The sequence below is a fragment of the Ascaphus truei genome, chromosome 7 (genome assembly GCF_040206685.1).
Source record: "Ascaphus truei isolate aAscTru1 chromosome 7, aAscTru1.hap1, whole genome shotgun sequence".
In the NCBI taxonomy this organism is placed as follows: domain Eukaryota; kingdom Metazoa; phylum Chordata; class Amphibia; order Anura; family Ascaphidae; genus Ascaphus; species Ascaphus truei.
The window spans coordinates 77,878,493-78,366,193 of record NC_134489.1 but is presented as its reverse complement, the minus strand read 5'-3'; the positions used below and the strand labels follow the sequence as shown (position 1 = coordinate 78,366,193).

Genomic DNA, 487,701 nt, shown 5'->3' with positions numbered 1-487,701 from the left:
CCTCTCCCTCCACTCCGCTGATCTCCATCCCCGGCGGGGGAACAGGCAGCGGCCAGGCAGGCTGCAGCTGCCTCGCGTCATCTCTCCCCTCCCTCCGCTCACCTCTCCCCTCCCTCCGCTCACCTCTCCCCTCCCTCCGCTCACCTCTCCCCTCCCTCCGCTCCGCTGATCTCCATCCCCGGCGGGGGAACAGGCAGCGGCCAGGCAGGCTGCAGCTGCCTCGCGGCGTCTAAGATGGCGGCGGCAGGAAAAAAACCCCTTCCTCCCCCGCGGCGCCTAAGATGGCGGCGGACGGAAGTAGAGGTAGGTGTCGCGTGTGTGTCGCTCTAGGTGACGTGTGTGTGTGTGTGTGTGACACTGTGTGTGTGTGACACTGTGTGTGTGTGTGTGTGTCGCCCCCCCCCTGCCTTTCACACCCCCCCTGCCTTTCACGCCCCCCCTGCCTTTCATGCCCCCCCTGCCTTTCATGCCCCCCCTGCTTTTCACGCCCCCCCCCTGCCTTTCACGCCCCCCCCTGCCTTTCACGCCCCCCCCTGACTTTCACGCCCCCCCCTGCCTTTCACGCCCCCCCGCCTTTCACGCCCCCCCCTGCCTTTCACGCCCCCCCCCTGCCTTTCACGCCCCCCCCTGCCTTTCACGCCCCCCCCCTGCCTTTCACGCCCCACCCCCCTGCCTTTCACGCCCCACCCCCCCTGCCTTTCACGCCCCACCCCCCTGCCTTTCACGCCCCACCCCCTGCCTTTCACACCCCCCCCGCCTTTCACGCCCCCCCTGCCTTTCACGCCCCCCCTCCTGCCTTTGACGCCCCCCCCTCCTGCCTTTCACGCCCCCCCCTCCTGCCTTTCACGCCCCCCCCTCCTGCCTTTCACGCCCCCCCCCTCCTGCCTTTCACGCCCCCCCTGCCTTTCACGCCCCACCCCCCCTGCCTTTCACGCCCCACCCCCCTGCCTTTCACACCCCCCCTGCCTTTCACGCCCCCCCTCCTGCCTTTGACGCCCCCCCCCTCCTGCCTTTCACGCCCCCCCCTCCTGCCTTTCACGCCCCCCCCTCCTGCCTTTCACGCCCCCCCCTCCTGCCTTTCACGCCCCCCCCCTCCTGCCTTTCACGCCCCCCCTGCCTTTCACGCCCCACCCCCCCTGCCTTTCACGCCCCACCCCCCTGCCTTTCACACCCCCCCTGCCTTTCACGCCCCCCCTGCCTTTCACACCCCCCCTGCCTTTCACACCCCCCCTCCTGCCTTTGACGCACCCCCCTCCTGCCTTTCACGCCCCCCTCCTGCCTTTCACGCCCCCCCCTTCCTGCCTTTCACGCCCCCCCCCTCCTGCCTTTGACGCCCCCCCCTCCTGCCTTTGACGCCCCCCCCTCCTGCCTTTCACGCCCCCCCCCCCTCCTGCCTTTGACACCCCCCCCTCCTGCCTTTCACGCCCCCCCCTCCTGCCTTTCACGCCCCCCCTCCTGCCTTTCACGCCCCCCCTCCTGCCTTTCACGCCCCCCCCTCCTGCCTTTCACGCCCCCCCCTCCTGCCTTTCACTCCCCCCCCTCCTGCCTTTAACTCCCCCCCCCCCTCCTGCCTTTCACGCCCCCCCCCCTCCTGCCTTTCACGCCCCCCCCTCCTGCCTTTCACGCCCCCCCCCCCCTCCTGCCTTTCACGCCCCCCCCCTCCTGCCTTTCACGCCCCCCCCTCCTGCCTTTCACGCCCCCCCCTCCTGCCTTTCACGCCCCCCCCCTCCTGCCTTTCACGCCCCCCCTCCTGCCTTTCACGCCCCCCCCTCCTGCCTTTCACGCCCCCCCCTCCTGCCTTTCACGCCCCCCCTCCTGCTTTTCACGCCCCCCCCTCCTGCCTTTCATGCCCCCCCTCCTGCCTTTCACGCCCCCCCCCTCCTGCCTTTCACGCCTCCCCCTCCTGCCTTTCATGCCCCCCCCTCCTGCCTTTCACGCCCCCCCCCCTCCTGCCTTTCATGCCCCCCCCCTCCTGCCTTTCACGCCCCCCCCTCCTGCCTTTCACGCCCCCCCCTCCTGCCTTTCACGCCCCCCCCTCCTGCCTTTCACGCCCCCCCCTCCTGCCTTTCACGCCCCCCCCCTCCTGCCTTTCACGCCCCCCCTCCTGCCTTTCACGCCCCCCCTCCTGCCTTTCACGCCCCCCTCCCTCCTGCCTTTCACGCCCCCCCCCCCTCCTGCCTTTCACGCCTCCCGCCTTTAACGCCCCCCCTCCTGCCTTTCACGCCCTCCCTCCCTGCCTCTGGGCAACGCCGGGTATATCAGCTAGTAAAACATAATTTAAAAAAATATATATTTTTTTATTTGATATATTTATTCTATTGGACTAGTGTTTACAATATATATATGGAGTAAACTCTGCTGCAAACCTAGTGTGTATATATATATATATATATATATATATATATATATATATATATATAGTATATAGTATATAGTATATATATATATATATATATAAAAATCTATATATATATCTGTATAAAAATAGTCACCACAGCGGCTGATAAATAATCAGCAATCACATCGACCCTCTTCTTCTGTTAAATTATAAGGCCATACTTTACATATAATTAATGAATGTATACTATAGTACAAAGTTCTAGTAACCATAATAGGTGCAGATATGTTGTAGGTTGTGATGTATTTTATAGCATCATATATAAAAGTTCTTCATAGATTACATTGTAGTGTACAGATCGTTCAAAACCTAGAAGACCTTTTTTTCAAGTCTACCGTGTTCATCTTTATTCAATCTCAGCAAATTGACATTGTTATCTTAATCAGCACAACACCAATGTCTTTGTTTTCCACATTGTAGATAGTAGCGCAAATTTTTTTTCTTTAAAACGGAAAAAATTAAAACTAGTAAGTTTTTTTATTAACCCACGGAAATGTGCCCACATGTTTTGTACAGACTTTCTGAGGGGGCTGTCAATAATAGAATTCACAATGGAATCAAAAGAAAAAAGGAGCAACTTGTAAGTGGAAATCACTGAACTACAGCTAAATGGTTCATGCAGACAACAATTCACCTTGTCAGTTAAATCTCAACTCCCGTCTCTCAACCTGGTCATATAAATGTATTTGGATTTCTGTCTTTCATCATTAATTATAATTTATTAACTCCCATTTCTGTGTCACTGGGTACAACAATACAGCACCCTATTCCTTTAGAAAACATCACAACTGGTTTTATGGATTCTTGTCCTCTACAAACAGCAAGGAGTGTAGATTTAGTCCCGGTAAATTGACATCTATAATCAATACTTGTTCAATTATTGAATTCCTACTCCTGTGATGCAAAGTATTACTTAAAATACTTTACTCCTCAAGAAAAAAATTTATCAGTCAAACACCCAATATAATGCTTTTGGACTGGCGTGTGTTTATGGATTTCATACTGCACCTGTACTAGAAAGTAGAGAATATTTCCCCATGGTACTGTATATGTTTTCATGGGAATCAATAAAAACTTCCACAGAGAAACAGTCTATTTACCAGTTTCAAGTGAAAGGAAGAAAAATGGGATTTTTATGTAACTGACTATAGACATTTAAATTCTGTTAATAGAAATAAACGGCTATGTTTACCTCATCGACAATCGTAGGCCAAAAAGTTCAAATGTAAACTGAGAGAAAAAGTAGCAGAGGAATAAAGAAAATGATTCCTCATTCACCACTAGAAAGCTGTGGGTAATCCTCGTTTAATGTCTCCTCTAAACTTCATGACTAGTGAAAGAGCAATTATAGAAGCGAACAATAGCAACATTATAATGAATAATGAACATAATTGTCACGATTGTGCTCGCCACAAACCGGGACCGGACCGCGGGGCTGAGGCTGGGTTATGAAATCACCGACCATAGACCGCGCAGACTGGTCCGGAGTGCGCAGTTCATAGTCAAACAGGCCGGGTTCAGAACTGGAGATAACAGTATAGTTATTGGACAAGCCAGAGTCGGGGTAGGAGATATCTGGGTAGTCGTAGTTCAAGCAGGGAGTCAGCAACAGGAAATCAAGCTGGTCCTTTTGCGTCAGCGCAATCGCTGCAGGTCGGGAACGAGGTTTACGCGAGTGGCGTCCATGACCCATGGCGCCGGTCTAGGAGAGGGAAGACTGACCGCAATGGGCACACCGCCAGGCAGCACTAGTAACCCCGTGTTACAGCGCAAAAGAAGCAGGTCTCTAAGAACCAGGAACTCAGCGTAGCAGCAGCAGGCCTGGAGGAAACTGGACGAGTACACCGAACTGGAACAAAAACAGAGATACGTAACGAAAGAACAGGGCTTGTGGCAGAAACACAGGTAACATCCCATAAGGATCTATGCTCAGCCAGGAAGTGAAGGCAAAGCAGGATATTTAAAGCAACAGTGACCAATCCGGACGAGGGGCATGGCGGAGGCGTGTCGAGGAGCTGCTCGTGAGTGGCTGAGAGACCAGGAAGTAGTGGAGCACAGCTGAGAGTCTGTAACACCAGTGCCAGAATCCAAGATGGCGACGGCAGAGTTCAAGGTATGCACTAGGCGGCGGCATGGGTAGCGACGGGGGGCAGGGGCAGCAGCCGCTGCAGTACTGGTAGTGGGTAAGGAGGAGTAACGCCGCAAGGGACGTGGCCCCCGATTCCTTACAGTAATATAGTTTATGCCTCTAATTGCTCGTGTTTTTCTTTACCATATCAGCAAGAAAATGTGATCACCCTGACAAATCCCTCAAAAAATATTTGTAGCTTACCTCCTGTGTGCAAATTATGTACATATAACCAACTAACTTTGGGGAGGTGGGGTAAAAACTGTGCGCAAGGCGTTTTTACTTTTTTATTATTATTACTGGGTGCATAAAAGCAGCTTATCGGACAATGGCAGGCTGTTATTATCCTCTTTCCGGCAAATGGCTCCTAGTGCCTCCCAAAGCTATGTGACTAAACCTCCTCATCACACTCTGTCCTGCCTACAGAGCCAAACTCAGTCATGCTGATCTCTGATCAGGAGACACAGCCTGTCAGTGACTCCCTTGCAGCTCCCTCTCTTCAATATCGTAAGACCTACAGAGATGCTGGGGAGTCATTGACAGGTGATTAAAGACCAGAGCAACCGAGCTCATCTCTACAAACAGGACACAGAGTGAAGGGGGAGTATAATAGAAATAATGTAAGGCCGCGCGTATAGTGCCCGTGACGGGCGACGCGAAGGGACAGGTGATGTCACCCGTCACCACTACTGAAAGTTATATTTTGCTTTGCGGCGGCGTTGCGGGCTTACTGGCATTTGATTAGTTCAGGGGCTGTCACATGAGGCGACAGCCCTTGAAAAATCAAATATTGCCAGCTTCCAAAATTCGCAACACGACATCGCTCTGTCGCCATTGCACTTTCTCTAAGCGCAAGCGGCGGCAATGCATTTGTTTTGGGCGACATCGCCGTCGCCCGGCGCAGGCACTATACGCACGGGCTTAGGGGGAGCAGTCTGTCTCTGCCTCTGTATGTATATCTAATGTCTTGTTTAGCGCATACACAGGGTGAACACCGCTCGTATGTCTTTTTCTTTGTATGTTTGTGTTGGATGAATGGCTGACAACAGGGTCAGAGCCGAGGGGCCTAGCCGACCTAGTATGCAAGTTGGGACCATGCTGAAGTCTGATCTAACTTCCACAAAAGTACCCTCCGAAGCTTGCGTGGGCCCACTCCCCTCTGCATGTCCTACATGGCCCTGGGCTGTCTCCCACCACTGGAACTACAGCTACTCTAGGTCCCTCCCCGCTGAACAACCTTCAACACCATTGGCAAATATTTGTGTATTTGAAACGTACAGGTGTCGGTAGTTTAATTAAAGTTCTCTGTTGGATCTATGAGTAGGCTGTCAACCATACTTTTATATGTGTCTATATTTGCTTCGGTTAATGTGGCAGAACCAAAAATTGTAACTCTGCTTTAACCCCTAACTGCCATGTAAAGTAAGTGCTCATTTCTATTACAGATGTACAGTATTAACACAGTATGACAGAGTATGGATCCAAGTACAATAATATGTATTTTCTCCAGTGTTGTATTCCAAAGGTCAAAAAAGCAAGTCTCCATATTCAGAGAGAAATTACATTTAATAAAATTAATAGGATTAATTAAAAGTGTAAATACAGTGAAATTAATAATGCATGCGGGTATAAGGCATGATGGAATTAAGGCAGATGAGAACCAACTTTTTCCAGATAAAGTTGATTGTACTTACATACTGTAGTGTAGTGTTATAGGGTTGGAGCTTATATCAGGGGTGCATCAAGGGTGTGCAAACTTTTTTGTCAGCGCCCCCTTCCTGCTCTCCCCCCCATACCTTGTATCTGGCGAAGGTGACGTTGCGTTTCAATGGCAACACAACATCACGTGGCTCCGCAACGTCATTTGATGCCGCATTGTCATGGCCCTAAGACTTGATTAGTTATTAATTATGCTGTTCAAGCAGAGAAGGGAAAGGAACACATTCAATGACCTGAAGAAAAGGAATAATTGACTGGGGTGATCTCATGCCATACGAACAATGATGCCGCGTTGCCATGGACATGAGTGACGTCGGCAGAGTCAAGGTAAGTAATAGCGTTGCAGAGGCCTCACGTGAGCACCAGGAATTTCATTTTAATGCCTCGGGGAAGAGCGCGGGGCCCCTGCAACGGCCCGCGCCCCCCCAGAAACATCTCCTGCGCCCCCAACTTTTCGCACTGCTGCTCTAAGCAATAACACTGAGTGTGGATCACTAATGTTCTTACAGTTTCTATTACGCCACTATCCTGGAACCTAAATAAGAACCTTGGTGTCATCTGTGTGCAAGTACCATCCAGTTATTACTAAATACCTACTGGAAATGGGTCATCCAATCATACTAATTAACTAAGCTGCACTTCTAAGTAATTATGCTTCCTAAATTTCCCTTTCAATATCCATCCTCTCATCCCTTGTGCTCGTCTTTTGGTTCTACCAGAACATAAAATAATCATTGAAAATATAAGCCAAAGGGTTATTTTACTTTGATTCACTGCTGCTCTTCACAACCCTTAACACCTTGACACTGTTGTTGCTCACAGCCAGAAGATGAATGTGTATTATAATAAATCATAATTTGCTTTAGAACTGCATCTTTAAAAGGAACTACCACTTCATGATCTTTGCAAACACATGAAACCTCTTCCTGAGCACAACAAAGGACACATTAAAGCACAGCAGGAACAACCATGGTTGGGAAAAGAACACATTTAAATGTGAAACTGCAAAAGAAGCCAAACTTTGATGCTAGTATATTTTTTAAGAAATAGAACTGTAGCAGATTTATTAGACTCGGCATATAACAGTGGGTGACATTTTCCCTAATGGTTGTGTATGTTAAAGTCATATTGGTATGGAACAATTAGCCTTCTTATTACTCCTCTCCCTTAAAATAAATGTAAAATTGTTTGAATATGTTGCAGTAAAGTTGGGTAAATCTATGTAATTTTATCCTTGCAGTAAACATTTATTACTACAGTATAACACAAACACACAAACATTGGACGTGGTCAATGTATTTGCAAACACTGGGGTTTCTTCATTTAACTGTGATAGTGCCCCGATGGTACTATCACAGGTAAATGAATTACCATACACGGTCTTTAAAACCCAAAGGATAAATCAAAGATCGTCGTTCCCCAAGGAATAAGGATTCAGATGTAGTTGTTATGCTTTAAAGCAGCACGTGTGTTCGCAAATGTAGTGCTTTAGCAAAGTATTTTTGATCTGAAGTTAAAGCTGCAGACCAAGCAATATCATTGAAAATATAAATATTATATCAAATATATACAGTATATATATATATATATATATATATATATATATATATATAAAAAAAACCTTTTCTGCAGTCCTGCCTAGAGATGCATAATATCTATTTATAGTGTCATTTTAACATGTTAGGTGTCTGTCAAAGAAATAAGCGAAGTTATAGGTATACGTGTAAATGTCTCAAATTACACCTGATTCAAAATTACATTTGTGTTGTGTAGATAATACACATTTATAGCATTTTCTTTCTTAATCAATATTAGCCGATTGTGTTGCATTTGGTATCTTACACTTGGTATATAGTAAACCTGGTTCATCTCTAATACTTAAGAGTTCAGGCAGTACAAGACTCCACAATTTCCAGCTCATCTAAAAATATGATGTACTGTTTGCGTTTTACAAATGTATATCTTTATTTATATAACGCCGTCAGGACCGGCTTGATGGTGATGGCGTCTGTGCCATCGCACCGAGCCCCGAGCTTACAGAGGCCCCTTGCTCTTCCCCCCAGCAGTTTAACTGATTGCCGGGAGAGAGTGTGGGGCCTCTGTAAGTGTCTCTTACCTTTTTATCTGGCTTCTCCTTCGGCATCGTTTCATCTCAGCGACGTAGCGGCATCACGTTGCCATGACAATGTGACGCCGCTGTAATATGATGTTGCTGAGATGTGCAGCAGGTGTTAGGTCAGAGGTTGAAAAGTACAATTGTGTGGTGCTTTTTTATCCCACAAGATGTGATAAGGTCACCTAAAGAGAGTGTGCAGAGAGAAAAGAGAAGATGCTCCCGATAGACCCCTGAGGTACACCCACAGAGAAATTGGCAGAGGAGGAAAAGGTCTTAGAGCACAAGACACTGAAAGTACAATGTAGGAGTTAAAAATAAATCCAAGATAGAGCTCTGTTACGGATACCAACAATAAGGAGAATGTAAAAGAGAAGAGGTTGGTCCACAGACTCAAAAGCTTTAGAGAGGTCGAGTAATATAAGCAGGGTGCAATGACCTTGGTCTTTGGCAGCATGATGGTCATTCGTTTTTTGGTGAGGGCTGTTTCGGTGGAGTCAGCACTGCAGAAGCCAGATTGTAGAGTCTAGGAGAGGAGTAAAGAAAATAGAGAAAGTGAGAGAATACAAGGCACTCAAGGTGTTTAGAAGCAAAATGCAGAAGGGAGGCAGGGCAATCGTTAGAGATCAGGTAGGGTCAAGATTGCTATTTTTTTTAGCACACAGTGGGTATAATTGTTGCATGCTTGAAGGAGATGGGAAAGCTACCAGAGCTGAACTGGAGGAGTTGAAAATATGCGTGAGTGTAGGGATTAAAGTGGAAGCAAGCGGCTTGAGTAGGTGGGAGGTAATTGAGTCATGAGGGCAAGTGGTAGAGGTAGAGGATAAGTAGCGGTATGTGGCCGTTAGATAACAGTCACCTGGAGAAGGGAGAAAATCTGGAAATGTAAGCCTTTAATGAAGGAAAAGAGAGGGAGGCATAGGAAGGGACCAGTAGCGGCAGAGAAGGAGCGGGAGAAGCCCTACGCTACCAGACCTGCCATCATTGTGAGGAGTGTGGGAAAAAGAAAACCACTATAAGAGAGGGCTGCTTCCAGTGCAGAGTCAGACTGAGAGAGCCAAGTTTCAGTTATAATAGCAGTAAAGACAGTTTGGATCTTTTGTTGGCAATTTTAAGGCATATCGTAAATAAATCCTGGTGAGTAATGGAAGCAGAATATGTAAAACAATGCAGATTATCCCTAGTTATACATTGATAAATGTATGTATATATATATATATATATATATATATATATATATATATATATATATATATAATCATCATTTATCACTTTCAACAAAACTATATGCCACATACAGTATGTGCATCACCAGTTTTAAACACTTGTCACGGGAGACGCATTTAATAACACATTTATATTTCGTGGATCCTGATTGAGCAGAACAGGTTGAGCAAAATAAACTGAGATTTATTCCCTTGATAGGCAAACACACGACAACTGCAGAATAAACTTAATAATTACACTTGCGGGTAGAGAAACAGAGGATAATGTCCAGAAAGGTGCAAAGCACCAGAAGATTGTCTTTTAAAATGTTGTCCTTTTGCAAGTGCACAAATTGCCAGCCCCAATCCTTCTGTGAATGTGCAAAGACTTTTCTGGTCCGTTGGGGTTAATCAAATAACCCCCAGCAATCACAGTGTCCTAACGCAGAGTTTTGTCCTTGGTTCCAATATAATAAGACTCTTTGCGTTCCGGGAATGTGCTGCTGCTCTTCTCTCCTCACATGGTAGAATGAAAAAACGAAAGACGAAAGCCAATGGGGATAGCCTGGGGGGGATGTATATAGGATTTGGAAGCCTATTGCCAACATACCCACCCAATCCCCCTCGTGGGGGGACATACTTGAAAACGAGAGGTAACTCTCAATGTATTACTTCCTGGTAAAATATTTTATAAATAAATAAATGTTATAGTACATAGTTACGTAGTAGATGAGATTGAAAAAAGACATATGTCCATCAAGTTCAACTTTTGCTAAATTCAGATTACTTATTCTATATTTGTGTTTACAGTATTTTGATCCAGAGGACGGCAAACAAAAAAACCTCAGGGAAACATCATCCAAGGCTGTATCATTAGGGGAAAGTTAATGTCCTCCTGACTCCAAATAATGGCAATCAGATTTCTCCCTAGATCAACATCCGTCCCATGTTTACTTATTTGGTATATCCCGGTATATATTTCCATTCTAAAAAGATGCCCAACCTTTTTTGAAGATATCTATTGTATCTGCCATCACTGTCTCCATGGGTAATGAATTGCACATATAAACTGCCCATATTCTAAAGAACCCTTTCCTTTGTTGCTGGTGAAATCACCTTTCCTCCAAACTTAAGTAGGGTGACCAGACGTCCCTGTTTAGCCGGGATAGTCTCGGTTTTTAGACCTCTGTCCCAACATTTTGGGGTGCTGTCCTGGTTTTCAATGCTGCTTGCTACACATACACGATCAGCGATTGCCGCCTGTGCGATTGGCAAGCTCCGACCGTGCATACGTGGTAGGCAAGTACCGATTGCGGATTTGCATGAGCGCCAAACACCAATCACGCATGAGCGGCCAGGAAGCGCTCTTTGCGCATGTGCAGTGAGCGAGCACCGACTGTGCATATGTTAACCATAAGGGATGACCCCATGTAATTTATTCTACTCTTGGAATGAATAGTTCTTTTGAAAGATCGATGTATTGCCCCTATATAATATAATACTATATTTGTATATAGTTACCCTCTTAGACATGTCTTTTCTAATGTAAATAAATCTAAATTAACTAGCCTCTCCTCCATAAGTCAGGTTTCCCATCCTTTTATTAATTTGGTGACCCTTTTCTAAACTTTTTCTAGTTCCATAGTCCCACTTTTATAGAGTGGTGCCCAAAACTGTATTCCATATTCAAGGTGTGGCCTTACTAATATACTGTAGAGGGGCATAATTATTCTTAGTTCCCTTCAATCCATTCCCCGTTTAATGCAAAATAAGATCATATTTGCCTTGGCAGCTACTGCATGATATTGGGCACTATTGCCAAAGCCTGCTGTCTATCAGTACACCTAAATCCTTCTTCATCAAGGATTCTACTACATTTTCCCCATTTCCCCCATTCCCCCCCCCCCATTTGTAAGTCACCTGTTTATTGTTGTTTCCCAAATGCATGACTGTGACAGGGTAAATAAAAGCCACCAGCTATATGCCTGGAAAACCTATGTCTAGTCTGCAGTGCAGCAGTGACTAGGTTAACTTCAGCTGGGAACCTCAGGACAATTAGTTGGATCCCAGCTGCCTAATCAAGGTGTGTTAAAACCCCAGGCTGTAGACACATGGGGGCTGGCTGTTGAGGAGAGAGGAGTAAGCTACTGCATAGAAAAGGGTAGCTGCCTGATTTTTACATATAATAAATAAATAAAGACATACAATACAATACAATGAAAAGCTATTTTTGTTTATTGTGTGCTGTATATCTTTTAAGGCTAAATAAATAAGCCTTGTCAAGAAACCCGCGTGTGTAGTTGCATATACCCTGCAACAATGACCTTACATTTATCTGTATTAAACCTCATCTGCCGTTTACCTACCCAAGTTTCCAGTCTATGCAAGCCCTCTGGAGAGAATTTACATCCATATACTGTATATCACTAAAACACAATCTATAATACTCTTTTGTGTATGTACAATGCTAAAAAGCAGATTAAAAATCCCATGCAGATAAGAAATCAATTTAAGATAAAACCTTCATATAAAAATGATGCTGAAAAAAACCCATATATATTAACTGTTTTTAAAACATGCCATTCTTTATTTGTAAGTATATTGTGAGTTGAACTTCAGTTTTTTTTTAGGTATCCAATTTCCAGAAATGTAGCTAGTGGTGTACTGGAAAACATCACTTTTGTAGTAGACACCCTTAGGAAAACTGCATCTGTTTCCTACTGATAACTTTCAACAAACATCCCCTTTATATCTACTAACAGGAAGCTGAAATTGAGAGAAGTTTACGGTCACCAACATTCAAGAAACAGCCTGGGAGCCATTCCAGCATTTCCACAAAAGATTCTGGCACGAAAGGTGGCAAAACATTTAGCAACAAGATGTCAGAACATGGCCAGAACAGCACCTCAGAAGGTAAGCAATATACTTTGATCTTCTTTCTCTTTTGCATACCATACCTTTTGCATACCTTGTAGAGAAATATTATCGAGGACGAGAATTGAATATCCTTTGGTATTTATTGAAATGTGTGAGTGAAAAACAGAATCTGTTTCTTAGAAACAAGAGTGTTAATTTGTCGACGTGCAAAACATTATTTTGAGCTGGTTGTAGAATGTTCATAAAGACCTATTCTCGTTGAGAGTGTGTGTTTTACCTACCATACACATGCAGTAATGAAGAGTAATTATAAGAATGATCTATATAGGAGAAAGATAATTAAACAAGTTTTTGCTTTTGTTTGTCCATAAAACCCATGTAACTGCTTTATTTTTTGAAAAGGGTGTTTATAGGTATGTCAGTAGTCTGAACTACAGTACATTTTATAAACATTTCTCATACAGTACATACAGTATGTTTAATACAGCATGTATTTCTTCTTAGGAATATTTCAAGTATTTGGAAAGTTATTCAAAAATCTAATATATTACACTGTGAGTGTTATTGAAAGTAGAAGGAAATACATTTGAACGGTGAACTGTTTGTAAAGGCAAGTACAGAACGCTGAATGCCATAGACACGCTGAATTGTGTCTATGGAAGATTTTTTGATTCATGTTATGATTAATTTTCTGAGGAAAACAGCTGACAAGGTCTAGTTGTAGCACACAGATTGGTCCATTTACGGTTTGAAGTGGGTACTATACTATATGTACAGTAGGAAGAAAAGAGAAAGTCAATAACAATAATCAGTCCATTAGTGCAGCGGTGCACAAAGCGGGGGGCGTTGGATTTGTCTGGTGGGGCGCGGGCGGTTGCAGAGGCCCTGTCCTCTTCCCCGGGGCATTTAATTAAATGCCGGGGGATCGTGGGAGGCCCATGCAACTCTAAAACTTACCTGGACTCTGCTGGCATCACTCGTGTCCATGGCAACGCAGTGTCGAATGACGCGCGGGGTCATGTGACGTGACGTCGCACGCTTCAAATTATGCTGCGGGTCACATGACCCTGCGGTGTCATTTGACGAAGAGCAAGGTAAGGAGGGGGGGCTCAGAACGGAGAGGTGCAGACAGGGGGGGCACAGCAAAATGTTTGCGCGCCCCTGCTTTAGTGTGTACAGTGGCCTCAAATATCAGTTGATCTGAGTTTCAATAAGGGACTATTTGTAATAGTTACTGTGCATCACCCATTTATACCCATTGCTTACTTCCCACAGGCTATAGTGGGGTTTACTCTGATCCAAATCTGGGGTTCCTGCAGTCAGCGATTACTTGCAAATTGAATAAAAACTTCATTTTGAAAAACAAAACAAAATGAAGTGACAGGGGAAATCAATGCTTTATAGTAATTATAAACCTTCAGATATCACAGGATCATTCCTCATGTCACTAATACAGCAGACATTTCCCCAGGCACCTATGAAAAATGGCAGTGAAGCGCACATATATTGTATAGCCTCACATCCTCCACAAATCAAGTGTATTTGCCAAAAAACACAATCCTTCCACTGTTCTCAGTGATTCTCCTAGTCAAACATTTCACAAAGTTGCAATATTTCTATGAAAAGCACCATATTATTTCAAATGTGAGCTGGGACAGACTTTTACAATACTACTCGCTTAAAAAGTTATAATCCGGGGGGACATGCCCCACATTTGGTGGACATGCCCGGAGATCCAGAGGTTCTGGATCAGGATCCAGAATCTCCTAATTGAAACTTTGGATTTATAGGTCCCCCTGGACCCCCTGACGTACGTGCTGGGAAAACCAATTGAAGACCTCCCCGCCCCTATAGCCAGACTCTCCTCGGCGATCCTAACGGCCGCAAGATGCTGCATCGCGGTGGCCTGGAAGCAAGCTAAGGCCCCTTCCAGGCGGACAGTAATCAAAAGAATAGACGGGGTTATGAATATGGAGAGACTGACAGCCATGTTGAGGCAAAGAATGCCTCAATTCTATAAAACCTGGGAACCTTGGCCGGGGTCGGGGGCCCCGACACTAACGCAAGCCCTGCTCCAACACTAATACCCTTGTGGACGAGGGCCGATGCGCCCCTCCACACCACAATTCCCTCCCCCCTCCCTCCACCCCACCCTCTCCCTCTTTTTCCCCATGTCGCTCCCAACTATCCACCCGTCCCTCGTCATCCCCCCTCTTTTCACCACTGATAACGGGAAAAACAAGGTTTATTGTGTGTCTCAGAATATCTCACTGCCATGTGCCTGTATTTTACAACGAATTGTCATACTATGTTGTGAATGTTATACCATGGTCTACTTGTAAGTGCTTCAAAGGACACCAATAAAGAAAAATATTTTAAAAAAAAGTTATAATCCACATTTTATGCACAGATTAGTTGTCCCAAAATGCTTCCGTGGGATTTTAACAGTCAGAATAACTTTTATATACAGCGGATTGAAGTGAAAAGGTTGTGAAGTGTCTTGTGTCTTATGACAGAGGTGCACAAACCTCTTCCTCTGCACCAATGCCTGCTCTCCCCCCCTGCTCGCAGTTCCCCCTCCTTACATTGTCTCCGGCGTCTTGGCATCACGATGTCACGTGACCCTGTGGCGTCATTTGATGCCGCGTTGCCATGGCGACGCATCGCCAGAAACCGCCAGCAACAAGGTAAAAGAACTTACAGAGACCTTGCGCGTGATCTCTGGCATTTAATTTCAATGCTTTGAGGAAGAACGCAGGGCATCTGTAGGCGCCCCCCCCCCCATGTTTGCGCACCACTGTTATATGGAATAGAGCCACTTAGTAATGTTTCCCAACATCTTTAAATCCTATGTGTGGTACAGAGAGAAGAGGTAAAATTCCAAAAGTTACAAAGTGCTATGTTAGCCGTGGCAAGAACCAACCCTACAAACTTCTGTACTCCGGACACGCACTCTTTCTACCTTCTCGATATGATAAATCAATGAGAGAGTGATAGAAGAAAGGAGGTGATGGTAGCTGGAACAAATAATCCTTGTATCTCAGCCTCCAAATATGTCAAGCAATGGCTAATTGCAAACTATTCCGCCATCATTTCTGAATGTCAATGTGTGTGGGGAGGGTCCCCTGGTTCAGAACCACTAATTTGTTTTTACTGGGTCATCACCGTTTGAAAAGAAATCTCACAGGAGTTTCCCAACCCCGATGGGAAATCAAAGTGGTCAAAGAATGAGAGGAATGCTATATTGCTATGATGCCTAGTGTTCCACTTATCGATTGATTAGCAGATTTGCTTTTTTATTTGCTCTGGGACTTCCTGGTGAATTTCCACTGAACATGGAGTGATTGGAATGAGTGATTTTTACTACAGGAAATTCCCACCAGTTCTGATGACAAAAGATATACAACATTGAGTGGGATTATTGCTTTATTAAAAAAAAAAAAACAAGTTTAGTTTGAAATTAAATAGAGCATTCGTGATTTCAGAGTCATAGTTATATTTGTATCCCCTGACAGCATACTAGTCTGCATTGGAAGGTTGCTAAATATATATATATAATAAGAAACTGTTGAGTCATTTGCAATGATCATATCTAACACGAGCTGTGAGAGTTATTTTTGTAACCAATACTTTTCCCTTGCAATGTAATGTTTTTAGATGGTGATAATGAAGCAAGTGGTTATAATTAAATATACATGATATATGTATTAATATGGTACATTCATTTGGAGTCAGATCTATTTCCTACTAAGAGTCCCTAATGGGTATATAAAAAAAAAAAGAACGTTATTGTTGTAAAATCTGTATGGCATACAGTAGTTAAATAAAATAAAGTGTGTCCTTTCCTTTGCCTTGTAAAGTTACCCTCCGCATACTAATGACACAATCACCATACATGTGTATGATGGCCACATAAAGTCAGGGCTAGGGTCATAAAAGTTTAAAGTAGCTGTTGCCATCACTGGAAAGCCATTCCTTTTTGTCCCTGGAGGCTGCTCCTTCATTTATATGTATGAAGTCACCATTTCTACCTTCATATGCGCCAGTGATGTTTACAACCTGTACATCCCTGCAAAGTTGACTTGGAGACAAAAAAATTATTAGTTACTAAAATAGTCAGCATTGAAATGCCTTTGAATACCGTGTTTTTAATGAAGTACTGTATGGTAATGTAACATTTTGGGCTACTGATGGAAAAGGGAAACATTTTACCATTTAAAATGAAATCAAACGTGAGTCAAAGTTATGAGGGGAAATCTATAACTCTATACTTCAAAATATTTCATGCTTTAGTGAAATCCGTCAGTTGTTTTATTCTGTTCTTTTCTGAAATTTGCCTTTATTGTGAAAATGTTTTCCATACTTATGGTGAACTTTAGATCAACAAAGCATATGGCCCCTCGTTCAGAGCAAACCAGTACTTGATGATAAGGTAACACAAGCAACATTTGTATTTTGAGTGAGGTCTAGAAGGTGACCAATATAGAAGATCCATTGACTTATATACCTCCAAATAGACTAACCTATGCTCCACGTGGGGAGATACAGGACCTGTGAACACACCTGAGAAACCTGGGAAATATGCACATATACAAAATATATTCAAATAATTAATATTAGTACTGTATATCTTACAGGTATCTCAGGTGTGCTCACAGGTACCTCCCCACATGGCGCATAGGTTCATTTATTTGGTGGTATATTAGTCAAGAGTGTCTCCATTTCTCCTAACTGGCACATCATTTAGAATAACAGCTGTTATAAATAACACCATGATTTTTACAGGCGTAAATCCATGGTTAACATCATGTTATTTGCTTTAGTGAATTCTGCGTTATGATTAATGGGCGTTATCTTTTAATGTCACGTTGAATAGGCGAACAGAGCCCAAAATGTACAATATAAACTTTAAATGACAATTAAATAATTGACTGTACATATTGTAGCCACCTTGCCATGGACAAGGTCAAAATGATCACTTTGTTTACACACAGATTCTGAACTTAGAGTTGAAGTAATAGAGTTGTGGAAGAAGATCACTGCTCTGGATGCACTCAGACCTCTCTAGTAGTGATTACTGAGTAATAACTTGAGGGTATTTTAGCTAAATTATATTATACCCCAGATATTATTTAAGGGACTGTAGCGCTGCTTTCACCCCCCCCCCCCCCTCCCTGGGAGATCAGGCCTTTGCTACTGGTGATATGGTGCTTCAAACCTGTTAGGTTCCAGGACATGCTGAGGGTCCGCGTTGTTATGGGGAAACAGGACAAGCTTTCGGTTGTCATTATCCTTTGATTCTTATCTGGTGCAACGCCTCCATTCACAGCAGGCTCCAGGTGTACTGGAGATAGTCCCCACTGTGAAACATATCTCTCATACCCGTACCCTATAGACTGAGACGTAGACAGGGCAATATAAAACAAAAGGGCTTCTTTATTCCTCCACTGCAGATGTTATACAACAGAGGTAGTATGCTTTCTCAAGCCCCCAGGCTTCTGGATGGTGCCTAGGCCACCTGGCAGAATTGAGGCCTCCCAAGCCTGCTTGGTATTCTCTTCAGCCCCCCTGAGGGGGCTCAGGCACGTCTCACTCCCTTGAGGGAGAGACTTGGACTGACTATAATTTGGAATGGCTTCCCCCCTAGTGCAGAGGGGGAGGGCACAAGGTCTGCACCCGGATTGGCTGCACACAGACCAAGTTCCACCTCCTCCTCTGTCACTCAGGGAGCCTGCCTGAGGATGGGGAAAACCCAAGATGATAGTCTGCCACAGCCTGCAGCTACCAGGACTTACATGACAGGGGGCAGAAGCAAAGCCATGGCTACAGGAAATATACTTGTTTTGTGTAGGGATCCTTCTTTACCTACACAGACTAGTGCTTTAGATAGTAACCATCTATCACGTAGCAATATACTATCATATGCAGATGCACAGTACCTGTGTTGCAAACTATCCTTATCCTACTGCTATAATCTCTATACTGAACAGTCTGGAATTAGTCTGCTTATACATTAGTGCCACACTATTGTTTCTATTTATACAGCAACAAGGTGTTATTGCTGGGCTACATTGCTACCTATTGTTTAGTCAAAATTTATCAGGCAGATATGCAGTAAAAAATGTACCAACGGAGATACTTACCTATTATTCAACACCATTTAGCTTAACTGCGCTATCTGTATCAGACACGACTCGGATCCTAATGTTTCCCTTCTTTGATACATACAGTATACAGACTAACTACCGCCAGTACCAGACAGACTAACAGACTAACTACCGCCAGTACCAGAAAGACTAACTACCACCAGTACCAGACAGACTAACAAACTAACTACCGCCAGTACCAGACAGACTAACAAACTAACTACCGCCAGTACCAGACAGACTAACAAACTAACTACCGCCAGTACCAGAAAGACTAACTACCGCCAGTACCAGAAAGACTAACTACCGCCAGTACCAGACAGACTAACTGGCTAACTGCTGCCAGTACCAGACAGACTAACAGACTAACTACCGCCAGTACCAGAAAGACTAACTACCGCCAGTACCAGACAGACTAACAAACTAACTACCGCCAGTACCAGACAGACTAACAAACTAACTACCGCCAGTACCAGACAGGCTAACAAACTAACTACCGCCAGTACCAGAAAGACTAACTACCGCCAGTACCAGAAAGACTAACTACCGCCAGTACCAGACAGACTAACAAACTAACTACCGCCAGTACCAGACAAACTAACAAACTAACTACCGCCAGTACCAGACAGACTAACAAACTAACTACCGCCAGTACCAGAAAGACTAACTACCGCCAGTACCAGACAAACTAACAAACTAACTACCGCCATTACCAGACAGACTAACAAACTAACTACCGCCAGTACCAGACAGACTAACAAACTAACTACCGCCAGCACCAGAAAGACTAACTACCGCCAGTACCAGACAGACTAACTTGCTAACTACTGCCAGTACCAGACAGACTAACAGACTAACTACTGCCAGCACCAGACAAACTAACAAACTAACAACCGCCAGTACCAGAAAGACTAACTACCGCCAGTTCCAGACAGACTAACTGGCTAACTGCCGCCAGTACCAGACAGACTAACTGGCTAACTACCGGCAGAAGCAGGTTTTTAGTGTTCTGTTTTTGTATTGTTTTGATACAATTATAGTTTTAACTGGATCTATTAAAATGTTGTAATTTAGTTTAATCGAGTTATTACTCAGTAATCACTACTAGAGGGGTCTGAGTGCATCCAGAGCAGTTATCTTTTCTTCTACAACTCTATAACCAGCTATGCACCACCCTACAAACCTAGGCTGAGCAAGGGCGTGTCATTAACTTAGAGTTCAAGTAAGTTTTGAATATTTTTTGTATAGAAAAGGATCCAACATCTTTTTTTTAAAACACAAAAACAAAACCAGAATTGTATTACTCACAGTTGTACAGATATTTAGGACTGAAGTTCACTTTCTGGGCTTGGATGCTGACCATAAAAATGTAAATGTCTAACATTTGTTGGCCTCGCCCCCAGTGTGCAGTAACCAAATACAAATGTATAGTGCGGCTCTACATTGACTTGAACATTATTTTATGGGGCATGCATTCCTTTACTGGCATTGCAGTAGATACTAAAACAGTGCATATATTAGTTCAGTATTGTAAGGACAAATACGCTAAAAAAAAAAAGACACAAAAGGGCAATTACCAAATAAAAATTCTAATTAGCATTATATATACTAAAAGAGTCCTTTATGAATCAAGCATAGATTTTGTGGTATATTAAAATATGCAAGCAGGCACTTACCAGATTAAATCTGTGTACAGTTTTAAGATGAGTTTGGCAACATATTGAGGGATATGTGTTTACTTTTTAGCTAAAAAGAAGAAATAAGACTGCTCCTTTCTTACTTCAGTTTTAGAAACATGCTGATACCTTGTTTCCTCAGTTAGGTATGAGCCATAACCTGCTTATAATCACTATAGAATAGTCACTGATTGGGGATCGTTAACAGTCATTCATTCAAATGTATTCTATACAGTAACAAAAGGAATAATTTATTGTATGCGTAAGAACCCGTGTTTGGATGTTTCTACATGTACCTGTAGGTAACAACTATCCAGACTATTTTGGCTCTGAGGTTAAGCCAAGCATATTCAACAGAGTAGCAGGACCTTATGTATCTGGTATAGGAAAGTTATTTTTGCTATTATACACCTTGGTTTATTTTATGTTTAAGTCTATGAATTTGATTTTACTTTGTGTACTGCTAAGAATCTGTGTAGTTCAACATTCTGATCACCAATAGCAAACATGAATAGCCAGTGTTTTTAGTAATAGCTTCTATCCTATGTGATAGTTGTTTTTGTCATTGGCTTTTGAGCCTAAATCAGCAAAGCTACCGTATTAAGCCAAAACTTAATTATTACATATGTAATGACAGTGCAGGACACATGGGAAACAGAATCTCACAGTATCCAGTTTTTGGCCTTAATTATGTCTAGTAATGGCTTATGGTTTATAGCAGGGTTGCGCAATTTTTCCCCCCTCTTCCCCCAGCCTTCTCTCCTCCCCTGCTTGCCCCCCCCCCCTCCGCTCAGCGTCATATGATGCCGGGTTACCATGGTGACGTGACGCTGGAAGCCAAGGTGAGTTAGTTACAGAAGCCTTGTGCGGTCCCCCGGCATTTAATTTAAATGCCTTGGGGGAGAGCGCGGGACCTCTATAACTGCTGCGCCCCCCCCCAGAAAATCTTGGGGGCTTACCCCCCAGTTTTCACACCCCTGGTCTATAGCAGTGGTTCCCAACTCAGTCCTCAAGGACCTCTAACAGTCAAGGTTTCAAGAATATCCTGACATTAGCACAATCATTTTGATCAAACTACCTGAAGCAGGGATATCCCTAAACCCTGGACTTTTAGGGGTCCTTGAGAACTGGAGTTGGAAACCAGGGCCGCCAACAGGGGGGAGAGCTTGGACAATTGTCTCGGGCCCGGTGGTTGCGTGGAGCCTGGCCGGTACTGGAAGTTGGGCCTGACCAGAGACCGGATCCAACATCCACATACGGCTGCTGGGCCTCTGGTTGCTGTCGGACCCTGGCTCTCCCCGGCTGCTGGGCCTGCATTTCTCCCACACACGGCGCCTCTCCCGTCAGTGCATTCCAGAAGCTGGGCCAAACATCTGGGTGAGCCCAGCTTCCAGTGTACACTGGCGGGAGAGTTAGGCCAAGCATGGGAGAGAGGCAGGCCTGGTAGGAGGCCTGGCATGGGAGAGAGGCCTGTAGCAGCTGGGGAGAGCGAGGCACCAGAGGCCAGCGACCACCCCCAAGGTAAGTGCGTGTTGTTTGTATTTGGGGGGGGGGGGCATATTGTTATTTGTATTTGGGGGGGTAGTGTTTTTTGTATTTGGGGGGGTAGTAATGTTTGTATTTGAGGGGGTAGTGTTACTTGCATATGTGGGGGTAGTGTTGTTTGTATTTGGGGAGGGGGGTATTGTTGTTTGTATTTTGTGGGTGGTGTTGTGGGGTTGTTTTTCATTTTGGGGGGTATATTGTTGGGGGTAATTATTGTTGGGAGGGATTGTGTGGGTATTATGAGGGGTGATTACTGTGGGGGGGATTGTGTGGGCATTGTGGGGGATTTAATGGGTATTGGAAGGATTGTGTGTAGAGGGGTATTTTGTGTTTACGTGTGTGGCTAGGGGGAAGGGGAATGAGTGTGAGGAGGGGGTAATTGAGGGAGCAGGATTGAGTGAGAGGGGGCTAATCGAGTGATAGCGGAAGGGGGAGTGTGAGAGGAGAGAGGGAGTGAGGAAGAGAAAGTGGAATGAGGGTTGAAATTGAGTGATGAAGAGAGGGGAAAAGTGAGAGACAGAGAGGGGAGAGAAATACATGCGGAGAGGGGGGAATGTTGGTCGAAACTCTTGTCCTTGGTGCCAGGAAATCTGTTGGCGGCCCTGTTGGGAACCACTGCTCTATAGGATGAGGGTCTGACCAAAATAAATTGCCAAAGTATGAGGAGAGAGGCTAGGCAGTTTGAAATAAAATATACTGGCAGGTGGGTAGAAGGGGACGATTTATACAGTCAGAGGAGGTAGGAACATATTTGTTTTACCATAATCATAGCCTTTATCCTCATAGTTATGATGCATCGATTAAAATGGTGAGAAAGTATTATATAACTGATGCCGAGATCTTCAAAGCTCCATTAAGTCAGGGCTCATGAGGTGACAATATATTCATATATTGATGTATCCTCAGAGCTAATTATATGCACAAATAATGGCCATCTATATCTCATTAGCATAGGGTTGCATTATCTTCCAATAATGTCAAGTTATGTCTGCCTTAGCGTTACTTTGATCCAGACACTGAGCTACGTGTTAAACTCAAGTTGAGAAAGAAATGTTAGTTAAAACAGCAAACCGTGAAAAACCCTACATGTTTTTTTTTTTTAAATAAATCAGTACTGTAGTATTAGATAATACTGTCTGCGTTTTTTTTAAACTCCTAATGCCATTTGTAATGATTTAATGTACTTCTCATCCTTTGGTTGCTATAGCAACCATTTATAAAGTCATACCCACTTCCTCTTTTGAAACAGGCCTTGACACACACCTTTTTGAGCTCTGTGCTTTGGCAGCAAACAGATCTGTTGCTGTGTTCCAAACAGCAGACTGTCTATTACTCTGAAAGCTGTAACACTAATGTGTTACACTTAGTAATATAATTTTACATATCAGCTGCAGCATTTCACAGACTGCAGCACACAGTTAGAAGTCGGCCATTTGGTTAGGCACACAATCAGGATTTTTATAGATTTATTACAGGAGCACCAAACGATTGTCAGTTTAGGTAAGAATGTAGAATTATACATTGTCACATGCTTTACATATAAAAAGAAGTCATAAAGGTGAGGAATGTAGTATTGCTGTTGTATTGCTGCTTTAACTCATGCTTTACTGTGGCATTTGACCCATCAAAACCCTGTAAAAGCCCTATTTCAGATGTAACGACAATTTTAGGTATGACCTAACTAACGTAAAGTAAAGTCCCCGCGTTAACCTCAGTGCACTTTTGTGGATGTGGGCTTTTAATGGTAAAGCCTCGTTTGCTTGTAATGATTACTAATAGCCGTTATAGTTAACGCTATGCTCTTTAGGGGAGAAAACATGACTTGACATGATTGTGTTATTATCCTTTAGAAATACACCATTAACATTAACCTAATTTAAAGTGACGTTAAATTATGGTAATAAGGGTCACAACAGCTTTGTGGATCCGGCACTGAGTGCTTTCATTTTATTGTAACATCAGCGTATGTTGCCAAGTGGGACTGCACCTTTAACCCCATTCATTTTATTAGATTAAAGGTGAATGCAGTGCATTGTGTCTTCCTAATTAAAAATGCAGTGAACAAACTCTTATTCACTTCATGATGTAGTACAACTTGAGATAAATTACCTGTATAGTCCCCCTTCCTGTAAGGGTTCCAGTCCAGACTTTGGCTGGAACCCGCCCTTGCCTGGCTGCTGTGGACATTTTGATTACTGGCAGCCTGCTATATTGGCGGTACCTGATCAAGGGCTAAAATAGCAGCCAGTGACTTCCAGACCCTGCCTGAGCATTGTATACTGTATGTTTCCCTGTGTTTCTGGCCACCATGGGTTCTAGTTTTTGAGCCTTCCATGTTTTCCAGATCACCTTGGGTTCTAGTAGCTGAGCCTTCCTTGTACGTGAGCCTTCATGTTGCTGAGCCTTCCTTTTTCATGGGCCTTCCCTGTGGCTTCCCTGTTCCAGAGGTTAGCCTGTTGCTGTGTCTAGCCTGTTCATTTGGAATCCCTGTTGCTGACCCCGGACTGTGACCCTGACTTCACCGCCTGCCCTGACCCTTTGCCTGTTGCCTGGACTTTGCACCACTGCCAGCCCTGACCTCCTGCCTGCTTACCGACTACGGATACTCTTACAGGACTCTGTCCCTGGGCTCTGGTCGGTTAATTTGCATCCCTATCTCACCCCTGGGTGTCCGCTTCCTGATTGGAGATGAGCATCGTCACACCTCCGGGGACCACCAATTTTTAAAGGGGTTAATAGCCTTAATAGGTTGAATGTGTGAGCTTATTCAGGTTACTCCCTTCCCCATCATGTGATGTAGGATGACTACGCAGAAGGGATTGCCACTCCTTTGTATGTCTTGTGACCCGTGATGTCACCATAGGGAATATAGAGGGTATATATGTTCTAGAAACAGGTTCTTCAGAGTTCTGACTGGGATCCTCACTGTGAGTCCTGTAAATAAGTTTATGTGTATAGTATGTGTATTAAGAAGTGTCCTGTCACAGTTTGTTGTTTTCAGTTAGAAACATACCCTTTAAGGAAGCTCCAGTAGCAAGGTTCCAAGGGCCTCCAAGGGCGGGCCTCTGTAACTCTCTTACCTTCTCCGGTGTCATCTCCCGGCATCTCGTTCAGCATGGTCCCATCAACATGGCTCCATGATGTCCAATAGCGTTGCGTTGCCATGACAATGGAACATCACATGACGTTGCAAAACACTGTGGTGTTGTGTTGCCATGACAATGGAACGCACTGCGCATGACGGCGCCACAACACGTCCCATTGTCATGACAATACAGTGCCATTTGACGTTGCAGAGCCATGATGACTGGACAATGCAGGACAGATGCCACCAGAGAAGGTAAGAGCCAATGCCCCACACATGTCCCTACACCGAGCCATGCAAACATCCCATCAGGCGCTGCCTGGCAATATCTGCCTTACCGGCCTCCTTCCACGACGCGACGTCATGTGACATCATGTTGTCGGGGCGACACATTGCCATGTGGCATCACATTGTCATAGCAACGCGCCACCATGGGACTTTGGGTTGTCAAGGCAATGCAGCTTCCAGCATCAGCTGGACCCCCTGCAGCCACCATGCCTGGCACCGTCATACTGGCTCTCCCCCTGTCAACGGTTCTGGCACTTGCCTAAGGAGCCACCGACACACAGGAAATTTGCCCTGCTTCCCGGTGACCCAGTCCGCCGCTGCTATGGGTAACAAGTATAAGTATCTTCCCAGTGTAGGAGTGAGAGGTACCAAGGGGGTAATGTTCAGAGTAATATGTTTTGCCACAAGTTTTCTGTCATGTGAGATTTATGTCAATACCGATAGAGCCTTACAAGCAGATGTCAAATAAAGCACCTTTCATGTTTTACAAAAGTTCCTGGTGCCCATCCTTTTTCTATCTGCTTATTCATGCCCAGCCTACACTTACCCAGAACTCTGAAAAGGTACTGCTGCGACACACTTTATTCGAGCAAATACCCAGTATGTACCTGGCAGATACCTGGAATGCGCCGCTCCTCACCTCTGACAAGCCCCATTGCGTTTGCCTTCCCAGCCTGGGTTCATGCCTGGCTGACGGGCGGCTGATCTGTTAAATGATAATGATTAGGATTGAATAGGCTGCAATGCTTCGCGTGTCTACCAGATGGCATAAATTCATGAATTGTAATGCAGTATATATATATATATACTGTGCAGTATTGCAGCCAGCGGGAATAAAATGCTTCAATCCCTGCCTGGAAAATAACTCAATGCACTCGGGCAGAAAACAGTCACAAACCTCAATACACCCGGGTATACCCGAATTCGTGGGACTAGCCGAGCTCGAATAAAGTGTGTCGCCAGTGTATGAGAGCCTGAGTAATGCCACTGTATATAATGAATCTGATCTCCTTTAGAGCCAGGTAAGGAGGATTACACACAGAGTTGCCACCACTCCGGGTTTGATCCAGAGACTATGGGTTACGCTAACCTATCTCCAGGCTATGGGTTTAGCATTCAAATCTCCGTGCGAGGTGCATAAACTGGGGGGGGGGGGGGGGGGGTGAGGCTTTGGGAAAAGAGGACTGAGGACCGCCAGAGTGGCGAAGGGTGGCAGTCAAGAGTTGAACGGCGGGAGTAAAGCAGGGGGACAGAGGAGGATGGCTGGGGAGGAGTGCGCCACAGCGGAAGTCTTCACTGACTTCTCAGGTAGCATCTCCCTCAGCATGGTCCCGTCAAAATGGTTCCGCGAGGTCAACTGGCGTCACGTTGCCATGATGCTGTGACGTCATGGCACCATGTTTCACATTGCCATGACAACGGGATGGCTCATGGCGCCCCAACGTCCCGTTGTCATAGAAACTCGAGGCCATTGTAGGGGAGATGCCACCAGATGATACCGCCGTCGGAGAAGGTAAGAGAGTTAAATATATTAATAAAAACCTTTAAAAAAAAATAAAGTCTCCGGGTTATCATTTAGCAGAAGGTGGTTACAGTTGGTTACTCATTTTTAGTTATTGTGACATAGAATATGTTTCACAAAAGCTATATGGGGAATTATAGTCATCCGTCAGTGCATCATTTGTCTGGCATCAGTCTGTGTATGTAATCGGTGCTTGCAATAGCTCAGGCATCCAGTCAGTAAATGTAACTCATCTGTCAGAGTATAGTAATGTACAACAGAATGGGAATCCTTTTTATCGTACGTCCCAGGTTCGCAATGCATCAGCACCTATTTTCACACTTGTATCAGCTGCTGATTTGGGGTAACACTTGTAGTTAGAAGTTAAACGATACACATATAGTAATGTGAGATATCACATTGTTCATCTCTGCCTTGTCATTTTTTATTTCCTGTTCTTTAGCGTTAAAAATCATCGCCCCTTTTTAAAGTAGATTGTGCGTATTGTTATTAAAAGTCAGTGCGATTTATATGCTTAATAATATAAGTAATTCAGTAGTTCCGTTTGAACACGTCAGGTGTTACTGTTTCCTGGAGAGAAAAATACCTGCATTGAACAGGTTTACGTGCTTGTATCCCAATAATACCCCAAACATTTAATTACCAAGAGCAAGTGTTAAAAGGCATGTTTGCATTTAACAAATGGATAGGGTAACAGTGTCTTCACAAACCGGTTTTAAGAGCCAGTAATTGACTCAGACACAGCACACAGGACTCAGTCCCTAAAAATAGATTTGAAGTTCCACCTTTTTGCATGCAGGCAAAAAATAAAATCAGCTGTCTCCATTAACTCAAGTGAGAGAAGGAAGACATATTCTGAGTGGAGCTGGTCTCCACAAGCTTGCTCTACTGTAGTAACGGGGACTGGGAACGACACTCAATATAAAACCAGAAATTTATCATACAAAAAGAAGGAAACACAGAAACTGCCTATTGAGGAGCTGAGCAATTTTTTTTTCTTCTATTAACACACTTCTTATGTACCTGGAGAGTGCCTGAAACTGAGAGATCAGGTAAGTCCAATGTAGAAAGCTTTGCTGACATGTGTACGATGTCCTAATTTGGTTTCATATTTACTCTTCTGGGTTATAGCTCTGTTTTGTAATTAGCACTCTACTGTACTTCAATGAAAAATACAATAATGTCATTTAAAGTACTTTGGGAGGAATTACTGTATGCTACAGACATCACTTCATAATCAATGTGGCCACTTATAACAGAACAGCTATTAAAAATTACGATATTTTTCTTTCAAACAAATCATGTCAAAAAGCGTGATTCTGTTGAAAACGGCTCCAAGTCATATTATACATTATTAGGTGCACTGTTCATTATGTTTGTGGCTTATGATATTCATGAGTAGAGATGTGCAAACTTTTCACTGAAGGTCTCAACCTTCAGGTGGAATTAGCCTTTTTTTCTGCAAACTTCATCTAAATGATTTTGCTGAGCATTAAAAGTCTATAGTATGTGCAGGTCACATCTCACATAACCCTATATAGGTCACAGGACCGCTTATATACTGCCATTTTTGCACAATTTTGTTGAAAAGTGGCACAATTCTGGCAAAACTGGAACCATTTTAAAGCAACAAAATTTAAGAGACATTTACTATATGTGACTGCAAAAATGTATGCGTTTCTATTTTTTCTGTGTCTGTGTAATTCTAATTTCTATGCTAATTATTATTGTTCCACTTTATCTATTTTGATAATGATGGCAGCATACCTTGGCCAACAAAGGGGAAACAACATTGGATATGGCTGTATAATGTGACTGTGTATACAAGAGAACTTAGATGACCTCTTTGTATCTGTTTGAGCATGTTTGTCCTTACTTGTATGTTTTTGTAATATACATAACGCTGTACTCCATTGTATCGCCCAGCGGAATATGTTGGTGCTCCACAAATAAACGATGATAATAATAATATAATAATAATAATAATAATAATAATAATAGGTAAAGCCTGTTAACTCACTAAAGCTTTGATTTCACTGGAGACCTCTAATGACTACAGCACTGTTGGGATGAACCCTTTGCTGTTGCGAGTGCTGCGTGGTAGGGTCTGTTAGAGTTGTTTGATGAGTGGGGAATACTTGGAAAGTATGAAATTGAAACTGCCTCATGATTTTATTTAAGTGATTACTTCTCTGGAGCTGATCTGTGGTCTCCCAATGTCTGGGAACCCCGTGGCTACTGAACGATGAGACATTATGACCACAAGGCAAGAGTATAGCCCCAGGTTAGCCTGATCGCACAACTTTCAAATAGTGACTAGAGCAGGCCATGCTTGTAGTTGTTTAAAGAAAATATAAAAGCTTAAGACTCTTGTCTCCCGCTGAAACCGGGGGTCCTCAAATCAGCTACCTGGTTCAGGTAAGCTAGAAAAAAATATTGTTTGGGTGGGGATTCTTGCTTTAAATAATATATCTCAACCTTGAGAAAGGTCTGCTGTGTTGGATTGAAACGTTGGATGAATAAATACAGTATCTTTCATTTTTTAGTGCAAGTACACTTCTATATATTTTAAATTATATATATATACAGTATATATATATATATATATATATATATATATATATATATATATATATATATATATATATATATACCAGAATATATATATTTTAAATAACATGGAGCTAATCCCTATTAATAGGGAGTCTTTATGTTGAATGGTATTACTGATGTCTTTTACATGTCAGAAGGATAGTGACTTATAGATTGTGCGAGAATAGTGGCCTATGGATTGTGCACATCTCTATTCATGAGGCTTAAGTGGCTTAGCAATAGGTGGCCGCCTTGGGCCCCTCGCCTCCGGAGACCCTGTGCTCACTCTTCTCTGTCCTTTCCTTCCTGTCGGTGCTGGGGTATAACTTTCACCTGACCGGAGTGGGGAGCTAGATAAGGGAGCGCGAGGGCCCCCCTCCTCCAACTCCACCCACCGGTCGGAAGTTGAATTCCGTCTCTGACAGGAGGAGGAAGAGGAGGAAGCACGGGGCTTCCGGACCAGCAGAGGTAGGTGTGGAGTTGTCTCTGTAACTTGTGTGCATGTCCTCTTACCTTCTCTGCAGCGGGCTGCCTCCTGCAGTTCCATATCAACATGACGTCACATGACGCCATGCCATGTGTTACCATGGCAACGCAAACGTGTATTACATTTGGAGGCACTATTGAGATAGCCATAAGGACAGGCTTTTCCAGAGAGACAATGGAATATGAGCTGGGGGGAGATCAGTCACTGTACCCTAGCTAAGTATACCCAAGTAGTGTGTGCTACGCCCTGATCTACGGTCCAGAGGGGCTCTAATACCAAAAATTCTAGTTTATGCCAAATTGAAAAGTGCCTGGTAAAAGTATGTGTAGGGTCTCTGGGGTTCTGGGGTCTTAAGGGGCCAGAATCGCCTGAAGGGGTCTACAACATGATTGCACAGGAATGTGCTAAGAAAATAGTGCGGGTGTAGTGTCCAAAGGGACTCTTGCTAAACAAGGGTCCACCTTCCCGCCAGTGGAACTGCAGCCTGCGCTGTCTGCTTTATCATATAATCCACGTGTGTAGTGTCTCAAAGGGGCTTTATGGGATCTTGAGGACTGGATCCCCCGTGAAAGAGAGCTACAGAGCGTGAAATAGAGGTTCCCGACAAAACAGGAGAGCCACGTGGCTGGATTTGCAGAGTTGCAAGCTTTTTCGATACAAAACTATCTGGGTTCGGTGCAAAAACAACACCCCACCGATAGCTAGTACTTGTTTCGGCGTGAAAGCTGGAGCCGCGCCCACAGTTGGTGGACTCCTAGATCCACCAGGGGGAAGAGGCACAATACTAATGAACTAGTTTGTGTCACCATTAGGGGAATAGACGGACGTGAGTTACCACACCCTCAGTTGCATTTGATGAGGCCAAGGAGCAGGAGCTCTTCACGACTGTTCCCGCTTAACCCCACTATTATGCGGAGTGTACAATATCCTATTACACACTACCAGGAGACTTCCTGTTATACAAATAAATGGAGACGTGAGCCTGAAGTCAAAATGCAAGAGATGTGGGACTCCCCACCTTAAGCCCAAGGTGTTTCCCCCACCCATGCTGGGCCAGATGCAGGCGCGGGGCTTCTACAACACAATATGTGAGTTGCAGAGACTTTTGCAACAAGCTTACCCCAGGGAGGAGCAGAGTTGTTTGATGGCTATCTACAATTTGTGCCACCCTGAGCAGAGAGTAGAGAACGCGGCCTATCTGCAAACGTATGCGGACTGGACTGCAGAATCGGGAGCGGACGCTCCAAGGGAACTGTATTTCCCTGCACAGAACTACCTAAGAGACTTACCTGGAGAGATGACCACCCTGGAGTAGGTGGGTGCACTTCCGTCGGTAGTGCAAGAGCAGGACCGCTGCTTGCAGACTGCCATCAATGTTGCCGAGGTGTGCCGGTCATCCTCCCCATCCAGAGAATCTGAGGAGGCGTCGGAGGTGCCTGCTCCCGGCCGGGAGAACCATGAAGATGCCGAGGACAGCGGAGCGGTGAGGATGCGTTCCCTCACCAGTTTCTGGAGATGACGGCTGCTCCGCAGATTGACAAGGATGCTTCTGCTCAACTGGAACCAGCGGAGGAATCCTTTTTGGGGGTACCGGATGGTAATTCCTGCCCTTCCTCAGATATCACCACCCTTTCGGTGCATCTGGATGTCATCAGCACTGAGGTGACCGCCGGGGTAGATGAGGGAATTGAGACACCCGCTCCGGTGTGTAAGGCCCCAACTGATCTATTTTTGCAGCGGCACCGCAACCGAGTCAAAGGCTGAGGACGTAAGGCCCCTACGGACCCTGATAAGCATAAAGTGCTTGCGTTAATGGGCCGAGGTAGGCATGACATGACTGATACCTCCAGAGGCATTGCGAGCCTAAAGCCTCCATAGACATTGCATGGGACTCAAAAGGTGTAATTAAATCTTCCCAGGACTGGAAGGGATGGGCTGGCTTTGACGATGATCCTTCAGGGGGAGGGATGGCCGAGTATATTGCTTTTTCAAGAAAGGGGTCATATCGGTCAGGGATCCGGAACACCTGCTAGGGCAGTTTCCATGTCTGATGTGTTTGTGTCCAATGTGGGGAAGGTATTACAGTAGTGGGATCCTATGTTTCAAGGGTATGTTCCCCATATGAACTGAACCCAGTTCTTACTATTCACCATGGATACTGTGGATCATTGGTGGGAGGAAGGGGAGTTCTCCGCCGAAGAGATGGCACAGGCTCTCAGAGAGAGGGATAGGGACATTAGACAAGGGCTAATATCACCTGCAGGTCTAAAGATAACGTACCAGGAAAAAATCCCTCATGAGCCATTACTTTGAGTGCTACCAGGCCTATGGCCAGAAATTAACCAAGAACAGCCGGGCTGACAAAATAGTAATTTAAAGGTACCGCCTGTCCCAGGGGTTTGATTACCCTTATGTTCCTGAACCGTTAATGAGGGATGCAGAGACCCATAGAGAGGAGTGGGTGAGGGATGCTGTCCTAGATTATGTGGCATCCAGGTGCAGTGTATCCTCGTACTATAATGAAGAGAAAGTGTGTTACCTCATCCGAGCATGGAAGGTGGGGACGAATATATATATGGGCTGAGTGGAATACATCTCTGAGCGGGGTCCAAAGAGGGTTTATTCTGTCACAGTTCCTGATGAGGAGGGTAGGTTGGTTAAGAAACCTGACCCAAAACACTATTATTGAAGTGGGTATGTATTCTCCATGTTAGGGAGGGATCCAGGTGTACTCCATTGTTTTGAAATGTTATGCAATGTTATGGTATGTTTTCATGTTATCCAATTTAGGGGTGGTATGTGAATTGGGTGTCTCAGCGAGGTCCAAGAGATTCCCCCAGTGGGAGTGTGTAGCTATGCAGGCCCTGGTTACTAGATTCCCTGCCTAATACGTAAGCCCTGGTACCAGCGCAGGCAGTGTTACGGTTAAATCTGCCCTTGCTGTAGTAAGCAGCTCCATTAGTGACAGGGGGGTAGCTTATGTCCTGGGTACTGCCCATACGGGGCTGAGACCTGGAGCCCCTCCCCTGGTAACAAAAAGGAGCTGCAGTTACAAATTTAGTGTGTTGTGGAAGTGTGGAGCTAGGGCTCTGGTTCACCTTCTTTCCCCTCCCTCAAGGGAATGGGATCATCTACCCCACACTCCACCAGGGAGTGTGGGAGACAGATATAGACCTTTGGTGCCTCAAGCCCTGGGGGTCGAGTCCAGGGACCAAGAGAACACACGCTGCGAGGTGACACTCCGCTGGGTTATGTAGGGTCCAGTGGGGGATAATCTCTCTTGCTGTCAGAGAAGAGAGTATACAGATGTATGCTGTATATGTTGGTATACCGTTGCTTTACCCTAAAGAATAAAGAACCAGTTACTGTTTTGTACCCTGCCTGAGGCTGCAGTTCTTCAGGGAGAGTGGAGAGTATTTTACACAGGGGACTGTAACTATCTGCGATAGGCCCTGTGGGAATGGAGGCGCTGTACCACCGAGAGAAGAACTATTCAAGCACCGAAAGCCTGTCCTGTCTATCCCCAACAACATCAGCGGATGCTCAGGGCCTTCTGTGAGCCTAACAGGTAGCACCAACAGCAGGTAACAGCAGTGAATCTCCCTCAGGGTGGGGAACAAGTGTTACACAAGTATTTGGTTATGTAGAGATTGCAACTTAAAGTGATTTATGCCTTATACTTGGATATTTTAAGAAATAATGATACCAAGAAGGATAAACTTAGTTTTTAAATCACCCAGAGTAAAGATTAAATGGCATGCTCTGTGTTTAATAATAAAATATGTTCTCTCTGTCTGATTTAGTTTGAAACTCACTGGTGTAAGAAAAGTCTGAACACCATTATTATGGAAGTAAGAACCACACCATTAAGCTAAATTTATTTTTGGTTTGCATTGCAATTTTTTTTACAGCTACCAGATAATTCATCTAACATAGGATTTCCCAGTTTTTAATAATCAGACATAAAAAGTTCAATTTCAAGCTACATTATGGTTTTTAAAAGGTGCAATCTTTCTGAGACACGCTTTTGACACATAAAATCCCTTGTATTCATTCAGCATTTAGATTGTATCATTTACATGTTCTTTTTAATGAATAAACAGCTGAAGTCTTATTATGGGGTAAATTCTATATAGTCCAAAGCAGCGCTTCGATCTGATTCTAGCCAATTTCTCTTTCAGTTTCCGGTTTACTTGACTGAACACTGATTTTCTAAAATTGGAATGTGACTTATTGTTTTATTCACTTAGATCATTAATCAATCATTTTTTTTTTTTTAGTTCTCTGCTTCTATATCCCATAGTGATGTGCCTGCAACACAGTCCAGAAAGCTTTGTTCATGTTCGACCATATATTATTATGAATTATCCCTAGCTGAACTGTAACATTTACAAGACGGAAACAGGGGCATTGAAAACTGAGATACAGGGACAGCTGCTTATATCATGTATTTAAAGATCTGTATTTCATTCCTTGAAAATATATGCACATATAATGGAAACGTGTTACGTTTTAAATAGCGTACTATTTGGAGAGATTAAATGCTAAGTGGCATAAAACAAATGAAAAATTAAACCTCTTGCTCACTCTTTTTGCAAATTTCTTATTCATTTTTGCTATTGTGTGCTAATTGCTGAACATTAAAACTATTTTATTAGTTAAAACACTTAAGGGATAGATGTTCTCTCACTTTACAGATTATTACCTCCCATTGTTTTTGAGTGGTTTGCATTTTGTAATCCCTTTTCTTTGTAGGCCCACGAAGCACTGAAGTTGGGTATTTAAATATGGTTATCGTGCTAATTTTGTTATTGGTTGATGTAGGCATTAACCGGATTGAGCAGAGAGAGTTGCCCTCTTTGGAGTGTGCGTGTGGTAATAACGGTACGAAAAATGAAAGGTTGGAATCTATGCATAATATGCCAGAAAAAAAGGCAGTATTACAAGGAGTTAAAAACTATTCAGATCTTGACCACATACTGGATATGTATCCGTATTTATATGGGAGACTCCTAAGTATAATTTCCCCTTTACATCTTATAAAAGATTACTGTAATCAGCTAAATATGAAGTTTTCACATGTTACATGTACGGTATACTGCACACCTGCACTAAGTCCCGTGTTACTAAGTAGTCTCCTGCCATAAGACACCTGAATTGAGGCCTAATTTACACATGTTATATATACTGTAGTTACATAGTAGAAGAGGCTGAAAAAATACATATGTCCATGAAGTTCAACCTATGATAAATTTAGACGACAGATACTTATCTTATATTTGTACTTAAAGTACATTGATCGAGAGGCAGGCAAACAAAATCTAAAGGGATGACAGTATCGTTTGAACTGCCCTTGGGATGAATAGTTCTTTTCAAAGCTCCTTATATTGACCCTGTATATATTTGTATATAGTTATATATATATATATATATAGTGCAGAATAAATGAGTTCTTCAGTATTAGGTGATACCTTTTTTATTGGACTAACAATTTATGTCATAGGACAAGCTTTCGAGAGTTCTCCTCTCTTCTTCAGGTCAAGCAATACTGATATACAAAGTATTCAATGGCTAAAACGGTGTAGAGAGAGGAAAACAAACAAAAATACAACAGATATTTACTGTAGATAAGGTAGGGTGTTAAGTGTTTGAAGCCTGGGGAAGGTGTCAAAGAAAGGTGGGGAGGGGAAGGGATGCTGGGGGGGAGAGAAAGTGTGGATAAGAATTGAGGCAAGCAGGATAATTACAAATAATTTTGATAGGGTGTGAGAAAGCCCATGTCCGCATTAAGTCCTTTGGTTTTGGTGTCAAAGAGTCTTATCATTCTGAGTTCAAATGTTTTCCGTTCTTGGGTGCTTTTAAACATTCCATTGAGGATTTTGATTTTTAAATCATTTATGGAATGATCTGTTTGTGAGAAGTGATGTCCCACAGGTGAGCAGTATCTTCCTTCTTTGCGATGGAGTATAGAGTGTCTGTGCATATTCATTCTTCCTTGTAGTTTTTGGCTGGTTTCCCCAATGTAGCAACCTTGTTTGCCTCTATTCTTATCCACACTTTCTCTTCCCCCCAGCATCCCTTCCCCTCCCCACCTTTCTTTGACACTGTCCCTGGCTTCAAACACTTAACACCCTACCTTATCTACAGTAAATATCTGTTTTTGTTTTGTTTTTTACCCTCTCTCTACACTGTTTTAGCCATTGAATACTTGTATATCAGTATTGCTTGACCTGAAGAAGAGAGGAGAACTCTCGAAAGCTTGTCCTATGACATAAATTGTTAGTCCAATAAAAAAGGTATCACCTAATACTGAAGAACTCATTTATTCTGCACTATCGCAACTGGACTAACACGGCTATTTTCTGCTTTATATATATAGTTATTATATCCCTTCTTAGACACCTCTTTTCTAATGTAAACACATCTAGTTTAGCTAGCCTCTCAAAAAAAGGTCAGATTTTCCATCCTCTTTATCAATATGATGGCTCTTCTCTGCCCTTTTTCTAGTTCCATAATGCACCCAAAACCATACTCCATATTCATGATGTGATCTTACTAATGCTTTACACAGTGGTATAATTATCTTACTTCTCTTCCATCCATACCCCTTTCAATGCAAGATAAGATCTTACTTGTCTTTGCAGCTACTGCCTGACATTGGCCACTATGCTAAGACATCTGTCTACAATCACTCCTACATCCTTCTGCATCAAGGATAAACCTAATTTTGCCCCATTTCACTTGTAAGTTTCTGTTTATTCTTGTTTCCTAAATGCATAACACACACACATTCCCAGCTAGCTCAAACTCCCACACCCACCACATCATGAATATATTTTTATGCCAAAATGAGTGCTACTGAGCGTGTCAAATGTATACAACAAAAGACAGGGGTGCCCAATGCTACATCAAATTGACAAAACATATATAGCCTGGCCTTCGGCAGCTATTGCTAATTCTGGGCCTTTCCTCTGTCAGTCCTGTTAGAACAGGCAGTGGAAAGGTTAATTCCTTCAGTTGGCCTGTTTGTGAGTTTCAGCTCTGAAGTATTGTAGCAATATTCAGAGGCGGGCCTAAGCAACCTTTGAGCATGTTAATCCAAAGGGTGGATATGGGTTGGAACACCCCCTGATGTGTGTGTGAGCCAATCGGTATCCAGCTTTGAGTTGTAATGATTCAAAGTTAGAGACACTCCCTGAGGATATTCAAATTGAGACATATTCCCAAATTCAGTTAGTGATCAGGAGTCTTCAGAGAGATCTGAGAGAGATAGCAAGCCAAGAAGAGTTCTCTCCCTCCTGCCCCACCTGGGTGAGGAGGGAGGGGAAGTTAAGCTGCCATGAGCAGAAATGCAGAGAGCCAGATCAGGCCTATGATGTTCTGCTGTATGCTGTGTATGCTGCTCTGAATAAAGAACCACAGAAAGAAGCTGCTGTGTGTGTGTATCACTGTTCCTGGTGTGAGGAGAATGGAGTGTCAGTGGGGGTCTCTCCTCTGGAGACCCCAGGGGATCCCTACTGGCTGGAGGCACTGCACCACCCAGAGAGAGCAAGGTACCCTGTCCCACACCACCTCCTGTCCCTGTCCTGGTTCTCCCCACAACACCGCGGAGCCCTCAGCCCTCCTGTTTACCAGCAGGTCACAGCACCCAGACCACTCAGAGTGACCAGAAGGAGTGTACCCCCCTATCTCATGTCGGGTGGGGTACCATAGAAGGGTTACACATATATGGTAATAAGTATAAAGTTTAAATACTTCAATAATAATAGTAATTACTTGGTTATTTAGTTAAACCCTTTAGCCAAAGCGTCGTAAGCCTGCATACCAAAACGTCAAGGAATAACCAAAAATGCAGGTCCTAACACTAAAACTGTGAACACTTCCTTTTACCTCTGTATGAGAACCTCCCCTCCCCACCTTTTTAACTTGGGAGGTTCTGGCATTTTGCTGAATGGACAAGACTCACTGTAGTTGCTTCCCCTCACAGAGGTAAAAGGAAGGGTTCACAGTTTTAGTGTTAGGACCTGCATTTTTGGTTATACCTTGACGTTTTGGTATGCAGGCTTACGACCTGCATTTTTGGTTATAGCTTGACGTTTTGGTATGCAGGCTTACGACGCTTTGGCCAAAGGGTTTAACTAAATAACCAAGTAATTACTATTATTATTGAAGTATTTAAACTTTATACTTATTACCATATATGTTTTGTCAATTTGATGCAGCATTGGGCAACCCTGTCTTTTGTTGTTTCCTAAATGCATAACCTTATATTTATTTGTATTTAACATCATCTGCAATTTACCTGCAGATGTTTCCAGTCTATCCAAGTCCTTCTGGAGAGAAATTACATCCTGTTCTGATTTTACTACATTACACAATTTAGAGTCATCAGCGAAGATGGAAGCTCCCTATGCCAATGTTAAGGTCATTAATAAACAAGTTAAAAAGCAGGAGTCCAAGTACAGATCCTTGTGGTACTCCACTTACAACTGTCACCCAATCTGGAAAGATTACACTTATGATAACTCTGTGGTCTATCTTTCAACCAGTATTCAATCCAGGTGCAAATATTTTTACCCAGACCAATTGCCTTCATTTTGTACACTAACCTCTTGTGTGGCACTGTATCAAAAGTTTTAGCAAAATCTAAGTAGACCACATCAACGGCATTACCCTGTCTAAATTCCTACTTCCCTTCTCAAAGAGACTAATAAGCTTAGTTTGTCACGACCTATCCTTCATAAATCCATGCTGATAATTTCTAATAATTGTGTTATCCAGTAGGTATTCCTGAATAAAATCCTGTACTAAACCTTCAAATAGTTTCCCCACTAGTGATGTCAGCTTACAGGTTTGTAATTCCCTGGTTGTGATCTAGCTCCCTTTTTAAATATAGACACTATGTTCGATTTACGCCAATCTTGTGATACTGAGCCTGTGGCAATGGAGTTCTGTAACTGTAATGGTTTGGCTATTACTCAACTTAGCTCCTTTATAACCCGTGGGTGCATGCTATCGGGCCAGATGCTTTATTTACTTTAATTTTATCAAGCCGCTATGCACATCTTTGCAACATTTTGATGGCAAATTAATTTTTTTGGGGAGCTTAAAATTAATATTTTGTTTTCAGTATGTCCTATGTTCAAATACAGATACGTTGTTCATGTACCAGAACTTTCTAGAGCAGAGCACTAATACACAGAAACAGTGTCTGCCGTCTCTACTAAGGTATTTCTGGAAATGAAACGAGACTTTAAATTGGTCACAGGAATTTTGTGTGAAATCATGGTCTGAATTCAGTGCTGCTGACTGTCAAAGGTTGCAAGTGATACACTGTGTGTTTGGAGTTCCCAACTTAGCTGTTAGTGAAACACAATCTACTAGAATCCTTTCTGAAGTCGTTCTTTGTATATCTAGACATACATGCGTAACTAAATATCCATTACATTCCATCTATTTATTCCACACCCATGTGGCACTGGAACCACTCTGCAAACTTCTTAACACTTTCAGTGCCACAGAGACCTGCATTGTATACACTACCTAAATAGACTCTTCCACTCAGCAATATCAATTCAGGGCACAAAGAAGTCAAACATTTAACAAATGTACTTTTTAGACAATTTCTTTAAAAAATACACAATGTTCAGAACTTATTGTACTTCCCAACAAATGTCACACCCACATTTCCACCTAAAAAAAGAACCTAAAATCTGCATGAACAAAAAATAGTAAATGTGTTTTTCTAAAGATATATGTAATTGATATTTTAGACCAACTAAGGGGGACTTTCCTCTTGAACATAAATGCCCATATTTACTAAGAGGTGATACTCCACAACATACCTTCCATCGTAAAAGGCTACTTACCACCCATTTAAGTGACTTGCTGGAAGGTGTCTTCTGGAACTTTTAACGGGTCTCGTGGAATAGCACTGTTTTGTAAATATGGACCAAAATGTTGGACAGCACATCTACAAAATCCTTAATCAAACGTTTCTTCTAATGCTACTATTCAGTATGCTGTGATGCTCCTTTTTCATGTCGGAGAAGCTCTGAGCTCTCTTCATGTGAATCGACTTCAGAGTTTTCCTGACATGGAGAAGTAACTTCTTAGCCTATTGAACAGGGTTCTTCAAGGGCTTAGAACACAGCCACTTGTCTACGTTCTCATGTTTTTTTTGTGCTTCATATTATTCTGTTGCCAACACCCATTGTGACTTTAATATTGATATTCGATGGGTTTAGATGGTAATAGAAATAGTACCATGGAGTGCTGATAATTATAGAAGGCTCCTATACTGCAATAGTAAAAGATCTATGTATCAAGGCAAAAGTGGTGAGATTCTGGGGCAGAAAAGTTGCACCATAGGTATCAAAGAAAACTCCTATAGCTCTTGATGGGATTTTTTCTTTTGCTTTGTACAGTGAATATTTTTTGCCCCAGAATTGCACCACTTTTGCCTCCTGTAAAAAAAAAAACACACAACACAATCGCAGATTGGGAATACATAGTGACATTGAGTTCAGATTCATGTTGAATTTCCATTCAGGCATCCAAGAAAAAAAAAAATGCTTCTTCAGGAAATTAATTCTTTTTTTGCAACTTTGTATCATGCATGATATTTTTACGTTATTGATAAAATGACAGTCTTTGAAACACTGTTCCCTGTATTCTGTATTCTTCCACTTACAAGGAATCCAAGAGAAGAGATTGGTAAAAATGAGGGTGCCAAAAATCATAGTTTAAATCCAAAGTGGAAATAAAACATGGCATTTGAACCAGTCAGAAGATTACAGTTTTGTAACACACAGACATATGTGTCCACATTGCAAGTTACAGTATAACTTGAAGGAAACGAGGAACATTATGATATACTTCTCTTCTTATTGTAGTCATTTTGATCGGAGGGCGCAGAAACATCTGTAAAAGAATCAAATAAAAATATACAGTATGGTGTCGTCAATTTTTACATGTGTAATTCTTTCATTTTTATTTTATTTACTATATATTTTTATTTCACTCTTTTACATGTTTTTTGCGTCCTCTGATCAAGATCAAACAAAACTAGGAGACTGGTAGGAAAAGTCTTTTTAGAGGAGCAGCATCACAAACATCACTGAATTGTATTATCGCAATGGGAAGGCGGGGCAGGAGCGCAGCCATGATGTCATGAGGCTCGTTCGCCCTCATTGGCTGAACCGCCGCTATGACGTGGCCATCACTCGGCCGCCATGCCAAAAGACAAAAATCTTGTCTTTTGGCAAAGGTGGTTGCGCATCGCGCTTTCTGGAGGCGCGCAGGCAGGGACTACAGCCAGACCCATAGAGGGCCATATCTTGTTCTCGCCACGCACATCATAGCGTGCGCAACCGCGAGCAGTGGGGACGAGGCCTAAGGGAAGCTTTCGTCACTAAATATCATTGCGTTATTATTGTTCGTTAACAGTAACAGGTCAGAAGATCTCCGTAGTTAAGTAAAATGCTCAATACCATAGGATTTGCATATTAAGAACCCGAAGGTCAGTAAAATGTTATTGTTCCTTTATTTTTAAGGGAAATGGCTGAATAACATACAGTAGTGTTAAATAGCTTTGTGGATATGGATACGATAAAATGAAATAACGTACTTTAACATTAAAAAAATAGCAATCTCCTGAGGATCTACCCCATAGCTCTGTCACAGTCTACCACACACATCCCAATAGAGAAACCAAGTACATGTTCTGCAATTTGTACCATAACAGTAATTTATACATTTTTTATAGCCTTAATTGCCACTGAAATCCTTGTAAAGCTTTTATATTCTAAATCAAACTGCACTGCCCATTTACTAGAAAAATCAAAGATCACAACTGAAATAGGCGCACGGGGACATAAGTTATCCCTAATTCCTAAATGATACACAACACACCAAGTGTCCTCAGCACTGAAAACAAGAATAAATTCTCACAGGGGTACAAGTATACTCCCAAAAATAGAACAACAGTATGACAATCCACAAGAAAAATATGTAATTTAACATTTAAGATCATAAAAATAATAGTGGAAAGTACACCACATCCAGGGAACTGTAGTCAAAACAATCAAATAATGGTGTAGGACAACCAAGCGGCAAAGGATAAATAAAAGAACCTAGAGCACTAATCCACCATCTGAACAGGTAACTAGAGAACAGGGACAGATGCACATAAGAAAAAAAATGTAGTACTGTATTTGAATCCAATAGCTGGAACAGAAAAAAACACCAAATAAGGGGCTAAATGCCAGAACCGACTGGGAGGGGGAAGAAACAAACATAAAATAGGGGCAAAAACAAGAACAATAATACTCGGAAGGAGGGCAACACTTTGGGGTGGCAGACCCCTTTAAGTAGTACTTCCCTTAGAATCCCTACAAACAGGGTTTTGATAGAAAGATCCTGTAGTGAGTCCCTCAGTCAGTTTCAGCCTTCTATAGTTGCGCATGTTCTGGTGGATAAGTACCTTACATTCTTTTATTTATCATATGCAACCTGGTTGTCTTACACCATTATTTGATTGTTTTAACTACAGTTCGCAGGATGTGGTGTACTTTCCACTATTATTTTTACGATCTCTTGTGCGTTGTTAAATGACATATTTTTCTTGTTCATTGCCAATTGGTGTTCTATTTTTTGGAATACATTTGTACCCTTGCCATTTTTATTGTATTTTAAACAGATACATTGTCCAATGAAAATACTGACACAATTAGACTTTCGTTTTTAATTCTCGGACACAGCTGTCTCTTCATATTTCATTTAAGATAAGCTCTTTTGTCACATTGATTTATCATGCTTCATCTTTGGCACCTTGTGTAATATCCCCAAATTCTTCTGTAATTGTTTTTCTCATTCCATAAAAGAGCTATTATTAGCACTAAAGTGAAGTAATGCTACTTATTTGTAATGTATATGTATGTTTACCAGTTCAAGAATAATACTATAGCCAATGATGCACAGCATCTGACCAGCATTATAAAACGTAATAGGTAAAAATACAAAATATGTATTTTTGGAGGTTGATGTGCTAGTCACACAGGTCAGGTGATACTGCCATGATAGCCTCACACAGACACTCTGTCTGTGACGAGGTTTCTAAAACTGGTAGTTAAACATTTCACCAAGTTACATCACATAGCAGTAATTTGATGACTGTGATCGGTAGTTCCAGTAAACTAGTGCTTCCCTGTTAATTACAATAAAGCATCAAAAAAAGGGAAGAAATGTTAAAGTAAAAATAAATGTAATACTTGTTAGAGGATGGGTACCCCCCGTGCATCCTCATTTTTAATATTATTACAGATGTAGCAGACTTTATTACCCATGTTAACGCAGTAAATTCAGCGTGTGGTAAGGCGAGACCGCATGCATTACCATTGTTTTTAACAGTATCATGTTACCAGGAGTAATAACTGCTGCTACATCTGTACCTTAAAGTGTCAGTGCCTTGGGGAGTCCCTTTAAATATCTGAACCTAGAACTGACATGATGCTCGTTTTCTTTTGTGGACTCTCTGTATCAAGGAAGATTTGGAGCAATGTTGTTGTAAAGAGCATCAATGCCCCAGTTTTGTCCCACTGATATCTGCTTACGATTTTGGAAGGGGACAATAGGAGGAGCCAGTGAGGTGTTAAATACTGCATTGTTAACCAGGCAAGGGAATTTATGGTTCTTGTACAGCATTAATGTACATATTCAGGATCTGAATACATGTACATTTGGGTACTCTGGCTGTAGAGGTTTTCTTGAGGTAATTTATCTGCTTCTTATCTGTGAAAATAAGAAAATAATGTACATGGAAAAGCAATGTTATTTTCTTTGGCTCTTCTATTTCATTCATTACAGAAGAATGAGTTAACATTTATGCATAGAATAAACATTCAACAAAAAGAGCATCTTAAAGATAGTAATATTATTCAAGCACACATAACATATATCTTCATGTAGAATGATGGAACATTGTTACAGCAAATAATTTAACAAAAAACTATTAAGCAATACTTTTGTTAAAAGGTTAATAACTGCAAGTAAATGTATTTTTTTCAGTGTTGGACTGAGGCATCTTGCGCCCACTATAGACTCTGACTGTAAGTCCCTCCCATCCTACTCCCAACCCCCGTGGTTGTTGAGGAGGAGAGGTGGGAAGCACAGATGTTGAGCAGGGGGCCAGCGGTTGGAAGTGGAAGATAAAATACAGAAGTCTATCGATAATGTTAAAAGGAAACTTACCATAATATGCATATGAGAATGGGCAGGGGGTGAGGATAGAATCGGTGCAGTCGAGGATGAGACGCTAACATTGCAGCAGTCACTTGTGAATCTCAAAAAGAGATACAAAATGCTGGAAAACAAGACAGGTGATTTGGAAAATCGTTTTCATCGCAACAAGGTGGGGACATTTTCTGGGGGAAAATACATATACCTAATATACATTTTAAGCAGCATTGCTTTTCTAAATCATAAACTTCCCTATCAAAAGCTGCTATTAAAGAAAGCGTTCAGCTCACTAACATTTTCATGTAATATGCAGTTTTATGAGCCTTTTAGTTAAAGCTGCCATAAAAAAAAATAATAAAAAAATATATATAGATGTAGCCAGGTTCCCCCCTGTCATGGCTGACCCCCTCCTCCCTTTCGGCCGACGCTGTGTACGAGGGAGTGAGGGGGGGCCGTGTGCGCGAAGGAGCGATCCCTGGTAGCTAGGGACGCGAGCGGCGAGCAGGCCGGTTGCCGGGGACGCGATCGGGCCGTCGGTAAGGCCGCGATCGCGTTGCTACCGGCCCGGCGGCTCGGGAAGCAGGGCGCCGCCATGTTAGGGCTGTTGCGCATGCGCAGTGCCCCAACCCAGCGCGGGAGGACCAGATAGTTCGCGCATGCGCGAGATGAGCATGCCAGCCCCCAGGGTGCATAGGGGCAGAGACACCTGATGCCAGGGAGCCTATCAGAAGGCCAGATTCCCCTGCTAGCAAAGAGATACATTTCGCGGGGTTTTGCAGCCACGCATTCACTCAGGATCCGGACCAGCTAGGGGTAGGAGGTAGATGCAGGGGTGAGTGACCCTCTGCATTAGGCCAGCAGCCCCCAAGGTCCCAGTTAGGTCCTGAGCCATCTATTAGCTTGTGGAGCTTAGGGACAGGCCCTAGATAGGGACACTGCCCCATTTATTGGTTGAATAGACAGGGACACAGTGTTGAAGCCGTGCGGCCCTGTGAGGTGGGTTCTGGGCTCAGAACACCACCCAAGACCCTGCGACAAGGAGTGACATTGTTGCGCTGGACTTTCAACCCACGCGGTGTGGAGGACCCCGTCGGGTCGTGTGGATTTATATCGCGGTACCCGTGGCTGGAGCCCGGGCAGGTAACCTGCATCTCACGTGCACCAACCAGGCCTATCACCAAACATAGTGGCTGCGCAGTCACACACACACCTGTACAGTGGTATTTGACTTCGAGAACACGAGACATTTGGGTGGGGGTTACTGGACACAGGGTGGGGGCACACTGTGGGTGGTTAGCGTCCGCCGTGACACTGTGGGTGGTTAGCGTCCGCCGTGACGCCTAGAGGTGATAGCGTCCGCCGTGACGCATAGTGTGGTTAGCGTCCGCCGTGGCGCAATATGCTGTTATGCTGTTTTGATGTTATGCTGTTTTGATGTTATGCTGTTACGTGATTTGTGTGTTTCCATGCAGTAAAGCCCGTCCTGTTTTATATTCTGTAGTGTTGTGTGGTTGTTCCTGTGAGGGCCTCCTCCCACTCCGTTGGGATCCCTCCCAGGTGGAGGCGTTGCACCTAGAGATGTATGATAACGATGTACCCCAGGTTCCCCAAGCGGAGGCTTAGGCTCCTGAGAGCCACACAGGTTGCACAGCACGTAGTAGCGGCGGTAGTCATAGGGAAGACCCGTTACATTTGGAGGCGCTGCTGAGATTGAGACCTGGGGTGCCCGAACTCAGCAAAAATGTCGTTAGGTTACACGTTACCTTCCCGCCAAGAGGTGTACACGTGGGCGGTAAAAAGGCAAGTCCCGCCCTCACAAACCCTTGCTGTAGGACAAGTTCCCGCCAATGCCTCATCCTATGAACTATGTTTAATCCTAATGCAGTACCCAGGCTTAGAAGATGCCAGAATCTTGGGTCGCCGCTCCGACCCCGACGGGTCATGGTGCACCGTATTAATCACTGGGGGATGTGAATTGTCGCCACAGCAAGGCCCATCCAACTTGCCACGGGGCCCTCAGCTCAGGGTGTCCTGTTATATATCCTGAAATGCCGATAAAACCCGAACCCTGTAGCCCCAGAACAGACCTGCTAGAGACTAGTATGCGCATGTCCCTGTCCCCACCAGAAAGTGTATGCGGGGATGAGGCCAGTGTATTATCCTGTGCTAATTGTCGCTCAAGCAGACGGAGCTCCAGCCCCAGTAGAATGGGAGAAATCCAATTACTAGCCCAGGCCATCCAACAACTGGGTAGGCCCAAGCACGAATCCCCTTCCCCTCAGCCATACCGCAAGTTAAAGCTCTTTTCAGGGGTAAACCCTACTCCCACTGGTGAAGAGGCTTTTGATGTTTGGAAGGAATATGCTTCACAGGTACTGGAAGAGTGGACCTGTCCTGATGAGGTGAAAAGACAACGAATCATGGAGTGCCTGCGCCCGCCTGCGTCCACTACCATCAAGATGTATAAAGATCAGCATACGGGGGTTACCGCACATCAGATGATGGAGTCGCTTACCCGGGCATATGGTAAGGAAGATGATGTGAGTGAACTATGGACTAAGTATTACAATCTCCGCCAGAAAGAGGGGGAAGACCTATCCGAGTTCATACAACGGATCCAATTGCTCTTGTGGGAGCTACGTTCCCGCCAAGTCATCAAGGCCTCAGAAGTAAATGAGTATAGGCGCACTCAATTCCTGCGGGGAGCCATACCCACGCACCATATCGTGATAATGCTCAGACGCACGCTACAGAAGGGAGACCCCCCTACTCTAGAAGACCTACTGGATGAGGTGAAGGGTCATGAGGCCTATACTAGGTTGCATACGCCCAAGAAGGCCAAAGACCCGCGCAAGGATGAGACCAAGGAAGCAACAGTGCCCAAAGCAAAGGGGAGCAAGAGCGGTAAGGATACGGCCACCCCGGAGGTGCCTAGGTCCGCTCCCAGGTCACTTGACGGTCCGGGTCCCCGCCCAGACTTCCGTTGCTTCAACTGTGGCGAGCAGGGCCATGTTGCAAGGAACTGTTCAAACCCCACTAAGGCCCAGACCTACACTGTGACCGTGCGGAAGGCAAGCTCGTCCCTATCAACCATACCCGAAGATGTTGCCGAGGAGTCGGGGGGGCCTTCCACGAAGGAGACGTCCCCGGCCGATGCTTACTGCCGAGTAGGGCCCACCGCTGTAATAAGAGTCGTCGTGGAGGGGATATACTCTTCAGCACTTCTGGACACTGGATCACAGGTGAGCATCATCTACCGTCCATTCTACGACCAGCACCTCAGCCATCTTCCCTTGCAGTCAGCTGAAAAGATGAAGTTATGGGGACTGAGTAAAGATGATTATCCCATAGACGGAATAGTAGCGGTCAAGCTGGATATCTTGCAGTTGAACACTAACAAGTCGCATCCCATGCTGGTGGAAGCTTTGGTCTGTCCAGAGGCTCGAGAACATCCCAGTGCCCCCATCATACTAGGCACGAATGCCGATATTGTGAGGTCGGTGATTCGCTCATTCCTACAAGAAGCCGGTGAGCTACCGTTGTCATCCCTGAATATAGCCCCTGGCCTGCGGGAAGAATGCTATAGGGTGGCGTATGAGGAACAGTATGGTGAAATCTTTAATCAAGAGCGAGGGTTATTGCAGATTCCACCAGGGGGAGTGAGGCACGTGACAGCGCTGATCAAGTACCCCAGTCGGCACGAACACGACCGATACTTCTCGCTAGAGACCCTCCCCGAGTCTGAGAATCAGTGGGGATACCGAATGATACCTGAAGTACGGGATTGGCCATCTACTGTCCCTAGGAAGATTACCGTGTCTATCCAGAACATGTCTCTCCATACCGTGCCGCTGGAAGTAGGACAAAGGTTGGGTAGAATTTATCCTGTGGATCCTGTAGACGATCCAGTGACCGTTCACACTGCCCGTGTGGGAGAAGAGGCCGAGGCACTACAATTCGACTTCGGAGAGTCTCCCCTGGGAGAAGCATGGAAAGAGAAGCTATGTGCTCAGTTGAGAGAGAGACGAGATGTGTTCTCTACTAGTGAGATGGACGTGGGATGCAGCAGAAGCGCTCAGCACACGATTCGTCTGAATGATGACACGCCATTTAGGGAAAGGTCGCGCCGCTTAGCTCCCAGAGATGTGGAGGATGTGCGGGGTGTCCTGAACGAGATGGAAACGGCCGGCATAGTGACCGGATCTCGGAGTCCCTATGCCTCACCGATTGTGGTGGTACGAAAGAAGAATGGGTCTGTTCGATTGTGCGTGGACTACAGAACATTGAACAGACGTACTGTGCCTGACCAATACACGCTACCCCGAATAGAGGAGATTCTCAGCGCACTGTCCGGAAGCCAGTGGTTTAGCGTGTTGGACCTTCGATCTGGGTATTACCAGGTTCCGATGAGCCCTACGGATCAAGAAAAGACGGCGTTTGTCTGTCCCGTGGGATTTTATCAGTTCACTCGGATGCCCCAAGGTATCTGTGGCGCTCCAGCCACTTTCCAACGGCTTATGGAAAAGACGATTGGAGATATGTGTCCGCGTGAGTGTTTGGTCTATCTAGACGACATAATCGTGTTCGGAGCCACCCTTGAAGAACACGAGACTAGGCTGATGAAAGTATTGGATCGCTTAGGGAAAGAAGGCCTGAAGCTCTCATTGGATAAGTGCCGCTTCTGTCGAACATCGGTCACTTATGTGGGTCATATCGTGTCCGCAGACGGAGTGGCCACCGACCCGGCCAAGGTGGAGGCGGTGGTGAATTGGCCAAGACCCGAGAATGTGCTGGAGCTGAGGTCATTTCTCGGGTTCTGTGGATATTATAGAAGATTCGTGGATGGATACTCCAAGAAGGCAGCTGTGCTGAACGATCTGCTGAAGGTCTATCCAGAGGAACCCAAGCAGAAGAGGACCCCCCCAAGGACCCCCTTCGGGGATCGGTGGACGCCGGCTTGTGAGGAAGCATTTAAGAGGCTGAAGAATAGTTTAACAGAGGCTCCCGTTCTAGCATATGCTGACCCGGAGAAGCCTTACATTCTGCACGTGGATGCCAGCCTCAACGGATTGGGAGCTGTGCTACACCAGAAGTACCCCACTGGGCTTCGTCCCGTGGCATATGCAAGTAGAAGTTTGACTCCCAGTGAAAAGAATTATCCAGTTCACAAATTGGAGTTCCTCGCCCTCAAATGGGCCATATCTGACAAACTACATGATTACCTATATGGGGTCACCTTCGAGGTCCGAACAGACAACAATCCGCTGACCTATGTACAAACCACGGCCAAATTAGATGCGACCGGTCACAGATGGTTGGCCACCCTCGCCAATTACCAGTTTTCTATGAAATATAAGCCTGGACCTCTCAATATAGGAGCCGATGCTCTATCTAGGAGATCGGGACTGGGCGAGACCGCCGACGATGGCCCTTGGGAAGAAATTCCAGGACCAGGAATGAGAGCTATGTGTTCCACTGCTGCTATTGTAAACGACCGAGTGGCATTCTCCGAGCTACGAGTAGTGGATTCTTTAGGGTGTCGACCTCAAGCCCTTCCAGAAGCTTACTGCCACCCTGATGGCATGGGTCTAACACAAGACGTCATCTTCACGGTGAAGGAACTGGTACTAGCACAGACACATGATCCTGCGGCTAAGGCTGTCCGCGAGGCCCTACACAAAAATGACTCTGCACTGGTGAAACGGGCTCCTCGCGAGGATGTGGGTCTTCTCATGAGAGAATGGGATAAGTTTGAGATGGATAACGGCCTACTCTATAGGGTTGTTCAATTCCACAATCATCCTGACCGTCGACAACTATTTCTACCTCGGCGTATGCAAGGTCTCGTTTTAAGATCACTACATGATGATCATGGACATTTGGGGGTGGATAAGACCTTGGGTTTAGTGCGAGACCGGTTCTTCTGGCCTAGGATGCGGGAGTCAATTGAACAACACTGCAGAAAAAGTCTACGGTGCATTCATAGGAAGACCCTTCCCACCCGTGCTGCTCCAATGGGCCATCTCAAAAGTGCTGGGCCTATGGATTTAGTTTGTATGGACTTTTTGTGCATAGAGCCAGATTCAAAGGGTATAGGAAATGTGCTAGTAGTGACAGATCACTACACTCGATACGCTCAAGCCTTCCCCACGAAGGACCAGAAGGCTACCACAGTGGCTAAAGTGCTGTGGGAGAAGTATTTTGTGCATTATGGTCTGCCCAGCAGGATGCACTCTGACCAGGGACGGGATTTTGAGAGCAAGCTGATCAAAGAGTTGCTAACACTGTTGAACATTCAAAAGTCCAGGACTACTCCCTACCACCCGGAGGGAGATGCTCTCCCTGAAAGATTTAATCGGACATTGCTGGACATGCTAGGCACTCTGAAAAATTCCCAAAAAGGAGAATGGAGTAAACATGTTGAGGCCTTGGTGCATGCCTACAATTGCACTAGGCACGAGTCCACCGGATACACCCCATACTTCATGATGTTCGGGAGAGAAGCCAGACTGCCAATCGACATCCGCCTATGGGTATCTACCGACGGGATACCCAACATGGCTCATTATCGATATGTGCAGAGACTCCAGGACAGTCTGCACCGTGCCTATCAGTTAGCTGAAAGAGCCACCGCTCGATTGAATGCCAATAATAAAAGACGGTACGACCACAAAGTACGCTATAGAGCGCTCCAACCAGGAGACGCAGTTCTCCTGCGCAACTTAGGGATTCCAGGCAAGCACAAGTTAGCTGATCGCTGGAGGGAAGGGCCTTTTCAAGTAGAGTCCCAAATGCCGGGCCTCCCTGTTTATCGCATACGTGATGTGAATGGCAAAGTAAAAGTTTGGCACCGAAACCACTTGTTACCTATCTCCCAACTGGGAGAAAGTGAACCTGAAACAGAAACAGTAATGAACGACAGTGAGCCTGAAGAGGCTATTGCGAATCCCGGCCCCATAGATGAGACCATTCAGGATCCTTTGGAGGGAACATCCAACCGAGACTGGTGGGCACCTCCCGAAGGCGCAACAAGTAAGGGGCCAGCTGACAAAGTACCGCCATTGGAATTTTCACCAAGTAATCAACCACTAGATCCTACCACTCCGAGTTTTGTGCCTCAAAGAGACAATGTTCAGTTGCAAAGAGACTTTCCCCAAACTGGTTCACCCTCTGCCAGAGAGTCTAGGCCTCAAGCCTACGATGGTCTGTCTCAAGAGGAAGAAATGGAGACTGAGACTCGCAGGAGTCAGAGAGTGAGACGCCCTCCCACTAGAGTGGCTTATGATTCATTAGGGGCACCTCACTATGAGTCTCAGCAGCAAGCTAAAGCCAAGCTAGCCTCAGTTATCAATATGTTTGTTGAACTGTACAATCTCGTTTAGAGTAATCGTTAAGTTGTACTTTAACACTGCATTTTTATTATATAAAGTTTGTACACTGTTGGAAGGTTATGTGGTTCAAGCGAGGACGTTGGAGTTCTCACCAGGGGGAGGATGTAGCCAGGTTCCCCCCTGTCATGGCTGACCCCCTCCTCCCTTTCGGCCGACGCTGTGTACGAGGGAGTGAGGGGGGGCCGTGTGCGCGAAGGAGCGATCCCTGGTAGCTAGGGACGCGAGCGGCGAGCAGGCCGGTTGCCGGGGACGCGATCGGGCCGTCGGTAAGGCCGCGATCGCGTTGCTACTGGCCCGGCGGCTCGGGAAGCAGGGCGCCGCCATGTTAGGGCTGTTGCGCATGCGCAGTGCCCCAACCCAGCGCGGGAGGACCAGATAGTTCGCGCATGCGCGAGATGAGCATGCCAGCCCCCAGGGTGCATAGGGGCAGAGACACCTGATGCCAGGGAGCCTATCAGAAGGCCAGATTCCCCTGCTAGCAAAGAGATACATTTCGCGGGGTTTTGCAGCCACGCATTCACTCAGGATCCGGACCAGCTAGGGGTAGGAGGTAGATGCAGGGGTGAGTGACCCTCTGCATTAGGCCAGCAGCCCCCAAGGTCCCAGTTAGGTCCTGAGCCATCTATTAGCTTGTGGAGCTTAGGGACAGGCCCTAGATAGGGACACTGCCCCATTTATTGGTTGAATAGACAGGGACACAGTGTTGAAGCCGTGCGGCCCTGTGAGGTGGGTTCTGGGCTCAGAACACCACCCAAGACCCTGCGACAAGGAGTGACATTGTTGCGCTGGACTTTCAACCCACGCGGTGTGGAGGACCCCGTCGGGTCGTGTGGATTTATATCGCGGTACCCGTGGCTGGAGCCCGGGCAGGTAACCTGCATCTCACGTGCACCAACCAGGCCTATCACCAAACATAGTGGCTGCGCAGTCACACACACACCTGTACAGTGGTATTTGACTTCGAGAACACGAGACATTTGGGTGGGGGTTACTGGACACAGGGTGGGGGCACACTGTGGGTGGTTAGCGTCCGCCGTGACACTGTGGGTGGTTAGCGTCCGCCGTGACGCCTAGAGGTGATAGCGTCCGCCGTGACGCATAGTGTGGTTAGCGTCCGCCGTGGCGCAATATGCTGTTATGCTGTTTTGATGTTATGCTGTTTTGATGTTATGCTGTTACGTGATTTGTGTGTTTCCATGCAGTAAAGCCCGTCCTGTTTTATATTCTGTAGTGTTGTGTGGTTGTTCCTGTGAGGGCCTCCTCCCACTCCGTTGGGATCCCTCCCAGGTGGAGGCGTTGCACCTAGAGATGTATGATAACGATGTACCCCAGGTTCCCCAAGCGGAGGCTTAGGCTCCTGAGAGCCACACAGGTTGCACAGCACGTAGTAGCGGCGGTAGTCATAGGGAAGACCCGTTACATATATATAGTTTTTTTCCCATTCAATATGTGCATCAATACAATCTGCACACTGACAAGTGATTAGCTAAGCTGCAGATCGATCCGTTCTCCTGTTATCAATTGCTTGCTCAGGGTTATTTAATTCAGTTCTTGCACCGTTTTTTTGGCAATGTAGTTCCTGGAATATGATTGACTGGGCAGTTACTAGATACAATTGGTTCACTGCTAGAGAGTTTTAGAGTTTTTTTTTTTTAATGCTACAAATATTTTCTCATAGCACAAAACTGATTTATTTAAAAAAAAAAAAAAAAAACACATGTAGGATATTGCTTGAACTGCTGCTTTAATGTGAAACACAAGTTTACCTTATAAACATAGAGAAAAACCCATAGGGGTTCTCACAACTGGCAGTGACATGTACAGAAGAAAGTTGGGATACATGTTAGAATCACAGAAAATATTCATGAACTTGTTTCATTTAATGTAAGTCTTACATTGTAAGATGTCTACTGACAATCCAAATACTTATACCGTGAAATTGAGTATACTACTTTCTCAACATGAAAAAGCAATTAAATTTACATGAAACAATGTGAACCTCGGATGATTGAGGACAAAATGTTTCTTAAAGAAAAGATACATATATACATTTGTTATTTAGGATCCCCAAACCAGCAATCTCTACTCAATATGCGTAAAAAGAGAACACTAACTTTATTTCATACTGTATAGTGCTTTTGTCCCAAAGGAACTCAAAACGCTTCACAATTACAGTCTAATTTGTGGTATACTGTATATCACATAGGGAATTTTACAGACACAGTCCCTAACCAAATGAGCTTGCAATTTATATTTCTTGGTGCCTCGGGGACAGTGAGACTTCACAAGCTCACAAGGAGCTGATACTGTGATTTGAACCAGGTTCCTCTGCTCATACTTACTGTAGTATCATTGGAGTAAGTGTCTTTACTTACAGAGCCACTCACTCTCCAAGTGATACTAATGTTACTTCTGCCATTGGCTGCAATTGTATCACATTATGGGGCGTACGTAAAGTACTAAAAAAAAATTTTTTTTTAATTTTTGTTGTTGCAGCAAAAATTTCCGTGCTGCAAAGTTCCGCAAACCTTTATCAAATGTGGATCGTATGTACAGTATTAAGCTCATTATGCGCCTTTATAATACAAATGTAGCAAGACTTACTGACGCTGGAGCCGCGGCTCGGTTTAAAGCCGCAGATTGACCCCCCCGCAGCGATAATCCTCCGGCACCGGAGAAGTCACATTGTCACCGCTTGCCCTGTGCTGAAAACAGCAAGGTTTGCTGGATCTGTATGACGCAGAATACGCTCTTTGAAATGGTTTTAGAAGCATCCCGCACGTTGAATACCTAATTGATACAATTTAAATGAAGACAGAATTAAGTGTATTATTTTTATTTATAATTGATTTTAATAAATAGCCTTTATTAGAATAATATTATATGTACTAGCCATACTATTAAAAGAATACATTTTGTTAAACTAATAATGAAATATCCATGCTGCGTCAATTTTTTTTGTGAATACCTAGCAAATTAATTCTGCGGTAACACTATTAACAGTCTTTTTAGTGTTTATGCCAAGGTAAAAACTTAGCGAACATTTTGATGCAGTTTTTATTGATTTTGTGGCGCACAGAAATACTCATTTTTAGTATATACCATTTAAATCTATAATCCAAGCACAGTCTAGCATTTCCAGAGGGAAAATAAATCAGTTTTGACGCAGTTGGCGCAGATAGAGATATTTGGGGTTAGTATACTGTGGCGCAAAAGCAAACCACTTGAAAATTAGTGTGACATGCATCAATTTTGCAATCCGTTTGCAAGGCTCAGTACACAGGCACCCCAATCACAACATATAGCAACATGCAAAGGTCTCAAGCAATAGCTTAGTGTTAAGACCACTGCCCTTTGACGTAGGCGAACCTAGTTCAAATTCCATTGTCAACTGTCTATGTGATCATGTGATAAATGAAAGCTAAGGACTTTGTCCATGAAGCATATTGTTTTCTAACTTTTGCCTTCCAACCTCAAAAGCAGGGAAATAAATTTACTACGGCAAGGTATTAATTGACCGTATTGAAATGATTTTCTCAAATTAATTGTAGATTATAGACTAAATATTAGCTACAATTATATATTGTGACATATATCAAATCAATATGCATTTTAGGATTACTATGGATTTTTCAACCAGTCATAATACTTTGTAATTAGCTGTTGCGATAAAAATGTTAATTTAACCTCTTCAAGGCTGCCTGGCAAAGAGACATGATGTGGCCAAATATCTCACTAGGTTCCTGCTCAATCACTCCCTAAATAGTGAAAAGTTATAGTGGGGTGGCTGTTTTAGGAACTGAGGTACAGATCTTATTGTTTTTATCCTAACATAAGAAGCCTTGCACTACATTTCCAGAATTCCCTGGTTCCAGTGGGTTTTCCAGCAAATGTCAAACTTTCTGTAACACAATGGAGCGCAAATATTTTTTCTGCGTCAAAATTGAATTGCTAAAAAAAAATACAAAACTGAATAAAATTTGCGTGGAATTTATAAAGGTTGTTATGGGAAGTAGTTGTCTGATATTACGTTTCACACATGCCTGATTGATACAATTTAAATATAATGTTTATTTTTTATTTTGCAAGCAGAATTACTACATATCAAATATTAGCTTAATATATTTTATAATAGCCATACTGTGAAAATATAACACTTTGTTAATGTATCTAATGAAAGATCTCCCCAAAATTACTGTTGATTCATAGCAACTTAAAGCAGCAAAACATGTACAGTAGGGGCTTATGCAGAGAGGTACGTTAAGGTAAATTTCGCCAGGTTAGAGGCAAAAATGTCCGCATTTAGGCAGTTAGTGGCGAGAACTTGGCGGGCCAATTCAAATTCGCCAGACGTGTGGCGAGAAGCGTGATTTCGCCAATGCTAAAACACGCACGATTCCAGTAGCTCCGATGCGCATGTACGCGCCAATCGGAGCTACTAAATGGCGCGTTTAGGGGAAATTTTGCCCGCCAACAAAAGTTGGCTGTATTGTGGGCAAATACCGCACGCCTCTGAATGGCGAGTTTCACGCCAAGTGAAACTCGCCTAATTAGCAATTTCATGCACACCGCGCTACCGGAGTACCCTGCATAGCACAACATTAAATGCCAATCATTTAAGCCTTTCTTGAACCGTACCTCTCTGCATAAGCCCCGTAGTGCGATACGTGCTCACTCTCACATGCGTGGCCGGAAATCCTGGATGCAGTGAACTAGACAAGTCCAGGACCAATAAACAACTCTCTCTCTCGAGTGATCAACATTCACTCTCTTTCTCAAATGATTAGGGTTGCCACATTTCAGTTTAATATGGGAAGCCAAAATCCTGTAGGAAAATTAAATTAAAATCCATTTTCTATATGTTTTCACGACAAAACACACAGTGTTTATCTGCTCCCCATCTCTTTCTCGCCCCCTCCATCTCTCAGCTCCCCTCCTTCCTTCATCTCTCAGCCCCCCTCCTACACCAGCCCCCTTCCTTCTCCATCTCTCAGCCTCCTCTATCAACCTCACAGCCCCCTCATCCTCCTCATAGCTCCCATCCTCCTCCACAACGCTTCCCTCTCAAAGCTCCTCTTCTTCTCACAGACTCCCCCACTAACCTCCTCATTTTCCCCTCATCTTTTTGTTTTCAGGTGCCCAGTGTCCCGTGACAATAAGCCTAGGGACCTCCTCATCAACCTGCTCCTGGCATTGGCTAAACTGGCCATTTATAAGTCCAGGAAGCAGTGTCTGGAGAGGGAGGTCCCAACAACATGTTCTGGTTGCTGGTACACTCCCGTATCCGAGCAGAGTACACAAACCCGAGTCCACTGGGAAGGTTTCAGAGTTTGCCTCCCAGTGGGCATCAGGCGGGGTGCTCTGCTCGGTATCCCCCACTTTGGATTATTTTGTACTAAACCTTCATTATTAGTGCACTTTATGTTATATTTGTTTGGCTGGTTTTTCTTTGTTCGACTTGGTTCTAACCAAGTAGAATTGCTCTTCAACTAACAGGATCAAAATAGACCTCTTCCACCTCACAGCTTCACTTCTCCTCCTCACAGACCCCCATTCTCTTCCTCACAGATCCCCCATTCTCCTCCTCAGCCCCAGTCCTTCCCCTCAAAAACTCCCTTTCACCACGCAACACTTACCTGGTGAAAGATAGCAACGGGAGGAGAAGGATAGCAGCGGTGCGATTGCGGGGAGTTGTGGGGGGACATGTGAAGGCGGACTGCCGCCGCCATGGTCCTCCTCCGCAACCACCATTCCCCTCCTTCTGCTGCCCTCCTTGGAAAATCACAGACGTTTTTATATACAGTACTTAAAACTTCCTCCCGGATGGCAATGGATGTCCGAGAAAATGTGGACTTATGGTAACCCTACTTTAAGCAGTGTAAGAGTCAACCAGTTAACATGTTGCACAGCAATACGGCATGTACAGTAAACACTACAAATATCTATGAATAATCTGGTCCTTCTGAGGATTTTCTTGGTGATATTGTGGGCTATTTTGTGGTACTGATATTTATAAATGAGTTGGTTTTGAGATTTTGGTACTGTATATAGCAGTGGTTCCCAACCGGTCAGGTTTTAAGAATATCCCTCTTCTGCAAAGGTGGCTCAGTCATTTTGACGGAACCACCTGTGCTCAAGTAGGGATATCCTTAAAACCAGACCTGTTGGGAGTTCCGTAGGACGGGAGTTGAGAACCACTGGTCTATAGTATGCAGCACCGTGGACCCTGAAACTGTGAGCATTGTTTGATGGTGACAGCATTGTGCTTTTGTAGAGCTTGTAGCAACTGTTCTTTAAATGTCTGTTTTAACACATAACAAATGCATTAAACATTAATTGCACAACTGCACATGATATACCTGGAGACTTCATTTATTCGGATGTACCGTACTACTGTATGTGATAGCATCTAAACAAACAAATCTAAATTATCCAATGATCTGCCTTTCTACAAACTTAGTGATGTACAATCTCCTGCAGATAAATATATTAATCTTCACTATAATCCCCTGAAATCATTCTTTCAAATGCCATGGGCAATATGACACATTGTATAAATGTAGGCAGGTATCACTTATCTAAGTTATGTCAGACCTTTGTTTTCTAGGCTTGAGGCCAGATGATATTGCATAAAATTCAATCGTTTTTCAACCACAAGCACTTATCACTGTAGTTTATCCTGGCAGTTAAGTTAAATATACTAGAGGTCACATCATACACTTGGCCCTTTTATCAGGTATGATTAATAAATGTATAAATTCTATGGTTGAGATGTATTTCAGAGGGCGAATATGCCTTTTTCATTAAATATATTTATATATTTGCTTTTGAACTAGAACAAATAAACTTTAACATAAAAATAAACTTAATTTCTCTCATTGTTTTAGTATGCAAGAAAGAAATCAACAATTTTCCAGGAACAAATTGTTTTTGCAGAACAACTTTAATTCTACTACTAGGGAGAGTAATTTTGAATAGTTAAATTCCAGTGCAGAAATGAATCATGGCTGCTGTTGCTTTCATTTTGCTTATACACACTGTAGCTGGAAATATATAGTAGGCAACTTTATTAATGACTACAAAAGTGCCCATAGAAACAAAACACAAGGGGGTTGTTCATCAAACTGTGATAGTTTCTATGGGGACTTTTGCTTTCATTAAAAAAACTGCATAATCTGTTAGATAGTGCCCCGAACTGCACTATCGCAGTTTGATTAAAGTACATTTCATCTACTGCAATGATGTTGCATTTTAAATGAATAGGAATGTAGTCCTGTTTTATTCTTGGTGTAATTTCTTAACCCTTTGAGTGCCAGCGAGCTCCATGGCGCGTGAGTCACAGTGCAGTCACGTGACCGGTTTCAATAGCGATCACGTGACCGCGGGGGCAATTTTGCAGGAAACATAAGAGGAGTCCTCCTCATTGGTCAGATCGCGTCTTGCACTGTATGGGAATGCAGGACCTGATTTATGCTGTTGGGCATGACGTAGTCATACGAAAAGGAAAAGGGGTACACCCCTCGTGATGCTTGCCAGGAAAAGACTATGCCTTGATATAAATCATCATTATCTTCATTGCAATAGACAGTTTATAAAACACAGGAATCCAAATGTCCAATTGTAATAATCCGTAAACACAACCCATACATACACCACTAGCCTATAATAGGTACATCTTATGTGGTGATCTGGGTGGTAAATGGTGGACTGATCACATAAATGAAGTAACAAATTGTAAGTTACTCACTGCTGACCTTGTGGGATTTCCTGGTCCTGTCGGCGTGCTCCTACCCAGGAGTATCTGCAAACAAAGTGGTGCAAAAATTTATTGTAGGCACTAGGAACTAGGTGCAAAAATTTATTGTAGGCACATTAAAAACAGCAAAAGAACACTCTGACGTGTTTCACGTGGGAACCCACGCTTTATCAAAGATAAAGATAAAGCGTGGGTTGCCACGTGAAACGCGTCAGAGTGTTCTTTTGCTGTTTTTTTTTCCAAAAGTTTTTTATTAGGCATTGCTTAAAATACATTGTATACAGAGTAGACATCACGTTGCCTAATACAGGTTTTCTTATTTTAATGACAGTAAGAGGGAAAGACTCAACGCGCCCCCGACCTTCAAACGTGGGTCGGCAGGGTTGGCGTGAGGACATAAACAGAAAGTGGGGGGGGGAGGTAGAGAGGAAGAGGTGGGGGGGGCGGTGGGGGGGAAGGCCCTTCCCCCTCGGTCCACTACACGTTATGCAGCCACCACCATTGTCATCCGTAGTATGAGATGGCCATTGTTAATCTTTCGTACGGGACAGCCACGTATCCCATATATTATAAAAGGATTCCGTTTTCCTTCTCAGGAAGGCCGAGAGCTTTTCCATTAACATAACTTCCTGTATTCTCTTTTTAACAGTTTGCCTAGGGGGGGAGACACCTTTTTCCACGAGGCCGCCACCGCACATCTAGCCGCCGTGAGAATGAAGGAGATCAATTTACTTGTTGGGCGGTCAATGTGCTCGATTGGCCTGGCCAGCAAAAAGGTCAACGGATCAATGGGTATTTGGAGGTCCGTAACCTCCTTGATTAAAGTCTGTATGGTTTCCCAGTATTTCTGAATTTCTGGACATGACCACCATATGTGGGCCATGTCACCCTTATGTCCGCAGCCTCTCCAACATAGGTCAGAAGCCAGGGGGTAGATTTGATTTAGTCTAACTGGGGTAAGATACCAGCGAAACAGTATTTTATATATGTTTTCTTTCATTGTGGTACATATGGAAGTTCCTGAAGCTGCGTCCCAAATACTTTCCCAGTCCTCTCGGTCTATAACTGTGCCCAATTCTGCTGCCCAATGGAGCATATAGTCATGAACCGGAGCCTCTGTTGCTCGTTCTAGTTCTGAGTATATTTGCGTTATGAGACCTTTTTGGTGCACTGTCTCCTTACATAGTCTTTCGATTCTTTTGCTGTTTTTAATGAGCCTACAATAAATTTTTGCACCTAGTTCTTGGCAGTATTTGGTCAAAGTTTTTCTTCAGCAGCAGATGCAACCCCGTTCTTTCCACTTTGTTTGCAGATACTCCTGGGTAGGAGCACGCCGACAGGACCAGGAAATCCCACAAGGTCAGCATCTTTGATAAAGCGTGGGTTGCCACGTGAAACGCATCAGAGTGTTCTTTTGCTGTTTTTAATGTGCCTACAATAAATTTTTGCACCTAGTTCTTGGCAGTATTTGGTCAAAGTTTTTCTTCAGCAGCAGATGCACCGACGTTCTTTCCACTTTGTGGGCATGACATAGTGACTACATCCTGGGGCACCCAAAGGGTTAAAGGTCTACAGTTATTTTTCTAACTCGCCAATGCGTATGACACAAATACTATATGACGAAACACGTGTATTTGGGATCAAACATATTTTTTCTTTTCCATAATTCTGATTAAAGTAAGTTTGTCATATGTTAATGCTTATACAGTATACAGACGAGACCACGAGTATTCTAAAGCTTGCCTTAAACTAGCCCGATTACATTCTGGGTGTGTGCTGGGTGTAACCTGGCTAGTTTAAGGCAAGTTTAAGGCATTTCTGCATTGATTAATGACCCATAGGATTAACACAGCAGGGGTCCTTGGCAGTCCCATTCAGTTTGAATAGGACGGCCAGGGACCCCCGCTGTTAATCTGATGGGCCATCAATGCAGAAATGCTGGATCTAGTTTAAGGCAAATTTAAGGCATGTATCCAGCATGTACCTGGGTGTACCTGGGTCTTTTTGGCGAATGCCACTGGTTTGTGTTAGAATAACCGTGGGCACTACAGTATACTGTACCTATTAGTGTTTGCACATATAGTATATGTATATGTTTGTGGGGGTGTAATATTCATGCATGTGTTGCGGCACTTGGAATATTTTGGAGAAATATTTTTTTTATATAAAATGGCTCTTCTTCCTTGAGAGGTTGCAGACCCCTGCCATATACTTAAAGATAGTGAGATAATGTAAGTGTAACGAGTGCTCACCACAAACAGGACGGGACCGCGAGGCTGAGATAGGGCTGCGAGACCACGTCCGGAGTGCAGAGTAAGGTCATGTAGCTGGGTCAAGATAGGAGAGATCAGAATGGTCGTATATACTCGCCATGGTAAGGGATTGGAGAAGTCGGATAGTTGTTGTGCGGTGCCGGGGTCCAGGAGTAGAGAAGGTAGAAGTCCAGTAGCAAGCCGAGGTCAAGGGTCAGAGAGGTGGAGGTCCAGATACAAGCCGAGGTCAAAACAGGAACAGGATACGCAAGACAAGACAGCAACAAGGCAGCAGGGTGTTTGAGGCAAACACAAGTCCATAAACAGGGTTTATGCTCAGCCAGTTTGGCAGTAGGGCTGGCTGAGTATTAAAGGAAGAGGCAGCCAATGGTGGAGAAGCACACCGCTGCAGAGTAACGAATGAAACCCACCCCCTACACATATTCAGTCCACTGATAGGCAGGGGCGGGGAGAAGTGCAGGTGAAGGGTAATTGGAGATGGAGTTAACCCCTTGTGTGTTCATGGTAGTGCAGCGCTTGCGCATAGCCTGCGCGTGGTGCGCCTTACCTGTGACATCATGGGGGCGGAGCCTGAGTGAGATCCGTGCGGTGTCCCCCAGCCTGGTAGAGCGGTGCATGTCAGCCGCTTTGTCACGGGATGTGTCACGGGGCCGGGGCCTAAGCGTGGGACGTGCAGTGCTCCCAAAATCGGTAACGCGGCGCGTGTCTCCCTTCACGGGGTGCGTCACGGGTGTGGGACGACAGACAATCCTCACAGTAAGCCACTCACATAATGCACTGTATATGATTAGCGATTTTCCGATATTCGTATCTGCCGTGAATTTGCCAGTTCTTGTCAGCCATGGCTATTCAAAGTTGAAATATTCATTTTAAAATGTGTTTTTGGAGGAGTATAAACAGGGGTGCAGCCTCAGGTCTAAGCCATTGTGTTCTTGCTGAATGGGTGACTGCTGTAGTACTAGCATAGTGCTGTGTTGCTGGCTCAAATATTTGATTAGATAATATTATTTTAATTACTTAATAAAACTAGTAGCATTTAATGTGACTGGACTGGCCCCTGTCTGTGTCCCCTCCCTGGGGTGTGGCCTGGCCTCTGCTGTTCTGCTGTTCTGTCTGTGTCTATTGACTACAATATTATATAGCAGTATATCATTAATAATAATAACAATACAATCAATGCATTTCAAGGAGGGTTAAACATATACACATTTAGTTTTTGCACCCACTTTGCCAGTGCCACTGTGGCAGATCACTGTGCCAGCCACTGCCAGAGCACTAGTACCACAGCAACAGCAGCAGCGAGACAAGAGTGATTCTCTCTCTCTCGTTAAATTACTATATAGCTAGAGACTGAGTCTGAGTTAGATTGAGCCACTGATTGAGGCACCTCTGTGGAAGCTGGGATATCCTTAAAACCTGACCTGAATGGGGGGTCATGTGGACTGGAGTTGCACACCCTTGGTCTAGACACCCTGCTCCCTTCCCTCACAATCACACAATGTGAACAAGAACAGTGAGGAAAGTGGGAGGGGCTTAACGCACACGCATATAATTTGAATGTTGTAATGTTCATAAATTAATTTCATATATAAATTAATCCGCGGATTTTATGACATGAGGGCAAAGGGAAAATTATGGTGGTTTCAGGAGCATTTGTCCAAATTCGTTACTGTCCAAACCGCCTTCCAATATCCCGTTTGCAAATCTGCAGAATTTTGGTCAAAGAACTTGCAGCTCGAGTTTTTACACATTCGCACATCTCAATAAAAGATACTACATGCTACTTGGAAGAGAAACATTTATTTGTAATACAGTTCTTTGCCCAATTAGTGAATGATCTGTGAAACTACTTCCTTACATACTCCCTGACAATCCAAAAATCCAAGTGTGGAATTACTATGGGGTTTAATACAAATAAGCACTTCAGTGATCTTGGTTTGCCCTATTACCTTTACTCACCAGCATAAAGAAAGGTCCACCTGTACGAGGGCAGAACTCTTAGGGGTATCACCATGTACAGAAATCAAGATCTTCAAGTTTGGAGGAGTGATGGTGGTGGGAGGGGGAAAGTCTGCAGACTTCACAAGTAGAAAAGCTCTCAATGTTATCATTGAACTTGTATACATCATGATAGTTATATTTTTATACAGTTTCAAGGTGCTTGGATAACATTTTACACTTAGTGGCTCTCTGAACAGCCCACTTACCTATAGCACCAAGGAGGATCTGTCAAATGTTGAGTGTTCCCATTTCAAAACCCTTGGGTTCCATGGAACGGTTATTTTTTAATGTTCTTCAATGCCAATATATGAGTGCTTTTGATTCAGTAAAGTCCATGAGGCTCTGAGTAGTAGTGATCTACAGTGGCAGAAAAAGAATGACATCCAAAATCATGAACAGTGCTGTTTATTCAATTATTGTCCATTAACAGAGCCCAATACGGTCTCAAAAGTCACTGTCATAACTTGAGCAGATTACCTCTCCCCTAACTGCGTCAGCTGCCATAGAAACTCAATTACCTGCCAAGGCTTTGTAATATTTTTAAAACCTTTACTGACAAACTATAGCAAATTCCCTTACAGGGGCTTATTGAAAGATCTCTACACTATTCAGTGCATAGCAACACTAAGCTGCAAATTGAGGCTTAATGAAGCCATAATAACAAGATTTGTGTATGGGTGTTCAAGAGCAAACAAGAAAAAATATTTGCTCAAAAGCTAATAAAAAAACATGCTAAAATAGTGGCCGCCATTTGGGTGAAATAAATGAATTAGTATATTAAATGGGTCTTACACTCTTCTTCATAATTCATTCAGGTTATGCCAAATGGCATGGCCTGGATTATCACTGTTATGCAGATGACACTTAACTCTACTTGTCCTTTGCACACGGTACTAAGAACCCATTATCAGTCATCAATAGATGTTTATCTGAGCTCCTAGAGTTGATGAGTGTCAATTGGTTGAGATTGAATTCTGATAAATCAGAAGTGTTTGTGGTAGATACTCACCATCGGAAGACAAGAAGACTTCAGGTAGGACAACCAACTGACCTTAAGCTTGAGGATTCCCAGTTGCTAAACTCAGTCTGTCTTGGTGTTGTCCTTTACTGCTACTTGACCTTTAAACATCAGGTGTCAGTTGTGATCAAATTTTCATTCTTCCACCTAAAGATCATAGCCAGGATTAAGCACTTGATCCCCCCAGAGGATCTTACTACACTTGTCCATGCCTTTGTGTCCTCACACCTGGACAACTGTAGTGCTCTACCTGGGGCTTCCGGAAAAAGATCTGTGCTGCCTGCAGCTGGTGCAGAATTCTGCAGCCAGGTTGTTAACTAACCAGACCCGTTGTTGCCACATGACGCCTGTTCTCTGCACTGGCTGCGTGTAAAATTGCAAATTTATTTCAAGATTGGTTGATTGACATTCAGTGCACTACATGGCCAGGGTCCCAGCTATTTGAAAGAGTTTCCTGTAGTTCTCTACACTCCCATTTGCTCACTTTGATCTGGAGATGAAGGACTCCTAACAGTTTCCAGAATCTCCTTGACTTCCTTTGGGTCAAGAGCTTTTAGTCACGCTGCTCCCACTCTGTGGTATAATCTGCCTCATACAGTTAGTGAGGCTCCCTCTCTGGAAATCTACAAATACAGGCTCAAGACCTACCTATTTACTCAGGCATTTCATTAATGAACCACAACCTGTCTGGCATTTAATAGCTACGGTACAGTACCATCGTATCCTGCTGGTATCTTTCCTCGTATTTGGACTCTTTCATAACCTTAAATGTTTTCTTCTTTTTCCATTTTTGTAACTGTGAAGTGTTCTGAGTCTCATTGGGAGAAAAGCGCTACATAAATAAAGTTATTATTATTTATTATTATAACCAGTGAGGTAAAGAATTGAAAAAACAGTCGGGGTTCTCACTTCTAAAACCTTGGTCTTGAACCAATTTAAACTTTGTAAGTAATCTTCAGTAAGACACCATTTTGAAAACTAGCCATCATGCTAAAGGCATATACTGTAAGTACTCATTTTTTCTTCACACCCACATGGGGGATTCTAGCCACAGTGTGATCAGAGTCCATAGATCCAAAAAGAGATTGAAACAGTGCACGGACAAACAAAGACGGAGACCAGTCTCCATTTGGCTGCGTGCTGCTTCAATCTCTTGTGTGGATTTCAAGAAGACATCAACCTGTTCTCTATCCAAGAGGAAGTTTGCATTGCAATCACCCAGCCCAATCAATATATATGATAGGCTGTCATTTAATGTGCCCTTGTTAAGTATTGCAAATCACAGAATAGTTGTGCAAAATTCTACCTGTATTTATTTATCAACAGATGCATCTTTCAGAGGACAGTATTAGCAGTACAGTAGTTCATGTATGATCTATATAACTGCAGTTTACAGTATGTTTCTTACATCTGACAGTGCAACTGGACAAACACAGATACCTCTATTTAATTAAATCTGACACAGATGTTATTGATCAAGAATAGTTTTACATGTGTTCAAGTACCTGTTTCACGTGCTTAATGCTTAGTTATCAAGCTTTCCATGTAATAGCACCTGTAAATTCTTTTCATTAGGGCATCAATATATTACAAATCTTTAAAAAATATTTGCCAGACAGCTTTAGGGCCTCATGCAGAGAGCAGCGCTATTAACAATCTCGCCATTTTCCGGCGAAAATCGCGCTAAAAACAGCCGAAAATGGCGAGGTATGAAAAAAGCGCCATTTTTTTTTTCTATTTATAAATCTCGCCGCGCGGCTGGTGAGAACCTACATCTCGCCAGTCTGAAAAATATCCAAATTCAGAGAGGCGCGCTCGCCATCTAGCGGCTGTTTTTGGCGCGATTTTCGTCAATTTTCTCCGCCAACTAAAGTTGGCAAGAAGCAGGAGCTCGCCGGCTATAGGGGGAAAAAAAATTGCGCGATTTTTTTTTCTCCCTTTCAGCTGCGCGCATCTCCTCATTTACAATTCTCCACATGCAGTAATGCTAAAAATAGCGGATTTCGCCCATTTCTGTATATGGAGAATAAAACTCTCCATTAAAGCTACTTTTTCTTAAACTCTCCAATTTATTCTAGCGCTTCTCTCTGCATAGGCCCCTTAGTCTCTTATCCACTATTTTAAAACCATAGCACTACTAAGGAACTGTGCAGAGTGGGCAATATACTGTAGCTCAACGTTGAAGGTAACAGCAAGTTGATTTCTATGATGTGGCCATTGGGTTTTCTGTGCAAAACACATTTATATAGTCAATTTAATTGATTGAATTATGTGACCTGTGCTAATATGCCAAAGGGCTTTATTACCCTGGTTGCTTATAGTATGGTATGTCTGCTTACACACCACTAGAATAAGCCTATTTGTATGTCAACGTATGAGCAAGTTTAACAACCATAATTGTCTCAGCAGTAGAATAATAGGTCTGGAAAACTGAGCATAGACACAATTATTGTGCATCATTTTACCAATTAACATGCTAAGAGTTTATTAATGAAATCACAGTGTATTGGGTTATGTTATAATGATAATGTCACAGAAATGTGGTGATTATGCAGGTGCAGGAATGCATTGTTTACTCATCACATGCATCTGCTCTGGCTTTATTGCTATAACAAGGTAGGTAATTAGAGTTATTTACACTGTGGCCTGAGCACCTTGACAGGAAAAGACACCACATTTGTGAACCTTTACTCATTTAAAGTGAGCTTCTGGTGTCAGCTAGTGGTTATTTATATGTTTACAATAACGCTTTAATTAAAAAATATATATACTTTTCCAGAAAAGCTACAGTACATTAATATGTACCAGTAAACCAAGTTAATTACAATGGGAAATGTCTATTGGAATTGTACTTACAAAACAAATGCTTTAATGAGAAACCGTTTGTTACTGATATATGCATCTAGACGTTGTGTATATACTGTAGTATATTTAACTGAAAGAAGATTTCGTCATCGAGATCTATCTGAGGGCTCCTGCCCTGTCCTATTGTATTGATCCCAAAGATGGAAAAAACTACAGTATGTCTGTATAGAGCCAAATATCTTTCCGGCCCACATAATGGGGGCTATTTACTTAGAGGGATTCAGCATTCACACGTTTAGTCAAGGCATATTTTGTAGTAAATAGGGAAAAACGCACTGCACTGCGCATATATCCAATTTACAAATAGGCTAGTACATGCAGTCTTAATTTTATTTTGTGATATACAGTATAATGAATGTAGTGAGAGCACAAGGCAAAATATCAAATAGGCTGTGTTGTCAATGTTAGTAAATCAAACAGTATATATATCCCTTGTTGCAGTGGAAGCGCTGCAGTGGAAGCGCTGTATGCTGGGTGATAATGGGGAAAGACAGGGGGTGCAGACCTGTCTAAGACATGCAAATGAACATACAGTAATATTTACAGTTGCTTTATGCTTTACTGTGGAGGGTTTTTGTCACTTTTTTTACCCACCATAACCTTAATAATTGTGGTGATTAACTAGTCTATAGTCTCAAACCAGCTTAGCCATTACAACCAACCTTACACTGATGATACCCATCAAGGTTGAAACATGTCTGAGTGGGTTTAATGGCTTTGCATCTCATCCCAGCCTCTGTCTAAAAGCTGTGTTTAAAACAGCATGCATTGGCTTGAGGATTTGCTTGTGTAATACGAGCTTGAGACAAAAGGTGGCACTGAGTGCTCATTTGCATGTCATTTCCCAGAATCCCTTGCTGCAGTGGAAGCGCTGTATGCTGGGCGATAATGGGGAAAGACAGGGTTGCAGACCTGTCTAAGACATGCAAATGAACATACAGTAATATTTACAGTTGCTATATATATATATATATATATATATATATATATATATATATATATATATATATATATGTGTGTGTGTATGTTTTTTTCTATACACTATTTACCATCATCTACATTTTGTAGATTATAGAAACTGCAAGTGAATATTTGTTTATAACTTGTTTTGTATTATTCCACAAATAGTTAGGGAAATTGTAATAGGGATATTAAGGACATTATAATATATTAAATATAGTTACTATATATATAGTATAGTATATAGTAACTATATTTAATATATTATCATTTCCTTAATATCCCTATTACTATTCCCTAACTATTTGTGGAATAGTACATATATATATACACACACACACACACATATATATATATATATATATATATATATATATATATATATATATATATACAGATGCAGCGGCCGTTATTCGAACACTTCACGCGTTGTATACCTCGGAATACCCATGTCATGGCACAGGATTTCGTCCAACCGTACCACTTTAAGACACGAGTGCAGGCGCGTGCAGAAATTGGCATTTTAGTGTTCTGGCTTTTAAACACCTGAAATTTACACAGTAGCACAGTACTGTACACATTACAATTCATTAATTTCATTGCATTTAATTGCACACAATCCATGAAATTAAAACAAAACAACCTCGATAAACATGTGTGCCTGGGACGATTGGCCGCGTTAATGCCGCGTGGAGTACAGCAGCGCACATGAAAACGGCTCCGTGATTTGTTCGAATAACTGACGCTGCATCTGTTTAATGGAAATATTACTGTGTGCTCATTTGCATGTCTTAGACAGTTTGCAGCCCTGCCTTTCATCATTATCACCCAGCACACAGTGCTGTCATTTTTCAATTGCTTGTTCAATAAACGTTAATATTTGTGTACCCATTTTGAGTGCCCCGATCGGAGTTTATCCAAGTCCAGTTTTTTGGGACTTGCACCTGTCTCTTCTTAATTATATTGTTTCCATTGACTCCCGGGAGCACCGCCTGAATTATACAGGTTTACTAGTGGGTACTTTATCTCATTGGTAGAAGTGCTTTTTCAGTCCCTTTGTATATAGTCTAGTAAATGACCCTGGATTTGAAGGAGTTTGCCCGATTTTCACTTTTTTACACCGCCCTCAGTATGTACAGTATGGTGGATAGAATCCTGGATGAAAAAATATGACTTTTAGAATAGGTAGTTCTTTTTGACCTACAGTAACAAGATGCTGTAATATTGATAGAGAACTATTACTTTTCTTCTCCCTTTCCATAGAGTATATTTCTCCATGTATTGATTAACCTTATTGTAACTTTGGATTTATGATTCATTACCATTCAATGTTTACAGCAAAACGGATTCACACATTTATTTCAAATTTGCTGAGTAATTCTGCATCATCTTGAACATATCGGGTAGGAAAGGTATATGTTGTTCTAAAGCAAAGAACTGTGGGTAGCCGTGTTGGTCCTTTCTTCCATGTACAGTAGTAACAAAGAAGGGAGGGGAGTAGATGCTATAATATCTTTAATTGGACCAACAAGTAGTTTATATGTTACAAGCTTTCAAACCTCTCAGGGTAAAGGACCCTGAGAGGTTCGAAAGCTTGTAACATATACAAGCATACCCCGCTTTAAGAACACTCACTTTAAGTGCACTCGCGAGTAAGGACATATTGCCCAATAGGCAAACGGCAGCTCACGCATGCGCCTGTCAGCACATCCTGAACAGCAATACCGGCTCCCTACCTGTACCGAAGCTGTGTGCAAGGGGGGAGACTATAGAGCCTGTTACAAATGCGCTATTTACATCAGTTATGCATGTATATTATGTTTGCAGTACAGTACATGCATTAATAAGTGGGAAAAAGGGAGTGCTTTACTTTAAGTACATTTTCGCTTTACATACATGCTCCGGTCCCATTGCGTACGTTAATGCGGAATATGCCTGTAAACTACTTGTTGGCCCAATAAAAGATATAGAACTTTGTTACTACATGTTGTTCTGAACAAATGTAGGCATTGAAATGAGGAATTCTGATTTGTCAAAGTGGCTATTTATACAAATTATTGATGTACCACAGTTGACAAATTAAGAGTTAAACCACAAGTAAAAAATATTTCGCTTTCCCAAATTATTTACACACCTTTTGGTACTGTTCTGGAGTATTTCCTTGTGCTTTTAGTTTGAAGCAAATTATCAGGATAGCTAATAGCTCTCTTATGGTGAACTGTACTTATTTTTCTCGCTTAGAAAATGCAACCTATAAAAAGTAAAGTTTAACGCCAATATAAATCAGAGACTTCAAATCTGTGATCTTAAAAAACAATGTCTATTTCATCAGAAAGCTAAATAATACTACTGCATTCTTTGGTAGTGTCTAATCAATAACAGATGATCCTTTTTTTTTTTAAATCTATATATCGACTACCCTTCAGACAACATGGCTAAAATGCACAACAGAAAAGAGTCTTTAGGTTGTGCTCCATTTCAATAAAATAGCAATGAAATGACAGAGAAGGACCTATTTCTCATACTGTTCTTCCATGAAAAAGTACTAGATTTAGGATCATTGTAACACTGCAGATTTAACAATACTAACGCACTTGACCTGGTATCCCTTATATGTGTTATAAAGTGTTCCTAACTCTGTGGTGTGACATTTGTATCTGCAAAATATATTATAGGCAGACAGCAATTGTGTGTTCCATCTACTGCAGGGGTGGCCAACTCCAGTTCTCAAGAGCCAGCAACATGTCAGGTATTAGGGATATCCCTGCTTCAGCACATGTGGCTCAATCAGTGGCTCAGTCAACAACTGAGCCACCTGTGCTGAAGCAGGGATATCCCCAATACCTGCCCAGTTGGTGGCCCTTGAGGACTGGAGTTGACCACGCATGATCTACTGTACAGTATATGTTCAAAGTGAAGAAACAAATGTAAGCAATTGCCTACCGTATGCTTGAAGTTAGGCAGGGTTAAATGATACATTTGTAGAAAGTATATTCTTATAACCAATATAGATCAATTCTGTTCAATAATAATTACATATGTGGAATTCATACACTGAACTGATTTTCTTCATTGCGTTTTTTTTATCTGCTTTAGGTTTCAGCAAGAGTAAAAAAGGACCATTAGAAGAAGATACCCCCTGGCGTGGTAGCGTACCATTGGATTTGCAGGAATCTGTATCATTACGAGACAGAATGGCCATGTATCAGGCTGCCGTTTCCAATAAGAGTCACAGTTCCACTGCAAATGTAAGTTGTGGGAATGTGGATGTACTGTTTTTATGTATTGTACAGCTAAATCATACATACATTAGCAACAATCACTATAGATTCATCTTTGCTAAAATAAATAATAAGGAAGTGTGTTAGTAAAGTTGGGGATTTGTGAAGTGAACAGAGAGAAAGCTAATTTCTCAAAAACAATAATAACTTTTATTTCATATAGTGCTTTTCTCCCAATGGGACTCAAAGCGCTTCACAACTACAACATATTGCCCGGTATGCAGCACACAGTTCCTGTCCATATGAGCATAACATCTATCATGTTTGTGCCTGAGTCACAGGGAGATAGATAAAATGACCTACCCAAGGTCACAAGGAGCTAACACCAGGAATTGAACCAGACTTCCCTTGACCCCACAGTCATTGTTTACAGTCAGTGTCCTTACTCACTGCGCTCTATAGGTCTATAACTTGATCTTGCTACATACAGTATGAAATACATCTCATCCGCTTTAGTTTAGTATTGGTCCAAGTAAATGGGGGAGCTTAGAATAAAATTAAACACTCTACATGCACAGAAAAAGGTCACAATCTTAAAAGATGTTACAGTAGCATAAAATGACAACATATATTATTCGTGAGGTGGAAAGAATAGGAAAAATGCTGGATACTCTAGCGTTACAAGATAAAAAGATTTTATTATTTATCTACCTCATTTATTGAACAATTTTGTAATATAGAAGACTCAATGTACATAACCTTGCCATCTGGAATGTTGTAGTTTGTCCCCAGAGTACTGTATGCAAAGGATATACAAGCGTTTTAAATGCCAATGAAAGGTACTACACCTCCAATACAAAGTATTCATTCCATGTTAGTCTTGATGAAGTATTGTAATGCAACATGATCTTCCAAGGACCAATGCAACGACAGGAATTACAAAGTACTGAAAATGTATACATCTATCATATGAAACATTTTTATATCTACTGTACTGTATTGATTTTTTCACAGCATGTGACCAAAGGGTGAAATTGATGTCCAATAACAAAGTTGTATAGATCAGTGGTGCTCAACTCTAATCCTCAACTCCCCCCCACCCCCCACCCCCCCCAACTGGTCGGCTTTCACAATATCCCAGCTTTAGCACACGTGGCTCAATCAGAGGCTCTGAATGAGCCACCTGTGCTGATGCCGGTACTGATTGAGCCACCGGTGCGGAAGCAGGGATATCCTGAAAACCTGATCTGTTGGGGGACTTGAGGACGGCAGTTGCGCACCCCTGCTATAGATAAAGCTACATCTCAATTTTTGTAACTGGGTGCTATCAATTTTATAACCCATTTTAATTCTGTGGCTATGCAGGTTTCTTTTCTTTCTGTACACTCAATCCATTAGGAGTAGCATAATCAACATAAAAATGAGGTAGATTAGCAATGACTCACTTTGCTAAACCAATTATGATTAGTGCAAGAAGCAGGATGCTGTGCTATTGGCAACTTTATGGACGGGAAATAGGAAAATCATATGAAAAGGGTCATTCCGGTTCCTTAATGAGCAGCTAAAAATGTAAAGAAATATGAATTTTATACAGTGGCAGGTAGAAGACCCATGGGGTGTGATGCTAAATGTATTTTACATTTCATTTTCATTACATTCATTTGAAGTGTACACAATTACAGTATACAGGCATACCCCGCATTAACATACGCAATGGGACCGGAGCATGTATGCAAAGCGAAAATGTACTTAAAGTGAAGCAGTACCTTTTTTCCACTTATCAATGCATGTACTGTACTGCAATCGTCATATACGTGCATAACTGATGTAAAAAACACATTTGTAACAGGCTCTATAGTCTCCCCGCTTGCGCACAGCTTCGGTACAGGTAGAGAGCCGGTATTGCTGTTCAGGACGTGCTGACAGGCGCATGCGTGAGCTGCCGTTTGCCTATTGGGCGACATGTACTTACTCGCGAGTGTACTTAAAGTGAGTGTCCTTAAAGCGGGGTATGCCTGTATGCATTGCACGTATAGCAGAAGTCATTAATCTACAGCAGGGGTGTTCAAACTGGGGGGAGTAAAATGACACAGAATTGTCATGCCAAAGTGACGTCACATGTCGCTGTGATGTCAGAACGTCGGAGACGTGGTAAGGAAGGGTGGGGGGGGGGAAAGGGAGGAGAGCAGGTAGGGGGCGCCGGGTAAAAAAGTTTGCGCACCCCTGGTCTACAGTATTACACACATTCACATTGTAGTCCTTTTTCAACGAGTCAAAAATGGCAATTTGCTATGCATTTTAAAACCAGAGACAGAACATAAAACACAGACAAAGCTCAGTTTTTAGCACATCCAGTGAGACTCATACACGGTACAGTGCCTAAATATATATGTATAAATATCTAATAAGTAAAATGGTCTTTTAGTTTGACATTTTTGGCCAAAATTGTTGTAAGCCCCTGAGCCAACGCCAAGGCAGACCACATATCAGGGGTCCCTAACGCTAATATAAATTCTTAATAACCTGTGTAATAACAGGAAGAATGATTTATAGTAAATCTGTCAATATTAGTTGCAAAGTTCTGAGTCTGACTGAAGCTTTTATTAACTTGTACATTACCAGGAAAAGCACTCTGTATTAGAGATGTCACAGCCAAACTGCAAGCAGGCAAGTTCCCCTGAGTGGAAGATGCTATGGAGTGAGCCCATAACCATTTAAATGTGGGAGGGGGTGAGCTTAAATTAGGAAGGAGGTTGCCACCCTCCAATCAGCCATGACTAGCTGGACAAGAATTGTAAAACATACGGGACACCTAACAAGCTTAATAAAAGCTTCAGTCAGACTCAGAACTTTGCAACTAATATTGACAGATTTACTATAAATCATTCTTCCTGTTATTACACAGGTTATTAAGAATTTATATTAGCGTTAGGGACCCCTGATATGTGGTCTGCCTTGGCGTTGGCTCAGGGGCTTACAACAATTTTGGCCAAAAATGTCAAACTAAAAGACCATTTTACTTATTAGATATTTATACATATATATTTAGGCACTGTACCGTGTATGAGTCTCACTGGATGTGCTAAAAACTGAGCTTTGTCTGTGTTTTATGTTCTGTCTCTGGTTTTAAAATATATATTGCCATGCTCAGTAGCACTCCTCTGTGACACTCATATGCTTATATATATGTTGTGGTCATTTTGGGGGTTCAATAGGAGCTTGTTAGGTGTCCAGTATAATTTGCTATGCAGCCATAGCTGTTATTATGCTGTAGTGCAATACCTACAACAATTAAATTATGTAATTCCTGAACGGTAAATGCAACACAGGATAACTATTTAGCATGCAATTTTAAAGAGGCAGTCCAAGCGACACTTCCCCGCTTCAAGGGGTTCAATAAATTGCAGCCTTTCAGTTTTAATCAATCCTTCAGTCAGTGTAATTCACCAGCTAAAATGTAGTCTTATATTACTAAGGTAACATTATCTATTGTTACAGTTTGCAGCTCAAACTGCTGGGAATATTGGAAACAAATTATCACAAACAGGAAAGTGTTGCAAAGATCTTGCACTGCTGGGGAAGGGTGCTAAACCCTGCTATAGAAATCAAAGTATGCTTAGTATATTAATACTCATTAAAAATAGCTTTAAGAGTTGAATTTAATTTTGTAGCATGTATTATCTAATACTACAGAACTGATTTATTTAAAAAATATATATATATATTGTAGGCTATTGCATGAATTGCTCCTTTATGCCACAAGTAAACATCACCCTAAAAACAATGGTCTGCCTATAAAATACAGTTGTGACAATTGTAAATGTAAAACGCAGTTACACTACACATATGTGGATTCTTTTTTCTTAGAGACCCGCACATCAATATGTTTTTCAGGAGCAGTGTGAGGGGATTCAGTAGGTACAGGGTTTCTGTTCATTTCTTAGTTCTCTGGGTGTTTTTTTTTATGAACATACTGCTTTCTTGGAGAAGCAAACCAAATTGAATCAAAATGCTATGAAGAAATGTAGATGACTTGTCAGCATGACACAGTGATAGTGAATGCATATGAGCTGTCAAAACTAATCTGTTAGTGCTGTCAGTCATGCCGTCTATTTCCTCCCTCCCAGCAGGTTGTCTTTCCTATAAATAATCACATGGTTTTGCCATTAAGCTAGGTGAAAATATACAGAATGTTTTAGGTTTATTTGTGAATGCTGCACACTGCAGAGTTTGATACATTATCAAATAAGCAGGAGAAAGCAGACTAAGCTAAACATGGAGTATTAGAACATGCAACTTTCATTTTAAATATATTTACATTTATGCTGAGTTGAAGTTTATTAAACAGTATCCAGGTTACTAAATTATGTAACTCGTGCCAAAGGATCAATTCTTCTCATTTTGATGCTACAGCACGGGAAAAACATAACACACATTCTATTCTTTTAGGCCCTTGAACAGTCTGAAACCTGCACAGTGCCCGGTGGTTTGGCTACAATGAAGAAACATTTTGAAAAATCAGACATTGCCACTTCGCATAGTGCAGTTACTCAGTATCAGTATCAGCACAAATCTGTAAAGGTAAGCCTATCATACAAGGTAGTTAAAGCTCACATGTCCTCATGAAAATGTCACATTTATGGCTAAAAGCAAGAGTTTAAGACAACTTATTGTTGCATTACTAGATGTTAATCATAATCAAACCCACGCAGTACTTTACTGACAAAGAGAGTGTTCGCAGAAGTTTACAAACTTGCCAAAAAATTCTGTTTTTCAGCTAAAAAAAAAAAAAAAACAGTTAAGTTTGGCAGAACAATTTTCATGAAGGTCACATGACCCAAATGCAGGTCACGTTGGTTTTGTGAAGTTATTGTTTTTACTAAAACTAGTGGGAAAAGTAATGAAAATTTGCTAGATTTCATCATTATCTCCAAAGTTTTTTTTAAAGCGCGAAACTTTAATCCAAAAAAGTAATCTTTTTGTGAATGCAAAAATCAACACATTTTCCAAAGAAGTAAAAAATAAAAAATGATTTCCCAACAATTTGCACATCACTACTTAAATATGATGTGCATTGGTTTACTGATAACTTTCCTTTTTCTTTGGCTAACCACTTACTGCTATAGATGGGCACATTTTGTTGGCGAATTTGGATCCGCAGCGAATTGGCCGGTACCTTTGGTCCGTGGATTTCAGTGGATCAATCTCAGTGCAATTCACGTTTTGTGGATTTTTTTTATTATTATTACCAATACACTCCGCTGACGGATTTGCAGAATCCAACTCTCGGATTCAGCAATACGTTGGCGGATTCTTAAGAATTCGCCAACGGGTTGCTGAATACGCGGATTGGATTCTACAAATCCATCAACGGATTGCATCCAATGACGGTTTAAAACCGTCCAAATCTGTCCACGGATTTTATACCGCAAAACGGATTGGGGGGGGTGTGGAATGCAAAAAAAACGGGAAACGGATTTGCCCATCTTTACTTACTGCTAATGATCAAGGCTTGGCCCTTCATGAGATCTTATGTACCCATTAATACGTTCAAGTAGAAAAAGAGATCAGAAGCCCAGCCGCTCCATGACAAATATAACTCACCAGCCAAAAAGGAGATCAAAAAAACTATTTATTTAAGCTACATAAAAAAAATACGACATCCACGGACAGAAAGAATCCTCCCCTGGCAACAGATAGCTCTATCAGTTATTATTAGGACATGATCTACTGTAAGCTATAAAGCCTACCTGCTTACGCCTCGAACCTTCAAAGATTGAATCCAAAACACTACAGAAATCCAATAGTTATGTCCCTTTAATTCTTTATTATATTATGTTTTCATATGTTTGATGTACTGTAGCGGTACCTATTCACTAGGAAAATAAAGTCCCATTCCATAAGTGTTATGGATCAATAAGTGAGCTTTGGTCGTTCTGGATGAAAAATATGAGATTTTAATAGAAAACATGAGACTCTAATGATGGCAATGAGACTACTAATCCTATAGATGCATGAAGCTATTTTCCAATGTGTGACACCCCAAGAAATTCAGATTGGGGCAGTCTTTCCAGCTCTCAACGCCTAAAATTCCAGAATGCACAGTCCAACCAACTATTATTAAATTGCCAAATTTACTGGAATAATACCACCACAATTTAAACATGCTGCTTTTTTATCATACTGTAATTAAATGCTTGTTTAAAATTGATGTTTTCAAATAAAAACCACAAAATCTAAATCACAAGTATCTTACCCAGTTCCAGGGTGAGCTATTACAAATGCATTATCAGAGTTGCAATAAATATAACAAGCATTTCAATATATTTTTATGTGGTTTTAGAAAACAGTTTGTATGCTGTCTGTGTTACGGCTTCTTCTCTTGCCAATAGGGCCATTAGATTATTTGGTATTTTTAAAAGATAAAGTTGTGGTTTAGATAAAAATGGTTTAAATAAAGAACCACTCCTCAAAGGGCACTAAATTGTCTTACTTACAATAAAGAAAAACTGGAATATATGTAGTCAATTTAGTTGGCTACTTTTGATAAATGACAGAAAGGTAGCACAATTAGGGCTAGGCTAGAACAATTTAGAAGAATGTGACTGAGGTTATCAGCCGTAGCCCCTAACCTGTACTAACTGTGGGGAAAAGAACGCATCTCCTCAAAATGTTGGCTTGCAGTCTTGTTAGCAGCTGGAAAAATGCTTCCTATTGGTATGCAGTTGAAATGACAACGCAGTCCAATTTAATTGGAAGGTTTTATTTTAGAGCCCTCAGTTTGGAAATGGATAGAAGACTAAGGGTCCTATTCACTAAACTTCAATAAGTGACTTAACGCTGCTTAAGTGCACTTTACAAGCGATTTTGCATGTGTAGCTATTCACAAAGCTGTGATGACATGTCAAAGTCGCTTGTAAATGGATTTTTAATTAACGTTGTCACTCTTGATCTAACAAGCCATGCAGTAGCTAAAAAAAAGACTGAAACTCACATTTTGTGTTAGGAGAAGACGTTTGACAGGGTGGATCACCGATACCTCATACAGATCCTGCAGGCGCTGGACTTTGGCCCACAATTTGTGGTCCTTCTCAAGATGCTATACACCCCTGCAGAGTGTTTGGTGAAGATTAATTGATCCCTGACAGCACCTTTGGCATTTGGTCGGGGAGTACATCAAGGATGCCGTCTCACCGGGAAACTGTATGCACTGGCCATCTAGCCCTTCCTTTGACAACTGAAGAAGAGGCACATAGGCCTGGTGCTGTGGTAGCCCGACGTGCAGGTAGTCTCCTTGTGGCCTAGGATCTACTTGATTTGGAGCGGGCAGAAGCGTGACAAGAGGTCTACACAGTGGTCTCTTCTGCTTGGATCAACTGGTCCAAGTGTTCCTGCCTTTTGGTATGTCCCTTACAGGTAGACTCCTTGCCCCCCACATTTTGTAATATCTCTAGTATCTGGGAGTCTACCTGTCTGCTACAAAGAACCCGGCTTCAGAAAATGTCAGTGATCTTGAAGAATGGATTATCGCTCGTCTGGGGTCATGGGTGTATCTGTCGAAAATGCTTACCCTCAGGGAAAGGACTCTGGTGATCAACCAGCTCTTGGTTGGCCAGTCAGCTGTGTCACTGTAATACTGCGGACTGCAGGACAGGATACGGACCCGCAGGGCACAGGTAGGGAGTGGTACACCGACCATGGCCTGAGATCTGAGGCCTGGGATCTGAGGCCTGGGATGCAGGGATAGTCCAGCTCTGGGGAAAAGGAAGGCACAGGCAAGGGGAAGACTCAGGAACAGGACTCAGGGAACAGGACAAAGGGTACAGGACTCAGAGAACAGGACTTGGGCAGGGAGTATGGAGTACACTGCATGAGCAAAGTCCAAGTGCAACTGCCTGCTATTTAAAGGCCAGAGGTAGCTGCTGGCAATGAGAGCCAGAGAGAGGCTTGCTTCCTGTCAGGAGGTGATGGCAGGAATTGCCAGGAAGTGAGATGGTTCCGATTGCTTCAGTGAGGATAAGGTTACTTCATGGCAGCCATTTTAGGTATCGAACAGATCCCTTATAGTCACCGGCTAATAGCCATGGGTCCACCCCCTGAATTCATCAGCATGATCCAGAGGAAGTTGCTGGACTTTCTCTGGATGGGGACGCATTGGGTCTCTGCGTGTGTTGTGAGCCTCATTCAGGGAGAGGGCAGAAAGGGAGTTGTGTGTGTCCTATCCCAGATACATACTTTCCACCTCCAATACCAGCAGAGCTATATATTCACAGAGCTGTCTCCGCAGTGGTGCCAGCTGGCGACCAGTTTATTTTGCCAACTGTGCGATATGGGGTATGACTGGCAACTGTTTATAATCAAGCCCGAGGGGTTAGGTAGACACCTCTCGGTGCTGCCAGAAAACTAGAGGGATCTACTAAGAGCCCGGAGCAAGGGCTCTACAACAAGGAAAGGTGGTGGTGTGGGTTGATTTCCTCGCAAAGCAGTTGCTGTTTAATCTGGCAGTGGGGGGTTGGATATTCGAGTCACCCTATATCCACCGCCGACTAATCCTGGCATGAATGACCAGAGTCGGGGATCTCCTGGACTACGAGCAATGGGACTGGGTAGACGCAGAGGTTCTTGTGCACCGTATGGGTTTGCCTACTGCCCGCGTCCCTTGCCGTCTGATCCAGGAGTGTAAAGATGACATTTCCCCTGACTCATGCACCTTCCTCGAGGGGGTATTGCAGTCTGGAGAGCCCTGCCCACATTTCACCCCCAGCTCTCCGCATCTTTGGGTTAGACCTAAATCATGGAAACCCCATCAGGCTCCTCTCATCTCCAACCTCAGCAGGTTGGAGAACATGCCCTGTCATGTTTCCGTGGCATGCCAAGGAAAGGGCTGTACTCTCTTAAACTCCACATAGTGCACTATCCCGCCCTTGTTACCTGCCCTGATACCATCTGGAGGCAGTTTCTATCAGCTAATAAGGGCAAGATGCCCCGGTGGAGGGAACTCTATTCAGAGTTGGTTCTCTGCCCCACCGGGTTCTGAGTTGGAGAGTCCTCGATGGTGCACTGAGTATGGGAGAGTACTTGGCCCACTTAATGGACACACCTACCACCTGTCCCTTTTGTGGCGGAAGGGAGTGCGTGTACCATATTTATTTTAGGTGTGCCTGACTGCAGACCCTCTTATCCATCTTAACGGACCTTGTTCTGCAGTTATGGTTGCCCTTTTCCCCTCACTTTTTTATTTTTGGGTGCCCAGTGTCCTGGGACAATAAGTCTAGTGATCTACTCACAAACCTGCTCCTGGCATTGGTTAAGCTAGCCATTTATAAGACCAGGAAGCAGTGTTTAGAAGGGGAGGTCTCAATGAACATTGTGTCTATGTTCCGGGCACTGGAGCGCTCCCGTATCCGGGCAGAGTACACGTACTCAGAGTCCGCTAGGATGATCTCAGATTTCGCCTCCCAGTGGCCGACGGGTGGGGTTTCTACTCGTTATCCCGCTTGGATTCTTTTTCACTCACCATCATAATATAGTGCACTTTATTTTTACATTACAGTGCAGTTGTAATTGTTTTTTGTTTATAATTGTTTTGCTGGTTTTTGATTGTTCCATTGGTTGACCCCAATGGAATTTCTGTAACCAGTCAAAAATAGTACTCCCCCTCCTCACTAGTGTGGTATGGCATTTTTCTATCAAACGGTAAAAAAACAAACTATTTTTCTTAGTGAATACCGTTTTTACACAAATGTTACACATACCATGATGTAGGAACATGCGAATATGTTCGATGTTGCAATGACCTTATCGAAGTTTAGAGAATAGGCCCCTAAGGGAGGTTAAGAAAGGTTGAACCACCCATTCCGGTCTAAACTTGCATTCAAGTAAATGGGAGTTATCGCTGGACCGGAGGAGTTAATCCTGAATGAGATGCTATATTCTAGGTCAGGGGTGCACAAACCTTTTGTGTTTGCACCCCCTGCTGCTCTCCCACCCTGCTTGCGCCCCTCCCCCTTACCTTTTCTCAGCCGTTTTCTGACGTCCCGCCATCATGTGATGTCACATTGCCATGGCGACGCGTCGCCAGAAGCTGCCAGAGACAGGGTAATTACAGAGTCCTCGCGCACTCCCCCAGCATTTAATTTAAATGTTGTGGGGAAGAGTGTGGGGCCTCTGTAAGCACCGCACCCCCGCCCCCAGTTTCCGCACCCCTGTATTAGGTTTATGTTTCTATGAAGAAGTTTATAGAGGCCACTGTTGCTATTTATTTGTTTTTGGGTTTTTTCTCTTGTCTTGCTTTATTTTTTTGAACTTGTCTGTTGTACATTGTTAGATAAAAAATTGATTATCTTTCAGAAGACTCAATCCCTGAACATATGCTCTGCTCCAAGTTGACTTTTGTACTCTCCTATTCTGTACATATGTGATAGTACTTATAGTACTGTATATATTATCAGTTAACATTGGGACAAATGTAGCTACATGAACGTAATCATTTCAATTACAGTAGTTCATGTTTGTGCAAAGGTACCATTGACTTTCAATTCTCAAAGCAGCATCATGAGCACTAATTAATTTGTATTAATTACTGCTCATTATACACAGCTCTTAGATAAAACAAATAGTCCTAATTAACATTTTTTCAAAATCTCACTTTCATTTCCATTTATTTTGATTAAATTCTAATGACTAGCCTTTAATGGAAACCTCTATACCTTTAGCATATTATTAATGCTATAGCACTCCGCTAATACAATTAAGTATGCAGTAGGTTTAAATGGTGTAATCTTTAAATCATTGAAAGGATACGATTTCTCATCTTGCATCAGATAACTCCTAACCATTTCGTGCTAACACTGATGTGAAAATAAATGCAACTTCTTGTAAGTTTTGAAAGCAAACGAAGTCCTATTTCAAGTTAAAGAATAAATCATTTGTTGTGTTCCATAAACATCTTTTTAGAGGTTGTAATTCATTACCAAGTACCTGGAAGCAATTTGAACATATTTAAGTACAATGCTAAATCCTTCACAAGTAGTTGCTCTGTCTTATGCATACAATTTAATCAGAGTTACTATACAGATCAAATATTACTCTGAAGAACCCAGATGCTACATAAAGCTACATAATGTAGCTAGCAAATGTTATTTCGGATAAAGAGCTTTCTGTAGTTTATTACTTCATTATCATACATCTCAGTAAATTGTTGCAAGAGATAATCATTTTGGAATATGTGAATAGTCTTGCAATAAAGCGCTATGTATATACTGCACCGAATGAAAAATTGTAATTGCACAGTAAGGAGATGCATTTATGCTAATTCACAATATCTGACAGGCAGTAACATAAAATACTTATGAAACTTTGTAATTGTGAATAAAGAATCAAATCAGAAAAATAATATATTCAAAGTCAAACTTGGGTCAATTATTCCCAGAAGTGGATCAATCAAAAAATATATATTACTGTCTAGTTTCAATGAAGCTCTTACTACCCACACTGAGATGTAACTCATTTATTGTAACCTTTTCCAGGAAAGAACTTCTTGTAAATATAGCATAATTGAAGGGGATAGCTTATAACCATATGCCACTATACGATGTGTAAAAGGGTGCTATAAAAAGTCGGTCATCAATTTTGCAACAAGGGGATTTTTCTAAATGATCTTTGTCTGACTTACTAGCCATATCTTATCAGGGAAACATTATGAAGCTCTTTGATTTCCCATCTACAGAGTGCATGGCTTGATGTGACAAAATCTGCACTTTTATTGAACTTATTGCTACCAAATATATTTTTCATACTTCGCATTACTCTGTCAACACTGATTTGTTTAGTTATCGTACCTGAGTTGTATAGCACTGATGCTCTGGTGAAGTTGGTTAGGCTGCTTATCAATATCGCCCTACTTCAAAACAGTACCATATACTGTGTAGCAGGGGTGACCAACTCCAGTCCTCAAGGCCACCAACAGGTTTTAAGGATATCCCGGCTTCAGCACAGGTGGCTCAATCAGTGACTCAGTCATTGGCTGAGCCACGGATTGAGCCACCTGTGCTGAAGCCGGGATATCCTTAAAACCTGGCCTGTTGGTGGCCCTTGAGAACTGGAGTTGGCCACCTCTGATATACAGTGAGTACAAAACAGAACACAACATTTATCACAGGAAATTGCCTGGAATCGATGGGCATTTGTGCCCTAGTAAATGTGGTTCTGTGTATTGCACCAATTGTACAAAACGAGCCGTTTCATAAGCTGTCCCCATGATATAATTATAATCATACATTGCGCACAAACTGGGTCACAAATATTTATCTCAAGAGCTTTAGTACAACTATGAATTGGTCCCATATTCACAGATTCAACCCTGACCTATTTGAATGTTTGTGGTGTGTAAAGAAATACTATTGCTATATCAGAATTTTTCCTTAACCCACAATGATAGTACTTTTATACATTACTTGCCATACGGTAGTTCATTCACTGAGGTTAATAGATTAATGCAGTATTTGCAAGTACCTACTTTGAGAAATTAGATTATCCACTTTTTACATTATATTAAAACATGAATAATTTCCACTGTTCCCATTTGGGCAGTTTAACAGACAATTAAACAGTTTCTCCTAACTTATGTCCACTTAGCAGAGAGTAGTTCATTTTTAATCTAAGGGGATCAATCTAATGAAGAGTAAAGTGTGTTTTTTTGCCTCTTATAGCAAATGAGTTACTTGTACCTTATTATACATTACAGCTTTATCTTTCTAATGATTAATACTGACTTTATTGTTTTTTGACGTCCAAGTTCAACTAACACACTCATTTTCATTACCAGTCACATATTTTAGGCTATTTATATTCAAAATAAATAATGTAATGATGTTCTGATTAAAACAGCAATTGGTGGTACTACGTTAAAATTACATTTTTAGTGGATGTAACCTTTATACCTTTAAAAATCCTTTTAATGCTGTCCACACTAATATTTTAACGGCTGCATTAGTTACTTACAGTAACTGTGCAGGAAGCTTTAATTTCCTTGCTGACAAGGACTTAAAGACATATTGTGCTTGCTAACATTTAAAAAATGAATGGACCCTAAAATACATTAGTACAGCTCAGTTAATCGAACCCTTAATTTCTATTTATCCTTCTCTAACTTACAAATTCCCTGCCACCTGTTTTCCCAAGCAATGCGTTTTCAAACTTCATATTTCTCTAAACAGTGTCCCTGATATTTTCAGTTGGCTTCCTTAACCCAGAAACTGTATCTAATAGGTAGAGTCAATCCATAATAGGTGTACTTTACAGGAACAAATCCTCCCTAAGTTTGCTGGTCAGAAAGCGTATCATACAGCAGATGCTAATGCCAATTATAGACTATGGGGACATAGTACTGTATAGGGCTTGGCACACCAAACCCACCTTAGCAAACTTGATACCCTCTACAATTCAATATGCCGTTTTGTCCTCCAATGTAACTACAACACACATCACTGCGAAATGCTCAAGGAACTAAATTGGTCATCACTTGAGTCTAGGTGCAAAGTTCATCTTTCTTCTCTTGCCTTCAAATACTTTCTGGGCAAGCTACCCCTCTACTGTATCTGAACAAGCTCTTCACCCCTACCACATGCAGCACTTATCATCTGAGATCTGACTCCAAAAGACTGTTCATGGTCCCAAGGTTCAGCAAAGTATCCGGCCGCTCCTCCTTCTCTTACCATGCACCACAAAACTGGAACAATCTACCGAAGACTCTCACAGCCACCACCAGTCTAAGTTATTTCAAAACTAAAGCTGTCTCACATTTTAATCTGGTCTGTAACTGTTACATACTCCTATAATATATATTATCTTTAACTGTGCATGCGATGTCTTGTATATAGTGTATACCCTGTTCACTTATGTAATTATGTATTTGTAACCATGTATTATTTGTTATCGTAACTCTATGCCCAGGACATACTTGAAAATGAGAGTAACTCTCAATGTACTGTATTACTTCCTGGTAAAACATTTTTATAAATAAATAATTATACTACAAAGCAAGACTGAGATGCCAAAAATAAAGAGGTTTAACAGAGTGCAAAACAAGTCATTTTAATGACCTAAAGAAGTCATCCTAGCATCCAAAATTTCAGTGCACACACGCAGCTTCATCAGAGACCTCTGTTGAAACTCTTTATTTATGGTGTGCTTGACTATTGCTTTTTGATGACAAGTGTATCTTGGCCAGATCTTTTTTGTCTTAGCACCCAGCTTTATTTCCTGTTACCTTTTCAGACCCCAGTTAGGGGGATCCCAAGTTGCTGGTTCTGAGGGTCCTCTTTTGCTAAAGCAAGACTGACCCCATGCAAGGTCATGACTACTCAAACCAAACACTCGCTCAGCGGTAGGTATTACAGGAAGCTCATGTAATAATGGCACATGAGGAGTATAGTCCTACATCAGGGCAGCAGTGTTTCTTTATTTTGATGCAATTATATTATTACAAATAGAGAGTTTACAATGGCAGAACAAATGGGAACATAACTGGAAAGCAAGTTTCAATATATTTCTGCTAAAATGCAGTACACAAGTAGCTTTAGAAATACTGTTATGACATTTTGTATTTGATTGCACTATAACAGCAGAACATTAATATTATCTTCCACTTTCCTCATATTTTCATCTGGGCTAAGAGGGACATATTTTGGATAGCAAGCCAGATGGGGTTAATAGGATGGATTAGACAAAGAAAGTTACAATATTATATATGCTGGCACACTCTCGCAGGTGAAATAGAGATTTACCTCCATTCCCATGTGTGACTTATTCAAAACAATGGCATTTTCTCCCACTTCAAAAAGCCAAAGGGTGTTATACAGTGGGCTACATCTGTATTTCCCCACTTTTGTTTTGCCTTTTATAACAATAATAATAACTTTATTTATATAGCGCTTTTCTCCCAATTCGACTCAAAGCACTTTACAGTTACAAAAAGAAAAAAAGAAGAAAATATTTAAGGTTATAAAAGAGACCAAACACAAGGAAAGATACAACACAGAATGGGACAGTGCTGTAGATATTAAATGTCGGAGAGGTTGTGGTTCATGAATTAAATGCCTGGGTAAACCGGTAGATCTTGAGTCTGTTTTTATAGATTTCCAGAGAGGGAGCCTCTCTAATTGTACGCTGCAGATTGTTCCAGAGAGTGGGAGCAGCGTGGCTAAAAGCTCAGGCCCCAAATGAAGTAAAGGAGATTCTGGGAACTGTTAGGAGTCTTTCATGTGCAGATCGAAGTGAGCACATAGGAGTGTAAGGAACTAGAAGCTCTTTCAGATAGCTGGGACCCTGGTTATGTAGTGCTTTGAATGTCAACAAGCCAATTTCAAAATAAATTTGCCATTACACAGGCAGCCAGTGCAGAGAATGGAGAACAGGTGTCATGTGGCAAAAACGGGTCTGGTTAGTTAACAACATGGCCGCAGTATTTTGGACCAACTGCAGGCGGCGCAGCTCTTTTTCTGGAAGAGCCAGGTAGAGTGCATTGCAGTATTCCAGGCGTGAGGACACAGAGGCATGGACAAGTGTAGTAAGATCCTCTAAGGGGGAGGAGGGTAAGGAGATCAAGTGCTTAATTCTGGCTATGTTCTTTAGGTGGGAGAATGACGATTTGTTCACAGCTGACACCTAATGTTTAAGGGTTTTCATTTATTTATTTTTATAAAATGTTTTACCAGGAAGTAATACATTGAGAGTTACCTCTCGTTTTCAAGTATGTCCCGGGTTACATTAAATGAACAGAGGTTATACATTATATTTAAAGACATTTCACGAACAGTTAAAGATAATATGTGTTATGGGTGTATGTAACAGTTACAGACCAGATTAAAATGAGAGACAGATAAAGTCTTGAAAGAACTTAAACTGGTGGCTGCTTTGAGTCTCAGGTGCTGTCGGTTGTTCCAGTCATGAGGTGCATGGTAAAAGAGGAGCAGCCGGATTCTTTGTTGAACCTTGAGACCATAAACAGTCTTTTGGAGTCCGATCTGAGGTGATAATATCAGATAGCTAGGTTTCTTGCCCAGAAAGTATTTGAAGGCAAGACTGGAAAAATGTTCTTTACCATTAGCATCTGCTATGCAATGCGTTTTCTGACTTAGGGAGAAATTGTTCCTAAATATGTGGGAGGGGGGAAATGGGGAGAGAGGGGAGGAAGTAATGTAATAATGTTTTTCTGATGCAAAATTGGTGAAACATTGGGGCAAAAAATAACATAGGTTTAATATGTTTGCTCTTTGTTTGTCTTTTTATCGGCATAGCCACCTAAGGACATTTAAGTAAGCAATGAAAACATGTTTTAATGCAAATTACTACATTCTTTAACTCTTTCATCCCGTAGTGCAGGGGAGCGCAAACTTTTGGAGTGGCGGCCCCCTGCCTGGTCTCCTTCGCTCTCACGCCCCCTTACCTTGTTTGTCGGCGTCAAATGACGCAACGGGGTCACTTGACCTCGCAGCATCATTTTATGCCATGTTGCCATGGTGATGGGCATGTGACATCACGTCACATGTCACCGCTACGTCATTTGACGCTGCGTTGCCATGGCGATGTGTTGCAGCAACTCTTCTGAATCCCGGTAAGTGAGTTACAGAGCCTCACGCGATCCCCCGGCATTTAATTTAAATGCCTCAGGGAAGAGCACGGTTCCTCTGCAACCGCCGCGCCTCCCCCCAAAAAATCCCGCCCCCCCCCACTTTGCGCACACCTGCCCTAGTGGTTATACTGTGTGTCTCCTCCTTGTTCTATAATCTAGACACAGTAACACATTACATGGGGTCTATTCATTAAAATGTTATAGGTGTAGCTGTTCTCAATCATTGACATTCAAATGTATATCAATGTCCATTAACAATCAATTATGGATATCACACTTTCATAATTAGTCTACTATGTCAGTTTTTATTCGGGCTAACTGTAGATGACGTTCTTGTTGTGCAGTTAGGAGACAATTAGATTACTTAACATTGTCAATTCCAGTTAAATAAAGCATGTGGAGCAATATATAAGAAAACTCAGCCCTTTCATTTGATTATTGATTCCCCAACATGGCAGACCATAAATCCAGCGACTTATTCAGTGAGTGGTACATCTGTAGCAAACTAAAACCCTAGTCCACAATATCGTAACATGTCTGCATGATCAAAATCAAATGTTTTTCATTGTAAAATTAAAGCACATTTACAATGCAGACAATACTATATGTCAAAGAGTGTTCTGCGTGAGTATAATCTACCAAACCCTGAAAAGTGATACAAAGACTACAACCTTTTATGAAATATCTAAACTGAAAAACAGATGGAGTGGAATTGATTTCCGCACCATGGATCACACATTTCTGTTAAAGTTTTACTGTGTAAAAAAGGTAAACTTTTAAATGACTAAAATGTACAAAAAAAAAAATGACATCGTTTGTGGCTAACACCATAAATGATTTGGCCTGAAATTAAAGTATTCAGGTGCTGATACTGTAGGTAGCAAGGTGCTATATTGTACCTTAAAATAACTCTGAGTTTCCTAGGATATTTACTTTAAAAAGCACACTTCATCTGCATACTTTACACGTTGCCCTATGTACTTCACTACTTTTCTTAAACTGTGCTAGACAACCTTACCTAGCAGCAGGTGATATTATATAGCCCACACAATATCCAAAGGGGCCACATTGCCTCTCATTAGGAACCTGAAGGGTTCAACATATGAGCATTAAAGTACATTGGTAACAGTACATTACAAGTATGTCATTAAGGTATTTTAAATGTCACAGTATAAAATGTTACAAATGCTCAATAATCATGAGTGAATCACCGCTGCTATAAGAAAAGTTAAACCTTTTTCCTTTTATATGATTTGAATTGCGCTTCCGTTTAAAAGACTTAAGTTGTCCAAACGCTTTCTGCCTCACTATCCATTTTAAAAATGTTTTGTTTCATAAAAACGCATTTGCCAACAATTATCATGGCACAAAGAACATGCTTTCTAATGCCCATATTCACTAAAGGTATTATCCTGTAGCACAGGGGGCCGCAAACTTTTTTCCCTGCGCACCCCTGCCGGCGATTTTTCTCTCTCTGCGCCCCCCTCCTGACCCCCGCTTACCTCGGCTCCGGCGTCAGCTCCGGTGGCATGACGTCACGTTGCCATAGCAACTTGACGTCACATGACCTCGCAGCATCATTTGACGCTGCTTTGCCACGGCGACGCGTCTAAGAAGCCGACAGAGTCAAGGTTAGTCAGGTTTATAGAGGCCCTGCAGCTGCCCTGGCACTTAATTTAAGTGCCTACGGGAAGCGGGCGGGCCTTTGTAAACCCTGTGCTCCCTGCAGTCAGTCTCGCGCCCCCAGTTTGCGCACCGCTGTGTAGCACACTCTAAATCCTATACAAATTAATGGAAGTTAAGACAAGCTAACACTTAGCACCATTTAGTGATTATGGGCCTGAGTTTTTACTTAAAAGTGTGGGTGCAACTTCCGGTATGGCGCCAGAGCAGTGAGGCACGATCCTAACTAGCTCCGTTGGCTCCTAAGGAGAAATACAAAGTAACTGCTAAAAAAAATGGAAAAATTACCTAAAACAAACTACCACTAAAGAAGAGGTGCAACTGGACTCCAATATATGGAGAAATACTTATCTAAAACCAAAGATATGACCTCAAAATCCCAAAAGACAGACAAAAGGGACAAGAAGAAAGAGAACCATAAAATGGCCGACAGCCACGAGGGTCAGGGACCTGACCCAAGTGAGAAAGACCGGGATGACCTATGTATCTTATGTGGTATATATATATATATATATATATATATATATATATATATATATGTGTATATGTATGTATGTATATGTGTATATATATGCATATAACGCGGCGGGAACACCAACACATATATCTATCTGTATGACTTGTAAGTGTATACACCTGAATAAAAAAAGATATTTAAAAAAAAAAGTGTGGGTGCTTCTCGTTAACTGTAAGCTGTGTGATAAATTGGGTTTGCACCTTTGCACCTTTGCAAACATATTCACAGCTAGTAAATTAGGCTCTTGAAGCTACTGTAGTAAATTAAACTGACTACTAACAATATTGAATGTTCATGAATATTCAATGTCAAGTTTAATACCTTTGAATTTTCTCCTTAATCATAGTACACAAAGTTAATTTTTTTTAGTCATAGTGCAACCATATGAACTTTACTTTCTATGCATAGCCATGGAGTTACTGTAGCTATGCATGCTATTCAAACCTGCTTATATCTTTTTGCAAATAATTCCATAATGCAGGGGTGCACACATTTTTTCCACTGTGCCCCCCCTGCCTGCTCTTCCAGCTGCTCGTGTCCCCCCTCTTACGTTGTCTCCGGCATCAAATGACACAGCGGGTCATGTGACGTTGTGTTGTCATGACGAACCACCGTCAAAGACAAGAGAACTTACAAAGGCCTCAACCGGTCCCCCGGCATTTCATTTAAATGCTTTTGGGAAGACCTCGAGACCTCTGTAAACACCGCGCCTGCCCCAGAAAATCTCAGGGGCGCCCCCCCCCCCAGATTGCACACTAAAATAAGTAGTGTTTTTTCTTTCATACATATATTGTAGCTCAACTAAAAATTTACTTCTCTGAGAAAATTGAGGTTTCACAGGCATATTTGGTCATTTAAACTAATAATTGAATCCATTTCATAAATGACTGCTTTCAAAACAATACATCCGAGAAGCAGCAGAAAAGATACACTACATTCCCCACTAGCACACAAATTGCAATTCCAATTACTCTTCCATTCCGTTATGGCACAACGTCTGAATAAACCCCTCTGTAATATATACTTGCACACCTTAAATGTACCACTTCCCAATGCCTGAATTAGCTATGGGAATTATTTAGCAAAAGCTTTAAAGTGCTCTTAACAGAAGTACTGTATGATATGGTTAGTTTAATGGTTTTGACAATATGAATCTATAACTAACTAGAGCTTCACTTGTGAAGAATGTAGGGTCATAGTCAGTAGTGGGATTCAGAAATGTTAGCAACAGGTTCTCTCTCAACACATTTGTTTATTTTGGACAATAATCATCGTGGAATAGCACGTGCAATAATTGCGACCCTGGAACGTGACTAACAGCCGTACAGCTGTAATTACTGACATTTTTCACACTACTTGTGCTCTATAGTGTTATTTTCTGCACCAAAATAACTAAATATTAATGTGTCTCTGCTAATAGAGGGGTATATTTATTTATTATTTATTTATTTATAAAATATTTTACCAGGAAGTAATACATTGAGAGTTACCTCTCGTTTTCAAGTATGTCCTGGGCACAGAGTAAAACAAAATAATACATGGTTACAAATACAGTTACATAAATGAACAAGGTATACATTATATACAAGACATTGCATGCACAGTTAAAGAAAATATATATTATGAGCGTATGAAACAGTTACAGACCAGATTAAAGTGTGAGACAGCCTTAGATTTGAAAGAACTTAAGCTGGTGGTGGATATGAGAGTCTCTGGTAGGTTGTTCCAGTTTTGGGGTGCACGGAAGGAGAAGGAGGAACGTCCGGATACTTTGTTGAGCCTTGGGACCATGAATAGTCTTTTGGAGTCTGATCTCAGGTGATAGGTGCTGCATGTGGTAGGGGTGAGGAGCTTTTTCAGGTAGCTGGGTAGCTTGCCCAGAAAGTATTTGAGGGTGAGACAGGAAAGGTGAACTTTGCGCCTAGACTCTAGTGATGACCAATCTAGTTCTTTGAGCATTTCGCAGTGATGTGTGTTGTAGTTGCATTGGAGAACAAAACGACAAATTGAATTGTAGAGGGTGTCAAGTTTGGTAAGGTGGGTTTGAGGAGCCGAGCCATATACTATGTCTCCATAGTCAATAATTGGCATTAGCATCTGCTGTGCAATACGCTTTCTGACCAGGAGACTTAGGGAGGATTTGTTCCTGTAAAGTACCCCTAGTTTGGCATAGGTCTTGGTTGTCAGGGTATCAATGTGCATCCCGAATGTTAAGTGGGAGTCAAACCATAAGCCCAGGTATTTAAAACTAGTGACAGGTGTTAAGGTGGTGTTAGCTTTGGTTCTAATCAGGAGCTCAGTCACTGGAAGCTTTACAAATTTAGTCTTGGTCCCAAATACCATTGTTACAGTTTTGTCAGTGTTTAAAAACAGTTTGTTTTGGGAAATCCAGTTTTCGAGTCTCAAAAAGTCAGACTGAAGTATGTGTTGAAGGTCAGAGAGGCTATGGCTGTGTGCATATAGGATTGTGTCATCTGCATACATGTGTATTGAGGCTTCCTTACAAGCTGTGGGAAGATCATTAATGAACACTGAGAAGAGTAGGGGCCCCAGAACAGAGCCTTGCGGGACACCACAGGTGATATCCAGGGGGTTGGAGTTAGAGCCTGAGATGGACACATGTTGGGATCTTCCTGATAGGTAGGACTGAAACCAGTTTAAAGCATGTTTCCCTATTCCAGAGCTCTGGAGTATGTTAAGCAGGATAACATGATCAACTGTGTCAAAAGCCTTTGCAAAATCTAGGAATACTGCACCAGTGAGTTGTCCCCGTTCCATTCCATACTGGATTTCAAACTTTTAGCAGGGTAGTTATGGTGGAGTGTTTAGGACGAAACCCAGACTGGAATTGGCTAGGGAAATTTGTCTTGGTGTAGAAATCGCTTAATTGGGAGTGGACACAGTTTTCCATTACTTAGGATAGAATTGGGAGAAGTGAGATTGGCCTGTAGTTTGAGACAGTTTTTTTGTCCCCACTTTTGAAGATTGGGACAACTCTGGCAGTTTTCCAGGACTTAGGGATATGGCCTGCAGACAGGATAGAGTTGACTATGGACGCAATTGGTTTGGCAATGGCTGGGGCACCAAGTCGTAGGAACCTAGATTGTAGTAAGTCGGGTCCACATTGGCTGCTTAGTTTTAGTTTGAGGAGCGCTTGTGTAATCTCCTCTTCAGATACTGGGCTAAATTGAAAATTGTGGGCAGTGTTGGGAGGGGGTGGGACTGTAGGGATACTCCCAGGATGAGATTCATGTTTGGGGTTTGTGCTGCGTTTCGCTAATAAGTTAGTGGCACACCCCACAAAGTAATCATTGAATGCATTTGCAATGTCAGTGGGGTTTGTCAGAGTAATATCCCCCTTAGTGATATTACTTGGTTGTTGATGGTTAGGAGGCTGGAATATATTGTTGATAACCTTCCAGAAGTTAGCTGGGTTTGATGTATTTTGGTGGAGATTGTCAGAGTAATATTGTGCTTTTGCATGCCTTGTTTGCCTTGTGCACATGTTCCGCATGCATCTGTAGTGATTGAGATCCTTGGTAGTGCCAGTTACTTTGTAGCTTTTCCACAAGGCATCCCTGAACTGGTAGAGTGCTATAAGGTCAGGTGTAACCCATGGAAGGTGGGCCCCCCGTACCCTTATTTTGCGTAATGGAGCATGGGTATCGCAGAGTTTTAAGAACTCGGACTGGAAATAGTCGAGCGCAGAATCGGGATCAGGAATTAAATCGATTCTGTGCCATGGGCAGTTGGTAAGGTCATCCAGAAACTGTTGTGGGTTAAAGTTTTTAAATGTTCGAGTGAGGAGAACTTTAGGGCTTGAATGGGGCGGTTTAATTTTCCTTACACAGTACACTATTGCATGGTCACTGAAAATATCAGGAAGGATGCCAGAGGATTGGATTCTGCTGGGGTTTGAGGAGAGAATCCAGTCTAGCAAGGAATGGTTATGCGATTTCAGGTTTATCCGTGTGGGTTGGGAAATGAGTTGCGATAGGTTAAGTGACTTGAGTTGTATCTGGATTTTGTGGTTTTTAGGGTCAAGCCAATTGAAGTTGAAATCCCCTAGAACCGGGGTTGCCACCTCTCCGGGTTTCACCCGGAGACTCCGGGTTTGGCAGCCCCTTCTCCGGGCTCCGGGTTTGTCCCTGAAATCTCCGGGTGGGCGGGTTGTTGCAGACAGGGCAGCACAGTAAGTGAGTTCGCATTGCTACATCACTCACAGATCCTCTGCATTTCTCACGGGACTATCTGTGTGCACTTCACTGCCTACTACATCCGGGTCACAGCCCTATGCTCTACTGCACATGCTCACAGGTAGGGGATCATGGGAGTTGTAGTTTTTATTAGACAAGATCGATTGGCACACAAGCAACACAGTAACATTCTTAGAAACCCTGCTAGAGAACAGACACCACCCCCATGTATCTTACCTCCTCTCCCTTCTCCCCCCCCTCTCCCATCTCCCCCCCCCTCTCCCTTCTCCCAGCCCCTCTCCCTTCTCCCCCCCCTCTCCCTTCTCCCACCCCCTCTCCCTTCTCCCCCCCCTCTCCCTTCTCCCCCCCCTCTCCCTTCTCTCCCCCCCTCTCCCTTCTCCCACCCCCTCTCCCTTCTCCCCCCCCTCTCCCTTCTCCCACCCCCTCTCCCTTATCCCCCCCCCCTCTCCCTTCTCCCCCCCCCTCTCCCTCCCCCTCTCCCTTCTCCCCCCCTCTCCCTTCTCCCCCCCCTCTCCCTTCTCCCCCCCTCTCCCTTCTCCCCCCTCTCCCTTCTCCCCCCCTCTCCCTTCTCCCCCCCCTCTCCCTTCTCCCCCTCTCTCCCCCCCTCTCCCTTCTCCCCCCCCTCTCCCCCCCTCTCCCTTCTCCCCCCCCTCTCCCTTCTCCCCCCCATCTCCCTTCAACCCCCCTCTCCCTTCTCCCCCCCCTCTCCCTTCTCCCCCCCCTCTCCCTTCTCCCCTCCCTCCCCCTTCTCCCCTCCCTCTCCCTTCTCCCCTCTCTCTCTCTTCTCCCCTCTCTCTTCTCCCCTCTCTCTTCTCCCCTCTCTCTCTTCTCCTCCCCCTCTCTCTTCTCCTCCCCCTCTCTCTCTTCTCCTCCCCCCTCTCTCTTCTTCTCCCCCCTCTCTCTTCTTCTCCCCCCTCTCTCTCTTCTCCTCCCCCCCTCTCTCTCTTCTCCTCCCCCCCTCTCTCTTCTTCTCCCCCCTCTCTCTCTTCTCCTCCCCCCCCTCTCTCTTCTCCTCCCCCCTCTTTCTCTTCTCCCCCTCTCTCTCTTCTCCCCCCTCTCTCTCTCTCTTCTCCTCCCCCTCTCTCTCTCTCTCTCTCTCTTCTCCTCTCTCTCTCTTCTCCCTCTCTCTCTCTCTCTCTCTCTCTTCTCCTCCCCCCTCTTTCTCTCTCTCTTCTCCTCCCCCCCCTCTCTCTCTCTTCTCCTCCCTCTCTCTCTCTTCTCCTCCTCTCTCTCTCTTCTCCTCCCCCCTCCCCTTCTCTCTCTTCTCCTCCCCCCCCTCTCTCTTTACAGTAAAGCTGCTTCAGTTCCTCCCTTTTGATAGCAATGAGGTATGTGAAAGCTTAGAAATAAGATCAATGAGTCAAATACAGGGTTCAAAACGTAACACATGAGTTTATCTGTACCAAGGCACAATTTGGGAGACAAGAATTCAGAAAGAACTCAAGCCTCTGAAAACATATTGCTTAGTATCACATTTTTATACATTTCAAAATGAGTAATACACCCCTTAAGGGGGCTGGCTTATAGATAAGTGATGATATGATGACATGCAAAAATATATTAGTTGATACATATATATGCTTTACATTGCTATATTCTTATCGATAATTTACCATAATGTGGGCCTCTTAACCATGTGACATAAGGGAGTTACTGTGTTCAGCCCTGTATGTGTATTGTAGTTGTTAGATAACAACTACACTGGTCAGCAGGAATATCTTAGGAGAAATTGCTTACGAATGCTATTTCAATTCTTGCCTGCTTTGTAGGAATTAAAAAGGGTTAGTTATATCTAGGAGCGATACTCTGCAGATTCAAACATTCACAGTTCATTCATTCACGAATGAGACAAATATACATTCATATAGTAAACACTCAGAAAATGGTGGTTTAGGCCAAAATGGAGGTGATGATAGCCACTCACATTATCTCAATCTTCACAGGTAACCTTGTCTTTGTTAAATTAACTCAAGTAAAGTTAACTGAGGTAAACATTGTAATAAATTAATATTGATCAGCGACGACTCTGTTTGCAACAAATGTCATCAGCGTTAGTTATAAATAATAGAAATGATGTAAGGTATAATTCCATATACCATTAACGCAGCAATAGTGCCAGCAATAGCAGTCTCCCGCCATCTCCCCCTGCAACTACTCTCAATATGGCTGCGCGGCGTCAAATGGCGCTGCGTTGCCATGCCAACGGGAACGTCACGTGACGTAACAGCATCACGTGATGCTCGTTGCCATGACAATGAGACGCCACATGATGTCACGACGTCATGCGGTGCCACGTTGTCATGGCGACTTGACGCCGCGTGACGTTACATAGCATCCCGTTGTCATGGCAACACAGTGCCATTTTAAAAAAAAACAATCTCCGGGTTGACCGTCAGTCGAAGGTGGCAACCCTGCCTAGAACTAGCAGCTCACTCTTCTCATTCAGAGATGAAATGGAGCCAAGAAATTGGGTGATATCAGTCAAGGATTGTAGAGGGGCTTTAGGGGGGCGGTAGATGCCAGCGAGCAAGATGGGCTTAGAAAAGGGGAGGCAGATTTTGCCAACTAGAGTTTCAAAAGAGGGTGGACTTGGTGGGCAATTTAACAGTGTAAATTGTAAGGTGTCTGCAATATAAAATAACACCCCTCCTCCTCTCTTTGACCTATCTCTCCTAAAAATGAAGTATCCCTGAATGGCAATATTTGCATCAGGGGTTTTAGGGGATAGCCATGTTTCTGTAAGAACGATGGCTTTGGGTTTATGCATAAGGCACCATGCCCTTAGTTCATCCAGTTTGGGCAGCAGGCTCCGGATGTTTATATGGGCGACAGATAGCCCTTTTTGGAATTTAAAGGTGGAATTCTCAGGGGCATGGGACAGAGCTGAAATGGGAGGACCTGGGTTAGTTTCAATATCACCTGCTAATGAGATTAATAGTATGAGTAGAAATTTGGTTAGTTGTTTGCAAGTTGTAAATTTGTGGTGTTTTCCATTAGAGTGAGCAGTGGTTGGTGTGCTGCTTTTTAGAGTTCTCCACCAACATTCAGTAGATAGTGCAAGGCTTTTGAGTAGTCCAGTAGTCCATTTAGGAGCCCATGTTAGACATGTGTTAAGTTTCTCAGGTATACCAACCCCCCCGCCTCCCGAGATCGCACATCACCCTCCCCCCCTGCATCTCACATCACCCTCTGGCCCCCCAGATCTCCCTCTCACAGCTCCCCAGATCTTCCCCTCACAGCTCCCCCAAATCTTCCCCTCACAGCTCCCCCAGATGTCCCCCAGATGTTCCTCACATCTCCCCCTCACAGCTCCCCCAGATCTCCCCCTGATCTCAAAGTACCAAGTGGGGCGGCGGCGGGCAGCCTCTCCCAGCATGCTCCGGCATCACATCTCCTGGCATTTTCCCCCTGCAAACCTTCTCAATTTCGTGACGTCACATAGCATCCAATTGTCATAGCAATGGGCGTCACGTGATGCAGTTACGTCACGTGGCATCCCCATTGGCATGGCAACGCGGCACTATTTGACGCCGCTTGGCCACATTGAGAAGAGATGCAGGGAGATGCAGGGGACAGATACCGGGGTGAGATGCCGGGAGATGCCGCCCGCAGCCTGCCTGCACATGTGAGAGAACCGGTTCGGTGAACTTGTGAAATTTTAGGAACAGGTTCACACAAACCGGTGCGAACCGGCCCAATCCCACCACTGGTCATAGTAAACTATTCAAACTTGGTGCTTGATGATCGTTTTCTCTGTGAAACCCTTTGTATGACCCAAATGTAAACATCTCTTCTATTGTCTCCTATATAAACGTTTTGTGGAACTTATTGTTTGAAAGATTTGTACTCCATTACTCATTGTTATAGGTGGTGCTAGAATATTAGCAAACTAAACAACTGCATTGGGGTCACATGCCCACTTGACATTACAATTAATATCCCATTCAAATGTAATATGATGTTTGGTCTAGAAACCTGAACTGCTACTTAGGTTAGCCCTTTGACAATGGCAGTTGTGGTGGGGTACCATATCAGGAAGTTACTGTCATACTGAGAAATGGGGTGCTTTTAAACATGAGCCTTAAACAAGTCTTTTAATCTAAGCATTTAGTTTGTTTGTAGAGATAGACATCAAAACAAAAGCAGGTCTGGTGTATGGGCCACCCCTCTGCCTTTTCCGCTTAGAGACCCAAAAAGCTAGCACAATCTCTGAAGGTTGCCAACTGCCAGACAACTTCCTAAGTACATTTAAAATGCAAAAATGATGGTGGGTAGCCCCAGAGGGCAATGTTTAGTAAACAGTGCTAATCCATAAAGTGCCTTATGACCCATTGGGACTATATGGTACTTTATGGCTTAGCACTGCTTTATAAATATGGGTCACAACTTTTTAGCATTCGATTCTCAAATCTATGTTCTCATATGCTGACTAGAGATGTGCAAGACGAACTAAAATGTAAATCCTGATGTAATGTTTAGCCGGACCTTAAAGGGCTATATATTTTTCAAAAATCACCCATTTCCACCATGCATTTTAAGTTTCCCCAAGTCGAGAGAGACAGGGACTCATTTTGTTGAGTATCCTTTAATTCATTTAAATATGCAAAGCCTATTCAAATGATTTAAATTAGCATATTTCCCAGGTATCTCAGGTGCGCTCAGAGTTATGTCTCCATGTATTGTACAGAGGATTGTTTATGGAGGTTTATAAGTCAATGGACATGAAAGATTTAAGACAATAAATGCATTTCTAATAAGGACTGGTCTCTTTATTTCTGTTTATAAAGATCTGACAAATTAGTAAATTGCTAATCAGTTATGGCGTTAGCATTGCGATGAATAACCCCAAATCCATACTGCCTATGTTAACTTGGAACTTCCATTCTATTTAGTTTCCTCTTAATTACATCAGTATTGATTAGGAGCACATTTGAAACTCAGTAGACAACGAACTACAAACTCCGAGAAATAAATCCAGCATGTATCCAGCCAGTAAGTAGTCTAAACGTAAACTACTGTCATAGTGTTGCAAGTTAAACAGTACATTTTAATAGCTTATCTTAGCATATTGTGTACAGAATTGCATACATAATAATAGAATTGTAAAGCCTTATTTCATGTATTCAAATTAAACTCCCACCCCCGAATGTATGTTGTTTAGGAAACAATAAGAAGCAATGAAGTTACAATCACAAACAGCACCCAAGCAACTGAACATAAGGCATCTGAAGCAGAAACTCAATTTTCAGCCTCTGAAAAAGAACAGGTATTGTACACATTTTTATTAACATGCTGAGTTTTTATATTTTCTGAAACACGCATACACTAAAGTGGAATTGCAGGAAAAAAACTAAACTTTGTACTCATTTTCAGTAAGATGTCTCTAGCTGTATTACACTATATTCTTCTATGTCTTTTATTGAAGCTCTGATGCTCTCAATAACACTTTTTTCTAAACTCCATAATTTTCTTTACCTAGGTATCTGTTCATGAGCAAAGTACCCATGAGACAAGCACAGCGTCTAATTATAATCAAGAAGTTGATGGAGTAGGTAAGAATACAATTTTAAATTTGTTTAGAATGGCTACGAGGCTGAATGCACTGAGGTAGCAAATTAGAGTCTTTTAAATTGAACATTTAAATTCACTGAGCAAAAAAGAGTTGTATGAATATTAAGAGAACAACGTAATCCTCTTCATGTAATATCCACTCTAAAATTGGTAAGTGCACTAATCTTATAAAACAACTACTTTATGTTGGTAATTTCTTTGACCATAGGAAATAACATTTGTTTGACGGAGATTATTATTAATGTGGTAAAGAATGAAATCTACAAATGTAAGCAGCAAACTCCGCTGGAAAACCCCACTTTTTTTTGTATCTGAGCAGGGGTCCCAAGACCAAGATTGCAGGAGATCCAGATGTAGCCAGACTTACTGTCTCTAGAGCCATGGCTAAAAAACCTGAAATCTGCATCTCCGGAAATTAGTGGTGAAGCGGTCACACTGTGGACCCTGCAGAGATAATTCTCCAGCACTGAGGCAGTCGCGGTCCCGTGTCTTGCCCCGGTGCCAAAAACAGTAAGCCTGGCTACATCTGTATGTTCCTCTGCTACTCATGCCAAACTTTGGGTAAAGGAAATATAATAGTAGGCAGTATAGGGTGAATGTTCAGCATCACACACTGAATGGAATAACAGGAGGGGAAAAGAAGAGGCAGCAGCTGAAGTCTTATATTTGTAAGGTTCCAGGGTGTGAGTCTAGCACCGTGTTCAACCTTTTTTTTTGGTTAAGGAACCCTATAATTATACTGTGAAATTCTGAGGAACCACAACCCTCTCTAATAGCATGTCTGAGATCAGATGCATTGTAAGGAACCCCATCCCTCTCTAATACCGCGTCTGAGATCAGATGCATTGTAAGGAACCCCATCCCTCTCTAATAGCATGCCTGAGATCAGATGCATTGCAAGGAACCCAAACCCTCTCTAATAGTGCGGCTGAGATCAGATGCATTATAAGGAACCCCCAACCCTCTCTAATACCGCGTCTGAGATCAGATGCATTATAAGGAACCCCAAACCTCTTTAATAGTACGGCTGAGATCAGATGCATTATAAGGAACCCCCAACCCTCTCTAATACCGCGTCTGGGATCAGATGCATTATAAGGAACCCCGAACCCTCTCTAATAGCGCGTCTGGGATCAGATGCATTGTAAATTCTTCTGTATTTGTTACAATTACCAAATGAACTGAAAATTGCAGGGAACCCTTTAGGGGTGCCCAGGAAACCCAAGGGTTCCTAGTAATTGTGGGTTTTGGCGAAGGAGAGGTACAGTAGGAGTTGTAGAGATGTAAAATAACAGCAAGCTGTTGCAATGTGATATATTTCCTATGGTATAAAACCACTATGTATCTACCTTGAGTGCAAGCTTTTTTTTAATACTATATAGTTGAGTTGTTTATATTGCTTACCTTTACTGTACATTTACATTGATGCAAATGAAGTCCAACAAAAACAAATACGCAAGAGAAAAAGATATTCCCACCTCATAGTAATAAACGGCAATCAGTTCTCTAACTGAAATAACCTGCTGTGTGCTCTAATCTGTTCTGCATTTCATTTCATACTTTTCCTGTCTAATCAAACATCCAATTTATTCTTAAATATATGCACTGCCTCTGCCTTTATTTCCTCCACATAAAAGAAAATTCAGCATGAGTTTGGATATAATGCTGCAGGTGCAGCCCATTTTTATTCTTCTGAGCAAAGTATTCACTGCAGCTTAGTGAATTCAGTGCCAGGCATTATCTTTATCTGACCACGACTATACCTAAAGTAATACTTATAGCAGCAGTCCCAACTAATACTGATTTGCATAAAAAACACATACGCTTGCCTTACATGCCTGAGAATGGCGTATTGGTGCTGCAGTCTGTCCTCTGTGGCAGGATCCCCTTAAAACGGCCACCATAATTAATCCAAATAGAAAAAGACGAGACCAAGGGCACAACGTTTCGGGGTACAAACATCCACTTCTTTGGTATTTCACCTGAAGAGGGGGCTATTTGTACCCTAAACATTGTTCCCTTGGTCTTGTTTCACCAATAAATGATTTACGTTGACCTCTATATTATATGTGTGCATTTAACCTCTTCTGTTTCTGTTTGGATTAATATTGATTTGCATTGGAACCACGGGTCCTCCGAAGGGGAAGTGTATTATTTTCAGCTCTAGGATCCACTGGTTCCCAAGATACTGACCAGTGTAGTTATTAGTGTCTGTGCTCCCTCGAGGGAAATAAAAATGGTCGCAGGGTCCCACAGACCAGTAGGAAGCCACAACATCATCGTTTTGGGCTTCCTATTGGACCGCCTTTTAAATCCCTTTAACAAACAAGGAAGAAACACTCGTAGTTTCACCAGTAAGTATCTCGAAACAGGGTCCCCGGGGTGGAAATTGGGGCAGTTCAGCTCTGGAGAGCACCCTTATTTAAAATCTGTAAAAATAAATACATTTAAAAAAAAAAAGCACGTTCGTTAGAAGGAACTGCTGCTTTAAATGTTATTTCCTGCTGCGTTCTCTCATTTTCTATTTAAAATGGGAGAAAGAACCACAAGACCTATTGCACATCTCATTAATGAATTAATGAACACTGGAACAGCCATCTCCCCTAACCCGCCCTTTTTCTTACAAGATGGAAACCAGGAAGTCTTTAGAGCAGCACTGTGCTATTTTTAGCTCCGTGAACCCCTGGTTTTTGGGATACTTATCAGTAAAGGCACCCCCCATTACTGTACTTCCTGTTTTTTAAATATACCGTATCACACAACTGATGACGTTGTGGCTTCCTATAGGCCCGCGTAAAGCCAGACATTTACGGTGACATTTTGTTTTCCTTGGAAGGTACTGAACATTGGTACCTTCACTGTAAGTATCTCAGGAACTGAAAAAACAGGGTTGCTGCTTGAAACTTGAGCAAGTTCATTAATCTCCTAGTGTTCAGGATGTAACTACTATATCGTATTTGATAGCATGGACCCATTTTCCCTGTATTACTCTACTACATATAGCTCTTCTCCCTCTAGTGAGGTTAGATAAATCTACACAATTATTATTGTTTCATTTTATATACTGTACATATCTCTTTGTACAAAGTGCTATTTATTCATAAGTGGTAGAGTTTATTTAATGAACTCCAGCATATAATCACACTGATACTTTAGAAACGTTTTTTGTTATTCAGCTGAAAAATATGTTAAAAACAAATACCTATGTTTGTGTTATTTTATCAGCTTATGGAGAAACCCCAAAGATTTCCACGCAAGTTCTTAAGGAACAATTTGAAAGATCTCTCAAGGAAAAAGGCATTAACTCCAGTGGAAACTCTATTTCACAAGGAAAACAGGCAAAGGTATGATTTTAAATTGATGTTCCTATATTGTATCTTCAAAGTAAATGCATATTGCTAAAGAAATGGTAAGATAATGTCTGATAATAATAAAAAATTTTTTTTATTGAATGACTACTACTGTAGTACAGTATAATTTATTTATTTTTTAATTAAAATGACTCTACTGTATGTTAAGGAAGCTGAACAAATGATTCTTTATCTTTGTCTTTCCTCTGCTTTAAACTTATCTCCTATCCCTGAATGTAACAAAAATATTGTTTTTCCCACCAATATTACAAATATAACAGTGGTCTGCATAATGCATTTTCATCAGTGACTGTCAGGTCTTGAATGCAGTGTTAAAAAAAAAAAAAAAGATTAGAAAGATACTGTACAAGGCATGCTTCCAAGTAAAATCCTTACAATGTGATTTTAGTCCAAGCAAATGAAAACATAACTGCATTTTGTCCCCCAAAGATCTATAATGAGTATCCAGAATTTGAATGGCCAGCTGTAACCACCAACCTCACAGGCTCAGCAAGCAGAACCTATGATGCATTGACCACTATGACGTCAGAACATGCTGCAACTTCTGTTCATACCAGTTCTGATCATTTTGGAAGTTTAGAAGAATTCCCCCCTCCACCTCCTCCAAATATTTTACAGAAATCGGAAATGCAAGAATTTTCCCAGTCCCCAGAACCCCGCAGCTCTGCAGAAAATCATGCTTTAACCTCATCTAAAGATTTATATTCAAAACAAAGAAATCTATATGAGTTGAACCGTTTATACAAACATATACACCCAGAAGTCAGAAAGAATTTAGAAAAGGAATATTTTAGTGAAGTTTCTGATATTGTATCTAGTCAATGTGACCAAAGGGGTGTAATATCAGGCGATGTACAACAAGCTAAATATGTTTTTGAAAATTCTGGGGATAGCCCACAGAAATGCATAAGTCCAGAAAGAGAATATCTAGAATGGGATGAAATTCTGAAAGGAGAAGTGCAATCTATGCGGTGGGTCTTTGAAAACCAACCTTTAGATTCAATCAAAGATGAATCACTAGAGCAAAGTCATATTAAAAGTATTGGAGAACAAGAAATTATTGCTGGTGGGGACGTGAAGTATACAACATGGATGTTTGAGACACAACCAATTCATGTACTGGGTACAGATACTTCGAACTCTTCAGAGAATGTAGATAAAGTTCCAGATCTGGCAAGAGGCGATGTTCGAACAGCTGCTTGGTTATTTGAAACACAACCATTAGATTCTCTGAATAAAATGTACACAGAGAAAGACCCAACTGAAGTGACTGGTGCTGAAGATATTAAAGGAGGTGATGTAAAAACTGGAAGGTATTTATTTGAAACTCGGTTTCATGATGAACAGCTTTATTCATTAGATGAAATGAATATGCTGCGACTTAGATCGGAGCTTCAAGAGATTAAAGGAGATGTTAAGAGAACAGTGAAACAATTTGAAACGGAGCCTAAATATGTTTTTAAAGATGGTTCAGGTCAAGTACTTGAAATTAAATCTGTTTGCAGGGAAGACATTGAAAGGGGGGATGTAAAAGCAGCCCGCTGGATGTTTGAAACCCAGCCATTGGACATGATTAACCAAGATGATGCTGAACTTAAAGTGGTTAGAGGGATAGCTATGGAAGAAAGTGTTAAAGGTGGAGTAGGTAAAGCAAAATGGTTATTTGAAACTCATCCTTTGGACACGATTAAAGAGCAAGACGGTTCCGTCACTGAAAAAGAAACAATCATAGGTGCCGATGTATACAAAAAATGTTGGCTTTTTGAAACGCTTCCGATGGATATTTTGAAAGATAACACAAATGACAAGCCTCAGCCAGGTGAAGAAATTCTAGGTGGAAATGTCACTAATACTAAACATTTATTTGAAACTATGTCAATGGACGAGTTCAAAGAAAATGTTGAGGTTGGGAGGCTTAAACAAGTAGTCACCACAGAAGATGAAAAAGGGGATGTACGCCATCAAAGATGGGTTTTTGAAACCAAACCTCTTGAACAGATAAGAGAGGAAAAGAGAGAATGTGTTCGAACTGTACAACTTGATGAAATTCATAAAGGGGATGTCAGCAGTTGCAAAAATGTATTTGAGACAGCAGATTGGAAGAAATGTGATCTTTCGCATAAAATTCAAGTGGAAGATGTTAATATGGGCGCTGTAAAACTAAACAAAAAACTTTTTGAAACAACTCCGCTATATGCAATTCAAGACCGTCTTGGACATTATCATGAAGTGCAGACTATCCGTCAAGAAGAAATTGTGCGAGGGGATGTACGAACATGTCAGTGGAGGTTTGAAACTACACCTATTGACCAATTTGGTGAAAGTGGTCAAAACTATCAGATTATCAAAGGAATATCTTCTCAGGAAATACAATCTGGTGATGTGAAAACAGGAAAGTGGCTATTTGAAACCCAATCTCTGGATTCTATCAAACACTTTAGTAATATGGAAGATGAAGAAGTTATAAAGGAACACACATCTGATATTGTTAAAGGGGATGTAAAGAAGTGCAAATGGCTATTTGAAACTCAACCAATGGAAGCTCTTTATGACAAGCAAGATACAATAATAAACAGTGAAGAAATTCAAAAGGGGGATGTAAAAACCTGTACTTGGCTTTTTGAAACACAGCCACTAGATTCAATACAAGATGAATCCGAAAAAACAATTGGTTTGCATACTATAGATCAGGAAAAAATTCAAGGTAAAGATGTCCAAACAGCTTGCTTTCTTTTTGAGACACAGAATTTAGAAAACATACAAGGGGAAGAAAACAATGACTTTAAAAGAGTAGTAGAAATTGATGTTCAGTCTGGTGATGTCTCCACCATGAAATATATTTTCGAAAATCAGTCCTTGGATAAGATTAGTTCAAGTTCAGAAGAGGTATTGCAAAAGATAAAAACCATGAAATGTGAGGATCTGCAGAATGGGAATGTTTTAAACTGCAGGTGGCTGTTTGAGAATCATTCTATTGATGAGATAAATGAAAACCAAGATAAAAACAAATCGGCCTGTACAGTCACAGATGTGCAAGGTGGAAATGTTAGAAAGGGGTGTTTTATCTTTGAGACATTCTCATTGGATCAGATTAAGGATGAAAATTCAGAGGCGTCTTTCATTAGAACAGTTGGTGAAGATCAGATAATAAAGGGAGATGTGAAAAATTATACAATGATGTTTGAAACTCAACCTCTTTATGCTATTCAAGATAAAGAAGGTTTTTATCATGAAGTCACAACAGTGAAGAAGGAGGAAGTGTCTCATGGAAATGTTCGTGGAACAAGGTGGTTGTTTGAGACAAAACCTTTGGACTCTATTAATGATTCAAATGAAGTTTTTATTATTAAGGCTGTAACCCAGGAAGATATTCAAAAAGGAAATGTTAGCTCTGTACGCTGGAGATTTGAAACACAATCATTAGATAACATTTCTGATGATGTAAAAGCAGCAGTTCGTACGATTGACAATATTCAAGGTGGTAATGTAAAAGCCAATAAACAACTCTTTGAAAATGAAGATGATAAAAGCCAGTTTGTGAGAACAGTAAGTATCAGTGAAATTAAACACGGGAATGTTAAAACATCTACATGGTTATTTGAAACCCATACTATTGATGAAATTCATGGAGAAGATTATGAAAATATAAAGACAGTGACAATGGAAGATGTTCAAGAAGGTGATGTACAACAAGCAGTATGGCTTTTTGAAAAGCATTCTTTGGACTCAATTAGAGAACTTGATGAAAGTGTTGAAAAAATATCAAAGGAAGAAATTCCACAGGCTGATGTAAGAACAACAACATGGCTTTTTGAAACAACACCTTTGCATGAATTTAATGAACACAAAATAGAGAGAAAAGAAATTACTGGGAAGAGTATTCAAGAAACATTAAAAGAACTATATTGTCATAAAATAGTGGAGTCCCATGGGATTATTATAGAAGCAGATGAAATTGGAGATGTGCGTATGGCCAAATACCAACTCATGAATCAGGAAACTCCAGAAATACAAAAAGAAGAAGTTATAAGGGGGGATCTTCAGGATATAATGATGAACTTACTATCACAAAACTCTTCCACTGAAAGAATGGTTCTAATAAATGATGAAGAAAAGGGTAATGTGCATTTGACAAAATCCCAATTATTAAACCAATCAACTGATGTTCAGGCAAAAAGAGAAGATATTATACAAGGTGATATACAGGAAGCCACCAAAAACCTTTTTAAAAGACAACATTTTGTTAAACAAGGAATACTTATTCAAGAAAGTGAGAAAGGAGATATTAAAATGACAGTGTATTCTCTTCTTAATAAAAGCGACAACAGTGAAATTCAGCGTGACAACGTGACGGGGTGTGATATAAAACGTACAATCCACAAACTAAAGTCTTCTGCAAGAGCCAGTGAAAGCTTGGAAAAAATAAAAATAGATAACTCCGAAAGAGGTAATGTCCAGTTTTATTCAACATGTATTGAATCTGGAGCATTAGATTATTTAAAACGCCTGCAAAAAGTATCGGATGATGTTGTTTTTGAGAGAGAAGATGAGGAAATCATTGGAGGGGATGTTGAAGGTACAAAATTATTGCTCAAAAAGCAACAGTTTCACATTGAGCGCACTGTTGATGAAGCTGACATCATCCATGGAGATGTATATAATACAGTTAAGGTTTTTATGACAGAGCCAGAGAATAAATCTTTTGATGTAAATAAAGAAGAAGTTGTAAAAGGCGATTTGAAAGCAACCCTAAATTCACTTAGCCAAGCTATAAATCAGACTGTGGATGTAGAAAAAGAAGAGATTATTAAAGCTGATCTTAATGCAACACTAAAGTCCCTCACTGACTCACAGTATCAAGTGAGAGATACAGAAAAGCCAGATGTCATCCCTGGTGACATTCAAGGGACCATTGATTGTCTTGAAAAGGCAGTCAACATAAAAACAGAGTTTGCTAAGGAGAAAGTTATTCATGGCAACCTTGAGGCAACATTAAAATCTTTAGAAGAAGCAAAGCAGTCTTTAAAGGAAGTAGAAAAAGAAAGTATAATTCGAGGAGATATTAATGCTACAGTACAAAACCTGCAAGATGCTTCTGCAGAAAAAATAAGGGTTCAACATCAAGTAAGTGTTCAAGGAGATGTAAAAAGTACGATCAAGACTTTGTTACAGCCGTCTCTTCAAACAGTTCAACGCCGAGAAAGTGTTGACGGTGCTATTAAAAATACAATCAAAAGCCTTTATCATGAAGAAACCCACAGTGAAAATGAAATGTTGGCTAAAAAAGACGTGTCAGGAAGAAAAATTATCTCTGTAGGACATGAGCAACTTCGAGCTACAAAAATGGATTGCAGAAATCAAGAATGTACCAGTACTTTGCAGCAAAAAGTGACTGAATCATGTGATGCTCTACTTGATAATGTCGCGTTAAAAAATGATGAAAAGAGAGAAACAAATTATCATTCTGGTCAAAATATGAATAGCCATGCTAGAATCCGTAGTGTAGATGAAAACAGCCTAAAAATAAAAAAAACGGAGGTAAACAAAGCCTGGACGAAACATAACACATTCTCTGGTGTGCAAGCCGCAGAACTAGATTCTGAAGGGAAAAAATGTTTACTTGAAGGGTTTAGTGAGGGACGTAAAGAAAAAACACCTACAGACCTAATCAATCAAAACAAGGTGATGCAAAAGGCAAAACTGTCATGCAGTATTAATGCCTCCAAATCCTCTGCATCACAACAAGCTATCAGTGTGATTAATAGAGGAAGCTATCAAGTATCTGATCATGTTCACAAACAAGTGGCAAACCAACAGACACAACATATTCAGCATTCTAGAAAAATGATTGGAAAAAATGAAGCAAACATTCAACAAGCACAAGTTTTAGATTCTATAAATAATAACATAGAAATTGCAGAGAAAGTCAAGATAGCCAAGGAAAAAAGCACTGAGGCAAAAGAAGCTGAACTGAAAGAGAAAACCCATGTGACGGAAAATAAATGTGTCCATGTCATAGAGAAAAGTAACACCGCCGCCTCCAGAGCAGATCACCAGTTTCTGAGGAAGAATAATCTTTATTTAACAAAGGTGAAGAAAGAGAGAGAGAAACCGGAAATTAATTTCCCACCCCCACCACCTTTACCACCACCATGCTCAACTCCGCTTCCTTTGCCACCGGCACCACCGTTGCCCGTTGTACCTCAATTGAAGACAAATACTGACATTGAGTATTTTCCTTCGCCGCCCTCACCAGTAGTTGATAAATTGGACAATGAGTATCTTCCACCACCACCAACCCCGACGCCCCCGCCACATCCCCAATACAAAGAATTAGTCAATAAGAAAGTAAGTTTTCTGCCACAGCATGAGCAGTTGGTCTCACACAGTGAACAGTGGCAATCTTTTCACAATAACGTTGCTGTAAAGTCATTAGGGACTTCACTGTCACAGAAATGTACCAAAACTGAACAAGTCACTGAGTCTTCTGAAAAACATGGACCTGAAGTTCCCTCAAAAGCTAAACTACCTGTTTTCCAGCCTACAATAGGAGATGTGACCATTACTCAAATGAATGAAAGTCAGCTTTTCAGTAAAGAGACAACATCTTCAGAATATGAGCAAAAACTAAGCACTAGTCAGGCAAGTACAGACGAATTCGAGCAACTGCTCTGTGATCGTGAATTAGAAAGAATTCATCAAGAAACTTTAACACCCAAGAAAAAGGTATTTTTTTCACCAAGAATGTCTCCAGCATTGCAAAGTGTAACTCCACCAATGAAACGTAAAACATACACAAGGAAATTTAAAACTCCACTAATGATTGCAGAAGAAAAATACAGACAGCAAAGAGAAGAACTGGAAAAAAATAAAAGCAACGTTATGTCTCTGGTTTCTACAACAACTGCCAGTGAATCGAAGACCATCCATATTACAGCAGGCTCAGAAGTCACCAAACCCTTTATGAATGAGTCACCTAACGCAACAAAGACAACAACACATGATCTACATCATGTAAAAGATCCAGTGCCGCCTGCAAATAACTCTACAATTTCCAATGTGGACTTTCAACATCCATTTCATTTAAGCAAGCAAAAGTCTACTCCATTAGTAACGTCATCAAACGCAAGCAACCTTCCAAAAGGTGCAACATTATTAGGGGAACACCAAGTGAAGCAAGAACAATTACAAACTTTGATAGAGTCTAAGGAATGCAATGTACACAGTAAAGTAGAACAAAGAAATGAGCAATTTAATAAATCAGAGAAGTCAAAGAAAGTTGAACAGTTGCAACAAGTCAAGAATAGAATTATGTCTCCTAAACTGGAAGTTAAACATGTTCATGAAAATATACAGAATACAAACAAGTCTGCAATTAACATGAAACAGGTAAACAGCACTGAAAACATGAGACAAGAAGACAATACCACTTTTCTGAAGAAGCAAAGGATGACTGAAGAATGTCAGCGCGTGCATTTCAGTGAAAAGAACCTAAGTCAGAAAATAAATACAGAATCAATTTCATACAGCTCAGAACAACCCAAACTGGAGAACTCTGGTAATGTCCAAACTGCTTTCAATGAAATGGAAATAAAAAAAGCCCAAAGCAACCATGTAGGCCTCTCAGTAATGAAAAGCACAGCCCAGGATACGTTGGGTCCAAAAGTACAAAAAAAGGAGCAAGTTAACAAAGAACAGGTTAAAATGGATAATTCCGTTAAGAAAAGAACTATTGATATTCACAGTCATCTGGAAATGTCACAGACTGTTCCTGAGTGCAAAGTGCAGCGTCAAGAGTCCCCACTGCAGAAAGATACAGTTCAGGAAAATAAAGCAATGACCCAAAATATTGTAAGAGACAGACAGATGCATGAAGTACATGCAAAAAAAGAAACTGCAGAAAAGAAACAGCTTGTTTCATTCCTTGACTCACAAAACAAAGAGGAATTAAATTCAATGGATGTCATAGAGTGCATAAGAAAATGTGAGGAACTGCAACAGGTTTTATCCAAAGTGAGACAATTTGAAACAGATCCACGCTTATTAAACATAAGCACATTTAAGACTTTCCTAAATAGTGTCCCGGTCTGGTTGATAAGCCAAGACAAAAACAAAGGTATATATAATTTGGCTGCCTCAAGCAATGTAGATGGTATTACAGAACAACTATCCTACATTAAGCATCATGCACTTGATATGCAATCATCATTTGAAGGTAATATACATGCAGCGATACGATCTTCCACAACTACAAAAAGCAGAAATGAATCCAATACTCACAATAGTTTATCACAGAAACAAAAGATTGTAGTCTCCAAAAAAATAGAAAAGACAAACAGAGTACTTGAAGATAAAACAAAAATGAATAATGAATTTAGTCGATTGTCCAGTGATATTAAACAACTAGATTTTAGGGCATGTTCTCCATCCTTAAAAATGCGATCTCCATCACCTACCTTTATAAAAATAGAGTCCACAGCAAGACGCACAGAATCCCCCCAGAAAGACAGTCCATCATGCCCATCTCCACTTCAAAGAGAACCTACACCAGTACCTCTACCACCACGAAGATCAGCAACACCCAAAATGACATCAGCACATCATCGCTCCGAACAACTTGCTAAACTAAAAGACACAACTGCAAAGTTATCACATGGAGCAACACAGCCTCGTGTGGTCACCCCGATTCCAGTAGTGGTGGAAAAAAAGTGTGAAATTATTCATTCTCCTGCAACTCTGCGCAGGCAACTCAAAATAGAAAGCCATGCCAAAGAGTCCATTTGTACCACAACTACCGCTGCAAATGAATTAACTGCCAACACAGTGAAGGATAGAAAGGAAATGCATGCAGAAGCTAGAAAATCAGAAGTACATAAAATGCATACACAGAAAGATCCAAAACACATTCCAGAATGGCTGGGCCCAGACATGGACAGTTTGGATGTTGTTTCAGTCACACAGAAAATTGAGGTTCCTAAAATTCATGCATATGAAGGAAAAGATAAAAAGGTTTACACAAAAAAAGAATCGACAAATTCACATGCAAAATTATTAAAATATGAAAGTAAAGATGAGATACACAAGACAGAGGGAATGGAAGTCACAAATATTAATGTCAAGACTAACAAAGGTCAATTCCAAGCTGCACAACAGAAAACTGTGCATCAGGAAAACCACACATCTGCAACAGAAGTCCCACAACTTCCACCTGCACCACCTGATGTCATCAAAGAGAAATCTAGAAGTGTCCCAATAAAACTGCTAAAGGACCGCAAAGGTGACACTGCTAAGCAAATATTTGTAAACAGGCACCATGAAGATATGGAAAGTGTGTTTAAACCAGTGATGCATTCTGAAGCAATATCTATTAGTGAACAATTCTCTGGTGTGGACAAGTTAGAAAAGAAAATGGTTAGTTCAAGATTGTCACAGAATTCTGAAAGTATGAAGTCTGGATTTGACTTCAAACATGCTCCTCCGACTTACGAAGATGTAATCTCAGGTCACATGTTAGACATTTCTGCTGCAGAGTCTCCGGAGGAACTATTGAAGAATTTTCAAAAGACATGGGAAGAAAGTGAAAGGGTCTTTAAAAGCCTTGGCTACACCGTTTCGGACTCGTCTGAGATGAGAAGTAGCTACCATCAAGAAGAAGTTGTTACTGGTAAATAGGCATGATGAGTATGAGGAAGCAATAACTAACTAAGTGACGTCACTGCATTGTGATGGTTGTTGTGTACCATACCAAACAATGATATAAACCAACTAACATACATGTTTTTGCCGTTTGTGCAATGATTTATTATTTTTCTTTTTACTACTGCTTTTCTTACTCTGTTTCTAAAGGCTCCTACTTTAAAGATAAGCTCTGTGTGTGTGTGTCTGTCTGACTAACATTGACTGCTATGCTGAAAAATACAGGATTTTAATCTCAAGGTAAACATTACATTATATATTATACAACTGTTTTGCAACTGATTTTATAACTGCATGAAATATTCTACAAGATAAAAATGACTTTTTTTGTTATCTGGTCTTTTAAAAGAGTTTTCGCATTTGGAAATGGTTAATTTGGCAATGCATAGCATGCTGTAATACTTTTTTTCCTGTAACTTCATTGATAGATAAACAATAAAAACAAGAAGCAATTCAAATATTTGGAACCTAATTTCTATAACTAGGTGATGTAAACCTTACTGTGGGCCTCATGCAGAGAGCAGCGCTATTTCAAATCTCGCCATTTTTTGGGGAAATTCGCGCAGAAAACTGCCGAAAATGGCGAGTTACGGAAAACGCGCCATTTTTTTTTTCTTTTTCAAAATCTCGCCGCGCGCCTGGTGAGAACCTACATCTCGCCAGTTTTAAAAATATCCTAATGCAGAGAGCCGCGAACGGCATCTAGCGGCTGTTCGCGCCAAGAAAATGGCGCGATTTGCTACTATTTGCCTCGCCAAGAAAAGTTGGCAATTACATGGAGCTCGCCGCCTATAAGAAAGGGAAAAAAAAATGTGCGATTTTTTTTTAACACATTTCTGCAGCGCGCATCTCTCCAATTCTAACTCGCCACACGCATTAATGCCAAACATTGCAGAATTCGCACATTTCTGCATATGGAGAATAAAACTCTCCAAAAAAGCTACTTTTTATTAAACTCTCCAATTTTTAAATTCGCTGCTCTCTGCATGAGGCCCTGTATGTGGTTGCTGAACAAATATGATGTTCCTGTGGCCTTCATTATGTATATTTACTTGCAGTGGATTAGATAATCACAATAATACAATCGTGCACATCCAACAGTTGATATGTCTATCCACATTAACCTTAGTCTTCTCGATAAGAGCTATCATGATTTCGATTATCCAAGGGAAGTTGAGATAAAAGAGCAAATCTGGACTGGTGCATAAAAATCAATGCAAAATAATTATTCAGCCAAAAGCTGCACACATAATACTATTATGTTACGTAAAGAACAGCTGCAAATGAGGTTAGATTTTGTTATGATGTTATAGCAACTGGCACATATACATTCTCAAATGACATTGTCTGACCTTTTAATTATTTTAAAATGTGGGTGGATATTTAGAGACAGCTTCCACTGCAGTATAACATTGATATAATTCATGTTTAATTTTGCAGCGTTCCATTTGACTACTAGATCCTAAATAAACAGATGTTGGCTAAATATAAAAAACATCTTCTTCTAAATTACTAGAAATGTAATTATAGTAAATCATACATCTGAAAAACGCAATAGCTTGTCCCAGGATTAGTCTTATAAATAAGTATTACAATTGCATTGGCGCATCACCTGTTCTGCATGAATGTATTCCTAACGGTTTATTCTGTGAAATATTTCATGGTTGAGATGAGCATTTTTAAAAAATATATATTTTCCCTAGAAAATGCTGCATCAGGAAAAGGAAATGTGCATTGTTTGTCAAAAGCAAGTTTATCCAATGGAATGCCTAGTGACAGACAAGCAGATCTTTCATAAGAACTGCTTCTGCTGCAGCCACTGTGGCAATAAGTTAAGGTAAGTAGAGACGCATTTAAAGAAGAAATATGTTTGAAAGTACAGTATACAGTGTGGGGAATTTTAATATTTATTTTATATATTAAAAAAAGCAACATTTCTGTTTGTATAAACTACAGTATAAAGCAGGGGTTCTTAACTCCAATCCTCAGGCCCTATACCCCTGCCCCCAACAGGTCAGGTTTTTAGGATATCCCAACTTCAGCAAAGGTAGCTCAATCAGTCCGTGCTTCAGAACAGGTGGCTCAATCAGTCCCAACTTCAGCATAGATGGCTCAATCAGTCCCTGCTTCAGCACTGGTGGCTCAATCAGAGGCTCAGTCTTCTGAGCCTCAGATTGGGTCACCTGTGCTGAAGCAGGGACTGATTGAGCCACCGATGTGTTTGCAGGGACTGTTTGAGCCACCTATGCTGAAGCAGAGATTCCTGTGCTGAAGTGTGGACTGATTGAGCCTCTGAGCCACCTGTGCTGTCGCAGGGACTAATTGAGCCACCTGTGCGGACGCAGGGACTGATTGAGCCACCTGTGCTGTCGCAGGGACTAATTGAGCCACCTGCGCGGATGCAGGGACTGATTGAGCCACCTGTGCTGAAGCAGGGATATCCTGAAAACCTGACCTGTTGGGGGTGTTTGAGGACTGAGTTGAGAACCTCGGGTATAATGTAACGATTTTGACAGATTAAATACAGATAAGGTTGTAAACCTGTTTCCTGCTATGATAAAAAATATATATATAATTACTAGATTTCTTGTCTTTATGTACATATTTTGAAATATTTATCAAACAGGTCAGAACATCTAAATGTCAATTAGAGCACAGTTAAGTAACAACAAGTACAGCATTAATTAAGCAAATTATAAAAGTATTGAATAGACCTTACTCCACAGCTACAGTAGGAAGCAGTTGGATCATATTGTATAATTCATTTTACTGCAGCTAGTCAAAAAGCATATTCAACAGTATGACAGGGAAGTTCAAACTGTTATTCTGTTATAATTTTGTTATTATTCATCACAAGTCATGAAGGTTCATTTCTCAATAAACCAGTTGCAAAAGCTCAGAATATTTGAGTTGGCTTCTAACAATGTGAGACAACTGGAATAATCTCACTCTGTCACAATACTAAATGCTATGCAAAACATCTTAAAATGCATGACATTATTTAATATCTACCACCCATGGCCTATTAACCCTTTGGGTCATAGTGGCTACATCCTGGGGTCTGACACAACAGGGGCATCATACTCTTATGGCTCTTTATTTTCCATGGGCGCTCACGTCCAGACTTTCCGTTTCCAGATTAAGTGACGCCGTAATCACGTGATCACTCTGAGGAGTGGTCACATGATCAAGGTTTGCCGAAGGGACCGTGGCACTCTGGTGGCGTGGCCTCTCCGGCAACCAAAGGGTTAAAAAAAAAAGGCATACGAATACATAAACATGTTAACTTTAGAAGTAAATCACAGCTGACATTTATCTTTGTTTATTTTTTGGCAGCTTGGGAAATTATGCATCTCTCCACGGACAAATATACTGCAAACCCCACTTTAAACAACTTTTCAAATCCAAGGGAAATTACGATGACGGTTTTGGATATAAACCACACAAAGAGCTGTGGAATGCAAAAACGCATAGCCCCGCCGACAACGTGCATGTCGAAAACACAAATCAAGACAAAGGTAGATCAGGAATCGCAGAATCCCGGACGACAAATAATGAAAGCTTGCAATCAAATGAAGAAGAAATGTATTCTGAGGATTTAGATGCCAGTTTGAAGAGATCTAGTGAAAGAGGCAAATTGAGAATAACGTGGCCACCTTCAACAGACACGTTTACAAATACAGTGGTTATTGATGAAGAAGTTAAAACCAACAAACCAAAATGGCCTCCCGGGGATTTTACCCAGGAAAGTCCTAATGCTGAAGCACATATACCATTGGCCAGGAAAAGTAGTATGAAGCAACTGAATGTGGAAAGACCTACCCCTGAGGGAGATGAGCAAGGCAAAGCAGAAACTGAAAAGCCATCTCAGATCCCTAACGAAGAACAAGTGATGCAAATCAAGGGGATTGAAGGAGGTAGATTGGAGAAAGAAAATACAATTGTGCAAAATGAAGTAGGTAGATTTGAGCAGTGTAGACATAATGCAAGTGACAGAAATAATAGGGAATATAGGAGAATGAGTACAGAAGGCTTTGGGAAGGAAGATAATAAAAATATGAATGGTCTTTTGAAAGTTACTAGTATTGATGGCAACGTGGAAGAAAATCACAAAAATATGAACAGTAATAATAATAATAATAATAATAATAATACTTCTGGTGGCAATATCAACTACACTAGTATCAATATGCATCCCTTATGCACAGAACATGTACAACAACAAATATTATCATTCAGTAACCTTGGGCTTATTTCACGCCTGGAAGTAGGATTTTTAAACCGCCAAGAAAAGGAACAAAAAGTTCAAGACTTTGAAGCACACTTAAGAAACTCTGAACTTCATGTTGTTTTTGATGACAATATCAGCCATTTTACAGATACCTGTAATTTTACTAGTGATACCTTACAACAATACCAGGCAGAAGGTTTAAGTCCTACAGATATCAATCCTCCGTTTCTTGACGGTTTTATCTGTTTGGATCCTGTTATAAAGAAGGTGCTGGATTCAGAGACGAATGATAGCAAGATATCACCTTCCATTAACGAGGTTCAAAGGAAAGAAAAAGCAGAAACAAGCGTTCTGCATGATTTCCCATCATATACACTCAACAATCCCCTCTCTCTTGAAAAACCTAATGCATATGGTTTACAGAACAGTGAGATAAATGAGTCATGTGTAATAGATAGTGTACCATTACTACAACGTGCTTTCAATTCAGATTCAACGTTCGACCTGGAAGTGAGAGATGCTGATGCACATCAGAAAGATAACAAAGTAAATGTAACAGCCAATGAAACGATGTTGGATTTACTAGGCACTGATTGGCAACAAACAAGTCCCCATGGTGAATGTTTATTGGAAAGAAAGGGTCAAGATATATGTGTAGAGGATCAAATAAAGGGAAATAGATGTTATGAGGAAGATTAAATGGTAAAACTATCATTAAAACCTTTGTGTAACAATTATGTACAGTAAATAAAAATACCACTTGTGGGTGCATTTGCATGTCCCAGACAGATCTGCAACCCTGTCTTTCCCCATTATCGCTTAGCAAACAGTGCTTCCACAGGGATTTTGGGTAATGACATGCCAGTGAGTCACTCTTTGCTTCTTATGTCTACTTCAAAGAACAGCAGCAACACTTTAGTTGGTTTCTTCTTGTGCGAAACATCATATATAGAAATGTAATAGTGATACTGTCGCAAGCTTTGCCCAACAATCATATTAATTTCACATTCAATAAGCTAAGAAAACAATATCTTCAGCAGTTTTTCCATGGAGAGAAAGAAAGATGCAATCATTTGCCTTTTACTGTATGTAATGTTATATGATGCCTTCTTGGTGATATATCAATCAACGCTGTTTTATTTTGTAGTTTCTGGTAAATTGGTATAAGCACCCGGTGTGCCTGAAAGAATGAAAAGTAATTGAATGTGTTTTTCATAATATATATGACATAATATGTACATTTGTTTTATGAGTTTGATGTTGAGGAATTTTTTTTACAAAATGTATTAATCCATACTGTATCAGTAGACACAAGCTCCCAGAAATAAGAGAACAGTTTAGCTACTGTATTACTGTATACCACATATTATAGCAGAATAGGACTAAGGCTTTTATGACATTTAACTTCTTTGTGCAGAAAGGTCTTGCAAAGTATAATATTGCAGTGGTGAGGGCCCTTCATTACTTAAGCTACAGGTAGTACTATCTCATCATACTGTATAAAGAGAACAAGGCTAATTACACTTCTCCGACGAAAGTAGGTCAGGAACCTACAAATAGAGCACTTAAAGGGTGAAGGGCATAGCGGTTGCTAAACCACATTTACTTTTTGTCGGTAAACCATATACTGTAGTTTCTTACGCTACATGTCACTTATATTTCATACGTGTTTGCAGTATTTCTATTCCTAAAACGGGTCTAGTCAGTGGAAATACATGTTGGTTGAATGGTCTCTTCTCAAGCCTTTTCCAAACCACTGTATCATTATTGTTCGGTTGAAATCAGGATACCTGAATGAACATACAGTAGATATTCATATTTAATGGACGTGTTGCATAGAAAGGAAGATATTTTGATTGTTACCCCACTTCCTGAAATTGTCCATTGCTCCAAAAAGTAGATTTTAATCGTACAAATAATCATTGCCGTTGCAGTTCCCCTCTAAAGTTCCCTCCTCCCCATCTTAAGTGTTCCCTACATATTTTCGGCATCATCACAGAATATACTTGCCCCACCACTTTTATCATGAAAAGTACTGAATCCATCAAGAGATTGGTGTGCTTCATAGAGAATTGTCTTTTGACAGAATGAGAGGATAGTGAGGATAGTGAGACGATTAAAGCTGCAATTCCAGCTGTCTCTACCCGTCTAGGGCAGGGGTGGGCAACTCAATCCTCAAGAGCCACCAACAGGTCAGGGTTTGAGGATATCCCTGCTTCAGCACAGGTGGTTCTACAGTAGCACAGTCAAAGACTGAGCCACTAATTGAGCCACCTGTGCTGAAGCAGAGATATACTCAGACCCTGACCTGTTGGTGGCTCTTGAGGATTGAGTTGCCCACCCCTGCTCTAGGGGAAACAAAATGGGCATTCAAATATTGCGATCTCCGCGTGGCGTCATCCGTTACAGCTTGGTCCAATTGGATGGCCATTTAAATCTCAGAGAAATCTCAGAGAAAGTAATGTTAGCATCTGCACCAGTAAATATCTTGGGACACCATCCTGTTTAAAAAGATCCTCAGCATAATGGGATTGCTGCATTAAGATTGTGTGAAAAAATTGTAATTAGAAGTGCAGTAGATTTGAGTGCAATTCATTTGAATGGAGCTGTACTCTTCCCCCGCCCAGCATATGGCCTGGAGGCCTCAGCAGGAAAGCAGGGACATCTGAAGCAGGATTTGGGAACTTCTTAACAAGCTCATTTTTTCCATAGAATCTGCGTGAAATGCTAAACCGTGAGATTAATTCAAGTGAGGTCGTCCTGCAATCTTGTATTTATAATAACAACGTATCAACACCATCTTGAGAAGTAGCCATTCCTTCCAGCCGCCTATATGAGTTTAACTCATATAATGTTTGTATCTTGCCCCCTGACCATGTCCTGCTCTTTTTTCTAGTGTTAGAAACACGATTATTATTTTTAAATATCTAGCTTCTTATGTTACCATGGTAACCTTTAAACTGCAGTAGACTCTAGGGAGATCTTAATTTTAACCTCACAGATACCCAATATTTCAAATGCCTACAGAATATGTCAGGAAGGAAACACCAGAGTTTAAAAATAAAAACAGCTTTGGAAAGGGCAAGAAGAGATCTCTAATTTGAAGGTAAATTAAAAATGGCAATCAGCGTGGACTGCTGCTTTAAAGTCAAAGTTTAGAGCTACTGTATGTTTACCAAGCCGTGTTGCACTTTGAGGTACCTCAAGGCCCATTCACATGGTACCTCAAGGCCCATTCACATGGGCAACACGGGGCCGTAGTGTTTAGCACCACTTAGTAATCTTGGCCTAAGCACCCATTTAGAATTAATTTGCTCGTATTGCGATGTCCACATTTAAGGTCAGTTTGGTTTTCCATTGCATAGACCCATATGTGTGTTTATTAACTTTATTACAATGTTATTGTATTTAGCATGAAGCAGTAAGATTATATTAGCTATGCATAATAAAAATTAATTTCACAAAGCTGTTCACTGTGTGTTCCTTAAAACAAATAAGTACTCATATATTTTACCGGAATACTGGAGTCATGGAAAAAGTCAGAGGAAATGTGCCCTAACTAGGAGATAGAGCACGTACATGTATATTGTGTTATAGCAACAAAGCAAGGAACACCCATGTTTTTATTAACAAGGTAAGTAGACGAAGGCTGGGCCAGGGTGGCGCTGAGTGTGCAATGCACTTAAACCCTCATCATTCTTGGGAATTCGTTTATACCATCTTGTGATGTAACGTTCAAAGGTGTATATAGGTTCAAATGTCCTCACATTATACTTATACTTCTGGGAATATGACTCGTAGAGCGGACACTCAATATGTATTTAAGGGGTATCGGTCACACTCGTTTTTATGCTCCTGACAAAGGAAGGGGTGCCCCCCCTCCCCCAAAAGGTTGTGTTTATTAATTTTTCAGTGTAAGGAACAAGTATAAAGTGTGGTACGTAACCGCCGAGTTGGTTAAGAAATCCCTTGAGGGCATCTGCCTTTATTGACTTGAAACTGTGATATTTCGTGAAGCTAACGACAGGACGTTTCAGGCAGGCATGCACCGGACATTAAAGCAATAACCACAGAGCAGAAGAGGAACGCGAGTGTGCTACAGAAGAAATTTGTGTTGCAGTCAGTAGATTTATGCAACAATTATTCTTTCTTGACACCAAATACATTGTTCCAAATGTATCTCATCTACGGTCTTGGTAAAATACTAACCCAGATTATTTACATGTATAACATTAATAGAATGAAGATAGAAGATGTGAGGCTATTGGGAAGGTTGTGAGTTCCAACACTTAATTTGCTAGTAAAACTCAGTTGGACCCACTTTTTATCCTTAAAAGTGCAAAGGGCTTTAAACGTTGACTTCGGTAGAAACAAATTATTTTGAGTAAGAGATGTGAGAGAGGGATATAGGGGGAGAGAGGGCGAAATGGGGAAGAGAAAGCGACATGAAGGGGGACAATGACCTTAGTACAAGAAAGTGACATGAGGTGAAAGGGTTATATGGGGGAGAAAGAGTGACATAGGTGGGAAAGAGTGACATGGGTGGGAAAGAGTGATATAGGGGAGAAAGAGTGATATAGGGGAGAAAGAGTGATATAGGGGAGAAAGAGTGATATAGGGGAGAAAGAGTGATATAGGGGAGAGAGAGTAAATGAGAGTGCGGGAGAGTAAGATGGGGAAGTGGGTGACATGGAGGGGGATAAAGTGACATGAGGGGGGAGGGTGATTGTCCCTTCCGCCTTTGGTGCAGTTGTAGGGTCCGCAGGGGTTAACTGCAGTTTGGAGTCTGCCTCTCTGCCTCGGGCGCCACTTCCTCTGTTGATGCAATCCTTGATATCACAAGACACAAACGAGCAAGAAACAGGGACCTTCCAATCTACAGTTAACCCCTGCAAACCTTACAGCTACATTACAGGAGGCAGGGACCCACAGGTAGAGGGCCTAAGACCAAGTCAGAGAAGGATGTTATTCATTGCTGCCTCAGTTTCAAGCCCACAGATCTTACCCACTTTTGGTCTGACTCGGATCTACGGAGTACGGGTGGTTGGAGTAGGGTTGCCAGGTGGCGCCTCCAAAAATACTGGACACAATGGTGAAACACTTGAGACACACACACGCACCTCTCTCTCCGCTATATGCTGTTTCCTCCTCTCCTTGGCCCTACCCTCAGGGTCCTGACACCTCCTGAATGTCTGCATTACCGAGCAGCAGCCAATCAGATGAGGGAAGCTTCCATATCCCTAGAAACAGCCCTGCACTCTTCCTGGTCATGGAAATCCCATGGCCCCCCAAGCCGGTCAGGTCACTATGCCCAGAGAGGTAATACCTGACACATACATGCCCAGTATTACCTCTAATTTTTTTACTGGACTAAGTGTCCAAATACAGGACAGTCCGGTTCAATACTGGACACCTTGCAACGCTAGGTTGGAGGGGGCTCAGAGTTTGCCTCACCACCCATCATTATTATATAATATACAACATTTCAAAAGAAAAAGTAATACTGCATGCTTTGGAAAAGTTTATTTTATAAGGTTTTAAATATCTGGCACAAAAGATAGTATTTCGACAGTTGTAATTAATACAGCAAGGCCAACAATGGATATACAGTAACTAAATCTACAACGAGACATTAAAATGAATAAAGATCAATTAAAAATGGCTCTGCAAAATGCATCGGTCAATACTTTAGAACAAGATATGGAGGTATTTGCAAGACTGGAATGTAGAATTAGGAAGAACAGAACAAAATGTTTTAAACAGTATAAATATTCACATTTTGTGTTACTGAATCATGGTCTCTGTGTGGTCAGATTGATAAATAAACATTTTTTTTTAACAAAAATGGATTCCATTGCATTTCTTAATAGTGAACCTGTGGTTGGTGTATCAAGTTCTAGATAGCTGCTACTTTCTTTGCAGGAATTAAGGGTGCTATCCCACATAGCTGACTCATTAATCTACCTGCATGGTCTCAAAAATCACTAATAATTTCCCTGAATCCGTCACAAATATAACCTTACATCGCTATCACCACCAAAAATAGTTTTGGGCTTTACCTGCAGAGTTTTTGGTCTCTGTTTACGAAGAAAGTTATATAATTAATACAGAGAAACCTATTGCAGCAAAATGTGTCCGAAAATGTAGTTACTCTCTTCAAAGCGTGGAAAAGTTCAATTAGGGACCAAAGACACTACTTATGAAATTTTAAATGAAATATACAAAAGTAATACACTGCTTAGTTACAGAAAAGAATGTCACAAGAAACGTGAAATACAATATATACAGATAGTTTAACAAAATAACAGGGTAAAACAGAAAACCTATACATTAGCAATGCACAATATCAATTTCCTCCCAAAAGATGTCTTTGGAGCATGGAAGATGAGAATTCACATGTCTTGTTGGCATAAGAACACACCGCTTGTTGAATTCTAAAATCCTATCCCAAATGTATGGTTTGTATCCATAAACCCGTTGCATTGAAAACATAAGCCCACCTTCTGGGTGTGTCTTTAACCCCCTCCCCATCTCAATACTCTCTAGTGCCAATTTTAAGGCTTGGATAGAGAAAATGGTTTTCTTTTGAATTAAAAAATTCAAGAGTATAGAAACATTCTCATAACTTTATCCCTGTAGCTCCTAGTATATTGTGACCCACCTCATCTCGTTGAATGAGACTGTTTTTGATGAGGTTAATAATGTTTAAGAAACAAAGAATATCTGACCTTTGCACCCTCACAATCTTGGATTGTTTAGCATCATTTAATTTATCTGATCGTAAATTTTACAAAAAGATATACCCGTATTTGTTAATTCTTTTGGATCGTATCAGATCTATGATATTTTAGATTTAGGAAACTTACACAGGATGTCTTCCTAGCCACACCCTCATACATCCCCACTCACTGGAGGAATTTTTCCTTGCTCTGTCAGCAAAAGTTGTGGATCTATTTTTTAATCACCCCACAATCCCAGAGCAGCTAGCTCTCAGATAACCACACTCCTAGACAAACACAGAAAACAAGGCCGGTCCTGACCCCAATAAAAACAATGTATTTTCAAGCTGTAACTTGTAACTCAAGTTAACCCTTTGTGAGCCAAATTATTAAAAAACTGAATATTTTAATGGTCTTATCATGACAGGAAGTGTTTGTCAATCAAATGTTTTCTTTACCCTTCCCAAAAAACCCTGTCCATGTCAGAGTCAATAAAGATAAGGGGAGGTGAGTCCATAGTTACAAACCAACTTTAAAAAATATTTAAAACTATTTATAGGTGCCAGATTTTGGTAAAAAGGCATTAGTTGCCCAGATATAACCCCTTAAATGGTCACCGTCACTTCGGTTCTAAGAAGGATTGCCCCTTTAAAGGGTACTTAAAGTAAAATTATTTCTAAGGTCAATGTGACTGTATATGCTGTATATTAAGCAGTACTGCTCTCTTGAACATCTAGTGTACTGTGCTAGTGGTGTTAATAAGCAAAAAATATTTCACGTGCAAAGCAATTCCCAAATTTGTTAGTAAATGAGACAATTTACACTACATCTTGTATAAACAGATTTTAACAAGCTCTTGCAATAGCTTGGTAATAAAGTAGATTATACTTAATAAAAATGAGCCCATAAGCGTTGAAAAATTACATTAACATTATTTTTTACTATAGAACATTTGGATTTGACTATAGACATAATAGCTCCAAATAATACTGAAAAAATGTACAGTATGTAAAAAAATGAAATGTAATTACCCTGATATAACTTATTTAAATGTGAGAAATACTGTAGTAGCATTAAGAGTAAATACAAGTCTGAAACAGCTGCTAAATAATGCAGAAAGTAAACTAATTTGCAGATTTATTTAGGGTGCAAAGTGCCTTAGAAATGTAACTGGCTCCATAACATCTGCAAACATGTGAAAACTCCACAAGACACCAAATAGTGGGCTACATCTTGTTATTCTCCAAGATAACAGAATTAACTTACTAATACAAGAAGTACACTTTATTTCTGTGTTCCACAGTGTGAAACCAAATATTAAACTGTTTGGCATTTGATCTTTCTCTCTTTCATTTTTTGACGATTACTAATTAGTGTTGGACCGGGTCCTCAATTATAAAAAAAACTGGGTAACGGGTACCCGGCCAAAATTAAAGGTTCTACCCGGTCGGGTACCCGGCTACCCGGTTTGGCACTTACCTGCAGGGTGGCGGCGACATCTAGGATCAGCAGCAGCAGTCCTGTGATGGTGACAGCATCAGAGGTGTTTTCAGCCGGCGGGGGAGCTGCAGGAATCACTTCCACAGCAACCGAGCAGGTAAACAGTGTCTGTGTGAGCCGCCGGCTGTCCAATAGGAACGCTTCGTCTCCTGCTCCGGTCACGTGGTTCCCCGGTGGCTTACACAGACACTGTTTACCTGCTCCGATGCTTTGGAAGTGATTCCGGCAGCTCCCCCGGCGGCTGAAGACACTTCTGATGCTGCCACGTCACAGGACTGCTGCTGCTGGTCCTAGATTTCTTCGGAAAGATAAGTAATTTGATTATTTCCAGCTGCCCTGACATTACCCGACGCTGGGTATTACCCGGCGCCGAGCCCACTTCTCAGTTGCCGGGTCCGGGTAATATGTGGGTAGCTGGAAATGTGCCGGGTAACGCCGGATACCGGGTAATTACGGGTACTTGGCATACCACTATTACTAATACAATCATCATGTTCATTTTCAACCAAGGGGGTGATTGCCTTTTGACATTAACTACTGCTTTGCACAGTCACAACTAATCCAGGTGTGGCCAACCTGTGACCTGGGGGCCACTGTGGCCCCTGAAGTAAAAAATAAATAAATACAGTTGGAACTCCACAGCTCCGATGGCAGACAGTGCAGAAGGCCCATAGAGATGTGGAAGAGAAGCCAGAGCGCCCCTTAACCAGCTCCCTTCTGAGCACCTATGATAAGCGACCCTTGGTGAGCTCCAAAGGAGCACGATACAGTGATTATACACCTTGCTTGCTGGAAGCTCCAAATGGGACTGGCTGTGAAAACTAGAGAGCAAGGTAGGGACAAACACCCCATTCCCCCCTGTCCCCCACTGCTTTCCCTTTCCCACCTGTCACCCCAATTGCCCCCATCACCCTCTGGTCCATCACATGTCATCCCCTTGTAACCATGTATTATTTGTTTTACTCCGTGCCCAGGACATACTTGAAAACGAGAGGTAACTCTCAATGTATTACTTCCTGGTAAAATATTTTATAAATAAAATAAATAAATAAATCACCTCCTTGTCCCCAAATGCCCACTGTCACTCTAACTGCCTCTCTGTCACTAACTGTCCCCATGTCTCTCCAAATGCTCCCCTACGTCACACCAATTGCCTCCATCACCACAACTGCTGCCCCCTCCCCATGTGATCCCCCTTCCCCATGTATCACCCACCCCATGAGTCACGCCCTTCCAATGTGTCACCCCCTCCCTATCTGTCACTCCCTCTTCTCTCCAGCCCATGTATCACACCCTCATCTGCCCCTGACCATGTGTAACCCCTCCCCCCCGCTTGAACTTTGTATCAGGTTTCACCCTGTAACAAAAAAAGACGGTGCAAAACAGCGCTACAGAACAAACGTGAAATATTTACCTAATTAATTATAAGGTGAAATAGTAAAAATACTGGCAGCCAGACAAAAACTAACAGTACAGTCAGTCGAACAGCATACAGAAAAAAAAGGAAATATCAGCGCCAAAAATTAATTGTCATTTAAAGAAAATCCAAACCATAACAGTGTGCAGTCCAACTGAAGTCCTTAAATAGGTTGATGATATGGAAGTGAGCTGAGAATTCTCATCAAAATGCAGTGCAATATAAAAGGGAAAAGAAAAGAAACAGATTATGGTGTAGTATGTCAATGCAAACATAAAAACATAACAGACTAACAACACATGACAGACAAAACAGTGAAAACAACACTAGCAAGGCTAAAAAATGATTAAAAAAACTATTTATTAAACAACTACTATAGCTGGGTGTATAAGGGTGGCTGGCACACACCAATCCGGAGGGGAAAAATTGTAACCCTACTCACACGATGTTGGATGTATACAGGCAGTAGAACTGGATACACATAGATGTTATGCCAAAGATGGCGACCGGAGCTCTCTCACGGGTGTCTCCAAGTGGAGGGGATGGTAGGTTGGAGCGCACAAGTCACTCGAACTCCAGGGCTTCCAGGCGGATGTGACGTCACATCCTAAGGAACTCCCGATGTCCTTCTCTCGCTTCTCGTCCCCCACGGCTCAAACTGCTGCTGTGCAACGTCCTCCACAGACCAAAACTCAGCTTCTAAGATACAAAGAATCTTCCCAACGCGTTTCGTGCGCATGCGCACACTTCTTCAAGGGATGTGACTACCCATAGGGCTTCATGGTATATATACACCTAGTCCATGCTTTCAATTGGCTAATTGGATGGTCAGAATTGTCTTTAACCCCATAATCGCCAAAATCAGGGTAGCACAAGAACAAGCCTAGCTAGATACATAACAATAACAACAAATGACAACATCAATATATACAAACATAAAAACATTTAAAAACATGAAATATATAAAAAATAAATAAAAAATAAATAAAGAATGCAGCTCTCCTAAAATGTTCTCAATATATTATAAAAAGGCCTTCAGTTCAAAGTCTATGTTCAACCCTCTCGGAGACAGTGTTTTCAATTCATAGATCCAGTATGCTTCCCGCATACTGGCATGATTGAGTCTACTCCCCCCTCGTGGATCGATACACACCTCCTCAATAGCCTGACACCGCAAACCTATAGGTTTTTGGTTATGACACAGAAGAAAATGGTGAGAGACACTATGTGTGACCAGTCCCTTTCTGATATTTCTCACCCCCTAGGGGTAGTCACATCCCTTGAAGAAGTGCGCGCATGCGCACGAAACGCGTTGGGAAGATTCTTTGTATCTTAGAAGCTGAGTTTTGGTCTGTGGAGGACGTTGCACAGCAGCAGTTTGAGCCGTGGGGGACGAGAAGCGAGAGAGGGACATCGGGAGTTCCTTAGGATGTGACGTCACATCCGCCCGGAAACCCTGGAGTTCGAGTGACTTGTGTGCTCCAACCTACCATCCCCTCCACGTGGAGACACCCGTGAGAGAGCTCCGGTCACCATCTTTGGCATAACATCTATGTGTATCCAGTTCTACTGCCTGTATACATCCAACATTGTAGGGTTACAGTAGGGTTACAATTTTTCCCCTCCGGATTGGTGTGTGCCAGCCACCCTCCCACACCCAGCTATACACTGGCGACACAGTTTATCACACTGCGGCCAGATCCGCAAGCCGGGAGATTTCCCGGCTTGCTAGTGGCCGCCCCTCGGCGTGCCGCGCGTCATAGACGCGCGGTCACGCGTCTTCGGGAGCGTGCGCCCCCTGCACGCGCGTCCAGGGGCTCCCCGAGGGAGCCCTGGTGTCCCGCGATCGCGGGACAGCGGCAGGGGGTTCCGGGGGACCCGGCGGACCCGGCAGCGGTAGGGAGAGCGCCCCGATCGGAGGGCGCTCTTCCGCTGCTTCGGCGCGCGCCCTTCACTCTCGGGCGCGCGCCAGGCTACTGCTGCGGCACAGAACGGGCAAATGCTCGAATAAACTGTGCCGCAGCAGTAGTAGTTGTTTAATAAATAGTTTTTTTAATCATTTTTTAGCCTTGCTAGTGTTGTTTTCATCTGTTTTGTTTGTCATGTGTTGTTAGTCTGTTATGTTTTTATGTTTGCATTGACATTGCATTTGCATTGACATACTGCACCATAATCTGTTTCTTTTCTTTTCCCTTTTATATTGCACTGCATTTTGATGAGAATTGTCAGCTCACTTCCATATCATCAACCTATTTAAGGACTTCAGTTGGACTGCACACTGTTATGGTTTGGATTTTCTTTAAATGACAATTAATTTTTGGCGCCGATATTTCCTTTTTTTTTCTGTAGGTTTCACCCTGTGAAAAAGTGCAGGTTGTGTAGCGCTATTCAAAATATAATTGATAAATATCAATATAGACACCCTAAGAACTATATAAGGTGATATAAGTATTTTGGGCTGCCAACTAAAAATCACTAACTACCCAAAGTGAGCGATATAACAGACATAAAAAACAGACGATGGGGGCGCCCTTATTCTATATAAAATAATAAAAATAAAAATAGATGCAAATGGATTAAGAATATTAGTTAACCCTACAGTGATTGTGCACAAATACAACCGTGTGATAATGACTGGATGCTGAAATAGTCCCAAAGAGTTCCAAGGATGCAGATAACTGGAACCAGCCGTCATTCAGCACATGAAAATGAATAAATAAAACAACATAGTGTAATATTGTTAGGAGACAATGCACCTTAGAAAAACAATAAACAAAACAATAAAGGATAAAGTGATTGCGCAAGCACAAAAAATAAATTAAAACTGTTTAATAAAAAGACAAAAATCAAATAACAAAAATACATTAAAAACATCCACTGATCCTGCGTCCGGCAACTATAAGAATCCTACTTACAAGCTGCACATCCTACTAACAACTAACCTAGCACATTTTTTGTGCTTAGTTCAAGAGCATTGAAATAACTCTGAAGGGCTGCTCCTCTGCTACAGGTATGCTGCCGGGATGTCCTCTCCCTCTCCTACCAAGACCCGCTGGGTGTGCGGAAAGTACCACCATTACCATTGATATTGTTTATTATGATTTATTTTTCTTATTTGCATTTTTCTTATTTGCAACTTTTCATTGGTGAAATCTGAATGAAACTGATCTATTTGTTATTATAGAACTAATATGTTCTTTCTTTTTGAAGTGTTGAACAGGCCTGTTGTGATTTTAATGATGGATTTCACATGACTTCCATTATTGTGGACATTCTTGGGACTATTTAATCTAAGGTGCAGGGACTATTTCCGAACATCTTACCCCTGAAGAAGCAGATCAATCCCCGAAACGCGTAGGGTGACGTCACACACCCTGCGTCTCGGCGTTCTGCGCATTCATCCCTATACCCTCTTTGATCGAGTAATGTTTGGCGCCATACACCAGCACCAGCCCCCTCCGACGGCAGATTCTCTCGCGAGAGAGAGAGGCAGCGCAGTGTGCTGGAGATTGCGAGCAGGAGAGGTCTGAAGGCTATAAAACCAACTCCCCAGCTGACAGTGGTCCTTTCCGCACACCCAGCGGGTCTGAGTAGGAGAGAGGACATCCCAGCAGCACACCTGTAGCAGAGGAGCAGCCCTTCAGAGTTATTTCAATGCGCTTGACCTACTTGCAGCTTGTAAGTAGGATTCTTATAGTTGCCGGACGCAGGATCAGTGGATGTTTTTAATGTATTTTTGTTATTTGATTTTTGTCTTTTTATTAAACAGTTTTAATTTATTTTTTGTGCTTGCGCAATCACTTTATCCTTTATTGTTTTGTTTATTGTTTTTCTAAGATGCATTGTCTCCTAACAATATTACACTATGTTGTTTTATTTATTAATTTTCATGTGCTGAGCGACGGCTGGTTCCAGTTATCAGCATCCTTGGAACTCTTTGGGACTATTTCAGCATCCAGTCATTATCACACGGTTGTATTTGTGCACAATCACTGTAGGGTTAACTAATATTGTTAATCCATTTGCATCTATTTTTATTTTAATTATTTTATTTAGAATAAGAGCGACCCTATCTCCTGTTTTTTAGGTTTCACCCTGTGTCAATGTATAGTGCCGTTATGCCCTGTGTCAGTGTGTACTTCCGCTGCTACATACTTGGTGTCAGTGTGTACTGCCGCTGGCTACATACTCTGTGTCAGTGGGTAGTGCCATAAGGTTATACTCTTCAATATATACTGACATGGAGTATAACGTTGGCACTACATACTGACACAGAGTATGTTGCCAGATGGCACTACACACTGACACTGAGCATAACCTGACGTCACTACACACTGACACTGTCAGGTTATACTTTGTGTCAGTGTACACAGGTATTCATTTGATTTGATTTTTGTTGTGGCCCTTTGACTGACACTGGTAAATTCTGGCTCCAACTCCCAGTTAGGTTGGCCACCCCTGACCTAACCAATTAGCAAGACTTTTTTTCATTGTGAAGGAATATTTACTTTTGTATCATGAAGTATTCAAGTAATATATATATACAAATAGTATATTCAATCTGGATATCACAATTGGTATCTAAATTCAAATATAATTATTAGTTTGATTTTATATCATAATTTATCCCTTTACTGTCTGATCATCCATTGAAGTATATAAAAATTACAATTCTATATATATTTACAAATGAGCTATGTTTCATCTTTTGCAAAAATAGTGGTGTCTTCATAACCTTTCCATAGTAATTAATGCAACAAGGAAATATCAAATCTATGGAGTGGTTCAAATCATGTAATTAACGATTTAATTGTTTTTTCAATTGTGCATGCAAATTAACCTTGCTATAAATACTGTGGGGTCACAACCAATGGGTATCCCCTGATGAAGTCATCCTTGATGACGAAATGCGTAGGGCGTGGCTAAGACGGAGGAGGCACTTTCCCACTGAATACAGTGTATCACGGACTATTACGAATGCAGTTTGTGAGCGGCGAGCCAGACAAGAAGAGCGGGCATATCTCTACTATTCCTGGTGGTGCAGCAGCCAGAAGTAAGCAGGCGAAGGCTTTGGTTCCCGGAGGGATTTCCTTTTGCGGGGCACACGACCGGGAGGACGTCACTTCCGGTGAAGGAGACTGCGCCACGTGTGTGTAGGACAGGACTCCATTGCTGATCCGGACGCTACTACTGGCATATGAGGGCCAATCTCATAACTGCTCTATATTACCGTTTAACTTGTGAGTGGGCATTTGTCTGTTTTTTAATGTTCCATAAACTGATTGTTTTACTTTAATGCACTAGGTGTGCGCCTGTTTTTTTCTCTTTTTCTTTCATAGGTATCTACAAGGGAGTTGTGATCCCTTTCAAACGGGCTGCCGTTACCTGGATGCACTTTATTGGAACGGGACTCTATATTTTTTAAGGTTTTGGTATTATCCAAAGGTTTTTTAATATATTTTTTATTAATTTTTTATATATATTTTTTTTTCATTTTTTATAGCATTTTTTATTAAAGTATTTTGTACAATATATGTGTTATCTTAGCAACATAGGATCTATTTTACATGTACTACCCCCCCTGGCCACCCCATAGGTTGTTTCAACACAGTAGCTGACCTACTCACAGTTAGGCAGGTTGTTATAGTAGGCGCTCCTTAATATTTTTGTTTTGTTTTGATATATATATATATATATATATATATATATATATATATATATATATATATATATATATATATTAAGCCACTATGTAATGTAAAATATCTAATTATCCTCTGTCAAGATGTGGTTCATCCAGTTAGTGATGTTGCAGGAAGGAACTCATGTAATGCTACAATAGTGGCAGGAAGAGGCTCTCCAGGAGGTCAATAATGTATAAGAACACTGGATTGCATTAAATACAATAGAAAACAAGCAAGTGCTTGGTACATCAAGCGCCTTTGATGTGCCAGGGCCCATGCTGAGCCAGGTACATCATTAGGGGACATTAGGTTAAAGGAACACTAAGGGGTAATTCTGTGTTGTCTAAGCTGGCTGTTTTTGACCAAAAATTCCCTTTCAGCCATTTCTGTCAACAAACTTCCCGAACTTCCTGAACAGCCGCTTGGAACAATATAGAAAAAGGCCTGACTCTTAGGACCCATTCTATATCTGCTGAAGCAGCTGTTTCCAGCCAAAAAATCGCCATTGAGGTCTATCCTGTACAGCACACCTGTGAGCACATGACGTGTATGCGACATGGGTTAATACATATAGCTATCCAGCTGACTCACATATCTCCCTGAAGGGTCACTGAAATGAGTAATATCTCCTCCCAAACATCACACTACACCTCAAGTCACTGCCAACACCAAGAATAGTTTCAAGTTTTACTTGCAGAGTTCTTGGTCCCCGTTTACTAGGAAAAAATGTATAATTAACACAAAACCCAATGTAGCAACATGTGTCCTAAAATGCGGTTATTCTCTTCAAAAAGCATTAGATTCATTTAGAGCCCAAAAGACAGTACAAATTACACTTTAGATTTAATATACATAAATAGTACATTGTTTAGTTACAGAAAAGAAGAAACATTACAAGAACATACAATATAATAATTGCAAACAGTTTCAAGAATAGGGATAAAAACAGGATAAACAGGGATATAAAACAGAAAACTTAACATACGTTAACAATATCAGGTCCTTCCAAAGAGGTTTTGAAATAAAAAATGAGATAATCCATGTGTTTGTCATAAAAAAACTCTATATTTAAGTCTAGTGACATAATACAAAATTAATGTTTTTTATCCTGACTTTGCCTGTCACAAAGATGAGCCCCACCTTTTGTGGATGTGTTCTTAACTCCCACTCATGCATCTCCTGTGACATTTACTGTACGATGTCAAAATTAGATTTTTGAATAAAAAATGCCTCAGAGTATAAAATGTCTTATAACTCATTCCCCATATTTCCTAGAATGATGCCACCTTCACCGCTGCATTTGTATAATTAAAGTACACGTGTGGACACACGTATTGTTAGGGGGAAAATTAATCTATGAGGGTGAAATATCTACAGTATTTGGTATGTCACATAGACCAACATATCAGATTTGGTATTAATTTAAACAGCTGAATTCACTTGTCAGAAATATATATTTCATATCGTATTGTATGCCCAATATCTCATATATATTTCACATGTATCGTATGCCCAATATCTCATAATTAGTAAATGTGTAAGGGCCTTGGGCGTTCTCTCTTGGCCACACCCTCTTGCACTGTCCGAAACTTATTGAGTCTCCTTGAAATGCCTTCAATGTATTTTGGTTGCTTCACTGTCAACAATGGTTGTGGATCTACGATTTTAATCAACCCACAATCCCAGACCAGGTCACTCAGATAACCCCACTTTTAGACACGAGCACATAAAACAGGCCAGGGCATTGTGGCCTGACCGCAATAAAACAAAACATGTATTTGTAAGATATTACTTCTAACTCAAATTAACCTTTTGTGTGCTAGAGTGTTAGAATGCTGAATATTGATAAGCCTGATTGTCACAACATCTATACTGTAGAATTACCCCCTTATAATCAATTTTTAAATCTGGGTCATGAAGTGATAGTGTCTAGAAAACGAGAAAAAAACTATGATTTAGTAGATCAAAACATTTTTATTTTACAATTTGCATGAACTAATCCTTTGCTTATCCTGATCACATATACCCCTCTAAAAAAACATTAGGGACTCCTTCCTTAATGTTACTTTTACAGTATGTCTGAAGCACTTATTCCCATGATCTGTTATTTATATATGTTATTTATATGACATGTATTACTACTGTGAAGCGCTATGTACATTTTATGGCGCTATACAAATAAAGACATACATACATACATTTGCACATTTGTTCCTTAGAGAAAGAATGATGTAAAATGATATTTCATGGCCCTCAGTAGCTGCTATTGTTAATTTCCCAAACAATTGCTCTATAACTCAATGTTGATTTATGCAAATGTAATAGTGCTGATTATTCTTTCCTCGGTAATGTATAATTCCCTAAATGATCCCCCCCAAAAACAGCAAGAACTGTATGTGTTGCTGTACTCATTGATCAAAACTCAAACTCATTAGACGAGTGTGCTACCCCCTTAATCATCCCCTGTATACTGTATATACTGTATGCTATTAAGTGTTAATATCAGTCACAAACAATTATTATTTTCCAACGTGCTTCTTCCCTCCAAACAATTATAAGGGTAACATTAATTTAATAGGAAAAATATTGTATCAAACAAGTAAATTATTTAAATAGACAAATAGATCATAGACTATGCAAGTCCTCATATACATACAGATCATTATATGACAGTCTCTCTGACATCTTTGCAGTTACAAATAATTAAGCATACAATGGTAAATTGCTTATGTTTTTTGTTCATGATCCCAATCTGTCATAGGATGATGAAGAAATTAAACCTCAGTAAGGGAATAACCATCCTTTGTTTCTTCGTCAGCATGTGCAAACCTAACTAACCTATGTACTAGGCGCTTGCTGCTTTCTGAATGTATTCTTCATTATTACAATTGTTAAAAACTATTTTCTCAAATTATTCTAAAATGAATGGGTGTCATAAATAATGCAGCGTGTTAACAGCGGCTTTTTATTCATATGACTCATGGTTTGTGCATCATTTCATTCTACACTTGTGGAATGTAGATGTTATTAAATAGAATATTCAAAAAGAGCCGTTTTGACAAATTAACTTGTTTCTTTCAGTGACCTAACCTTATTTGTTACCCAATGACAAAACGTTATCTAGTACTCTCTCTAGTCCTCTCTAACACTTCCAGTCAAAGCAATTGATTAAATGTAGTTATTATGCACTATGCGGTCAAGCAACTCCATATGATTAAGCTGTGTCATTATTATTATTATTATATGCTAGGGGCCCTTTAGAGATAAACAATTAATTATACTCTCAGACAGTATTTGAGAGATTTCAGTGCATTACAGACCTCTCCAGCAGGGACTAAGTTAAGTAATACCTTTTCAAATAATACGTTATGGTTTTGAATACTGCTTTATACTGAATCATTATTATTGGCTGAACTCCTGGTGCCAAAGATATTGTATCCTAGGACAGGGTTGCGCCATTTTTTTATATGCACCTCCCTGCCTGCTCTCACCACCTGCTCGTGCCCCACTCCCCCCCCCCCCCTTACCTTGTCTCTTGCGTTTCTGACATCACGATGTCATGTGTCCCCATGCCATGACGACACGTCGCCAGAAGCCGCCGGAGACAAGGTAAGTAACATAGAGTGGCCTCGTGCGTTCCCCTGGCATTTAATTTAAATGCTTTGGGGAAGACTGCGGGCCTCTGTAAGCATTCCCCCCACCCTTCCCCAGAAAAGTTTGTGCACACCTGTCCTAGAAGTTACATAGGTCCAGATACATGAAGCTCCATTAAAAAGGAGATAATGTCGCACTTGGCAACGTCAAAAATACAGCATCTTATTACCACAATTTTAGGACGGAAGTCATTAAGATTATGGTAATAATTTACTGGATGCAATATTTTCCCCGTATAAGAGTTGTGGATATTAACGCACCCATTAATAACGTGTTTATTACCACATTGTGAACGTATTACTATTCTATCATATGGTTCTGTATGATCTTTTCTTATTTTTTTAATCTAAAATTGAAATAACATGGACCCCATTTATGTCTGTTGCTACCAAGGTATACCACAGGCATCAAAGGGGTTAATAGACAAAAAAAAATACAATACCTACCCCTCTTGGCTACCTTGACGGGTAGCAAATACTTTACTGACCGCTAAGGTAATCAAGGGGTTAACCCATGCCCCAGCCTTGTCCCCGGGGCCCCTAACAAACCACAGGCAACTAGCCCCATCACCCACCCCCTCCCCCAACAAACCTAACCCTATTAGTCAAACTATCTATAATGCAGATTTTAAAACAGATTCAATATTTTTAAAGCTGCAGTTCAAGCTGCCGTTTTTTAAAAAAATATATATATTTTTCCCAATTTAATATGTGCATCAATACAATCTGCACACTGACAATTGATTCGCTAAGCTGCAGATCGATCCATTCTCCTGTAATCGATCACTTGCTCCGTATTTAATTCAGTTCTTGCACAGCATTCTGGGCAATGTAGTCGTGGAATATGATTGACTGGGCAGTTACTAGATACAATTGGTGCACTGCTAGAGAGAGGGCGGGGCTCAAGAGCCAGAACCTATCAGAAGGGGAAGGGGGCTGTCACTTTGGAAATGATTCCTACATTAGAAACATTAAAAATGTATTTTTATAAATTCATTTTATTTTTTAAATGCTACAAGTATTTTCTCATAGTACAGAACCGATTTATTAAAAAATAAAAATACACATGTAGAATATTGCTTGAACTGCTGCTTTAACTGACCTGATAAAACTTTTTGTAACTTTTACTAGTGCAACATTGATGTATAGCAATAAAAATAATGCATTTTTCTGTCGATATCACATTTTTGTTTTACTGGAGCTTGATGTATTCAGGCCATAATATCTCCATAGATACAGGGTCTAATTCACTAATCTTCGATAAATTGATTGCATTATCGAATGTGTTTTCCTGTTCCTACCGAACGCTATGAAATTTGTTTAAAAGCGGTATTCACTAAGACAAATCGCATTTTTTCTCAGCGTTCGGTAAAAAAATGCCATACCACACTAATTTGTAGTGGCTTAACGTGTGAAATTAACTTACCTCCGGTGAGTTTATATCTCCAGTTCACGTGACGCAGCAGATGTACACTTGAAGGATATACCAGCATCCCCTACGGGGGTCTGTACCACGGGGAGCAGGGGGTCTCCGGATCGGAAACTAATGTGGTTCAGCTCTAGAGACTCCCTGCTTCAATCCTATGTTATTAAAATGAAAGCACACCTTCATTACCTAGGGCTAACTGCTACGGTAATGAAGAGGTTAAATAGCTTTACCCGGTTTGTTGGTGGTAGAGGGGGTGGGTTAAGCTTGTAGTTGCCCCAGGGTGGATGGGTAGGCCTCCCGGGATGGTTGCGGAAGGCGTTAACCTCTTCATTATCTTAGCGGTTTCTACCACTAAGGTAATGAAGGGGTTAACCACTCCCGTGAGGCCTAACCACCTAACCCGCTCAACTACAAGCTTCACCCACTCATCTACTGTACCACCAACAACACCACACAGGAATGGGCAAAAGTGCTCTTAGTCAAATATGGCAAATAGCACTTATGCCCATTCAAATATACAATACAGTGCAATAAAATTCAATAATATTAAAAACATACAGAAGCCATTGTATCCATTGATTGTCACTGTGGTTACCTATAGAATATCCTCAATTGGGGCACAGATAGCCACATTGGCAATAAATAGACACCCTACTACCCACCCCCTCTACTCCCTCGGTTATCCAACAGAACCCGTTTTGGAAGTAGCGTTGGATAGTGAAACTGTTGTAAAGTGAGTCCCATGTTAATCAGTGGCGGTGAGCGTTGGATAACGCATTCAGGCATCGTACAACACATTCCAGCGTCGAAAAACATCCCATAGGGTTGCATTGTAAAGCGTTGGACATGCCATTCATTGTAAAAATGTTAATAACGAGGACTACCTGTATACACAAATATAATTGCACTCCATACTGAGTAGTGAGGAAAATGCAGGGAACAACAGAGCTTATACTGTATTTAGATATCAAACCATTTAATTAAAATGCAAAACATGAATCATTCTGCTGAGCATATCTATAAAAGCCTTATAAAAGCTTGGAAGATGAAAATTACTTTCATCTATCCAGCTGCACTTAATGTACTAAATGTACATCTTGCCAGATCTCCCACTTTATTACGTATCGTAAAGAGCATTTTATTAGCATAACATGGAACACGAGGTGAGGCAAATTAAAAGTCCGAATTTACATATTTTATTCTACATACATGTTGTCCCTGAACATTTTTTTATGACGTAATCATTGCATGGATTTAATATACTAAATAAACAGGAGGCTTTCAGCATAACCTTTGTATACGGCTTATAGCTAGTGACTGTAGAAGTGCAGTTTAATGATTGGATTGTATGTTTTTCCACATTCTAAAACTAGCAATAACCATGTATTTGAGACATCAGAGTGCCAAGTAGATATTAAGTAGCAGTGCTGTATAGCTGCATTACGTGTATGGGAAATACTGTACAAATACAATTAACATGATGCACTTTAAAGAAATTTGGAAAATTACTGAACCATTCCAACCATCCCACTTTGATGGAATAAGCAAAATAAGAACAAAGAAATCAGCAAAATAAGGCCCAACTTGCAAATTGCCTAGTACGGTAGGACAATGCCCATAGAACAATGGTATTTTACTGTGGTATCTGAATTATATGACTGCATATAATGACGTGACACTGCGTGAGATTTCCTACATGTTATCACACTATGATCATGCGTTAACTGTCATTGGCAGCTAAAGTGAACTTGCACTGTGCTGTGTTAACCCGTATCAGAGTTTAGCAAATCCTGGCGATTGTCTAAAGCATTAACAAAGAATTGTTAATCTGATTACGAATGAGCAATTTCATCATTTTCTTTGGAAAGTACACATGGCCATAGAAGTGAATGATTCAAACTAGTGTTAAAACGTTTAATTTGAGGATCTAAAAAGGAAATGATGCCACTTACTGTACTATGAATAACAAGTGATGCGGTTCTTTGCCAAAAAACTTTCACTTGGCAGCAAGTTGTTTTATGGTGTTGTAAGGTGTCTTATGTTAGTAATCATGGCCCAACATGTTTTAATCCAATGGTACGAAGGCAGCGGACACTCAAAGTTGAAGAAAAGGTTTCTTTATTGAACATTTCATAGTCTTCCTACGTGTTTCGTACCAGCTGGGACCAAAATGGATAGGAGGAATATGTGTATTCAATATAGAAACCTTTTCTTCAACTTTGTGCCTGCTGCCTTCCTACCATTGAATTTATTCGCACAATGAGATCTACCACAGGATCAGACCTGACAGCATACAGGGCACCACCAGTGTCAGATTTTCCATTAGGCCAGGGCCTAGAGCGGAAATATATGGGGGCGCCTCGATATGCTTTTACCGCACTACCGGACCTATTGGACCTAACGGGAAGGTACTTGCCTGTGTCAGAGGCCTCCTTTCTGCCACCCTCCTGCTCCTTTGGAATCCCAGCGTCAAATGACACCGTGGACGTCACGAATGTGGCATCACACGGCGTCTCGTTGCCATGGCAACGTGACTGCGTGATGGCAAATGACGTCACGACGTCACATTTCTATGGCAATGCGCCACCGTGTAACATCACGTTCGTGACGTCAGTGGCGTCATTTGACGCTGGGATTCCAAAGGAGCAGGAGGGCAGCAGAAAGTAAGCGGCTGACACAGACAAGTGCCTAGGGGAGGCGGATTTTGAAATCCGCCGCTGGGCACCACTATCCATATGTTCCAGTACAGTGTACTAAAAGGAGTGTGAGCTCTAAAAAAAGATTTTCCAATATGTTTTACCACTTTAATACTGTGAAACCTTTGTCAGTGAATCCTATAGAGCAGGGGTGCGCAAACTTCGTTACCCCGCAGCGTCATTTGACGCCGGGTTACCATGACGACACATCGCTGGAAGGTAAGTGTGTTTTTAGAGGCCTCGCACGGTCCCCCGTCATTTAAATTAAATGCCTGAGGAGAGCGCATAACCTCTATTAGAAAGGCTCATCGACAGAGTAGTGGATAAACACTCCAAATTAATGGGGTCTCTCTGCCGAGAAGCAGCACATTTGGGGGTGCATGCTGGAGTGCATTAATGCTCTTGGCAATACTGTCCACACAATTGACATGCTAAAGAAGTTGTGGGCACACAGCAAGTCCACAGTAAAAAAAATATTGACTGACCATGAAGCCCAGGCAAGGAAGTGTAAGGATCCGCGCTGCGGGTACACCCGCTTCCAGCGCCTCCTTACCTTTGCTCCGTGCCGCCCAGGCTCCCCAACGGCATTCCTCACTCCTTGCGGCCCCCTCCACGGCTGCTTCCATACTTCGGGTCCCAGGCTTCAATTTGCTGGCGCCGGCCGCCTGACTCCGCCTCCGCTGATGCGGCATACACATCACGCACTTCCCTGCCACCGGTCCGTCAGGTCCGGCCCCCAATCCATTCTCTCCTATCAGGCCCTTCCCCGGGCCGCTTCTCCGCTCCTCCCCTTGCTCTGACAGGCCCCAGCTGCCCAGGCACCTCTCCCCTATCAGGTCCTCCCTCGGGCCACTCCTCCATTCCTCCCCTTCCTCTGATAGGTCCCAGCCCCCTATTTAGTCTCCCCTCACCATTTCCTCTTTGCTCTGCATAGCTTCTGTACCTTGGTGCTGTCTGCTGTTGCCTGGCCCCTTTTGTCTTTCAGTTCCTGTCGCTGGATATTCTGCTGACCTCCCTGGATTTTGACCTTTGGCTTTGGACATCATTTACGCTGCTCTCTGGTACCCCTTGGAATTGGCATTGGACTTTCTACCTTGCAGACTTCTATATCCCCTGGACACGGCTTACGGACAATCTTCTACGCTGCTCTCTCCACTCCACGACCATTGGCTTACAGACTTTACCTTCCACCGCTGGAGTTGGCAAGTACGGTACCCTTTCTACTTTTGTTACCCGGACCATCTACGCTACTTCCACACTCCGGCCGTGCCCCCGTTTACTGCTAGGGCACTCCTTTCCACCTTAGTCCCGGGGTCTCGTCTGGTTTGTGGGCAGACCGAGCGTTACAGTAAGACTTGAGGGGAACCATCTGTCACCTTGCACCTGAGCTGTATGGAGGAGCAGTCCCAGGTAGTGAGACTACCCAAATTTGTGGACTTCATGGATGCAGAGAGACCTGATAATATATGTATTTATGTATGTCTTTAATTATATAGCACCATTAATGTACATAGCGCTTCACAGCAGTAATACACATGACAATCATATAAATAACAAATAATACAAATAACACATAATGGGAAGAAGTGTTTCAGATAAGTGACAATACAGTACACATAGGGGCCCATGCTATAAGCGTCCATAAAAAAAATCGCTGGGCCACTTAAATCGCCTGTTTTTTGAGCGTTGCTATCACGGTATTCAGAAAGCCTCGATTACCTGTGATAGCAAAATTCCCAAACGGGCGAGTAGCCTGCAACGTGAAGATCGCCTCTCTGAAAAGGGCTTTCCCAGCGATTTCTTTCAGCTGCAGAGAGAGCTGCTCAGAGAGAGACGCCTATTAGGCTGACCATTGACTGCTATAGTGGCTTATAATGCCCATATTATATGGATATGATGTACCACTATGCCAATCAATTGGTACAGGGTGGGTATATTGGGCCCGGGGTGGGTAGTTAGGCTTCCAGGGTGGGTAGCGGGGGATGGGGGGTTAACCCCTTAATTAATATAGCGGTTATTAAACGCTAGGTGATTAAGGGGTTGGGGGCCATTAGATTGTACTTGTTCTTGTATTCTTTCTGGCAACGGAGGACATGGACCTGGAGTATGCTGATGAAGATGCCCTTCATGATGACAGGGGTAAGTAGAAAGTTTTATTTACTTGATTTATGCTAGCTGGCTAATGTTTGATTTTATAATGGGTAAATGAGCTACTATCAATATTTGGATAATAGTTATTTTGCCCATTACAGTACTGTATGTGTTGGGGGGGAGGGGAGTGTATTTATTTCAATGTATTGCAAAAACATTTGGCCGCAGGATTGGCACTGCAGGCCAATGGGGACCCGCAGGGACCACCCAAGGTCCCCCAGACACCCACGGGAACCACCTGAGGACCCCCAGACACCCGCGGGAACCACCCAAGGGCCCACAGACACCCTCGGGGACCACCTGAGGACCCCCGCGGCCTCTGGTATCAATCATGTGAGGGTAGAGGAGGTGGGTATTAGTGTTTATTGTGGGTGGCAGGGGTGTGTGAAGGGGGTATTTGGCCCTTGGTGGGTAGCGGGAGGGGTTAACCCCTTCATTGCCTTAGCAGTTAGGTGCTAAGGTAATGAAGTTGACTGTAAATGCATTTGTATTGCATGGGATTCATGCCGGTGGTCTCCGTGCTGATATTAATGGATATCAGCTCCGGAGACCCCCAGCATCAATCCAATGCAGAAAAAAAGCATATTTTTTTCCTAAGTCCCGTATCCCCGCCTCTCAGCAACTTCTCACCAGCCTCACGCCAACTTTTCTTGGCGTGAGGATTTTGGGAGAAACTCGCCATTCTAGAGCTGCGATTAACATCGATAACCTAATTGTGGCTACTAGAATTGCACGAGTTTCAGAACTTGCCAATAAGTGGCTTATCGCCGGTCACCCGGCGATTTTTTTATGACGGCTGAAATTTTTGCCGATTCATGCTATTATCGCCCTCTTATCGAGGCTTACTGAATAGCAGTAGGCATTTTGGCTGATAAGTGCTCAATAAGTGGCTTATTGACGCTTATAGCATAGGCCCCATAGTCTTAAAGTTCACTGATGGTTCTTGTTTCTCTTTCTTCTGCTAACGATTACGCCACAGCTTTACCTATTTACTGTGTCCCTCAAATCATCTTCATGTCTAAATACATTCCAGACTTCTGATGTTAGCCATTGCAAACATGTTAGAAATAGTCACTTTTCAAGTACTTAATGTAACTGACTGCCTAGGACATAATTGAAAAGGACAGGTAACTATAAATGTAATTGAACCACAAAAGGGTGATAAACTAGCATGCCTCAGCTCTCATTCATGTGCATGGGAGTAAGGGCTTTCCAAAGTTTGGCAAAACTTTGTGGATCAGGGACTCTATATATTCTAATGCAAACATGTTCTATAAATCAATAGACAGATTACAAAATGACTGTTTGGTCATAGCAAATCTAGCCAAATGTGTTTACATGTACCCATGTTGTGTATGAATGTATTTGATGATATGATGTGTTTCTTTTTCAGCACCATCATACAGACGCTGTTTGGCTGTGGCAAGACAGGCAGTGCCCGTGGCTGCAGAGCCCCTGGTTGAGGAGTAAATCCCCTCATGGAGGTCACGGATGAGAGCACAGACGAGGCTCCAGCTCCCCCAGCTTCTACCCCAACAGCTGCACTGGTCGCTACCCCCACAGCTGCACCAGTGGCTACTCAAACAGCTGCACCCGCTGCTGCCTGTCCAGTCACTCCAGTAAGTAGCCAGCACACTTCAGTCTCTCATGGTGCGCTGTTGTTGCAACACCAGAGAGAGAGCTGCTTGAAATGCAGTGGGCATAATTTATCAACATCTCGGACCATCTTGCCCATATTAAAGCCAGGGCAGGGATTAATGCCTGTAGAAGGGAGCAAGCAGGCCGTTGGCGGGAGCAGGTAGCCCGGCATCATAGCCAATTAATGCTCTTTGCCATCAACCCGCACAGTACTGCTGTCATTAACAGATTAGTCCAAGTCACAGCATCTCTAAATATAATCACCCGGGCAATGGAACAGGACCTGGATACTTTCCGTGCCCTTTTCATGCAAACGACCCCAGGTGCATCCATGGAATCCCTCTCCACCTCAGGGATTTCTAACATTCTTAGGAGCCCCTGTCTTCCTCCAACCTCAGAGAAGACTGCCATACCCGCTATGGGTATTGTGAGGGAGCCAAAGCCACATGGAAAGAGGCGTGGCCTGTAAAAAATTGTAAATATGCTATTTGTTGCTGTTTGTATATGTACTGTAATGCAATTTGTTATTTCTCTATAATGTACAGCAACACTTTTTATTCTTTTATTTTTTTACACACGGACACAACTCTGTAATAAAATTCTATTTTTCCAACTTCTATCTCCTTGAAATTCTTGTTCTCATATGTAGATTCATTATTGCCCACAAATACCTTATACAATCAATATTCGCAATATCCGCAGCTTTCTATTGGTGATCCCAGTGGCTGTGTTTGCAGATGTTTATATTTTTCTTAAAGAAAGTACAAAAAATATAAATGTGTCTCTAAGGAACAGGGGTCCCTGGAAGTCTAAGGACCCTTGGTTCAGGTAAGCTTAAAAAAATAATTTAAAAAAAATAATTTTGAGGGGATTGCTGCTTTAGACATAGTTTGTTTAATACTGCAGAATCTGTGAATTGTTTTTTTTTTGTTTGTTTGTTTTGACATTTTTGCTACAAATGTGCTTATTTTGCATTCTAGACTTTATCCGCAGAATATATTGCAAAGAAGTGAGCTAGACATCTGCATGATTTATCTTTAGTTTTTTTTCTACTGTGCTAAAAAGACATGAAATGTGCACCTTTTTTATTACACGCAGTTCCATTAAGTTATATGGCAACAGCTCAAATCACATTAAAAAAAAGTTAAAAAAAAGCTGCACACTAAATACTGAATGTTGTAAAAAAAATTGTTATGTTAAGCACATTCCCAGTCTACCCGAAAAATGATGTACAGCAAGCATGTCAAACTCAAAGGCTAACACGGGCCAAATAAACAAGGTTTAAGTTTAGGTGGGCCGCAAAAAAACAAAAACTTCAATTTTCATACTGTAGAAACGTAGGTTTATTTTGAAAAGTACAGTATAAAAAAAGAACGATAAAATTAATGTTTTCTTCCTGACACTTGGCATCTCTGACTCTCTCTCTCTCTGACTCTCTCTCTCTGACTCTCTCTCTCTGACTGTCTCTCTCTCCCTGACACTCACTCTCTCCCTCTCCCTGACACTCACTCTCTCCCCCTCTCTCTCTCTCCCTCTCTCTGACTCTCTCTCTCCCTCTCTCTGACTCTCTCTCTCCCTCTCTCTGACTCTCTCTTCCTCTCTCTCTCCCCTTCTCTCTCTTCCTCTCTCTCTCCCTCTCTCTGACTCTCTCTCCCTCTCTCTGACTCTCTCTCTCCCTCTCTCTCTCCCTCTCTCTCTGCCTCTCCCTCTCTCTGACTCTCTCTCCCTCTCTCTGACTCTCTCTGACTCTCTCTCTCCCTCTCTCTGACTCTCTCTCCCTCTCTCTCCCCCTCTCCCTCTCTCTCCCCCTCTCCCTCTCTCACCCTCTCTGGCTCTCCCTCTCTCTGACTCTCCCTCTCTCTGACTCTCCCTCTCTCTGACTCTCCCTCTCTCTGACTCTCCCTCTCTCTGACTCTCCCTCTCTCTCACTCTCCCTCTCTCTCACTCTCCCTCTCTCTCACTCTCTCTCCCTCCCTCTCTCTCTGACTCTCTCTCTCTCTCTGACAATCTCTCTCTCTCAGACACACTCTCTCTCTCTCAGACACACTCTCTCTCTCTCAGACACACTCTCTCTCTCAGACACACTCTCTCTCTCTCAGACACACTCTCTCTCTCAGACACACTCTCTCTCTCAGACACACACACACACACACTCAAGACACACACACACACACTCAAGACACACACACAGATTCAGATACACACTCAGACAGACACACAGACACACACACAGACTCAGATACACACTCAGACAGACACACACAGACACAGACACACACACACAGACACAGACACACACACACACACAGGAAATCGGAACGGGGGAGGAAATCGGATCAGGAGGGCAAGGGGGAAGCAATTGAAGGCAGGCATGGAGCAGTAGTCACCTGACTTGCTGCGGGCAGCAGGAAGAGGCGGGCCTCACTATGCAAGCTTCGGGCCCCAAAAAAATTCTGGCAGCGTTCCAACACGCGCCAGCCAATCAGGAGAGGGGTGAGGTTTTTTTGTTTTTTCCCTTTGAAGAAAGCACGCGCAGCGCGAGTTAAATATTGGCGAGCAGGGCCGCTAATGTGTTCGTTGTGGGCCACGAGTTTGACATGCTTGATGTACAGCATCACTAGAGAAGGAAGCTTAAATGCTCATATGTCACTAAGCATCAGCTCCTCCCCTGCCCACCTTTTTTCTTTACCAGGATAAGAAGAAGGGTTCCCCAGAGCTGAACCACATTTGTTTGATGAGCTCTATAAATCCCCTCGCCCCTGAGATACATACCAGTAAAAGTAGTGCCGGGATTTCTTGGTCTTTAAATCCATGTCACGCCGGCCAATAGAAAGCCATTGGCCCATGTGATGCGGGATATTTAAACCCCTGGAGGGGACTGCAATGCTCTACTTTTACCTGTAAGTACCTCTGGATCAGTGCATCAGATCTCTGGTTTCCCTGGCTCCAATAATGGTAAAAAAAAAGGGGGTGTCAAATGAGTAGAGGGAATCGCTACTTTAATAGTCTTAAAATGATTCATTAATGGCAGAAAATGAAACACAAGAGCGCACCAAGGGTCAAGATTTAATAAAAACAAATAAATAATAACAGTAAAAACTTACATATGGGGGTAAGTATATCCAGTAGAACAGTGCAGGGGAAACAGTCCTGGTGGTGGCCTGGGCACAGGGAAATGGTGCTGAGGCTTACGAGGTAGACCCGCGCGCTGGGGCTGCCTGGCTCGGCACCACGTTGTTCTTCCTTCCGGGTTGCGGCTTCTCGCAGGACCCGTGGATGGTTGCCCGCCTCATACGCCGGTTCACAGAAAAAAATTTCTCCGGTTCACGGACAGTCTCTAGATGTTGATGGGACTGCTGAGGCTTAGTACACCAGTCGGCTAATCTCCAATTGCACTGTAGGGCTTTCGCAACGCGTTTCACACGGTGTTGTGCTTCATCAGGCGATATTATGGCAAAGACCATAATTAGCAATTATAAAATTATAATTAAAATTACTGTTAAAAGCCACCCATGTAGGTGATGTATTTTTATGTATTTATTGTATGTATCATTGTGTTTTACGTGTGATCTTGCAGTATTATTGTACTATTGCATGATCAATTATGGGTTAATCACCTACATGGGTGGCTTTTAACAGTAATTTTAATTATAATTTTATAATTGCTAATTATGGTCTTTGCCGTTTTTATTGTTATAAAGGTACAGTGTATATTAACTGCGATCACTATACCCTTCTAACTTTGTTAGTATCTTGCATTTACTATGCACGCTATTCCTATTGGCCAATCAATTACCCTATTGGGATTACAGCATAACTGAATAAAAGGCCCCCACGTAGGTGTCCAAAATATCGCCTGATGAAGCACAACACCGTCTGAAATGCGTTGCGAAAGCCCTACAGTGCAATTGGAGATTAGCCGACTGGTGTACAAAGCCTCAGCAGTCCCATCAACATCTAGAGACTGTCCGTGAACCGGAGAAATTTTTTTCTGTGAACCGGCGTATGAGGCGGGCAATCATCCACGGGTCCTGCGAGAAGCCGCAACCCGGAAGGAAGAACAACGTGGTGCCGAGCCAGGCAGCCCCAGCGCGCGGGTCTACCTCGTAAGCCTCAGCACCATTTCCCTGTGCCCAGGCCACCACCAGGACTGTTTCCCCTGCACTGTTCTACTGGATATACTTACCCCCATATGTAAGTTTTTACTGTTATTATTTATTTGTTTTTATTAAATCTTGACCCTTGGTGCGCTCTTGTGTTTCATTTTCTGCTGCTGCCCGGCGGTTGGAGCCATCCCGCGACGGGACCTGTGGAGGAGGGGTGCCTTCACACCACATCAGCTGCAAAAGGGAAGAGTTGGTCTATTCCAAGATCGTGTTAGGAAGCAAGAGCGCGGTTTGACTTTATCATCTTTGATTCATTAATGGCAATAAACATTTGCATCAACAACCTTATGGGTCAAAACAGTGCATTGCCACCACCTAGTGTGTCAGACCACTGCATCATGCTTCTGGATCCTGTAGCATTTCGGCACACCCGCCCTTCATCGGAATTTGGACATGATCTCAAATCCCATTATAGAGGCTACTAAAATAGCCAATATGTAAAAGGTATATTCCAATCACCTTTTCTTAGGGATATAGAAAAAACGTCAACAGTTTTTTACTGACAGTAAATAAAAAATAGTTCGGTAGATTTCCTATGTCCATTAAAATATACTTTGCCCAAGGAGTCTATTTAATTGTTATATTGAGACATGAATATTCTAAACATGACACAATCTTCAGTTAATTAAAGAGACTGCAAGAAAAATACATGTAGATAAACAGCAACAAATGCATCAATAATAACTGTCTGTGAATATAGAACTGAAAGTGCAGCCCATTGTGCAGGGTTAACATGGGAAACCAGAAATGGTCCCTGTTGAAACTGAGAACATTCATTTCGGCTTGGTTTTAATGAAAAGTATTCTTTTCCCCACTGTTTAGGTTTTCACCTCTGTGGGGCAGAGCACGATTAGGATCTACGCTTAAAATTAGGCTACAGCCCCCCCTCCCCCACCCCAAAGAATTCTTACATATCAGTGACACTTGAGAGGAACGCACAGGAGTGGAACACAATTTACTGAATAGCTGATGGATGTTAAAAAGTCAAGTCCACCCTGGATATAAAATGCGTAGTGTGCAGACACTTGTGCATTCACCAAGTGAATCTGATAGCTGAATCCTCTTTTTGTACTAAATGTAGATGTATTAGGTTTGTAACAATAAGATCATCTGTTAGCAAAACACTGTACAGCTTCCCTTTTTATGTGTCCTAGGGAATACCTTAAATTGAGACTGGTAACCTGACAGATCATTGCTGGTAAAACCCTTTAGAAATAAATAAAAGAAACCAATTCGTTATTGCCTTTGGTTGCAGCATCTGACATAAAATGTCATTGTATTGCATTTCCTGGATATCTCAAACATGTTACGGTATAATTTTTTGCAAGTTTTTGCAAGCAATACAGGAGCAGCAATTAAAATAACATAGTGTGGAAGACTGTTTAATGCAACATTAAGATGTAAAAGTGCCTGTAACTTTTAAGGGACTCTGAAACTAGTGCAATATATTTTGACAATGGAATAAGATGCTGCCAGAACATAAAGCTTATACATTTGAAGAGAAATAACAGCAATAGCACTTCAATTCTCCTCGGGATACCACCCACAGACCAATGGGCAGACGGAGAGGGCCAACCAAAACCTGGAACAATACCTTCGGTGTTTCATAACCGATACACAGGATGATTGGGTGGATCTGCTTCCTTGGGCTGAGTTTGCTCTTAACTCCCTTCGCAATGACTCCACTCAAGAATCTCCCTTCTTCATAAATTGTGGTTTTCATCCTTCCCGCCTACCCTTCTCCCCTCTATCCTCAGGAGTACCAGCGGTTGACAAGCGCATCTCCCAGCTGAAAGACTTATGGACGAGGATTCAGGAGAACTTAAAGGTGGCTACAGGGAGACAGAAATTCCAGGCAGACAGCCTTCGACGCCCGGTTCCGGAATTCGTCCCAGGAGACAGGGTTTGGCTTTCTTCCAGGAATATCCGACTAAAGGTTCCTACCATGAAGCTAGCACCTAAGTTCCTCGGTCCCTTTCCTGTGGTCAGGAGGATTAATCCTGTGGTTTATCGCCTACGCCTTCCACCCTCGATGAAGATTCTGTCAGTCTTTCATATATCGTTGCTTAAACCAGCATTCCAGAGTCCTCGCTTTTCTAAGACCACGTCTCCTCCACTTCCTCTTCTGATCCAAGGTCAACAGGAGTACGCGGTTCAGGCTATCCTGGATTCTAGGATTTCCAGAGGTGGAGTAAAATACCTGGTCCACTGGAGGGGGTTTGGACCAGAGGAACGTTCCTGGATTCCCCACTCGAACACACAGACTGATCAAATCCTCTAGGACAGTGGGACGTTCCCGCGCTGCGAGCTCATCCTTTAGGGATTCAGACAGACCTTGCCAAAACGCTGAAGATAGTGCTTCGTTATTCCATCCCGTCTCAGCAGCAAGTGTACGGAACTCCACAGCATACCGGGCGATGGGTCGATCTCCCTGGGTTATGTGATGAAGAGAAGATGCTGCCGTTAATTGCCGTGCAGGAGTATCGAAGACTCTACGGAATTCCTCGACGAAGAGATCGATGTCCTGTGTGAGAGGGCCTTGTTGTTCCCAGATGGGAGAAGCCCATGCCAGCGCCTCGTCGATGAGAAGAGCCACGATATAGCCGACCCTGGAGACAGAAGAGACAAAACGAGAGGGCGAGAGTCGAATTGGATGAGGCATTGGTTTAGGAAGCCCCTACATCCTTGGGGATCCCCAGCATAGTGTTTGGGAGCTGGAATACGAGGTTCCAAAGCAAACGGAGGTGCTGGAAAGGCGGTTGCGGAAGCTGTGGAAGTCACGGGTGAAGGTTGCCGACTGAGAGCTCGGACTTGAACAGTAAGCGAATGAAGGCTTTGCTGTAACGTATCCATTCGCCTATCAGCTTGTTCCAAATAAGTCTCTAGCCTGGTGAAGAGATTAGTATGGGCATTTATAGTGCGCTCCACCTCAGCGGGGTCCATGTTTGTAGGGCTGAGCATAATGTCAGGGCGTGCTCACCACAAACGAGACGGGACCGCGGTGCTAAGGTGGGATAGGATATAACGCCACCCACAGCCACGAGGGCACGTCTTGAGAGTAGAGTGGTCTGGGAGTCCGAGTCGGGGCAGGAGAGGTACGGATGGTAGAGGGTGCTGTATGCAAAGTCCAGGGTTAGAGATAAGGACGTAATCGTTTACCGTTTGCCAGCATCGGGATTCCAGATGTGCGGAGAGTCGTGTTGCCGTATGCTGAGTTCGGGATGCCAGAGGTGCGGGTAGACGTAGCGGAAGCCGGTTCGGTACAGGAGGAGGACTGCAAAAACAAAACAGGACAAGACAGGACTAGGGAGGCAGAGAGTGATGAGAACAACTGGTTCTATGCTCAGCCAACGAGTCAGTGACACTGTTAGGTATATATAGGAGAGCGGGTCCAATGGCAGCGCAGCAAGGTAGGGGTGTGTGGAAGAGCCAGGCTACGGCAGGGATAGGTCAAGCATGAGTCCCAGGGGAGGAGCCATAAAGCCCAGTAGTCAGACTGCATTGGATTGCAGCAATGGTTTGAGGTGCTGTGCCTTTAAGGGGTTGGTGTGGCTCTGTGTGGCTGTGCTTGCGGCCGCGTGACCGAGCGTAGCCGCCGGACCGAGAGTAGAAGGGGAGTTTTGGCGTGCACGCGCACGCCCACGTGGAGTAGCGATCGGCGTTCCGGAGAGAGGCTGCCTGCGTGTAGCGGGAGGACCCGTCGGAGCTGCCGGTAATTGAGGAGCACGCCGAGGGCGGCGTGACTCCCAGACCCTTACAATCCAGCTGATAAGTATATATGCTTCTGTATCACTAATAACTTGAGACCAAGCTTTTGAGACTTCCTCATTTTGGTCTCCTTGCATATGCTTAGCAATAAAAATCTTTACTCATTTATCCTATCCTCATCCTAAATATCTAAAAAAAATACAAAAATTCTAAAATATTAAGTGAACCGCATGGGGCATTCTTACATGATAAAAAATATTTGAGAAAAATACCTCAATAAGCAATCTTATGTGATGCCCATGGACTCATCATCAGGGAACTGGGATACGAATACTGTACGGTACCATTTAAATACCATTACCATTTAAAAACACATGCAGAACAGAAGGGTCCTGCAAGGCATGAATCGTCAGAAGATCATGGTTGAAGCTGCTTCTGATGGAAAAATATGTTTTTGTGCTGCTGAAGTACACTAGTTTCTCCACATCAAGAAATCCTTACAGATGGTTATACTGGGTCAACCCATCTGCTGAAGGGAAACAATAGTTATTTTGGAACCACTTTCCACAAATGTAATACCAGAAGTGTTAGTAGCACAGTCCCTGAGTACAGTAAGTGCTGGGAGAGTTCCAGTACAACTCAAGAATCTTGCCAACAATGGAAGAAAATGGCCGATTACCATGAAATACATTTGGATCATCGCCTAATTATAATTCTCAAGGTTCCCTTCCAGTAAACCCAAATTTCAAATGTTGCCATTACTCCCAAGTTTTCTATATGGATAGAAATAGGAAACAAACCATTTATTGATAATATCAAAGAATATCAGATAATGGGTCATACAGAGGCGGCACATTTTATTTGAGTGCGGGTAGCTCCGCAAGCCTGGGGATGCCCCGGCATGCTAGCCGCACTCCCTCGGCGTGCCGCGCGTCCTCGACGCGCGGTCACGCGTCATCGGGTGCCTGCGCCCCCTGCACGCGCGTCCAGGGCTCCCCGAGGGAGCCCTGGTGTCCCGCGATGTGGGGGACGGCGGCAGGGGGTTCCGGGGGACCCGGCGGACCCGGCGAGCGGAGGGAGAAAGCCCCGATCGGAGGGCGCTCCTCCGCGGCTTCGGCGCGTGCCAGGCACATCCCGGCGCGCGCCTGGTTACTGCTGCGGCCGAGACCGGGCAAATGCTCAAATAAACTCGGCCGCAGCAGTATACACAAAGCAGTGTTACTCCTTAAAGCAGCCGTTCAAGCTGCTGTTTAAAAAAAAAAAAATTCCCTTTAATATGTGCATCAATACAATCAACACAATGATAAGAAATTAGCTAAGTCGCCGATCGATCCGTTCTCCTGTGATAGATCGACAAAGATTCGGCTCCAGGGTTCACTAAATGACTGTCAGTGCAGCAGAAGAGGACCAAAGATGCAAAGTGCTGTGTCGAAGATCATGTGACGAGGCAGTCACTAGATACAATTGCTGCTAGAGAGAGGGCCGGGCTCAAAAAGGGGTGTGCCAGAGCCTGTTTCAGAAGAGGAAGGGGATGTGACTTTGTAAATGGTTGCTATAAAAACAAAAAATGCTTGTTTCATTATAATACACAAAAAATGTAATTCACAGTAGTTAAAAAAAAATGGCAAGTATTTTCCCATAGTACAGAACTGACATATTTTAAAAAAAAACTCACACACAGGTAGGATATTGTTTGGTCTGCAGCTTTAAGACACTCAATCTCTTTGTGGAGTACCCTTGGGCTCTGTCCTGGGACCTCTCCTCTTTTCTCTGTACACACTCACTCTACGTGACCTAATCACATCTCTTGGGTTCAAATATCACCTCTATGCTGACGACACACAAATTTATTTCTCAACCCCTGACCTTTCACCTGCTGTACAGACCAAAGTTTCTGAATGTCTCCCTACGATATCATCCTGGATGGCCCTCCGCCGACATAAACTCAACATGTCAAAAACAGAGCTCCTCATATTTCATCCCAAACTTGGCCCCACAACCTCCTTCTATATTACTGTTGGAAGTTCTGTCATACACCCAGTAGCACAAGTACGCTGCCTAGGGGTAACACTCAACTCCTCTCCCATTCAAAACGTATCTAAAACCTATCACTTTTTCCTCCGCGATATTACAAAGATACATCCTTTCCTCTGTTGCTCAACTGCTAAAACTCTGACACAGACCCTCGATTACTGAAACCTCCTCCTGTCCGGCCTTCCTGCCTCTCACCTAACTCCCCTACTATCTATCCTAAACACTGCTGAATAACTCTACTCTTTCCTAAATCTGTCTCAGCGTCTCTCCTGCTGAAATCACTCAATTATCCTCCTTACTTTTAATACTTTACACTTTTCTGCTCCTCCTTACATCTCAGCCCTAATTTCACGCTATGCACCATCCCGACTCTTGTATGCTGCTCAAGGATGCCTTCTCTCTGCCGCCTTCGTACAGTAACTAAAGCCCTCTCCCGCCTCAAACCTTTCTCACTGACTGCCCCACACCTCTGGAATGCCCTTCCTCTCAATATCAGACTAGCACCCTCTCTATCTACCTCTAAGACCTTAAAACATACCTGCTTAACGAAGCATATGAGTAGCTCCGTGGCTAACACTTTACACCTGATACATAAAGCTTGGCTCCTTGCAGCCACACTTACCAGAACGGCCTCCTACTGTCTCTGTATGATCTTCCTACCTACCAATTAGATTGTAAGCTCTTTGGAGCAGGGACTCCTTTTCCTAAATGTTACTTATATGTCCCATGATCTGTTATTTGTATTATTTGTTATTTATATGATTGCCGTGTGCATTACTACTGTGAAGTGCTATGTACATTATTGGCGCTATATAAATAAAGACATACATACATACAGTACATACTGTCCAGCACGGCTTTGTAAATATGGCCCTTTAAGTGAATTGGCAGTAACACATTTTCTAACAGATGCTACAACCAAAGGCTATAATGAATTTATTTATTTTATTTATTTCTAAAAGTTTTCCCCAGCAAAGTTTCATCAGGTTACCAGTCTCAATTTGAGATATTCCCAAGGACACATAAAAAGGGAAGATGTGCAGTATTATGCTAACAGATGATCTTATTGTTACAAACCTAATACATCTACAGTCAGTAGAAAAATAATATTTAGCTGTGAGATTCACTTGGTGATGCACACTGAGAATATTATATCCAGGATGGACTTTAATTTTTATGACTAACACTGTCAATATGGCCTCTTGAGCCCCACTGAAGTGAATGGGGCTGTATGGTGTCTTCCAGCATGGAAGGTGTGTTCTGGAGAAGCATACTGTACTTCTTAGTAAATATGGTCCAATGTATTTATCTAATTTCAAAAATGGAATTCAAAATTGGCCAAACAATATAATTCAAGACATATTAAGACCCCTGAAAACAGAACATTCTAAACATTTTTAACCAATACCTTACCTGAACATTTTTATTTGGCTTTCAAACCCCTGCATTTGAAATGTTCAAACTTTTAAATCAAGCATTAAGTAATAAATACCATTAAAAAAGCCAATGGGAGAATTTAAATAACTGCTATTTCTGATGACGTGTTGGAACATTGGTGTGAGTCTTCAATCAAACAATCAGTAGATGTAAAAATAATAATAACAAAAAAAAAAGAGCTATACTATCAAAATTCTAAATACAGCTTATGGGACACCATCCAATTTTTCAGAAAGCTGTTATTGGAATTTGATACTGTATCTGTTGGAAATGGTGATTCTAGCTCACATGTTCTTAAGTTATCCTCAAATAAAATACTTGCAAAATATCTGATCTTTTTAAAAAATGATTCTTGACAGCGAGTTGGAACCTACAGTATAGCCTGATTTACAGTGCCTGGTAATACCGGACATGTATGTGTTCGGTATTACCTCTCTGAACGTGCAGCTGCAGGGCCGGGAAAAGCATCCCGGTGGCTGCTGGGGGCCTGGCGGGTGGACAAAGTAGCTGCCGCCAGGCCCGGCTCTCTACCAACTGTGGGCCTCCCTCACTGTCCCACATTGAGCGTCTGATGCTGGTGCTCACCGGGCCTCTCTCTGACGTCGGCACATGCCGGAAGTAAGCTGGCTCAGCTTCCGATGCATGCCAGCATAAGAGGGAAGTCAGTGCACACCAGCATCAGTCACTCGTGTGGGACAGAGTGAAAGATAGGCCTGGAGCTGGGACAGAGCCGGGCCCCCCGCAGACACCGGGCCTGAGACACTCCCAAAGGTAAGTCTGAATTTTATATGTATTGGGGTGTGGGGTATTTTTATATGTTTGGGGGGTGGGGGTAATTTTTTATATGTATTGGAGGAGTGGGTGTATTTTTTTTATACGTATTGGGGTTGAGAGTATTTTTTTATATGTATTGGGGGGGGGAGTCGCATCTTTTACGATTGTGTCAAGTATTTTTGGAGAGGCCATCTGGCAAACCTAGACGGAGGATGCCACAGTCAGCATACCGCACCGTGAACATTAAGGGGCCTATACTAGTGGTCTTCATAACCTCCTTACCCTGGCTTTTTAACTGTTATCGTCCAAAAATGCCTACAGCAATTGAGAAAGCTGGCAAGAGAAATTTGGGAGGAAATTGCCATTCTAGAGTCCCAATTAGCCTCGATAATCTAATGGAGGCTACTAGAACTGCACACGTTTGAAAACCTGCCAATTAGGGGCTTATTGCTGCTCACTTGGTGATGTGTTTTAATGCTTTTGCCGCCCGCTTATTGAGGCTTTCTCAATCGCTGTAGGTATTTGGGGCCGATAACAGCTAAAAAGCCTTGATAAGTGCAGTCTACTAGCATAGGCCCCTAAGTATTATTAATAAAATGTCATAGATAAAGTTCATTTTGAAGATTGTGTTATTCTGCTTGGAGTGATACAGGGTGCGCTGGTTGTTTAGAAACACTTTCCATGCTGCCTGTCCAACATTTTTGGTGGTTTTAAAAAGACTGTATACTACAATATGTGCCTCCTGAATTGTCAGATGGACACTGCAAACCCATTAATAAAAATAAAATAATTGCCTAGGGTTGGAATTGCTTAGTGTTCTGTCTCTCCTTTGCTATTTTCTATGTCATGGCTTTATTGGTTTCCCATACAGGCAATCAATGAAAAACCTTAATTAAAGTAAATCACCAATTATTGGAGTTGCTGAGCACAACAATTTTTAAGCACCTTGTGCCCCCAAGATTTAATGTAAACAACAACTGACCTGCATCTGTGATTTATTTCTTTGTTTCAACTATTGCATTCCTGATTTTGGCAAATCCATTGGAGTTTGGCGGAGATTGATTTTTCAGAAAGGATTGTAAAAAAAGATGTTATGTAATTATTAATTATGATATAATGATAATAGTTTGATGCAATGCAAATTAATTTTGAAAAAAATTAACCATTCAAAGAGGAACCACTTTTTAACCTCTACATTCCTAGATGAATTGCTCATAACATACAGTTATGCCAATCAGGCAGTAAAACCACTAATAAAATGAATCATGGTAATATCTTGTGATCTTGTCTTCTGTTATATAGTTAGATACATTTTCTTCATGTGCACTGTATATACATATAATGTATGTAAAGAATCATTTCTATGAGCATCATGTGATGTCACTTCCCTGTATACAACATCAAAGGGGTATTGCAGTGGTTTGAGGGAGTGGCTCAGTGAGTAAAGACACTGAATGGCAGTGAGAGTCTGTTCAACAGGGTAGCCTATTTCAATGCTTTTTGTGTCCCTCACGCTGGTGCCAAGGAATAAAGGTTATTTTTAACTTCATCTCTGCTGGTGTTAGCCCCATCTGTATGCAGCTGTGCTCCGCTTCATTCCCCGTGGATGTCTTTCTCTCTCTGATTGCCTCAGCGTGATGCACGCAACTGGATGATATGCCCATAGATGTGAGTACTCTTTTCCTCTTTTCGTGTGTATGGGGTTAGTGTGACCATCTTCATGAGTGCTACTTGTGGGTGACCTCCTCCTAGTCCACAGGATTATCTTTCATATAGACTGTGGTTGGTTACTACTCATCTCATGTCCCTGCATAGGAGATTGATATGCACATGGTTCACACAATAGAGTCTCATTCATCCAATTTCCAATCCAACATATTGTTCAGGACTTTATTGAGACATAAGTATCCTCTGCTCACTGAGCACCGATCTTGGACACTTGCTCCAGTTTGCCTTCTTGATAGCCTGTTTCTATTCCCGTGTCAGCTCCTTGTGACATTGGGCAAGTCAAATTATCTTCCTATGCCTCAGTCACCAAAAACATAAATTGTAAGCTCCATGGGGCAGGGACTTGTGCATGCAAAATGTCTCTGTAAAGCACTACGTAAAACTAGCAGCGCTATACAAGAACATGCTATTATTATTTATTCTAGATACAGATGAGGATCTATCTGACATACACAAAAACAATTCCTATTGTCTAGTATTACTTTCATACTGAGCCAAAATTCTTTTTTTATTTAAGGACAAATTTTTTTCTCCAAACCTGTGGTATGGCCATGGGGACTAGGTTTGCTCCCAGCTATGCCAACCTTTTTATAGGTTTATGGGAAGATCTGTACATATTACAAAATGACAATCTGGGGGCGAGCCTGTCTGCTATGGTCGATACATGGATGATATGATTTTCATTTGGGAGGACACACTTGTTGAGCTGTTTATATCATTCAACTCTAAGGGTATGGGTTTACATGTCACCTATACCATTAATCCCACTCTTTGGTATTATTCGATTGAAACCTCTCAGTAGATAAGGATATGAATATTGTCAAGGACGCACACTTTAAAGATGTGGCAGTGAACAGTTATGTTCATGCAACAAGCAATCATCCTCCCTAATGGATGAATAATATTCCCAACAGACAATTTTATCGTATGAAATGTAACTGTTCTACTGAAGAGGCATTTCTTGAACAGTCCCAAGTCCTGATTGAGAAATGTATGCCAAGGACTATAATGAAGAAACAGTTATGAATTCCTTTGAGAAGGTTAGGCTCATGAATAGAGACGTTCTTTTGACCGAGTCAAAGGCCAAGAGTCAGTTTAAAAAATGATTACCTGATGAATCCTAAACTAAGGTATATTCCATGAAGTGTTTTAGAGATATCACGCTACCTGATGCGCCCAAGTTTATCACTAAGTTTAGTAATTTGGCACGCCAGATACAGGGCATACTAAACAAACATTGAGGTGTTCTCTGGTGTGACCCCCATCTGGGAACAATTTTACCCAAGAGGACACCTATGGTGTTCAGAAAAGCTATGAACATCAAGGCAACTTTGGCCCATATCAGATTAAAGCAGTCTGGTGCCTCTGCTCCTTTGCCCCCAATTCCCTTAGTGGGAATTTTAGGTGCGGCAGGAGCAGGTGCATCACCTGCAAACACCTGAGTCTTTAGGATTCTTTTTGTTCTGTTCACAAAGGGGAATCTTCTCAAGTGAGAGGTAAGATTAATTGTTTAACCACATATGTCATTTACTTGTTATATTGCGCATGTGGTTTCCAATATGTGGGACGGACCACAATAACGCTTGCTACTGGGTTCATTGAACATAGCCGCAATATTTTAAAATGTCTAAATACACATAGTGTTTCAAGACATTTTGCCTTTAAACATCAGACTCAGGGACGCTCAGGGTGATGGGACTCGTACATCTACCCTCCACTTGTTTAGGAGGGGATAGGTTCAAGAATTTATGTAGGAAAGAGCCCTATTGGATTTATCACTTGGATACCTCGTCTCCAGGTGGTTTCAATGAATGTCGTGATACAAGTACCTTGGTTTAATTCACTAACCTTATCTGCTTTTCTCTTTTTAGTTTTTACTTCATTCTTTTTAGGATTTCTCTTTCAATGTTTTGGATATGTTTTTATCCCTATTTTATCATACAGGTTTTATTACATTATTGTTTTTATTAAGAGAACATCCATAATAGTGTTTGTTATTTGCCGGTTCATGCGGTGGAAGTAAGGGTTTTGCAATACCCCTGCGAGGACCATCTCTGCATTTCGTGCCTTAGGAGCCTTTGTATCCGGTTGTGTTCACATTTGGACGCTTTCCTGATTTCCTGTGGAGCAGTCCTCTGATGCTGCCTGGTGATTATATCACTAGACATGGGCAAACCAGACCAAATCCGTTTCCCCGGATTTTCATGAATTTTAACAGATTTCCCGAATCCAATCTGCAGATTCAGCAATCCGTTGGCGGATTCTTAATTGTATTAGCAATAATAATAAAAAATCCACAAAACGCGAATTGCCCTTTTTTGAGATTGATCCGCGGACCAAAGGAACCGGCCAATCCGCTACGGACCCAAATCTGCCTTCCAAATTTGCCAATCTCTATATATACTACCAAAATGCTTTTAATGCTTCGATGTTTGCGAGTGCATTTTTAGAAATAAACTGTCGCACTTGAATGCGCTATGGAGCGAGCGCTGTCTTTTCTTCTCACACTCTCTCTCTTATAATATATGTCTTACTGCCTTAATTTGGTCAGCTCTATATGTTCTAAGGCTAACTAAATAATTAGCAGGAAGCTTAATAAAGAATTTATATTGACCTTTTCATGCTGCTATTTGTCAGTGACTTGTCCAATTTATTTGTAACTATTTCAGTGTCTCTGCCCTTTTGTTTCTGAAGTTATCTTCTTGATGGATTGGTAAATATGTGAAATACCTTGGGGGTTATTTATTCAAATGTGATAGTGCCAACTGGGACACTACCGCATGGAATGTCCCATTCACTTCAAGGGAGGTTTCTGTGTGGTAGTGCACTGACTGATACTATCTTAGTTTAATGAATAACCCCCATTGTTCCAGTCTCAGGTTCTCACATTATTGCCAGTCCTTACAGAAGCATCTGCTCTACTTGATATTCAAAAACACATTCTTGTTGATGCCACATAGAGATTTCTACCTTTTTTTTATCCTATGCACTGCATGAGGTCCAAATCCAGTCCTGAAGGGCCACCAACAGGTCAGATTTAAAAGATATCCCTGCTTCAGCACAGGTGGCTCAATCAGTGGCTCGGTCAAGGTGGCCCTTGAGGACTGGAGTTGGCCATCCCTGCACTACAGAGATCTTCGTTTGATAATCTTTCTGTAAAAAATAAATAAATATAAGATTTGATGCCTCATAATAATAATAATAATAATAATAATAAATACAGAAATATTCATTAGTACCCAATGAAATGAAGTGATTACTATATGACTTCAATGGGAAATCAAAAGTGCTTTTACTTCTTGTGTTTCTGACCCAAAACATTTACAAGAACAGATTATTTATTAACCTAATTGTTGGAGACTTGCAGTTTATTGTATGTACAGTATGTAGGAATGGAGATGCCAACATTTCCCTTTTCAAAAGACAGTCAACATTTCTCAATCTAATAAAAAAAATGTTTCTAAAAAGCCATTTTTATTATACACGTCTGATAAAAGTTATATGTTTCTAGCCAGTATTCAAAAGGGCAATGATAAATGAAGATTGCTTGAAGGTCAGTTTCCGATAAGGTGAACAAATAGACTATTAATCATAAGAAAAATGTTGAAGGATAACTAAGCAATATGACTTAGAATTCCACCCTGTATATTTTGTACAACGTAATATCTAAAGCATATTAAAAGATATTAAGGATAGAAGCAATCCCCACAGATATGATCAAGTTTACAATGTTTTTGACTACAGATGGCTAATCTCACACAATATACAGTGTAGTCTTTCTGCTCTTACAGTGTATCTAAATATATATTTAAATGTTACATGGTAAATGTTATATATTTTCGGAGATAACCCCAAAAAAAGACAAAGTGGTTAACATGTTCTAATTTTAGGAAATATATTTAAATAAGGAGCAGACTGCATTAGCAACCATAAAACAAATATATTTTATTAATTGTAGGTGAATCAAATTAATGATGACTGCAATGTATGTACATTATTATGATAGCTGCTACCAATGAAACATTAAGCCGTGTTCTCAAATTGGTCTAGACATTCTTAGATTAATAAAATGTACTTTATTTTAAATATCTCCTGTGTCTTCTGTGCCTGGGCTGCTAGGTCAAGTTAACATTAGTCCTTCATGATCTGATTCACTAGAATCACTTATTGCATTTCGCAGTGGGACAGGAGCCCTGATGAAGCAGCGTCCCACTGTGAAACGTGTAGGATGTTACAAGTAGGAGGACAGGAGAGAACGACCGTACTAGAAGTGGACACAGGAAACTGGAATTCACATCAGACACCTAAACAGACGATCGTAGCATGGGTGGCAATGGTGAATCTGTCCAGCAGTGCTATTACCGTCCAACCTTTCCCTCCAAGTCTATGAAATGCTTTAACTACAGTATTTATATAATTGTGAGTATTACTAATGTTGATAATATTCATTAGCATTTGGGGCATACTACACTATACTGTATGTCTCTTTTTCCATTTTTTTTTTGCCTTTTTCATTCATCTTATCTGGATGATGAATCAACTGAAAAAAATCCTGCAACATTGATCTCCATTTAAAGAAACATCTACATTTTGCCTATTTACATAGGCAATGTCAGGGCGTGCTCACCACAAACGAGACGGGACCGCGGTGCTGAGGTGGGATAGGATATAACGCCACCCACAGCCACGAGGGCACGTCTTGAGAGTAGAGTGGTCTGGGAGTCCGGATCGGGGCAGGAGAGGTACGGATGGTAGAGGGTGCTGTATGCAAAGTCCGGGGTTAGAGATAAGGACGTAATCGTTAACCGTTTGCCAGGATCGGGATTCCAGAGGTGCGGAGAGTCGTGTTGCCGCATGCCGAGTTCGGGATGCCAGAGGTGCGGGTAGACGTAGCGGAAGCCGGTTCGGTACACGAGGAGGACTGCAAAAACAAAACAGGACAAGACAGGACTAGGGAGGCAGAGAGTGATGAGAACAACTGGTTCTATGCTCAGCCAACGAGTCAGTGACACTGTTAGATATATATAGGAGAGCGGGTCCAATGGCAGCGCAGCAAGGTAGGGGTGTGTGGAAGGGCCAGGCTACGGCAGGGATAGGTCCAGCATGAGTCCCAGGGGAGGAGCCATAAAGGCCTGTAGTCAGACTGCATTGGATTGCAGCAATGGTTTGAGGTGCTGTGCCTTTAAGGGGTTGGTGCGGCTCCGTGTGGCCGTGCCTCTATGTAGCTGTTCTTGCGGCCGTGTGACCGAGCGTAGCCGGTGGACCGAGAGTAGAAGGGGAGTTTTGGCGTGCGCGCGCGCGCCCACGGGGAGTAGTGATCGGCGTTCCGGAGAGAGGCTGCCCGTGTGCCGCGGGAGGACCCGTTGGAGCTGCCGGTAAGTGAGGAGCACGCCGAGGGCGGCGTGACTCCCAGACCCTTATAGGCAATCCATGTGAGAGTATTTCCACCATTACCTTAATTGATTTCACTTTCATTGAAGAATACCACATTGTATTGTTGCTTACTGTTCTCCTATTTTTTCCCTGATTCCTGAGGAGTTGCGCTGGACTGTTGGGATGGTCTTTATTCTGAGCAGCACCCTCAGTTGTAAATGGAAAGAATAGCGTTAAATCAGCAGTTATTGTTCTTTTCCCTTTGTTTCACTTAATTTTATACCACTTAATTTCTTTGCACTAGTGGCTTATTTAGCGCTTTCTTTTTTTAGTGTTCATTTTATTTTTTTGTAAGGGTGTATCTCATTTGGGGGAACATGGCAGTAATAGAATTAGACTTTGTACATCATTATTAATTTGTACGTATCCTCTCCCTGAACTTCCCCATTTATTCCCTATAACTTATTTTCATATTGGTTGTTGATAATACTAAGATATGTATGTATGTACTGTATGTATGTAGGGACATGGTAGTGGGGCAATACCAAAAACACACAGTAAGGATCAAATAAAACAGGTATCTGGACCTACTGTAACTACATCCCATACCACTTCTTTTTTAGTATTGGCAACAGGAAGATCGAGAAAAGGGGAAAATGTATCCCCTGTGGGACCGGCAACCGACCTATCAGGTATTCACTCCACCACGTAGAAAAAGAAGCACCGAGGAACAAGATCAGGGAAACGCCAGCAATGAAAGAATGAGAATAGACTGAGGGAAGTCACACCGGAGACTCACAGTATCTTTAATTTGTCCACTTTTGTGTTGTCGGCATATCATATATCACTCCTAGACAGGCATTAGGGGAAGGCTAATTGGGGCCACTGTAAGCTTCAATTTGGACATGTATTTATTGACACAATATCCACTGCAGAATCTTTAGTAGTGGGATCGACCCAGCCACAAATGTACGATTTAGGTAATTCTTTATCTCAGTCCGTTCTTTTTCCTTCTCAATTGGATTATGATTAATCTCAATTAGGTAATTTCCAATCTCAATTGTTAAAATCACAGAATATATCTAACTCAAGTAATTTGAGGTCTGAGGTTGTAAATATACAACATACCCCATTCACCCCAAATCTACTTATTTTCCATATCACTCGAAGGGGGGGTTTGTAGACACCTTCTACACTATGGTCCTGAAGGACTTTGAGTCCATGTGTCAGAACACCCCCACATTTCATAAAATAAATGTACAAAAAGATGAGTTGTCAGCTTTAAAAGAGCTAAGTGGGGTGGGTGAATTGGTTATCAAACAGGCTGACAAGGTGGAGGGATTGTCCTTCGGGACAGGTCTGACTATTTGGCTAAAGCTAACCGCCTTTAGGGGGATAGATCTTCATATTGCATATTAGAGAGGGACCCAATGGATGCCTATAAAAAAACATTCAAGTCTTCTATTTCAAGCACAAAATGTGGGTGTTATTAATAAATCTGAATTCAATTTTCTTTATAACAGGTATCCTAGAAACCCTATATTTTATCACATCCCCACATTACATAAAAGCATGGGAGACCATTGTCTTGGGGGTGGAGTAGATGACATCCAATGTGTCCCAATATATAGATTATTTTCTACAGCCATTTTTGGCCAGATTGAAATCATATTTGAGGGACCCGTTGCATGTCATCGACCGCATCTCTGGGATTCTATGGAAGTAAACGTACAGTATATATGGGCCACATGCGATGTGGCTTCATTATATACATGCATAAACCATCATAAAGGTGTGAAAGCAGTTGAATATTTTTTACATTGAGATCCAAATTTATGTAATAAATATGTAATTATGTAATAAATAAAAGGAGTTTATTTTGACAGCAATTAGGTTTATTTTAGAACATAATTATTTTTTGCTTGAGCATACATTATTTACAGATCTGTGGAACGGCCATGGGTACCAGATTCGCCCCCAGCTATGCTAACCTCTGCATGGGATTGTGGGAGGATCTGCATGTTTGGAGGGATGCGCGGCTGGGGGCGGGTCTGGTGTTCTATGGTCATTTCATAGATGACCTTTATTAATTTGTGATGGGGAGTTGGAGGATTTAACGAACATTTTGACGTCATTAGATGATAATGACATGGGTCTACGATTTATATTTGAGACAGATCAGAGGAAGGCTGTATTCTTAGACTTAGAGCTCACAATATATGCCAATGAGCATATTGTCACCAAAACACATTTCACGAAAGTTGCTACAAACAGCTACTTACATAATACAAGCAACCACTATAAAAGTGTCTTGAAAATATCTCTCAGGGCCAATTCTTCAGGGTCAGGAGAAATTGTTCTCTTGACTCTGATTTCTTGGTTATGGGGAAAACTTTGGTAGACAAATTTGTGGCTAAGTGCTATGACAACAAGAGACAGGGGGTGCCCAATGCTTCATCCAACTGACAAAACATATATGATGAAAAGTATAAAGTAAAATACTTCAATAATAATAATAATAATAATAAATACTTGGTTATTTAGTTAACCCTTTGGCCAAAGGCGTCATAAGCCTGCATACCAACGTCAAGGTATAACCAAAATAATGCAGGTCCTACACTACACTACATTGTGAACCCTTCCTTTTACCTCTGTAAGAGGGGAAGAATCATTATAGGTCTTGTTCCTGCAGCAAGTGAAATGACCTCCCAAGTTAAAAAGGTGAAGGAGGAGGAGTGAGCTCTGGGGGGGAGGTGCCACAGCCTCCAATTGACTGCTACCAGTCAGACATTGATTAACACACATTCCCAGCAAGCTCAAACTCCCACACCCACCACATCATGAATATATATTTATGTCAACCAGAGAGCTACTATGCGTGGCAATTGTATACAACAAGAGACAGGGGGTGCCCAATGCTACATCCAATTGACAAAATACACATGATGAAAAGTATAAAGTAAAATACTTCAATAATAATAATAATATTAAATACTTGGTTATTTAGTTAACCCTTTGGCCAAAGGCGTTAATGTCTGACTGGTAGCAGTCAATTGGAGGCTGTGGCACCTCCCCCCAGAGCTCACTCCTCCTCCTTCACCTTTTTAACTTGGGAGGTCATTTCACTTGCTGCAGGAACAAGACCTATAATGGTTCTTACCCTCTTACAGAGGTAAAAGGAAGGGTTCACAATGTAGTGTAGTGTAGGACCTGCATTATTTTGGTTATACCTTGACGTTGGTATGCAGGCTTATGACGCCTTTGGCCAAAGGGTTAACTAAATAACCAAGTATTTAATATTATTATTATTATTGAAGTATTTTACTTTATACTTTTCATCATATATGTTTTGTCAATTGGATGTGAAGAGGAAGGCAAAGAACTAACATGGAAAGGGGTTAATTAAAAATAACAATTTTTGTTACCCAATTTAATAATGCAGCCTTGAAAATCAAATTCATTCTCAATAAGCATTGGGGTATCATGTTAAATGACCCAATCATTGGTTCAAGATTACCACCAAAAATACAAGGTATTCCAGAAAGCTAGGAATATCATATCAACATGGATAGTGCCAAGTAGATAAAAAACTATTAAAGATAATACTGTACATCAAATGGCAAACCAATGAGTGGTAATTTCCCCTGCGTGAGAACGAGATGCTTGACATGCAAGCATCTCAATAAAGTGGATAAAGTCAGCTCACGTTCTAATAGATCAATACATCAAGTGCAGGGCCGCATTAATTGTTTGTCTACAGTTATTGTTTATATAATCATGTGTTCTTGTGGCATTCAATATGTGGGGCGGACAGCACGTACCTTAAGTAAGCACTTCCTGGAACACCATCAAATATATTACATGGTCTACAGACACAAAGTCTGTCTAGACATTACATGGAAAAACAAAACAAAGACCCAACCTCACTATTAGTAATGGGTATTGAAGCCTTTACATCCTCTCTATTAAGTGGAGATACGCACAAGAGACGAAATCTCAGAGAGACCTATTGGATCTATGTATTAGATATGTTAGGTACATTGGGTCTAAATGAATATATAGACATCAGCACTGTTGTGTGATTGTTTCTCCTCCTCCTGTCTACTGATTTAGTATAGAGGTCTGGTTTGAACGTGTCTGACATGTACACTCTGTTGCCTGTTCATGAGAGGTTCCTTGGCTGGAGTTACATTTTAGATCACATCACATATTAATACATGTTTTCAGGTTTTTATTCTAATTATAAAAAATAATAACAAAATAAAACATAAAATAAAATAAATAATAACATTATCAAATATATGATTACTGTACAACCAAAGATGGTCAGATGACAGTTTTTGACTGGCTGGCTGGGGCAACCCAGATCTGTTCTCTTTGCTAGATACAAATTTATATAGGAGAAGAAAAATATTTCTTATTCCTTAAAACCAAGATTTCTTTGGTAATCGATATTGTTCTCAATTGGCGGTATCCTTTCAAATTTACAAAATATTAGGTACATATGTGCCATTCATCCTGTGGGAGTTTGAGTAATGATTACCCGTAAAAAATTGATAATTATAAGGATTCAAACAACGAATAGGAGAAATATATGTATACAGAAACTGCATTTAGGTATAGATATATCCTGTTTTTAATATATATAAGATCATATGTATTGTGCATTTGGTTAACCTCGTTATATGTTTTTTTAAATTATACAAACCTGCCTTTGCTGTCCTCTAATAAGCCAATTAACATAGAGGTTTTCCACCACATTTAAAATATATTGATCATATTTGTTTTAGATACTGTATGTATGTTTGAAACATGTATTATTAATAATTATATAATTCTCAGTTACTCTGTCCAAGTCAAGTACACAAAAATGAATATAAGAGACTTGGAATTATACACACAGGTTCAATCAAATTAGGTCTCCTTTGATTGGATTCTGGCACTATATATATCACGCAAGTGTAGATGAATCCATCCCCTGATGAAATCAGCTTGGTCTGATGAAACGCGTAGGGTCACGTGCTGCTAATACAGTAGCTGTTTGTGAAGATTCTCAATCATGACGCCGGAGAAGGAGGCTGCGATCTGCCTTAGAGAATTTGGAACTCTAAACTCGGAACTCTTTTCAACTGTTGCGGGTTGCCACAGGATTTCCTGAAGGGCAACAGCGATAGAAAGGATTCCAGGGGAGGATATCCCATGGCGGATCGGGCATAGCGGCATCATGGAAAGCATGTTGGGGCATGAGTTTTCTCATAGAACGCATTTAATTCACGGCTGTTTGTGAGTTTTAAATTGCTAATGTCCAAAATATACAATTTTACTCACTGGTATTACACTAAGACCGGGCTCTTTTTCTTCTCTTCTTTTTCTATTCAGGTTAAGTGTAGAAGTTGAAGAAAGCTGCCAGCCTCCAAAGCATCCATCAAGGTTAACCCGTTGTGGTCACAGTGATACTGGACTTTTCATTACGGTTTTTGGACTTTTTATTTATTTTTTATCACATTTTTTTTTAAATATTGATTTTTTATAAGCATTATTAGCTTAGTAGCAGTACAATCCAAATATTAGTATCTGTTTCTAGTCTTCGGTAGTATTAATGATTTATTGATTAATCCACTGCATTTTTCAATATATTGTTATTGACAACTTCTATAACATTGGGGCATATAAGTGTATTGCAATACACTCTTGGCACTGTCTAAGCAATATATTTTTTGAAATGTACTGTATGTACAGTATGTATATATCGCCATCCAGGTACATAGCACTTCACAGCATTAAAACACGTGACATAATAATATAACACATATAAGAGCTTCAGACATGACAGTAACAATAGGAAAGGGAGTCCCTGCCCTGAAGCGCTTACAAGTTACATGGTAATTAGGGAGAACTTACAGAGACAGTAGGAAGGGTGTTATGGTAAGTGCATCTGCAAGCGGTCAGTGCATCCAAAATGTATAGTATTAGCCAGTGGAGCTACCCTTATGCTTCATTAAAGAGGTGTGTTTTTATATAGGTCTTAAAAGTGGAGAGAGGGTGCCAGTCGGACATTGAGGTGATGGAGATTCCAGAGTTGTGGGGCAGTGAATGAGAAAGGTTTTAGGTGGGAGAGGGGCTTCAGCTACAAAAGGGATAGAGAGAAGACATCCTTGAACACAACGTAAGAGTTGGGCAGATGTATAGCGAGAAACTAGAGCTGAGATGTAAGGCGGGGCAAAAAAGTGTATCACCTTAAAAGTGAGGAGGAGAATTTTGTAAGTGATATAGAGTTTAATTGGAGGCCAGGAGAGTGATTTTAACAGGATAGATGCTGAAACAGATTTAGGAGAGAGTAAAGTGATTCTTGCAGCAGCGTTTAGGATAGATTGTAGGGGAGACAGGTGAGAGGCATGAAGGCCAGACAATAGAAGGCTACAATACTGTACTTGAAAAAGGAGAGAATGAGGCCCTGCATTAGAGTTTTAGCAGAAGAGGGACAGAGGAATTGGCGTATCTTAGCAATATTACAGAGGTAAAAATGACAGGTTTTAGCTACATTATTAATGTGAGAGGAAAATGTAAGGAAGGAGTCTTTTGTGACCCCTAAGCAGCATGCTTGTGATACTGAGTGAATGATAGTGCTGCCAACAGTAATGTAGAAAGGGGATGTAGAGCCAGGCTCGGAGAAAGTATGAGCTCCGTCTTGGACATGTTAAGTTTGAGTCGACGGAGAGTCATCAAGGTTGATATAGTTAAAAGACATTCAGAGACTTTGGTCTGTACAGCAGGTGTAAGGTCCGGGGTTGAAAAGTAAATTTGTGTGTCCTTGGCATAGAGGTAATATTTGAATCATAAAGATGTGATAAGGTCACCTAGAGAGAGTGTGTAAAGAGAAAAGAGAAGAGGTCCCAGGACAAAGCCCTGGGGTACAACCACAGAGAGATCGTCAGAGAAGGAGATATTAGTAAACGAGACACTGAAAGTACAATGGGAGAGGTAAGAGGAAATCCAGGATAGAGCTTTGTTATGGATACCAAGAGTATGGAGGATGTGATATGCATAGTGTAAGGGTTCAGGTCCAGGGTTTTACTGGAACTTGCTCTTACGTGGTCGTTTGCGGCCATCTTGGTTTTTGCCAAACCTCTTCCTGAAGTTTGTACATGGCTACACCTGTTCCAGGGCTTTAAATATCAGTCAGTTACTCCCAGCCAGGCCCAAGCATCGTATTCTGTTCCGTGTGTTCATGTGCCCTATGAATTCTCAGCTGCTGACTGCAGCCTGTGACCATGACCTTGCATCTCTGCCACCTGCCTTGACCTCTGCCTGCCTCCCAATTATGACTACTCTAACAGGACCCCTGACTCTGTTCGGTGATCATATACCCCTACCTTAACTCTGCAGGCCCGCTTCCTATCGGAGACTAGCATCGTTATATATAGTTTGAGATTTTAGGGTTAAATATTAAATATAGTTTACCACCACCTTAACCAGCAAATGTAAAGTGTATATACAAGTTTAGAATGTTTAATTGCCTGACAAACAACTAATACATTGATTATGATATTTGACAAATACAATAAGCAATAGAAAATAATAATAATGAGTGAAAGAAACCTATAGAGTGATTAATGAATGGAACTAATAAGGTCCAAAGATGTCCACTGATTTTTCTTCAAAGAGAAATAACAATATTAAATGTAATTTGTTGAGAAACTTTAGTTGGCACTATTTGTGTACAATTCATTGCTTTAAAAAGATTGCAAAGTGTGCAGGACTGACTAATATAGCACAGAGATATAGGGCCATATTTACTAAGTGCTGTGCAATACGACACCTTACAGGCAATTCAAGTGATGGGGTCATAAGCTGTCTTCCAGCGCTGGAAGGTGTCTTCCAAAGCAGCACCGCTTTGTAAAGATAGGCCATGATGTTTTGTTTAAAGCTCAATATATAGGGTGACCACCCGTCCCCCTTTTGCCAGGACAGTCCTGGTTTTTTGAGAGCTGTCCCGGTTTCCTGTGTGTTCCGGAAATGTCCCGGGTTTTCCTCAATGTGTCCCCCGTTTTTTTTTTTTGTCGCCGGCGGTGCGCGAGTAAGCTGCGGTGCACTGTGCGCAAGTCTGCGGCGGCGCGGAGGAGACTGCAGCAGCCCGGCTGGTAAGTATTTTTTTTAATGCCAGGGGTTGGGCTTGTGTTACGTGGAAAATGCTGATTGGATGCGGCCCGGCATTGTACAAAGTCCCGCCCACCCCCGGCAGTTTCCTACCTTGTTGGCCAATCCCCTGCGTCCCGGCATTAAGCCCCGCCCCCGGCATCATCCTTCACCAAGGCCCGGCATGTGGGAATGGATGGAAGGAAGGGTGCCGTGGGGGGGGCAGGGTGCCTGAGTATGGGGGGCAGGACCAGCGTGCCTGGGGACGGGGTGCAGGAGCAGCGTGCCTGGGGGCGGGGTGCAGGACCAGCGTGCCTGGGGGCGGGGTGCAGGACCAGCGTGCCTGGGGGGGGCAGGACCAGGGTGCCTGGGCGTGGGGGGCAGGACCAGGGTGCCTGGGGGCGGGGTGCAGGACCAGGGTGCCTGGGGGCAGGGGGCAGGGCTAGGGTGCCTGGGGGGGGCAGGACCAGCGTGCCTGTGAGCAGGGTGCAGGACCAGCGTGCCTGGGCGGGTCAGGACCAGGGTGCCTGGGGGCGGGGCTTCCGCTTCCTGCAGCAGAGCACACGTGGTGTGTGTCTCTGCCCGCTCCTGGCTCCTCTGCGCGGTGTCTCCCCCCCCTCTGCCCGCCCGGGGTGATATGAGGTGGGTTTTTTATCCGTTGCCTGCTCCTCTCTCCCTCCCCGTCTCCCCCTCTCCCCGTCTCCCCCTCTCTCCATCTCCCCCTCTTTCCCTCCCCCTCTCTCTCTGTCCCTCTCACCCTCTCTCTGTCTGTCTCTCTCACCGTCTCTCTCTCACCCTGTCTCTCCCTGTCTCTCTCACCCTCTTTCTCCCTGTCTCTCTCACCCTCTCTCTCGCTCTCTCTCACCCTCTCTCTCCCTCTATCTCACCCTCTCTCTCCCTCTCTCTCTCTCTCTCTGTCTCTCTCACCCTCTCTCTCTCTCTGTCTCTCTCACCCTCTCTCTCTCTGTCTCTCTCACCCTCTCTCTCTCTGTCTCTCTCACCCTCTCTATCTCTCTCTGTGTGTCTCTCTCACCCTCTCTCTCTGTCTCTCTCACCCTCTCTCTCTCTCTGTCCCTCTCACCTCTCTGTCCCTCTCACCCTCCCTGTCTTATCTTAACTGCCGTATACCTACACCGAAGTAACCTACCCTTCTTTATCCAGATCTGACTAAAGTTTCACACGAGAGACCTCGGAAGACAGGTAGGGAACACCTCCCCTCCAGTATAGTACCTTGAGGGACTGCGGATCAGGTAAGATCCCAGGCGGGATTGCAGCTTTAGAAATTGTGAAGAGGGGGCATCCTGACACTGGTTAAGGGGTTCAGAATCATTCACATCTGGGGTTTTTTTGTTCGATTAGTGAGGTCAACACACACACACACAACTATGTAACAAGGACTAATGGTAGTAAAGTATAAGTGTACTACAATAAATAAACTGGTATGTTAAAAAAAAAGTCTCGTTTTTTCATTTTCAAAATCTGGTCACCCTATCAATATACCACCTGAGCCTCTACTATTAAAAGAAAAATATATATTCTACTAGTCTTTTTTTATTTTTTTTTATTGTTGTCTCCTAGCTGGTGCAAATAAAATAAATATCTAAGAATAATGACCCCATATAATGCAGTTGTATTAGTAAATAGTAAAACAATGATTTTGCCAGCATTTAACATCCTTCCATACATTCTTTGTGCATTAGGAAGAAAAATCATAAGTGGTAACTGAAAATTGTTGTATAATGGTTTTATATATTCAGCCACCTATTCACTACAATGTGTGTGCGAAGCCGACTTATTAAATATTGTTGCATTATTCGTGTGTTTCCTGACAACAAAATGCTATTATAATTGCATTTCAACTTAACTTTCCACCTCACAAGAGTGTTGATTTAGATAAATTCATTAATATTTCTCACCTATCACAACGTTATCAGTAGTTACTGCAATTCATTTTTGTATGCAAAAAAAAAACTAGCGCAAATTTGTAGCAACCCACTTAGAAGAAACAGAAAGACGGATCTCATTTGTTTATGCACTCTCAGACCCTGACAAATACAGTATGTGTAACGTATTCCCTCACCCTCTGGGAGATTTCACTGTTACCTGGTGTTGTTGTGCTGCTCACTTGCTAGGCTTACAGGATACCGAGTGTCCGCAAGTGTTAGTTGGGGAAGAACAGGACAGGCTTTAGGGATCTTTCCAGTTCTTCATGGGTGCAGTGCCTCCATCTCCAGCAGGCCCCAGCAGTGCTGGTTGCAGTTCCTGCAGGAAAACCCTCTTGGACTCCCCCTGATAAACTGCAGTCTCAGGCAGGCGTATAAAACAAATGATGGTTTTGTTCTTCATACAGCATACCAACATGTGCACTGTTTTCTTTCTTTCTGGTCCCTGGAATCAACCCCCAGGGCTTGAGGCCCCAAAGGTTTATCCTTTACTCCCGTAATCACTGGTGGAGTAAAGGATAGTCTCCCACTCCCCTGAGGAGGAAGGTGGCCAGAGTCCTGGCTCCACACTTCCAACAACTCAGAACTACTAAATTTAGATTCTGCAGCCCCTTTTGTACCCAGGGGGAGGTCCCAGGTCTGAACCACTGATAGGGCAGTACACTGGCCTTAGGCCCACCCCGTCACTCAAGGGAGTTGTTTACTGCTGCAGCAGCAAGGGCATAGATTTAACCCTAACACTGCCTGCGCTGGTACCAGGGCTTATCTGTTAGGTAGGGCCGATTAGTAGCCAAGAGGATACATGGCTACACATGCTTAAAAGTTCGCTTTTATTATTGCATTAAAAAAGACTGATAAAAAGAAAAATATTGTATACATCACACGCATCTGTTTATTACTGCGCCAGTTTCTAGGCACACATATCTGGTGTGACACTTACTTCGTATTTTCTGTAAATACAGTGTATTCTCAAAAAGGTAAGGTTCCTCAGTACATTTTAGTGCCTAAAAGGAAAGGTGACCATTTTTCCTGTTACAAAACAGGACAATTTTTGCGCGTGTGTGAAAGGCCAGCACCGACCACGCATGCACGAACGGCCAGAGCCAACTGTGCATGCGTGAACGACCCATGCCGGCCACCCATTAGCAATCGGTTCTTGGCGGCAGTGCATTCGCGATCGGTGTGAAAAACTGGGACGTTTTGGGACTTTTGAAAAAGTAATTGGAACACCGGGATACAAGCTCAAGAACTGGGACAATCCTGGAAAAACGGGACATCTGGTCACCCTACTATAAGGTAAGTTGATATCTTGTCCCCATGTCTGTAAGGACTCTCATTCTCAAAATATATTGGGGTCAATCTATCAAGACGTCGGTCAATGCTTATGTATTAAATACTTTTTCAGAATATGCCGCATACACATTGCTGTGCTATTATTGTGTAAAAGCACTAGAGTACTTACCTCCTCTTTAAGGCGACAGAGAAAACCAACGAAGCAAAACATTAAGTAAAGCATGCAAGCTGCACGTGTATAGAACTGCACCAACATGCAAACAAAAATCTTCCCTAAGATCCTCCATCTTTCACCATAAATACCTCATCTCATTGCAGACCAATGCAGACACACCAGGAAATGGCGCAACTAAGATTAATGCATGGGTGCTGCCTGTAGCAGGTATATTTTAGTTTGGGTAGTGACAAAATAATAACTTTGCACTTACATTTCACCATTGATACATAGAGCCCATACAGCATGCTCAAATGTTGGGATTAGTTTTCCAGATTTTTAGTAGTTCACTGTCCCTCTTGTCACTAGAATACTCTTCCTGATATCTGACTATATCGTGCAGGGTCACTGACAACTGTTCTGGGCTAGGTGATGAAATGGGCCAAGCTGACGGAACCTGGGGTCAACCAGAAGATGCTGGCCTGCTCAACAGCCCTGGGGCCCAGGTCAAGACTTTAGTCCTGATCCCCAGGAAAGCTGTTCGTGGCCTTACAGCATTAGTTGCAGTATGGTTAGGATTGTGTACTCTTGCGTTCTGCAGCACGCCCGGAGCACCGTCTTTCCACTTTTGGGTCATGCCTGTGATGTCACACATATTGCAACTACAGATGCGTCCAACGCTCATTCGAGCTTTTATAGAGGTACGCAGGAAATTATCTGATGGGTCCTTATAAGCCTTACCATTACTGTCCTGGTACAGGATTGTTTATTTCTGTGTACCTTTTCAGCTCTCAGGCTACCAGCTCTCCCTAGGTAAGTTACATGCTTTTCCCTGCTCTGAAACAGCCAATGCCTGTGTATATAGCAACATTATTGTTACAAATATACAGTATCTCCTTTACACAGCCATTAGCCAGTTGTCATGGCAACCTCCCAATGCTCATATTTGAGATTGGTTTAGTCCTCTCCCCCTGCCTTTATCTGCATATTGTTATGCCCCTTAGTGTGTTCCTGTCTGACAGGAAAGTGTGCTCTCTCTTTTCTATCAGCAGACACTAAGACACATCTTCCACTGCTCCCTTAGAAAGGAACTCCTTTTCACCTTCCCCTCAGAGAAGCAGTTCCCTCCATAGCAGAGAACCTTTATCTCACCAAGATAATTCTCCTGACAAGAGACATTTGCTATTACAATTATCAGACAAGAACTTTTATATTTCTGCTAACTCCTCCCAATAAAGTTGATGAAAATAGAAGGACTTTGTGTGCTTTAAAAGGGGACAAGTTAAGCTACATGGACTTACTCACATGCTACAAGTGAGCCTGGGTCCAGAATAATTACCATAGTAACCAATGGCCAATCTTAGTCCTATCATAATGAATACATACTGTATGGATACTTTTGCAATCTTTATATAAAATGAATTTTTTTTATAATCATTTTATTTAACATTTATTCGTCTTACTCCCTAAGAAAATATATTGCCTCTGTTGATTTTAACTTATTAAATTAATAATTGATATTCTAATATATATATGTAATGTGGATTATTTCCTGGGCAATACATTGTCCCAATCTTCCTTCCTACATCCTAAGGGTGTATGGTAATTGCCCATAAAAGCTGTGGCTTCAGCAAAAGAGAAGCTGGCTAAATCAGTATACATGCCTGCTGAGTTGTCAACGTTTCTTACCCACGTACTTATAACTACACCTGCAGGTGGCAATGTATATCTAGGCAAGGTTTGCCAGGTGTGCCATATATATGGGGTTGTCTCTTTTTAAGCCCCCTGTCCCATTGTCTAGGGATCCAGGTAACTCATGTCAGGGCACTTAAATGTCCCGTATTTTCAGAGTCGGCGGTTGGCAGCGGGTGTCTGCAACAGAGAGTGGACAAAGGATGGAGGAGAGCAAGGTCGGAGCCCACACCAGTGATCTGACTTGGAAATTAATGACAACTTCTGGTGTCTGCCACCAGGACTCAATCATTACAAGTGAGAGGACTTTTAGCTGCCTTGGGGGGGGGGGGGGGCAGGTTTGAGCTGGATTGTGGGGGGGGCGGTGGGATTGTGAGCTGGATTGGAGGGTGAGCTGGATTGGGGAGGTGGGGGTGATCTGGATTGGAAGGGTGGGGGTGAGAGCTGAATTGAGAAGGCTGGGGGGAAGGGTGAATTGGGGGGTGAGAGCTGGATTGGTGGGGGTGGGCTTGAGAGATGGATTGCGGGGTGAGGTGGTGAGTGATGCATTGGGGGTGGGAGGTTGCGAGATGGATTGGGAGGGGGGGCTGAGAGATAGATTGGGGAGGCTTAGAGGATCCCTTAGATCTCTAGATCCCTTCTGACCAGAGTTGGTGTAGGTTTGAAAACATTTTTAAAATCATTTTGTTCAAGCAAAATAAGTCAATGTTTCTTCAGAATATTGTTAGTTGCCTGCCATTGTTTGTTGTAATCTAACAATCTATCAATGTTCTTCTCATTGTCAGATCAGGCTGCATGAGGGTTTCTTATCTATATTACATGCACTTTTCACATAGTTATACTGTAGCTGTATACCCTTTCTAAAAATCTATTTCTCATCAATAGAACCTGTTAAAATGTGGCATTTTCTGAGCAGTTTCTCTTCACTCTGAGAAACTGTCCCATAGGGATACCTCTAATCAAGGATTTTGGATGTTAGCTTTCCCCCCTACTGTTTGTTGCTGTTCGCTTTCTATGCATTGTACTCTGCAATAATCCATCATCACTACTCTTAATTTCCAAATCTAGAAATACAATATATTTGGAATTAATTTCAGAAGACAGCCTGAAATTGCAGTTATAAGAATTAGCAATCTCTACATATTCATGAACAATATCTACTGTTCCATTCCATAGTAAGAAAATATCATTGATGTAACACGGGGGTGCTCAAATCCAGTCATCAAGCCCGCCCAACAGGTTAGGTTTTCAGTACTGCTCACCGTACTGCTCACTCCACGAAAACAGCCCTCACTAAAATAACGGATGACCTCCATGCTGCCAAAGACAGAGGTCATTACACTCTGCTCATACTACTCGACATCTCTGCCACATTTGATACCGTGGACTACCCTCTTCTCCTTCACATTCTCCATACTCTTGGTATTTGTAACAAAGCTCTATCCTGGATCTCCTCTTACCTCTCCCATAGTACTTTCAGTGTCTCTTCTGCTAACACCTCCTCCTCCTCCTCTATTGATCTCTCTGTGGGGGTACCCCAGGGCTCTGTCCTGGGACCTCTTCTCTTTTCTCTGTACACACTCTCTCTAGGAGACCTAATAACATCCCTTAGATTTAAATATCACCTCTATGCTGACGACACACAAATTTACTTTTCAACACCCGACCTTACACCTGCTGTACAAACCAAAGTTTCTGAATGTCTCTCTGCTATATCATCCTGGATGGCCCTCCGCCGCCTTAAACTCAACATGTCAAAAACAGAGCTCCTCATACTTCCTCCCAAACCTGGCCCTATTCCCTCCTTCCACATTACTGTTGGAAGTACGATCATTCACCCAGTAGCCCAAGCACGCTGCTTAGGGGTCACACTCGACGCATCTCTCACAATCTCCTCTCACATTCTCCTCTTACATTCAGAACGTTTCTAAAACCTGTCGCTTTTTTCTCCACAATATCACTAAGATACGCCCGTTTCTCTTTGCTCGACTGCCAAAACTCTGACTCAGGCCCTCATTCTCTCCCGTCTTGATTACTGTAACTTCCTGCTGTCCGGCCTTCCTGCCTCTCATCTGTCTCCCCTACAATCTATCCTAAACGCTGCTGCCAGAATCACTCTACTCTTTCCTAAATCTGTCTTCGCGTCTCCCCTCCTGAAATCCCTCTCCTGGCTTCCGATAAAATCCCGTATCACACACTCAATTCTCCTCCTCACTTTTAAAGCTTTACACTCTTCTGCTCCTCCTTACATCTCAGACCTAATTTCTCGTTATGCACCATCCCGACTCTTGCGTTCCTCTCAAGGATGTCTTCTTTCTACCCCCTTTGTATCTAAAGCCCTCTCCCCCCTTAAACCTTTCTCACTTACTGCCCGCACCTCTGGAATGCCCTTCCCCTCAATATCCGACTGGCACCCTCTCTATCCACCTTTAAGACCCACCTTAAGACACACTTGCTTAAAGAAGCATATGAATAGCACTGTGGATTATACTGAACACATGATACATAAAGCTTAGACCCCTGCAGACACACTTACCAGAATGCCCTCCTACTGTCTCTGTACGTTCTCCCTACCTACCAATTAGACTGTAAGCGCCTCGGAGCAGGGACTCCTTTTCCTTAATGTTACTTTTATGTCTGATGCACTTATTCCCATGACCTGTTTATATTATCTGTTATTTATTTGACATGTGTATTACTACTATGAAGCGCTATGTACATTAATGGCGCTATATAAATAAAGACATACAATACAATACAATACAGTATATCCAAGCTTCATAATAGTCTTTGACTGAGCCTCTGATTGAGCCACCTGTGCCGATCAGGGATATCTTAAGAACCTGACCTGTTGGGTGGGCTTGAGGACTGGAGTTGAGCACTCCTGATGTAACAAATTCAAAGTTTCTGTGTTGGGTGTTTCAGTGGCGTAACCACCATCCCTGCAATGCCCGGGAGGTCGGTCCCAACTTCGCATTCGGGTTCTAGTGCTGCGGCATCTGATTCCTGTGGGGCTCTCACTTTGCACCCACAGACAATTCCTCCTCCTGCAGTCTGTTTCCCCAGTCGGTGCCGAAAGTTGGGCCGGACGGAAGTCAAGCCCAACTTCCACCCGTGTGTCCAGCTAAGCTCTGCTGCTTCTCACACCCTCGTGGCTGGGCAGCAGCATCCAAGCCGACCTATACACCCCCAAAGGTTAAAGTGGAGGGGTGTGTGTATGATGTGTGGGGATGGGAATGAGGCAGAACTAAGAAGGGGAGGGATTGAGTGTGTGTTGTAAATTCTGTAAAGAGGGGGTGTTGAGGAGGGGAGTCGAGTGAGAGAGAGATGGTGTAAAAGAGGGGGGGAGAATGAAGAACAGTGAGAGAGCGGGAGAGTCAGAGTGAGAGGAATGGAGAGGATGAGAGGCGGGGAGTGTGAGAACGGGGAGAGATATAAGAGGGGGTGGGAGAACAAGGATGTGTGTGAGGGGGGAAACTCTAGATTTGTTTTTTTATTTGAGTGGGTCCTTTAAAAATAGTTTGCTGTGGGGCTCAACATTTTTAGTTACACTACTGGTGTTTTTCTTCCTTTTTGTCCTGAAGGATCTCACATTCTTCCCACAAGGCCAGATACAAATTGGCAAAAATGGCATGTACTATAGTGTCCATAGCTGGTCTGCTGAGTTAATGGTATATTTTGTTATTAAAAATAAAAAAGTTATGAGTCATTACAAAGTACCGTATATAAGCCTTTACAAACAAAGTTGTTATGTTTTATGTACTGGGTACTTCTAAAAGTTAAGAACTGGGATGCAGCTAGTATTGTTACATTATAGTAATAATAGACTTGTCATCCAAGCTGGCCAGTAAGGTTGGTTCATCTGTTGCAGGGGTGGCGTGGCCGTGCCTGCATTATATGCATTAAATAAAAAGTAAGGGTCACACCAGATATACCATAAATAAAAAGTCGGGCCATGATATATAGATGCAGAGATTGCTGACTGCGTCCCGTTCCTCTGCCAAGCTCAGTTGAACCCCACTCAACCACCTCTCTGCACATCCCGTCCCACCCAACAACCCACGGCCCATGTCAATACTAAAATTCTGAGCCCCGGGACTGCTGTCTTCAGTCCCTTTATAGATTCTTGTGTTTTATACACTATTTTTCTATTATCAGTCTTAATGTAATAAAAAAAAGTGAGTTTTAAGACAAAGTAAGGGTTTGGTATTGCATGAAAAAGAGGGATCTCTCTTCTATCTCCGGGAAGTGGGTTGCTACAAATTTGTCCTCATTATTTTTGTATAGAAAAATGGGTTTACTACTGAAAATGCTGTGAATGTCAAGGAATACTAATGAATGTATCTAAACCAACACTAAGGTCAGCTTTCCACACAATCTTGTAGTGAATAGTTAGATGGCTGAATGTATTAAGCCACAAGACATGTATCTTACCCTTTTCAGTTACCACTTAAATTTTCCTTCTTGATGTTGAAGGAATGCATGAAAAGAAAAGACAAAATATGTTAAATATTGGTAAAACCATTGTTTTAATATTTACAAAGATAAGTGGCACTGGTTTTTTTTTTAGCCTTCATTATTTCCCTTGACCTCCTACATATTATTTGTCCTATTGTCATGAGGCAATTAGAAGCACATAAAACTAACCAGGTGTATGTTATACTAATTGCTTTTTTTCCCTTACTATTTGTGTCTTACCCATAAAATGTAACACTACATTACTCATTTTTCTTGTTATCCATACTGGTAGCGAATGCCATCCTGCTTTCTGTCACACTGGGTTTCTGGCTATCACAGAATATCAAGTCTTATACATAATGTGATGATTAACCAGTATGTATCTGAAGAGAACAGTATAACGTACTACAATATTCATCCCTATGGTGATGATTATGCCACTGTTTTGCCATATGAATAAGCTAGAGTTCTTAAAGGAAGTGCTCATTATATTAATTGCAACTAGTTAAGCCAGGCGATGTATCTCTACAATCATACTGTTTTTTATTACAAAACATGACAAGAACAATGCTCAACTGTACATCAAAATGTATGGCACCATAGAGGACTTTAGACATAGTGTACCTTGTACATACATGCTTTTACAGACATTTTCTACTGCAAATCATAATTAGAGCTCCACAGGAGAGCGTTGAACACCGTCTGAACCGAAGAAGAAGATTCTCCCCTTGATGTTACAGGAATGTGTTTGCAATCATGTGATTGCTCAGGAGCAACCAACCACATGAACACTATTGCTGGAACGATTGTGGCCTCGGAGGTTTGCAGGATCCCAAGCACTAAAGGGGTTAAGGAGGATCGGTTGCTTCGGATTCAATTTTCTCCCTTCTTACAGCAGTGAAGACTTTAAACCCCATTGGATAATGTTCTTTGTGAAACAGAAAGTGGTATGTAAACACTCAACAGCTTCACAGGACATTGTGATGCTTTAGAATTTCCTGCTTTTTCGTTATTTACAAGGTGCTATTCTTTATACAAAATAACCAACTATCAACATCAAAAAACATAAAATATATGCAAAAAAGTACAATGAAAATTATACCAAACACACATCATCAAAAGTGTCTAGTTAAGTCTGACAAATCACAAGAATATTGTACTTCATAGTGACCTGCATATACAGCTCAACCTCGTTATAGCACGATCCGCTACAACGCAGATTCACTTATAACATGTGTGAGCGTGACTCCCGTTTAAATTTTTTTTTTGGCAAACTTTAATAACACATACACGCTCGCGGGGGCACACACACGCACACACATTCTCGCACACACACACTTTCCCTACCTGTTGATTGTGTGCTCTCAGTTCTGTGGGGCTGCTGCAGTGCTGTGAGCTGCTTTGTGCTTATGTCATGGCCCGGCCCCCCGTCATGGCAGCGCCACCCGACCCGTTTTGGCCACGCCCCCCAGCAGCGAAATAAGGAACCTACACTGCATGTCGGGCGTGCAGCGGGGCCCATGATCGCGGTAGTCATTTTGGGTTTTTTGCGATCCTGGTTATAACACAGTCTCATTCTGTGGCCCCGAGCACCACGTTATAACGGGGTTCAGCTGTATAATATATATATATATATATATATATATATACACATATATACATATATACATATATACATATATACATATATACATATATATATATATATATATATATATATATATATATATATATATATACACACACACACCGAGTTCAGGAAAAAAGGAACCTCTTTAGTTCTTCATCATATCTTATATATTTTTCGCTCATTTCCCATGAAAATGTGCACAATTGTAGGTCTTTTATGCAGATTTACACTATATAAGAATGTATTACGTGTATGTCAATAAATACCAGGTAAACTGCAGTTAGTTCATGTTCATTAAACAAGAAATAGGAGTTTTTCCTTTCTAGCTCATAAATGTGTTAAACTGTTGTAATCTAATATGAAACACTAAGATTACTATACAGTTTGAATTCAAAGAATGGTTCAAAGTGTGTGTTCAAAATGTCCTTCTGCTGAAAAGCACACCCGAAGATGAGAACGCCACTGTCTGATTGCATAGCCAATAACACGGTAATCCAGCTGCTCCCACTCCTGAACGATACGTTGTTTTACCGCTAACTTTTTTTTAATCCTCCAAGCGACCATTCTTTATCAGGAAACATTTTATGTAAGCATTTTGGACCATAATTCTAGTTCTCTCAAACACTTTATAATGTGCTTATCTTCATTGCTAAACAGCATTTTGTAACTATGCACTTCATGAGGTCATCACGTCATCATCAATTCTAAAGAATATTTATTATATTATCAAATAATTCTTAAATTTAATAATCTACTGTGAAAGACCTAAAGTTGCTCAAACATTCATGAAAATTTAGTTTTTTTTCTGCAAGATATGACGAAAAATAAAAGGGGTCCGTTTTTTTCTCAACACAGTGTATATAATCGGGTGGACCATAAATATAAACTACTTAGGAGCCAGCCAGAATTTTTGAGCCAACATGGTCCCCTATTTTGCTAACCTGTTTATGGACTACTACGGACAGTTACATATCTTTACTGATATTGACTATACTAAACACATCAAGATGTATAAATGATACATAGATCACATTTTCCTAATTAGGGATAGCGTTTCACGAACCTGGCACATACTGGCACGCGACACCAAAGTTGGAATTTGTTTCTCAGCTCCTCCATTATTTAGTTATAATAGGGGTAAAAGCCTCAAGGAATTCCTGGTCAAAACTTATCCAGTTGAGTAATATGTCCCCCAGATACAGTGGTTAACATGCACAATAGGTGTATACATACATGCCATGGGTGCATAGACTTGCAGCTTTTAATTACTGGCCAATCGTACCCATGCCCGCATGATGGTACTGTACCTGTACTAGCATCAGAATCTGAGAATTCATGAACTGTTCAACAAAGTACATACAGTACTTCATTAAGTGCCCTTGTGGCTCGTATGACATCGGCAAGACCTCTAGGATGTTCAAGGAGAGCATACATCTGCACAGATCAATAATACGCAAGGCACTGAACAACCCCATGAATGAGAAAGATTTTACATTTCAACCGGTTGCCCAACATTTCCAGGAAAGAGGACATGTTTTAGCTACTTTAAGATGCATGCCCATTGCACATGTCCTAGCAAGGGTTGGTGATAGGTACAAATTGATACTTAAATTAGAGGCAAGATTAATCTTTAAGTTAAACATACTGTTGCCAAAAGGATTAAAGGAGGACTACAAATTTGGAAGCTTCCTGTGAACAAGTCCTCAGACACTAATAGTGGTCTAGATGCTGTAAATAGTCATTAACGTGCACCTCACTGGTGGATTACAACAAGTGTGCTAGCCAACAGGTTAACAAGATCAGCCCTCGGCTTGGACACCTTTTGATTTTAACTACTGTACCTCAGTAAATAATTAATTATAGAAGGTTTTTATCTGGTGCCTTCATTTACGTTACAATCCCCAGGGAGCATCTTGGAGGTTATTGTGGCTGTGCACTATACAGTGCCATTCTGATATGCTGGCCTCCTTTGTGTGTGCAGCAGATGATTTGCCATTGAGACACTGAAGGGTACACACTCTAGTATCCGTGCTGGTATCACTCTGTCGGCAGTGTCTCTATCCTCTAGCCACCAGTTGTCGGATTGATTGGAGATGAGCCCTTATACACTCCCACATTGGGGTTCTGATACCTGTGAGGATCTGATGATTACCCTGATGATTACCCAGGATAGGAGAGCATCGGATATGGGGACACAAGACCCCACAGGATGATTACCATCAATTACTGTAGGTACATCAGTGGCAAGCAGATGTAGACACATCCACACTCTGACAGAGATGGTTGGTGACAAAAAGAAAAGAGGTTGGGGTGCTCCCTATTTGTATAGGCTTGTGATGCTGCCTGTGTGGTAATGTGTAACCAAAGAAAGGGTAGTGTATACTTGCCCTTGTTGTTTTCTGCAGCTGGACCAGTTGAGAAGATAAAGCCCGGAATCTTCTTGTAGTTGCAGTGGAGATGGAGGGTTGGTCAGCGCACGGGATTTTGCTCAAACATAGAGATAAGAAGATATGGAACACGAAATTAGTGTTTTGGTAGCCAAACAGTACAATAGAGAGTAAAAAAGTTTTCCTTTAAAATAATTGATATTATTAAAAATATTTTAAAAAGAGAAAATTTCTTAAATAAAATTCTTAAATAAAACTGTGTGGTTTATAGAGCTATTTGTGGGCAGATGCAAAATATGTGCTATATGTGGATGACTAGCAGAGCTTCTGTGTGTTTGTATAGCCTGCTGTTGGTCTGGGGTTAAAAGAGATAATGGGGCTGGTTAGCAGAGTCTAGTGTGCAGTCTTTCCTTCACGGAATGCTGCCAGAAGCAATGAATGGCTTTCTCACCCTCCTAGTGGAGGCAGTATGTGAGTTGCTTCTCTCCCGGGTGCCCAAATTGAAAGAAAAGGGCCGAACTCGGTGAGTGAGCAAATAAGATTTATTAGGTACAAAAAACAAAATAACACTCACGATACAGCTTTGAAAAACAGCCCAGCATCAGCCCGATCGTCCGGTATTGTTCCTCTCACCAGTGTGGCTCCCGTGGTCGCGTCCGACGGCGGGACCGGAAGAGGAGGTCTTACCGGATGTCAGCAGGCTGGCTGGGTCCTTCAGTCAATGGGCTCCGGCAGGGAACTACGCGTTTCACAGTGATGCTTCGTCAGGTTCCTGCCGGATGCCCTGTGTCTTCCCTCTTTATAGGCTGATATCTAATTGATGATTGGATTGGCATCAATTGGTGCTGGTACAATTACATGGCGTAAAACAACCTTTATTCCTTGTTGGGTCTTGGACTATTGTCCAATGATGTGAAAAAGTGATTAAAAGTGTTAAAGTGAAAAATTTAGCTTTTTAACACTTTTAATCACTTTTTCACATCATTGGACGATTGGGCTGATGCTGGGCTGTTTTTCAAAGCTGTATCGTGAGTGTTATTTTGTTTTTTGTACCTAATAAATCTTATTTGCTCACTCACCGAGTTCGGCCCTTTTCTTTCAATTTGGGCACCCGGGAGAGAAGCAACTCACATACTGCCTCCACTAGGAGGGTGAGAAAGCCATTCTTTGCTTCTGGCAGCATTCCGTGAAGGAAAGACTGCACACTAGACTCTGCTAACCAGCCCCATTATCCCTTTTAACCCCAGACCAACAGCAGGCTATACAAACACACAGAAGCCCTGCTAGTCATCCACATATAGCACATATTTTGCATCTGCCCACAAATAGCTCAATAAACCACACAATTTTATTTAAGAATTGTATTTAAGAAATTTTCTCTTTTTAAAATATTTTTAATAATATCAGAGATGGTTGGTGGAATGGCAGAAACTGTGAGATGTAGATGCGCAACATGGATGCTCTAACAGTCCTGCAGACAGAATCACTGAAAGAATTATACTGCAGTCCATATCAATATTCTACCCAGAATATTCATGGTTCTGTAGTCAGAGGTGAATACATTCCATACTCTCCATAGCGCACAGCTGTTTGCAGCAAGCCTCTGTCTTGATCCTGAGGTCCCTCAGAATGTTAGAGCGCCCCTCGGAAGGCCCATATTCAATCATTCATGTTGCACATCCCCATCTCACAGGTTCTCCCATTCCAAAAACCAGCTCTGTCAGAGCGGAGGCGTGTCTACATTTGCTTGCCTCTGATGTACCTAATTGATGGTAGTCATCCTGCTGTGTTTTGTGTCCCCATATCCGATGCTCTCCTATCCGATGCTCTCCTATTTCGAATCAGCAGTGTATCTCCTAGACTTTTGAAACAGTCTTATCTACAGGGTCGAGTGATAAGTGGTTTTGCCTTTGTATTTCATTTATTTTATTAATTATATGATTCACTGTTTTTTATATATATATATATTGAATATTTATTTATCACTATTGATATATTATTTCACATCACTGTTTTTTGGGTTAAGTAGAGCGCCATCTAGCATTTTTTGTTTACTAATAGATAAAGATAACCTGATCAAACAAATGACACAAAAAAATTATACTTTTTCAACATTTATGTATCCACACGAAACCCTTCCTGCCCGGCTCCTGGGGAGTTTACATCGAATAGTCTATATATTTGATTTCCTCTGTGTTTTACACACGTACCCAGCTTATCAGGGTGCTGGATAGAGATTGGCAAAAAAAATGTGAATTTGGATCCACCTCGGATCGGGTGGTTCCTTTGATCCACGGATCATTCTGCAAAAGATAAATCAGAAATTGCAGATTTTTTTTCTTTCAGAGGCAAAGGACAATATGTCCTTAGACTAATTTTGGCCAATCTCAAACAGATTTTGAGACCGAGAGAGAGAACTTTCTAATTTCATTAGCAGTCGCCAGTTGTATATATATATCCCCTCAAATATTCATCCAAATAAATTAGGGAGACTTGCTTGTGCTGAAAAAGAAGCACACCTGAGAGATATGCTAACGGCTATGCAAAGTATATTTAAATGAGTCTCATCCCACACTTTCTAAAAATATTTCCATATCAACTATAAAGAGTTGTGATACCTGTGAGGATTTGAGGATTACCCGGACGATCAACAGAGATGAAAAGAAATACGGTCTGGCCCCCACCCTGGTGAAGGAGTCTAAATGGTTAAGGATCACTCCTTTTCACCTTCCACACTCGCAGGTCCATGCATGCAGTTTGGTTGCGACACAATCTAATTCAGATTGCTTTTCCTGGTAGTATACAGGTATCAACAATCGCCGTCTGTATAGGTTACTGTTTTTAGCTATTAGTATGAATTAGAAAACTCCTGATGAAGACGTCATTACGTCGAAACGCGTTGAGTTTGGCTCGTTAGCCATTTTAGAGGAGGAAGAGAAGCAGAGGGATCCCTGGTGGTGTCCTCCATTCCGGGAAGCTGTGACGACATGATCCGGAAGTGACGCCACAGGACCAGACGCACGCAGTGTGTACCGGGTGGTGAGAGTCATGACACACCAAAGACCCAGCTGTTTACTGCTTTTACTTCTTAGACCTATGTAAGCCTCCATTTGTGAGCTTTTTTATTGATAAATTTTGTTATTCGATCTGCACCATGGCTGTTCTCTTTTTTTTCTCTGAGATTGCTGACCGTATATACCCCACCATCCAGACTGGGACGATTTATAGTTCAAGACTGGCACACATGCTCTTTTTTCTACTTCATTTGTGAGTAGGAAATTGGAAGCTTTATTTATTTTTATTATCACGGTTTTACTGTATTACACTATTCACATTTCTTCTTTTTTGGGCATTCGGCGACGCTCCCCTGGATTTCGAATCAGCAGTGTATCTTTATCTATTATTAGGACTTAAATTAAGATTTAATAATATTTTTGGTTGAAACATGTGAAAGATGTGAAAATCCTAAGGTGTTCACAAAATGTCTCTTGTCCCTGTACATACAACTCTACTCCCCCATCCCCAAATACATATAACATTACCCCCCCCCCCAAAATGCATACAACCCTACTCCGCCCCAAATACATACAACACTATCCCCCCTCCAAATACATACAAAACCACTCCCTCACTAAATACAAACAACACACACTTACTTTGGGGTTGGTCTCAGGACTCTAGTGCCCCCACTCTTCCTAAGCTGCTGTGGGACCTTTTCCCGCACCGAGCCTCTCTCTCCCACCATACACGCCGGAAGCTGGGCCCATTCGGAAGTCGGGAGAGTGGCACCCAATGTGGGATAGAGGAAGGCCTGGCAGGAGGTCCATCATTGAGAGAGGCCAGCAGTAGCTTTGGAGAGCCAGGGCGTGGCAGCAACCAGAGGCCCAGCATCCAGACTCAGAAGTTGGGCCTGACCTCTTGCCAGATCCAACTTCTAGTGCCGGTCAGTCAGGCCCCCTGGAACCACCGGGCCGGGGACACTTGCCCCGGCTTTCTTCCCCTGTTGGCAGTTCAGGGTGATGACTGGAGTCCTGGGCTCTGGCAAAAATTTCAGAAGGCCTGAGTAACTAATCAAGGATAAAATAAAAACACAAAAGACAACAAACCTGTCAACATAGCAGCTTGACAAAAAAAATCACTGAGATACAAAAAATAGAAGATGTGTGGTAATTACCACAGGCAGGAACACAGAGAGAAGCACCACCCTGACAGTCAGAAGCCTAGTGCATGACACTAATCTGAACTCTTCTAGGGCAGAGCACTAGACTGAAAGGCACTCCATCCTGTAGGGCGAGCACTGGCCTGGCAAGCAGCCCCTAAAAGGGTCCAGCACCAGCCTGCAAGACAGTCCAGGCATTAACTTTCACTGGTTTTCCACTGATTTAGAATTGCTTTCTATTCTGGTAAAAGTCAGTACTTTTATTTTGTTGAATGCCATGTTTTCTTCTCAGGACCAATCATTTTCATCCTTGGAAGTTGATATCTATGGAAGCCCCAATAGTTTGAAACCAGTCTGTGATAATAATATAGTGATACTGTATTAAGTACAGCTGAACCCTGTTATAGCGCGGTCCTTGGGGTCCACGGAATGAGACCGCGTTATAACCAGGATCGCGTAAATTTCCCAGCGTGAGGACTTACCAGTATCTGCATTTCTTTTCTCTCTGCGGCTCTCGGCTCTCTCCTCTCCCTGACGTAGACTTCTCGAGCCCAGAGGAGGGCGAAAGGAGGGTTTTTTAAATCGGGAGCCACGTTTAGGCCGTGTTATAAGCGAATCCGCATTATAGCGGATCGCACTATATTCGGGTTGAGCTGTATTTGAATCAATCTGGCACTTCAGGTGTTAATGTTAGTTACAAATTGTTTTAAATATACAAGAATTGTTCTTATGGCCTGTTAAACCCCTGGCCACGCTGCCTGTGATTTTTAGGATTGATAGGTTTTAAAGATAAAAACTTCTGGGGTTCAAGGTGGGATTGACATATGACTTTTCTGACACATGGATAAACAAGACACTTTTAAATATACCTTGAAAGGCATTCTAAGAACGGTTCTAGAGAGTATCAGGGGTTGTGCCTAGCTCAATCTTTCAAAAGAAATTAAATATGGAATTCTGGACCTGACAGCAATTTACAAGAATAAAAACAAGATACGTATGTGTAACTGTTACGATTACACAAATCAAATTATGCCAAAAATAGACGTTAGGTGGTCCTATTTTATATCAAGGCGTGAATAGTGAGTGCACAGATGCAAAGTTGTAAAAATCTCAGCCAGAGCTGATTGATGCCAGGGGTGGGCTTATTTTTTTTCAATGGGAGAAGAATGGTATATAGGTCTTGCCATGGAGTTATGAAATCAGAATTCAACAGAGATGTGTTTTGGGATCAGACACGGAATTCTCATCTTTCTATTCCAGCGACCTCTCTCGGAAGAACTTATTGCATGTGGTAACGCAGTGTTTTTCAGCCAGGGTTTCTAGGAATCCTTGGGTTCCCCGGGCATCCCTAGAGGGTTCCCTGTAATTTTCAGGTCCTTTAAAAATTATACCAAATACAGGAGAATTTACAATGCATCTGTTATCAGACACGCTGTTTAGAGAGGGCTGGGGTTCCTCAGAATTTCACATAGGGTTCCTTCACCAAAGAAAGTTTGAAAACCACTGTTGGAACGTATAGGGATTTCTGCTTATGTGTATCCTGTTATTTTAAGAAACTGTTTGCATTTATTATAACTGTATGTTCTTGTAATAATATTTTTCTAAGCACTGTATCTTTTGTATATTAAAGCCAAACTTTAATAAGTAATACTTTGGGCTTTGATTGAACAGTGGCACGCTTTGTAGAGAGTAAATTTCATTTTTGGGCACATTTTGCTACAACAGATTTTTTTTGTGTTAAGTGCATAGTTTTTCTTTAATAAACAGGGAACGAAGATCCTGGCAAAAAAAAAATATTTGTTATGTTTATCTTTGGTGGTGGCAGCAGATGAATACATTATAACAGAGTAAGGGTAAATATTAACTCATGTGAAGTACCTTGCAAAGGAGAAAGGTGAGTTGGCTGATTTAGCCACCTGTATTAACCCTGGTTTTATATATCTCACTTGCTCACAAGTGTGCTGTCCGTTGCAGTTATGGTTACAGTTTGTATGTTGGGACGGATTGAGGGGAGGTATTCATTTGAGGAACCATGCGAAGTGAAGATTGACTCAGCTGGATAGCTGTGCGTATTAACCTTTGTCCCATACAGGTCACATGCTCACAGGGATTGCCGTACAGTTCGTGACACAGCCGGACATGCTACTGCCACAAAACTAGCCTGACTGGCGGCTCCCCTATGACATGAAAGCTGCCGAACAAGCGAAAATGAAGAGTTATTTTTCTTAAATTTGCTAAATCTTTACTTTTTAGTTATGACATTAAGCTAAGAATATCATTATGAGTATCTAAAGTTAAACTTAGACATGAACCATTCTCTTACATTAATTATTGCTAAAAAAACATTCTTAGTTTGATTAGCTATACATTGCAGTTATAAAAACCTACCTTTTGGATTGTGTTGTATAAATTATTGGATGACATATTTGTAAAATGTTGGTACTGTACATTTACGTAATACTTCTATTTCATAGTTAGGTCACCTTCATTGTCTTGTTCTATATAAATAAAATGTAATTTCTCCAAACATTTACTTTCTCAGTTAACATTACAAATGAAAATATCACTTGTGAGCACATTCATGTCTCAGACATGTCTGCAACCCAATCCGAGTCTTTTCAAGGACCATTTAGACCTAAATACTTGCTTTATGGGGGGTGGGGACCCAGCTTACTTTGCAGAAAGGGAAAGACCCTTAGGCTTTAGAGAAGTTACATGCTGAGGTGACCAGCTGATTTTAGGATGAATTTTGCATTGTTCAAAAAATTACAATTACTCACCTTGTTTCAGCACCTTCTGCTTCTCCAGAAATGCAGCAAAATAGCACCGTTTAAATAAAGAGGACGGGACACGCCATGCCAGGCTTTGGGCGTGTGGATTGCATTTGGAGGCAGGGCTTATCTGCATGGAAGGCAGCCCCTGCCTGGGAGGCCCCTTTCAGTGTCTCTCTCTGCCTCTTGCAGCAGCGTCTCAAGCTGCAGGAAGCATCACTTGTCTGTGGATAACACTGCTTCCCCAAACACCTGCCTGCTGTCGACCTCTGCAGTGATTGCTCAGGACGTACAGCGGATCCGCCCAACCCTGGTGGTATGTACTGCCCTGCTGTGCTGAAAACAAGGGGATCCATGTATATTTACAGCAGATATCGACCATTTGGGGGGAACGCAGTAGGTAGAAAGGGATGCAGTTTCCGCTGGTGTCAGGCTTTCAGTCAGGTCCTGATCCTCGCTGCATTCACTTGCTCTGCTTTCTATCCCCCTGGTAACGTCTCCAGTGCCTTTTTGGACTAATTCGGTCACACACACTGTGCTACCATTCCAGCATGTCCGTGTTAGTGACATTTTATAGAAAATGGTAGCTGCTTTTCTCATATCTCATCAACTCCTAAAATGTATTTTCTTCCATCCATACCATGTGCATCCTCCTTACACCCCACTTTGCATTAGTCTGAGTGGGACAGATGCTTGTGCTGTCAGGGCCTTTAGATGTACAATTTGATACAATGTGTGTGTATCAGATGCACCTGACAGCACTTGTTTAAGCCATTCACTGCATGCCACACGCTATGTGATGTCTGTCCTACAATGTTTTATGCCACATTCGCCTGGTAAGTTAATGATCACTGTCAATTGTGATAACTAGATGTGGCTACTGTTGCTGTTTTTGTTTTCTAAAGCATATTTTCTTTAGGGTGTAACCAAGGGAGATAAAGAATGAGAAGAGTCCGTTGTATGTTTAATTGTACTGAATATGTTGAGAATGTAATCCTTTCCAGTAGTGAATGATCTGTATTTAACCTGTACAGCGCCGAAGGGAAATTGTTGCAGCCCACTTGGGGTCAAGTATGAGCTCGGGTAGGAATGTTATGCATATGTGTGATACCAGGGGTGCTTAACCCCAGTGCCCAAGCCCCCCTCCGCCCTCACCAACAGGTCAGGATATCCCAGATTTTCAGCACAGGTGGCTCAGTCGAGCCACCTGTGCTGAAGCAGGGGTATCCTTAAAACCTGATCTGTGGTGGGGTGGGGAAGAGGGTTGGAGTTGAGCACCCCTGAGATATACTAGAATTACATAAAACGTTGAAATATGTGTGCACCCTTTTTAAGTTGACTACATTGCTGCTATTTCTATTGTTTTGAGAGAACCGTATTTCTATCCTTTGAACACCTAGAATATTGTTGATTTTTAGAGGTTGCATTCAGAGTGTGTGTATATATATATATAATTGTTTATGAAATATATATATATATATATATATATATATATATATATATATATATATATATTTCATAAACAAAGTTTTTATATGTAGTCTTTCCAAACGAATTACTTATATTCCATATTCAGATGCAAAAACATCTAGCTATTGTCTTTATCTGTAGCCTTCCATTGATACTTATGGATGTTACAATAGAAGTATGACTATAAAAAAAAATAAAGCACTGGTTTTGCCACCTAAAATGTCTTATCATTGATACTTTTTGTCTAATAATCTTATTTCAAATTATCAGTTTTAACCTTATTACTTCCCCATTAGGACATGATTCCTCAATTACTTTGATGTCAGATGTGCATAATATTTGATGATAAATAAATGCTAGAATATGGGTGGTGTTTTTAAAAAAAAAATCAGCTTTGCAAGCGCACAAAGGTTGTAGTTTATTAAAAAAAACAGCCTAAATTAGTGTTATGCGCAAAGATAACATTGTAAGTGATTTCAGTGAAATGAGGTTCCAATTCCCTGAATGGTTACAGAGAAGACTGGATTCTTTGCAGGTTGTACTGGCAATTTCCCTTTTTCCGTTACTCCCGATTCTCTGTACAGTACATCATTTACTGGGGCACTAATAATCAATTCAGTATTCAGAAATTGCGTATTCTTTTCATGACTTGTAAGCGTTTTTGAATCCATGCTCTTACTTGTTTGTCTATTTTAGATTTATAAGTTTTAGATGAAGAGATATCCATATAATTGCAGTAGATACAAGTCAGAGGGATGAGATCTTCCTTTAGGCTGAAGTGCTAAAGTCCTTTTGTATTTAGGATGTTTGATTTCTACTTGTATTGATGACTTGTTGAAGAATACATTGTTTTTGTTTCTGCATTTATTTCTAAGACGTGCTTTTGCATGAATATACATTACCCGAGAATACTTTTGTGTGTTGTACTTTGGTACTGTTTTTTCACCGTCTTAGTTCTGTGTTGAATATGTGCATTGTATGTAAATGATGCTGGAAATAAATAGAGCAAGGAGACGAAACAGATTGATAGCTTACCCATCACATGTGCAGTACTTTACCCAACATTGATGTATACTTGAAACAATATATATATGCATAAAATATCAGCAAATGGTTCATTAATTCAACAAAATTCACTATGGAAGTTAATGGAAAACGTGGGAGTTCAACGTGTACAAAGTTCTACAAGCTGTATTGGTCATAAAAATATGTAGATTTATTGTAATTCATGATACATTTTAATGAACCAACAAGCATTTTTTTATAGTTGTTATAGTGTACATATACAGAGTTTGTACAGAGCTTTCAAAAGGCTCATCGATTTAGACCTGTGAAGATTTTTTAAAATAACAACAATGTATTGAAATCACATGGTAAAGAAATCACCAAAACTATATCCAGTGGTGGGAACCACATAGTTACTGTAGATAGTAAAAACAGGCACCTATGCCTTTTACCCATGATAAGTTATGATAAGAAAGTTGATTGAAGCATGTTATAAGGAAAAGGTAAAACATTTTAAAGGTTTACAGCAGGGGTCCCCAAACTTTTTTGTGCCCAAGGGCACCCTTGAGAGTTCAGGTGAGTGGCGGGAACCAACTAATTAGGACTCTCGCATTCTCACACCCTCACACACACAAAATACATTTATTATTGCCGGTCCTGTTCGGGAATATGTTAGATGGACCTGACTTCTGGCATGAGAGAGATGCATGCAGCAGCTTTCGGCAGCACCGCGGCAAGCTACCCACTGGCAGCCGGCGAGGTACTAGCAGCTTGCAGCAATGTGTTGGAGACCCAAGATCTATGCCGTATTATCAACCGGTTGGCAAGTCATTCGCAGGCACCCACAAATGGTATACTGGACGCCATGCCACCCACGGGCACTGCATTGGGGATGCTTAGTTTAGAGTAGAGTGTACAGTTGGGTCCGGAAATAATTGGACACTGACACAATTTTCATAATTTTGGCTCTATACGCCACCACAATGGATTTGAAATTAAACAACTGAGGTGCAATAGAAGTGCAGACTTTCAGCTTTAATTCAAGGGGTTGAACAAAAATATCGTATGAAACGTTTAGGAATTGCAACAATTTTCATACACAATCCCCTTATTTCAGGGGCTCAAATGTAATTGGACAAATTAACAGAATCATAAATAAAATGTTCATTTGTAATACTTTGTCGAGAATCCTTTGCAGGCAATGACTGCTTGAAGTCTGGAATGCATGGACATCACTAAATGCTGGGTTTCCTCCTTTGTGATGCTTTGCCAGGCCATTACTGAAGCTGTCTTTTGTTGTTTGTTCATGGGTCTTTCTGCCTTAAGCTTTGTCTTCAGCAAGTTAAAAGCATGCTCGATCGGGTTGAAATCAGGTGATTGACTCGGCCATTGCAGAATATTGCACTTCTTTGCCTTTAAAGTATGTTTTGGGTCATTGTCCATCTGTAAAGTGAAGCGCCATCCAATCAACTTCGCTGAATTTGGCTAAATCTGAGCAGACAATACATCCCTATTCACTTCAGAATTCATCCGGCTGCTTCTGTGTTCTGTCACATTATCAATAAACACTAGTGACCCAGTGCCATTGTAAGCCATGCATGCCTGTGCCATCACACTGCCTCCACCGTGTTTTACAGATTATGTGGTATGCTTTGGATCATGAGCCGTTCCAACCTTCTCCATGCTTTTTTTCTTCCCATCATTCTGGTACAGGTTGATCTTGGTTTCATCTGTCCAAAGAATGCTGTTCCAGAACTGGGCTTGCTTTTTTAGATATTGTTCGGCAAAGTCTAATCTGGCCTTTCTATTCTTGACGCTTATGAATGTTTTGCACCTTGTGGTGAACCCTCTGTATTTGCTCTCGTGAAGTCTTCTCTTTATGGTAGACTTGGTATTATCAATCCAAGGATCCTACGATCATCCACCACTGCTGTCTTCCGTGGACATACAGGCCTTTTTGTGTTGCAGAGCTCACCAGTGCGTTCTTTTATTTATTTTTCTCAGAATGTACCAAACTGTTGATTTGGCCACTCCTAATGTTCCTGCTATCTCTCTGATGGATTTTTTTATTTTTTTTTGCTGCCTACGGATGCCCTGTTTCACTTGAATTGAGAGCTCCTTTGACCGCATGTTGTGGGTTCACAGCAACAGATTCCAAATGCGAATGCCACACCTGGAATCAACTCCAGACCTTTTACCTGTTTAATTGATGATGAAATAATGAAGGAATAGCCCACACCTATCCATGAAACCGCTTTTGAGTCAATTGTCCAATTACTTTTGGTCCCTTGAAGAAAAGAGGGGGCTACATATTAAAGAGATGTCGTTCCTAAACCCTTCCTCCAATTTGGATGTGAATACCCCAAATTAAAGCTGATAGACTGCACTTTAAGCCCATATTCATTATTTAACTGTATCTAATTTATTTTGGTACACAGCTGAAATAACAAAACTTGTATCAGTGTCCAATTATTTCCGGACCTAACTGTATATACCAACAGTTACTTGTCTAAGTAGCCACACTTTTTTTTTCCAACTTCAATTTTATTGGTTTTTCGCTTACAAGGCAAAGCATTACGTCATACATACTGTCACTAAACTTCCCCTGTGCAACTGTAATACCGATACCCTGCATCGTACGAAACCAAAGACACACAACATAAAACTCACAACGGAAGGGAGAGGGGGTGGAGGGGGCGAGTAGCCACTCTTGATCCATTGTAACAAATGTTTCATATGGTACTGCAGTTACACATAGTTCAGGTGAAGATCATGTAGTATTAAAAAAAAAAAGTCCAAGAATCATTAGTTTGGCTTTGTTTTAATTTCCTGCAGTAATAGAGGGCCTGCAATCCATTTGAGATATTAATTAATAATTAGTGTGAAACTTTGTTAAATTAAATCTGTTGCACACCTTGTATGCCTTTTTAGGGATCTAAATAAAACACTTTGTTTCAATTTGGTTGCATGTTACTGCTATATTATTGCACTATGTCTTTAGCATACAGTATCTAAAAATAGTAAATCATATCTAATGTTGATGCCATATCAGTTGTAGGTAATGACTAATCTTCTGGCTTTTTCTACATTGGCCAATGTAAGGTATTTTGTGCCTTCATCTTTATTAACATAAAACCGATAAAACCGATAGAGCAGGAGCTCAAAGACTGACTCAGTTGGGCTACTGTATGTATCCTTGATGTAACACTTGGCAAGAAAATAAATCCTAGAGAAAGATACAGGAATTTTCCTTGATATATTTGGTGGCGTTTCTCTCCTCCCCCCCCCCACCCCCCCCAATTTTGCAAGCAGGTGACTTCAATACATGGGGCCTATGTATTAAGGATCACAAACAGGTTTTTGGCACATGCCAAACTTAATTTAAATTGTACTTGTTTGCACCTATGTACAAAGGTAACATTTGTCAATCAGCATCGATTGCACCAAAAAAATGTTTTACTTTGTTTTGGTGCACAGAAAGTGGCTGTGCTCGGTGTACAGACGTAACTAGTATATACAAAAAAAGAATATTTCTGCGCGCCAATAAAAAAAGAAAGGGTTTAAAAATTATCTGCTACTTTCAACTTGACGTAAACCCTAAAAAGACTGAAGGTATTAGCGCAGAATAAGATTACTACAGTATGTAGTACCCCAAAAGTATTTGATGCGGCAACAATTATTTCATTATGCAGGTTAACATGTATGATTTTCACAGCATGACTATTATAAATAATATTACAGTAATAATTGATATTGACTACTACAATTCATAAATAAAAAATACACACTTCTCTTTCAATATAAATTGTATGATTCAGATATTCAACATGTGAGATGCATCAAAATGTATTTCAAACAAATAATTATGCGTCACAAGTATGAAGTCTTCCTACATACGATGCACATTTTATGAAGGTTTATACAGGCAGTGCTCGGTTATCCAACGGAATCCGTTCTGGAAGTAGCGTTGGATAGTGAAACAGTTGTAAAGTGAGTCCCATGTTGATCAGTGGCGGTGAGCGTTGGATACCGCATTCAGGCGTCAGATAACGCATTCTGGCATCGAAAAACGGCCCTTAGGGTTGCATTGTAAAGCGTAGAATATGCCATTCGTTGTAAAGTGAAACGTTGGATAGCGAGGAGTACCTGTATTACTTTTAAGCACTGATAATTTTGACGCAACGCACATTTTAAAAAATATTTGAGTTCAAAGGCCCTATAATCCCCAAAAGAACAATAGGCTCTCTTTAATCAGATATATTATCAGGTCTGTGGTATGAAGACAAAGGTGGTGCAATTCTAGAAGAAAAAAATAAACCAGATGAATCAGCTAAAAACAGTAAAAGCAATAGGAATTATTTTACACAACTGTTGCATTTTTTTGTCTTGATACATACTGTGGACCACATTGTTCCTGATTTACATACTTGGTACTACTGTAGAAGTACTTATCAGCAGGCTGACGGTGGGATTATGTATCTCTTGGCAAACACTTCTAATAATAGTGCATTACTGTAGTTCCCATTACGTTGGAACATATCCAATATCTGACAATAGCTATAAGAGAGAAATGCCTTCTTGAGAGCGGCCTGTTTTTTATTTTATTTTGATGTGTCATCTTTGTGTTTGTAAGAAAACTATATTGTAAATAGTTTTGACTGAGGCACCAATAATATGAAACCTTAAAGATAACGGATGTAGTACATGACCATTTGTTATCTTAACCGACTTTTTGTCTGCTACTATTGGCAGTTTCATATTGTACACTATTGTAGGAATTTAAATGAGGGGTTTCTTAAAAACCAAGACCTTGCATATGAAATTACTATGATATTACTAGTAGTACTCATTTTGGTCCAGCCCTAAAGATTTCCGTCTTAATTATGTAAGCAAACAAATTGTGTGGAAACATTGGCACTGAAGCTTTGGCAGGTGTCTTTCAGTTGTAGAGAACAGAGCAATGTATGATTTAATTGCAGGTTGGACCTAAAGATGGCAAGGAGTCGTTGCAGAATGCTTAGGCATTTGAGGCTACAATCCTTAAGAATTTAAAACAAGATCCAGGTTAACAGAGTTTAAAATGCTGTGTTGTAATTCTACACACAAAATATGAATGATGTAGGCACCAATTCAGAACTTTCTACAAAACTGACAGTGGAACTTCCAAATAAATTAAAAACACGTTGTATACGGGACATAATTCAAGAGAACCATAGAAGATGTTGTTGGGGGGAAAAAAAATTGTACACAACACAATTCCTAATTCCAGAAGAAAATAAAAAATTGATCTGCAGTCAAGCTATCCGATACCACAATAATTGGGATAAATATATGAAAAGGGCATTATAAGGATGTGAATGTATAATCACTATTTAAAGGTTTGAGACCCTGGGATATTTACTCCCTAAACAACTTATTAAAGACAAACTTCCATCTCAATTGACAAACAATATATTAAATATTTGCAAACACACACATGGCTCTAGTTTTAGGATGTGTTCTGAGCAGACTATTATGGCCACAGCATTTCCAAAAAAGCTATATGTATGGTGCATTCACATACAAATTAAAAAATGTAGGATAGGTGATTGTTCCCCTAAGATAAACTATGTATTACCTATTAAAGATAGTCTAAAAATAATGAAGAACTGTATGACTAATTGTAGATATAAGTTTAAGCATTTTTTCAACACTTTCCTTTTCATTTTGCTTTCACATTACTCCTGACACCTTTGGTGACTAAGCTCTTGCTAATTTATTCTTTTCAAGTTGTTATACTACAGACCGTTGTGGTCCCAGAAGCCCATGCATACAGTAGCAACATCAATGTGAGAAAATAATGTTGGTGTGATCAGCCATGCAAAAACCAAGGTACCCAATCTATCAGGGTGCCCAAGTGATTGTACCGTCTGACCTTCGGTTATTGTGCTGGCTTAGTTGCATCCAGAGAATATTGACTTTAACTGCGTTGTTCTGGTTGCTGGTGGTGAACAGTGACTGAGCCCACCCCAAGGTTGCATCTGAAAACAAACCCATCAGATATCCTCACCCGCTTTGTGGCCATGGAGACAGATTTGGACAGGCCTTAAAAAAAGTGACTAGAAGTGGGCAGGCAGAGATTACATTGCGAAAACAAACAAGGGGACAAATATAAACAAGAAGTGGACAAGCAGATACTTGAGGAAGGCAGAACAGCACTCAGGTTTCCCAAAACAAAATCAGAAATTAATTTGTTAAGGTCTTGACAATACAGTGAGCTTCCATATCTCAGAGTACGCTACTTGTATATTGTATCACTATTGTGAATGTCCAAGAAAGCCTCACACAAAATTACTTTGGAATCACTGCAGTGTTTTTACAGTTAAACTTTTTGGAGTACCGTAACTCTGTTAGGGTTAAATCAATTAAATGTATCCTGTGTACAATATGAAACATGTATATAGAAACGTCTCTAGTTTTTTTTAAACATCAGTGTTTTCACCTTGTAGTAATCATAATGTTGAATGAAAATGCTAAAACTGGTTTAAGAAGAATGTCACAGTAGGTCATCTTTTAGGTGTTGTATATGTAATAACTTGAGTCCATTAAGTATACAGGCTTTTTGTGCAAAACAGTTTTGAGTCTTTAAAGTAATGAAATGTCATAATTTAGAGTATATATTATTCCCTTTGAACCATCATGCATGCTCTGTTCATAGACATATCTTCATAGTACAGTATACATGGATAATTCATAAGACTCATTAGATAGTTTGCTAAATGAGGTAGGGAATGATTGTAGAGCTTTTTGTTACAGTGGCGACATTGCTTATTGAAGCAAAAGCCGCCGGCTCCATGCGGCTGGGAAGCGGGTAGCCGCGGCGCGTGGCGGCGCACTGTGACGTCACAGTAACATGCGCGCCCGGCTTCCCCGTCTTCCCCGGCTTCCCCTGGCTTCCCCGACACCCCTGGAGATCAAATGAAGGTAAGCGGGGGTGCGGGGAAGCAGAGGGGCAGAGCAGGAGCCGGGTACGGGGTCGGGAAGGGAGGTAAATTGCGCGCGAAGTGGAGGGGGGGTGCGTGGGGGAAACGCGGCGGCGCGCGGTTGTTACTGGCGGCAGCTGGGGTAGATCTCGGCGTGCCGTCGTGATTTAGTTCAATAAACAATGTCGGTGCTGTATATCATTTGAAAAATATATCAAAAGACCAAACAATGGTGTTGAGGAAACTGATGCTCTTGCAGAAACTTAAGACATGTCTGTAGTTAGACAATTTTGTTAGTCGCTGTTACTATTGAACACCTTATTTACTCCGTTTATGTTCACTAAAGGGAAGTAAATCTTACACATTAATGGGCTTACATTTATTAGTCTTCCAGCTGCAAAAATACAGCACCAAATGTATCAAGCAAAAGCATTCCCATTAACACTAATGGTATTTTCTTCTGATAAATGTGGGGCTGTATTTTGTATTGTCCAAGTTTTTTACTTGGATACATAACCCACTAAAACTGGTTTAATTACATAAATTAACATACAGTATTGTAAAACTATTGATGATTATCTTACAGGTCAATACAGTGTAAGTGTGTTTTTGACACTGCACATTTCCATCAAATGTATAAATAGCAGGACATTGCGACCTTAATCCTTCCTAACCTTAATCATTAATCCTTCTGTACTCCTACTTTTCACACCCCAAATCATGACGTTACACCTGGTGCAAAAATGGAACACATCGTCGCCCTCCATTGAATCAGTCCTGCCATGAAAGCTTGTTAGCTGCTAAATTAAATATATTTGACAATTATATTGTTCAGCAGGTTTTCCATTCATTTTACTACTACCAAATGTTTGCTTACAGTTCTGTAGTATCTTTGGCTGTTTCCCATCTGATCTCAATGCCTTTGAACAATCACGTCATCAGGACATCAGGACATCAGTCCTGTTCCATTCTCCTGCCTGCCAGACTGCATTCAGCACTCAATCGAAGCACAGAATGTGATCTCGTCCTAGAAAAAGAGCTTTGAAGCTATGACCTGGGATGCAGACTCCTTGAGATGGTGGCTATGCATGGGGCACTCAAGGAGTTAAACTGCAATATGGCATATCGTGGCACTGTCACAGTGGCCATTTAGCAAGAACACCGGTAAGTATCTCAGGAACTGAGTGTTATCAAAAGCTGAACATACTGTTGTTGAGCTCCAGAGGACATCCGGTTCCCACCCTGCTGCTTTCACTTCTTAATAGTAAATGTTTTGTATGTTGTTATTCTATATTACAATTGTAATAAAATACAATAAATAATGGGACAATTTACCATCAATGAATACTTAATCTAATAATTTACAATAACACTTAAAGGCTAGTTAATTAATTGCTAGATAATTCATTATATTTAATGTTTAGTCTTTGTATTTTACAGTAGTTTGATGAACTATGTAAACCACCAATTTCTGCAGTACCTGTACCTGGACAATTTGTCACTTTTGTGGTATATGTTAGGTAAGATAAATATTGTGATTTATTACAGGGAAAATATCATAAGAGCAGTGTAACAGGGACTTTTCACTGTTTGAGAGAAACTGCCTCTAAATCCAGCAGTGTGCTGGTTAATTGCACACAGGCAATCAACCAGACTCCACTTGGCTGATTAGGACTCTTAGAAAAAGCCTGATGTGTGAAACAGGAGAAAGATTCCTTAGCTCACATGTGGACTGACAGGAGAGCAGAGAAGCCTGCACACAGACACTGTCTTGAGAACAAAGGCTGTGCTGAGATCAAGATAACCAGACATACAGAGACCTTTATTTCCTGGACACAGAGGACCCAGGAACCTGCCAGACACTGACATGAAGGTCCATCTGCTTAAGGTACCTCCTGAGACTTTGGGGTAATAGGCTGGTAATGGGAATATCCCTCCAGTCCTGCAGATGGGGTATGGGGAAGTAAGTTAGCCCTTACACAGGGATAGGGGTTTGTTATTTTGTTGTTTTTGTATGTTTTGCCTGGATAAAGAAAGACAAGATATAATTGCACCAAAATGGGTCTCCATTGTGTGTACCTCTGCACACATCTCTTACATATGGTGTCAGAAGTTGGGATGAAAGATGGCCCTTGGTTCAAATTGGCCCTGGGGACTGCCTGTGAAACTGTTTGTCCTTTTGCCTGCATAAGTTCCTGCTTAGCTTGTCTGAGCAACAAAACACATGCAGAAGTGACCACAATTAAAGGGCTACACATCCAGGCAGGAAAACTACACTGCACTGGAGAAAGCCACAACACCACAGTTTGACTGGGAGGACTGCGACAGATGGTGACCCACACAAGGGACTGATGCTGTGAACAGTCTACCCCACCACTTGTGGAAAAAAAAAAAAAACACATTAGATTTAAAATTTGCCACCCAGCTTAAGTGAAATACAGACTCTGCAAGAATGGGGAAGACAATGTGTTCCTGGTATAAAGGGCCCAGACACACAGAGCAGTGTCCCTTCTTCAGCCTTATTCGGATGATGAGGATGATCCCTATGTTGCCCCAGAAAAAGGGCTGCAACCAGAAGAATTTTTTTTCAACGTGCCAAGGAACTGCAACAGCAAGCAATGCTCTGTGGTCCCAAGGAAGATACAGAAGTTGTACTTGGTAAGGGCACATCCAGTATCACTGATGAGCGAGAATGTGCGCACAGTACTGCTGATGTTTCAGAACCTACCAAAGTAAAGAAGAAAATGTCTACAGAGACGCATGTGAGAGCTACAAACTCTGCAAGCAATGTCTGTCCACCTGTAGGCCTACCAGCTGGGGTTCTAGCGAATTCAGTGAAAACAGCTGCAATAGCGCCTCCCGAGGTCAGGAAGAAAAATACAGCACAAAATGGGACGTTCCTGTAATGAACCCTACCCCACGGAAGAGGGGCCCTTCCGGTCCTATGAGGATAAGGATGAAGATATCTCTTATGGGGAGCCTGAACTGAGTCCCACCCACAAAACACCCCAAGAATGATGGCGGTGCCTAAACTCGGTATGCACTAAACTCGGTATGCACCGAACAAACAGGTCTCTATGACCCCAAATATTCCTGCCAGCTAACGCAACTGCAAGAAAAGCCTGGCAGATACAGTGAAGCTGCTGAAGTTTCAAATAAAGTCATCCATAACAAAAAGGCAGAAAAAGAAAAGCTGTGCTTCACTTACCGTGGAAGGAACAGACATGTCCACAGATCTCGTGGAGAAATAGGGGGTCCGAGATGCCCTGCAGCCTGGAGATTTGTTGGAGGACACATGGGTGACGAAAATTGAGGACACACGGATGACAGAATATCCAGAGGGCCCAAGGCAGAAGTCGTGTAAGCCAAAGAAGTGTCTGTCCGGTGTTAACAGTGAGGAACCATCAACCAACCATACCAGGGAAGCGGAGCCGGAACCAGTGAGTGATGATCCCTTGACCAGCCCTGAAATGCACTACAAGCTGCCGACATAACTGTGATCTGCTTCATGACGAATTGAAAATGGAGAGAGTAAATAACTCTGAACTACAGAAGACTGTGCTCGCAATTTACTCTACCAAGACGGAATTGGAGGATTTAGGGACGGATCGAGATACTGCAAACACTACTATTACCGCCATAGATGAAAAAAAGAGCAAATCTGACTGAATGATTGCTAATCTGAAAAATAAATGAGGAGGCACTGAAAGAGATTACAGTCTCTCAGCAAGAAATTCGCAATTGCCATAGAAAGATGGAAGTCTCTCAGAATGAGGTTCATACTCTCCGCATAGAGCTGGATGCCTCACACCAAGAGATCAGCAGTTGCTGCACAGAACAAGAAGTCTCTAAAAAGGAACTTCACAGTCTCGCAGAGGAGCTGGACATCTCTCAAAAAGATGTTCTTAAAGTTGCTCAGAAGGAGCTTCACATCCTCAACCTAGACATAAGTCTCACGCCAGGAGCCCGAAGTCTCAACTCAGAAGTGTGTAAATGGATGGAGGACAACAAAGAGGCCCTTTAAATTATAGAGACTGTAAAAAGAGAAAATACCAGCCTGAAAGAGGTAGATTCTGATTTGACTGAACATGTCAGTGAAATGAATAGCAAACTCCATGAGCTAGAAAAAAGGAATAGACTATTTTAAGATGAAAAGTTTGAAGCATTGGAGCAACACACACAAGCAGAGCACCTACTGCAGAACCAATTGCAAGGTCTGCATATGCACCTCCAGAATGCTGAGGAGAAGCAGGAAGAAAATCTGCAGACTGCTAAGGAAGTAAAAGTACTGCAGGAATGTTTAAGAAAAAAGTATGTCCTTGCAGAACAGCATGAAGAACTGAAGGCTTCCCTGAGCATCACTAGAGCATCGCTGGAGGCCAAGCTTAAAGGCCAGATGACTCGGTATGAGAGGGAGCATGAGAAGGTCCAGAAACTAGAGCAAGAGATGGAGAAGCAGAGCGGCTGCTCCATCCCCAAAAGTCAGTACGCCCAGAAGAAAGGTGTGGAAATCGCAAGCAGCGATGACCCTGGTGATAAAATCTGTAGAGCTCCAAAATATGAAGGATATGTGGAAGCAAGCTCAGACAAAGCACAGTGAAGATATGAAGACCCTGAGAGGAGAATTGCAGGATGCACTCAAGAAACAGGGATCTCTCGCTGATGAGTTGAACTTTCAGCAAAGCCTAGAAGGGGGATATCTGAAGCTGGCAGCTAAACACACATCCCAGCAACTTACAGCTCTGCAGATGAAGATTGCTGAGCTCAAGATACAGCATGCCAAAAAGGAAGAGAGTGAAGCGGGGTCCGTTCGTCAAGTGGCCAGCCGGACACTGCACTATGAGGCCAAGATGGTCAATGCCCACAAATTGCTGGACCACGTGGCCAATGAGAGGGCCTGGCTGGAGCTGGACAACATCCAGGAGGAGCACCAGCATCTGCAGGTCGGAAATAGAGAAAAGGAAGCAGATTTAAGCCTTGCTCTGAGTCTAATGGGAGATGTGGAATCACGACTCAACTCCAAAGAAGTTGAACTGGGAACTGCATTGAGTAGAAAAAGTTAGTGCAGAAAGACGGCTTCAAGAGCTGAAAACTCAAATAGCTATTCTTGAATGCTCTTTAAATTATACCATAAAATGGCACGAGTCTAGGATAGTAGAAGTAGAGTCCGAACATCAGACAGAATTCAAAAGTAACCTGGCAGAGGCTTTGTAAGACCTGAGCAAGGGTTACATGGAATGGACATTTAGTGCTCAATTGGAGTCCATGGAAAAGATGGCGAGAGAAAGCTATTTGCGTAACGCTCTACGACTGTTGCCATACAGTCTGCCTACATCGAGAGGATCGCCCGACGTAGGGGAAATCTCATGACTATATGGCAGTAAGACTGTACTTGGAAAAAGTCCTCCTTGAGTGACTGAGGAGTGCTGAGCTCAATCACCTTCTTCAGGTGACATTACTGACCTGGAGACAGGACTACAATCCCAACAGGTCTGAGGGTTCTCCATCCACTCTCATTCGAGCCGTAGGGATATATCTAGTGAGAGTAGGAGATGGGCGTTGGCTGTGGTAAGCACGAGCTTCCCACAAACAGGGGAGGTATACTGCACCGACACACTTTATTCGAGCAAATACCCAGTATGTACCTGGCAGATACCTGGAATGCGCCGCTCCTCACCTCTGACAAGCCCCGTTGCGTTTGCCTTCCCAGCCTGGGTTCATGCCTGGCTGACGGGCGGCTGATCTGTTAAATGATAATGATTAGGATTTAATAGGCTGCAATGCTTCGCGTGTCTACCAGATGGCATAAATTCATGAATTGTAATGCAGTATATATATATATACTGTGCAGTATTGCAGCCAGCGGGAATAAAATGCTTCAATCCCTGCCTGGAAAATACCTCAATGCACTCGGGCAGAAAACAGTCACAAACCTCAATACACCCGGGTATACCTGAATTCGTGGGACTAGCCGAGCTCGAATAAAGTGTGTCGCCAGTGTAGTATGTAACAGGGACTTATCACTGTTTGATTCAGTTAGAGACATTAACAGTTCAGATAACAGTTTGTTTCAGTTAGAGACATTATTTTAAGGAAACTCATTCTAAAATAATGGGAATATTTAGTAACGCTAGTAGAATGTATTATTTATTTAGATTCATTTATGAAACAATGCATGGTTTGATATGATTTGTTTTCTGAGAGTTTGTGATGTTCTAACAAGTTGATGCCAAAGGATCAAAGTTTATAACGGTTCTCCCCTTTAGTGAAATGGAATCTCCAGAGTGCGGTTATTCTCCAGCCCCTGCCTTAAGACATAATAACCTCATTTGTCCTGACAGTTTTTGTGGTTCACAGATTACTCAGCATGTCACAAACACTTTGGTCCACTGCCTCTTCCTGCGTCTGTTAGAAGGCATTTCTTGGTGCTTTAAAATGAGAATGGATTTCCTTTCTAAATACTCATTTGTTAGAATTGGGCTAAGAGCTCTATGCTAACAATATATGGGGAATATAAGTTTAAAGCATCAATAACATTACATGTCAAGGGGGTTATTATATTATAATTATAAATAGATATTTCACTGGGAATGATGCACGGCAAGTTTTTGAAGGTGGTAAAACAAATAAGCTGCTTATGAAGCTGAATAACGGTACCTGTTGAGGAAATTTTTGAGGCAATAAAAATGCTTCTGTATGTCTGGATTCCAGAGAGCCATCCTAATTCAGCAACTATACCACAGCAATGTGTGTTGGAATCGTATGTAGTACAGTGTATCAATTTTTCGGATGGTAGAGTCCTATGTGGCACCATATGCAAGGTTGTGTAGTCTATGATTTACATTAACATAGCTTGAATAATGTAGCACCTGGAATACTGATTTTAGACAAGATAGATTTCTTTATAAATTAATTAGTTGGGCATAGATTTTGTACAGTATGCCAGTAAGGGTACCCAAGTATGTAGAGAGCTCAAGTCATAAGTATTTAAAGCACCCCACTTACTACAACTGAGTTAGTTGGCATAGGTATTCAATACTGTTTCATATAGCATTAACATTTTGGGTAACTGGCTAAGATATTTACTCTGTATTTGTGTATTGTAATGTATTTATTCCAAACAAAATATTACAGATTTCTATGTTTCGGAAAATAAGTGGTGTTGTTGGTATTGGCCTCTGTTGGGAAAAGAGATGATTCTAGCAGTTTTCCAAGTTTGACAAAAGTAAGCGGTGGATAAAGTTGATTCAAAGCCAACAGCATCTAAGAAGGTCCTAAAAATAAATGTAAAAGAAAAAATAAAACATTTAAAGGTAGATTTCAAATCACTAACTGTTCTGACACATTAAATTACTGCATTACTGCTGTGACAGTTGTATAGGAAAGTAACTGCCTTTGTTGTAACCAAGATGTTACAGTTCAACAATGGTAGAATTAAAATAGCTGTACTGGTTGAATACATTTGTACAGAGAAGCAGAAGACACATGAAGTGGGAATGAAAATAGTCTGAAGTATTTTGCAGACATGGTCTCTTTCCATTCTAGGGTTATACTATTTTGTACCATAGTATACTCAAAAGAGAGAGCCATTATCGATAGTTAACAGTCATTTAAGTGAATTATCATTAACACTCGATAACGGCTATTGCACTTTAGTTATTACAATGATATGCTTCCGGAACAATGCACTGAAAGGTACAGATTTTGGGGGGACATTTTATAGGGGTTGACCACAAAAATGTTATTGCCATACTCGCTGTCCTTCAACGATGGATCAATCCAACTACTATGGATGCAAGAACCTTCCTACTCCTGTACCTGTCTTAGCTTTAAGGAGCCCAAGAAAGCACAGGATACCTGCTCATACAAGACTACCTGTCACTCCAAAAAACACTTGTACAAAGACTAAAGTGGTAAAACAAAACCAGGCAGCACCAAAACCTCCAAAGGGGAAGACTCTAGGACCGTGAAAAAAGAAGATGGCCAAAATCCTACCTCCATTATCACCCCTGAAGAAGGTCCCACTGAGGACCGAAACATCAGGCATATGTGTGCATTTTAGACCCAATAAACCACTTTATGCGATTATCTCTTGTGCTGTGCTGGTATAGTGGATCTCTAGGGATCCTTACAGACTTTAATATAAGGAACAGGAACCTCTATTGGGAGGGCTTGAATTTATTTTAGAGGATTCATTTTAATGAAGGCGGTTCTCCCCTGTCCAAGATACTGTAGTGTATTCCTGGCACGTTCACATATCTTTCTTTCTTCTGGTTAAAAACAAGGGGCAATTCAGATCAAATATACCATACATTTGTTGGAGATATGCATCTCAATATGGGGATATGCAACCTCTTTGGGGAATCCACAGTGCCCTGAGGGATATGTAAAGTGATAGCCTCTGATTTAAATTCATTGACTTTGACATTTTACAATGAACTAAAATGATCCAGCTCTGCAGGGAGAGAAGTCAGAGGTTCAGAGATTAAAAGAAGCATGTCATCAGCAAATACTGAGATTTTGTAACCCTCATTATTTTATTACGTTTTAATCTTACTCTTGGCACCAGGGTAGGGCCGCTGACAGATTTCCTAGGACTAGAGTTTCGACCGGGCCCCCTGTGTCGGTAGCCTTGTGAGCCCCGATCCACTTTCAAACCTCCTCGTGAGCCCCCTACTCTATCCCCTTGTATTTCTCTCCCTATTCCACCGCCTCTCTTCTCTCACACTCCTCCCCCCCCCCCACATCACTTAATTACCTCCCTCTCACTCAATCCCGCTCCCTCAATCCCCCCATCTCACACTCATTCCCCCCTGGCCACACATTATCCCCCCACAATAATTTCCCCCTCCCCTTTGCAAAAAACTATACCTCCCTTCCCCATACAAAATACATTCAACACCCACTCCTTGCACAAAATAAATGCAATACCTCCCAAGCCAAAAAATACAACACCCCCCACAAAAAATACAAACACACACTTCAATAGCCCCCTTAAACACACATACTACAATAGTCCCCCCTTGCACATACACACTATAATAACCCTCTCCCCTACACACACACACACACACACACACACACACACACACACACACACACACACACACACACACACACACACACACTACAATGCAATGCAATAGCCCCCTTTACACACACACACACACACACTACAATAGCCCCCTCCTACACACACACACACACACACACACACACACACACACACACACACACACAATAAACCTCCACACACACACTCCTTGCTGGTGGTCTCTGGCTTCTGGTGCCCCAGCTTTCATTAGCTCCTCTGGACTTCTATCGTGTGCTGGGCCTGCCACACTCCCTCCCTTTCAACAGCCCTGCACCAGGGGGTCCACGAAGAGAGGCTAGAGAGGGCAATTCTGTCTAATTGTATAGAAAATGGTTTGGATGTGACCTAAGGTTCTAACCATTGCAGAGGGGGCTGCATATAGAGCCCTAACAATGATCTTAGCTATATCCCGGGCAAAGCCTGGGGGCCCGTGCTCTTGTGGGCTCTGCTCTCCCCCCCTGTAGAGACAGGCAGGGGTGATGGTATGCGGCAGAGGCCCCCTGTGTTACAGGAAAAGCAAGCCGGTAGAAGAATCATCAAGGCAGGGGAGGAGCGACCTCTAGCAGTCTGACCCAGAAAGAGAGAGATCTGAGGGAGAGAGATCTGAGGAGAAGAGAGCGAGAGGGAGCTGAGGGAAAGGGAGAGAGCTGAGGGGAAGGGAAAGAGCTGCTGATGATGAAGGGAGAGCTATGAGGGGGAGCTGAAGATGATGGTGATGGGGAAGAGACGGTGAGGGTGGAGAGCTGGGGAGGAGAGCTGATGATGAGGGGGGAGGTCAGGTGATTAGAAAGAGGACCAGGGAGAGGATGGGGAGGGAGAAAAACATTTACAGTCAGTATTAATATTAATGGGGCCCTGATTTTTTTTATTTTTTTTATTTTTTTGCCCTGGGGCCCGTCCATGTCTAACTACGCCACTGGCCCTAACATCACTAATAAATCTTTCCCCTAATCCAGCTCTGGAGAGTACTTGGAACATTGATATTATATGAGAAGAAAACTTTTGCTCTGTGGTATTTGGGTACTTACTGTACATATAAAGTAAAAACAGAAAACAGTTGCGTAATCTTGTGAAAAAGGTGTCTACGTTGATTTTCTCTTGAAAAACCTGAACAATTAGGGCTGAAACATCGACTACCTAATACATTTAATACAGACCGTTCCAATTGACTCTGTGAAAGGCCTTTTCTGCATCAAAGGCCAAGAAATTGATGGGGTTGGTGTGGCATTAAAGTGATGTGTTTGATAACAAAGTGGATATTGTCAGTTGCCTGCCTCACCGGGACAAAGCCCACTTGGTCTTCGTTAATCAAAGTTCTTAGATGAGTGTTAAATGGGGTGGCTACAACGTTAGCAAAGATCGTAGGATCAACATTAATAAGGGAGATTGGCCTATAACTGGCACATAAAGTCGGATCTTTCCCTTCTTTGGGAATACGTTATGGAACAAGATAACATCTCCCCTGGGAAAGGCGGCCCATTTAAAATATCATTCAACACTTTAATCGAATGAAGAATAAGTGATGGAGCACATTGTTTATAATGGAGATTAGTAAATCCATTGGGGCCTGATGCCTTGGAGTTTTTTTTAACAATTTAATCGTCTGTGTCACCTCATCTGACATTATGGGGAGAAGTAATGGTTCAGTAACTCCAACCCCCAACTCAGGCAGCCGACCATCTCTGAGTTAACCTTTGAGAGTACAATTAATTTCTTCTGGAATGTGAGAAAGTTGAGGGAGATGATATAGGTTCATGTAGAACCACACATTTCTACTTTATATCTGCGGGGTCATATTTCAGAGAGCCCTTTTAATTTTTAATTGCATAAATGTTGAAGATGGAAAGTTTATTCCCAGGTCTGCTTTATTTCCCTTTTCATAGTACACTTGTCTAGTCCACCTCATGGCCTTTTCAGCGTTCTCAATTAAAATATCTCTCAACTCTAGACTGGTTTATTTGATTTGATTTCTGATATTTTTGGAACGATCAGTGCTGTACATAATTTTTCTTTTCAAGAGATGCTAGCTTATTCTTCAGTGATTTTGATATTTTCTGATTTGATTTTTCCCCTATATGAGGCAATACAAATAAGCTTCCCTCTACCACTTTGTGCACTGACCACAATATATACTTATGTAGAAATCTGTGGTGTTGATTTGTATTGTATTGTATGTCTTTATTTATATAGCGCCAAAAGTGTACTCAGCACTTCACAAAGAATACAGTACAGGGAATTATAATTATACAATAAGTGCAGCAAAATCAGACAATAGGAGAGGAAATCCCTGCCCAGAAGAGCTTACAATCTAAGAGGTTTAATGGGAAACCTATAGAGACAGTAGGTGAGGGCGTAAGTGCTGTAGATCGCAGTGCTTGGTCACAATGGGTGGTAGGAGTGACTGTGTGGGACAATAGCCATGAGTGCAGGCTATTGGGATGCTTGATTTGTGGGGTGAAATTTATTTAGTACAGTACTATCTACAGTAGTAAAATTTACAGTAGTAAATTTATTTAGTACTATCCTTTAAAACCTCCTCCCTGACTTCAGTTAGTTGCCATTAGGTCAGGGCAACTAATGAAACGTTCCCTAAATAGTTAAGAGGTTGGCTTCTCTAACTTTCATGGGCTAATTTGTAGTAACCCCCTAGTTACGTTAGCATAATGCATGCCTTCATGGCCACTATGGCTTCCAATGGGTTAAAACACAGTATTTTTTGCTAAGGCGATATATTCCTAGGACTAGAGTTTCGACCCGGCCCCCTGTGCTGGTAGCCTTGTGAGCCCCCCTCCCCCCCCTTTCACACCTCCTGGTGAGCCCCTACTCTATCCCCCCTATCCACTTGTATTTCCCTCCCTCTTCCACTGCCTCTCTTCTCTCACACTCTCCCCCCCACTATCCTTGAATTACCTCCCTCACACTCAATCCCGCTCCCTCAATCCTCCCCTCCTCACACTCATTCCCCCCTGGCACCACATTATCCCCCCACAATAATTTACCCCCCCCTGCAAAAAAAACAATACCTCCCTTCCCCACACAAAATACATACAATACCCACCCTCCCCCACAAAAAATACAATACCCCCCACAAAAAATACAAACACACACTTCAATAGCCCCCCTTACACACACGCACTACAATAGCCGCCCCTTACACACACGCACTACAATAGCCCCCCCTTACACACACGCACTACAATAGCCCCCCTTACACACATGCACTACAATAGCCCCCCCTTACACACACACACACACACACACACACACACACACACACACACACACACACACACACACACACACACACACACACAATAATAGACCCCTCCTACACACGCACACACACACTACAATAGCCACCCCCTTACACACAGACTACAATAGCCCCCCTTACACACACACAACAATAGACCCCTCCTACACACACACACACACACACACACACACTACAATAGTCCCTCTTATACACATACTACAATAGCCCCCCCTTACACACACACACACACACACACACACACACACACACACACACACACACACACACACACACACAACAAAAGACACCTCCTACACACACACACACACACACACACACATAATAGTCCCCTCCTACACGCGCACACACACACACACACACACACACACTACAATAGCCCCTCCTTACACACACTACAACATCCCCCCTTACACGTACGCACACAAACACAAACAACAATAGACCCCTCCTACACACACGCACAAACACACTACAATAGCCACCCCCTTACACACACACTACAATAGCCCCCTTACACACACAACAATAGACCCCTCCTACACACCTACACACACACACTATAATAGCCCCTCTTATACACACACTACAATAGCCCCCCTTACACACACACACACACACACACACACACACAATAGACCCCTCCTACATGCGCGCACACACACACACACACACTATGATAGCCCCCCCTTACACACACTACAACAGCCCCCCTTACACGCGCACACACACACACACACACACAACAATAGACCCCTCCTACACACACACACACACACACACACTACAATAGCCCCCCTTACAAACACTACAATAGCCCCCTTACACACACACACTACAATAGCCCCTCTTACACACACGCTCACACACACACACACACACACACACTATTATATCCCCTCTTATACACACACTACAATAGCCCCCCCTTTCACACACTACAACAGCCCCCCTTACACACACACACTACAACAGCCCCCATTACACACACTACAATATCCCCCCTTACACACACACACTACAATAGCCCCTCTTACACACACACACATACACACACACACACACACACACTACAATAGCCCCCCCTTACACACACACACACACCTTGCTGGTGGTCTCTGGCTCCTGGTGCCCTGGCTCTCCCTAGCTCCTTATGACCTCTCTCACGAGCTGAGCCTGCCACGTTTCCTCCCTGTCAACAGCCCTGCACCAGGGCGACCACGAAGGGAGCGAAGAGAGGCTAGAGAGGGCATTTCTGTCGATTTTTGTATAGAAAATGGTTGGGATGTGACCTAAGGTTCTAACCATTGCAGAGGGGGCTGCATATAGAGCCTTAACAAGGGGCTTAGCTATAGCCTGGGCAAAGCCTGGGGCCCACGCTCCTGGGGGCCCCGCTCTTCCCCCCTTGTAGAGACAGGCGGGGTTATGGTATGCGGCAGAGGCCCACAGTGTTACAGGAAAAGCAAGCCGGTAGAGGAATCAGCAAGGCAGGGGAGGAGTGCCCTCTAGCAGTCTTACCGAATGTCTTCATTACTTCCGGTGTCTGCTGCAACAGTTCCTCTACCACTGCTCCTTGGATCATCTCCTCCCGCCAAAGTTAGGCATGGGGGAGAGAGAGAGCTGAGCGGAACAACACTCTCTCTCTTTCACGTGCTAATTTATAGTAACCCCCTGGTTAATTTAGCATAATGCATGCCTTCATGGCCACTATTGCTTCCAATGGGTTAAAACACAGTATTTTGTGGTAAGGCGATATAAGAAGCCAAAGTAACCTACCTCAGAACCTTGGACAAGACAAAAAAAATTCTGCAACCTGTACTTGGGATGGCAGGTACAGTATAGCCGCAGCTTTAATCCTTCCGGGCATTCTCAGCTCGCGCTTGCAAAATTATACAGGACAGTTGATCTCTCTTGCTTTGAGAGTTAGTGATGTCACCGCTCTCAAGCATGAGCGGGCTCAGCGGCAGCATGGCCGCAGCTTTAGGTTATAGGCCATACCTGCTGCTGCTCTCTCTCTCTCTAAATTTGAGTGGAAACTTTTCTCCAATATCCAATCGCCTGCATGCCTTATAACACATGCTAAATTGTACTTACTAATTGTGACTGTGAAGGGGTACCTATGCCATAAAAATAAAGGTAATCTACCCGGTTAGGTACCCCTGAGTCATCAAAGGTATTTTTAGAGTGGCAGTTCTGCGTCCCAGAGCTGACTGCAGTCCTAAAAATGTATTTTAAACGATTTAAAATGTTCCCGGGTTGAATAAGGGCCTGCTAGCTTGTGTTTAAGGGGTTAATTGGAGAAGTGTGCCTGTGGTTTGTGGTGAGCCGTGGAGGATACAACATTGTATCACTGACTCACCACAAGATAAGCAGGGAAACAGCCTTAAACCACAGAGTCAAGTGGATACTTGACTTGTGGTTAGTTAAGTGTTTCCAAATTGCAACAATGTATGATGTGGTTTGTGTCAATTCAGGTCAATTGGATAAGTACCTCTGCGGTTGGATTGCTACATTGAGTTCTGACCGCAGACGGGGAAATGTAATGTCTAAACACCCCACATCAAAGCCTTACACAATTAAAGGTATAACTTTAGTTAGGAATGTCCTAGCTTTCTATTTTTTTGTATGCAAAGGGTTAGAAGGGAATCATGCAGATTGATATGATGTTATTAATTGTACCATGTGTATAAATACATAAATGGGCATAGCCCTGGTGTAGGTACGTTTAAAATTGTGTGAGCTGGGGGAGCTACAGGGCATTCACAAGGACAGTGGATACATTAAAGATTCACCCAGATAATTTGTGTTTAGCCATTCCTGGGGAAGTCTTAAATAAAATAAATGTCCAGGCTTCTGAGACCCTGGGGAGAGGTCGCCCAAATGTCTATAGAAGTCTGAAGCTTCAAAAATTTTAACCCGATATAAGTGTGAAGTGCCTGTAAATGAATTAAATCCATTTGCCTAGCAAATGGTGGAGTATCTCAAGGCAGGTAGACTTTGTCAGGTATGCTAAGCGGGTCAAGTGAGAAATTAGCGCATGACCCTTAGCTTGCCGTGACGCCCTTTGCCCGGCTACAGGGACTATTGGCAACCTTGCGATAGGGCAGAATTTGGCTCCTACGCCGAAGATTGGTTGCCCATTACCCAGATAGGCTTGTGAGGGTATTATAAGCCCGTGCACGCTGTCAGGAAGGTGTTCTCTGCTTTTACATCAGAAAGGATAGCGTGCGGTACCAAGAGACGTTTTCATCATTACTACGGATTTGTATCCTGCTCAGGATTTCGTTAGATCTAAGGACTTGGAAACTAATTCTGCAAGGGCAGAACAAAATTATTTCATTTGGCGAAGATATAGGGGTGGCAAGTTACACCCCTAGCCAAAAGACTGCACCTTGTTTCCTGCTCGCGTATCAACCCCGTTTCTGGGACTGATACCTGGAGACCGGATTGCATGAACTTTCATTCCAGAAACCTTTTATTTCGTTCCCGTAAGTGTTTATTTGTGATAATTTTGTAATTCAAGCTGTGTGTGTTCTTTATGTGAATAAATACAATTTATTTTATTTCATGCTTTATTCAATAAAAGGATCCAGATGGTAAAGTGTTAATAAGCTTGGTCTCCCATGACACTGATATCTGGGAAATTTAGTCCCCCCGATTTTCTGCATACTGTAGTTATAGTTTTTTTTAATGCTATTCTGGGTCGCCCGCCTCTCTAAATGAACCTACTAAATGCTCTATTTAATTCTTTGGTATCTGCATGTTTTATTAGTAATGGTAACATTTGTAAGGGGTAGAGAATTCTGGCAAAGCTGACCATTTTGATCAGTTGTTATATCCTTGACAGGTTCAGAGGGAGGTTCTGCCACCCTTCCAGTTCCTTTATTACCTTCTGAAAAATACTCTTAAAATTGTCTACATATAGTTTTCCCAGGCCCGCTGCAATATTAATAACTAGATATTTTATAGATTTCCTTGTCCTTTAAAGGGTAACTTCTCATCCCATGTTACATCAGTCTTATTTGTGAGGATTAATATTTCTGTTTTTTTAACATTAACTTTGAACCCTGAGAATTTACCGAATTCCCCAATAGCTTTAAATATGTTGGGCAACGTTTCCTCGGGATTAGACACTAGGAGCAGCAGATCGTCAGCAAATAGAGCTAATTTAGCCTCATACTTCCCTATGTTGATTCTCTTAAAATGCTCCATACTTCTCAGATATTCGGCCAAAAGGTCGATCGATAAATTAAAGAGCAAAGGTGACATAGGGCACCCCTGTCTCGTACCTCTGTATAATTGAAACTCGGGAGACAGTAATCCCGCTGCCATTATTTTAGCTTTTGGATTTGCGTACATTCATTGTATTATCCTATGGAAAAGTCCCTCAATCCCCACTTTTTGCAGTACCTGGAACAGGTAGTTCCAGCTTACATTATCAAAAGCCTTTTCGGCGTCTTGATATTATAATATTATTTTTGTTATTTTCTATATTAGATTTGGTCCAGTTTACGGGAGCTATAGCTTTTCTAATATTCTTTACCGGATATCTCCCCTATACAAATCCAGATTAATCTGGATGGATCCATTTTGGTAGGATTGATGCAAGCCTCTCTGCTAAAAAATTTGAGAGGATCTTGGCGTCTTGATTTAATAATGAAATTGGTCTATATGATTCTGGATTTAGTGGGTTTTTCCCTTCCTTGTTAAGAATCCTTATTAAAGCTATCTTACCAGTTTCTAAGTATTCTTCAGTTTTTAATATATCTTTGAACGCTTGCATAAGTGGTAGACCTATTTACGCACTTAAGATTTTATAGAATTCGTCCGCAAACCCATCGGGCCCTGGTGCTTTGCCATTTTTAAGTTTTTTAATAAGCTCTGATATTTCTTTTATGGTAATTGGCTCATTTAATCTTTGTTGATCTTCCCTTGTTAATTTAGCAACTGTTATTTTCCCATGAAATCCTCCATTATCTCTGCATTTTCCTCACTCTGTCCATATCATTTTTGATAGTATTCTTGAAATGCTAATGATATTTCTTTGGGTTCAGTTGAGATTTCGCCATTAGCTTTCTGTATTTTCGTTACGTTTAGATGATGATATGTAGTTCCTGAGTAAATTCCCCATTAGTGTGCCAGCTTTATTCCCATATCTGTATAAATTAAAGTCTCTATATTGCATTTTTTTACTTCCTTTCTCTGCAGCCATATCTCGCATATGCCCTTTTATTTTAAATATTCCTCTTGTGTCCAAAGATGGTTTTAGTTTAAAGCTCCTGTATACTTCGCTTAGCTCGTCACTCGCTTTCCTGAATTCCGTGTCTATTTCCTTCTTTTTTGTATTAGAAAAGGCCATTATATCTCCCCTTAGCACCGCCTTTGCAGTTTCCCAATACAATTGTCCTTCTTTTTGGTGTGCATTGTTATTGTCCTTGAATTGGTACCATTTGTTAAGTAGGAAAGCTTTAAACGCCTAATTGTGATATAAATGTGAAGGGAACCTCCATATCCTATCATTGTGCTCTTTCTGCCCAATATTTAGCCCCGTCCATACTGGAGCATAGACAGAAATCAAGATGTATTCAATGGAAGCCATACCCAGGTTAGGGATTAGATGGTCACTTATTAAAAAAGAATCGATTCTTGAGAAGGTATTATGAGGATGGGAGAAAAAGGAGTACTCCCTCTCTATGGGATTTAGTAACCTCCAGTAGTCCGTCACCCCTAGCGCTTCCCACAGAGTCTTAATACTCTTCTGTACTGGATTTAGTCCCCTCTGTTGTATATTTGCCCTGATTTGTCTAACAATGGATCTTGAGCTACATTTAAATCTCTGCCCACTATAGTATTGTTAGCTCTGGCTATTCTCATTGGGGCCATATAGATTATAAATGTTTAATTCTGTTTTGTGTATTTTTACTTTACATTGCACCAGTCTCCCCGTTGTGTCCCCAGAGGACGTTATTATTTCCAGGGGCAGTGCTTTATTGATTAGAATGCTACACCTCCCTTCTTTCCCACTGCTGGGGAATAAATACATTCTCCCACCCAGTCCCGCTTTAGTTTTTTTACTTTCGTCTTCATTCAGGTGGGTTTCTTGAACTAGTGCAATATCTGTCCTTCATTTTTTCAGGTGTCTAAGAATTTTGTTTCTTTTTATTGGAAAATGTATGCCCTTTACATTCCAAGAGACTATTTTCATTTACATTTTTCTGTGTGTTTGTCATTATATACTTGCGGTTCTCCTGCTACCTTTGTGGGTATCATACTCTCTCTTCTACAACGCACCATGCATGCAGTCCTTTTATTACTTTTGCTGCTGATGACCTTAATTCCATGAACTGAAACACATCTGACAATTCTATAACATAACACACACATACAGAGAAAAACATTAACATAAACATCACATGTATTGACTTTCCTATTTCCCAGGAGCAGCTCCTGCCTCCCGTTCTAATGTGATACTTCACTCCTCCCGCTCCACCATATAAAATATATCCTTCAATTTATGCCTGACTAATAAGCTTTTGGCTTTTCTAACTACTTGTTAGGACTTATTAACCTGTTACACCCCTTACCGCTTCCTTATATATGACCACGAGATCTCAAGAGATATTGATTAAAGAACCCCACTAGTTTACACTCTTTACCTAAGTGTTAGTGTATTACTCCTAATTGCCATAGGCTACACAAAAGTCCCTGTCAGGGTATGGAACCGACGAAAAACAAAAAATTATTTAATACATCAAAATATCACACTCAATGGTTAAAATAAATGTTAAAAATTAATGTTAAAAAATCCCCATGTGGGAGCGGGGGAGTGGGAACAAAAGAAATGTCTGATTAATTTACTACAGTTTTACTGCAGTCAGAGATTAACATTTCCCCTCCTGCGGTCACATAGGCTCTGCGGTATTGGTAACTTGAATGCAAAATGTTGCTAATCTCATAAACATATACAATGATGTGAGGTTGACATCAACTGACACAGATAAATTGACTGTAGTAGATGTATCCGTTCAAAGCAACACAAAATTTGCAACAGATGCGCAAAGACCACATATACAGGCATACCTCGCATTAACATACGCAATGGGACCGGAGCATGTATGTAAAGCGAAAATGTACTTAAAGTGAAGCACTACCTTTTTCACACTTATCGATGCATGTACTGTACTGCAATCGTCAGATACGTGCATAACTGATGTAAATAACACATTTGTAACAGGCTCTATAGACTCCCTGCTTGCGCACAGCTTCGGTACAGGTAGGGAGCTGGTATTGCTGTTCAGGACGTGCTGACAGGCGCATGCGTGAGCTGCCGTTTGCCTATTGGGCGATATGTACTTACTCGTGAGTGTACTTAAAGTGAGTGTCCTTAAACCGGGGTATGCCTGTATGCACTATGATAGCTGATATACTGTATGCCAAAGAATCACCACTTGGATAGTAGTGGCCAGTGAATACACATACATTGTAACTACCCTGTTACCCAGTGTGTATTAATTCAGTTGCCCAAGTAATGCAGGGTAACACAATATGCCCAGATTTAAGGTATGACTGGTCTCTTATGTAACTGCTGTTTAGCTACAAAATAAAGAACTATTAAAGCACAGCAGGAGGTCCTGCAATGCAGTTGTATACAGTATGTATGCACCGAAAAATCCTCAGCCTTATAGATCACCAGCATATATTAAAGCCCGTGCTTATACAGATAAGGGTTGCGGTGAACCCAAACAGCAGAAGGAGAGAGTATACAAGCCGTGTTTAGCTAAAGTAGCTGGTGTGACTAGTTCAGGACTTGAGGAACAGACTTCTCCCCCTGAAGAAGCGCGTTAATCGCGCGAAACATATGTCGGGTTGAACGCCACACGAGTGACGTCATAGAGGAGCGGCGGGACATGCGGTTGATGCGGACTCACACCAGCTACATTAGCTAAACACGGCTTGTATACTATCTCCTTCTGCTGTTTGGGTTACGACGTAATGGCCGTGCCCCGTCACTTCCTGCCATGCCCCACCCCATGTCTCTCTTCCTGCAGCTCACTGCAGACCGGGGAATCGGCTGCACGGGCCGCCAGTCTCGCGGGCGCGCGTGCAGCGGAGGTACTTGGGCCTCGGCCTTAGTGTTGTGCGCGAGACAGAAGAATTTTAAAAGTAGGATGGCAAGTGATATCTGTGCCTCACTGGCAGAACCCTGTAGAAAGCAGCCATTTTAAATGGATATGAATGTGGTTTGTATTTTTAAGATTAAACTCCAGTCTATTTTCAAAACATTGGCCAGTATTTTTTAACCTTATTTTTTTGGTGTTGGTTGGGGAACCTATAATTATATTGTGAAATTGTGCGGAACCCCAACCCTCTCTAATAGCGCATCTGATATCAGATGCATTGTAAGTAAGCCCATCCCTCTCTAACAATGTGTCTGAGATCAGATGCATTGTAAGGAACCCCAACCCTCTCAAATTGCGTGTCTTGGTTCAGATGCAGTGTAAGTGTAACACACATATCACTCCCACCCCCGCTAAAGGAGAAGGGGGTGAGACCATAAATAATCAGTCCCAATTGTATCACTGTCTCTTTAAGTAGGAATATACTTGTAAATGTATAGGTGCTCAGCAGTTACCTTGCTCTTCTGTGGGTGCTGTGGATCCATGCAGGCTTTTGGCAAGGAGTGAGAATAAAAATAGGAGCCAGGAACTTTTAACTTTTTATTTAAAACAACATAACTTCTTCTTCAGGTGTGTTACAGTATTCATGGAGAGGCACATCTCTTGAACCAGGTACATGGATATACATTTATGGTACTGTATAACTATTTCCTTCAGAGCAACTACTTGGACTCATTTCCTTAGGGGCGTCGCCCTCAAGATAGGCCTTCAGGCGTCTGCCTGCTTCTTTGTCAAAGTAGTCCTTGAATTACGAGAGACCACGACTCACTGGAATTGAATTTAACAAGGTTGCTACATAAGGAACCCAACCCTCTCTAATAGTGTGCCTGAGATCAGATGCATAGTCAATTCTTATGTATTTGGTACAATTTACAAATTAACTGAAAATGACAGGGAACCCTTTAAGGATACTAGGAACCCCTGTTGAAAAAACTGCATTGGCATATGACCTTAGTGCTGTGGAGCCTACTTGAATAACTTAACATACAGTACATCATTCAGATAAGGTGACAGTTGCTTATTGACTGAAATAACATAGCACTTCTTAACACTTCAGTTTGAAGTATGTGGTGTTTACCGCTATAAATCTGTAACAGGAGTCAAGAACATTTGAAATAATGCAGTATAGTATTGGAAGTCCGTATGTCTCAGATGAATTATTTTTTTAGTTAACTAACTAATTTCCTCACATAGTATAGATGTAGACACTACTAGAAAGTAATGTAAGCAGTTTTTATTGTGTCATTTTTAAACTCATACCAGTAGTTGTAGAAGAATGAGGATTGAATCTATGATTCCAAATCTATTGAATAAATGCTAATAAGGATATTTATTTATTTCAATTAACAGTTGTATCCGTTCTGCTATGCATATTTTAGCAATTCTTTCCTCCACAGCTTCTAATGTTTACACCTGATGTTTAATACATAATTGAATAGATAAATGTTCATTTGTTTCTGTATTCATTTTATCTCCATTATTAGACTCGCTGCCTATGTTTGAGAGATAAAGTAGGGATAATTGTATTATCTTTAAGAAGTTAATTGAAACATGAACTTTTCTCTCGTTCAGAGCTTGCCTCGTTTTAACAATGTATATTTTTAATTATACAACATTCATCAGACCCCCTGTTTTTCACTGCTCACTTCAGTTTGACAACTTTTTGCCACATTCACTATTACAGGAGGTTAGAGTAGAGATGAGCAATACTGTCAAAACAGTTTCTCGGAATTCCACAAGGTTTCCATTCAAAATCCGTTCCATGGTGTAAAATCCATCGGTGGATTGTTCCAATTTCAATCTGCGCAGATTAATCCAAAACCGCCATTGGATACATTCCGCACAGACTCTGACAATACAATCCGCAGATTCCACCAACCGTTGGAGGATTTGTAAAAATGGTTTGCAGAATCCGGGGATTAGATTGTCAGTGATAAGAAGAGAAAAAAAGTTGTGCGTGCTGAGCACGCAAATTGTAAGTGAAACTTCTTTGTGTTTTGTCACAGAAATTGTATTTGCGATGGTGATGTTTTTAATTCAATGATTTGAGCGTATAATTTATTTTTATGTTGAAATTTCCACACTATCACTTCGAATACATAATTTAATTAACTTACAGTATGATAACTAAACTAAGTACTCTCGAAAGTTTTTAATTCAATGTAAATCATGAAAATCAAAACACAATTTCAGTGACAAAAACCCAGTTTGAGTTAGAACGCGGCACCCCCCCCTTTTTTTTTTAATCATCTTTACAGTTACTATATTATATAAATGTATATACAATTCATGTTTTATATGTTTACACTAAATAATAGACGATCCAAGACACAACGGATTTGAAAATTTATTAGACAAAGTACTAGTGCTTAGTCTAATAAAATTTCAAATCCGTAGTTCCTTGGATCTTCTATTATTTAGTGTCGTCTAGGATTTTTTTTACAGATTTGCCTGACCCAGGTGCACCGGTGTTAATCGCAAGTATATTTTTGTATCTGATGTATAGGTGTGCAGTACTGCTATTTTCTGTTATATATTTACACACCTGTAAATGTTTTGCACTTCTGTATTTTTTATTATAAATGGTACATTTGTAAAATGTTTGCTATTTGCACTTCTAAATTTGTACTCACTTGGAATTCCTCTGGTCACAGTGGTGTGTGTGTGTGTGTCCTCTTCAGTATGTGTGTGTGTGTGTGTCCGTGTCCTCTTCAGTATGTGTGTGTGTGTGTGTGTGTGTGTCCGTGGCCTCTTCAGTGTGTGTTTTTCCTCTTCAGCGCATGCTTGGCAGGGAGCGGCATCTTCTGCGCATGGGCGGTGTGGAGTACGTCGACCGTTCAGAGCATGCGGGCGGGCGGCACATGCGGCGAGTACGGTTGCCATTCTGTTACTGCGCATGCGGAGGAGAAGGGTGGTATTGCGCGTGCGTGGTGCAGCCTGCAACCTCCTCTTCTGTGCATGCACTACCTACAACCTCCGTGCGGACTGGAAATTTCAGGTATGCACATGCACGGGCGCATGCCCATCTGTAGCGTGACGTCACTTCAGTCATGCTTTTTCCTTACAACACAAGTGATATTGCTTATCAAAACTCTGTAGGTGCCAGCAAAGAAGTTTCATTTCAAAAATCCTTTAAGTCAAATTGCCCATTTTGAGCCTGATTCACGGACAAAAGGATCCACCCGATCCGTATTCCATCAACCCAATACAGCCCATTCACTTGAATTGCACTACTTGGTAAATATAGGCTTTTATGCTTCCATTTTATCAAACGCTGACGGAATTGAGTCCGCCACAGACAGTTCTCAAAGTAGATTTTGTTTTATTACAGCCTCAGCCAGCAATTAAGATTAATGGTACAGCTTTGTCTTCGTGTGATGAACAGGCACCTTGGTTCTTAGACAAAGGAGTCTTATTCAGGCCGTAATATTTATACCTTTCTAAAAGCTGTCACGCTACAGTACATCATTCTTGCGTTCTAGCAGAGGTCCTAGCACACTCTGCGCATGCTCCCGGTTTTACCTCCTGTAACTTATCTGTAACTGTCTCTTCTTTCTTCTCCTTTCCCTTGGCCTGTGTGTGTGAGATGAGACATTAGGAGTCGTTGTCAAGGCCACTTTGTACAGATAATGGGTACTGCTATGATTGCTCTTTCATCCTGCCTCATATCCTTGAAACATTAACCCATCCCTTTCTGGTTCAAACTGGCCAAGTATTCACACAAAACAGTGTTCATTCTTACCCAGAATCCTCTTAGGGTAAAGTCCAGGGGATTCAGGTCCCACAAATGCCCAAACCTATTCTCCTTTTAGCAATTTAAAGAATGTACAGTATTGTTTATTTTATCAGTGCTGCATTGTTGGTTGTTACTATTTATTATTTATGTCGACACGGTCATGCAGAACTGGGATTTTATCTGGAATTCTGCAAAATGCAATTTTATTTCATTTGAAAAAAAAGGGGGAAATAAATAAAAAGTTTGTAAGGGTTTATTTGATGTGATACCTAAATAAGCTGTGTCATATTCTCAGTGTTCAGAGGTACTAGAAAGGCTTAGGGGTTTATTCTAGATCGCCGCCTCAGCGGATATGGAATAAGCCCTAAATACATTATTTCTAAAGACATTGTTTGACTTAAAAAAAAGCAGAAGTAAAGAATTAGATATATAAATAGATGCAGACTATTGATAAAAATAACATATATTATTCAAAAATAATTTGAGTGGATGCAGTGAATATAAAACGTGACAAACCCTTGTTTTTAAAATGTATTCCAATGTACTATATTCAAGTATATAAACTGAATTTAACTAGTATGCATCATGGAAACATTATATAGTTGTCCTAATTTTACTGAAAAAAGCTTTCAATGCATCATGAATCGATGAGTGATATTGTATGCACAATTTCTAATACATTCACACAAAAGCAATGCAAGAGCCGGCCTTAGGGCAAGGAGCGCAAGGCATTTGCCACGGCCCCGCGCTTTCGGAGGGGGGGGGGGAGAATCCTCCAGCAGTGTTGCGTTGGCATGACAAAGTGACGTCACATGATGCCGTGACACTACAGGTAAGTACCCCCACTACTTCTACAGGACCGGCCCTGTGCCTAAGCCATATGTTTCTAAAACTAGATTTACAGACAAAGGGCTCTCGACTACCTAGTGACTTGTAAGTGTAAATGTGAAAATGTCCAAATGTATTTTGCAATGTAACATACAAAACAATGTCAAATATATAAAGCACTTGAATCATTTGCTCTGAATGGGCCAAGGTTACATTATAATGGAGATTTCATAAAGACCTCGAAAACATTGGGCCGTGCGACAACAGGCTGCTCATATTTTTAAAGTACTGTACTCAAAAATACTATACAATTTGAAGCATATCACAGACCTGAAGCTGGGGAGTAGTAGAGTACATTCACCTGTCAACGAACAAAATAACATGTTCTTCTTAACCATTGTTTTCAATAGCACTACTGTTAAACAATGCTGGAGGTCCTCGGGTGGTCCCCAGGGGTTCTTGGGTGGTTCCCCCGGATCCCCGCTGGCCTGCAGTATCAATCCTGTTATTAAAAAAAATAAAATATGGCATACATTTCAATAAATACACTTCCCCCCTCCCCCATAAAACACATACAGTACAGTAATGTGCAAAATAACTATTATCCAGATATGGATAATAGCTCATTTGCCCATTATTAAATCGAACATTAGCCAAACAGCATAAATAAAGTAAATACAACCGTTCTACTTACTCCTGCCATTATGAAGGGCATCCTCGTCAGCATGCTGCAGGGCCAGCAAGAATACATACAAAAATTCAATCTAATGGCCCCTAACCCCTTAATCACTGTAGCGGTTAATATCCGCTTTAGTAATTTAGAGGTTAACCCCCGTCACCACCCTAGAGGCCTAACCACCCACCTCGGACCCACTATACCCACCCTGTACCCATTGATTTGCATAGTGGTACATCATACCCATATAATATGGGCATGATTAGCCACCATAGTACTCAATGGTAACCCTAATCAAAAAGCATGAAGGCCAAAATTCAGCAACAAAAGCACTTAAAAACCACTATTCAATAAATAAAAACAGTAGCCAACCAATTAAATAAATACAAGCAGTAACCAACTAAACAATTAATTAATTTAAACAAGTAGCCAACAAATGAAGAAATTATTAATACCACAATCCAACACATCACTTAAAAGCAGGATCCAACACAAGAGATCACTAATTAAAACCGCTAATCAATCGGAAAAAAAACAATACAACACAAGCCAGCAATATGACAAAGAAAGACATCAACAGAATAAACATAAATAGAAAAATATCACTCAATACAAAACAAGCATTACTCAAAAAATACATTGGCTAATACTTTATTGATCTGTACCTTAAAGATTAAGACATTATCAGTCAATGGGCAATGAACCCCCCCCCCCCCCAAATACAATCCAAAAACCTGAAAATAAATACACCCACGGGAACCACCCGAGGACCCACGGGCACCACCCAGGGCCCCTGTGAGGCCCCCGGACAACCGTTGCATCCACCTGAGGGCCCCCGGACACCCGTGGGAACCACCCGAGGCCCCCCAGACACCCGTGGGAACCACCCGACGGCCCCCAGACTCCTGTGGGAACCACCCAAGGGCCCGCAGACACCCGTGGGAACCACCCAAGGGTCCCCTGCACCGTGGAAACCACCCGAGGGCCCCCAGACATCCGTGGGGATGACCCGGGGACCCCTAGAAACCTGTAAGGCCCCCGGACAACCGTTGCATCCACCTGAGGGCCCCCGGACACCCGTGGGAACCACCCGAGGCCCCCCAGACACCCGTGGGAACCACCCGAGGGCCCCCAGACACCCGTGGGAACCACCCGACGGCCCCCAGACTCCTGTGGGAACCACCCAAGGGCCTGCAGACACCTGTGGGAACCACCCGAGGGTCCCCTGCACCGTGGAAAGCACCAGTGGGCCCCCAGATGATGACCCGGGGACCCCTAGAAACCCGTGGGGCCCCCGGACACCCGCAGGGACTATTTGGAGGCCCACAGACACCCACGAGGACCCCCTCAGGCCTCTTGTATAAATCCCGTGTATAAAAAAATTATGATGGTTTTATGTGGGGTCACAGGGGTGTGTTGTGTTTTGGTGATTATAACATATTGTAATGTTTAATTGGGGCAGAGGGGGTGAGTGAAGGGCCAAGTACCCCCTTCACTCACCCCCTCTGTCCCCAATAAAGCTGCTGTGTTCCATTAACCCCTTAATTGCCTTAGCGGTTATCCGCTAAGTTAATGAAGTTGCCTGTAAATGCCTTTTTATTGCATGGGATTGATGCCCGGGGTCTCCGGTGCTGATATTAATTGATATCAGCTCCTGGAGACTCCCGGTCAATCTGATGCAGGACAAAATGCATTTTTTTTCTAAGTCCCGTCTCGCAGCTTATCGGCTGCTTCTCACCACCTTCCAGCCAACTTTTCCTGGCAAGACGATCTGGAGAGGAAATTGCAATTCTAGAGCCGCGATTAGCCTCGATAAGCTAATCGTGGCTACTAGAATTGCACGAGTTTGAAAAGCTGCTGATAAGTGACGATAAGTGGCGTTTGTCGATTTTTATTTTTTATTTTTCAGACAAATTTTTTGTTGTTGAAAATCTCTCTTATCGCCGACTTATCAGGGCTTACTGAATAGCAGTAGGCTGCTTTGGCGATAAGTGGCTTATTGGAGCTTTCTGCATAGGCTCCAAACTTGGCAAAAAAAATTGCAGGCAGGTTACTTTAGCAGTGTTTGTCATTGGACCAAGCTCTCTTCTTTTTAATTTTACAGTAACATATTGAAAAATTGGCCAAAATGTTTGCTGAAAATTCACCCCCCGTTTCTTAAAAAGAAATGCTAAATTTCATGACCCATTCTCCCATTAGCTGTAAACCTCAGACCACCTTTAATAATTGGCTTTGTTGTATTTACAATAGCCTTCCCCTTACTGCCAATACCACCTCTGCTGGGAAACTATTCTACGTAATCACCACCCTTTGCATGAAGTAGCACATCCTCACATTTCCACTTGGCCTGCCACCACTCTGCTTCAGAGCATGACCTCTTCTTCTAAAACTTCTCTTTCTCTGAAATACGCTTTCCTCCTGTACTTTGTTGTAAAATTTCAAGTACTTGAAAGTTGAATTCATATCCTCCTCTCCCTTCTATCCTCTAAGTTATAGATATTAAGGTCCTCTAGTCTTATGCTATAGATCCGGGGTGCGGAAACTTTTCAGTCTGCGCCCTCCTGCCTGCTCTACCGAACTGCTCGCGCGCCCCCCCTCCCTTACCTGGTATCCGTCTTCTTCTGACGTCAAGACGTGATATCATTTGATGCCCCGTTACCATGGCAATGCATCGCTGGAAGCCACCATAGACCATGTAAGGCCTCGGTCCCGCTGCGCTCGTTGGCGCGGGCGGCGGGTCGCGAGTTCCCCACCAGCAGGGGAATCCTCACGAGCCGGTCCCGGTCCCCCCTGGCTGCACAGAGCACTACACGCTGTAGCGCGTCAGCCGCTGGAGACACCAGAGAATGGTGTTTCCTAGCGTTGACGCGTGACGTGTGTGGCTGTGAGCCAATGAGGAGGGGAGGCTTCGGGAGGAGGAGAGGCTTCGGGGAGCGGGGAGGAGTGTGGAGTGAAAGCAGGTGAGTGCCTTTCTCTGTGTGTGTGTCTGAGTGCGTGCCTGTCTGTGTGTGTATGTGTCTGAGTGCGTGAGTGCCTGTCTGTGTGTGTGTGTGTGTGTGTGTATGAGTGCGTGAGTGCCTGTCTGTGTGTGTGTGTGCCCGAGTGCCTGCCTCTGTCTGTGTGTGTGTGTGTGTGTGTGTATGAGTGCGTGAGTGCCTGCCTGTGTGTGCGCGCGTGTGTGTGTGTGTGTATGAGTGCGTGCCTGCCTGTGTGTGTGTGTGCGCGTGTGTGTGCGCGTGTATGAATGAGTGCCTGCGTGTGTGTGTTTAAACTTACCTTCCAGCTCCAGCCCGAGTCCGTGGAGGGAGGGGGGGGAGAGTAGCGGGTCCCTCCGCTCAAGCCACGCCCCCCCTCCCTGTCAAACCGCCCACCTCCCGCCCACCTCCCGATCAAACCTCCCACCTCCCGCCCACCTCCCGCTCCGGCTCCCGCTCCCTACAGACCGCAGATCACGGTCTGTGTATCTCAGCGCACCGCCTGTCAGCAGCGCAGGTGCGCTGACTCTGGGAGCGGGGCCTTAGCCTAAGGGAAGTTACAGAGGCCTTGCACCCGCTCCCCAGCATTTAATTTAAATGCCTTGGGGGAGAGCGAAGGCCTCTGTAACCTCGCGCCCCTCCCACAGAAAATCTCGCATGCCCCCCTGCTATAGATAATGCACCATTTTAGAAGCCCTTCTCTGCAACTTATTTATGTCCTTCTGGAGATATGGTCTCTATAATTGAACACAGTACTCTTGGTGACGTCTCACTAATGATCTATAAAGTGGCTACAGTTCCTTTCTCTTTCTGCTGTTAATAGCTCTCCCTACACAGTCTAGCATCCTGCTGGCTCTCTGAATTGCTTTGTTACTTGCTTGCCTACTTAAAAAGATTGCAGACCGATTTCCTGACAGTTCACACATCTCTATTTAAAACCTATATGAAAATACAGCTGTTCAACAATGTGTTTATTTAGTCCTTGATAACCACCATTCACGGACTATAGAATGTTCTTATATGCGTACACTAAACAATTCACTGACTTGCTCCTATTGATTAAAGTGTACGTTCTTCAGGGATAGTGTTTATGGCACATATATACAGTGTTCGACAAACCTATACATTTGCTCGCCCCGGGCGAGTGGATTTAACCCCCGGGCGAGTAAATATTGGCCCAAGCAGCACACGTTTGGTACTAGGTGGCGAGTAGATTTTTTGGTGATTTGTCAACCACTGCATAAATATATATATGTATATATATATATATATATATATATATATATATATATATATATATATATATATATATATATATATATATATATATATATATACACATACACATACACATACACACACCTGAACCCCGTTACATAACTACGGGTTACTTATAAGTATCAACACGGATGCTTTCCCTACCATCCTAGTCTCACTATAGTATACTCTTATTATACTAGGTGAGTGCACTCTAAAGGGGTACTTTAGTGGAGGGACAGCACAATACTTGTGCAACACTCTCCACTCTCTCTGTTGACAAGTTATATATTTACCCTTGTGCACCCTATTCTTTGGTAATAGGCAGAGCGGGGGGGTGTATATCTACGCTCCCTCAGACTCACCGCATCAGACGCAGCAGGGGGGGGGGGAGGGTTAGGTAACGGGAAGGTAATGGCTATTGATCCTGGGCTGCAACCCTGATGGGCAACCCCGGTCCGGAGGAGGAAGCGCAAGGCCTGGCAGGAACAGATCGGGGTAGAGAGGAAAGAATAGGAAGGGGAGCACCGGAGTGCGACGCCGTAGGTGGGATTGTGCGGCGAGAGCTGTTCCGCGGCGGCCGTTGTTTTCTGCAATCCCCGTTATAGCGCTGTCGCATTATGTGGACCCCAAGCACCGCGATATAACGGAGTTCAGCTGTATATACGTATAAGTCAAACTATAACTACTTCAACATTTGTCTTGATAAACTTATCCCATCTGTATTATTATTTTTCCTGTTTTGTAATGTTTGTTAAAAATTGTAAAGCTCTGTGTATCTAGTGGGGGCAAAAAATATATACATACATATATAAACAACATTCAACATAATATAACCCCTGGTAAGATATATACAGCACACACACACACACACACACAAACACTGCCCCCTGTCAGACTCCTCTCCGGCCAGATAAAGGGGTAATGTATCCCATTTGTATTATTATTTTTCTGCGAAGTACAGGTCTGCTACACTAATACATAGCTAAGAACTTTAACTGTGTGCCAGCACCATTACACAGGTCTTGATACCCAGGATTACTTTGCATACAGTATCTTTTTTTACCTTGTTTCAGTTGTCGAAAATTTAAATTTTTAATCTCTCAGACAATAATACTTGTCTGGAAAACATGCTGGTCACCCAGTAAATATAGCTATTTATTTCTTCTTTACATGGAGGTGACAATTCTTGGAAAGTGTTGGGTCTCCAGAACCCAGATTGAAATCTGTAGGACCTCCAGGATATAACAACGTAGAAGGGAAATAAATCATATCTGGGGGAGAGGATTCCTTTAACTGGGTGGGTGGGAGGAGGGGGGACTGGGTGGGTGGGGGGGGTACTGGGTGGGAGGGGAGAGGGGGGAGGGGGGACTGGGACGGTGGGAGGGGGGACTGGGTGGGTGGGAGAGGGGACTGGGACTGGGTGGGTGGGGGAGCGGGGACTGGGTGGGTGGGGGAGGGGGGACTGGTTGGGTGGGAGATGGGGGACTGGTTGGGTGGGAGATGGGGGACTGGTTGGGTGGGAAAGGACTGGGGGGGTGGGCTCGGGAGGGGGTGCCCTGGGAGGTGGGCTCGGGAGGGGGTGCCCTGGGAGGTGGGCTCGGGAGGGGGTGCCACGGGAGGTGGGCTCGGGAGGGGGTGCCATGGGAGGTGAGCTCTGGAAGCGGGTCACGGGAGGAAGCGGGCCGCAGAGGAGATAGTACTTCCGCCTCCGTCCCACGTTGGGAGCGGGGGGGAGGAAGGGAGCGGTCCCTGCTTGCCCTGCGCATGCGCGCGGGACCGCAGGGGGAATCGCTGCTATTTTTTTAAGCTCGAGCAGCGGGAGGGGGGGCTGGGAGGAGACACCGCGCGGCCAGCCTCGCTGCGACCCGGCAATTTTGGTGCCGTGGCCCGGTGCCGGGTCGCGACCCACCATTTGGGAAACGCTGGTTTACTGTATGTAACTCTATATAACTATTGTACAACATGCTTTATTGTTGTGGTTCAAAGGACAGCTGGGTTTATAGAAGCATAGGTCAGCTCACAATGTATGTATATTAATGTTTTTCAGCTCATGCCTTCAATTAGGATTATAAGTTAAATTATGTACTGTACTGTATTACTTCTTCCTTACTCTTTTGCTGACAGAAGGGCAAGCAATAGTGGTTGTAAAACAAGGAGTTTAATTACAGAAAAAAAGTGATTACAAAATAGGAAATTCTAAAAGTGCATTATGTTTTATAATATTTATTATTGGTTGTGACAGTGACCAGTACAGTAATTCTCTCATTATAGTTGTTCATTGAACCAATATTGTATATACTGACGAGGTTGGGTGCTTTTGTAATCTTAATGCCATTCATGAGTGAAATAAAACAAAGTGAACACAGCTTAACAGTTCTAAGTGGAAAGGCGTTCACCTGGGAACAAGAAAATAATTAAGGAGGGTCAGGTTGACGGGTTCAAAATCCGAGTCAAACTCTGAAATGATTTTATGAATTTGAGCAAAATACGAGTCACCGCCAGAGAGGCTCATCATCTGATTCTCTTTTTTTCCTTTCTTAATAAACTGGGTGAACTTTTGGGTCTGGGAAAGAAAAACTCCCAAACTTTATGCACATTTGAATTTCCACAAACAAAAGTCTTGCTTATTTTGAGGTTTCGCCATAATTCTTTACATGACCCAAACCAATCAAGTGCTGGCAAAACTGAAACCAAAACACACAAATGTTTTTAGAACCAAAACCAAAATACCAGTGAAGGTGCCCACCCTTACAAATAACCAAAACTTTTATTGCACATTCAGGAAATGCTCAATCAAAAAACAGAAGGGATGTTTGGTTATTTATGTATTAAAGTAATTACCCAGAATCCCTTGCTGCACTGTTTTCTAAGCCACCGGTGGGCAAACTGGGGGGCACGCAGTTTACAGAGGCCCCGCGCACTTCTCGAAGGCACTTAAATTAAGTGCTGGGGGAGCTGCAGGGCCTCTGTAAACCTTTATTTAACTTGGCTCCACACGCGTCGCCATGGCAACGTGGCGTCAAATGATGCCACAAGGTCATGTGATGTCAGAGCCGAGGTAAGTAGGGGTGAGGGGGGGCACGGGGGTGAGGTGACCGCCGGCAGGGGGGCGCAGGGAAAAAGGTTTGTGCCACCCTGTGCTAAGTGATAATGTGTAAAGATGGGGTTGAGGACCTGTCTGAGAAATGCAAATCCACCAAAAGTGGTATTTATATATTTACTGTTCACATCTCTCCGTTTTCCGTTTCGTGTGCCCTCCCCCCCCCGTTTCGTGTGTCCCCCCCGTTTCGTGTGTCCCCCCGTCAGAGGACAGCAAGTCAACAACCAATGCAATACAATATAAGCTCCCAATGCTTGTATTGCATTGGTTTTGCCTTGCTGTCCTCTGATTGGGTAAAGTAGGTCAAAAGATTTGTACTCTTGAATCTGAGCGCCGAGGACAGCTCACGTGCACGCGCATGCGGGCGCTCACACAGGCCACACACATTGTCGCAATGTGTCTCATCGTGGCGAGCGTGAGCGCCCGCGCCAGTTCAGCACCACCCTTGACGCAGCCTTACTGAGTATGTAGAGTAAGTGCAGTGGATGGCGATGCCTGGCCATGAGGATCGATAAGTGCCTCGAGTATGCATGAATACTTTTTATTGTTATCCCTAGAGTATAGTAATATTTGTCATTTGCCATCACCATTAATTGAATGGCCAATAGTATTTGCTATGTGGCATTGCACTGTTGTATTCGACACCCACCCACACTGCTCCCACCTGACACACTGAAAGAATTGAGAGCAAGAGTGGACAGAGTCCCAGAGTGCCCTCCCACCCACATATCACACTAAACAGTCGCGCTTGCAAAGCAGGATAGGGGCGGTTGCTGGTCGCGGCTGTGACTGACCGTTCAGTCAGGCAACAGAGGAAACATTTTAGGCATTTTCCATCCCTGACTTACTGTAGTAAATTACCAGACATACGTTGTATGTCATAAGGGCCCCTGGGGGGCACTTATTTGAACATACACCGTACGTCAGTATGGCACTGACATGGTTAATAGGTTGCACCATCTTTCAGGGTACTGTTGTACATTAAAAAAAAATACTACTGTATGTGTTCTGCTTTTTGGGGTGACAGTATTCATATTTTTAAGCTATTTTAGATTCCTAATTTTTTTTAATGCTTCAGCATTATTGTATGCACTTATCATGCTATTTTATTCAAAAACATACAAATCAAGTTTTGGCAAGATCAGAACAAAAACAAAAACATCGGAGAAAGTGCCCACCGTTTAAAAGAAAAGAAAAACAACAACTAATATAAGTACCGTAAAGATTATCGGTGGCATTGCAAAGATAGAGGAGTCACAACTGGCACACAAAAAAAAAAATATCGCATTTCCCCAGGAACTTATGCAAGTGCTCACACACCAGATTACAAAATGAACAAGTACTGTATTAAGAAAAATACAGAGTATAATCTAGAAAATGTATTTTTAATGAGCCATGAATTTTTATTTTTACCACTAAAATTTAGAATTATAACTAACTAGCGTGACCTTCAAAGACTAGATGTAAATTATGCTAACTTCAGTTCTGAATCTTTTATTACAGCAGTTTGAATGAATATATTATCTTGCCATACAATGTAGGAATCAGGTTTGCACAGTGTCATTCTGTTATTGATGTGAGATAAACCAGTTTTCTTTTATTTGCTAAATAATAATAGCAGTACATAGATACTATTTAATCTATAATTAATAGGAATGGTAAAGCAGCAGTCCAAGCTGCCATTTTTTCCTTTTAAAGCTGCAGTTCAAGCTGCCGTTTAAAAAAAAAAAAAAAAAAAAAAAAAAAAAATTCCATTCAATATGTGCATCAATACAATCTGCACACTGACAAGTGATTAGCTAAGTTGCCGATCGATCCGTTCTCCTGTAATCGATCGCTGAAGATTCAGCTCAGGGGTTCTTTATATCACAGTTGGGGCTGTAGGCTTTCTCCCAAGATGCAAAGTTATGTGTGAAGATAATGTGATCAGGCACTAGATACAATTGTTGCACAGCTAGAGAGAGGGCAGGGCTCAAGATCCAGAGCCTGTCTCAGAAGAGGAAGGGGATGTGACTTTGTAAGTGGTTGCTATAGAAACAAAAATGGTTGTTACATTAGAATTCATTAACATTTTCTTTACATTTTTTTTTTTTTAAATGCTACAAGTATTTTCTCAAAGTACAGAATGGATTTATTTAAAAAAAAAAACATAACGTGTCAGAATGATTGCTAATATGTGTTTCTTAAGACAATTTTGTAACCATTTTGATTTTCAGCATGTTTATGAGATTGTTTATGGACTTGAAATAAATTGAAATTTTTTCATTTTAAACATTTGAGAAAATTTGCTGACTGACTACCATTAAGAATGTATTTTTTAAATTAAAATACTTTCAAGAACTGAAGATAACTGTAACAGCCAGTAAGGCTACGCTTATAGCGCAGGCGATGACGACGCGTCCACGTGACGTCAGCCGTCGCCGTTGTAATAACGATTCCTGCACCATGACAAGAGAGGGCGACGCGTGGCGAAGGCGTGGCCATGAGCGGTTCGCCCTCATTGGCTGAACTGCTCACGTGCCGCTGATGTCACGTGGCGATCGCCGAAAAAGTAAAAATCGTTTGACTACCGGTCATCGTGACGGCTCCATCGCTCTGCAGCGCTGTCGCGTCCACTATGGGCATCTGCGATGGACTACGTATACTTGATGCGTGACGTCGCAGTCGCTGTAGCCAGTACTATAAGTGCAGCCTAAGACTCAAAGACAGCCTACAGCCAAGAGAGAGAGGATAATGTTTGCATGAAAAAAAAAATTTAAGCAAAGAGGTTGACACTGAGTAGGATAGAATCAAGGAAAGAGACAAGGGAAGAGACTCATAGCTGACAGTGGAAGAACAGGAATCCTAATAGGTTTCATGAAAGGTTTTCTGGTGAATATAGCTGAAGCTGCTACCACTTGAAAGGGGGATCCTTGAGTTCTCAGGAAACTGAAAGGTAAGATTGGCTCTAGAGAGCACTGTGCTGGACAAAACAATAAGTAACATGATATCAAGGCAGTGAAAGATGACACAAGCCCCCAGAATCATCAAGCTCCATTGTGGGTTACCTACCCAAAACAGACATTGACTCCCATTGACTTAAATGGAAGTTATTCCCATCCGGGTGCATTAAACCATAACAGAGCGTGATGGAGAATAACCCCTGAAGGCCCGAGTTCCTGGAGATAAGTGGAGAAGACCAGACTAAAAAACACAAGGGATCAAGAGCGTTATTTATTAAACTTGAATGGACTCTCGTGTAATGGTGCCCCGATTGGCACTATTGCTGTTAAAAGCAATAATCCTCTGAGTAACTGATGTTAATATCCTGCGCCCTGAGCATACCCTGCTCTTTGAAAAAAATTTGTGTTAATAATCGGAATTGTCTTGAATTTCTAGTTTCTGAGGTTACCATAGTAACCTTTAGACTGCACTGGGCTCTGGGGAGATCTCCACTGTAACCCCCCAGACACTTAATATTTGAAATGCTTACATCTCCCGAACGAAGCATCGGATTTAAAAATGAATTAAAAAAAAAAAACTGTGGTGGAAGGTCAAAATAAAAGCACAAAAACAGCGATCAGCACAGACTACTGTTTCAATGGCAACTCCCCCACTGCCCCCCAAATGTAACACACGTCTGTAACTGGGAGTGTAAAAAATCCAATCTCATCTTGTTTCTTAACTCCTTCAATAAATCCACACACTGTTGATGTTCTTTGCTGCAGTGGCATAGCTGGAACATATTGGAATTTTGAAGGGCTGCTGCCAATTCTTGCTCTGCAGATCTGGAAGCACATTCTTTTATCCAACTAAAACCTATTGGAAATGGCATCTTCTATTTTACGGATAAAGTTGAGATTGGTCTAAAAAATTATTTTTCATCCCAATCTAAGGGGGCACCCGCCCCCCTCATCCTAGTACATTCATCAACAAAACAATAAGTCTATTGTTCAAATAAACATAAATGTTGATACCTCCTCTCTAAGGCCGCGCTTATAGTGCTGGCGACGGCGACCGATGACGTCGCCGTCGCCACCGGCGACAGTTGTAATTTTACTTTTAGCGACGTCGCTGGCGACAAGGCCAGTGACGTCACTGAAAGGGGCGGGCCGTGCAATTTGATTGGTTTAGAGACAGTCACATGTGGCGACTGTCTCTAAAAAAAATCAAATTTACCCGGCTTCCAAATATTTAGACGCGCCGTCGCTCCGTCGCTGTCGCGCTTACTATAAGCGCTTGCGACGGAGTAAATTAATTTGTTTTGGAGCGCCGTTGCGTCGCCGTTGCAAGGCACTATAAGCGCAGCCTTTAGGTGACCAAGTGCCAAGCACTGCTTTATCACTCATTCTCTGCTTGTATTCATGCTTTATTTTAATTCATTATTTATAATACTTTTTTGTCCTTTAAGCATACTGTACCAAAGTTTGGTAATTAATTAAAAACTTGAATGATGGCATTGTACTAGTTCGGCTTTGAATTTTGTTTTACTTATTAGGCTGCTATTGCAAAGCTACACATTTTAAATGGAACACAATGTGAGATTATTACTAAATTGCCTGTGACAAATTGATCCAACATGTTCAAGGAGTGTGGATTGTTGCAAAAGGTAAAAAGCCTGTTGCGTTTAATTGCTACCAAAGGGTGTAGGGAGGCTTAGATCCATATAAACAGGGACTAGCAAGAACAATTTCAAAGGAAACCGTTCAAATACAAGAGGGGGGGGGGGGATTTTAATAAAGTCTATAAATTTACTTTTGCTTCACAAGATATTTTTGTAAAATATGATGTTATATTATGGAGACAATACTGTACTTGGTGTTTGTGAATTTGGTAAAATAGATATTTAATATGATATTAAGTTCATCTTTTTAGTATTCTTTATAACAGGGGTAGCCATCTCCTTTCCTCAAGAGCTACCAACAGGTCACATTTTAATGATATCCCTGCTTCAGTACAGGTGGCTTAATCAGTGGCTCAGTTGTTGACTAAGCCAGGGGAGCGCAAACTTTTGGAGCTGCGCCCCCCTGCCTGCTCCCCCTCGCGCCTCCCTACCTGATTTGGCGGCGTCAAATGATGCTGCGGGGTCACGTGACGTCAATTGGCCCCGTTGCCAAGGAGACTGATGTATGACGTCACTCCGCATGACACCGCGGCGTCATTTGATGCCATGTTGCCATGGTGACTCATCACAGCAACGCGTCTGAACACCGGCAAGTGTGTTGCAGAGGCCTCACGCGATCCCCCGGCATTTAATTTAAATGCCTCGGGGAAGAGTCCAGGGCCTCTGCAACCACTCGCACCCCCCCAAAAAAATCCCGTGCCCCCCACTTTGCACACCGCTGGACTAAGCCAATGATTGAGCCACTTGTGCTGAAGCAGTGGTAGCCGTAAAATCTGACCTGTTGGTGGCCCTTGAAGACTGGATTTGGCCACGGCTGCTTTAAAACATTTAAGTATTGTTTCTAACAGTTTTCATTAGCAGCCTAAGGCCTTGATTATACCTGCGGTGGGTGGGCGCGCGCGCTCCCTTAGGGCGATGCACCGCCCGAGACCTGCACTGCAGGCGGGAGGCGACAGGGAGGCGTAGCCATGACGTCACGTGAGCGGCTCGCCCTCATTTGCTGAGCCGGTCACGTGACGCAGCCGTCGCTCGGGGAAATCAATTTCCCAGATCTGCTCTAAATTTCTCGCTTGGCCACCTCATTCGCGCATGAGGTCGAGCGCACTTAGTGTGCACTCAGTGGAAACCATGGATTTGTTTTGGCGACGCGCGCCTGGCCGCTTTGGGTACGCACGCTTACGCGTGTTGGGTAGGCTTAGCACGGCCTAAGATGGAAAATGTGTAAATGTTGAGCTCATTTTAATTAACATCTGTGGGTGGCAGTAACTTTATGCAGCATGCAAATTGGCACAGCTTCAGAAGAAGTAACTACTGTACATGAGCTTCTGTTACTAATATGGTACTGTGGCTTTATTCCATTGACCTTGTAGAGCCCCAAATGTATACTACTGTATTTAACATAAATCAGGTTGTAATGCTGGACATAAATTAAACTCAAATACAGTAGGAAGCATTTCTCTATTCTAAGTAAGGGGAGATTCAGTGCTGCATTGCAGGCTCATTTCTAATGTGTTTCATTTTATTTTGCATATAAATATGCAACACCTCTTTCCCTCTCCCATCAAATCCCTCCCCGCACACCCACCCTGAGCCACCTGAAGAGAGCCAAACCAAAATGATTCAATATCTATTCAGGTGTTGCTCAGTATCTCTGTTACCTTGTTCTCAGGGGGCTGGTATGGTAAGCCTAAATGTGTAGACTGGTATGGTAAGCATTAAGAGGAGGGCTGCAGGAACATTTCATGTGGCTTTATTTACAGGAACACATACAAACTTCTTCCTTAGGAAACCGGGAGGAAACAGATACATTTGCTTATTGAATAAATCCTAATGCACCGGGCCTGGCGTATACTTTCAATCTGGGAAAACTCGCACGCCCTAAATATTTTTTTTAAAAATTTACATTGTATTTTATTCCTAAAATATGAACCCAAAACCTAACCTAATATTGCTGTTAGTGAAATTAGGAGACCTCACAGAACCTTATCTGAGAAGGTTATAGCCTTTTTTTCTGATAAGATCCTTTGTAGTTTACGTACCAGTAGAAAACCGATACTGTATGTGCTGCCTGTCAGAGGAGAGAAATGGAGAATAAACAGCTGGATTTGCCATGTGCACTAGCTAGTGCAGGATTTTGGTCGTTTAAAATGTAAAATAAAATTTAAAAAAACAACCAGGGAAAAAAATAAAAATAAGGTAATCTGCTTTAAGGAGCATGGAACTCACTTTGAAAATAGTTAATTAAAAAAAAAGGGGGAAATGCACTGTGGGAAGATACACACCTTTGCAGGTATAATTGTAATTATGTGTGCATTCCAAAGCCAACCTTGACCTTAAATTAAATATGCCCTCATGCTACTGTGTATGGAGATTTATGGCCTGCCTTAGATAATGAGGACTAATTCATAGGAAGAAGGTACAGTAGTTTTAAAAAGTTCAATGTAGGCAAGGTCGATTTGAGGGAATTGTTTATAGACGGAGCAGTCTGTTCTTTCCCCAGTAATTACCAGCTTCAGCCTTTAGCTCTAGCAAGAATAAACTGTTGTTGTGTTACCATCCGATAAACATAATAGCTGGCACTAAAAATTGACATTACCTGACAGTGCCTTTTTAGGTCAATTTATCAGTGTCTCCCACAGAGCAAAATTGGAGCAAAACGGCACCAGATTTATCAAAGGATCCCAAACCTTTCAATAGGAATCCTTTTCTTTAATAAATCTGGCTCTGTTGGGCTCCAATTTTGCGGTCTGGACACCTGATAAATAGACCCCTTTGTCCAGGGGTGGCCAACCTGTGGCCCGCGACAGCATTTAGAATGGCCCCCATCCCGGCTGTCCATAACCTGTCCGCCATCACTGCCCCTGCCGTTGGACAGGAGGTTTCCTCCTCCCCCACCCAAAAGGTAACATTCTTAGTGGGGGGAGGGGGGTGATTGAGTGAATAGAGGGGGGGTTGAATGAGGGGAGGGATTGAGTTAGAGGAGGGGGGGGGAGTTGAGCGAGAGGAGAGAGTAGGACTGCGGGCCGCCCCAAAAATATTGCCATTTATTGTCACACCTGAAAAAAATGATGGCCATCCCTGTCTTAGTCTGTTACATCGTTAAGGTCACATTGAAGAAAGAAAATTACACAACCATGATACTGCACCGACACACTTTATTCGAGCAAATACCCAGTATGTACCTGGCAGATACCTGGAATGCGCCGCTCCTCACCTCTGACAAGCCCCGTTGCATTTGCCTTCCCAGCCTGGGTTCATGCCTGGCTGACGGGCGGCTGATCTGTTAAATTATAATGATTAGGATTTAATAGGCTGCAATGCTTCGCGTGTCTACCAGATGGCATAAATTCATGAATTGTAATGCAGTATATATATATATACTGTGCAGTATTGCAGCCAGCGGGAATAAAATGCTTCAATCCCTGCCTGGAAAATACCTCAATGCACTCGGGCAGAAAACAGTCACAAACCTCAATACACCCGGGTATACCCGAATTCGTGGGACTAGCCGAGCTCGAATAAAGTGTGTCGCCAGTGTAGCTACTCTTTATGTACAATTATAAAGACTAATCACCAGCAATTATCCCTTTTCCAACCTGCAAACTCGGCAACTAACATTCTTGTTACTACATCATGAGGTCTGTCACTCTATGGCTGAGTCCCCAGTCTTCACTGTGACACGCGCGCCCGGCGGGGGGGGCGGCGCGTGCACAGCGCTACACCGCAATCTGCGGTCTGGGGGGAGAGGGAAGGTTTACGACGGGAGGGAGTGTGGCTGTGGGTTTGTGGGGGCGTGGCCATGACGTCCCGCGGCTGGTTCGCCCTTATTGGCTGAACCGCCAGCGGGGGCGTGGCCACGCCCCAGTCGCAGATGTCGAGGTCAAATACCTCTGCCTCCCTGAAAACCTGTCGCGCACCGCTGGGGAAAGGTGCGCGACAAGGTAGGGACTGGGACCGGCCGGACTGGAGGGGCGGGGCTTGATAGCACAGCGCACGCCGAGCCGTGCGCTGTGGCGGTGACTGGGACCACAGCCTAAAGGACTCGTGAAGTAGTGACTACATCATGGCCAGGGAGGGCTATTTTTCCTAGTTGGATCGCATCCTGCTTTCTCGCCATCTGCAGAGGATTCCTCTTCTGTTTACTGAAACATGGTCGCCATTCACATTACTGCTATTGTGAGCGAACATGTGTGACGCACTGTGCGGGAGGGGCGACCCCTCTGGCAAACATCCTTGATGAGCATCAAATGAACTTTCCCCACAAGTGTTTGAAGGGAAACTTCTTTGCTGGCTCCTACAGAGTTTTGATGAGGAAAATGTCATTGGTGGTAACTAAAACGCATCATGGAAGTGACATCATGACATCGGCACTCGTCTCTGCGCATGCGCACCATGGAACTCTGTGCATGCGTAACACACATAAGAGAAACCGGATGGAGGGTGAGAAGTGGAGCTGGGGAACACCGGGCACCGCGGGCCTCTGCGCATGCGTATCACAGGCCTATGTGTATCGTGGGTCTCTGCACAAGCACACCAGACATAAGAAAAGCCGGATGGAGGGTTAGAAGAGGAGCCGGGGAACACTGAGCAGGGAGAAAAAGGAGTCCCTGCAACAAGGCTGTGGTAGGAAGAAGGAAGGGACCCAGCCTCGGGGCTGTGAGAGCCACGTCACCCGAGATCCCGGTGCTGAAACAGACACACACCGTCTCTCTCACACACACACACAAACACACACACACACACACAGTCTATTTCACACACATGGAATTCACAGTTAGTATAAATATTGAAGTGCAAATAGCTAAAATAGGGTGTGTGTGCCAAGCACTCATGTTCTAAGTGTAACACCCTTTTCCCCCCAACCCCCTACGGGAGATTTGGCGGTTACTACCTGGTGTAGTGCTGCTCACCTGTAGGCACTCAGGATTCTGAGCATCCGCCGATGGTATTGGGGATCACAGGTCAGGCTTTTGGATATTATCTTCTTTCTCTTTAGTGCAGCGCCTCCATCCTCCAGGGCCTATCGTGCAGGACCTATAAGTGCAGTCCCTGCAGGAAAACTCTCTTTCCTCCCCCTGAATAACTGCATCCTCAGGCAGGAGTAAAACAACTGTCTTTATTGGGTCACAGCATACAGCATATCTTCTGGGTCCCTGCAGCCAACCCAAGGAGCTTGAGGCCCCAAGAGTCTCTCCTTCGCTCCCTTCCCCCTGATGAGATAAGGGGTATCAATTCCCACTCCCCTGAGGGAGGGGACTGAACTGGTAGAACAAGATCCCTGGATCTAACTCACTATAATTTGAGCTGCAGCCCCTTTTTGTTACCAGGGGAGGGTCACAGGTCTGTCACTGAAAATTGTGTTTTGATTTTTAATTAAAAACATCACCATCACAAATACAATTGCTGTGACAAAAGACAAAGATGTTTAACTTAAAATGCGCGTGCTTGGCACACACCTTTTAAAAAAAAAAAAAAAAAATGGGGCGGAATGCAGTTCCAGGCATATATTATTATTATTATTATTATTATTATTATTATTATATGTATCTCACCATACCGTTCCATAAAACAAATGCCAAATTGCTTTGCTTCCAGTTGACTTGCACTAGTTGAAATATTCATGTTTGGATGAAATAATGCTGTTAATAAACTGTTTGGGAATAAATGAGGAACACTGAACACACTTTAACCCTTTCACCATAGTGTTTCTTTCCTTGCAGGAAATGTAATCTGTGAAGGGATCATTTTGTGGCGAATGTTCACACTGAGGGTAATATTCAGAAAGTGACTTTATTATTCAGTGTGAAGCTTCATATTATGTGCAGTAGTTATACCCTCAACCTTTCTGGTATGAGCCACATTGGAATGTGTACACTGTACAGTGACCTTGGAAGTAGGACACGTCTCCAAGAACAGTAGTAGAATATAAATGGAAAATAATCGTTGTTGTAGACGTGCATTCTGTTTTGTGTCATATGCTCGAACTATGGGATGCCAGCTTGTAATGGGGTTTGGAGGGTACATGAACCTCTATGTAATGTTCACATGTATTGCTATTTCCATGATAAAAAAAAACATAACTTGGTCAGAGCCCAAATAGAACTGTTAAAGTAACTTCTTTTTAAAAAAAAAAAAAAGAAAACAGGAGTGATAACAATACTTTATCCATTACAAAAGACGTGTCATTTTGGGACTCCTGAATTGGATTCTCCGCAAGCTCCAGCATTATTTTGTTGTTGTTATCGGACAAATGCCATGTGATAATACATCCCTGGTTAACTTTTGCAGTGCTTTTTTGTAATATAATAGGTGCCGGTACCTGGCCTCTTACATTCTCCTGCTCCACATCTCCATCGCGTTGTCGTGATGTTGCTGTGTGACGTCACATAGTCGTGGCCATGTGAAGTCGCTGCATCATTTGACGCCACTTTGTTATAGCAGCGCGTCGCCCCAAGAAGATCTCGACGGAGATGAGAAGGTAGAGGAAAAGGTACCGTACGCTGTACCGGCGCCGTGTACGTCACACAAAAACCATGACCTTAAACCAATCCAATGGGAATAACTTTATCCCCAGCAAATGTAATTTCAATACATTTTACAGCAATAACAAATATAAATTGATATATATATCCACATGAAGAGTACAATATGGGTGCACCATGTCTTCATGCAGCTAGAGACATGCAAAACTATCCCGAAAGGAATCATTTTTTACATTACAGTAGCTTCCTAGCAAAACACTTTGCCATGCCTAAAAAGGCTAATCATGTCACAAACGGAGTCATTTTTTAAGCGAAATAAATAGCCAGACCGTGAACTAAACATGGTGTGCGCGCCCTATTTATAGTTTCAGCAGTAAATTATGTTAGCCCACCAAAGATATTGCCAGTGAAAAGGGGTAAATGTCACCCGGTTCACTAACTTGCCTGAACGTTTACACACTATTCCACTGCATTCAATATCAAAATGCACTTTCAAGATGTACAAGAGACAGATTTGCACTTCTCAGGATACCCGGTAGAAAGGTAGTACACGTGTGTCTTCCTCTTGGTAATATCTCAAATGCATATAGATCCAAATTCACAATATGACTCAGCCCTGCTTTCCTGCTACAATGTTTGTTTATCTTTTTCAAAAATTCTTAAAGCTGATCTGTGGCTTTTACGCTGTTTAAATCCATCCCACGGACTCCGATTCAGTATTTGAGTAATGGAAAGTAGAACAATGGTCCATGACAAAGATGTTTCAAGACAGCGGAACCAGCATTTTTAAATGATACCAACATTTTTTTTTTAATGTACATTTTGTTCCCACTGGCAGTTCAAGTATATGGGGACATTTTTCTTCACAAACATCATTAGTCTTATTTTATACACATTGGAAAGTAGTTAGAACTCAGAGTTTGACTCTGAATACTAACGAGCAGTGATGTTTCTAGCTGTCGCCCCATGCTGAGTATTTTCTCCGTCAAATTTGTATGCATTGCTGATTAGCAAGTCTACAACGTGAGCGAATATCCTACAGTATTTGAGTAAGTTACTAATGGAACGGTGGGTAGTGATATTAAATAGCCGCGTACTAAGATTTGCATAATTTCCTAATTTTCAGAATCTCTGTATCTAAGGAACTGCAGGTAACGTTGGCAATTATTGGGGAGTCTGAAGTATTTACATTACATTGTTTTCACGAACTAGGCAGAATTGTTTTATCTTTCTCTTCTTTACACCTTCTCTTGCTTTATGGTGATTACAAATGGGTGATTTTGGTGGCTTTCCATGTCTAGAATAACTCAAAAGGAAATATTCCGTAAAATGAAAAGCAGAAGGGAGGGATTATACATTTATATTGTGTTTGTTTAAATGTAATGTGAGAAAGCAAAAATGCCACTCTGCATTTTATCGATAAATAGAAATGGCTTTCCTATTTATAACATTTGGAAAGGAGCCCAATATGTTTTTCGTTTAGAAGGATGTCTGGTCATTAAGAATTCGACAACAGCTGCTTTAGTATATGTTCAATGTCAAAATCCGTTATTACTTCTTCTAGAAGGAGGAAATGTAAAAAGACTGTATACTACAATGCTTGGTGCTTAGATTCACTTATGATCAAATGGCAAATTGATTGCTTTATTAAAGATATGGGAGATATTCAGATAAGTAATCAGATATTAGCTCTAAATTGATTTGACACAAGAATTGCTGGAATTGTATACACAAAAGTGACTGATATTCCGCTTATTAGATCTGAGCAGTAACATTTTCCATTACCATGTGAGCGACTCTACACCAGTATACAAAAATGCAGACGTGCATTAAAAGACCAGCATCCATACAGGAAAGGTTTCTAATCTATGTTTCTGATGTACACATCCACATATTAGGCCTCGGATATAGTAGGTCTGCGCGACGGAGCATGTGGCGTCGCACGTGCCTGCTGCAGAGGTGAAAAAAATGGCCGCACACTCTAAGGCCGTCCCCAGTGACTCATGGCCGTCGCAATGACTATGGACGCAGCCTTAGGCTGCGGACCCAGTGACTGCTGTGCGTATAAGCACCACCCCTCAGAGGCTGCGGACCCAGTGACTGCTGTGCATATAAGCACCACCCCTCAGTGGGGCTGGGCCCAGTACGCACCTTCCCGCCGAAGGTGCAGCTGCGCCGTACTGCCAGGTTTTTTAAACTTAATGAAATTGAGTTTAGAACTTGCGACGGAGGCGTGGCCACGCCCCTGCTGGTGGTTCACCCAATGAGGGCAAACTAGCCGCGTGAGCTCATGGCCACGCCCCGCAAAAACCCCACCACGCCCCCTCCCATCGCAATCGCCCTCTCTCCCTGAAGACCGCAGATCGTGGATAGCGCTGTGCATTGCAGAATGAATGTGCCACAGAGGTAATATTTGCCAGTAAATACAGTCATATTCCTGATATGATTAACAATGTAAACACATTATGACAGAACAGTTGGAATGTTCTAAAGCGAGAGTTCGTGCGAGAGCTGATGTGACATACAAAACAATACTGCTTCATATAACAACGTGCCATGTTCCATGTTAAATGAGTCATTTTATCAGAAATTTGTACTTGTAAAATCATAGGACATGAGTTGTGTAGTCACACGCCTTCTCATAGCAGAGGCTATTACTGGGGCTGTTAATAAGCTACATAACACTTTCCATATCACCACTGCGACAGGATGCTTTAGTTTTACAATTATGTAACATTTTTATTTAGCAAAAGGGAGAAATAGGGTAATGTCTACATGTACAACCTTGGTAGCATCTACATTGGCATTTAGTTATGTCACCCAATGTGTAAATCTGTAGGTATTCATTGTTCTGCAAGAGTTAAAGTATGCCACAGTGTCTGTCCAGTATATGTCTTTAATGTTGGGAATTGGCGAGGAGATATTGTGGGCAATATTGACATATTTAGCAGTGCAACCTAATAAGAGATGAACAAATAAGTGATTGGTGCGCAGCTAATAATTAGTGAAACACAATAAGTAATATGCAGTGCACAGTGATATTATAATCAGAAAAATTCAACCTTGAATGTGGAAAAGTCACATATGATGCGTCTGCAGCCCTTCTTGGGGGTGTCCCAACACCCCTAGAGCTATGGAAGAGACAAAAAAACAAGGCGCACAACGCACATAGTGAAGTACAATAAAAATTTAAGTTTACTTATAAAAATATATATATTCTGCGTACATCAATAGAGTAAAATAAGAGCAGTTGGTAATTGGGTATACCACACCAGTACACAGTTCCAGACGGCACTCCTCACTCGATTGTAGGGTGCAGGGGATCTCTCCTTATCTGATGTCAAGCTGGTAGTTGTGGAAGCCGTCTCCCTCTCACTCTAGACGGGGCAGGTCTCAGTCTCTGCTGCCGGATAGTCCTGTAACATCGATCCTCATCAGCGTGTAGCAGCCTCCGCTCACATCCGCATCCAAGCACGTTAGTCACGTGTCGCTACTCCTCCATGGAGCGCCCGATAGTGACGTCACAGTCCGGTCGCACTCTTCTACGAACCGCCTGCAAGGTCTCACTCAGTGCGGTGTAGCGAAGGATACACGCGGCTTCTTGGGAAGATGTAATAGGCACAAAGTCTTGCGTGAAACGGGGAAACACTTGCGGGGTGTTAGCACCAACAAGAGGGTAATAAAAACGAGTACTGACACCCTCCAACGCGTTTCGTAACTCGTGGTTACTTCTTCAGGGTACGTATTAGTGGGTGTATATATATATGTAAACCCCCCCCCCCATCTGCATACGTTCCCTGAAGAAGTAACCCCGAGTTACGAAACGCGTTGGAGGGTGTCAGTGCTCGTTTTTATTACCCTCTTGTTGGTGCTAACACCCCGCAAGTGTTTCCCCGTTTCACGCAAGACTTTGTGCCTATTACATCTTCCCAAGAAGCCGCGTGTATCCTTCGCTACACCGCACTGAGTGAGACCTTGCAGGCGGTTCGTAGAAGAGTGCGACCGGACTGTGACGTCACTATCGGGCGCTCCATGGAGGAGTAGCGACACGTGACTAACGTGCTTGGATGCGGATGTGAGCGGAGGCTGCTACACGCTGATGAGGATCGATGTTACAGGACTATCCGGCAGCAGAGACTGAGACCTGCCCCGTCTAGAGTGAGAGGGAGACGGCTTCCACAACTACCAGCTTGACATCAGATAAGGAGAGATCCCCTGCACCCTACAATCGAGTGAGGAGTGCCGTCTGGAGCTGTGTACTGGTGTGGTATACCCAATTACCAACTGCTCTTATTTTACTCTATTGATGTACGCAGAATATATATATTTTTATAAGTAAACTTAAATTTTTATTGTACTTCACTATGTGCGTTGTGCGCCTTGTTTTTTTGTCTCAACCTAATAAGACACTGTAGTGCCCATTAACGAGGATGGTCTGTAAGGTATCTTCCAGCACTGGGTGGTGTCTTTTGATGAAGCTGCACCGTTCACTAAATATGGCCCAATATTAACATCACCGAGAAAACACAGACTGCTTCAAAGACTGGTTGTCATCTCTGCCCCCCTGCACCTGTGTGCTCTGGGTGGAAGATTACTGGCCAGCTGTCTTCAGTCACAACAAAGGTGTTAGCCAAAGGTGTGAGCCATTTTGCTGCCTTTCGCTGATGTTCCTGGTATTACTGCTGCCCTGGTGCTAGAGTTGGGTAAAATATTATATATATATATACAGTATAAAGAAGTCTTCCAGCTTCATACATTACCTTGCTCTCACTGCTCTATCTCCGCTTCTTTTCCGGGAACCTAACAAAACACTCCAACCTGCTTCTCTCCCTGCACATTGTTTCCATTCCCCCTTCTTTGTAGATTGGAATTTCCTTGAAGAAGGGCTCTCCTATACTACGGTACCAGTGTAAATAAATGTTCATACAGTATGTTATTATCTCCCCCCGCCCCCCCCCCCTATTGTATATTGCTGCATCATATGCAGGTGCCTTATAAATAAATCATAATAATATGCCCAATGTATATTGCACAACCATTGCATCAAAACTATCTATCTAGATCCATTTGTATCATGTTTAATGCATTGCTAATCAGCACCAGCTGTTATTAGGGTGCATTAACCATTATAAGACATTGAAGGCCGGTCATCTGGCTATCACAGTCTAAATGAATAAACCCCCTTGTGCTTGAGTGTTTTTTGTTGACTTTGCAGCGTTATCATCTTTGCCAAAGCACTTCTCGGTTTTCTTTGCATTATCTTGTGGAGTATAGAAAATGAATACTAGCTTGAGACCCGATGAAGCCTTTTCTTTTTTTTTTCTATGACCTTTACTTAATATGAGGAAAATAGACCCAGTGGAATTACAAGGAATGAATTTCAACCAAAGTTAAGCAGATACATTATTAATATGCTGCATGTGAATAGTTTCCACATACATATTTTCCATGTGGAGTATTTAATAGAAAATGAAGAAAGGTTTAAATTCATTGTGCATTAATTAATGTACGTAGAGAAAAGATAAATACAGTTTTGCCTAATTGTTAAATACTCAGTGGTAAAAAAAAGAATGAGCACTAAATACGACACTATGAGAATATAAAACTGGTTGATCGTTCTAAGCTCAGCAAGCTATGTTATCCTTTGGTCTTTCCCCCGAAGGTATAAACATGATTTGAATTATAAAAAAAAAATGTACATGACTTTATATTTCTGGATAATAAGGTAGTTTACTATGAAGACGTGTAGATGTTATTTCAATTTTTTATGATATTCATGAAGCCCAACAGAACTATCTGAATTGTGTGTTTGACACACAACAGCAGTGGTATGATAAAACAAAAGAATAAGGCCCTACTAAAATCGTGGGATGAGCTTTAAATATTTGCTCCCAAGTGACAGAAAAGACCTGCAAGTATGGAAAAATACTGTATTAATGGACCTTTATTAATAGCTGTTTAGGCATACCCTGCATTACCGTACACAATGCGACCGGAGCATGTATGTAAAGCGAAAATGTACTTAAAGTAAAGCACTACCTTTTTCCCCACTTATTGATGCATGTACTGCACTGCAATCGTCATATACGTGTATAACTTATGTAAATAACACATTTGTAACAGGTTCTATAGTCTCCCCGCTTGCGCACAGCTTCGGTACAGGTAGGGAACCGGTATTGCTGTTCAGGACGTGCTGACAAGCGCATGCGTGAGCTGCCTTTTGCCTATTGGGCGATATGTCCTTACTCGCGAGTGTACTTAGAGTGAGTGTCCTTAAACCAGGGTATCCCTGTATTTTGAAATAGCAAGAGAAGAACTATTTCTTTAAGAAAATTTTGTCGGAATGATTAAAAAAATTCACTATTTTTATTTATGGACCAAAAATGTTGCTACAACAATATTACATTAATTTAAAAAAATGGCAGGTACAATATCTCTGAGCACAGACGTATAGGTTTTGTAAGATCAGATGAGTTCACTTAAGTTTGAGTGCCCATGGTGACAAACTGAACAATTATTAGGTAGAGAAAGGCAAACTGGTCCAAATTCCCTTCTCTGGCTTTTTCAGACAAAATCCGATCTCCACGTTGAAATCTGAGTTCGGATTTCAGCGACTTTAGCCTGCGCGGATTCTTTAACATTGGCCCACGGTGCTCAGATTTTCGGATTTGAAAAAATCTGACATCGGTTTTTCCGTAAATCCGTCTTAATACCAAATCCGTCATTGGATTAAATTCCGTTTGTCGGTCTCAGCTTTGGATTTTCAGCAATAGAAACAAAAACTGTCGGACTTGCCTTTTTGAGACTGATCGGCGGAACTCCGTGGCTGCAGCGGATACAAATTCAAAGAAAAAATACGCAGATCTCTACTAATGGGGGAAAAAGTGTGTGCTGCAAAACTCAACATGTATGCACAAGTGAGGACTGTGCAAAGTAAGCTAAATACAACCACAATTATGGTGGAAGCCTAATATTGCTGGATTCGCAATGTCTAGAATGTAGCAGAAGACCGTATTTGTATTTCTCTCCAACATAGCATTTCCTTCCAACTTTGTTGTTCCTCTCTACAACTATACCAACAATCCCTCATGCCACTTGGCATTCTCTTCCCTCTATACCCTGGGTACACTGGCCCAGATGCACACAGTTCCATTAGCCTATTTAACATAATGTTAACCAAAATGAACATTGCGTTAATCCTTATTCCTATGTACTAAAGAGAATAACAGTACAGTATGAAAGCCTAAAGTTAACCACTGAAATAACATATCAATACATTTCTATGAACGTTAGGCTTACTCCTATTCAAATCAGATGAAAATGAACCATTCACTAATATCGCAGATGCACTGAACTCCATTCATGTTAGCGCAGGGAAATAACGTTACAATAAATAGATCATACCAAAATTTGCCGTTATTCCCAGCCAGGTCATGATTATGCTAATGTTATTTTGTAGAATTCCCTATAAGGACAAATACATGTTAAGGTATAAAGTGGTATCCTAATGATTTTTTTCTGGCACTTGGCACGTTCTAATAAAATAGTTGTGTCAGACCAACATATATACAATATTATAAATAATATTACATTAATAAACACATCAAGTGATGTATCGGATCATGTGTAAAATAGTTTAGTTTTAAACTGCTTATTGTTTTAGTTTGATTGTAGGATATGTATGCAAGAGTTGCCATGATAGACTGCATATTGTGAACTTCATAAACTAAGTGTGTACAAAAACATTACAAGCATGTATTACAATAAGTACAAAGAGAGAGAAATTGTGATTTTAACTTTTAATCACTTAAACACTGTTCGAGAAAAGGAACGTATCTAACAAAAACATGTCGCATTGACGTGTGCAGAAAACTAAATTAGACAAAAGAACGATCTGTTCCTCTTTTTTGCAGAGAAAGCAGCAGATTGACTTGGACACCTTTGATGCAGTCTCCAATGCCTTACTGGAGCTTGAACCATTGGTTCACTAGGCGGACTTAGGGAAGTACAGTAGATGGAGGAAGAGGAGTTAAAGTTATAAGCGAAACACAAGAGGTTTGCAAGGATTCCCTGGACAATATTGATGGGGCACGCAATCTCTCTGTTGCTTTCTGTACAGTACTGCTCAGGTTAGGCCATTTACAGCACCTATAATTAAGGCCAGTTGTGCTATTTTTCAGCATGACTTGTGTTCTCACTCTATAATGGCGACTCTTATGGCATGAGATCTGACTCAAATAAGAATTAAGATGATGAAATGCAGTACGTCGCATTCATATCAAATGCAACTATAATGGCTTCATCCTACTGCTCTCTAGAGCGTTCACCTTCTTGAGCTGGTGAGGGCACAGCTGGAGCAGGGGCAGATATTGGAGCAGGAGTTGCTGCAGGAGGTTCACTTCATAGAGCACTAGGGTAACTGTCTCCTCCTCTTAGTGCTCACCCTCACAAGACACAGCCATGGAGCTCTGCAATTCACCTGATGGGTGTGCGATGGTCCTTTAAAAAATAAGAATATGCTGTAATACTAAAAAAAAGAATGTTTGAAAATGTTATGGTTGGTGTTTGGATAACGTTTTTTGCAGGTGTGTGTTCCTTTAATAAGCTGATTCATAAATTATAATATCTTTAATGTAATTATTATGATATAAGGGATTATTCACGTTATACAATAGGTATTTGTTAATTAAAAGTAATATGGAGTTTGAAGATGGATTCCTTGCACATGATTGTTTGAAATTTAAAGTTGTGGTTGGTAGTACACTTAAAGATTATGAGTGTAAGGAATCCGTTCCTGGTTTTGGCTGGAGCTCACTCTTGCAGAGTTTGTGAGCTCTTAGACAGACCTTCCCTTGGATTTGCAAGCACTATCACCTGTGCTTGCAATCACTGCAGCTCTGCTCTGGCATTGGAGGAATTCCCACACACCCCTGTCTTGGGATTGGCTATCTGCCTTTCTTATACTGGGCTTTTCCTTTTCCTCATTGCTGATCATAACCCAAGATTCACTTGGATGTAACTGTGTTTGCCACAAGCTACTTTGCCTTAGCCTTGCCTTGTTCATGAGACCTGTTGCATTCACCCCAGGCTATTTGCTATTGCTATTTGCATCCTGTACTGAAGCACTGTTTCCCTAGTGCTAGTCTTGCCTTGTTCCAGAGACCTGTGGCAATCACTCCAGGCAGAGGTCTGCTTTCTGATTTCTGTGCTGAAGTGCTGGATTCCCCGTGCCAGCCTTACCCTGTTCCTGTGACCTGCTGCATTCACCCCAGGCAGAGGTCCGCTTCCTGGTTCCTGTGCTAAAGCGCTGGATCCCCAGTGCCAGCCTTGCATTGCCCCGACCTGCATTCTCCCCTTGCAGAGACCATATCATGGACTGCTCCCACTCCTCGCGCAGAGGCCATTCCCACGCTTCAGCTGCTACGCTGAAGCGGTGCGCTCCTGACTTCCTGTTGCCGAACTCCAGCCTGGACATAGTCTACCCTACCGTCTCCAACCCTGACCCTGGCATGTCAATGGATTATCCTGGCCTTTCCAACCTTGACCCTGCTACGATTGACTATGGACTGCGCAATCCTGAACCGGCTTCGTGGTCTAAGGTCGGTGTATTCACATCCCCACCTCAGCCCCGCGGTCCGGTCCTGGTTTATGGCGAGCACGTTCGTTACAATGAGACCTTCAGCATAAGCATCTTGCATATAGTTTATATTGAGAAATACCCACCACATGTGTGACTGCCGTGCAATTAATACTGTAATCATATGTATGCTAATGCATGGTTTGCAATAATATAACATTTAAGCATTAGAGATGTGTGTTTGAACTTACCAGGTTGCTCGTCCGGAAGATCCCCTGTGCCCCCCCCCCCCCCCCCCACCAGTGCTGGAAGGCCAGAACCTGAGATGTGGAGATGACCTCCATCATTCTCTTCCCATACTGGGCCAGATTCAGCTCAGGCGGTGGTCCCCCTCCTGTACACCTGGTCGCAGCTGCATGGTCAGAACTTTAAAAAATAAATAAAAAGAACTACAGAGAAGCGAAAAGAGGTCTCAGGTAGAGTGGACGCAAACAGTAAAAAGTTGGAGAGGGCAGTGCTCATGGTGCGGTCCCCCCCCCCTCCGTTTATCTGTGTGTCACGTGTCATTGGTGTTTTCTTGTCCGTCAGTAAGTCACCCTTGTGAGTCAAGTTTGTTTACTAGAAAAAATAAGTGGGAAATGTGGATACAACTGTAAGACAGTGTGTTGTCAGCATATGTTGTAACTGTACCATGTACCCAATAAAAAATTTGGTTGAAAAAAAAAAAAAAAATTCTGTATACTATCAGCCCATCTTTTATGGAGCATATCCACTGCACACTGTATTCCCCTGGGCATTGATTGCAGTAAGAATTTGGCAGTGTGACATCACAATCCACCCTATGGGAGGCCCATAAGGCGACGCTACGAGGAGAACTCATAGGGATAGCAAGTAGGTGGAAAAGAGAAAAAGACAGTAAAATTACGGAACTACAATCTGAATTGGCAGCCCTATCCGCCCTACATAAAACTAACAAGCAAGCACAGACTCTGAAGGCCTGGCTTGACACCAAAACAAAACTAAATTTACTGATGGCCTCCCAAGCTGAGAAGGAGATGACTTGGTCCAAACGGAAATTCTATGAAAAAGCGAACAAGCCAGATACCCCACTTGCCAATAAACTTAGAAATAAGACACAAAATAATTTTCACATCCAGGCAATTAGGACAACAAAAGGTGACTACACTTCTGCCCCAAAATAAATTGTAGAAGAATTCAAAACCTATTACGAGACCCTCTATGATGGGGCAAAGGTCTCACATAGCAAGACCACTCGTACGCAGCTAAAGACATTCTTGAGGGGAGCAAAACTACCCAGATTGGGCAGAGAGGAGAGGGAAGCGCTACAGGAAGACTTTACAGGTGAGGAGTTGACAGAGGTAATTAAGTCACTGAAGCCTTCCAAGGCACCGGGCCCGGATGGCTTCTCTAATCTATATTACAAAAAAATATGGAAATTACTAGCTCCTCACCTTCTTAAGATGTTTAATTCCTTCCTAGAGGGTGCCCCAATACCTAGCCAGATGCTCCGGGCGTCCATCTCGGTGATACACAAACCAGGAAAGGACCCAGCAGATTGTCAAAGTTACCGACCAATATCACTAATAAATTCGGACACTAAAATTTTCTCCAAATTGTTGGCTAACCGGTTAAACAAAGTTATGCCAAAGCTGGTCCACCCTGATCAAGTAGGGTTCATATGTGGGAGACAGGCAGCAGACAATACTAGACGGATTATAGATCTAATTGATTTGGCTCAAAGACAGAATATCCCGTCTATGGCTTTAAGTCTGGATGCCGAGAAAGCTTTTGATCGGATCGATTGGCCCTACCTGAGGGAGACGCTCGGAGAGTTTGGCATAGGAGGTAGAATGTTGGGCGCTATCCTAGCTCTTTATCAGGAACCGACGGCGAGGGTTAGACACCAGGGCTTCCCGTTGGAAGAATTTCAGATAAAGAGTGGCACCAGGCAGGGATGCCCCCTGTCCCCACTTATCTTCGCCCTATGCATAGAGCCCTTGGCGGCACATATATGCCTTAACCCAGACATAACAGGTATAAAAATCCGAGAGCAGTCGCACAAGGTGGCCCTGTATGCAGATGACGTTATTCTAACGCTGTCACAACCCATTACCTCTCTGCCGAATGTTTTTGGTCTGTTAGGCGAATTTAATAAGATCTCTGGGTTCAAAATTAATCAGTCCAAGTCAGAAGCCCTAAACATCAACCAGCCAAAGGTCAATGAAAAACTAATCGATGTGAATTTCAATTTTAAATGGCAAGCCTCCTCCATTAAATACCTAGGGGTTCACATTACCAAAGATTATTTCGCCCTCTATAAAGCCAATTACCCCAGATTAATTAGGACTCTGAGGGAGGATCTCCGTATTTGGTCAGGCTATGCAATTTCCTGGATAGGATAGGATCCAGAGCCTCAAGATGAATCTCCTCCCCAGAATCTTGTACCTTTTCCAGACCCTCCCGGTACAAGTGGCCAAGGAAGACATCCTCTGCTTGCAGTCCTCTATGGTGAAATTTGTATGGGGTAATAAGAAACCATGCATCAAATCTAGTACGCTAATTAGACCAACTATAAGGGGAGAACTGGCAGTACCTTGCTTGATATTGTATTTCAGAGCAGCCCAATTATCACAAATAGTCCAGTGGCACATGCAACCAAGCCTGAGAAGGTGGGTTGAACTGGAAAAAGAGTGCTGTGCCCCAGTGGCACTGCAGGACTTAATCTGGCTGCCAAAACAGGTAATCAAGACCGTAGGAGAGCCGCTAGCCGCGCTGAGCAGCCGTTGGCGACTTGGGAGGCCACCAGATACTGTTGTGCCCTCACAGCTCGGCACACGTTAATGACCCTGTTTGTAGGGAACCCTGACTTCACTCCAGGCCTGCCAGGCAGAGACTTAGCAATCTGGAAACAGAAAGGCCTTACGAGGCTCTTGCATCTGGAGGGCAGAAGTTCTATACAATCCTTTGAGCAAATTAAATCAGAAAAAGAGATGCCAAACTCTGAATTTTTCCGATACCTCCAGATACGAGCATTCTACATAAAAATCCCAAAATGCCCCAGGCGCACAAATTTCGAGCAGCTGTGTTCACGAGGAACGGACACTGCGGGACTCACCTCTAGGATTTACAGAGAGGTGGTCTGTCCGGAGACAGGAGACGACAACAAACTCAGTTACAGAACGAAATGGGAGATGGACTTAGGGGAGACTTTAGAGGACGCAGACTGGGACACCATAGTACTGGCAGCGGCAAAAAGCTGTATATGCACTACTTTAAAGGAGAATGCATATAAAGTCCTGATGAGGTGGTATCTCACCCCAATGCGATTAGCAAAGTTTGTAAAGGGTTACCCCCCATTGTGCCCAAAACAATGTGGGGAACAAGCAGACTTGCTACATATGCTGTGGAGTTGCACCAAAGTGGCCCCAATTTGGGAGGAGACTCGCAATTGGCTACAGAGAATCCTCGGTCTTGAGGTCCCCTTGGAGCCCTGGCTGTTTCTGCTGGGCAGACGCACCCGGGGGCTGGGCAGACCGGCACACAAATTGATTGCACATTTTGCAACAGCCCTGAGGTGTGAACTTGCAGCACTATGGAAGCAACCAGATTTACCCACAATCACGAAAATTAGGAATAGAGTATGGTACGTTTGCCGGATGGTTCAATTGACGAGTCTGGTCAATGACACCGGCACAAACTTTCTAAAAACATGGACCCCGTGGCTGGCCCAAACAGACATCCCAGGGGTGGATGCTGCCACCATACTGCATTGATAGCTGAAGATGCATCCTACTTTGAAGTGCCAGTACAGACACTAATGAGGAGGAACAGGTAGGGCTGACTGGAAACAAAAAGAACTACAAAGAAGAGAAAAGAGGTCTCAGGTAGAGTGGATGCAAACAGTACAAAGTTGGAGAGGGCAGTGCTCACGGTGCGGTCCCCCCCTCCCCCCCTCCGTTTATCTGTGTGTCACGTGTCATTGGTGTTGTCTTGTCCGTCAGTAAGTCACCCTTGTGAGTCAAGTTTGGTTACTAGAAAAAATAAGAGGGAAATGTGGATACAACTGTAAGACAGTGTGTTGTCAGCATATGTTGTAACTGTACCATGTATCCAATAAAAAAATTTTGGTTGGAAAAAAAAAAAAAAATTCTGTATACTATCAGCCCATCTTTTATGGAGCATATCCACTGCACACTGTATTCCCCTGGGCATTGATGGCAGTAAGAATTTGGTGCCAAATTCACGATTTTTCAGCTGTGCTTGTTTTTTTTTAGCACATTTCTAATAATTTGGGGTGGTTATTCAACTACGCCATTAATTAGGATGTCCAGCTCACTTTCAGTTAATTTAATGTTCCTTAATCGAGCAATTAAAGGCATGGAAAGTGTAAAAAAAAAATAACAATAGCTTTGGGGGATTTCCAATTCTTGTCAACTAACAGTTTTAGTAGTTCATCCAACATTAAGTCACTTCCTTCAACATGCTATATAAAGGACAGAGTGGCTTCCGTCATTCCTCACAGGTTCTTGTCTTTTAAACTGCTATTTACTATGAATTGGAGAAATTTGCAACATTTGGGGTTCTCATATACTCTGTAGCCCTGAATTTAACTTGGCGGCAAAAAAAAAGAAGGATCACAATTACATCATTTCAGCAAAGAAAACCCAGTCTTTCGGGTTTCAATTAAAGCATCAGTACACCTCCAAAACTGATTTCTTCCCCTATATTTCCTGAACAGGGAAGTCTCCTGGAGCTGATCCAGGGATGCCAGACCTCCGGGGCACTTTTCGTTTCAGACATGTTATCAGTTTTTTTTTTAATTGTAAACTCAGAAAATAAAATACAATATGGCCATCTGAGTCACCCGATAAGAAGCTGCAACATCATCATCTACTGATAACATTGTGGCTTTTAATGTATCCATCGGGAACCTGTTCTTGTCAGTGGATAGAACTGAATGTCTCGGGAACCATAGAATCAGTAGGTCTCAGACCAATGCAGGTCAGTTCCAAGGGACCCTCCTGTTTAAAACCTGTAAAAGAAAATGAGTAGCAAATGTTGGTGTTTTAAGGCCATCCTCAGGGTTACCTTTCAGGGTCTTTTCGTTTTATGTAAAGGATGGCAATGGGCTGTTAATTTTGAATAACTGTATTGATGACAATCACAACACTTTGAGCCAAGAACAGTGTTTTATACTTTTGCGTCAGTGCTATCTATAAATATTTATGGATGAGATATGCAAACAGATGGGCCGATGCTGCCATGACATTTCACTCCTACAGAGCAAAGCTGAAGTGGCTTGGTAAATAGGTTTTTCAAAATTTGTGGCAGACTTTGATGAATTATTGGGTCTTTGTCCAAGTTCTTTCACAGAAAATTAAGCATGTAAAAAAATTAATTATGATACCAGCATAATTTTGGGCCTAATTCAACATAAAAAAATTTAAAAAACAGACACAGAGGTCACTTAAATGAAAATGGATTGCTTTATCTAGGCCAATTAGTAATAATTTAAAAAAAGAAATCTAGAGAATTTGCACTCCAGTGAAGCAAAGAAAACCTTTGAAGCCTCAATACTGTAACAGAAGTAGATTTAATTGACCAAAATGGTCAAACATGTATCCTGTGAATGCAAAGACCTACAGTACAGTAGGGTCATATTTAAGAAAAAGTGTTATTCCATAAGACACGTTCCATGTTGATAGACATGGTAAGGCTCCATTCAAGTAAATGGTCCATAAAGGACCATATTACAGAAGACACCTTACAACCAATTAAGTTTAATAGGCTGGAGAGGAGCATATCCACTAAGCCATGCTGGAAGGTGTTATGGAGTAGCAATGCTTTGTGGCTGTGCCTCATAATATCTGTCAGTGTGTTTGTATGTCTTCTTCCACTCCCCAACCCTGCTTAATTATTGCAAAACGGTTGCGGTTTGGTGTCGCAACTTGACGTCTATTTTGTGTTTAGTTCAGAAGAGAATTTAAAAAAAAAAAAATGTTATTCTGCATTGTAGAGGTGTTAATTCCAAGTATGAAGTGATCAATTAGAAAATCTTAGTCAATGTTGTTTTCCAGGGTGGAAGTTCTTTTATATGAGGAAAATTTAGCTTTAATTCTAGGGATTTTTTTTTTCAGTCAACGCTGACATTTCCCGACTTCAATAAGATATATATATATATATATATATATATATATATATATATATATATATATATATATATATATATATATATATATAGACAACACAAAAATTAAGTAGCGCTAAAGAGGATGTGAACTAACCATAATAAATGATACATTATAATAACATATTTAAAATATTAAAATAAATTAAAATTACCACAATTTAACCTAATAATATCTACAAACCATAACGTGATAGTGAAAAAAAAGGAAAATCCAAATTGAATGTTCCACTCAAACAAAAAATCCAAAGAGAAATATAGTCTCAATAGAAGATCCAGGGAGCGTCTTTGCAGCTTTAAGGGGAGTGGTATAGCCAACCACTTTTGGAATCTATAAACAAAAAACAAACAAAAGCGCAAGCTCCATAGCACGTAACTGAGTAAAAAATAAGGTACATTTATTTTAAAAATCAGCAACCCATAAGAATGTGCACTTACAGGATTTCAAACAGAACCATTCGTGGGAGAGAAATCTCTATTGTGGTCATCTGCGGTGGTAGGGTGAGTCCCAGGTTTGCAGAGTGGATGTAAACAGCCCAGGTTCACCATGAATTGGCAGCAAGATATAAAGGCATCCAATTGGTAATATATATATATTATTATTATTATTATTATTATTGTTATTTATTTATTTTTTTCTGTGTAGTTCTCATTATTTGTCCTTTTTTGCTTTGATTTTTTTCAGCAGGTTTTTTCAGTCTGTTTCCATGTGTGTGTTATTTTAGTTTTATTTGTTAGATGTGTTTGATTAAAATTATTTGTACATTACTTTAATCACAGTTTTTGCATTATTTATGAGATATGTCTGATTGCTTTCTTTGGGGGCTTCTTTGTTCTTGGTGTTTTTGAGATATATATATATATATATATATATCAAATTTAGTAAGCAGTGAAAGGAGTAAAAAAAAAAAAAATTACCTGAGTGCTGTCTGCAGATTTCGTGAAAACTGTATCGTTTCAGGTTCCTTACTGTTGAAGAAAATAGTTAGGTAGGAAACTTCCCGGGGATACTTACCTCCATGGTAGGTGCTGGTAACTGCTCTGCTTGCCTTTGAGGGTTCATATTATGACGGCGTTTCAAAGCTCACACGCCCTGCGGACCAGGAAGAAGCTGTGACATCATCAGGTTCGACTTCCTGTTGGCCCGTGTGACGCGGGAGCTTTAAACTTTAAAGCACTGGTACCATGGCAGAAATTCATGGGGTTATGGGGTTAGCTCCGGAGATCCCCTGCTTTATTCCTGGGTTAATTTTTTTAAAAATATGCTTAGAATGCTTCTTTAACTTCCAAAATTGCAAGCTACCATACGGTAAACAGAGCAGAACTGAGCAACAGGCCCTGATAGGTCGACACTAGGATACAGAATTAACATGTCTCTTTGTATTCATTTTGCACCAAACTTGTCTAAATACTGTATATGCTTTACTGGTAACGAAAAGATTTTCCCAGCACGCTTTTCAGTTCTCATGTATAAATGCTTTTGCAATTGTTTTTTTGTAGTCATTATACCTATCCAATGTAATTAGGACTCGTTTTTGTGAAAGTTTTTTTTTCCTTCAAAATAAACAAAGTGAATGTTATTACAAATTGTTGTAATTGTATATAATTGTTGTAATTGTATATAATTATATATTGTCATAAAAAGTAAGCCTTCAACTTTTTATACAAGAAGCTTGGATCGACAGAACCACGGTTTCCTTATTTGATACAGTACTGTATGCGGTTTACCCATTTCAGATTTCCTTTATATTTCGCTCACTTGTGAAATGGGTTAATTAGTGCAAATTAGGTGAATTATTTTTGTACATAATACTTCTTAGGTCAGGTATTTGGGCACGGTACAGGGATGATGAGCAAACTGAGGATATAGTATATACAGTATTAGCACATTACATATTGTGCTTGTTCGTATTTTTAAAATGTAGCCACAGTTAGAGAAAATATAAGTCATCATTCATTAAAAAAAACTAAACTCAAATGCTGTATATGTATGTTACATTTATTTTGCTTGATACCAACTACATGTTTTGTCCTGTTTTTTTATATACAGTGTGACTGCTGGATTGAAGCTGACAGATGAAAATAGAATAATGATCACAGAGGACCAGGTACATTAGTTCAAATCAAATGATAAACTCATTAAAGACTTTCTTTCCTTTGGCATGAGAGACAGAGAAATGTGGCACAATATCTATAGTTCTTGATTCACCTTTAAAATGGATCCAATCAAAAATACTGTGTATGTTGTGAACAAGATCCTAATCCAGTAGTTGATAAACTCTTTACGTGGACCAGTGGCCATGCCAGGTTTTAGGAATAACCAATGCGTTTACAAAATGCGAAGGTGCCTATGTTTGTTTATTAATAGGATATTGACTCGTCATCACAAAAAACTTCCTTTGAGAATCACGGTTCAAAGTTTTATTGTATACACGTACTGCTTTAATTGGAAAATGTCCAATGTTAAAATGCACTTATGCCATATGTATTGTAAAATATTATACATCCCTGTGTACCTGGTTGGCACCATAATTAAAAAAAAAAAAAAAAAAAAAAAAAAAGAGAGAGAGAGATCCACTCGAGCAGACACAAGACAGCACTCAAAGGTAAGTAAGAAAACTTGTATTCAAAAATAAACATAGCACAAACATGACCAACGTTTCGGTCCTCGTGGGACCTTCCTCAGGGTGGTGCGAGGACCGAAACGTTGGTCATGTTTGTGCTATGTTTATTTTTGAATACAAGTTTTCTTACTTACCTTTGAGTGCTGTCTTGTGTTTGCTCCTGCTGGAGTGGATTACTTTCCTCTTACTATTGGTATAGGACATGCACCGCAAACTGTTTATGGTATTGGGAGTGCCGGCTGCCTCGTTTGTTATATATAGATATATAGATATATAGATATATATCTATATATCTATATATGGGCAATTTATTGTAAAACAAGGAAATACAAGGTCCCTATGGATAAAGACAAGTTATAACAAACAAATAACATGTAGATAGCAGAGTACAAAAAGGGAGGGTATATTAATACCAATCAAGTGTCCGATAAACAAGCTGATGAGATGGTATTTGAGTGCAGCTAGAAATAACCACTAAAGCCTGTAGTCACGTTGAAGTAATGAACTGATCGAAGCTGATACAATTTAGTGCACCAAATAGTGTTGTTTGATCTTGATTGGATCTTGATTGAAGATAGAAAAGTTGCAATATGTAGCCACTCATTAGTAGCAATATATAACCAATATTGGGCTGATCTCAAGCAATAGCAATGAATGAAGATATAGGAACGATCTCACCGGTAGCATTTAAAAGTAGACGATCCCAAAGGGTACACACATCACTGCGTCAGCTAAGCCCCTCCGATATGCTGCTCGGAGGCCAAATTGTGCTGATCCGGGAACACAGAGTTTGATCTCCCTCTCCACTCCGGTCACCGCAAGCCAGCCTCGTTCATAGGACTGGAAGCCTGTAGGATTTACAACCCAGCTTGTAGGTCTCTCCTTCCGCAACAAGAAAAATGAAGCGGCACGCTTCTGTCAGTCTCTGTGTGGCATACAGCTCAGGAACTCCTCAGTCAGCTGATCGGCAGACACAATGACGTAAACCTACGCGTTTCGTCAGCTGCTGCGCTGACTTCTTCAAGGGTGTATTGTTACGTGGTGGCAATGAATATTTATTGACCCAATTGAGTCCTAATTGGTCAAGTCCAAAAAAACAGAAAAAACTCATTCTGACGTAATAGTACAAGTGGGGAACATAAATTCAAGTAGACCTCAATGTAAATGAATAAAACAATGCTATACAAAATAAATAATACGAACCATCAATGTTATGTAAATAAATATGAAAATAAATACACTTAAACAACTTAATAAAAATAATTAATAAAGTATGCAACCAAATCAATATAATGATCCATAAAATACTAAATATAACATGAATATAACATAAATGTGAAGAAAAAGAAAATAATACCTATAAATCAAACGATATCAATACAATATGTTGAAATATTATCAAATCAAATATTAAATGAATTTTTTTAAATTTCCACAAAAAAAAAGGGTGGTTTGGGAGAGAAAAGGACACAAAATATCTGATAGACAAACTAGACAATCGTACTAGTGTCCAGATTTTCATTAAGACCTCCGGGTATCAAGCTATCAAGATCTGCTGCCCGTACAAATGATTTTTCAATATGTGCACTTTCTTCATAGCCTTTCTCAATGAATTTGGCCTTCTTAATATTGGACTGGACAATGAAGTCAATATCAGTGGAGCAATTACGTTTCAATCTACCAAATTGGCTGTAGGGAATATTCCTCAGCCAACCTTGGTGATGACTGATCTTAGCATGGAGGTAGCTATTGGACGCCACCTCCTTGATGTGTACATCTGTCTGTACTTCCTTGTTTGAGTCAACTTTTAAGCAAAGATAAAGAATAATAATGGAATTTGAATCTACCACCGAAGTGAAGACTAGACCAAGTGTATTCAAAGAAAAATGTGTAAATAAATCGTGAACATCACCAAAAGTAGTGTCCCAAATAATCAGAATATCATCTATGAAATGGCCATAGTAGACCAGGCGCGCACCCCAAAAAATTTTTTTGCCGCATTATACTTTTTAATTTATACATAAATATTTTTTATACACAAGTTTAACGCTGGTTCCTACATGTATATTTATATATTCTGTATGGTTTTATAATCTCTAACTAAAACAACTTGCACAGAAAAAGTAATCACAGATGTAATGTTAAAAATAAAACAAATAATTATAAATATATAATATAAAATGCATACAATTGTGCCCTAATAAAAGGTAATACCTTGGCAGAAAGTGTAATGCTGTGTGTTTTATGCAATTTTTAGGATTATTTATTCTACATAAGAAATGTGATTCATTGTGAATCACTTGTAACTTGTAAGAAAAGAAGAATACTGTAGGTAGAGAAAAGTGAAAACATCAGGAAAGCATTGTATGCATGTAGCAAGTGTATACTAGCAGGAGGAAATTGCAAACGGGGGAGTATAAAAGATTGAACATTCATAAACGTAAGAATTAAGGCTTAATTGGAGTCCGTTGGAATGGCATAACTCCAGAGATCACTCAATAAACATGAGTCAATTGTGCAGTTGGACTTGAGTTGAACAGCTGCAAACAGTATTATTCCAGAAATGGCTTTGGGTGGGAGAGCTGCATGGTTCAGAATTTTTCAAAACTGGCATGAGGAATACAGCCAATACTGTATATATGAAGCAAGTGTGCTTGCAGAGACAAAGGGAATAGTCCCAGAGACTAAAACATAGATATAAAAAATAAAATATGAATGCATATGCACAATTTTATGACCGTAAAATATTTCACATTTCTATTGAGAGAAAGTCAATGACCTAATACAAATGAAACAAAGCAGAAATAGAAACAAGGAAAATGTATATAAGCACGTGGCACATTAGGGTGTGGGATTACCAGAAAGCCACTGGAGTATTGTATGTTATGTATTATAATGAGCATAATGTAATGTTGGAGGTTTATAAGGCATCATGTAGGGGAATTGGCTATTGTACAGTAGCACACATTATTGTACCTGTTGTCACACAACATTGCGTTACCGCTTCTGTAATGTGTATTGTGTGATTTATCATTGCTCTATTGAAACCAAATGGAATAGCCGGTAAATATATTATGCGACTATATTATGCCGGAGCCTGTGGCCACCCGAGGCAGCATGGATCAGCGGAGACAGGAACCGCAGAAGGGAATGGCGAGAGTGGTCTTTTATGAGGCTGAGCCCATCAGGACAGGAGAGGGGGGGATGTGGGTACAGCGAGAGATGCCCAGGTGGTGCAGAAGAGAATGCGGCCAGCCTCAGAGCGGCGGGGGCCTGGTACGTCACGCCAAGGCGGTGGGGCACTTGGGGGAAGGCAGCTGGAAGGGGACAAGGTTAGTTTTAGGGTGCTTACACAGGAGGGCAGGTAGAGATGGATATGAGTAGTGGGGGGATCAGGGGAGGAGGAGATGAGCGGGGGAAAGTAGAGAGTGTGGGGGAGGAAGTGGTCACTTCTCCACCCAGTTACAGAGGTCAGTGGGGGGCATGGTAAGTACATCGAGTGCAGGATGGTCTTCAGGAGGCACGAGGAGTGGGGAGGGTGCAATAGGACCAGAAGGGAGGGCCAGGGGTGGGATAGGGGTAATTGAGCCGGTACCAGGGCAAGGAGCAGGGGATGATATGTTCAGAGCCTTGGGGAAGTTGATTTTGCAATGGGGTCGTAGGGAAGAGCAATTTAAAATCAAATTTGAAAATGAACACAATTTTAATAATGTATTTAATTTAAAAAATGTTGAATAAAATCAATTTAAATATTTAAATGAAAATGTAATTCGTTATTCCCCATATTTGTTTTGGCCCACCAAAAAAATTTAGCTCATTTATTGGCACGCCTGAAAAAAGATTCACCACCCCTGCTCTTGGGCAGTGCTCAACTCCAGTCCCCGCCCCCACCCCCCAATAGGTCGTGTTTTAAGGATACACCTGTTCCTGCACAGTCTTTGACTGAGCCACTTATTGAGCCACCTGTGCAGAAGCTGGAATATCCTGGAAACCTAACCTGTTGGGGGGGCTTGAGGACTGGAGTTGAGCACCCAGTCTGGAGGCAGGGGCGTACACCTGGGGGCGCGAGGGAAGGGGCGACATTGCAACACGGTGTCAAATGATGCTGCAGGGTCACGTGACGTTGCGTTTCCATGGCAACATGACATCACATTACCCTGCGGCGTCATTTGGAAGGGTGGGGGGGGGTGAGAGCAGGCAGGGGGCGCAGGGAGAAGAGTTTGTGCACCCCTGCTCTAGAGTATTGAAAGGATATGAATTTGCTCTTCTAATATGCCTAGTAAAAATGACACCTCCCTTGATGCTCTATGGCAGGGGTCTCCAAACAGTCCTCAAGGGCCAGCAACAGGCCAGCTTTTCAGGATATCCTTGCTTCACCATAGGTGGCTCAATCAATGGCTCAATTGAGGACTAAAGCAGGGATATCCATAAAACCTGGCCTGATGGTGGCCCTTGAGGACTGAGTTTGGAGACCCCTGCTCTAAGGGGCAAGGACTGATGGCTCTGCAGGGGAGGAGATATATAAGAGACGGTAAGTTTTTCTAGAACTCTTCCTCCCTGATTCCGGGAAGTGACTTGAAGAATTAACAGTAATCCCTTTCTATGTTTCCAGATCTTCCCCTTAAAAACTTCAGCATCAGCTTGATTTGGGAGACTGGATTGCTGTCAGCTGGAAAACCCTCCTGTGTTTAGAGCAAACCTGGGAAGCTCCCAGCTAGGTATCCTACTTTGAGGGTACTGTTCCAGAGTTAGACTCCTGGGCTTATTAATAGGAACATACTGTAAGCCCTATAGACTTGGAGGATCTTTCAAATAGAAGGATCTGGACAGAGGATCATTATCCCAGGGTGTTTACGCGGAGAGACTGTGACCAGCGAGTAACTGAAGTGTGAGTTTATCAGAGGAGTACCACTGCCATGTTATATAATTAGATAGATCAGGGATCAGGTTGGTGGCTTAATCACTTAAGATATATAGTATTTCCATCCTGCCCAACGGCTGGATATTTACTACCAATCATCCAGGGTATGGAATTTATGGGGATAGCAGTGCACTGCATGTTTTTCTTTTGACACTATATTAGTGAACTTTTCTGGGACACAATCTGCAATCTATTTACGGAGTGCAGAATACAATTCTATGTTTTGTGACATTCTAACAAGAAAGTTGAACTATATGTATATGCTGACTTGTTTAATAGAAGTATAAGATCTGTTGTGGGTGTGTCAGGGTTTGCTAGACAGATTACCAGTGCCATAACAACCAAGTTATGTGCCGGCTGACAACTATCTACCTTTTAGTTGCAACCAAGTATAACTCTATAGACATCCCTTTAGCTGTTAATAAACTCTTTTACTTTATTATAGTTGTCTGCAATTACTGGTGTGTACAGTTTAATCTGCAGCAAGGGAGATTATCCATGTTAGGCTGTCCTGACTAGCGGTGACCCTGGGAACATATGGTGTACTATCCCTGAAAAGGTGCTCAGGGTCTCAGGACTATTCTTGACAGACCTTTTTGCCTCTATTGGGGTACAAACAACATTATATTTATATATAAAAATATATATATTAAATACAGTACAGCTTACTTGAAATTGAGTAAAAAAAAAATAAGAATTGATATGAACTCGGACCATGGACAGCCAAAGTTTCATTCAGACCTCCTGAGGCAAAAGTGCCTAATTTGTTAATCCAATTGTGTTCTTGCTTACAAAGAGATCAAAATTGATCACCTTCTTGGAAATCAGATGGTATGTGTTCTAATCCAATAATGCTTAAATTAAACAATTGGGATATTTTCCAGTGTACGTTTAAATAGTGTTTTGAACCCCATGAGTAAAAAGACCTTTGCTGATGTTTCTCCTATGCTCTTAAAAGCTAACTCTTGAATGGGTGGTCCTCCTTATATACTGTAGGCTACAGCTGCACATTGGCATGTACATTACAGAGGTGGGGTTGCAGTTCATATAATACTGTACTTTACCAAGAAAGTCTGTCCATTTGCAAAGGAGATTAAACTTTTTTGTTTATCAAAATTGTGGTTACAGGAGATACAATTTTTCTTTGGTTTGGAGGGAAAGCGTTCAAAATTCACCTTTTCTGTCAGAAAAAAACCTTAAGTTTACTTAGTGCAAGCAAAGTTTTTATATTTTTTTGCTTTTTTGAACACTATTTTTTTGCCTGTAAGAATTCACATTTTCAGAACTGAATCACATGTGAAAATTCCTAAATGTTTACCCAATATTTGTTCAATATCTAAAGCTTCCTGATTGTACCTTGTAATAAACAAGGAGGAATTACCATATTTTTTATTGGATACTTTGTCAAGTTTTTGGATTTAGCCAAAAGCAAAGATCTATCTAGAGATTTAGCCTTACTTTGAGTCTTAAATTAGATTAATATTATACCCTGTGTCTTGAAATGTTTGAGTCAATACTTTGGACTGATTGTCATAAGCAATTTCTGTTGAACGGTTTCTGCGTATTCTATTGAACTGTCCATAGGGTATATTTCTGAACCACCGCTTATTATGATTGCTGTAGCATTCAGGTAGTTGTTACATGACACCGTTTTGAAATGAACCTCTGAATGATATTTAATTTATCATCTCTACTGCTAAAAGCAAATCCAAAAATTCAATACTCATTGAATCCATTTCAAAAGTGAACTGTAATCCCAGATCATTAGCTTTAAATGAATCAAACAATTTTAACAATTCACAACGGGTGCAATGACGTTTGCTATATCTGTAAAATGTTAGATTGTGATCTCAAAGATATTGACTCTTACAGTATCTTAGAGTTAGTGACCAAAGTCACTGCACCATGATCCAGTATATGTAGCTACTGTAAGGACAATGAGCCCTATTCAGTATGGTGAGGTAACGCACTTGACAAAGCAGTAACTTCCATTCACCAGACTTTACACTATATACTGAATAGGAACCTATGTCCTTTAAAGAGTGGAGTATGTAATTAGATGTGGTAAAGATAGTACTGCTTTCTCTGAAATATAAAAGTAGTGTAGTAGCCTTTACAAGTTCTGCATTTATACTATAATTTGTTCTACCTGGTAAGGTTAAATGTTTCTCTATTGATGATGATTAAATGGGTATTAAAACTGCTACCTACACGTGCCATAGAACAGAGAAAGCCAGGCGCTTACCTTTATAAATGTGAATCAGAAATTCAGATACAAATAAATTAATATTTCAAACCAAAAGATACAGTCTCTCTAGATGGTAAGAGATAAACTGGTAATCCCCTCTGCTTCAACCCCAAAGAAGGGAACATCCAAGGCCCTTAATAGAACGTAAAAACAGAAGAAGTAGGGGGACCAAGGGGTTAAAACATTTCAATTGCTGAGATAGATATGGAAAAAACAACAAACAGGCAAACACCTTGAAGGGAAGGGAAGGTAAGATATTTTGCATATACTCACACGGCCCTGTGTGAGTAAAGGTGTATATTGGTATCTTAAGAGGTAGATTGTAGCCCATCAAAAATACAGTCTGATTCAGGGCAAAGGTGGAGTGGAATGGTGGGATAAAATAATAGCAATAGTATAATACTTACATGGCCCAGTTCAAGTAAAGATGAGGAAAAGTTTTTTTTGGGGTATATTTAACCCATCCAGGCCAGTAGTTAAAACCAGGGCACAGGTATTTGCTCCCGAGCAGGATTTCAATGGGGAATCCCCTTCTTAGTGCTCGCAGTGTACTGTTTCCTCCCCAGTCCGGCAGTTTTGGGGTAAGTAAGGCAAGGTGTCAGCGCAAAAATAAAATGTACATTTATTAAAAGTAAAAAGCATCCACAATTGCACTCACATAAACAAATCCCCGGTTGGACAACACAGCCAGATAGTGCGTCTCGTTGCAGATAGCCCCTCCGCGTCCGGAGTGCAGAGAGATGGTAGCCCCTGCTCGGCTCGGCTGCAACTGCGCACTAAATACGGAAGCCAGGTAAAGTCCAAATAAACTGTATTCAGAGTGTTCACACAAATTCCAACGTTTCGATCCTCTTCAAGGGATCTTTCTCAAGGGGGAAAGATCCCTTGAAGAGGATCGAAACGTTGGAATGTGTGTGAACACTCTGAATACAGTTTATTTGGACTTTACCTGGCTTCCGTAGTTAGTGCGCAGTTGCAGCCGAGCCGAGCAGGGGCTACCATCTCTCTGCACTCCGGACGCGGAGGGGCTATCTGCAACGAGACGCACTATCTGGCTGTGTTGTCCAACCGGGGATTTGTTTATGTGAGTGCAATTGTGGATGCTTTTAACTTTTAATAAATGTACATTTTATCTTTGCGCTGACACCTTGCCTTACTTACCCCAAAACTGCCGGACTGGGGAGGAAACAGTACACTGCGAGCACTAAGAAAGGGATTTCCTATTGAAATCCTGCTCGAGAGCAAATACCTGTGCCCTGGTTTTAACTACTGGCCTGGATGGGTTAAATATACCCAAAATAAACCTTTTCCTCATCTTTACTTACACTGGGCCGTGTAAGTATTATACTATTGCTATTATTTTATCCCACCATTCCACTCCACCTGTGTCCTGAATCAGACTGTATTTTTGATGGGCTAGGATCTACCTCTTAAGATACCAATATACACCTTTACTCACACAGGGCCGTGTGAGTATATGCAAAATATCTTACTGTACCTTCCCTTCCCTTTCCTAAGAGGTGTTTGCCTGTTGTTTATTGTTTTTTCCATATCTATCTCAGCAATTGGAATGTTTTAACCCCTTGCTCCCCCTACTTCTTCTGTTTTTACCTACACGTGCCAGTATGATACACAGTATTTGTGAAGATATTGTACCATAGAACAAGCACTCATAAGATGTCTAATTATTTACATTTGTTTAATCACCAAAATTATTATAGGTATATATAATTAGGCATTGTTTACAGAAATCATTTAACATTTTTGATCACATTACATATTTTTTTCTTTAAGTGCTTATATGTAGTAGCATAAGAGGCTCATGTGATGAATTACTGATTACATTAAATGTATTATATATACTGTACTGCATATGAAACAATTGTATTTGTTGTGTTTAGATTCATGCTATGGAGTTCACTGCAAGACCCTCTGTAGTTGCAACATTTAACTTATGCAGTGGGAGATATTTCTAAAATATCCTCAATTTATTCACCTTATTCACAGACATGAAAGAAATCATGTCTAGACCAGGCTGTGAAATAATGCAGCTCTTTTTTTAAAAACAAAAAAAAACAAATTATAATATTTTTTGAAGAGAGTCACACCTGTGTAAAGTTGTGTGGGTGACAAAGGGCTTTTGCTTTGAAACATCACTGAGAAAGCCACAACGTGTGCTTTGGAGAGAACTCTGGTTGGCATGACAACTACAAGGCCAGACCAATGTGAATGGGGGGGGGGGGGGGTTGTTACAATATAACACCATGACATAAAGGAGAAAAGTGTAGCACCTGATCAGAAATAGCTAGAAGTCCATACCTCAGATGCAGAATATGTGTTTGTTCTATTATTGTACTGTATATTGTACAAAAGTCACCTGTCATTAATAACAGATTTTAAATGATAAACAATACAATATGAAAAATAAGAACAGTTAGTTTTAGAGAGAAGATGTAGTGGTGTCTCATTCTCTAATTTGACTTTTAAGTACTGTATTTAAAAGTAGTTAAGAGTGTCTACAAGAGTAACATCTGATTTATATGTGAAGTTAAGAACACAGCATTTTTAAAATGCACTTGGGTTTATGATTTCAGGAAACCTACATAGATTAAATAATTAAATAGATGACAGCAGAGGCGGAATAGAATTGTCTGTGTGGGTTCTTTGTTTAAAGGATCCACTCCTTTTAGTTTTGCTCCTAAAAGAAACGCATACAGTAAGCATGTACTGTACATAAAAGGTGGTTACAATACAATATCTATTAATCTTTCCAAGAAAATAAGTAATGATTTTTAGAATGTTTTCTATTCTCATTTGTTTGTTGTTGCTATTTTACCAACACTGCAAATTTTCTATAGTGTATCTGTCATGGAAACTATTAGAAAAAAAGATTAACTATCATTTTCCTTTACTTGCCACATACTTTGAATTACGCTACTTTATATTGTGACTGTATCATGCTAGAATACTTCTTACTATTTGGCTGAGATACCTCCAGATGATCAAAGCAATGTAATTATCACTCATATCAAGTTGAATTCCCAATTCTTTGAGTATAGTGAATTTAAGGCCTCTGAGCCCAGCATTGATTAAAATTTGTAACGTTTCCAGCAGCTGTTATTCGACGAGCTGATGTCTCATTCAATAAAATCACTCCATTGCATGAACTCCATAGGGCATAACCTCATTGGAGAATATCATACTCTATCTTCAAAGGAATGGTTGGTTCAAACACTAACTCACATTTATTACTTACATATTCCCTCCTGTGGCAGGAGGCAATTACTATTATTTACCATTCCATAAACCTCTGTAATGTTACAGCTTGAAAAAAAAAAAGTGAGGATTATAGTGTACAACATAAAAAAACGGTTAAAACGTCCTTACAACAAGGAAAGACTGCGAGAAAACTTGTAGTCACATTGCTGTAAGCATTTGCTTTTTGTGTGGAGGACATTTGTACTCATTTATTGCAATATTTTTGAGTAACTTTAATGAATAACGTTCTTGGTTCCGGAAAATAAAAGTAAGTCCCAGATCATACATTTAATGGGTCATGGAGATGAAGGGTGGCAAACTGGAACATTGCATCAGGAATGAAGCATTCTGTCATATTGACTGCAGCCTTTTGAGTCAATTCATCAGGATGATTTGCATTAGAATGAGCAATTTGGGAAGTGTTTAAAGAGGGAGTTAAGAGATGAGAGTGCAAATTAAAATGGTATATATCAAAATGTGTGCCTAAAAACGAATGCAGTTTTCTTAACATCCACTCTTGAAGTGAGGAGCATTGACGTACTACAGCAGAGGTGCTCAACTCCAGTCCATGAGCCACCTGTGCTGAAACTGTTATATACTGAAAACCTGACCTGTTAGGGGGGTGGGAGGAGACTTGGTGGAGGGAGACTTGAGGACTTGAGTTTAGCACCCCTGTAATACAGTACTTCTCTCTGTAACGTATTTCTCTCTCCGTATATCTGTCACTGTTTGTTTCTTAGCCTGTGCCTGTCATTCTCTTTATTTTTGTCTTCCATCTGTTCTTTTCTTCCTTGTACCAGACACCAAGCAGCATGTTGCAAGTCAGAATGGTGTCCTTATCGTTCCCTGGGAATTTTCAGCAGCCCTGTACTTATTAAATTAGCCTGCTTCAAAAACAGAAATATATATATAGAATGCATTAACCTTTCCAGCGTCCTTATAATGTACCTTGTACCTCATAGGTCCTAGCATGACAGAGGTCCTATTGACATACCAGGTACATCATGGCAAAAATTCTCATTTTCTAGGGTGTGATCTGGTTAATTGATCCAACGCTTCCGTTTCCATCAGCCAGGGGTGAGAGGTAGTCATGAGATCACTGCTAAATCGAACCACAAATGCCAGAGGTCCAGTATCACTTGTGTGCTGCTTAACCTCAAGTGCTGATAAGGTTAAAAATGGCCATGTCATATGAAGGAAGGAATTCAAATGTGTCTTTTGTGGCAAGTGCAAATAGAGATGAAGACAACGTTATTGCAATATGTGGCGTGCTGCAGCAGGACATACACAAAGCAGCAGTGGGAACTCTTGTGCTATTTCACCCACACAATAACATTGTTTCTGTAGCTGAAATACAACATAGGGGCTTATTCTGTAAGCTCTGTTAGCGCTGTACCGAGCGATCTGCACGGAAAGCCGCATTGACTTGAATGCTTACAGAATAAGCCCATAGTGTGGTGCACAGTTTGCCTATGAAAACACTATCATCAAGGTTACAAATTTAGCAGTATATGTACAGTATTTATAACAACATTTATAGTTACATAGTAGAGGAGGCAAATGTACATTAGTTAGTAAAACTTGGCATGATGATTGATCTGGCAGTGGGGTCAGTGGAGGCAATTGGATGAGTGGGGTGGGTGAGTTTGAGGATTTTGGAGAGACTTTAGGAAGGTGTCAGGGTAGGGTATATATAATATATATATATACATATGTGTATATGTATGTATATAAATATATATATATATATAATCAGTATATGCATGTGTGGGTCTGCGCATATCTTTGTACACGTGTGAACTTACACAGTGCATTGTATGCAATATGTCAGATTATATGCTTCAGGTCTTTGTATCAGTCTATTAATGTGAGTGTACTGTGTACACCAGTGTATCTGTGTGTTTATGACTGTAGGTTGTGAATTTGTGCAGCGCCTGTTTAGACGCATCAGATGCTAACATTAGGAGATAGGAGCTATAGATTTCTTTATAAAATGTTTTACCAGGAAGTAATACATTGAGTTGCCTCTCGTTTTCAAGTATGTCCTGGACACAGAGTTAATGTTAATGTTAATATGTTAATAAATGGCAGAGAGCATCATTAAAATGTATGCCTGCAAATTTTAGTTCAATCAGACTGCCCTTATCAAGTGATAATTGCGCCGGGAGTTAGATAATTGCCCAGTGTGAAGTTTGTTGTTGGAGAATTATCCTTTACAGTGGCTTTATGATGTTCTAGTATATGATGAGCACTTTCTCATTTTGTAGGTGTCACGGTTGTGCTCGCCACAAACCTGGGTCGGACCGCGTGGCTGAGGTGGGGTTGTAAAAGCACCGACCTTAGACCGCGCAGGCTGATCCGGATTGCGCAGTTCGCAGTCGTACGTAGCAGTGTCAGGACTTGAGAAGGCAGCATCGTCAGTGGACAAGCCAGGGTCAGGACTGGAGACATCAGGGTAAACGTTGTTCAAGCAGGTGTTCGCATTAAACGAATTGCCCCTAGGTCTATTTATAAATTAATAGAGATAGTACTTGAAGGAGAATGGTTAGGAATGTCTGGTACCATATGAAAGAAAAAGTTACTAATAAAGTGCAAAACTAATATGGTGCCTCAGTGTGGTCTATCTATAATGTTTGAAAGAGTCTGGTGTGTGTCACTCGAGTGTAGTAACAGTCAAACTGCTTTCATGCCACATCTGAATAACCTGTGGTTCTGTGACTATATACAGAGTGATACCTGTATGTCGCTAGGGTATTGCGGGTCAAACCCACATAAAAAGGTTTCTGTCAGTGTGACCTAGCTGCACTCTGCTGGTCACAGAAACCAACAAGGGGTTAATTTTGTATATCCTTCAAGGCAACACAGGGTGTAGTAAAATATCTAAAAGGGAGGCTACTATGTAGCTGTGGGGAAGAGAAGAGGCTGATCAGTGGGAGCCGCAAATATATGCACTATTTTTATCCCACTGTTAGTTGTATATTTCTGGGTTCTTATAGCCTCAAATGAGCACAATTTAATTAACCCACCAGATAGATAGTGAGGTGAGTTAATGCTCGTGCCCCCTATGAAGGTAGCAAGTAATCTTGAAGACAGGCTAGCTGATATATCTCTGCCAGTAAAAATGTTTAACTCAGTGTTCTACAGCTGCCTTTAATAAAGTTGCTCTATATCTGCAGATCTAGATATATGAATGTGGTTGTTGTTTAGGCTTAATAGTTGCCCAGCTAGTTCAGTCGATGTAATGACTGTGGGTAGGCAGAGTATATTTTTTCAAGTGTTAATGCCGTTCAACATCCACCAAGTCTCTGGGGCAGGTGAGCCCCGTCTGTTTGATATAGACAGCTTAATGTGGTATCAGTGGTGTCTTGCAGCCGCTCAGTGATACGCCCCAGTATTACAGGGATATCAGAGTTGCTGTACTTTTGGAGCTTGTGTATCACCGCTCCTGAGTGGCGGCATCTGTTCAGTCCCCACCCGGCATGGTGTATTCATGAACACCGCCTAGTATATAAATGCCGGGTGGAACTCAGAGTGCAGACAGCGGCTATCTTCCGCGCTGTCTGACAGACGTCGCCGCACCAGTACGCGTGCTGACGTCACAGGGGAGCGCCCACCGACGTACGTTTCGCTTTTTTTTTTCTAGATCTGCAGATATAGAGCAACTTTATTAAAGGCAGCTGTAGAACACTGAGTTAAACATTTTTACTGGCAGAGATATATCAGCTAGCCTGTCTTCAAGATTACTTGCTACCTTCATAGGGGGCACGAGCATTAACTCACCTCACTATCTATCTGGTGGGTTAATTAAATTGTGCTCATTTGAGGCTATAAGAACCCAGAAATATACAACTAACAGTGGGATAAAAATAGTGCATATATTTGCGGCTCCCACTGATCAGCCTCTTCTCTTCCCCACAGCTACATAGTAGCCTCCCTTTTAGATATTTTACTACACCCTGTGTTGCCTTGAAGGATATACAAAATTAACCCCTTGTTGGTTTCTGTGACCAGCAGAGTGCAGCTAGGTCACACTGACTGAAACCTTTTTATGTGGGTTTGACCCGCAATACCCTAGCGACATACAGGTATCACTCTGTATATAGTCACAGAACCACAGGTTATTCAGATGTGGCATGAAAGCAGTTTGACTGTTACTACACTCGAGTGACACACACCAGACTCTTTCAAACATTATAGATAGACCACACTGAGGCACCATATTAGTTTTGCACTTTATTAGTAACTTTTTTTTTCATATGGTACCAGACATTCCTAACCATTCTCCTTCAAGTACTATCTCTATTAATTTATAAATAGACCTAGGGGCAATTCGTTTAATGCGTTTTTAACTGTGTTGAGTGTTTATGTACTTCACTTACTTTACCCATATACACTAATAAAGGTTCATTCTTTTAATTTATCTGTACCTATCACCGTATGAGTGCTTGTTCAAAAGGGGTTCTCTCACCTGTCTAGGCAAGTGTTCTTCTTGTGTTCTATGACTCTCTCACCCCTGGCACCTAATCATTGACAGTAGCTAGAGCTCACAACCCTTCCCCCTCTCACTCCCTATTATTACTCAAGCAGGCGTTCGGCAACAGGTAGTCAGGAGTTCCCCGCTTCAGCTTAGGAGCGCGGGAGTGGACTAAGGAAGTGATAGGTGGCACAGAGTGGGCACACCGCCTGGCAGCAGTGGTAGATCAGTGCTTCAGCGCAAGAGTCCTGAGCGGGCTGGAGAATCCTCCGCTTCAGCGCAGGAACCTGGACACGGCCTCTGCAATAGAGAATGGGCAGCAGGTCCCAGGAACCAGGGAGCTGAAGACAACACTGGGAAACCTCCGCTTCAGCACAGGAGACAGGAACAGACTGCTGCGTGAGACTAGCAGCCGGTCTCAGGAAACAGGGAGCTGAAGTCAAACAAGGAGAGTACTCTGCTTCAGCACAGGAGACAGGAACTAGGACAAAACAGAGTAGGTAACGAGATAACAAGCCAGGGGCTTGTGGCAGAGCACTCGGTGACATCCAGGAAGGACTATGCTCGGCAGAGGAGGATTGTGGGGGATGCAGTACTTAAAGGCCAGCGGGCCAATCCCCGGAGGAGGGTGTGAAGGCACTGCTCCAATGAGTGAGTACAAGGCTAGGTTGCAGTGATAGCTTGCACAGCTGCAGTAGATACCAGAGGGAGTGTTCCAGGACTGCACAGGTCTGTGAGGCAAGGTAAGCAGTAAACTGAGGTGTGGATTCCTTACAGTAGGGGCACATCGCGATGTAGTGGCTAGCCACTCTCGTGGTGCTGGACCTTGCACGGTATAGGTTAAAACTTGTTTCATCAAACTGGAGTCAAAAACTAATTGTCTCCCTGTTATTTGCTTGCTTTCTTCTTTTTTCTCTAAGCTTCCATGATCCATTTAATCTGTAATCCGTTAATAAATTTCCAGTGTTTTTAATTGGCGACTGTATGAATTTGAAACTTCTGCAAAAATATGATGAAAAACCTAATGTAATGTGTGCTAACCAATTATTTTTTCAGCTCCCTTTGAAATAACATGGGGTTGTAGGGTTATCCACAAATTCGTCCCTTGATTATATTTTATATTATCATGTGGGCAAGAAGAAACAGTCCAGCTGTTCCTCTACTTTTTCTTGCCCTAGTTTATCAAATCATTAGCGGTGATAAAAGGGAATGAAAGTCTGAGAGCAGACTTTAAAGATTAAGAATTAAGAAAAAATGGAATCACAAAGAAATACAATACCGTAGTCTCTTTAAAGCCCTGAAAAGTATGGGTAAAATAAATCTGAATGCTGACACATGCAGGTGTAAATGGAGAATAAGTGTTGAAATCAATATTATAGAGCAAAAACATTCAGTAATACAAAATAGAGCGCGTTTTAGCTGTTATATAAGTATGGTAGCTGTAGGAAAGGCTGGCTCACTTCAGCTGTGAATGATTCAGATACTTAAGAGAATTGTGAAACATGAAATATTAGGGGTAACGTATGTCTATTTCCAGTAAATGAAATGTAACAAATAAGAGAATGTAAACGCTGCAGATCTTCTGTGATTTACCTCACTTATAGCTTTTGTTTCTGCTCTGTTCTATTTACAGTATTCATTTGACCCGATGTACAGTACCACCTGCAGCCTTAAAAGCATTTTTATTAGATCTGGATTAAGTTTATCAAAAAAAAATCTACAGTTTATTGTAGCTGACTTTTAAAAAATTAAAGCAGCAATCCCTCTTATTTTCTTACATAACAGAGATACTTACCGGTATAGTTGCTGGTTTTACTTCTTGGATATTTAAACGGCCGTTCAATAAGAAGCCGCAACAGCATCCCTCCAATGCCGTTGTGGCTTCCTATTGGCCTGTGAGACTTGGTGGAATTTTGATTTCTCTAAAGGGAAGGATCGACGAGGCAACTAGACCAGAAAGTATTGCAGGAACCGGGGGACTCCCAGAGCTAAAAGTAGAGCTGTTCAGCTCGGTAGGACCCCCGGTTTGAATTCTGTAAGAAGATTGATATAAAAAGAACCGGCAAGCCGATTTGTACCATATACTGTGTGACTCTTGACATACCCTTTAATACAACACAAAAACAGTTGTCTGTTTTAGTTTTAAAAACATTTTTTGCTACCTCATTGTAGCCCCCGTTTGGGGACTACTAGTTAGTATAAGGGGTTAACAGTCTTAATAGGTTAACTGTGTGGGATAACTCGGGTTACTCCTCTCCCCCTTATGATGCAGGATGACTATGCAGAAAGGGATAGCCCCTTCTTTGTATGTCTTATGACCAGTAATGTCCCTATAGGGAGATATAAGTCTATATATAGATTCTTCCTATGTCCTAGAAACAGGTTCCTCCGAGTTTAGACTGAAGCCTCACCGTGAGTCCTGTAAATAGGTTTGTGTGCATAGTTATGTATATTAAGAATGTCCTGTCACCATTGATTGTTTTCAGTTAAGGAACGTGCCCTATATAGTCAGTGCTTAGAGTAATGGCCCAAGATTGTTCTCATTCGGTATAGGGAGTGACCAATCCAATACGCATACATGTACTGTAGGTATAGACAGAGTGATGGGATACGATCCCAGAGTATAGTGTATTCCCACTATAGGCAGACTAGAGATGGGAAACTATTGACACTACAGTATAACTATTACTAAAGGAAACAAGCATAAGTACCTCCCCAGCAAAAGAGCTACCAGGGGAAGAAGCACACAGTAACCATATTATTTGCCACCAGTTAATGTCTGAAGTTGTCTGTTTTTGTATGTTGACCATTATCAATGGCTGTGAATAAGGCTCAGCCAGCCTGCACGGATCCAGCACCCTGAAAAGGTATGAGAGACTGAGCACAGCCATGTATGAAAAATTACTATAACCCTTCTTGCCCAGCTCCAAAGGAGTTTACATCTAGTTGGATATATAAAGTTTATATATAAACACACAAAAAGTTTTTTTTTTTTTTAAAGATACAAATCTAAAATGATTTTATTCAATATAAATCTGTAAAAAAAATTGGACCAATTGCACATTTCAAAACATGATTTACTTTCTTGTATCTCGTACATTCCTTTGCGGAGTGGCACTGTTGCTTTACATGCCATATTTCAACATTTATATCGTTTTTATTATTAGTGTGTTACAGAGACATGTTGAGCAGAGCTCTTGTCTTTTGCCAATTAGTATAGTGTGAAATTATATTGGGGATATTAACAGAGAGGCCATTTCATCCATGGCTAGTTCCAATACAGACAATTTGTGCACAAGTGTTCCCCAGAGTAAGTTACAAAGAGATGGCATTCTAACATGCGAATATGTCTAACTGTCCATGTAAATAACATGATTAGGGATAAGGAAATGTATAAATCCTTTCAGGGCATTAAGTAAGTACTATATCCCACATGTGAATAAAAAAAAATATAGAACAAACATAAATGGACTCTGCATTTCAAAAACAACTACAATCTTGTAACTGTGAGAATTTGACTTTCTAAATGCTCTGATAATTTGTACTCTTCCTATCATCCTGGTTTAGTCTCTCCTCCTGCATCTCACTATGCCCTCCCTATTGCTTTTTCTGTTTAATGTCTCCTCATTCCTTTGCAAATGTTTCTGTTCTCTCCAACTTCTCCACATCCCCCTATCCATATTTCTTCATCCCTCCTCCCCTTGACCTATGCCTGTGCCCATACACTGCACCATTATTTATACACCTTTTTTCCAACAACTTCTTTACCCCTCAATAAAAAGCACCCCCACAAATCCTCTAGTCACACAATCTTTCTTCTCCTTCCTGCTGCTGGGGATATCTCTCCTAATCCTGAACCCAGACATACACACCTGATCTCACCCACGCCTCCCTGCCATCGCCTCCCATGCAAATGGTGTTAACCTTCTGATTTAATACTGACTCACCTTAAAACTCATCTTGTCCCACACCCACAGTCACTCCTACCTACCATCCATTGTGACCAAGCACTGCCATCTACAGCACTTATTCCCTCACCTGCTGTACATGTAAGTTTCCCATCATACCTCTTAGATTGTAAGCTCTTCGGGGCAGGGATTTCCTTTCCTATTGTCTGATGTTGCTGCGCTTAATGTATTATTATAATTCCCTGTACTGTATTCTTTGTGAAGCACTGAGTACACTTTTGGCGCTATATAAATAAAGACATACAATACAATACAAATGAAGATAGATGATTTGGAATAATCAGTATGTTCTGACTATTAACATGACACATTCACTGCAGTGTGAAAATAGTGCTGAATAGTCTTGGTGAAGAGTCCCATAACAATCTTAAAGGTGCAGTCATTGATACTACAGTATAATATTATAATGTGACAGTGATTCTGACTTCTTTTTTTAATACGTAATCCCCAAAGTATCTGAATCAGTGCATACAATGTTAGCTGTTAACATGATGAAAAAGGGAGTGCCCTGAACATTTTTAGTGTACTTTGATTTTCTGTGTCGCTCTTAGAATCTTTTTCTGAGAGATTTCAGCGTTAATACGTAATTGGATATCTGAGAAATATGAAAATAACGAGACAGAACAAGGTCATTTTAAAAAGCAGCCTTTGTCCAGCCTTTTGATTCATTTTGTAGCTGTTGTCGTTGACACGGAATCCATACAGTACGGAATCTATACAGTACGGAATCCATACAGTACTGCTCCCATTATCAACCTTTTAATAGCAGCACTTTATCGAATGTTTATAAGCATTCTTGAAATAAACGGTTGCTTACTGACAATTGAAAAAAGTAAATTTTTCTTTTTTTAAATGCACCTATTCAAATGATATACTTTGTTTCGGCCGAAATTGAGCATAATGCTAATATTTTGAATTCGTCCGTCAGTGTAATACAGCTCAACCCCCTTATAAGCTGTGCTTGGAGTCCAAAGAATCACATCGCGCTATAACCGGATCGCGGTAGAAATAATGTACAATTAAGTATTTAAGATACCAATAATCGTGTTGTAAAGTATTCATAAATAAAAAAATTGGGAGTCACGTTTGCATCGTGTTATAAGCGGATTCGCGTTGTAACAGATCGCGTTCTAACAGGCTTGAGTTGTAGTTTTAAACAGTTTTTTCTCATGCTGGGCACTTGAGTCTAGGAATCGTGTGATAATTATTACAACTGTCATGTTATTGGAACAATTTACAAAGTATGAAGTAAATTATGTGTTGTTTTTTTATTGTAAGTGAAATGAAATGTTAAACATGATATCTAACTTAAAAGAGAGCACAGTCGGCGCGCTGATGAATTGCCTCAGCTCATAATATTACTTGGGAGATAGATGATGAAAAGGATTCCATTTATAATCATTACCAAGTGAAGTTTTTAGAAACGGGAAAAGAAGACCTGCCCTCCTTAGGATTAAGAAACAGATTAAACCAGCAGTTCATCATTTTTACACAAAAACAGAGCTACTATTTATGAGCACCGTTCATCTTTGAAACTTTTGTGTATGTGTCTCACGGTGTTGTAATAAAAATGCTAATCAAATGTTTTAAATGTACTATATTTAATGGCTCTGAATGAGAAATAAGTTCTTTCTGCCGAACAATGTATGTTGATGGACATCTGTTTATTACATTTTTTCACCAATACAGTTTGTGTTATATTTGATGTAGGGTCTGTACATAAAGATGCAGTAACATGCATAGGTCATAGTGTCATGTATTTCACTAGGGGGTATGGAGTACCACTATTTTGTATTTACAAATCAGAAATACCACTATTGTTTGTTGTTTTCTAAAAATTAAGTCAAAGCCACTTTGCCCCAATTGTTTGCATGAATGCAGCACAAAGCTGACATGGAGAAGCAGCTTTGTTGTGTATTTCAGGGGTTCTCAACTCAAGCCCCCCCCCCCGCCCCCAACAGGTCAGGTTTTAAGATATCGCAGCTCCAGCACAGGTAGCTCAATCAGTGGCTCAGTAAAGACTGAGCCACTGATTGAGCCACCTGTGCTGAAGCTGGGATATCCTAAAAACGTGACCTGTTGGGGGGTGGGGGGGCTTATTTAATAGGGACTTTAGTGTACTCTGGGGGATGACATTCATGGGCTGCATTGTGCTGAACTGAATTTGATTCTGAGCCCCTGCGTGGGCTATTGTTCTGAGTGTGTTGGCGTACGAGCATTTTACAGTATTTATCATCCTATTGTTTTAGCTAATGCTGCCTTGTATAAATATTAGGACATGGGTAGCTATAGAGTTCTTAAAATAGCAATATTTTAAGTGCTTCTTTTAGTCTCACAGAAAATTGCTCAGACACAAGTTCTTAAAGCTGCAGTTCAGTCAATATCCTGCATGTGTGTTTTTTTTAATAAATCAGTTCTGTAGTAAGAAAAAATACTTTTAGCATTTTCTGTTTTTAAAAAAACAACTTTGAAAGACCAATTTTCTTGTATTCTATTTTAACAGCCATTTGCTAAGGCACTGCCCCTTCATGTCCTGTCACACCCCTTTGTCAGCCCTGCCCTCCGTCTAGCACAGGTCAGTGCAGGAGTGCTCATGAATATTCATGAGCTTCCACTGAGTGACAGAGGCAGAATATAAACATATGCCAGCTCTAATTATGTCACCAAATTTCGCCTATCAATACATGGAGAACGAATTGACCTGCAGCTATACAGTTATTTAGGTAATTAGAGATTGCACACATAAAACTATTGAAGTAAAAAAAAAAAAAAAAAAGACTGAACTGCAGCTTTAAATCAGCAATACATTAAAAATCCTGTGTGTGTGATATGCAAAACTAACGTCCTTTAGGAAAATGATTATCGTAACGTTACCATGATGAACGGGGATTATCGTAGCATTGAGACGTGTTACAAAATACACTGCACATGCGCATTGGAAAAGAGTGTTATTAGGAAATGTCTGTTAGTGACGTGTTGTATACTAGCATGTCCCTAAAACCGCGCCCTTGAGCATGTTACAATTTTAAATAAATAAATACACAAGCTCAACTGCAAACCTCAGCCATTTTTTACTGCAAAACAGTTGTAATGACTCTGCAACCTTGTACCTCCACTGCTGGGTCTGCTGCTTCTGCTGCTGGGACAGGCAGACTAAGGAGTGTTACATTTAATGATGAGGAGCTTGAGATTTTAATTGAGGGTGTGGTGGCTAACCACTCTAAATGAATGGGGGCTCTGAATCAGAAGACCAGCACTGTTGAATAGCAGAGCATTTGGAGGCGCATGATGGTCTGAATTAATGTGATATGCAAGACTGTCCACACCATCGATGTGCGCAAGAAGCAATTTGTGGACAGTAAAGCCAAGGTAAATAAAAAAAAAATTGGCTGCTGTGTGGAAGGAAGACTGGAGGAGGTTCACATGTCCCCTTGCATCTGACCCTGATGGGGGAGCTGATCAGCTGTAGTGGGACTACTTGGCCTTGTGAACTCCATGAATGTGAAGAGACCTGGTAAGTGATACTATAGTACAACTAGAATACACTACATATCACTCTCATGTATACATGTCACCTTAGACAACCTAGAACATCAGAACAAACATTGCTGTCTTACTTGCAGTGCACTCACACATATGGTACAGGTGAGGAGTACCTTGCTAAATAACATAGGTGACATGCATACCCTCATAATATTACCAAACACTATAGGCCATTCTTTCTACATGGCAGTAAGGGATCAATCAGTATAAAGTGATCCTCTACAAACACAAAAACTAGTTTAATCAACACTTAAGAGAAAAATGTGGATTGGCGAAAGACTGCAGCGTCCAAAAAGCACTCTCAGCTCACCAGATGTCAAGGAATAAAAACGTTTATTAAACTACATAAAAATGAAAAAAGGACAAACAAAGTACAAAAAAACACAACCTCCTACGCGTTTCAGGCTCTAAGAGCCCTTGACATCTGGTGAGCTGAGGGTGCTTTTTGGACGCTGCAGTCTTTCACCAATCCACATTTTTCTCTTGCATTGCTTACCGATTGGATAGACGCACTGAGGAAGGAGGGTACGTTATATGGGAGTCTGTGTTTGAATCACACTACCTGCGGACCTAGCGGAGTGAAGGGGAGCGTTCACCGTGTTTACAGGCACTACCAGCACTCGGGAGCTCCACAGAGTTGGTGAGAGGAGCCGCAGCTAATTCGGAGACAACGACGCCCACGCCGCCAGTCGGACAACAAGGCAATGAAAACGGAGTGCTACAAGAGGGATTAACAGAGGTAACATATTTTTCTCTGGGTTATATTTATCCCAGGTAGCGGTGTCCATTGGAACTCCTACACTGCACAATGTTGTCCCCGGTCACCTCTTCAAGCAATATTCATTGACACCCACGTTTATATTCCCCCTCATTGGCTACCTCAGTTGTCCATAATAACCATTAACTTTATTATTTACATTTCGTGACTCTCTGTTTTGAGCTTTGAGCAGCTTTGCAACAGACTAATCAACACTTAGTCTAAGTATATCAAAAGTTCTATTCCAACCTAATTAATGATGTTATGAAAGGTATATAAACGCCCACTGGATCCAGCACTTATCTCCTAAGATTCAACATCGCCAACCTGCTTTTAATCTTAAGGTTCACTTAAGAATGTTGTTGATCTTTCTTCGGCTAATGGTCATCCCACTGCTTTACTTATTTACCCGTGTGCTGCAAATCATGTCCCTGTCTAAATTAATTCCAGACTTATGATAGCCATTGCAATCTTGTTAGAACAAGTCACTTTGAATGTACTTAACGTAACTTAGTGGCCAGGACATACTTGAAAATGAGAGGTCACTCTAAATGTTATTACTCCACAAAAGGGTTAGAAACTGATGCATGCCTCGGCTCTCCTTCATGTGCATGGGAGTAAAGACTTTCTAAAGTTTGCCAACAGTTTGTGGATCAGCGCCCCAATATATTGTACTGCTGAAATGTTCTATAAATAGGCGTTCAAAAATGGCTGTTTGGTCAAAGTAAATCTATCCGACTGTGCATGCTGTACTCACATGTATTTAATTTTCAAGACCATCATTCAGACACCGTGAGCGTTGGGCCAAACAAGCAGCGTCTATGGCTGCCAGGCCAAGGTTGAGGAGGAGGAGGATGGGCCCACAGTGAACATCTTGGTCACAGATGATCTTGCTGAGCCAGCTAAAGATGTGGCTACTCTGCCATTGGGACTCCTAGTGAGTCCTGTACAAGTGACTCTAATAGTTTTGTCTATGTGCGAACAGCCACTTCTCTGCCGCCGGGGAGGACTGTTCATGCAGATCTGCAGTTAGTCGATCCGCCGGCATCGATGAGTCCTCGTTACTGAGGCTCTCTGTGGCATACTATTTGCATACTTTAAAGATTATATTGGACTCCCTTAATCTTCTTATAAGATCCTGACTTAAGGGGTATTTTCTCTATCTACAACATAATAAACAGGGAGGCCTGGTCTGTGCTATTACCTTATAAAAATTACTTATCCACTCTCCCCGAGGCTGAGTGGAGCAGGAGGAGGAGAAAAAGAGAGAGAAAGAGACGGTTTGATTTTCACTCTATTTGCCATTTAGCTCATGTTCTCTTGCTGGCTTCTGAACTTTGGCTACTGAGCATATTCTCTGGTTTATTGATTATTGTTTGCTACATTTGTACTGGGGTTACTCAGCTGGTTGGGGATACAGGGTGCAGGGAAGTAGCCTGTGGTCCATTTGGACCTGAGGGAACGGGCACGAGGAAGGGGTATTCTCCCCGAAACGTTGCCCCCCTACAACACTCCTCCACCTTCCTTTCCCCCCCCCTCTTGTTTTTTCCCATCTCCCCTCCTATTTTTCGTTTTGTGCACCCCCTGTCCCTGTTTTCCCTACATTATTTTTTAGGGCCCACTGACACATTACCCGCTTGTGTGACATTTCTCCAAGTTTATTATTGTCATGTACTTGCATTAAAAATGATCAGTTTGGCATTTACCTTGGTTTACGGTTTTGCTTAATAATCTGAGTGTGCTGGAAAATTGGTTATGTTTAAATTTATCGTTCCGTTCTTTTTAAGGAAAATGTCAGAACATGGTCGCGCTAACCACCTTTAGGGATGTGTTACCGATATTGATACGTGTAATTGGCATTAACATTACGTTAAACAAATTTGAGACCTTCTGAGATCTACCCTTCTGTTTTTTGAGGCACAGGGAAATAAAGTGACTTTCCCAAGATTACAAGGAGCTGACACCAGGATTAGAAACAGGCTCCCCAGCTTCAAACTCAGTGTCATTATCTGAATCTGTGCCACTGAGTCATTCCTTCAGTTAGTATTAGTAATACTGATATTTTTTTATTCCCCATCCCCCATTCTTTTTGCCCTTTGTAGTGCAAAAAGAAATGCAATCAGTGCAGTATCCTGCTTTAAGTACACAAGAGCAACAGAAAGACGTGATCCATGGGTAGCATAGGGCGGTATATCTGCTCTCCTTGACAGGACAATCTTTCATGCAAGTTCTTGCCTGTGATTCCTATTCATCATTCTAAATATAACTGATTTATTCAGCGTCATTACTATTTATGTACAGTGATTCTGTGTTGGTCTTCTGGGAAAGTCAGCTGTGAAAGTTAATGTATGGAATTCTCTTGCAGATAAGTACACCAGCAGGAAGCATGAAAGCTTTATTAGCAAAGCCTCATGTAGCCTTTTGGTTTTAATAGGACAATTTTTTTTTTATTTTAAAGACTCAGATAACATGTTGAATTGTTTTCCTTTAACACGACCACAGACTATCACACACATGTTAATGGTAGATTCTGCACATTCAAATTGATGGGATCAAACATCAGCACAATCTCCATGCACTGCACAGTAAGAAATACAATTGAGTAGCTTATGCAGCCTTGGTTTGCCCTTGCTCAGCTTTTGTGCTTTATCAGATATGTACAGTATGGAGGAAAAATCTTGCTACTGTCATCTAGTTCTGAACATGAATTTCTTAGTAGTAATATTCTCCGCTCTCCCTGCTACAATTACTGGGGAAAAAAAACATTTTCCATTATCAAGAGGCAGCGTGTGGTGGTTAAGGGGTAAATTCTATTGACTGTGCTCACAACGCAGAAGCAGCTATTTGGGCAATTTGAGGATGAAAATTCCCATTTAAGTCTAGGAATTTTTGACCGAAAATGTACTAAACTGCCACTTTGGCTACTACCGTATGGAAATATACCCTAAGTGTTTCATTATTGAATTCACAAGTTAAACCACCTGGTTCATCAAAGGTAAAAAACGTAGAATATTTTTATTTATTAAATGTACTGTACTGCTATATTGTTCCAACAATTTTGCAGCAGAAGCATTTTGATAATTGATCTACCATATGCTTTAACTTTAATTATAAGCCATTAAGTGCGAGAATAGATTAAACAGTTAACATGCTCAAATTAAGCACAAATGAAATTGCAGTTGATGTGATTTAACAATTGTTTTATTTTTTTCCCATTCATTTCAAGTTAAAATATGTTGAAATAAATTAACTCATAAGTTCTGCAGGGACGTTGCTGCTCTTAAAACTGTGAAATACGGCCCTAAGAAAATATAAGATAGTGCTTTGCATAGAAGGACAAAATAGTGTGTATAATGGTAGTATCATAGTCTCTGAGCATGTCCTGCAATTTTGTAGTTTTTTTAAATTTATTTTTTACATGTTTTGCAAGTGTTAAAAAGCATGGTTTTACTCTCTAATCTAACGTAAACTCTATCTTTTGATGTTACAAAAGAAGCATCAGATTTTAAGAATAAAAACAGGTTTGAAAACGGCAGAAATAAATATTTTAAAGTAAAAAAAAAACGGGTTTAAATTATTGTGAAATTGTACTTGTTTCAATTTTATTTCAAAATCTAGCAAAATGTATGGAATGTTGCAATTTTTTGCCAAATTGTCGTCATTTTAAGGGGAAAAAACACAGTCACATGACCATATGTGATGTAAGCATTAGTCATTGTCTGCTAAATACTTTTTGCGATGTTGACATTTTTTCACAATATTTTTTTACGTACTCTGACAAACAGTTCACACTGTTAAAGCAGCAATACTACCTCCCCCATCTCTCCCCCCCATCTCTCCCCCGCCTTAATGAAAATGTTAAAATGTAAAGCATGTGACGATGTATAATTCTACGTTCTTACCTAAGCTGGCAATCATTTGGTGCTCCTCTTATAAATCTGTAAAAAAATCCTGCTTGTGTGCCTAACAAAATGGCCGCCTTTCAGTTTCAGTCAATCCTCCAGTCAGTATAACTCACCAGCTATAATGTATCCTGATATTACCAAGGTAACATTGTCTATTGTTACAGTTTACAGCTCAAACTACTGGGAGTATCGGCAACAAATTGCCACAAACAGGAAAGTGTTGCAAAGATCTTGCACTGCTGTGGAAGTGTGCTAAAACCTGCTAAAGAAATCAGAGGATGTTCAGTGTATTAAAACTCATTAAAATGACATTAAGAGTTGAATAAAAAAAGAAGAAAAAAAGTCACTATTATCTAATACTACAGAACTGATTTATTTATAAAATTAAAGATTTCACGTTTTTTCACTTTAAGCTATTAAGCCAAGAGCTCTAAGTATTATTTTTTTTTTAATTATTATTGAAAAACGTGGAGCTACGCTTGACATTTGTGCTGAAGCTTCGGCTCTTCATGTTTATTTTTAGGACGAGGTCACATAACCCATTAGCAGTACATGTGTGAATACAATCTGCGGATAGCTGGACGCGGAGGAATTGTCTTATTGTTGATGCTACTTACATTTAGTAGCTTTGAGAGTTAATTGCAGAAGTTCTCGGCTACCTTCTTAATTGTTATTTTATTATGGACATATTAGTTGCAAATTTGATGTACTGTATAAAGAAACCTAAGTAACCTTTATCCCATTTACCTGCACTAGCTTAATCATAAAGAGAACTACTGTAAGATGTGTTCATTAAATTAAATTCATCTGCTATGAAATTCTGATTCATTGGTTACCAAAATCTGTCTCTGTGCATTCAAAAAGACACAGAGAGAAGATGGTAGAGTGTTAGCCCCCAGAGTATATATAAAAAAAAGCTTTTATTATAATAATAATAATAATAATAATAATAATAATAAGACAAAGGTAGAAGTGATACCTCTAACAGATAAGGGCAAAGACCCCTTTTGTTTTTCAGCTCCGGGTCCCCCTTCTTTCCGAGATGTTGATTTCCGTAAGTGCTGCTGGTACTTCCTGGCTCTTAAATCTCCTGTGGCACTTGGGCCAATAGGAAGTCGTAAAGGATGACGTCGCGGGTTCCTATTGGCCCATGTGCCGGAGGAGATTTAAAACTCCATTTTGTTTACCTAGCAGGGGGATGGTACCGGCAGCACCAGACGCACTATTAGAGAGGGTTGGGGTTTCCTTCAATGCATCTGATCTCAGACATGCTATTAGAGAGTTTTGGGGTTCCTTACAATGCGTATGATCTCAGACGCACTATTAGAGAGGGTTGGGATTCCTTACAATGTATCTGATCTCAGACGGTATTAGAGAGGGTTGGGGTTCCTTACAATGCATCTGATCTCAGATGCACTATTCTTGAGGGTTGGGGTTCCTACAATGCATCTGAACTCAGACGCGCTATTAGAGAGGTTTGAGGTTCCTCAGAATTTCACAATATAATGATAGGGTTCCTTAACCAAACAAAGGTTGAACATCGAGTCGGACATTAAAGGTATTACTTTTACCTTACTGTTTTACTACAATAGCTTTTCTCTATACATTTAAATACTAGGAAAGTTGATCACTGGGAATACAGGTAAGCATAACTGTTTCATCGGGTCACTGTAGTGTCGTGAATAAGCTAGTCCAGGTAAATGAGATAAATGTTATTAGGCTTCTTTGTCCATTATACATTAAGGCAAAAGTGAGGATTTACAGTAAACTAGCCAAACCGTACTACATATTGGCAGATTAGCAACAAAGCATGGTCTAGTAAACTCTTATTCTTTTCATGTTTATTAGCAAATAACATTTATTAGGAGTTTATTCAATATCTGCCGATGCTGCCGATCAAGTCCATTAATATTTGTTTTTAGATAATGGCCTGATTTGCTGCTTCGATGGATATAGAATAAGCCCCGTAATACTAATAGCTATATCTCGAGTACCTGCTGTATCTACTGATCGCATTCATCAATTCCATTTTCCATACAAAAGACCTCTACTTATGCTACCTATCTCATTTTAAATGTTCTCAGGGAAATGCATACACTTCAGGTACTTTGCATGTACTTTAGTATGTTGTACATTGCTGCTTGAATAGAGTGACCAGATTTTCAAAATGAAAAACTGGGACACATTAAAAAATTATTTATAAAACAAATGACATCACATGACGCACCCTGTTGCCATGACAACGAGACACTGACGTCAGGTGGTGACATGTTGCCATGACAATGTGGCATCACGTGATGCCTCGGCGCCATAATGCGTCCCGTTGTCATGTCAACTTGATGCCGCGTGATGTCACGGAGCGGCTTGTTGTTATGGCAATGGGCATTACGTGACGTCACATAGCCATGTTAACGGAATTTGGAGTGGAGGATACAGCCAAAGGCAAGATAAATAAATATATAATAAATAGATCTAAAAAAATGTTATCTCCACACAGAGCCTCTGACCCACACACCCACAGAGTCACTGACCTACACACAGAGAGCCACTGATCCACACACCCACACACACAGAGCCACTGACCCCCCCCACACACACACACACACAGAGCCACTGACCCACACACCCACAGCCACTGACCCACACACCCACACACACAGAGCCACTGACCCACACACACAGAACCACTGACCAACACACACAGCTAATTACCCACACACAGAGCCACTGACCCACTGACCCACAGAGCCACTAACCCACAGTCACTGACCCACACACACACACACACACACACACACACACACACACACACACACACACACACACACAGCCACTGACACACACACACACACACACACACACACACACACACACACACACACACACACACACACACACACACACAGCCACACACACAGCCACTTACTCACACACACACACACACACACAGCCACTTACTCACACACACACACACACACACACACACACACACACACACACACACACACACACACACACACACAGCCACTGACCCCCACACACAGACACACACACAGACACAGCCACTGACCCCCCCCCCACACACACAGAGCCACTGCCCCCCCCCCCACACACACACACAGAGCCACTGACCCCCCCACACACACAGAGCCACTGACCCACACACACACAGATACCCTCCCCCCCACACACACAGAGAGCCACTGACCAACACACACAGAGCCACTGACCCACACACACACACACACAGAGAGCCACAGACACACACACACACACACACACACACACACACAGCCACTGAAACACACACAGAGCCACTGACACACACACACACACACACACACAGAGCCACTGACCCACACACACAGAGCCACTGACCCCCCCCCCCCCCCCCCACACACACACAGCCAGTGACACACACAGAGCCAGTCACACACACACACAGTCACTCTCTCTCTGTGTCCTACCTGTCACTGTGGAGCATAGAGGGGGGGAAGCCATCTTTGGCAGCAGGCATCTCACTTCCAGCTCTCAATGCTGAGGCTCCGCTGACACGAACCCCGCCCCCACCCTCTGCTGTCAGACCCGCCTCCGATCTCCTCCTGCTCTGCTCTCTGCCTGCATTCTGTGCTCTCTGCTGCCCCCCCTGCTCTGATGGCCAAATTCAGAACAGCACAAAAAAACGGGACATTTCAAAAAATGCGGGGCAGCCGGGACAGCCATTAAAAAAACGGAACAGCCATTAAAAAATGGGACTGTCCCGGCTAAAAAGGGACACCTGGTCACCCTATGCTTGAAGTATGTATTTTGTGAGTGTATAAATACTGTTTTATATCTTTTGCATATGATTTCTCACTTTCTAACATGTTTATTAATGTTTGCATTTTATTTTTGTTTCCGTTCCCTTTTTATTCGATGACGATGCATGAAATACGATGAAACAAGCGGTAAAAGCAAATTTGACATTATACTGTATAATCGGGCTCTGTCAGGAAGATTTGCGAGGGAAATGAATGGGATCTTTCAATATTCCATAACCTTGGAAGCTGCCATTGTAAGAACAAAAATATATTTTTAGAAATGAATATTTTTTTCAGGTATAAATTAGGGAGCCAAAACACCGGTTGATTTTGTTTGTTTTTAACGAAAGGGCTGAAGTCTGCCTTTAAAGCTGGTGTGAACCCAGTTTGATAGAATCAACCCTTCAATCATTCTTTGCCTCCGGCACCAACATTAGATAATAAACTCTACATATTTGGGATTCATTGTACCTGCAAACTTTTATGTGTATCGCTGTGGATAGCAGAGTTAAATGATCACATCATTTTTTTGTATCATACTGTACATCCATTCTAAACTGCTATTCTACCTATCTTAGATACCTACCTCACCTAGAAGAAGAGTCAAATATATGTTTCAGAGAAGGGATTACACTGTAGTGTGCTAATATTTTAAGAGGGCCCCTGGCTTTGTTGGTATTGATATATTTCAGTAAGACATTTGGAAAGCGAAAACAAAGGCAATAAGGATAGCTCAGAGCTGGGAAGCTGGTAAAGCAAGGTCAAGATGGGTAATCTATTTTGGTTGAACCAGACAATGAGGAGACAGAAAACAATTATTGTGGAACAGGAAATATCTAGTTTGGTAGAAGGAAAATAGAATTAACTCTAGTGAAGTATTGAATTTATAATATTGATTAGGGGGTGTGGTCTAAATGCATAACTAATATAATGCGAAACATGTAATAATTAATAGTTTATAAGTTTGATTGTTCATATATTTCTTTCTAACAGTTTATTCCATCCTGCTGTTATCCTGTGCGTTTAGTGCAGCAATAAATTCTAAACTGAGAAAGAACCTACCAGGATTTTTTTACTGTTGAGTCTTTAACTGCATTACATTAGTCTCCTTTTGACTCCTACAAAACCCTTGTGGAATGGGTCTGTTGGCTTCCAGATTGGCAATTGATTCATTATCGCTAATAATAGAAAAGAGTATCCATCTTTGATGAGCGCTATATAGGGGAAAAAATATTATTCTAAGAAATATCAGCCTCAACAGCATCTCAAGTCTTGGTGTAGATTTTTGCCTATACTGTACCACTACATATTAAGGCCTGTAGAAATTGCTTATAGTTTCTTCTTCTTTATAGTTTAAATAGAACTCTGTGCGCAGTCACCTTTTATGGGTACATCCAAACGACCGAGTCAGTAATGATTTTCCTTCAGTTTCAACAATTTAATATCCTCTGGGCCACATCATGCTTCGTAAAGAACAGTCACGGGCCTAATTGAAGTATAAATCTAAAGAAAGAATCACTTAAGAATATAGATTTTTGTTCTCCAAATAACTTGTCAAATGTTAAGATTGGAAAATTTGCTAATGTTCCATATGATTTTTGATTTTTCTAAAATTAATTGATTTTATGATAAATGTAATTAAAGGTATTTGAACTGCGGTGTCACTGTAGGCTCTAGATTCATGTCAATCTGCTTTTAGACGAGCCTAAATCTTCACACGGCCATGAAATGTGCAATGTACCAAATAATAAATTACTGACCCATTAAAATACCATTACGTCTGGTTCAGGTAGAAGAAGAAAGTTTTTGACCTTCATTTTTCTAATGTACCGTTTTGACAGTCATTAGTTTAGCACTTGCTATTGTAAATGTGAAGAAATATTAGAAAATGTTTGTTCCGTCAATTTCCCAGAATTCATTGAAAAAGACAAACTATATGTGTATTTCTTTTTAGTAGTTGCATTAATCGAACAGAGAATAGCATGTACAGTACCTGACTACTAGGCATTGCAGTCAAAGCATAGAACAGTTGAGGCACTTATCCCAAAACATATTTTTTAACTTGTTTCCTTATTTATTTTAAACGTTGTGGGTAGATGAAATTATTCTTAATCGGTTGTTAGAGGCACCTGATTAGTTATTATCATATTTATCTCTAAATTGCAATTTGCTTTTTTTTAATGTATATTTTATTTACTGCTGCATAAAAACAACAAATTGTGCTGGTGTCTAAAAATGTGCAATCTCCATCAAATATGCATTTTAATATTCAGAAAGAAGGCTTGTAGAGGCCATATAAAGACTGTTAGAATCACCACTTAACAAAGATCCATGTTAGAATGATCACAGAGTAAGCTACCCCATTATTCTATGAGCATTAGACTGGGTGGTTATATTTCTAAACTATGATAGTATACCAGATTCTCAATTCATTTCCATGATGTTAGTTGTGATTATGGGTTGGTGTGCTAAGAAAGCAGAAGTAGGCAAAGCTATGGTATGTGTGTGCAGGCACGTGGAGCTATTCATTGGGATTCTCCTACTGTATCCAGCGTGCATTACTCACTACTATAACATGGTCTAATTCTTCTCTTCCTCCCTAATGATATTAGAAATAGATTGTTCTCTGTCATTGCAAAGAAGAAATTAGGTGGCAGGACTATGATAGGAAATGACCTCTGTGTACAAGTCAAGCAATATTATTCGTGGCTTCTTCAAAGTAAAGCCTGTCAAATGAAATAATTGTTACAGTATTTTAAGACAGCCTTTGTATATCCTTATTATTCAGAGCAAGGAACTTACTGTAATACCAACTGATAACATTGGGCTGTTTTCTAATACCGACATCTATTTGTGAAGTCTGCATTATGAAATATTAACCTCGTCCCTACTGGATATGTTACATTTAATAAGGATTGTAAAGCTGAAATGTAAATGAACATTAGACATTCATTTCATTTGCAGGGGATAGTGAGGCTAATATCCACATGAAGCCTCGATTGTCACTGTTTTGATGATGTTCAGTCAATGATCTTTGTCTATTCAAAGATGCAATTTGTAACATGCAATTACACTCCTACAACATAATGGTCTACAATTTAGGGAACATACATTGGGTCATGTTCTTCCACATTACCAAATGCTAGTGACTTTGAGGAATACTTTGCCAATTCTAATGTATTGCAGGAAACATTTGCAGTAGAAGTATATTTATACTACAAGCTACTGATCAAAATGACTTGAAATTTAAGAAACACAATTCAGACTGGATAAATACAGTTGCTTCTGACATTCATCTGCCTGAATTTATTTTTGATACCAAGACCAAGCCAATGTTTACCAAGTGGCACTTGGCATAGCACTGCTTAGTAAACATGGGCCATTACGCTATGAAGTATTCCCAATGGCTGCGGTGTCTTTTATCAAATAGTTACATTTTGAATACAGATGATGCAAGCAATGTTACCCTCAAATAACGTCTGCTACAGCTTTACATGTTCACATTTAGAAATGACTTTTCAATTTCGGTTTAGTACTCTGAGAAGCCTTAAAAACACCATATTTAAAGTAATTTGCCAAAGTTTATGTATTTAGGTCGCCTTCTTTGTATATCATAACACCCTTTTAGAATACGCTAATCACAGTTATTTTTGGACTATTTGTGTTTGTGGAAAGATTTGTCCATTCTATATAAAATAATATACAGAGACATGATCAAAATGTTCTTGCAAGCTGCTCTGACGATAATGTACTGTACAGTACACAATGATCATAATAATATTCAGTTTAGAAAGTGGAAGAAACAAAAACAGCTGAAACAGGAACACAGAATGCACCTTATTTAGAAATGGCTTAATAAAATGTCATTCTTATTTTTTTTTTATTCAATTAGTTATTCTTCAAAACATAGATATTGTACAGTATCTTTAATATGTACTAATAAACAATGCTTTAAAAGAATAACATTTTCTTACCACATATTGGGGAGAGGGACTGGGTTAATGTGTATGTGGTGGCAAAGCTTTAATACAAATTGTGAATCAATTCATTTTAACACCTTTACCAGAGGGAATTTGCAATGCATTGATGGCCTCTCTGGTATCAATAGGGTTAAGTGTAAACAATGTCACTTCAGTCCAATGATTTCCTTTAAAAAGTGCCTCTGCTTTTCTAAATCTCATCCTGGCACCATGTTTCACTGTGAAATTATCCTGTCGCTTTTGGAGACATAATTATGTTTTTAAAAATGGTTTTAAATCACATATAATAACTGTTATGATGAACTCTCATGCTGGGTTATTGAAGGGATCACAACTCACAATGAACCTGTACAAATGTTGAAGTACAGTACAGCTACTATAATTCTGCACTGAAGTTGTTACAGGAGATACATAAGTGCTGTTCTTACGGCAATTCCAACATACAGATAATAATAATAACTTTATTTCATATAATGCTTTTCTCCCAATGGGATTCAAAGCACTTTACAATTACAGAATAGTGCGTGATACGTAGCATATAGGAATTTTGACAGACAATCCCTGCCCAGAGGAGCTTACAATCTATGTTTTTGGTGCCTGAGGCACAGGGTGATGGTGTCTGGCCCAAGGCCACAAAGAGCTAACACCGGCAATTCCTCTGCTTCAAACTTGGTGTCATTGTTTAGTCTGTGACTATACTCACTGGCCCACTCTTTCTTCACTGATGTATCAAGACTTACTGCCCCTGGAGCCACGGCTGTAAAAGCTAAAAGCTCAGACTCTGGAGAGAGTGCTGCTGTGGTCGCGCTGTTGCGGGTCCATGCTTCTGGGGTGGACGCCCCAACCGCGATTATCCTGTGGTTTGCCCCAGTGCCGAAATCAGTAAGTCTTGCTACATCTGTACTGTAATCAAAATTAACACACACATTCCCAGCACGCTCTAACTCCTATTATTATTATTATTATTATTGAAGTATTTAAACTTTAAACTTATTACTTTATGTTTTGTCAATTGGATGTAGCATTGGGCACCCCTGTCCTTTTGTTTGTAAAAATGAATCAACATTAAGTTTAATTTAAATGAGCAATCCAAGCAATATCCTACATGTGTGTTTTTTTTTTAAATAAATCAGTTCTCTAGTATTAGATGATACAGTACTTACTACCTTTTTTTTATTTTAAAATTGATCTTAATGCAATTTTTAATGAGTTTTAATATACTGAGCACCCTTTGATTTCGATAGCAGGTTTTAACACACTTCCCCAGCAATGTAAGATCTTTGTAACACTTTCCTGTTTGTGATAATTTGTTGACAATATTCCCAGCATTTGAGCTGTAAACTGTAAAAATAAATACAGTTACCTCAGTAATATAAGAATACATTGTAGCTGCTGAGTTACACGGACTGAAGGATTGATTTGAAACTGAAAGGCAGCCATTTAGTAAACCCTGGGAAACAGGATTTTGCTGATCGATCACGGCAGAACCAGTAGGCATTTCCATGAGATGCAGCAGTTCCCCAGTCAGCACTATCACAGTTTAAAGGCACATTCCAAGAATTGGAAGCAGAGGACCTCTGGAGCTACTGTAACCATGTTTATTTCAGCTCTGTGGACCCTCTTTTCCCTGAGATACTGTAGTTACCTGCACTGGTGCTGCCCGTATTGCCTGGATTTTAATTCTGACACAACATGCAGGCAAATAGGAAGCCACAACTGATGACGTTGTATTTTCCTATTGTGCCGCGTCAATTTAAACCTCCATTTTGTTTCCCCAGCTGAGGAGGGTAACAGGGGCACATTTGGGGGCAAGTGTCTCACGAAGCAGCAGGTCCCCCCGGAGCTGAAATGAACACATCCACCTATTCAAAACATAAATACATTTGTAGACGGAACTGCCTTTAAATGTATAATCCCCAGCCAGAGCACTGTAAAGTTTACCTGTTTGTGAGGGTAAAAAGCAGTAATGTTTATTTTCTATTTATTTTTTACTTGTCTCATGGGGCCGTCCCGCAGATAATAAATATTGCACAAAATGTATACACTGGTAAACACTTTAAGAAAGTTACGCTTCTCCAGTAAGGAAAAACACCTATGAAAGGCAAGGTAAATTGGAAGGAGTACAGAGGGGAGTGAGGGTTCTTATCACTATCTGGACTTTAGGAGGTCTATTTTGATCTGGTTTTGCTGATTGGCCGGCAAAGCAGTTGAACAGCAATTCTACTTGGTTAGAACCAAGTAGAACAAAGAAAAACCAGCCAAACAAATATAAAATTAAACCAACAACAAGTGCACTGTAAATAAAATAAAGTGCACTAAAAATGAATGGTTAGTACAAAATAATCCAAAGTGGGAGATACCAAGCAAAGCACCCCGCCTGCTGCCCACTGGGAGGCAAACTCTGAATCCATCCTAATGGACTTGGCGTATGTGTACTCTGCCCGGATATGGGAGTGCACCAGCGCCTGGAACAACGTATTTAAGTGCTATAAATGTTGTCTTCCCGATCAGAAGAACACACTGGTTTTATACATATTCCATGCCTCACTATACATATCAGTTCTATGTCTATAAATTCAAAGGATTTAATATGTTTAAGCCAAGTATTTCTTGACTGTTTGATTAAACCCAGTTGTCATTTTTGATTTATACCTAGTAGCATTGGTCACGAACTGCTGTTCTATTTTTTTTCAATACTTCTCCAGAAATAACGTTTATTATTTCCAAGTAAAATGCTGCAAAATAAGCACAAACAATCTACCTGACTCTTAGCAGTGTTGCTATGCAATAAAGGAAACGGCTGCCTTGTAGCCCCAAAACACATCTTCCAGAAACAGTCTACATATAAACAAGTAGCACACAAAACACCAAATTGTATGCAGTATCCACATCCATCATACAATACATCCAGATCCAGTATCCATCATACAATACATATTCATCTTTCAAGCATTTGAAAGTACAGAGTGTCACATATGGATTAATGAATATAAGAACATATGACATTGAGCACCTCAATATTTGTTTTTAATTTCTTTCATTATATATGTATATACATATCTTTCACCTTTTCATTACTATTTCTTTTTATTTTTATCTGTATAAATGACGTTTTTTTCACATCTATGGTGGTTTCGTCGGGGTGTGTTAAATTTTCTTGATTTTCAATGTGTATATGCATTTCTGTTTAGAGTTTGGTAGTTTACGTTTATTTTTTGTATGTTTAAAGGCATTTCAGTTGACTCCGGCATTATCTGGGACAGCTAGGGGCCTCGATCAACAACTCCATGCTAATACTGGCAATGCCTCGCGATCTAGTATCGCGAGAACACAGCCATGTGACGTGTGGGGGCAGGTGATCAGTCCACTGCTGCCATATATACTGGCGTCTCTAGGGAGGATATTACTCTTTGACAAAGTACCCGACGGGTATGAAACGCGTCAGAGTGCACCTCCGCGAGGTGCCCGCTATTTTTTTTTATATGTCCAGCAATAAATAATCATTTTTAGTGACCCAGCAGCATCAGCCTTTCATTTGGCATCTCCACGACAGCAATGCTTGGCGCTTTTCCCCAGCTGGGGATTCCTTTCTCCTGTTTGCAGTATCCTCAGGAATAAGAAAACATTATAGGTTAAGCGTAACAGGTTGGATTGTGCGCACTGACGCAGGCAGATGCCTAGATTCAGCAGCTCTTCATACAATTTTATTACAGCCCAGACATGCAGATGTAGCCAGACCTTCTGTCTTCAGTGCTCGCGATCGCACATGGCCCTGGGACCATGCCAATTGCGATAAAAGAAAGGCTTAACGCTGCAGGGGTTCCATGCTTATGAATGGGACCCTGCAGCATTAATCATTGGCTGACCTCAGTACAACCCCCCTACCTGATCTCCGATCGATCCTGTATGAGTGAACAGAGGCGGTACATGATGATCTCTGCACTACATGCTGTCTTCACCCGCCTGCAGTTGGCACTCCCTCTCCCTACCCCAGTGCAACCTAACCCTCCATGACATAGATTATGAATATGGGTATCTAAATCATGAGGGAGAATACTATAGGACTATATTCGGTCATCTGCATCATCAAGGGGGTTGAACAGTGTTAAATGTCCTAACACCCTTGATGATGTAGATGACCAAATGGTGTCCTATAGTATTCCCCTTCATGATGTAGATACCCATATTGGTTCATGCAAGTCACGAGGGGGTTGGGCAGTGCTGGGGCAAGGAAAATGGATAACGGCTGCAGACATTCACTCATAAAGGAGCGAACGGAGATCAGATATGGGGGTCATTGTACAAGCGGGGGATTAACGCTGCGGGGTGACCCATTCAGAAGCATGGAACTTTGACCCCCCCCTGTCCCCCGCTGCATTAATCCTCCCGGGCTGCGATCTATATTGTCCCCAGTGCCGCAGACTTCTGCTTGTTTGTCCGGTGCTGGGGACAGCAAATCTGGCTAGATCGTATATACAGAAATAAAAGAAACTACAAATGAAAGTATGCAGCTGGTGCTACCTTTGTAAATCCCCAGTCCTAGTGCTTACTCACAATAGGCATAACCCCTTTACTAGCGGGGATGTGCAAAACTGTCCAAAATGCAATCGCAAACCTTGAAGAGTTTTTCCCCAAATTCAATTCCTTACAAATCTTTTTTGCCGACCTCACAGGGTGAATAATAAACAGTGAGCTAAACATGGGGTGTGTCCTTTTCATAGTTCAATTAAGCAACTCTTTTAACCCTTTGGTTGCACAAGGACGGGGCTAGTACTTTATTGGGTGTAGCACTCCAGAGCAGCAATGGCATCCCTAATTGCTAAACTTTGTAGGGGAAATCTAACAGGAACGGAAGGAGGAGGACTAATCTTCTATTCCTTCATCGGTGAACAGAGGGGCCACGGCACTCAGAGGGTTAAGACAATGTTAAGCTATTCGAAAGCACATTTATAGTCTCATTAGGCAAATTTAGCAATTTTAGAGAATGTCAAAGATTTGGATATTACATGAAATTACCAATGCGCATTGGCAAATCGCTTGCAAACTCTGACCCCTCCATGGCTTTTTTTGTGAATCAAAAAGTTCAAATTTCAAACGTTTTGCACACTAGTCCTAATGTAGTCCAGCAGCATTTCCTCATGCAGTGTCTCTCCCGGCCTGATCACTGTGTGCCGTTTTCTCTGGCCTTTATCCCAGTGTGGCTAATCTTCACTCACTGCATTGTGCAGGTTTGAAGCAGGGGATCACAGGTGCTGAACTGTGTTGTTCAGCTCTGAGGACCACCTGCTTCCAGAAATAATTACCTCCATAGGGGGGTGCAGGTATCCCTGTGCAGTTTAAATGTCCCGGTTATGCTGGGCAATAGCAACCCGCAATGGATGATGTCACGACTTCCTATTGGTCTACATGACACAGGAGATCTAAAGCCTACATTATGTTAGATGCACAGTTCTCTGTCTGCAGATCCCGGCAGCCCTACGGAGGTAAGTACTGTATATCTGGAAGCAGGGGGTCCCCGGAGCTGATATTATCACAGTTCAGCTACTTAGACCCCCGCTTCAATCCTGTAATAAAGAAATACGGTTATTTAAACACAATGCAGCTTTTTCTGCTGCAGGAACAGCCCAACACCACACCCGTTAACCCTCTCACTGACACATTAAAATAAATCAGGAATGGTACCTACATTTGTAGCTCATGTGCTTCACATTAGGAAAGAAGAAGATAAACGTATATGATGAGAAGGCAAATCCAAATTTCATACAAACCTCTCTGTGAATGATAGAACAGCTTAAGTAACTTGTTTTCCTTCACTTCAACCTCGATCGGTGTTGCATTTGGATCATGGAACGAATTTGGATATGCTTCACATACTTTGGGGGTTCTCACAGCCACTTTTAATTTCACGGCTATAGAAGACACAAATGCAATGCAGCCCTATTCACTTCAATTTGAGTTTTTGTGTGACAGTGCCCTGGTCGGCACTACTGCAGTTTAATAACCCCCTGAAGTCTCTTCTTCAGATGAGGTCATCTCCTTTCATGTAAAACCTTGTGTGTTTCAGAATGTGCAGGAACAGCAATATGTTAAAATATAGCTGCAAGGTCAAGAAAGGCAGTGCAAGAAAGAGAGCCATTCAGTCATCTGCCATCCTTAATTATCTTCACAATCATTATTATTTTTTTTTACTTGAAGTTTTATGAATATAACAGAGGTTACAGACAATAAAAAGGGGGAGTGTTAAATAGTATTCATAGCATGAACATAGAAACCATATCAGATATTTAAAATTTGTGCTGCTCTATACTGTCGTATGGTAAAAAAAACAACAACAAAAAACAGGGAACTGCTAGACCTCCCCTGGCGCTAGTGTAAAGCAAACTATTTCACCTCATCCTAGGCTTGTGTTTATTCCAGATGAGACTCAAGTCCTCTATACAGTATCTTTGTATTTTACCATGACAGGAAGGGTTCTGAAAAGGTAGCAGGTTATTTTTTTTGGTAAACCATACTGGACACCTAACAAGCTCCTATTAAACCCCCAAAATACCCACAACATATATATATAAGCATATGAGTATCAGAGGAGTGCTACTGAGCATGGCAATATGCATTAAAACCAGAGGCATAACATAAAACACAGACAAAGCTCAGTTATTAGCACATCTAGTGAAACTCATACACGGTACAGTGCCTAAATATATATGGATAAATATCTAATAAGTAAATGGTCTTTTAGTTTGACATTTTTGGCCAAAATTGTTGTAAGCCCCTGAGCCAACGCCAAGGCAGACCACATATCAGGGGTCCCTAACGCTAATATAAATTCTTAATAACCTGTTTAATAACAGGAAGAATGATTTATAGTAAATCTGTCAATATTAGCTGCAAAGTTCTGTCTGACTGAAGCTTTTATTAACCTGTACATTACCAGGAAAAGCACTCTGTATTAGAGATGTCACAGCCAAACTGCAAGCAGGCAAGTTCCCCTGAGTGGAAGATGCTATGGAGTGAGCCCATAACCATTTAAATGTGGGAGGGGGTGAGCTTAAATTAAGTAGGAGGTTGCCAACCTCCAATCAGCCATGACTAGCTGGACAAGAATTGTAAAACATACTGGACACCTAACAAGCTCCTATTAAACCCCCAAAATACCCACAACATATATATAAGCATATGAGTATCAGAGGAGTGCAACTGAGCATGGCAATATGCATTAAAACCAGAGACATAACATAAAACACAGACAAAGCTCAGTTATTAGCACATCTAGTGAAACTCATACACGGTACAGTGCCTAAATATATATGGATAAATATCTAATAAGTATTTATCCATATATATTTAGGCACTGTACCGTGTATGAGTTTCACTAGATGTGCTAATAACTGAGCTTTGTCTGTGTTTTATGTTATGTCTCTGGTTTTAATGCATATTTTTTTTGGTACAAGGGTAATTTTAAACGAATATATATTTTACTAGTCCAAGAGATCAAGTATCTAAACATGTTTCTAGGTATTATTTCAGGGATTTGAACATATATAGGTAATTTGCTAGGTGTACTGAATTTTAGTTTTTTTTTTTAATTTGACTCCCAAGAAATGTTTTGGATTATTTTTGTCAGCTGAAGTTTACATTTAATAGATATAAGTTTGGTTGTCTCTGGGGGAAGATTAATGTTTAGGGCCTCCAATTTGTTCCTATTGATCCTGAAACCCGAAACAGGCACAAACTTCCCCAACACGTTGTAAAGGATAGTTGTCAAGGGCTTAGTTATGGTGGCTATGATGTTGTCCGCAAATAAACTGATTTTATATTCATGTTTACAAAAACTCTCTCAGTAATGTTTGGATCTCTATGTATCATGATGGCTAGAGGCTCTTTTGATATTGTAAACAGTATCACTGAGAGGGAGCACCCTTGTCTTGTGCCAGTTTTAATTCGTAGTGAGGCCGAAGTAAACCCTGAGCTCCTAATCATTGCGGCAGGTGAGCTATATACAGTAGTAGTTTGGTATAGTTTAGGAAATTCCCTCTCTGGCCAAAAGCCTTCAGCGTAGAGAAGAGAGAGGACAGTCAATTCTATCAATGGCCTCAACATCGACTGCGAGTAACATCATCGGATTCTTATTATAATTGTTAAGAGTGAATCAGGTTTACAACCCTGCACATGTTGCCAGGTGTCTGTCTATTGGGGATAAAACTCACTTGATCTAGGTGAATAAACTGTGTCAGGATTTCATTCAGCCTTACCGCCAGGATAATAACATCCAAATTTATCAGTGAAATTGGACGATCATTTCTACAATCAGTTGGGTCTTTTACCTGTCTTATGAATTAATATTATGGTGCTTTTAGGCATTTCATTAGACATGTTCTTACTCTCAATCAGGTTGTTGAACAAGTTTAAGTGTGGGATCAAAATCCTGGAAAACGTCTTATAGTAAAGGCCTGTAAAACTATCTGGGCCTAGAGCCTTAGAAGGTTTCAGAGATTTTATCACTAGTTTCACCTCTTCACATGATATTGGTTTCTTACGGTTGTTCTTTTGCATGAGGTTTATACGTAAATGGTCCCATGGCTTTTAAGAGGGAGTTTAATTGAGCCACCATTTTGGGATTATAAAAGTTACTTTAGTAATCAAACAATTCTTCTAATATTGCTTCTGGGCTGTGTGAAATTATGCCAGACTTGAGATGCAAGTTGGGAATGTGAGTAGCACTTAGTTTGGAGCAGAGTTTTTGTGCATGAAGAGTATTTGGTTTGTTTCTCTTCTCATAGAATAATTGACCCGTCAAGCAGAGGGCTTTTTCAGCTTGGTTAGTAAGGCAGAGATTTAACTCATGCCTTGTGCTTTTGATATCAGCAGTCAGATCTGGAGAATGATTTTGCTTGTTTTGGTACGGAATGTAAGCCAGCTTAGGGGCAAGGTTTGTAATTTTATCGTGTCACAATTTTTTCCGAAGAGAGTCAAGTTTGATCAAAACGTCCCTAATAACTGCCTTATTGGGCCATTTATAGGGTGGATTGAGATATTTCAGAGGACATGTTAATCTTAAAATAGGATTCTTGTTCTTTTGGATATTGTTTCTATTACTACAGGTACTATAAGTTAAGTGGGGAATTATTGAGTTTCCATGAGAATGAGAGTAGGAATGTACAGTAGGCCACCCCTTTAAGTCTAGCTCAATTTGGGAATGGTCTGATCAAGTAATAGGATTTTTGCTGCAAGGACTAAGGGAAGTGTGTTGGCATCCACCAGCAGGTAGTCAATGTGGTAGTATGTTTTGTGAGGATTCAAATAGAAAGTATTGCCAAGTTAGGGATGTCGAACTCTCCATGTGTCCAGAAGAACATGTTGATGAATCAGATGGATTAAAGGTTTCGGGGCTGTGGAGCATGGAGAATCCGGAGATAAACTACCTTGTTGCTTGGATCTGTCCAGAACATTATTTAAAACAACGTTATAGTCACCTCCAACAATTAATGTACCTTTTTCTTTTATTTTTTCCAGATCACTGAAGAAGGACTTGAAGATTAGTTTTCTGTAAACATTGGGGGCATATATGCTTGCTGTGGTAACAGCATTATAGATGGTACCTGCTAGAATTAAATGTCTACCCTCTTTGTCCGATTTATTTTTGTCAAGAATAAATTGCTACATATATCTTTTTCTTGGTGGAGGAGGATACTGTAGGTATACATTATAGAACCTCATCTAAAAAAGAGGGTGTAGAATGTAAGCTAAAATGGCTCTCTTTTTTTTTTTTTTTTTTTTTAAATCCGTGAACGCTATCTTGCGTTGTTTGGGGCTATTAAAGCCCTTAACATTGTGTGAGACTAACATGCCATTGTTTCATACTAAAAGTGATAGAATTGTCTATAATTGTTTCCAAATTGAGATCAGTAGTGAAAACAGTATCATATGCAGTGTTGTATTGGTTTTATTTTGACTAACAGCCTCAGACTGATAATAATAATAGTTTTTTTTTTTTGTGTAGCATTGCCAGTGTACTTTGTCCCTGCCCTGTAGAGCTTACAATCAATTTTGGGGGGCAAGAGGCACAGGGAGATCAAGTGACTTGCCCAAGGTAACAAGGAGCTGACACCAAGATTTAAACCAGGCTCCCCTGCTTCAAACTTGTTGCCATTGTTTTTAGAGTCAGTGCCACTTTTTCAGCCCCGCTTACATATGTACCAGGGAGGGTGGGAATGGTAGGAAATCTGTTGAGGGGAAACTGAAAATGTTGAAAAAAGGTAAAGCACTGGAGTTGAGTGCTATCCAGATGGAACACCCAGAAATAATGTAGGGTGGGCCTGGGAGACAGAGAGGCAGCTAGCACCAGTGCTGGGGAAACCTTAGATTCACTGCAGTCCTGTCAAAATACCTAAAGAATAGTTATTAAAGATCAGCAGTATTTTCACTGATTTGTCTGTTCAGGATATACATATACATTCTAAAGCTTGAATTGCCGGCAAGATTCACCATTTTGTTTCTATGAAAATTTTAAATCTGGAACACTATATAATTAACAAGAAGCATAACAACATGAGTGGTACAGTATACAGAATTATATACCCTTGGGGCAATAACATTTTTTGTAAAAAAAAATGTATATCCCTAACACATTGCCATTTTAGGCAGTCTGCTTTGAGAGCTGATTCCAGTTTGCGTACCCCTGGGCTAGGTTATAGCTGAAAGTGTGAGTGCATCTTATGGACCAGGGGTGCACAAACTAGGGGACGTGCCCTTCAGGGGGCGGGAGATTTTTCAGGGGCGGGCGGTTGCAGAGGCTACGCGCTCTTCCCCAAGGCATTTACATGAAATGCCATGGGATCGCGTAAAACCTCTGCAACGCTATACTTACCGAGGTTCAGGCGCTCTGTGATGCGTCGCCATGGCAATTCAGCACCAAATGACGCCGCTGGGTCATGTGATGTCATGACGTCACATCACCCCGCAGCATCATTTGACGCAGGTCTAAGGTAAGGAGGGGGAGAGCGCCAGCATCCAGGCAGGGAAGATGGGGGCGCAGCAGCAACATTTTGTGCTCCCCTGTTATGGACAATAGTGCCTACCGGGGAGGTAACATGGGTAAAAGAGAGAACCAACAACAACGAAAGACAACCTTAACTTCAGCAAACCGATTAGAAGGATAATGGGCGTCCAGATAGGATGAGAGCCTGTTCCAGTAAAGTCTCATTAGTAAGGACCAGAGAGCCATGATGACTCATGCCTGGCCCGGTTGACAGAGTCAAGCTGAGTGAGGAGACCTTGGAGTCGGGTTTGCCAAGTCATGGGAGAAGGCTGAATCGTTGCATGTAGGTTGATTGTCACTGCCCTCAGTTCTTTGAACGTGGAGCCAGGACTTCTGCAGGGGTCTAGTACACTGTTTGTTTATTTGGTAGGGATCAACATTGGAAGCACTTCAGAAGGCCTAACTTTTCCAGTATTGTCTCACCCAGCAGAGAATTGGCAGAACTGTCCTGTCCATTGTGTGAGACCACATGGTGAAACGGAAAGCCCAACTTATATTTCATGTTTTTCTTTCTCAGTTTTTCTGTTACTAGTTTTTGTTCTCTCCTATGAACCAAAGTTATTGGAGATACATTGGGGGAAATCTGGAGAGGGTGTTCTTCAAACATTAGAGACGTGTCCAGCCTTGCAGCTCTTTATAAGTCCAAAGTTTGTGGGGAAGTAAATCCCTGATTGTTGCATCCAAAACCTCTAGAAGATGGTAGATATCTATAAAGATTATTGACGGTTCATAACCCTTGATATTTGTGCAACTTTCTTTCATGAGGGGTTTATGATGTCTGTAATTAGTTTCCATGGTACAGGCATAGTGCCCATAAACATGTGGAATTAGTCAGACTGCAGGTTTCACCTGAAGCCGAGGGAGGAGAAAGAGGGGGGTTTAACAGAGAACCCGCAAGACAGGTTCTCGGATAAGCCCCAACCTCTGCTCCATGCCCTCACATAGGATCAGGTCAGCTCTCATCTGACACCACACGGCGTATATACTGAAATGTATACAAGGTAATTCAAAATCTGTAGCTGGATATATTAGTACTGATGATGTCGTTCACCTGCGAGTTGCTGGAAGTTCCTCCTGGCGTGCTTCTGCCTTTTTGTAGTCCAACGAGTAGCAAAGAAGAAAAATGCAGTGATTGTTACAAGGGCTGGAGGCAAATCGATGTAATAAAAAAATATTTATTGAGCGCAAAGCAAACAAGTGTAGGTAAAAATTCCTCTGATACATTTCCCACTGTAGCTGCTGCTTCATCAAAGAGTTTTGCTCAATAAATAATTTTTGATTACAGTACATTGATTTGCCTCTGCCATTTCTCTTCTTTGCTACTCGTTGCAGCTCTCCATACTGTAGATGCTATTTAATTTTGTAATAGTGAAATTTAATTATCAGGTCTCGTGGATTCTTGTCGGCCTTTGGTTTCATTCTTAAGGCCCAATGGTCTCTGTCTGGCTGAAAAAGGCTGTGATCCATATTACACAGGCGGCACACTTTATTTGAGTGTGGCTCATTCCGCAAGCCGGGATATGTCCCGGCTTGCGAGCCGCACTCCCGCGGTCACGCGTCATCGGGTGCCTGTGCCGCCTGTACGCGTGCCCAGGGCTCCCAGAGGGAGCCCTGGTGTCGCGCGGATGTGAGGACGGCGGCGGGACGTTCCGGGGGACCCGGCGGACCCGGTGAGGAGAGGGGGAAGCCCCGATCGGCGGGCCTCTCCTCCGAGGCTTCGGCGCGCGCCCGGGACATCCCGGCGCGCGCCAGGTTACTGTCGCGGCCGAGACCGGGCAAATGCTCAAATAAACTCGGCCGCGACAGTAGGTAGCAAATATTGAAAAAGACTGTGTAGGTAAGAGTCAAGATTGTCCACAATCTCAGAGAAAACCACTGACATTATTTCTTCTGGACCTTTTACAAAGGTCCTCTTGATTCTCCCTTAGCTCTGATAGCATTTCTTGGCTTCCTCTAAGCTTTGGGATAATTTGGGATAACTTCCATCAGTGTGTAAGTTTTTGTTTCTGTACGTACGTCATCCGTACGTTCCCCGAGGGATGTGTTTTCTTGGTGATTTCCCTCATGGCTTCTTTTAATTCAGTTTGAAATAGAGATGTTATGTTCATTAAGAGATTTGTTTATATTAGCGGATCTCAAAGGTAGTAGCTCTTCTGTGAGGTGGTCGGAATCAGACACACGAGGTGAGCTTTTTCCTGCTCTTGGGAGATTTACTTTGATGGGCGTGGGTTTTAATACCGTATAGTGACAACAGAAGAGCTTTAATGCAAACTCTGCCGTCCGTGCCGCGCATGTGCCCCCAATAATTTTCTTTTTATACAGTTGAGACCGTTGATGAACACCCAGTTACACTTATATCTGTCCTTTAGCACTTCCATCTTTTAAAAACAAATCTCAAAGCCCATGTAATCAATTCTTCTGATATAACGTACAGTCTTTGTTGCTGCTTTTTGTAATTCAGAAGAATGTTATCCATCATGCCTCTTTATTACACAAAGTAAGAAATGTTCTTTTAGATCCATGCAGTGTGTCTCCAGGGTACAAACATCATAAAAGTAGAGAAAATGGCGTTAGATGCTTTTTAGTTCTTTCTACAAATAAAAAAATTTCTGTTAAAATTGCAAAGTTTTCCCAGGGCATCCATTTTGCATTTTCTTTAAATGGAGTTTGAAAAAAAGTACTCTGAAGGTTTCAAAGTGTTTGGTAAAGAGATGAGAGAAGCTCCTAATTAAAACATATTGATTTACCGCAGAAATAAAACAACAACAAAATAAACTATAAAATTGAATTTTACACACAAAATGTCATGATCTCAAACTGGTCTAAATAGTTAGAAATCCAGAGTGGCAAAGTCTTGTGTTTCTGTCCTTAAAGAATAAAGTGAGTCTTGAGAGAGTTCTAAAAATTATATAACCGTTTTCTGCCCATAAAAAGTAATTCCCAAGAGAGTGGTTAGCTTTTCAAATAATTTATTCTGCAAAAGTTTGATTAACTAGGTTTCGGTACCTATATATAAAATGCTTTGGTAACTTCATGCTACAGCATACTGTAAGTGAACAAAACGAGGAGTGAACCTCAAAAACTGGTGCTCTATCAATAGCAATAATGCAGTAAATGTATCATATAGTAAACATCCTCTTGATTCCCTCGGTTGTATCAGCGTGTGGGGGTAAATAAACTGAATTGGCTTATAAATGTCCTTGTTGTGTTTATAATGGACTCACCCAGGATGGGGTACTAATAAGCTGATAACAGTCCAAAGTATCCCTGAAAACGTCGCTACAGTACGTCCCACAGGATACTCACGGAGTCTTCAATAGCTTCCCTCACCGCACCCTGTGTCCCACACCTTACGATCTGCTGGACGGTACTCACAATAGACTGTCCGTGTCCGCCTGTTGCTGATTAGTGCCAGAGCGCCCCGGTAGAACGCAGATACTGCGTGCTCCAGCCAATAGATAATGCAGAAAAAACAGTGGGAATGGCGGTCACTGCTCTCCGAGATCAGGAATCAACCAAGCGCAGTAGAGATAAAAAAGTATTTATTCATCCAAATAGAAAAAAATACATAGACAGAGTGTATAACTCTGATGCGTTTCGTCTCCGTTTCGTCTTTGATGCGTTTCGTCTCCGTAAGGAGACTTTATCACAGTTATACACTCTGTCTATGTCTTTTTTTTCTATTTGGATGAATAAATAATTTTTTATCTCTACTGCGCTTGGTTGATTCCTGAGCTCAGAGAGCAGTGACCGCCATTCCCACTGTTTTTTTTCTACAGCATACTGTAGCTGTTAAAACTATGATGCACCTTATCAAAAAATCTGTAATCATATTTAATTCTTCTAAAATGGCTGCAGAAAACAAACTGTTCTCAATGTTGTGTTTTCTTAAGTCTACTTGATTATAGGTTTGTAAATACTTTTTATTATTTTCTAATTTTGTCGTTAATATCATCAAGTGTCCTTGCGGCTTGATCTATGTTGGAAAGACCTCAAGGATGCTCAAGGAAAGGATTACTGTGCATCGATCAACAATAATAAAAGCCCTCTCTGATTCAGCTACTGTAGATGAATTTAAATTATTACCAGTGGCAAGGCATTTTAGACACAAAAAACATGTCATGGCCACCTTCCGTTGTATGCCCATCGCACAGGCACATGTGCCACCGCATGGTGGAAATAGGCACAAACTTTTACTGCAGTTGGAAGCTAGATGGATACATAAATTGGATACATTATCCCCAAGAGGATTAAATGAAGATATGAACCTTGGTTGTTTCCTATAGGTTATCACTAATAAGTTATACCTCTTACCATGGGGAACTGGTCATTCACAATTCAGCCATTGTCATGTTTATTTCTATCTCTGACTGGACAATAGTATGGCATCAATTTTGTCCTATTATGACATATATCTGTCTCATGATTATGTTTTGCAATTGCTCAGTGTCTTCCGTTGTTTTACCCCCCCCCCCCTTCCCCTGTCTCACATCACTTGCCTTCACTTGGGTTATGCGTGGCCACAATTTGTATGCCTCTGCCTCGTGTCATGTTTATGGATACAATTGTTTACCTTTGATGTATGTTTTTCTTCAAGATTCTTATTGACACTAGTGTTAAATGGTTACCATGGTTTGTATGTCACAGTTGCAAGTGCTGGTTGTTGAGTGGTTTAAGCCAGCATTTCAGCCTTTTTTGGTTACTCATGTTGTACAGTTCAGGTTGATACCAGCTATATGTTATATATCACAATGTGTACACTGTTCTCCTACTTCAAGGGATATTTGCATTACATCTTGCTGCCAGGGGGCGCAAGCGTGCGCATATCCCCATGGTTACCATGATGCCTAGTTGCAATGTTGTGCAGGAGTCTTCATGCTGTATTATCATGGTATACTTATTCTGATTATAATGCTACCTGGGGGTACATTTGAGTTAGTAGTTAAGCTTTGTGATTATACCATGATGCCTAGTTGCTATATTGTGTAGGAGTGATCGCGCTGTCAACATTGTCCACTTATACTTGTTATGATGTGTTTTTTTTTTTTTTGGTGCAGTGTGCAGGAGAATTCCTGCAGTCAAGGAGACCATGGACGCTGCTCCTGGGCTTGATCACATGATCATACATACTCCAATTGTTGATCACATGATCACACATACAGTACTCCAATGGCAATGCATTACTCTGTCTGTTTCACATCTGTGCTGCATATAATAATTAGCTGCTTCTTCGCGTGGATTGGCTGTTTTTAATTAGTGGGTGTGTTTTCAGCACTTGGGTGGTGGGTATATAAGTCTTTCAGATGTCACTTACCTGTTGCACCCCCCTGAGGATGGTCCCGTTCAGCGGACTGAAACGGATATATGTGCAAGTTTCTTTAATACAGTTTATAGCTGCTTATACCTTCTGAGTGCTGTGGTCTCCTTACCTTTGCTGGTAATGTATGCTTTACTTTTTATTATTGATATGATAGTTGGATGCACATGTTACATGTAATATGTAATATGAATGAATAGAACTAGTTTAAAATGTGAGTGACATTTCATGGTTAAAATGTGCTGTAGTACTTTGTGCAACATATTATATTGCTTGTGCATCACTTCCTTCATAACTGAATACCTTTAAACACAACAGTTGCAAAAATCACTCTAGAAGTTACAGCAGGGAGGAAATTAAGTAATTTGGCCCTGGTCTTTGAATTAAGAGCTTGTGTTTCAGACCAGGTACCAACTAAGCATAACCTCGATTAAATTACTGTCTTATCTGGTATTGAAATTGTTTATTGCTTTGATCAGGATTGTTCTGGTATAATTTAATATGGATACTCTGGACCATATTTACTAACCAGTGGTACTCCATAAGGCGTGGTCCATGCTGCCGAAGACCGCGCGGAGGGTCCGCGCGCGGCCCGATCACACTGCGTTAGGCATTGATTGCGACCATTGACCGCATGGGCAACAGCAGGAGGGGGCGCGCATTGCGCGAGGAATCAGTTTAAACCCTAATAACCAAACAGAGCAGCTACTAACACCTAATACAGAGGTAAATATCTCCAGAAGCAGGGTGTCCCCAGAGCTGAAATTAATGGGGTTCAGCTTCGAAGACCCCTTGCTTCCATGATAAAAAATCATGTTTTTTTTAAAGGTGCTGGGATTGCTCATTTAGCAAGTGGAGGGACTTGTTGTGTCATGAAATATATCATGACTATATTTTTCAAGTCAGAGTCAGAAATGTAGCTATTATTTGGGAGAAATAAGAGTTGCAAAAATAAATGGCAAAATGCCCTTATAACAGAACAAAGCAATAATGACTGTACTGTCACCAACATCCACATCTAAAGGACTCATTTAAAATTGGGCAAAGCAGCTGATCACACTGCCAGGTCCTCCTACAAATTTAAAAAAATAGCATCTGAATCACTTTGCAATAACCCCTTCAGTTTAGTGGCGTAACTACCGCACGGGCATATCCTGGGGGCCCCAATGGTTACAGAGGTCCCGCACTCTAACTCGGCAATCAGTTTAATTACTGTGGGGAAGAGTGCGGGGCCTCTTTAAGAACAGCCCCCCATCATTAACGTTGTAGCATCATCATGGCAACGCTCTGCCGCAACGTTGCCAGGGGGCCCCTAACGGCATAGTTATGCCACTGATTCGGTGCACTATTGACGAACTGCATAAAAAGTACCACCCTAGAGGCCATTGTGGTTCATTCTAAGCCTTGCCATTTTGCTTGTTTTTTAAAGGCTGCTCGCAAGCTTCACTGATGGACGGGGACCTCCCCTTCCAGTCTAGCAGCCAGAACCCTGAATAGATCACACGATCACTCAGAAGAGCTGTTACCTGAACAGTCAATGCTGCAGGGTCTGTGGCCATAGAGGTGGCAGGACACTCTGGCACTGAAGGGGTTAAATGAGAACTTATTGATTTGCTTGGTCATAATAAAGCTGTTTAAGTTGATTTTGTGCACTTTATTAATTGAAACCGGGTTTATGGCCCCCAAACCCCCTTTTCTGAATGGCAGTAATTTTAATAGTGATCAGGAGCCCAGGACTGATACATCTTGAGATCAGCATAGAAAACTTCATTTATTTTTAAACCTTCACGATCAGAAACTATTTTAAATTAAATCTCACCAGGTACTGTAAAAGCTTTTCTTGATGAATGAATATTTTTCTACCCATAGTAGATCTTGGTTTGGCAGTACATAAACTTCATAGGAGTAAAAATGTTAGTTTGTATGTTTGTAATTTTTTACTTGTTGAAACAGTGTTATTTTGTTTGTTTTTTCTGTTCATCTTGAATAGATGAACTATTCTAATCAAGCAATGTATACATCGGCTGTTAATTAGCTTTTTTAGGGGATTCTTAATTATCATGTTGCTAAGGTTTTGTATTGACCAACCACGTATTTTTTTATTTCAGTAATTAAAGACACATTTTTAATGCAGCTTATGTCTGTATTTCCATTATGGGGAATATATTATTTTCATCCCTTTCAGTAATAGCGGACATTTGCTTGGTGTTGAAAGTTTCACCAGCACTGGTGGGGGTTAATAAGGAAAACTCTTCGGAAATCTGCTCAAAAGCAGCTTGAACATCCCACTCATAGTTTTCTGAGCTGTGAACACAATGAACCCTGCAGTTGGTGATAAGTTATTCATCCGTGAAGTAAACAACAACATCTTTATTTACTGCAATTGTTTGAAAGAATAATACTGTAAATGGATGAAGTTCAGCAAAAAAAAATTAAGTAACATTCAAACTCCCCCGACTTACATAAGTGAACGGACACTGAACTCACCACATGCAATATATATTACCAAGTTTTGTCATGGTATGATGTGTAAGAGATGTGTGCAGAGGTACATTTAATGGAGACCGATTAAGGTGAAATGATATCCCGGCTTTATTGCACCTCGTCCTTCAAGAAGGCAAAACATACAAACACAAACAAAATAAAGGCCTACTCCACTTTGGAGAATAACTAAACCTTTACCCCAGCCCTTTCTAACATACATACATACATACATACATACTGTACATATATACACATACATATATACATACATACAACAGTCCAACAAGAACATCTCTTATCTGTTTCTGTTTTTTGTTGCTGTAAGGGAAGGCCTATGTTCTCCTGGGCCAGCATCCTTGGGTGCTATGGCACTCTCTGTGTCCAGGTACAGTATAGAGGTCTTGTCCCCTTGTCTTGCTGTCAGCATAAAGTCCATCTGTGTGCATCAAGACATCATATTTTCCTCAGGTCAGCCCAGTTGTTGGCTAAGGAAATCTCTGCAGTCCTCTTTCACCTTATGTCAGCCCAAATATGAGCTAAGGAATCTCTCTCCTGTGTCTCAAATGAGGCATTTTATAGAGCTCATTACTCAAGGTGGAGACTTGTTAATTGAGTTGCTGCAAATAACTATCTTTGCTGGATTCTCAGAGCTCTGAGGCTGCTTTATTTAAACAGGGATAAGTCCCTGTTACAGTATGATCATTTTTGTAACCTTTACAGTGCCTGTAGGGGAAACCTGGTACATAATGGGCTCTGACATACTAGAGACCCTTATGCCGTACAAGGATATCATGGGCATATGCTTGTTTTCCAGGGTCTCATTGGGATACCCATCCACCTCTGCTTCTGTCACCTGGGGTGTTAGTGGTCATGTGATCGCTACATAAATGGAAATGCCAAAGGTCCAGTGGCACCAGTGTGCCTCCAAAACCGGAAAAGATTAAACAAAACCCTTATCAATGCTACAAAAAATGATGGTGCAAAAAAAGTGTTTTGATGCATTACATTGCACCACGTCAAATTTAACCAACCGGTTATTACACCGGGTGCAGATTGTTAAAACTGAAGCCAGAAAGTTCTGTGACGTTCAACTTGGCAGATTTCTTTACTCAGATTGAAGGGAGAATAAGTGATATACTGTACATACAGTAGGTGCACAATTTGAAACATCTCATTATGATCTGTGCACTATGTAAGTCCTCTCAAACACCTCCTTCTGGTACCTCCTAAGTGTCAAGGTGACCTAATTGGGCTATAGTTGGAGCAAATAGCTTAATAAATTGAAGCTTACTACATGCACTATGCATCGCAAACAGGTTTTATTTTAGCACAAAATAATCTAATTGTGTTTGTGTGTATAGGAATGGGCTGCGGCAAGTTCAACTTGATGTAAACCCTAAAAAGGTTTGTTAATCATTTTAGCGCATAATTTAGTTATCAACCAAAAATGTATTTAAAACAGAACAGATGTTTCATTATATATTTCTTTTCACAAAGAAGCCTTCATACATACAACGCTTATTTTATGCAGGATTGTACTACTTTTAGCACTAACATGTTGAACCACACTTTTTTTTTTTAATACAGTATGATCTTAGTACACCAGCCCCTAAATGATTGTCACTGTGAGAAATTCTGGAAATCACTAAAAAATTAGTCTAAATAAAATCTCAACTTTCTTTAATATGAGGCAAAAAAATGGGTTGACCACTGAATATACTGAAAAACCACAGTACAGTGTATGTCTTGCTCTGCTGCTACATTAAACATATTAACATGCCTAAGGTGGTAAGAAATGTGCATTATATAGTGTCAAATAGTAATTTGGGTGCTCAACAGGATGACAACCATATTATTAGATACTGTTGCAATAAACAAGGAAGCTACTTAATGGGACGAAAGTTCTATTATTGGTGTTCAATTAATAACCCCATGTTTATGTATATACTTAACTTTCATTAGCTAAGAGAGAGCCTTGAGCAACTCATTCTCATTTTCAAGCTACGGAGAAGCTTTCGATTTTTCCATAATAAACGCTTTGCTTGTTTGTTTCAGAAATGGAAGAGAGAAAAAAAAACAAGTCAGCCCTTTACCCTGCAGAGTTAATAACCACCAATGATGGTTTCAATTAATAACACACATGTTTCTAAATACTGTATGTTTGTTAGAAAAAAGGAACAGGTTTTACTTTCAGTGTGACATTTTGAATGGAAAAATGTTTGCACTGAGCATAATCTCTCTCTCGGCATAATGCTTTGTTTGGAATTCTTTTCAAGTAGTGCACAGTAATTAGCATTTAGAAAATGCCATGCTTAAAATGTATAAGAAGTCACTGTCAGGTTCAACCAGATTGCAGGGAGGTTAGAAATTAGTTAAATCATATCAGTGTGTGTCCTTGCTTTTCCTGAATATTTATTAGAAATTCTGCGTTGTCTTACTACAGTAATAATAATTGTCAAAACCCGTAGTGGCTCCTCCTGTTCACATTCGGTGCTAAATACCATAAATTAGAAAAGAAAGCTAATCATGACTCTCAGACGCATAGCTTGTTTTTTTCTCTGTTGAAAAGGCTAAAGGTGGCATTGCTAGCAATTGATGTAAGGATCAAATCCAGTAAATAGAATTGCACTTTTAACTAACAATCACAGTAGATTGTTATCAATGACATTCAGTTACCCCTTTACATATTTAAATGTATGGAAAAAAAAAGTCATTTTTAGATCATTTGGATATGGATGAATCAAAGGATTGTTGATTTAAGATGTTTTTCATATAGATAGACTGATGTAGATACACACTGTATCTATAGATTATTATTTTTTTTTAAAGATGCTTGGCGCTTACAAGACCTTTGGCTGAATTTGTTACTACTTGAGCATGCTGATCCTATGCTCAAGCGCCTTTCTTGAGGAGGAAATACATATTTGTATAAATAAAAGACTGTTGAATCCGTCTGGTTATTGACCTGCAGGATTACTTAATGTTCTGGCCCTGTATGATACCATAATCTCAGATTTATAGCAGTGTATTCTATTTGGCTAAGTCACAAAATCCTTTATCCTGCTTAGAAATACTGCTTCTGAATTTTGAGCTTTTTAATGTTCTTTCCAATATAATTTTGGAAGCACATGTCTCTTCCACTGTCAAAGTATATTGCTTTCTCCTTCATTTACATACTGTAGGTCTAGCTGTTAATGTTTAAATGTGCAAATAAATAGATCCCAGAGCAAATGTGTATATTTATTACTGATGTATTAATAATTCCATGGAGGGTTTTGTATTAAGCATGTTTGTGCTGTGAAATTGATGTGAAGAAAGACATTTTGACAGGACTCAGTGCATCAAGGAAATTTGCTTTAGTTTATTGTATGTCTTTATTTATATTTATATAGTGCCATAAATGTACATAGCGCTTCACAGTAGTAATACATATCATATAAATAACAAATAATATAAATCAGGTCATGGGAATAAGTGCTTCAGACATAAAAGTAACATTAAGGAAGAGGAGTCCCTGCTCCGAGGAGCTTACAATCTAATTGGTAGGTAGGGAGAACGTACAGAGACAGTAGGAGGGAATTCTAGTAAGTGCGCCTGCAGGGGGCCAAGCTTTATGTATCATGTGTCCAAGATTATCCAGTGCTATTCATATGCTTCTTTAAGCAGATGTGTCTTAAGGTGGGTCTTAAAGGTGGATAGAGAGGGTGCTAGTCAGGTATTGAGGGGAAGGGCATTCCAGAGGTGCGGGGCAGAAAATGAGAAAGGTTTAAGGCGGGAGAGAGCTTTAGATACAAAGGGGGTAGAAAGAAGACATCCTTGAGAAGCACGCAAGAGTCGGGATGGTGCATAGCGAGAAATTAGGGCTGAGATGTAAGGAGGGGCAGAAGAATGTAAAGCTTTAAAAGTGAGCAGGAGAATTGAGTGTGAGATACGGAAGCTGGAGAGGGATTTCAGGAGGGGAGATGCGGAGACAGATCTAGGAAAGAGTAGAGTGATTCTGGCAGCAGCGTTTAGGATAGATTGTAGGGGAGACAGGTGAGAGGCAGGAAGGCCGGACAGCAGGAGGTTGCAGTAATCGAGACGTGAGAGAATGAGGGCCTGAGTCAGAGTTTTAGCAGTCGAGTAACAGAGGAAAGGGCGTATCTTTGTGATATTGTGGAGGAAAAAGTGACAGGTTTTAGAAATGTTTTGAATATGAGAGGAGAATGAGAGAGAGGAATCAAGTGTAACCCCTAGGCAGCGTGCTTGGGCTACTGGGTGAATGATCATATTTCCAATAGTAATGTGGAAGGAGGTAGTAGGGCCAGGTTTGGGAGGAAGTAAAAGGAGCTCTGTTTTTGCCATGTTAAGTTTCAGTCGGCGGATGGCCATCCAGGATGATATTCCAGAGAGACATTCAGAAACTTTGGCCTGTATAGCAGGTGTAAGGTCAGGGGTTGAAAGGTAAATTTGTGTGTCGTCAGCATAGAGGTGATATTTAAACCCAAAAGATGTGATTAGGTCACCTAGAGAGAGTGTGTAAAGAGAAAAGAGAAGGGGTCCCAGGACAGAGCCCTGGGGTACCCCCACAGAGAGATCAATAGAGGAGGAGGAGGTGTTGGCAAAAGAGACACAAAGTACGATGGGAGAGGTAAGAGGAGATCCAGGATAGAGCTTTATTCCGAATACCAAGAGTATGGAGAATGTGAAGGAGAAGAGGGTGGTCCATGGTGTTGAATGCTGCAGAGAGTTCGAGTAATATGAGCAGAGTGTAATGACCTCTGTCTTTGGCAGCATGGAGGTCATCAGTTATTTTAGTGAGGGCTGTTTCGGTAGAGTGAGCAGTGCGTAAGCCAGATTGTAGAGGGTCTAGGAGAGAATAGGTGTTGAGAAAGTGTAGCAATCTAGAGAATACAAGACGTTCAAGGAGTTTGGAGGAAAAAGGCAGGGGGGAGACAGGTTGATAATTAGAAGGACAGGTAGAGTCAAGCTTGCTTTTTTTGATTAGTGGTATAACGGTTGCATGCTTGAAGGAGGATGGAAAGGTACACGAGTAGAGGGAAGAGTTAAAGATCTGTGTGAGCATAGGGATTATAGAAGGAGCAAGAGGTTTTAGGAGATGGGAGGGAATGGGATCAAGATGGCAAGTGGTAGAGGGAGAAGAGGAGATCAGCAGTGACACATCCTCCTCCGAGATAGCGGAAAAAGAGTCAAGAAAGGCAGGAGGAGAGTTGGGAAGCAGTATGGGATGGGAGGAGGCCACAGATGGGATGTTCTGACGTATGGATTCCACCTTTTCCTTAAAAAAGTCATCAAAGTCCTGAGGTGAGATGGAGGAAGAAGATGTGGCAGCCGAGGGTGGTCTGAGTAGAGTCAAAGACAGAAAAGAGTCGGCGTGGGTTAGACTTGTGTGTGTTGATTAGTGATGAAAAGTAGGTTTGTTTAGCCTAAGAGAGGGCAGAGTTGAAACAGGACAGCATACATTTGTAGTGAATGAAGTCTGCAAGCGTATGAGATTTCCTCCAGAGGCGTTCAGAGGAACGAGTGGAGGAACGCAGCATGCGTGTGTGGGAGTTTAGCCAGGGTTTGGGGATAGAAGGACGAGGACGGCAGAGAGAAAGCGGGGCATGAAGATCAAGAGAGGAAGATAAGGCATAGTTGTAGTTCCTGACCAGGTTGTCAGGGTCTGAAGCAGAACTGAGAGAAGAGAGGGAGGAGCGTAAAGTGGAATCAAGAGCTGGTAGGTTAATAGAGCGCAGGTTTCTGCAAAAACGAGGGCGAGGTGGAGATGGAGAGAAGCGAGAGAGAGAAAATGAGATGAGGTGATGGTCAGAGAGAGGAAAAGGGGAAATGGAGAAATCGGAGAGAGAGAAGTTTTTAGTGAAAACCAGGTCGAGGTAGTGACCATCCTTGTGGGTGCTGGCTTCAGTCCACTGTTGAAGGCCAAAAGAAGAGGTTAGAGAGAGAAAGCGGGAAGCCCAAGGGAGAGAGGGTTCATCAATGTGGCAGTTGAAGAACCCAAGGAGAAGAACAGGGAAGTCTGAGGAGAGAAAGAAAGAGAGCCAAGATTCAAATCAAATCAATGAACTGGCAGATCGCCAAGAGGACGCAGAAAACCGGGATCGACGAAATAACATTCGGATCCGCGGCATCCCGGAGGAGGTAGAGGATGTGGAGGGCTTTGTCACTAGATGGCTCACGACCCTGCTCCCTGAGAGGCCAGAATGTACCACGCAAAGTTCTCCCACACACACCAAGGAGCAGCAACCCCACACTGTCGGAAGGTCAAGGGAGCGGCCTGAGACCACACGGGCAGCCGGGCAGCTGAAATAATCAGGACTTACCGTCAGATGAGGCTCCAAACAGATCGACCCTTCCAGGAAAAGATGGCGCTGGAACGCAGAAGGAGCAACATGGCTGCGTAGGATGCCATGAGGGAAGAACGCGGATGCAGCAGAGGTGACGGCAGGAGAGCGGAGGGGGAAAGCGCCGAGCCCAGGAGCATCCGGCACCAAATTACCGAGAACCGGAAGTGCGTCACCGATGGTTCGCCGGCGGCCATCTTGCAGGTGGCGGCGGAGCTGACGGCGGATGTCCATGGCGAGGAGCCGACAGGACATCACTTCCGGGGGACAGAGAAGGCAGACGGACCGGAGGGCAGTGCCCTAGAGGCACTGAACGCCGGGGATTTGTGCAAGTGCTCAAGCACAGCAGGCGGAAGGGAGAGCACCCATAGGAAGGGGTCAGGGAGGCAGAATCTGCGCACAGAGGGGAGAGCAGCTAGTCACAAAGAGTGGAGGAGGGGGATAAAGCCCAGTTAGCTGTGAAGTGGGGGAGCCGTGTCTAAGGGCACATCTAGGTGAGGATTGTACCAGGCATGGGGAATAAGGGAGACAGGTACACAACAGTGGGAAGGTTCATAGGCGGAAGAAGGGGGAGGGACACTAGTTTACGGAGGAAGAGAAAAGTTGTTTAATAAGATAGAGTTTCAGTTCTGTTTTGCTAGGTAGATTACGTTAAGAGGTGGAGGGGGGTGGGGATCCACGCCTGCCATCACCATGGGACTCCGCATGGGTGACTGGGAGCTTAGTCCCAGTTGGCTCATGAAAGTCCTCTCCGGGACAGCCGAGATGGGCGAGCAGGAAGGGCAGAAGTACGCCCTAGAGGATGCCCAGGCTGAACGCCCGAGAGGGGCAGAACGGGGGATGACGGGAGTTCACTCCCGCACATCCACCAGCGTTGCTTTATTTGTTGTGTTTCCCTTATGTGTTCTCCTATATTTGTTTCCCTCGGCAGTCCAGGTACCTCAGAACAAAGAAGACGTCGCAGACACCAAGTCCCTTAAACAGGACAGACACACGAAGCCGAAGGGTCCACTATTCAGAGGCGTCCGCAGGTGTGACAAATGGGTAGGAACATAATAATCATTTCCCACAATGTTAAGGGGTTTAACAGCCCGCAAAAAAGAAAACTAGCAATGACGGACTATCGTAGATCGGACCCTGACATCCTCATGCTCCAGGAGACACACTTCTCAAAGAATAGCTCTCCAAAATACATTGACGGCCGATATAGACAGTGGTACGCGGCCTCGGCTAATAAGAAGCGAAGAGGGGTGGCGATCCTCGTTCACAATCGCCTGCCCCTGACTGTCACCCACACTAGGAGAGATAAGAATGGCAGATTCCTGATTGTGGTGGGGGATATACAGGGGCAGGCTATTACCCTGGCGACGGTGTACGTGCCAAGCGAACAAGAAGAGGCCTTCATGACAAAAAAATTCGGTATTCTTAAAAGCCTGTCACGGGGAGCGGTGGTGGTGGGCGGGGACTTCAACCAAATTTTGAACCCGACCCTAGATAGATGTACGCCAGGAGGGCATAAGAGACCGAGGGCATGCTTCGCGTGGCTCCAGGGGCTACGGGTGAATAGCCTCTCAGATATCTGGCGAGAACAGCATCAGGGCGAAAGGGGGCTCACTTTTTACTCCCACCCACACGACAGGTACAGCAGGATAGACTACCTCTTTGTGTCTAACAGAATGGTTTCTCAGATCGCCCATACGGGTATCCATGATATTTCATGGTCAGATCATGCACCTATTGAGCTGCGGTGCTTTGACTATAGACTGGACAGACCACGAGCGAACTGGAAACTTAACGAACTCTTGCTTAAAATCCCCGAGATTGAACAGAGCGTGGGAAATAGCATCAGGGATTACTTCAAGGAGAACGCCGGCAGTGTCACTTCACAATCTACCCTTTGGGAGGCCCATAAGGCAACTCTGAGAGGAGTACTCATTGGGCTAGCAAGCAGGCGCAAAAGGGTGAAGGAACAGAAAATTGAGCAATTACAAACTGAATTATCCATCCTGTCCTCCTTACATAAAGATAAGAAACAAGCGGCATCGTTAAAGACACTGCTAGATACTAAAACCAAGCTAAATTTGCTGCTGGCCTCCCGGGCTGAGAGGGAGCTATCTTGGACTAAGCGGAAATTTTATGAGAAGGCGAATAAGCCGGATACCCCCCTTGCCAGAAAACTCAATCCTAGAGCCCAAAATTTTCACATTCAGGCGATTAGAAACGAAAGGGGTGATCTTACATCAGACCCAAAACTCATAGTAGCTGAATTCAAAAAGTATTATGAAAAACTATACGATGGGGCGAAAGTCACTCAGGGCCCAAACACTAGCAAACACCTAAAGACATTTCTGGAAGAGGCTAAACTACCTAGCCTAAGCAGAGAAGAAGGGGAGGCGCTACAGGAAGACTTCTCAATGGAGGAGCTGACGGAGGTATTAAAGTCACTAAAAGCATCCAAAGCCCCTGGCCCAGACGGCTTCTCCAACCTCTATTATAAAAAATTTAGGAAAATTCTGGCCCTCCAACTACTAAAACTATATAATGCATTTCTAAAGGGTGCCCCTATCCCGGGCTCAATGCTACAAGCGTCCATATCAGTTATCCACAAACAAGGGAAGGACCCAGCGGATTGTAAAAGCTACAGACCCATTTCCCTCATTAATTCGGACACTAAGATATTTTCTAAATTACTGGCTAACCATCTTAATCGGGTTATGCCGAGGCTGGTCCACCCTGATCAAGTAGGGTTCATATGTGGTAGACAGGCGTCAGACAATACCAGACGGATCATAGATCTAATTGATTTGGCACAGAGGAAAAATATCCCGTCTCTGGTATTGAGTCTAGATGCCGAAAAAGCTTTTGATAGAGTAGATTGGCCCTACATGAAAGCGACGCTTGAGCAGATGGGCTTTGGAGAGAGAATGATGGGTGCCATTATGGCTCTGTATCGGGGTCCGACGGCGAGAGTCAAGCATCAGGGCTTCCCGTCAGAGGAATTCCCGATAAAGAGTGGCACCAGGCAGGGGTGCCCCCTGTCCCCGCTCCTCTTTGCACTTTGCATCGAGCCCTTAGCTGCTCATATCCGACTTAGTCCCAACATAGCAGGAATCCAGATAAGAGAACAGTCACATAAAGTGGCCCTGTATGCAGACGATGTTATTTTAACACTGTCTCGGCCCCTTACCTCTCTGCCAAATGTCTTCTGCCTGCTAGGGGTATTCAATAAATTATCCGGGTTCAAAATTAACCAAACAAAATCTGAAGCCCTAAATCTAAATTTGCCTAAGCCCACAGCAAAACTACTAGAGATAAATTTCAACTTCAAATGGCAAACCTCCCAGATTAAATACCTAGGGGTCAATCTCACAAGGAATTATAGAGACTTGTACACGGCAAATTACCCCAGATTAATCAGGACCCTGAAGGAGGATCTCAAAAGGTGGTCAGGGAGCGGCATATCCTGGATAGGTAGAATCCAGAGTGTCAAAATGAATTTTCTCCCTAGAATTTTGTACTTATTTCAAAATTTACCCGTACAGTTGGTAAGAAACGACATCCTCCGTCTGCAGTCCTCTATGATGAAATTCATCTGGGGTAATAAAACTGCACGTATAAAATTAAGTACTTTAGTCCGACCCACGACTAGAGGGGGGCTGGGGGTACCCTGCTTGTTCTCATACTTCAGAGCGGCCCAATTGTCCCAAATTACCCTTTGGCATACCCATCCTAGCCTAAGGCGATGGGTAGAACTGGAAAAGGCCTGCTGCGCTCCAGTAAAGCTGCAGGACATAATTTGGCTCCCGAAAAAAGTGTTCAAGAACATAAGCGAACCGCTTTCCGCGCTGGGTAGCTCGTTGGCGGTGTGGGAGAGCAGCAGATATAAATATGCTCTTACAGGGCAGCACTCCTTGTTGACACCGTTTTTGGGGAACCCTGATTTCGCTCCTATCAATCAAATCTTTTGACCAACTCAAATCCGAAAAAGGTATATCAAACTCCGAATTATTTAGATACCCAGGCGTTCTAATTTTGAGCAGCTATGTACCAGAGGGACAGGTACAAAGGGACTTATATCTGGAATTTACGGAGAGGTGGTATGTCCTGCTAAAGACAGTGACATCAAATTGAATTACAGGACTAGATGGGAGGAAGACTTAGGGGAGACGTACGAGGACTGGGACACTATAGTTCTGGCAGCGGCAAAGAGCTCTATCTGCACCACATTGAAGGAGAATGCATATAAGGTCCTCATGAGGTGGTATCTTACCCCGAAAAGATTGGCTAAGTTTGTCAAGGACTACCCCCCATTGTGCCCAAAACAATGTGGGGAACAGGCAGACTTGCTACATATGCTGTGGGGTTGCACCAAGGTGGCCCCGATCTGGGATGACATCAGAAGCTGGCTGCAGACTTTGCTTGGCCGCGAGGTCCCTTTGGACCCCTGGCTGCTCCTGTTGGGACGGCGCACCAGGGGCCTAAACAGATCTGACCATAAATTGATTGCACATTTTGCCATGGCCCTGAGGTGCGAGATCGCAGCACTATGGAAGCAACCAGAAGTACCCAACATCCCAAAAATTCGGACCCGAATCTGGTACTGCTGCGGCACAGTTTATTAGAGCATTTGCACGTTCTGTGCCGCAGCAGTAGCCTGGCGCGCGCCCGAGTGTGACGGGCGCACGCCGAAGCAGCGGAAGAGCGCCCTCCGATCGGGGCGCTCTCCCTACCGCTGCCGGGTCCGCCGGGTCCCCCGGAACCCCCTGCCGCTGTCCCGCGATCGCGGGACACCAGGGCTCCCTCGGGGAGCCCCTGGACACGCGTGCAGGGGGCGCACGCTCCCGATGACGCGTGACCGCGCGTCTATGACGCGCGGCACGCCGAGGGGCGGCCACTAGCAAGCCGGGAGATTTCCCGGCTTGCGGTACCGACCACACTTCAATAAAGTGTGTCGGTAGTGTATGTTTGCCGGATGGAACAGCTGACGAGCATGGTAAATGACACCGGCACAAACTTCCTCAAAGTGTGGGCGCCCTGGCTTGCCCAAACAGATATCCCAGGGATAGATGCCACTACTATACTGCTTTGATAATGAGAAATGCATTCTCCTTGGATGGATCAGAACTGACAATAAGTAGCACAAGACCGGTAGGGCCGACTACAAATGGGCCACAGCATAGGCTAAGGAAGCAAATACACACCCGCGCAGATCCCCCATAAGTAGGACCAGTGATATCGACTCCTCGAAAGCGATTCTCCAGACTGCAACCCCCCCTCTTCCCCCCCCCCTCTCGTGTTGTAAGTCGGTATGTCTGTACGTCTCCCCAGTTTGTACAGTTCTTAGTGATGTTACCAAAAATCAAGTGCTGTGGATATTGATTTCCCAGACAATGGGTTGAAAGATTATTGTATGCATGTATCAAGTGCTTAATAAAAACCTGTGTTGAAAGAAAAAAAAAACCTGACCTGTTGGTGGCCCTAGAGGACTGGAGTTGGCCACCCCAGCATTAGAATAAAGAAGTAAATTGGAACAGCTGTACTACCTACTCTGTCACTATCCTAAAAAAACGTACCCGTCTTACACACAGTCAAAGAAGATAGCTGCTTTAAGTTTACAGACAACACTTATACCACTCACTGTGATTGCAGCACATTTTAGCCTTATGTTGTTGCTTAACTCTGCCATTGTTGGTACATGTCCCACTACATCCTAACCATTGCTTGGGTTTTCAACAGCACTTAATATGTACGTTTTGAAAGTCATTTTTCCTGACCTAAACTTAATATAATGTGTATATCCCTACATTGTTCATATTCGCTTTCAACCAAGAGTGATACTGATGCAGCGGCCGTTATTCGAACACTTCACGCGTCATGTACATCGGAATCCCGATTTGAAACCACGGGATGAATTCCAGCCTCCCGCACTAAGATGCGAGCGCGGCGAGTGCAGAAAAACGAATTTTAGTGTTCTGGTTATTAAAAACATGAAATTGACACAGTAGCACAGTACTGTACACATTGCAATTCATCCATTTTATTGCAAACGAAGAAACAGAATCTATGAAATTCAAACAAAACATCCGCGATAAGCGCGGGTGCCTGGGGTGATTGGCCGCGTTCATGCTGCGTGGGGAACAGCAGAGAACTCAAAATCGGCGCCGTGATGTTTTCGAATAACGGCCGCTGCATCAGTACCTCAGGTTTTTATTTCTGCTTGCTGAAAATTAGGCACTGCAAGAAATTATGTAATATGCTTTATTCATAATTTTCAAGCACAGCTTTTCTCTCTTGCATATTCTAATTACATCCCAAAGTGTTTTTCTCCAGAGCCCCTATTAATTAGCAAGATGGTCTCTGGTAATATCCACAATTGATGTAACATACTGTACCTTAAGTGGACCGCTATCAAAGCTAACTTGCCAAACATGACACAATTTGATGACCTAGTCAGACTCATAACAAATATTAGTGGTTGTGTATAATCCAACCTGAAATTAGGTTAGAAGTTTAAGATCATACTGAATAGCTGAGGAAATAGAGTTGTGTTTAAATTACAAACCGCATTTTCATTGGGCAATTAAGAAAATTATGTATTTCAAAACATACAGCAGTTAGAATGTAATTGTGTTACTAAGTATTGCATTTAGCAAACTTACTATGCCAGTACAGGTTTGTCTTGGAGGGCGATGTATTAAGGTAAACTGACACAATGGTGAGAATAAACACAGAAAGTGCAAATAACAACACAAATACAATAGTGACAGAGAGCTATACATAAAGTTCCAAAGAGGGGATTACTGCTTACCAAGATCCGGTTCCTAGCCTGTATAATGTAGTACCACAAAACAAACAAAGGAGCACAAAGAGACCCAACGTGATTACTAGTAGGCAATAAAAGTAATCCGGTACCATCCTCTGTGCTCCTCCAATAGGATAGTGGGACCTCCTCAATGTAAGAGAGCCCTTGAGCACAAGCAAAAAGAAGAGAAAGAGGCAAACAGTGTGTATTGTAACACTGTAATAAATTAGTACATGCAGGCAATCACAATGACTAGTAATCACATACTGCAGCTCTTTGCGCTCCTTTGTTTGTTTTGTTAAACTGACACAACGGCCTGGACTTATCAACGCCTTTCAGGCAAAAATGCAGTATTTTTATAGTCTTGAAAGTCATACTGCTAAAATACTGGGGGTTTTTTAACCGCAGTCACAAAATATATTAAGACCACCAATATTACTATATACTGCAAATTTGGTCATTTTGATACTAGTCAACAAGTCACGATATTTATCAGAGCCGGGTTAACGCCCCAAAATACCACATGGTTTTTATCACCCACTCCAGGCTGGTGTTATGTATATTTTGCTTATGTATGTGTAGGGGTGCCCTGGTTTGCTTCTATACCTCCGCTGCAGGGTGCCTATTGAGGGAGTGTTCGGAGGTTCCGGGGCGGCCCAGTAGCACAGGGCGCCGCTATGTTGTTGCGCAATAGTCAGGTGCGATTGTCAGAAGCGGAGAGAGTCGTGCATGCGCAGTACAAAGCGTGCGAATGGCTGGCCAATCGCCAGGAGGCCCCGCAGTACACTACAATTCCCAGGAGCCTCAGCAGAGCCACCTGATACCAGGGAACCAATAGGTGTGCAGGAATTGCTGGCAGGCAGGAAAGGGAAGCGAGGGGGAAAGACCACGCTAGTCAGAGGGCACCAGGAGCAAGGGGAGAGGTAGTGTGTGTGCGCAGGGGGTCAGTGACCCACATGCGTAGGCTAGATTTTCCCATCAGGCCCAAGTGTATACCCTGAGTCACCATAAACTTGTGGTGCTGCAGGGACGTCCTATATAGAGAGAGGCACCTATTCCTTTACTGTAGCAACAGATAGGGACACAGTGTAGCAGAGCTGCAGTGTATGTGACCAGTGGTGTGGGCTCAAGCTGCTGGACATGACCAACTCGGGAGAGACTGCGCTGGATTGGCGGATCCTTTTCAAAGTCAGTTACCGGCTGCAAAAGTAGCCGGAAGGTATTTAATAAGTGCCCCAACACCGGTACCATCAGGCGCTGATCCCGCCTTGGGGAAGGACACATCGGGGACTGGGTTGAGTGACCAAGGGACTGCGCACATATATATTGGACACGGTGTGGGGTGCACGCGGTGAAGGGAAAGTGACATTACTCTTTAGGAGAGTGGCCGAGCCACAGGTGTTATAATTGCATGTTATTCAATTCTATGCTGGGTTATAACTGTGTTATCCCTTATGGATATAAGATAAGGTCCTGCCATCACGTAGCAGTAAAAGGTTCCAATGTTGAAGTGTGTTATCGTTATTCTTACTTAGGGGAATCTCACTTTTTGGGGATCCTGGGTAAGTGGAGGCGCTGCCAAGACTTTAATATTACCCCAGGCTCCCAGTTAGCGGAGGCTCAGATCTCGCTGAGCCAACAGGTACATGCAGCACTAGTAGTCGCTCTAGGTCAGCAGGAAAGAGGGCTACATATATAATGGTCATTATGCTGTCCATTACATACATAGGCAATATAAGCTAAACTGACATGGAATGGGTGGTAGAATATTACATATAACAAATGTAACTAGATATTAACCCTTAAGTAGCACAAGTGGTCAGCTAGTCATGGGTTTCCATGACTTGTGTTAAAGCAGGAATATCCTGAAATCTGACCTGTTGGTGGCCTTTGAAGACAAGAGTTGGCTACCCATGCTCCAGGCCAATATGCTTTGCCCCTTGCACCTCTCAGCCACACTACATGAAAATAATTGTCACCGCGTGCATCAATTTGTGATCCGCAGATTGACAGTAAGAGGAGTCAGGAGGCATTAAGTGATAGGTATTTATAGTACAATGTATCTTGTCAATTTTTCGAGATCTAAGGTACAGTAGAATAAAACTTTCTGGCTACCAGTTTACATCTAACGTGAGAGCCATGATTGACAAGCGCCTTATATTTGACGTGATTGCTAACAGAGAATGATGCAGGTTGTCAAAGCAAAACTTTTTTTTGTATGTTGCACATTAGTTACTTAATATCAAATAACCATACGATTTATTTTGTGCCAGCTGAGTACGTTCTTGTGTTACATATCGAAGGAGGTAAAACTGCTGCATTCAGTACTCGAAGTCACGAAAACTTGAATTGTTTTGAATGGTTATGGAGTCAGAGTGAGATTTGTTTATCCACCTGTCTTTGTTTTTCTCCCTTCTGTTCCTTTTAGCATCCTGCAAGATATTATGTATGTGGAATGGAGCCCCAGTTTCTATGTACAGTAGCACAGTAATGGATATATAGCAACAAACCTTGATATATAATTGTCCTTGTGTCTTGTAAACCATTTTTTCTTGGATGACCAGACACCAAGATACAATTCTAAGATCCCAGATATAAATTCAACCTTACTAAACCTGATAACATTTTTCTTTAATGAAACAGGTTTTCATATCTGTAAAACAGCCGACTTGCCACGAGAGAATGTTCTTTATCCTTGGGAATGTTATACAGAATGTAATGCCTGAACACCGGGGGAGGTGATGTTGTAGCCTTATCTTGCTATTCTTCATTACATTTTGAGTTTACATTATTTTTGTGCCCGATAAAAAAAAAAAATCATAATAGTTATCTCAGCTTGATGATAATCCTGCATAGATTCTGATTGCTTTACAAACAAAGGATGGATCATAAAAAAAAATATAATAATAACGTTTTGAATGCGTAATAGTTTATGAAAATGTGTCTCACAAGCAAAGCCCAGAACACTGTAGTTGTTGGAATCGAGTTCAACTGAAGTTCAGTCCATAAAAAATGATTAAAAAAATAAACATTATTTTGTTTCTGTAGCTTTTTAAAATAGATTTACATAATTTCTTCACTGATTCTTTAATTTATTTATTCTTTGCTGAATCCACCCAGAGATGTGTGTAATTGTTCGATTTTTGGTTATATAAAATGCCTGCCATTTCCTGTCTTGGAGAACATAGAGTTGTCATCCACAATTTTAGATAACAAAATAATTGAAAACCTAATGATCTAAAAACGTGTTATGTCTTTGTTCCAAAACTTTGCCTAGTAATCATTTATGAATGGAAGTACGCGCACTGCCTTTTTACATTGCACATAACATTTTTAATATTTTGGGAGTTATTTGTTGGTTTCTCTTAAGTAATAGTTTCGTGTGAGAAATACACGGTTAAAAAGAGAAGACACCCTATAATAAGTCAATGTGAATCTCGCGTAAGCAAATTATATTGAAAAAGGAAAAAAGTGCTTTTCTAGCAGGATAGACTCCAGTATTGCACATACGTGCAGAAAATAATGCTCAGGTTTAGGAATAGAAACACGGCTATTCTAAAAATGAAAGAAATCCAACAATCAAATGGAGTCTGTAATTCTACAACAGATGGAGAAATGAGCAGAGTACTGTTGGTGGCCCAAACGGTTCTACAGTCAATGGCCTGGATTCACAAAAGGATATTAAGCTTTAGCACTCATATGAATGGGAGAAAAGGTGTGCTAAAGTTAAGCACCCTTTTGTGAATCTGGGCCAATGTTTCTATGTTTAGTTGCTGCTGGTAGTTAGACTAAATGTAAGCATCATATTATGGCAATAAGCAACTTATATTTAGGCACTCTTCATACTCATGCCTTCATCCTTTGTGTATTTCATCAGGTCTTCAAAGCAAAAAGTAAGTCCTAAATGAAATTTGTGGTCATATACTTATTGTATTGGGAATTTTATTTGCTTTGCAATTCGCTGCAAAAGGTCTGTTTTGGATGAAACGTTGACAGTTTTTGTGTGGTAATAAATTCACATTCAGAAAGTGCTCCGGCTACTAAACCATATCATAAAAATGGTGTAACTTTATTTCAAACATATTGAACATATTGAACTTCACAGATCACAGACCACTTTTCATGTTTTATGTCAAAATTGTTTTATTTGCAGAGGCACAGTCCATACTCTCCACTCCAAACATTACATTAGCTTTTCTAGAAATACTGCATTAGAACCCCATGTAACCGTACAGTTTTGCTGTACTGTATATGCTTATATTGGATACTTCCCTTAGTCCCTACAATTAAAGTAAGCAATTCTTACGTGGCCATGACAAATAGCATGGGTCAGCGGATAAGCGCTGACCATGGACTCAGCCTTATTCAGGTTTATACAATTGTACGTTTTTCTAAGTGTAGCCATGTGTAAAAATGGTGGCAGTAAGTATGCAGGGTTGCCAGCAGCAATCATGGAGGTTTGCCCTCAAACCCTGGTGAGGTATCATATGTAACAAAGGAAGTGACAACATGCTTTGTGTCCACTGTTAATGACACAGAGGTGGGTTTGTTTCTGGAGGTTATATAAGACACAGAACTGCCTAAAGTTAGCAGTTCAGTCTAAATTGTAATGGTGTTAACAAGGAGTGTCTGCAGCAGTTCAAGGCTGTCAGAGTCAAGTGCAAGCTGATTACACACTGTGTCCAGGGACCTGGCACAGATGATGATTTCCCTTAGGGGAGAGGTGAACCAACTCTATTAAGAGAGGAGGAACCTTCTGAAGGGGGGTACCTCAACAGGATGAGCGGCTAAGCACGACCGCTATGAGGGGCAGTCTGCCTATGGAGATGACATTAAAGATGTCCTGGTTCAAAAGATCCCTTCTGTGTGAGAGTGAAGTTATTCCACAGAAGGACGCACAAAGTAGGCGTTCCCCATCAGATACTTCCCCTGCTGCTGCAGAGATCCTGATGGGGTGGAGGCGCTGTAACCAAATGTGAGTAGGACTCAGAGCACACTACCTCAGACACCTGTCATGGTGATATTCCCCATACCAACCAAGCGGGAGACTCAGGAGTCCTGTTGCCAGCAGGTGCACCACACATCACACAGACATGTAATGGGGCCAGTAGACCACAGGGGCCAATATGAGATTGGGTGGGGGCCCGTAAAACCGCTACATTAGTAATTTTTGGAATGAATACCAGACCTACTAGAGCAGAATTGTGATCTTGATTCATATTGAATTCACACTATTTCCTTCAGGTAACACTGAGGATTTACTGTAATTACATTTTGTGTTCTCATTTGTTTTCTTTTTCAGCAGATTACAAACTTACCGAGCTTGCTTAATGCATGTTGAGGCATCCATAGGAATAGATATTTATATATTTTATTGGTTACAAGATCAAAGGTACACTCTGTTCAAGATAGAATCCAAGTAATAACCTTAGAGTTAATCCTTAATAAACAGTGCCATTGATATGAGAGATTTAAATTGCACTAAGCTATACTGCTGTAACAGGAAGAGGTGTTCAACTTGAAGTGCAACTTTCTCATTTAAAAGTATGCAACTGACTCCTATTTTTATAGTGTCAGTTCCGCTCACTCAGCACTTTTAGAAATGTAGCAGAGTATGCCTATAGCAGTGTAAATTGGCAGATCTCCAGTCTGTGTACACACTGTTACCGAGAAAAAGGGCTTAGCAAGAACTCTAAATATAATGTGTGGCTTCAACATACTCTAAGACCTTATGTTTTATCACCAGCTTTCTTGTATACATGTATGGGGGGTTTAGTACTGTATGCCAGCTACATTTACAAGAAGCAGTTAATCACATTTAATAAGATAGCTACAAAAGATACATAGGGGCCTCCCTATGCAGTAAAGTCCGATAGAAAAAAATCGCCAGGCTTTAAAATTCGCCATTTTTTACAGCGTTGCTATCACGGTATGCAGAAAGGCCCAAATACCTAAGATCGCAACATTTGCAAAAATGGCGAGTAGCCGGGGACAAGACGATCTGCCCTCTGAAAAGGGCTCACCCGGCGAGTTGATTCTGCTGCAGAGAGAGAGAGACCCTCTCCCTGCGCCAATCTTACCGGAAATTTAATTATTTAAATTTTAATACTAGTGTACATGAGAAGGGGGTCTCCGGAGAAGAACTGCGTTGATTTCAGGTCCGGGAACCCCCTGCTTCCCGAGATACAGGCCCCGTTATGGGGTGCCGGTATCTCCTATGCATTGAAATGTCCCGGTCACGTGTCGCGAGACATTTACATGCCTATAACGGGGCCTGTATCTCGGGAAGCAGAGGGTCCACGGACCTAAAATCAACAAGGTTCTGCTCCAGAGAACCCCTGCTACAATACACTTGTAATAAAATTTAAATATGCAATAACAATGGGATAAAGAGTGGAGGAGGAGGGGGTGCGCTATACTATACAGTATGTAACTATGTAACCTACAATTTCTCAATCTGCACCATCGACATAAAATAATAGATTTTCCATTTTTGGGGTGCACAGAATGGACTGATTTAGTGTACAGATTGTAATGGTATGTACTAAAAAATTATGTTTGTGTGTCACTGTCCACAACTTGGCATAAAGATTGTATATCTCTTTGTGGATATATGGTTAGATTCAGCGCTCCCCGCTACACACCAATATTAACCCTATAAAGTCTGCCTATATTGTGAGCGCATTATCAAGTCACCCAAAACATTTTTTTTTAACACAGCACACAGATGTTCATTTTATAGATAAAAAACGTATTATTTTCACAGTATGGCTATTATAATGTTACACTAATAATTGATACTGTATTTACTAACACTAGTTATAAAAAAAGACACCATTCTATTTTAATTACAATTGAATTAAACAGGTACTCAACATGATGCACTACATCAAATATAATGCATCATATTTATGAAGCCTTCATACATACAATGTACTCTTTATGAAGGTTTGTTCTACTTTTAAGCACTAAAACCATGATTCACACAAAATAAATTCAAATATGCTGTTAATACACAGGCCCCAAAATATTTAAGTACAGTAAAGCGGTTTAGATTTGATGTTATATTTTAACTTTATTTCAGTTTAATTGCTATTACAGTGTTTTCTGAATGGATATTTTTTTGCCTATTTTAGTTATACTTACTGTAACAGTAACATTGATATCTGTATGTTAATACAGGACAAACACTATACATTCTGTTGCCCTTCAAAAAAAATATTCAGGTAAAGCTGGAATGATTTTTTACAGATCCCCTTAAAACAGAAAATGTAATACTGTACAAACAGGGTTATATATTGCACAGACTCAGGCAGAGTTTGCATGACATGCTGCATAAAAAAAGAGAAGACGCTTCTAACATAAATAGATATACAAGGTTAATCTGGAAGTGTTGTATTACCCTACTAAATTATTTTCACTATGGTCACATCTTTTTATATTTTTCTACCATCTCTTGGGCACATTTCCTGTTGAATTAAATAAATTATGTACATAAACATTAATACTAGCTGGCGATATCATTTTTTTAGCACTGCCTACGGCAGACTTTGTACAGTTTTCTCTTAAGTGTACATTGTTGGACTTTTTAGACCTAAATTAATATGAAATATTGAAGGAAGCGCTATAAATAATATATTTGCCAGTTTTGCTTTTAGTCACATCCATTATATATTTGAAATATTCATGTTGTACTTCGTATAAACTGCTTAAAATAATGAGTAAAATATTTATTATGTTAAAAGTACAAACAGAAAAATCTTAGCCACATCATTTATCAATATATCATAATGAGGAATAATTCAAACACTTCTTAATGTTTTGTCTTGTGCTTTTGCTCTGCTAGGAATGAACTCAAGGGTTATTCATGGTTGAAGTTCATGGGTAATCCTAAAAGGTGGAAAACATATGATAAATTACATATCTGATTCCCGTTATTAGTTCCATGTAAACAATCAATTATTTACTCATTTTTCTAGCAATCCCCCCAGATAATGCACTTTTCCCCCTATGATCGGTTTAAGGGGTCTCGTGGTGTTCCCAGTTCTGTCATTCACCGTGCACCATTAGAAAATGAGCATAGTGCAAGGATATGAAGGGTACATCTTAAGGGCCACTGTTGTGCAGACACTCAAGATGTACTGTACACTGCATGTCCATAAAGCACTGAAGAGCTTAATAAAAAATATGGTGTTAATAGCCAACATTCAGCCAAGTTAAAAAAAAATGAATTTTGAAAAAACTGACATTTTACACATTTTTTACATTTAAAACCATGTGAAATTTTTCTAAATTGCAAAACTTGGCCCTCTTTATTGCTGATATTTGCTATTCGTGCCCATCTCATATTATCTTTGAAACGTGCAGTCTTCAATTGCCAAACATCTAACACAGCAAGAACATATGATTCATGTTATAGTACTTTTCATTGGACCATTGAATGGTCATGCATGGCAAACAATATAAAGATTATTAAAGTCAATTCCTGTGTTTATGACCAAAATCAAGATGGAATCCCCAAATAATTAAGTGGTGGAAGGCATATTCATTTAGGAATGGTGACATGCAAAGAATTTGAGTCTTTCAGAAATTCAAGATTCGTCAATTTTGCATGGCCAGAAATTCACACAACTCTGGGCTTCTGTACTCAATGATACTGTATGTCAGAGGTGTCCATCTGGTATTTTGGTCGTTGAACATGAGTACACTGACTTTTGCCTAAAGGGGATGTTCCTTGAGTATGAGTAGCACTAGTATGCGAGAACAATTGTTTTTGTTTTTTAGCATTCAGGCCCCCGGCGCATTTTGAGAGCACTTCAGGAGCGACACATGATGCCGGGAGTATAACTAGATAAATACTTTGAAAAAAACATATAAGGATCAGCTGTAAAACGGTGGTGAAACTATGGTCACAGAGTTTTGTAACTTATCTTTGGACCTATTACCACTAAAGAGTTGCATAGTTCTACATCTAGTGTGCATAATTTATCTGAAAGAGATATAGAGTGGGTCAAACTGACATGTTAGAAAATATAAAAGATGTGAAAATAAATAATTTACTAGGTTAATACAATGCTTCCAGTTTAACCTTGTATATCTACTTTTGTTAGAGGTCTCTGCATTAGCTTCCTCCAGACCCTGGTACAGTATATGGGTTTTGTTGGAGAGAGTCCTATTTTATTAGAGCCCTTAGTGCTTATATATCCCCTCCAAAACACCTTCAAACATACTGTACAGTATGCCTATGGATATGCATATTATATATACATGATCCTTTGTCGCTTTAAAAACCCATATGTCTGGGTCTAAAGAGAGCTAATGCATTGTTCAATCCCTGCATTAACTATAACGGAGCTCTGTGGGTAGAGGTAACACCTCCTTTGCATATCTTGAGTACTAATATCTGTTATAGCTAACGCAAGGTTCCATTATGGCTGAAAACCACTCTTAACACTGTGCTACTGAGCTTTGATGATACTCGTTGCACTTAATGATATGTTACATTAAATTAATACTATTACCAAAATTAGAGAGAGGAATGTGTTACCAACCCCCTCCTAGAAGCCCACTAATAGATGCACTCCTGGGCTATTAAAACATAACATTTATTATAATAATTAAAAAATTACACACATATAATAGACATGAATCGTGAAAAAATAATAATATAACCTAAAGTTAATTAAAATAAGTAGGAGCAGTGCCATGTATTTCTATTGAATACAACATTTCTGGATTTCCCTGGCTGTGTGCTGTCTCGTTTTTTTCCAGGGGTCGCCTTAAATAACCCTACATGGGATACATTTGTGATGGTCAGTCTAAAAAATAGGCTATATAAATAAAATAAACCCAACAAAAGTAATCCAAGGGTTATTGTAATATAACTACTCTAACCGCTAGTCATTATAACATAAATTGTATATAACAATTTTAAAAACAATATGATTGAAAAATAAAATATATGAAAAATAATAAGACCAATCGATAAGTGTCCAATTCAGTCCAAAGTATAATCCACCGAAGTGTCTGCAGCCCGAATAGGGGATCACCAGTCCCTGTAGAAATCTAAAAAGAGAAAAAAAACACAGACGCACACCTAGTGTATTATCATAAAAAAACAATGTTTATGGGACATAAAATCAGACAAATGCCCCCTCACAAAAATAGCAAGAAATTGAGCATGTATGAGAATAATCTCAATAACCAACTGTGCGGTCCTCTCAATGCACCTCGAGATCCCAGCGTTCTCCGACGTCGCCTCTCCACGCTCTGCGGAAGCGGAACCTGGTCACCTCTGCATCCGGAAGAGAGAGCCCTCCAGATACCAGCAATTCAAAAGTCTGTGCTATCTCTAGTAAACACTGGATCATTGGAAGCCTCGGAAGCTTATACACAGCCTCTAAGTCCTTAGCTCTGTGAGTGTAAACCACACAATTTAGCCATGCCCTACGCGTTTCATCATAACAATGACTTCATTAGGGGTGCATCACTGTGATGCATTATGGAATATATATATATATATATATATATATATATATAATTTATATATATATATATATATATATTCCATAATGCATCACAGTGATATATATATATAGTCCAGTTGTCAATCTGGTGAATGTGGAAATATATATATACATTTCCAATAATGAAAGCTAATCTAAATAGCCAAATATCGGTTAAGGAAAATTGGCATTTGAATCAATAATGTTCCATAAAAACGAAGGAAATGTAGTTGACCTAGTATAATGCTCTCTGTAGAAAATTCTTTCTATGAAATTGAACTGGCATTTATCCTAAAAGTTCAAATGGAAAATACTCATCAGTTTTCTTTTATTGAATAGCTACTGCATTAAAATCCTCTATAGAAATACATTCAACTTAATTGAAGCTATAGTAGCAAAATCATCTATCTTCTACATTAGTCCTCAAACCAAGAAAAGTTTGGGCATATTCATTCATTCTTCCATTAATAACATTTCAGAAATAAGGCATATTTAACTTGTCTAGTGCCAGTGGGATTATAATACATTATGGTTAAAATTTAATTCTGCAGTCAACACTGAAAATAGCATTTGACTATGGTAGTGATGGACCAAAGAGTTTGATCTTTTCAAGAGACAGTGAGTAAATATTTTAACCTTAGAAGCATTTACCAGACCCATAAATTGTGCCTTTGACTGTAAAAATCATATGCTTGATATATTTGGAAAGAGAGAAATTGGGTGCTCAAACATTTGAAAGATGTATGATAAGTAATATCCACTTAAAGACTGACAAAAATAGAGAGAAACTCCTAGTGATGGATTGGGTAACTTAACTTAAAAGTGTGTGTATTCTTCATTGATGTACATATAGTAGCCCTCCTGAAGACAGCAGTCAGCATAAGAGTCCCACACTGAAGTAGCCTCATTGGAGGTATAACAATAAGGATTGAAAGATAAAATAGCTCACTTCAATTCTTCTTAATTGAGTCCTTGGAAGTACTGTATATGAATTGTAATCCTCACCCACACCTGGAGTTCTCAGTGTAGTTGAACGGCGTGGCCAGCCGCATGAAGAAGGATCCAGGTAAGTAAAGAAAAAATTCAGCAGCGCACAGCCAGGATGCCAAGTTTATAGTAATAAAAATATGTTTATTGGTTAATCAATCAGGCTTCACCATAAGAGGTGCAGAAAACCCTCCTACATGTTTCGCACTAAACCGTGCTTTTTCAAGGAGTAACAGAGTATCCACAGTGTGAGGCTTGTATAGCAAAAATGATTCAAAATGTCATGCCAAATAAGCCCCTCCCCCTTTTCTCTCCTTTCCCCCCCCCCCCTCTTTTTTGAGTGACCGTTTTGTGCAAAGAGGTTATAAAAAGATGGACGTACAGATGACTTATGAGGACGTTCTGGCTCTTGATAGGCAATAGCTTTTTGACAATAGAGGAGGGTCCCTGACTGGGCTGTACGGCAATGGAAATACAAATAAAAAATTAATGTAATTACAAAAACAAACTTAGGAAAAAGTTCTGTCCTAATAGGAATTTTGATGGACAAGAGGGGGCTGATACTGTTGACTGGGAGGAAATCCCCATGTTTATCTCCCAATTCAATAGAAGTAGCAGCCAAGTTAGATCGATCTTCCATAACCATTGGGATTTATTACTCATGGACCCTAACTTGCGTAAATATGTTGAGTGCGACCCCAGGTTCATCTATAGACGAGCACGAACCATTGCATCTTATGTTTCACCAAGTTTTGTTTGTACCACAAACAATGAAACAGCAGCTTTTAGCTTTTAAGGGATGCTTCAAATGCAGGGCTGCAGGATATGCCAATATATGAGACCAGCCACATATGTTTCAGCATCTCATTCTAATGAAAGATACCAAATTAAGAACTTCATAAACTGTGATACACAGTATGTTGTATATTTACTGACGTGGCTGCGGTAAGTGATGGAACACCTTAGACTAGTTAAAAAAACAAGATTTTACAGACTGTAGTCAATGTGGTCGGTGTTGGCAATTTATTTGTACTGGGTCTTGAAAGAATGGTTCTGAGAGAGTGAGGGTGTGACAAGTTGAACCTTTTGGACCGCAGGGAAGCTTACTGGATCTTTATACTAAGGTATAAATATTGCGATCGAAATATTCAATGGAATCTAAGTTATTTCCTAAAGTAAAATGAAAACCCTTTTGTTTTATATTGACTTTATTAGGTTCCAAATCACACCTCGATAGAGAGTTGGTCTATACTATAAGCATTTATATGTCACTTTATCTGGATAGTTTGATCTGTGCATATATAGACCCACTTAAAATTTCTGTTCTTGAGGTTTCTTATTTTGTTCAGTCATTCTCTTTTTTATTGGTCATTATTATAAGTTATTACTAATTGAAACTATTTCATCAATACCTTTTCTCTCCCCCCATTTCCCTCCCCTCCCCCTTCTCCCCCCTCTTCCCCTATCCCCTCCTCCCCTCCTCCCTTTCCCTCCATTCCTCTCCTTCCCTCCCCCGTTTCCCTTCCATCCCTTTCCTTATTTTCATTATTTCTTTTTATTTCCAAGTGATGGTCATTATTGATATTATTGATATATGCTAAGACTATTCATTAAATTCTATAATTAGGTTTGATATTTATTGAATTATATCCATACTGTACACCTGGGTATTGTCTGCCACAATAGGAGGTGCAGTATCAGAGGAGGTTTATTAACTAGTATGCTTTAAATCGCCTTTTAATTGTTTTTATATCAAGTTTTGTAAATCTTTGTATATTATGTTCTAGTTTTGTTACCACACTTGGTTGTCTAATTCTATATTCCGCAAGGAGAGGGTGAACAAATGCTGTATTTTGTGTATCTGTTTATCTTGTGTATCTCCTTTTGTATGAGTTATTCCACAGTGCTGTTGATGTTTGTCTTGTTCCCATGGTGATGACTCAGCTGGGTTCAGATTGAGAAGGGGGGGGTAAGGGGGAGGGGCTTATTTGGCACAACATTTTGAATCATTGTTGCTATATGAGCCTCACACTGTGGATAACAAGGTTTTAATTAAGTAATAGTCCCCTCAGAACAGGGCATTACTGGCCAATAATGCCCTAGCTGGAAGAGTTGAAGTCCCGAGGTGAGACTTTAACCCAGCCAGGGCATTATTGGACAGTAATGCCCTGTTCTGAGGGGATTATTGCTATTATAGGCTAAATGTAGGCTTTTTTCACAAATAATAGACACTTTTGTATAGTTATATAGATTTTTTTATTAAAATAAAATGGTAAATACATTAAAGCACCTCTATACACACTTACACTGCAGTTATCTATATCCACACACTTCCGGTCCCTCTGTGTACACACACACACACACACACACACACACACACACACACACAAACTGCTGCTACACACAAACTCTGTAGCTACATCCAAACTCTGTTGCTGCTGCTGCTAAACACACATACAACACAACAGCACCACACACACTGCAGCTCTACACACACACAAGCCGCAGCTGCACACACACACACACACACACACACTCTGCAACATACACACACACATACTCTGCAGCTACACACACATACACACAAGCTGCAACAGTCACACACATACACAAACTCTGCAGCCACACACTCTGCAGCTACACACACACAAACACAAACTGTAGCAGACACACACACAAACTCTGCTGCAGACACACTGCAGCAGACACATCTCTGCAGCAGACAACTCTGCAGCAGACACACACAACTCTGCAGCAGACACACACACACACACTGCAGCAGACACTCTCACACTCACACACACACACCGCAGTAGACACGCTCACACACACACACACACACACACACACTGCAGCAGACACTCTCACACTCACACACACACACACATACACACACAAACTCTGCAGCAGAGACACACAAACTCTGCAGCAGACTCTCTCTCACACACACACACACACACACACACAATGCAGCAGACACACACAAACTCTGCAGCAGACACACAACTCTGCAGCAGACACACACACACCTCTGCAGCAGACACACACACACACACACTAGATAGAAACTGCAGCTACAAACAAACTCTGCAGACAGACAATTACTTTGCACCTACAAACATACTCTCTCCCTCCTCTCACTGTGTCCTGTCCGTGGAACTATGTTCACGGAGGGAGTGGGAGGAGTCACTGCCTGGCTGCTTCTTCCTGACCAATCCCCTGCCCTGTCTGAGAGCTGTTCCTGCCTCCTGACCAATCGCCTGCCCTGCCTCAGAGCTGTTCTGAAACAAGGAAAAGCTGATTGGCTAGAAATAAACCCTTTGCAAGCTGCCAAAAATTCCGAGCATTACTGAATAAATAATGCCAGGAATTTTAACCAATCAGAGAGCAGGGATTTCATTAATGCCTGGAATTTTACAGCTTTAGCCTATAATCTTTGATAAAGCACTTTTTAGTGCGAAACATGTAGGAGGTTTTTCTGCACTTCTTATGGTGATTGATTAACCAATAAACATATATTTTTATTACTATAACCTTGGCTCCCTAGCTGTGCGCTGCTGAATTTTTTCTTTACTTACCTTGATATACAGTATTTGGGCAACTTTTTATGGCATTTTTAAGTATAATGTAGGAGGGAGAATTGAGCTGCACTATGTACAATCAATCTATACATACTGTAAATTGACCAAATATAAAGATCACTGGAAAGACCAAGAAATCTGACTTTCTAAAGATGAAAGAGGATAATGATTAAAAATCCATTCACGACCAAATTAGACAATATTTAACCTTTTCGCTGCCAAGGGTAAGTTACCAGCTGCATGGCCAAGAAAATGTAAAACATGTTGGTATGCATTTGTTTAACCATTATTCAAGTGGGGTACTTTCTATGTACCTTTGAAAACTATATATTGTTATTTTTTAATGCAAATTGCGCTTTTTTCATTGGTGTTTTCCACATCATGTGACCAATATAGGATGGCATAAATATGAAAATAAGAAAATAAAATATACTTATATTCTTAATATTGTCCCATGTATCACCAACAAATTCAATATTTTATTAAAATGAATAGCTGAATTAATGTTTTGGCCATGTGTCGCCTGATTACACTGATACCAGATATGTAGAGCTATAAATACTTTTAAATACAGACCCCAAATTAGAAAGACAGTTTACACCTCCATTATTTTTTAGGGTTGAAACAGTTGCAAACATTGACGAGTCATAACTACCTTATAGCAAATATTTATTTATGAAAGTAAGTGCCCCCAAAGGATTTAAACACGAACAGCACGTATTTTCCCCATAAAAATGTCTGCCCGGGAATCTTTATTGAAAGCAATGTAAATTTATGAGAAAAATATCAAGACCACTAACTTGAGATGTTGCATTTCCATTTTCCATCCTAACTCAATGTAGTAATGAAAATACGTAGTAAATGTTATTCCTGGGGGTTTCCTGAGTACTTTGATACTTGGAGCTGGATATCTTCGGTTTCAGCACTACTCTAATAAAGTCTTACACAAGACATTTTAGCATAATAAACCGTTTATTTGCAAGTTGCAAACGCATACTGTTTTGGGAATCTCACTTCCCCAGGTAGATTATTTGATCCTAGATATGTATAGGCTTAAATACTGTTTTCATGGTCCATAGAAAAACTGTGTATGGCACTTTGCTTAAGAATTTTTTTTTTTATGGCTGAATGCTACACTGGCGACACACTTTATTCGAGCTCGGCTAGTCCCACGAATTCGGGTATACTCGGGTGTATTGAGGTTTGTGACTGTTTTCTGCCCGAGTGCATTGCGTTATTTTCCAGGCAGGGATTGAAGCATTTTATTCCCGCTGGCTGCAATACTGCACAGTATATATATATATACTGCATTACAATTCATGAATTTATGCCATCTGGTAGACACGCGAAGCATTGCAGCCTATTAAATCCTAATCATTATCATTTAACAGATCAGCCGCCCGTCAGCCAGGCATGAACCATGGCTGGGAAGGCAAACGCAACGGGGCTTGTCAGAGGTGAGGAGCGGCGCATTCCAGGTATCTGCCAGGTACATACTGGGTATTTGCTCGAATAAAGTGTGTCGCAGCAGTATAGTGAATGCCATGATTGGCAAGCCAAAAATAACCACTTGAAAGTACAGTATATATTTTATGAAACTATTGTACATGCCCCAATGCATTTAAACATTGGTAGCATGTTTTTCCTTACAAATAGTTCTGGCTAGGAATCTTTGTTGAAAACAATTTATAAGAAAAATATCAATACCACTAATTTCAGACTTTGCCACAAAATGTCTCATACAAGTTTAGGGTAAGCATTGAAATAAAATCAATTCTAAATGTTATTGTGCTGTCTCTCCTGAGTACATTGATACCATGTATGGTTCTGTATATACTGTAATTTTACATACTGTTTTGGCCCATACTGGTCCAAAGTAGTACAATTTTGTAACGGCCTGATTTTTTTAAGGGGGAAAGCAAAAGGTACACCCTATGTTTGGCAAAACATCCCTCTACCATAAAAATACCCCTATGAAAGTATATATTTTCGGAAAATGCATGTCTCAAGGAATTTAGTAATGGGTGACTTGTTTCAATATTAAAAAAATGACAACAAATTTTTGTTGAAAAGAGTGGTCTTCATATGTGTGTCATAAATTTGAATTAACTTCAGACTTTGCATCAAAGTACCTCACACAAACTCAGTGTAATCATGGAAAGGATTACTGAATGTAATCGCCTTTGGTCCTCTTGAGTATACCGACACAGTATGTATAGGCAGTATAGTGAGTGACTGACCTTGACCGGGTGGGTGCTGCTTCCTTGCCCACCAGACGTGAGGTACGCTTTGTAGGGTACAGGGGGGGTTGCGGGATGTAGGCTCAGGGGGCGCGGGAGGTATGCTCAGAGGGCACAGGGGCGCAGGAGGTAGGTTCGGGGGCATGGTGGTAAGCTCGGGGGCACGGGTGGGCACAGGATGTGGGATCGGGGGGGGCGCAGGAGGTAGGCGGAGGGGGCCTGGGGGCGGGCACACACAGGGGAAGCTGGGTTGGTGGCCGCGCGGGAATCTGGGTTGGTGGGCGCGGGCTCACAACGACACTTCCCCCTCCGTCCCACGTTGGGTGCAGGGGGCAAGCGGGCCCACAGGCAGCAGGCTGGGCACCCTGACTCACGGCACCTGGGACACCAACACCGGCAGACCCCCCCCCCTGTTGGTGGCCCTGTGTATAGGTGAAACTGAGTGAGGCGCTTTAAGGCTGAACACAAAAGCTGCAAAATATTATTGGCAAGGCAAAACTACCCTCTAGCATAAAACACCCCAATGAAAGTAAACATTTCTATCTGGGAATATTTGTTTAATACAGTGGTCTGTGAAACTATTTCTTATAAATGTAAACTTAATTTTAACATCCTTGACAAGACACTCCATATAACATTAAAAATACCCCACCAAAAAAGTATATATTTTCTGAACGCATGCACAAAAAAGTGCACATGTGTGCCTTTACCCACAAGAATATAGTAGTATATTAGTTGTACCCAAGGGGAAAATGGAATTTTCACATCTTTGCAATAAAATGGTTCAATCCTAATTTCCATGCCAAAGTTGTGGTGTACTCTAGCAAGTCATATAGTACATTAAAGTTAAATTGGTGCTGGGCCCATGTACATTATTGGTCATAATAACTCATCAATCTACTTAGTATGCAAAAAATAAGGAATAATTTTTCAAACCGCAATATAGTATATAATATGGTTATTACGATAGAGCAATGAATGGGTTGAATTGTGTGAGCAGTACAGAAACCAAGGGGTTAACTTTAGTTTTAAAATAACAATTTTTCTTGTCCATAGTGGGTAATTTGGCTTGACTAAAAAAACATTAAAAAAATCCTTGACCCCTCTGTGGCCACAGACAGTGATGAGAGGGTCGTCATATTATTTATTGAAGATCCCTCAGCATAGATAATTCATATCTGGTGCAGTTTACAATTACATAAGGTGTAAAAGGAGTCAAGCGTTCTTGTGTATACCAATACAACATCTAAAAGACATCTGTATTACAACTACTATATCTGATAAATAATTTCCCTCTCAAAATTAGAAGTGGGACTGTCAAAGAGGTGTCTAAGCATGCATCAAATCATCTGAACGCAATGACGTGGGTAGCATTAATCTATTAGTTACAGAGAGAGAGTTATGAGGTATTTTTTTTAAACCATTCTCTCTCTAGTGAACATCAGCCATAAATGTCACAAAAGATGACATTTTAATGACAAGACAGAGTGGGAGATAAGACAGACACACAAAAGGTTGGCATGTTCTTTGTCACAGAGGCAAAGTTGTGTCTTTAAAAAGTGAGATTTGTGTATCCCTAGGGGAGAATTCATCTAAAAGGGGTGTTGTATCAAAAACATGTGAATTTTCATATTTCGAGTCTCATGACCTCTTGAGCAGCCTAGTATCTGGTAATGTGTTAAGCTTTCTGTTTTATTCAAATATAGAAAAGCTCAGTCTTGTGCTCTGGTGCGTGTTCAGTAGCTTATCTGGCTATGTGTGGATCGGGGGGGGGGGGGAGAAACGTGTGCGGTCCATCGGCAGGAGTATACTGTATGTCCTGGAAGCTGTAGCACTGCAGCTGCGCTCCATATAAGGACTAAAGCGGGAGCCTGACTATGTATGCAGTTCTGTTGATGGGACAGAGAGTGGAGAAAAGGAGGTGGATAAAATCCTCTTACTCCTGTATATATCCTCGCATCCACCAAAGGTCCCGCTGCTGGCGGTCTTGATCCTTGCCAACCTACGTGGTCTCAAAATATCCTCCCCCTCCGGGTGCCACTATTGTTGAGGAAACGACAATGAAGAGATGCAGAGGAAAACGGGGCACTCACTTGTTATCCACAGTTTGAAATAAAGAAAAAATGGGTAACCAAGTATACAGGAACTCAAAAAAGGCTTTATTAGAACATAAATAAACGTGTTCAAAAAGGAACAATCCACCCATGAGTTTCACGTAAGTGTTATGCTTTCTCAAGGAGTAATGGTTTACCGGAAGTGAATACATACTGTATACAGTATATAGACTTACTGATTAAGAAACCACATCAGACGCAGCTGATTGCGGTATAATGATACAATTAAGTTTTAATCAATTAAAAAACGTTAAAAATAATAAATGATAAAAATAGTAACACATAATGAGACCAAGAAAATAGTGAAAACAATTGTTATTAATTGTCATAACAAACATAAACTTTTAATGTTAAATCCCAGGATACTAAGTCCATAGATAAGTTAGTATGACTGTAAACAAATTAGTCTAATTTTCTGAACCAGTGTATAATTGTTTACTTAGACTGCTAGAATAATGGATATGTAAACCCATCTATAAACAAAGAGAGAACATAAAGAACCTGATACTTATTGCAACATAAAAAAAATAATGATTAATGCTACAAAATGTTTACCAAAAGACATGTGTCAAACGAAATGTAGGCTGTCAACAGGAATGTATGACTTTAAATAAAGCCTAAGTACCCAACTGGGTGAAGCTCCTAGTGGTAACGCAAAATAAAGATTTCAGATGTTCATCCAAGACATTAATAAAGATAAATGTCCTAAATATTCTGGATTCAAACATATATTCTTTGTGTGGAAACGCTGTAAAATTCTCATAATGAACAATCTACATAGGATACAAACCGAAAATGAGACCCAATCACTATTGTATAATTCCACATTAGCTGAACTTGAAAAAAGATTGCGATATCAAAGAAAACATCCCAGATCCCATTCAGTGTTGAGACCATTGGGCTGAAGCGTTTCAAATGTGAATATCCAGAAAACTTCTCTTTGATATAGCAATCGAGTTCTATACGCCCCCACCCCCTCTCTGTGGAATAGGGATATGTTCCAATGGTATACATTTAAATGATTGAAGAGACCCCAGAGAACATTCTAAAAAGTGTTTTGATACTGGATGGTTATTGTCTTGATGACGAATTCATCTCACGTGTTCCAGAACACGTATTTTGAGTAATCTTGTGATTAGTCCCACGTATTGCTTATTATAACCACAACTAAGCAGATAAACCACATAGCTCGTTTTACATGTGTAGCCATGTGTAAAATTGGTGTTACATATCTCTCTCATTCTGAGCAGTAACTCCTGTTAAAAGGGCAGGGTTTCCAGAAGTCATCATGGAGGTTTGCCCTCAACCCCTGTGATGTGTGGCATGTAGCAAAGGAAGGGACAGCATGCTCTGTGTCCACTGTTAGTGACTCAGAGGTGGGTCTTTCTGGAACCTATATATTACGCATCACTTCCTAAAGTTAGTAGTTCTGTCTGCAGTGAGTTAAGTGTCAGATCAGAGTCAGAGTGTTGCAGAGAGTGACAAGCAGACCCCACTGTGTCCAGGACTCTGGCACAGCTGGTAGTCTCCCTTAGGGGAGAGGTGGCAGAAATATACCGGCTGATTAAAGAGTCAGGAGGAACCTTCCTAATGGAGTGCAGCTACAAGATGTGCGGCTAATTGTCTGCCGCTATGATGGGCAGTCTGCCATGTACCATGCAATTAAAGATGCCCTTGTTCAAGAGACCCTTCTTGTGTGAGACTGGAGTTATTCAGCAAGAAGATGCACCCAGGAGTTCTCTTCCAGAAACTCCTCCCTGCTATCATGGGGATCTGGAAGGGATGGAGGCGCTGTACCAACTGTGAGTAGAACTCAGCACTACCTCATACGCCTGTCTTGGTGAAATCCCCACTACCAACAAGCGGGAGACTCGGGAGTCCTGTGAGCCAGGAGGTGCACCACACTACACTGTGAGATGTAACTGGGAGCAGATTATGCACAGAGGGGCCAATATGAGATTTGGGGGGCCTCGAACCGTTACACATGTAATAAAAGATTTGATGGTGTATTTGTGTCTTGTCCCTATTTTCGAACATTAATAGGGACAAATAGTGCAATGTCCAATAAGCATGAGTACATCCCCAGTTTTGGAGTGAGAGCTACCAGGGGAAGAAGCACAGAGTAATTTTATGATTTGCCACCAGTTAATATGTCTAATGTGGTCTTCCTTGTATGGCGATCCTTATAAACAAATATTGAACAAAGCTCCTTTCTGTACTATAAAAGTTCCTGGCACCCAACATTTTTCTATCTACACCCAGCACCCTGAAAACATATGAGAGACTGAGCACTGACAGTATATAGTCAATTTGATATAAACTGCTTTAGAGCCGGGTAAGGAAGGTTACATATATTTAAGTTAAACCTAAACTTGGCATTGCTCCTATCCAGACACTGAAATGGGGCTTTTGCAGTGTCAGGATGAATCTATTGCTACAGTTAATCCTAATTTAAATACAATTATTTTCCTCTTCTCTTTATGCCCACTTCAGAAAAGAACCTTGTTTTGTGTTCTGGATAGCAGTAACACCAAGATGTCACGTTATTGGGAGAAAGCGCAGTATTATACTACAATCACGTGAAGTTAAGCTTTTTTAAATGTAATTAAGTTTGGAGGTTTTTTTTGCATATATTTAGCTTTTATGATACCAACGCAGAGAACATAACGTCCGCACCCAGTTTTAGGCAATGTCATGTTACGAGTCCTGATTTACCGGATCTAGCCCAAGATGTCTCGTATGTCACACATTGCATGACCTAAAATATCCGCAAAGTTTGCTTGATGATTGAGTTTTCATGGACTTTGAGATGCTTTGTACTGTTATGCTATTTGCACTTCTGCTGTCTAATTACTGCGGCCATGAGCATTTTTCACTGACATTATTGAAGTCAAACATTTTGTCACATAACATGCTACCATCTGTCGTTTGGTTACCATAGTTTACATCAATAATTTCACTTGACACCAAGAATGTTGTGATTCTGTAGGACATATGGTATATCTGGATAACTGCGAAGCCTTCGGGGAATGTAAATGATCAAGCTAAGGGCATCTCAGCATGTACAACTCGTTGGGATATTCCTCAAGGAAATTGCAAAATTGTTTTTTTATTACAATAGGATTAATTGAGAAAGCAACAGTTATTTTTGTATGTATGTGTATATCTACAGGATGTATCTATCTATCCATCTTATCTATCTATATATATATATATATATATATATATATATATATATATATATATATTTCATGTCTTAAAAAAAACATCAGTGTGTCAGTTGATCATGAAATCGGCTTTCAAGTAGGTTCCAATGTGTGTTATTTTGCACTCTGCATTACAGCAGCAATCTCTCCCTTCCCCCCTCACCCCCCCAGAAAAAAATGACGCCATAACATAAGCTAATAGTTTAATAGTTCAGGTCGTGCTGATCTGTTTTTCACTTTTATGTTTTACACTTGATTATAATTTCGCTGGCATCAGCTGTTACCATGGCAACCTCTGTTGCTTTAATTAGTGTGACTGTCCGCGGCTGTTTTATCCTCCCAAGGAGGTTACATTACTGTAACTATCTCCTAAAATCAATTACAAAACTGAAAAAATGGGTGGGATTGCTTTAAAAAAAATAGAGGCAAAAGACCTTGCAATTGTAAAAAGAAAGGTGATATTTATTTTTGTATGGTGAGTAGAGCCAATTGCTGCGTTAACACCCAATATGTGTAACGTGCACTATTTTGCAATAACAAAAGCCATCCCGTCCAAAACTGATCATGATCTTTTACATGATTGGAATTGGGATGTCCTCTGGAGCTACTGTAAGTTGCTCTATTTTTAGCTTTGTGTACCCCTCCATTTACCTTTATACTTACAGTTTTAGTGCCTCAACATTGCGGCTTCCTTTGACAAACAGTTTGGCAGCTATTTTGTTGGCCCAATATGGGAGTAAATGACTAGCTGCTAAAACTGTGTATCTGGGGGTACCCATAGCTGAAACTAGAGCGATTCAGCTCCAAAGGACTGCCCACCTCCAATAATTTAAAAACAGTCCCAGTTTTTAAAGAGCTGTGCCGGTGTCCCGGCTATCTCTGTGTAACCCACCCTATCGCATATAGTGTATATGTGAGGGGGAACCTATATGTTACCAGGTATGGTGCGTTATACCTGTCAGGCTCACAGGAGCCCTGAGCCTCCGCTAGTGAGTGCCTGGGGTGTTTCTCTGGAACGTTTCTTGTCAACGCCTCCACCTATGTGAGATTCTAGGAGTGTAGAGTGGCCCTCACATAGGAACATCAATAAAGTAACCAGCCCACACCAAAGGTTATGGCTAAAAGGGTTTACTATATGGCAAATAACACAACATAACATACTTCAACAATATAACATTGACAGTGTCTCTCTATAACACTAATAGGCACAACTACCTGGTCACCACGCAGGGCTTTGTACCCCAAACGTTATATCAATAGTCCCAAATGTCCCACAATACCCCAAGTGAGTGACTGTTGGTAAAGTTGGTGCACTTGATGACTGACTGTACAGTAGAGGCTACTCTTTTTCGAAAAAAAACCAGTGGCAAATCCCCAAAAAACCCAGGAAACACCCAGGTACATTCTGAATACATGCCTTAAACTTTCCTTAAACTAGCCCCAGCATTTCTGCATTGATTAATGGCCTATCAGATTAACAGCGGGGGTCCCTGGCAGTCCCATTCAAACTGAATTGGACTGCCAGGGATCCCTGCTGTGTTAATCCTATGGGTCGTTAGTCAATGCAGAAATGCCTTAAACGTGCCTCAAACTAGCCCAGAACATACCCAGCACATACCCAGCACATACCCAGCACATACCCAGCACATACCCAGAATGTAACCCGGCTAGTTTACGGCAAATGTTAGAATAAACGTTGCCTCTACTGTACCTGCCCAGTGCTCCAGCACCTGAGGCAGCAGATTCTTCACAAAGGGTCTGCCGCTCTGCGATCTCTTCTGTGACGTCCTGCAACTCTGCCTGGCGGTGGGTGACTCCCGCATGGAGTGATCCACCTTTGGAAAGTCTCTTATCTCTGCAGCCCCAGAGATGATTCCTTATACACTGACCCTTCTTGTCAGAGCACACAGCACTGCAGCTGTGTCACTGACTGAACTGACTGCTAACAGGGCAAAATCCCTACCTAAGGGGCCTTCCCTAAAGCAGTCACAAGCTGAAGGGGAGTGGGGTCTAGCTGGGGCCTAAGGGGAGATTTCTGGCTTAGTGCAGGAGACTACTTTCCTCCCTGCACAAACACACCCTCCCCTCTCTGTCTCCCAGCTCCTGACTATCCCTGTCTGCACACAACATTGTTGCAACTTTGCAGCATGAGAATCTGTCAGCCTTATTGGCTTCAATGCAGCAGGTGATAGGGGTGAAAGGGCAGTCCCCAGAGGCTGCTGGGAATTGTAGTCCTTGGTACACGTCCCCACAGCAGCACATACACAAGGGGGAAAGAAACCTGCAGACAGGGGGACCAGAGGGACCCTGGCTACATCTGTAAGGACTCGTTTTGAGCAGAGAGAGGATCAGCTGCAGGGCTATGTTTCCTCCGGTCATTATGTGGCGCTGCGCTGCTGGAGAGAAGAAGAGGTAGGGGGAGAAGAAAGAGAAATAAATCAGCAATACAGCAAAATTGGGGACGCTATTAGACAAATACCATTATGATATTTATTTTTTGTCCTTTGTGTGTCCCGGTTTTTACTTTTGGAAATCTGGGCACCCTGTTAGCCTCACCATCTAAAATAATCAGCATTGTTGCTGGTTATGTGTACAGTAAATAGCCTTCTGAAACATCTCACTAATATATTTAGAAAGAGATAATGGGGAAAGGCAGGGTTGTAGACCTGTCTGAGACATGTGAACGTGCTCACAAGTGTTGTTTTATTTGCTGTACCTTTAGATGAAAATGTTAAGTGTTTTGGAATTGAAAGCTCCAAAATAAACGTGAAACCAGTTCTACTACATTCTGAGTAGTTTAATCTGTGTGTGTGTGCGTGTGTGCGTGTGCGCGTGTGCGCGTGTGCGTGTGTGCGTGTGTGCGTGTGTGTGTGTGTGTGTGTGTGTATTTTGTCCCTACTTGATTTTTAAAAATGAACATTCTTTAGAATGCAATCTTTTAACATTCTTAAGCAATTCAGATCTTTAATTTTGCCTCTTGTTTTGGTCTGCAGATTTTCTATTTTCTGTATTTTCTTTTCCTGCCACAAAAATCGTGTTTCATCTGTTTCTTGTAGCAATAATAAGAAGGAAGACTGTTATTAATTGCCTGTTTAACATTTTATAAGGGCATTTAAATATATTTATTTTTCAGATGTTAGGTTTTTGTGTTTTTGTGTTTTTGAATGGTGCAGTCCAACCCTATGACCAAAATGAATGTGTGCAGGGGAGCTGTATTTACAAAATCAGTAACATATACAGTATCATGTAGCCCCCTCTTTTGGGATTATTATTTCTATAAAGGAGTTAACTGCTTTAAAGGGTTAACTGGGAGGCATCACTCAGAGTTCACCCTTCCCTTTTCTATACCGTGATCAGTGATGTCACTGTAAGGAGCATAGAGGGTATAGAGCTCCACCCTTTGTTTTAGAAGCAGGTTCTTCATAGTTCTGACTGGGTTCCTCAGTGTGAGTCCTGTAACTAATTTTGTGTGAATAGTCGTGTACAGCTCAACCCCTTTATAATGCCATCCATTACAACGCTTATAACGCGATGCCAGCGTGGCTCCCAATTTTCGTATTTATGAATACTTTACAACACGATTATTGGTATCTTAAATACTTTATTGTATAATCCATACAATTGTACATTATTTCTAACACATTCTGCTTATAACGCGATGTGATTCTTTGGACCCCAAGTACAGCGTTAAAAGGGGGTTGAGCTGTATTAAGATGTATCCTGTCATCGATTGTTGTTTTCAGTTAGTAACTTGCCCTTTAAGATAGCACCTGTTAAAGGAACAGGGACCTTAGTTGTGGAAGAGGGGTACCACTGGTTAAAAAGGGGTGCCCTTGCTGTTGCCTAGGGCAAGCGGTCCCTACGAAATCCTTTAAAATATGCCCTCGGGTTAAGTACCTCCCTAGCGTAGGAGTGAGAGCTACAGTACCAGGAGATGACGTTCAGAATATTATTGTTTGCCATGAGTTCTGTCCAGATGCAACGTTTGTCATTAAAGCACCTTTTATTTTTATAAATGTTTCTGGCGCCCATCTTTTTCCTATCTGCTTATTCACACCCAGCCTGCACCTACCCATCACACTGCAAATGCCTGAGATACTGATCACTGCCACAGTATACAGTATAGCCAATTTGATGTGACCTCCTTTAGAGATGGTTACACATAACCATATAAAGCCTGGGGGGCAGAAGCACCTCCCGCACCTTGTACATCCAAGCCGCATGCTGATAACTAAATTTAATAGGTTAAATGTAAATGACTGGCACCTTTAAAAAAAAAAATGTTTTTAAATTAAACAAATCAGACAATTTTAAGTACAGATATAGCGTAATTTACTTTTGCTGGGGTTTCATTGGCGAAGATGTTTGGAACGCCACCTGCCGGCCGTGTACTGAATTGCAACAAAATAAATAACGGCACAAATAATTCTAGCTGACCACGGACGAGGCACGTGCGGCTCAGAGTGGCTCGGCCGTGGATGTGGTGCAGACAACAAATTGTTGATGCCGCACCTCACTGCTTTCCTGCCGAAAATAAATTATGCTACATCTGTTGATTTTATCCAGCATTTAATCTTTTCACTGTAATTATAATTTGGCGGGTTTACAATGTTATCCTAAACTCTTTAGGTGCTACGGCTGTTTGCAAATACTAGGATCTGTAGTTCATTTATTTATGCTTTCATCATAAGCAAATGCTTTGGATGGGGTTTTACCATCTTTATCTAAACTTTTTTGGTGATAAGACTGTTTGATTGACAATGGTAGGCCCAGATCCACAAACGTTTGCTAAGCCTTAGCATGCCTCAGCTCCCATTCATATGAATGGAAATAAAGCCATCCTAAAGCTTAGTACAGGTAAGACTGGAGCAATATTCCACAGCACTCACTGAAAAATCCAAGAAGTCAAAGATAGAAAAACAGGGTACTCGGGTAGTGAGAAACTAGAAAAAGGCTTTATTTGAACATAGATGAGTAGTATTCAATGGAGAATAGTCCTCCCACATGTTTCATGCAAGTGCTGCGCTTTCTCAAGGAGTAATGGACAGACCGGAAGTAAGCAAATTTATACAGGTGCGCCGACGAGTATTCTAAAACTTGCCTTGGAAAATCTGGGGCTATCACCAACAAGATCCAGGTACATGCTGCAAACATTTCAGTGACATTTCTACAGAGACTGATGGCCCATCGGATTAACACAGCTGGGGTCCCTGGCAGTCCCATTCAGTTTGAATGGGACTGCCAGGGACCCCGCTGTTAATCCGATGGGCCATTGGTCTGTCTGCAGAAATGTTGCAGCATGTACCCAGCATGTACTCAGCATGTACCTGGGTCTTGTTGGTGATTGCCCCAGATTTGTTTTAGAATACTCGTCAGCACTACAGTATGTGCTGTATAATTAATTAAGAAAAACATATCAGCCGCAGCTGATTGTGGTATAGCAGTATGAAAACATTTTAATGAATTAAAAATAACAAAAATTGAGACCAAATGATAAAAAATATAAAAAGAAAGACCATAAAAAAACATACAATGCTTCTACTGCAACCAGGGATTCTGGGAAATGACATGCAAATGATCACCATCACCTTTTGCTGCATGTGTATTTTAATGTGGGCCCCTATAAGCACGTAAAAGACTAAAGAATCCAAAAGTAAAATTAAGAATATATAACCAATGCCTTAAGTAAGTCAGACTAGATGTATTACCATTACTTACAGTGCTTCAATTGGATATATAGTTTAATCCCAGTCAGTTACTACAGATGAACAACCATTCAACATCAAGTCTTTCTGAACAGATCAAAAAAGCAATTTTCTTAGCCTTAGAGTTAACAGAAAATCCACTAGAACAATAAAGACACTGTACTTTTGCTGTCATTTAAACCAAACTTGCAGCTGTTCCATGAGATGTAAGCAAATCACAAGCAAATGTCTGTTAAGACATTCTATATTCTGGTCCGACATAAATGCCATCGATTTTCCAATAAACAGTAGTTATATTCCAAAAATAAAATATACAGTCATTCGCAAATCCACAAAACCAATGTCATAAGGGATGTTAAGGTTATTTCCCTTAGCAATATATTTTATTTTCAACTATTTTCTTCCGAAAGGACTGGGGGGCTTTTAATATTTCCATCAAATGTAGAGTTTTCAGAATATTACTTGCAGGGTAATTCAATCAATATTTCACAATTTCCCTCTGAAAATGTGCCAACTTAAAGAGCTATTTTCAGAAAAAGTATATCAGTCCTGAAAATTATCTTAAACGGATTATTTGCTCTGCCTGGGACACTCTGGCCTTTAGTTACTAAAATGAGAATGATGATATATTAATACCGTTCACGTGGAAGATTTTAGCGCAACAACAACATAAACCCCGCTATCGCAATTTAGAAAGTACAGTATGACCCATTCGAGGTTGTAGATCTTCTCAATGAAGTATAGTATTATATAAAGATAGGTACTCTTTGATAAAGTCCCATTTTGGGATGAAACGCGTCAGAGTGGTCTTATCCATGATGTCCAGCCTTTTTCTGTAATAAAATTCTTCTTTTAATCTACAAAGCTTGTGTCGGTACAAGGGAGTAGTGACCATTTATTTTTTCTACCTTGCTTACTATTTTGAATGGAGCACACAGAGGTCTCATACTATTAGCAGGTGCTAATCACCAGTATCCAGCGGAGGCGGTATCCAGACGATCCACGTGCCGGAGCGCACTGCATGCCGGGTCCCCAGCCAGAGTGTAGCTGTTCGTCATTGGGACGCGGCCCCTTCGTCATTAACATCGACGGGCTCTGGAGTTGGTGTGTACACCGATCGGCAGAGCGGTAGCGGCATCCGTTAGAGCCTTGCGCAGGAGAGCCCTGCTTTCCTGGTTTTCAGCAGCTGTGTACCCGCATATCATTCAGGTTATGGGGGTTCTATCTATTTACACAGACCAGCTGATGGGGTGGCCAGGACACTAATCGGTTAAGGGCAGCAGCTTGGGACATTATTTGAGTTTACAGGTGGTGTGTCTGCGGTCAGATCACCATGTACCTCTAGTTCTTTTATCTGCACTATGGCCCCCGGTTGGTTAGTTCATACCACAAAGCCACCCCCTACTCATTAACTTTATTACTTTAATTTACCTGCATTGAGACCCCCTCTCTTGTTGAACTTGGACAGTGGCTGTATACTCTTCTATATACCTCTACATGGTTGTTTCAGCATTGGAATATTGGAGGTCATTCTCCACCTTTTTTCTATTATATAAAGATCACTGCATGAATCAGAAGCAAACACTTTATATGTACACTATTGGCTATTATAGTTACTTTTTGTTTCCTATTATCAATGCATTTGTTTTTGATGGGATGCAAGTAAGAGTGGATGTTTACACAGATGAGTTTTGGTTTTCTTTCTAAACATAAAGTACACCCCAACTCACCCAGGTAAACCATGTGATGGGATGAGAATCAAAGCTCAATGTCCCAAGTGCAAGTTCCATGGACACAAGGAAAAACAGGAGACAGATGTATACAAATGCAGAGTAGAAGAAGCACACACAAGGCTAATGCAGAGTTAAAGAAATTTAAAGTTTAAGTCTACTTAAATCATCAGAGCTAATGAACAGGTAACGTTTCAGGACTCAAGGTCCTTTCCTCAGACCCAACACTGTTTTGTTTTTGTATACCAGTTTTTGGATCCAGCTTTGGGACGCCAGGATCATCAGGCGGTGAGCACCATAAGCACAATACGTTTTTTTCTATTTTTATTAGCAGTGGTGTGCCACTTATACCCATCTTGTTTCAGGATACAGATGTAGCCAGCGTTATTACTCTTGCAGCAGAGCATACAGAACGCGCCAGCGAGAGAAGCCGTTATTGTTTTTAATTAGCCATGGGACAGAAGGTGGAGGGGCTAACGTGCCATCAAGTGCAATAACGACTGCTACATCTGCACTTTTACCCTGGAGAGTTTTTTGTGTGTGTATTATCGTTGTGTCGTAAATTTTATTTGTAGATGAGTTGTACGAAGGAAAGCCATAGGTAAGGTATTCAGCATTATTTCTGGGGGAGCTTATTATGCTAATAGAATCAGCATGAGAGGCTGATTCAGTACATGATTTCTAGTAATACTAATAGCATGTTTATTATTATTATCTATTGTGAACATTTTGTTAGTAGATACTGTACACCTGTAACAGGGTGCTAGAACAGGGGTGGCCAACTCCAGTCCTCAATTGCCACCAACAGGTCGGGTTTTCAGGATATCCCTGCTTCAGCACAGGTGGTTTAATCAGTGGCTCAGTCAAAGACTGAGACTGAGCCACTGATTAAGCCACCTATGCTGAAGCAGGGATATCCTGAAAACCCGACCTGTTGGTGACCCTTGAGGACTGAAGTTGGCCACCCTGTGCTAGAATATGACAGAAACAGTCACTTACATTTTTGTGTGCTTTACCTTTGCATTGTTTAATGATGCACAACATGCATATTTTTTTGCAGAACAGTGAGTCTTACTATGCAGTGACCGTTAAAACGCAATATGGTTAAGTAATGGTAGAAGAAATAAATCTTAATTGTATTTTCAGGAGTGCGTCCCTTTAACTTGTGAAATAGGGCAGAACATGCATTTTTCCGGAACAGTGATTGGAACCGTTTATTTTCTTTCCTACCTTTTTCTATTTGATCTTTTTTATTCCGTTAACTACTGTAATTTCAGGCGGGGAAGATACAGATAGGGTACATTGGTGAAATATGATATTTAAAAGCAACAATAGCTTAACATAGGATCCAGGATGTTATAGTAGGTATAGTATGTCCATAACATGTCATACGCATAGTGAATAAAGAAAGCCTTCATTGCCATATTAATATTGCCAAACATACATAAGGCTAGATCCTCAGAAGTCCTTTAAATGTTTTATCATGACATCATTTAACATATCAATAGTCCTTTGGTTCATATGTGGTAGCAGTACAGTACCTCTATTTTTTTTTCAATTTATGTATACCGGCAAAAACCAAAAATGAGTTACATGGAGGTGTGTGCGTCATTTCCTGAAGAAGCACAGCTGTGGGAAACGCATAGTGGTCACGTTACACACCTCTTCTTACACCACATCTGGTTGGCTGCCTAGCCAGGACCTGGTGTATGCACGTTTGATCCTGAGACGCACCAAACCTGGTAAAATATTTTATAAATAAACCAGGAAGTGTTTACATTTTCCTACACAGCAAGGATACCAGCTCCAGCACGCGGAGCACTGCAGTGGACACTTACCTGGATCCAGGACTTCATTGCAAGCGACGCAGGAGGGATGATGACTCATAATTGACGCCTTGAGCTTGCTCCATGCTAACCAGCTGCCTAGTAATGCTGTGGAAACCTGCACTCTGCATCAGCAGCAGCTCATATTGATTATTATAGCGGCACCATTATAGCGGCATCTACTGTTAGTGCTGTACTATGCAGCATAGGAGCAGCTTGAGCTATGGCAGGAGCAGCTGGAAAAGCCTGAGGAGCAGCAATGGGAGCTACAAGAAGGGCAGCAGAAGGTGCAGCTAGGGTAACAGGAGCTGCAGGTGGAGGAGCAGCAGCAGAACACCCAACTCCTCAGGAGGAAAATCGGTGAGGAATGAGGATCATCGTCTCCTCCACAGCCTAGTCTTTTCCCACTGGCTTGGCAGCCTTTGCAATAACTGTCTGCTTATGGTCCTGAAAAAAATACATATAATCAGAACCAGTCATACAGAATGTGGGCACATGTAAGCACATTTGGATAGTTAAACTTTGAATAAACAGCCATTTTTTTTAACATGTCTCTATTTAGAAAACATTTATCAGGACTTAAAAAACAGAGGCCCTGATCAACAAACTTGCTTAACTTTAGAAGGCCTTTTACTCCCATGCACATAAATACGCATCCTATAGTTTATCAGTCTATTGCTTCAGGGTTTAATGTGGTTACCGGTTGTTTCAAAAATACAATATATTGGGTTTATGACAGGTAAAGACTCTTCCTGGGTCTGCCCAGAGCTTCAAAGAGAACTTCATTGGTGGGTTATCCCTTATGGCCCCGTAAAAGTACAAGATGTATTGTATGGGACTGATGAGATAAGAGAAGTGTGTTTTATGGCCACACACGTGAATTCTCATATTTCTATGCTAGTGACCTCTCTGGGGAAAACCTATGGCATATGGTAAATTATTGTATAGGCATTTCTGTTTTATGTTTTATCCTATTATTTTAAGAAACTGTTAAGCATTCACTGTAATTGTATGTTCATGTAATTATCTTTCTGTAATCTAAAGCACTGTATTTTTATATACTGTATATTAAACAATTCTTTAAAAAGTAATGCTTTGGGGCTCTGAATGAACTATTGCACGCTCTGGAGAGAGTATTTATATTTTCGGTCACATTGTGCTACAACAGATTTTTGAGTGTTACGTACAGATTTTTTTTCTATACTAAACAGGGACTTGAGACCCTGGCAGATATGTTAATTGACATATTTTGCATAATTCTTGGCTCGTGAAAACGTTTAGATATGATTGCAATTGAGTAAGGGGTTAATATTAATTAATTGAAATTACCTTGTGTAGAGAGAGGTGAGTTGCCTAGAGTAGCTGTGTGTATTAACCCTGGTTGCATATCTAAGTCACGTGGTCACTTGTGTACTGTTTGTGACAGATGGTATATGGGGATGGATTGAGGGGAGATATTGTTCAATTGAGAGACCTTTGCGAAGTTGAAAAGTCGGCCAGCTTGCAAGCTGTGTATTAAGAAACATATATGTAATTCTGCTCTCCTATTACTTCAAAGGTGGTTGTATATCAGGTGCAATAGAGGAAAAAATTGATACAAAGTATGATCCCAAAAGGGATCAAGAAAAGACCCTCCAAGTACATGCACTCTATGATAATGTATGATAAGGTAAGTATTAGAAATGAATTGGCTCTTATGGAGATATAGGGTCTTAGTTAAAAACAAAAATAATAACATTTTATTACATCCAAAATCTGTGACTGTGGGAATTACTAAAAAAAACAAAGAACAATGTTTTAAAAACCCCGTACAGGAGTAGTAATATTGTTTATATTCAATACCCAAAAGTTCAAAGTAGGCAAATGTATAATTTGTTTGACCATAGGGTAAATGCAATATTACTTCGACATCAATAAAGGTATATATCTACCAGAAAGAAACTTAAGTGTTCAAAGGTATTGTATAAGTGTTGCCTCATATGTAATTGGAATATTACCAGTTATATTATCAGATATATAAAACAGATAATTTATAAAAGATAACCTATAAATCCTTTATTTCCAAAAAGGTATGCAGAGGAAAAAAGAGTATACTAATTGGGCACATATGCATGCATATCCCATATGACTTTAACCTTATGGCTAAATGTATGACAGTTGGTACTATATAAGATATATAGGATATCCATAGGTGTGTCCAAAAAGGGTATAGGTAAGTATATTTACAGACTCCTTACACTTAGATAGTCATATCTATATGCAACCAGTTAAGTAGGACTAGGTTAGATACAGACACTGTTAATATGGTCTCCTATTCTTGAAGCCTGAGCATCAGCATTACATCACCCTTAGAATTCAAATAATCCCTAGATACAATCTCTAATCAGGGGTATAGGGCTAGTAACTGCTGAAACGCCAAAGTTGTACCCATAGATAAACAAATATATGGTTTGGCTAAAGGAGGAGGCAATTCGTAGGAAAAACAGAGTATGTATCGTGTATATATATTCAGAACACTCTGCCACGGCGGGTCAGAGGTTCTGGAGGCGCAAATACAACCCGTATTCTGGTAGCTGTGTCGAACTCCAATAACGTCACTGATCGTGACGCTCTACTTCATGACGTGCGTTTCGCGAGACCTCTCGCTTCTTCAGATGGGGTGGAGCTTAAAAGAATGACCCTGTGTGATACTTTTATACTCTCAAGGGCGTTCCTGGTATCTTGTACGTCTATTGCAATGGAGGACATGAGAGCCAATCACTTGTTTAGGATCGCGGACCGGAAAAATGTAAACAAACCGTTGTTGTCTGTTTGAATCGTGTGTTATTATGTGTATTCAGTATTGTAAGCGTAAATACCTGAGCAGAAAACAGGAAAAGTCCCCTAAGGGGCTGTGTATTAACCTTTGTCTCGTATGCAGGTCACGTGCTCACAGGTATGCCGTACGTGACACATACATTTACAAAAAGAAAATATGAGCACTTACATTGTGGAGGGTCCTTTTTTAATTTGTATAACTTAGGGAGTAGACTTTACATACTATGAATGTAAGTTCAGTTTGCGAACCCAAAAGTTTGCCCAGGTTCATTTAAAACCAAAAAAGAAAATGTGGGGAGGAGCCTTTTTAGGGGTTTGGTTTGTATTGTGGTTGAAAATTTGGTTTTGGAGGTTCTACTCTCAAATCGACATCAACGCTGTAAACATAAACATCCAATTTTGAACCTGCAAGCCTGCCCGTCCTGAAAAAAAAGATACATTTATATATGTATTGGCTGTTTGGTTCTTAGAATGGTTTTAATGGCAGATTACAGTATACTGGGCAGTTTAATTGATGCATAAAAAAACCTAGATGATTATATCCTAATATCATACTGTATACGTTACAAGTGCCCTTCACTTATGGTACGTCTCTTAATGCAGATAGTAATCACTGTCTACATACTAGATAAGATTATTGCAGATAGATTGAAGTAAAAAAGAAAATGTATACTCCAAATAATACTTTTTCCTCCAAATGTGTTGTTGGATGTTTTGAGCAACTCCACATAAAAAATAAATGTGTGTAGGTACTGTCATTAAAATTCTACTAGATGTGAAGCTGCGTCAGATAAGAATATAGTTGATCCAAGAATGTAGTAGTGAATTTGCAAAATATCTATCTGACAGAATATTCAAGGGCAGAATATTGAAGAAAATGAAATTATACAACACATAATGACTTAAAGATGGCTGAATTGTCAGTTAGAAGTTATATGGAGAGATTAATGGGTCAGGCCATTTCAATCTACAATATAAAAGGATTAAGGGAGACCGTGTTTGGGATTCTATCTTGACTAGACAAAGTACACGAAATCGATTTCTTCAACTTAGTGATTTTGAATAAGACTATAATGCATTCCCTAAAGCTAAGAAGCAGTACAATTATATGTTCAAGAAAAAATTCAAAGTATTTTTTAAGACATTATTGGCCGTATTTAATAATAATTTAGAAATTTTAGCAACCGGTTCTCTCTTACCTTACCACCCTTTCATAGTAAAAAAAATCGCCATCATTAGCCTCTCCCTCTCATTATCATCAGATCTCCCCCAGTCCCCCTCATCATCAGATCTCCCCCATTCCCCCTCATCTCCCCAGTCCCTCTAATCATCCTCACATCTCCCCCAATCCACCTCAGCATCCTCATATCCCCCCCAGATATCCCCCTCACATTTCCCCGAGATCTCCCCCTCACCTGTCTGGGCATGCGTCTCCCAGCATGTTCCAGCATTGCATGTTCAGTCTGCAAATCTTCTCAATATGGCTGTGCTGCATCACATGGTGCCACGTTGCCATGACAACACGACGCCGTGTAAAGTGGTTACGTCATGTGGCGTTCCCGTTGGCATTGCAACGTGGCGGCATTTGACGTTGCGTGGGCATATTGAGAAGATATGCAGGGAAAAGATGCCGGGAGATGCTGGTAGACGCCACCTGCCGCCCGGACAGGTGAGAGAATAAAGCACTGGTTCGGTGAATTTGTGTAGAGCCATTATTGATCCCGCAGCAGGAGCAGCCACCATTGTAATTGTGTTAGCCACGCGCAAGAAAGTGGCTGGGCTACCGTGCTTTAGCACACGCCAATGGGTGCAATAACACCTGCTACATATGTAAGACACCAGTCTGAGTAGCACTGCTTGCTAAATAGGGACCTGTATGTCTTAGGTCTCTCACAGTAGCTGGAATTTTTTAAACGTAAGTGCTTAGTGTTCATTAACTGACCCTACAATGTTTGTTCAAAACATTAATACAGCAATAACTTTCAGTAGTCACCATGCAATACTTTATCTTTGCAAACATCCCCCCTTGTTTTTTTTCTTCACCTGCAGCTGAAGATGTATGTCAGACCACGAGGGTAGAATTATAGTACTTCATAGATGTTCTTGGTTTTACACTGAGGATGTCAGAAGACAAAAAAGACCTACAGTAAGTATGAGTAAAATAACCTCTTTTGTACCCGTATTCTGAAAGAAATATAAATTGTTGTGGAACTTGTATAAATGTTCAAAATGTTGTCTCCCTTATCTATAAATGAGTTATTAGTATGATAATTGTGTATCTATACAATATAATGCCAATAAAGAATATCACTTGAGAGCATATTTACATGTCTTATACAGGTCTGCACCCCTGCCTTCAAACATTATCACCTAGCATAGAGTGCTCGCACTGCAGCAAGGGATTCTGGGAAATGTCATTTCCCAGAATCCCTTGCCACAGTGGGAGTATTGAATGCTAGGTGATGATGGTTGAAAGGCAGGGTTGCAGACCTGTCTAAGACACGTGAATGTGCTTACAAGTGATATTTTTTATTGGCTATATGCTAACGGTGGAGGTTTTTTGTTGCCTTTTTCACCCGCCATAACTTAAAATGTAATGGTATACAATATAATGTAAGCTATGTGCACCGCACTTTTTAGAACTAAAATACAGTCAAGTCAAATTGCAGTAATAGAATACATAGCTAATTCTCCCAGCTGCAAAATTAGGGCAAACATGGGGCAAAAAAAAAAAAGACAAAATTGCATAGTAATTTCATGAAAAAATTAAAAAAAAAAAAAAATACATACTGTACATACATACATACATACATATTAAATAATAGTGTGTATTTACCAAAGAATAGAACTTCCTTTTTTTTGCTCTAGTTTTGGGAGACTTTGATGCATAAGGCCACGATTAAAGTGTGTGCGTTGGGCGGGCAGCGCAAACAAAATACAGTAGCTCTATTGGGCCGGCCAAAGTGTGTGACGAAGAGCGACCGCGCGGCAGAATTTTGAGCCAACAAATAATTTTGTGTCTTCGTGTCATGTGAGCAGTTCAGCCAATGAGGGCGAACCAGTCTGGTGATGTCACGGCCACGCCTCCCAATCGCCCCCCGTCAGAGTGCAGCGATCGCTTGAGCAACAGGCACGCGACTTCATGCGCTCTGTCGCGCTCGCCTGCATTATAATCGAAGCCTAATGCCCTATGCATTAGGGCAGGGGTATGCAAACTGGGGGATGTGCACCCCCCAGTGGGGTAGGAGATTTTTATGGGGTGGCGCGGGCGGTTGCTGAGGCTCCGCGCTCTTCCCCAAGGCATTTAAATTAAATGCCAGGGGATCGCATGAGGCCCCTGCAACACTCCACTTACCATGATTAAGCCGGCTGTGTGACACATCGCCATGGCAACGCAGCATCAAATGACACCGCGGGGCCATGTGACATGACGTTACACGCGTCAAATGACCACGTGATGTGACGTCACATGACCCCGCAGCGTCATTTGACACGGATGCAAGGTAGGGGGGGCGCGAGAAACCGGGGCAAGCAAGACAGGGAGGCGCAGCAGCAAAAGTTTGCGTTCCCTTGCATTAGGGTAACAGTGGTGCAATTCTGGTGCAAAGAAAGCTGTCTTCAAATGTATCAAATAAAGAAATTGCATTAAAGTTAGTATGATGGTTTTTGCTACATAAGGTTCAATGTTGCGCCAGAGTTGCCTATGTAAACCACAGACCACAGAGTTGTTAGGAGAATCCAATATATCCTTGAATACATTTCATTTTAGTCTAATAAAGAATCTGCAGGTAATCTTTTTTTTCTGGGTTCAATACACATGGTATAATTCATATGGATTGTATAATCCAATATCAATGTAGACTATTTTGATTCCCGTTTTAGCTCATATATCTGCAAGGCATAAAAGCATACCTAATTTACTTTCTAAGAGCACTCATATCAAAGCTGCCATGTGTCTACAATAAGAAAAAACTGATTTCATGTTAAAAATAATGTTCTTGGTATTATTCATGAAAAATGCCCAATGCCAGATGGAAAATAGTTGGATATTTGCAGACATAAGACAGAAAAAGTTTACAGATTTGTCTGAAATCTGTGTATTCATCCAATATCCCTGACAACTGATTAAGGTAGAAACATGTATTTTTCCTTGGAATTATATTAAATGCACAGATTATATGTGTATGGGTCGCAGATTTGCTTTTACTCCTACAATTCAGGCGTTGTTCAAAATATGTCCCGGATACAAGACTGGTGAAAATATTGGTATCAGATTAAAGTTCTTTAGTTGGATTGGTTAGAATACATTTGGTGTAGTTGTGTTACCAAGAATAGTTGTTTATACACAACCCTTTATACTGTATATCAAATATTTTTTTCTAACCCACACAGAATTATCTCTAATTGTTTCTTATATAGAATGATGTCACAGTACATCAGAGACTGAAGAATTCTCATAGCATCCAACTACTGCAAAACAGCAAACAAAGAAATAGAATTACTGATCTGCTTAGCACCGAACAGCAAATGTTAAATGGCGCTATGTTGTAATATATCTGCATCTGGTACAGCTAACAGTCTAACCATTATTTTATTTACCATTTTGACTGACATCCAGCTGGTCAATAATAATCAATCCATTGATATTTATTAGACATTAATGTGACTTGTGGCAGTTGAGTGAATAGTTATTTAGTGTGTATTTATTAACCAAGGGGGACCACTTCCTACAAGCAAATGTGAATCCTACTTTGTAACAGCTTCTCTTTGCCACAAAAGTGTTTTTTTTTGTTACAAAACAGTTTTAATTTGTAGACAATTTTTAGTGAAGTTTTTATGTTTCACTCCGTTTGCTTTAACACTAAACTTTTTAACTAGTGCACATAGGTTGGGATTTAATAAGCTCAAGCTTTACTTGAATTGTAGTAATGTGGGAAAAGATAAGCAAATCCGTGTTCGTGCTGTCCCATTTAGATGTAGTTAAACAACTGTAATTCCCATACAGCAATCATCAGGAGTACATTAAAGCTGCAGACCAAGTAATATCCTACATGTGTTTTTTTTTTTTTTTAAAAATCAGTTCTGTACTGTGAGAAAATACGTGTAGCATTTTTTTAAACAACTTTGAATTAATTTTTTAATGTATTATTGTATGTCTATTTATATAGCGCCAAAAGTGTTTTCAGTGCTTCACAAAAAATACAGTACAGGGAATTATAATAATACATTAAGCGCAGCAAAATCAGACAATAGGAAAGGAAATCCCTGCCCCTGTGAGCTTACTATCTAAGAGTTATAATGGGAAACGTACAGAGACAGCAGGTGAGGGAATAAGTGCTGTAGATGGCAGTGCTTGGCCACAATGGTTGGTAGGAGTGACTGTGGGTGTGGGACAATAGCCAGAGGCTACTTGGATGCTTGATTTGTGAGGCAAGTTTTAAGGTTGGCCAGGATTAAATCAGAAGGTTTACACCATTTGCATGGGAGGAGATGGCAGGGAGTCGTGGGTGAGAGCAGGTGTGTTTATGTCTGGGTTCAGGATTAGGAGAGAGATCCCCAGCAGCAGGAAGGAGTAGAAAGAGGGTGTGAATAGAGTGAATATTATAATGTAACAAACATTTTATGTCTCTATAGCAACCATTTACAAAGTCACATCTCCTTCCTCTTCTGAAACAGGCTCTGTCACACCCCTTTTTGAGCCCTGCCCTCTCTAGCAGTGCATCAACTGTATCTAGTGACTGCCTATTTCCATGATCTTCCCCACAGAACTTTGCATCTTTGGTCCTCTTCTGCTGCACTCAGGCATTTTGTGAACCCATGAGCTGAATATTTGCTGATCAATCAGAGGAGAACGGATCGATAGGCAATTTAGCTAATTATTTATCATTGTATGGATTGTATTGATACACATATTAAAGGGGGGGAAAGCAGCTTAGACTGCTGCTTTAACGCCTATAATATGAGTTCCCAGAAGGGAGCTGACAGTAGCACACAAAAACAAAAGGCAGAAAGCGCACTGAGGATCAGTTTGTAAATAGTTGTTGTATTGGTTAAAAAAAATCCTCTAAAGGACAACAGCATATAAAACCATGTAGACAATATATAATAACAACACTTATAATGTGTATAAAAAGATATTGGCATCGCAGACCAGGAGATCTTGATGCACAGCCGATGGCTGAAGATTTGCAGTGGGTCCAAATCACGAACAACATCAGCTGGATAAAATCTTTGTTCTGCGCTCCACCGGTTTGTAGCTTAACCAATAGGAACCTGCGCAGCAACCTCATGTGACCTCAAGGTTGTAAGTTTCATTATTGTATATCGTCTACATGCTTTTATATTCTGTTGTCCTTTAGAGGACTTTTTTTTTAACCAATTACTACAACTATTTACAAAGTGATTCTCAGTGCGCTTTCTGCTTTTTGTCTTTGTGTGCAGTAATGTGGGATCAAACTCTAATATCTTTTACAGGAGCCTAATGAATCCCCCCCAGAGTATCTGTCCCATCTCTAAAAGCTATATCTTGATAAGTATCACATCATTTTTTTCACATTTATCATTTTAACCTGGCAGGCTGCCCCCCTATATTGACCACCTGTTGAATTTTTTTTTCTGCTTTCCACTCTTCGGAAGCTGACCATCTCAGTCATTTTAAAGAAAAGCCTCTTCCTTGGGTCTGCCTCAGCAATTCCTACTGAAGCTATGGGGCTGCCTGCTTAATAGCCTTTTACATTATGAGAGTGGTCCCAGAAAGACCATTGATGTCATGGGACAGCGGCATGCATCAAAGGAATGCCACTTGATGACACCAAAGCCATGACTGCTTACTGGTGCACACACTAACTCCATTTATATTTTATTGAGTGTATACTTTAAATAAGATTATTTACCTAGGAAAATTACTTTAAAGAGCCTTTCATATGCCCTCTTCTTATTACTGCCATTGCAAAAAACATGTCTTTGTTCATATGATTTTGGTTTATTAATTGACATGACTGTTCAATTTATATAAGCAATTTTTATTTGACATTACAGCCACATATTGTTCTCCACTCAGTTCTTTAGTATGACACCTAAAACTCTTGCACTTTGGCACTTGCCCTAATAGAAATGAAAATGTGCCCATATACGAGGTTGACATTTTCCAAGTTTAACAAATAGAAAAGCACTCAAATGAAATTTCTTTCCAAAAAAAAAAAAAAGATAAATTGAGACCTGTCTTCTTTAATACGTTCTGGGAAGTAAGCCTAATTGTTATTGCCAAATGGTAATGACTTGTAATATAACTATCGAAAGAGGAAAAAGTTAGACTTTATATACGTTCCGCCTCTATTGGCAATTTCCTACAGTATGCACACTTCACAATATTGTAGCCCAGTGAATGGAATTACATGGCGTGTAGAGGAACATATTTTCTGGAAGCTATATGTATGTCAGCATTAGAGAGTCACAAAAACGTACTCAGGCGATTAAACCCCCATTTCACTCTATTTTTGAATGGCATCTTATTTCCTTTACGCTTAATAGCACATCATATTGTCACTGCAAAGCAGAAGTCTGTATGCACTGCAACACAACACAAGTCAGAGTTAAAAACTGTATTCAGTTAGCTTATTTATACCCATCACATAAGTGCTATAGTTTAGAGCAGCAGTGCACAAACTGGGGGCGCTAGATTTTCTGGGGCGGGGCATTTCAATTAAATCCCGGGGGACAGCGTGAGGCCTCTATAATACACTTACCTTCCTTTCCAGCGGCGGGTTTTCCTGATAACCCGGCGTCAAATGACGTTGAGGGTTCACGCGACGTCACATTACCATGGAGACGTGACGTCACATGACCCCGCGCGTCATTTGACGCCGGGGTCGAGCAGGGGGGGGGGGGGCGTCAGGTGCCGAGGAGAGCAGGCAGGGGTGCGCATGGGGAAAAGTTTGGGCACACCTGGTTTAGAGGTTGAAAATAGTAGATGAATAGCTTAACTGCTGTTACGGCTATTACTTATTTTTATAGTGGAATACTAAAGGGAAAACAATAGTTACAGAAATGGTCTTTCACCCTTTTTATGTAGTTCTAGTAGCAAAATGGTTTACTCAAAGTGCAGATTTGTCATAGGTAGTGTCACGAACAGTTGTATATATGACAAGGGTTAATACACACAGCTACAGCCACCCCTCCTTTCATCATTCTGCAGCCCATTTTTACGATTTAAGGAAAAAAAGTTACTTTAAAAAGCTGCCTGAATATATAAAATGTCCCACATCTTTATTCCTATAATACTTGGGAGAGCGTGATTCATATCAATTTGTTTTGCTAAGTTTGCCGCATGTAAAGAGACTATTTTTGACTGTCTTACTCCTAAGTTTGATTGACAAATTAATATCTGTCCTTTGCAACTTTATGAACATGACGTTTTTGGCCTTATTTGATCCGTTTAATCGCAACTGTTACGAAGATTAATTTGCCATTCTCGTGAATAGCTGTCAGACCCATGATATCATAATATTTAGTAAATCTACACAATTCTGTAATAATACTGTAAATTGGTATTTACAGATCCCTTTCATCAATACCTTTCAAGATACAAAAAAGAGGGGTTTCATTTATTTCTGCCGACAGAGAAGAATTATGACACCAGATTTCATAAAACCTAGGTTTTGACCCCAGTTAACATAATTTTCTGGACAAACACAAAACTAGGCATGGACAGTGCTTTGACCTGTCATAAAAATAATTAATGTATTTTTCCTCACTTAATTTTTTATTCAAATTGTGTGTAAGGAAGGGGTACAGAAAAAATAAAGGGGTAATTAGGGTGGGTGGAGAACGATCACCATCAATCATCAGAATAAAGTCATTTCTTACAAATACAGTATCCAGTTACAAGTTACAGTGTACATACATATTGTGTGGTCCTGAGGGCTATGAGGCACACCTAGGGGAAAGCTGGTATATCTCTCTATAAATTTAACAATTTCCTGAAGAGTTTCTTGTTTTAGTTCACAATTTGTAGCAATGATACTTTCGCCCTGTATAGATGTTCATATGACCATGAAATCTATAACAGAAGATGGCTGTGGGTATGATATGCACCATGGTTCACAAATTTTTGTAAACCTGTCCCTTGAATCACGGATGAACCTTGAACCCAGTTATCTTTTCCATGTATATTATTTTCCTCATCCTGTTATGTAATGAGGACATATCAGGAGCCTGTTCATAAAGATTCCATTACATCAGAAGATTGTTGTTCAGCAGACAAAGTTCCAGTTTATTCTTAGTGTTACTTACAGAATGAAATTCAATCAATGATGTTAACATGTGCTCAGATGGTAATGATAGAGAAACCTTTATCTCTCACATGCTGCTGCTGTTACCTACAGAGTGAGGTCTTGGGAAGAGGTCTTGCACAGCGAGGGAGTTTATCGGAGTCCAACTGTACGTATTGATCACTAACTCCACCCCCTTTCTCCTCGTGGGTTCTTTAACAAAGAACTCTTCATCGTGTTAGCATTCAGACTAGGCCTTGAAATCCTATACCTAAACCAACCTCCAACATCTGTTATGCATTCAACCTTCATTGGAATTCATCTCTTTTGGCTTACATATGAATTCTAAACCTCAAAACATATTCCCATTCAATTGTCTTGGTATAAGTTCTCAGTCATACATTTTAATATAATAAACAGATTTCTAACAGAGCCGATTGCTTCCAGTTCACCGCAATCATACATCTGGTGGCAGAAAACAGATGGGTAATAAGTTTCCCTTGGTATTTAGAAATTCCCGGGATTGGTCTATTGAGCAGTGCTGCCCAGGGGTCTGTGGCTAGACTCAGTCCTAAAGTTCTGTTTATTATGGTATAGATTTGGTTCCATAGATTTTTTTTTATCTCCTTGCATTCCCACCATGGTTGCAACATGCCCCCCCCCACCTCTCCACACGTTCTATAATTAATGTATTTTGAAGGCAACCTATAACTAAAATTAACTTCTGATGTGCCAGATTTATTAAAATACCGAATATCTCAAGATATTATCATGCCCGGTAGCAATACCTTTTAATGGAAATGAAATTAAAGTTTACAGTAGGGCTCCACTTCTTGGAGTTCCGCTTCTCGGCGATCCGCCAATACAGCGGTACCAAAAAGGGGGGCTGCTATGTCTATACATGCGCAGAAGGGGGGCGTCCGAGTCTGTGCATGCGCAGAAGGTGGGTGCATCCGAGTTCGCGTATGCGCAGAAGGGGGACGGCTGAGTCTGCACATGCACAGAAAGGGTAGGAGAGACCGAAAATCACCGGTGGACATAGCAAACCTGCTGTATGAGTGGGGCCCTACTGTACTTGGTTTTGAAACCTCACAGGTTTACTCTTCATGCGGAAGTATGACATTTGTGTAATACAGTATGACACTAAAGTTCTCGGTTTTTAGTTTTTATGTTCTTTTCCATACACCGCAAAGAATAAAACCACAAATATTATTTTATATTGAATTCAGCATCTTTGCAAAATGTCACATGCTGGTAGTGTATCTGCCATTTACAGTATATGAGTTTTCTCATTTTATCCTTTGATTGAAAAGTTTCTGAATTTGAATTTTGTGTTGAAAGGTTATTTCAATATATACTGTAGCTTACCATGGCAAAATCATAATGTTCTTTGCAGTGAAACACAGTGACTTGCTGCTACGGAAACTACTGTGTGCCTTTCTTATTTCAGATCTTGTCCTTTTTACCTAATCCGTACTATTGTGACTCATATCATGCAAAAAAACATTCATTCGTTTTTTCTAAAATGTAACACGCTGAAGTCTAATTATAAAGATGCCTTGATGCTTGATTAATAAGATTACACAGACAAAGTACTGTACATCAAAAATGAATACTTGGACAATGACTATATGCCAAACTTCAAACAGAAGTCAAGTTAAGAAATACCTGCAAAACCAAAACATTTAATAGTGCTCCACTATTACCACAAAGGTGAATTTGCGGGAGAAGATTATTCTGATTGCTAATACAGGCATACCCCGCTTTAACGTATGCAATGGGACTGGAGCATGTAAAGCGAAAATGTACCTACACTGGCGACACACTTTATTCGAGCTCGGCTAGTCCCACGAATTCGGGTATACCCGGGTGTATTGAGGTTTGTGACTGTTTTCTGCCCGAGTGCATTGCGTTATTTTCCAGGCAGGGATTGAAGCATTTTATTCCCGCTGGCTGCAATACTGCACAGTATATATATATATATATATATATACTGCATTACAATTCATGAATTTATGCCATCTGGTAGACACGCGAAGCATTGCAGCCTATTAAATCCTAATCATTATCATTTAACAGATCAGCCGCCCGTCAGCCAGGCATGAACCCTTGCTGGGAAGGCAAACGCAACGGGGCTTGTCAGAGGTGAGGAGCGGCGCATTCCAGGTATCTGCCAGGTACATACTGGGTATTTGCTCGAATAAAGTGTGTCGGTGCAGTAAAGTGAAGCACTACCTTTTCCCACTTATCTATGCATGTACTGTACTGCAATCGTTATATACGTGCATAACTGATGTAAATAATGCATTTGTAACAGGCTCTATAGTCTCCCCGCTTGCACACAGCTTCGGTACAGGTAGGGAGCTGGTATTGCTGTTCAGGACGTGCTGACAGGTGCATGCGAGAACTGCCGTTTGCCTATTGGGCGATATGTCCTTACTCGCGAGTGTATTTAAAGTGAGTGTCCTTAAACCGGGGTATGCCTGTAGAAGGTTAATGAACAAAAAAGCAAGAGTGACAAAAACTTTGAGATCTCAAGACGCATTTGCTTAAAACAATATGCATTTATTTCTGTCTGAACCGTGACATATTTATGAAATATATTTCTACTGTTGTAGAAATTGACGCATGTTGATCTAGCATTCTGCTCTAAAAAATAGACTTTCGCCGCCTCTAAGGTGACAGAGTAAATCAACGCAGAAAACCATCATTAAAAGTTGCGTACGCCGCTTATTCATTAATACATAGACCAGTGCCAATATGCAAATATAACTCCTCCCACTTGCTGCATCAATCCCTCATCTTGTCGCAGACAGACGCAGATGTCCCTTCAAAATGGTGCAAGCAAAAATTAGTACAGTACATACTGTAGATTCTGTCTTTCGCAGGTTTATGTTAGCATGAGTTGCGAGAAAATAACAATTTTGTGCCAGAATTTGTCACTTGATACATAGAGCCCATGGTCTATTACTGTAGTTAGAAGGGACTTTGTGAGGTCATTGCTGCTATATACTGTAATAATATTCTGCATTGCTTTACACAGCAGAATTATCATTTTCCAGGAAGGACAACTTTCATTCTAGGAACATCAACTGATGCTATAAATGTTGAAACCACTTGTTTTTCCTGTGCATATGATTATGGTCAATTGCAGTTTTAATAGTATTGGTGAACAGCGTATTTGGAAACCAATATTCAAGAAGTTTTCTAAATCAAAAAGTCTTTTACCAACCTCAGATATTGGTTATCCGTTTTGCAATATGAAGATATTGCAGAATTACTTACAGAATGAAGTCTGCTGTTGCATCTTAGTTACTTTCCTTACACTCTGTTGTCCTTTCTACATTTCAGCCATTGGTCACAAATCTAACATAACACAAACTACCAGTTTCTGTCCGTTTTGGTTCATTTCAGATAATTAAACATTCGGCTGAATTTTGACAATACCACTTAAATGTTTGCGTTCACTTTGTACCAGTTAAAGGACAGGGGGGAAAAAAACAATAATCTAACACGGTCTGTTTTGCAATTACAATGAGAATTGTTCAGCATCTAATCTAATTTTAATAATAGTCTAACAAGAGTAGTGTGGGTTCATAATGAAGGGGTCTCTGGTAATGGGAAATATAAAACATTGTTCTGATTTAGGAAGAATTCCAGTCATACAAATGTAGCCGACTTATCGCAGCCAATAACGTGAAGCATTGTGTAACCGCTGGCGCTTTATTTAACAGTAGTGCTATTGAAAACAATGATTGAGATAACATGTTATTTTGTGCATGAACTAGCGTTAACGGGAGTGATAACATCTGCTACATCTGTATGTGTAGCTGTACATACAGGTGTAGCAAGACACTGTCCTCGGCGCTGAGGCTAAACACGCAGAAGTCAGAGCCGCCAGGGACGGTGTCTGCCTCGAAGGAATGGTGGGTAGTCCCTGCTCTGTAGTGGGACCTCCTGCAGCGTTAATTGTTCGGTACCGGTGTCACTAAGATTTGCTACATCTGTAGAATAGTTCATTTTCCTCCCCTCTATGGTGCCAAAATGCATAGGTTACTAAGCCTTTCTATAAGAGCACGACTTTCTACTTGTAAGCACGTTTCCATATGTAAGACAAACGAATTGCCCTTATTTATAAATCAAATTTCTCAGTCTTTTGTGGCCATTAGTTTACCCATTAATAAACTGGAGAAGCCTACATTACTTATTATTTTACAAATATACTTTGCTGAATAGTAAACAGCAGATTACTCAAGGTCATTACACTGTATTTTTAATAGCACAAAATAATATATATTTTTTCACTAAATGTATATAGTGCCTTCAGCTCCAGAGTGCTGTATCATTCTACTTCAGAGTTATTCCATCTCTGGGGTGGAATGCTATGCGCACATTTCTGGTAATCAGCTCTGCAGATTTCCAAGTGCTCAGGTCTACATAACTGCAAACACAAAGAAGGCTAGAAACCAACAACCATATATTATTTCACAAATATGGGTGGGTTCGCTGAAGCTCATCAAAGTGAGCAGGAGAGGCTGAGGCAGGGACTGAACCCATGAGTTTAGGGATTGAAGATCAGCACATTAATCACTACTTCCCATCCACTCGCACTAAAAAGATTGACATGCAATAAAAATAGCTATTTTTAGAAGAAACCAAAAGCTGACCCTATAAAACGAGAAATAGGTGATAATTCAACCATATTTTCACTATTACTCTTTTTAGCTCCACCTCGTTATTCTTTATGCCTTGTACGGTCAGAAGGATGAAAATTGAGCATTTGTGGGAGCAGCAACTGGGACCTGTAACACAACACTCTTCGGCTTTACCATTATTTAAAAAGAAAAAAAAACAGTGCCATAATTGGGCTAAAATTATAAGATCTGGGTTTCTCACGATCATCTAATTGTGATTAACTAATAAGTCTTTTTGATCATAATGTATAGCTCTCACTTTTATTTTCTCTGATATTATGTTATAAATTAAATAGTAATAGTAGAGCTCTCATAGTCGGCTACTATGGGTTAGTAGGTCTAAGTAATAGAAGGGGTTAAATTGTCGAGTCATCAGATACTGCCCCTCTTATCAGCTTAATCCATGGGGGGAAAGTAATATAAATAGCCACACTCTTATTCCTCTGGAGGTTAGTAGTAGTTATTGTTAGTAGAAGTTGTTCTAGAAGTTTAAGTGTTTTCGACTCTGTGAAGTTGCCATTTCATCCTTTTTTTACCCCTGTAGGGGGTAATTCCCCAGTCAAGATGTATTGTATTTTATTTTTATGATGTCTAGTTGAATGTTGAAATAATAATTAACGTAAGCTTATTTTAATGTGGGAATTGGTGGGAACCAACATTTATTTTCCCAAAGGAGTGTGTATCACGCTCATAGTCACCTACAGTACTACTGAGTTAGTGGGGTCTATCTTCGGTTGGGTCCTGATACAGTATTAACTCCTACTATCAAGCCCTTCCTATCAACATTGATGTCATGGGTGGGATTACAACCTAATTTAAAAAAAAGTTACATTCCTTGTAGTAGTTAGTTCTAGAAGTTCTGAGAATTATGCTGGAATGGGAGTTGGCCATCTGCTCTTTTTTATTTTTCAGTTACAAGAAGTGTTCATTAGACTGCAGTCAGGGCCATAAGGAAATATGGCCCCAAAGCTAACCACTAAAGGCTAGCACATAGGATACCTGAACAGAGTAGCAGTACTGTTTATCACAAATGTTACAAGGTAGAAGAGATGTGGTGCATCCAAAATTGGAGAGAATTCCATTCACAGCATATATAGATAATCAGGATGACAAAGGAAAGTCCTTAAGTAGTAATGTGTGTATATAGGAAGGGTTAAGTGTCTAGTGGGGTCCACTTGACCTCCACAGCTTAAACACAGTATACACCCAACCAAATAAGCAATATCACGATGCACAAGCACAGGTATGCATATACATATATGATAGGGCACTGCGGCCCTTTACCTGAGTGCTTGGGTGGACATCCAGACATCCAGGGCGTGCAGCCCATCCACGTAGGTAAACAGCAGAGTAGAGGATGATGATGGATCGCACAGCCACGAAGATCCAAATCCCAGTGGAACCGGAGGATATAAAATAAAAGTGCACACTCCAATATGGCAATAGGTCTGGTTTATTGCGGGTAGGTAGAGTAACAGGACAAACATGTACCACCTACGCGTTTCGTGCACAGGGCACTTTATCAAGTGTATTTTGATAAAGTGCCCTGTGCACGAAACGCGTAGGTGTGTTCATGTTTGTCCTGTTACTCTACCTACCCGCAATAAACCAGACCTATTGCCATATTGGAGTGTGCACTTTTATTTTATATCCTCCGGTTCCACTGGGATTTGGATCTTCGTGGCTGTGCGATCCATCATCATCCTCTACTCTGCTATCACATATGTTACCCTCAATTTGTAACTACATACACATACATGCCGCAGAGGGAGGCTCCTGTTCTGTGAATCTGACTTCACAGGACTCTTCTATCCTAATCAATCCATGGCTAATATAAGTACCTCCTGTGGGCGAGGCCTTGGACCCCCACCCTTTCAAAACATAGAAAAGCTTGTAACTGTGTCCACCACAATCTTCGACCCGACGGGAAAGACCTCTCTGACGCACTTGGTCCTCAGGAATAAGCACTGCTTCAGCAGTCATGGCTCCTTAAGGTGGTCACTGCTGTACTTTTTGGAATTAAGGCCTCTCCACTGTCCCCAACAAGAACAGGCTCTGCAAAGGGAGATTACTCCATGCCTCCAACTACTCCTGCCAAACCATAGTCCACAGTAATCTCAATGGAATAGCCAGCTTCTGATACGGGTTTATTGGTCTCACGCTGCTGTAGATTCAGGATCCTCGAGTGCATTAATCACCTTGGTTAGCACTTTGGGAGAGACCTCTCAATCGGCCTCTGACCCTCCCGCAGAACAAGAACCCAGGCACCATATCTTTCTCCATTGCTATTAAAGCTGCAGGCCAAGCAATATCCTACATGTGGATTTTTTAATATATAAATCAGTTCTCTACTATGAGAAAATACGTGAAGCATTTTTTTTAAACCACTCTAGATGACATTTTTAATGTATGATAATGAAACAAGCTTTTTTTGTTTCTATTGCAACCATTTACAAAGTCACTTCCCCTTCCTCTTCTGAAACAGGCTCTGGCACACCCTTTTTGAGCTTTGCCCTCTCTCTAGCAGTGCACCAATTGTTGTATCTAGTGACTGCCTGATCATATGATCCTCCCCACAGAACTTTGACATATTAATATGCAAATGCGTTCAACTGACTGCGGAATACTCCTCTGCAGCCATTTAGTGAACTCCCGAGCCGGATTTACACAGATCGATCACAGGAGAACGGATCGATTGGCAACTTTGCTAATTACTTATCATTGTGTGGATTGTATTGATGCACATATTAAAGGGGAAAAAATAAAAAAACAGCAGCTTCGACTGCTGCTTCCAGGTCCCGCTTTCACAGGCTCCTCAACTTTGGTAAGACCAAAGCTGGCATTACTCATTGAGGAATCCGCACCCTTTCCACAGCTACCTCTGCAGCTGAAAATCACATTCTGATTAGTATATCCCACAGCACTAGAAACCTCACTAGTAAGACAGACTTTAGTTCTCCGACATATACCTCACCTCCTGGAAAATTAGATACCACAGTCCACACAAGGTATCTCAGTATAGCACTCCACTATGCCTTTAGCAGAAGGAACACACCAACTGGAGACATTTCTTCCCCTGCACAGAAATCGCCACGATCCACCAGGCACACCGTAGTGGGCTGCAGTTAAAGTCGGCACAGTACTCTTCACTGACACATTCAGGAGAGGCAGCTCTTCTTTTTACCCTTGCAGTGGGGTGTCATTAGTACAGTAGGTGGAGCTATTGTTTCACATCACTGGTGTGGGCAGGCACTCAATAACTTGTTGCAACGTCACACACAATTTTCCAAAAATAGTTTTTAAGGCGAGAAACCTTGCAAAAAAACTGTACAACCATACATTAACTCGAAACAGCCTCTTTTTCTGTCCGCACCCACATTCGGCACCGAAATTTAATCCATACCTGGCTGCAAGGGTGTACCCTTCAGGAAAATTAGATTGCCTCTTCCATAATAAGAGTGTACAATCAGTTGACAGTCAAATACAGTACATAAAGCACCAAATAAATAAATCCTTTTCCATATTTAAAGTCTATGGGGCTTTCCTTCAGCTTGACATTTGGCCACAGGCTGGGCAAACTGAGTGCTCTATCATTAAAAGAATCTTTTCTTCAAAACTGATATTTATTCTACAGTCCGACATTAAAAAACATACTTGATTGTATGAGTGTCTTTGCTTTTAGTGGTGGTTGGTAAAACATTCACACGGGGGGAAAAGGAGGTAGCATTAGTCCCAAGAAAATGGCTTTAGGTTTAAATTGCATTCGGAAACCAATCCAATTATGGGTTATTTGCAGTTCGATCTTTGTAAGCAATCCCAGAGGTGGTTGTTTATAATAAATACATACTGTAGGCGACAGCTTGCTGGCTCACCTCAATTGTGACTCGCAGACTAAGCCAGACGGGCTAGTCCTTTACTTGGTGTCTGTAGCTCGATGGTGGACCCTCATGGTTGTTATCTTGCTCACAGGCATGTTTCCTGCTGCTCCATGCATTCCTTTCATTCCAGGAAACTTGCTGGTGTTCTATTTTCTGGGGACTCTCATGTCTTCAGATGGTACGTCACCACATGGCATAAAAGCAATCAGATACAAATATAATAACCCTGAACTCAGGAAAATAAGATCTACTTAAATGATCATTTAAATAAAATCTTAAAACTGGTAACTTAAGAACTAAACTAAAACGGATGGATTATTATTGTTGCTGATTTGTATAGCGCCAGCATATTCTGCAGCGCGGTACAAAGTTATGTCAATTACATCAACAGAATGACATACCAAATAAGAAAAAACAAGCACAAACTGATACAAAAAGTAATGAGGGCTCTGCGCACGGGAGCTTACACTCTAGGGGGAATAAAAGGTAAAGTGGCATAGTACTTTATACTACAGAGTTCACTTCACCTTTCCAGTGATGTCCTCAAATTAAGGGGTATACGATGGGTAAAAAAAAAATGGTACTCACACCCAGACCCGGGCCACAACCGCAAAAACACGCAGGTCCTGGGACCATGTCTGCCACGGTTGCACTGCGGTTGGTCGATGCTTCCGGATTGGACCCTGTGCAGCAATAAGCCTTCAGTGTGGGGGCGCCAGTGCCACAAACCGTAAGATTTGCTACAGCTTTATATATAAAGATTAACCCCTTAGTAGCCAGACAGGAGGGGTGGGTTGCGCACATAAATGATATTTTTTTTATGTATTTTTACAACGCAGAATCAGGATGTGGGACGTGTATCTTAAACACAGTCATCTGCTCAGTATTTGTACTGACAAGTATTGTGTTATTTTAACAGCTTCTGATTAGACGTACAGTAGGTCCTCGTTTTACGATGCTTCGTTTTACGACGAATGGCTTATCCAACGCTGTCCACTATGGGCAGTTTTACGATGCCAAAATGGCTTATCCGACGCTCTTGCGATGCTTTGCAAAGTTGCAACATTGTGTCAGTCAGAAGGCTGCAGTCAGGGAAATCATCCAGATCAGTCTGTGTGAAGGTTTAGTGGTGTATTTAGGCCCTTAAACATGTCTAACAGTTTTATTATACAGTTCTGGATTCAATAAATAGAATCTTTACATCATCATTTATGTGTGTGCTGCATGTGTAAAATATTTGCTGTATTTTAGTGTTAAAAATGCCTTCAGGAACGGAACCTTTCATTTAAACAGTGTTCCTATGGGAAAATGTGATTCACTTTACGACGCGTCGGTATCCGACGCCATTTTGAGCAACGCATTGTGTCGGATAACCGAGGACTGCCTGTATACTCACTACTTAGATAGCAGTGGTAGTTTTGGTTAATAAAAAGGAACAAATAAATGTGCATAGAAATACTACGGGATATGCTGGGAGATGTTGACAAAATGACTTTTTCCAAAATGTGAACAGAACCCGTTTTTGATATTGAAATATGAGGGCCCCTGCATGTCATGTTACAAGATCTTGAGAACTACAGATTTCCACCACTTTGAAGTTACATTGACAGTCTGGATTTCATTGGAGTACAAAGGTATACATTTTACCATTAGGCAGACCTTTCTTTAAGCTGTTATTTTCAAAGGGAATTATATCAATTGTAACCAAACCTATCAAAAAAAATCTAACCGACCACGACCTTTCGTCCTTTCACCTATTCGGCATTTCTTAAAACACCTAAAGTGACAAAAATTCAGGTCTTTTTTACAAGTTAAAAATGAACATATGATGAAGTAGTCTTTTAGAGCAGGTGTTTGTAAACTGGGCGCGGGGGGGGCGGTGCTTACAGGGGCCATGCGCTCTTCCCCACAACTTTTCAATTAAATGCCGGGGGAGCACGGGAGGCCTCTGTATAGACCCTTACCTGCTCTCTGGTGGCTTCTGGCGATGCGTCAAATGACGCCGCGGGGTCACATGTTGTCGCGTTGCCACGACGTGATGTCAGTAACGCCAGAGAAATGGCAAGGTGGGAGGGAGGGGGGCGTCAAGCAGTGGGGGAGAGCAGGCAGTGTGGTGCAGACGAAAAAGTTTGCACACCCCTGTTTTAGAGTGATATTTTACTATGTTCCAAGTTAGCAAAAAAAAAAAAAAGTCAAAAGCAAAAAGTTTAAAATGCTGTATTCACACATGTGCAGTCACAGCTATTAAAGGTATTCCTGGCTGCAAGCTCTAGCATAGCAGGGAGTAGAATAACCTAATCAAAAGCTCTGCAAATCGTACACTTCTTTAAAAATCTAAAAGATTTGCTACATGCTGTGTTATCCAGCAGTTTTTTTCTCTCAATATAATATCACTGGATACATTCAATGTAGGCATTTTAACAGCCATTTGTTCTTTTTAATGCCTGCAGCAGAGTAACACAGTTGAATAATAACATTTGATGTAGTCTTTTAAAGCAGCAGTGACATTCACTTGTCCATTGTTGTATGCGTAGCTGTGAAAGGCAATTTAAATTGTAGCAGCCAAGCTTCTGAAGGGCGGGTCAGACACGTACAGTAGGTACTATGTACAGTATGTATGTATATCTGTATTTAGATAGGGCCATCCAGGTACATAGCGCTTCACAGCAGTAATACACGGGACATAATAATATATAACAGCGGTGCACAAACTGGGGGGTGGGAGATTTGTCTGGGGGGGCACTAGTGTTTGCAGAGGTCCCACGCTCTTCCTCCAGGCATTTAAATTAAATGCCAGGGGATCGCGTGAGGCCTCTGCAACTAACTTACTGGGATTCTGAAGAGCTGCAGGGATGCGTTGCCATAGCTAGTTGTCATTTGATACCGCGGTTCCATGCGGAGTGAGATCACACGTCCATCTCCATGGCAACGGGGTCATGTGACGTCACGTGCAACCCGAGCAAGGTGAGGGGGGCGCGAGAGCAAGGTGGAGCACGCATGGGGGGCGCAGCTGAAAAGGTTTGCGCTTCCCTGATATAACACATAATGGAAATAAGCGCTTCAGACATGAGAATAACAATAGGAAAAGGAGTCCCTGCCTGAAGAGCTTACATTCTGAGAATTCTAACCCAATGTTTCGAAAAGCAAATTTGGCCTCCATCATTCCCAGAAATCCCTTACAAATAAATTAACATAATGGTGCGCCAAAATGCCACGACTTTCTACGCAAGCTTTTCCATAAAATCATGTGTTTTTATTTTGGAAAGCAGAAAAAACCCATACCTTTTTTATACTCCAATTTTCTTTTACAGGATGGGAATCCTCCCCTCCTCACATCTTCCCCTCTGAACCTCCTCCCCTCTTCCCCTCCTCCATTCCTTCCCTCCTCTCTTCTCCACGCCCTGGTTCACAAGATACCAGTGACGTTACCTTGGCTTTAATCTCCCAGGAAATACAAGATGGCCACCAGATCTTGGCGCAAAAGGAAGCCGCAATCAGTTGCAGTTTCCTTTTGATGGTAATTTATTTCCCCTTTAAAAACCAGGGAGTATTGTCGGTAACTTCACCGGGAACTATCTCAGGAATGGTTCAGCACATGAGCACCCCCCAGTTCCAATCCTGTAAAAACAAAATAATAAAAAATAATGAGAGGGCTAGTTAGTGAGGGGGGTTGCTGCTTCAAAGTTTAAATTGCTAAAATGTATCAAACTAATCTGTGTATGCGCATTTCTAATTGTTTTGAGTCAATTATAGTTGTGCTGATTTAAGAACAAATATACCAAATATTTTACGATCTAAGGGACCATTAAAAAAAAAAGCATTTAAATATTTATATAATAATAAAATATGTATCTTAAAAGTAATGAGCATTAAGGGTGCATTAGGTGCAGTGTAAATTGGAAAACAAATGTATTAGGCGCCCCAAAATCATCACAGCAACTAAATAACTGCACTAATTGCATGCACTGTTTTCACAAAGTTAAAAAAGTCATATAAAACAGTTTATTAAAATCAAAATTAATAAGGAATGTTTATAGTATAACAATGTACTCATAAAAAATATATATATATAAATACATTCCTTGTTCAATAAAAAGAATATCCTCCAGCTATAGTGATGAAGGTAACCACAGTGAGGAAAGCAGCTGCATTAAGGCTGGTGTAGCATGAATAGGGCCCCTGGCCCCTCACCCTGCCAGTTCACAAGAGAGGCTATTGTTACGTACTATTGGGGAAGTGTTTTCGGGCAAGACCTTATAAGGGGGTGGGGGGTCACCTCTTACATCATGGCCTTCCACAGAAGCAGACCCTCTCTCCTGCTTTTGTCTTTTATTACTCTTGCATAAAAAATACACACAGCTGAACCACGTTATAATGCAGTGCTCGGGGTCCACATAATGAGACCGCTTTTTAACCGGGATTGTTTATAACCGGCATTGCGAAATGGCCATAGCGCGAGGACTTACCCGGCATCTGCAGCTCTCTCCTCTCCCTGCTTGATCAGGCTGCGTGGCACACATCTCCAAGGTTTTTTACAAAAAATGTTTTATTTATTATAACATTCAATGCTTTATTGCTAACGGACACACATACACACACACACACACACACACACACACACACACACACACACACACACACACACACACACACACACACACCTCCCCCTACAGTAATAATTTTACCATACCATGCAGGAATCTAACCCATGACCCTTCATACACTAGTAGCAATTCTCTAGCTGCTTATGCTATAATGACATCTAGCTGTGATGTCATTGACTCTATAATCAAACTTAGCTTCTACTGCACAGTACTGAAAGGCAGTACTGTGAAGTAGAAGTTAAGTGTGTGTATAGCGTCAATGACATCACACCAATCCTATGGATTGAGAATTGCTACTAGTGTATGAAGGCTCACGAAAGGGTTGAGATGTATTTGTAAATATAAAAAAATGTTGAAACAAAAAAAGAATTTTAAATAAAAAAGATTAATTCATGTAATTTTGTTAGTATGGGTAATTTATCACAGCTTGGAGGAGCTGGCATGCCAGTTTGGGACTCAATTATTTGGAGAGTTTAAACATTAGGTATAGTATTTTGTGGGCCATGCCCCTTTAGAGCTATTTGGCTTTGGGAGTGTTTCTCATTATCAACAACACATCTGCTGATCCAGTGTTCTGCCAGCCATGGCATCACAAGCAGCTGCAATGCCATAGGCTCACGTCACTGATGGGCAACTTGGCATGGTCATCTAGTTGTTGATACAATGTATTACGTAGTGGTCCTTTTTACCCTTAGAACCATTGTGACCTATTTAATTCTAAAGCAGGGCAGCTCTAGGGCCTGCACAAGTTACGAAAAAGGACAATTTTACCCAAGTCCTGAAAATAATGTTTTTTCAGGAGATGTATGATAAGAACATGTCCAACTGTCACGATGGTGAATAGATTTTTCACCTCCAGAATCTATACATCTATATGTAACATGTACAAAAGCGTTTCCTCTGATAAGGGAAGAGACCATTTGCTCTGATGAGAAGAGAAATAGAGATAAAATATTCCAGTCACAATTAGTGTTGTATTTGCATTCAGATCAGCCTGGAAACACAGAGTGGAGATATAGATCTTGCATACAGTTGACAGCAGCCAATTACCCCCAAAAGTCCAAAAAGAATTATTGGAAAGACATATAAAACTCTCAGTGAGACATCACCCAATTTATTGGTGCTTCCATTGTAGTTTATAGATGCTCTGCCAGGGGTTTTGTAATTTATTAGAAATTATAGTCCATTCCATCATTTTTCAAAGTCAACTTAACCATGTACCGTATATGTTTGGCAGCCCAAGGATATTTTTTTTTTCACATAAAGCTTTCTAAAACACACCAACAGAGGCCTAGATGTATCCTATACTGATCATTACATATCAAAAGATTTATCTTTATTCTTCTGGAGATGCTTGGATGTAATCTGTGCAAATGTTAATTTTTGACTTGACATTTCCGATTCTAGGAAATCGTGGCTTTGCTGCCTAGACATCAATTACATATGTGTACATTGAAAGTATTCATCAAATAACACATTGTAATGCAATTAATTAATTAACCATGTTTAAAATCTATTTTGATTGAGAACTGGAAACCAGTGGGTTCTTTGTACTAAGAGGTCAATGTGCGTTGTCGCATTTGTGTTAAAATATTAGCACTTTTTGGGGGGCTGAAACACAACATATTTATGTAGTGTATTTATGCTGTGGTAGAATTTGATGGACGCTGCACTAGTATTCTGTGCTAAAAAATGACTTACTGTACCTTTAAGGTGACGGACAAAACCAACGCAGAAAACCGTCAAAAAATGTAACACGAGGCGCAGATTTCTTAATACATAGACCGGTGTTAATATACAAATGTGACTGGGCCCTAACTCCTCCCACTTGCTCCATCAATCCCTCTTTGCGTTGCAGGCATGTTTCAGCATGACTTTTGAGCCAGCAATTTGTCTTTGTTACATAGAGCCCCGTATACAGTACCATGTTACTCCATGTCAAATAGCAAAGTTATTGAGTAAACTGCTTTTGGGTAACTAAGGCAGCATTCTAAAGCTACTCCGGTAAGTAAGTTATTCACACAGATTTAAAAGGTGTAAAATAGTGACTGTTTTTCATTAAGTACTTTTTGGGAATGTTACCCAAATTAATATAGGAATATATTTGTACCATGTGAACTTTAGCATGCACCTATATTTAATGGGCAAGAGCCGTGTAGCATAATTTTATATAACTGTTTTGCTTCACATACAGTATAAGCAATTAAAACATGAAACAGGGGTATTGTATTAAATAAAGGACACAGCTCAGACATTACACTAACATATTCTAAATGAAACACCTATGTTTCATATTTAAAATAGAAACATGTGCTCCTTCTTTATTTAAATCATAGTAATAGCTTTATCAGTTATATTATATGACTGGAAATGGAAATATTAAACAGCTATATGAAATAAGGAGGGGTGATTAGTGAGAAGGGAGGTAGTTGAGGATGATGGTAAATTACATATACTGTAAGAACAGAGACATGTTAAAAGATGGCTACATTCAAATTGCTCAGTTATGAAAACTAAAAATGTGTTGAATTCCACCTGAAATGTTTACACTGTATATTTTGTGTTCGATATACAAAGAATATGAAATGGATTTCCCCCGAAACTGATTTGAAAGCCTTAGACCATATTACTCGAGTTTTAAAAAAAAAATCGGCACCTTTTACTAAAGCTTTTTAGCTCTGTGCAGTAATTCTAACTGTGTGATGTACCATTCCAGAAATACCTGCTTTTAACTTTACATTTCTAGTGTTTGCACAGGATGGTTCTTATTGTCACCACAGGATATCATCTTTTTGAGTGCTAAATAAAAATAAAAGCAAAATAAAAGCAAGCTGCTGAATATTTTTGGGAGTGCTTTGGAGTATTTTGTTTCTCAGCATTTTGTTTATTGGAGGGGTTGCACTTTTCAACGCAGATCTCCAGGTTCATAAAACCTGAGCCTTCACACATCTGCTCTGTCCCACTGCCAATATATGTTTTCCAGATTTTTTACTGAAAACCCGTTGTTTGTTAAAGGGGTTACAGTGTGGGTAGAGAACGTGTGTCTTAGTTGTAGCCATGCTGTAAAATGGACTGCAGTTTCCTCTCCTGCTGGCAGTAAGCCTGGTAAGTTACAGGGATGCCAGCAGTAATCATGGAGGTTTGCCCTCACACCCTGGTGAGGTGCCCTATGTGTGGATGGGAGTGGCTACATACTCTGAGTCCACCGTTAGTGACATCAGAGATGTGCCTGCCTCCTGAGAGATATAAGGCACAGCACTGCTCAAAGTTAGTATTGTTGGAGTAAGGAGCAGGTCTGCGTTGAGACCTGGGAGAAAGAGGCCCACTAGTGCTGTAACTAGTGGCCCCATTCTATAATAATCAGCATCAAGCTGTCAACGCCATACTGTGTCCAGGGACCTGGCACAGGGGTGATCTACCTGAGGGGAGAGGGGATCCCACTCCATTGGGAGGGTGTACCTTTGAAAGGATCACAGCGAGATGTGCGGCTGAGTAAATCGCTGCAAGGGGCAGCTAGCCCATACCAAGCAACAATAAAGAATGACTTTGAATAAAGACACTTCACTGTGTGAGTCTGGAATTACTCAGCAGGGGAAGGCACCACCATGGAGGAGTTCCTCATCAGAATCATCCCCACGCAGACGCAGGGATCCTGATGAGGTGGAGGCGCTGCACTGGATATAGGTAGGATTCGCACACACTACCTCAGCTGCCTGTCTGGGTTGACAATCCCCAAACACCATCATGCGAGGGACTCAGGAGTCCTGTTGCCAACAGGTGCACAACCAGACACTACCATGTAATGGGGACTGGTTAGACCACAGGGGCCAATGTGAGATTGGGTGGGTCAGGCCAGGTCAGAAAATCTGTTACATTTGGAGGCGCTGCTGAGATACCTGTCAACAGGACAGGCTTTTGTTAGGCACACTAGGAAACAGGGAAAGTGTCTGCTGCCACTTTGTGCTGCGTTGGGACGGAGCCTAGGGGTAGTCAGGGGGCCGATGGAGTATTGTCAGCTCGCAGGGACGACCTAGGGGCCTGAGAGGAGTTGGAGGTTTGGAGCCGGGCTATAGCTGTCCTAGTCACCTTGAGGCAGTGCTAGTGGTAGGATGCCTGAAGGGATAGCCTGTTAACGAGGTCAGGAATTCTGGAGAGGGTCTGCGCTAGGCTAGCCAACAGTAGGTAGACGCCCAAGTACTGCATGGAGGAGCCAGAGTACTCTAGTCCATTCCAGACCACTTACCGAAGGGAGCACAGACTGGGAGGAAGGAGATACAACAGACACAGAAAGAGTGAGCCTAGCCTGAGGTAGTGCAAACACGAGTCCAGCCTACATTAGGTACACAAGGTGGTGCATCAAGGCAATCTTTATTGTACCGGTATGGCAGCTGCTCCGCAGAGAGGAGCTCCATGTACAATCACAGTAAATACAGCAACCAAATGGCGACCGCAAGAATGGAGGATCCGTGCGGTGCGGAAAGTCCAAAATGGCGGATGGAGGCAGATGGAGGGAGCGCATGTAGTGTGCGTTCCGCTGAAGAGCAAGCTACTGATGTGACTTTGGCAAGCCTGTTGTGGAGTGGCGCGAAAGCTGTGGCCGCGCCGTTTTGGTCCTGCGTAGGACCTAGGGGTACTGCCCCTGAGTATACTGAGGAGGACATTACCGTGATATGTGAAGAATATGATGATCTTGCTTGTCAGTCGACATACAAACAGTTAAACGCTACCTCAACCTTCAAAGAGACTGACAGTGCAAACCAAAATGGCGGCTCCCGCTTCCCTGGGAGACCGCGTGGATCAAGTGCAGAAAATTCTGCAAATGCGGGACTTGCAGAAAGTTGGCCAGAAGTGGCGCCAACAGGAAAACCCCACCCTGCTGGGGGGTATGGCGCGAAAGCTGCAGCCGCGCCCTCATGGACAATGACTTACTCAGCCCCAGTGCTGGGTCACCCGATCAACTTATGGGACCTCCCCCTAATCTCAACCAGGGGGAGTGGTTTCCAACTGTGCCCATTGGGAATGGATTCAGCTGAGCGAGGAGCTGGTGAGCCGGCCGCGCCCTTACAGAAAGTAGTTCCTGTAATTAGTGCTGCCGGTGGAGGAAAAGACAAAGAGTCTGAGAGAACTTGGCCGGGGATGGCGCCAAATAAGGAGTGGTGCTCGGGTGGTGGCGCGAAACCTGAAGCCGCGCCCCCCAGGACTGTGAAAAGTACAGCACTAATCCCGGGACATCCTATAAAATTGTGGGACCCTCCCCTAATCTCCACTAGTGGGGGTGGTTTCCAGCTTTGTCAGATGAGGGTGGAGCTAATCAAGGGAGTGGTTGGCAACTTAACCCCTGCTTGTCAGTCACGAGGAGCCAGTACGCTGAACAGACCACTGCTGCGAGTACCTCCTACCGTGACTATGGCCTGTAAGCAGGAAGAGAATGCTATGGTGTCTACCCAACCCTACTCGCCACCAGGAGGCTTCCTGGTGATTCGGGTGGCGGGCACTGAGACAGTGGCGTGCCTCTGATTACAGTGCAGACTACCCGGGGGCGCCGTGGGTACAGCTGCACGCTGCCCGCAATGTGGCCTCCAGTACATGTGGCCCATGCCTACTTTTATACCCATCCAGGCCGTCGAAGCAGTGGGAGATGCGGCTATGCTGTCAGCCGAGCTCCCCGGTGGGCTATGGAGGGAAACTGCGGATCCCGGAGAATGGAGATCGGGGCCGGTTGCCAAAACTGAGCCCGAGGAGAGAGAGACTATCGGCCGTTGTACCGGTCGAGAATCTAAGCGGCGGTCACCCCGGGGGGTGCCCCCAAGCAAGGTAGAATTGGACTGCTCTGATGAGGAATCCGTGGCGTCGTCCGGCGTGGAGACCCAGCAACCAACGAACTCGTGTGGGGGTAATGGAAGGAAAGTGCCACTTACCGGAGCTGGCGTGAGAAGAGTAGAGTATCACCGGTGCTGCGGAAGACCGAGAGACAGAGTCCCCCGGTTCCGGGGACCGGCGGTTCCAGTGGTGAGGGTCAATCCACACCAACTCCCCGGAGCGGTAAGAGCAGCCCTTGTTCCTACCGGGCTCCGAAGGCGACATCGACGGAGGAAGGGCGGTACCAGGCCCAGGCGGTGCGACCGAGAACAACGGAGCTGCCGGATGTCGTATTGGAGGAAGAGGTCCCGCTTAGGGACCCATCCCAAGATGGCGGAGCATCCAGTCCCGTCGATGACGACACTTCCGGCGGGCGTGGCGGAACAACCGTAGAGATGACCGCGCCTCACCAATCGGGCAGTGCTTCCCGATCGCCCGGACCAAAAAAAAGCTGGCAGACATTAAGAAAAGCTGCGAGCGGTGAGAACCGACCATCGAAGAGCCCTTGCGGTAACTCCGGACAATGCAGTGGTAGAGAGCGTGTCGAAACCCCGCGGATACCAACCGTCCGCCCTTATGCCCAAACCCCATGCCCTAGCTAAAGCCCCCATCCCGGTCACGTTTCCCCGTGGGTCCTCTTCAAGTTTGGGAATATCTGGAGGGTCCCAGGGTACCTCCGAAGAATGGACTGGGGAGAGACTGGAAAGTTTCACTTCTGATGATGGGTCGGTGGGTGGAGGGTATTTGCGGGAAGTGTCAGTATCCAGCGATTGCCCTAGTATAGTGAGCGTGACTCTCGCGACTAGGCCCAAGTGGGTGGGGCGGCCTAATTCCCGGTCTACCGGGACATCTGGGGTGTCCTCCTGGGGGGAACGAGAGGAGGGGGATTCGATAGAGTCGGCCCCAGAAGAGATTAGGGAGACCCGGTGGTGGGCCCCCTTATTCGAGGGTTATGAGGCGTGGTTAGACCGCACTCGGTTCCTGCTAGAGAAGGAGGGTGTAGTTGACTATTGGTGGGCCCGGGGGGAGTTCACTGAAGAAGAGCGGAAAAAGGAGATGCAGGAACGGTGGTACCAGATCCGTCATGATATCGTAGAGCCCATGGGTCCCAGTAGATTGACGGATCCTGTGGAACCAGATGAACCCCTATCATGGGTGCTACCAGGGAAAGCGGGCAACACAAGGTTGATCCGGGCCAGTAGGGCAGAGAGGGCCATTATAACAAAATATAAGAACTCCCATGGGCTGGAGTATCCTTATGTCCTTGAACCCCTCATGCAGGAGATTGTGGATAACAGGGACAGGTGGCTGTGGGAAACAATTGAACAGTACATGGTGAACAAGGGTGGTGCCATTACTGGGCGGAAGGCAGAAGAAAGAATTGCGCAACTCATGCGAGTGTGGAGCATAGGGCGGAGCATTTATATGCACAAAGCCGTATATAGACCAGAGAGTGGGTTACCGCGTGAATATAACATAATGGTCCTGGAGGGGTGGGGGGGGGGGGTCGGGAAATTAAGAAACCCGATCCTCGTCACTACTATTAGGAGGCACAGGACAGATGTTGCGCGAGTTAGTGCCTGATGGCCAGGGAGTGCTTTGTGTGATACCATTACTGTGAATTAATAATGTTGTACTAATTATGTTACATTTTACAGTGTTTCCCGGAGAAGGTACATAAATTTAGGTCCCAGACGGGACATTGGGATTCACCAGGGTGGAGAATGTAGCCATGCTGTAAAATGGACTGCAGTTTCCTCTCCTGCTGGCAGTAAGCCTGGTAAGTTACAGGGATGCCAGCAGTAATCATGGAGGTTTGCCCTCACACCCTGGTGAGGTGCCCTATGTGTGGATGGGAGTGGCTACATACTCTGAGTCCACCGTTAGTGACATCAGAGATGTGCCTGCCTCCTGAGAGATATAAGGCACAGCACTGCTCAAAGTTAGTATTGTTGGAGTAAGGAGCAGGTCTGCGTTGAGACCTGGGAGAAAGAGTTACTAGTGCTGTAACTAGTGGCCCCATTCTATAATAATCAGCATCAAGCTGTCAACGCTATACTGTGTCCAGGGACCTGGCACAGGGGTGATCTCCCTGAGGGGAGAGCAGATCCCACTCCATTGGGAGGGTGTCCCTTTGAAAGGATCACACGGCGAGATGTGCGGCTGAGTAAATCGCTGCAAGGGGCAGCTAGCCCATACCAAGCAACAATAAAGAATGACCTTGAATAAAGACACTTCACTGTGTGAGTCTGGAATTACTCAGCAGGGGAAGGCACCACCACGGAGGAGTTCCTCCTCAGAATCATCCCCACACAGACGCAGGGATCCTGATGAGGTGGAGGCGCTGCACTGGATATAGGTAGGATTCGCACACACTACCTCAGCTGCCTGTCTGGGTTGACAATCCCCAAACACCATCATGCGGGAGACTCAGGAGTCCTGTTGCCAACAGGTGCACCACCAGACACTACCATGTAATGGGGACTGGTTAGACCACAGGGGCCAATGTGAGATTGGGTGGGTCAGGCCAGGTCAGAAAATCCGTTACATAGTCTTATTCTGTAGAACTTTATTCTGTGTTTCTTGTTCATTGCCCTCTATTCAATATAATAAGAAGCAAGATAATGCATACATACAGTAACTTCCATTCATTTGAATTGTCTCATGTATCTAAGATAGTTTACTACTTTTGTTCAGATCCACTAACTGACTGAGGAAAAGTAATAAAAAATGCTCAGAGATGGAAAATACTTATGGTCCATTAATTATATTCCTACCAGTACATAGTTTTTGCCACACCAGGGCTGGGAGTCGTGAAAGACGGATCTGCGCTATTGCACCTGAATTTGCTATATGTGCCATTTACTTTAATGGCATGTATCACTGCTTCAGCCGCGATACCGCGGATTGGGCTTTGCTGACTCCTGGTCCATCTGTCTTCTAGCCCTGGAAGATGTCTTATGGACCCCTTCGTAAATATGGGACAAAGTACTTGATGCATCTGGTTGATGGGTTAAAGCAGCAGTCTGTACTTATTGTCATGTTTTTACTTACTGTACTTTAAGAAATATGTTATTGCCCTTTCCAACTTTTTATTTTATTTTTGAAATCTGATGCTGTGTTCTGTAGATATAGACGGTTGAGATATTAAGTGTCTGGGAGCTTAAAATGGAGTCCTCCCCAAAGGCCAGTGCAGTCTAAAGGTTGCTATGTAACATCAGATTCTAGAGATTAAGATAATCTCTTTTAAAAGATTAATTTACTGTATTTCCTTTGTGTTTAAATTCAGCAGGGACTGTGGATAAAGATGATTGTCATTGTAATTTATTTCACCATAATGATAATTTATTTCACCATAATGATAATGTAATCAAATGAGGGTTCTCTTCCTTCCCATCTGAGAAACAACAAGAAAAGGGATCAGGGGAGAAATACTGTTGATAATGGTAGTAAAATAATACACCCTAAACTTCAGGCTACAAAGCTTACCAAGTTGAAGAAAATAATGCTGCAATGGCGGTTCACAGCCGTCCGATGGGATTCAACAAAAACCAAACGCAACTAGTATAAAAATGAAAAATGTAATGTGCTCTACAAATATTTAAACATACCACAAAGTAACTCTGATGCATTTCGTCTTAGTAATAGGACATTGTCAGGTGGTCGGGCTACCGTGGGGCACTCCTTACAGTGGAATCACTGGCACTTCTGCCTCCCCTTACCACATTATAGCCCCCATCCTGAGGGTCAGTCCACTTTGCACACAGTGAGGTTCTAAAACGCTTCTATGTTCAGTTTGGCTTGATCAGTGGCAGGATTAAGACTTTATGCTTTGAAATTGACATTTTCCCCACCTGCATATTCTAGAGCATCGGTTCTTGGGAGTTAATCCTCCTTTCTTCACATACAAAGCTTACAAACATCTCCGAATAAACTTTCCAAAAAGTACTTAAACATGCCAGATTTATTTTGTAACGGCATCATTCACCAAGTTGTTACTTATTAAACTGGGTGAAGGAGTGACTCAGTGAGCAAAGGCGGGAGTCTGAAAACAATAACACTGGCTTTGAAGCAGAGGAGCTAAATTAAAATGCCAATGTTCCCACTGGTCACTTTATCTTCCTATGCCCCAAACACCAAACAAAATTGTAAGCTTGCTGGGGCAGGGACCATGCCGGTAAAATTCTATGAACCGTGTGCTATATTGTAACTGTGAAATGTTTTGAGTCGCAATGAGAGAAAAGCATTTTTATGATGTATACAGGAAAAGACAAAAATACCCAATGCTACATCCAATGTGACAAAATACATAGTTAAATACTTCAATGTTAGAATTCTCATGAGTAACGGTCATTTAGTTAAACCCTTTGGCCAAAGCGTTATAAGTCAATGTAAATTCCAAGGTGAACTAACATTTGCCTTCTCTGTTAATCTTTTTCAATTTGCTAACATAGTGCCCTTCATCTACTTGCCATGGTAAATCCAATAATCTTTTAATTTCAAGAATTAACAAAGATACATTTCATATGGTGGTTGTAACATTCTATTCAGCCATTGCCACTCATTCTAATCAACTACTTTATTGGTCCACTTTTAGTGTCATAATCATTTATGTTCTTCCATTTATGATTTTGTATTACTAAGAACCAAACCATTCTGTACTTATGGCTGGAAAGGGATATATAATAAAGATTTACATGCTCTGAAAAGATTTCCAATACAATTAAGTTGAACTTGACTCTCTATGTGATGGCTCCCCAGGAGGGAGATTTCACTGATGGATCAGACACTAAGGAAAATCTACCTTAACAAATGGAACAATGTGAAACAGAATTATGGTTGACGTAGATAGGTTAAGTTGGATTTTTCATATGAATTAGAATTTTAAAGTCTTTTCTTTCAGTCCAATTTATTATTGGATAATTATTTGACCACATTTATGACTCAAGTGTGTAATTTGGATTAGATAGCCCATTATAAAGACAATCACTATCGTTGTTACTCTAATGGAAATTGCACTTACGATTAATGCAATACCTAAAGTAATTGATGCTGTAATAGACAAATGTAAATTGATTTCCATAAAAACACAACTCCAAAGTAAAATTTGGAAGAATAGTATTGAGTCATACAAACAATTATTTGAGTACATCTCAGCATCATTTAATTGTAATTTCAATTGCTTGCACTTCTATGAATTTAATACTGTTTTATGTCATGTTAAAGAAGTCTATCATTGTATTCTTCATTTTAAAACTCCATTGCCTCATTATAACAAGTGGTTGGACTTACTTTGCAAACTTGAATACATTCTTATACATATTTTCCATAGAGAGCAGACCAAGAAGAGCACAAATAGAACTTATTTTTCTCTATAGAAAGGCTACATGTTTTTTCTTGGGTAACTTAAGCCAGGGGTGCGCAAATTTTTAAATCTGCTCCCCCCTGCCTGATCTCTGCCTGATCTCTGCCTGATCTCCCCCTTGCTCCAACCCCCACAGCCCTCCCACCCCCCGTTCTAGGCTCCGGTTATGTGACATCACGTTGCCATGGCATGTGACCCTGCAGCGTCATGTGATGCCGGGTTGCTATGGAGACGCGTCGCTGGAAGCAGTTAAGTAAATTTACAGAGGCCTCGTGCGGTCCCCCGGCATTTAATTTAAATGTCTTCGGGAAAGCGCGGGGCCTCTAAAAATCCCGCGCCCCCCAGTTTGCGCACCCCTGACTTAAGCAATAGTGGGCAATTTGTATGCCTTAACAATTAGTTATGGGCATCCTACAAAGTTAACAATCTTGCAGTTCCTTCTCTAACCCAACCAACTTTAGAATGTTCAATGTAAAGCATGTACAACAAGAAACATAATTTTATATTAATTTTGACAACATATTTTATCTGTGCGAGTGTTTGAAACATGTTAGCTGGTTGTCTGTTTCAATATACACTCCTTGAGAAAGCGTAGATGGGTGTGAAATGCGTGGGAGGAATGTTTGTATTTTTCAAATGAGTTGCTGAGTAACAAATAATACATGTTGCTGTTTATGATAAACTAAAAAAAGATATACCCTATAACTCAGCGCAAAAAAATATATAAAGTGTAAATACAATATGTGAATAATAAACTTATTGCTAAGTGAAAGCTGCCACGGGGTCTCTGCCAAACAAATTCCTCACAAACTCATTACAGACAATTATACAAAAAATGCAATGACCCGGCGCTTCAGGCTACAACAATACCCCAGTCCAATGATTAGTCCATATAGATATGGAAAGTTCTTTTCAATATTCCAGCTGATGGAGCGATGGTGATCCAATTGCTGGCTGCTGGTTCCGAACTCCTCCTAATATGTAATGGACAAAAAGGAAAAGACCATTGCGCAGCCACAAGAATCCATAAATAACTACACAACAGATTAAAGTAATGAACTTACAGACTTGCTGTGTTATTGTTCCTTTGAGACAATCTGTGCTTTTAACCTCTTCTCTTCCAGATATCACGAATCCCACGTGTTGTATGTCTATCCTCCAGGTTTTCTGTCTGTTCACAGCATTACCACTTGGTCATAGTTCCCATGTGTTCCCAGAAAGGAAATAACATGAAAGATGATGGTGCAGATTGATAAAAATTTATTACAATAAAAATAAAAAACAGCCAAGGGCTTACTCACATAAACCAGGCTGTGTAAAAACAGCTGACAACGTGCCATCCGCAGCTTGATACAATCAGGTAGGCAGGGTTCTGGGAGGATGGTGCTATTGTTGTTTGCAAACCCTGAAGTGGCGTCTAACTCTCAGTAGTTACTCTGCGAGATTCGCCCCCTCTATCTGCTATAGCTTCCTCTATCTCAGCTTGAGGTGGCCAGCACTGCAGAATGTGCTCTGCTCACCTCTCTGGGTAACTGCCGTCAGCCCGCGCTAAGCCTCGTGATGTCACACTCTGGCGTCTCTCCTGATCTCTATGCTCCTGCTTCTGAAGACTGTGTCAGTTCTAGCTCCTCCCTCTCCATACGCGTTTCGTGACGCAATGTGGTCACTTCATCCACATCCATTCTGCAGTGCTGGCCACCTCAAGCTGAGATAGAGGAAGCTATAGCAAATAGAGAGGGCGAATCTCGCAGAGTAACTACTGAGAGTTAGACGCCACTTCAGGGTTTGCAAACAACAATAGCACCATCCTCCCAGAAGCCTGCCTACCTGATTGTATCAAGCTGCGGACGGCACGTTGTCAGCTGTTTTTACACAGCCTGGTTTATGTGAGTAAGCCCTTGGCTGTTTTTTATTTTTATTGTAATAAATTTTTATCAATCTGCACCATCATCTTTCATGTTATTTCCTTTCTGGGAACACATGGGAACTATGACCAAGTGGTAATGCTGTGAACAGACAGAAAACCTGGAGGATAGACATACAACACGTGGGATTCGTGATATCTGGAAGAGAAGAGGTTAAAAGCACAGATTGTCTCAAAGGAACAATAACACAGCAAGTCTGTAAGTTCATTACTTTAATCTGTTGTGTAGTTATTTATGGATTCTTGTGGCTGCGCAATGGTCTTTTCCTTTTTGTCCATTACATACTAGGAGGAGTTCGGAACCAGCAGCCAGCAATTGGATCACCATCGCTCCATCAGCTGGAATATTGAAAAGAACTTTCCATATCTATATGGACTAATCATTGGACTGGGGTATTGATGTTGCTGTTTATAACTGATTCTGACTTGCTATGCTGTTTCAATATACCGTCTAATATGCTTAACTAATGTGTCCTCCAGAAATAGTGATATTACGTGGTCTTAATTTACAAAAGAAGACTTAGTACAATATTTGTGTATACTGAAATGTGTTATGTGGTATATGCACTGCAGTGTGTATTAAAGTCCCAAATCTATTATGTTTTATACTTTGAAACTGTCTGTGTCATCGATGCAATGTCCAGTGCAGAAAAAAGAATTCCTTGATTTAGACAGAAATAGTTACGGTCTACATTTGTCTTATATTTTGTTGGATATAATTTATCAGAAATACAGTCAAGACAGGGACATTTAACATTTAGGTGTATGCTACTCTATGTTAATTGTTTGGAAAGCATATCCCCCACCTTACATTCCATTGTATTCTATGAATAGTAGATAGAGTGAAAACTGAATAGATTCAAGAAGAGTTAGAATTAATGTGTGGTTATTATAAGATGGCACTAACAATTTTAAACTACTATAAAAGGATAGAAAGTGGAGTATAGTATAGTAGTAGTGGAGAAAATGGTGGATCATTTATACAGCCCATTTTTCCAAATAAATATGGAGTACTGTATAATATAAAAGTCTAACATACACAATCCCTGCCAGCTGTAACCCCAACACACACCTCACCATATCATATATATTTGTGTCAAAAGGAATGCCATTGTGTGTGACCAAATATATACAACAAAAAACAAAAAGTCATCGTGCTGTGGCCATTTCGCGATCCTTGTTAACGCGATCCCGGTTATAAGGTGGTCTCATTATGTGGACCCCGAGCACCGCATTATAACGGGTTTCAGCTGCAATGCCTTTATATACTGTCTAAACATATCTCCCGTTCCTATACATTGCAGCATTTTAAACATAAAATTCCATTGCACTCTATCAATTGCCTTTGCTGCATCTATAGATAATATCATAGCTGGAGTCTGTGTTTTATTAATCTGTTTTATTAATCTGTATATTTATAATAACAAGTAAATATTATTATTATTGAAGTATTTAAACTTTATACTGCACCGACACACTTTATTCGAGCAAATACCCAGTATGTACCTGGCAGATACCTGGAATGCGCCGCTCCTCACCTCTGACGAGCCCCGTTGCGTTTGCCTTCCCAGCCTGGGTTCATGCCTGGCTGACGGGCGGCTGATCTGTTAAATGATAATGATTAGGATTTAATAGGCTGCAATGCTTCGCGTGTCTACCAGATGGCATAAATTCATGAATTGTAATGCAGTATATATATATATACTGTGCAGTATTGCAGCCAGCGGGAATAAAATGCTTCAATCCCTGCTTGGAAAATACCTCAATGCACTCGGGCAGAAAACAGTCACAAACCTCAATACACCCGGGTATACCCGAATTCGTGGGACTAGCCAAGCTCGAATAAAGTGTGTCGCCAGTGTACTTATTACTTTATATGTTTTGTCAATTGGATGTAGCATTGGGCACCCCTGTCTTTTATATTTATAATTTGCTGTAAGGGCCCGCGAGAGTTTGGCCGCGCACCTCGCAGAGCAAACCCACCACAGCCTGCAATCGGGTGCCTCACTGAGCTTTCCATCCCTGGCTCCTCCCGCAGCCCCGTGGATTCTGGCTGCTGGACTTACCCTGCACTCAGGCGCTGCACAGCTAGAGAAACGGTCGCTGCAGGTTCCGCCTCCTCTCTCCGGTCCCGTGCGGAAGGGGGGGCACACGAACGGTGCGCGCACGTAGCCAAGCGGAGCCTTGCCTCTCTGGGACACATCATGTCTCTTGCGGACTCCTCCCCCAGCTATCACACAAACACTTATTGCTAACGTTCTTCCCTGCTGGTCTCCTATTGGTCCCTGGTAGTATATAGGCTCAGTCAGTCCCTTGTTAGATGGCTGAGCATAATACTTCTTCCAGTGAAAAGTGTTCATTGCATTCCTGCCTCACTGCCTTGTTACCTTGTCCTGTGAATTCCTCTAGCTTCTCTCTGACCTTTGGCTTTGTTCCCACTCCTGACCACGGCTTAGCACTTCAACGATCCCCAACTCTTCAACCCCTGACCACGGCAAGTACCCACGACGATCTGCACCTCTCCAACCCCGACCACGGAAAGTACCTATGACGTTCCGCACCTCTCTAACCCCGACCCAGCTTAACGACTATGACCCTGTACTCCGGTCACGCTCACATGGCTGGAGGTCGGTTTTGTCCAATCCCCACCTCTACCTCACAGTCGCGTTCTGTTTGTGGTGAGCACTACGTTACTTTCGTCTAGTCTTATCCTTGGCTTCGCTTTTTGGAATAAATCTGGTTTGATCCACTTTACCAGATCTGGTAAATATTCATTGTCTGTTCACTAAAATTTTGGCGAGAATTTTGACATCGACATTTATAAGCGATATTGGACGGTAACTTGCACAATTTAATTTGTCCTTATCTGGCCTTGAGATAACCGTTATATGAGATTCTGACATATATTGAGATAGGTTACCCGAATCTCTCAAAATGTTAAACATACCCTGAATATGTAGTACAAGAGAGTTAGCAATTTTTTTTAAAGTATATATGTGGTAATACATCAGGACCTGGACTTTTCCATTGGGTAGATCTTTCACCACTTTTTCTATCTCATCCATGTTATAACCGCAGCAAGTTTATCTCTCGCCTCGGGTGTAATTGTTTTAGTTTGAATATCCTTCATAAATGTTTCTGTCCTCCTCTATATGTTCCCTTTTCCTATTTTGCATGGCTTCTATATTGTATAATTTCTCATAAAATGGTCTAAACTCTTCTTTAATAACTTTTGGGTCCTGTGACACTACTCCATCCTGCTTCCGAATTGTGCTAATATTATATTGCTCTGCTTCTGCTTTAACTGATTGGCTAACAGTCTATACATCTTATTACCTTTCTCATAATATTTATGTTTAAGCCAAGTCAGCGACTTATCTATTTTTTTGAGTTGCTAACATGTTGAATTTTCCTCTAGCTGTTATTAGTTCTGCTAATATCTCCTTATCTGCTGACCTCTTATGTTTTGTTTCAAGGTCTTGGATTAAATTGCTTAATTTTAGCATTTCTTTTTCTCTTAATTTTTCTTAAGGGAGGCTTGTCGAATAAACACTCCCCTTATGACACTTTTATGAGATTCCCACAATATTGCCGGGGATATATTCCATACATTATTTTCTGCAAAATAGTTTTTAAGAGCATCCTCAATCACTAATACTACGTCACTATTTTGCAGTAAGGACTCATTCAATCTCCATGTCCACTCACCTTTCTGTGTAGATCTCACACCCAAGTCAATTTCTAAGGTTACAGGTGCGTGGTCTGACCACATAATATTACCAGTATTGACTTTCCATATTTTACTCACATTAATTTGGTCTATAAAAAGATCATCTATACGAGAATAACTATCATGTGGGTGTGAGTAATACAGTACGTGTAATCTTAACCTGACGGATTTAAAACTCTCCAGGCATCAACTAATATATGCTGGTCCAATATTTTATTTATAAATGTTGTCTGTTTTTTGCTCACTTTTGCATGTCCAATGGAAGTATCTAACATTGGGTTTAGTGCAACATTAAAATCATCACCCAGATATAGAGCTCCTTCTCTAAATACATTAATTATTGTTAGCACTTTCTCTAAAAAATCTGCCTGCCCAACATTGGGGGCATATATGTTTGCTAAGGTAACCTTCTTTCCCTTTAGCTTCCCTTTGATCTATATCTATCTATAATATATCTACCTTCTATATCTTTCGTGGTGATATCCTGCAGCATAAAATTCTTGCTAAGCAGAATTCCCACCCCATTTTCTTATCTCTTGATGAGCTATAGAAATTTTGTACAATGTCTGTGTTGATCATTCTCGGTTCTTTATGTATTTTAAAATGTGTTTCCTGTATAAACATTACATCCTTTTTCATCTTTTTTATCTCTTCACGGGCCCGTCTCCTTTTTACCAGTGAGTTTAGTCCCTTTACATTCAAAGTGCCTATCCTATATGTCATGTTTGTTTTGGTGTTTGTTTTCGTAGTGATGGTTAGCTACCAACCTCAGTTTATTTCTTACTCCAATCGCTACCTACTTTAGTGTCGCCTTACCCTCGGACATCATCTGCCATGACACATGTTGGATACTTTCTCCCTGTGACGGTTGACTTGTTATAAAAAAGAAACAATCAAAAATACATAAAATCACATACACATACAAATATAAATGTAACCAAAAATTGGGATCAGTCTTTTGATCCCCCATTTCTTGAGAACTCCCGACCTATTCTCTCGAAATGGGTGACTCCGCTACTCAGACAGGGTTGTCTTCTCTTAAGTACGCATCATTTAGTTAAACTCTTTGGCCAAAGACAAACAGTTAAGTAAGTAACTATATATAATTTTTTGTCATATTAGATGTAGCATTTGGAATTTTTGTCATGTCTTTTGTAATATAAAAGTCTACTGAGACATAAGGGATGATGGTTCATTATTACAGCAGTAGGAATGAAGGATACACTACAAAAAATTGTTGGGAAAAAAAATAATAGGTTTTGTTCCACACTACTCGATTTAAAACAAAATAAAATCTGGACTGAATGATATGCAATTACAGTACAGAATATTTATGGTAACATGGAGTATTGTACCATAATGAAAGATAGCTAAAGCTTGCATCAATGTAAGGATAATTGAAGCAGAAGCAGTGAATTTGATCATTGAGTAATAGTCTGTAATATACATCTAGAAAATAGTGCAGGAAAAATTACAAAAGTAATTGCTAATACACAAAAATGAATTAAAGGCATGGGATGATGATTAAGAGTAGTGTTTGTCTGTAGAACAGAAGAGGGGACATGACTTTGCCATGAAGGAGGTCATATAACTCAGCACTTTTACTGCTGGAAGGGATTGCGAATCACTGAGTTTCAATCCCCTCTAGCACTGAACGGATTACAGAGAGTTTCGTGTATTTAATCCCTTCAGTGTTCTTCAAGACCTTCTAGCACTAAAGGGATTAAGGACAAATTTCTGAAGAGTGAATAGTGAAACAAAGATTACCAAGGTTCAAGGATAAAGTAATAGCAAATGCAAGGCACAGCAGAGAGATATGAGACAGGCCTTTGCTTGCAGTTACCTTTGTCTTAAAGAGGAAATATAAGTAGCGTACTGTAGCTATAAAATGTTTCATAACTAAGATAATTGGAGATAAAGTAGTAGACACTTGAGTATGTAGAATGTGGGTAACCAAAAATAGAGGGCACGGGTCGAAATGAGGAAAACTCTTGTTTCTGGCTCGGGCTTTGGTAAAATATTGGTCTCGAAGCAATTTTCTCCTTTTGAGGGTGCAATAGCCTCCTTGCTGCGATTTAGTCAATGAATAGGAACCTTTCAAATAAAATAGTTAGTAAGAGGAGATGCAGCATATTTGAAGAAACAAGACGATCTTTCAAGGGAACTTCCCACTGTGCCTTAAGAGCAAAAGTATTTGACCAGTGTTTTCTGCTTGGGCTCACGTATGGATGTGAAACTTGGAACCTACATGCGAAGATAGTTCAGAATATTCAGACAGTGCAAAGAAGTATGGAGAGATATATGATGGGTATTAAGAGACGGAAAAAGAAGGAATGGGTTTGAAAGTAAACAAAAGTCTGCGCTATCATCACAAGGGTGAAGAAATTAAAATGGCAGTGGGGTGGACATATCGCAAGAAGAGATTACCATCGTTGACAAAGATGATACTTTACTGGAGTTCAAGGCATATCAAAAGACCAACCATTTATATATTTGACAATATATTATATTTTACAATACACATTAAGCCCCATATGTGTATGTTTATACACAAGTAACATACTCGAGGGGATATATATAAATATAGCTGGTCCCCGCTACCAGTCCATCTGTTATCCGTCGAGCGGATTATCAGATGCCGGAACGGATTATTCGTCATTTACCGCTGCAGATTAACATTGGAGCCACAATCAGACGGCGTTTGCGGGACGGACTCCGGGGGATAACCGAAGACCACCGTTATATTTATGTGATCCAGGGAGCAGATAAGTGTTCTCGTTTGTTAACGGAAGAAGGGACCAACATTGGTTGAGGATACCCTAGGGACTGATTCATGGATCTTGTGGATACAGAGATGCCCCAACCGTTCATCCTTTTCATTTATGAGGAGCAAATAAGTGGAAAATATTTTCAGGTGCAGCTTGGAGAAAGTGTGAAACGTGTTGAGGTATTATTGCAAGCCTTAGCATATCTCACATCATCATGTCTTGCATTGTCTCGTTCATGCGTCACACGCCGTGACGCGGTTTGCCCTCGCTGCTATCCGCTCTCTGAGTTGTGGTCTGGGGACCTGGTGTACTTGCCTGTATTTTCTATGGACTCATTCTTTCCTGGATTTACAGCTGAGAGCATTTTCAATATCTTAAATGTAAGTTACTGATACACATTGTGGGTGTTTTAATACAATTATTTGGATTCTCACCTCTGTGCACTATGTGTCTTTTATTTTAGAATGTAAACACAAGAGTTTTCTAAGAAAAGGTCTTCCAGATTTGCCAGGATAAATAGACAGTATTAAAGTAAAGTTGTCTATTGCTGCTTCAATTGGAGGGAACTTCTGAACCTCCAAGACACTGAAAGGACCAAACAGAAAAGCACCTGATATTGTAGTATATTTTATTCCACCCACATTTTTCCTTTAAACCATAAAGAAATGCACTCACAATTTAACTTAACTAACTAATTTAAGCTTATCTGAAATGAGCCTGTCCTCTTCCACAATTCTGATGTCTTACACCATTACATGCGAGTGGAAGCCAGGGGTGCGCAAACTTTCTGTGCTGTGCCCCCCCTGCCTGCCAGCCCCTGTGCTCACGCGCCCCCCTTACCAAATATCCACCGTCAAATGACGTGCGGGGTCACATGACCCCCACAGCATCATTTGATTTGCGTTGCTAGGGTTACGCGCACGTCACATGACCCCATGGCATCATTTGCCCCCCCATTGCCATGGCGACGCGTTGCCGAAGATAAAGTAGGAGACGTCCACGCGCCCCCAGATTAATCTTGTGCCCCCAACTTTGCACATCCCTGGTGTAAGCAGTTTAGTGACACTCCATCCACTCTCCTCACTACTCCAGAAATCTCTGGCTCAGCTGGGTGAACTCTACCTGGGGACTTCCGGAGAAGTACCAGCTGCTGCTAATATTCTCTGCGCATTTTACAAATTATTCCTTTTGCTTTCTCAGGAATTAATATAGTACTTCGGTACCCCTACTACTTTATGTTTCTGGTATATTAACCTTTTGTTTGCCATCAAAAATCTAAACAATAACATTTATTTGAAGTAGGAGGTAGCTACTGAGAATCATACAATAAAAGGAGAAATTAGATTTAAAAAAAGTTAATAAAAATATTAAAAGATATTTAATGCATACTGCACCGACACACTTTATTCGAGCAAATACCCAGTATGTACCTGGCAGATACCTGGAATGCGCCGCTCCTCACCTCTGACAAGCCCCGTTGTGTTTGCCTTCCCAGCCTGGGTTCATGCCTGGCTGACGGGCGGCTGATCTGTTAAATGATAATGATTAGGATTTTATAGGCTGCAATGCTTCGCGTGTCTACCAGATGGCATAAATTGATGAATTGTAATGCAGTATATATATATATACTGTGCAGTATTGCAGCCAGCGGGAATAAAATGCTTCAATCCCTGCCTGGAAAATACCTCAATGCACTCGGGCAGAAAACAGTCACAAACCTCAATACACCCGGGTATACCCGAATTCGTGGAAATAGCCGAGCTCGAATAAAGTGTGTCGCCAGTGTAGCCACGGTCAAAATGAATATCCTACCAAGACTTCTGTATTACTTCCAGACTCTTCCAATCGATATCCCAATATCTGAATTAAAAAATATGCAAAATAGAATTTTTCAATTTATTTGGCAAAACAAAAGACCAAGAGTAGCTAGAACTATCATGCTAGCACCAAAAGAATGCGGAGGCCTGGCAGTCCCAGATATCATTAAATACTATTTGGCGGCCCAACTCAAACAAGTGATAATGTGGAACAACGACCCAACTACAAGTTGTTGGACAGGGATAGAGTCTACCTATACGAGACCTCTCTCACTCCCGGCCACCCTGTGGACTGTGCGGGGCAGAGAGACCTTCTCGGAAACATTAAAACTGGGAGCAATGAAATGTACATGGAAAATATGGACCAAAAATAAAGAAAAATATGGTCTGACGGCTCACCCCACATTATTAACGCCCATATTCAGTAACCCAGAGTTCCCCCCCGGCTGGCTCCCACAGAGACTTAGTAAATTTAAACAGTTAAAGATGTTTGTAGCAGAGGACTTTCTTGGAAAAGGTAAGCTCTTATCGGTCCAGGAGCTGGAAAACAAATATCAAACGGTAGACCTACCAATATTTGGCTTCCTGCAGATCAGGCACTACCTGCAAACAGTCTCCAAAGAAATGGCTTTCCAACCATTAACAATTTTTGAATGACTGTGTAGGAAAGGCTACTATTCCAAAGGATTGATTTTGGATATATATCTGGGCCTGGCGCGATCAGCAGGCTGTTCCCAACATAGTTATATGTCCAAATGGGCAGAAGATCTAAATATAGAGATTGATAGGGAAGACTGGGAGGATATCTGGGAGGCAGCTTCCAAAACATCGATCTGTACTACCATCAAAGAAAACATATATAAAATCATATTCCATTGGTACCTAACCCCAAATAGGTTGAGCCAAATCTTCCCCGGGACCCCGAATTTGTGTTGGAGGGGATGCGGGCAAAGAGGAGACATGGCTCATATCTGGTGGAATTGTCCAAAGATTCAGGTGTTCTGGGTCATGATCAAAACATTGATCCGAGAATACCTGGGGGTAGAGATTGAGGTGGACCCACTGACCATGATGCTGGCTAAACCAATAGACGATCTAGATATGGCAGAAAGCAGGATGGTGGGGCACGTACTCACAGCGGCGCGCTGCTCTGTGGCGGCTGCGTGGAAAAAGGTGAATGCCCCCGCTAAACAGACCGTACTTCGAAGGCTACGAGAAATAAAGACAATGGAACTCCTTACGGCAACACTGTCCCAAAAAATGGACAAGTTCCATAAAACATGGGAAATTTGGCCGAATGGGTAACAGACTTATAAAGGAAGAACTAGAATACTCAGAAAGCTAGGCTGATTCCTACATCCCCTTCCCTCCTCCCTCTTTCCCCCCTGTCCCCTCCACACTTCTTCTTCTTCTCTTTTCTCTCCTCTATCCTGTTACTAAAAGAGGTACACGAGGAAGCGGCGGCTTCCCCATCAGAACTCCAATAGTGGGAACATATGAGCAAATAACAAAAAGTACAGTAAGATACACATCTGTCAGAATAAAGATCACGGAAAGTTGACGTCTATTGTATCCCACATAAACATCAATGTTCCCCCAATATATGTACTGTACAGCAAAGTTTATTATATGTTGTGTACCCTGGTAAAAACAATACAAAAATTGAAACAAAAAAAAAGATATTTAATACAATATTAAAATAGTGAATTGAGTTAATAAACATACCAAAATCCATCATGGACACCTCAAATACTTGATTTTAAAAAATGTACGAGGTAGGACTAGATAAAAGCTGCCACATCTATTAGTAGATTAAGGACCATAGTCTACAGGTATATAATCCGTAGCGGCAGAGGCCTTATTGGAATTTTATTTAAATAGTTAACATTAACAATTTATAACAATTCTTTAAATTACCAATGATTTGACATAATTACAAAACCAGAGGCAAAACAAAAGCCAAAAACTTTTGACAAAACCAGAATCCGGGCCATATGATTATGGTATGGATGTAGCCATATACAGCACATGTACTTATAAACTGCTCATGTTCTGTTACAGAAATTCAGGCTGCTGTGTGGCAGGGCTGCTCAGATCCAGTCTTGAAGTCCCCAAATAGGTCAGGTTTTCAAGATATCCCAGCTTTAGCAAAGGTGGCTTAGTGAGAGGCTCAGTCGAAGACTGATTTAGCCACCTGTGCTGAAGCAGGGACTGGTGGAGCTACCTGTGCTATAGTGGGGACTGATTGCGCCACCTGTGCTGAAGCTGGGATATTCTAAAAACCTGACCTGTTGTGGGAGACTGAGGACTGGAGTTGAGCACCCCTGCTGTGTATTGTACTGCGTGTGGAAAACATTTTATAAATTATGTGCAGTATGGGGAATTATCTTTATTATTATATGATTTTGACCCTCTGAGCTATCAAATATTTTAGTGACATTTACTAAGCATTTTAATTGGTTATTTTTTATGGTTGGGTATTATTCTTACATTTTTTTTCCCCCTGAATCACTTTGCTACTGGCACTGTTTCCCAGCAAGCAAAAAAGGTACAATGATCCTCAGAAGCAGACCAAATTAGTAACTAAACTTGCCTTAGACCCTTTTTGAACAGCCAGTTGTTTTGTTTAGCCCATACTGGGAGAAATAATCTAGCAGCAGTAGGCAAGATCATATCTGTTTGCTTTATGCTGCATAACAAGGCAAAATAATGAAATATCTATCCCAGCAGACGAAACGCCTGCTGCTGTTGAAGACCTCTGGAGCAAACCCTACAGATGAAGAACATAACATTTGTTCACTCTTTTTGTAGTCTGTGCACAGACTTCAAGTTTTGATATAGAAAATAGTTATCTTTCTTTTTTTTAACTATGATGTACAGCTGTCATTACGCACAATATAATAATTATAATGCTAATGAGGAAATAGAAAGATAAAACCATTGGCAGGAATGAGACAGCAACAACATCTTGCATCTTTTCTCTTCTTTCGGTAGCAAACTGTTGAGGTTTACACTGTATAATCTGATCTGGGTAACTAAATTCTGTAAAACATAAATGATAAAACTGTACCATAGATAAGTGGGCACAGTTTATCTACTGTACGTTTACCATCCTGGGCCCCTATTCCTTATACTGTGAAGGCACTTTTCCAAGCCAGGGAAGCACTGAACTCAAAGAATGAAAATAGCACTCAGAGATCTTTGACATAAATAAGCAACTTTACAGCAATAGTGAATAGGGTCACGAAGCCAAGCATCATTCATACTGTGCATGATTTATGATCTCAATCCCTACTTTATATTGAGGGCACTTCCTCAGTTTTTTTTGTAGCGTAATCACACTTGCGTAACAGAGATGAGTTAGACATCCTCTTGGCTTTTCCAATTTGCAGCACTTTTTAGAACCAGTGGCGCAATCCTTATCCTGAGATAATCCTGAAATGCATTGTCACTGAGTTTTTGTTTCCGGATGACTTGCCCCACTCTGTCAGCTGGAAAGGCTGCGTGCAAAGTAAAATACATCTCTGCTACAAACAAATTGACAAACAACACATTGATTGAATGGCTCCCTGGTGGTGATATTCTCTGACAGTGATATTTTATGAGCAATGAGGTTCCAGTTACAAGTATTTACGGGATGGGGAGGGTTGCAGCAGGAACAATGGGTACTTGATGTTTGATGGCGTGACTCCTTCTCTTTTACCTTTTGTGTGATTTCTCCTTTATACAACAGTATACATTTTTAGCGAACAATATGGTATTTTTGACATTTTTTATTCTTTCCTTTTTGATGAATACAAATAAATTATAACAACACTTATCAAACACATTTTTCTTTAATCATTTCTGTTTTGCTTTGTGTTTTATGTCGCCATTTAAGCATCATTATTTTTGTGGCATATCACGTACACACAAGATGTATTCTAGAGTTCATAGTGACATGTACAATAAATATGTTTATTTGAGAGGGTTGCACTACTATTATTTATAATTCTTTTAGAATTCGACACAAATGTCAGACAATGAGACTTGAAGGAAAAACTCTGTATTTGTTAACTTCATTGTCGTATGGTACAATACCATTAGTACAAGTGATTCATGAGAAAAACCACAGGGTGCAATCCATCACAGTTTAGCCATTGTACTAATGCATGCTAAATGAATGGCCAGCAGGAAAAAAACATATTTAAGACATTGTTCCAGTGTTTAATCAGGTTTTAATCGGAGTCAAGGAATACAGTTTTGGTTTGAATTTGTAAGAAATGGTAAATGACATCAGAAACATGTCGTGTCACATGCTGCCTCCATGTACTGACTTGCAATAGCAGCATTAAAAGGTGATACCCAAACCTTGGTGGTTTCCTAATATTGTCTGACTGTTGGCATGGCTTTACCAGGAAACACAATCTACTGCAAAACAGCATTTGGGTTACCTATCCAACTCTTTTGATTTGGTGGTAAAACTTACCCCCATCTGAATCTTTAAAGATTTACATGAAAATGGGCTGGGTCATAAGAAAGTTAAGCAATTGCAGTACGTTGGACCCCAATTGGAGGGATTAAAATGATTTTTTTGATGTGCCTATCCCCACATTCACCTGTGCCCATGTTCTATTTGCTCAACTTTATACCTGTAGATTAAAGAGGATGATACTGGGATTCTTGTTAATAACATTGTGTCACGGTGCCTCAAGCATTGAATTGACTGGGCATCAAATATAATTCCATGAGGCCCCCTAAACATTTACCCCCTCAGCTGCCTATGAGTTGTTTTGTTTCTTTACAAGGGCCCTCATTCATGAGGATTACAGTTCACAGCATGCACTGGCTATACTGTACATGCAGCACAAGTACATACTGTAATAGCATTTCTTTTAAGTTATGAAATCAGCTTTGAGCTTTCTTTACCAAATCATTCGCAATCTACTTAATGTGGGCAATAACCCGTGTGCAGTCTCCTTACCTGTGGTTTTCAATAATGCGCTGGCTTTAGTGCAACACATTGTGTGTACGGGACCGGTAAAGTCCGTTACATCTGTACTTACCATATTAATTATTAATATGTAGTGGCATATTTCCAACCAATCGGTAATCACCAGGCAATTAGGTTGTAACAATTTAAAATGAGTGGGTGATGAATCCTTCCAACCACAAACTTATTTCTTTTGCTGCTTAACAATTGATGCATTACTAATTAAGTTCATATTTTACTGTGCCTTTCTCAGGGGTCATATTTCATCCGAGTGAGTTATTTAATAAAGTTGTTTTGAAACAAAGTAGAGATTACATATTTTTATTGACTGAAACTAATTACACAATTTTATTATACCAACTGTTGCATTAGAGAAGTCTTATAAAGGAAGTAAGATTGATGATCTCAAATCCTACTAGACCAGTGTCTCAAGCAGAGGCAATTTAATGCAATCCACACAGTTTACTTAATCTCCTGTAACAAACGCTTGTGATAATTGTAATGGAAAGAAACAAGACCGAGGTTACAAATTAGGATGAACCATGAATACACATAGAAATTGGAAATTAAGCAGCAGGATTTAATTTCTCTTTAAAAAGTGTTGACTTTTTAAGTTCTTTATTACACTCTGATGCAGAAAATCAACTCCATAACAATGCTGACACTGTTATTATATTACCATACCGCTGCATCCTGGTATAAAACTGCAAAGTGGACAATAGGCAAAAAATCTGAGCCAGCTATGATATGAACAGCATTTAGCTACTCTATATTGCAGAGAGGGCTCCGGGCAAAAGACGTTGTCAGAAACATCTAGGCAGTGATTCCTTACCTGCCAATTTATTGGACTCGCAGCACTGGATTACACTAGCTAGTTCACAACTTTGCATGTGGTTTTGACCATCAGTTGGCACATACCTACCTATCCCTATTTGAGGGTACCTTGATAGCCTGTAGCTACATTGGATTACTATATCCTTTTGATCCACCCCACCTTCACCGTGTTTTAATTCGCCGTTTATATAGGATTCATTTATAGAGACATTTATTTTATTTGAGGATTTCTCCTAATAAAGTTGTTTTTATCCCAATCCATTATACACATACTTCAGCACATTCGTGTCTTTATCAGGTTTTAATACTTTACTCTCACATCAGTATCATTAGCCATAGTGTGCTCCCAATATAGGGGTTCTTTTTCTCCTTGTTCGATATTGCCCTTTCCCCTGGTTGTAGCACCTCAGTCACGGGCAGTAGCGAGGGTATTTTCCCTCCCCCTCTCCCCTTCCCCTTCCCTTATCCCCTCTTTACCCTGGTTGTTATGTGTTTAGTAGTAATCTGACAAGGAAATTAGTTAGTGCGTGTTTCTGCATCACATATGGAACTTTTAGGTGAATCTTTCAGACATACTGTACTAAAATAAATATAATACATATATTGCCTTTGCCATAATGGATGTAGTGAAGTTATCAATTGCTCAGAAATGTAGTAGTGTTGACTAATCTAATAGCCAATGAGTCATAGTGTGCAACAAAAGTTATGTTTGGGAGATTTACAGTAGTTACTGGAGATAAAATCAGCAAAGAGTAAAATCTAGAATTTTGCTTGACATTGACATTACTCAAATATCAGTGCAGGCCAGCGCATTCAGCAATCCCGAACATTTACAGCACAAGTAGAGTAAGGGTTACACACTGGGCAAGCATCACAATATAAATCATGTGACAGACTATGCACAAAAGTATTGGAAACCGTTTCCTATACAATAACAAATGTACTATGGAAGAGGAGAAAGATGAAATGTAAATCGTAGTCGTAGAGGGCTTTGGTGAAATGTAATTTTTTGGTTCACTATTAGCTCTTTAAATATGGGTTACAGCTATGCCTTGTTGATTTTGAAGCAATACAATCACTTTTCTATAGCTATGGGGCATAGTAGGCATTTATCATGTATTTATTTTAATGGAAGAGAATTCTTAGTGTAGGTTTTTTGTTGTTATACTTCTACTGTGTTTTCCAATGCCTTTCATAACAGTTGCTGTTTTTAAATATCCAACAATCATGGATTTAAAGTATATATGGAAAGTGTCCCTCAAAAAACTATAACTGTAATGTAAAGAGTTGTGCAATCATACTCTATATATACAGAATATCAGCAACATGTTTAAAAATGTCTAAAATAATTTTTTAATTTTTTAGGGTTCAACTTCCTTGGCACTTGTCATCCTTAAAGAGGCAATTCAGGTGGCACTTTTAATATATGCCGCCTTTGATTACCTTTATTGAAAATGAATTACCTAAGCTGCCGATCGATTTGTTCTCCCGTGATTGATCAGCAAAGTCCTGCTTCCCAGGGTTCACTAAATTGCTGCCTCAGTTTCAATCACTCCTTCAGTCAGTGTAATCAGCAGCTACAATGTATTGTTATATTACTAAGGTAACATTATCTATTGTTACAGTCTGCAGCTCAAACTGCTGCGAATATTGGCAACAAATTAACACAAACAGGGAAGTGTTGCAAAGAAGTGTGCTAAAACCTGCTATAGAAATCAATGGATGCTCAGTATAGTAAAACTCATTAGCGTTTCACGCTAGCAGTGCTTTCTCAAGGAGTCTACTCCTTGAAACGCGTGGGAGGAGAGTTTTCCCTGTTTTGTCCCTAGTATGTTTTTTGTTTTTTAATATGTGACCCAATAAATGATTTTTTATTTTTCTAAACACCCGGTGAGTTGAGTGTGCTTTCCTGCTGGGTTGCTGTTCAACCGATCTTAGGTTATTTTCTACTGTATACATCTGGCGATTGAATTGACATGCTACAGGCTGTCAGGCTCCGCTATACGAGACACGCATCATCCGTTTTTGGAGGAGGCAGCATCACAAGCAACTACACGCTGAGCTGGGATCACACAGGCATGGAGGTAGAGCTACATTGTGGACCGGGGGATATGGAGGTAATTCATGTATCCTCCGCAGTGCAGATATCCCCTACCAGTTGCTCAATACTTGCCCGTGGGACCACCTGTGGACTCTGATCACCTCTAATCACCGTCGTGAGTATAGCGGATACGCAATATACCTGCTGTTTCTCTTGTAGCATATACCCAGCATTTATTATGTTTTACCAATAGCAGAAATTTGGTAATTCCAACAAATATAATTTTGATGGTAGTCTTGGAGCTTTGAGTGGATTACATATTTCTATTGACATGTAAGATATTGCCTGGATTGCAACTTTAAATCAGATGTTTCTGATTCCCCTTTTCACTAGGATCATTAAAATTGCCAGTTCAACCTTTAAAGTATTTAAAATGGTACTGTACACTCTCTGCTTTTAGCCCTTCACATCCTGTATGTTAGAACCTAATGAGTAACATAGTGAGTCATGATTTGCAATGTGAGACTTTTGTTTTATTAAAAAGAAAATGTTCTTTAGTGCTTTAGTGCTTTTTTTTATTCATTAATGCATGAAATGTAATGTAAAGCAGCAACAGTAATGCAGGTAGATGTGTAATGCAAAGGCTTCATTTGCAAACAAGTGTTGTCTAGGCAACTTCCTAGTGAGTAGTTGCAGATGATGTTATAATAGTTAATGTTAGTGTATACTTGAAAACAGATTTGTAAGGAATCTTTGGTAAGATCTTTGTAAATTCATATATTATTGTAAAGTTTTAATATACAACTACGGAGGTTGTTTAAAGGAGCATTTCCATTTGGTGGAAATCAGGGGTTCTCTGAAGCTGAACTGCATTCACCTCAGCTCTGAGGGACCCCTTGCTTCCGAGATACTCACTGGAGAAGCTTATGCTGGTATCTCCTTCATGTGTTAAGGGCCCATGTCACACAGGTGATATTGCAGCTTCCTATAATGCCATTCTGCTTTGAGAAAGGCCAAGTGTGGCCGAAACGTCAGTCATTTTGTTGGCAATAAATTAGTTTTGAAAATTCCGTGGAGCCCTGTTCTTTATACCTTCCATTGTAAGCTGGATCATCACAGAGAATCCTGAACCAGGAGCACCGGTAGTTGTATCCTTATATTATTTTTATGTGGTGTGCAGCATTTTCCCTATAGTAAACCAATAAAGCAACATACAGTTGGTCATTTATCTAAAACTGGTTATGGAACTTGTACATTAAGAAACTTTTCCATCTGTATTCATGTCCTAATAGCTCTAATTAGAGTCACTCCGGTGGACTTTAACTAGTAGCTTTCAAGACTAACTTTAACATAGCATTGTAAAAAGAACAAGAAGATTGTGATAAATGCATTAAAGCCATACTTCACTTTCGTAAGGCAAAATCTAATCCCCATTACAAATGAGCATGATGCAACTAAGTAACTCTATCCAGTCCAACAAAAGTGATTTTTTTCCTGGAAAAAATATAACACTAGTATCAGCACAGAGATCCATGCAACCCTCTCCTGGCGATTTGGCTGATTCCTGTCCCACCTGTGTGCAGGGCCGCTGACAGAGGGGGAAAGCCGGGACAAGGGTCCCGGGCCCGGCAGCTGTGGGGGACCCAGTCGGCACTTGAAGTTGGGCCCTACCAGGCCCAACATCTGTGCTTGGTTACTAGGCCTCTGGCTACCGCCGGGCCCCAGCTGGGCACCTCTCTGCCAGGCTGGGCCGCTCTCCCTCCGGTGCACGCCAGAAGGTAAGCAGTGTCCCTGACGGAATGTAAATGAATAATTGTTTACCGGGGCACTCATTGTGGTTTTTACTTATTTGTTTCATTGGATAGATTTGAACCATGATAGAGAGTAGGTCCAATTGCCCCTTTAATGAACCATAAATGGACTAACATCATTGAGTTGCCATTGATGTCAGGGATATGTGGCATTATCTGTGAGTGATTGAAATCTGACAGACATCTCCGTTTTGAGGAATGGTGTATTGTAGGTCTGTTAGGTACAGTACTGAAAAGGTTACGTAAGCATGCAGACATCACGCAAAATTAGGCTGATCCATCAAAGCTATATTGTAAACTCATTACATATGAGAAACACAGAGGCAAATGATGCACAGGTCAACACTTCAATGAGTCCATACTGTAACAATGCTTTCCTCCAGAAACGATTAAGTTCAAGTATACTGAAGGGAATACTGTACACCACTTTGTATGACCTCGTCATTAAGAAGCAGAATAACTGTGCTGAGTAATTTCGTTTTGTATTGAGAGTTGCAGTGCAAGTGATCATTTAGCAGCTATGAATGAGAAGAAATCACTGTGGATTGAATGGTAACACAAATATCTGCCTGGCAGTGAAATAGCTTGTGTATGTGTTATTTATGCTATGCATGTGGATGTTGTACATGCAATCAAAGCAAATTGAATATGTAGTTAAAGTAAATGTGCCAGGAAGATACAATTACATATTATTAAAATACAGTAGCACAGCCAGTTGCTGCAATTAGTTGAACAAATCAGATGTTTTCTGAATGCCTTCTATTGATAGCTAGGCCAAATGGGATTCAAATGCACAACATCAAAACCCTAGTGAGTGGTACTACTGAAATCAATATAGCATCCTACTGCTCATATGCTCTTATTCAATATGATGTGAAGATGCTTCCTAGTGTTGGAGAATAATTTAGTTCCATTCATTTAAAACTGCAGTTCATGCTGCCGTTTTTAAATATATATATATATATATATATATATATATATATATATATATATATATATAATAATCATTTTTATTATTTATTATTTATTATTAATTATAAACCATTTTTAACATGGCTTCTTTGCATACCCAGTTAATCAACCCCACACTGATGAGACCCATCAAGGTCGAAACAGCTGTCTGTGGGTGGTTTTCTGGGTATGCACCTTAACCCTGGCTGTGCTCAAAGCTATGATCATGCAGCAAGCTTAAGCCTATAGGGAACCATGTTAAAAATGGTTTTGGAAGCAAAAAGTGGCACTGAGTGCTCATTTGCATGTCATTTCCCAGAATCCCTTGCTGCAGTGGAAGTGCTGTATGCTGGGTGATAATGGTGAAAGGTGGGGTTGCAGACCTGCCTAAGACATGCAGATGAGCATACAGTTGTATTTGCATATTTGCTTTCCTGTGGAGGGTTTTTGTCACTTTTTTTACTCACCATTACTTAACTCAGTAGTATGGTATATATTTATATATATATATATTTTCCCCCATTCAATATGTGCATCAATACAATCTGCACACTGACAAGTGATTAGCTAAATTGCAGATCGATCCGTTGTCCTGTAATCGATCGCTTGCTCGGGTTATTAAATTCTGTTCTTGCACAGCATTGTGGGCAACGTAGTCCAGAAATATTATGTGACTGGGCAGTTACTAGATACAATTGGTGCACTGCTAGAGAGAGGCTCTGGCTCTTGAGCCGCCCCCTATCAGAAGGGGAAGGGGCTGTCATTTTGGAAATGCTTCCTACATTAGAAACATTAAAAAGTGTCTTTAAAACATTTTTTATTTTTTAAATGCTACAAGTATTTTCTCAAAGTACAGAACTGATTTATTAAAAAAAAAAAAAACAGATGTAGGATATTGCTTGAACTGCTGCTGCTTTAATGGAAGGTAATCCTTTATCCAGCATGGGGAAAGGTTTCACGGAACATTAAATAGAGGCAATAGTCATTCTCAAATAGTCGTTGCAAAGGAATGCTGGTGAATCTACTACAGTACTGTACTTCAAGAAACCTATTTAATGCTCCTGCTCAAAGCATATAGTAATAGCCCTCACATGGACTCTACAAAGTAGAAATGGGACCATTGTCTTTGTTGAGTTTGTTGCCCCCCACCCACTCCCTATTCTCAGAGAAGGGCTAGTAATAGTTTCAGGGTTGTAACAAGACATTAAGGAGTGTATTCTGTATCAGATTTAGCCAAAATTCCCCATTACTTCCATGGGGGGATTTGGGGTAAAAACGACCCCGATCGGCCACTTTCGGCTGATATAGACTAAGCCCCTCGGCAATGTGCTGTGAATAGGTCTGTATCATGGGGGAGAAGATTTTAGTCACAAATTCACAATCATTTGAAAGGAGCAGATCTCTGTTCCGTCATTGGGAAGACGTGTACACTGAATATTTAAGTGGGTCCTACAGTGGGTGCAGTGAGGTATACTGTAGTATGGGACAGAGTCCTGCGAGAACTGCTATCTAGGCACATGGTAGAATATACTGTACCCTCATATGATTTAAAGCTAAGAGGGAATTCAGTACATGTTTCATTTACTGTATAAGTAACTTTACATTTCTTCAGTCCAAAAAAAAAAAAAAGACAATATTCATTTGATTTGGAGAATAGCAAGCTGAAATACAAAGAAATCACAACAGGTTGGCAGAACAATTTACCACCTCATGCATTACCAAAAAATCAGCATATTAAAAACCCTGTCTTACAGGCTCATTCAGCAGCAAATGGACCAATACATTTGGGATACGCTTTCGAAGGCTCTACCTTTTCCAAGTCAGCATAGATTAAGCTACATCATGGGAACCCATAGCAAACAGTTGTGTGCGTGTTCTTATTTGATTATGCTGCATTGACAAAAGAATCTACAATATGTGGGCTTGAAAGCTCATGTACAACAGCATCTGTGTATATACCTGGGGACTAAAGAAGAAAATTATATTTTGTTCTTAGGGATAGTGCGATATGGGTTCCTTCATTTGACAAAATGTGCAGGTTTCCTAAAGTCTGATTCATTTAAGTTAAGTTTACACTTGGCACCATAGGGAGACTTGATGCTAGCTATGTATCGCTTTACATTTTCACTGATAAGAAGTGGAAATAAATGCAACTACTTTTTCCTTTGGGCTTTCTGTTTCTGAAAGCACAGTGTGCTTAGTCTAAAACAAATGCAATAGCAGGTGGTGACCTCGGTGGCAGAAGAATGCACATTTGTCTTCATGGAATGGGAGAATACATTTTCAGCAGAAAGAGATAAGAAAAATGCAGACCTGGCTTCATATGCATATTCAACATTTTACACCCCTGTGCAAAAACGGCATATGAATGAGCCAGTCCTGGATATCCAACATACTTGGGTCTGCAGGCATTGCTGAGAGCCTGGTATACTAATTTACTTGAATAAGGGCAGGGTCAGGAACCCCACATAAACAAGGCATCAGACAGTCTCTACGCCAGGGGTTTCCAACCTTTTTTTTGGTTAAGAAACGCTATAATTATATTGTGGAATTCTGCAGAACCCTGCCCCTCTCTAATAGCGCGTCTGAGATCAGAAGCAATGCAAGGAACCCCAACCCTCTCTAATAGTGTGTTTGTGATCAGATGCATTGTAAGGAACCCGAACCCTCTCTAATAGCGAATCTGAGATCAGATGCGTTGTCAATTCTTCTGTATTTAGTCCAATTTTAAAATTACCTGAAAATTGCAGGGAACCCTTTAGGGATGCCCGGGGAACCCAAGGATTCCTAGGAACCTGGTTGGAAAACACTGCTCTGGGCCAGGTTCACTAGGCCACACACTGTGCAAACTGGGGGGCACAAGACTTTTTTTTGGGGGGGGGGGGGGCGTGGCTCACTTACCCGGTTTCAGTCCCGGCTCCAGTCCACTGGTCTCCATGGCAACGTGGCGTCATATGCTGCCCGTTGTCATGGAGACGCATCGTCAAAGGAAGCCGCGGGTGACGTGACGTCATGTACCCGCGCGTCATTTGACGTCACATATGAGATATGGGGGGGCGCGACACAGGAAGCAGGGCTCTAGGCAACTGAAGAGCTGTGAAGCCAACGCCCTTGTGATACTTCTGCTGTTCTTTGTTATTTTTGTTGCCGAATTAAAGCTGTTTCATTTCTTAAAGCTGGTTCCTGTGCCTCAGCACCCCACTCCAACAATCCCCATCATAAAATATGAACATAGCTACTGTATGTGCTTCTTGAATTTATTGCTGATTTCTGGCTGATACTTTTTCTTTTTAGACACTATCGGGTCTATGCAGTAAGCAGCGATAAGCCACTTACCGCCAAAAAGCCTACAGCAATTCAGTAAGTCCCGATAAGTCGGCGATAATGGAGCTTTTCGGCAAAACATTTTGCAGAGAAAAAAAATCGCAAAACACGCGGCGATAAACCACGTATCACCACTTATCTACTACAACCAATCAAATTGGGGATATAGTTCTTACAATCAGATTGGCTGAAGTACCATGTGATGGCAGCCATGTTGGATTTTGTGACATCATGTTAAAGGGAAAGGAAGCACAGCCATTCTGATTGGCTGGCATCGCTCCCTTTAAATGATGTCACATAAAAAAAAGAGGCACATGGTTTTCACAGTCAATCTGATGGCGTGGGAACCACATGCCAATCAAATGTGATGTCACAAGCCTATAAAATCCTGTGCAGCCTCATTTGACGGCAAGAAGCCGAGGAGTGAAGACCTCCGCCAATTGGATTACAAGGGCGTTACAGATGAAGATGAAGATATAGAAGAAGAAGAAGAAAATACAGAAGAAGATAGAAGACACCCAAATGGATTACAATTAACAGATGAAGATAAATAAAGAAGAAAAGGACTTTGGATTTTACCTGTGGGCTGTTGCTGTTTAGGATTGTGGATTTGTTCGAGAGCTTGCGGAGACCACGGGAATCGGAGGGTGAAGACATCTAAAAGGTAAGAAAAACCTCCTATGCATGTAAATGTCCCGGTCACGTGACGGTGGGATTTAAATGCATAGGAGATACCGGCACCCCATAATGGGGCCTGAATCTCAGGAAGCAGGGGGTACCAGAACGTCAAATCAACGCAATTCTGCTCCGGAGACCCCTTGCTCATCGACACTAGTAATAAAATTTTAATTTCCAATCTTTCATTTCGGGCAAGATTTGCGCAGGGAGAGGCGTCTCTCTCTCTCTCTCTCTGCAGCCGATAGAACTCCTGACGACGCGGATGACGCGAAACGCGTAGTCATTACCTGAAGCCTGCAGCCACACTCCTGACCTGCTCAGACACCCAGAGAATCCTCCTACATCCATTTATGAGATATATCGCGAACCAGAAGTGACACGACGGACGTGAGTCCCAGACAGTGGAGGGGATGAGAGCCCAGCAAGCTTCATATATTTCAAATGCTGAAATTGTATTTTACATTGTAAGTGTGTTTCCACCAGATTTGCTATAAAGTGGTTAATTTTTATACACTGGTGTGCACAATTGTTTTGTTTTTTTTCCACATTTCAATACTCCTATGTACCCTGAGGATATCCTTACCTGAAGGAAGATGTCCCGAGAGGCCACATCTATAACAGTGTTTGAAAGGCTTATGTTTATTGGGAAGAATGTGAGTTCAACACCCAAAGGCCCCTCCCATTCACCAACATAGAATTGGTTTAAACGTTATTACACTATATATATATTTTTTTGTTTTTTCACATATTTTCCACGTGATTTTGCGCTCCCCACTGTCAATCCACGTAGCCGATAGAACTCGCCAGGTGAGCCCTTGTCAGAGGGGCGATCATCTCTTCGCCGGCTACTCACCATTTTTGCAAATGTTGCTTTCACTGGTATTCGGGGCTTTCTGCATACCGCGATAGCAACTGTGTCAAACATAGCGATTTAAAAACAATGACGATTTTCTTTATCGGAGTTTAGTGCATGTGGCTCTATACCTGCATCCCCCATCAAATAATTTTCCTAAATTAGTCAATTACAAAATGTAGTTAAATTTGAAACTATTTTCCTGTTTATATTAACGTCACTTATTTTTTTCCTTTTAGTTAATACCTGGCAAAGGGGACCACATTCCTTCTCTGCCAGTGTAAGGGATAAATAGATACTAAAGTTTTGCAGTAATTATATATCTTTACAGCTGTCACAAATTCTTTTCTTCTGTCTCGTCTTTCTGTTTCAAGGGCTGTTATTTATACAAACACACAGCAAGCAAGTAGCATTTAAGTATTTTATAGAACTTGTTTAAAGGCTGGCTACATCTCTGTTAGGAAACACTGGGGAAAGGGAGTAAACTGGGCAAATGCAGTGCAGGACCTTCAAGGTTGGCAGAATCCCACTAGTCTGGTGAAATGATGAAGTCCAGCCTCTAAGCATCTCTTATCCTTCACCGCTCTTTGGGTTCGCCCCCTGCTCAGAATTGCATTCTGCGTTTGTTGGGGAACAATCTATTGAGACAAACTCCCTAGGGGAGCAGTATTACCCTTTGCAGCAGTATTTCCACTGATTCACAGAAGAACACAAATCTCAGCCTTGTCACTGCAAGGTTCCATGCCAGATTCCAGGGACTCCCACAATTGGCTACGCAAACACCCAGGATACGCTAGATGCTTACTAAAAGTAGGAAAATGTGTTGAAACTCAGTAGCAATTTTTTTCTCCAAGTTCTAAAAAAATGGTTGAAAATCCGCGAAACATTTAATTGAACTTCTAAACTAAGTATCTAGGGAAATTGTTCAATTTGGACAAATAATCTATTTTCGAACCTTTGGCAAAAAATGTGCCCCTCTCTAAAATGTACCATTCTTTTTCTACGTACAGTACATCATAGTCCTGGAATTCTTTCATCTCCAAGGCAACCACCACTCTGAGTATCCTATACATTATATACCCCTCACCTAGACAGTTCCAGAAATTGCAGAATTTACAACTTAATGGCCTTTTCTGGGACCATTCAGTGTTACCAAGGGCAACCTACACATGTAGAAATATTAACTATGTTGCAAAGCCTTTAAATCAACCAATCGTATTATGGTAAACCTACTCCAGGTCTCTCTTTCCCTGCCACCATACCCAGTGGATTTTTCAGCAACATCCCATGAAAATACTTCTGAACTAAATTCTGTTCTATTAGGTATTACGATAGTTGTAGTTAATTAAAAGAACAAACAAAAGAAACTTCTGTATAAGTCTGCAATTCTATTAGTAAACTATATGTAAATGTAATTAACTAGTACACCCACAATCTTGTAGTGCAATTATAATTTACGTCAAAAGTGGTGCAACATTTGTGAAGTCATTAGTCTGTTTCTGAATTTGAGTTCCATTTCCATGGATACCGTTCTTTTTCCTGAGGTACTTGTGGATAAATTGCCATGGCAAATGGACGCTATCTTTCAAGAGGCAATATTTTTACATTAGGCTGCAAAAAAATAAATCATTAACTAATAAATTCAAGGCATGTGTTTCACTTGAAGAAAAGAAAGTTAGCTTGAATAAAACTAGAAAATCAATTCAACAGCATAAATGCAATATGCAGGTAGAGAGAACTTTGAGAAAGGCCCGTTGTGGCTGAAACGCGTTAGAGTTGCGTGGGTGCCTCCCTCTCTCTCTTTTTTAACTTCCATGTTATAATAAAGAAGATTTTTTCACAGCACAGTCCAGCCTTGTTCACTTGCTGCGCGGCCGTGACAGCTGTCTTTCCTCCCCGGTGAGGTTATTTTGCTTGCTATAAATGCAATATGCGTTAGTTCATTTAGTTTATGTATGCAAGCACAACGGGTAATTGCCATAATATATGGCTCTTTTTTTATATCATCTGTCAGTGCAGTAACCAAATACAGTTGAAAATGTTATACAGTACACTGTAATTTGTAATATTGCTACAATAGCTTCTATGTACTCATCCTTGTAAAGATCCATGTCTGTAAGAGCATAGTGACATGACATAGGATAGGGTATGTTGAGCCATAAACCACATCCTTAAAGAGTAGGGATGGGCCAATTCGCCAAAATCCGTTTCCCTGATTTTCTCGCATTTTCCCCCCAAAATCTGTTTTGAGGTGTAAAATTCCGTGGACTGATTTGGACTGTTTTAATCAGCGCAGATTCATCAAAATTCACCATTGTATACAATCCGTTGACGGATTTGTAGAATCCAATCTGCGGATTCAACAACTCGTTGGCGGATCCTTAAAAAAAAATCATTCTTAAGAAAATCACTTCATTAAAGTAACAACAAAATCTGAGGTATAACCAGTGTTCGACAAACCTATACATTTGCTCGCCCCTGGCGAGTGGATTTAACACCCGGGCGAGTAAATATTGGCCCAAGCAGCACACGTTTGGTACTAGGTGGCGAGTAGATTTTTTGGTGATTTGTCAACCACTGGGTATAACACTGTATGTACTTGTAAAGCTGTGATGAAAAAATAATAATGCAAAAAGTAAAAGCGAACTACCACTATATTCTAAAAACAGTTTATCGCAAAAACATTTCATTGTAGCAATACATCCCATCATGATATTGTCTTGTGTCCACTGACCCCATAAATAAATACATTCTTTAATAAATAGAAAAAACTGGCCCCATAAATAAATACATTCTTTAATAAATAGAAAAAACTGGCCCCCTTAAATAAAGTTCTAAGCTGGAAAAAGAAAGTTCAGAAAAATGTCTTCCAGGTGTTTTGGGTGGTCTTCGAATTCAAATGTGGTTTGACTTAGGACACCTATGCTCTATTATGTAGCAAAGCTGGATACCATTGCATTGTTAAATTGTGGATCAACCAAGCCATCACTAAACATTCTTCACTGGCTATGAATGCTATGCAGACCAACCAGATTATGCAGGTGAGCAGTGTGTACAAGTGATAGTTCCTTGCAGTAATATATGAAGGGGGGTGCTAAAAGTCAATTACATGACCCAAATTATTGAGAAACCAACCAGAGGAGCGGCATGACTGGATTTGGTAAAATAAAACAATGTAGAAGTTATAGCAAATCAAGTCCAGGAACATTTGTGAAACAGTGATCATAATATGGTCTCTATCTATATGTAAAAGGCTTAGGTATGTTTCTGTACAAAGGTTCAGCTGTTACAGGGTTACTAAGCAACGACCGCGAGGAGAGGAGACAGAGACAGCAAGGAGAAGAGGAAACGGAGATATAGAGACAGCAAGGAGAGGAGGAGACAGAGGGATGATGAGGAGGATGGAATGGAGAGCAGTTTGCACATGGGACAGAAGGGAGTGCGAAGCGAGGAGATATAGCAAGGTGAGTAAGGCCGCGCTTATAGTGCCGGCGACACGACGGCGACCAAAAACAAATGCATTGTCGCCGCCACGTGTGCTTATAGTAAGCGCAACGGTGACAAAGCGATGTGGCAACGCGATTTTTTTAACCCGGGAATATAAAAATTTTCAGGGGATGTCGCCTCATGTGACAACCCCTGAACCAATCAACGGCCTGGTTGCCTGCGCCACCGCAAAGCGGAATACAACTTTCGCTGACGGTGACGGGTGGCGTCACCGTCGCGTGTACTATACGCGCGGCCTAAGAGGAGGACACATACAGCAAGGAGAGGAGGAGACAGATGAGATGAGTAGGAGAGGAGGGAGTGTAGTGTGCACAGAGAGGAGCAAACGCAGAAAAGTGGGGAGGAGAGAGTGCAAAAAGAAGCAGTACATGATGGAGGAGAGCGTAAGGTGGGGAAGAGGGGACAAGCGACATCAAGGCATTACAGGGAGGGGTGAAAACAAAGACTCATGTTTAATTAATATCCTTTAAGATCAGCTAAATCTGACTTATGAGGAGAGGCTAACTAATTTAGATGTTTATATTAGAAAAGATGCATCTAAGCTGGGATATGATAACTCTATACAAATATATTGAGGATACTATTCATCCCAAGGCCATTACAAACAACACACGGTTATCCGTTAAGGTTGCAGGAAAGGAGATTTCACCAGCAACAAAAGAAAGGGTTCTTTACAGTAAGTGCCGTTACAATGTGGAATTCAATACCCATGGAGACTGTGATGGCAGATACAACAGATATCTTCAAAAAAAGGTTGGATATCTTTTTTGAAGGGATAGGTATACAGGGATATACCAAATAAATAAACGTGGGAAGGATGTTGATCCAGGGAGGAATCTTATTTACATTATTTGGAAGGAAATTATTTTTCCCCTGATGAGACATCGGATGATGTTTCACTGGTGTTTTTTTGGATCAAAATACTTTAAATACAGATATAGGATAAAGTATTTTTCATCTAAATTAAGCATAGGTTGAACTTGATGAACATATATTTTTTTTCAACCTCATCTACTATACAACTATGTTACTATGTAACCAATATAGCTCCATATTGTGAAGAACTCCAATGGTCTCCTTAGTTATCAGGGCCAAAAATGTGTGTTGTGTCATGTGATGCCATGCAGCTGACAGCTGCAGAGAGGAGAGCACGTGGGCACAGCCCTATGAAGTGAGGAGAGAGCTGACAGCAAAGAGGAGAGAGATCTAGATGCCGGTAAGTCCTCGCACGGCAAAATTGAGGTTTTCAAATCTTGGGAGCCACGCTCAGACCGCGTTATAAGTGGATTGCGCTATAACGGGGTTGAGCTGTATGTATATATGTGTATTATTAAACATTATATATATATATATATATATATATATATATATATATATATATATATATATATATATATATATATATATATACACAAACACACAGAGTACCGCATGCACGCCTAGCTATCAGTGTACCTAAATACTGCCCAAAATAGAATATCTGTGATATGCCAGTGGTGCTTCAGGGATGGGGAAATATGAAGACAACAACAAAGTTCCCTTAAAGAAGCACACGGGTATATACAAAGAGTAAGAAAAGTTTATTGATATAACATTAAAAACAGAGGAGAAAAGACATAAAATGGAGGGGGACTTAAATCCGAATACAGGAGGGAACGGAACTCAATGGCAAAAGAATGGCTGAATTAGTATCTGAAGATCAGAACACAAAATCAAAGGCCCACAAAGGGTCTAATGATAAACATGTGTATACACGGTAGGTGGACAAGATGGTAAAGGAGCTCAATGATTGCCTAAATACACAACACGTGCAACATATACAACCATGCTCACAAAGAGTATATAAGCAGAATATCAGCTTGAGGCCAAAAACAGAGAAAAAGTATCAAATGAATTCTGAGAGTGAAGTCTCTAAATTATGGCCTGCAATTGTAAAGCATGGAAGTAACAGTCCAAAAAGATGCAAGTTCTTGAAATACGTCACCAATAAGCAGGGTACACTTATTCCCTGCTTATTGGTCACGTATTTCAGGAACTTGCATCTTTTGGACTGTTGCTTCCATGCTGTTGAATTGACACAGCCACACTTATATTCACTGTGTATATTTACATGTATATATCTTTGGATCACTTTATTGTTAGTGACCACTTTGTGTGGAGCGCCTATTTTAATCACTTTTCTTGTGTACTGCAATGTTGGAAATGTTCATACGGTCTAGGAATCCTTGGTCCATTTAAAATGCAATTTAGACTGTACACTGCCTTAAAATGGCTTGTTTTTTTCCACCTTACTAACTTGCCAATGCCAACGACCTCTCTATATTACAGCCTGCGTCCATGAATTTATATTCGGCACAGCTCTTTTCCTAAAGCAATGTAATACACTTTACTGTATGTCACTCAGCATCATTTAAATCAGTTGAAATGTAGACTTCTCTGCAACCTTACATGATGCTTTGGGCTCAGTTGCAACATTAATCAAATACTAATTAAAACTTAATAAGTTTGTGCAGCTTGGTTATTATAGATGTGCATGAGTACAAAATTGAAGCAGTCTCTGTGGATTCTCTGTTTTGTAGTGTGCCGACCATATCATCATAAATAGATATCTACTGTACACAAAGGTGTCATGAGCAACATTGTGTGATTATTTTGTGGAATCACACAATGTTGTTACTGACGGTTCTTTGTTTCAGGGGAGCTGTGGTAACTTTCACAGTAAACATTGCGCCAGCAGTAATGCGATTTTGCGTGATAACCGGTGCAATAATGCCCAATAACTTCCCATTTCCTTTAAATATGTAATTGTTCTTGGAATATTTTTAATGCAGAGTGCTAGCAACTGTATTGATCCTGGATTTGTGTACTGTAGCTTCATTTCAGGTTGAGTTAATTTTTAATAAACCATCACAAAGGAGCTTCATACAATTAGTCAACTCTCAAGAGCTAAGACAGTAAATGTGAATAAAAGACTTTTTTAGCTCTTAAAAGCTTGTTTACATCTGTGAACAACTACGGTACTGTATCATGTTGGTCCATTCCAAAGAATGACAACATGCAATGAGCCAATTTGCATTGTTATTCACAATTTTTCCATAACCTGAAACTACATTTGTGAGTCAGTCTTTGTTTTATCTTTGCCCTTCACAGAAAATGCTTAGATATATTATCCCATAAAGAATTTGCTGCCACAATCTGTTGAGGTAGAAGTGACTAGAGGATAATTAATTTATATGCTATTGATATAAACTGGCACACTATATTGGCAGTGAGTACTTTATCACTCCATATTTATGGATGTACAGTGTAACCCTTCTTTCCTGGTTCTAAAGGTGTTTAAATCAGTTTACATCAGACAAGATTGCTCAGTTTCTCATACCTGTTCAGGGTGAAGGGTCAGTGCAGGCTGGGTGGGGAAATGCAGATAGAATAAGGATAGGCGCCAGGGATGTTTATAATACACAAATAGCTTTATTCACATCCGTTGATAAGGCTCACCATACAAAGACATACTTCACATCAGACATATTAACTGGTAGCAAATCAAAAAGTTGCTCTTTGCTTCTTCCCCGGGATAGCTTGCATTCCTAGGCTGGGGAGGTACTTATGATTTGTTTCCCTTAGTATTGTTTAGATTGTCAATCTCCTGCATATTGCTAGTTATGCTTCATCTCAAGTGGGTCCCTGCTGGGAATTCACTATACTCTCTCGGGGATCAGCATCCCAGTACTTTGTACTGCATACCTCATCCATGCATATTAGATCGGGGTTTTTATAAAGACCTTCGAGGTTGGGCTGATCCAATTATGCTCTGGAGCTACTACTCTGAGAACTTCTATTAAGCGATGCTCACTCCTCTTCCCGAATGATAACAATCTTGGGCCATTATTATAGGCACTAACTATATAGTGCATGTTCCTTAACTGAAAAGAATAAATGGTTACATGACATCCTTAATACATATAACATATACACACACAAACCTTTTTACGGGACTCACAGTGAAGCTTCAGTCTGAACCCTGAGGAACCTGTTTCTAGGACATAGGGAGGATCTATATAACTTTCTATCTTCCTATGGTGACATCACTGGTTACAAGACATACTTATGAGTGGTATAGATATAGCCTGTCTGTATCTTCAGTTTTCCTTAACTAAAGTCTGGACATTAATCGTTTTGTTTTGGAGATGTAATCCATATATATCCCGTTTAGTTGTAGACAGCTTTTCGTGTTGTTATTCACACATGAATTAAAAAGGGATATGCTAGACCAATTTCAGATTTGTTTGTTTGTAATTCAGTGCCTGTCCGCCAGATGGCAAAGTGAATGTGTTAAGTTAGTTAGTCTATGTAGAGTGCTGTACGTCTCAATCAGGTGCCAGACTCATCCAGCAATACACTACAATTCCTCATTGATTTATGGCCTTGACCATTCAAGACATAATCAAAATGTGGTTGTTTTTATATTTTGTTGCAAAACGTAAATGTTCAATGTGTTCTACTTATAGTTATACTTTGTGGTCATCTCTCCTGACTTTTTCGTGAGAAAGAGTGCAATGTCTATTGCTTTAGGGAAACCAGATTGTAGTATAATCTTTGTCATTTATTCAGCAATTAATGATATAGTGGCTTTCTTATCTTAATCATCAGAAATATATGGCTATCTCATTGCCGATTATGAATACTTCCGGGATTTAGCTGATTCTAGTAAATGGAAGAAGTCTGTTCGCTATACTTTGTCAATTAATGATTGCTTCATTCGCATCCCCCCCAATCCGGGGGTCAGAGGAGGATTTGGGGTATTGACCCCATCTTTTACCAATATGTTTGATCATGGCAACTTCAAAAGGAAAAGAAATGGGACCAGCAGATTGAATCATACGTCCCAATCTAGCAATGGGACACCACTTGAATACGATCATGAGCAGCAGACCCAAACTGATTAGACCATGACAGGTCCATCTAGTAACCAGGTCCTACCTGACTACTATCTACAGCAGTCGAACCTTGAATTTACTTCTGATGCTCAGTATGGCTACCTATCCGAATATCATCCTTCCGGATCTCGTCCGCATCAGCAAGGTTGGTAAGAATTCTAACTAAGGTAATTATAATATAAAATATTTTAGTAACTTTTGTGCTGATCATTGATTGATATGATGCTGGTCAGTATGTTACAAAGGCCTCGCGTGATCCCCTGGCATTTAATTTTAATTCCTTGGGGAAGAGCACGGGACCACTGCAACAAAAAAAATCCTGTGTCCCCCAGTTTGCGCACCCCTTGTGTATAGTACCTGTATACTTTAAGCATCCTGTTGAACTTTAAAAAAAAACAATCAGAATCGAAAGCGTGCTAAATCAACATCTACAGCACACAGCCATCAGATTTATTTATAAACTATTTTACCAGGAAGTAATACATTGAGAGTTACCTCTCGTTTGATGATGATGAGGATGATGGTGTGAGATGTCGAAAAAACAATATATTACTGTCCTTTTATTACTTTTCTACACTTTTATACACTTTTACTAAATATTCTAATTCACGCTTGTTTTGGCACAGTGCTTACTAGTCTACTGTATCTGATAGATACTGTGCAAGAATATTATCACATTTAGTAAAAATTCACACTGAAATCACCTATTTCCCTATTAATTCTGCAATAAATACAAAAGTTAAAAGAAAATAATCACTAAACATGTAATCAAAGTATAACTTTAATCAAGATTCAAATGAGATAGAATACAATATATCCTAATATGTAGCAATGCCGGGTTACAACTGTTGCCATTACTAAGGTTACTAAATGCTCCCGCTTTTACTGATTTGATTCATCACAATTAGCTACGAGCTGTGCACGAATCTAATCCACCTCCTCACTTCAGCAATGATTGGAGAGATTCCACTGACAATCCTACCTCTTTAACAATGAAGAGTATGATGTTACTACGTACCTTACTCATCCTCCCCTGACAAAGTGTAAAGATGTACAAAAAACAAAGCAGCAGCTATCCGAAAAAACCAGGTTGTATGGCGATATCTTGTTTCTGTTTTGCTATACCTCTATTGTCTACCCCAGGGGTGTGCAAAGGGGGGACGGAGAATTTCCAGGGGGAGCGCAGTGGCTACAGAGGTCCCGCACTCTCCCCCAAGACTTAAATTAAATTCTGGGGGGACCACGTGAAGCCTCTGCAGCTTCTCTTACCTGCTCTTCGGTTACACGTCGCCATGGTAACCGGCATAAGATGACCCTGTGACGTCATTTGACGCAGGAACCGAGGAGAGGGTCGCGAGGCAATAGGAGAGCTTATATACTAATCTACTTTGTTACAACATATATAGTATCCTATAATAGACACTTGTGCACAGTCAGAGGATGATGCTAAGCAAAACAAACGCATAGACTGTTTATACAGGCTAGTTAGTCTATCCTCAGTCAGACGGTGTTGCAAGAAATATAAGTTACTACACAAGCTAATTAGCGTCTTATTTTAAGAACATATTTTGTTAGGCATTCAGCTTATTGGGTTTAATAAGAGCCTCAATGAAAGCAATTATTTAGGCAGCTGATACATACTGTACTTTATGCCATTGTCAATATTAATGTCCACTATATTCAGAGGAGGGTGACACTCAAACTGTACGCTGTGTATTACCTACATGCTATGTATCTGACTGAATACTGAATATCAACACCTTACAATTGTTGCTACAGACTGAGTGTAGAATATGTCTACTATACTGTATCTATAAGAGGTCCAAATTTATGTTGATGGCATACATCTCGTTAGGAATGTATTTATATTAATATCCTATGTCAATGGTTATGGTAAACTATTGTTGATATTTACTTAGAGCCACTTTAATCTGCTTTTCTAATGATATTTAGAGGAGACTTTATTTAAGGTTTCAAATACTATCAGTGGTAGCATAAGCATGCTGCTATACCAATCCAATCAGTTTGGAAACTGTACTTATTATTGGTTAGTGGTAGCTAAATTATACTGCTATACCAGTCCAATCAGTTTGGATATTATACTTACTATTGGTTAGCTGTTATGCGCCGCCTCAAACATGGGGAATTTTAATTACACTGTATATAATGTCATACGTCGTTGTTATTGAATAATAAAATGTTATTGTTTTTAAACATACACATAGTTAGTGGCACATAAGAGATAAAATATAATGTATACTCTTTTCACAGGAATATTTGCATTCCTAGATTATTCAATCTACTATATACTATATCATATCCATGTACTGTGAATGCAAATCATAGGGATCTTTTTGTGTGAGGACTCTACAGTACCTCACATGTCTATTTGTGGACCCAGTATTCATATTGCAATAAGATATATCTGCACACTTGAAAATATATAACACAAAATAGTACTTCCGGCGCGGATCTATTTAGGAAACAATCCCAAAACAACAATTCAGCTTTGAACCATTGTATTAAGAATTTTCCAGTTTGATTCTGCTCTAACTGAGAAGGGATGTATGTATGTATGTATGTATGTCTTTATTTATATAGCGCCATTAATGTACATACTGTAGCGCTTCATAGCAGTACAATCATATAAATAACAAATAATACAAATAACACATAATGGGATGAAGTGCCTCAGACATAAAAGTAGCATTTAGGAAAAGGTGTCCCTGCTCAGAAGAGCTTACAATCTAATTGGTAGGTAGGAAGAACGTACAGAGACAGAAGGAGGGCACTCTGGTAAGTGCGTCTGCAAGGGGCCAAGGTTTATGTATGAGGTGTTAATTATCAGCCAAGGAGCTACTCAAATGCTTCGTTAGGCCTCGGGCATGGTCAGCGCTTAGGCGCTGACCCGTGCTGGGGCGCGCGCAAGCTTACCAGTGAGCCCCTGCAGCCGCAATGAGAGCGGCTTTAGCAGGGGCTCGCGCACGCTTCCGCACGCTTGCGGAAGCATGTCTTAACAAATTTTGAGTTTCGGCGCTCACGGGAGCGCAGGGCTGGTCACGTGAGCGGTTCGCCCAATGAGGGCGAACCAGCTCCGTGACGTCACTGGCCCGCCCCCAGCCACGCCCACGGACGACGTGCACTCTAAGGCCAGGGAAAGCACCCGCTTTCCCTCTGCCTCAGCGTGCCTCCGCACGGCTGCAGTCTCTATGGACTCAGCCTTAAGCAGGTGTGTTTTAAGGTGGGTCTTAAAAGTGGATAGAGAGGGTGCTATTCGGATATTAAGGGGACGTTGCTGTACTATGTCATAAGACATCTTAAACCCTATTGATTTTGATGGGCTGTAATGTGGTTTATGACTTACTGTACCACCACTTAGTACTGTAACCAGTGTCCATGATACCAAAAATAATTATGATATAATAAAATGTTAACTTTAAAAATATATACAACTAGCTGAGAGACCCGGCGTTGCCCGGGATGTGAACCGTGAATAAGTATGTGTAAATGTTGTATTGTAAACTTGTAATGTTATGTGAATGTTATGTAATATATAAAAAAATTGTATTTGTGAAAGAAAAAGAGTAGAAAGCACATGTATATGAGGGCAATTTTGTTAAGTGTATGTTAATTGTTAAGGTTGTTAGTTATGAAAATGTAATTGTTGTAAAGGCTTGTTGAAATATGTTTATGTCCATTGTTGAGAGTAGTGTATTTGATGTAATCGTGAAGTGTGTGTTGGTGAAATTGTTTGTAATAAAAGATGAGTGCAGTGAATTGAGTGAGTGATTGTTTTGTTGATGTTGGTATGATAATATGTAGAGATGATGGAAATGTACCAAAGTGTATGTTCATTGTAATGCTTGTTTGTAAACCACATTTTTGGTAGTTCCAGTTGGAGCAAAGATGTACAATTGTTGTGGGGATCCGACTCTAGAGCACGCAACATATAACTGGCCGTGGGAGAAACATGGTGATTCTAAGTTGATACCAGTGCACTTTATAGATTGTCCTTGTGCTTTGTTAATGGTGATAGCAAAAGCTAGTTTGATGGGGAACTGTAGCCGTTTGAAAGTAAAAGGCATGTCTGTTGGAATGAGTGGAATGCGGGGGATGAAGACATCTTGGCCTTTGGCGTTGCCAGTTAAGATAGTAGCTTCAATTAGGTTGGGCATCAATGTTTTGATGCACAATCTGGTTCCATTACAAAGGTTAGGTGTGTGGAGGTTGCGAAGTAGCATGATGGGTGATCCAACTTTCAGACGAAGGTGATGTGGTGGCATTCCAGATGGTTCCAGGGAGTGTAGGAATTCAGTTGGATAGTTCACGGCTTCATCGTTATCCACAACTGTATCTATTGAGTTGTATTGAGTAATTGTGTTTGGAAGAATGTCTTGAATTGCATTATTTAGGTCATTGACAGAAGTATTTTTGGCAGCAAGGATGGCTCTTTCACAGAGCCACTGGTGGTTTGTGTAATTGCGTAAGAGATTTGGATAGACGTTATGTATGAGATCTTGAAGTGATGTCATCATGTTACAAAAATGTGTGGGAAAAGCAATTTCACCTGATGTTAAGTGAGTAGGTAAAGTACCTTCACCAATTTGAAGAAGGGTGTCTGCAAAAGCTTGGTCATTTGAGTGGCCCAGAAGTTGTACTCGCATATTGGTTGTTAATGGGAAATGTTTAACATGTCGCCATAAAATAGAGGACTTGAGGCATGCATGAAGTTCGTCTGCTGGTGTGGATCGTGGTATGACTGGAAGTGTTTGTCTGAAATCACCAGCTAAAAGAATGACAGCGCCACCCATAATTTGTTTATTGTTGCGCAAGTCTTGCAAGGTTCTATTAAGGGCTTCAAGTGCTTTTTTATGTCCCATGGTACATTCATCCCAAACAATAAGTTTGCAAATTTGAAGAACACGTGCTTGTCCAGATGTTTTGGTGATATTACAGGTTGGATTTTCTTCATGAGCAATGTTTAGCGGTAATTTAAGAGCTGAGTGCACAGTTCTTCCTCCATCCATAAGAGTGGCTGCAATGCCAGATGATGCTAGTGCAAGTGCAACATCATTGTGCATTCTGATTTCGGCCAGGAGTAAATTAATGAGAAATGTTTTGCCGGTTCCACCAGGAGCATCAAGAAACAGTATTGCACCTTGTCCGTTGGTGATGTGCTCCATGATGTTGTCATAGGTGTAAAGTTGTTCTGCAATTAACATAGGTTTTCTTGTTGCAACATATTCTTTGAGCAGCGAAATATTGTATTGTTTCTCTCGCATAAGGTCCGTATTGAGTACATCGTTATGCTGACGTTGTGGAGCTTGCAGACCTAATTGAAGGAGTGTTTTGTTATTTATAGAGAGACATGTATCTTCTAACAATATGAGTACCTCGTTGAAAATCTCAGGTGAAAAGTGAACATTGAGTGATGGATTGTCTCTCTGTGCTTTGGCAAGTATATCTTCACTCATGCTTTCTCGATATGTGTCCCATAGAGTGTTGGGGTTTGATGGATTGCAGGTGGTAAGGATAATGGCAAAAAGGTTGCGAATTTTTACTGGTAATGAGTGTAATGCAGCTTCGGCTAATGTAGTATTCCAGTGTTGATCATCCTCTAGTAATCCAAGTTTTTGGCAAGCTTCTCGATAAGTCTCACAAAGTTGACCGTTGACATTTTTAAGAGCGTCAAATGAAGTTGGGCCTGGAATGGTATGAAGTAGCATTCGTAGAAAGAAGCATTCAGCGTTGTTTGGGTGAACTGTGTACACACGGCCCAAGGCATCACTTGCAAGGGCATCAGTTCCGGGAACAGCTATACCCTGCTTTCTTTTCTTGAACATTTTTGTTGATGTATTCCAAGTATAATATCGTGGAGTTTCCGGATAAAGCAATGTCCTTGCAAAAGAGTCGTGTTGACATAATTGAAAGAAGGCAGTTAAAGTTGTGTTTGGTGGTTGAGCAGCAACTGCCTCTGCATTGTGAGGTGTGAAGTATACTCTCTGTCCATTTTCTAAATGAACAGTGAGGTGAACAACGGTTGGGTGTCGTTCGTGAATGGGAAAAGCTAAAATCCTCCAAACGGCTTCATTACTACTGATATATCTTCCCAGCTGGTAGAGCGTAACTTCGTCCCTGATGTGTTCATTTGTTATTCCAAAAATGGCCATGTCGCTTCCCTTGTTTACATACTTGCAAATGTATTTAATAGATTTAACGGAATTGCAGTATTCAACATTAATGTGTGCGTTATACATTTTAGTTAGAAGTGGACAATATGGAACAACCCATTTGTTGTCAACTTGGATGTTTTTGTTGCCTCGAATAGTAATTGTTGCTGTGTATCCACCGTCTGTGGGAGCGCGTCGTCGATATTGAGGATATCCATCATCTCCACTTTGTGTGTCTGCAATGAATGGTTTAGGAAATTTTTTTGTGCATTTACCGTCTTTCATACATGGTGCCTGAATATTAATGTTTCCACATGGGCCATGAATCATATTTTTTGTGACTATTGCAAATAGTATTGGGTCTTCTTCTGGATGTGGCAACTCTGCTGAGATAACTTTATCGATGTCTATGGCATGTATCTTTTCTTTGAGCCATATAAGAATATGAGCATGTGGAAGACCTCTTTTCTGCCACTCAATTGAGTACATCCAGCATCGTGTTTGTCCAAAGATATAAGTCTTAGTGATGATGTGAATTAATGTGATTATTTTTTGTCTAAATACTCTGGCAATTAAGTCGTGTCGATCGCTGTGTGCCTGTCCATGCGCAAGTTCTATTTTTATTTCTGGCCAAGCTGGATTACATGTAAATGTAATAAAAAAATCTGGTCGTCCATACGCTCTAACATATGCCATAGCGTCTTGAGCATATTCGTGCATGTGTCGAGGACTTCCTGTGAATGTTGCTGGTAGAATTAACATTTTGCCTATGTTGTCAACGTGACCATCGTTGCCAACAGCATCCTTTAGATGTATGTATTGATCAACGCGAAGTTGTTTTTGATGTAAACGTATGTATAGAAGACGCTCACTTTCAATTTTAGCATACATGTCAACAATAAACTGATGAAATAGTTGGCGACAATGTAAAATGTGGTTTTGCGATGCATCTCGTATCATTAATCTGTATGCGTAGAAGTCCATAGCGGAGACAGTTTTTTTAGTGTTTGCTTGTGAAGCTGGGTCTACTTGCATGATGTTGAAGTGATAGCCATCGTCACCGTTCCAAAGTATGAGAGGGTATTGAAGAGCATCATATGAGCGATGTGTTTCAGAAATGCGTGTGAGTGAATGAGCACGTCGCTGAAGAATGATGTCACGTGTATTAAATTGTTCCCCTGCTATAACAATAGCGACTTCGTTGATTTGTGGAGCATTAAAGCGACGTTCATGTTGGCCCACTGGTGTTTTGTCGGCTCTGATAATGACTTTATAGTCATCAGTTGGCATGAGTTCAAGTGATGTTTTGAATGTGTTAATGAGATGGTTGTGTTCATGTAACATCCTTTGTAAGGAGATGACAATATCACGTCTTGTATTGGGTATCCAATGGCATCTTTGATCAGCTTGTTGTTGTTCATCACCCATGAAGTAAATTTGCAAGAATTGTGGATCTTGTTCTGGTAATGGGAGCAGAGAGCCAGCCCTGTGGTAAACTTGACCTTGTACTTTGAAAGTACTTTTAAATCCTATTTGTTCCACTATAGATGTAGCACCAAAGGATGTCATTTGGAAACAGGAGTTGTATTTGCGTATGTTTTGTAGGAAATGTTTAGATTCTGAAGTCGTCCCTGACATGTATGAAAGAAGTGGATTAGGGGGCGAGTGTAGAGGTGGTAGTTGCACTTTGCCATTGCTGCAGCACATTCCAGCTGATTCCTTGTGGAATTTCTTTGCTTGACAGTAGCGGCATATAGTGTCCATGTGTCCAATGTTGACGTTTGGATGTTGGTGGTATAGTATGTGTGGATTATATAGGAAAGCAGCGCGTAGCAAAGTGTAATGTGTTGAATGCGTTAATGTAGTATGTGTGTGTTGTTGTTGTTCTTGTACTGTCTGTGTTGTTGTGTTTAGTTGTGCTCTTGATGTGCGCCGTATTGTTCTGTCTTTAGCAAGGCGTGTTTCATGTTGTTGTTGAGTCTCTGTGGCTCTTGATGTTGTAGCTCGTAGTGTATTTTTAGCCAGCCGTATTTTCTGTTCTTCTGGTGTCTCTGCAGCGCGTGATATTGTACGACGTTGTTGTTCTTTTGCAAGGCGTGCGTCATGGTGTTCTGGTGTCTCTGCAGCGCGTGATATTGTACGACGTTGTTGTTCTTTTGCAAGGCGTGCGTCATGGTGTTGTTGTGTCTCTGCAGCGCGTGATGTACGACGTTGTTGTTCTTTTGCAAGGCGTGCGTCATGGTGTTGTGGTGTCTCGGCAGCGCGTGATATTGTACGACGTTATTGTTCTTTTGCAAGGCGTGCGTCATGGTGTTCTGGTGTCTCTGCAGCGCGTGATATTGCACGACGTTGTTGTTCTTTTGCAAGGCGTGCGTCATGGTGTTGTGGTGTCTCTGCAGCGCGTGATGTTGTACGACGTTGTTGTTGTTTTGCAAGGCGTGCGGCATGGTGTTGTGGTGTCTCTGCAGCGCGTGATGTTGTACGACGTTGTTGTTGTTTTGCAAGGCGTGCCGCATGGTGTTGTGGTGTCTCTGCAGCGCGTGATGTTGTACGACGTTGTTGTTCTTTTGCAAGGCGTGCCGCATGCTGTTCTGTAGTCTGTGCAGCGCGTGATGTTGTACGACGTTGTTGTTCTTTTGCAAGGCGTGCCGCATGCTGTTCTGTAGTCTGTGCAGCGCGTGATGTTGTACGACGTTGTTGTTCTTTTGCAAGGCGTGCCGCATGCTGTTCTGTAGTCTGTGCAGCGCGTGATATTGTACGACGTTGTTGTTCTTTTGCAAGGCGTGCGTCATGGTGTTCTGGTGTCTCTGCAGCGCGTGATATTGTACGACGTTGTTGTTCTTTTGCAAGGCGTGCGTCATGGTGTTGTTGTGTCTCTGCAGCGCGTGATGTACGACGTTGTTGTTCTTTTGCAAGGCGTGCGTCATGGTGTTGTGGTGTCTCGGCAGCGCGTGATATTGTACGACGTTATTGTTCTTTTGCAAGGCGTGCGTCATGGTGTTCTGGTGTCTCTGCAGCGCGTGATATTGCACGACGTTGTTGTTCTTTTGCAAGGCGTGCGTCATGGTGTTGTGGTGTCTCTGCAGCGCGTGATGTTGTACGACGTTGTTGTTGTTTTGCAAGGCGTGCCGCATGGTGTTGTGGTGTCTCTGCAGCGCGTGATGTTGTACGACGTTGTTGTTCTTTTGCAAGGCGTGCCGCATGCTGTTCTGTAGTCTGTGCAGCGCGTGATGTTGTACGACGTTGTTGTTCTTTTGCAAGGCGTGCGTCATGGTGTTCTGGTGTCTCTGCAGCGCGTGATCTTGTACGACGTTGTTGGTCTTTTGCAAGGCGTGCGTCATGGTGTTCTGTAGTGTCTGCAGCGCGTGATATTGCACGACGTAGTTGTTCTTTTGCAAGGCGTGCGTCATGCTGTTCTGTATTCTCTGCAGCGCGTGATGTTGTAGCACGTTGTTGGTTTTTTGCAAGGCGTGCCGCATGCTGTTCTGTAGTCTCTGCAGCGCGTGATCTTTTAGCCCGTTGTTGGTCTTTTGCAAGGTATGCCGCATGCTGTTGTGTAGTGTGTACAGTTGGTGGTCTTGTACTACGTTGTTGTTGTTTTGCAAGGTGTGACTCACGGTGTTCTTGAGTTTGAGTGGATGTTGATGTACTGGGTGTGTCTCTGTGTTTTTGTTGTTGGTGTTCTCGTTGTGTCGCTCTTCTGATTCTGGCTCTGTCTCTTTGTTGTGCAAGGCGTGTTTGGCGCTGTAGTGTTTGATTATCAGGTGATGTTGTGTGTGTGTGTGTGTGTTGATGATTTTGTGTGTTATGATGCTGTGTGTTTATTTGTCCCTTTGATGTAGCTGGTGTGTGTGTATTATATGTAAGTAGTGTGTGATGTTGGTGTGTGGTATCTGTTAGTGTTGATGTTGTGTTTGTGAGTATTTGTTGTTGAGCGATTGTGTGTTTTTGTGTGAGTTGGTTGTTTTGATTTTGTGTGTGCATTTCAAAGTGTGTGAAATGTGTGTGTGCATTGTGTGTTGTATTAGATATGGTTGTTGTGTGTGTGTGCGTGTGAGGTTCATTGTCAGGGTGTGTATGTTTAGTTTTGTGAAGGTGTTTTTTTGGTGGCATGTTTTGTGTTGGCAAGAGGTGTTGTTTGTGTTGTTGTTTTGAAGCGCGGTATTGTAGGTGGTGTAGAGGTGTTGTGTGTGTAACTTGAGTTGTTTAAAGTATATTGTGTGTGTGTGTGCGCTGGAGGAGAGGAGCGGGGGGGGGGGTTAATGGCGTCTTTCTGGCTCCGGATGAGCACCATGCGCTGGAGGTGAGGAGCGGGGGGGGGGGTTAATGGCGTCTTTCTGGCTCCGGATGAGCACCATGCGGTGGAGGTGAGGAGCGGGGGGGGTGTTGTTAATGGCGTCTTTCTGGCTCCGGATGAGCACCATGCGCTGGAGGAGAGGAGCGGGGGGGGGGGTTAATGGCGTCTTTCTGGCTCCGGATGAGCACCATGCGCTGGAGGTGAGGAGCGGGGGGGGGGGTTAATGGCGTCTTTCTGGCTCCGGATGAGCACCATGCGGTGGAGGAGAGGAGCGGGGGGGGGGGTTAATGGCGTCTTTCTGGCTCCGGATGAGCACCATGCGCTGGAGGTGAGGAGCGGGGGGGGGGGTTAATGGCGTCTTTCTGGCTCCGGATGAGCACCATGCGGTGGAGGAGAGGAGCGGAGGGGGGGGGGTTAATGGCGTCTTTCTGGCTCCGGATGAGCACCATGCGGTGGAGGAGAGGAGCGGGGGGGGGGGGTTAATGGCGTCTTTCTGGCTCCGGATGAGCACCATGCGCTGGAGGTGAGGAGCGGGGGGGGGGGGGTTAATGGCGTATTTCTGGCTCCGGATGAGCACCATGCGCTGGAGGTGAGGAGCGGGGGGGTATGGGTGCGGATGAACACCATGCGGTGGGCGTTGTGGAGGTGAGGAGCGGGGTGAGGACCGGGAGGGGGGGGTGGTGTTTGGGGGGGGGTTAATGGTGTCCGTGGTGGAGGTGAGGAGCGGGGGGGGGGGGTTAATGGTGTCCGTGGTGGAGATGAGGAGCGGGGGGGGGGGGGTTAATGGCAAGTCAGTATGGCTCCGGATGAGCACCATGCGGTGGAGGTGATGAGCGGGGGGGGGGGTGTTTAATGGTGGTTAATGCTGAGTCGGTAGCCCTGGAGCAGAGTGTGGGGTGGGGGTGTGCGAGGGTGGTGTTTTGAAGAGGCGGTGTGTGGATGTGGGTGTATTTATAGAGAGAAGAGTATTTATAGAGAGAAGAGTCTGTACCTGATTGTTAGAAGGTGATCAGGTAGCAGGTGGTCAGGGTTGTCTCTGTTGAGACTTGTGAAGTTTCAAATCTGTCAGTTGTGCAAATGTCTCAGAGCAGTGAGGGTTAGGTGCAGCAGCGATTCCCAAAGCTCAGTGAGGGGTGGTAGAGTGTGTCAGTGGTGTAGCTCAGTGAGGGGTGTCACAGTGTGTCAGTGTTGTTGGCCGCAGACCAATGAGAGGTGTGCAGGGTGCTGGCCGCAGACCAATGACAGGTGTGCGGGGGCGGGCATGGTGCGGGGTGCTGGCCGCAGACCAATGACAGGTGTGCGGGGGCGGGCATGGTGCGGGGGGCGGGCATGGCCGACCAATGACAGGTGTGCGGGGGCGGGCATGGTGCGGGGGCGGGCATGGCCTGAGGCGGAGTGACAGGCCAAAGGTGCAATGCCATTATCCCTAGGGACACCGGACATCCAGGCAGGCAGGCAGGCAGGCATACAGTGCTTTCAATAATATATTATAAGATGAAAATATATAAACATGTTGCAAGTACTGTAGCTCTTTCCTAACTTTATATCACTCTATCAAACCACTCTCAATACCACTTGCCCAAGCAGCCATAATAAAACTGTTGTACCTTGCAGATTGTAAGGCATCCATCTATGGCCCATATTTACTAAAGGATGCTGAGCTTTAACACGTCTAAACACCCATTCATTTGAAAATGAGTTGTGCTAAAGCTTAGCTCCCTTTAGTGAATATTTTAAAACCAAACCACCCAGTCTGTGACTATTGTAGGAAACGTCTTATATGTATAAAACCTTATATCTTCTTTGGAGAACCCTCTGGTATTATTATTGTTGAAATGGTCTTTTACCCTTTAATGATATGTTTTTATTACGGGTAGGTTGAGTTAATTTCCTTTTATTTACTTCAGATTGCTGTGCACCTTTTATTGTCTGTTTAGCAAATTAAAACACCACTTGTGAGCACATTTGTATCTCAGACAGGTCTGCAACCTTGCTCTCTACCATTATCTCCTAGCACACCGGTGCGCAAACTGGGGGGCGCTAGATTTTCTGGGGGGAGGGGGCGCGGCAGTTATAGAGATCCTGCGTGCTCCACCCATGCCGGGGTACCGCGCGAGGCCTCTATAATAAACTTACCTTCCCTTCCAGCGACGCGTCGTCCTGGTAAACTAGCGCGGAGTCACGTGATGTCACGTTACCATGGCAACGTGACGTCACATGACCCCCCACGTCATTTGGCGCCGGTGTTGAGCCGGTGGGGGGGGGCGCTATGTGCCAAGGAAAGCAGGCAGAGGTGCGCACGGGGAAAAGTTTGCGCACCCCTGCCCTAGCATACACTGCTTCCACTGCAGCCAGGGATTCTGGGAAATTATATGCAAATGAGCACACAGTTTGTTTATTAATGTATATTAATGTATAATACCATAACAAATATCCATTGGACTATAACTGCAAAACCAATACACGGCATAACAGGAATTGACGGAGATCAAAAAACACTGCAACATTTTTTCATCTTTAACCTTCACAGAAAATCCCCAATCTCAATATTATATCTTAAGGCACTTTCAAGAACAATCTTTTGAGGCAACAATATCTAGAGTATTATTAACTGCTATAGTATTAATGCACACTAGCACAATACACTGAAGATCAATACTTCCTCACCCTGTATTTATGGATGTAAGACCTTATCTCATATTCATTCCATTCCCCGTTGCTTTGGAGACTGAAATTTATATGCAATACTCATACGTTATACAATAAATAATGTTAAAACTCAACAAGAGAAACTATGCAAAATCCCACCAGAGCTGTAGGAATAGTAAATAAGTATTGTATAAATCTGTCAGGTTAATGACTTTGGAAAATATTCTCCCGCCTGGCGTCCGTGCACGCGGCCACGTTCTGGGCGCATCAGCGGTGTATTAGCTGTTGAGCAATAATTTTTGCATCTCCTCCTCCCGTATGCTGCAAGCGGACGTCCGGGGACCCGGGTTCGCTGGGCCCCATATGTAGACTATCTTTGGACTTGTCCAGCTCTCACCCAGGACTGCGAGAAGTTTGCTTTTAATTATATCTCATGTGAGTTGCGTGTCTTAAATACACCTGTTTTTCCATTCATTCCAGTCCCTCTTTTATATATACTTATTACACTAGGGGTGCTCTGACAAAGTGGTTGCAAAACGTTATAGTCCTGTTTTTTTCTTTGCGTAAAATACTGCTTTATCAAGTATTGCTTTTGACTTTTATGTGTTACACACAACTCTTTTACTTTTTGAGTACTTATGGGTAGAAGTTGTCAGAACTGCTGGGTATGATAAAGCATTACAAAAAATATTTTTGATTATTTTTTTTCTAAATTGCGTGTGCAGTCAGTCCATGCTTATATGTTTTGTACTCCTATTCATATGAGTGGGAGCTGGGTAATGCTAAAGCTTAGCACCGGTTTGTGAATCTGGGCTCAAGTTCCAAAATGCAACTTCCATTTATTAAATCAAATCTGTATCTATATTTCTCTATGTCTGTACAGTACATCCCTCTGTGACAGGCTGAACGGCCTGTCACTCACGCAGAGACAGCCAGTGAGGGTGCACATCTTCCTCCTCCCCTCCTCTGTGATAGGCTGGGCAGCCTCTCACTCACCTAAGGACAGCCAATGGGACTGCACATCCTGTGTAATGAGACTGCACATTGGCTATGTAACATCTTAAGTGTCACATATGAAGTGTCTGTGCAGTTCAAATTGGAGGTAAAGAATACAAGACTTGGACTCTGCACTTCATCATCAAGACTGCAACTGCGAGAACTTGGCTTTCTAAATGCTCTGACAATTTTTCACATCTAAAGACTAATTTTCTAAGATGCGTTTTAATCTTCAGTACTACACTGCCCTCACAGGCCAAATTTATGCACCTGTTCTTTCAACTCCTACTCTACTAATCCTCCAGTTCTTGGGAACTCTCTCCTCCTACCTCTCTCCCTGCATCTCATTATGCCCTCCCAAACCTGGTTTATACACCATTTATTTTTGATAAATAAATCATGATGGTGTAATATGTCATGTGTTGTTGTTCATCTGAGGTTGTATTTACCTAATTTTTAGACCCGCTAAGGAACATATGATTGTTATTATGTCCTGATATGTAAAACCATAGAATTCAAAGAGGGTGTACTTTCTTTTTCACGTGACTGTATATAAATAAAGATATATACACATCCCGCCACCTCTGTGATAGACTGAGCAACCTCTTACTCAGCCAGGTAACACTGGGTGTGGGCAATTTAATGGCAGTGGAGACAGCAAGCAGAGAAGGGGAGTGTTGTATCCACAGAGAGGAGCAGACACTGTAATGCAGGGAGGGCAAAAGGAGGGGAGGAGCGAGTGCAAAGTGAGGGGAAGAGTGCAAAGAGGAGCAGGGAATGATGGAGGAAGGAGGGGAGAGGAGACAGAGAGAGAGAGATAGCAGGGAGAGGAGGAGACAGAAGGATGACAGAGGAGGGAATGTAGAGCAGTGTGCACATCGGGCAAGAAAGAGTGCAAAGAGAGGGGAGGAGAGACATCAAGTTCCGTAGGTGGAGGAAACAGAGACAGCAAGGAGAGGAGGAGACAGATCAGATTAGAAGGAGAGGAGGGACTGTAGTGTGCACAGAGAGAAGCACACACAGTAGGGCAGGGAGTGCAAAGAAAGGGGAAGAGAGTGCAACGAGGAGCAGGGCATGATGGATGAGAGTGTAAGGTGGGGAAGAGGGAATGAGACAGCAAGGAATTACAGGGGGGGTGAAAAAAAAAGTCATGGTTATTTAAAAAAAAAAACAGGATTTTTCACGTTTTGTTACTTTAAGAAAGAAGTCATTTTTATACAGGTATGATAAGAGTTCACCTTTTAGAGTTAATACAATTTTAGTAATTTGATGTAAAAGTCCCATTTTATTTTCTTGTGTATTTATGATATGCCAGATCAATTATTATTAAAGTAAATAACCCATGTTTTTTTCACAGTGTAAAGTAGTAATTGAGTAAATAGAGGTACACAAGTTCTACTTTTTTAGAACATTCAAAGAAAGTTACAGTATGTAACTTTCCATCCGGAATAACAACCTAACTGTCTCACGCTTCCATTTATGTCTTACAGAGAGAATACCTACTTCAAGCAATGGAATTATCCAAACTGCAAGAGAAAGAAAATTAATTAGCAACAGGATTCAAGTATTTAATTGAAGATCTATGAACTTGTACACAGCGTCCTTTAAATGTCGAACTTCGTTTCTGTGCTAATATGTTGCCTTTATTGGACAAAAAAATGCTCAAGGTAATGAGAAGGCTGTTTACTGAGAACACTGCTTAGACGACTGCAGAAAGTATGGCTTCAAAGGTCTCATGTTTATACATTTTGACAGTTGTGTGCTGGGCAAGTGCTCTGTGGTACCTAAGTATTACTCGCCCAAATTCCTCCTACGCAGGCCACAAGTTAAGCAGTATAGTCATAGTTCCAAAAAATATATCTTTTGGCAATATTAGAACTCGACCTATAAACCCTCATTCTTTTGAATTTGTTATAAACGAGCCTGAAAAATGTGAAAACGATGGCAGTCCTTTCTTGGTAATACTCATAAGCACAACACATAAAGAATTTGATGCAAGACAAGCAATTCGAGAAACGTGGGGAAATGAGAGCAACTTCAAAGGAATTAAAATTGTAACACTATTTCTTCTAGGCAGAAATTTCGATCCGGTTTTAAATCAAATGGTTGAGCAAGAAAGTCAAATTTTTCATGACATCGTTGTAGAGGACTTCATAGACTCCTATCATAATCTGACCCTCAAAACTATGATGGGCATGAGGTGGGTGGCCACATTCTGCTCAAAAGCAAAGTATGTTATGAAAACAGACAGTGATATTTTTGTAAATATGGACAACCTGATTTATAAGCTACTGAAACCCACCACAAAGCCTAGGAGAAGATACTTTACTGGCTACGTCATCAATGGAGGACCAATAAGAGATGTTCGCAGCAAGTGGTATATGCCTAGAGACGTGTATCCTGATAGCAATTACCCACCATTTTGTTCGGGAACTGGCTATATTTTTTCTGCGGACGTGGCAGAACTCATTTACAAAACCTCTCTTCATACCAGACTTTTGCATCTTGAGGATGTGTATGTGGGACTTTGTTTACGGAAGCTCGGTATCCATCCATTTCAAAACAGTGGCTTTAATCACTGGAAAATGGCCTACAGCTTGTGTAGATACCGTAGAGTGATCACAGTGCATCAGATAGGCCCTGAAGAAATGCACAGGATTTGGTATGACATGTCAAGCAAGAAGCATCTTCGATGTTAAGACTTTTTAAATGTTTGAATATGGTTTTTATTATTGGAAGTGGTTGAGGATTCTATGGTATGTTGGTTAACTAAGACAAAATGAACCATTTGCTTGAGATTTTTTATAGTGCTTTTTCACTTTTGCTGGTTTATATAGATTTGGAGCTATAGTTAAAACATATCAAGAACAAGTAACAATATCAGTAACATTGTTTTTTTTTTTTGTTTTTTTACCCGTCCTTAAATTATGTGATTTTGGCCTTTTCATGATGCAACATCCTCTGTAGGTACATACACTGTGTTCAGAAAAACTGGACCCCTTTTATTTTTCATCACATTTTGCAGAAAAATCACTCACTTTTCATGATCATTTGAGCAATTATAGGTCTGTCACAGTCGATTATTGCATTTAAGAATTATTTGATAATCTAATAAATATTCTTTGGAATTGGTGATGTCATGATGACCTCATCAAGTGCATAAGTACAAAATGGTGTTTAGCGAAGACGACAAGCATGTTATAAAGTACTCGAGACAGAGCAAGAATTATGGTCCAAAACGCTTACAGTACATAAAATATTTGCTGATAAAGAATAGTCACTAGGACTGAAAAAAATGAATTAGTAAAACAACGTATCGTTCAGGAGTGGAAGCAGCTGGATCACCGCGTTATCGATTATACAATCAGACAGTGGCGTTCTCGTCTTTGGCCGTGCGTTTAAGCAGAAGGAGGACATTTTGAACCCACACCTTGAACCATACTTTGAACACAAACTGTCTAGTAATCTTAGTGTTTCAGATTAGATTACAACAGTTTAACACATTAACGAGCTACCAAGGATAAACTCCTATTTCTCGTTTAATGAACATGAACCTACCGCAGTGTATCTGGTACTTGTTGACATAATACAGTGACATCAATGTGCTGTAGGTAACATGAGTTGATTGCCTACAGTGTGTTCTTATATAGTGTTAATCTACATAACAGACCTACAATTATTAATTTTCATGGAGGGATTGAGCAAGAAATATATAAGATAGGATGAGTACCTTTTTGCCTAAACACGGTGTGTGTATATATATATATATATATATATATATATATATATATATATATATATATATATATATATATATATATATATTATTTCAGTACCTGAACTGTGTGTCCCCCTGGAGCTAACTTACAGTAGTCTGACCTGTAAAGATGCCCCTGGTTCTCAATATATCACCTGGGGAAAAAAATGATATATGGAAACCGGGGTCCCTAATAGAAAGTTGTGATGTCATTGCGCAATAACATTGTGGATTTCTATTGGCTGCCCGACCAAGGCTAATCTTGGTGGCTATACAGTATAGTGTCCACCATACAAGAATTCTTGCGTAGGGGATACAACAGCTGATATCACTGTAACTGAAGGGTACCAGGAAATCACTTCTGTGATTCACCTACAGAGCAGCCCCTAGTACAGGTAACGAAGAATAAAAAACAGCTGTACAGATGTGGCCTTAAATATATATGAATACAGCATTAGGTTTTTATTGTAATCTTCAATGCAAACGCTAAGCAGTTCTCAATTTATTCAAAACAATCTAGACTGAAACCCAATGTGAAATACTCTAGACAGTATTATATGCTGCTGAAAGAAATGCAAATTCACAATACATTTTCCTTGGTTCGTTTTCACAAAATTTCATTTTAAAGTCCGTTACATAATCATTATCCCCTGTTGCAATATCTGTTTTTTTTTCTGGAATACTTGATTTGTGATGGGATGCAAGGAGGAATTATCTGAACAATTGGTATCAGTCTTAACGCTGAGAGACTCTATCACTCTATTCTCCCAGGTCAGAAAATAGCCACGGCTGCCAAATACTGAGGGGGACAGCAATGCTGCCCTCTGTCACTGACTTGCCAGTATCATGTTTTTATTTTATGAAAGGGCATAGAGGAAGGGAGCAGGATACTCACTTAACTGGGACTCTCCCATCCATAAGGCACGTCGCCCCACTGCATCAAAAGACTTCAGCTCAGGTAAGTAGGAAGATGAATATAGGGAAAGGTAGACTGTCATTTTAAAGATTGCTGCAGAAGTGCAAGTACTGTATTGAGAAAGTCCTCACAACAGAGAAGTATTCAAAAGATACCAACATCACCTGTGACTACAGTAAATCATACTTTTGGAACTAAGGTGCTGATTCAATATGCTTCGAAGCGATAAATGTCAATGACAGCTTTAAGCCGATCATGGTGCGATCAGCCACATCAGAGCATTGTGAATCAGCCCATAAGAGTTGCCAGAGGATATATTCATTAAAGCACAGCGTTAAACCCTGCTTTGGCCCCGTACATAATCATAACATTAAAAGATGGATTGTCCTAAAATGTGTGAGGGGAGAAAACGTTTGAGCTGCTGCTTCTGCCAACTGTGCAAATATGCTGTAAGAATGTCTACTATTTAAATGTGTGAAATAAATTGAGATGATAAATTAATGAAATCACAGCATCATATACCCCACAATAACTGGTATTCAGATAGTAGAGTGCCAAACAGAGCACAGCCAGCGACTTGCATAACTGGTATTCAGCTGATAGGAGAGTATCACACACCAAGAGCTAACACACTTAGGAACTATCCTCTAACTGTGTTGCAATTTTTAACTGGTCTCTGTTCCTTAAAATATGAGCTATATCAGGATTGGCCAACTCCAGTCCTCAATGGCCACTAAAAGGTCAGGTTATAAGGATATCCCTGCTTCAGCACGGGTGGCTCAATCAGTGGCTCAGTCAGAATGACAGCTACTGACTGAACCACCTGTGCTGAAGCAGGGATATTTGTAAAACCTAACCTGTTGGTGGCTCCTGAGGACTGGAGTTGGACACTCCTGTGCTATACTAATGATACACCCCATGAGGAATTCCTACTAACTAATAATGCATCTGTATGTACGTAAAAGCAGTTTCCAAATTATCTTTAACATTATTAGTGAATTTGAGTTATTTTGACATTAAAGCAGCAGTGCCTTTTTATGCAGCAATCTTGGGATATGTTTATGGGATTTGTTGGGACGTAGCTGCCTTTATTTATCTTGAAATACAGTAGCATTGCTGGTTTTATTGGATTTACCGGAACATGTAAATGAATACAGATTGACTCAACTAATTGCAAATAGTGTATATACAGTATGTAATTCTGCTTATGGATTACTAGAATGCAAATAGGTCGCTTTGAATTTAGAGCTCAAACAAAGACTTGTCAGAAATCTATATTGCATTTGTTCATTACGTGGTGCGCATAATACCTCTTTCTATTCCCTTGCTCAATGACATTATTCTAGGAATAAAGTAAAACACTTTTTGGAACGGACTAATAGGTAATATGCAGGCTGTGGGGATTTAGTGAGTTACTACCTAATTGCATTTACAAATATTTAACTATTCATAAAATACCAATATTAAACATGGACATCATTTAAACTTTTCTTATTGGAAAAATTAAACACTTAGGTGTTATTTTAATATTCCATCTCTATATTGCCCCTCTGCCAGATTGTATCATTTTATGTTTGTTCTTAGGAGGAGTACTGTAGGTGGTGGAATGGAAGTTCCTATGTCTCGGACCGACCTTCTTCTTTAAAAGCTACCACGAGTCCTTGGGGCTGGAAGACCTCCGTAGCTACCTTCCCAATTGTATTGTATTGTATGTCTTTATTTATATAGCGCCATTAGTGTACATAGCGCTTCACAGTAGTAATACATGTGGTAATCAAATAAATAACAGATAATATAAATAACAGATCATGGGAATAAGTGCTTTAGACATAAAAGTAACATTTCGGAAGAGGAGTCCCTGCCCTGAGGAGCTTACATTCTAATTGGTAGGTAGGGAGAACGTACAGAGACAGTAGGAGGGAATTCTGGTAAGTGCGTCTGCAGGGGGCCAATCTTTATGTATCCTGTGTTCAGAATATCCACAGTGCTATTCATATGCTTCTTTAAGCAAGTGTGTCTTAAGGTGGGTCTTAAAGGTGGATAGAGAGGGTGCTAGTCGGGTACTGAGGGGAAGGGCATTCCAGAGGTGTGGGGCAGTCAGTGAAAAAGGTTTAAGGCGGGAGAGGGCTTTAGATACAAAGGGGGTAGAAAGTAGACATCCTTGAGCAGAACGCAAGAGTCGGGATGGTGCATAGCGAGAAATTAGGGCTGAGATGTAAGGAGGAGCAGAAGAGTGTAAAGCTTTAAAAGTGAGGAGAAGAATGGAGTGTGAGATGCGGGATTTGATCGGAAGCCAGGAGAGGGATTTCATGAGGGGAGATGCTGAGACAGATCTAGGAAAGAGTAGAGTGATTCTGGCAGCAGCATTTAGGATAGATTGTAGGGGAGACAGGTGAGAGGCAGGAAGGCCAGACAGCAGGAGGTTACAGTAATCAAGACGGGAGAGAATGAGGGCCTGAGTCAGAGTTTTAGCAGTCGAACAACAGAGGAAAGGGCGTATCTTAGTTATATTGCGGAGGAAAAAGCGACAAGTTTTAGAAATGTTTTGAATGTGAGGGGTGAATGTGAGAGAGGAGTCGAGTGTGACCCCTAGGCAGCGTGCTTGGGCTACTGGGTGAATGATTGTAGTTCCAACAGTAATGTGGAAGGAGGTAGTAGGGCCAGGTTTGGGAGGAAGTATGAGGAGCTCTGTTTTAGCCATGTTGAGTTTAAGGCGTCGGAGGGCCATCCAGGATGATATAGCAGAGAGACATTCAGAAACTTTGGTTTGTACAGCAGGTGTAAGGTCAGGTGTTGAAAAGTATATTTGTGTGTCGTCGGCATAGAGGTGATAATTAAACCCAAAAGATGTTATTAGGTCACCTAGAGAGAGTGTGTACAGAGAAAAGAGAAGAGGTCCCAGGACAGAGCCCTGGGGTACCCCCACAGAGAGATCAATAGAGGAGGAGGAGGTGTTAGCAGAAGAGACACTAAAAGTACGATGGGAGAGGTAGGATGAGATCCAGGATAGAGCTTTGTTCCGAATACCTAGAGTATGGAGAATGTGGAGGAGAAGAGGGTGGTCCACGGTGTCAAATGCTGCAGAGAGGTCGAGTAATATGAGCAGAGTGTAATGACCTCTGTCTTTGGCAGCATGGAGGTCGTCAGTTATTTTAGTGAGGGCTGTTTCCGTGGAGTGAGCAGTGCGGAAGCCAGATTGTAGAGGGTCTAGGAGAGAATAGGTGTTGAGAAAATGGAGCAAGCGAGAGAATACAAGACGTTCAAGTAGTTTAGAGGCAAAAGGCAGGAGGGAGACAGGTCGATAGTTAGAAAGACAGGTAGGGTCAAGCTTGCTGTTTTTGAGTAATGGTATGACTGTTGCATGTTTGAAGGAGGATGGAAAGGTTCCAGAGCAGAGGGAGGAGTTAAAAATGTGTGTAAGCGTAGGGATTATAGTAGGAGCTAGAGGTTTTAGGATATGGGAGGGAATGGGGTCAAGAGGGCAAGTGGTAGAGGGAGAAGAGGAGATCAACAGCGACACATCCTCCTCTGAGACAGTGGATTACTGGATTGGATCCCAATGATTACTCTCTTCTAAATTCTCTTTCTTTTTACTCCTGTACACCTACAGATGTAGCTAATGTTATTACTACCCGTAGCGCTCTTCAGTGGGACGTAACCCGTCAGCTGGAGAAGCAGCCATTGTTTTGAATCAGCAAGAAGGGGGTGGAGCTATAGTGACCGCGGGTTGCCATTATGTTGGTAATTCAACTACAAATATCTTACTGCAATCGGCTTTTAAGATTCTTTACAGTATGTACTACACTCAATATAAATATGTATTTCTGTAGAATGTATCCATGCATTAGTACTCTGTACTAGAGATAGGCAAGTTTTTTTGGCGGTTTTGGATCCACCTCGGATTGGCTGGTTCCTTTGGTCCGCGGATTTCACCGGATCAGTCTCAAAAATGGCAATTAGTCTTCCCGAGAAAAAAAAATGTAAATTACTGACAATCCAATCCGCGTACTCCATAGTTTGTTGGAGGATTTTTTTAAATCCTCCAACGGATTTCGGAAACCGCAGATTGGATTCTTAAAAATCCATACCCTTTGTATCCAATGGCGGTTATGGTTTCATCCGCACAGATTGAAACTGGAACAATCCATTGATGGATTTTACACCGCGGAACGGATTTTGAATGGAAAGCTCGGGAAATTCCTGGAAATGGATTTGAACAGTTTTGCCCATCTCTAGTCTGTCCCCTATTGATAGACAATATCAACATAGCATGGCAGACATATTTTGGAGCTGAACTTAAAATTCTTTAGTTGGTAGGTTTCCATTCTTTCCTATCTTTGGCTTTACAACACTATGGTGAAGAGCAAGCCCATATGGTGCCCATATTTATTAAGTATGGACCATTATCCTTTCCCCAAGTAGGTAACATGGGTGTGATTATTTTCCTTCATATGACTACACAAATGGTAATTAATATACAAACACTTTTTTCAAGTTTGTTTGATTGGAACATCTATACTTAAATAATATCAAAATGTATATGAGAAGAAGAACCTTATGTGTATAATTCTAATAATAATATTAATAATAATAATAATTATACTACACAAAGCAGACATGTTGAGGTATACAGTAAGACTTTATATTTTATCTGGGGGAAATCAGTGACTTGAAACATGTCTATTCTCTTAGTCAAACTCAAACTTAACTCATTTTAGGAATTCAGAGTATTGTGGTATTTCTTTCTGGCGTACTTATACATTTATATTATTAGTAAACTGTCCTTTAACTTCAAACTGTTTTGTTCTTATATGTCAGCATAACAGGTATACATTTTTATTAGATAAACCAAGGTATTTTTCATTCATCTTGTGAAATCCAAGGAAAGAAATACGGCTGTAAAAAAAAAAGAATATTTCAATGCAGAAAAAATCTAACTTTAGATTGGCCCAGACGTGGCGCAGATGTGGCAATTTCAATGAAGCTGGAAAATCTATGCTATACAGAGTAATCTGTATTTATCACAATGTACATGTTTTAAGGAATTAAAGGTTTTGATAGTGGATAAGTCTGTCTGAATAGATTGCAGAATACTGTACAGATGTACAGTAGCAGACATTACCACTCGGACATCGCAAGATATTTTTTTACTCCGTTTGTTTGAAAGGAGATGCGGTTAATTGTGTGTTAAACATCTTGGCAGCTCGGTATTGTGCGATAACAGTAAATGTGAAAAACATAAAAGTCAGGTATGTTTGACTATAAATGCAGAGTGAGAAGTAATCAAGCTATTTAGTACTGTAGTTTCCAACTCCTTCCTGCATAAGCAAACATTACTGCGTATGCAGGGCTCTCAGTATAATACAACATGTACAATCCAAGACAAGTGAAAATGTGGGTGTGCTGTTTGGGCCACTGGTGCTTCAATGCTACTGTAGCTGACATCTAGAAAATAATATGGAAGCTGTACAATGAGTAGTCAGTACAGTTCATATACCTTACAGCATCACATTTTTAGAATACAGTTCTAGTTGACCTTGTGTCTTTTGAATGCATAATTGTATCTATTAGTTGTGTTAACATTCGCAGTGTTGTACTAAGTATATCACGAGAAACAATGTAAGTATTTGCATTCTACTTTTTGTTACCTGAGGCACATCGATTCATAATTACCTGGTTTTTTTTAACACCAGGTCCCAGAAGATGATGTTAAGAGAAAATCACAGATAAATGCATTCTTATTTTCTCATTCTGCAGACTTGTTGAGTTTTAAACATAGAAGTCACTTGCAAAATAAATTCCCCTGATGTTTTTACGTGAATGTAACTGCACACATACCCCCTATGCTTGCTACGTTCTTTGCTTTTATTAAGTGTTTTTAATTGGTTGACTTTTCAGTTTCATTTTCAAGGAAAGGGTGTGATTATCAGGGCAGCAAGAAAAAAAAATAACTATGTTTAACTCAACAAAATGTAGGACGTGAACATGCAATTTTTTCCAAATTATATCATTTTAATTATGAGCAGGATTTTCCAATTATGTATAATACTAATAATTAGAAACAAAGAAAATGCGTTTAATGGCTTATAAAGACCCTGTAACCAATTTACATATCCGGTGTATGTCTTACTGTACAACATTAGATATTACTTGGTCTTTTTTTAGTTATTCGCTGTGTCCTATATATTAATCCCTAGTTTCTATGTGCTTATTCCAAATTGCTAAAAAAAAAAAAAAAAAAAAAAAAATAACACTTTGGCATTCAGTTAACATTGATTCTCTCCTGGTTCTGCATATTTGTAAATGTGTAAGTACGCCACTGTAAGGAATGCTTAATAAGAAAAATATTAAGAGGGAGTATGCACACTGTATTCAGCAAATATAAAATAATTGAACGAGATACACAAAATCTGCATTTCAAGGAAGGCTGCTATTATAAGAACATTCCTGAAGGTGTGTTTGCTCTGCTGTATGCCACATTCTGACTTTGGTTTGTGCTTTGTATCTAGAATCCATTGTTCTACTTTACTGCTGATTCTTTGAGACTGATGAAGGGTGGTGCCATCCTTTGACTTGATTTACAATACCTTTCCTTTCAACCACCCACCAACCTGGTGCACACTGGCTGAGGATTTTTGCTTTCCAGCCTAGATTCCATTGTTAACATTTTAGAATCGCCAATTGTTTTAGGTTTCCAGTTATATGGGATGTCTGGCGCTCACACATGACTAGTCACTGAAATACCAGATGTAGGGGAGAATTCCAAATCTTCACTGAAGCAGACTGGTTTATGCAACATTTTCTTTTTTATTATTGCAAATGTCCAATTGGGATATATGTTCAACATGCATATATTGTTATGAAAAATAGTTAACATACTGATAAAACAAATGGAGCTTTCTACCTTGTCCTGTACATAACCTACTTTTTTGACTTAGACATCAAATGCCAAAATCTAAAATTGTGCAGAAGTATTTAGAAAGCAGTACAATTTCTCCTTATTTGTATATTTTGTTGGAATTACCTGTAAATTTGTACATAGAAAACTTAAAGAAGGTGTATGTAATTAAGACAATTTTTCTGTTTTCTGTTGTACATATTGTAGACTGCTAGCAAAATAGTTTTATGCATGGAGAAGGTTTAAACACTGCGGTCATACTGTGCTGGAAAAGCCTTAAGCCAAGGGGTCCTATTTTGGTTCTCTTTTGTGCTTTGAAAAGAACATTTACATTTGTGTTGTCATATGGCTGGAAGCCACAATCATTTGTATTTATTACTTGATATACAGAAGCCTCAAGGTGAGGTCACAAAACAGTACTGTACCTTTTTACAACAGATCTACTTTGCCATAGAAATAGCAGAGATCACTATGCTATTTGTATTGCCTGTTTATCTCAGTAGCATTATTTATTTCATCAGAAAAATACACTAAGAAATTCATATGTCCTTGGAAGGCATACAAAGATAAAATGAGTTGTGTAAAATCACACATAGTGTAAGTAACCTTGGCAAGGACAAACCCGTTGGTTTGCATATTAAACGCCAATGTCTTATCCCATTCACCTCCCTTCTCCCTTACAGCCCTGCTAATGAACCAGGATTTGAGCATGAAACACACCGGTGAATGTTACTGACATGGTGTATGTCCATACTACCTATTTTTATTTGTTTTGCATTAATGTCTGCTTTTATATTAATCTCGACTGTGAACCCCCAACACATTCATGGTGCTTTCAATCTTTCTAGCTCACCCTTCTTAGGAACTGAACTACAAGGGTTGCCAAGGAGCTTTTTTTTTTTTAAATTGTTTTAACTTTGTGCTGTTGATCTTGCTCCCTTTTAAACATGTAGTTGCTACTTCATTGCTTTCTTCATTAATTTGATGGCTAATATACTTTGAGGGCTATTTACTCCAGCACAGTAGCTGTTACTACATGGTAATTATTCAGTGAAATGGCTTAATAAACCAAGGCAACTGTAAACATGTAATTTCAATGACTCAATTAGCCCACATCCACTGATGACATACAAATGCAGCCAACATTATTGCAACTCGTGGCGAGCTCCTGCTGGCGAAATGGCACAACAGCCTCACCCCCTTCTCACAGGTGGGGATTAAACCAATGACCGCTTCTCAGCTGGCGCGATGTGTATGTCCCACTGCAGCGCGCCACAGGTCGCAATACCATTGGATACATCTTTACAATGCCTTTGCTTCTTTATATTAGAGCTATTTTAATTAATCTACTGTCTTCTTTTTTGATGAAAACTTAATATCTTATTCTCCCATTCTCACATTTTATTTTAATTATTAAATGTTTTGTATCTTTCTACATGTATTGTTACTCAATACATTCTCATGTCACTCCTGGCCAAGGGTTGTGAGAGACATCACAGTTTACAATACCAGGGTTCAGAATTACTGCCAAGTTAATTTATTCAGTGTCACAAGATCAGCACTCAAAATGTTCTGCCACGAGCAGAAAATAACAGTGAAACTGTTGACTTGTGTTTCAAATAGGGATATTTGTTTCCCCACTTGATATTAAGGCTGGGTTTCAATAGACGTCAATGCTGGGCATTGCACCCTGATTTGGCATTAACTGCTCTTGACTTAAATGTCAGTTAACACAGAATTGGGGTACAATATTCTGCATCGGCGCTTAGTGAATCTCCCCCAGTGCGTCTACACACTGACTCCAACTAACTTTTAACAAATCAAATGAAAACATACCTCTCAATAGTAAACATTTGTAATGGTAAAGAAACTGGATAATGATAACGTTTACAATGGTATATACATATATACAAAGTTCAATATCTATTTGTCATAGCTGTAAATAATATTTCAGCTAAATGTCTGTAAAAGTGCAATCTTTTGATGTTAAAGTATCATATGTGTTTTGTGCAGTTGCCGGTCGAGCTGCTAATTAAATGATTCTATTTTGTGTTTTTGCCATGAAATGGAAACATTCTGAAAATGTCATGCACAGTCACAGCCAACCCTCCCTTTGCAAAAAGGAACAATGACACATGGGAGCAGAAATCTGGTGTATAGACAAATCTCGTTCATGATGAGGATCGTTGTTCAGTATTAAAGTTGGTTTTTTAACATTGTAAGAATAAACAGTAAGAGGAAATGCTTTTATCTTATGTTTTATTTAGTGTGGACAATGTATTTTCCTCTCTTTGCTCTTTCCATTAGAATTCTCCAGTTTGAGTAGGTAGGTGCTTCCACACCATCTTGCCCTTTTGTGGGGATGAGGAAGCCCAGAGAATTGCAGTTTCCCCAAGCATAATGTCAACAAGACAATTTTTATTGTCCCAAAATCAAAAGACATGTGGATGGCAGCCATTGGCACATTTACACACGAGCATGTAGACATTCTCTGATTACACTGACAGTATTGTATGTATGTATATCTTTATTTATATAGCACCATCCAGGTACATAGGCTTCACAGCAGTAATACACGTGACATAATAATATAACATAATATAGTGAGAATAAGTGCTTCAGACATGACAGTAGCAATAGGAAAAGGAGTCCCTGCTTCTAAGAGCTTACAATCTACATGGTAATTAGGGAGAACTTGCAGAGACAGCAGAAGGGTGGTATGGTAAGTGAGTCTCCGATGGGTCAAGGTCAGTGCATCCAAGATGTATAGTACCAGTCTGCAGAGCTACCCTTATACTTCATTAAAGATTTTAAAGGTGGAGAGAGAGGGTGCCAGTCGGATATTGATGGGAAGGACATTCGTTAGACGTGGGGCAGTGAGTGAGAGGTTTTAAGCGGAAGAGGGCTTTAGATACAAAAGAGGTAGACAGAAAAAATCCTTGAGCAGAACGCACATGTCGGGCAGGTGTATAGCGAGAAACTAGTGCTGAGATGTAAGGCGGGGCAGAAGAGTGAATAGCCTTAAAAGAGAAGCGGTGAATTTTGGGAGTGATACAGAGTTTAATTGGAAGCCAGGAGAGGGATTTCAGCATGAGAGATGCTGAGACAGATTTAGGAGAGAGTAAGGTGATTCTAGCAGCAGCGTTTAGCATAGATTGTAGAGGAGACAGGCGAGAAGCAGGAAGGCCGGACAGTAGAAGGTTAAAATAGTGGGAGAGAACGAGGACCTGCATTAGAGATTCAGCAGTAGCGGGACATAGGAAAGGACATATCTTTGCAATGTTACGGAGGTAAAAATGACAGATTTTAGATACATTGTGAATGTGAGAGGATAATGTGAGGGAGGAGCCAAGTGTGACCCCTAGGCAGCATGCTTGTGATACTATAATAAAACGACACTAGATGGCGCTCTGATACTCAAAAAGGTGCAAATCAATACTATACAGTGTACAAAAATAGTGCAAAGTGACAAAAAAATTTAAATCACGTGCAGTGAAAGAAGGTAAAAAAAACTAACAAACCCTTAGAAGGACTGTTTCAAGGTCCAAACGAACATGGGCAAAGAAGAACCAGGGAGCGATGATACCTTAAAAGAGAATGGAGACTACATAGTGCAATATTGTCTAAACAAAACACAAATAGTGGAAAGCTCCCAAGTGAACACTCACAATATGCTAAAAATAAATATGCAATTATCCAACTAAGGTGGATGGTCACAGGCTGGAGCAGGTAGGAGGTAGTACAATCTCAGAAGAGAGAGACACGAAGCCAAGGTAAAATGGTAACACGCGATTTATCCAAAACAATAAAATTGGAGGCTTACAAGATCCACATGGAATAACAGCATGGAAGGTGAGGTGAAGATGGTAGCTGAGTAGCGATCTCAGAGTCACAACACACCGCCGCCGCTGCTGCAAGCCTCCGTTCTGCGTCTCTGCCAGAGGCCGATATGTATAATTGGATAATTGCATATTTATTTTTAGCATATTGTGAGTGTTCACTTGGGAGCTTTCCACTATTTGTGTTTTGTTTAGACAATATTGCACTATGTAGTCTCCATTCTCTTTTAAGGTATCATCGCTCCCCTGGTTCTTCTTTGCCCATGTATGATGGTACTGCCAACAGTAATGTAGAAGGGAGACATAGGGCCAGGCTTGGAGGAAGTATGAGCTCTGTCTTGGACATGTTAAGTTTGAGTTGACATAGGTTGATATAGAAGACAGACATTCGTAGAGTTTGAGCTGTACAGCAGGTCATCGGTTGAAAGGTAAATTTGTGTGTCATTAGCATAGAGGTGATATTTGAACCCTAGAGATGTGGTAAGGTCACCTAGAGAGAGTGTGTAAAGAGAAAAGAGGTCCCAGGACAGATCCCTGGGGTATGCCCACAGAGAGATCAACTGAGGATGTTTTAGCAAACTTGACACTGAAAGTACGATGGGAGGGGTAAGAGGAAATCTGGGATAGAGCTCGTTATGGATACCAAGAGTATGGTGGATGTGAAGGAGAAGAGGGTGGTACAGAGTATCAAAATCTGCAGATAGGTCGAGTAATATGAGCAAAGTTTAAAGACCTTTGTCGTTTGCAGCAAGAGGTTTTAGAAGATGGGAGGGAATGGGGTCAAGAGGGCAGGTGGTAGGTGGAGAAGATGAGATCAGCAATGACACATCCTCCTCTGTGACAGTGGAAAAAAAGTCAAGGTAGGCAGGAGAGTTGGGAAGAGGTTTAGGATGGGAGGGGGATACAGAGAGGATGCCCTGACGTATAGATTCCACCTTTTCCTTGAAATAGTTAGCAAAGTCCTGAGGTGAGATGGAGAAAGAAGAACAGACAGCAGAGGGTGGTCTGAGTAAAGCATCAAAGATAGAGAAGAATCTGCATGGGTTAGACTTGTGTGTTGATTAGTGATGAAAAGCAGGTTTGTTTAGCCTGGGAGAGGGCAGAGTTGAAACAGGATAGGATAAATTTGCAGTGATGGAAGTCTGCGAGATTATGAGATTTCCTCCAGAGGCATTCAGAGGAGTGAGTGCAGGAGCGGAGTATGCATGTGTGGTAGTTTAGCAAGGATCTGGGGTTAGAAGGGCGAGAGTGGGAGAACAAAAGGGGCATATAGCTCAAGAGAGATGAGGATAGGGCAGAGTTGTAGTTTCTGACCAGGATGTCAGAGTCTATAACGGGGCTGAGAGATGAAAGGGAGTTGCGCAGAGTGGAGTCAAGAGCCAGGAGGTTAATGTAACGCAGGTTTCAGCAGAAACGAGGGGTAGATGGAGGTGGAGAAGGGGAGAAGTGAAATAGAGAAAAACGAGATAAGATGGTCAGAGAGAGGAAAGGGGGAAATGTTTAAGTCAGAGAGCTAAACGTTTTTAGTGAAAACCAGGTCCAGTTAGTGGCTTTTATCTTATGGGTGCTGGCTGCAGTCCATTGTTGAAGGCCAAAAAAAGAGGTTTTAGAGAAGAAGCGTGAAGCCCAAAGGAGAAAGGGCTCATCAATATGACAGTTGAAGTCCCCAAGGAGAAGAACAGGGGAATCTGAGGAGAGAAAGGAGAGCCAGGATTCAAAGTGAGAGAGAAAGACTGAAGGGGAATGAGTAGAGGTAGTTGGGTGATAGATGATCACCACGTGGACAGGGAGAAGAGAAAAAAGTGCGCCTCAAAGGAAGGAAAGAGAGGGAGGAATAGGAAAGGTTCGGTAACACCAGATTCAGGAGAGGAGGATCCCCACGCCTCCATCCCTGCCATTGGGCAAGAAGTGTGGGAGAAAGAAAGGCCACCATAAGAGAGATCATCTTCCAGTGCAGTCAGACTCAGTGAGCCAAACCTAGGTTATAGCAAAATGGAGCGGAGTGAGAGATAAAGAAGTAATGTACAGAGATATGTTAGAAAGGAAGGCAGAGGTCCAAAGATAGGGCTGTTGCCCACATATGGGCTGATGTGCCTCAGAGAGAGTTTAGGAGTCCCATTGGCCAGCTCTCATCCCCCTCACCTCAATTAAAAATATTGCATGCTCGGCAATGGAGGAGGGCGGGGGAGTTGAGCGAGTGCAGGTTATTTAAACCATGCACCTGCTAGAGTCCAGCACTAACTTTCTTTTACCACCCACCTATTCCATTGAGAAATTTTATGTCTAACCATATCTTATGAATTTGTCATCAGATCCATCGTCACAGCTTCGCGGAACTGTCAGGCCAGTCATCTTGGGGACACCGTGAGACATCTGAAATGAGTCTCCAATTTATACGGTTGTGTTTCATACGACGGTCCCCCGAAGAGATTGTGCAGGCTGGAGGCTCCCACGTGATCAGGCGCTTTACCCCTGGCACAAGTCTTAGGAAGCGGCGCTCTAATTTATACGGTTAGGTTAGGCTCAGATGGTCAGAAGGGGGACATAGTGTAAGCAGATGACAGGGCAGTTTGGAGAAGGGCTCCCGCCAGACGACATGACTATTGACTGGCTGACTATTTCTTTTCAAATTTTAAAGTAATAAAGCTGTGACCAAAAATGTTACTTCCACAAAATGGTGTTGTCTCAGTTTGTAGGTGGGGGTAAGGAAACCTCGGGGTAGGTACACAAGCCTTTAACGGAGCGTGCATTCCAAAGGGCACATGAGAAAGGGAGAGGGGATGGAGGTTGGCAGGGGATGGGTATGAGGAGGCGAGGATGAGAGCATGTAGAAATACGACCAGGATTGTGAGAGATCCCCAAAACCGAGGTGGAGAAGCAAGGAAAGTACAGTATGTTGATGTGTGAGGAGGATTTGTAAGGGTGTGTTTTAGAGTGGGGGCATAGATGAGTGGAGCCAAAGGGTGCAGACAAGAAAGCAGTTCATGTGAACTGAAAAGTGGATAAGGAAGGAAAGATGGGGAAATAGGAATGTAGTTAGCGACATACGGCTTGCAGAAAGAAAAGTGTAGTTTGGAAATAAGCGAGGTTAGAGTGATTATAAACAGCAGAGGAGGCATGGCAGTGTTGCAAGTTCAGTGTTGAGTAGCCTGAGGCCCGAGCACTGAAAATAGAGTTGGATAACGGCAATTTATAAATGATGGTGCTGCAGAGTGAAGGGAGCTGTGCCTTGAGTCTGATAGAAAATACGCTCCTTTCTCGCACCGATCAATTCCAGAATACAGCACCAATAGGTGTAAAGTTGGCCACTTCTCGTTACTCTTCTGTTAAACTCCATTTAAATATTGTTCTCTTTAAAGATGGGACACTGCCGCCTGCTTACCCAGTGTGACTCTAAATATATAGGCATAAGTCACCTGATCCCACTTAAGTTCTGCCCAGACACTGCTCAATTAACACATGAGAGGCATGACAGCCTGTTTAGAAATACCATTTGTTTTTTTATAACAGATATTTTTATTTGTTTTCAGGAGAGTTACAGCAGAGGTTTACAGAGAATTCTCTCGGGAAATAAGATTGCCCGGCATAATATTTACCCAGTTAAACAACAGGTCTTTAAGGGCCTATACATGGATCGCAGCATTACGACAACCACCGTAGGAACCTCCATAACTCCTTGGAGAAGATAGGAAAGGACAGGAAAAGAAAGAAATGGAGTTGGAGAGAGGGAGGGAACGGGGGAGGGGAAGGGGAGCGGCGCAGGGAGCCAGGAGCTCTAGCGAGGGGGGGACAATTTGTGTGCCTCACATGTGTTAATTGAGTTGTCAAGGTAGCACCTAATTCAGTCAGGTGACTTGTAAGACCTATATAGCTAGAGACACACTGGGGAAAGCAGCAATGCAGGGGCAAGCAGCATACATTTAAAGCAGTCCATATTTCAAGTAGCCTTTTTAAGTAGCATGCAGTGTGGAGTTTAAAAGGGGGTTCAACAGGAGTCAACAAGTGGACAACACAACACTGACTGGCCCTGGATTTGGAACTATGCTGGAAAGGAGGATATTATCTATCCCAGACTACATATCTCTGCTCTAAACTATTGCTGCCATGCCGCCACTACCTTTTCTATTTGCTTTGACTTCACTTTTAAAAATACATGCTTCTTTCTACCAGTTTCATTATGTTGCTAACTCTATTCATATATCTCCATCTCTCCTTCCTTCGCCACTTCTCAGTTCACATGAACTCCTTTCTTAAGGAAGCATATGAGTAGCAAGATGGCTGATAATTAACGCCTCATACATAAACCATGGCCCCTTGCAGATGCACTTACCAGAACGCCCTCCTACTGTCTCTGTACGTTCTTCCTACCAACCAAGTAGATTGTAAGCTTTTCGGAGCAGGGACTCCTTTTCTTTAATGGTACTTTTATGTCTGAAGCACTTCTCCCCTTTATGTGTTATTTATATTATTTGTTATTTATAAGATTGGCACGTGTATTACTGCTGTGAAGGGCTATGTACATTAATGGCGCTATATAAATAAAGACATACATACATACAATTAAATATATAATTTGTCATATTTGATGTAGCACTGAGGCTTTTTGTCTTTTGTATTACTTGAGGTCACTCACAATCTCAGTAGCACTCTTTTTCACACAAATATATATGATGGGGTGGGTTTGGGTTCTGAGCTTACAGTGGCTCTGTGTGACAGTATATCAGGCACAATATCCCTACTGATAAGGCTATAAAAGTATTCTCAGGGCAATCAAGGTGAAGGGCACTCTATTTTAATCTACAACCAACTCCCATGCTTTCCTCGATAGTTGCATACTGTAGTTGGACCATACAGTACCTTGATTACCTTGAAACTTCTATTTTGGGTCAGATAACATCAGAAGAAGCTGCTGTAGAACCTGTTTATTTGTTACACAGAATATCACAATTGAAAGGTTCTTGAGAGGCAAAAACTAAACCAAGAAGACTGAGAGGAGTTGAAGATATTTTTTATTGTTTAGAAGCATCTTGCTCTAGACTACAGGACCTTTATTGAACAGCTGAATTCAATCAGAAACTTTTCAGTCTACATCTGCATTGCTCCAAAGTTGGATATCTGAAAGTATTTCCGAAGAGCTGCTACTCTCTACACAAAAACAGCATACTATGGGTTAACACCTGGGATTCCTTGCTATGCTCATCACCTCAGCACCCTGCAATATGTATTGTTCTGGACTACAGGAACTACATTGAACAGCTGAATTCAATTAGAACCTCTTTGGCTGACATCTACATCAATCCAAAAATGGCAGCCAGAGGGCTGTCACCGTTTGCTGCCATTCACTGTGTTTGCACACTGCAACTGCCAACACCACAACTTGAAATATTACAGCAGCATTTAAAGTAATAATGTCACCCTCCTCTCAGCTTTCAACTATTGTTACTTTGCTCGCTCTTATTTACCTTCATTCTCTTACTTGCACTTTTGCTTCTATCCCTAGCTCTCACACTTTCCCCCCTAATCCCTCCTTCCTAATTTCCCATTCTTTACTTACATATCTCTCATTTTGCAGCCATAAACTCCCATCTGCTTCTCACATTGCATCCACACTGCTCAAAACAAATCCAGCAACTCCCTGTCCTTATCTCTCTTCCTGTCTTTACTATTACTTTTACACCCTATCCCAAAGTTTCCTATTCACCACGCACCGCCAATCACTTCAACCTCATCCCCATTTCACCTCTCCCCTCCCTTTCACATCATACCCACTTTTCCCTTCCTCTTTATTATCCTTCGACATCCACGCTGTCCATCTCTTTTCCCCCCTTTTCCTCCGTTGCTGGCATCTATCGACACCGTGGACCTACCTCTCAATTTCATGACGACTTTACAGCCTGGTTTCCTAATTTCCTCTTTTCTCACATGCCTACTTTCATTCTAAGAGACTTTAATATCCCTATTTACAATCCCAATACCGCTTTGGTCTCCCAAATTCTTTCCTCAACCATCTCCTTTGGTCTCTAACAGTGGACCACCTCTCCTACTCACTGCAATGGACACTCCCTTGACCCAGTTCTCTCCTGCTTCTGCACATTCTTTAACTCATCCAACACTGCCTTCCCTCACTCTGATTATCACCTCCTAATATTTAGCCCCACTCAACACTCTGCACCCTCCACAACATCTACTCGCCCTAGACCCCCTCCAATTTTCAACATCTTTACAACCTCTCCTCTCTCCCATCTCCATCCGATACTGCCCAGACCTGACAACCTCTCTATACAACAGTATACTTACATCAGGCTTATTGTAGACAAAACAGCCCCTACCATCATGTCTCTCTCTCCCCCCCCCCCCCCCCCCACCCTCCCTTCGTCAATTTGGGTCACAACCATGGCAAGCAAACTCTACACGCTACCTCCAAAAGTGCTCACGCACTGCTGATTGTTACTGGAGGAAATCATGCTTCAAGTTCCTCCACTATAAGTGAACATTCTCCTCCTATAACACTGCACTTTCCCTTGCCAAGCAAACTTACTTTTCTTCTCTCATACTAAAGATGCAGCCACCAGTATTAGAACACTTACCTGGGAAATTCTGGGAGATTCTGGGGGGCAGTCTCACAGTAAATCAGATTAACACAGCAGGCGGTCCTTGCAGTCCCATTCAAAATTAATAGGACTGCAGGGACCCCCGATGTGTTAATCCGATAGGCCATTAAGAATCTCACAGAAATGTTGAGGCAATGTTGTTGCATTTACTGTGAGACTGCCCCAGAATTTCCAAGGCAAGAGTTCTAATACTGCATCTGTAACTCTGTCTTCTAACCCTCAATGCTTATTTGGCACCTTAAATCCATTCTCTGCCCAACTGCACCTGCATCGCATTCCACCCACACTGCCCATGACCTTGCTACGTACTTCACAGATAATATTGAGTCCATCAGACATTAAATCTCTTCATGTCAGACTCTATACACATCCCCATACCTACCTTTCTCTCCTCTGACTCCTGCTTGGCTCTTTCCACCCTCTATACTCCACCGCAACAGCACTAACAAAAGTGACCAATGACCTATTTACAGCGACATAAGTCTAAAGGTAATTTCTCCTTATTAATTAGACTGGATCTCTCTGCTGCATTCAACACCATTGTTCACCCCCTTATCCTGCACACACTCCACTCCATTGGTCTCCATGTTGCAGCCCTTTCCTTGTTCACGTTCTACCTATGCAACCACTGTTTCAGTATTCCCTTCTATGGTGTCTCCTCCTCTTCACTCCCTCTTTTGGTTGAGGTCTTGCAAAGTTCTGTCCTTGGCACTCTGCTCTTCTCACTCTATTCCTCTTCTGGTGAACTAATACCATATTTTGTGTCCTGTGTCGCCAACTGTCTCTCCGCAATCTCCTCCTGGATGTCCCACTGTTAGCTTAAGCTTAAAATGTCCAAAACAGAACTAATAATCTTTCACCTTTTCCCTGTCACCCCTACACCCAAACTCCCCCTCACTGTCAATAATACCACAGTCTCATCAATACACCAAACCCACTACATAGTGTTATCTTTGTCTCTGCCCGTTCCCCCATTCCTTACATTTAATCTTTCACTGGGTCCTGCTATCTTCACCTCGAAATGTCTCTAGAGGATATGCACTTTTCTAACTCCTGATGCAACTAAAATCCTAATTCACTCACTCATATTTTCCCGCCTTGACCACTGCAACCTTGATGGCTTTCCCTTCATCCATCTGTCCCATCCAAAATGCCATTGCCAGACTCATCTACCACACTCACCGCTCTACTTCTGCTGCTCCACTATGCAATCCCTACACTGGCACCCCATATCCTCTAGAATTAAATTTAAACCGTATCGCTGACGTACACAGTTCTCAATGACACTGTCCCTCCCGTTAGATCTCAGCCCTTGTCCCCAAATATATCCCTGAGATCCACCTCTCCTCTCAGTCCCGCCTTCAACACTTCTCCCATGCTGTCCCGTCTGGATTTCCCTACACCGCACCATCAGACTCCCCTTAGCTTTCAGATATATAAAAACTCCCTGAAAACTCGCCTTTTAAGGAAGCTTATCTGGCATACCCCTAACACCCACCCCTCCAGCCCTATTGGGACCAGCTGTGCTGCTGGACCAAACTCCACGCTATCTAACTGGAAGACCAATGGAGTGCCTCTTTTTCTATTTTTCACCTATCTGTGGCTCTGTATTCAGCGGGACCATTGTTGCTGTGTACTCGTGGTGATTTGTTACCTGGTAGGTGAGGTGAGGGCACCTATTTTGGACTATAGACACTTTTATGACAGAATAAGACTATAGAGTACTAGAACTAAAGTATCCCTTACCACCAAGCACACTACAAATGTCTAATAGTTAGAAATGAACACAGTGCCATTCATATCGTGCAGAATAGCTGCTTAATATTTCTATACATGGGGCTGGTTAGAAAAAAATCTTACAAAACAAAAGCAGTTAATGTTTCAGGCTTGTTTGTACAAATAGTCATAGATCACAAGAAACAATGATTTAAAGAATATCCTGCGTTTTTTTCCAATAAGGGGAATGGCCATACGATGTCTTGGGGTGGCACTAGTGACCGTCTGGTCAATATGGCCTTGGGGGGTCATTACTGCATTGCCAGGATAATATAAGGAAGCCATTGGTGGGCTTTCATCCTCCTCGAAAGAGACCCCTCCAGGAGGAATTAATGTGGTACTTACGCTCCAAGAGAAGGAGAAAAAGGAAGTGGGCTTTAACAATACGACAGTGTTTAATAAATTACCTATAAAATACTGTATTAACAAACCTACTTTCATTGCTGCCTTTTTAAACAAGAGTAAGATAATCAGAATTCAATTTGCTCACCTGCTGTTTCCCAACAAGTGTGAGTGGTGATACCTCTTTCGTATTGATTTTCAATAGTTCAATCACTAGCAAAAAGACTAATCTATAAAGCTTTTCAGAGACGGAGAATGAAAGGTCTATGCCTCTCTGCTCACTCACTTGCCTACTTGAGCATTACACACTGCACTGGTCTTTTCTTTGCTGCCTGCTAAAGAGTTACCTCCAAAGTTGTGCTATTTCCAAATAACCTATAGTCCGTACTGTGCACCACGGGTCATAGAAAACTAAAAATAGCATTTCCACTTTGCAAGTCAGTTTGTTTTGTGAGCAGGTGCAGTTCCAAAACAGAACAGTGAACTGCTTAATCAGGAATGGAACGCTTTAGGCTAAAAATTAAGTTTGTTATATCTAGGAAGATAAATATCATAGCACATAATAGATAAATTCCCTCTGTGACATACAATTATATTTGATATATATGCATGAAAGAATTAAATGTCTCACTCTTTCGGCTCTATTGAATTAAAAAAGAGCCTTTCATATTAGAAAAATAAAGTGTTTGCCCTCGGTGTGACACATCTGACAAAAGAGACTCAAGAATCACATTTTTTGTTCTCTTTTCATTAAAAGCAGTGAACTAGATACAGTGTGTTATTTCAATTAGTTCATTAACATTATTCCCGGTTAGACTACATCTGTGGTTAAAAATGTAACGCGTATTTTACAGGAACTTTTCCCAATCTGGTTTATACAGTTTCACTTTGTTATGAAAATCTTCTTTTTTTTTAAAGCACTATTGTGTCATTTATTTATTACATATTTTCTTCTAAATATTGTTTGAGTAATAAACTTAGAATTAATGTATTTGTTATGCATTTGTCATGTATTTATTTTATTTGTATCTGCACACGTTATTCGTTATATACCATCCGCATATGAATTCTGTTGGTACCAATAGCCTGAAACACACACACACAGACACACACGTGTGTGTGTGTGTATGGTCTTTAATCAAATTAGTACTAATTATGTGCCCTATACTTAGAACATTTCTGTCATACACATGCATCTCTGAAATGATTAGTCTACTTCGTGTGGTCTGATGTGAATGACATCTGCCTTATCCGCAGGTACATAAAAGCAAACTGACTGCCAATACTGGGTCAGAGCAAATTGTTCCTCAGGCCTAATATCCTGTCTCCAACTGTGGTAATTACTGGCATCGTCCATGAAAGCATTTCACAGGCACTACACTACACACTACAATGTGGGTGTTTATGATAGAGAATAGGAATCACAAAGTTGTGGAGAACAAAGTGCTTCTATCCTTATACGATTGTGCCCGTCAAGGTAATATTTTTTTTTTTATCTGACACTATGAAAGCTTAGGTAGCTTGAAAAAGGTCAGTGTTTTGATATTGACACTTTATTAAAAAAAAAAAAAATAAGTCAGTACTTACATATAATTAGGGATTCCGTTTTTAGGTTTTAAACGCAAAATAAAAAAAATGAAAAAACACCACCGACTAATTCTCTCGCACTTCCGGTTTTGATTGGTTTTAACCAGAAATACAGCATAATTTCTCATTGATTAGCCCTTTTGTAGCAATCCAGATAGGATCCAAAGGAGTCTAGAAAACGTGCCTACATAAACACCAGATTCAAATGTGTGTCCATTGTTTTCCCTACTGTTTACACTGATAAACACAGATTTTTTTTAAATTAAAATGAAAACACCGGAAAAACAGAAAATAAACCCGAAAACTGAAATCCCTACATATAATATAGAATTATGGGCCTTATTCAATGAAGTATGATAGAGCATACTTGGAGCTACTGTATGGACAGCCCTATACGAGTTAGTGGGACTTTCCGTGCAGTAATGCCAAATCTGCGATATCCCATTTTATTGAATAAGGCGAACTGTATCTGTTGAAGTGGCTGAATAGAATAAGCCCAAACGTGGAATGCCACTTCTAAATAAATGGTACATGATAATACTGTTGTAGTAACAGACAAACAGCATAGGCCTGCAACCTTTAGAAATAATTGCATGTGTCATTTAGTCTTATGCCAAGAGCCATGACAGATCTCCAGGCAAAGCCTATTTATAATAATTTAGTGTTCTCCAATGTTTCAATTTGACCAACGATATAATCAGCATATTACTATTATCATATTGCCACCTTGGGTTAGGAGAGAAAATAATTTACAGCACATTCCTTTAGTGTTGAAGATAAGGTCAAGCTAAATAGGCAAAACTGTGTAATGTACCCAACAACATAGTAAGCTGTGTTATTTATATTCCAGGAAACCATTGCTCATAATTACTAGAGATTTTTGCCACCTTTGAATCTTAGTATATTCCATATTTCTCAATCACACATTTTCTTCTGTAATAGAGACTAAAGGTCAATTTGTTTTCTGGCACAGCCCTTTAATAATAACCCATACCTAGATACAAGGAAGCTCAGCCCAGATAATTAGCCTACGTATTGCCAAAGAAATAACCTTAAGAATGTTTTATCTTGAAAAGTCATAATACCTACTAAGAACTTTCATGTTTGTTTAATAAAATGTTTCCAATCTTGGAAAAAAATTAAATAAATGGAATTTAATTAGTACTTTTGGCAACAATGCATGAAAAGTAGTTTGTTCCAGTTTCTCAAATTATGAATTGATGAGTGGTAATTGGAAGAGCTACCGAAACACATAACAATTGCATTTTACACTCTGCATACTGTGTATGTGCAAATACAGAACAGTGTATTTGTATCATGGTACAGAAGGGGGACATATCTTATTACCAGGATTGTTGAGTCTTTACTGTATTTGAATATTAGTCATGAACATTGATTGATTATTTATAAAAATATTTTACCAGGAAGTAATACATTGAGAGTTACCTCTCGTTTTGAAGTATGTCCTGGGCACAGAATAAAACAAATAGTACATGGTTACAAGTACAGTTACATAAATGAACAGGGTATACATTATATACAAGACATTGCGTGCACAGTTAAAGAAAATATATATTATGAGCGTATGAAACAGTTACAGACCAGGTTAAAATGTGAGACAGCCTTAGATTTGAAAGAACTTAAACTGGTGGTGGATGTGAGAGTCTCTGGTAGGTTGTTCCAGTTTTGGGGTGCACGGAAGGAGAAGGAGGAACGTCCGGATACTTTGTTGAGCCTTGGGACCATGAATAGTCTTTTGGAGTCTGATCTCAGGTGATAAGTGCTGCAGGTGGTAGGGGTGAGGAGCTTGTTCAGGTAGCTGGGTAGCTTGCCCATGAAGAATTTAGGCAAGACAGGAAAGGTGAACTTTGCGCCTAGACTCTAGTGTTGACCAATCTAGTTCTTTGAGCATTTCGCAGTGATGTGTGTTGTAGTTGCATTGGAGAACAAAACGACAAATTGAATTGTAGAGGGTGTCAAGTTTGCTAAGGTGGGTTTGAGGAGCCGAGCCATATACTATGTCTCCATAGTCAATAATTGGCATTAGCATCTGCTGTGCGATACGCTTTCTGACCAGGAGACTTAGGGAGGATTTGTTCCTGTAAGTACCCCTAGTTTGGCATAGGTCTTGGTTGTCAGGGTATCAATGTGCATCCCGAATGTTAAGTGGGAGTCAAACCATAAGCCCAGGTATTTAAAACTAGTGACAGGTGTTAGGGTGGTGTTAGCGTTGGTTCTAATCAGGAGCTCAGTCACTGGAAGCTTTACAAATTTAGTCTTTGTCCCAAATACCATTGTTACAGTCTTGTCAGTGTTTAAAAACAGTTTGTTTTGGGAAATCCAGTTTTCGAGTCTCAAAAAGTCAGACTGAAGTATGTGTTGAAGGTCAGAGAGGCTATGACTGTGTGCATATAGGATTGTGTCATCTGCATACATGTGTATTGAGGTTTCCTTACAAGCTGTGGGAGAAGATCATTAATGAACACTGAGAAGAGTAGGGGCCCCAGAACAGAGCCTTGCGGGACACCACAGGTGATATCCAGGGGGTTGGAGTTAGAGCCTGAGATGGACACATGTTGGGATCTTCCTGATAGGTAGGACTGAAACCAGTTTAAAGCATGTTTCCATATTCCAGAGCTCTGGAGTTTGTTAAGCAGGATAACATGATCAACTGTGTCAAAAGCCTTTGCAAAATCTAGGAATACTGCACCAGTGAGTTGTCCCCGTTCCATTCCACACTGGATTTCATTGCAAACTTTTAGCAGGGTAGTTACGGTGGAGTGTTTGGGACGAAACCCAGACTGGAATTGGCTAGGGAAATTTGTCTTGGTGTAGAAATCGCTTAATTGGGAGTGGACACATTTTTCCATAACTTTGGATAGAATTGGGAGAAGTGAGATTGGCCTGTAGTTTGAGACAGTGTTTTTGTCCCCACTTTTGAAGATTGGGACAACTCTGGCAGTTTTCCAGGTCTTAGGGATATGGCCTGCAGACAGGATAGAGTTGACTATGGACGCAATTGGTTTGGCAATGGCTGGGGCACCAAGTCGTAGGAACCTAGATTGTAGTAAGTCGGGTCCACATTGGCTGCTTAGTTTTAGTTTGAGGAGCGCTTGTGTAATCTCCTCTTCAGATACTGTGCTAAATTGAAAATTGTGGGCAGTGTTGGGAGGGGGTGGGACTGTAGGGATACTCCCAGGATGAGATTCATGTTTGGGGTTTGTGCTGTGTTTTGCTATTAAGTTAGTGGCACACCCCACAAAGTAATCATTGAATGCATTTGCAATGTCAGTGGGGTTTGTCAGAGTAATATCCCCCTTAGTGATATTACTTGGTTGTTGATGGTTAGGAGGCTGGAATATATTGTTGATAACCTTCCAGAAGTTAGCTGGGTTTGATGTATTTTGGTGGAGATTGTCAGAGTAATATTGTGCTTTTGCATGCCTTGTTTGCCTTGTGCACATGTTCCGCATGCATCTGTAGTGATTGAGATCCTTGGTAGTGCCAGTTACTTTGTAGCTTTTCCATAAGGCATCCCTGAACTGGTAGAGTGCTATAAGGTCAGGTGTAACCCATGGAAGGTGGGCCCCCCGTACCCTTATTTTGCGTAGTGGAGCATGGGTATCGCAGAGTTTTAAGAACTCGGATTGGAAATAGTCGAGCGCAGAATCGGGGTCGGGAATTAAATCGAACCTGTGTCATGGGCAGTTGGTAAGGTCATCCAGAAACTGTTGTGGGTTAAAGTTTTTAAATGTTCTAGTGAGGAGAACTTTAGGGCTTGAATGGGGCGGTTTAATTTTCCTTACACAGTACACTATTGCATGGTCACTGAAAATATCAGGAAGGATGCCAGAGGATTGGGTTCTTCTGGGGTTTGAGGAGAGAATCCAGTCTAGCAAGGAATGGTTATGCGATTTCAGGTTTATCTGTGTGGGTTGGGAAATGAGTTGCGATAGGTAAAGTGACTTGAGTTGTATCTGGATTTTGTGGTTTTTAGGGTCAAGCCAATTGAAGTTGAAATCCCCTAGAACTAGCAGCTCACTGTTCTCATTCAGAGAGGAAATGGAGCCAAGAAATTGGGTGATATCAGTCAAGGATTGTAGAGGGGCTTTAGGGGGGCGGTAGATGCCAGCAAGCAAGATGGGCTTAGAAAAGGGGAGGTAGATTTTGCCAACTAGAGTTTCAAAAGAGGGTGGACTTGGTGGGCAATTTAACAGTGTAAATTGTAAGGTGTCTGCAATATAAAATAACACCCCTCCTCCTCTCTTTGACCTATCTCTCTTAAAAATGGAGTATCCCCGAATGGCAATATTTGCATCAGGGGTTTTAGGGGATTGCCATGTTTCTGTAAGAACGATGGCTTTGGGTTTATGCATAAGGCACCATGCCCTTAGTTCGTCCAGTTTGGGCAGCAGGCTCCGGATGTTTATACAGTATGGGCGACAGATAGCCCTTTTTGGAACTTAAAGGTGGAATTCTCAGGGGCATGGGACAGAGCTGAAATGGGAGGACCTGGGTTAGTTTCAATATCACCTGCTAAAGAGAGTAATAGTATGAGTAGAAATTTGGGTAGTTGTTTGCAAGTTGTAAATTTGTGGTGTTTTCCATTAGAGTGAGCAGTGGTTGGTGTGCTGGTTTTTAGAGTTCTCCACCAACATTCAGTAGATAGTGCAAGGCTTTTGAGTAGTCCAGGGTGTATGGTGATGTTAGGTGTGGGCCAGGATGGAGGAGTTGGTAGTGGGTAGAGGGAGTAACATCTCCATGAGGCCAGGAGAAAGAAAAAAGTTAAAATACATAGTAGGTTCATGATGCCAGAGGTAGGCAGTGCTGCAAGGAGCTGTTGTGAGCAGAGTGAGTGTGAGCAGACTAACAGCAGGTGTGTGCCTGTTCCTTGTCAAATGTTTAGCTGTATTGCAATGCTAGAGTCAGTTCAGGGTTTCAGTGTATTGTGGAGTCAGTTTTGGGAGAGACTGCAGTAAATAAGTTGTAAAGGGGTGGGGGGTTGAAATAGGCAGGTTAGCAAGCTTGGGATCATAGTGTGATCTGAATAGCTTACCGTTTGTTGTCTTGAGTTAAAGAGTTTGCAGAAAGAAGCAGTCCCCAGTCACCTCTAGTCAAACTGTAGTCTAACTGTATTTATCACTTAAAAAGCTCACTTTAAATGCCTCACTGTCTAATGCCTAATGCAGTTCCTGCAAAGATGCAGGAAAGGTGTTGGTATTATACAGATAAAGCAGTCATATGACCCTCCCCCTCCCCAATCAATCAGCTTGTTCCAGTTGGTCAATTAACATCACAGAGTTAAAAGGAAAAAAAAAACACTTTTTAAATTTAAACATACTAACTTATATCAATTCTACAAGGCCAGAGTCAGTCTGTCTTTTACACAGGTTTTGCACATCAGGAACATACCTGTGATTGATGGCTTTGCAATATTCTTTACAAACGCATACTGAAAAAAAAAATCTCAAGTTCATGTTACATTTTGACCTCATCCACAATTATTTTGTTTTTAATAACAGATTTTTTTCTTAATTGATGGGTACTGCAATGGAGGCCACTTGTGGCCCATTGTATACTAACCTATTTTTGTGGTGGTGGCAGCGTGAATTTCACTGGTGGATTGTCTATCTGGTTTTACAAGATATGTGCTCCTTTGGGAGAGGCCAGTTGATGAATGACATTGTTTCATTCATTGTCTTAATGAAAATGATTTGAACATTACAGTAGGTTGACCTTTGACATTTCTAATACTGGCTATTTCCATTCTTTAACCCAGTCTGTGCTGAAAAGCTGTGTAATGCGGCAGGCATAAGCTTATAAGGGTCCATATCAAAATGGATTTGAAGCAAAAGGTGACACTGTGTGCTCATTTGCATGTCATTTCCCAGAATCCCTTGCTGCAGTGGAAGCACTGTATGCTAGGAGAAAATGGTGAAAGCGCAGGAGGCAGACCTGTCCGAGATATGTGAATGTGCTCACTAGTGAATTTTTTGTTTGCAACATTTCAAATACATCTCTTTCATTTTTAGATCTCACAGTTCATATTAATAAAGATGGTACTATTAAAATAGAACTATTTTGTAAAACTACAGCTACATATAATCTACATTTCTCAAGTGCTCACCCAGTGACTCTCGAGAAATGTATTCCTATCGTCCAATTTTCTGCTCCAATATCAATGAATTTAAGGACAGAGCAAATTGTTAAAAAATAAAGCATATAGTGGTAAGTATAATAAGAAGGCTTATAATAGAGCTCTTAGAAGTAACCGTGATCATATTTTTATCCCAATTAAGAGAGCCTAATAAAATTGTGTGAAGTTTATTACAACATTTTTGACACAATGGGGTGATCTGTGTAACATTCTTGCCAAACATTTGTCCATCATATATTTGGACAGTACTAGAGCCTTTCTTAGCCCCTAGGTGAGCATGACGGTGAGGTGAGCAAATAATCTTAGGGATCAACTTGTTAATAGTCATTTTTGTTATGGAAAAAGTACAACATGGTTGGGTTGAGTCCAGTGTGTTTTCACTGTGGATCATGAAAAGCTTGTACATTTATAAAAACTGCGAAAACTGATCGCATTGGTTCAGGCAGTAAAAAAAAATGTGACATTAATATGTATATTAACTGCCTTAAAGTAGTCATTTATGCGCTCCAATGCACATGTAACTTGAAGTCTGTTGAGGTATGACGAGAAGGCAGATTTGCCTTTGTATCCTAGATCAGTACACATTTTGAGTCACCATGTGGGCTTACCGACAGGGTTGATAGCCTTTGGTATTCATAAAGTTACCCTAAAGATTAGAGATGGTAATTTGAAGACGGCTCTACTTAAAAAAGAGAGCAGATGGAATTTTTCCATTAATGCTGTGCATCCAGTAGAGTTAAATGAAGAATTACAATTTACTGGGTTCTTATAATATGTATATATTTCTGCGTGGATGTATCAGATGTTTAATGCTGTTCTATTTTATATACTGAGTATGATATCACCACATTTTTGTGTATATATAGAAGCGGTCTTGCACTTGCAAACCACACCTTTGATGATGGAACAGAAATACCCGGGCGCTACCTATGAATAATTCAATACTGGATAAAGGTAAAAAACCTTGATGGTAGACAAGGTTATCCTTCTGATTCATTTCCTCCTGTGACTCTAAAGACCCCAAAGGAGGATCTACCCAGGATCCTTCAAAATGAAAGCAAAAAGAGAAGGGGATGGGGGAGCACTGGTGGAATAATAAAGTAGAATGCAATCTAATTCAGGTGTGTAAGACTCTGAAATGTGGATGGTGTGGATCTAAAATAATTTAAACACTCACACGGCCTTGTGCAAATGCTTGCGCATCAAGGTATCTTTTACGTCCTCACTTCTTTTCCTTTTAGATCCAATCTCCGCTTCTCGTCTAGGCTCTTCTTTTCTTGATGTGATGTCTCTCGTCTTTATTCTTCTTCTCCTTTTTCTTGCGTGTGGTGTCACCCTCAGAATAAATACATAAGAATGTGAACAGTAGTACGTATAAAACAACAATATAATATAACCAGGGGTTAGCACATCTGAGTTGAAATCAAAATCCAAAATTTAAAATTAAAAACACTCACACGGGCATGTGTGGGTGCACTCTGGGGGGAAAGGTATCTTGACCTCCAGGGGGATCCCACTGTTCCAAAATGCCAGCCTTCGCTCTGTGGCAAGTGGTGGGGGGAAGGGAAAAGGAATATATATATATATATATATATATATATATATATATATAAAAGAAAATTACTACTCACACGGCCAAGTGTGAGTGCACACTTGGAAAGGTATCTTGTTGGTTCCGTCTGGTGTCCCTGGGTAGAGCCTTGTGCCAGCCTCTGATGGTGATTTCTCTCTCCCAGTGAGATGTATAAATTTATCAGCCCAGAGAATTAGGGCTAAACTCTTTATTCAGAAAAACAAATAAACAACAAGCTCACCGCTCACTCAACTAGTGAGCTGCGGTGTCAGAATGGGATTAAAAAGCCAGTCTTTGGGGGATGTTTAGCAGGGCTCGTGGGGCTGCAGTGAAACTCTCTCCGCGTCCGGATGGAGCTCTGCACTTCCCGTGTCCTGCTCCCTATGGTGGCTGCAACAAGTCAAAAAGGTTGGGGGATTTTGAGCAACGCGTTTTGCCCTATGGGCTTCCTCAGGCTCCGTAGTTAGAATGGGTAAGGCTCGCCGTTCCTCCTTTATATACTGCAGCCGGCCAGGCAACTCCATCCCCCTCAATCCTCCTCCTACATACAGCTGATCTGAGTAAATATCTACACAAAGGTTGTATGTGTTGATGGCTAATTGCAATCTGCTAATATTGGTTTTCACAGACGCCCTGATTCAATGATGCATTAGTTTAAAAAATGGTTGCTCCTGTTATGAAAACGGATTCCTCCGTTTCAAATATAAAGGACTTTACTTGGTTGCATTTCTATCTTTATATAAATTTCCCAAAGAACATAGATGTCTAAAAATAATTGTTAAAACATTAGGTGTTAAAAAATAAATATATACTGTATATATACAACTCCTAAGAAGGCTAAACCCTTGTCTTATTCCTTAAGCAAAAAGATGGTGTATAATAACTGCTGAAAGTATGATGTGTACTAGCTATACAAAACGTTTATTATTAACCTCATTCCTGGCTGTGGTTGAGGTAAAAATGCATTTAATAAGTCTATAGGAGACAATTATAATGTCTAAAATAAAAATGTTTTTAATAAATATTATAAAAATATTTTTTATCAAACAATTGAAAAGTGTATAAACATAGATATCTGGACTCTTTGAATAGTAGTTGAATGGTCGAAATCTGTGGGGTAAATCAAAAACAAAATCAGTACCCTAAAACTGGGCATGGATTATATCATTTTAAATTTTTTTGCTATTGAGGCAAAGGAGGGGAGGTGGGTATGGGGGAGGGGGGGGAAGGCGGCGGGAGGGGGAAAAAGGGAAGGGGGTGGGAAAAGGACTGGAACATGGCTGTTGGGGGGAAACTCCTAGGGCCATGAAAGGTAAAATTTATAATAGTGTCGGCTCAATAAAAGGCTCCTAAATCTATGTCTATATTGAGGCCCTTTGGGGCCAGAGTCTGGAGTCTATAGATCCAATAAGTCTCTCGTTGTGCAAGTTTGTTAAGCTGGTCTCCGCCCCTCCAATGTGCCTCCACTTTTTCTATTCCTTTATAGGAAAGCCCCTCAGGATTTCCTCCATGTGCCAAGCTAAAATGTCTGGAAACACTATGGATCATAACCTGCCTGCGTATATTGCCCATATGCTCCAAAACGCGGACTCTCAAAGGTCTAGAAGTCCGGCCCACGTATTGGAGACCACATGGGCACGCAAGCAAGTACACCACATATTCCGTCCGACAATAGCAAAGATTTTTAAAATGATATAATCCATATATATATATTTTTTTTTCCCTTTTCCCTTCCCCCCACCACTTGCCACAGAGCGAAGGCTGGCATTTTGGAACAGTGGGATCCCCCTGGAGGAGGTCAAGGTACCTTTCCCCCCCAGAGTGCACCCACACATGCCCGTGTGAGTGTTTTTAATTTTAAATTTTGGATTTTGATTTCAACTCAGATGTGCTAACCCCTGGTTATATTATATTGTTGTTTTATACGTACTACTGTTCACATTCTTATGTATTTATTCTGAGGGTGACACCACACGCAAGAAAAAGGAGAAGAAGAATAAAGACGAGAGACATCACATCAAGAAAAGAAGAGCCTAGACGAGAAGCGGAGATTGGATCTAAAAGGAAAAGAAGCGAGGACGTAAAAGATACCTTGATGCGCAAGCATCTGCACAAGGCCGTGTGAGTGTTTAAATTATTTTAGATCCACACCATCCACATTTCAGAGTCTTACACACCTGAATTAGATTGCATTCTACTTTATTATTCCACCAGTGCTCCCCCATCCCCTTCTCTTTTTGCACACCTTTGATGAAGCAGAAAGCGAAACGTATGTCGGATGTTTGACCAACATCCGCATCTGGTGTGGTACCACAAGGAGTAAATCGCATGTTTATGATGCGTCTACTGGACTTTGTTACTCATAACCAGGCTTGGCATTTTTTTTTATTTCGCTCTGGTATCATCAATCACTTTGACTTATTGCCTATTGAGACGCTTTGTGATTGTATCTTGTGTCTGTCTTCAACTATTATACATATTTTTGCACATTGATTTTGTTATGCTATTTGTTGACCATACAGTATTTTAAAGTAGATTCTAATTACTGTACTGTACCGTACTAGTTGTTTCACTAGGGGGTTATTTTCCTGAATCTTCGGTGATGTCTTATTCAATAGCTAGAATTTTGTATTCTATTCTCTGTGCATATATTAATATGGAATGCTACTCAGACTCCCAATGGATGTGGTTATGTGTGTAAATGTTAAGATATGTTGCGTTACTTTTCATATACAGATGTATTTTTGTAATGTATTCTGACATTTTCATACTAGTTACATTTATGTGTGCCCTGTTTTTAGGAAGGTTTCTGTCTTCCTTCTTTTGGGATTATTTTTTGGATGACTACAAATATTGTAATTCTAGCTGGCTTAAAATCTGAGTCAGATATACTGTAAGAAGCTTCATTTCCACGTTTCTAACCTTTAGCAAAATCCAAAAACAATGTTGCAGGGCAGCAAAAAATACTTTTATTTTCATTGATACATAGCCCCATCTTTTAATTCTTATTGTTAAATATATATATATATATATATATATATATATATATATATATATATATATACTAGACAGTAGCATTTAGTTAGCCACAGAACAGTATCATCTATTAGTTAGCCACAGAACAGTATATATATATATATATATATATATATATATATATATATCCTAGCCTTCCACTGGCCTCAACACTATAAGTCCTGATAGGAACAGGCAGTGTTGGGGCAGTGCCTAGCCTGCAGTTGCAGCCTGGATGGTTACTGTGTTGCCATACCCAGGGACAAGCCTAAATCTGCAGTTGGGGTGTCATACCTGGGGAGGGTACTGACTGGGTCACATGTATATGGTGTGATGCCTGTCAGTACCTGGACCTGCCCTGTTATGGGGCAGGGTTACAAGCCCTTCCTCCCCGGGTATAAAAGACAACACTCGACCAAATTGATTAGGCTGGCTGGTGTCTGTCTTCCCTCCCTCAGACGAGAGGGAGTGTTCCCCTCATCCCATCGGGGGGTGAGAATTTAGGAGGGATGCTTGGGGCCTCAAGCCCTGGGTATCTGCTCCAGGGATTGTGGAGGATGCCCCATGCTGTACGGAATAAAGACTCAGTTATATCAACAATGCTGTGTAGTCTTTGGAGGAGAAAGAGCTGCCTATGGGGACCATCCTGCCTGCCAGGATCCTCATGGGATGGAGGCGCTGCACCCTAGGAGGAAAAGCCTGCCTTGTTGCTGATCCCACACAACACCAGCGGAGCCCTCTGGCCTTCTGTAACACCCAGGTGAGCTCACAGCACCAGAGAAACACCATGTAAGTAGCCAGATCTCCAGTAGGAGGGGGAACAGGTGCTACATAAATATATATATATATATTATTGTGCGTGCTCTTTTCACAAATTAGTAATAATTATGTGTCCTATACTGTACTTAGAAGATCGCTGTCATACACATGTATCTCTGAAATGATTAGTCTACTTCATGTCTAAAGGCTTTTTTAGAAGCCTCCAACTCTCATTTTTTGAGAAAAACTGCTTCTAAAAACTCAATTTTTTTTCACACCACCTCAAGGGTGGCGAGATTGGTATTGCCAGAGCCTGAAATATGAGTGTTGCTCTCTTTTCCAAACCCATAAATCAGACACGGGGATGGAGTTAGCACCACTTCTGGTATTCTGCTTCTGCAGCAAGTACAGTTCGGGCGTTTTGACTGTTAAACTGTGCGGTTTGTCACCTTTATATATAAGTGGTTTAGAAGATGCAATTTGCAATAGAAAATAGTTTTTTTTTCTCCCAGTTCATTCCGCTACTTCTGAACATGCCAAACGGTGCGGTTTGGAAATAACTACAGCCCAATGAGAATAGGCCCCACTGTCTTCTCAAACATGTTTGCAATATAATTCAGTCCTGTAACATTCCCTTAATAGATCACAGAGGCTGCGGCCACGCTGGCGCTGACCACGCTCATGCTTGGAGAGCAGTGACGTCACCAACTCTCCAAGCATGAGTGCCGGGTGTCCTAGCTATTTCGGAAGCGTGTGCGGGGGGGGGGTGTGTTTGGGGTTGGCGTTGCAGGCAAGCTGAGCGCAGTTCAAAGTCATTTTTTGTTTGTTTATGTAAGTGTGGGTGAGCGTGTGCGTGTGCGCACCACGTGATCGGGGACGTCAAAATTTAAATTGCGAGAAGTACAGTAACCTCGTCAAGCCCCGTGCAGTCAGCAGGAGCATGGCCGCAGCCTAAAGATTAAGTTGTAATGCTTCAAGTCCAAGCACGGCATACTCAAGATTAGGGAAAACGGTTATCATCAATGAGCACTTCTTAACGAACTTGTCATGATATCCTGATTGTGCCATGACAATAAGTAGAACAAAAAAAATAGGAGATGTGAAAAATGAAAACCACACACTTAAAAATATAGAGTGCAGCATTTCAGATTTCAGTGAAAAGCAACTTAAACACCATAAGAACAAAAAAATTACATGAGATGGCCCAAGAACCAAGGTGGAAAAGGAGTAAGACTATATTTCCATGAAATAACATTAAGAACTGCTTGCATAAGAGAACCAACGAGCCATGGTGAACACCAGAAGAAATGAGAACATTCAAACACAGATTTGCACCGCTTGAAATTATGGTTTTTTCTTTTATATACAAAGTTTTTTGGGGTGAGTAGCACCTAAAAGAGTTGAGGTTGTAAACAATAAGTGCAAACATATTAGATTTCCCCTGCTTGTCAAACTACACGTACAAAGCAATTATTGAGGCGGGTCAGATCCTTCACCTTTTTGAGGTCCTGCCCACTCCCCCCTATTAACTTGATGTTGTGTCATCAGTAACAGCACTATGCTGACACTAGATATATAAATAAATACAGTCTATATATCACAAGCAGAGAGCTGTGTAAAAAAATAATACATCTCAAATGTGTTTGAGGGTTAAGGTAAAAAAAAAAAAGGTTGTGTGTGCAGAGCACGCACATTTTAAGTGAGTTCTTTGTCTTTGGTCACACAACTTGTATTTGTGATGGTGATGTTTTTAATTAAAAATCAAAATACAATTTCAGTGACAAAACACAAAGAAGTGTGACTTGGTACGTACGTACATGGCTCATACCCCGTTTTAGATATTTGCTCTAATATTTTTATACTAACTGTGAATTCATCTTGTGTGTGTGTGTGTGACTTTGTGTGCGTGATTCTGTGTGTGATTCTGAGTGTGACTTTGTGTTTGTTTCAGCACCGGGATCTTGGGTGACAGGGCTCTCTCACTCTCTCTGTCTGGTGTTCCCAGCTCCTCTCAACCCCCTCGATCTATCCTCTCTCTGGTGCCGCACATGAGCAGAGGCCCGCGGCCATGCGCAGTAGCTGGAAAAAGGGGGGTGCGAGTGTACTTGGAGGTAGACAAGGGCGGTACTGAGCATGCATGGTGGGGTCCACAAGCGCCTCTTCTGTGCATGCGCTGACTACAACTTCCGTGTGGCCTCTTATGAGCATGCGCATGTGTGATGTGCGCTTGCGCAATGTTTACATGCGTGACAGGCGCGCGCCCATTAGTAGCGTGACGTCACTTTTGACAAGCCAATGCATTTTTCCCATGAAAACACTGTAGGTGCCAGCAAAGACGTTTCACTTCAAATATATTATTTTGGGTTATATGCAAAGTGCTTTGTAGCGCATCTGCTAGATTGGTAATGTTTGCATGCATATTGTATATAGGGGCTTATTCTAGTAGCTTCAAAATGTGACTTAACACATCTAAAGTATACTTTAGCAGCGATTTTGCAGGTATAGCTATTCTGTAAGCCATTATTGCATGTTCAAATTGCCTGTAAAAGTCTTTTTTAGATACGTTGTCTCCTTGCCCTGATAATACTTGTATGATCGGTACAAAAGGTCAAAAAAGGGTGAAATGCATTTCTTGCCAACAACTGCTATTCTCATAGCTCCGTAATGCAAATCGCGGCTGAAATACTCGCTTTAAGGAGGAGGATGATACGAGGAAAAATTAACATACATGAGGTACAGCATACACACGATCTGTAAAAAAGTAAACACTCAACACTGGCAATACACCT

The 487,701-nt window shown here is 41.4% G+C and overlaps 3 protein-coding genes across 8 annotated transcripts in view; 2 read left to right on the top strand and 1 right to left on the bottom strand.

The window, feature by feature from the left end:
- The window catches only part of XIRP2 (xin actin binding repeat containing 2), a 217,077-nt gene extending 100,410 nt beyond the window's left edge, over positions 1 to 116,667 (top strand). Inside the window, exons 2-10 of one of the 4 annotated variants that reach the window (XM_075609166.1) lie at positions 12,326 to 12,476; positions 71,380 to 71,531; positions 75,954 to 76,085; positions 99,716 to 99,820; positions 100,034 to 100,106; positions 103,351 to 103,469; positions 103,926 to 113,160; positions 114,896 to 115,029; positions 116,529 to 116,667. In XM_075609166.1, the coding sequence (XP_075465281.1) occupies positions 12,326 to 12,476; positions 71,380 to 71,531; positions 75,954 to 76,085; positions 99,716 to 99,820; positions 100,034 to 100,106; positions 103,351 to 103,469; positions 103,926 to 113,160; positions 114,896 to 114,990 (10,062 nt within the window). In that variant the 3' untranslated portion in view covers positions 114,991 to 115,029; positions 116,529 to 116,667. Of the gene's footprint in view, positions 1 to 12,325; positions 12,477 to 27,528; positions 27,755 to 32,907; positions 33,366 to 71,379; positions 71,532 to 75,953; positions 76,086 to 99,715; positions 99,821 to 100,033; positions 100,107 to 103,350; positions 103,470 to 103,925; positions 113,161 to 114,895; positions 115,030 to 116,528 lie in introns of those variants that run through there. The other 3 variants (XM_075609169.1, XM_075609170.1, XM_075609168.1) reach the window with 3 other exon arrangements.
- A 75,637-nt stretch (positions 116,668 to 192,304) lies between these two features.
- Positions 192,305 to 454,438, top strand: B3GALT1 (beta-1,3-galactosyltransferase 1). Of its 3 annotated transcripts, XM_075609163.1 has the most exons (4): positions 192,305 to 192,469; positions 263,631 to 263,688; positions 367,804 to 367,900; positions 449,173 to 454,438. In XM_075609163.1, the coding sequence occupies exon 4, from the start codon at positions 449,401 to 449,403 to the stop codon at positions 450,379 to 450,381; it is 981 nt and encodes a 326-aa protein (XP_075465278.1). In that variant the 5' UTR covers positions 192,305 to 192,469; positions 263,631 to 263,688; positions 367,804 to 367,900; positions 449,173 to 449,400; the 3' UTR covers positions 450,382 to 454,438. The 3 variants fall into 3 exon arrangements, with proteins under 3 accessions (XP_075465278.1, XP_075465279.1, XP_075465280.1); XM_075609164.1 differs by lacking the exon at positions 367,804 to 367,900; XM_075609165.1 differs by lacking the exons at positions 192,305 to 192,469; positions 263,631 to 263,688; positions 367,804 to 367,900 and adding an exon at positions 446,809 to 447,121.
- LOC142499999 (uncharacterized) lies at positions 437,422 to 441,504 on the bottom strand. Its single transcript, XM_075610054.1, has 2 exons — positions 438,165 to 441,504; positions 437,422 to 438,086 (listed from the first exon to the last, which is right to left on the bottom strand). Exons 1-2 carry the CDS (start codon positions 441,502 to 441,504, stop codon positions 437,422 to 437,424), a joined length of 4,005 nt encoding a protein of 1,334 aa, XP_075466169.1.
- Positions 454,439 to 487,701: the final 33,263 nt, after the last annotated feature.

Excerpts from the sequence above, each read along its gene's own strand:
- LOC142499999 (XM_075610054.1), bottom strand. The coding sequence starts at position 441,504 with ATGGACACTATATGCCGCTACTGTCAAGCAAAGAAATTCCACAAGGAA. Across the intron at positions 438,087-438,164 it reads CCTTCTTCAAATTGGTGAAG|ATCTCATACATAACGTCTAT; the intron begins GTACTTTACCTA and ends CATCACTTCAAG.
- B3GALT1 (XM_075609164.1), top strand. The coding sequence starts at position 449,401 with ATGGCTTCAAAGGTCTCATGTTTATACATTTTGACAGTTGTGTGCTGG.